Source organism: Typopeltis vanoorti, chromosome 14, assembly GCF_054136105.1.
Source record: "Typopeltis vanoorti isolate ZY-2024b chromosome 14, IOZ_Tvanoo_1.0, whole genome shotgun sequence".
Classification (NCBI taxonomy): Eukaryota; Metazoa; Arthropoda; class Arachnida; order Uropygi; family Thelyphonidae; genus Typopeltis; species Typopeltis vanoorti.
The window spans coordinates 99145711-99577855 of NC_143562.1; the positions used below are offsets into that span (position 1 = coordinate 99145711).

The 432145-nt window shown below is 35.6% G+C and overlaps 3 protein-coding genes across 4 annotated transcripts; 2 read left to right on the plus strand and 1 right to left on the minus strand.

Annotated features, from left to right (window-relative positions):
• Positions 1 to 16533: 16533 nt before the first annotated feature.
• wal (electron transfer flavoprotein subunit alpha wal) lies at positions 16534 to 134182 on the minus strand. Its single transcript, XM_090404187.1, has 10 exons — positions 133972 to 134182; positions 119794 to 119949; positions 102854 to 102935; positions 90207 to 90289; positions 86078 to 86177; positions 76365 to 76475; positions 50408 to 50509; positions 42007 to 42158; positions 34863 to 35059; positions 16534 to 16656 (listed from the first exon to the last, which is right to left on the minus strand). The coding sequence occupies exons 1-9, from the start codon at positions 134008 to 134010 to the stop codon at positions 34868 to 34870; spliced, it is 1017 nt and encodes a 338-aa protein (XP_090260313.1). The 5' UTR covers positions 134011 to 134182; the 3' UTR covers positions 16534 to 16656; positions 34863 to 34867.
• LOC150099801 (protein ZBED8L-like) lies at positions 20769 to 21245 on the plus strand. The gene has a single exon (XM_090403492.1). The coding sequence runs from the start codon at positions 20769 to 20771 to the stop codon at positions 21243 to 21245; it is 477 nt and encodes a 158-aa protein (XP_090259618.1).
• Positions 134183 to 134249: 67 nt separating the features above from the next.
• On the plus strand, positions 134250 to 427684 carry LOC150099802 (serine incorporator 5-like). Of its 2 annotated transcripts, none has more exons than XM_090404186.1 (13): positions 134250 to 134465; positions 143434 to 143601; positions 179112 to 179290; positions 185076 to 185164; positions 217580 to 217673; positions 247395 to 247438; positions 257839 to 258012; positions 277503 to 277604; positions 312979 to 313129; positions 323707 to 323761; positions 347987 to 348029; positions 382452 to 382593; positions 427296 to 427684. In XM_090404186.1, the coding sequence occupies exons 1-13, from the start codon at positions 134442 to 134444 to the stop codon at positions 427348 to 427350; spliced, it is 1320 nt and encodes a 439-aa protein (XP_090260312.1). In that variant the 5' UTR covers positions 134250 to 134441; the 3' UTR covers positions 427351 to 427684. The 2 variants fall into 2 exon arrangements, with proteins under 2 accessions (XP_090260312.1, XP_090260311.1); XM_090404185.1 differs by lacking the exon at positions 427296 to 427684 and adding an exon at positions 394466 to 394932.
• The last annotated feature ends 4461 nt before the right edge of the window (positions 427685 to 432145 follow it).

The following is a 432145-nucleotide window of genomic DNA, read 5'->3' on the forward strand; positions in this document are numbered from 1 at the left end:
GTCGCATACACAACGGTGTGGAAAATCCTACATCAGATGTTGAAGTTTTACCCCTATAAAATCAGTCATGTTCAAGAATTGTGCCCTGGTGATGCGACCACACGAATCGACTTATCTTTGAGATTCTTAGCGTGCATGGAAGTGGATGATGCATGGCCATCTCAGACTTTATGGAGCGACGAAGTGCACTTTTATTTGAACGGTGATATTAACACACGCAATTTGCATTTAGGCTGCAACTAATCCGCACGTGTGTGTGCAGATGCCTATCCACTCGCCCAAAATCAGTGTGGTGCAGATTTATGGCATCTTTTATCATCGGTCCATACTTTTATGAGAAAAATCGCCAAAATGGACCAGTGACCTGTTCCATCAATGCTAACAGGTATGTAAATATGCTACAGAACTTTGTGGTTGCACAACTGCAGCAAAGAGGATGTCTCGATTCGGCCATCTTCATGCAGGATGGTGCATCACCTCACATCGGACTTCAGGTACAGCGGGTTTTGCAACAATATCTCTCTGACAGAATCATTAGTCATGCATTTCCTACGCCATGGCCACCGAGATCGCCTGATCTCAATCCTTGTGGCTTTTGGCTGTGTTTTCAATGTTTTCTTAAAAACATTGTGTCAAGGACACATACCCGATGTTCCAACTTTGAAAGATCGAATAACGTTACACGTGAGACAAATCAAATTCGATATGTAGCGAGTCACTGTGGAAAATGTTGTGCACCGTATGGAACATCAGAATGGTGGTCATATTGAACCTCATTTGTAATTAACAATAAAAGTCATGAAATTGATGTGTGCTGTCTCTCATTTGTCATTTAGTCAATAGCGCCAAAATTTCCCCTGTTGGCCTTTTGGTACTATTTTTTCCCTGTTAAATTGAATCCCCCATGTTCCACTGTGTACGTCTACCGAATATTGGTGTTTGGTCCAATACATTACTCGCTAGAAGGCTCTGAACGCTTGACGTTATTTTATAATCACCCGGTGCACCGGGTGATTATAAAATTTATAATTATCACTTTCTGTGGGACCATAGGTACAAATAAGTCTCTCATTCTTCAGTTCCCCCCCTCCCCTCTGATATTTGCTTACACTCTTCTATTTGCTATCACCTGCCATTCAATATTACCCTCACATTTAGTGTCAAATATTACAGCTACTGTTGTTTTTATTGATTGTTATTGTCTACATAAACATATAACATCTTTTATGTATTTGTTGCTTACAGACGTATTGCCTTTGGTTATGTTGTTGGAAGTTTTTTCCCACTTGGTTAGACTATAATAAATTTAGTTTAATCCTTTATCCAAGTGTAAGCAAACAAAGTTTGCACCGGAAATATCTTCAGGACTGAGGCAACTTGTGGTTAACCAAGCTCTCATCACTCCTTGTTTTAGTATCCATTCAAGATAACCCTGACACATTAATTGCACCCACAGAACCTTTAAAGTCAAATGACATTCACTTTAACATTCCTTGTCCAAAAGTGGCTGTGAATGATTTTGTGTGATGAGACTCGCTTTCACCTGAATGGAACTGTGAATACCCATAATTGCCAGGTATGTGCTACACAAAACCTGCATGTAATTCCACAAATTCCTTTTGCATTCACCCAAAGTTATTGTCTGGTGTGGATTTACAACTTAGTTTATCATTGGACCATTCTTCTTTGAGAATATTTGCCAGTCAGATCCTGTGGCCTGCTCAGAGAGGTATTGCCATATAATAAACAATTTTGTTGTGCTACAGCAGTACATAGATTGTCATTATCATGCAGGATGGGGTCCCTCAACACATTGGTCAATCTGTATATATATATATATATAGGAGATTCTTCAACATTTCACAGAAGCTAGTGATCAGCAGTGCATTTCCCATTGCATGGCTGACTCATTCACTTAACTGACCCCTGTGACGACTTCTCTGGGGATTTCTTCAACACAGGATTTATCGGGATCATCCCGATTACCTTGCTAGTGCTAAAAGACCATAATGCAGCATGTGCACATCAGTCCTGACCAGTTGCGTGTTGCCATTGAACATGCTGCGCAAAGGATGCAGTTTAAGGCATAGAGGGAAGGGCAGAACAATGAACAGTACAGCCTCTGAATGGATAACAGAGGTGAAATAAAAATGTTATTTATGCTTGTGCCACTTTTCTCCTTATATACACACACACAGAAAAATTACATCTACATTCAGTACATCATAGAGAACCCCTGATGGCGAATTTAGAGCCACTTTTTTCCTCAGTGTATTTTTGCACAATGTATTTTCTGCAAAGCTTCACAGCATTTGGATCACTGGGTGGTGCTCCACAAGGCCTTAAACAGGAATACTTTAATTTTGATCACTCTGTCTATGCACTTGCTTCTAAACTGTAAGGTGGATGTCAGCTGAGAATAATATAATGTACAGATGCTAAGGAACAAGTGTTAGCTCAGAAGCATATATCTTTTGAGCATAAACAGTGGAATCCCATTAGGATCAGAAGGCTCCCCCCCCTTTTTTTTTTCTGGCTGAAGTGTCGTTGATTTACGTTGGTTTGAATGAGAAGAATGTTGGCATTATCTTTAGGTTATATTATAATACTGCCATTTGAGTGAGAAACAGGCAGAAGTACAGTGTTTGGCCAGCCAACTTCTATTCTAGTTTAATTTCAACTTAATAACCAGTGCTATTACTCTCCTCCTGGCATGTTCTTTATGTTGCTCCTGAGCCCAAATATCCCATTTTTCTTGATAGTAGTTTTCCATAATGCTTTTTTTTTTTTTTTTTTTTTTTTGCATCACCCTAACTGGTGATGCAATCCTCTGTTGCTTCCTTCAGGTACTCCTTGACCACTTCTCATGAATTGCTTATCCTTCTACTATGCAGCTTTCAGTTATCTTCTATTATTTTAAATACCTCCCTCACAGTTCTGCATATATGATTTTTTAAACAAAACTATATACAATGGTAATATTAATAATTGGTGGATTTTTATATATAGGATATTCATAGATATTATCTTAATATTTAATCCTACCATAGAGATAATCTCCGTTTCTAACAATTATTTCTTTTTATTTCCGAGTGTACCTATATATTATGTGCACAAGGGTTCACTCCAATTGGTGCAATGATCTTAACTCTTTCTTTCAGAATCCAAATAATCACCGACTCAAGACCAAAATACAAAATAAACACATTTTATATAACAAAAACAATATATATATACACTCCAAACAAATATTACATAACTAACTACAAAAATTAATTGGATCCAAGGCCTTTTAAAAATAAACTTACACTTAAGACTAGACTAAATACTTTGTTTGCACAATCACAAAATGTTCATAGCCAGTTTCTTTCTCTGTCAAGGCCCTTTCTAGAAGATATATGACTCTATTCTTCATTTTTACAGGATCCTTTCTAATCACTCACGTAGCACACATTAATTCTTCTGAACTTAATTCTGTCCCTTTTCTTCAGTAGAAATAATAGTCAGATCCGGCGTCCTTAATACAGATGAAACTTCCTAATCAGAGTTTTCTCGAACATTCCTTTAGAACGTAAATAGCAAACTCTGTCCATGAACTGCTCTTGTGAAGCCTCCTGTGCTGAAGTATCTAGGGTCTGCTGCAGCAAATCTGCGTAAATGGCTCGTGCCTTTTCGCAAATTATAGTCTGTCACAGTGTCTCCTGCGAGCTGCTTCCCTGTCAACAAAAAAATCGGCAGGTTCTCCATCTTTTCATGGGCAGAGTTGTGTGGCTTTGAAATAATTTTAAAGCCCTTAGGTGGAGTTATAGCCTTTATCGAGTCCTTCTGCTTCAGAATAGTACATATCGTAGTAGTGCAATCGTACTGTGTTGCCAAGTCTATTACTATTACACCTTGCTTATGTTTGTCTACTATCTCACACTTTAATTCCATGGATATCACCTTTTTCCTTTCCTCACAACTGTTCTTTACACTCACCTTCTTTGGACTTATGGTTACATGAAAAAAATTAGCTAAATCACTGTACATACAAAAAAAAAAAAAAAAAAAATTCAACATGACAGAAATGTTTCTGTGGTGAAGTAAACATGTGAACTGAACGACACGCAAGACTTGAGAATGAGCAGAGGGGTGGTTGTGACGTCACCGAAGCAGACTCGTAACTCGAGGCAAAAAATCGACTTGGTGACGGCTCGTATCTCAAGGTACCACTGTATATAGAACAAAAGCATTTTATACCAAAAAAATCTGTAATTTTCTTTACTTATGACTTGCAACTGCATGATCACTTTCATCATTTGAAGGAATAGCAGTTACCTATTTAAACAGATTCTTTGGATGCTCCTACTAGATCAAATATTCTTGAGTAGTTAGTACTTTCCATCACATACTGCTTAAAAAGTAATTCTAAATTCCCTTTCCCTCTTCATTTTGCCTGTTATACAATTTATGGATGAGTGCTGTGTATGTAAGTTTTAGTAGTTACCTAGTGTTGGCTATTAAAATGTATGAAAAATTATTTTTCAATATTACGTCAGCAATGTGAATACTTAATTAAACTAGGTGATTAAGCTGCTGTTATTTTGCTGGATTTCAGACCAGCATCCTTTAAGCTTAAGAGCACTGGTCACTACAATTTCTGCATTGGACTAGGAGTTTCAGCCACCTGGGTCATGAGCCAGCATTGTTTGGCTTCTTTTGGTTTAAAAGTGTCCAATTTTGTCCATCTTTTAAAGTCTATAATAATTGTCAATCTTCAAGCTGCTGGTAAAGATTTCAGTATGCATACTATGTACTAAAAATTTTGACAGAATCAGAATGTTTACAAGAAAATCTGAAGTGAAATGTGATTTTTTTTTTTTTTTTTTTTTTTGTAATTTTGATGCCATTAGTATCTTGTGATTGAACTCCTGATTCATCTTTGTTGAAAAGATATTTTCACATCTGATACTTTAGAATAGTTCCTGCAATGACAACTAGGGGCAAAGGTGGCCAAAGCTTCCTATACAAAACATAATAATAAATTTAGTTTAATTCTTTACCCAAGTGTAGTCAAACAAAGTTTGTGCCTGAAGTAGTTCAGGACTGAGGCAACTCTTAGCAAAGGTGGACCAAGCTCTCATCACTCCTTGTCTCAGTATCTCATACTGCAAAGCACATCTCCTTGTAGACATGTATAATGCTATGGCCCTTCCCTTAATGCATAGTATTATACATGTCAAGGAGATGTGCTTTGCATTATAGGAGATACTGAAACAAGGAGTGATGAGAGCAGTCCACCTTTACTACGAGTTGCCTCAGTAGCAAAGTATAACATTTTTTTACCTGAACTACTTCAGATGCTAACTTTGTTTGCCTACACTTGGGTAAAGGATTAAACTAAATTTATTATAGTCTAACCAAGTGGAAAATAAACTTCCAACAAAACATAATGAAAGGCATAGGTGTTGGTAGGGCATTCTCCCTTTCCCACAAAAAAACAATTATTTACTGATATTTTTACTTCATAATATGATATTTTAGGAATAAGAAATGCAAATTAAGTATATAACATTTTTTTTATCTACTACAGTTTAAGCATAAATTTATTATACAAAAAAAAAAAGTAAAATGTATATGGCACATTTTTAATAACATCCCCTCAATGAGTCCCTGAAGCTCTTCATAATTTATATCTACTACAGTTTAAGCATAAATTTATTATACAAAAAAAAAAGTAAAATGTATATGGCACATTTTTAATAACATCCCCTCAATGAGTCCCTGAAGGTCTCTCTTCATAATTTATAGAATAAATACAAAAAAAAAAAAGTTCACTGGTGAGCCCAACCAACAGGCTGTAGATTCGAATCCTGCTTGCACAGATGTCTTTAGGTGGTAGAGGAATTTAAAAAAAATCCATAGCTCACCCATGGTACAAATTGTGTTGATTCATGATAATGCCCACCCACACATGACCAACATAACACAACTTGTCACCCATGGATGGGAACAATTCCATCATCCCACATATAGTCCTGACCTCATGCCAAGTGACTCACCTGTTCAAACACCTTAAATCTTTCTTTGGTGGCTGGTGGTTTCAAGATGACGAGGTCAAAGGAGGAGTCGATACATGGTTTGCGTCAGGCAGCAACCTTAGCAAAATCACAAAGTGTCATGGTGTATCCATTTCTAGTTCAATGGTAACCTGGTTATATTTCTAGTTCAATGGTAACATGGTTATATAGAATGTGAGCAAGTTGCTAAAACATGCTTCCCTTGTTGCTCATTGTAAAGTAGATTCACTGTCAATCCATTTCTGAATGCGAGCACTAACCAATTTTTCCAAAATATTCACTGCTCCTCAGCTACTAATTGGTCGATAGTTCAATACATCGGTCTTTGCACCACCCTTGTGCAATGGAATTACCATACATTCCTTCCATTCCTGTGGAATCTTCCCTGTTCTGAGACTCATATTAAGTACACATTAGTACTTTTAGTACACATGCTGATATCCAAACCAGTCCCTATTGCTGAATTCTTATTCAGTTTGTGCAATAGCTCTAATGCCTCGTCCTCATACACCTCAGTTTCTTCATCCAATGAAGAGGAAGCAGTTAGTTCAACGTTGTGTACACTAGGTTGATAGCGTTTAACAGTACACTCATTAGTGAACAACCTCTAATGCATCGTCGGTGAATAAGCTACTTCAAATTTGTGCTCTCCAATTTACCATTATTGCGAGTGTTTTTCCATCGAAATTAACCATCAAATGAAACCCAACAGTAGAATACTTCAGTACAAACTGTAAGTATCTATAGTGTATTATTCCAACTCTAAATCAGCCACGTGTAAGTGCACACGATGCCTACCGTACGCAGCAAAGATGGCAACATCAAAAGCGAATGGTGAATGGGCACCACAAGTCACCAGCTCAGTGCCTTCGACTGCCACCAACATACCTATGTGCCGTAGCTGCAAAACTGCGGCACATAGGTATATGTCGCAGACCGAAAAAAGGACATATTCTGCGAGCTCTGTTGCCACTGGTTGCGTGCTTCCTGCGCGAAAATTGACGAAGCTGCGCAAAAGCTACTTATCAAATTTAACCAGCCGTTCTTTTGTTTGCTGTGGTTCCCTTCGGTAAAAGAACTACTGAACATAGGTAAATGTGTTGAAAACCTCGAACAGCACATCAATGCTTTAAATGAAACTTTTACCACAAAAATACGGCAGTTGAAACTAAGCTAGAACAAATTGAAAACCAGCGCAATGCAAGATCCACTCTGCCAATGAAAGAACTTCACGATCTAATTGCAGCAACGGTAAACGACTTGGAGGCTAAACAAAATAACTCAACGCCATCATTTTGAATTTCCCGATGGAAAACGGAAAATCATTACAAGAGGACATCAACAAACTCGCTGAAGAATGCGACATCAATCCTAATAATATCAGGTGCTATCGTTTCGGGCCTATAAATAAAAGGAAGGACAGTACGAACTTCCTGCACCTAGTAAAAGTGACTTGCGACACACCGACAACCTCATCAAAAATAATAACAGCGATCAATAACAAGTTGCGACACCTGCCCCCAATCGTACAAACATAAAACCCAACCTATCATTTACACAACGGGAACAAAGACGCCAGCTTTGAAGACGACGTCAAAACAATGACAACTGGACCGACTACAGACAAGATAAACTGGTGAAAAAAAACCAAGTGATGCCACTAAGGAGACCAGCATACAGGCATCGCATAGGAAATGTGCAAGACCTGTGTGGTCCAACATATGACATAAAACCCTACACATCCTTGGCCTAAACTCCAACCTGAATAGTCCCCTACCACCTCGTCTACCAAACCCTACCTACTCTTCCTGGCAGAAACACAAATCTCACCTCCCAGCAACACCACTTATCTCAAACTACTCACTCTTCAACAGCTTTCATCCCAAGGGTGGGGTCTGCACATACATCCGCTCTGACATACCTCGCCAGAGAGCACCCAACTTTGACCTCCTTTGGTTGAAAATATCCCTTCCCCACTCAGTCCAATTCATCTGCTGTCTCTATCATTCCCCCAACACAACAAACTGAAAAAATACTCTGAGCTCTTTAATTTTCTCTCCTTAAAAAATCGACTTTCTCCAATCCCACTTTCCCAACAGCGAAATCATCCTCCTAGATTTTAACGTCCACAACACTAGCTGGCTTTTCTTCTCCAGCTGTACAGATCTTGCAGTAGTGATGCCGAAACATTTGCCATCACTAACGACCTTACACAACTAGTCCAGATGCCAACCAGATAACCCAAACACCCTAGATCTCTTCCTCACCAATGACCCCTCCAAATACACAGTGAAAGTATTGAGCCCCCTGGGTAATTCTGACCACAACCTAGTGCTCACCTCCTCCCCCATGCAACCACGTTTAGACAGGCACTCCCACACAAGAGTAGTTTGGCACTATAACAGTGCCAAGTGGGACAGCCTCTGCAACTTCTATGCTGCATTCCCATGGTTGGACTATTGCTTCTGGCCCTCCAACCCAAACATATGCACCGAGCTTATTACCAAAGTAATTCTCACCACCATGAATACACATTCCACACAGCACCCTGAACTGCCATTCCCTAACGAAACCCTGGTTCTTGAAAAGATGTGCCAAGGCTGTAGAGATGAAACACCAAACATACCACAACTGGCTGAAAGCAAGAACCTCATCCTCCTTCAAAGCTTACACTGAAGCCCGTAAGAAATGCAAAAAAACAATCAACACTTCCAAAACAGAGTTCAAAAGAGCAAAAAGCAGGAAACTAGCAGCCTGTCCAAACGGCAGCCGAGCTTTTTGGTCTCTCACCAAAGCAATTGGCCGTAATTTCTGCCCAATACTATTCCCACCCTTATTGCACCCCGATGGCTCTACTGCATCATCACCAACAGAAAAAGCCAATCTGCTAGCCTCATACTTTGCTTCAAATGCATGCATCACTGACAATGGTAAATGTCCCCCAACCATTCCAGACACCCAACATACAATGCCCCCCCCATATCCTTTTGCCAGGATGAGATCCGAAAAATGCTGTCCAAATCAGACACAAAAGTCTCCTGGACCCGATGACATTCCCCCAATTGTTCTGAAAGTTTGTGTTCCAGAACTGACTCCTATCCTATGTCACCTATATATATATATACTTTCCTACTCCACTGGAATCTATCCCACAAACTGGAAATTGGCCTATATTCAGCCCATCCCCAAGAAGGGTGACAAGTCACTGCATCCAATTACCATCCTATCTCGCTTACCCCGGTTCCTGTCGAAGGTAATGGAAAAAATCATCAATTCCCAACTCCTACACTATCTTGAAGACACTCACCAAATAAATGACAGCCAGTATGGATTCTGCTACTGCCGTTCAACAGGAGATCTACTCACATATGTCAACCATCTCTGGACAAAGGCGATGGAGAGGTTTGGCGAATCTCAAGTGGTTGCACTAGATATCTCCAAAGCCTCTGACCGGGTCTGGCATAAAGGCCTACTAGGCAAACTACCATCATTCGGTCTGACCCAGGGCTTCTGTAGGTGGATCGCCAGTTCCCTACACAATTTGCCTCAACCTACAGAACATCAACCACTGCGACCCTCAACTCCAATCTACAAGCCATCCTCCAATGGGGTTCAGATAACCTCATAAATGTCAATAAAACCCAGTTCTGTACTATTTCCCATAAAAAAAAGAACCATTTTGTCCCAATATCCTTTTTAATGATACCCAAATCTCCAGACAGTTTGAGATCTCACTCCTTGGAATCACCCTCACATCAAACCTCTCCTGGCATAAACATATCTTGCATCCTCAGCCTCAAAAAAAAAAAACTAGGATTTCTCTTTCGCTCAAGACGTTATTTCACCCCCGAACAGCTATTAACATTATACAAGTCACAAATCCGCCCAACTATTGAATACTGCTCTCACATATGGGGTGGGGTCCCAAAAAGCTCGACTCAATACAGAAGAGAGCAATCAGAATTATCAATGATCCATCCCTTCCCAACTCCCTCCCCCCTCTTTCACACAGATGTATAGTCTACAAATATTTCCATGGGAAATACTCGTCGGAAATATCATCAATAATTCCTCTGCTCAGTACTAAACTCATTGGAACACATACAGCTGCTGCACAACATCCCTTCATAGTTCACCTAGAAACAAACAGAACAAGTTTCTTTTCCTCTTCCTTCATCCCTGCAACTGCTACACTGTGGAAGTCTCCCACCTGCTGTGTTTCCCAAGGAATACAATTTAAAGTAATTCAAATCAAATTCCTCCTTTCCCTACCCACCACCCATACATGGTACTAATGTACTATAGGTTGACCAACCAACCTCCTGTGTATGGGCTCAACATAAAAAAAAAAAAAAAAAATCTGTTACCTACATGTTATCTGCATTTAGAAGTTATTCTTTTGTATTCATTCTTTCTTTTACTTGCAGCATATTGATAGAATTCTTGTGGGCTCTCCTTATCATGCAGAGCCAGTTTCTTTTCATACTCAGACTTTGCTTTCCATACAATAGTCGACTATTCTAGCCTGCTGTTTATTATTTTCATAACGGGCACCCTCCTTAAGCACAAGGTATTCCTTCCACATCATCCTTTTCTTACAAATCTCTTGATTAATAAGAATACACATCCATTTGACTCCTACCCTATTTATTCTTCAAACTCTCAGGACACATTCTGATATTGCATTGTTTAAATGCTTCTCATCCAGCAACTGATTCCATTCCACTGAGCTCATCAGTATACCCCTCAGTTGGTCATAATTTCTTGCTTTGTAGTTCAGCATATAACCTTTTCTGAATGGAACATTCATAAATTTAGTCACTTCCCAAGTGAGTACCTCATGATCACTGTCACCAACTGGAGGCAGAATAGTTAAATCTTTAACTGAAACACCCTCTGACACTATAACCAAATCTAACATTCTTTGGCATCGAGTTCCTTCTGTCACATGCTGCTTGAGAAAGCTGTCCTGTAACAGCTCAATAAATGCATTTTCATTCTTCTCATGAGATTCACCTGCTACCCAATCAATATTCGGATAATTAAAATCTCCCATTATGATTACTCTTTTCGTGCTCATCTTGTTTATTTGGTGATACATTTCTTCATTACTACAACCGATACATCAGATCGGTAACAACACCCCACTATGCAATTGATCTTGTTAGATTCCACCTCACACCAGATGTCTTCCAACTCACTGCCACATGAAATACTGTTAGTAGTAGTAGTACAATCATAGGTCTCAAACTCTAACTGGATTCAAGTCATCCAATATCATTAGCAGCACACCCCCCTCCTCTCTATCCTTCCTAAAAATACTGTACCCTTTACACTCGATACTAGTATGTCTGATTCTGATAGCCAGGTCTCACTAATGCCTACAATCTGAGGTCCCAGCATATTGACCAAGGCAACAAACTCTACCCCTTTGTTTCTGAAAAGCATTCGTATACAGACATAACAATCTACCTGCATGTTCTTTTGTATACTCTTGTCTGCATGACACAGTTGGACCACTTGCAGATCTCTATTCATCTCTAGTGCCTTACACATGTAGATATCTTTGCACATTTGATGGGTCTGGACCAGACAAACACAAATTTGAAATTGAGCTATCTCCTCGTCAACCTTTCCATGACAAAGCCCATTAATATCCTATTGTGCTCTTCTCTCGATTATGTAAAGTCAGACTAGATGTGATCTTAAAATGTCTCCCAAATTTTTGGTAAATTAATGCAACCATACTGAGGTTACTGAAATGCTTCATAGCTGATGCTAACTACAAGTCTCTCAAACTTGTAGTGACTGCTTTGTAGCACTGTGCTCTTTTCCATTTAAACCTGTATGACAGGATATTCAAGGTGCAGGTATGCCATAATAATAGTCTGAAATATTATTGTGCTTGCCATAATGATAGCAAGTGTAGTTTTATTTGCAGATATATGGTACCCCCCCCCCCTGCAAACTTGCTAAACACTTAGCAAAATCAAACATGTGGGAGGGCTTATGTGTTCGTCATACATGTTGATTAATTTGAATGGTATAGATGAGAACACAGACCGATAAGAAAATAACTATTTATTAACTTATTGCTGATATTTCACTGGTATTCTATCCAGCATCTTTAGAACACACAAACCATTTGCCACAGTATGTGAGACAACAATCCAATGGGACTAGTTCAAACAATTGTAATGTACAACAGAAAGACCAAAGTCCTAATTAGGTGCCATCTATGTTGAAAGGAAAAAAAAAAAAAAAAAAAACAGGGAGAGAAAGCAGGTATTAGTTAGGTTTTAAGATGACTGTCTCCCAATTCTTTGGAAAATTTATACAGCAATACTTGTTGAGGTTTGGAGTATGTTTTGAGGCTTCTGTTGATTCCAAGAACAATCTCAAGAACAAGAACAAGAGATTGTTTTAAATTTATAAGTTTTCTTTTAACAGGATATCAACAAGGGTGTAAGAGATGTAGTGGATATTGTAGTTTACATACACTAATGCACAAAGTATTTGGAACAAAGGATAGGAGTTTTTGGCAGTGGTTGGTTCAACTAGGCCAAAAGTTATAAGCATTAATGATACGTGGTTGACTGACGATGATATAAGGATAGAATACAAGGAGCGTTTTTGATAATGACAGCAGAAGAACTGAGGCTAAAAAAGAGTAGAGTACATCAGGAGGAAATAGTTGACTGGTGCTAGAAAATATATGGGAGAATGTAGATGGGATGCATTGGCAAATTAGCACAATGAATGCATGCCAAGTATTATTATGGAGAGATTTCAACTATGTGGACATAGAGGTTACAGGGAGGGGAGGAAATGAAATTTATACAGCTGGTAAGAGATAATTAGTAGAGACAGCATGTAATGCAGGGAACACAAGTTTGAGAGTGCCGGATCTGGGTCAGAGCATCAGAGATAACAGTAATCAATATAACAATGCTGCCTTTGCTTGAGGAATGTGATCTTGACATGAGAGACTGCCAGACGTGCAGAAGTAGAGATGTGGAATACAAAGCAGGTGATTATGACAAGCTGAAGAGTCAGTTTGCAGCACGAGAGAGAGAGATGGTCAAGGAATGTTTGAAGAAATCAGTATCTGACTATACCCAGAGATTCAAGAGGATATCTCAGGTAGGAGTTAGATGGATGAACATCATTAAACAGGAGTTGCAGAATAACAAAAGTTTAACAGCATACCCATGACCAGTATAAGGCAAACACTAATCATGAGAATAAACTAGCTGATAAGCCCAAAAGAAATCTTATTTGCTATATGATGAGTAAAAGACTGACTTTAACAAGTGCTGATTGATAGGGAGGTAAAAGAAGCAAACAAATAGTTGAGTTATTCAGTGATCATTCTGCAAGCGTGTACCCTCATAAGAAGGAAATTCTGGATCTCCGCAGTATATTTGGTATGCTCATGAATGGTATTACTTATTTATTTGCCCAGTGTGACACCATGCTCCACTTATTGAGGGTCTGAAGTTGCTTGAAAAAGTTTCATGTTTGGTTTCTAGAGCAGGGTTTCCAGACACAAAATTAACATTTTTAAAAAAATCATCCAGGGTACGAATGTATTTTAGGTTTATGAAAACCTTTCATGGGTAGGAGCTACATAAAAAATGTCTTAAAGCAACATAACATTACTGTAATTAAGGGCCTACTTAAATTGCAACAGATTTGATATGAAAAATGCCTAATAAAATTCATTATGGCTTATATTTTAGTAAAGAATGACTTGGAAAGTCTTGTGTACTCAAGTGAACTATCTTACTGTAACATTTTGTCTCTCTGTCACTCTACGCGCACACACACTTGGGTCTCTTTTTATGCGGTGCATAGTTCAGGCAAATTCGGGGGTTTCCCGGTTGTACATAATGAACAGCGTGTTGCATAACGTGAGTAACATGTATGCAGTGAGTGTCCGTTAAGTTTAATTTTGAATGTAAGTGTTTGTCTTTTCATTAGCATAAGTCTAAATTTTGCTAATTTTTATTTTAAAGATTTAATTTGGCCCAATGGAGGAAAAAAAAAGCAATTTTTTTGGAAATGAAAATTGCAATTTTAGATAGCTTAGCAAAAGGAGAGGGATCTACGGCAATTTGTAAACATTTTAATTTAGATGAATCTACTATAAGAGCAATTAAAAAGAATAAAGTCACAATAAGAAAATCTGTCATTTCTGGCACAAAACTAAGTGCCAAATTATCATCTTACTCAAGAGATGCTTTATCAGAAAAAACGGAATGAGCGCTCGTAATTTGGATTGAAGAAATAACTCAAAGAAGAATTCCTATAAGTGGTTATTTAATTAAACAAAAAGCTCTTCAGTTTTATGACCAGATGAAGCAATTGGAGCCATCTACTTCTGCTTCCCAGGCTGATAAAGATTTTCGGCTAGCAAAGGATAGCTAACCAGGTTTTTAAAAAGGAATGCACTTCATAAAGTGAAGATTACAGGCGAGGTTGCAACAGAAGATGAAGCAGCAGCCAAAAATTTTCAATAGAAGTTAGCCAAAAGTATTGAAGACGTTGGATATTGTCTCGATCAAGTGTTTAACACTGACAAAACAGGATTGTTTTGGAAGAAAATGCCTAGTTGAACTAACATCGCAAAGTTTGAGAAAAAAGCAAGTGGGTTTAAAGCAAGCAAACATCGATTAACGATGTTATTTTGTAGCAATGTATCAGGGGTTCGAATGTTGAAACCCCTCCTAGTAAATCGATCTCTAAGATCACGTGCTCTAAAAGGCAAGGATCTAAAACAGTGCCAGTACATTGGATGGCTAATAATACAAAGGCCTAGGTTACAACTGCTGTATTTACTGAATGGTTCAATAATTGCTTTGTACCAGAAGTGGAAACATATATGAAGCAAAAAGCTCTCGATTTTAAAGTTTTATTAATTGTTGACAATGCACCAAGTCATCCGCATTTAGAACATCCAAATGTGCAGGTAGTGTTTTTCCACCCAGTACAACAACCATTATTCAGCCATTATATCAAAGCATAATTGCTACTTTTAAAACATCTAAAACAGTGCCAGTACATTGGATGGCTAATAATACAAAGGCCTAGGTTACAACTGCTGTATTTACCGAATGGTTCAATAATTGCTTTGTACCAGAAGTGGAAACATATATGAAGCAAAAAGCTCTCGATTTTAAAGTTTTATTAATTGTTGACAATGCACCAAGTCATCCGCATTTAGAACATCCAAATGTGCAGGTAGTGTTTTTCCACCCAGTACAACAACCATTATTCAGCCATTATATCAAAGCATAATTGCTACTTTTAAAACATATTATGTTAAGCACACTTTTCAATTTATATTGGCTAAACTAGAAAATGAATCATTAACAGTGACTGAGGTTTGAAAAATTTTTTTTTCTATTTTGGACTGTTTAAATCATGTTGCATCTGCTATCGCTGAAATAAGACCACAAACTTTAAATGCCTGCTGAAAAGCAGCTTGGCCTGGATGTGTTACAAACAGTGCAAACATTCAAACATCTACATTATCAGCTGAAATCATTACTTTGGCACATGAAATTGGTGGAGAAGGTTTTGATACATTTATTGATGTAGACGAATTGCTTGTGGATAATGCCTTAAGTGACGATATTATTGGATATCGATTAACTTTAGATATCGTCGAAGATCCAGACAACGATAGTGAAGCAGAAGAAAAACCTGTCCCCATCAGTGCAAATATTCGAGGTCTTGAACTGTGCAATAAATTGGAAAATCATTTTCTTGTTAATGACACAAATTCTGAAACGAGCCTTTAAATTCCAATGTGAGCTGAAGAAGTGTATGTCTGGATATCACGAGCTGTATAAAAATTAGAAATCATCATTGCAAAGTTTAATCACTGATTACATTGTCAGAAGAAAAAAATCAGCAAAATTCTGTTTGTAAAGAACCACTGCCTTTACTATACAGATCTGATGCACTGGCTATCTCTTCTGGTGTTGAAAGTGATTTTGCACCAGTTCGCAAACATTGCCGAATATTGTCTAATAGCGATGATAATTCTGATGCAAAAAATGTAAAAAAAAAAAAATGTTACTTTTCAATAAAATTAAATGAATAAAGCTTTAAAACAAACTTAAGCATTTTTATTTTCCAGAATTTTTATAAACTTTATGTGATTTTAGGTTTATTTTAATTCATTGTTTCGTTTTTAGACAATTATGGAATGTATCCCTAATATTTCAACATAAGTTAGGTCTTTTTTGTCAATTTTTTATATTTTATATGTAGTTTTCTGTGGAATGTATCTAAGCATAAAAAGAGACCCGACTGTGTATAGAAATTAATGTCACGAAATAGACTAATATAGGCAAAAGTAACCATGGCTTTGTACATAACAATAAAATTATTTTTTAAAATTTTATTTATTCTGATATATATTTCAATGTAAGATTTTATTAATACAATAGGTTAATAACTAAGATTAAAAAGATGAAAATAAGTTATTTATTCGATAAGATATGAATACAGAGCTCATTATTAAACATTCATTATTCTAAAATAGTTTCAAGTGCATCCATGTCTTGCTTTTACACAAAATCAGCATCTGAAAAATACAAAGTAAATTTACACTTTTTACTAAGATATTTTATTATTTCAAGGCTTCTCAGAGTCATTAGATTCATTGTGGCACATTACATTTAAACACACTTTACATACCTCATCTTGAAATTGCAAAATCTGCACACTAATTACCTGCAATGATAATACGTTCCACTACCATCCATGAAAAAATCTACTTTTCATTTCATGATGTCAAAAACTTATAGCTTCAAAGAATGACTGCTTGTTTTTTGCTCAATCATATCTCCTCTTTGCAAATCACACACTCTCTCAATCTATACATTCCACAGTCTCCCTAACAACCTTAGTTACTTATCTCTGGATCTTCTCCAACATTTTCAAATCTCCCAAAATGCTAGCTACAACAGCACAATTACATTCTTATCCCTGCTTGTCAATGCTCTTGGCTTTTCCTTAAACAATGAGTAAGGAAGTTGTGCTATATATATAATACTCCTATTTAACATCTTTTAAGATCACCAAGATTATTTCTGCTATCATCTTTCCATATTTTAGGTTTTGATGGCTTTTTTTTCTTCTTCAGTGAGTAATGCCATATAAGGATAAATATAAAAGAAGATATTAAGAAAAGAGAAGATGATACAAAAAATCATTGATGAAAATAGAAACCTCAGAATTCTAAGAAATTATCTTTCATCTGGAAGAAAGAATATTATAGAAATCACAGAAGAAGCAAAAATTTTCTGCATGAATCTGTATAAAAGGAAAGAAAGAAAATTTCAGAATCAACAGAAACAATGGATTATGACAATACCTATGATATACCTCCATTAGAAATCTTTGAAAATGAAAAAACAATAAAGCTGATAAAGAAAATGATTTAATAATAGAGATGATTAAAGAAGGTGGGGATATTCTAAAATTGTTTTAGAATTAAATAAATAAATTAAAACTAGAAACTACAGACCAATTAGTTTGTTATCCCACATTTATAAGCTTTTCTATAGAATTATAACCAATAAATTAGAAAATATGATTCGATACAATCTTCTAAGCAAGCTGGTTTCAGAAAGAACTTCAGTACAATAGATCATATTCAATCAATATGCCTGATTATTGAAAAATGCAATGAATACAACCTTCCTCTTCATATGGCCTTCAGATTTAAAAAAAAAAAGCTTTTGATTTCATTAAAACATCATCAATAATAGAAGCCTTCAGAGATTATGGCATTGAAAAACAATTTATTGACATAAAATATATTTATGAAAATGCTACAGCAAGTATCATTCTCAGTGATATAAGCAAAAAATTTCACATAAATCAAGGAGATATGATGAGTAATTTAGAATGGTCCAATAAAGGAGTCAATATTAATGGAATTAAACAATCTAAGATTTTCTAATATTCTTATTATTGCAAACAATATGAAAGATTCAATAGAAATTATAGAAGATCTAACAACTAAATCAATAGAAACTGGATTACACATTAATTCTGGAGAAAAAAATAAATAAATAAAATAAAATAAACCAAAAAAGGATACGATGAAAGGCACAACATTATTAAGGTAAACAATAAAGAAACTGAAATAGTAGATGAGTATGTATACTTAAGAAAATTGTTAACAATAAAGAAACAAGGAATCATGGAAGAAGTGAAAAGTTTTTAAACAGCAAAATAAAACCTGAGAACAGAGCAAGACTGTTCAACCAATGTGTATTGCCTGTTATGACATACAGAGCAAAAACCTGGTCAATCAAAAAGGAAATAAAAAATGCAAATAACAGAAAGATGCCTGTTAAACATAAGACTCAAAGATAAAATTAAAAATGAAGAAATAAAAGCGAAAACAAAATTTTTAGATATTGGAGAAAACATACTTGAAAGAAATGGGAATGGGTGGGACACATTACAAGATTCAAGGACAATAGATGGATAAAAGTTATACTGGGGTGGCAGCCATATGAAGGTAAAAGATCAGCTGGAAGACCTGAAAGAAGATGGTCAGATAATATAAGGAAGACAATTGGAACTTCCTGGCACCAACAAGCTCAGGATAGAAACAGATGGAAAGAACTGAGACACACCTATAGCCAGAAGTGGCTATGCCATGTATGCTGACTACATTCTCCCTGGGTATTTTCTAGGACTAGTTATCTCATATAATAAATTTCCCAAGTTATCACTCCAGACACCCAGAATATATATATATCTTCAATTTGTATATCTCTGAGTGAGGTTTGTTAAAGAGCCTAATTAGGCTCTGTATTCAAAAGCTGGTAGATAGTACTCATTTTGTACAGAGGACAACATGGCATTTTGTAATTTATTTACATTTTATAATGAAGTGACCATAGTGGCAGATAAGAGGAATGAATATACTACAGAGATTTTGAATTTTGACAAGGCATCTGAACAGGATTCTACATTACAGGTTATTATATAAAAAACTCAAATATGTAAAGTGTGACGGACAGAAGGAATGGCTGAATGATGGTTATCAGAAAGTATTGCATAAAAATGCTTAGAGAAAGTGATCAGTGGGATACCCAGGGTCATGGAAAACTGTTGTTTAATCTATATATATTAATGAGATTGGGGTTGGTTTGGAGAGTAATATAAAGTTAGGAAGGGTTATATAAGGGACATTTCTGATACAGAATTGAAAGAGAGTTCCAATTCTGAAAGTTGATTTTGGACTGAGACACTGATAATTTGCTAAATAAGTCAATGAAAGTGACAGAAAGTTAATGTTTAGAGGATACAATGTTAAGGTGGTCACATCATCATCAGATAACTTCAATGTTACAAAGAACAAACTTGTAAGAATAAGGAAGTCATTCTCCCACTTTACAAGACTCTGATAGCACCACATCCCACCACAGACTCTGATAGCACATGTGGTGAACCTAAATAAGCACAGTGGTCAACTGAAAAGATCCAGTGGCAGGTAACCATGATGATATGTGGCTTATCAAATTGTGTATAGAAGGAGAGAATGAGGAATCTGATCTTCAATGTTTGAGTAATAGTAGAGAGAAGACATGAAAGCAACATACATGTTGGTTAAGGGAATTGGTATAGAGAAAAAAAAGTAAGATTTCATTGCTCAGGGCAAGAACTCGAGGTCATCCCTGAAAACCAAGGCATGGTTAAGAAGCTTGTGAGGTGTGTGCTCTTCTCATAGCATGTTGAAAGCGCATCTTTCAGGAATGTTTTCAAATATATGGGTATTAGCCACTGTGTGACTTGGAACAGCCTGCTTAATAACCATCTTTGATGCCATCCATGCTTTTTTTTTTTCTTTCCATTTTCTAAGCTTTCTTAGTAGCTTTCAGAAGTATTTTCACACTTTCGTGATTTATTCTTTCTAAAATCATTCTGTAACTTTTATTTACCTACTTTTATACATAATTTAGCTTCTTATATTATTCCCTAATGCTTTTAAGTTAGAAACTTTTCATGGATTATTTTTTAGCTTCCTATGTCTGCCAAGAAGCTCTTAAACATTTCCTTCCCCCATATTTTGTAAATCTCTAAGAGTTGGTTTTTGTTTTTAAAGCACATTTGAAGGCGAAACATAGCACTTATGTGAACTATGATTTGAATCAATTCTCTATATGAATTGCTACCCAAAAATTGTACTCTTGAAGCTAGTTATGAAATTTCTCTGCTCATAGCTAAATCAGGAAAAAATCATACTACAGGGGAGGATTTAATTAAACCAGTGATATCAACTTTTCTTAAAACAGTTTTGGAGAAAGATGTCAAAGGTATGCCACTGAGCAATAACACTGTTAGCAAAAGAATAGATGAGATGGCTAAAGATGTGGAAACACAACTTATTGAAAAGTTGAGATCAAGGAAATTCTCAATACAGATGGATGAATCAACTGTAAGAAACAGTGAGGATGTATTGATGGCCTATGTAAGATATATTAACAATGGTGAATTTACTGAAGAGATGTTGTTCTGTGAAGCATTGAAAACCACCACTACTGATATATATAATATATACAATAGACTCAAAAATTATTTAGATGAAGCTCAAATATCAATGAAAAATATTACATCTTGTGCTACATATGGTGCTCCTGTTATGATAGGCAAGAACGTAGCTGTTTAAAATTAATGAAGGATGGCAATCCTGAAATGTTGCTTGTGCATTGTATTATTCACAGAGAAAATTTAGTTTCCAAAAAACTTTCACCTGTTCTAAATGAAATAGTGAATTCGGTTATGAAATGTATCAACACTATCAAAGCTAATGCCAAATGCGAGTGTCTCTTCAAACATTGTGAGGATAAAACTACTGACCATGTAAGACTACTGCTTCACGACGAGGTGAGGTGGCTGTTACAGGGGAATTGCTTGAGAAGATTCATGGAACTATTTGATATTCTTAGTGAGTTTTTGAAAGACAAACCTGAAATGAAACTCTTACAAACAGTTGATGGTCAAGCATTTGTGAGTTATTTGACAGATATCTTTGAAAAGCTGAATATGTTAAATAAGCAACTGCAAGGAGCAAATAAGACCCTTGTTGATGCACAGGCTAAAATATTTGGCTTTATTGCATTTCTGCAATTATGTCAAAAGAATGTTTGAGCCAAAAAATTTGACGAATTTTATTGGCTAAATAAGTGTGAGGTAACTGATGCTGCTATACTTGTTATTGTTGATCACCTGAGCAAAATGGCCTGTGATTTAAATGACAGGTATTCTGATTTAAAAGAAATTTATTTTCCATCTTGGATAACTCAGCCAATGCTAGTTGACCTAACTGCGGTGGCTATGCAGTATCAAGAAGAATTCTTAGATATGCAAAATGATGAGTCTATTAGAACTTTATTCAACATAAAAGGAACAATGGCATGGCTTTGTGATGAGACAGAAACGAAATACCCAAATTTAACTAGTTTTGCACGAAAATTACTGTTGCCCTTCCCGTCGTCATATTTAGTTGAATGTGTCTATAGTGGTGTAAATGACTTGTTACTGAAAAAAAAGAAATCGTCTGGATATCACAAACTAAGGGGATTTGAGATGGAAATTGATTAAATTAGTACCTCAAATAAAAACTCTTTGCAGAAGACATCAAGCTTCAAGGATCATATTAACTTGGATTTTATTTTCCCACGTTGAGTTTGATTTATGTTTATAATATACAAAGTGCAATATAAAATTTATATTATGTTTTTTCAGAACTTGGTTGACTATTATGCTAGAGGGGGTGGCATCAAAATCTTTGAGGTGGGGCACGATCCAAAAAAGGTTAGGAACTACTGAGTTGGGGCATGTAACTTTTAAGTCTTCTGTATAGGTGCATATTTAAACTGCCAGACAATTCTAATAGCAATCTTCTGCCCTTCAACAATCAGTTATCTTTCTCAGTATCAGATCAATAATGGCATTGTCTGCTTTCTGTCATCTTTGTCATTGGGGAAGTTATAAAATATCACAAGGGAAAGGCCTTTTCTCATACATGCACACATAAGCTAGTGAACAAATTAATCCAAAGACTTTCATTTTAAAGTAAAATTTTAATTTTGCAAGAAAATAAGTACAAAAATTAAACTCCAACTCTACCCAATAATTTATATGTGCTTCTCTGTTCCTAATAAGTTCATTATTTCACTTAGACACGGACTCTACCAATGTAGAACACATTTTTATTATTTCAGCATCTCGAACCATGCTTTGGTTTAATATCAGGAGAGTTACCTGGACACTGAAGCAAATGGATGTTGTGATTTTTGAGAAACTCTTTCACTTTTTTTGAAGTGTGTCATGAAGTGAGATCCTGTTGGAAGATGAGTTCTTTGTCTTTCTGTATCTCTTCTCCAATATTTTTATGTATTGGTCACTTTTCATCATACTGTCAACAGGCACAAGTGATGCTGGACTGTCATGTGTAAAACAACCCACATCTTTTTAGCTTGGTGTTTAAGAACTTGTTGAAGGCAGGCAGGCAGAAGTGTTCTTAGCCACTTATTTGCAAGAATAAGGTGCTCACTTTATAAGGAGAAAAGGTACCCGCCTCCCTAAACCTCTTCAAAATCGCATTAACAGTATCCAAATCAACACCAAGCTCATTGGCAATTTGTCTTTGAGTCACAGATGTGTGCTGAGAAAGATTACATATTTTGGAATGCTTTCTTGGAGACGTATCCATTTTATAGCTATACAAAATGAATAAAACACTACAAATATCAACTTTTTACATTAATAAAAGTGCACAGTACTATTAATAACATTGCAGAGACAGTTTAAAACATGCAGCACTCAACCAAACTAGTGAACTAAAACTAAAACCAAAACTATTGTGAATTGAAATGAAAACAAAACAAAAAACTTGATGAAAATTCGGCTTGTTCAGATTAATTTGTTTGCTACTGTATTATAGGGTCAATGACAGTATCACCAGCATATGCATATCATTAGTGTAGGAAATGTCAATCATATACCTTGTTTCTCTTACTACCACTACAGATTAAAATTTGGAAGGCAAGTCTAGTAACTACTAAAGAGAAACTAATTTAGACAGACCTAGGGAAATGACCAGAAAAAAAAAAAAAAAAAAAAATCTCTACAGTATTAAGTACAGAACTTAAAAATGCAGTAATTAATACAGAAACAAAGAAGAAATTAAAAGGAACTGAGAACTTTGATATATAATGGAGTCAGAAGAGACCAAAGGGCTCAGACAGCCATTATGATTGATTGCATAAATATATTTCAAAACAAATAAATTACCACAGATATTGGAATCAAAGAATAATACAGTAGAAGTTATATTAAAAATAAACAGAACATCATCATCATCAAATTCCTGATATATATATACCCTCAAGGGGGTGTACAGAAAAAAAACAGAACTTGCTCAAGAAGATGGAAGAGATGATAGCACTGAATCATAATTAACAATTACAAAGTGTGTATAATAATCATTAGTGTAAAAATCCATACTTAGTATTCATATCTCGTCATAAAATTTCTTAGCATGAATTCTTACAAAGAATCCAATGTATGTTTTTATAATTATAATAGTACTAAAGAAAAAAAAAAGTTACTATTAATATAATTGCAGTTTCAATTTAAAACACAACAAACAAATTATGAAGGTCATCACCATATATGGGGTGCTTAAGGATCAAAGTTGTATAATTGGGAGAATATCTCCATACAGCCTTTTATGGAATGCGGAGAACTAACTGGGGTTTCTGACCTAATGTCAAATCCTCACCTTTTCATTATGCATATGTCAGGAGACATATTTAATCCAATATTCTTATTGGATTAAACCATAATGCAAAATGATGGTACCAGACAGAATTTCATGCTGGCTGGAGCATTGCACAGTTAAACAAAGCCAACGTTGTTTTTGCCAGGGAACCAGGGCAAACTCAGCTACTGGAATAAATCTACAACACATCCCAACTCAATATCAACAGAACTCAAGATTGGTACTATCAACATAAGAAGCATCAATGGAAAAGAAATGGAACTAGCAGAACAATTGGAAAAGTACCAGATCGACATAATAGGCATGACTGAAACAAGACAAAAACAGGGGAGATCTTTCTAAGCAAAAAATACAAAATACAAAAAATTCAAGCAATAACAATCAGGTAAAAGAGAGAGTAGCTATACTAAATATGAGGATAATCTTCTTGAATGGCAGGCAATATGGACAAATATCAGAATGGGAAACTAGACAATGTGACTTAATTCTGCTTATGGTCCCACAGAAGGTTTACCAAGGAAGAAATGGAGGGATTTTCTGAGGCATTAGAGAAGGAAGCTGGCACAATGAAAAAAAGAAAAGTTAGTTCTTTTGGAGATCTCAACAGTAGAGTAGGAAATGATTACCTGGTAAAATTTGGAGAAAAGTGCAAAGCTAATAATTGTAAATACCTGCCAGGTTTCTGTTCAGAACATGGATTAGTTATTACTAACACCATGTTTCAACATAAAAATGTGCACAAATTCACATGGAGAGAATATGCTAGAAATAACTATAGGCTTATCAACTATGTTATTGTTATAAGCAATTATTTTTTTCCACTGTTTCGGAACAAAAGAGTATACAGCGAGTTTCAAATTGAAAGTGATCACCATTTAGTTTTGAGCAGGATAAAACTGAATTGCATACTGAAAAGCATGTGCAAGAAAGTTTTAAAATCAGAACTCCATGGTGGACTCAGGAAGTTAGAGGCAGTCAAGTAAAAGAAGAAAGTGTATGGAAGGTTCCTGGCAAGTAAATCAGTTTCTGCTCTTAGAGAATACAGAGAAAAATGTAAAAAAGAAAAGCATTGTGTAAAACTAGCTAAACAAATGTCATGGGGAGACTTTAGTAACACCATAGAAAATAAATATCAAGAAGGTCGCAAAATATTTTGGAGGCACAAAAAAAAGATTTGAAATGGAAGAAAAAGTACTGTAAAAAGAATCAGAGATGATAAAGGTGACATGAAAACTGAAGATAAAAATATTCAAGATGTCTAAATTAAATACTTCAGGAATTTGGTTAGGAATACATATCAGTACTTGAAGTAAAAACGTAATCGAAAATCTGAAATGCAGCTGAAGTAGATGAAATTTGACCACAAATGGTGAAATATGGAGGTATAAAAGTTTTACGGTGGCTGCACTGCATAATTCAGAACGCCTGGTCAGAAAGTCAAATTCTGGATGATTGGAGTAGAGCTCTCAATAGCACCAATGTATAAAAATGAATGTGAGGATTTACAGAGGAACTTCCCTAATGAATATTATTGTAAAGAATTATGCAAGTATACTCGCGAAATGGCAAACAAAAAAAAATTGTGGAAGGAAAACTTGGTAAAGAACAAGCTGGATTCAGGCCAAATAGAGGTTGTCAGGATTAATTTTTCACTTTAAAGCAAATAGCTGAGAAATTTTGGAAATACAACAAGAATTTGTATTTAAGTTTCACCATCAATTTCCTGTCATGTACCCTCAAGGGGTGTACAGGATATGATAGTACTACATGAAAAAAATTACATCATTACTAACTTCCTATCTATAATTTTCCTCCAAATCAGTCTGTTACTTGTCAAGCTCCAACATTATCAGATCTTATATTTCTACCGTCTAAGGCACTTTGTACCATATCATTCCACTTATTTCTTGGTCTTCCTCTGGGTCGTTTTGCTGCCAACCTGGCAGAGAACACTTGTTTTGCTAATCTTTCCTTTCTCGTTCTCTTTAAGTGACCATACCACCTGTGATTAGCTCTGCTAACGCATTCCTGGATGCTGACAATGTCAAGTTCTTTCCTAATATCCTCATTTTTAATATGATGTTGCCATTGATGCCATGTGTTCATGATTATAATCTTTCTCAGGATCTCATAACTGAAGTCTCTAGTATTTGGTCAAGTGTTTTACTTCTGACCCAGCTCTCAGATCCATAAGTTAAAACTGGTTTGAACACTGTCATGTATACAGCTAATTTAGTGTTCCAACTAATTTCTCTCTTATTCCATATGAATTTATTCAATTGACTTCCTACCATACCAGCTTTGTTGATTCTGTTGTCTATTTCTATATTTAATTTACTACCTTCACTAACAATCGTGCCTAAGTAGCTGCAATGTTTTACTTGTTCCACAGGTTCTCCATTCACAACACAGTTGACATTTTCAATGATTCTGCCTATTTTCATTGTCTTTGTCTTTTTATTGTTGACCTTCATACCATATCTATTACAACAGTTATTCAATTTAGTCAGAGAATCTTGCAGACTTGTAGCGGATTTATTTAGAAGTATAACATCATCCACATAAAGCAAAGAGCTGACATTAACATCTCCAATTTTGATATCATGTTTAATACCACTTTCCTTCATAATGTGATCCATATAGATAATGAATAACAGAGGGGATAATGTACATCCTTGTCTCACACCAGATTTAACATTATCTTCCTGTACTTCCTTCAATTCTAACTGCTGACTTACAACTCAAATAAAGACTAAGCATTGCTTGATATAATGCCCCATTGACACCATATAACTGTAGTGTATTGAATAGCTTCTCTCTTGGTACCTTGTCACATGCCTTTTCCAAATCGACAAAACTTAAATACAGATCTTTGTTATATTCCCATGATTTCTCCACTATTTGTCATAAAGTGAAGATCTGATCCTCACAGCCTCTATTTGGCCTGAATCCAGCTTGTTCTTCACCAAGCTTTTCTTCCACAATTCTTCTCAACCGTTTCTCAAGTATACTTGCATAGATCTTGCCAGGAACACTCAGTAGGGAAATACCTCTGTAATTCTCACATTCAGTTTTATTTCCCTTTTTATATATGGGCACTATTAGAGTTCTACTCCAATCATTGGGAATTCGTCCCTCTGTCCAGGCTTTCTGAACTATGCTATGCAGCCACCGTAAGACTTTTATACCACCATACTTCAGCATTTCTGGTCAAATATCATCTACTCCTGCTGCCTTTCCACATTCCGGGCTTTTGATGGCTTTTTCTACTTCAAGTATGGATATGTATTCCTGGCAGCATGCCTGTTGAGTGTTTTTTACCACTGTACTATCACTGCTTGTTTCATTTAGCAGTTTTTCAAAGCAATTACTCCATACTTCAAGGATATGTTTTTCTCCCATTTTCATGTCACCTTTATCACCTCTAATTCCTTTTACAGCACTCTTTCCTCCATTCCTAAGCTTCTTTAACAACCTCCAGAATATTTTTCCACCTTCTTGATATTTATTTTCTGTGTTCTTGCCAAAGTCCTCCCATGACTTTTTAGCTAGTTTTACACACTGTTTAGCTTTCTTACATATGTCTCTGTATTCTCTAAGAGCACAAGCCTGACTTATTTGCCAGGAACTTTTGATATGCTTTTGTTAAGTTGTGAATGAAGATATTTTGCATGTTTTAATACTTCATTCACATTTAACATAATCCACCATGTCATAAGCAAGACTTGTAAATATTATTTGTTGTTAGCCTCTTGCTTGTAATATATTATTCATATAAATGCTTAGAGTTTTGTTTGTTATTAATTAATTATTTAATCTTAGAATATGTAATAATAATGAAAAGACTCTATATAAACATGTCATTCATTTTATTTAGTTTATTCTGTAAAATTTATTATAAGAAACTGTGTATGTAACTTTAAATGTATATTATATGAATTGTGATATATCTTTTATTTCTGTATGTAAGGGTGATTTTATGTAATTCTTCTTATTGGATTTGATTGGCTGCTAAAGGAGAAACGGAGCTTGTTTTTAGTCAGCACGTGTTTAGAACGTGAATAGGCAATGTATATGGAGAGAAGCCAGTGGATGTAAACTGAACTGGTTAGAACCGGATTTTGGTGGGAAGAATGAACGTATTTAATTGGAAAACGAAAATAAAAAGGGGGAGAAGCGTTCAGGACAGCAAGGAGTGAAGTAACAGGTGGCAGTAAGGGGATTTGGGAAATGCCGTAAATAGATTAAGAAAGGACCAAAAAATTAATAGGCAATTCGGAATATTTCCACAGAATTCTAAAATTACGACAAATTCCAATTGTTTTGAGGAAGAATAGTGCAAAGCTAAATTTAATGCATATAAGAAAATAAGGAATATGTAGATTACCTAAAACGAGTGCGTCATGACTTGCGAAGCTCTATGTTTAATATTTCAGTTATTATAGTGAAGATTTCTTTTGAATAGTGTTACTTCAAAGTAATACTTAACTACAGTTTTAAGTGTGCCTATAGTGAATCCAATGTGTAAAAGGTGTAACCTTTTACACATTGGTAAGAGCAGTCTTTTTTATATTTCAGCATGAAGAAATAAGAGTTAGCTCCACCTGATATATCTTAACATTAACTGTGGCGTTCTACTAAAAATAGCCAAAGTAAGGAGCTTTAAAGTGTTTCCCCCTTGAAATGATAACTTCCTCATAATTAAATTAAGTGTTTGTTGACTAAGAGAGAATTCTACCTTAAGAATAATTACTGTAAAATTCTGGAACATTGAACTGTGTGAACCATTTTCAATTATTCGGAAGAATATAGAATTGACAGCTGAATGTTTAATGCCTAATGTTTTATGTTTGTTATGAATATTTGAACTAAGTAGATGTATAAAAGAATTGAATTATCTCATTGAATAGAGACAAGTTGTGATAATAGTATTTAGGCATTGGAGAATAAGATCTGTAAATTTAACTTCAATTTTTAAACCAAACCGAGAGGCTACTAGTGTCTCAGAGATATTTTGAATATTGTTCAATTAGATTATCTTGCTTAAAAAATTATGCTTAAATGTACATGTTCTATAACACTGTATTAAATGTTTATTTTATTGAATTTAATTTGTTGTTTGCCTGATTTTTCTTCATTTCACCACTCATAAAATTTATTCGAACCTTGCAGAAGCCTTAAATGATAACATTAACCTCGACCTGTATAAAGTGAGATTGCAAAAGTTAGTTGATGATTGATTCCTGTGTATTATATAGACTAATCTGAATATAGGGTGGCTCAGGATAATATAAATTTTCTTATATTCGGATCAGTATCAATCAGCATCTAACAAAATAAAAAACGGAATTTAAAGAAATAAGAATAGATCCAACTAACCAACATAAATGGATCAATTAGCAAGGTGGACGACACAACAAAATTGGTTCTATTTTGTTGTGTCGTCCATCTTGGTAATGTCTCAATCAATGATACTATCCTACTCTTACAGAACATATTTCCACAGGACATCACGGCCCTCTTTGTCCATGTACTCCGCTCTGGATATTTCGTGTGGCAAAACAATTTTTACCTTCAAAAAGAGGGTACAGCCATGGGCTCACCCCCCCCCCCCCAATAGCGAATTTTTATATGGAATATTTTGAGCAACGAGCTCTAGAATTGGCGTGCCTAAAGCCCAAAATTTGGCTCAGATACGGCGACAATATTTTCACCATTTGGTCCCACGGCCGCCAAGCACTAGATACATTCCTTAGCCACCTGAACAAACAACACAAATGCATCCAATTCACGATTGAAATTGATAAAAACAACTCTCTTCCATTCCTAGACACACTTGTCACACGTCTTCCTTCAAGCTGTCTCTCCTTCTCAGTTTACCGCAAGCCTACACACACAGGCCAGTATATATACAAAACTTCTTATCACCACCCAACACAAAAACTAGGGGTCATAAGCACCCTTAAACACAGAGCTCAAACCATTTGTTCAAATGAACACGCTCTTAACCATGAATATGAGACCATCAAACATACCTTTATAAAAAATGGATACAGTATAAAAACCATTCACAAGATCCTCCACAAAGATACCACTATAACAAAAAAGATTTCAAGAATGCTATTGCTATACCATGTTAGAGGCATTTCTTAAAAAATAGACAGAACATCTACACAAATACAACATCAAAACCACCTTTAAACCCCCGACAAAATTAAGACACCTACTGAGTTCTTCCAAGGATCCCCTGCCACACTTAGCCCACCCAGGGGTTTACAAAATAGACTGCACATGTAACATACCATACATAGGGGAAACAGGGCGAACCATCCCAATCAGAAAGGATGAACACAAACATCACATAAAATACCTCCATTTTGGAAAAACCGGCCTTTCTGATCACGCACTCCAAACATACCACAGAATTGACTGGAAAGGTACCAAGTCCCTACACCGCACCAGAACCTGGTTCAAGCGGAAATTGAAGGGAGCATGTGAAATGCTCAAACATGATCCGAATCTGAATAAAAATGGTCTTACAATTCCAAGAATGTGGAGGACCCATCTACAACCTTCATAGCAACCACGAAGAAAAATCTCAATACAAGAAGACTTGGTGGAGTGTTTTTTTTTTCTTTTTTCCCTCCTGAACATTCAATAGCAACCTATACTGTACAAATCCAGAAGATAATCATAATATAACAATATAAACTGTATAATTCCAGAAGAATCCTAGTACATGAGGACTTTAGCAGAGTTTATTGTAGTTTTTATTTTATTTTATTTATTTATTTTTTATCACTAGAGGGCAGGCTAAGAAAAAAGATTAGTTAACAACGTAGATGTAATTTACTTGTATAGAGTGCAACAGCATGTAGCTTGTTCTTATACACATGTATCCTTCTGAAGATGACCTCAATACAGGAGTTTAAACGTAAAGTTATTATTTTATTATTAATCAGTAAAATAATCTTTTCAATATGTGTTTTGTGTCCCTAAATTAATAAATATGAATGCTAATCACCGTGTAACCTTAAAAGAAAGAGTTACATCAAAATTGGTGATGTTAATCTTAACTCTTTATTTTATGCAGATGTTATACTTCTAAATAAATCCAGTACCTTGAAAATAACAACTGCATCCTGAATGGAGAATCTGTAGAACAAGTAAAAATTTCAGCTATTAGGCACAATTTTTAGACAAGATGGCAAATTAGATATGGAAACAGACAGCAGAATTAGCAAAGCTAATATGGTAGACAGTCAGCTGAATAAATTTATATGGAATAAGAAAGAAATTAGTCAAATACTACATCAACTGTATACAAGAACTATATATAAATTCAAACCAGTTTTAACATATGGATCAGAGCTGGGTTAGAAATAAAACACTTAATCAAAGACTAGAGACTACAGATATGAGAATCCTTAGAAAGATTAGGGGATTATGGCATCAATCTCAGTATCATATTAAAAATGAGGATATTAGGAAAGAACGACACTGTTAGCATTCAGGAATGTGTTAGCAGAGCTAATCTCAGATGGTATGGTCACTTAAACAGAATGGGAGAGGAAAGATTAACAAAACAACTGTTCTTTGCCAGGCTGGCAGGAAAAAAACCCAGATATAGGTGGACTGATAATGTTAAGAGTCTTGACAGATACGTGGAAGAAAATTGTTGATCAGAAGTTAGTAATAGTGTAATTTTTTCATGTAGTACTATCATATCTTGCACATCCCCTCAGGGAATTTGATGACTATGTTTTAACTTTTGAACAAGCTTAATTTATCTCCTCAGAGAACATGCCATTGAGTTGTTCAAAGCTATTGAACTGAATGAATGAAGGAGGAAGGAAGTTGACAATTTTAACCAACTAAATCAGATCATTATCAACCACTTGAGTTACTTGGATATGATGATTATTTTCCTTCTACCAAAAGAACCAAAGAGAAGATTTTTCATGGGTTCCGAATCCATTCAACTTTAGCAATACAACAAATGTTCTATTTGCAAATGAAGAAGATATGCTGACAGATCTTTCCCCAGACATAAGATTGAAAAATTGAAGAACAATTTATCAGTTGATAAATTTTGGATAAAAATTCATAGTAAGCATGAACCTTAAAGTAAAATATCATTCAGGCTCCTAGTCTGTTTTATTTCAATGTGCTTGTGCAGAAACGGATTCTAAACAATCAATACAACCTTTAAGAAACATCAAAATAGATTGAATTCAAGACAATACACCAAACACTAATAACTTGTTATTCGATGTAAACTCATATTTTTATTGAATTATTTCTAGAAACAGTTATCTTACTTTATTATTATTTATATTACACGCCATGTTTTCTTGATTGAAATATTTTTCACACAGCCTTTTACTGTCACCTGTTTTATAATTTTTTATGAAAATTTTTATAGGAAGCTCTGCAAAAAATAAAATATAATATAAATCACACACACACATCGAACTTTGGTATAACAAGCACTATGGGACCAACAAAATTTCCTCATTATAACCATTATTCACTAAATCTACACCTACCCCTGATTTAAATTCTCAATAAACTGAGAACAGATTAAAAAAAAAGTATCAGAGAGAAAATTAATATAATTATATACTAGATGTTATTTATATGAGTATGCTTATATAAACTACAATGCACTTAAAATTACAACAATTTATTTAAGACTAATGCTTAATACTAAACACAGTTTATTTCTCCATAATTAAAAACAATACTAATTAATAATAAACACAATTTCAATTAGTCTTTTAAAAACCAACATAAGGATGTTATGTTTGTTTTTAAATCAATCTAGCCAACTGTTATTACATACAAAATTGTGGCATTCAAATTGTTTAGCAAATTTTCCTCTTGAGCCTTCAAGATTTGATCATCCATTCAGAATGCAGCACTTCTTTGTGTAAAGCAATTTTTCAGTGATGTTTGTAAGCTGGCACACTTTCTAATCCCCCCCCCCCCCCGGTTATGTTGTTTTCCAGTGCCAATATGTAAACAACTTTATTCTTCCACAATGTTGATACTATTGAAGAGGACAAAGAAATCATTTTTACTTCAAATGATGACATTCAAACTCACAAATAATTTCGACTTTTTCGCTCTTTTAGTAGACATGTTTCTGAAGGAAGGGTTTGTTTTCAACTGATTTTAGAGTTGTGCCAATGTTTGGGTAAAGTGAGGGAAGAGGGTCAGATGCTAGATACTAGAGAGGTAGGCAGTGAGGAGATGATCCTCAAGGACCAGATTAGGTTATAAACTGGTATGTAATCTGATGCAGGTCGTCATGAAAGCCAAGTCACTCCTTCCATTGTCTATTCCAAGAACTACCGAAGCAGTTAAGAATGTTTGCATAGTTACTAAAATTTGTATGGTATATCCATGTAGTATGCTCATTATAAAAGTGAGCAAATATATGGGAATGTGCATAAATTAAAATCATTGTGCTTTTTGCTCATTACAGCTTTGATCTTATTTCTGTGCTCATTACAACAAAGTTTGACTGTATCTATGTAGGGTTCTGTTGTCTCAAAAGGTTTAAGAAACACTGCTCTAATATTTATTTAAACACACCTGCAGATGACCAGGTGATAATTAATAATTCTGGAATCATTAATTATCACCTTCGTGAAGTTCTAATCTCAAAGGAAATAACCAAAGATTTAAGAATAATAATCTAAAAAAAATAAACAAGGCTTTCAAATCCAAATTCAAATAAAAGTAAAACAGTAACATATAAGAAAATTTTTAACAAGTTAATTCTTTTACTTATTTATTACAAATGATTTCTACGAAGATGAGAAGGACATAAATAGGAAATTTATATAATTCATAAAAATAACTAGTGTAATAAATAAATTCTGTGCTTAAGCTTAACCTGGTACAAAGACTTACTAGCTCATACTAGCTATATGAATATTACTATAGGGAAGCGAAATGGGGATAATAATAAAAGATGAGCAAAGTCAACTCTCACTTTAACAAACTTTAAGGACAACAGGAATAGTTTGTTATAGTGAATGATTTGATGGTAGTGTATGGATGCTATAATGAAAGCCAACTCCAGCAGCTGGAATGAAATTTGCAAGAAAACAGTAAAAAAATCTGATCACAAAAGAAAAGTAATAGGGAAAATACAAAAATATAAACCCAATTCGATGAAGCATGAAAATAAAACAGAGGGTGGAAAAAAAGAGATCCATTGATGGCTCCTGATGCCTAACAGAATCCTTGATATGCATAAAATGATGATAACATATAGACTGCAATTCTGACATATATAGGGCACTGTTTTTAAAGCTTTTTGTTACCTTCGGCATTTTGATTAATCAGAAGTTCAATTTTTTTTTGTTATTGTTGGTTGATGCTTATCCTCATCATCAGTTATTATTGCAGCCTTATTATGAACGAATGCTATTGTAATCTATTAACTCAGGAAATATGATGATAACATATAGACTGCAATTCTCACTTATATTTTTTGTTGTTGTTGTTGTTTGATGCTTATCCTCATCATCAGTTATTATTGCAGCCTTATTATGAACGAATGCTATTGTAATCTATTAACTCAAGAAATATGATGATAACATATAGACTGCAATTCTGACTTATATATAGGGCACTGTTATTAATTCTTTTTGTTACCTTCAGCATTTTGATTAATCAGAAGTTCAATTTTTTTTGTTGTTGTTTGATGCTTATCCTCATCACCATCATCAATTATTATTGCAGCCTTATTATGAACGAATGCTATTGTAATCTATTAACTCAGGAAAACTGCTGAATGCAAACTCAGTGAAGAACATGTTGGATAAATTAAAACAGAGTTAACAAGACCAGACTTTTCTTAAAAGAAACAGCTGAAAAAATTATAGGAGAATAATAAGGATCAAGTATAGGTTTTATCCTACTTAATAAATTATATTTGTAATTAACCATTGCAAATATATTACCATTTTCATGTCAAGTATTTATCAATTTTTTCTGTCATCTCAGGGACAACTTTAAACAGGTCTGCAACTAAACCTAAATCTGCAACCTGGAATATTGGTGCCTCTGGATCTTTATTAATAGCAACTATGGTTTTGGAATCTTTCATTCCTGCTAGATGCTGTATGGCTCCAGATATTCCTACAGCTATATATAACTCCTAAAAATATTTTGGAAAGTATCATTAACAAATGAAATAAAATATCTTAATAATTTAATAACAGAAGCTGAATAATGAATTAATTTTTCTTATTAATCATTATTAACCTAATATTATAAAAAAATATACAATCTTTTAAATTTGACTTATTATCATTGGCAGTAGAGCAATTAAGGCAAAAAAAAAACGAATCTGACAGAATGAGATAATTTTGATTAATAAATATTCACTGTTATTTTACAGCCAAGTTACATCGAAGAAACTGATTCAAAACATAAAATTAGTAAATTCACCAAAACTACAGGCATGATTAATAATATTTTTAAGCCAAATTTGGTACAAAGAAATATTAGACTTAGAAATATTCAAAGTTTTAGCAAAACCCATAATATTATATGGAAGTAAGACATGAACAAAGAAGAAAATAGATTTTTACAAACTATAGAAAATTACAGAAATAAATGGATCCAATATGTAAATGGAATGTCACCAGAAAGATTACCAAAAAAAATACTAAATTATAAACCAAAAGGAAAAAGAAGTAGAGGAAGACTCCTAAAAAGGTGGTGTTAGACCAAAACAGGCCAGTAGGCCTAATACCATGGAAGGAAGAAGAAGAAAAGAAGATTTTACAGCCAAATAAGAAAATATTATTTGCCATTTCGCAAACTACAAAACACTGAAAAGCTCTTGAAATTGAATAACTCAAAACTTTTGAACTTTCAGCATGAAATGCCATGTTATTACACTACAATGTGTAAGAACACTGAAGCAAAGAGCTTTCAAGGTAGTAAAGGTATTAAACAAAAGGATAATAATATTGATACATTTTTATTTTACAGCCAAGCAGTACAGTAACGAGGGTATGAAGCGCCTGTGGCAAGTGTCTAACTTGTTCCCCCCCCCCCCTCCCCCCCTCCCAACCCAAAAATGACAAAAGGTTTGAAAAATTTAAATGTAACAAGTTAAATTTTACTAAATGCAATATGTTAAATACTTACTATTAACTCCATCAAAATGAGTTGCGGTGTGTTGCAGAATTTGTGTGTCTAAAGTGGCGTATTGCAAAATTTAAAAACACAATATAAAATAGCGGACTTTTATATCTATTTATTTATTTTTAACAATTTTTACGTTTTGCGCCCCAAACCTAGTTACGCCCATGGCGGGTGCCTCTTTTGCCACGCCCTCGTTATGGCACTGCAGCCAAGTAAGCAATATTTTCCTTTTGAAACTTGAGAAGTCTTGAAAGTACAGATGACTCTTACTACAGACAATGTGGAGACCATAAGGACCATATTCCACCTATGGAGCTTTGGTTGGGAATTTTAGTGGTGAGTGAGTGAGTTCATTATAACTTGTTCACTATAGTGAGTCAACTGCAAGTGATAGCTTATGAGAATTATAACCTATTGTTGTACTACTTAAAAGATAGGTATGCAAAGTAGCGAAACATGTTATGTTTTAAAGCTTTCCAATAACACAATGCAAACAGTCAGCAGTCTAATCCTTAGTCCACCCATGGTGCTAATGATAAGCCTAACAACCTTTCATGGGAGGAATTCACACAAAAAGTCACTACCTTCAGAAAAATATGAAGCATCTCTTGATGATGAAGGCCAAAAGCGTAAAAACACTTGACTATTAGTGCAAACTTTTGTTTGCTCATTCTTGGATAAAGGATTAAAACAAGAATGTAATATTTTATCAAGTTTGATTTACCTTATGACTGAGTTAAAAAATATTGCAGCAACTATCTTATAGAGAGCATTTTAATAATAAAGGTCAAAACTAGCACGGGAAGTGAAGTTTTCACACAATGCATGGCAATCTAAAGGGAATGTATACTACAGGACTGTAGTATACATTCAAATACTTCCTAAAGGGAATGTATACTACAGGACACTGAGACAATGTGATGAAAAGTCAACAGCCAATATATACAAGTAGCATTTGCAAAGATGCTTCACATGCAAACTTTTGTATATAATTTCAAGTATAATAATTTACTTTCTAAATAAATATGAAAAACATGAAAAAAGTGACCAAGTAATTTAACTTGCTACCACTATTCCAATATACTTTTCTTCTTCTCTAGCTGGAAAAAAAAAAGTTCACTGGCAAAAAGACACCACACACCAATTTGCTTGTAAAAGAAAATTCTAATGAGCAAAATGTTTAATTAACAGTGCATATGTCCATTTCCCTAATTATAGAAAAATGATTTATAGTAATTTATAAACCTTCTGATTTATAGTGTTTCATAACATTCTTGCTTCAGCTCTGTTTTCTTGCAGTTTGGTTAAATGTTTCTCAAGAGTAATGTGCCAATCTTCCATCAGCTAACATATGCATTCACAGCTGAACAAGCTTGGTAATGTTCATAAACATTTCAGGTGGCTGACCCTTTAGCAAAAGCAAAAATGAATAATACATGTCCAACTCATTCAAATTCTAACAAATCGCCAAGGTTATACTATATAACATATTCAGTAAAACTGCGATGATTTGTTTAACATATAATGTTCAAGGATTGGTTAACTGAGAATTTGGTTATTTAAATGTCGGATAATTTAGAGATCACTTCCATAGGAGATGTCAGTCACAGTAAGAACTTTATGAACTATCCAATTCTTAATGTACACTAAAGCAAACATTCTGCAGAAATGTGTTAGAGCAGCTTCCCCCCCCCCCCACTGATTATTTGGAAGGGAAGTAATACTAAAATAATCAACACTAAGCTACAAGTTAAACTCATGGAATGGCAGATAATTTCAAGCATAGTGATTCATTGCACGAATACAGGTTTCCACTGGTCAATTGTCCAGTTCACATGCTCTTTGCACCAGGCCAGATGAGTAGGCTTGTCCATTGTTGTGATTTTTGTCTTATGCGCCACTGCTCTTCCATGGAAACCCATTAAACAGTTCTTTTCATACAGTATTAGTGCTCATCATGGTGTTACTGGTGCTCTGGAACTCATCATGGATGGTCTGTACTGATTGTAGTCGGTTTTTTGCACGCCACCCGTTTTAACACCCCCCCCGTCTCTGTCAGTCATTTTGGGGTCACCTTGGGTGTTCTCCTGCACTAGTGATGCCAGAACATCACCATTTTTGTGGAGATGTTCTGGCATCACTAGTGTAGGAAACTGTTGATTTTGGATGCTCCAGTTGAGTGGCAATGGCATGTATGGACATGCTACCAATGTGACAGCCCATGATGACACCTTTCTCAAAGTCACTGAGTTCACATCATGTTGCCATACCACCTATATTCAACTGCTTCCTACTATCAGTACACTGGTTTTTATGTTATTAACAAACCTGGAATGTTCCATAACTTCAAATAACAGGGGTGTCTGGACATATTGGTAGATAGTGTATTTACATATGTGAATATTTTTTTGTCCATTTGTATTCCAATTTTTTGGTTAATTTTTGTTTCAATAAAAGTGGGTGGGTTCCTTTGCATAAATTTGTTTCTGAATTTATCCTCATAAAATTTAACATCAAAATCGTTAATATGAAAAAAAAAAATTATTTAATGCTTTAAAGCTTCAGATGACACTCAGCTCTTAAATATAATGCTCAGTGCAACTGATGCTTTATAGCATCCAACAAAAAAAAAGTGTTCCAGGTGATTAAAATTTATTTTAGCAACTCTATAGACTTAAAGTAATTTTAGCGCTAACTCTCGAATTTTCTATAAATTAAAAAAAAAAAAAAAATAGCAACTGGAGACATTCTTTCATAAATTAGTAGAAATCAACCTGCTAGGTCTCATCCTTATTTTTTAAATCTATTTTATCATTTTTATATTAGGTACTAGTTGGTTAATGTTTTCTGAGAAAGTTTTTTAGGAATAGCAATGTTAATGATTTCAGAGTACTTGTCTGAACACTACAGCTAAATTTGGAAGTAGACCATATTAAATGAAAGAAGCAGCTTGGTTTTCTATTTGAAGTATTCAATTCATTGGACTATTTATGAACATAATCAAAGTGGACAGTAAGGAGTGAGCAATTAGGAAACCCCCTTCCTTCTTTTTTTGCCTTATAAACTCTTAGTTACATACTCATGAACTGGCAAAGTCTACATGCTCACACACACACACAATAATGCAGCTTAGAAAGAGATAACATAAAGCCTCTCCTAGCCAAACCACTTTCCCACTATATAACATGTTGCAACAAATATGGAGCTGGTGCACCAGGTGAGTTAATAAAACCTCAGAAGCAAACTTTTCTCACTTCAAGGAAATTTCAATGTACTGGAAGCGAAATATGGATATTAAAACAAAAAGACAAACAAAGATTAACAACAGCGGAAATGAAGTTTATGAGAAAAACTGCAAAATATACCCTATTTGATCACAACAGAAACGAAGAAATTATGAAAGAATTAAACCAAGAACCAGTAATAGAAAAAATTAAAAAATATAAACATAAATGGATGGAACACATTCAAAGAATGTAAACAGAAAGATTACCAAAACAAGCCTTAAAGTACAAGCCATTAGGAAAAAGAAAACCAGGACATCCTCTTAAACAACGACTTCTAAGGCCGGAACAGGCCATGCTAGGCCTAAATCCTCGATATGCATGATGATGATGATATATGGTGGGAAATGTAGAGTTTGTGGACATATGGCCTCAGTGTGAAGCCACAGGTCCACATATAGAATCAGAAGACCTGTCCATAACTAAGGTGACTACAGTGCCTCGAACTGGGGAAAGTGATCATGTAGTCTTGACTTGGAAGATAGCAAACAAGTGTGTGTGGATGAACAAAAAATGCAGAATCTTGTATCTATCCAACATTATTGAATGGGTCACCTCTAGCCATCATATCAATTAGATGGCCGCTAGCCATCTAATTGATATGATGGCTAGAGGCCTAAGGGGATGCTGCAGTTTCTATAAACTAATGCTAGAAGCATTAGGAATAAGAGGGAGGAGTTTATGGCATTGGTTAGCACAACCTTGCCAAAGGTTATAGGCATTGGTGAGACTTGGCTAACAACAGACAACATAGTTACAGGGATAGAATATGATGGAATCAGGGGTATGAGAGTATTGGATGGTGTTATAGGATCAGAAGACATTTCCATAACTAAAGTGGCTTACATTGTCTCCGAATAGGGAAAGTGATCACACGATCTTGACTTGGGAGGTAGCACACATCTGCAAATTCCAGTTAAGTAGTATATGTGATTATGACACACCTAGAAGGCTGCTTAAACCAGTACAATGGCATAAAAATCTGCAGGGGAATCAACAGGAAGCAATATTACACTGTAAGCTCAAGGTAAGAGTTAGATGGATGAGTAATATCATTAAACAAGAGCTGGAAAAAAAGATAATGTTATGGAGGGTATATAAAGAGAAAGGTGACCAGCTAACACATTAACTGTACAAGAAACAGGCAAGAAAGGCAAACACAGATTATGAGAAGAAGAATGACTCATTACTCATTAAGAAGATTAATCTTAATGAGTAATGGTCACAAGGAGACAGAAGCAGATAAAATAGTTGAGTTATTGAGTGACCATTTTGCAAGGGTATATCATCTGAGTGAGGTTACTGCTTTAACATACGTGACAGACACTAACGTGCGAAGAGAGGTGGATAAATTGGAGGTTCTTAGGATATTGCAGAATCTCAATGTAAATGCAGCTGTAGGGTTAGATGGGATATCAGCTTGGGTTTTTTGAGAATGTGTAAATGAATTGGCAATGCCGTTGACTAGGCTCTTTAATTGGAATGGAAAGAAGGCAAAATAATTCTCTTGATTAAGGGAGATTCTAAGACTGCAGTAGCAAATTATAGACCAATTAGTATTTCAGGCATGGTGTACTAGAAAAATTGGTCAAATAGAGAATTCAAGAATGGGTGGATAAAAATATGATACTGTATGAGGCAAAATGTGGCTTTATGAAGGGTCATTCCTTAGTAATCTGCTATCTTTTTATAACAGAGTAACAGCAGAGTTAGATAAAGAAAATGGCTACCCATTGATTCTGCTGGATTTGCAAAGGCATTTGACAGAATACCCATGGAACTATTTAAATGCATTAAAAATGTGTCTGATGTGTATGGACCATGCGGCCAAACCACTGGTTTGAGAATGGCAATATTGATTGCTTGGTTTTCTAAGTGTTTTAAGTAGAAATTGGATTAAAAGGGAAGCCCATTGCTATCCCATCTAGCTGTTTGTATATTGTTTCTTTCCATGTGAAATAACCAGCATGTACTGTAAATTTGAACAATTCAAATATGTCTGGGGGGGGGGGGAGGTTGTGACTAACAAATCAAGGGTCTTAGTTATAGTATATTGGTGAATGACAAAGTAATATAGAAACTAGCCCCCCCCCCCTCTTCCCTTAGCTAATTTTGGCCAAAACTGCATCAAAGGCACTGCTAGTTCTCATGTACATGGGATGACACACTGTCCAGTCCCACTGATGTAGTCACATTGATATGTTTCAATATTCTAAGTCCCTCCAGTTTGTCTACTTCAATTCTCACATTAGTCTCTGTCACATTACTAACTGCAAAATGCTGCATAATGTTCATCATTAGCCTAGATTTGAAAACAAACTGCCTGAAGTTGTGCATGTTATTTTTTAATTTAAATTATAAAAGACAATTTGAAAATAAATAAATAGGGAGAGTTTGGCTGGCTTTTATTTTCTCAGCAGCGAAAGGTTTCAAGTGAATTAGTTTGTTGCATGGTATTTCACTGTATTAAGTAAACAAAACATTTTAACAACAAATTTTTCTTATGTGTGTGGAGTTTTGCAGGTCAAAGGGAAAAATGTGGACAATAATTAATAGCTTTCATGTATGAATTTATATCACAGCATAAATCCTTTTCAGGAAACCATTATATGAATTAATATGTTTTAAATATTAAAATATTCAAAAACAGGAAAGTAAATCTTACAGGAGCAACTATTTTTCCAGTTTGTCCCACTTGCATATCATTTGGTACAAACCCAGCATCAACAGCAGCACGAGATGCACCCACAGCTGCTTGTAATTTGTCTGCTAGATCATATAATAATTTGAAATTATCTGCACTTTTCATTCCTCGTCCTGCAAAAAATAAATAAAATAAAAAATTATGATTTTCTGTATTATCAGGTCAGTAAGAGTCTCATTAATGTTGCAACAATTTATAAATGTTAATATCATAACATTCAAACTACTTAATATATTTAAAATTCTTGACTCATTTTTAAAATGGCATTCACTTTAATATTGTAAAGTCCACAATCTATATAAATTAGAATGTCAACACATAATTTTGATTCCTAAAAAACTGGAGGATTTAGGACAATTTTTCAAGACCCATATTTGAAATTAGTGCATGTAATGAACTTTCCTAACCTTACTTTCATCTCAAGGTAAAAAAAAATATTCAGTTTTGCACTATTATATGATTCTTTTAAATCAAAAACATGATAAGCACTATATTTCTATGGTCATCTTAAAAATCAAAGGAAACATGAAATAGCATTCATTGACTGCTAGAGTTACCACTTCCTCTAGGAGGGTGTGCTGAAAAGTTATGATAATCGCCATGAAGGAACTGAGGTAGAAACATGTAAACTTACACATCATTCTACATATTCCCACGAAGTGTTATACACTTGTTGCTGCATCATTTGCAATCCTCTGAGGAAAAAAATTACTTTTCCTTGTTGCATAAACCAGTCCTCAGCTGTAGATACGAATTCATCATTTGTGGTAAATTTTGTTGCTTTCAAGTGTTTCTTTAAATTGTTGGAATAGAAAACAGTCAGATGGGGCCAGGTCTGGTGAATAGGGTGGGTGAGGCAGATATTGAAAGCCCAAGTTATGTATTGTCTGCTGGGTTTCAAGAGCAGTGTGTGCAGGTGCACCCTTCTGTAAAAGCAACAAGCCTCTGCTCAGTTTCCCCATGGCATTTTTCCTTCAGTACCTCCTTCATTTCCTTCAGAGCTATTGAATAAACTGCTGCTGTAACAGTTTCACCTTTTTAAGGTACTTGGTAAGGATCACACCATCTACGTCCCAAAAGACAATGGCGAGACCCTTCCCAGCTGAATTTGGGTTTGGAACTTCTTTGGCCGTGGAGAACCTTCGTGTCTCCATTCTATTGACTGTTGTTTGGTCTCTGGGTCATAGTAATGAAGCCATGTTTCATCAAAAGTTATAATTCAAGCCAAAAAATTTGCACCTGATTTCTCAAAATGACCCAAAATCCCTTGAGATGACAACATACGTTCTCCCTTTTGGTTGGTATTCAAACAGTTGGGGACCCACTTCGCTCTGTATGTCCAGATGTTGGTGGATAATGACCCCAAATTTTTTCCTGAATATCTCCAGAGTCTTAGCAATGTTTTTGGCTGGTATTTGTCTATCATCAAGGAACACTGAATGCACTACATGGATTTTCAGGTGTGATCATTGTGGAAGGTCTTCCTGATTTGGGGGCATCTTTTGATCCAGGATACCAAGTTTTAAACTTGGCCACCGATCTGGAAACTGTTGGATATGGGGCAGAGTCCCCTAAAGACTCACACAAAGTTTGGTGAATCTCAGTTGCCAACTTTTCTTGCAGCACGAAAAACTTGATGATAGCTCGCACCTCTGTGTCTTCGAATTTCTTCAAACCTCTGGCATATATATCTTCTTCATCATCAAATTCCTGCCATGTACCCTCAAGTCGTGTACAGGATATGATAGTACTACATGAAAAAAATTACATCATTACTAACTTCCTATCTACAATTTTCCTCCAAATCAGTCTGTTACTTGTCAAGACTCCAACATTATCAGATCTTATATTTCTATCGTCTAAGACACTTTGTAATTAGAAGAAACACATGTATAAACCACAGTGAAAATTATTTAATTGTAAATATTTCATCCTAAGTATCTTAGGACATCATCAGTACAGTATTTAAACAAAATTAGGAATAACACACAGTTAGGGCGCATGATTACAATAGAATCTCATGAAAATGTGCATAACGTGCTAAAGTAGTACAAAAAAAAAAAAACGTTAATTATTTAACACAATTTTGTATGATAATTTCCCATACTTTAGGAATAGTAAGAACGTCGTTGCGGTTTAGGTTTGGTCTGTATAGTAGGGCTTCAGAACTTTCTTTGTATAAACGTTCATGTTTAAATAAAGATCTATGTAAAAGTTTAGCCTTTTCCCAATGGATCCTATGGTTTGGATTTTCAATTCCGTGTTGAGAGAGGCCAGATTTCTGCGGTTTAAGAAGACGAATATGGTCTTGATGTTCCGAGATGCGTTTCTGAACAGACCTACCTGTCTGTCCAAAGTAAGATAATTTGCATGAGCATGGAATCTCATAAACACCAGGTAACATCAAGGGTGAGAATTTGTCCTTAGGAGAAGGTAATAAGAAGGTTACCTGGTGTTTATGAGATTCCATGCTCAAGCAAATTATCTTACTTTGGACAGACAGGTAGGTCTGTTCAGAAACGCATCTCGGAACATCAAGACCATATTCGTCTTCTTGGTCCCTCTGTTCAGGCTTTCTGAACTATGCAGTGCAGCCACTGTAAGACTCTTATACCACCATACTTCAGCATTTCTGGTCGAATATCATCTACTCCTGCTGCCTTTCCACATTTCAAGCCTTTGATGGCTTTTTCTACTTCAAGTATGGATATGTATTCCTAACTGCATGCCTGGTCAGTGTTTTTTACCACTGTGCTGTCATCACTGCTTGTTTCATTTAGCAGTTTTTTCAAAGTAATTACTCCATACTTCAAGGATATCTTTTTCTCCCGTTTTCATGTCACCTTTATCATCTCTAACTCCTTTTACAGCACTCTTTCCTCCATTCCTAAGCTTCTTCAACACCCTCCAGAATATTTTGCCACCTTTTTGATATTTATTTTCTATATTCTTGCCAAAGTCCTCCCATGACTTTTGTTTAGCTAGTTTTACACACTGTTTAGCATTTTTGCATTTGTCTCTATATTCTTTACGAGCACAAGCTGACTTATTTGCCAGGAAATTTTGATATGCTTTCTTCTTTTCCTTCACTGCCTCTTTAACTTCCTGTGTCCACCAGGGAGTTCTGATTTTTTTTTCCTTGCAGACAACCTCACCACATGCCTCTCTGGCAGAATCAATCAATGTTTTCTTCAGAGTTTGCCACTGAATCTCCAAGGTTTGATTCCTGTTCTCAAACTCTTTCATTTTTTTTTCAATAATCTTTGTGTATTTTAGTCTACAGTTCACATCTGAGAGCTGCTCAACTTTTATTCGCTTTAAAACTTTCTTACATGTTATTCTTTTCAATATGAAATTCAATTTTATCCTACTCAAGACTATATAGTGATCACTTCCAATTTCAAATCCTCTGTACACTCTGGTGTCCTGCACCACGGAGAAAACATCACTATCAACAATAACATAGTCAATGAGACTTTTCTTATTCCTAGCCTCTTCTCTCCATGTGAATTTGTGCACATTTTTATGTTGGAACATGGTGTTAGTAATAACCAGTCCATGTCTTGAGCCGAAATCCAACAGCTATTTGCCATTATTATTAGCTTTGCTCTTTTCTCCAAATTTTCCCAAAATGTTTTTGTATGTCTCACAATCATTTCCTACTCTGCTATTTAGATCCCCAACAAGGACCAACTTTTCCTTTTTCATTGTGTCAGTTGCTTTTTCTAAAGCCTCAAAAAATTTCTCCACGTCTTCCTTATTAGAACCTTCTGTGGGACCATAGGCACAAATAAGTCTCATCGTCTAGTTCCCCATTCTCATATTTGCCCACATTACTCTACTTGAGACTGACTGCCATTCAAGAAGAAGATTAGCCTCGTATTTTGTGTTGAATACTATGGCTACTCCTTCTTTTCCTTGATTGTCATTGCCTGAATATAACATTTTGTATTTATTGCTCAGAAAGAACTCACAGTTTTGGTCTTTTTTTGTTTCAGTCACTTCTATTATGTCGATCTGGTACTTATCTAATTCCTCAGCTAGCTCCATTTCTTAGCCATTCAGGCTTCTTACGTTGATAGTACTGATCTTTAACTCTGGTGATGTTGGGTTGGGGTTTGTTTTCAGATTTGTTCCAGTAGCTGACTTTTCGCTGTTCGCCCTGGTTACCTGGCAAAAACAACAGGGGCCTTGTTTAACCTGGCGACGCCCCAGCTGGCATAAAATTTTGTCATGTTGTACCATCATTTTTTATTTTGGTTTAACCAATAAAAATACAATTTGGTCGGCTAAATCCCAAATTGCCAGCCCATCCTCGTTCGTTCAGTATCCAAGTAGATACCCAACAGGGTGCACCACCAGAAGGTGAGGATTGGACATTAGGTAAGAAGCCCTGGTCAGTTCTCCGCATTCCTTTAAAGGCTATGTGGCGGTCTCCTCTCAGTTATACAGCTTTGACCTTTAAGCATCCCTATGGAATGTTAAGGGAAAAAAAAAAAAAAAAAAACACTTCACTTTCTTTTATTGAGATTTTTCTTTGGTTTGTTCTGGTTGTTATAAAGGTTGCAAATGGGTCCTCCACATTCTTGGAATGGACTAAGCATTCCAAGAATGTTTTTTTTTTTTTTTTTCAGATTTGGAAGCATGTGAAATGTTCAGACATAATCCAAATCTGAACAAAAATGATGGTCTAACCACTCCAAGAATGTGGAGGACAACCATTTGCAACCTTTATAGCAACCAGAACAAGCCAAAGAAAAATCTCAATTTAAGAATACTTGGTGAAGTTTATCCCCCCCCCCCCCCCCAACATACAATAGCAAATTGAACTGTACAAGTCCAGAAGAAAATTGTAGCATAACAATCTGAATACAAATCCAGAAGAATCTTAGTACAGGAGGACTTTAGCAGAGTTTATTGTAGTTTTTTATTTATTTATATATTTTTAATTTATTATTTTTTTTTTTATCACTAGAGGCCAGGCTAAGAAAACGATCAATTAACAGTGTAGATTTAATTTACCTTTATAGAGTGTGCAAGAGCATTTAGCTTGATTTCCTATACACATGTATCTTTCTGATGATGACCTCAATACAGGGGTTGAAACGTCAAGTGTTATTTTATTAATAATAAGTAAAATAATAATTTCAACACGCGTGTTTTGTGTCCCTAAATTCGTAAATATGAATGCTGATCACCGTGTAACCTTAAAAGAAAGAATCTTCAGTTATTTTGACAATTTAGACTGCTCAAAACTGTCACAAAACATGCATATTCCCATCTACTATACGTAATCATCATCTTAGACAGAGCTGCTACCTAGTAATGCATACCGAAAACCCATTCACTTCCAATTCATTTCGTGTGTTTGTTTGCAACTTACTCAATGACCAAGATGATGACACTACATGTAGTAGAGGGGCAAGTGCATAATTTGTAGTGGTTTTCAGCAATCTAAATTGAAAACATGGTAGAAAAGAAGAAGTTAAAACTCATGGAAGATCATGAGTCTCATCATTTGAGTAGACAGGATTTCACAAACAAAGATGAGGATTGGAGGTTTTTTTTCTCTTGGTTATACTATGTATGGTGTATATGTATACTAAGTATGGTGGTATAAAAGTCTTACAGTGGCTGCACTGCATAGTTCAGAAGGCCTGGACAGAGGGATGAATTTCAGATGACTGGAATAGAGCTCTTATGCCATATATAAAAAGGGAAATAAAACTGAATGTGAGAATTACAGAGGTATATCCGTACTGAGTGTTCCTGGTAAGATATATGCACGTATACTTGAGAAACGATTGAGAAGAATTGTGGAAGAAAAGCTTGGTGAAGAACAAGCTGTATTCAGTTCAAATAGAGGCTGTGAGGATCAGATCTTCACTTTACGACAAATAGTGGAGAAATCATGGGAATATAACAAAGATCTGTATTTAAGTTTTGTCGATCTGGAAAAGGCATATGACAAGGTACCAAGAGAGAAGCTATTCAATACACTACAGCTATATGGTGTCAATGGGGCATTATATCAAGCAATACTTAGTCTTTATTTGAGTTGCAAGTCAGCAGTTAGAATTGAAGGAAGTACAGGAAGATGGTTTAATGTTAAATCTGGTGTGAGACAAGGATGTACATTATCCCCTTTGTTATTCATTATCTATATGGATCACATTATGAAGTAAAGTGGTATTAAACATGATATCAGAATTGGAGATGTTAATGTCAGCTCTTTGCTTTATGTGGACGATGTTATACTTCTAAATAAATCAGGCTACAAGTTTGCAAGATCGTTTGACTAAATTGAATAACTGTTGTAATAGATATGGTATGAAGGTCAGCAATAAAAAGACAAAGACAATGAAAATACATAGAATCATTGAAAATGTCAACTGTGTTTTGAATGGGGAATCTGTGGAACAAGTAAAACATTTAAGCTACTTAGGCATGATTTTTATTGAAGATGGTAAATTAAACATGAAAATAGACAACAGAATCAACAAAGCCGGTATGGTAGGAAGTCAAATGAATAAATTCATATGGAATAAGAGAGAAATTAGTTGGAACACTAAATTAATTGTATACAAGACAGTGTTCAAACCAGTTTTGACTTATGGATCTGAGAGCTGGGTCAGAAGTAAAACACTTGACCAAAGACTAGAGACCGCAGATATGAGAGTCTTGAAAAAGATTATAGACGTGAACAGATGGCATCAATGACAATATCATATTAAAAACTAGAATATTAGGAAAGAACTTGACATTGTCAGCATCCAGGAATGCGTTAGCAGAGCTAATTTCAGGTGGCATGGTCACTTAAACAGAATGGGCGCGAAAAGATTAGCAAAACAAGTGTTCTCTGACAGGTTGACAGGAAAACGACCCAGAGGAAGACCAAGATATAGCTGGATTGATATGGTACAATGTGCCTTAGATGATAGAAATATAAGATCTGATAATGTTGGAGTCTTGACAAGTAACAGACTGATTTGCAGGAAAATTGTAGATAGGAAGTTAGTAATGATGTAAATTTTTCATGTAGTACTATCATATCCTGTACACCATTTGAGGGTACATGGCAGGAATTTGATGATGATTAATCAGGATTTTTCTGATGTCCTTCTGGTGAGATATCAGATGAGGCATGCAATGGGCAGCTTGTGATAGTGCAGTAAATGAACTGCCTTGGTTGTCTAAACAAGACAACTACAGCCAAAAACAGGTGTATACTAGACCTGTTTTGGGCTGTGGTGTACACTGGATGAGAAACTGGAGTCTAATTCATTGAACGTATACTGAATTTTTATCATGGAGGAACATTTTTTAGAGAATCAAGGCTTGGGGTTTGGGAATGAGGCTCTTATTCTAGTGAGGATTATTTCAGTTATTGGTTCAGTGTAGATGTTTGAATCAGAGGAACAAAAAAAAACTAATCTAATCATGGTAATAATTGAGGCATAAAAATTCCAGAAGTCATCCCAGTTGTCATGTAGTGGAACAGTGCTTGAGGTGCTAATATTTGTAGAAATTGTATTCACTTCCAATCGACAGTTTTCTTCAAAATCCATCTGTTGTCAAAAATAAATCTGCCAGGTCTCCAATACCATCAAATCTAAGCAGTCCTTTTTTAGGTACTACTAATAGCAGGCATCCATCTAGATCACCCTCTGCCATCTTGGAAAACACTGGTTTTGCTCTGCTTTAATATTTTGGTTAATTTTTCTTTATTCTGTATAAATTTGTTCAGCTAACACTCAAATATACCAGCTTTGTTTATTATGTTGTCCATTTCCAAATTTAATTTGCCATCTTCACTGAACATATGCTTAATAACTGTCCAATAAAGATGATTAGGTCAGCATGTAGCATTTGAAGACGGCATGCAAATTAAATTCATGTGAATGTAAATAACCTGTAAATAAATCATCTGTTCATTCATATCATAGAAAGAATATTATGGAGTTTTAGAAGAAAGTGTATACTCTTTTTTACAGCCTACACTTTCTTGTATAAACCATAGTATGACTACTCTCATTTCATATTTATGTCCTTAATTCCAATAAACATTTCATGATAAAAAAAAAAAGAAAAAAAAAGTAATTACTGAGTGGATAATAATGGGGAAAAATGCATTTTTTCGAATCAAGTGTCAGCACTAATGGACTTTTTTTTAAACTAACCTCTAAAAAAGATTGTGGAAAATTTTGTTTCGTAAGTCAAACTATGACAGATATCACACAAATAATTCTTAAAATGCTTATTTAGTTCTATTGTTTACATTTTTAATAACATGAATATCTAGTTTTTATATGAAATAATAATAATAAAATAAAAATTATTATGAAGCAAATGCACTACTTACCTCCTGATATTACTCTTTTGGCACTAGTAAGTTCGGGCCTTTCACTTTTTGTCAGCTCTTGCCCCATCCAAATGGATAATTCATTACTGACATTTACTGATACTGAGAGAAAAGTTTAAATTAATGCAGTTTTGTATTCTTAATAAATTGGTATACAATACAAGTGAATCACATAAATATTTTAATGTAACTAATGAGAAAAACAATTATAAGTTTGGCAAATATAACTATTACATGGATGTTTGTGAATGCCCCAAATGACATGCACTATGTCTTGGCATCTAATAAGTAGGATGATAGTCTCATAATGAGTTATGAAATTATGACAATCCACTACAAACATTCAATAAGTCATGGCTTCTTATTATTAGTGTCTATTCTCCAAAGAAAGAGGAATATTATAATGCCTTCCTAATTCAGATTTACAACAAATAAAAGATAAAATAAACCCAAATGACTATCTATTAATAACTGGAAATTTCAATGCCAAGAGTAGGGAATATTCCACTTGATACAAATATAGGAACAAATGGTAAAGCTGCATACAACAGAAATGGATACAGACTAAGAGATTTCTCCACATATAACTTAAAATTTAATAACCCCCTTTTCAGCATAAATTCAGTTGGAGAACAAGAAACCTAAAAAGTGTAATAGCTAATAGGAAAAAGCTAACATGATACTAGATAGCAGTATTCAGAGGTATGAATCAGATCATTATCTATTACATGGAAAATTAAGAATATTCCTAAGATGGTTTAAAAATAACCAAACCGATGCAGAGAAATACCCAGGAATCTTTCAGAGTTCAATTCTTGAATGACAAAAGTATTAACTATCTTTATTTGCAAAGAATAAATGAATACTGGAACAAATAAAAGAAAATCACAATATTCAATAGAATGGAATAATTTAAAAACCATATTAATAATTGCAGGAATAGTATGTTTTGGAACAAAAAGTAAATGGAAAAGTAGAAGAAGAATAATCTGGGATGAGAACATTGATTCACTAATCAAAGACAAGAAAGATGCATATAAACAATGGATGAATACAATATCACTAGAAGCAGAAATTAATTATAAATACAAAAGAACAATAGCAAAAAATGCACGCAGAATAAAGAATAGAGAAACATGGGATCACTTCATAGCAAACTTAGAAAGAGATCTTACAGTGAAGAGACCAAATACAAACAAAATTCTGAGAAACATGAATCTGAAGGTACTTATGGCAAGACAGTAATGAAACTAAAACTGACATAATGCTAACTATAATTTAAAAACCATATTAATAATTGCAGCAACAGTATGTTTTGGAACAAAAAGTAAATGGAAAAGGAGGAGAAAACCCCAGGATGAGAATATTGATACATTACATGAAATCCAATAAGCAAATCAAAGTAAATCAGTAGGGAAAGATGGAATAAATATAGAACTTTTAAACATCTTTTAAAATTATTTAATAATATATGGAAGGCTGGAAAGTTGGAATAAGGCCATCATCATTCCAATATATAAAAAAGGCAATCAATGCAACTGTGAAAACTATAGAGGAATAAGTCTCCCAAATGCTAGTTATAAGTTATATGCATGAATATTAACTTCAAAACTTGAATCATATATAGAAGATAAACTTGTGAAGAACAAAATAGCTTCTGAAAAGGACAACTGTGTACTGATCCAGCTTTTATATTAAAAATTCTGATGGAGAAGAATTATGAATTCAAAACAGAAACACAGAGCATTTGCAGATTACCAGAAAGCCTTTGATAAAGTCTTAAAGAACAAGCTGTAGATCATACTCAAGAAGTTAAGTATTCCAAATCAAACCAAGATGTATTAAAGCAACCTAGCCATAAGAATTACAAAGTTACAGAATGAAAATAAATAAAGGGGAGTCGGACAACAATGCCCAGTCGCCACTCTTATTTAATATCTATATAGATGAAATAGTAAAGAATTGGAATATATATATATAAAACCAGAATTTAAGATGGATCATGGAACTATATTTAATATTCTTTTGTTTGCAGATGACCACATATTCATAGAAAGAAGTGAACTCCAGAGATCAATATATTCCTTAAACCTAACTGCTAAAAAATTTGGAATGCATATAAAAGAGAAAAAATAAAAATCATGACTTTGAAAGCATCATCTCAAGTCAGATGTAAAATTAATACTGAAAATAAAATTTTAGAACAAATTAACTGCTTCAAATATCTCATATGTGCTATATTTTATATATAAAAAAGCTGATATTAATATCAAAAACTTCCTAAAGATAACAGAGTTGATCAATAGTATCTTCAAACCTAACCAAGTTCAAAAACATACTAGAATTCAAGAAGAAAAGTGAATTATGGACCACAAATATTTCAGAAGAAAAATAATAGAAACCAGAGAAATTAAATTCCTATGATGGACAGCTTTCTGGGATAAAAAAAAAAAAAAAGCACAGTCTACATAAATAACTAAAAATAGATCCAGTAATGAATAAAACATATGAATCCTGAAAGAAGTGGATCAGACATATTGAAAGAATGGACAATTCAAGACTAGCCAAAGAGATACTTCGATACCACTCAGTTGGAGGATAATCACAGGAGTACGGGATAACCAGGTAAATGAAGAATGAGACCGGAAAAGGCCTCCTAGGCCTAAATCACTGAAAGAAAGATAATGATGATGATAACAGACATTCACAACCTTGTCCATGGCAGGATTATATCCAATTAGCCAACATGGCTAGCTAAAAATTTATTAACCTTTATTTTAGTATTATTATCTTTATTATTAGCTTTATTTATAAAAAATTTTTTTTATGATTTTTGCAAAAGAGATTGTTCAACTAATAAGTGGCCATTTTGCTAAAAGCTATCAATCGGGTGTATGCAACATTAAGCTCACTGCTATCTCTTCACTGCAAGAATAAGCTCAGCTATGTGAAGAGGAAGTACTAAAGCTGCTGCACAAACTGAATGAGAATTCTGCAATAGGGACGGGAGGGATATCAGAACAGATGATAAAAGAGTGTTAAGCTAAAGTGGCTAATCCTTTGACCAGGCTATATAATTTGAGTCTCAGAACAGAGAAGATTCAACAGGAGTGGAAAGAATTTATGGTAATCCCACTGGAGAAAGGGGGTGCAAAGATTGATGTTGTTAAATTGTGAATGAATACAATTCACTTAGGAATGTTTCATTCATAATTTGACAAGTTAAAACCCTTGAAAAGGATATGCTTGTATTTTAGTACAAGTTGTATATAGCCTGACAAATATTGAATACCGTAATTAGTGTAAAACTTGTGAATATTCCCGTGTAAAATATCTATTAAATTGTATGTTAAGAAAAGTCTCATTGACTATGTTATTGTTGATAGTGATGTTTTTCCCCTGGTGCAGACACCAGAGTGTACAGAGGATTTGAAATTGGAAGTGATCACTATTTAGTCTTGAGCAGGATAAAATTTAATTTCATATTGAAAAGAATAACATGTAAGAAAGTTTTAAAGCGAATAAAAGTTGAGCAGCTCTCAGATGTGAACTGTAGACTAAAATACATAAAGATTATTGAAGAAAAAATGAAAGAGTTTGAGAACAGGAATCAAACCTTGGAGATTCCGTGGCAAACTCTCAAGAAAACATTGATTGATTCTGCCAGAGAGGCACGTGGTGAGGTTGTGTGCAAGGATAAAAAAATCAGAACTCCCTGGTGGACACAGGAAGTTAAAGAGGCAGTGAAGGAAAAGAAGAAAGCATATCAAAAGTCCCTGTCAAATAAGTCAGCTTGTGCTCTTAGAGAATATAGAGACAAATGCAAGAATGCTAAACACTGTATAAAACTAGCTAAACAAAAGTCATGGGAGTACTTTGGCAAGAATATAGAAAATAAATATCAAAAAGGTGGCAAAATATTCTGGAGGGTGTTGAAGAAGCTTAGGAATGGAGGAAAGAGTGCTGTAAAAGGAGTTAGAGATGATAAAGGTGACATGAAAACGGGAGAAAAAGATATCCTTGAAGTATGGAGTAATTACTTTGAAAAATTGCTAAATGAAACAAGCAGTGATGACAGCACAGTCGTAAAAAACACTGACCAGGCATGCAGTTAGGAATACATATACATACGTGAAGTAGAAAAAGATATCAAAGGCTTGAAATGCGGAAAGGCAGCAGGAGTAGATGATATTCGACCAGAAATGCTGAAGTATGGTGGTATAAGAGTCTTACAGTGGCTGCACTGCATAGTTCAGAAAGCCTGAACAGAGGGATGAATTCCTGATGATTGGAGTAGAGCTCTCATAGTACCCATATATAAAAAGGGAAATAAAACTGAATGTGAGAATTACAGAGGTGTTTCCCTACTGAGTGTTCCTGGCAAGATCTATGCAAGTATACTTGAGAAACGGTTGAGAAGAATTGTGGAAGAAAAGCTTGGTGAAGAACAAGCTGGATTCAGGCCTAATAGAGGCTGTCAGGATCAGATCTTCACTTTGCAACAAATAGTCGAGAAAGCATGGGAATATAAGAAAGATCTGTATTTAAGTTTTGTCGATTTGGAAAAGGCATATGACAAGGCGCCAAGAGAGAAGCTATTCAATATGCTGCAGTTATATGGTGTCAATGGGGCATTATATCAAGCAATGCTTAGTCTTTATTTGAGTTGTAAGTCAGCAGTTAGAATTGAAGGAAGTACAGAAAGATGGTTTAATGTTAAATCTGGTATGAGAGAAGGATGTACATTATCCCCTCTGTTATTCATTATCTATATGGATCACATTATGAAGGAAAGTGGTATTAAACTTGATATCAAAATTGGAGATGTTAATGTCAGCTCTTTGCTTTATGCGGTCGATGTTATACTTCTAAATAAATCCGCTTCAAGTCTGCAAGATTCTCTGACTAAATTGAATAGCTGTTGTAATAGATATGGTATGAAGGTCAGCAATAAAAAGACAAAGACAATGAAAATAGGCAGAATCATTGAAAATGTCAACTGTGTTGTGAATGGAGAACCTGTGGAACAAGTGAAACATTTCAGCTACTTAGGCACGATTTTTACTGAAGATGGTAAATTAAATATAGAAATAGACAACAGAATCAGCAAAGCTGGTATGATGGGAAGTCAATTGAATAAATTCATTTGGAATAAGAGAGAAATTAGTCAGAAAACTAAATTAGCTGTATACGAGACAGTGTTCAAACCAGTTTTAACTTATGGATCTGAGAGCTGGGTCAGAAGTAAAACACTTGACCAAAGACTAGAGACCGCAGATATGAGAGTCCTGAGAAAGATTATAGACGTGAACAGATGGCATCAATGGCAATATCATATTAAAAACGAGGATATTAGGAAAGAACTTGACATTGTCAGCATCCAGGAATGTGTTAGCAGAGCTAATCTCAGGTGGTATGGTCACTTAAACAGAATGGGCGAATAAAGATTAGCAAAACAAGTGTTCTCTGCCAGATTGGCAGCAAAACGACCCAGAGGAAGACCAAGATATAGGTGGATTGATACGGTACAAAGTGCCTTAGACGATGGAAATATAAGATCTGATAATGTTGGAGTCTTGACAAGTAACAGACTGATTTGGAGGAAAATTGTAGATAGGAAGTTAGTAATGATTTAATTTTTTCATGTAGTACTGTCATATCCTGTACACCCATTGAGGGTACATGGCAGGAATTTGATGATGATGATGATGAGGTCATTATTGGTTTTATAATCTAAGAATGCGAGCTTTGAACATAATGTTTTTGTAGTGTTAATTACTGTGTGATGTATATTGATTAATTTTACTTTGTAATCAAGTAGTACAGTGATAATTGAAAGTTCTTTATTCTGTATGATGATCATTATGTTAAATAAACCTTTTGCTCTTATTAATTTGGTTGCCTGTGTCTAAGAATCCGATGCACCACTCAAATTATTCGGATCTAAGCAGGAAATAAATGTTAATTAAGACCACAACTGCAAGCATGGTTGATTATAGAAGGTATTGATAATTGATAACTTAGTACAGAAATAGATTAGATTAACCGTGCATATCTGAAGGTTCACTTCTTGACTGAGAAGTTTTTCCAATCTAAGGGTGCTGGGTGGCACAACGGAACAAACAAATTTTCCCAGTTCCTTAAGAGAAGTTAACTTCAGAAGCTTTGTTACCAAGGAGTTTTTGGACATGTAAAGGAAGTCATTTTGCCTTCTTTCAAGGTTTTGATATGACCTTACTTGGACTACCATGCATAGGCATGGTCTCTGTGGCTATCTAAAAAATGATATCAGCATTGTGGAATCTTGATTATGAAGACATATTTGTAGCAACTGAAGACACTAGCAAACAGGAGAAAGAGTGGTGATATGATTCAGACTTACAAACTTCTGAAAGGGTTATACAGAATTTCAGTAGATGGAATTTTTCATTTTTGGAAAGTGGGGAAAGAATGCAAGGACATCCTTAGAAGTGAAAATTAGTGCTGTCAAGAGAAGGAAATGAGGGCTAGATTTTTCTCTCACATAGTGGTGCGTGATTGGAATGGACTGCCATTGGATGCGGTGTGTGTGTGTGTGCGTGCGCGCAAGTAGCGTGAATGAATTTAAGAACAATTGTCAGCTGGTGTAGATAGTATGGCCTCCATCGATGAGTCCCTGACCCCACTGGAGTTCTCTCTTAATATCAATTATCATCATTTTGATCTTCATCAAATTCCTGACATGTACCCTCAAGGGGTGTATAGCATATTATGATAGTACTACATGAAGAACTTACATCATTATTAACTTCCTATCAATAATTTTCCTCCAAACCAACCTGTTATCTCTTGCTTTCCCTTTATTAATATGAGATGGCTCTTCAGGGTCCATAAACTCTTCTGAGAGAGAACAGTCATCATCATCTTCATCAAATTCCTGACATGTAAACTCAAGGAGTTTACCAGATTGGGTAGTACTAAATGAAAAACTTACATCATTACTAACTTCCTATCTACAATTTTTCTTTCAAATCAATCTGTTAACTATCAAGACTCCAACAGCATCAGATCTTATATTTCTGTCTTCTAGGGCACTTTTTTATGCATTATTTCCACCTATATCTTGGTCTTCATGTGGTTTTTTTCCTGCCAACCTGACAGAGAACACTTGCTTTGCTAATCTGGACTTTCCAACAGGACTCAGCCCCAGCATACAAGGCGAAAACACACAGTGGTTGGATGTGAATGTGCTCAACCACATATCACCATCTGATTGGTCATTTGGAAGTCCTGATCAGAATCAGTTGGACTTCAAATTGTCGTTGGAGCTTGAGAGAGAGAGAGGGAGTAGCCTGTAAGTAATGATATCCCAGCATTGCCAGCATGAAGGTAGATTTGGAGCAAGCAGTGGCTCGCTCCAAATTTTGATGCAGGTGTGAAGGCAAAAGGGGCATTTCGAACACTGAGTGCTGCTGAATTCACTTATACGTGTGGTTTCGATGTATAGCAAGCTGAAAATGATTTACTGATAAATTAAAGGTTTATGCACTGTTCATGTTGTATTTATCGCTAGACTAGGTAGAATGGGGTACCCAAATTATCTCGGCATTAATCACTCATGGTATTAATGTGTACTGTAGGTCAACAATCGTTCATGGGTAGTAAAGTAATAAATATAAAATGTTATATTCAGGAAATGACAATCAAGGAAAAGAAGGAGGAGCCATAGAATTCAACACTAAATATGAGGCTAATCTTCTTGAATAGCAGGTGGTCTCAAGTAGAGAGATGATGGCAAATATCAGAATGGGGAATTGGACAATGAGACTTATTTCTGCCTATGGTCCCACAGAAGGTTCTACTAAGGTAGAAGTGGAGGAATTTTTGAGGCTTCAGAGAAAGCAACTAACACAATGAAAAAGGAAAATTTGATCCTTGTTGGGGATCCAAATAGCAGAGTAGGAAATGATTGTCAGACATACAAAAATATTTTGGGAATATTTGGAGAAAAGAGAAAAGCTAATAATAATGGCAAATACCTGTTGGTATTTGTCATTATTATTATGTTGGAACATTGTATTATTACTAACACAATGTTCCAACATAAAAATGTGCACAAATTCACATGGAGAGAAGAGGCAAGGAATAAGAAAAGTCTCATTGACTATGTTATTGTTGATAGTGATGTTTTCTGCCTGGTGCAGGACACAAGAGTGTACAGAGGATTTGAAATTGGAAGTGATCACCATTCAGTCTTGAGCAAAATAAAGTTGAATTTCATATTGAAAAGAATAACACATAAGAAAGTTTTAAAGCAAATAAAAGTTGAGTAGCTCTCAGATGTGAACTATAGACTAAAATACACAAAGATTATTGAAGAAAAAATGAGAGTTTGATAACAGGAACCAAAGCCTGGAGATTCAGTGGCAAGCCTTGAAGAAACTCTGATTGATTCAGCCAGAGAGGCATGTGGTGAGGTTGTCTGTAAGGACAGAAAAATCAGAACTCCATGATGGACAGCAGAGGAAGTTAAAGAGGCGATGAAGGAAAAGAAAAAAGTATATCAAACGTTCCTGGCTAACTAATAAGTCAGCTTGTGCTCTTAGAGAATACAGAAGCAAATGTCATCATCATCATCATCATACGTATCAAGGATTTAGGCCTAACATGGCCTGTTCCGGCCTTAGAAGTCATCGTTGAATCGTTTAAGAGGACGTCGTGGTTTTCTTTTTTCCTAATGGCTTGTACTTTAAGGTAAGGCTTGTTTTGGTAATCTTTCTGTCTTCATTCTTTGAACGTGTTCCATCCATTTATGTTTATATTTTTTAATTTTTTCTATTACTGGTTTTTGGTTTAGGTATCAAGGATTTAGCCCATGCTAGGCCTAAATCCTTGATACGTATGATGATGATGATGATGACATGGTTCTTGGTTTAATTCTTTCATAATATCTTCGTTTCTTTTGTAATCAAATAGGGTATACTTTGCAGTTTTTCTCATAAACTTCATTTCTGCTGTTGTTAATCTTTGTTTGTCTTTTTGTTTTATTGTCTTATAGTAGTGGATAGGGGAGCCCACCATGTATGTGTGTACATGAGCGTGTGTATATATATATTGTCTTATAGTGTCTTACAGGGCCATCATCTTGATTGTAAGGGAAGCAGCACTCCCATGGACCCCTAGCTGGATCTATCCTCTCCTTCTTCTACTTTGAGGAAGATCCACTTACTTTAATCTTTCCTATAAGGCCTTATCAGCCAACTCTTCTTACTTTATGACCCTTATGCTATTAGAGTACTCGAGGGCCATGGGATCATTTCATTTCATTTCTGGCCTTACAACTATGCCCCCTCTATAAACCTTACTATATTTCTACTATAATCTACTCTTTCCCCTTCAATATACCCTATTCCTCCTACGGGTTTAAATTCGGAAGAAGGCTAGTTCAGAAGCCTTAAGGTAGCAGCCTACCACTGAACTATTTCATCGTCAGGCTAGTCCCCTGACATGGATAACATAATCCTACTTGTAAGCTGACAGAAAAAAGAGGCAAATGTAAGAAAGCTAAACACTGTGTAAAACTAACTAAACAAAAGTCATGTGAAGACTTTGGTAAGAACATAGAAAATAAATAACAGAAGGTGGCAAGATATTGTGGAGGTTGTTGAAGAAGCTCAGAAATGGAGGAAAGAGTGCATAATTCAGAAGGCCTGAAAAGATGGACGAATTCCGGATGATTGGAGTAGAACTCTCATAGTACCCATACATAAAAAGGGAAATAAAACTGAAAGTGAGAATTACAGATGTATTTCTCTACTGAGTGCTCCTGGTAAGATATATGCAAGTATACTTGAGAAATGGTTGAGAAGAGAAGCTTGGTGAAGAACAAGCTGGGTTCAGGCCAAATAGAGGGTGTCAGGATCAGATTTTCACTTTACGACAAACAGTTGAGAAATCATGGGAATATAACAAAGAAAAAAGCATGACAAGGTGTCAAGAGAAAAGCTATTTAAAATGCTACAGTTGTATGGTATCAATGGAGTATCACATCAAACAAAAATTGGTCTTTGAGTTGTAAGTCAGCAGTTAGAATTGAAGGAAAGGAAGATGTTTTAATGTTAAATCTGGTGTCAGACAACGATGCACATAATCCCCTCTGTTATTCATTATTTATATGAATCACATTATGAAGGAAAGTGATATTAAACTTGATATCAAAATTGGAGATGTTAATGTCAGCTCTTTGCTTTATGTAGACAATGTTATACTTCTAAATAAATCCACTAGAAGTCTTAGATTCCCTGAGTAAATTGAATAACTGTTGAAATAGATATGGTATGAAGGTCAGCAATAACAACACAAGGACAATGAAAATAGGCAGAAGCATTGAAAATATCAACTGCATTGTGAATGGGGAACCTATAGAAAAATTAAAACATTTCAGCTACTTGGGGACGATTTTTAGTGAAGATGGTAAATTAAATATGCAAATAGACAACAAAATCAACAAAGCTGGTATGGTTGGTAGTGAAGTGAATAAATTTATACAGAATAAGAGAGAAATTAGTCAAAACACTAAATTGGCTGTATTAGTTATTCAGGTATCTACCAGATTCTGTGCTCTTGTGGATTATCTTATTTCGGACAAACAGGAAGATCTGCAACTATTCGGCTAGAAGAACACCAATCTTATATTGAATACTTTAAACCTGAAAAGTCTGGACTTGCAGAACATGCCATCTTCTCTAGAATAGAGTTCATTGGAAAAAGACAAGAGTCCTTCACAAAAGTCGGTTCCTCATGAAACACCTTTATAAAGAAAATGTGAAACTTTACTTCATTCTCCTAACTTAAACAGATCTGACGGCTTACGTATATCCCCTTTATGGGAGACAGTACTTTATAAATCAGCTAATCTTTCCTAACTTATTATTTTATACAGCAGTGGTGTATATAGGTATTCCCTCCCACCCATATTTAATGAACATGCTGATTTACATGCATAACCTATTCATATCATAAATTCGGCAAATAAATATAATTACAAAAACGAGAGTCCAAAAATTTCCGCTCTAGGCCTGGGACTATACCTAAATAGGCCAATGCATGGCAGTGTTCAAACCAATTTTAACTTACAAGTTTTAAAAGAGGTATACCGTGAGTAAACATATCGATACAAAATTAATAACGGAAAACTCACGTACAAAGATTATTTAATAGTATTACTTTCACCTGTGTGTCACAGGCATCTTCAGTACATTTTAAGCTCAAACTTAAACAATAACTGACAATTCCAAAAAGCGCCACCTAAGTAGCTGCAGTAAGATAACTAAAAAGATCAATAAATTTCCTAACAAAAAAAAAAAAAAAAAAAAAAAGTATACAACAAAAAGTTAGGAGAGATTAGCTGATTTATAAAGTACTATCTCCCATAAAGGGGATAGACATAAGCCGTTAGATCTGTTTAAGTTAGGAGAATGAAGTAAAGTTTCACATGTTTCTTTATAAAGGTGTTTCATGAGGAACCGACTTTTGTGAAGGACTCTTGTCTTTCTCCAATGAACTCTATTCTAGAGAAGATGGCATGTTCTGCAAGTCCAGACTTTTCAGGTGTTTAAAGTATTCAATATAAGATTGGTGTTCTTCTAACCAAATAGAGGCAGATCTTCCTGTTTGTCTGAAATAAGATAATCCACAAGAGCACAGAACCTGGTAGATACCTGGACAACTAAGATGTGGAAGCCTGTCCTTAGGAGAAGTGAGAAAGGTGGAGATTTTTCTAAACGAAAGGCAACAAAAATATTCAGTGGTTTTAAAACTTTTGCTATACGTTTACTAATGCCTTGTACATAAGGGATAGGAATGTGCGTTATTTTTTCTGTATTTGAAGAGGAAGACATATTAAAACTACTCAAAGCTTTTTTAATGAAGCAATTCTTATAACCATTAGATAGAAAGGAAGATGTTATATATTGCATTTCTTTCTGTGAAAGATCGTCTGAAAAACAAAAGGAGTGGGTCCGATGAACCAGTGTTTTAATAGTTCCTGCCTTTTGACTGGGATGGTGATGAGATTCAGCATGGATATAATGGCCTGTATGAGTCTTCTTTCTATAGATTGAGATATGTAGGTTACCATCTGGTTGACGAAGAATTAGAAGATCTAAAAAGGCTAACTGCTTATTTGATTCTACTTCTAGGGTAAACTAGATCCTAGGATGAAATGCGTTTAACTTAGAGAGAAACTGCTGAACTTCATCAGAAGAGCCATTCCATACAGCAAAAATGTCATCGACATATCTGAACCAATGAGTAGGTCTGGGAGAAATGTTGTCAAAGATACGTTGTTCAAAAGTTCCATAAAGAAATTGGAGATAGCAGGAGAAAGAGGATTGCTCATTGCTGTTCCTTCAATTTGTTGATACAACTTATTTTTAAAGGAAAAAATAATCAGAATGTATTACAAAATCAAATAATTTTACAATGTCTGAAGGAAATTCCTGTTGCTGTAATTCAATGCTTTCAGAAAGAGGCACATTTGTAAATAAAGAAACAACATCTAAACTGATCATGATATCAGAAATGTTCAAATGAAGATCTGAAATTTTATTTTTGAAATCCGAGGTATTTTTTATATAAGTGGGGAAACCTATACAATCTAGGTGGACGACCGAAGAAGATTTTAAGTTTTTTCTTTTGATCTTCATTCCATATAGATACATTATCTATAAGAGAATTAAGTCTCTTCAATTGACTCCAGGTAGGATCCGATGTAAGAGGCCTATAAGTTGAATAGTCATGAAGTAATAGAGACATTTTTCTGTCATATTCCTTCCTATCTTGAATCACTACAGCCTTCCCTTTGTTAGCTTTCGTAATAATTAAATTATGGTTGTTCTTCAGTGATTTCAATGCTTTAAACTCAGAGTAAGAAAGATTAGGATGAGGAGGCTTGGCATTAAAAAGAATTTTCGAACATTCAAAACGTAACCTGTTTTTGATAAGGATCGAATACCTCTGTCTATGTTATGAAAAAAATCCATAAGGGGCACCTTATTCAGCATAATGGCGAAATCATGTCCTTTTGATAAAACAAAACGTTCACAGTCTGTTAGTGGACATCCGGAAACATTTATAACTACTTTATCTATATCAACAGCATTACTGCTGGATCTAGGTAGGCTGACCAGTGATTTAAATTTGCGTTTTAGCTTGTCACGAGAATCATTAAAGACCTTTAGGTAAGAATTCGAAGATATGCGCACTATAGTATTAAAAGTTTCAACTGTTAAAACAGATTCTAGAGCGTTTTTGATGTCCATAATTTCTCTATTTAAGAGGGCAAGAGATTTTTTAGCTTTGTGTAGCTGATTATTTAAAAGACTTACTAGCCGTTAAGTAGATCCGATGAGCTTTTGGGGACCTAAAAACTTCTTTTATTTTACAACATGTAGGAATAATCTGAGCCATCTTACATCGTTTAAGGAATATTAATCTGTTAATGCATTTGGCCTTCTTTACCAATACTTTACCGTAACTAGCAGATTATTTGGAAATAGACTCTCCATGAAGTCTAGCAATAAGTTTTAAAAGAGGTATACCGTGAGTAGACATATCGATACAAAACTAACAGACTGTGAATGTTTTGTTTTATCAAAAGGACATGATTTCGCCATTACGCTGAATAAGGTGTCCCTTATGGATTTTTTTCATAACATAGACAGAGGTATTCAATCCTTATCCCAAAAAACAGACAGCAGGTTACGTTTTGAATGTGCGAAAATTCTTTTTAATGCCAAGCCTCCTCGTCCTAATCTTTCTTACTCTGAGTTTAAAGCATTGAAATCACTGAAGAACAACCATAATTTAATTATTACGAAAGCTGACAAAGAGAAGGCTGTAGTGATTCAAGATAGGAAGGAATATGACAGAAAAATGTCTCTATTACTTTGCAACTATTCAACTTATAGGCCTCTTACATCGGATCCCACCTGGAGTCAATTGAAGAGACTTAATTCTCTTATAGATAATGTATCTACATGAAATGAAGATCAAAAGTAAAAACTTAAAACCTTCTTCGGTTGTCCACCTAGATTGTATGGTCTTCCGAAAGTTCATAAACCAGGCATTCCGTTGAGACCAGTCAGATTGTATAGGTTTCCCCACTTACAAAATCTCAAAATTTTTATCAAATTTATTCTCCTCTTCAATTAGAAGAACTCATACTTATATAAAAAATACCTCGGATTTCAAAAATAAAATTTCAGATCTTCATTTGGACGTTTCCGATATCATGATCAGTTTAGATGTTGTTTCTTTATTTACAAATGTGCCTCTTTCTGAAAGCATTGAATTACTGCAACAGGAATTTCCTTCAGACATTGTAAAATTATTTGATTTTGTAATACATTCTGGTTATTTTTCCTTTAAAAATAAGTTGTATCAACAAATTGAAGGAACAGCAATGGGCAATCCTCTTTCTCCTGCTATCTCCAATTTCTTTATGGAACATTTTGAACAACGTATCTTTGACAACATTTCTCCCAGACCTACTCATTGGTTCAGATATGTCGATGACATTTTTGCTGTATGGAATGGCTCTTCTGATGAAGTTCAGCAGTTTCTCTCTAAGTTAAACGCATTTCATCCTAGGATCTAGTTTACCCTAGAAGTAGAATCAAATAAGCAGTTAGCCTTTTTAGATCTTCTAATTCTTCGTCAACCAAATGGTAACCTACATTTCTCAGTCTATAGAAAGAAGACTCATACAGGCCATTATATCCATGCTGAATCTCAATCACCATCCCAGTCAAAAGGCAGGAACTATTAAAACACTGGTTCATCGGACCCACTCCTTTTATTCTTCAGACAATCTGTTACAGAAAGAACTGCAATATATAACTTCTTCCTTTCTATCTAATGGTTATAAGAATTGCTCCATTAAAAGAGCTTTGAGTAGTTTTAATATGTCTTCCTCTTCAAATACAGAAGATTAACGCACATTCCTATTCCTTATGTACGAGACATTAGTGAACGTATAGCAATAGTTTTAAAACCACTGAATATTTTTGTTGCCTTTCGACCGTTTAGAAAAATCTCCACCTTTCTCACTTCTCCTAAGGACAGGCTTCCACATCTTAGTTGTCCAGGTATCTACCAGGTTCTGTGCTCTTGTGGATAATCTTATTTCAGACAAACAGGAAGATCTGCCTCTATTTGGTTAGAAGAACACCAATCTTATATTGAATACTTTAAACCTGAAAAGTCTGGACTTGCAGAACATGCCATCTTCTCTAGAATAGAGTTCATTGGAGAAAGACAAGAGTCCTTCACAAAAGTCGGTTCCTCATGGAACGCCTTTATAAAGAAACATGCGAAACTTTACTTCATTCTCTTAACTTAAACAGATCCGACGGCTTATGTCTATCCCCTTTATGGGAGATAGTACTTTATAAATCAGCTAATCTTTCCTAACTTTTTGTTGTATACTTTTTTTTTTTTTTTGTTAGGAAATTTATTGATCTTTTTAGTTATCTTACTGCAGCTACTTAGGTGGTGCTTTTTGGAATTGTCAGTTATTGTTTAATTTTGAGCTTAAAATGTACTGAAGATGCCTGTGACACACAGGCAAAAATTATACTATTAAATAATCTTCGTACGTGAGTTTTCCGTTATTAATTTTGCATCAATTTTAACTTATGGATTTGAGAACTTGGTCAGAAGTAAAACACTTGACCAAAGACTAGAGACCGCCATTATGAAAGTTCTGAGAAAGATTAGGGGCATGAACAGATGGCATCAATGACAATATCATATTAAAAACGAGGATATTAGGAAAGAACTTGACATTGTCAGCATCCAGGAATGTGTTAGCAGAGCTAATCTCAGATGGTATGGTCACTTAAATAGAATGGGAGAGGAAAGATTAACAAAACAAGTTCTCTGCCAGGTTGTCAGGAAAAAGACCCAGAGATCTTTTTCCTGCCAACCTGGAAAATAGAAATATAAGACCTGATAATGTTGGAGTCTTGCCAGGTAACAGACTGATTTGGAAGAAAATTGTCAATATGAAGTTAATAATGATGTAAATTTTTCATGTAGTACTATCATATCCTGGATCCCTTGAGGGTACATGCCAGGAATTTGATGTTATTTATAAATATCATCAAATTCCTGATAAAATAACATGATAAAAATAACAAATGATTAAAAAATGTTCATCATATCTTCACAGATTGATAAAATTAATTTTTAAAATTATACCTGCAAGGTCAATATTGCAGGCATCTTATGTTAGATGTTGTGCGAGTAGCATACGGTGAGTAAAACCACTTCTGCACATTCTATAAAATATCAATGAAGTCTACAATGAGCAACAATCATATCCAGATCTTGTAAAAATCAATTGAATCATTAAACAATTCCAAGAATACTGCAGTACAGTAGGCCTTCTGTTCATTTCAGTTCATACAGTTCTCGGACACTTACAAAGAATTCAAAAAGGATTATTCATATCTCTTAAATTCAACAAAAATCAATCTATTCTTAAGATGCAGTAAGAAAGCATTTGACAAACTGAATTTAATATAACTAAATAGAGTTAGTTAGAAATAAGAAATAAAGAGGGACTTACTTAGTAATGGGCAAGCAGATCTATCCATTCATGTGCCGTCTCCTATCGAGGAGGTTGACTACCATGATGTTACTCATGGTTAACTACGGGAGTAATGACATGTGGTGAGGAACCTATTTCTTCCGCATATTGCCATAAGTATTCATGACTGTAGCGGTGTGTGTTCACGGGCCGGTTTGCCTGTTCCGAGGGATGAAGTTTCCGGGTGGAAAAACTCTCTACTGCGTATGAGACCAGCTAACTCACCTTTAGTCGAAAGAGACCAGATAAAGGTTCCTCACATCATCGACGGGAATAGAACCCAGGTTTTTCCGACCAAAGGGCTACATCTATACCGACTGAGCTACAGAGGCTCTTGGACAAGCAGATAGGACCAGTCAAATGCCAACCACTATAACCTTGGAGGACACCAGCAAATGCAGTGTTCAGGAAAAATTCCTCTGCTGCTGATGGCTTCATGAACACTGTAAAAGTGGTTGCAACAGAGGGTATGAAGTAAAAGCTAAATGCTCTTTGTATCAGCTGTAATCTCTTCAGTTGGATTATTTGCAAGTGCAACCAAAATGGGTAACAGTTCCAAGGACTTTGCAAACAGTGTTCAAGCTATCTGTGTTTTGCACACTGAAATGTAAACAACTAATCAAACACCCTGAAATGGGGATATTAGGCTGAGATGGGTCAGATAAAGGATGTTCTGTAGAAAAGAAACTGTGATTATGTTTCCTTTTCTTATGATTATGGAGAGTAGTGTCTTGTTAATTAGAAGAGCTGACAGCTACAGTATATGAGGTCCAGCAGAAAAGTAATGAAACAAAATTCGTATCAAACTGTGCATTCAATTAATCATCTGCTACATTGTAGTCACCTTCAAAGTAACTTACCCTTCACTAAACACATTCCAATGTTCCTTCATATAATAGGATTGGAATTCTTCTTCGGTTAGCTCACTTATAGCTTCTGTCATGGCTCTACAATCTCAAAATAGGTACCTTTCATCACGTTCTTAGGGAAAAGAAAGAAAGTTAAACAGACAGACTGGGTAAGTCTGATGGCTAATCCAACTGGAATGCATTTTTTGGTTAAATACTCGCAACCTGACAGCGCAGAATGAGAAGGCACATTGTCATGATGCAACAATTCGCAATCTCTGGATGCACCCTAAGATGCATTTTTTCAACTGCTCAAGGATTTCTCTGTAGTAACTTGGGTTGCTCCAAGAGGTACAAATTCTAATTGGACCACACCACAGCTGTCAAAAATGCTGACAATCATGGCTTTCATTTTGGACTTGTTCATGTATGCATTCTTTGGTCTTGACATGATCTAAAAAACAGGATTTGATATGAAGTCAGTACAGCATTTCCACAGAAACAATTTGATGATGATCTTGTTCATTATCATTGAGATTTGTTGGAAATATCTTTGCATAGATCTTTTGCATTTCCAAATCTTCAGTCAAAATCTTATCAATGGTGAAATGGTTAATGTGTAGTTCTTCTCACATTATTTGGAGCATCAAAAGTCAATCTTTGTGGATGAAATGCCATACTCCCTTTATGCTGTTTGTTATTGTTGTGACATGCTACCCTGTGACATTGCTCATCTTCCACGCTTTTTCTCCCCTCCAAAAGCATCTTGTGCATTTGAACAATTGAGCACATGATAAAGAACCATCACCATATACCAACTTAATTTTATGAAATGTTTCAGTAGCAGTCATCAGTTTAGTACAAAATTTAATCGCACAACATCGCTCAAGATTTTGCTTCTACATTTTGATGATGAACACACCAGACATACACTTGTTAAAAAAGACAATAACTTGACAGGTGTTTACCCTACCGATAAGTGGTAATGAGAGAAAGAGTGGGAATCACTCTAACATATTATGTCATCATTAGGCAAGAGTGAGAAAGAGAAAATCATCAGTATTTTACCTCAATATGATAAAAATGAATTAAGAAAAAGGGCTATGATGGCAAACGATTCGATGTGAGGCTGTGTAGAAGGAATAGATGCGAGTTTTTAGATGTGTGGAATGAGTCTGAGGGAAGATTGGATTTGTATAGAGGAATGGCCTACACCTGAATGTATTTGATATCAGGAGTCTGGAAAAACCAATAACCGGTATGAGAGCTAACACAGAGAGTCAGGAAAACTAAATTATAAAGGAAGGAATGGCAACAATGTTATATAACTGTGTTAATGATGGGAATGGGCTTTGTCATGGAAATGTTGATGAGGAGAGAACAATTTCAACAAAATTTCAACCCATCAAATGTGTGCAAAGATGTCTACATGTATAAGGCACTAGAAAAAAATCTAGATCTGTAAGTTGTTCAACTATGTCATGCAGACTGCAGACAAGAGTATACAAAAGAATATGCCGGTAGATTATTATTATGTCTGTATACAAATGCTAGGAATATCAGCAACAAAGGGATATAGTTTGTTGCCTTAGTCAAAATGTTGGGACATGAGATTGCAGGCATTAGTGAGACCTGGCTATCAGAATCAGACATACTAACTGGTATCGAGTGTAAAGGGTACACTTTTTTCAGAAAATACAGAGGATAGGAGAGGAGGGGGCTTGCTGTTAATGATATCAGATGACCTGAATCCAATCAGAGTTGAGACCTATGTAGTATTACTACTACTAACAATATTTCATGTGACACTGAGTATGAAGCCATCTGGTGTAGGTGGAATCTAATAAGATCAATTACATAGTGGGGTCTTGTTACAGACCTGGTGGATCGGTTGCTAGTGATGAAGAATGAATCAATAATTAGAAAACATGAGCGCAAAAAGAGTAATCATAATGGGAGACTTCAATTATGCAAATATTGATTGGGTAGCAGTAGAATCTCATGAGAAGAATGAAAATGCATTTATTGAGCTGTTGGGGGACAACATCCTCAAGCAGCATGTGACAGAAGGAACTAGAGGTCAAATAGTGTTAGATTATAGTGTCAGAGGGCATTTCAGTGATCATGACATACTCAGTTGGGAAGTGACTACGTTTCTGAATGTTCCATTCAGAAAAGATTACATGCTGAACTACAAAGCAGGAAATTATGACCAACTGAGTTCATTGGAATGGGATCGGTTGATGGATGGGAAGAATATCGACAGTGCATGGGAAGCATTTAAACAATACTTAAATGATGTGATATCGAGTCTGTCCCAAGAGTTTGAAGAATGAATAGGGTAAGTAAGAGTCAAATGGAAGTGTAATCTTATTAAACAACAGATTTGTAAGAAAAGGATGATGTGGAAGGAATAACGTGTGCATAAGAATTATGTGCATTAAGCAGCAGGCTAGAATAGTCAACTATTGCATGGAAAGCAAAGTTTGAGTATGAAAAGAAACTGGCTCTACGTGCTAAGGACAACCCACAAGAATTCTATCAATATGCTGCAAGTAAAAGAAAGAATGAATATGAAAGAATAACTCTTCTAAATGCAGATGTGTGAGGGTTACAGATGCAGAAGAGGTTGTTCAACTAATGAGTGCCCATTTTGTTAAAAAGCCATCAACCTGGTGTACACAACATTGAGCTCACTGCTACCTCTTCACTGGATGAAGGAATTCAGGTGTATGAGGACAAGATATTAGAGCTGTTGCACAAACTGAATAAGAATTCAGCAATAGGAACTGAAGCGATATAAGCACATGTGCTAATAGAGTGTTCAGCTGAACTGACTATTCCTTTGATCTGGATGTTTAACATGAGTTTCAGAACAGGGAAGATTCCTCAGGAATGGAAAGAACGTATGGTAATTGCATTGCATAAGGGTGGTGCAAAGATCCATGCATCCAATTATCGACCAATTAATATCTCAGGAGTGGTGGTGAAGATTTAAGAAAAATTGGTTAGGGGATCACATTCAGAAATGGGTTCACAGTGAATCTGTACTTTGCAATGAGCAACATGGGTTTACTAAGGGAATGTCATGTTTTAGCAACTTCCTCATTGCAAAGTAGTACAGATTGTTACTTTGCAATGAGGTAACAATGTTACCACTGAACTAGACAAGGGGAATTGATACACCATGATACTTTTGGATTTTGCCAAGGCTTTTGACAGAATACAGCATGGTAGAATTGTTGCATAAATTGGAGAATATGGGTTTGGGTTATAGAATATTAGCATGGATAAGAGTATGGCTGACTGACAGATATCAAAAAGTGGTATATAGGGGATGCGAGTCTGCAAAATTTAAGGTAGGGTAACAAGTGGTGTACCACAAGGATCAGTATTTGGCATACTGTTATTCAACCTACACATTAATGATATTGGGAAGGATTTGACAAAAAACATACAGCTATCTGCTGATGATGCAAAGACAGGTAGGGTAATATGATTGAGACTTACCAACTTCTGATAGGGTCATACAGGATTTCAATTGATGGAGGGCAGGGAAAGGACGAGAGGGCATCCTTGGAAGCTGAGAATGAAGGCTGCTAAGAAGGGCGTGAGGGCTAGATTTTTCCTCTCAGAGGGTGTGTGATTGGAATGGATTGCCATTGGTTGTTGTGAGTGAATTCAAGAATAAGTACGATAGCTGGTGCATGTAGTATGTGGCCTCCCTCGATGAGTCTGACTCCCTGAAGGTCTCTCTTAATAATAATAACAATTAGTTTAACAGTGCTGCCAACTGTCATGATACAAAAAATCAAAAAAAAAAAAATCATTGCTTTTATGCTAGACTGAATCTTTGGAAGAAAACCTGATTTGGAAAAGGTCACTAGGAGAGTAGCAAGAATTATTTAATAGGGCTTGGATATATATACAGACAACTTGTGCTAGGTCACTATTAACAGCAAATAAATCAGAATTATTTTTTTTTCAGATTGATCAGTTGAACTTGAAGTCCCCAAGGAGGGATGACATTCACTGTTTGGATAATTAAACTGCAAAAAAATCAAGCATCACTGAAAAATAATAAAGGGATCAGCTATCTGAATTTGAAGAGTATAAAGGCAGAAAATAATATAACAAAATATGGCAAGAAAATTTTGAGAGATAGATACTATATTAAAATATAATAATAAGAATATATTTTAGACATTCCCAGTCAGAATGCACAAATGTTGGTAAAGTTGATATCAAAGTGTTTTTCTAGTATATATATTTTTTTAGTATTGTTTATTTGCTTAAATTCAAAGCAATGACATCAGCAAGGCACATCATTACCATTTCAGAATTACATGCAAAATTTTTTCTGATCAGCAGTATTTGCTTATTAATGTCTTTCATGGTTGATGAATGGAGATAATCAAAGAATACAAGCAAATGTAGTGAGCGAGTGCAAAGCTCACAAATGCTACTCCATGCAGATTCCAGGTTTCTGTCCAGGCATGAGCTGATAGTGCTGGTGCGGTTAGCATATCAGCTTGCCAACCAATAGGCTGCAGGTTCGAAACCTGTTGAGGGCATTTATGTTTGTGTGTACCTTTAGGTGGCAAATGAATTTTACTACTCAATTTGAGACCACTGTCCCACTTACTGGAGGCCTGAAGTGGCTTGAAAAAGTTCCATGTTTGGTCTCAAGAGCAGGATTTCCAGATTACATTAAAAAATAAATAAATAAAAAAAACCTACATAAAATTAATAAAATAGGAAAAAAATCCCTTAGCCCACCTATGGTACAAATTTACTCTAGGTTTACACAAAAACCTTTCATGGTTTGGAGCCATGTGTACACACACACACACACACACACAAAAATCCATCTCCAGTTTTTCAAAATAATGAATTCAAAATTCAAAGCAATGACATCATTACCATTTCAGAATTACAGGGAATGCTTTGAATACTATAACATGCTGGATATAAGTTAGCTGGTAATAAATGCTTTCAGTCACTACATGAAAGTACCATCACAAAACTGAGCAACAGATGGAAGATTCAGATTATCCACGATGCAGTTAACAATCACTTGTCTGGCAAGTGATGGCAACGTGCAACATGTTTTTTCAACACAGCATTGATTTATTCCACATCAAAATGCCTTGGTGTACCATGGAGGAAAAAAAAAAAGCATAATTATCATAATGATCATGTGAAACATGTACCAAAGTCAACTTTGATACTGTAGAGAGAGAGAGAGGGAAAAAAAAGTGAAAGGAAAAGACTTAATCCTTTGTGTGAACATATCCTCCCTCTCTCCCCACCAATCTTTTTATGGAACATCTTGAAAATACAAAACTAAACTCCTTCCCTCTCAAACTCACAATATGGCTGTGTTATGTTCTGTTGACAACATGTTCTCCATTGGCCAGGATATGTTGGAAACATTTTTAGCACACCTGAAGATCTGTCTCGCCAGTGAACCGGAAAATAACAACTATATGCTCCTTGTTACCCAACTATCCAATGAATCCTTATCCTTTTCTATCTACAGAAAACAACCCACTAGAAGGTACATCTACCACAGTGCCACTCCACCCACCCAGCAGTATGTGTTATCCAAACTTTAGCAAATAGAGATAGAACTATATACTCTAACCACATTAGCCTTTTCAATGAAATTGTTCATGAGGGACACTTTTTTTTAGTGATGACAATCCATACATTAAAAAAAAACATCGCCATTTCCCACATTCGAGACGCCTCGGAAAACACATCTTGTGTTCTTGAAAGGTATAACATGTGGTCCTCTTTCAAGTAACATCAATAATAGGCTATCCATATCCACTAACCAACAGATTCCTTCTATCATTTAGATCAGTGATGAGCAACCTTTGTTCTTCAGTGGGCCACAATTGAAAACCTAATATTCCATAGAGGCTGCAATGAACACAATATTAAATATGTTAATATATTAATCAAAAAATTTTAATTTATGGGGTGGAATTTGTTATTTTTGACATAGATTTAAATGAAAAGCTTTTTTTTTTTTTTAAATTTGATTTACTTTTTATTAGTAATGCTTTCCACATATATACACAGGTATACATACATATTTTTTTTAATCAAAAATTAAGCAGCAGCTGAAATTTAAATAATGATATATTTGGTTCTGTTTCTCATCAACAAGCTTTTCAATATTGGAAAGTATGTTTGATATTGCGACTCTAATACTAGTCGTTTGTCATCAAGGTTATTTCAATAACCATTTTTTATAATTTTCATTTTGGTAAAGAGCTGTTCACACAAATACGTACTACCAAATAAACTCATTATTTGCCTGGAATGGGTAGTCAGCAATGGAAATTTATCAGTTGGAAAGCAACTCTTATAAAAGTCAATAAGACTAACATTTTGAAATTTATTTCTTAGTCCAGTGCTGTCAATCATTTCCATCTGAAATTCTTCGGAAACCTTTTCAACGTCTATATTAAAGGGTGATGAGAAAATATCAAAATTAGTTTCATTTTTGCTTAAATTTTTGAACCGTGAACTGAATTCTTATAGTCTCTGTATTTCCTCTGCATATTTTTTCGTTTCAAGTGGATTTTCTTTTCTAAATTGGAAAATGAGTCATATTATTAGATTCCAGTTATCGATTCCAAATTTTTAGTTTATTTTCAAAGACTTATATTTTATCGAACATTTCATTAATAAGTTTTTTCTGTCCTTGAAGATTTCCATTTAATTCGTCAAAATGTTGAGTAATGTCAACACAAAATCGCACATCCCGTCCTTGTCATTAAATTCTGGAAACTGGTTGTCTTTCATTTCTTGGAATAAATGAATTTCGCTCTGCAAATCATACACATGCTTAAGCATTGTGCCATCGAACCTTGGTATTCAATGAATCTAGAATCTGTTCCTCTCAAAAAAGACAGCAAGTTGTGCCATATCACTAATATCACAACTTTCATCCAAAGTCAAAGAAATACATTCTAACTTAGAAATATGCCCTGCAAAATTTCCTCAACACTTTGTGAAAGATTGTCTATCCTTCTTGCGATTGTAAATCAAGTCAAGCTGATTTTCGAAATTATATCTTTTTTTTTTTTAAATCATGGAAAGTGACATCTGCTACCGCTAGTAAGCATTCCTTTTGCCCAAATTTGACTAACAACATACTAGCACGAACTGCATCTGTGGTTAATGAAGCAGTTCTAAATACATTTTGCTGTTGTTTAAGATTTTTTTCCAGATGATTCACGTTGCCTTTGCACAACTGTCCTTGCAAATTGTCAAATTTTGAAGAATGTTTAGTTTTATAACCTTTTGATGTTATATTCCTTGAGAATAGATATCTTTTCATAACATATCAAACAAACAGCATTGTCTTTTACAAAGTAAAAAATAGTCGCATGTCCATCTTTCATTAAATGAAAGTGACGATTTTCATCCTCAACTTTGTGCTTTCTAGATTTTGAACTCATTGATTAAACACAGGGTTCTGTTTGAAAAAAAAAAAGAAAAAAATTAGTAAAGACTCAATTTTTTAAAAGAAAAAAATTATATTACCATTATAAATTTATAATTTGCTTAGGTTTTGAAAGAACTTGTATCAATGCATGCTTAATATTGATAACGCTGTGCCTTTTGCTAAAATTTTTACACTTCGGTTGAATGTGAAGTGCAACGTTTCAGCGTACCACAAGTTAGTAGTTGGAGGGCCGCATGCGGCCCGTGGGTTGCTCATCACTGATGTCTAGTTCTACAGAATCCCTTGTCTAACTTATTTTGGACAAACTTGAAGAACAACAAAAATACACCTCGAAAAACGTGAACTATATCCATTATCTGCACTACAGCCATTCTGAAGCAGCAGGACATGGCAAGGATACAATTCACTGTAATCTAATGGGGGATCCCTTTTATACAAAAACATGCAAATCTGAGAGATTGTTTCTAGAATCTGCCACAGCACTATTTTAATAAAGTCAGTTATGTCTCGCTTTAACAAAAAAAAAAAAAAAAACTGGCCATCACACTGAGATCTTCAGCAACATTCCATCACCCACCTATAGAGGGTACTAGTTAGGACTATAGGATCCTGCCTCTTGCACTCAGTCTGTGTGCCTTCCTGTTGATATGCCTGTGTTTAGTTTCTTTGTGCTCAATAAGATGCTTTGATAACCAAGTTGAAATATTGGCATAATAATCTAATTAACTCAATAAATTCAGTTAGTTATGTTAAAATCACCTACCTTTGCCTATACAGTCAAATTTCAGTGTCACACAGCATCATTAATTATTGAAAAAGATTATTTCTTTTACCATTAGTGGCATTACAGGAATTATTATTATTATTATTTTTTTTTTAAATAAGGTAATGCTATTTCTTTGACAGGATGATTAAAGGTTAAAAGTATTCAGAGAAATAAAAAGTATATGATACAAGTTACAGAAAGTATTCATAGGACCAATGTATTACCTTTTTCTACTGGTGCTTCATTTGTAGATAATGAACATGCCTCAAAGTTAGTTAATCTGACTGTTAGTACTTTTACTGGATCTTTAGATTTGACAGTCTGTATTGCATTACCTGCCAAGCAAATATATAAATGGTAATGGAAATAGTTTAGAAATAGGCAGAAATCAATACAAAATATTTCAGCATTAATAATATTCCATACAGAGTGATGCATAGCACACAGTGAATACAGAAATTTAATCATTTTGGTCCTGTACAATTTCTATAATAAAAATTTTTAAAATCTGATTCTGCCAATAAACTGCAAATTAGAAATTTTCATGAGCAGTGAAACTACATAATGTGAAAGGGAAACAGATAGGAATCTGCACTTTGTTGACGAGTCTTGTTAATTGTAAGGGGTGGAGTGGGGAGAGCACGTAAAATTGATATATAATTCACTACATAAATGAATGAAGATGATGTAACACCATTCTTGCAATTTTTATAAATCTATAAGCAACTACAAGAATACTCTGCAGAAGTAATCAGATACCGCCATGGCAATCTGGTAATCACATAGGATCTGTTTCTAAAGGGAGACTGATGTATACTCATCATGTGATGTATTTTATTAAATAATTTATAATGAAAGTGATTGCAATGAAAGCCAACATGGATAACTAGACAAACATAGTGATTAAAAACACAAAAAACAAGAACAAACTTATCAGATGCATAAAACTCCCTTCAACAAAATGGAATATTAATAATATATAAAAAATTAGGGGAGGGTCAGTCAAAGTTACATAAATGGAAGAAGCCTTCCAGAGCTATAAGGAATATGAAGAACCAAAAAGAGGCTTTTGACCCAATGATCAATCCTAACACAATGTTCCAACATAAAAATGAGCACAAATTCACATGAACAGAAGAGGCAAGGAATAAGAAAAGTCTAATTGACTATGTTATGGTTGATAGTGATGTTTTCTCCTTGGTGCAGGACACTAGAGTGTAGAGGGTTTGAGATTGGAATTCATCACCAATAAGTCTTGAGCAGAATAAAATTGAATTTCACATTGAAAAGAAGCACATGTAAGAGAGTTTTCAAGCGAATAAAAGTTGAGCAACTCTCAGATGTGAACTGTAGACTAAAATACATCAACATTATTCAAGAAAAAATGAAAGAGTTTGAGAACAGGAACCAAACCTTGGAGATTCAGTGGCAAGCCCTGAAGAAAACACTGATTGATTCAGCCAGAGAGACATGTGGTGAGGTTGTGTGCAAGGATAGAAAAATTAGAACTCCATGATGGATACAGGAAGTTAAAGGGACAGTGAAGGAAAAGAAGAAAGCATATCAAAAGTTCTTGGAAAATAAGTAAGCTTGTGCTATTAGAGAATACAGAGACAAAGGTATGAAAGCTACAGTAGCTAAAGAAAAGCCATGGGAAGACTTAGGCATACATAGACAATAAATATCAAGAAGGCAGCAAGATATCCTAAAGGTTCTTGAAGAAGCTCAGGAATGGAGGAAAGAGTGCTATAAAAAGACTTCATCATCATCATCATCAAATTCCTGCGATGTACCCTCAATGGGTGTACAGGATATGACAGTACTACATGAAAAAATTACATCATTACTAACTTCCTATCTACAATTTTCCTCCAAATCAGTCTGTTACTTGTCAAGACTCCAACATTATCAGATCTTATATTTCTATCGTCTAAGGCACATTGTACCGTATCAATCCACCTACATCTTGGTCATCCTCTGGGTCGTTTTCCTGCCAACCTGGCAAAGAACACTTGTTTTGCTAATCTTTCCTCTCCCATTCTATTTAAGTGACCATACCACCTGAGATTATGTCTGCTAACGCATTCCTGGATGCAGACAATGACAAGTTCTTTCCTAATATCCTCATTTTTAATATGATATTGCCATTGATGCCATCTATTCCCGCCTCTAATCTTTCTCAGGATTCTCATATCTGCGGTCTCTAGTCTTTGGTCAAGGGTTTTACTTCTGACCCAGCTCTCAGATCCATAAGTTAAAACTGGTTTGAACACTGTCTCGTATACAGCTAATTTAGTGTTCCGACTAATTTCTTTCTTATTCCATATGAATTTATTCAATTGACTTCCCACCATACCAGCTTTGCTGATTCTGTTGTCTATTTCAATATTTAATTTACCATCTTCAGTAAAAATCGTGCCTAAGTAGCTGAAATGTTTTACTTGTTCCACAGGTTCTCCACTCACAACACAGTTAACATTTTCAATGATTTTGGCTATTTTCATTGTCTTTGCCTTTTTATTGCTGACCTTCATACCATATCTATTACAACAGCTATTCAATTTAGTCAGAGAATCTTGTAGACTTGTAGCAGATTTATTTAGAAGTATAACATCATCCGCATAAAGCAAAAACCTGACATTAACATCTCCAATTTTGATATCATGTTTAATACCACTTTCCTTCATAATGTGATCCATATAGATAATGAATAACAGAGGGGATAATGTACATCTTTGTCTCACACCAGATTTAACATTAAACCATCTTCCTGTACTTCCTTCAATTCTAACTGCAGACTTACAACTCAAATAAAGACTAAGTATTGCTTGATATAATGCCCCATTGACACCATATAACTGCAGCGTATTGAAAAGCTTCTCTCTTGGCACCTTGTCATATGCCTTTTCCAAATCGACAAAACTTAAATACAGATCTTTGTTATATTCCCATGCTTTCTTGACTATTTGTCGTAAAGTGAAGATCTGATCCTGACAGCCTCTATTTGGCCTGAATCCAGCTTGTTCTTCACCAAGCTTTTCCACAATTCTTCTCAACCGTTTCTCAAGTATACTTGCATAGATCTTGCCAGGAACACTCAGTAGGGAAATACCTCTGTAATTCTCAAATGCAGTTTTATTTCCCTTTTTATATATGGGTACTATGAGAGCTCTACTCCAATCATCGAGAATTTGTTCCTCTGTACAGACTTTCTGAACTATGCAGTGCAGCCACTATTAAGACTTTTATACCACCATACTTCAGCATTTCTGGTTGAATATCATCTACTCCTGCTGCCTTTCCACATTTCAAGCCTTTGATGGCTTTTTCTACTTCAAGTATGGATATGTATTCCTGACTGCATGCCTGGTCAGTGTTTTTTTATCACTGTGCTGTCATCACTACTTGTTTCATTTAGCAGTTTTTCAAAGTAATTACTCCATACTTCAAGGATATCTTTTTCTTCTGTTTTCATGTCACCTTTATCATCTCTAACTCCTTTTACAGCAGCACTCTTTCCTCCATTCCTAAGCTTCTTCAACAACCTCCAGAATATTTTGCCACCTTCTTGATATTTATTTACTATATTATTGCCAAAGTCCTCCCATGACTTTTGTTTAGCTAGTTTTACACACTGTTTAGCTTTCTTACATTTGTCTCTGTATTCTGTAAGAGTAAAAGCTGACTTATTGCCAGGAACTTTTGATATGCTTTCTTCTTTTCCTTCACTGCCTCTTTAACTTCCTGTGTCCACCAGGGAGTTCTGATTTTTTTATCCTTGCACACAACCTCACCACATGCCTCTCTGGCAGAATCAATCAATGTTTTCTTCAGAGTTTGCCACTGAATCTCCAAGGTTTGATTCCTGTTCTCAAACTCTTTCATTTTCTCTTCAATAATCTTTTGTATTTTAGTCTACAGTTCACATCTGAGAGCTGCTCAACTTTTATTCGCTTTAAAACTTTCTTACATGTTATTCTTTTCAATATGAAATTCAATTTAATCCTGCTCAAGACTAAATAGTGATCACTTCAATTTCAAATCCTCTGTACACTCTGGTGTCCTGCACCAGGGAGAAAACATCACTATCAACAATAACATAGTCAATGAGACTTTTCTTATTCCTAGCCTCTTCTCTCCATGTGAATTTGTGCACATTTTTATGTTGGAACATGGTGTTAGTAATAACCAGTCCATGTCCTGAGCAGAAATCCAACAGATATTTGCTATTATTATTAGCTTTGCTCTTTTCTCCAAATTTTCCCAAAATATTTTTGTATGTCTCACAATCATTTCCTACTCTGCTATTTACATCCCCAACAAGGACCAACTTTTCCTTTTTCATTGTGTCAGTTGCTTTTTCTAAAGCCTCAAAAAATTCCTCCACTTCTACCTTAGTAGAACCTTCTGTGGGACCATAGGCACAAATAAGTCTCATTGTCATTGATATTTATTTACTATATTCTTGCCAAAGTCCTCCCATGACTTTTGTTTAGCTAGTTTTACACACTGTTTAGCTTTCTTACATTTGTCTCTGTATTCTGTAAGAATAAAAGCTGACTTATTGCCATATTGAACTTTTGATATGCTTTCTTCTTTTCCTTCACTGCCTCTTTAACTTCCTGTGTCCACCAGGGAGTTCTGATTTTTTTATTCTTGCACACAACCTCACCACATGCCTCTCTGGCAGAATCAATCAATGTTTTCTTCAGAGTTTGCCACTGAATCTCCAAGGTTTGATTCCTGTTCTCAAACTCTTTCATTTTCTCTTCAATAATCTTTTGTATTTTAGTCTACAGTTCACATCTGAGAGCTGCTCAACTTTTATTCGCTTTAAAACTTTCTTACATGTTATTCTTTTCAATATGAAATTCAATTTAATCCTGCTCAAGACTAAATAGTGATCACTTCAATTTCAAATCCTCTGTACACTCTGGTGTCCTGCACCAGGGAGAAAACATCACTATCAACAATAACATAGTCAATGAGACTTTTCTTATTCCTAGCCTCTTCTCTCCATGTGAATTTGTGCACATTTTTATGTTGGAACATGGTGTTAGTAATAACCAGTCCATGTCCTGAGCAGAAATCCAACAGATATTTGCTATTATTATTAGCTTTGCTCTTTTCTCCAAATTTTCCCAAAATATTTTTGTATGTCTCACAATCATTTCCTACTCTGCTATTTACATCCCCAACAAGGACCAACTTTTCCTTTTTCATTGTGTCAGTTGCTTTTTCTAAAGCCTCAAAAAATTCCTCCACTTCTACCTTAGTAGAACCTTCTGTGGGACCATAGGCACAAATAAGTCTCATTGTCCAGTTCCCCATTCTCATATTTGCCCACATTACTCTACTTGAGACTGACTGCCATTCAAGAAGATTAGCCCCGTATTTTGTGTTGAATACTATGGCTACTCCTTCTTTTCCTTGATTGTCATTGCCTGAATATAACATTTTGTATTTATTGCTCAGAAAGATCTCACCAGTTTTGGTCTTTTTTGTTTCAGTCACCCCTATTATGTTGATCTGGTACTTATCTAATTCCTCAGCTAGCTCCATTTCTTTGCCATTCAGGCTTCTTACGTTGATAGTACCGATCTTCAACTCTGGTGATGTTGAGTTGGGGTTTGTTTTCAGATTTGTTCCAGTAGCTGACTTTTCGCTGTTCGCCCTGGTTCCCTGGTGAAAACAACAGGGGCCTTGTTTAACAGGGCGATGCCCCAGCCGGCATGAAATTTTGTCATGTTGTACCATCATTTTTTATTTTGGTTTAACCAATAAGAATACAATTCGGTCGGCTAAATCCCAAATTGCCAGCCCATCCTCGTTCATTCAGTATCAAAGTAGATACCCAACAGGGTGCACCACGAGAAGGTGAGGATTTCACATTAGGTCAGAAGCCCTGGTCGGTTCTCCGCATTCCTTTAAAGGCTATGTGGAGGTCTCCTCTCAGTTATACAGCTTTGACCCTTAAGCACCCCAAAAGGACTTAGAGATGATAAAAGTGACAGAAAAGCTGGATCAAAAGATATCCTTGATGTATGAAGTAATTACTTCGAAAAATCTAAATGAAACGATCAGTAACAGCACAATGGTAAAAAACACTAACCAGGCATGCAATCAAGAATAGATATTCATACTTGAAGTAGAAAAAGTCTCATCAAATGTGGAAAACACATGAAATGTGTTTTCCACATTTCAGACTCATCAAAAGTCTGAAATGTGGAAAAGCAGCTGGAGTAGATGACATTCAATCAGAAATGTTCAAGTATGGAGGAGTCTTACGGTTGCTGCACTGCATAGTTCAGAAGGGCAGGACAGAGGTACGAATTCCGGATGATTGGAGTAGAACTCTCATAGTACCCATATATAAAAAGGGAAATAAAACTGAAGGTGAGAATTACAGATGTATTTCTCTACTGAGTGCTCCTGGTAAGATATATGCAAGTATACTTGAGAAAAGGTTGAGGATTGTGGAAAGGTGTTTGGTGAAGAACAAGCTGGATTCAGGCCAAATAGAAGCTGTCAGGTTCAGATGGGTTCTGTCAGGTTCACTTTACGACAAATAGTTGAGAAATCATGGGAATATAACAAAGATCTGTATTTAAGTTTTGTAGATCTGAAAAAAGCATGACAAGGCATCAAGAGAAAAACTATTTAAAATGCTACAGTTAGTTGTATGGAATCAATGTGGCATTATATCAAGCAAAACGTGGTCTTTGAGTTGTAAATCAGTAGTTAGAATTGAAAGAAGTACAGAAAGATGGTTTAATATTAAGCCTGGTGTCAGACAAGGAAGTACATTATCCCCTCTGTTATTCATTATCTATATCGATCACATTATGAATGAAAGTGGTATTAAACCTGATATCAAAATTGAAGATGTTAATCTCAGCTCTTTACCTTATGCAGATGATGTTATACTTCTAAATAAATCCAGTACAAGTCTGTTGTAATAAATTTGGTATGAAAATCAGCAATAAGAAGACAAAGACAATGAAAATAGGCAGAAACATTGAAAATATCAACTGCATTGTCAAAGGAGAATGTATAGCACAAGTAAAACATTTCAGCTACTTAGGCACAATTTTTAGTGAAGATGGTAAATTAAATATGGAAATAGACAACAAAATCAACAAAGCTGGTATGGTTGGAAGTCAACTGAATAAATTTATATGGAATAAGAGAGAAATAAGTCAAAACACTAAATTAGCTGTATAGAAGGACATGTTAAAACCAATTTTAACTTATACATCTGAGAAATGGGTTAGAAATAAAACACTTGACCAAAGAATAGAGACTGCAGATATGAGAGTCCTGAGAAAGATTAGTGGCATTAACCGATAGCATCATTGGCAATATCATATTAAAAACAAGGATATTAGGAAAAACTTTGACATTGTTAGCATCCAGTATGTGTTAGCAGAGCCAATCTCAGGTGGTGTGGTCACTTAAACAGAATAGGAGAGGAAAGATTAGCAAAACAAGTGTTCTCTTCCAGGAAAAAGACCCACAGGAAGACTGAGATATAGGTGGATTGATACAGTAAAAAGTGCATTAGAAGACAGAAATATAAGATCTGATAATGCTAGTCTTGACAGGTAACAGATCGATTTGGAGGAAAATTATAGATAGGAAGTTAGTAATGATATAATTTTTCATGCAGTACTATATCATATCCTGTACACCAGGGATTCCCAACCTTGTACTCACTAAAGTGAGCCCTTGAGGACAGTTCTGTATAAAGGTAGTTAAGCAAAAGTCATGGGAAGATTTTCGTAAGAATATAGAAGGCAGCAAAATGTTTTGGAAGCTAGTTAAAAAAAGCTTAGGAATAGGATGGAGGAAAGAGTACTGTAGAATGAATCAGAGATGATAAATATGACATGAAAATTGAAGATAAGGATGCTCTAGATGTCTGGAGTGATTATTTTGAAAAACTGTTAAATGAAACAAGCAGTATCAGAATAGTAGAAATATTCAAGAAGAAGAATGCAAAGAAGAGCTTTCTCTACCTCAAGTGCATATACACTTGGGGTAGAGAAAGCCATGAAAAACCTGAAATGTGGAAAGGTATCTGGAGCAGATGATATTAAACCTGATATGCTCAAATACAGTGGTATTAAGTTTATCAGTGGCTATACTGCTACAATTCAGAGGGCCTGGTAAAAAAGGTCACATTCCAGATGATTGGAATAGAGCTGATAGTTTCCATCTAAAAAAAATCATGGGAATAAAGCTGAATGTGAGTAGAAGGCTGCTTGGAGCAGTGCCATGGCATAAGTATCTGAAAGAGAAGGATCTGATGTGAATTATGCCTGAAACAACTAGGGCTTTGAGGCCTGTGTATTATTTCTATAAGCTATTTATATTTTCCTGGCTAATTTGTCGGTTTTTTTATGATGACAAACCCTATTTTCAGAAGGTTCTTTGCATTGTAGACTGGATATGAATGCAGATCTTTCAAACTAAAGAGGTATACTGTCAATATCTACTGAGTATGTTAGTAATCCAACAGGAAATGGTCATAGCATATTTAAGGAAAGAGTATCAGATTGCATTCTAAAGATAAAGAGGATAAATCAGAAGTTAAATGGATGAGTATTATCATTAAACAGGAACTGCAAAAAGAAAATACTATGAAAGGTATATATAAAGGTGATTAGCAGCCTCATTTATGAATAGTACAAAACATGGCAAAAGGGGTGACCAGCATCTGTCACTAAAATATTTCCTCCTGAATAATATACTCTGGCAAAGTTATCACTCAGTAACTCAACTATTCTTCACTTTCTGTCATCTCCTTACTATCAACACTCATTAAAATTACCACATGACAGACATGAGAGAGTGCAGTAGGAAGACATTAATAAACTGGAGTGCTTAGATGCTGCAAAATCATAACACAAATCTGACCATGGGGTTAGATGGGATATCAGCCCATATATTATGATGTGTGAAGGAATTTGTCTGACTAGGCTATTTAATGTCTGAACTCTGGAGAAGTCAAATGGACCAAAAAAAGGCAGAAAATCACAGACTAATCATTATCTCAGGACTGATGGTCAAGGTAATGATTTATTTATTTTTGCTGGTATTATACATGTTGTAAAGTAAAACTATATATCAGAGTATATATTATGGTTTGATCCCTCTACTTATAAAGAGAAGATACGAAAGCTGCTAAATTCTAGTAATGTAGAAGGGTCCCCGTGAAAGACAGGTATTTGAGTAATTTAAGATGATTACTGTGATAAAGAAAGCGGTACAAGAAAATGTAACAAATATAGATAATTACTACTGCACAGGAATTTCCATAGAGTATAAAGACTAATGTGTAGAACACATACTGACTCCATCCATAATATCTACCATACCTGTATATAATAATCAGTAGCCACATCAGTGCCCTATAAAGAGGAATGGTAATTTTCTTATATCTACTTTGTGTGTGTGTTCTTCATAACTAAGTTATTCTATGAGCTGCTTGCCTAGTTTTATAAATACAGTATCTGAACTTCAATCCCCTATCTGCTATCATCATCAAATCTCTGGTTTCCTCAATTTCATCGAGTACGGTTCCAACAATGCAGTAGCTTTAATCTTTTTCATCACAAAACACATAACTTTACACTTTTCTCCATTAAACTGGCAACCATTATCATTAACTAATATGCTATACAATTTTGCATTATCATCAGCAAACTGATTATTTTCTTTCATTTCCTATATCATTAATGTACAAATTAAACACGAATAAACAGATGATAATAAATATAAATTGATATAATAAAAAATAATTAAAGAAAAACAACAAACAAATTGCTTTTTTAAAATTTCTAGTGCATATTTGAAGATTTTCCTTTATTACTCTGAATTTAACAGAAAAACAGCAACTACAAAATATACGAAAAATAATGCTCAGGCTTCCCACCTGCATAAATTGTCCTTACAAATGTGTCAGAACCTTTGATTCCAATAATATCCGAAATTGGAGAGACATCCAATTTAGAAGCAACTCGTGGCATCAAGCTCTATAGTTATATAAAGATGAGTGGAAATTATTAATATATTTAGCAGAAAAATAATATCTATGCAACATATACACATACAAAAATAAATTATTATTATTTAATAATTTGATAAGTTTGAGATCTCTGCAAACATATACATCATAAAGATTAAAAAATAAAAATTAGTAAAAAGAACTTGCAGAGTTCATTTTACTCTGCAACAAACTACAGTATAAATTAAATATCAATGTAACCACAAAACAGCAATAAAATTTGTAACTTTGTTATTCTTAGAAGAATTATTACTTTCATCAGTATGGCCATCTGTAGGATGAGAAAGAAGGAACTCCAACAAACTTTGTATGGTTCCTTCTGATAGCCAAACTTAAATAATTGTTTTTAATCTGTAAAATGGGACTACCCAGAAGTGGATTTCTTTTTTTAATTTGTGTCATGACATTAAATTAAATGATGCTTTACAAGCTAATTTTAAAAATAAGCTTTGTGCATATGCTGCACTCATATGCAGTGTCAAAGCCACTGTCAAAATGTATAAGTCTTCCCCAAGCTATGTCAGCACAGCCATCTTTCATCATATAACAGCTAGTGACAGTCATGGATTTCCACTTAATCCTATGTTGTGCATCTCTAAAGACTTGGATGGTACTTTTGTCTGTCCAGTATTATATGCACTTCATATAATGATGTCTTTGTTGGCCTTAACCTTTTCTCCCTTGTAGGTTTCCTGTGATGGTCACATTAGTCACTCCTTATAATCCTTATATACTGTATAGCATAAGAATTTCATTGTTTAGCAACCACATCTCCAGTGCCAACTTTTTTTTTTTTTTTTTTTTTTTTTTTTTTACTGCAAGTAATATTATTTGTTTCATGTAAAGAAATGCTATTTTGGCTATTTGTATTCTTTTTATTTTTCTTCTTCTTCTTTTTTTTTTTTTTGTTTACATATTCCATCAGACTTCCAGGAGATATAAATCTACTCCCCTTTAACATAACATAACATCATTGGCTAGAAGGGTGAAGCAAGATGCTTTTATTCTCCGTTGTCTGATAGGGAGGATGAATTGAAGGAAAGATTTATGAGCTGTGAGCTTGCTCTGGGAAGGGAGGAGGGGGGGCACAGAGATTAGTCATTGTTGCAAGTGTTCAGGATGGCTTTTGGCCTCTTGTATTTGAAGAGGTCAGTTTCATCATAGTTTGCTGCCTGTTTAACTAGATCGTTGGGGTGCGTAGAGATCTTTGAGAAGAATTTTTCCGCTGTAGTTAGTAGGAAGGAGTAGATATAAGGGATGTTTGTATCTCTATGCAGTTGGACGTTCCTTACAAACCACGGAGCATCCAAGATCATGCGCAAACACTTATTTTGCACTCTCTGTAGCCTGAGGATGCTGGATGTGTGGCTCCAGGCTGGAGATGCATGTCACTATGGGGTACTCCCCTTTAAAGTTATGTTTAAGTTTTTATTCATTGCTTTATCAGTGGTAATTATGAATGTTTTTGTTCCTGGTTGTTTTATTAACTATGCTTTGCAGAGCCTGTTTATTTTCAATGATTAGTACTCCTGCATACCTTAGTCATTTATGTTTCTTCCACCAACCATTTGTGTTTCAATTTCTTGCATGACCCTATCTGAGAAAATCCTCAAGAACAATGATGATAATATATATAAATCCCTGCCAGACTCCTCTTTTTATATCTATTCATTGTGAGAGTGTGTTGTTTTATTTCAGATTATTTATTCTAGTACATATATTTATATTATCCTTAAACCTTTTAAGTCCAAACCCATGTTTTCTAAGATTCCTTAAATCTGTCATGAGAGACAGTGACAAATGCTCTTCAAAATCAGTGAAGTAGAGATAGATTTTTTTTTGTACAGTATTGGATCACTTTGCTTATATCCATGTTGTTCTTTAGCTATTATTTTTTTTATCTGGTTTTGAAATCTGTCCAATATGACTCAAATAAATAATTTCAAGGCACTGCTGATTAAGCTAAATGATCATTAAATCAGCACACCTCAATGTTTTATTTTTAAATTAGGAGAATTTTTTCCATAGTTTTTGGCAAGATACTATAATCAAAAATTAAATCACCTGCCTTTATTTTCCTTGTCCGCATCGCAACCATATGACTGGGAAAGTAGTGTCCCAGGTTCGATTCCCGTTGAGGACATGAGGATCTTCCCCAGCCATAGCGAAGTTAGCTGGTCTTGGGAGCGGGCAGTAGGGTTTTTTCCGCCATTTTATCTGGTGTTTTTCATCCCACAAGCGGGAAAACCGGCCCCGTGAACATACACAGATCTACAGCCATAAATACTTAACCCCCCATGAGTGGGCTCGCCTCGCCTCAATAGGGGTGGGGTAGAAAAAGGGAGGAAACTCCATATGAATAAATAAATTTTCCTTTCACTCTTTTAGTGATTTTCTTACTTCTTCAGTTAGAACTGAAGGGGAATCTATTTCTTTCATTCCTATTTTTTTTTTTTTTTTTTTTTTTGGAGGGGGGCATCTTCCCTGTTATTTGAATACAAATTTTTAATAATATACTTTTGTGTTCTAGGATATCTGTCTCTTCAAACAGTACATTTTGAGCAGTTTGTTCTTCTTTCTGGTGAGTTATCATGATGTATTTTGTCAAATCATGGTGGCTGATTGTCTTCAATTTCTGATGTCTATCTGTCAGCCACCCCTATCCATGCCACTCTCATCTGCTGCAATAGTTATGTCATAGTTTTTACATGCAGTATTCTGTCAAATGCCTTTTAAAAGTCCAGAAGTATAAAGGTGTAACCATTTCCTTTATACAATTCTGCTGTCATTTTATTATAAAATGGGAATTACTGGGGCTAGGCCTACCTTTTAGAAAGCTGTGCTCCCCCCCCCCCATAGAGTATCATAATCCTATCAATCCATTCCTGAATTTTATCTTTAACCAACTTTTCTAATATTTTAACCACCACTCTTGAGATACCAAATGGGCTGCAATATTTTATTTATGTTTTAAAGCCAATTTTATGTAATGTTCCACTCCTTTTTCCAATGGAATCTTTTGCATATCATTCTGAGGTTTAGTATCGGATCACTTGTTCTTATTAGCTTATATCCATATTGTTCTTTAGATGTTGTCTAAGATGATTCAAGTATCATTTCCTATATTTTACCAAAGTCAAACTGGCATCTTCAGGGGCAGTACACAAGTAAAGATATATCCACATAGGCATTACGTGCGTTAGTGACATGGAAGTAATGGTAAAAAAAAAAGCAAAGCCTACAGTCCTAAAAGAAGCCACCTAGTGAGCATGACTGGGTACTCAAGGCTGTTGGGCTAAAGGTCAGGTGTATGGCAGTTTTATGCTTTCATGTTTACAGATTCATTACATAATTACAAATTTCTTGATTAAGATTTCAGAATCAATGGCTACATCAAATTCCCCCACAGATGTTGGGTCAGATCATGATATAAATACAAGTCAAGGAATATGTTGAGAATATGTAAAGTTGCTTTTCTCAAATCAGTTGCTTTAACAAACTGATTTGAGACACCCCAACCGGCCATAATGTCTATAGATGTCCAGTAAAATCTGGATACGATTCTGTAATACCTATTGAATAACATGGATAAGAAGTGCAAATTGGTCTCACTATTTCATCCACCATGGCCGGTAGAGGTTAAGGAACTATCCCAACTTCAAAAGATTTAGATGTATCAAATTATCACATACTTAGGAGCTTTTGTCTTTAGACCTTTAACCAAATGGTCTAGGGTTTTTGTTATGCTCACTGCATAATTCTTTTAGGATTGCAGTCTTTGCTCCCCCCCCGAGTGCTTCCATTTCACGAATATAAGTTGAAGCATCTGCATATATGATTCTATATTCTTGTATTTTTTCTCTTAAGATCCCAATCTGACCTTGAGCAAAATATAAGAAATAGCAATTAATGTGCATTTTCAGAAAGGAGATGATAATGTATAAGCTTGGCATTAGCTTTAAATATTAACTAATGAAATAAAATGAAAAATACACACTTTGCCAAATGCATCAGCTCCTGCCAGGATATGAGTAAAATTTTTTTGCTTCTGTATTTCAAGGATCAGAGGTGTTAAACTTTCTGAAAATGTAATGTAAAATTCTGTTTATTTTGGAAATATAGATTTTTTTTTTTTTTTGCCATATATTTCATATATAAAAATTTATAAATAATCTTTTTATACATAAATTGGACAACTTAAACAAGTTGGAACTGCATATTGTATATAAAATTCAAAACTTTCCCAAGAGCACAATCTGCTTTTTAAAAACTTTTTCCTGGGATACAGCTGATCAGCAGCTTCAGAGAAGACTCATTTTCTTCTACTTTTTTTTTCTGACAATGCACAAATTAAGATGCATGCTTGATTTGTACAGAGCTACTATACATAGTTTTGTTTTGCCTTGCAGTGATTCCAGAGGCCAACAGAAATCACACCAGCAGCCAAGGTAAAAGCAATATGCAACCCAATTGATGCAGTTTTTCTTCACTAAGGGCATCAACGATACAATGGTAAAACTGAGTTACTTAATAAATTAACAAAATAAAACAAGTGTTTATTAATATGTTCCTCTTCAAATAAAGAAGTTTCTATTATAATTTTAATGTGATCTGCAGGAAGTTAATTAAATGTTGCCAAGCATAAGTTTCAGAAAGGAATGAAAGGATGGGATGTCGTATATGGTATATGCAAGCCATGGACTATATCGCAAACAGCTCAGTAAGAAAGGGAAATAAGAAGACAGCTGAGAAGACACAAAAATGTTAAAGCCATACAAACAGTTATTACAATGAAAAGGATATAAGCCCTTCATCAGACCATATATAGAATACTGTTTATTGATATCCATTATGGAAAGGGTAAAGAAGAAAGAAGAGGATAAAGAAATGGTAATAATTTACAAAGTAGCTTATTAAATCCATGCTGACCCTCACAGATAACGTTACCCTCATCTTCCCAATGCAGTATACGATCTTTCACTAATTTCTCCAAAATCTTAACAACTACAGAAGAAACACAAACTGGCCTAGAGTTTTAATGGAACATGTGCACAAAGCATATTTAAATAACTTTATCTTTTTAAAACTTTTTTTACATACCATTCATTTCAATGTGATATTCATTTGTCTCCTTAAAACTAAGTGATGGTCACTTCTAATTTCAATTCCTCTTACACTCTGTATTCTGAAACAGCATGAAGATACCACACTATCAACAATAATATAATCATTGAGGCTTTTTCTTATATCTTGAACTTGTACACATCATCTTCAATAAGTTATGAAACAACACTTTGTTTCATAACTTACTGAAGTTGAAAGGATACCCTAACAGGAAGGATCTTGCTCAGAGAATTGCATATGATCACCTTCCAGTCAATACCTTCACATGGAGGTACTTCAACATCGGGAACCCAATCTGTGACATCTATTACCGATTGAAAACAGTATTCCCATTGCTGACAGGTGGTGGGTACTCACCACCTGTCAGCAATGGGAAGAGAATTTTGATTTTTATAATTAATGAATTAAAATACCATTTATGGAAGGTTAGGAAGAAACATGGATTTGAAAACCAGCACTTTGACATACAAATGTTTTATAATATTGTATTGTGGAAATTTTATTGTTCAGTCAGATGATTTTTGTATTTAGAAAGAAGCATTCCAGGAAATATCAAATTTTTGGCTATATGGTGTAGACCCCCCACATTATGGGGTCTACACCATCATGCAATCATTTATAATTGCATGATGGTGTAGACAAATACCCCCTGGTGAACATTATGCAATATTCACCAGGGGGTATTTTTAATATGGGAGGTTTTTTAAATGTCCCATTCACCTCAGTCCAATGTGGTCTAACGGTCAACTGCAAGGATAAATGGGGAGTAATCCCAGACAGAGAAGGCCAACTCGAGGCAGTTAACTCAGATAAGGCTAACCACCTGGGTATGTCATCTTTGCACTTTAGTTTCAATTGGTTTTCTGGTTGTTCATCGGCATGAAACTGGTGAAAAAGGAAAATGACAGTCTTTGGCTATATGAAATATATAAAAAAATTTTATATATATGAAATATATATAAAAGAGCAGAGACCCTTTTCTCTATATCTCATACTATCTGTGGTTTTTTTCTCCTAATACTATCAGCCTCTCTTGCCATCCTATAATAACTACTCTTGGCCTATGATGAGCACCCCTTTATTTTTTCAGCTCAATAAATGTTGAAATTAGTCTGGGTAGTGGCTCTTGCCATAATGCATAGCATTATACATGTGTATATAATGTGCCTTGCATTATGGGATACTAAGGCAATTAATGTGAAGTCACTTCACGATCAAACTTTGTTTGCTTACACTTGGATAAAGGATGAAAAAATAATTTCTTGGCACCTTTACCTTCCAGTAGAAGTGGTTATATATTGGCCCATCCGCTATATAACATAGTAAAATCGTCTATATTTTTTGTTTTCCCTTTAATTTCTTTTCTTTTTCTTCTTCTTTTTATGTTGGACCCATATACAGGAGGTTGGCTGGTCAACCTATAGCACGTTAGTACGATATATATGGTGGGTTGCGAAAGGAGAAACTTGTTTACATTAGATTTGAACACCTGTATGTTGTATTTCTTGGGAAATACGTCTGGGAGAAGACTGTTCCACAGAACTGCAGTAGCAGGGATGAATGAAAAGGAAAAGAAATTTGTTCTGTGGGTTTCGAGGTGTACAGTGAAAGGATGTTGGGCGGCAGTCGTATGTGTTCCAATGGGCTTAGTACAGGATTGGGGAATTATTGATGCTGTCTCAGATGAACATTTCCCATTAATATATTTATAGAATATACAGATTGCAGAGACCAGGCATCTATGTGAAAGTGGGGGAGTGAGTTGGTGAGGGATGGGTCATTTATTAGTCTAATTGCTCTCCTCTGTATTGAGTAGAGCATTTTGGAGCCCCACTCCAGATGTCATCATCATATTCCTGCCATGTACCCTCAAGGGGTGTACAGGATATGATAGTACTACATGAAAAAAATTACATCAATACTAACTTCCTATCTACAATTTTCAAATCAGTCTGTTACTTGTCAAGACTCCAACATTATCAGATCTTATATTTCTATGGTCTAAGTCACATTATACCGTATCAATCCACCTATAACTTAGTCTTCCACTGGGTCGTTTTGCTGCCAACCTGGCAGGGAACACGTGTTTTGCTAATCTTTCTTTGCCAATTCTGTTTAAGTAACCATACCACCTCAGATTAGCTCTGCTAACGCATTCCTGAATGCTGACAATGTCAAGTTCTATGCTAATATCTGCGTTTTAAATATGATATTGCCATTGATGCCATCTGTTCATGCCTCTAATCTTTCTTAGGACTCTCATATCTGCAGTCTCTAGTCTTTGGTCAAGTGTTTTACTTCTGACCCAGCTCTCAGATCCATAAGTTAAAATTGGTTTGAACACTGTCTTGAATACAGCTTATTTAGTGTTCTGACTAATTTCTCTCTTATTCCATATGAATTTATTCAATTGACTTACCACCATACCAGCTTTGCTGATTCTGTTGTCTATTTCTATATTTAATTTACCATCCTCACTAAAAATCGTGCCTAAGCAGCTGAAATGTTTTACTTGTTCCACAGGTTCTCCATTCACGACATAGTTGACATTTTCAATGATTCTGCCTATTTTCATTGTCTTTTTATTGCTGATTTATACCATATCTATTACAACAGTTATTCAATTTAGTCAGAGAATCTTGCAGACTTGTAGCAGATTTATTTAGAAGTATAACCTCATCCGCATAAAGCAAAGAGCTGACATTAACATCTCCAATTTTGATATCAAGTTTAATACCACTTTCCTTCATAATGTGATCCATATAGATAATGAATAGCAGAGGGGATAATGTATATCCTTGTCTCACACCAGATTTAACATTAAACCATCTTCTCGTACTTCCTTCAATTCTAAGTGCTGACTTACAACTCAAATAAAGACTAAGTATTGCTTGATATAATGCCCCATTGACACCATATAACTGTAGCTTATTGAAAAGCTTCTCTCTTGGCACCTTGTCATATGCCTTTTCCAATTAAATACAGATCTTTGTTATATTCCCATGCTTTCTCGACTATTTGTTGTAAAATGAAGATCTGATCCTGACAGCCTCTATTTGGCCTGAATCCAGCTTGTTCTTCACCAAGCTTTTCTTCCACAATTCTTTTCAACCGTTTCTCAAGTATACTTGCATAGATCTTGCCAGGAACACTCAGAAGGGAAATACCTCTGTAATTCTCCATTTTTATACAGGGTGTTCGGGATAAATTTGACATATTTATAATTAATTATATTTTTCCGTAAGTTACATGTATTAACACACACTTCTCTTCATTTAAAAGTTTGGACCCTTCTTCATTCATATACAAGATGTCAGAAAGGATGGATAGCTGGAACCCACCTGAATCATGGAAGAGAATAACTTGTATCATGATGATTCGTGCCCGCCATCAAAATAAGGATATTACGACTGCTGCCCAATGCTCCCTGAATACAGTAAAAACAATCAGGCATGAACTAGAGACTTGCAATGGTGACTACAAGGATGTAGCAAGAAGAAAGATCCCTAGCAGACGATCTGATTGCGTTCGTACAGCAGAATTCCTCGCAAATCTGAAGGAACAGGTGTTGAAGAACCCTGGCATTGGAATTCGGGCTTTGTTCGTGGAGTTGCTAACTGTAGTCAAGCCCTGGATAACAAGGGTAGCCAATGGTAGGCCGTATGTATGGCAGCAGGATTCGGCCCCTTGCCACACCTCTGGGAAAAGTCAAAAATGGTTGTCTGAAAATTTCTACGACTTCACCAGTCCAAATGTTTGGCCTCCAAACTCCCCAGACCTTAACCCCATGGATTATTTTGTATGGGGCGCAGTTGAAAAAGACACCAATCGCACTTCCAGTAATACAAAAGCCCAGTTAATGGATAAAATTAAAACAGTTTTTGCGGCCCTTCCCAGGGAGACTGTAGCATCAGCTTGTTCGAGGTTCCGAAGCAGAATTGAAGCTGTGATCGATGCTAATGGTGGTTATTTTGAGTAAATCTTGTTGATAGTATTGTAATTAACTCTGCCTGTAATGTTTTTTTGTCAATTCATTAAATTTAATAGATACAAAGAAGATTTTCTTTTTCCTTACGAAACTGTCAAATTTATCCCGAACACCCTGTATATGGGTACTATGAGAGCTCTACTCCAATCATCAGGAATTCGTCCCTCTGTCCACGGCGTGTGAACTATGCAGTGCAGCCACTGTAAGACTTTTATACCACCATACTTCAGCATTTCTGGTCGAATATCATCTCCTCCTGCTGCCTTTCAACATTTCAAGCCTTTGATGGCTTTTTCTACTTCAAGTATGGATATGTATTCCTGACTGCATGCCTGGTCAGTGTTTTTTTATCACTGTGCTGTCATCACTACTTGTTTCATTTAGCAGTTTTTCAAAGTAATTACTCCATACTTCAAGGATATCTTTTTCTTCTGTTTTCATGTCACCTTTATCATCTCTAACTCCTTTTACAGCACTCTTTCCTCCATTCCTAAGCTTCTTCAACAACCTCCAGAATATTTTGCCACCTTCTTGATATTTATTTTCTATATTCTTGCCAAAGTCCTCCCATGACTTTTTTTTAGCATTCTTGCATTTGTCTCTGTATTCTCTAAGAGCACAAGCTGACTTATTTGCAGGAACGTTTGATATGCTTTCTTTTTTTCTTTCACCGCCTCTTTGACTTCAAGTCAAAGAGGCAGTGGAAATTAGAACTCCATAGTGTGTCCACTATAGAGTTCTAATTTTTCTATACTTGAAGACAACTTTACCACATGCCTCTCTAGCTGAATCAATCAGGCCTTTCTTCAAGGCTTGCCACTGAATCTCCAAGGTTTGATTCCTGTTCTCAAACACTTTCATTTTTTCTTCTATAAACTTTGTGTACTTTAGTCTACAGTTCATATCTGAGAGCTGCTCAACTTTTATTCACTTTAAAACTTTCTTACATGTTATTCTTTTCAATATGAAATTCAATTTTATCCTGCTCAAGAAATAGTGATCACTTCCAATTTCAAATCCTCTGTACACTCTGATGTCCTGCACCAGGGAGAAAACATCACTATCAACAATAACATAGCCAATGAGACTTTTCTTATTTCTTGCCTCTTCTCTCCATGTGAATTTGTGCACATTTTTATGTTGGAACATGGTGTTAGTAATAACCAGTCCATGTCCTGAGCAGAAATCCAACAGATATTTGCCATTATTATTAGCTTTGCTCTTTTCTCCAAATTTTCCCAAAATATTTTTGTATGTCTCACAATCGTTTCCTACTCTGCTATTTAGATCCCCAACAAGGACCAACTTTTTCTTTTTCATTGTGTCAGTTGCTTTTTCTAAAGCGTCATAAAATTCCTCCACTTCTACCTTAGTAGAACCTTCTGTGGGACCATAGGCACAAATAAGTCTCATTGTCCAGTTCCCCATTCTCATATTTGCCCACATCAGTCTACTTGAGACTGCCTGCCATTCAAGAAGATTAGCCTTGTATTTTGTGTTGAATACTATGGCTACTCCTTCGTATCCTTGATTGTCATTTCCTGATTATAACATTTTGTATTTATTGCTCAGAAAGGTCTCACCAGTTTTTGTCTTTTTTGTTTGTCACCCCTATTATGTCGATCTGGTGCTTATCTAATTCTTCAGCTAGCTCCATTTCTTTGCTGGTATTGTTGAGTCGGGATGTGTTTTTGTTCCAGAAGCTGACTTTTCACTGTTCACCCTGGTTTCCTGGCGACAACAACGGGGGTCTTGTTTAACTGGCGACGCCCCAGCCGGCATGCAATTTTGTCATGTTGTACCATAATTTTTTATTTTGGTTTAACCAATAAGAATACAATTTGGTCGGCTAAATCCCAAAATTGCCAGCCCATCCTTGTTCGTTCAGTATCCAAGTAGATACCCAACAGGGTGCACCACGAGAAGGTGAGGATTGGACATTAGGTAAGAAGCCTTGGTCGGTTCCTTTAAAGGCTATGTGTAGGTGTCCTCTCAGTTATACAGCTTTGACCCTTAAGCACTCCAGATGTGAGAGCAGCATTCGAGAGCTGGGCAGATTTGTGACGTGTATAGTGTTAACAGCTGTTTAGTGGTGAAGTAGCATCTTGAGCGAAAGAGGAAGCCTAGTTTTTGGGAAGCTGAGGATGTAATGGTTGTGATGTGTTTATGCCAGGAGAGGCTTGATGTCAAGGTAATTCCGAAAAGAGAAATTTCATCTTGTCTGAGAATTTGAGTGTTATCAAAAACAATGCTGGGGGAAAATGGTTCTTTTTTGTGAGAAATAAGACAGAACTGGATTTTATTAGCATTGAAGTTGACGAGCTTATCTGAGCCCCATTGGCAGATGGCTTGGAGGTCAGAATTAAGGGCAGTGGTGGTTGATGTTCTGTGGGTTGAGGTGAGTTGTGTAGAGTAGGGTTTGTCAAATGAAAGGGAGGAATGTAATCTGCTATCATCTGCAAAACTGTGTATTGGGTTAGAGGTCAACTGAAGTAGGTCATTGATATATAGAAGAAAGAGGGTTGATGAGAGAACTGAGCCTTGTGGGACCCCAGCATTTGTTGGATGGTGAGAGGATAGGGAGCCATCTACCATCAGACATAGTGTGCGTCCAGACAGGAAGCTGGCAATCCATCTGCAGAAGTCCTGAGGCAGTCCAAATGATGAGAGTTTGCTTAGTAAGCCTTTGTGCCAGACTCGGTCAAAAGCTTTGAAGACATCGAGTGCAACTACTTGGGATTCACCGAATTTCTCCATGGCATTTGTCCAGTGATGTATGAGAGTAGATCTCCTGTTGAACGGCTTTGAAGGAATCCGTACTGGTAGTCGCTTAATAGCCAGGTACCTTCAAGGTAGATTAGGAGTTGAGAGTTGATTTTCTCCATTACTTTAGATAGGACTGAAGTGAGTGAAATAGGGCAGTAGTTAGATGGTAGTGATTTGTCACCCTTTTTAGGAATGGGTTGAATAGGTCAGTTTCCAGGTTTTGGGATATATACTGGTGGAGTAAGAGAGTGTGTACAGGTGACATAGGATGGGAGTCAGTTCCAATGCACGGATCTTCGGTATAATTGGGGGAATGCCGTCAGGGCCAGGAGACTTTTTTGTGTCTAATTCAGACAACAGGTTTGTGATGTCTTTTTGGCAAAAGGATACAGGGGCAGTTGGAATGACTGGAGGGCTTTTGCCATTGTCAGTTATGTGTAGATTGGAGGCAAACTGTGATGCCAGGAGATTAGCTTTTTTCTATGGGTAGTGTTGCTATTGAGCCATCTGGGTATGATAGAGGTGGGAATAGTGTAGGGCAAAAGGTTACAGTCCATTACCTTGCCAAGAGATCAAAAGGCACAGCTGCTGTTTGGACAGGCTGCAAGCTTCCTGCTTTTGGCCCATTCAAATTCTGTTTTGGAAGTATTGATAATTTTCTTGCATTTGTTTCGGGCTTCAGTATAGACATTGAATGAGGATGGGGCTCTTGATTTGATCCAGTTGTGGTATGCCTGATTTTTCGTTTGTACAGCCTTGGCACATTTTTTGGTTAGGGGACGGCAGGTCTGAGTAGTGTGGGGAATATATGTTTTCATGCCAGTGAGGATCACTTTGGTGATGCGTTCAATGCATATGTTTGGACTGGAAGGCTGGAAACTAGTCTAACCATGGGAATGAAGCATAGTAGTCTTAGAGACTGTCTCGTTTCGCACTGTTATAATGCCAAACTACTCTGACTGTGTAGGCGTTGTTGCATGGGGGAAGAGATAAGCACTAAGTTGAGGTCAGAATTGCCCACGGGGCTCACTACATTCACTGCATATTTGGAGGGGTCATTAGTAAGGAAGAGATCTAGGGTATTTGGTGAGTGGTTTGGGTTATCTGGTATTCTGGCCGGTTTTTGAACAATTTGTGTGAGGTCATTAGTGACTGCAAATGTTTCAGCATCTCTGCCTGCAGGATCTGCATAACTGGAAGAGGAAAGCAAATTGGTGTTATGGACGTCGAAGTCACCCAGTAGGACGATTTCGCTGCTGGGAGAGTGGAATTGCAGAAAATCAACTTTTAAGGAGAGGAAATGGAAGAGTTCAGAGTGATTAGTGGTATTAGGAGAGCAATAGAGACAGCAGATGAATTTGACTGAGTGGGGGAGGGATATCTTCAGCCAAAGAAGGTCGAAGTTGGGCGATTCTAAGTTGGTATCTCTCTGGCAGGGTATGTCAGAGCAGATATATGTACACTGGGTGGGGTGGGGGGATTTGAGTTTCTGTTAAAAAGAGTAGGTGGGGTTTGGTAGACTGCAGGTGGTAGTGGATATGCAAGGTTCTGTTAGGCATGGATTTGACCCCAAGGATCTTGCATGTTTCCTATGCAGTGCCTGCATACTAGTGTCCTTTGTGGCATCACTTGGTTTTTGTACTAGTTTGGATTGTTTGTAGTCTATTACCCAACTGTTCTCTGCATTTTGGCGTTTTTCTTCTAGTTGTCCTCGGAGTTGGCGTCTTTGTTCTCTCTGGGCAAAGGTTGAATCAGGTCGAGCATGTATGCGTGACTGGGAGCAAGTGTCCTTCAGCTTGTTGTTTATCACTGTTATAAATTTGGCTGTGTTTATTGGTGAGTTGCAGGTCATTTTCACAAGATGTGGGAAGTTCGTTCCGTCCTTTCTTTTGTTAATGGATCCGATACGATGGCATTTGACGATATTTCTCAGATCGAAATTACATTCTCCTGCAAGTTTGCTGATGTATCGTTTTCCGTCGGAAAGTTCAGGATAACAGCGTTAAGTTTCCTATTCTCGGCCTCGAGCGACTCATGTACCGATGATGCGATTAATTTACGAAGTTCGTTAGCAGGCGCAGGCTGTTGAGCGCCTCGAGCTATGTTCCCAACTTTCCGATTTTGGAGGAGAAGGTATTGATCACGGTATTAAGCTGTTGCTTGAGGTTATTGACTCTTTTCCCTAGGTTTAGTATTTGTTTTACGGAAGGGAGGCACGTTGTATACAGAAGTAGGGCTGGTTTAGATCGGTAAAAAGTTTGTGTGCAGATTCATTTATTTTCGCGCAGGAAGTACGTAGCCAGTTGCAACAGAAATCGCACAATATGCCTTTTTCCCCTTTCTTTGACTTCAGTTTCACAGCTGCAGCACTTCGTAATGTCATTCAGTTTGTTGGTGATCGGCGATGCTATGCTGATAGACTCGAGATAGTCTTCCATTGTTGGCTGCCATCTTTACTTCGCACGGTAGGCATAGCGCTTTCGCGTGGCTGTTTTTTAGTTGTAAAATATAGCAGATTTAATGGACTATGGGTACTTACGAGTTGTACTGTAGTAATCGGCTGCTTAGTACCTTCTGTTACTTTTCCGTTTGCTGCTTATTTTGCACAAAAAACACTTACAATTACGATAAAATGCGGGAGCACAAGTTTAACATTACTTATCCACAGGTGCCACCTATGTTGCTCATGTTTCTGTTATCATGACTATATTAATAGTTTTAGCTTTTAGTTGTTTTCCTAATTTTAATTCCTTTGTTGTTATGCTTTGTACATTCCATGTGGCTACTTTTAAAATGTCTGAGATTCCTAATTATTTACTTTTACTCTTTCTTGGTCATTTTCTATTGTTTCTGTCCAATGAATTTTCCAGTAAATGAATTTGAGTTGTTGAAAGCTTTTACTTGGTAATGTAACCAAACTTACACAAAACCCCCAACCTGGAGGACCAGGGTATCTCTCTTAGTGTGACATCTACCTCTCGAGGAGTTCTGCTAGGGAGGCTCCAACAGCAGCTTAGCTACTGTTGAGGTTATTGGTGTGCACAAACTTCCTCTCTGCATGAAGGTGAAGATACCAATTAAGGAAAAGGATTATATTTACCTTGGTCAATTAGTTTGTTTTTAGGAAAAATAAGATGAAGAAATAAATAGAAGAATCATGCAGGGAATCAAAGCATTTTAGATGTATAAAGATTATATTACCATTCCTCTTTATAAAACCTTGATAAGACTACATCTGCATTACTGTTTCAGTCTGGTCACCTGGGTTTTCCTGAGGAAGTGATGGAGAGAATTCAGAGGCGAGTAGTCTGCAGAATGGCGATGATAGATTGAAGGCTTATGGGTTGCATAAAAATGTTGGTTGATAGACGAAAAAGAAATACCATAGAAACATTTAAGTTACTTAAAGAATTTTACAGAGAAAATATTTTAGTACTTGGCTAGAGAGGGCAAGACAAGTGGTCATTCCTAAAAATTGGATCAGTAAAGGTGTGAGGACTAGATTTTTTGTCTGGAGAATGGCGAATGAATGGAACAGGTTGACAGGAGTCAGTTGTGAGTGCTTTGCCTATCAATGGATTCAAGGATAGGTACGATAGATATTGTGCGGATAGTCTGGCTCTCTTGTGATGAGGCTCTGAACTCCATGAAGGTCCTCATGTAATAAAAATAATACTGATAGTAATACACAATATTTCTATGTGATTTCCTAATTACAACCAAATCAAGAAATGCAAACCAATTTTTTAAAATAATGTTTTATCATGCAACTAAAATTTAATTTTAAAGTGTATTTATGAAAGTTATAGGCAATATTCATAATCCTGTAAAAATAAACACAATAAGTAAATCACAATTATGTAGGATTTTTACATTACACCTCTGAACATATTCTGTATCATCCTTTCTCAGGATGATACAGAACAGAACCATGTAGAAAAATTTTCTACATGGTTCTAATTAGCCAAACTGAGTTCAGAATTACAGGTTAACAAAGGTTCTAGGATTTCAGCTTCCCAACAAGCTTTTGATGGAACTCTGAAACCTCTCATTCAAAGATACCAAATTTTTTGGAATGGCCTGGCATCTTGCTAGGCCCTTCCAAATACTCCACTTATATTTGTACAGCTCTCCAGTCCCTGATGGTAAGAATTCCATATATTCAACTAACTGATGCAACTGCAACTCTAAAACTTCTCACCCAAAAGCAGGATGCTAAGTCATACTAATTTGTCCTGCTTATATCCATAAGTCTCTATATTCACATATATCCAACATGATGATGATGTAATTTTTTTAATACTTCTTTTTAAATATTAAAATAGTAAATTATTTATAAGATTAACACAGAGGAAATATTCCAGCACTTGGTTAGAGAGGACAGGACAAGTGGTCATCAATGAAAATTGGGTTAGCAAAGGTGTGAGGACCAGAGACCTGAAGGAATGGATTGCCAATTTTTTTTAAAAATATATATATATATATTTACACCAGAGATCACGACAGCATCAATAGCGTTGGCAAAATTAGTCATTCCAAAGTATACCATAGTGAAATGCAGTTTAGTTATGCATATATTCCAGAAGAGACTGATGAAGATCAAACTATCTAAGTTTATTTTGAAGTCAATCAAGCATGGTAATCATTTCTATAATATTTTTCATGATGAAAAATAGTTCTTCAGTCACAATGCCAGTAACTACAGAACTCTGAGACAATTATTCCTCTTTTTAAACTTCAAATAAAAAATATACTTAAATGCTTACCTGGCAAAAGTCCTCTGAATAGGTTATGTTCTGCTATAATGATTTTTTTTACACCATCGGCTTTGTTAAGTTGCGATACTATCTACAACAAATGAAGAGATGAATGTAAGGTTGAATAATTAGAAAACCTCTAGATAAAAAAAAATCTGAAAAGTTAATCTAACGATAATATTTAAAAGCTTTATTAAAAGATTAGTGGAAAGAACCATTCAAACAAATTTTTTTTTTTGGCAAAACAAAACTTATATTGTGTCCTAATTTATTTTTTATTTACGAGGGTGGCCTGAAAAGTTCTCGGCCTAACAACGAAAAAACAAATTTATAATTTCAAAATTACTTTTATTTTTCAATATAATCTCCCTTAAGACATACATTTATTCCAGCAATGCTCCAGCACCATTATCCCATCCCTGTAGTGGTTTGCAGTAAGATCAGACAAAATACCCCCTCTACAACTGCAATCACCTCTTGATTAGAAGAAAAAAGACTCTTCTTCGCTGATCAGCAAAGAAGAGTCTTCGTTTTCAGAAGAGATAGAATAGAAGTCAGAGGGAGCCAAATCTGGGGAATAGGGTGAATGTTCCAACAATTAATAGTGCAGATCCCTTAATTTTCCCATTGCCAAAACACCTTTGTGGGGAGATGCACAATGTCCTGATAAAAGCTGATTTTTTCCTTCTGCAAACCGGATCTTTTCTCAGGAATATTTTCATCTAGACTGGTTAAAAGATCAGAATAATATTCCCTGGTTATTGTTTTACTCTTTTCAAGATAACTAATAAACAAAATGCCTTTAGCATCCCAAAACACCAATGCCATGACCTTTCTTGCTGAAGAAACCGACTTTATCTTCTTTGGCGCTTAACAACCAGCTTCTGTCCACTGTTTTGACTGCTGTTTGGATTCTAGTGTGTAATGGTGAATCCAAGTCTCATCCATAATAATAAATTGATGCACAAAATTAGTTTTATTCTTGTTAAAATGCTCCAAGCACTGTTCAGAGATTTTCATGCAAGTGCGTTTTTAATCTGCTGTGAGCAAGCACAGCACCCATCTTGCGCAGAGCTTTTTCATTTGCAATTCTTCATGCAAAATATATGCATATAGTCTTAGAAATTTCATGCACTTTGACTTGCCGGTCATCCAATATAATATTGTGCACTTGATCAATGATTTCTGGTGGTGTTACACTTTTTGGATGTCCTTCACATGGATCATCTTCAAGGCTGGTACGGCCACGATTAAACTCGGCAGCCCATAAACTTTTATGAGCTTTGAATGAATTTCTTTTGCCGTTAAACCTTCTTTTACAAAGAATTTTATAACTGCATGATACTCAATTTTATCCATTTCAAGGGATACAGACAACACTTTTGCTTCAGACAGCTGTATAAAACAAACTACTTGATAGAATGACTTGCAATTTAACATGGATGCTTATGACAGATGTGCCAACTTAGAAAAAAAAATCTTGCCAATTGTGCTGCCATCTTTGGTTGAGGCCGAGAACTTTTCAGACCACCCTCATAGGTTGATATCACACCTCCATAATTATTATTATTACTTAACACCTTTAGGTAGTACAAAGACTAATCTACTCTACAACTCTGTCTCCACCAACTACCATTATCATCTACTCCAAAGGCATCTACTGCCCACCACAACCACTAAAATTTTCACAAACATCCATGCCCATGGCAGGATTCAAACCCACAGCCTTTTGGCTAGAGAGCGGATACGCTAACCACAGACGGTCACAACAAATACATGCTGTACATCCAATATATAATACCATTGTTGTAAACCCAATTCTGGATCCTGGTTCTCACCAGCCTCTCCAAAACTTAACCACATAATGTTTCATAGGTTCACTTACTCAGGTGAAAGCAGACTTTTTCTGAGGTCTGTCTTCAAAAAAAGTTGAAAAAATATGGCTACATCAATGATCCTGTGGCTGAAAATGCCAACCACAGGATCCAACGGCAACATACTAAGCTACTAAATCGATCCATATATAAATATGAGCATTTGTATAAAGAAAGTGCTGAAGCCTTATGGCACAGATCCAATCAGAACCATAACGACTGTCTCACTACCCCAAAAGTGTGGGAAATTGTTATCCTCGGCTGTATAAAATAAGTTTATGAGTTTTAATTTAATTACAGCCCAGTAGTATTTAGTCCTTAAACATGATACCGTACACAGGTGGATTCCAATATAAGCATGTGCACTAATGTGTTTTTTTTTAAATGTGATTCCTATTGTTGTTTATAACTGGAGCCTCCATAGCTCAGTCAGTATAGATGAAGCCCTTTGGCCGGAAAGACCTGGGTTCGATTCCTGTTGGTAACGTGAGAAATCTTTATCTGGTCTCTTTCAACCAAAGGTGAGTTAGCCGGTCTCATACGAAGGTAGGATTTTTTTTCACTAGGAAACTCGGATTTTTCATCCCCACGAACACACATGGATTGCGGTCATGAATATGTCCTAGCCATATGCCGGTCCTGAGCCCAGATAAAATTGGGGAGTTGGGGAAAGCAATGGTGAATTATCCTGTAAAAATCACCAGGAATACTTTGTGGGCAATGCCTACCAAAGGCATTGCCCACAAAGATGTCAGTCATCTTATGATACTTAACATGAAATATTTACATATTATTAAAAAATTAATTACTGTGGCATATGTGTGAGTTTATAGTTATGAATACTCCACAGGTTTCTCTATATAATAAAGCAAGTTGTATTTGTTTGGGAATACTTCATGAGGAAGGCTGTTCCAGAGGACAGAAGTCTATGAAATAAGAGAGGAAGAATAGAAGTAGGTTCGGTATGCTTGCATTTGTACAGTGATGCTGGGCAGCTGCTGCTGCTGCTGCTCTTGTATTAACAGATGCAACAAAAAGTGGAGGAATGATGATTGCCAATTGCATGAAGCAATGACGAGGGATGTACATGTAGAATAGACACAATACTGAAACAATGAGTCTGTGAGAGAGGTTGAAGTGAATCTGTAAGAGGGATCATCTATGAGCCTAATTGCTCGCCTCTCAACAGCATCAAGGATTTCAATGGAAGTTTTAGGTGCACTATCCCAAACATACGAGCAGTATTCTAAGCACGTGTGGATTTGGACTTGCTCTTGAAAGAAAGAGAATGCCTAGTTTCTCGAATGCTGAGGAGGCTATTGCTATGATGTGTTTATGCCATGAGAGACTGGAGGTAAATAGTCCAAGCAGAGCGATCTAATCTTGTCTGGTGATTTGTGTATTACTGAGGGTAAATAAGGATAAATGAGCTGAGAACTCTTTTGCAAGAGAAAACATAGGACTGCATTTCGGTCACACTGAACATGACAAGCTTGTCCTTTCCCATTGGAGGATAGTTTGTAAATCAATGTTTAAGGCAATAGCTGTAGATGATCTTGTAGCCTGGGATATCAGAGTACTGCATGGTTTGTGAAATGAGTAGGATGAGCATGATAATGAGCGAGTACAGGAGAAAGCAGGTTGTAAATACTTTTTTTTAAATGTGGCTCCCACCCCATGGAAGTACGGGATATTTTTTTCTATTTTTTAAAATTAATTTTACATATACAGTAGTGCCTTGTACTTCAAACGTTCCAGAGTTCAAACGCTCGAGAACGCAAGAAATTTGATTCGCAGATCGAACGGTGTTTCTAAGTTCAAGCTATAGTCCAGGAACTCCTTTTAGAGTCATATAGCATTAGACAGTTTCGGCATGCTTCTCCCCCACTAATTTCCCTCACTCACTTCCCCGTGCCTGCGCAGTGTGTCTGTCTCAGTCCGCTGTCCCTTACTTTACACAGCCTAGTCATTGTGTGATACATTTGTGTAGAGAATTTTTAACTATTTTGACATTTTCTTTATTGCCCATGGCATCCAAGAATGTAGAAAGAACAAAACCTAAAAGAAAAGTTGTAGTATCGACAATTGAAATGAAAAAAAAAAATTATCATGAAACACGAAAGCAGTACACGTTTGACGGATCTGGCGACGATGTTTAAAATGTCAAAGTCAACAATAAGTAGCATTCTTAAGAATAAGGAAGCAATAAAAGCAGCAAATGTGGCTAAAGGCGTGACAACATTGACCTCCTGGAGATCACATGTTATTGAAGAGATGGAAAAACTCCTTTTAGTATGGATAAACGAGAAGCGATTACATAGTGACGTTATTACCGAGAGAATTATTTGTGAGAAAGCCAAACATCTGCATAGTGAAATTAAGAAACGCACACCTGAGGACCAGTACTGAAAATGGGGAGTTTAAAGGAAGTAGAGGCTGATTCAATAAATTCAAAAAAATGAACTGGGATCCATAGTGTTGTCATGCACGGAGAGGCTGCGAGTGCTTATGTAGAAGAAGCGGACAAATTTGTAAAAACCTTTAAGGAATACGTGGATAGTGAGGGATTTGTATCTTAACAGGTTTTTAATTGCGATGAGATGGATCTTTTTTGGAAAAAAATTGCCCAAAAGGACCTATATCACAAAAGCAGAAAAGACGGCACCAGGAGATAAACCTATGAAAGATAGAATTACTTTGCTGCTTTGTGGTAATGCTAGTGGAGACTGCAAGATAAAGCCTTTGCTCATTTACCATTCTGAAAATCCATGCGTTTTTAAACAGAACAATGTCATAAAGAGCAAATTTGGTGTTATGTGGAAGGCCAACATGAAAGCATGGGTTACCAGAGAGTTTTTCACTAAGTGGATTTATCAAGAATTTGCACCTGTTGTAAAAGCTTATCTTACTGAAAAAAATATACCATTAAAAGCTCTTCTAGTGATGGACAATGCTCCTGCTCATTCCCCAAATTTAGAGGAGGATTTAGTTGGTGAATTCAGTTTCATCAAGATAAAGTTTTTGCCGCCCAATACCACTTCTATTATATAACCCATGGACCATCAAGTGATTTCAAACTTCAAAAAACTGTATATTAAGGCTATGTTTCAAAAGTGCTTCGAAATAACCAATGCCACAGAACTGACCCTTAAAGAATTTTGAAAGAGCATTACAACATTCTTCATTGCTTAAGGATCATCGATAAGGCATGGAAAAAAGTTTCTATTAAAACAATGATTTTTGCTTGGAAAAAACTCTGGCCAGATTGTATTTCAGTCAGTGAAGTAGTAAGCTGTGAAGAAGAGTCTGTTGTAAATGAAATTGTGTCTTTGGGTAGAGCTATGGGATTAGAGGTGAGTGATGAGGATGTAGAGGAGTTAATAGCTGATCATAAAACCGAACTCAGCACAGAAGAACTTCAACATCTTCATGATCAACAACAAAAAGAAGTGGAAAAAGAAATTTTTATGGAAGAGAAGGACGCCAAAGGATGCATTTCCAATGCCGACCTTCAAGAATTGTTCTCTGTTTGGATTAGAACACAAGATATTGTGGAAGCTTTCCATTATTTCTTAAGTAAAATCTTGATTCAGACTTCGAACGGGTTTCTGGAACAAATTAAATACGAACTACGAGGCACTACTATATTTTTTGTTAAAAAACTTGCTCTAGATACCAAACAGAACTTTTTCAAGCCACTCCAGGTCTCCAATAAACAGGGCAGAGTTCTCACACTGTGTGATGAAATTCACCTCCTACCTAATGACAATCACAAACATCCATGCTTTGGTGGGATTCCAACCTGATGCCTGTTGGTTGGAGAGCAGATGCACTAACCACTTGGCCAACCAGGCCAGTGATGTCTAACATGAAATTGTGGATGAAGCTACATATGCTGATGGCTGTAATCAAGTCTTTTATAAGAAAGGTTGTAAACATGAACTTGTAGAGGTTGAATCAGGAATTAGAAATGCAAAGATGTTATATTTCTTGATATGTTTATTCTTTATTCTAAGAAATTGGTTAAGTAAATTTATCAGAAATGTCATGCATAATGAACCAAATCTCTGGGTTGAAAACAGAAGAGAACTCTATATATAGAGATAATGGCTATGTTAGTTGCAACAAAACTAATTGCTACTATGTGTGGCAGCAATATTTTTTGTAGGAGAGCAAAGTTAGTATACTTATAGATAAGGAGGGCCTTTGGTAAATTTTGGTTGAAGCAGAATTTGATTTTAAATAACACAGGTTGGTATAATCCCTGTATTGCTACATCTTTTCCAGGGGATATATGATGATAGATAGTTGACAGTAAGTTTTCCCTTAATGTACTGGTTTGTTTTACACTCTTACCATGAATAATCAGCAAATGTGTATTTAGGCATATGTGCTAGATGAAGCACTTTTAACAGAAAAACAATAGTATTAGGAATGCTTTAAAAGTTTAGTAACTCAAATATTTCACCTCAGTCACATATACATCATTGGAGATGATGGCTAACAGTGTCCACAGAGGCCATCCATCTTAGGATTGCTTACATTCTAATTTCTTCTATCAGTTTTTCATGTATCTTGTGTGAATGCCAAAATTCTCATACCCAAACCTACATAAACTAGCATTATAGTGATCACAGTGCTGTCCTATACACTGAACAAATGACACATGAAAGAATGGCATATACCATGGATAATTCATTCAATGAATGAACAGATATGATAAAGCTGTAAAAGTGAAAGACAGTATAATATGCTGCTACTGCATGTCTTTAAGCTGATAGGTATCAAATAATGGTAGAATTCTAATCATAGCCATTCACACTTTTTTGTTTGTTTGTTTCATGATCTGCACAATATCAAAGTAACAAACTAAATTAATCAATTTATTAAGTTGCTGCATACCTTCACTATATCTACTTCACACACACAGTATCCCAACAAAACTATATCCATCCCTTATATCCAGAGTACATCCGAAGAGATAGCTAAAGTTCTTCAAAAATATAATCTCTATGCCACTTTTAAACCACACATTCACTTAGCAACTTTTATCACCTCTTTCAAGGACAGATTTCATACCATTAACACATCCTGAAGAATACTATGGACAGACTGGAAGATGTGTTAATATCTGCCTTGAGGAACATAAAAACTATATTTGCTGTCATCTTTATGGCTAGTCAGGATATCTGCTGTGGATATCCTATCACACAGGTTTAAATAGAAGAAGACCACCTTGCTGCATCAAAATCACTGCAACTCTTGAGAGACAATTTTTAGAATCAGCTATGAAGCATTACCTTAACCTCAATAAATACTGGCTATATTCATTTACCAAACACAAAGGATTAGGACAAAGTCATTTTAAGACCACTTTTAACATAACTTTTTGGAATTAGTTCCTTTAACCTGACTCCAGCAATGCTAGGATAAGTCATTATTTTCTTCTTCAACTACAATATGAACTGTTTCTAAAACTACCTGATTGAGTATTCTGTGTTCAACGGCAATTTATATTTGTGCTCTAACAATGCTGGTTTGAAACTTTCTAAATAATCTTCTTCAATGGAAGGCAGTGTCCAGTAGAGTGATGTGGGCAAATATCAGAATGGGGAATTGGACAATGAGACTTGTTTGTGTCCCACTGAAAGTTCTAATAAGGAAGAAGTGGAGGAATTTTTTGACTTTAGAGAAAGCAACTGACACAACGAAAGAGGAAAAGTTGGTCGTTGTTGGGAATCTAAATAGCAGAGTAGGAAATGATTGTCAGACATACAAAAATATTTTGGGAAAATTTGGAGAAAAGAGCAAAGCTAATCTTCTTCTTCTTCTACTACGCGTTATTCCCGCTTCCCATGCAGGGTCCGCGTGTTACTTTAGATGCGACTTCTTGTTAGTACTACTCCCAACCGACCCGTCGCCTGGTCTGTCGCTGGGGGGGATATATTTTTGACTGTAGAGGCGTATGTTCATGGGGCCAGTTTGCCTGTTTGCGGGATGAAAAACGCCAGATAAACTGGCGGAAAAAACCCTACTGACCGCGCCCAAGTCCGGCTAACTTGGCTATGCCTGAGGAAGATCCTCAAATTCCTCACGTCTACAACGGGAATCGAACCTGGGACACTCCTTCCCCAGGCATATGGTTGCGAAGCGCAAAGCCACTAGGCTAACCGCGCGGTAAAAGAGCAAAGCTAATAATAATGGCAAATACTTGTTGGATTTCTGCTCGGGACATGGACCGGTTATTACTAACATCATGTTTCAACATAAAAATGTGCAAAAATTCACATGGAGAGAAGAGGCAAAGAATAAGAAAAGTCTCATTGACTATGTTATTGTTGATCGTGATGTTTTCTCCCTGGAGAAAACATCACAATCAACAATAACATAGGACACCAGAGTGTATGATTATGATTTGAAATTGGAAGTGATCACTATTTAGTCTTGAGCAGGATAAAATTGAATTTCATATTGAAAAGAATAACATGTAAGAAAGTTTTAAAGCGAATAAAAGTTGGGCAGCTCACAGATGTGAACTGTAGACTAAAATACACAAAGCTTATTCAGGAAAAAATGAAAGAGTTTGAGAACAGGACCAAACCTTGGAGATTCATTGGAAAGCCTTGAAGAAAACCCTGATTGATTCAGCCAGAGAGGCATGTGGTGAGGTTTTCTGCAAGGATAGAAAAATCAGAACTCCATGGTGGACACAGGAAGTTAAAGAGGCAGTGAAGGAAAAGAAGAAAGCATATCAAAAGTTCTTGGCAAATAAGTCAGCTTGTGCTCTTAGAGAATACAGAGACAAATGTAAGAAAGCTAAACACTGTGTAAAATTGGCTAAACAAAAGTCATGGGAGGACTTTGGCAAGAACATAGAAAATAAATATCAAGAAGATGGCAAAATATTATAGAGGTTGTTGAAGAAGCTTAGAAATGAAGGAAAGAGTGCTGTAAAAGGACTTAGAGATGTAAAGGTGACATGAAAACGGGAGAAAAAGATATCCTTGAAGTATGGAGTAATTACTTCGAAAAATTGCTAAATCATACAAGCAGTGATAGCACAATGATAAAAAACACTCAACAGGCATAAAGTCATGAATACATATCCATACTTGAAGTAGAAAAAGCTATCAAAGGCTTGAAATGTGGAAAGGCAGCAGGAGTAGATGATATTCAACCAGAAATGCTGAAGTATGGTGCTATAAAAGTCTTACAGTGGCTGCACTGCATAGTTCAGAAGTCCTGGACAGAGGGATGATTGCCCGATGATATAAAAAGAGAAATAAAACTGAATGTGAGAATTACAGAGGTATTACCCTACTGAGTGTGCTTGGTAAGATTTATGCAAGTATACTTGAGAAACGGTTGAGAAGAATTGTAGAAGAAAAGCTTGGCGAAGAACAAACTGGATTCAGGCCAAATAGAGGCTATAAGGATCAGATCTTCACTTTACTACAAATAGTCGAGAAAGCATGGGAACATATCAAAGATCTGTATTTAAGTTTTGTCAATCTGGAAAAGGCATATGACAAAGTGCTAAGAGAGGAGCTATTCAATATGCTTCAGTTATATGGTGTCAGTGGACCATTATATCAAGCAATGCTTAGTCTGTATTTGAGTTGTCAGTTAGAATTGAAGGATGTACAGGAAGATGGTTTAATGTAAAATCTGGTGCGAGACAAGGATGTACATTATCATTCTGAAGGAAAGTGGTATTAAACATGATATCAAAATTGGAGATGTTAATGTCAGCTCTTTGTTTTATGCGGATGACATTATACTTCTAAATAAATCCGCTCGAAGTCTGCAAGATTCCCTGACTAAATTGAATAACTGTTGTAATAGATACGTTGTCAGCAATAAAAAGACAATGAAAATAGCCAGAATTGTTGAAACTGTCAACTGCATTGTGAATGGAGAATCTGTGGAACAAGTAAAACATTTCAGCTACTTAGGCACGACTTTTAGTGAAGATGGTAAAATAAATACGGAAATAGACAACAGAATAAGTGAGAAATTAGTCAGAACACTAAATTAGCTGTATACAAGACAGTGTTCAAACCAGTTTTAACTTATGGATCTGAGAGCTGTGTCAGAACTAAAACACTTGACCAAAGACTAGAGACTGCAGATACGAGAGTCGTGAGAAAGATTAGAGGCATGAACAGATGGCAACAATGGCTATATCATATTAGAAACGAGGATATTAGGAAAGAACTTGACATTGTTAGCATCCAGGAATGCGGTAGCAGAGCTAATCTCAGGTGGTATGGTCACTTAAACAGAATGGGTGAGGCAAGATTAGCAAAGCAAGTGTTCTCTGCGAGGTTGGCAGGAAAATGACCCGGAGGAATACCAAGATATAGGTGGATTGATAGGGTACAAAGTGCCTTAGACGACAGAAATATAATATTCTGTACACCCTCTGAGGGTACATGGCAGGAATTTGATAATGATGATGAACTTTCTAAATATTCCCTCTGTCTAAAGCAGAGTGAATATTATTGTAATTACTTCTATATACTGAAATAATTATTACTGATACAGAACACAAGCTACATCCAGTCTAATATCCTTTTCATTTCCAGGCACTCGAAGATGAGCTTTCGAGATTTGGTCTATTTTATATGACATCTTGTGCACTGCCACCGACAAAGAATTTAAAAAAGTACGGGAATGACACATCAAAAAATTTGAGAATTTAAAAAAGAACTCAAACTCCAAACCACAACTTCCTACCGACACGGCAGTCAACCTTTCGTCCATTAGTTTGAAACCTGAAACACTCGACGCTCTCTCACGCGGCCACAACTTTGCTATTGCGCCCAGAAAAATACCTGCTGAAGACATTCTGATACAAATTGAACGCAGGATTCGACATCTTCCAAACCACATCGGCAATGATATTAGACTGAATGTAGCTTGTGTTCTGACCAAAGGAAAACCACCATAAACCAATATGCCCAATAAGGAAATTAAATCTCTGTAAGAATTAAAGAAAAACAAGGAAATAATAATCACCAAAGCAGATAAAGGGAACGCCATAGTATTGCTTAACCAATAGGATTACACAGGTAAGCTGAATGCTCTATTATTTAATCGGGCTATTTACTTTCCTATCGAGTACAATCCTACCAACTCAGAAATTAGAAAACTCCACAGGCTCCTTAAGAAGGTCACTTCTTGGTCTGTAGATGTCACCAACAAATTAAAACTGTTTAACTCCATATCCCTCCCTGTATATATGGACTCCCAAAAATACATAAAGAAAATGTGCCAATACGTCCCATAGTGGATGACAGTGATTTCCCCACATACAAACTAGCTAAACATTTGGCCAAAGCTTTCACACACTATACTGGCAACACACCTTCACACATAAAAAACTCAGCCCACTTCTAAGCCAGCATAGAAAACCTTATACTCAAACACACTGACATAATGGTCAGTTATGATGTCTCCTCCCTATTCACAAATGTCCCACTCAAAGAATCCTTAGAACTAATCCAAGCTAAATTTCCTCCCGATATTACAGCCCTATTTCATTTCACAATGAACTCATTTGTTTGGCAAGGAAAATTCTACAAACAAATAGAGGGGACAGCCATTGGTTCACCACTCTTCCCACCCTTGGCCAACTTTTATATGGAGACTTTTGAAGAGAAAGTCTTAAACTCTGCTCCACAAAAACCAACCATGTGGTTTCGCTACGTTGATGATGTGTTCGCTATTTGGCCACATGGCTCCGATGCACTCCTCTCCTTCATAACACAGTTAAACAACCAACACCCCAGAATCAAGTTCACCCCTGGAAGAAGAAAAAACAACTGCCTTCCTTTCTTAGAGACACTAGTCACCTGCCAGCCTGATGAAACCTTGGTTTTCTCAGTCTATAGAAAACCCACCCTTACAGGCAGATACATTCATCAACAGTCCCACCACCTCTCCTTGCAACAATATGGAGTCATTAAGACACTACACAACAGGGCTAAACTGTTGTGTGTAGCTAAACAAATGACAATGCCCTAACCACAGAACTAAACCACTGTAAGACTTTTATACCACCATACTTCAGCATTTCTGGTTGAATATCATCTACTCCTGCTGCCTTTCCACATTTCAAGCCTTTGATAGCTTTTTCTACTTCAAGTATGGATATGTATTCCTGACTGCATGCCTGGTCAGTGTTTTTTACCACTGTGCTGTCATCACTGCTTGTTTCATTTAGCAGTTTTTCAAAGTAATTACTCCATACTTCAAGGATATCTTTTTCTCCCGTTTTCATGTCACCTTTATCATCTCTAACTCCTTTTACAGCACTCTTTCCTCCATTCCTAAGCTTCTTCAACACCCTCCAGAATATTTTGCCATCTTCTTGATATTTATTTTCTATGTTCTTTCCAAAGTCCTCCCATGAATTTTGTTTAGCCAGTTTTACACAGTGTTCAGCTTTCTTACAATTGTCTCTGTATTTTCTAAGAGCATAAGCTGACTAGGAACTTTTGATATGCTTTCTTCTTTTCCTTCACTGCCTCTTTAACTTCCTGTGTCCACCATGGAGTTCTGATTTTTCTATCCTTGCAGACAACCTCACCACATGCCTCTCTGGCTGAATCAATCAGGGTTTTCTTCAAGGCTTGCCACTGAATCTCAGGTTTGGTTCCTGTTCTCAGAGTCTAATTTTTTCTTCAATAATCTTTGTGTATTTTAGTCTACAGTTCACATCTGAGAGCTGCTCAACTTTTATTCGCTTTAAAACTTTCTTACATGTTATTCTTTTCAATATGAAATTGAATTTTATCCTGCCAATTTTAAATCCTGTGTACACTCTGATGTCCTGCACCAGGGAGAAAACATCACTATCAACAATAACATAGTCAATGAGACTTTTCTTATTCCTTGCCTTTTCTCTCCATGTCAATTTGTACACATTTTTATGTTTGATATAATGGGCTAACAAATGGTTAGCCCATTCTCCAACAGGCTGCAGATTCAAATCCCACCATGGGCATGGATGTTTATGATTGTCTTCAGATGGGAGATGAATTTCATTGACCCCCCCTATTGGTAACCTGAAGTGGTTTGGAAAAAAGTTCCATGTTTGGTCTCTAGAGCAGGATTTTCAGATTATATAGAAAATAAATTAAAAATACAAAAATATATATATAAAATTGATAAAACAGAAAAAAAAAAATCTTTAGTCTACACAGTACAAAATGTACAACGTTTGTAAATAACATTTTAATGGATGGAAGCAACATAAATACATTGTGGAGGGAATAGAAAGAAAAAAATTATCAGTCAGTGACAAAAGTAGAAGAAAGTGTTGAGGGAGGAGAGGTATCCAAATGGAAATACTGCAGTTGCCAACAGACAGACTGATATGAGAACATCATGAGGTGCTCAGCTTATTGAAAAACATTAGTATGAATACAGCAGTGGGATTGGATTGGATATTGACCCATGTGTTACAGGAATGTGCAAGAGAAATGACAATGCTTCTGACCAAGCTATTTAATTTAAGTATAAACTCTGACATGGTTTTGAATATGTGGAAAGAGTGCAAAATAGTTCAATTGCATAAAGTAGGCTCGAAAAACAGAGGTGGCAATTTACAGACTAATTAGCATCTCAGAAGTGAGTTAAGGTGCTAAAAAAGTACCTTTTTTCCATCTCTGTCACACAATGGAAACTGCAATATTTCCACCTGCATGATACATTTTTGCAGACTGATCACTTTGTAACTCAAGTATTTCTTTTACTTCTGCCAATTTTTGACCAGAGGGTAGTATCCAGGAGAATAAGGATTTAATGTGGAGTGCCAGAGGATTCTGTATAAGAGGGCATTTGAGATTTGATGTGTATAATAATTACTATTATTATTACATAGCACCTCCCGGGAGTACAAACTCATTGAGGGATGGCACTTACTCCACACCTCTCCGTCTCCACCAACTACAACTACGTTCATCATCTACACCAACGCCATCTACCGCTGACCACCACCACTAGCATTTTTACAGACAATAACAAACATCCATGTCAACAGCGGGATTCGAACCCGCAACCTTTTAGTTGGAGAGCGGATATGCTAATCACTCGGCCAACCAGGCTGGCATCAGTTGTTTGCTGATGATACAAAACTGAGAAAGGACAATAGCTAATAAAGGTGATACTGAGATCCTACAGGAAGATTTAAATGAAATTGTGGGTAAAGTATGATAGCTGTCAATTTAATGTGGCAGCATTTCAGGATGAAAAGATTACATACTGTGTATTAAATTGATGGTATAGGATTACAAGAAATTAATAAGACTAGGGATCTAGGAGTGATGGTGGAACAATACATTGAAGTTCAGAGAGCATAATGCAAAAGTAGGCAAAATAGCTTAAAGGATTATTTGGATATTGAGGAACACACTGAGAAGTAAGTAGAGGTAGAGAGATTATTATCCCTTTATAAGACTTTAATACAGCTACATTTTGACTGTGCACAGATTTGATTGACTCAAATTGAAGTCCAGACGTAAGTAACTAAGATGATGACAGCTTTGTGGAATGCTCCATATGAGGATAGACTGAGGATGTGGGCTGCAAAGTTTATTTGACAGGGCAGAAAAGAGGAGACGAGGGAAACTTAGAAGTAACTAAGGAAAGGACGTACTGTCGGAGAGCTCCTGAAAGATTTGTGATTTTTGTTGATTTATTAATATTTTGTTAGATTTAATTGTGTAATTTTAGTATATTATTGTAGTTTTATTAGTGTAGTTAGTGTACTAAAGTGTTTTATAACATAATCTATGTCGGGAAGTCGCCGCTAGAGGGATTTGTAGTGTGTAGTGTTCGTGAAAGCTCCAGATAAGATAAGCGTTATTTTCAGTTATCTTTGATAAATTTACTTTAATATTGTGTAGTTTTGTTTGCCTTGCGTATCTTAGTGCGTCTGTTTGTGTGTTTTTGGTGTTTATAATTTATAATTTGATTGTAAAATAAAATAAAAATTGATAAAATATGTTACTAGTATGGCTCCAGTACGAAGGAAAATGGCGGCCAGTAATGATGGTTCGCCATCTTCTTTCAAGAACGGTAATGTAAAGGAGATGATTCAGTGTACTATCTGCAAAATGTACGCTTTTCGGAGTGCGGTCAGAGTATGGTTAGATGATAATAAAGGAGTGAATATGTGTAGACAATGTAGGGAGAATGAGGAATTGAAGTGTATTTCGGATCGTGAGTGTGATATTTTTGTCAAACTTCAGAATGAAGAAAATAGGGATATGACAAGAAAAGGCGAGGTTGTACCAGAGAATTGTGAGAGTGTGAATGTAGAAAGTGTGAATGATAGTATTAATGGTTTTACAGAGAATAAAAAAGATGAGATAGATGCAATGAGTGAGATCGCGTTGTTGAATGGTGCGATACTAAGGGCAAAACAGCAGCTAGAGCGTATGAGCAAAAGTCGACTGAATGAACCAACCAATAATAAAAAGTATGACAGGAAAAATAGACGTATGAGTGTGAACATGAACAAAATGAAGGATAGAGTGCTGTATGGAGACTCGTTAGTACGAGGTGTGTTAGTAGAGGATTTGACAAAATCGTACCAACCTGGTGCGACCATAAAGGATGTAACTGAGTCTATTAGAGAGCAAAAGGAAAGGGTGAAAGAAATGATTGTTGTGGCAGGTACGAATGATTTGAAAGGAGATAAAATGGAAATGATAGAAGACCTGAATGAATTGTTTGAGGTAGCAAAAGAAAAGAGTGAGAGAGTTAGAATGATTAGTCTTTTGCCGCGGTATGACAGTGAAATGTTTAAAAGGAGGGCCATAATTGCGAACGACTTTATGCGTGGGTTATGTATGATGAGTGGTGTGGAATTTGTGGACGTGTGGAGTGAGTTCGATGGGCGAAAGGATCTATATATATAAGATGGATGGCTTGCATTTGAATGGTTATGGTGTAAGGAGACTTGAGAAAGTGTTGCTGAATGTAGTGGATGTGCAAATTCAGGGAAACTAGATTTATTAAGAGGGGGGGGGGGGGTAGATATACAGTCCTTAGGGAAGCAGTTGAATGTATGAATGAATATAATATGCCTGAGCGAATAAGGACAACAAATCAGAGTGGGATAGTTAATATAAGGCATCAAGGTAGGGTTGGGGCTAATGGGGGATCTTAAATTCATGTACACTAATGCTAGGAGTATTAGGAACAAGAAGGAAGAGTTTTTGGCCATGGTTGGCACTTCCAGACTACAGGTTATTGGTATTAGTGAATCATGGCTGACTGTAGATGATATAGTTAGTGGGATTGAATGTGATGGGTATAGTGTGTTCAGGAATGACAGGGAGAATAAAATGGGGGGAGGAGTATTGTTGATGATAGCTGATGAGCTCCAGCCAAGGAGAATAGAAGTTGAATTGCAGGATAGAGAAAAGAGCACATTTGAGGTCATTTGGTGTGAGATTGTGGCTAGTAAAACTAAATATACAATTGGGTGCTGCTATAGACCAGGTGATGGAAAAGATGGTGGTGACAGTATGCACAAGCAAATAGAAGAAATGGGTGGAAGGAGGGTGATTATTATGGGAGATTTCACCTATGGTCGCATTGATTGGAGTGAGGAGAGGACACACGGGAGGAAGGAACTGGATTTTATGCGGTTATTAAGGGATAACTATCTGCGACAGCATGTAATGGAAAATACTAGGGGTCAGAGAGTGCTTGACCTAGTAATTACATCTGAGGATTTGGCTGTAACAAATATGACCACATTGCTACCAATCGGTGAGAGTGATCATAGGGTCTTAACTTGGGAGGTGGCTACAGGTGTAGAATTTTCAATTAAGACAGGGTACATGTGGAATTAGCGGGCTGGAAAATATGACAAGCTTAGGAGTTTGATTGGTTCAGTGCCATGGCATGTACAACTGCAAGGACTAGAAGTTGATAGTGCATGGGAGGCAGTTAAGAGGTGTTTGCATGAAGCAATGGCTCACTGTATAATAATACAATAATAATAATAAAAACTGAATGTACAATAATAATAATAACAAACTGTTAATAACATACCAGGTCAGCCTTTTCAGCAGCCACAAGACATGTTACTTCACTTCCTAGTTTCTTTGCAGCAGTAACTGCATTTAGAGTTCCTGGAACTAACTTCTCATTGGCATGTTCGGCTATTACTAATGTTCCATTGGCACGACTAAAAACAGTAATAAATCCCTATAACAGTTAAAAAAAAGTTTTAATTTATTTGTGAGATATCTAATTCATATACTTTTAAAATTTTAGGTATTATTAAATAAAGCACTGATGAAAAACATTTGTAAAACATACATGCATACAAACATGTGCAAGCACATATACACATGTTCATTTTAAAGAATTTTTATACTATTAAATGGTGAAAAGCAAACTGATAAATTAGTTTCTTCAAGATATTTATATTTCTCCTAAACAATCAAGAACATTTATTCCATTTATTACATTTACTGTCTGTTTATCAAACTATGCAATATTTCTGTACTGCATGTTCTAATTACAATGTGATACAATTCAAAAGTTTTTGCTTTCACAAAGTTGGGGTCACCATTCAATAACTGCCAATTCTGAAAACGGTATATTTTTTATTTTATAGTTTTCTTTTATACTGCTACCCATTGCTAAGTGAGCGTAAATGATATGAAGGGAAAACAGAAATCTAGGAATAATAATTAACTTTTAATTATTTATTATTTGCAGATATTTTGCCTTAGTCACTAAGGCATCTTTGTGGATACAACAGCAGAAAGGCAAACAGGCCAGGTTCAAAATGTTGTGAATCTACACTTCTAAATGGTGTCCTCTACAGGCATGGTGAGGTACAGTGTATGTGTGTGTGTGTGTGTGTGGGTGGGAGGGGATTTGTTTACTTAGGCAATGCCTCAGCTGGCATGACACCTAACTGTGGTGTACCATCATGTTTGTCTCTGGTTTAATCCAATACAGGATACAATTTGGTCAGCCAACTCAATTGCCAGAACTCATCCTCATTCATTTAGTATTCAGTGGTTACCTACTAAAGAGGTGCCATGTGAAGGCAAAGCTTGAACATGAGCTCAGAAGCTCAAGTCAATTCTTTGTGCTCCTTAAATGCTATTTATGTGAAGGTCTCCTCCTAGTTATCTAGCTTTTATCCTTAATATCAAACAAGATATTACATTCATTTTTATCCATATTTGATGCGAGCATTAGCAAAAGACAAATTACATATAAATTATCTTCACAACCATTTGTGAATGAGAGTAATCCCTACAAGTTACCCAATATGTAATATGAACCCTCTGGATGAAAAAGATAGGGCTCAGTTCTCACCACAACATCAAGAATCTTTATAAAGTCTTTTTCAACTAAAGTGGGTTTGCTGTTCTCATATTTAAGTAGCAAGACAAGGGCTTTTCCTCCCATAAAACAAGTACCCTGGAAGGCCTATACGATGTAGTATAGCCTTCTCAATGAGTTTTAGAAGTCTAAGCAAGTACCAATAATAATAAGCATTTTGAAGCAACTTGTGAAATTATGAGATACCGATGTTCGGTGCTTGCCAAATATGCTTGCCCACTCGACCATGGCATGCTGATATTTCCAGTTGGTGAGTAGACATAATAATAATATATATATATTTATTTAATAAAAAATAACTTTCTAAATAAACTTTTTTTTTAAACTTTAAAGAAATTACAGAAGAATATGCATAATATAGTGGGCAATTTTAGTAACGAAAAGTAATGTAAAAATATATTTTCTGAAAAACCAATGTTCTTTTGACTGTTCATCCTGTTATAATTATTTATTGACATCTCCTTCCCGTAATGGATCTCACACAAAGGAAATGTTCTCCAAAGATATAGTACCACTAATCACCATATGGAATTCTTATTGAATTATTGAGACAAATCATTAAAATAAAAATGAGGGGGTCTTGGGCGAGTATACTTTTTTTCATGGCAAGTAGGATTTTGCGCAATATGTCAAACCCTGCCTATAATGCAGAGCACACTTCCTAGATGGGTTTGACTTTCAGTGAGATTTTGATTTATACAAATGGAAAGTCATGAAGATATGATAAGTGCAAACATTTAGTTTTGCTTTTACTAGGTTAAAATATTCTTGTAGATAGGCTTATACATTGTTAACACATGACTATTAAATTATTTCAGGAATTTACAACGTATACTGGAATATTAATGAAAAGAAACTTTAATAAATGCTTCCTATATTTCAGCAATGTCACACAGCCATCTTCATGGGAACATACAACTATGACACATGCACTACAAAAAGCAAATGAGGCAGAAGGGAGAAAACTAACGCTGTTCCGAGAGTCCTAAAGGTGTCCCCTAGCAGGCTATATTGGGTTGTCTTGGTTGTTGTGCTGAAGTTCTCAAGATGAAAGCTTCCCAAATTTGGGGCAGTCTCATGCACCCAAATTTGTTGATGTTTGGAAAGTTTTTAGAGCTGAGGCTGATTCTGTGAGCAATCTTTTATATTTAAATTTGCTTTGGTGTAATAACGTGGCTTTCTTCCAACATATTCTGTGGTGGGTATCCAGAGCATGGTCTGCAAGCCCAGAGTGGCTGTATTGATGAAACGGGATGTAGTCTTTGTGTTCCGATATCCTGACATTTGCTGTCCTGCCTGTTTGGCCAAAGTAGGACAGTTTACAGCTGTGGGGGACCTGGTATACTCCAGGTAGGTCTAGGAGAAGTGGCTGGCTTTTGGTGGAGCAGATAAGGAATGCCTGCATGCACGTGCCACTCTACCAAAGACCAGGGATGGCCAACCTATGGTACATTGGACTCCAATGATATTAATAAAAAACTAAGCCAATTTATGCAAAAAGTATTAACAAAAAGCCGATTTGTAGGGGAAAGAAAAAAGTTAAACCTTAATAATTATTTTTTACGATTTTATTGTTTAGTGAACAACTTTTGCACATTCACTTGTTTGATCCAGAGGCACCAAGCATTAGCAATAGCGGTGTGTAGCAGGTTTTTGTCAGTCAGTTTACAACTGATACTCGTGCTCTACGGAGTTGTGCTTAGTTCGTCCTTTGTGAACATTTCCAGTTTTGTACTTTTTCGAAAATTAAGCCTTATCTATATTAATATATGTCCATATTAACATATTTTTACAGGGAGTTTTTAAAGGTACAAGAATTGTATGGCGCATCTGAACTCGTGCATGAAAAAATTGGCGCATGGAAAGTAAAAGGTTGGCTGCCCCTGCCCTAAACTTACCTGGAGTATAGCAGGTCCCTTGCAGCTGTAAACTGTCCTACTTTGGCCAAACAGGCAGGACAGCAAATGTCAGGATTTTGGAACACAAAGATTACATCCGGTTTCACCAATACAGCCAATCTGTGCTTGCAGACCATGCTCTGGATACACACCACAAAATACGTTGGAAGAAAGTCATGTTATTACATCACAGCAAATTTAAACATAAAAGATTGTTCACGGAATCAGCCTCAGCTCTAAAAAACTTTCCAAACTTCAACAAATTTGGGAAGCTTGGATCTTGAGAACTTCAGCACAACAACCAAGATGACCCAATATAGCCTGCTAGGGGACACCTTTAGGACTCTAGGAACAGAGTTAGTTTTCTCACTTTTTGTAGTGCCTGCATGCACATGTCATAGTTGTATGTTCCCATAAAGATGGCGATCTGACATTGCTGAAATATAGGAAGTATTTATTAAAGTTTCTTTTAATTAATATTCCATTATACATTGTAAATTCCTGAAATAATTTAATAGCCTTAGGAAAAATATGGATGAAAATTAGAACATAATTTTTTTTCAAGTATAACATGCTATTTAATCCAACAAGATGTGTGTGTGTGGGGGGTTACACTATTTTCAAATATCTATAAGTCTAGCTTCTCAATGATAAGACCTCAGTAAATATTGAAACAGATCTAGAAGGTGAATCTTAGCATAACACCAGCCACATATGCTATCTATAAAAGGTGCGCTGCATTATGGGATATTTAGAGCAATATATAGCTATTTTATAATAGCTATATATTGCTATATATAATAGCTTTCATCATATAATGAATTATGAAGAGTCTTCAATGCAAACTTTTTCATTTGCTTAAGTTAAGACAAAACATTGATGAAAACAAGAACTGAAGTTTTGGACATACATTATGGCAAAGGAGAATGGATATAGCATGATACATTGATAGAAAGAACAAGCCATTTTTTAGAAAATGTATTTGGACATTACTATGAAATAAATAACATTAGTACATGTAAATAAAAAAAATATATAAATAAAATTTATTACTCCTATATATTTCTTCCTTGTTAAAAGGAATCATCAGGAAAAAAGATCAGTAAAAGGATTCAAAACTGACATTAAGACATGAGGCAAGAGTTTACTATTCATGTCTAACAGCTGAGTAAAGGAGAAAAAAACTAACTATTGTTTCCTTTGAACACTATTAGAGTTCAAAGGAAACAATAGTTAGTTTTTACAATTCTACATAAGGTTACATAAACTGATTTAAAAATGAACAGTTTCTTCCTGAAAGTTTGAAACAGGCACAGAATCCGATATAATTAAAATGCCTTAGAACTGGACATTGTTGTTATAAAGTTCCACGTTTTAAGGAATGGATAATCAATTTTAATCTATATCAATGCTGAATCTTGGATTAATTTTAAGCTCTCTGACTAGTGACAATGGCACGGCAAGAAGGCTGGACTTATCAGATTCCAAGAATACGATGTAATCCAGTTATTCCTTGATTCTAATCTTAGCAGAATAGCCTATCTGAAATAACAAAAGTCAACATGAACAATGTACTGATACTAATAAACACCAGACTGACATGGGAAATAGTAGTAATTTATTATTATTAAATAATAAAGTAACACAAAAAACTACAGTGATGTCTTTAATTAGTAAAAGGACAGATATTTTGTACTAAAATTAATAGTACATCTTCAGTGTCTGTAACAGTAATAGGAATGGAATACAAGCAAAATGTTTGGTGGATCACCTATTAAAATACAATTGTTGCTGCATGCTAGGAAATAATAGAAATAACAAATTTAATCTATTAAGATAAATTGTTTTTTACATAAGATAAAAGTCTCCCAGATCTTTGAGAGAGACATACAGTGATTTCTATTTAAATTCGGTCGGTGTAAGATAGTTTCAGAACTTTCTTTGAATGAGCGTTCATATTTGAATCTGCATCTATGGAGGAGAACTGCTTTATCCCACTGGACACTATGAGTAGAGTCAATACTGTGCTGCATCATGAACAAAAATGGTAAAGTACTCTGCTACTTTACCATTTCTGCTAATGCATACCTGGATGCTGACAATGTCAAGTTCTTTCCTAATATCCTCGTTTTTAATATGATATTGCGATTGATGCCATCTGTTCACGCCTATAATCTTTCTCAGGACTCTCATATCTGCGGTCTCTAGTCTTTGGTCAAGTGTTTTACTTCTGACTCAGCTCTCAGATCCATAAGTTAAAACTGGTTTGAAAACTGTCTAGTATATAGCTAATTTAGTGTTCCGACTAATTTCTCTCTTATTCCATATGAATTTATTCAATTGATTTCCTACCATACCAGCTTTGTTGATTCTGTTGTCTATTTCCATATTTAATTTACCATCTTCACTAAAAATCGTGCCTAAGTAGTTGAAATGTTTTACTTGTTCCACAGGTTCCCTGTTCACAACACAGTTGATATTTTCAACAATTCTACCTATTTTCATTGTCTTTGTCTTTTTAATGCTGACCTTCATACCATATCTATTACAACAGTTATTCAATTTAGTTAGGGAATCTTGCAAACCTGTAGTGGATTTATTCAGAAGCATAACATCGTCTGCATAAAGCAAAGAGCTGACATTAACATCTCCATTTCTGAAATCATGATCAATACCACTTTCCTTCATAATGTGATCCATATAGATAATGAATAACAGAGGGGATAATGTACATCCTTGTCTCACACCAGATTTAACATTAAACCGTCTTCCTGTACTTCCTTCAATTCTAACTGCCGACTTACAACTCAAATACAGACTACGTATTGCTTGATATAATGCCCCATTGACACCATATAACTGTTGCATACTGAATAGCTTCTCTCTTGTCACCTTGTCATATGCCTTTTCCAGATCAACAAAACTTAAATACAGATCTTTGTTATATTCCCATGATTTCTCGACTATTTATCGTAAAGTGAAGATCTGATCCTGACAGGCCTGAATCAAGCTTGTTCTTCACCAAGCTTTTCTTCCACAATTCTTCTCAACCGTTTCTCAAGTATGCTTGCGTAAATCTTGCCAGGAACACTCAGTAGGGAAATACCTCTGTAATTCTCACATTCAGTTTTATTTCCCTTTTTATATATGGGCACTATTAGAGCTCTACTCCAATCATTGGGATTTCGTCCCTCTGTCCAGGCTTTCTGAACTATGCTGTGCAGCCACTGTAAGACTTTTATACCACCATACTTTTCTGGTCAATATCATCTACTCCTGCTGCCTTTCCACATTTCAAGCCTTCAATGACTTTTTCTACTTCAAGTATTAGTAACCTCCATGGAGTCGATGCTCATCGTGGGAGGCCCACTCAACTGGCAACATGTCTACCATATCATCATCATACGTATCAAGGATTTAGGCCCAGCATGGCCTGTTCCGGCCTTAGAAATCATCGTTGAATCGTTTAAGAGGACGTCCTGGTTTTCTTTTTCCTAATGGTTTGTACTTTAAGGCTTGTTTTGGTAGTCTTTCTGTTTTCATTCTTTGAACGTGTTCCATCCATTTATGTTTATATTTTTTAATTTTTTCTATTACTGGTTCTTGGTTGAATTCTTTCATAATATCTTCATTTCTTTTGTGATCAAATAGGGTATACTTTGCAGTTTTTCTCATAAACTTCATTTCTGCTGTTGTTAATCTTTGTTTGTCTTTTTGTTTTATTGTCAAGATTTCGCTTTCATACATTAAGACCAGTAAGGCTAATGTATTGTATACTTTTAGCCTGTTTGTTTTTGAACTAGGTTTGGTTTAAATATAGAGTTAATTACACCTGTTATTTTTAAATATTTTGCAATTTTTACGTTTATATCTTTTTCATTTTCATATGTGATCATACATCCTAGGTAGTTAAATGAATTCATCTGTCCTAAGATCTTGTTATCTATTATTATTTTAGTTCTTGCTGGATCTTGTCCTTTAAAGGCCATAGTTTTTGATTTTTCTGTTGATATTATCATATCATAATCTTTGGATATCTCATTTAGATTTAAAATAGCTTTCTGTGAGTTATCTTCAGAATTTGTAATTATTATTTGGTCGTCTGCAAAGAGGAGAGTGTTTAAGTTGACTGTAAGTGAAAGTTTAATTCCTTGATGTAAATTTTTACTCCATTTTATTATTATTTCGTTTAAGTAGATATTAAAAAGAGTTGCTGAGAGGGGACATCCCTGTCGGACCCCTTGGTTTATCTCTCTTGTATATGATAGCTCGTGATTTAATCTTATTTGTATTTGATTATTTTCATATATACTTGTGATAGCTTTTAGGATATTATTTGGTATTTGTCTTTCTTTTAATATGTTTCTTTTATATCGAACCATACCATATCGAACTTTAAAATTATTTACACTCCCTGCATTCACAATGCATTCCACTTGGTAACAGCTATTCATGTAAAAAATATAATCCTCACATCCTTCTTCACCACATATTTATACATCTTCTGGGGATGGCTACTCTCGTACTTCTCATCTTGCTATCCAATCTTTTTGAAATTTCTTCTGTATTAATCTGGCAGAAATCCTCATCTAACTTCAATATCTCTATCATATTCCCTTCTTTTCCTCCTCCTCCACCAAATCGTAATTCCCTCAACCGCTCTGCATAACCAACACTCCAGAGTGCTGATATCACTTTGGTCATTCATCTTTGGATCCTCTATAGTGTTTCCATATCAAAATGAAAACACTACAGAGGGACCAAATCTGATCACAACAATCCATACGTGGTCTGACCAATGCCTTACATAGAGGCACCACCTCCTTATCCCTACACGGCAACGTACACTTTATCATAGCAGCAATACGAATGCAGTCTTCACAACACTTGCAATGTGTCCTCGGAACTTTAGTCCACTGTCTACCATCACCCCAAAATCCTGAATATCATCCACTTCCTGATGCACAGCTCCACCAATACAGTACATAGCCTTATATATCTGTATCCTGAAGTGTAACACTTTGCATTTTTGAGGTTCCATCATTCCATCAGCAAACATATGAAGATCGTCAATTCACATGAAATATCATTAACAAATTAGTTAAATAGTAAGGGTCCAAGAACAGAATCCTGAGGTATGCGACTGGTCACCTTCCTCTTTCGGAGATACTGCTCCATCATATACAACTTGCTGGTATCGTTCAGAAAGCCAATTTTCAATCCATCTAATCAATCTATTATCTAATCCCACCTTCTGCAGCTTATATACCAATTTGCCTGAGTGATTTAGCATACCCACTCTCCAACTAACAGGCTGCAGGTTCGAATCCTGCCATGGATGTTTGTGATTGTCTTTAGGTGGAAGAATTTCCAGACTATGTAAAAAATAAATGAAAAATTCAATATATACATATATATATATATATGTGTGTGTGTGTGTGTGTGTGTGTGTGTGTGTGTGTGTATTCATAAGCATTAACTCGGTTACTCTGATACATTTAGAAAGATATTTAATGACTAAAAAACCGAGAATTAAGCTTTAATGATAAAAAACACAACTAGTTTTGGCTTTTTACAGCCTTCATCAGGTATCTTTTTAGGAAGAGGAAACAATAATAAAAACTGAAGATTCTAAAAAACTGAGAAGCACAGATAAATTGCAGTACATAATTGAAATAAAAAACGTTGTATTAACATTCAAGTTGTTCTATTTTACATGCCATTGTTTGTTGTATACGTAGTAGCAGACTCTCAAGAATGCCAGTACTGAATAACAGCAGTATGGCTATCAGGGATGTTATAGCTTAAATTGTTGTTTAAATGTTCAGGATTAAGGACAATCTCCCTGGATTCCACTATCTTTCTTTGAAATTCATCATGGCAGCAAAAATTTTTTCAGCTCTATCCTAGGAAATTGAGTGACCTTGAAAATCATCATGAGGATTGTTAGAGAAGAGAATATGGCTGGATAAGGCACTGGCATGTGATCTTTTATAGATATCTCTTTTATGTTCCTCCATAAGAAGTTCAATAGACTTATTAGTTTGACCATAATAAGGAACATTGCAGTTACACTATAGTTTATATTCGCCAGGATATTTCAGATTGTGATGCTTAGGATGGCTTATAAGAGAAAGGATTTTTGGAAGTGTAGTGAATAACATCCTGATGTCTTACTTCGTAAGGACTTTAGCCAATTTTTGGGAGTCCAAACTGATGTATGGGATTGAGATGCTACCTTTAAAATCGGTAGTTTCTGTGCCTAGGAGGTTCTATAAGAAATTTCTTAATGGTTTTTTTATAATATCCATTTTTTTCAAAGACATGTGAAAGCTGATTAATTTCTTTTTGAAGTTCATCTGAATCGTGTTAAAGATACCAAGCAATTTTATATGTATATAAATATAAACTTGGTTTTAATCCATTTCCCAAGTAAGCAAACAGACAAGTAAGTCAAGTTTGCACCTGCAAGTAGTGCAAGTCTGGGTGACTCCACATGTTGTGCAAGTCTACTTGCAGGTGCAAACTTGACTTACTCGTCTGTTTGCTTACTTGGGAAATGGATTAAAACCAAGTTAATATTTATACACATATAAAATAGCTTGGTATCTTTAACGTATTTTATACCCAAGGTAAAAAACCTTTCTACATATATATATATATATATATATATATATATATATATTTTGATAAAAAAAATCCTTAGCCCATCCACAGTACAAGTTTACAAAATAACCTTTCGTGGTTAGGAGCAACATAGAAAAATAAAAAATCTGTCATGTGGTAATCTATCAAATGCTTTTGCAAAGTCCAAGAAAATTACTGTATATAAATCTCCCTTATCCAACACATTCATCATCTTATCATAAAATGTAAGAAAACTGCTAAAATAATACCAGCACTTCTGACCCATGCTGACCATAACAGAGAATCTTAGTCCATTAACCTAATCCTGGATTCTATTTGGAACCAATTTCTCCAACACGTTGACCACAACTGCAGATATACAGACCAGTCTATAATTGGAAACCTCTTTACTAGTACCATGCTTGTGAAGAAGTACTATTTTGCCTTTTTTTCATGTTTTAGGAACCTTCTCCACTGCATAACTCTCATTAATTAACCAGGTCGGTCAATGGCATAGCTAACTCTTTTGCACATTCCTTAAAAATACGTGGTGAAATGTCATCAATTCCCATAGCCTTATTAACATCTAGAACGAAAATCTAAAAAAACCCAAGAAACACTTGATACACACCTCTGATTCTTTCACCTTTAATTCTCCTAATACCTGCCTCCCTACTACATGTTGCACAACAACACAGTAAATTAAAGATACCAAGAAATTATACATATACTTGGTTTAATTCTTTATCCAAGTGTAAACAAACAAAGTTTGCACCTGAAGTATTTTCAGGACTGGGGCAACTCGTGGTAAAGGTGGTATGACTTCACATTACTTGCCTTAGTATCCCATAATGCAAAGTACATCTCCTTGTAGACATGTATAATGCTATGCATTATGAGAAGGATCACTACCCAGACCGGTTTCGACCTTTATTGAGGTGTCATCAGTGGGAGCCAGACCCAGAGGTGATACCAAGGTTAAAGTAATGTGCAGAAGTCATATTTTCATTATATGAGTTGCCAAAAGGTGTCACACCTTATTATTAAAATCCTCTGGATTAGAGAGTTTTTCCACTTATACTACAAATTAAAGATACCATGAAATTATATATTTGGTTTAATCCTTTATCCGAGTGAAAGCAAACAAAGTTTGTGCCTGAAGTATTTTCAGGACTGGGGCAACTCGTGGTAAGCTGCAGTTCATATTCTTCATGCATCTGTTCATTACAGACTGTCTTATATCTCCTCCATAACAACTTCTTTTGTCACACGGCTTGCTTGATTTCACTGTTCATTCATATCATTCCTACTCTTATTCCTTAATTCTTGGCATGCAGTTAAGCACACCAAGTTATGCAATTTTACCAACTATCCTTGTAAGTTGGTAAAAAACATCAACATCCATCACAACAAAGAGATACCATATTTACTCAACTATAACCCCCCCCCCCCAAATTAAAGTTAAAAAATCGTGATGCAAGATACATATGAGGATTTTTGGAAACTAAATTGCCGTTTATAATTAAATTCTCAGTATTCATTATAATTTATACTTGCTCACATTATTTGCATGATCGGCCACTCATCTTTATCACACAATATATTTGAATCTTTTGCAACAATACTTCTGTAATTAAATTAATTATTTCTGGCAAAATCATGTCTCCCAAGCTCTCAAAATCCAGTTGCACAACAGTTCTAATTATGCTCTTAATCTTAACCTCTCACAATCCAAGGTCACACTGGGGGGGGGGGGGGTTAAGGTTTAAAACAGAAAAAAGTGCCTGTGTACACTTCTGTTGGAAATGCACTCTTCACCCAGATCCAGAATTAAGAATTGGACGAACTGTTATTCCAGTATCAACAGAAGACGAGTTCTTGGGTCTCATCTTTGACAGAAAAGTTACATTCCTTGCACACATTCATCAACTAAGAGAAAAGTGCAAGAGCACTGAATCTCCTTTGCACTGTTATCCTCTACTGAATGAAGTGCCGATTGATCTTCATTGCTTCGTCTTTATTTGCACATATACATTTAACGCTAGATCACGGATCTCAAGTCTAAGATTCTGCAAGGCAGAATACCTGTGATGGTTGGATCTCATCTATCATCAGGGTATACATATAACTGCTTATACCTTTTGCACATCACCCATGCAAAGTCTTTATGTTGAAGCAAATGAACTGGCTCTATCACTTAGAAACAGTTTTCTCTTAATTAAGCCATAAAGATAAAGTGTCCTCCAGATCAACCTACATGGATTAGTCTCTTTTCTCTACATTGGGAAGCTTAATATCACACATTAGACTGCTATATGTCCTTTTGGTATGCGTATTAAAGAGACCGTGCAAGCTGTTGGCATGAATGTTGACAAAGAGCATCCCTCCATAACAAGTTTGCACTTTATCCCGCAACCTCTCTCTCTCTCTGTCAACTACAGAAGTCTCATACTCTATCATCTGTCTGCCTGTAACTGAACTGCACATAACAGTCCAGTTGATCAACCAACCTCTTGCATATGGGCTCAACATTTAAAACCCTTAATTTCGATGTTCTGGATTCCTAGTCACATTGGAATTAAGGGAAACGAGCCTGCAGATATAACTGCTAGATCATCTCATACTTTTCCATATACAGGCTACAGAAAGTTTATAAGATCAAAGCTAATTGCTCAATGGCAATCATCATGGCAGGAAGCCTTGGCAAACAAATTACATGACATTAAGCCTGAAATTAAGCATTGGCATTTTAGTCAACATAGAAAGAAAAGAGAGGAGGAAGTTGTTCTTGCCAGGCTCTGTATAGGTCACAGTCATCTTACACATTCTTATTTACCGAGGACTGATGACCCACCTGTATGTGAAAAATGCAATACACACCTATTTATCATATTCTGGTGGAGTGGCAGCAATTTACAGAAAAGAGGGGAATGAAATTTTTACCTATCTAACCAAGTTATGTACACTCATCCAGATGTTATCAGATTCAGACAGATTGCATAAAGTTTTTAACCTTTTACAAATAATTAATTTGTAAAAACACACCTGACTCTAATTTTATTCATATGTAGATATTGTATTGCTTAATTTATGTGCATACATATTATTTACTAGTTTGTCTCTGACTATTTATGTAATGCTGTAACTTCAGACCTTGTGTACTGCTGTAACCTTTGCTGCAATTTTGCATACTTGCATATCACATCAACTGCTTCATTATGCTATGGGCAGCTATTAGTTTGTGTAGTGGTTCCATACCAGTATTCCCCCTCCCCTATGCTTCTTCTGTGCTTTTATATATATATATATATATATATATTAGGATAACCAAGCAATTTTATATGCTTGGTCATTTTAGCTCCTAATCCCAAGTATGCAAACAATTAAGTTTGCGCCTGAAACAAAGTTCAAGTCTAAAGATGGTACAACACCAGGGCAACTCATTGTAAAGGTGGTTAAAGCTTTGATCACTATTCTTAGTATTTTCCCATAATGTAAAGCACATCTCACTAGAAGATGTATACTGCAATGCATTATGGGTGGGGTCACTACCCAGACCGGTTTCGACCTTTTTTGAGGTCTCCTCAGTGAGTAGCTAGACCCTAAATACCAAGGTTTTAGTAATACAAAGCCTTATCAACTTTACCTATATAAGTTGCAACAAGGTGTATTAAGTTTTAATAAAAATCTCTGGAGGAGATATTGATGGGAATAAATTTTTAACTTGGGTATATTGTATATTAGGATAACCAAGCAATTTTATATGCTTGGTCTAATACTAAGAATAGTGATCAAAGCTTTAACCACCTTTACAATGAGTTGCCCTGGTGTTGTACCATCTTTAGACTTGAACTTTGTTTCAGGCGCAAACTTAATTGTTTGCATACTTGGGATTAGGAGCTAAAATGACCAAGCATATAAAATTGCTTGGTTATCCTAATATACAATATACCCAAGTTAAAAATTTATTCCCATATATATATATATATATATATATATATACACACACAATAAAACATTATTTTTCCATTTTCAAAACGCTAAATAATCAGTGTTATATTAAGATAACAATACATATCGATATTATCTAGTTAGTAATATTTAGGTTAGTGACCATTCCAATCCTACAATATTTATTTGTGTGTTATATTATAATTATTATTAAAACATTATTATATAATCTTTTTTTTTTTTCAATTTTCAAACCGCTGAATAATCCGTGTTATATTAAGATGCCAATATCGGATGTATCATGTGATTATAACAGTAATATCTAGGTTAGTGATCATAGAATATATATATATATATATATTAATTTATATATCTCATATACACTTACTTGAAATAGCTTTTTATGTTTCGATAAAGAAGCAAACATAATGAACAATTCTAAAGATTACTTGATTAAAAAACTAAAACAAGCGAAGCCAATTACAACAAAATACAAAGTTATATTTCTCAACTGCACATACTTTTCTCATTCCCACGAGGAAACAGTATGTAAAAAAAAAAATCTCGACATCAGTGTTATCGTTAAGTTCTAATAGGCTGTCAGGGCTAATAGTACTCCGAAACGTGTGGTAGTTTCTGGGCGCAGCATGTGTAGGTGGTTTTTTTTAATAAAGTTTGAATGTTCGTGTCTTATTAATGACTACTGTTTGTTGTGAAAACAAAAACATGGCGCATCATCGAGGATTATCTTTAATTTGAAAAATTCATTTTGTTGCAAATTGTGCTTTGTTACTGAAGTATATGTTTAGCAAATTTGCCATTCGTTTGTTGGATTTATGTGAAGTATAAGTTGCAAAAATGAGTGGTTGCTCAAAGGACCAGGTGAGAACTTTTGCCAATAGTTGTTTCAGAACCATAAGCCAAAAATCTTTCATGTTGCTCCAGCAAAATAAAAAAAAAAGTGTGTTGTATGAAAAATTCCTTAAGCGATATTAAAAAGTAGTAGTTTGGTTAACTTCAGTTAACACTGAGATACGAATAGATGTATACCAACTTGTTATTTTGATGATATAAGGTCATTTTCGTTTTTTATGTAGATGAAGGAAAGAAATGAGAAACTTATTTAAGCCCGCAATATTCCATCAGCTGTTTCAAACTTGGTCTTATAATGAACGAGAGGCTCCCAGAAGTAATGCTTCCATTGTGAGCTCACCAATTAAAAGAGCTATATCAGTGGAATAGTTTATATGGTTTGAAGTCTTGTTTATTATCATGCACCATTTCTGAATGTTTTCCCAACCAAGGAGGACGTTCCTAACTTTGTTCACTTTTACTTCCACAGTTATCAAGAAGATTAGATTTAAAGTTATAGTCTCCTGTTTGCAGTCTGGACTTAGCTCCATTGAGCTTCTGGTTATTTGTTAAATCAAAGACATTTCTTTAGGATTTCTATTGAAAATGAAAAACAGGTTAAAGTAGAGATGAGGAATTTAAAAAAAAAACTTAAAAAGTTTCATTAGTTTGAAAAACTTGTTATGTAGCAGAGAAAGGGCATTGAAAGATTGGGAAATTACATCAAGAAGTGCTCTATAAAAATAGTCTTGAGATTTTTTTTTTATTTCACTCATATCTCTTTTGGACAGGAAGCTATTACAACAAAGGTATTATTTTCAGAATGTGTCTACTATATATGTCATATAATTAAAAGCATAATTTTTGTGAGATGCTGGGATATTTTCCCAGCATCTCACAAAAATTATGCTTTTAATTATATGACATACGTAGTAGACACATTCTGAAAGTAGTATCCTGCCCACCACGATCTTCAGGTCTTTGGTTTTGAAACTTTTTTTTTTTTTAGCTTAATTTTCCAAAATTATTAGAAAAATTCCATTAATGGAGGACAGCAGGAGTTTCAGTTCATAGCTCAAGACTGCCAGTAAAAAAAAAATAAAAAAAAAAAATCCTAATTAAAGAAGGATGGGATGTGTGTAAATATGATTTATATCGTGAAGAGGTGGAAGATTTTTTGAATTATTCAGTTTTACAGACAGTGATTTGTTTTATGAGCTTTAATCAGTTATCCGTAATGTGCAGTAGATTTTTCATAGAGTACAGGAAATGAGGGTAAAAAAACTGGCAGGTGGAATGAATTGCCTGAAATTGTGGCAAGTGCAAAAATTGTCATTGGGCATAAAGCATGGTTTGGTCATTTTGCATGAAAGTGTAAACCTCCCACGATGAATCTTTTGACTTCATGGAGGTATGATAATATAATAATCCATACTGATGGTCCAAAAAAATAATCTTCTGAAATTTAGCCGTAATGTTTAAGCTTCCTTTTATCTTTCATCCTTACATAACTATTTTTACTAGGAATGCTGAAAGTGTGGATTGTAGGCTTTTATCATCATGAAAGTTTTTTTGAAAATGACACTGAAACCATTGTGATAATTGTTTTGAAAAAGAAATAGTGCTCACACTATATGGTGAAATTAATAAGCAACTTTGAACAGGTTAAAAAAGGTGTACTCAAGTAGCTTGTTTGAAAGCAAAAAATGAACTATTAGTGATAGGTACATTTGATCAATTGGCCCAGATATGGTGATCTACTACCAAACTTGTGGTGGTCCATAGAAGTATGAAAATGTGTGTGGAAGATGTCATGTAGAAATGTGTAGTGAAAGAAAATCAGGTTAAATAAGTATGCAAATCTGTTGCAGAGATTTTAATTTTTCACTCTTTATTAAAATTAAAATTAAAACCTTTAATTTTAATTTTTCTCCAAAAAAAAAAAAATTATCTAAGTTAGACCCTGAAATTTATAAAGGCAAAGATGTCTACATGTTATCATCACCAGCCTTCTGTTTATCTCACAGAAGTATGACTTTAGTACTTTCTTTGAATAATTGTTCATGTTTATACATTGATCAGTGTAATAGTTTGGTGTTTTCCCATTGGATCCATGGCTAGTGTTTTCAACTCCATATCTAGTTTATCAATATCCAGAAAAAGATACGAAGTTGAATTAATGCAAAAGTCGTATTTCTCATGTGGTGGTGTTGGTTTTTCCATTTCAGTTTTTTCTGACACTAGGTGACTTTTTAGGCATTGTCCACAAAGTATTCTTGGTGAGATTTTTTACACGATAGTTCACCATTGCTTTCCCCAACCCCCAATTTTATCTGGGCTCGGGACCAGCATATGGCTGATGCATTCATTATTGTAATCCATGTGTGTGTTCATAGGGCCGGTTTGTCTGTTCTGGGGGACAAAAAACCTGAGTTTCTGAGTGAACCCCCCCCCCCCCCCCCCAACACACACACACCTCTATATGAAACCTTCTAATTCATTTTTCGTCAAAAGGGACCAGATAAAGATTTCTCACGTCACCAACGGGAATCGAACCCAGGTCTTTCCGACCAAAGGGCTTCTATACTGACTGAACTATGGAGGCTCATTTCCCATATACAAGTAGTAAAAGGCATTTGAACTTGGGTGATAGAGAAAGATGATAAAAATTAGTTGGACAGAAAGAAAAAGTAATGAAGTTCTAAATATAGTTTGTGAAGAGCAGTCACTAGTAAACCACAACAATAAGAGAAGAAAAAGCCTAATTGGACACCATCTGAGGCATGAGGGACTGATTAGAGAAATAATGGAGAGGACTGTAGAAGGAAAGAGGCTGCGAGGCAGACCAGTGCCAAGAGTTAGGAAGAGATAAAAAAGGAGGTCACAAGACAGGATTTTATAACATGATGCTATAACTAACAAATCTTCGGATTGATGCACCAGAGAAGAAGAAAAGTAGTAAAAAAGGTGTATCACCTCATTAAAATACTCTCTTGGGTTTTGCTCCCACTGATTAGACCTCAATAAAGGTCAAAACTGGTCTGGATAGTGATCCTTACTTAATGCTTAGCATTATGTGAGGGATCACTTAGCATTAGCATTATTCATGACAAGTTATGAATGTTCAGGTAACCCTTGATTAACGTGATTAATTAATCCCTGGATGTTACCACATATATAAAAATTGTGTTAATCAAATATAATAATCAGTGGTAATAGTTACAATTCGTCCATGATCGATTACTGTATTAATAATCCATTTTATATGGTACTGTTTTAGGAAAGATAAACAATGAATGCAAAATAAGTGTTTGATAAATGTTTGTATCTACATTAGTTACTGCAATTTTTTATCAAAAAAAAGTTATCAAGAGTCGTTTGAACAGTTTTAGTTTTTTCCTGTCAGCATAAATTCTACGGTAACAAGCAAAATGATCTCAACAAACATGCGTTCTTCGATTAACATCTGGATCCATATCCATTACTTGCTGCTTAAGCGATTCTAAACTGCAAAATATTCCATCCAGTTCTTTTATTGTTATCTCCTTTGGAACCTCATTTTCACATTCCATTTGTTCGTTGTCTTTATATGCGCATTGTTGTTCAATTTCAAGAAGATCGTTGTCGCTGAAATCTTTTGAATTTAAATCCAGTAATTCCTTAACATCTTCTGCATCAACACCATCAAAAACAAGGTCTTCACCAATTGCAACAATTTCTTCAACCATGTTGTTCACAGGATTTTGAAAACCACCTAAGTCATTAGCGCATTCCGGCAAAAGGTTTTTCCAAACAGCTCTCATGCAACTGGAAGACACTTGCTCCCATGAGTCATGAATGTTTTCAAATGCGTGTTTAATGTTAAAATTTTCCCAAAATTCTTGGAGTGTAATGGCATTTTCTCCTGTTGTTGTTTCTACTGCCTTTGAGAATGTCATTTTAAGAAAATAGGCTTTGAAAGTTGCAGTGGTGCCCATGTCCACGGGCTGTAGCAATGATGTCGTATTTGGTGGAATCTTGGTAAATTTTAAGGCACGTTAATTAAAACTCTTAAAACGTGTATATTAAGGGATTGTCACAATTAATTTCGCCGTATTAATCAAATCCCGCGTTAAGCAAGGGATACCTGTACTTCATACCCAAACACTGTTTACTTATACTTGGGTGAAGAGTTGAACAAGGATATAACTTCTTGGCAAGTATAATTTACTTTGTAACCAAATGAAAAATCTTTCTATGAAATATTGCCATATCTTCATTATTATTAATATATTAGTAAAGCTATTTAATAAGATCTACAATACAGGCATAATCCCTGAAGACTGGTTACCGTCAACCTTCATCATGCTACCTAAACAAGCAAATGCGAAAACTTGTAATGATTATAGAATGATCAGCCTAATAAGTCACTTTCTCAAAATGTTTCTGAAAATAATTGAAAAAAGAATTTACAGAAAATGTGAAGACACCATCAGTGATACCCAATTCAGCTTTAGAAATGGTTTGGGAACAAGAGAGGCTTTTTTCTGTTCTCAAATTTTATTCCAAAAATGTATTGACCAAAACAAGGAAATATTCATTTGATTCATCGGCTTTGAGAAAGCATTTGACAAAGTCCAACATGTAAAATGATTGCACTATTAAAAATAATTGGATTAGATGGTAAAGTGATCAGGATCACTGAAAACTTATATTGGAACCAAAAGGCATCTGTTCAAGTTGATGACATTATTACAGACTCTATTAACATCACACGAGGAGTAAGGCAAGGATGTGTGCTGTCACCCTCTTCTTTTTAACATATACTCAGAAGCATTTTTCAAAAAGTCTTAAAAGGAAGGGATTAATGTAAATGGTGAAATCATCAGTAACATCCGATATGCTGATGATACAGCTCTCCTGGCTGACAATATTCAGGATCTTCAAAATCTTCTGGAACTAGTGAATGAAGAGAGTGAAAAAATGGGATTAAAAATAAATATCACCAAAACTAAATTTATGGTCATATACAAGAAACCAATTCTTAATTCAGCACTTTCTTTAAATGAAAAACAAATAGAAAGAGTGGCAATGTTTAAATATCTCGGATGCTGGTTAAATGAAGATTGCAACCCAGAAATGGAAATAAAAGTTAGAATTAAAATGGCAAGAAAAAATTTTCTCTTGATGAAATCAACACTGTGTAACTGCAGTTTAAATTTAGAGCTTAGAGTACGCATGGTTAAATGCTATATATGGTCTGTACTGCTGTACGGTGCAGAAACTTGGACCTTGAAGATGACATCAATAAAAAGACTTGAAGCCTTTGAGATGTGGTTATACAGACGAATGTTAAAAATCCCATGGACAGCAAAAACATTTAATCAGGAAGTACTGGAACGAATGGGGAAATCACGTGAACTTTTAGATACCATAAAAAGAAGGAAAACTGCATATCTTGGTCACCTACTTCATAATGAAAAATATAAGATACTTCAATTGATTATAAAAGAGAAGATAAATGGAAGAAGAGGACAAGGAAGATGAAGATAATCTTGGCTGGCAGACATCAGACAGTGGACCGGCATGAACTCAGAGTGACTGAGGATCACTCAAAATTTGCTAAGGTGATTGTCGACCTCCGATAGGAGATGGCACACAAAGAAGAAGAACCAAATGAAAAATCTTTCTATGAAATATTTCCATATCTGCATTCCTCTCAATCCACTCTTGTAATTTTATTTTAAACTGTGACTATTTATTACTATAATGATCTGCCATTTAGCAACTCTCTACTGACCTGTATAAAGAATTCCAGCTTCATCCATATGAGTCCTTACCTGTTTTTCCAAAATCTTAAATGTCATTGAAAAAATGAGACTGGTCTACAATTTCATGTTCTTATTTTACCACCATATTTTTGACCTCTTTCCATTCCCTAGAGAGCTGGCCAGTTTCAAGACCTTCATTAAACAGCCAGGTCAATGGCTCCAGCATTTTTTAGATTGTTTACTTAAAATGTGGCAAAGAGTCTGTGACTAGTCAAGATTTTTCTAGGCCAAGTGACTTTTAGATTCACAGTACATAATATTCTAGATAGATCGTTTTCATTCATTTGTTATTCCTCAAACCATTCCTTGTAAGGATCAGACCTGTTCTAGACTGAAATAGCCTGATAGTGACCATTAAATAGTTCTACAATGTCATTTTCACAAGTTATGCTCTCACTTTTATATTAATTATACTTGAGAAGGAATGATATTCTTGTTTTAATCCTTTACACAAATGTAAGCAAACAGTTTGCACTCCAAGTATTTTCACGACTAGGGGTGGTTGACTTCACAGCAGTTACCTCAGTAACTGTCTTTTCTATAATGCCAAAGCATTATGGGAAGGGCCACTACCCAACCTGTTTTGATATCTATTGAGGTTTCGTCAGTGGGAGCTAGACTCAGGAAGATACTAAGATTAAATCAATGCAGAAGTCATATTTTCTATATATAATAAAAGTAGTAAAATGGTGTATCACCATATTAAAAATTCCAGATCAGAGATAGTTGTAAGAAGTTTTTACATTGGGTCACAGATTGTTATATTTTTGTTTTAATCCTTTATCCAAGTGTAAACAAACAATTTGCTTGAAAAGTATCTTCACTAGTTTACTTGTATATAGAGACTGTCATCACATCAGTTGTTTCTGTATCCCATAATACAAATACATGATGAATACAAGCCATCGTAGACTTGCTGATATAACTGGTGTACCAAAATCTACCATAGCGCATCTCCTACAACAAGAAAATCAACTGTGTGAGGAGTGGTCATCACAGAAAGAAATTCCAGGAACATCCAAAAGAAAGTGTGATGGAAAGGATCCAGAAGTCGAAGAAGCATTAGATCAATGGTTTTCTATAGTTAGCAGGCGAGGCGTGAATATCAGCGACCCAGTGTTGAAGGTGAAGTCAGAGGAGATAGCTAAAAAGCTGGACCACAACGATTTTAAAGCAACTGCTGATTGATTGTTCTCGATGGAAAGCGAGTCACAATATCAAATTTAAAAAAGCATACGGCGAAAAGGGCAGTGCTGACAATGTAAGCGCTGAACAATGGCAAAATACTAAAATCCTTACTTTTTTAAAGAATTTCTGTTCAGATGATATTTACAACGCTGATGAAACCGGCCTCTATTATCGTACTATGCCAGATGGCTCCCTTATAAGCACATTGCAGTCTAAAAAAGGGCAATGGACCGCATTACTGTGTTATGCTGTGCAAATATGTCTGGTATGGACAAACGAAAACTACTAATCGTAGTAAAAAATGCGAAGCCTCGATACTTTAAGGAGTTAAGAATAGAGAATTTACCAGTAGAGTGCCATGCCAATAGTAATGCGTGGATGACTTCTGAAATTTTTCGGAATTGGCTTACGAGTTGGGATGTAGAATTACAACATAAGCAGAGGAAAATTTTGTTGCTTCTCGATAATTGTGCTGCACATCCTCATTTAGATAATCTAAAAAATATAAGGCTGGAATTTCTTCCTCCTAATACAACATCCTTAGTGCAGCCAGTGGACATGGGGATAATAAAAAATTTAAAGACGTTATATCGAGGAAAATTGGTTAATTACATACTGGAATCCATTGATGAAAACCTATTAACAAGTTCATCAGCAGCCAGAGAGATCAGTGCAAAAATTTTTATTTTGCAAGCAATATAGTTTGTCTCTGACAGTTGGCGAGCTATAAAAAGCAGCACAATACAAAACTGCTTTGCTGTTTGTGGTTTAAAACCTTTGAAGGTTCTTGAAATTGATGAAAATGAAGACTTACTGCAAGCTCCTATCATGAATAATGAAGAATTTTCAACAATAGATGATAATTTACTATGTTATGATGAAAATGAAAACTTTGAAGATGCAATTGTTGAAGTCATGAAATCCAAATGTCAAAAATTTGACGAAGAATGCGATGATGAGGATGGTGATCCACCTGTGCTTGTAACTAATCGTGAGGCCAAAAAATTTATAGTTGGGTTACAGCGTTATTTTATGCAGGAAGGTAATGAAGGAAGCCCTATATCCGCACTGAATATCTATGCTGATTTTGTAGAACTGCAAAATTTCAAAAGCAAAAGACAGACTACACTTGATGCATTTTTGCAGAATTAAAATTTGAAATTGTAAAAGTTATCATGTATGCATTAATTTTTCTGTACAATTTATAGTACAAATATTTTCTGTATTTTGGTTTAATAAACCATTAAAATAGACACCTAATTATTATTATTTTTACCTACTTATTCATTTACCTGCATATTACATATTTTATTTTAGAATTTATTATTAGTTCATTTAATTGAGGCAGCTGCTTAATTGGGCCAAAATGGATTAGTCCCAACGTGTCCCATTTAAGCAGAATCGACTGTATATTTTTTTTTCTGTCTGTTTTTGCAGTTTTCTTCTATACTTTTCTTTTCCTTGCTTTCTTTTGTTCTGTTAAATTCAATATTTCATTTGTAATCCATTTCGCAATTGTAATCTTGTATATCCTAATACTTTGCTGATCTTTTAATTATATCCTTAATGACTATCAAGTCATTCTCATCTCTGCTTGGATGAACACTAAAACATTCAGTCTGTTTTATTCGAGGTCTTCAATAGTTCAATTCAACATTCCGTCGTTTTTGTTCTATATATAATTTTAAGTTTTACTTTACATTTTATGATAATAAGTGAGCAGTCACTATTTCAGCTGGTAGGTAGCTATAATTACTTGAGTTGATATCTATATTTTTAATTAGTGTAGTATCATTCAGCATCTCCTGATGATTGCATGTAGCTTCATCCTTTTATCAAAGTGTGTGGTAACAACCATAAAACCATGTTGTTTACAACATGTCTTATGGTTCATACTATAGTTTAATAATATGAAGTCAGAAATAACTACATATTTTAAATTTTATTCTATTATTAAGTTTTTTTTTTTTCCTGAGTTGTTAATTCTTATATGATTATAGATTGCATGTTGCTGTGGTTGTAAAGCATGCCGTCTCTGCTGTCATTTCTGTCCTTCAATAAATGAATCGACATCTACCCGTTTGATGTATACCTTCTTTCTTTTCTTGGGAACTTTGCTCATGTGTATTATGCTAAGTCCAGATATTCAGTCAAAGATTTCTGAAAGAGTAAGTACTGTTGTCAAAAACTTTAATGTGTTCAATGTTTGAGTTGATAATATTTTTGATTTTGTAAATAATTTTTACGCAAATGTATGATGTAGCATGTGTTTTGGTTAGAAAAAGACTTGAGTTTGATTATTGTTGCTCATATTATTCGTTCTTTTACATATGTGGATAACTCATTTTTTCATTTTGTGCACAAACTGGCTTGAGAAAAACATTAGTAGTCAGAGAAGAATATGGAGCTGTATAACAGCCTAATGTAGATGGCCTGAATGCAGGGTGTCGGTTGTGAGAAGCCTGAATGTTAGGGAACTTAGATTTATGTGAGGGATGTCAAGATGGGATCTACATCAGTGGTTGGAGTACTGGAAGTCAAAAAATTGGAAATCTGGACCAACCTACCCAAGATAAGAAAGTGGCAGGTTGCTAATTGGTGAATGATTTTTACTATCCTGAAATGGCTCGATAAAGTACCATATTTAGTTATAGAGCAAGATTGCCAGATTATCTAAATTTAGTCCATTTATACTACCAAATACACAATAGGGTTAAATCTTTTGTGGATTAGGAGGAAAGTTAACCAATGACTTCTTCTTCTTCTGTATCCTGTACCACATCTTCCAATACAATATCTAGCAACCAGCTAACTCCAGTAGATGAATTTCTTATAAGCTGTATTATTTTTTTTTTAATATTTTTTCTGTATAAATATACAAAATACAGGTAATCTTGAACTCCCCCATTTTCTGCTCTTATGTAAAAAAAACCTCTTCCACATTAATTTGATAATAATGTTACCCTTACCAACTTATGTCTTAATCTTGTCTCTTCTGCTCATTCTCCTATCTACTAAACTCTGCGAATTACATTTCCTCAATCTTTCTTCATACTCAGCATTCTAGAAACCAAAATTAGTCAATCATTATCAGAGGTTTAATGGTAGTTTGGTTGATGGTAGTCGGTTGTGGCTTACTAATCAAAAAATCGTTTTGTTAATAAAATACATAATGAACAAATAATAAACTCATTTTCGACATGTGACATATGCATATGGCTCATTAGTTTTCATTATTGATATGTTCAAGCTTACCTGAACTTTCAGTATAGTATTATCATCATCAGATTTCCATTTGGTCAAAATACTCATCATTGGAGGTCCCACTATCATACCATCTTTAAATGCATTCACCATCCCCACACTCTTAGTATGTTCTAGCTGCATGTTGCTCTATGTGCAAAAAAAACTGTCCCTTCTGATCACATACAACTTCCAGTGATGACCACTTGTTATCCCCCCCGTTTTTCTCTATTCTGTGAAAAACCTCATCCACATTAATCTGGCAATAACATCTTATCAACTTATGTCTGAATCTTGCCTCCTCTCCTCCTCCTACCCATTAAACTCTGCATATTGCATTTCCACACAATCTTTCTTCATACTCAGTATTCCAGAGACAAGAAACCATATTAATCAATCATCTCTAGACACTTTCCAATATCTCTTCATCCTTATGTAGGATTCTCAGTCTGAAAAGTGATTTGACACTATTGATATGTTTTTAGTTATTGCTTGAATGAAGAATGTTGATACTTTCATATAGGATGTGAATTATTCTGAAATGTTTAAATTGTTGATATGGTTTGAGTAATTTATTAAGTGGAGCTTGCTGTCATTTTCATATAGCAAGTGAATCAAGTTATTGAAGTATCTTGGATGAAGATAAGATGTACTATGTTCTTTATTTTAGGATGAAGGAAGAATTTGACTGAATTATGTTGCTGTCATGTAGAGAGCAGTTTTTGTTAGTTTTTCTCCTCTATGAATTCAAGAAAAAATTAGTTCTGTAGGAAGCAAGAGACTAAGGTTCCAGGAGTTTTATCATAAAGGATAATAATTGTTAATTATGTTATTGAAAGATTTATGCAGATAGTGTTTTTCTCATGCACTTTAAAGTTGTGATTTGAATATATTTCTACTTGCATTGTTAAGTTATACTGATTGTATGTATGTATTTATGTATCTTTTTTTGTAAATTGAAGATTTTTTTTTCATATGATTATAAATACATTTGCAGACTCAGTCTCTTAATGAGTTGATAGTTAATGGTTTAATTTGGTTGTTAAAATGTATTTATAATATTCTGAGATATGAATTTGTGTGCAAGGTTAATTTATAGTTTAGTTTCATGAGTTGTTCTTTTTGTTTGCAATCAAAAGTTAAGCCACTTGGAACGGAGGCACTATTTTAAGAATACAAGTTGACAAGATTGCATGCACAAAAATAAAGAACAAAGAATATATCCCCCACACTCCACAGTATTCTAGGTAATCTCAGGATGAGCATTGCTGTCAGGTTGTATGTGTGTTGACCATCATTCTTGTTTCTGAATTTTAACACATGCATAACTCTGGCTCAATTGAGATATATATTGATAATAACACATGACTGTGCTTTTGATCTATTATGATTCATTCCATGATTGTCATTCATAGTCATTTTGAGATTCTGAATAACTTAATTATGGAAAAAAATATCAAAATAAATAAACAATTGGTAATTTTTCAAACTTCTCATAAACCAACAGGCAACAGCAGTGTCAGATCCATAGTGGGCAGCTGCAAACTGCATCTGTTCCTCATGTTAGGCATGGCTGAACAAACCATTAGGGTTGGTCAGATGAGTTTCGATATGATTTGAAATCTGGTGCACTATGGAAGCGCAAAGGAAAAGTAGAACATGCCGGCTCAGAAAAACAAGGTTCGCATACCCATCTGAGTGATCAGGATTGGGTCGATAAGTTAGCTAGTGAAATAAGTTCAATAAAATTAAAACCAGTTAGTGAAATAAGTTCAATAAAATTAAAACCAGCAAGAGACAAGCTTCAGTTGGAACATAGAATTTTCATACTTTATTGGCTCTGGAAAAGCTAGACTGACTTTGCAAGGAGATGGAGTGATACCAGTGTGACATCCTGCGATTAGCAGAAATGTGCTGGATGGAGTATGGGGAGATGAGCGGTAGAAGAATCATCTGGCATGGAAATAGTATAAAACATGAGGCAGGAGTTGGAGTTCTTGTAAGTAAATGAGGAAGAAAAGCATTATTAAGATACAAACCATACATAATGATGGCAAGATTTACATTAAGGCCATTTAACATCAGAGCAATTCAGGTCTATTTATCTACTTTAGAAAATACTGAAGAAGAAATACAATTATTCTCTAGCGACTTCTTGAAATCAGTACCAAAGAAAGATGTACTAATTATTGGAGGAGATTGGAAAGGGCAATGAAGAATGGGAAAATATGGATATGGAGAAAGAATGCTTGAATTTGTTTTTAAGCATAACATGGTAATTTGTAATACACATCTCGAGCAAAAAGACTGCGGGAAGTGGACATGGCAGTCACCATCTGGAAGAACTAAAAACATGCTAGACATGATACTCGTAAACAAGAAATGGGCTACATCAGTTCAGCAGTGTTGAATGTTTCAAGGGGAGCCATGGATCATAGCTTAATGATTGCCAATATCAAGTTGAAATTCAATTTTTAGAATTAGAAAGATATGAAGACCACTGAATGAGGAAATTCAGGAAAAGTATATAGGAGAGTGCTCAACAATGAACTGAACTGAAATCCATTATGGGAAAAGAACTGGAGGATAGAAACAAGTGGTATCTGCAGTCAAGAAAGCAGTGGAACAAAAAGTCCCAGAGACAGAAAAGTCAAAGAAGAGGTGGATCTCACAGGAGACATTAAAGATAATTCAAGAAAAAAGAGCTTTAAAGATTAGTAGAGAGATCTCTGTGGAAGTGGAAAAACAGTAGAGAGCAGAATGCAATTAAGTGAAGAAGGCAGTTACAAGAGACAAATCAAAATGGTTAGAAGAACAATGCAAGGATATCAATAAATACTTTGGTGAATACAAAACAAGAGAAGTACAGTCTTGCCGTAAACACTGTTACAACTTCAGCATACCTGTGTGCTGCCCACAGAATTGCATGGTTCTGTTAGTGCACTGTGTTGGCTGCACACAGTGCACTAACACCAGATACAATACAAATCAATCTATCTGGCCACCAGAGGTGGTCAGATACAATAATCCTGTGAGAAAACCAGAAAGTGATGTTGTGAAAGATGAATGTTTCGCAGAGAACCATGTCACTTGTACTAACTGATTACCTGTGAATGATAACTTGTCATCATTCTACTGGACACCTCCTAACACCACAACATCTCATGCAGCAGAGGGTGATAAAATCAAATGCACTTCTCCAGTAGTACGTGACCAACAGATAGATATATCCTTTTCACAGATGAGAAGATTTTCACCATTGAAGGGTCATTTAACTGCCAAAACGATCAGATATGTGTCCCAGATTGTTGCACAGCACATGCCATAGCACCCAGAATTCTAAAAGGTCATCTCATGTCAGTGATGGTTTAGTGATGCTGGAGTGGGGGCTATCAGAGGATATTCAAGTTGCCTTTCTACAAGAAAGGGATCAAAACCTTTGCCAAAGTGTATCAAGACACTGTGCTAGAACCTGCAGTATGGTCACTGAACAACACCTTGTTTCATGATAGGCAGGTGGACGTTCTAACAGGACTCAGCCCCTACAGTGGTTGGAGGTGAATATGTCCAGCCACATGACCTTGACCAAAGACTAGAGACCACAGATATGAGAGTCCTGAGAAAGATTATAGGCATGAACAGATGGCATCAATGGCAGTATCATATTAAAAACGAGGATATTAGGAAAGAACTTGGCATTGTCAGCATCCAGGAATGCGTTAGCAGAGCTAATCTCAGGTGGTATGGTCACTTAAACAGAATGGGCGAGGAAAGATTAGCAAAACAAGTGTTCTCTGCCAGGTTGGCAGCAAAACGACCCAGAGGAAGACCAAGATATAGGTGGATTGATACGGTACAAAGTGCCTTAGACGATAGAAATATAAGATCTGATAATGTTGGAGTGATGACAAGTAACAGGCTGATTTGGAGGAAAATTGTAGATGGGAAATTAATAATGATGTAATTTTTTTTTTTCATGTAGTACTATCATATCCTGTACACCCCTTGTGAGGGTACATGGCAGGAATTTGATGATGATGATGATGATGACATATCACCATCTGATTGGTCATTTGGAAGTCCCGATCTGAATCCATTAGGCTTCAAATTGTGGCTGGATCTTGAGAGAGAGTAGCTTGCAAGAAATGACATCCCAGCATCACCAGCCTGAAGGTGGATTTGAAATGAGCAGTAACAGTGTTTCCATTGGATGTTGTGCATGCTGCCATCAATATGTGGTCTCACAGATTTCGCTGTATAAAGGCAAAAGGGGAGGACATTTCGAACATTGAGTGCTGCTATGTGCATGTTATACATGTGGTTTGTATATGCTAAAAACTGTAAATGATATACTGATTAAAGGTTTATGTGCTGTGAAGTTGTAACAGTATTTATGGCTAGACTAGGTATATAAGATCAGAAACATCAAGAAATGGAATCCAAAGCAGAAAGCCATAAATAATGAAAGTAACACAGAAGAAATAGGAGAGAGAGATGGACAATATATTGATACTATTCAGAGTTGTATAAGACACATGGAGATGTTGAGGTCTAGAAGAAGTTAATTGATAAATTGAGGGAAATATCACTACCAAGCACAGGTGAAGAAACAGATATACTGAGAGATGAGGTTGTTGTAAAGGTAGTAAAGCATCTGAAAAACTATGAAATCACTGGACAGATGTTGAAACATGGCTGGTCAGGTGATAATAGACAAACTATACCAATTATATAACATAGCATGGGAGGAAGGTACAACATCAATACAAACTCACAAAAAAGGAAGTAAAATGGACTGCTGAAATTACAGAACAGTAGTTCTAATGAATCATGTGGGAAAAGCACTTATGATAATATTAACCGAAAAAATAAGGAAACTAATGGAAGAAAAATCTGGAAGACATGCAGGAAGGATTTAGAAGAGATGTACTGTGCACCAAATACTGATGCTAAGATTGTGGGGAAAGCTCTACATAAAAATAAAAATGTTTATACCTGTTTTGTCGACTTTCAGAAAGCATTTGTGATTCTGTTTAAATCAGAAAGTCATAAAGGATAATATAATATAGTGATATAAGAGAAAAGATACTAGTTTGGATGGGAAAGAGGAACTACCTGTCAGAGAGAAGAGAATGCCAATGTATCTCCACTCCTCCAGAACTGAAGTAGAATGCAAGATTATGCTGTGCAGGGATAACTCAACATTCATTTTGTTGTTTCTATTTGCAGCAAGAGGAAGCACACTCAACTTTAATACATTGATGTTTAAGCCTCAAACTTGAAAGTAGTTAGCTGCTTGTTTGAGGAGTTTTTGTGAGTCTTCTCTAGTAGAGGCCGTGAGTATGAGGTCATCAGTGAGTGCCATAGCAATGTGGTTTTGTTAAGAAAGTAGCCAATATGGCTTGGAAGAGAATGAAAAAACTCATCACACAAGAGAAGAAAATAGGAGAGAAGGGTTTCCTTGGTGTACACTTCCTAAGTGCTGGGATAGATGTCAATTTGCAGCCCAGAGTGATGGCAAGGAAATTTGCAGAGTAAATCTGTGATACGAAAGTGAGAGAAGCTTCTGAACATCCTGCAGTAGACAGAGCTCGAAGTATAACTTGAAGGGAGACACTGTCAAAGGCCTTTTGGAGCTCTAGGGATGTCATAAAGAGAGGTCAAAATGGGATTCACAGAGAAAGAAGAGAGGAAAGAATGAAGATATCCTCAAGACCGCCATTCACAGGAATGAAGGCATTGTGCCTAAAATCATGCTGAATATATGACTGCACACTTTGTGAAAGATGTAAGAGAATAGGGGCAAATAGATGCATCTTCCTTTGCAATGAACACTGTTCTAGACCATTGAATATACAATGGTAGACATTTGGTAAACAGAAGTAGATCAGCAGAGGAATCTGCCAAAACTGCAGCAGTAAACACACCTGGTTCCACTGCTGGTCAACTAGCTGGAAGCGAAGACTTTATTTCATCAAAAGAAGATGAACAGAAAGGTTCTGCTTCTGAATTGGACCTTGAATAGAACTAAATCAGGTAGGTAGGATGGAATGGTGGAAAAGACATCTCTTCAAAAGGCAGACAAACTCCTTATTCATCTCACTTGGAGGAGGAAGAGATGCTCCATTCAGTATTGTTCTAGCACAAATGCTTCTGTTCTTCTTACATAATTCCTGCATTTGGGCATAAAGATGCTTTTTTCTCCTTTTGCTTAAGTCAAAGAGATGATGCAGATGATAATGTACTAACCAGGAAGAGGATGTTCCCTAGAATATTTTGTCACCAAATAATGATTCAACTTTGCTATAATAGATACTGTATTGAGTGACAGTCTAATAATATTCTTTAAAACCCTGTGACTGTACTAAGGTAGAGGAGGCTGATCCTGAGATTTTGTAAGATGCACTTGAAGAAGAGATGAAATTGTACTGGTCCTACTCCTCTCTTGAGATGATAGCGATGGAGTAGAAGGTACATGGGCATTTCCTACTGTTGTGGAATCTTCTAACATAGATGTCTGCAGTTGCATCACTAGTTCTCTGTAGGATGGTAATTTACGATGCTGCTATTGTCTGCCTAAGCAGAACCTCCACCAAAACCTCGCAGATGTGAGCTCTATATTCTGTAGCTAACAAGACTTCACGAAGGCAAGATGATATTCCTTTTCATCATTCCACCATGCCTTTCCATGTTTAGTAAGAATTTCAGACTGATGTGGGGAAAAGTATCACTGACAGTCTGGGCAGATAAAATTTTTTTCAAATAATGTTCCTCTTTGAATATATTTTGATAGTTGGATGTTGTAGCAACATTCTAAGTTGCAGAATGTTCCTCTTCAGTAGTCAATTATATTTTTTTCTAATCAGTATAAAATTCAGTATTAACAGCATTGGGATGTTTTGCATGGCAGCGAAAGCCAAGACCAGTAACAATTTTAAAAGGTTCTCTTAAAGGTTCAGAGTGTCAGGTTCTCTGACACTCTGAACAGACACAGTGTGTCTGAAATAATGATCCTAGTGGAACCAAGATGTTTTGATAAGTGGATGCTACAGGAAGATTATTATTATTACGGCCTTAGACTCATCGAGGGAGGCCCTAAATATCATATCAAGAACAACTATTTGACATTCGCACAGTATCTATCATACTTTGCTTTGAACTCATTTACAGTCATAGCACCCACAACAAACAAACTCTGGCAGCTTATTCCACTCATTCACCACTCTCCAAATAAAAAACCTAGTTCTAACACCCTTGCTAACTACACTATTGCTCAGTTTCCATGGATGGCCTCTAGTTCTTCCATCACCAGACCTGTTATGAAAAATTTCCTCTGAATTAATCTTGTAAAAACCCTTCAGTAATTTGAATGTCTCAATCATATTATCCCTTTTCTGCCTATCAACCAATTTCTGTAACCCACAGATCTTCAACCTGTTCTCGTAAGGTTCATTTAATAGACCAGCTATCATCTTGATCACTCGCCTCTGGATCCTCTCTACCTCCTCTCCATCAAGAACCAGGGGCCCAGATTTGGGCACAGTAGTCAAGATGGGGTCTTATCAAGGCTCGATAAAGAGGAACAATAACTTGCTTATCTCCTCATCAAAGTATTCTTCAGTAACCAAGTGATCTGTTGAGCTGATTTAGCCACTTTTGCAATGTGCCCCCTAAACTTCAACTCCCTATCCACCAACACTCCCAAATCCCTATGTCGTCAATCTCCTGGAGTACAGTTCTACCAATGTGATATATTACTGCTAATCTCTTCACCCCAAAATGCATAACCTTACATTTGCCACATTAAATTGACATCCATTCTCCTTAGCCCAGTCCTCCAAAGTATCCAAATCATCATGCAAAATTTTGACATTATGTGCATTCACTATTGCTCTACCCAACTTTGCATCATCAGCAAATAAATGAACAGTTCCTCTCAGATCCTTTCCCATATCATTAATGAACAAATTAAATATCAGTGGTCCAAGAACAGAACCCTGCAGCACACCACTAGTAACAGGCCTTCTTTGGGACTCCACTCCTGAATAAACTACTCTGTGATATCTCTTCATCTACCACCCTCCTATCCATCTCACTAACCCTATATCCATCCCCGTGTACTGCAGTTTACTGATTAGAATTCCATGGTATCCTGTCGAATGCCTTAGCAAAGTTCAGCAGTATCACTGTAAATTCATTACTCTTATCCAGTTCAGCTGTCACTGTACTATTAAACGTGAGCAAGTTACTGAGGCATGATCTATCCTTCACAAAACCATGCTGTCCTCCATACAGTATCCAATTTTCATCTATCCATTTATTTTGCTCTTGACTAATATCTCCAAAACCTTAACAACAATTCCTGATATGCTGATCGGTCGGTAATTTGCAACAGCAGTCTTGGAACCTCCTTTATGCAATGAAATTATTTTCCCTTCTTTCTACTCCCTCGGCACTAATCCAAGTTATAGAAGTGTTCACAGGGGAAACAGAATGTTTTGATGGCCAATGTATATGCATGCCTGCTGTAATTGTCAAGACTTTACTGCAAGTGGAACAAAGACATTGTCTCTGTTTTGATGTTTATTTATATTTATTCTAGAATTTAATGCTGGTCTCATGGAGGTAGTGGAAATTACTTTGTAGGCATTGCACAGGCGGATAACAGAGACATTGTTATCCAAGTCAAGGGAAGATCAATCACAGGAGTGGTTCTCTGGTCCCTCCCTAAGTGCAAGATGGTTCTTATTCTGTTTTGTTGAACTAATAGCAATGGAACAAACCATACTATGGCTGCTAATTCCAGAAGAGAGTAAACAGTTTAGCGTGCAACTTAGCCACCTGAAGGTACCCGGTCTCTCCACTAGGAGGCAGCCTATTTCTGTGCCTGTCAAATGTCTTGGATCCAGTGTGCATGCAGCCATGACATAAAGTGGCTTGAAAAAAGTTCCATGTTTAGTTTCTAGTGAAGGTTTTCTGGATAATGCAAAAAATAAACTGAAGGTCTCATACAAAGGTCTTAAAATGAACAAAGGTGGTAGGGTTGTTTCATCCTATAAAAGATGCAACTTGCCAGAAAATCATGCACAATTGGTTATAAAATACACCAATTGTGTATGTAACCTGGGAGTTTTCCCAGAAATAATATCCATAAAATACACTGTTCGGGTCAGATTAACTGTCTTATCAGAGCATTAATAAGGCTCAGTAGGTGTCAAATTATTTGCAATGATGGGCCATTGAGCCTAGCATGCAAGGTGGAAAAATATATTAATAAAATATGAAAATCTTTAGCTGACTCACAGTACTAGTGTACTCTAGGTTTACAACCTTTTGTGGCTGTGAGTCACAAAATGTGTGCGCGCATATACAGGGTGGGGCTGAAAAGTTGTGATAAACACCTCGAACAAAAATTATATTAAAGCAACTCTTATATATCCTAAAAGAAAAAGAACAAATTATTACAATTTAATATCACATGGGAATTAAAGGGTTTTAAGATATGTTTTTTCTTGTGGTTTTATCAGTTGCTTTAATATCATTTGTTCTAGGTGTTTACTAGAATGTTCCAGAACCCTGTCCCCCCTTGTGTGTGTGTATATATATTAAAACAACTGATATAACTAATAAAGAACCTACTGGTAGCAGAGTTATGAAGGTAACTTATGTTTTTATATCCTCATTCGTATGTTCATTCTTGTGGTTATATCAGTTGCTTTAGTGTCATTTTTGTTTTAGGTGTTTATCAGAACTCCTCCCCCCCCTTTGGATACGTTCACCTTTGGCTTTGATCACCTGTTGCATCCTTTGAGGGAGGCTTTCCACCAATGTGCAGCAGACATCAGGTGGAATTTGTCTCCATTCCTTCATCAAAGTAGCACTGATTTCAGCAATTGAGGACATGCTGCTCTTGACCTCAATCGCCAATCCAATTTGTCCCACCTGGTCAGAGGCCAGGATTCTGTGAAAACCAGGGCAGTCGTTTAGCACCCATCTCTTCATATCATTCCATAACAGCTGCAGCTTTGTGGCATGGGGCATTGCTGTCTTGATAGTAATATGGGTCTGTTTCATAAAAACTCCACAATGTAGGTAGCACCTGATTATACAGAATATCAAGGTACTGAGCTGCTTTCATGGAACCATGGACAATGACCAGTGGTCCCACTCCAAACCAACTAAATGCACCCCACACCATTACTCCTCCACCACCAAACTTTACTGTGGGTACAGCACACTGTGATAGCAAGCGTTAAGCAGGCTGCCTCCACACCCACACCCTTGCATATGACTGAAAACAGGTGAACCTTGATTCATCACTTCAGAGTACAGTTTTCTACTGGTCAATTGACCAGTTCTCATGCTCTTTGCACCAGGCCAGACGAACCACCTTGTTCATTGTTTTGATGTTCTCCTTGTATGCTGCTGCTCTTCCATGCAAACCCAGTAAATGAAGTGCTTTTCGTACAGTGGTAGTGCTCACCATGTGGTTCATGGTTCTCTGGAACTCATCATGGATGGTCTGTGCTGATTTTAGCCAATTTTTGTATGCCACTCATTTTAGCACCTTCCTGTCCCTGTTAGTTATGTTTGGTGGCTGCCCTGGGTGTTTTCCTGCATTAGTGATGCCAGAATGTCTCCATTTGTTGATCACATCACCAACAATTGATTTTGGATGATCCAGTTAAGCGGCAATGGCACGTATGGACATGCCACCAATATGATTGCCCACGATGACACCTCTCTCATAGTCACTGAGTTCATTTCGTGTTGCCATACCACCCGTATTCAACTGCTATGATGAAATACTACTTCCTACTATCTGTACACTGTTTTTTATGTTATTAATAAACCTGGAATGTTCATAACTTAAAATAACGGGGTGTCTAGACAATTATTGGTAGATATTGTGTGTGTGTGTGTATATAGTCAAGAAATGTTATAAAAAAAGGGTAATGGTAAGAACAGGTATAACTTGATTATAACTAATAATGGAAACACATCACTTTAATTCTTCTAATTTGTAGACTTTTTGGCTATGTTTCATAACCATTATTAATACAGTTATTGGAAAACAATCACAAAAAAGTGAATATCAATTCAATTGAAAGCATGTTATATTATATACACTATCACCTGCAGAAGAAAAGCTCCATCTGTATTAATAAATATCCAAAAATGAGTTACAATAAAATAAATTAATTGATAAAATGTTTAAATATAAAATTAATTAATTACAATTTATTCAACACATAAATGGTGAGTTTTAATATAACTTCTGAAAATTGAGAAAATTTAAGGCAATCATTTTTGTTAAGGTTTGGATTGTGAATGTGTGCCTCACTGCATTCTTTGTACAGAAATTCTTCTTTCTAGAAGAAAAAAACTTTACAGAGAACATATTTCCAAGTTGGCATCTTTGTTAGGAAAAGAACTATTAATTAAAGCAAAATGTATAAATTGAATAGTGTTTCTAAAATGCTGCAGGAGAGCATGGCTATCAAACTTGTTGCAAAATTAAAGAAGTTTTCTACTCACCTCAAGCACATCATATTTACAGGCATACAAGTTTTTTTGTTACTTATTAATCAGATCCCAGAACAAAAAAAATAATTAGAGGTATCCCTCGATTAACGCAGTTAATTAATCCCTCGATGTTACCGCGTATATCAAAATCACGTTAATCAAATAATAATTAATGGTAAAAATTACAACTCTTCCTTGATCGATTAATGTATTAATAATTCGTTTTATATGGTACTCTTTTAGGAAAGATAAAAAAATGAATGCAAAGTAAATGTTTAATAAATACTTGTATCTACATTATTTACTACGATTTTTTTATCAAAAGAAGTTATCAAGAGTTGTTGGCACATTTAGATTTTTTCTTATCGGCATAGATTCTCCAATAACAAGCAAAATTACTCTCCAGACCTTGGCAGAAGCAATAAAACATAAAGAAAAAACACTGCAAAGATAATACATGATGGTAAAAATTAAGTGGATATTGAATCCAACATTATTTCCTAGCCGAATGTAGAACTACAAGAGTTTCGTGCTGAATATATACAATCGAAACTAAACGTTTCAGCAGATGCAAGCAAAAGCAACCTTATGGGTAACTCATAAAGGCGGTATAAGCTCCAGATGACTTTCCTTAGTATTTTCCATAATGTAAAGCACATCTCCTAGAGGACATGTATGATAAATAAGCCTTTGGCTTTCTATTTGAGTAATACATGATCTTTTATTTATTTTCAGTTACAATCTAAAAATGATTGAACAAAAAATAAAAAAAAACAACTAAACCATACTATACTGACATCAGAGTTCACAGTATCTCTCAGATACAATTTACTCTCAAATATTACAAACTTTTACAAAACATGCGTTAAACCAAACTGACAGCAAAAAACAGTGTGGAATATCACTCGTAACATATGAATGCACAGCTAGTCATGACCTCCAAGCTATACACTGAATTTTGTAAGAATATTTATATTAAACTACTAATTATAATGAAGAGCCAGAGGCTTCAATTCGGCGACACGAACATATTTAAGTCAAGGGATATTATCCCATATTGTTTCTTAGCCGAATAAGAAACTTAAAGAGTTTCATGCTGAATATAGAAACTATATAAAGTTCGGCGATTCCAAGCGTAAGCAAATGCCTGGATAGTGCAGCAGCTCACCCTTGAAGGTAGTGCAAGCTGAGGCAACTCATAGAAAGGGTGGAGCAAGCTCCGATCACTATTCTTGATATTTACCGATAATGTGAACTTAACTCCTACGAGCTGTATTATTGTTCAACACTACCCAGACCAGTTTCGATCTTTTTTGAGGTCTCATCAGTGAGTAGGTAGACCTAGTTAATACCAAGTTTGTAGCAAACAGAACGGCATGAAACTCTTTGAGTTTCTTATTTGGCCTGGGATACCGGTCTGGGTAGTGATCTTCTCTCATAATGTTGAACAATAATACAGCTCCTAGGAGTTAAGTTCACATTATGGGTAAATATCAAGAATAGTGATCAGAGCTTGCTCCACCCTTTCTATGAGTTGCCTCAGCTTGTACTACCTTCAAGGGTTAGTTGCTGCACTATCCAGGTATTTGCTTATGCTTGGAATTACCGACCTTTATATAGTTTCTATATTCAGCATGAAACTCTTTGAGTTTCTTATTCGGCTAAGAAACAATATGGGATAATATACCTTAACTTAAATAAATTTATATTAAACATTTTGCATGTATCTCAGATTAGCTATGAGCTCTGCATGGTTAAAGGCGTGTTAATCAAAACTCTTGGGATCGCCGCATTAAGCAAGGGATACCTGTATTTTTTATCAGTTGTAATATTGATTCCATTACAACCAAGTTGTCTAAGGTATTATCTGTGGAAGAATTTTATACCATCTACAAGATTTCTTTGAACTCAGCTGATAGTCTTTGACTGTCAAAAGTCATATATAGAAGTTTCAATCTCAATTGAATGAAAAAGATATGCAAATTAATAATCAGATTGACTCTGCAAAACTGTCATTGATATTTCAGGCCATCTTTTATTTGATGATGAAATATTAGTATTATACAAAAGATAATATTGATATTTCATAATATTATCAAAGGGATAATACTAAACCATTCCAATTATGGACTTCATGTATAATATAGATAAAAGTCTTTGGAACTGTTCATGTAATTTAGCGAGTAAAATTAATTTCAAGCAGTGTATTTTTATTGTGCAATCTTTCTAGAAAAGAATTTAAGCTTATCTTCTCTGAAACATAAAAACAGTTATTACTAAGGCAAATAAGGGTTGTGCAATTGTAGTTCACAATGAGAATAATTATTTTAGGAAACTTAATCTTTTACTTCAAGATCATTCTACATACAGAAGCTTTGATAGAGACCAAGCTCAATCACAAATCAATAAACTTAAGAGCCTTTTGCATGAAGTTTATTCCTGGAATGAAGAAACAATAAAAAGGCTAAAAGTTTGTCATGCTTTTCTTCCTAGGCTGTATGGCCTTCCTAAGTTACATAAAGAAAATATGCCATTAAGACCCATTGTAAACTGCATAGGGGGATGCCTGATTTATAAACTCTCAAAATACCTATCTACTCTCTGCATTTACAGGAAGCTCCTTTTATGAAAAATTCTATAGATTTTAAGAATAAAATTTCATGATTAACCTTACAACCCACAGGTCTTCTAGTAAGTTTTGATGCAGTCTTGCCCTTTATAAATATCCCTCTGACAGATGCACTTGAATTAACAATTGAATTTGCATTGACTTTCTTCTTGACCATAAAATTATTTGACTTTGTCATTGATTCAGCTGCCAGAACAAATTGTACAAACAGATAGAGGGAACAACCATGGGTTCTCCCATTTCCTCAACTTTAGCTGATTACTTTATGGAACATTTTGAACTATATATTCTGGATATTTTTTCACCTAAGCCATCGATTTGGTAGATAGTTGATGATGTTTTTGCTGTGTGGAATTCTCCCTTGTCCAATCTTCAGGAATTTCTTGAAAAAATTAATTCACTAAATCCAAGAATAAAATTTACCTTGGAAGTCAAAGATAACAATTGTCTTCTTTTTCTGGATTTTCTCATTCTATATCAGCCAAATGGGAATCTACAGTTTGCAGTATATAGAAAACCAACGTATACTGGTAAATACAGTGATTCTAACCTTTGTCAGAAATGTGTAGTCAAATACCTAGCAAACAGTGTAATATGTAAGAATGTGTAAAACATGAAAAATATTTTATACGTTCTCTCCTAAACAAAGAACTGTCTGTTATCTGAGATACTTTTTTATCTAATGGTTATAGTACCAAAAACTATCGATGATATAATAATTATAACTGTCATCTTTAATCCACTTCAAGAAGTTACCACAGTTTGTATTCCATATGTTTAAAGGACTTTCAGAAAAAATAGCAAGATTACTTCGACAGATTGACTTACATCTCGTTCCATCCGGTTTGTAAACTTAATAATACCTTCCTTATCTCTCCTAAAGATAAATATCATCCTGTTTCTTATCCTGGAGTTTACAGAATTCCCTTCTCTTGTGACTTATGCTATTATGGACAAACTGGTCATTCTGCAGAAATTCGTCTGGAAGTGAAAAAGGTTCTTTACGTGAAAAATATATTTCACGTAAAGAACCCATTAAATCCAGTTTGGCAAGCCATGCATTATCTACAAAGCACCGGATTCATTGGAACAAGACCCCAATATTATGTAAAAGTTATTTTCTTGTGGAAAGATTGTACAAAGAAAGCTGTGAAATCACACGTTCACAATTCAAACCTTAACAAAAACAGTTGCCTTAAACTTTCTCAATATTGGGAAGTTATACGGACTAATACTCACCATTCATGTGTTCCATAAATTGACTTTAATTAATATAAAAATATTTTAATTAATTTTATCGTAATTTATTTTTGGATATCTTAATACAAATGAAGCTGTTCTCCTGCAGCTGATAGTGCATATAATATCACATGCTTTCAATTGAATTGAAGTTGCCTTTTCTGTGATTACTTTCCTATAATTATATTGATAATGACTATGAAACAGCTGAAAATTCTACAAATAAAAAGAATTAACATAAGTGTTTCCATTATTGATTAGTTATAATGAATTCTTCCGCTTATATCTCAATTTTTAGATCAAAGGATATAACTTGAAATTGAGTCAAATACCCACAATATATTATCCATTCTCCTTCATTTTGAGATTCTATCTTTAAATCACATTCTATAAAATAAAAGTTTTAAAATTAAATATAAAAATTCATTACCATTGAAAGAAAGTTTTAAATTTTATTAAGTTAATTTGGATACTAAGATTAAGTTTGTTTTTCATTATATGTACAATACTGTTAATAACTGTTTTTTTGCTAAATGAAATATAAAAGTGGGAACTGTGATGGTAAGGGAATATGTTGAGAAACTAGTTTGCTGCAGTGGGTTCTGTTGGTCAGTGAATTTTTCATTACTTGGTATTTGCCAATGGAAAGTAGTTGTCTGCTACAGCTGCAAAAAAAAAATGATGAAAAAAAAAAACTTTGAGGAATTAAGCACTTAGCATAACTACAGATACACCTCTGACCCACTAATTGCATACTGATGAATTATTATTATGTGGCCTCTGTTGGTCCAGCAGAATGGCTAATATGGCAAGGCTCTAGAACCAAGGCTTCTGGAAAATTAGCGTATACCTGTTCTCCTAAACCTTTAGTAAAGCAGTGTAATGTAGAGAATGTTTTCATTTAACTAGACAAGATACCTTGGATTGTTTTTCAACTCTAAACAGCCATCACCCTAAAATATACTGGAAGATACTTGCATAAGTAATTGCTCCATTATCCAGGCCAATAGTATAGAATCCTTAAAACACTAACTCATAGAGCCAAGGCTACTTACTGCAGTGGAAGCCCTTGCTAAAGAACTTAACAACCTTCATCACACTTTTTTTAACCAATAGTTATCAACCCTATGAAATAGATAAAATACCATATATCTCTCCCACCTGCCGCTCTCCTAACACACAAGACCAAAGCACCACTCTATCCTATATATTTGGGCTACAGCTAAAAAAAAAAAAAAAAAAAAAAGCTGAAATACTAATAAATATAACCTTCACATCACATTCAGTTCACTTCAAACTAGCAATCCAGATTTTGGTTATGTTATGAGGATGATGTAGTCATCGTCAGGTCTGAATCAGAATATCTTTACCAATCTTCCTAACTAAAATTAACAGCTTGCACCTACACATCAACTTCATTATAGAAAAGGACAAAGATGAGCCTTACTGGACATCATCCTTTCCTGTACCCAATTTGGAATACTTGTAATATCTGTTCATCAGAAATCCAACTTTACAGGCTATTACATACAAAGATTCAACCCATCATCCGTCTCAAAAACAGATGTCATCAAACCGTTTCTCAATAGAGCGCATGGTGTTTGCTGGAAACTGTTCAAAACATCATGCCAGAATAGCTTCACCTCAGAGAAGATTAAACATCCTTCACACTTAAAAGCCTGTTCCCTAAGAATCCTGAATCTGTACAGTGAGTCCAATTCCATACATCCCAGGTTCTTAGAAGCATTGCGAGATCAAAAGATGTAGTTTAGTCCCTATATTCTTCTCTTTCAACAAAATCTCCTGGGTTACCCTCCATGAAAGTTGAACTGACCTTCTCTCCCTCCCTGGTGTTTACCAGGTTCAGTATAATTGCATCTACATACAGGACTTATGAAAAATGACTGCTGAAACACCACTCATATCTTCAATAAACCTGAAAAATTTGCCTAGCCCAGCATGGAGTGATTATATCAACCACAATATGCTCTGATCCACCAGTACATGCCTATTACATAGGCATCCACCAGTACATGCCTATTACATAGGTGTTAGTTTAATAACTTAATGAGTTGTTAAACTTAATGTTGCAGTTCTTCAAAGAGTGCTGAAGTGCTTCTACACTGCCCAAACTTAAATCAGAATAACTGTCTATCCATTGCCAATATTTGGGAGAATCTCTTCCTCATTAATGGCAAGAAGCAGCCCCTTTTTTAAATTATTTTCTTTAAGTAATGCTTATTTTATTGTATTTATTATATCATTCATTTCCTGATGTACTCAGAAGAGGTGTTCAGGCTGCTATGAGAGCATTACAAGAATCAATTTACATTATTAATACTCTCCTATCAAGAATTTTGTTCCAAATTAGTATATTACTTGTTGGTACTCCAATATTGTCATATCTAACATTTCGTTCTTCTAAGGCACTTCTGATTGTATCAATCCACATAGATCTTAGTCTTCATCTAGGTTTTTTCCCCCTGACATCTTGACAACAAACACCTGTTTTGCTATTCACTTTGATAAATTATGGAGATTACTACTGTGTTAAGAATAATTACTTTAATTTCCCACCGTTTCAACCTTCATATTAAGTTCATCATTCACATGTTTGTACATTCAAACAGTATGCCAAAGTGACAATGATGTGATCAGCCATTATTCTACTGGCCTTGGATCCAAATAGTCTTGTACTTATTAATTTAATTACATTTACCATGTATATAGTTTTTAGTTTCATAAAATAGTTTTTTTCCCCCTTTTGGTCTTAAGTCATTAATTTCTTTATTCTAAAAGTCATTGCCTCAGCCAGATTTAATTCTTGTGAAATTTATTACTTAAGCTCAGTGTAAAAACAACTATTTAAAGAGTTAAACAAATTGGCACAATCTTTTTACAGAGAGAGATTTAACAATATCCTTATCAGTTTTCATATCATCTTTCATTCTTTTTACAGTACTCTTTCATCCATTTCTAAGCTTTTTTTAAATAGCCTCCAGAACACTTTGCCACTTCCCTGATATTTATCTTCCCTATTCTAACCAAAGTCTCCCCAGTACTTCTAGTTTCAAATCCTCTGTATGCTCGTGTATCTTGGGTTAGCATGAAGATATCACTATCAACGATAACACAGTCAATGAGGCTTTTCTTATTTCTTGTGTCTTCTCTCCATGTGAACTTGTACATATCTTATGTTGGAACACAGTGTTAGTAATGACTAGTTCATATCCTTAGCAGAAATCCTGCATTTACTTACCATTATTATTAGCCTTGACATTTTCTCCAAATTGTCCCACAACATTGCTGTATGGCTGGTGGGATTCACTTCCTACTCTGCTGTTTGGATTGCCAACAAGTACCACTTTTTTCCATTTCTTTAACCCAGCTGGCTGCTCTAATGACTGAAAATTCCTCCAGTTGTTCCTTAGGAGAAGCTTCTGTGGGATCATAGGTGAATTTTTTTTTTTTTATGCTGATCCCATACACAAGAGGTCAAGGGACCTATTGGCACATCAGTGCCATGTGTGGGGGTGCATCTGAGGATTGAGATAGTTTTTTTTTGAAGGGTTGTAGTTGTTTGAGAATACTTGAGGAAGACTACTTCAAAGGATAGAGGTGGATAGAATAAAAGAGGATGAATAGAAGTGGGTTCAGTGTGTTTGCAGTCACACAGTAAAGTGGTGCTGGGTAACTGCAGCTCTTGTATTAACAGATGCAACACAAAGTGGAGAAATGATGGTTGCCAATTTACTGCAGCAGTAACCATGGAAGTACCTGTAGAATAGACTCAGTACTGAAACACTGTGTCTGTAAGATATGAGTTGAAGTGAGTCTGTAATTATAAGAAAGGGATCATCCTAATTGCATGCCTCTAAATGGTGTCAAGGATTTTAAAGGAAGTTTTAGGCACACTACCCTAAACATGTGAGCAGTATTCTAAAAATGGATGGATTTGGAATTTGTATATAGTGAAGAGTAGGTTAAGTGTAAAATAGGTACTTGAACGAAACCGAACGTGAAATTTCTTAGATGCTGAGGAGGCTATTGAAGTGATGTGTTTATGCCAGGAAGACCAGAGGTAAACTTCAGTCCAAGCAAAGAGATCTCTTCTCATCTTATCTGGTGATTTGTATATTACTGAAGGCAAGGGTAGGTGAGTTGGAATCTCTTTTGCACGAGAAAAGGCAATACTGTGTTCTGGCGGCATTGAACATAACTAAGTTGTCCTCACCCCATTTGAGGATAGTATGGAGATCAGTGTTTAAGGCACTATTTGTAGATGATCTTGTTGCCTGGGATGTCAGAGTACTTCGTGGTTTGTCAAATGAGTAGGATGAATGGAGAGTACTATCTACAAAGTTTAAAAAAAAAAAAAAAAAAAATCAGCTAACGCCTTTTTATTCCCGTATACGGGGAGTAGGCGAGGCCATTTAGCCCTATCTAACTTTTGGAGACTGAGTGGGCAGTTCAATCTCCACTGGTACCCAATCAGAGACAGATGGCCCAAGGCTATCACTAATTAAGCGGTACGCAGTGAAGAGAGATGGCCCAAATGTGCCGCCATCTCGTGGTCCCTAACCCTAACACAATATATTTAATGTCTGAAATAATGTGGGTTCTACGGTCGATTTTCTTGAGTTTACAGGACGAAAAACCCAAGTTTCCGGGAGGAAAAACCTGCTTGCCCATGCCAGAGATCGACTAACTCGGGAACCGGTCGAAAAAAGGCTTAGAAAAATTTCCTCTAGTCACCGACTAGACTCGAAACCAAGTCTTCCTTTGTGCGGCCAAGCGCGGTGGTGTGCAAACGCCACATCCACTGAGCTACACAGGCTCTATCTGCAAAGTTGTGGATGAGATTAATGGTTATTGAGCATAGGTCATTTATGTACAGGAGAAAGAGTAAATGATAAGACAGAGTCTTCAGGCACTCCAGCATTGGTGGTGAAGCTTGATGAGAGGGAGCCATCTACCATGACTAGAGAGAAAGTTGGCTACTCAATTACAGAGGATAGCAGGGAGACCGAAGATGGTAATTTGTTTATTAAGTTTTGATGCAACACATGTTAAAAGTTTTGGAAATGTCAAGGATGACAGCACAAGTTTCTCTGAACCTTTCCATGGTACGCATCCAGTGGTGGGTGATGTAAACTACAAGGTCTGCTGTGGATCTTGAATGGTAGAATCTGTACTGGTGATCACTGATCAATAGGTAGACCTCTCAGTAGTGGAGGAGTTGGCTTTTGATGACTTTTTCCGTAATTTTGGAGAGGACAGAGTGATGGCAATTGATTGGTAGTTTGACATTAGACTTTTATCATCCTTTTTTGGAATAGGATGGATATGGGATTTAATCAATGCATTGGATGTGTATAATAAATTATAGAGATGATGCATGATGGGTGTTAACTCTGGAGCATGTTTGAGAACAATTGGGGGGGGGGTGCCATCGAAACCAGAAGACTTTTTTAATATTCAAGTTGTAGTAGTTATCTGATGTCTTTTTGTTGAAAAACTATAAGAGGCATACAGTGCTTGGATTCTAGTATGCTAGAGGTATTTTCTTTGGTCATCTATGCAGGAGTTTGTGGAAAATAATGATGCCAACGGCATTGGCAAATGACCAGAGGGCACAGCTTCCATTTCAACTGAGGTGAGTTTTTTGTTGGTTCCATTATGAAATCAGATTTGGATCTACTGATGTCTGATTTGCATATGTTGCATACTTTGATGTTGGCAGAATATACAACTGAATTTCTTTCTTTGACTGCTTTGACACATTTTTTGTTTAACCAGGGTGGGAGAGTGGATGTGGATTTTGAGTTGAAAGGGGCAGTGGTGGTGAAGGCCTTCATACCATTGAGAATAATTTCTGTGACTTGTTTGCAGCAAATGTTAGGGTTAGGTAAGAAGCAATAATCAGACCAAGGAAAGGAGTAGAAGAAATTCCAGAGGTCATCCTCATTTACTCCTTTGTAGTGCTAGAGCAGTGCTTCCCAAACTTATGGAGGTAAAGGCCCCCTTGGAAAAATTAAAATATTTCACAGCCCCCAGCGAAGAAAAATTCGTAATACAGACATATATTATTATAATATTTGTTGTATTTATATTCAATACAAAACATACATTTAGGAAATACATAAATATACTTGGTCAGCTAGAGGATACAAATCAGTAATTGACTACGTTATCACAAATTTTAAATTAGCGGAGTTAATTTTAGACGTAAGAGCATATCGAGGCTTTGAATTAAACTCTGATCATTATATGGTATCAGCAAAAATTCGTTTTAAACCAAAGTGGCTAAAAACACATAGAATTGAAAGTTCTTACCAGCCAAGCTACAAAATTTCTTCATTACAGGATCCTCAAGTTAGACTACAATATCAAAAATGCACAAACTCAAAAACAGAAACCACACATGAATCAAGGGACATAGAAGATGAATGGGAAAATTTGAAACAAATTCTCACAAAAGCAGCAACAGAAACCTTAGGAATAAAGCACAAATGGATTAGAAAAAGAGGACTACGAGACTGGAACAAAGAAATAGAAAATATAATAAAAACCAAGAAGGACAGTTACCAGAAATGGCTAAATTCCAAAACAATAGAAGCAGAAATAGAGTATAAAAGAAATAGTGCAATTGCAAAACGAGAAGTAAGGAAAAAACATAGAGAAAGATGGAACAATTTCGTAACAGAACTAGAAAAGGATTTATTTAAGCCACAACCCAAAACCTATAAAGTAATAAAATACATGAATAAAGAAATAAAAGAAAAGATAAAAATACAAACGATAGATTTAGAAAAATGGGTGACCTATTTCCAAAATCTCTGGACAGATGAGAATAATGAATTAAAATTTTATAAGACAAAGAACGACCTAATAGAAAATATCACAATGTTAGAACTGAAAAATATAATAAAGAAGATGAAAAATAGGAAAACGCCAGGAGAAGACAATATAAATATAGAACTATACAAAAATGAAGGTGAAAAATTTAATGAAAGACTTTGGAAATTTTTTAATATGGGTTGGATGTCCGGAAAAACCCCTAACTCTTGGAAAAAAAGCACTGGTCATCCCAATCTATAAAAAAGGAAATAAAGACAATTGCAATAATTATAGGGGAATTAGCCTGCTGAATACAGGATATAAAATATATGCAGGAATATTAAAAGAGAAACTAAGCAGCATTGTAGAAAACAAATTACTAGAAGAACAAAATGGCTTCCGAAAAGGCCGATCCTGCATAGATCCAATTTTTACTTTAAAATTATTAATAGAAAAGAGAAGAGAATTTCAAAAAGAAACACGTGGCGTTTATTGATTATGAAAAAGCTTTTGACAAAATTAGTCGACAAAAATTGTTTAAAATATTAACCAATTTAAACATACCAAACTTTTACAATCTATTCAAGAAATATATACAGGAAATAAAATAGCAGTTAAATTAGAACACACCTCAGAATGGAAAGATATATCAAGAGGAGTACGACAAGGATGTACCCTCTCACCTCTGCTTTTCAATATATATATAAATGAAATATTAACAATCTGGAAACAGCATAACCCATTTGGTATACAAATAACCCTGCAAATGAAGATAGATACACTACTATTTGCTGATGATCAAATAGTATTAGCTACATCAGAAGATGATTTACAAAGATCATTAAAATCATTAAATGATATCTCAAAGCAATATAATATGACGATATCCAAAGAAAAAACAAAAATAATGGCATTCAAAGGAGAAAACCCAATAAGAAGTAAAATAGTGATAGATAATAAAATACTAGAACAAGTGAACACTTTCAGATACTTGGGATGTGATCTATCATACGAAGAAGAAAAAGACATAGACACTAAAATATCAAACTTTGTCAAAGTAAATTGCATAATAAACAGTATATTTAAGCCATCCCTGGTACAAAAACACACTAGAATCAGACTATATAATGTCCTGTCAAAACCAACTCTACTATACGGAAGTGCAACATGGACCATGAAAAGGAAAGATGAAAAACGAATTCAAACAGCAGAAATGAAGTTCCTCAGAAAAACAGCTGGATATACCAAGTGGGACCACAAAACAAATGAAGAAATCTTACAATCCCTAAAAATCAAACCAATTAATTACTACATAAGACAGTATAAACAAAAATGGCTAGAACATTTAAATCGAATGGACAACAGCAGACTACCAAAAATGTTATACAGATACAAAATAAGTGGAAAAAGAAGAATCGGAAGACCAAGAAAGAGATGGCATGAGACCGGAACAGGCCACATGGCCTATATTCCATGTTAGGAAGAAGAAGAAGACAAAACATACACAGCGAATATCGCAAAAATTAAATGCAAATATTACATTTTTAGCATCTTACATACACACACTTAGTCTTAAAACATTTTAAATTTGTTTTCATTATTTCACGGCCCCTCAACAAAACTAAAGGTCCCCTTTGTTTGAGTTTCATTTGTGTTTGTGTACTGATGATTGCTTATTCATTATAGGCCCAAAATGTTTGCGGTAGCAAAATTACTATTTGTTGTTGTCAGGATTGGTGAGTTTCTATTAGTCAAATTTTTTAAAAATTGCATTCATAATATCCAAAACATTTTGCATTTATATTTCTGAATAGCAGTCACTGCAGTTTATCTGCAAATCTAATCCAGGGTACTTGTGACCATTTATGCTAGATGCTACTTCTTTCTTTGTTTTATCTGTAAGGTCTTTAACTTACAAGTTAAGGAACTTGTATGGAAGTGCTCTGGTTTATCCCACTCTTTATTTTAGCAATTTCAGAATTGTCATCTCCTCCAGATCTAGTTGATGTTTCTCCAGTCCATGTTAGCTCTTTCCATCCTTAAAAATAATACTTCCCAATGTACTGGTCAGATGCCTTCTCTAAATCCACAAAAGCAATATATGTATTCTCCTCCATTCTTTTTTCTGTGATTTATCTTAAGGCAAGGATTGCTTCTCCTTGTCCCAGATTTTTTCAAAAATTATAATCGGTCTTCATTCCTTGTATAATGACTAAAAAATCTCTAATACTTTTTGTAAGCATAAATATTGTCATAAACTACTTGGGAAACAAGAACTAGGCTATATAATAACTAATGAGAAAACAATTAACATGGTACTGGTTAGTATTCAGAGGAGCAGAAAAAATCAGATTATTATCTATTACAAGGAAAATCTAGAATACTCTCAAGATGATATAAAATTAACCAAATCAAAGTAAAAAAAAAAACCTTCATATCTTTTAGAGTTTAACTTTTGGATGACACAAGTACTAATTATCTAATTTTTCATTGAATAGATGAAAATCAAGTCAGCTCCAACCAATTTAAAGTATGACCATTTTCATCAAAGGGGATCTGTGCTCTCAGTGAGCTAGTGTCACTCTCAAAGGATGCAAGACATACTATAGAGATCCTCCACATCTTTGATGGTTCAGCAGTAAAGTAGTTCCTAACCACCAGGGTCAGTCCTGTGCACTGTTACAGCTGTTACATTTACGTGACTCCTTGATCAGTTTGGCATATGATTCTGCTATCATCCACACTAATATAGTGTAGGGTGTTCTCTCTTTAGACTGTCCTATTAATGCAGGTGTTCCTTAGTGCTCTTATTTCATCTGCTTTCTTCCTCATATACATAAATTACCTTCTCTCAATCACATGAACCTTATTTACAGTTTCTGGTGATAGTACACTCTATTTCTCCTACGCGTGATATTCCTTGCAGTGCTCAAACATCTTATGGTTCAAGATCGTGTGTTATTATTCATGCCTTAAACACTCATTCTCATACCATCTGTTGATAAGATGATAGCATCTGGTCACCTTTAATGCTTCCAAAACTGAACTTCTGGAAGTTCCATATAAATGCCTTATTTATTATTATTATTTTTTACCCTTGCAAGAATGATCTTAGTTCTCCTCCCCATATCATGATTACTTTTGATAATGCTCAGACGGATACCCATGCCTAGTCATTTCTAGCACAAACACATCACTTTTATAGTACCTTAGCTTCCAAAAAACTTGACATCCATTTTCACTCAAGATGTTACTTTTCATTCTGTTTAGCTACTATGTAAAAATCACACATCTTTCCAACCTTAGAATACTGTTGTCACATTTTTGGTAGTGTACCTAAAATTCTCTAAATCTCTCTAAAAATTTTTGATGCTGTTCAGAAAAGGGTAGTTTGGCTAACTGATAAGCCCACTTTCCAGCTATTGTCTGCTATTTCTTTATTTTATTATTTCTTTATTATATCTTCTATAGATATTTCCATGGGCACTGATTAGCAGAACTGGCATCCATCAAGTCTCAATTTCTGCTAAGCCAATAGTAAAATGAATAGCAGCTGGTCAACATTACTTTCACATTGTTAACTCACCAAACATGTTTATCTTTCATTCTTTCTACTTCAGTTAATAGAAACAGCCTTCTCCATGAAGTATTTTCCAAAGATTACCACTTTCAGCTCTTTCCTCTACACACACACACATACACGACATTGATCTATAGGCTTTGCTGTCTCTCATATTTAGGAGTAATAGAAATATATATATATATATATATATATAGAAAACATGGCAAACTTGCAGCCAGGAATAAATTTATAGGACTTGTTATAAATAAATAAATAAATAAAAAAAGTATATATATGAGGTGTGACAATTTAATTCCTTGAACGACTGCATAGTGTCGCCCTTGTGGTGATTTGATTGGAGTCACGTGAGCAACCGTGTTTGTACATCTTTTAACTAATGCATGTGTAAACCTCAAGCTGATAGAGCCATTTGCTAGTTGGCTATTGCAAAAACAATGGAGATCTGCATGTAAACTTTGGCATAAAAATGTGTGATTGAAATTTGGAGCAGCATGTTAACATCAAATTTTGTGTGAAAATTGGCAAAAGTGCTACTGAAATGTTGGAGCTGTTAAAAGTTGCATATGGTGAATGATCTGAAAAATTCAAGTGTTTTTGAGTGGCATAAGAAATTTACAGGTGGGCCAGAAGTGGGTAGCCCAAAACAAAAATGACAGATGCAAATGTGAACAGAGTCTGAGATTTGATGTGGTCTGACCGACGATTAAGTGTGCGATTAATGGCTGATGAATTGAGAAACCGTCAGGGTAATTTTAACTGAAGAATTGGGTATGCGAAAGATTTCTGTGAAGTTTGTGCCTCAGATCTTGACAGACGAACAGAAGCAGCTGCAGGTTGTGACTGGTCTTTCTGCAAATAAGCACGTTTCTGAGAGTAATTACAGGTGACAAAACATGGTGCTTCCAGTACAATCCCAAAACAAAACGCCAGAGCATGCATTGGAAAACCCTGAGTTTGCCATGTCTGAAAAAAAACACACATGTCACGTTTGCAGTTCAAGACCATGTTGGTGTGTTTCTTTCATCACAAGGAAATAGTCCACTATGAATTCATTAAACAGGGACAAATGGTCAACCAACAATGCTGTTTAGAGGTGTTGAAAAAATTATGAGATTCTGTTCGGAGAAAAAGACCTGAATTATGGCATGATAAGTGGATCATCCATCATGACAATGTGCCAAGCCATAGTGCTCTCATCTGAGAGAGAGTTTCTGGCCAAAACATCGATTACCAATTTAGGTCATCCTGCTTATTCACCCAGCTTAGCTCCCTGTGATTTCTGGCTGTTTCCAAAATTAAAGACTGCACTAAAAGGACAAAGATTTTCTGACATTGCTGATATCCAGCATAATGTAATAAAGAAACTCAAGAGTATTCCAGAAAAAGAGTTCCAGGCCTGTTTCCAAAAAATGGGAATACTGTCTTAACCAGCATATAAACATTGCTGATATCCAGCATAAGGGGACTTCTTTGAAGGCAACAGTAGCCACTAATGTATAGTTCTGATTGTAGGTTTTTTACAGGTGCATTCCGAGAATTTAATCGTTAAACCTCGTATATCACTGCTTGGAAAGAAGTCATCAAACATCCCCATGGGTAAGGTGCATTGTGAAGTTTGAGAGAGGTGCTGTGATAGGATGCCATGCTGCAGGCCTATCTGTTTGGCAATTGTTCACAAGTTGGACCATACAAGGTCAAATATCAGTGATACTATACTGAGATGGAAGAGTAGGGAGTCAGTTACAAGTGCTACCGACAGTGGACGACCCCATCACACTCACTGAATGTGATGTAGGATGCTACAAAGGATAATATGTAAAAACCACTATTCATATAAAGGCCACATGTTGAATGCAGAGTTCCAGCGATCGACTGGAACAAAAATCTGCACAAAAACATTCACAATCAAGGCTCATATACATGGGTTTCCATGGTAGGACTGCGGCATGCAATCTCCACATTACATGAACATTTTGCATTTCAGCATCATCTTTTGCAGTGCAAAGATCATGTACAGTGGGACATGGAAGCTTGGAAAGCTGTTTTATGGAGCGACGAATTACACTACACACTACGAAGCAGATGAAAGGGTGTGGCGGATACCTGACGAACATCTATTACCAGAGTGCATAACCCCAACTGTGAAATTCAAATTAATCAGACAGATTAATTTGATTGTTTTTCCTGGTTTGGTCGAGATCTCTGTTTGTGGTGCCATGGACATGAGAACTATCTGAACTCTGAGAAGTATCTGAACATTCTGAACAATGTAATGCTTTCTACTTCTATGAAATGGACTATTGTCTCTTGCAGCAAGATAATGCACAGTGTCATTAGGCTGCTGTTGATCTCAGTGCTATTGTACATCTGTGGTATGAACCAGAGCATACCACAGATGTTCAATATAATATGAACCAGAGCATATTAGGTGAGGTCACGACACATCCGTCTCGCATCAGTCCAGGACCTCATTACATACCTATAGGAAGACTGGTCCAAAATTCCCATTGATCACTGTTTTACACTTATGAAAAATTTACTCTATAGGATTGCTGCAGTTAATGCAGCAAAAGGAGGTCCTACATCTTATGGTGGGTGCCACAGCTGTTTGTTCTTGACACTGTTGTGTCAGTTGGCTTCTTTCCAAGTGATGTATATATACCTTAGAGTAGGAATGAGGAGAAATTTGTGACTCAAAGTATTCCTTTTCAGGTGGTTTCAGGATAGTGATTCTTTACAGACACAAGTATGATTACATGACTAAATTTGTCACTCTTTCTGGTATAATTCTAAGAAGAAAAAACAAAAAGAAAACAAACCACCAACAAAAAAAAAACAGTGGACTTATCAAGTAGAATTTAATTGCTAGTAATTATGTGCTAACCACACAATTTTGTTAATTTTGTTCATCAGAGGAAACATATTCATGATAAGATTAACATTTAATGAAAGACTAAGGAAATTTAATTTTATGTAAGAATTCAAGTTTGAATTCCATCATTATCACCATCAAATTCCTGCCACGTACCCTCAAGAGGTGTACAGGATATAATAGTACTACATGAAACATTTACATCATTACCAACTTCCTATCTACAATTTTCCTCCAAATCAGCTTGTTACTTCTCAAGACTCAACATTATCAGATATTATATTTCTATCGTCTAAGGCACTTTGTACCATATCAATCCACCTGTATCTTGGTCTTCATCTGAGTAGTTTTCCTGTCAACCTGGCAGAGAACACTTGTTTTGCTATTCTTTCCTCGCCCATTCTGTTTAAGTGACCATACCACCTGAGATTAGCTCTGCTAACGCATTCCTGAATGCTGACAATATCAAGTTCTTTCCTAATATCCTCGTTTTTAATATGATATTGCCATTTATGCCATCTGTTCATGCCTCTAATCTTTCTCAGGACTCATATCTGGGTTCTCTAGTATTTTGTCGAGTGTTTTACTTCTGACTCAGCTCTCAGATCCATAAGTTAAAACTGGTTTGAACACTGTCATAATACATAATACAATCTAAATTATACAGCTAATTTAGTATTCCGACTAATTTCTCTCTTATTCCATATGAATTTATTCAATTGACTTCCCACCATACCAGCTTTGCCGATTCTGTTGTCTATTTCCATATTTAATTTAACATCTTCACTAAAAATCGTGCCTAAGTAGCTGAAATGCTTTACTTGTTTCACAGGTTCTCCACTCACAATATAGTTGACATTTTCAATGATTCTAGTTATTTTCATTATCTTTGTTTTTTTATTGCTAACCTTCATACCATATCTATTAAAACAGTTATTCAATTTAGTCAGGGAATCTTCCAGACTTGTAGCGGATTTATTTAGAAGTATAACATCATCCGCATAAAGCAAAGAGCTGACGTTAACATCTCCAATTTTCGTATCAGGTTTAATACTACTTTCCTTCATAATGTGATCCATATAGATAATGAATAACAGAGGGGATAACGTACATCCTTGTCTGACACCAGATTTATTATTAAACCGTCTTCCTGTACTTCCTTCAATTCTAAATGCTGACTTACAACTCAAATAAAGACTAAGCATTGCTTGATATAATGCCCCATTGACACCATATAACTGTAGCGTATTGAATAGCTTCTCTCTTGGCACCTTGTCATATGCCTTTTCCAAATTGACAAAACTTAAATACAGATCTTTGTTATATTCCCATGCTTTCTCGACTATTTGTCGTAAAGTGAAGATCTGATCCTGATAGCCTCTATTTGCCCTGAATCCAGCGTGTTCTTCACCAAGCTTTTCTTCCACAGTTCTTCTCAACTGTTTCTCAAGTATACTTGCATAAATCTTATCAGGCACACTTAGTAGGGAAATTCTTCTGTAATTCTCACATTCAGTTTTATTTCCCTTTTTATATATGGGTACTATGAGAGCTATACTCCAATCATCGGGAATTCGTCCCTCTGTCCAGGACTTCTGAACTCTGCAGTGCAGCCACTGTAAGACTTTTATACCACCATACTTCAGCATTTCTGGTCGAATATCATCTACTCCTGTTACTTTTCCACATTTCAAGCCTTTGATAGCTTTTTCTACTTCAAGGATATGGATATGTATTCCTGACAGTATGCTGTTGAGTGTTTTTACCACTGTACTATCACTTCTTGTTTCATCTAGCAATTTTTCGAAGTAATTACTCCATACTTCAAGGGTATCTTTTTCTCGGTTTTCATGTCACCTTTATCATCTCTAACTCCTTTTACAGCACTCTTTCCTCCATTTCTAAGCTTCTTCAACAACCTCCAGAATATTTTGCCACCTTCTTGATATTTATTTTCTATATTCTTGCCTAGTTCTCCCATGACTTTTGTTTAGCTAGTTTTAAAAGGTGTTTAGCTTTCTTACATTTGTCTCTGTATTCTCTAAGAGCACAAGCTCATTTATTTGCGAGGAACTTTTGATATGCTTTCCTCTTTTCCTTCACCGTCTCTTTAACTTCCTGTGTCCACCATGGAGTTCTGATTTTTCTGTCTTTGCAGACAACCTCACCACATGCCTCTCTGGCTGAATTAATCAGGGTTTTCTTCCAGGCTTGCCACTGAATCTCCAATGTTTTGTTCCTGTTCTCAAACTCTTTCATTTTTTCTTTAATAATCTTTGTGTATTTTAGTCTACAGTTCACATCTGAGAGCTGCACAACTTTTATTCGTTTTAAAACTTTCTTACATGTTATTCTTTTCAAATATGAAATTCAATTTTTTCCTGCTCAAGGCTAAATAGTGATCACTTCCAATTTCAAATCCTCTGTACACTGTGATATCCTGCACCAGGGAGAAAACATCACTATCAACAATAACATAGTCAATGAGACTTTTCTTATTCCTTGCCTCTTCTCACCATGTGAATTTGTGCACATTTTTATGTTGGAACATGGTGTTAGTAATAACCAGTCCATGTCCTGAGCAGAAATCCAACAAGTATTTGCCATTCTTATTAGCGTTGCTCTTTTCTCCAAATTTTCCCAAAATATTTTTGTATGTCTCACAATCATTTCCTACTCTGCTATTTAGATCCCCGACAAGGACCAACTTTTCCTTTTTCATTGTCACTTGCTTTTCTAAAGCCTCAAAAAATTCCTCCACTTCTACCTTAGTAGAACCTTCTGTGTGACCATAGGCACAAATAAGTCTCGTTTTCGAGTTCCCCATTCTGATATTTGCCCACATCACTCTACTTGAGACTGCCTGCCATTCAAGAAGATTAGCCTCATATTTAGTGTTGAATACTATGGCTACTCCTTCTTTTCCTTGATTGTTATTGCTTGAATATAGCATTTTGTATTTATTGCTCAGCAAGATCTCACCAGTTTTTGTCTTTTTTGTTTTAGTCACCCCTATTATATCGATCTGGTACTTATCTAATTCCTCAGCTAGCTCCATTTCTTTGCCATTCAGGCCTCTTATGTTGATAGTACTGATCTTTAAGTCTGGTGATGTTAAGTTGGGGTGTGTTTTCAGATTTGTTCCAGTAGACTTTTTGCAAGCAAAAACAACGGGGTCCTTGTTTTACCGGGCGATGCCCCAGCCAGCAAGAAATTTTGTCATGTTGTACCATCGTTTTATATTTTGGTTTAAGCCAATAAGAATACAATTTGGTCAGCTAAATCCCAAATTGCCAGCCTATTCTCGTTCATTCAGTATCCAGGTAGATACCCAACAGGGTGCACCACGAGAAGGTGAGAATTGGACATTAGGTCAGAAGCCCTGGTCGGTTCTCCTCATTCATTTAAAGGCTATGTGGAGGTCTCATCTCAGTTATACAGCTTTGACCTTTAAGCACCCCCATTTTGAATTCCACTCAAGAAAAAACCATTTTTGCAAATGCAGTTAATGATTACATAATTTTTGTATCGATTTTCTAATTAAAAAGAAAATGTAATGGTTGGAGTAATTTGGTGATTATTTGTAAATCTGAAAAAGTCTGCTCTCACTACCTGACAGTAGGTATATCAAAATTTAGGAGATAATCAGACATTTTGAAATTAAAAATAAATACTAGCTGGATGAACATCAGCACACTGTGATAGAAAGAAGACATTAAACTTAATTTAAATTCTTAGTTAAATTTAGTTAAATGCCTTACCAAGAGGACCTGGACAAGTATTTGGAAGACATTAATTTAATATGAAAGTATTCCTTGTGATCACATATTTTACTTTAGAGTATGTTTGTATGTTGATATTGATTTAAAATAGAACAGAAAACACATTAGATTAAACGTGATACTAAAGTAACAATTTGTTTTTTGACAGACTGCTTTACATGATGATGCACTTTAATATTGTTAATGAATTTTTGTTTTTTGGTCTTCATGCAGTCTATCTGCAGCATAAAACATACATGCATATTTAAAATATTTAAGTTATCGTCCACCTCATTTTTTCATCTTGACTTTCTGCTCAGCACACTTCTTAAATAAGTTTATGATCCATTATTTTGGTTTCCAACTCATGGCATATTTGTAAATATGTCTGTGTTTCTTCACAGGCTGATTTATCTATTTTTGATTTAGAAGAAAAATCTTGCTGCATAGCACATGTAAATTCCTGTTATGACATACATGGTTTGAACCCAGTCTCTTGTCCAGACAAATCACAAAACTGGAAAACTACTCATCTACAGAATATCTCTGGGTGATGTGAATATTTTTAAATATGTATTTAATGTATTTCCTGCATTAGTCTCCCAGTTATTTGGTCTTCAAATAACCAGAATCTCTGTTAACTGATCCCTGACTTGGTATTCATGTCTTGTGACTCCTGGAATAAGGTCAGTTAACATAATTGCTCAGTTATTCAGCTAGTAACCAATCAGTTTCCTACTGTGACTAGATAATTGAGAAATCACTGTGTGTATATTATTATTATTATTAATTGAATACCATGGAGTCTGAAAAGCATTGCAGACTCTGCACTGAATTTTTGTACAATTCCTATTGAACTTCTTACACTCATTCACTGACAACCGTTTCTGGAAACACATTCGCTACTCTCCAACCAAACAATTTAGTTCTGATGCCCTTGCTAACCCCATCCTGCACATCTTCTGAGAGAATGAGTTCTCTCATCCCATAACCCATGTGGTTATGTATTGAAAATTTCTGCATCTATCCAATAAAATCTCCTTAGTAACTGATATTTTTGCCATATTTTATTTTTTATGAACTCCAAATTTGTAATGACAAACCTCTCTGTCCTTATAGGGAGCATTCTACAGACCTGCTATCATCTTGGTTACCTTTTAAATTTTGTAAATTTAAAAGGTGACAAAAGGTGAAATGTATGTCATAACAGGAATTTACATGTGCTATGCAGCAAGATTTTTCTTTAAAAAAAAAAAAAAGAAAGATAAATCATCCTGTGAATATTCTGGATCTTCTCTACTACTATTGCTTTATCCCATTGGGAACCAGCAACCAGATCTGTCTGCAGATGAATCATCTGGAGACTACTATTTTCAGGTTTGTTATAAAAGGGATTAATAACTTTTTTTTAATCTCTGTTTGTCACTGTTCATCATCCAAGTTTTTAATCTTTTTTTTTTATCCACTTCTGCAGTATGTTCTCTGAACTTTAGCTTCCTTCCTACCATCAGCGCAATCCCTAGCCTCATTAATTTTTTTGCAGTACAATCTTATCAGTGTAATACACTGCTTGTAATTTTAATCCAAAGCGGTTGACCTTACTATGTCACCTAGCAACCAAGATTTAGAACCCTGCGTTACACCAGTGATTACCTGTATTCCTTGATTCTGCTCCATCTTATATACCTGCTTACTGATATCTAATTATTAGCCACTCTTCAATATTACAAACATTATATTCATCTCCATTTGCTCCAGTTTACTGATTTCAATGTGTTATCAGATCCCAAGTCCAGCAGTATTATCACTACTGCCACTGTATTACAGAAAGTAAATTACTAAGGCAAAACCCATTCTTCAAAATCAGTTTCACATAAATATATTTTGCTTTACCTAAACATGCAGAAAATTATTACAGTATGATGCCCATTTAATGATTAGTAGAGAAATTAAAATAAGAATTAATCATACAATTTTGTTTCAAGTTCCCTAGGTATAATGAAACATGTCTCTCACTAAGAGCTGGGGAAAATTGTGAGTTGCTAGTTGGATATTTGGCTGTGTACCGAGTTGCCTTTGCAATGGCTGCCTTCTTTTTTCTTTTGGCCATTGTTACCTTCGGAATTTCTTCAAGTCGTGGATGCAGAGCAGGAATACATAATGGGTGAGTTTTAATATCCTCTTAATACATTTTTTCTTAACAATTATTAATTTGTTTATCAGTAACAAAATCACGCACGATTTTTACAAAACAACATACAGTTTTTAATTATAATTTTGTTTGTTGAAATTCTTTGTATCTCTATTTGAATATTCAGAACTGTTTTTATATATTTTTTGTGTGTAAGCTATAAATATCAGACTGTCACTTGCATACTTATTAATATCGTTAATATATCATCGTGGCCCTCTTTTCATTCTTCAGTGTATGTTGGGAAAGGAGGATGAAACATCTGAAACTGTGCTTGAAGACTTGTGAATTTTTAGAGATCAAATCCATAATGTTCTTTGCTGAAGTAGAACTTTAGCTTGGAAGTAGCCCTTTACAAAGGATAGCAAGTGAAGATAAAGGATATTTATGGAAAATAATCTTAAGCAGGGCTCAACAAATTATGCAAAATTCTACTGCCATTAAAAGAAAAAAGTGTACTTGCTTAAGACCCCCAGTTTTTTTATGACATGCCACAGAAAGTCGATATGCGTTCCATCATCATCAAATTCCTGATAGGGGGATACGGTATCTTATGATAGTATTACTACATGAAAAGCTACATCATTACTGACTCCTATCAACAATTTTCCTGCAGATTAGCCTGTTATCTGTCAACATATCAATATTATCAGATAATTTTATCTTCTAAGGCACTTTTTCTGTATCAATCCACTACATCTTGGTCTTCCTTTGGGTCTTTTTTCTGCCATCCTGGCAAAGAACACTTCTTTAGCTAATCTTTCCATTCCTATTCTGTTTAAGTGGCAATACCACCTGAGATTAGTTCTGCTAACAATGTTAAGTTCTTTCCTAATATCCTCATTTTTAATATAACACTACCAGTGATGTTATCTGTTCAGTCCCTAATCTTTCTCAGGATTCTCATATCCTTGGTCTCCACTCTTTGATCAAGTGTTTCATTTTTAATCTACCTTTCAGATCCATAACTTAAAATTGGTTTGAACATTGTCTTGTATACAGCTAGTTTAGTGTTTCTACCAACTCATCTGACTTCCTACCATACCAGCTTCGCTAATTCTATTTCCAAATTTAATAGTCCATCTTCACTAAAAATTGTGTGTAAACTACTCAAAAAGAAAACAAAAATAATGATTTTCCAGGACATGACTCACTACTGGTACTCAGCAGAAAAACCAGGACCTACAATCAACTCCAAGTTTAATCACTGTGCCACTACCATGATCTCTGACTAGCCATACAAGACCAATCAAGTTTAGCAATGGCATAAGTCTTCCCCATCTCTAACATTGACGAAGCATCACCACTGCATTACTAACTTGTATGAATAATACCATTTATTCATACAAGGATTTAAAAAAAAAAAGTGCAGGAATAGCTGAAATGTTTTACTTGATCTATAGGTTCTCTAGCCAGTATGCAGTTGATGTTTTCAATGTTTCTGCCTATTTTCATTATTTTGTCTTTTTATTGTTGATTTTCATACCAAATTTATTACAACAGTTATTCAATTTATTTTGGGAATTTGGCAGACTTGTGCTGGATTTATTCAGAAGTATAACACATCATCTGCATAAAGTAAAGAGCTGAGACTAACATCTCCAATTTTGATATCAGGTTTAATACTGCTTTCCTTCATAATGTGACCCATATAGATGATGAATAACAGTGGAGATAATGTACTCCCTTGTCGCACACCTGACTTAATATCAAACCATCTTCTTGTACCTCCATAAATTCTGATTGCTGATTTACATTTCGAATACAGACTATTTATTGCTCATGATTTCTCAACTATTTGTCTTAAAGTGAAAATCTGATCCTTACAACCTCTGTTTGGCCTGAACCCAGCTTGTTGTTCTCCAAGCTGTTTCTCCACAACTTTTTTTTAGCTGAATAAATCTTACCAGGAAAACTCAGTGAAGAAATTCCTTTGTAATTCTCACATTCATCTTAATTCCCTTTATTTATAGATGGCTACTATGAGCACTCTACTCCAATAATCTGGAAGTAGACTCTCTGCCAGGCCTCCTGAGTTACTAGTCCATGTCTTGAGCAGAAATTTAGCCATTATTATTATTCGCTTTGTGCTTTTCTCCAAATTTTCTCAAAACATTTTTATATGTCTGGTAATCATTTTCTACTCTGCTGTTTAGATCTCTAACAAGGACTAACTTTTTCTTTTCTTGGTGTCAGCTGCCTTCTCTAATGCCTTGAAAAATTCCTCCACTTCTTCCTTAGCAGAACCTTCTGTGGAACTATAATCACAAATAAGTCTCATAGTCCATTTCCCCCCATTCTGATATTACCTCACATCACTCTACTTGATATTGCCTGCCATTCAAGAAAACTATCCTCTTGTTGGCTCCATGTAGTAGCCAACCAAAGGTAGGAGTTCCATGAAGTGATTAATGGTGCTGTGTCATTATTTGCAAAGCATTTCCTTTGTGCAAGAACCATTTTAAAAATGAGAAGTCAATAAATAATAAGAATAGGAAGATAGTCAAAAGAATGTCGAATTTTTGGAAAATATAATTTGTTACATTAATGTTGTTACTAGAATAGCCCAAAATTGTGAATAGCATCACTGTTGTGCAGATTTCTAAACATTTTATTTAAAAAAAATTGTCCATTCTGCAGCTGCTTGCCACATCTGTTCACCACTGATGAATGGGTGAGCATTTGTCAAGCCCTGTTCATAAATACCTATATGAGTTGCTTGTTTTGTCCATCTATATGCAAGTTGCTCCAGGACTCTGACTGGACAGATTTTACTCAAATTTGTTTGGAATTTGTCAGAAATTTGTCTTTCAAGACAATCTAGTGTTTGTCTTAACAGAAAGTCTTTTTTTTCTTCTCTCAAGAAAAAAAAATTGCTTTTTTTACTGTAATTGAATTATTATTGTTCTCAAAATTATTTGAAATGTGTGAAATTAATAATATGATAATGCCTTCACCACTGTACATTACCACATACACAGAACTTGAGTCAGTGGCTATAGTCCTTACTGGATAAAAAAAAAAAAAAAAAATATATTGATTTTGCATACCCACAAGTTTTCTCTCTCCAAAATATATATTCTCGAGTGAAACTATCAACCATCCATATATCTGTGGTATGTCTGAGAAGTTAGCAAAAATCCCGTGGAAATGTAGTTTAGTCATTATCTTCAGACCCTACAAAAAATTGGCATCATTTATCTATCTCTTAATGACCAGATAAAATCCATAGATTTACCTGATGTTTACCAATTGCCCTGCAACAGTAACCTTTCTCATTCTGGCCAAACAGGCAGAATGGCCAACTTGAATCTCGGAATACAGATACTACATCCAGTACCACTGCTATGATCATCCCTTGAATTCCTGCCATAGAATCTGTTGGAAGAAGCCCACCTCACTTCACAGAAGCAGGTACAAGTATGAAAGAATGTTCTTTGGATGTTTTTCTAAAAAAATAATCTTAACTATGAGTTTGGAAGCATGAAACTGCCTCAGATCTGGGAAATGCTTATTCTCAGACCAACAATGTAACTGCCAAGAATGCCCACTCAGATCCACTAGATAGTGCTGTTTAAGACTTCAGGAGACTGTCTTGTTTCTTCACATTAGTTTCATTGACTTCTGTGGTGACTGCATATATCTTTACTTTTGTATTGTTCCTTGATGATGCCAGTGTAACTTTGGTAAAATATAGGAAGAATTAAAGTATGTTAGTTTATTATATCAATATTGTCTTTTTATTAGTAAAATTAGCATTTTAAGACTTGTAAAATCATCTCAGTTGGACTATTTTAACTGCAATTAACCAAACTGAACTTAACTCTGTAGTACATATGTCAAAAATATCTAGGTTTAATTGTTGTGATAATATATTTCTGATAACATATTGCGATTCTGATATTGTTTGGGTCATGCATTTGATATTCTGCAATCATTTTTACTTGTTTAAAAACTTATGCCAAATTAGTTTTTTTTTCTTGTGAATGTAATAAATTTAAATTAAAAATTTTAATTTATTATATTCACAATATTCTTCGGTTTCTTGGTTTCATTCCCTCCTCATATTGAAATAGAATTACAAGGAAATGGAGATTAAGCACTATATTGCAGGATTTGTTTGCAGATTTATTATGGTAAGAAATAAGACTTCATCGATATGTTTTGCTGCAATTAACAACTTCATTGGGAAGTTAAACATTATTATTAGAAACAAAGAAACAGACAAAGATTGGAAGCAGCACAGATGAAGTTTCTAAGACCTGTCCTGGGACTCACTAGATTAGATGAAAAGAAAAACACAGAAATAAGAGAATGATTAGATACAAAGAACATCGTACAAGAAATAGAAGAATATCAGCAAAATTGGCTACACCACATAGAAAGGATGAATAACAATAGGATTCCCAAATTAGCATATAAATATAAACCCTACAGGAAGAAAAGACCACGAATGTCCAAGACTAAGATGGAAAGACCAACTTCATCTGCAGAGCAGGAACAGGACATAAAAAAAGCCTATACTTGAATTGCTCAGACGATGACAATTATCATCTTAAGACTCCATGGAGTCACAGATTCATCTAGGAAGTTCCTTTTGTCATACACAGCTCATCATACTGCACCTTAAATTCTTTCAGGTTCTCTGCAGACCATGCTTTCAGGTAATGCATTCCAATCATTCACAACTCTCCATGCAAAATAATCCACTTTTCACTCACTTGCTAACACCCTCCTTGTCTTCCAGGAATGACCTCTTGTTCTTCTCCAATCTCTCACCATTTTATTAAAAACCTTTCTTCATATTCAACATTCCAGAGATCAGAAACTACCCTAGTCAATCATTTTTGGACTTTTGGAAAACCAGATGACCAAATATGTGCACAGTAGCACATTATTTCCTAATCAGAGTCTTATGCAATGGAACCAGAATCTCTTTACTTCTACAAGCCAGTATTCTCTGCATCATTGCCAGAATTCGTTGTGTTGTTCTCACAATTTTGGTAATATGTCCTCTAAATTTTAGATAATTATCCACCATCACCCCAAGATATCTTATTTCCTCCACCTCCACCAAGAACAAATTCTACATCACAAGTTTGTTTTCCAAATTTTAAAACCTTACATTTTGCAAAATTGAACTGACATCCTTGCTCCTGTACCCGTTCACTCAGTCTATTCAAGTTTTCTTGAATAGACTGAGTGAAGAGAGAGGAGAGCAGAGGCCACAACCTCTGCTCTCCTCTTCATACTTCATCCCAACTTTGCATCATCTGCAAACAGCTGTAAAATCTTCCCCAATATCATTAACATATAGGTTAAACAGCAACGGCTCTAAAACAGATCCTTGAGGCACACCATTAGTGACTTACCTCTTCTTGGATATTGCTCCCCCATACAAAACTTGTTGATACATATTAGGCAGCCAATCTCCAATCCACTGCACTAGTCTAATATCCAACCCCATCTGCTCTAGTTGGACTATTAGTTTATCATGTGGTAATCCATCAAATGTCTTTGGTAATCTATCAAATGTCACATGGATTCATGAATGTAATACCATGTTCCACAGAACAAACAAGAAACAAGAAAAGTCTTAAGCATATAATAGATACTTTATATTGGTTATTAGGTATGATTTGCTTTCATTGACAGTTAACACCATTACTATTATGATAATATAAGGTAATGGTAACTAATATGAGAATCAATATGCAGTGTTTAATGTTAATATTCAGTGCAATTTACTCTGTTTTAGGCTATGGATATTCAAATTTCTCTTTCTTTGTGGTATTTGTACTGGAGTGTTTTTAATACCTGCTACAGAAATTAATAAATTTGGTTCAGGTAAGTAATAAATGAAAATGAATTTTATAGGAACTTTACATTTTATGTTTTGAAATAATTTTAATAATCTTCTATGTTTTTATTGCATTATTTTCAATGTGATTGAAGCATTTGTCTTTGAAATGGCAGTCTGTCACTTACACCAGAAAAATGTTTATCATCATCATCATCAAATTCCTGATATATACCCTCAAGGGGTGTACAGGATATGATAGTACTACATGAAAAATTTACACCATTACTAACCTCCTGTCTACCATTTTCCTCCAAATCAGTCTGTTATCTGTCAAGACTCCAATATTATCAGATCTTATATTTCTATCGTCTAAGGCACTTTGTACCGTATCAATCCACCTATTGCTTGGTCTTCCTCTGGGTCGTTTTGCTGCCAACCTGGCAGAGAACACTTGTTTTGCTAATCTTTCCTTTCTCGTTCTCTTTAAGTGACCATACCACCTTAGATTAGCTCTGCTAACGCATTCCTGGATGCTGACAATGTCAAGTTCTTTCCTAATATCCTCATTTTTAATATGATATTGCCATTGATGCCATCTGTTCAGGACTCTCATATCTGTGGTCTCTAGTCTTTGGTCAAGTGTTTTACTTCTGATCCAGCTCTCAGATCCATAAGTTAAAACTGGTTTGAACACTGTCTTGTATACAGCTAATTTATTGTTTTGACTAATTTCTCTCTCATTCCATATAAATTTGTTCAGTTGACTTCTTACCATACCAGCTTTGTTGATTCTGTTTATAGAAAATGTTTATATAGAAATTACATTTTCAAATTTTTGATTTAGTTGAAGATAAAACAGTCATAAATTAAAGATACCAAGAAGTTATATACTTGGTTTAATCCTTTATCCAAGTATAAGCAAACAAAGTTTGCCTGAAGTATTTTCAGGACCCAAAATGTATAGCATTATACATGTCTGCAAGGAGATGTGCTTTGCATTATGGGATACTAAGGCAAGTGATGTTGAAGTCTTAGCTTCTTTATATGAGTTGCTCTAGTCCTGAAAATACTTCAGGCACAAACTTTGTTTGTTTACTTGGATAAAGGATTAAACTAAGTATATAATTTCTTGGTATTTTTAATGTATACTTTTTACTAAATAATTTAAGGAAATTACAACGTAAACTAGGATGTACATTAAAATAAATTTTAATATACTTCAATATTTCGGGAACGTCACGTTGCCATTTTCAAAGAACTTAAGAACAAGACATGTGCACGCAGGCACAACAAACAGTAAGTGAGGAAGAAGCAGGAAGCTATTATTTCTCGTAAAGTCCTGATGGTGCCCCCTAGCGGGAAATGTTGGTATTCTTGGGTGATTGGGCTGAAAGTCTTCTGATGTAGTTTTCCCAAATTTCAGGCAGTCTCATGCAGCCAAATTTGTTGAGATTTGGATTGTTTCTTAGGGCTGAAGCTGATTCCATGAAAAGCCTTTCATGTTTGTATTTACTACGGTGTATTATCGTGGCTTTCTTCCACCGTATTCTATGGCAGGTATCCAGCGCATGGTCAGCAAGACCAGAGTGGCTGTATTGGTGAAACCGGATGTAGTCCTTGTGTTCTGAAATTCTGATATTTGCTGTCCTGCCTGTTTGACTAAGTTTACACCTTACAGCTGCAAGGGACCTGGTATACACCAGGTAGGTCTAAGGGGGGGGGGGAGGTTCGTCTTTAGTAGAGCGATAAGGGATGTCAATTTTTTATATGGTCTGTAACAAGAAGTTAAGTCATTTTTTTTTAGGAATTTTGTAAATTTTTCCGAGGTTCCTCGGATATAGGGTATGGTGATGGATTTCGAGTAATCCTTGTTGTGTGTGTGTGTGTGGGGGTTGTGGTTTACTGGTTTCAATATTTTTTTTGGGGGTAGCCATTGGCTGAGAAAGTGTTGAGATTGTGGTTTAGTTCTGTGGTTAGGGCATTGTCATTTGAACAGATAAGTTTAACCCTGTTGTGTAGTGTCTTAATGACTCCATATTGTTGCGAGGAGGGGTGGTGGGATTGTTGGTGAATGTATCTGCATGTATGGGTGGGTTTTCTATAGACTGAGAAAACCAAGGTTCCATCAGGCTGGCGGATGACTAGTGTGTCTAAGAAAGGAAGGCAGTTGTTTTTTTCCTCTTTCAGGGTGAATTTGATTCTGGGCTGTTGGTTGTTTAAGTGTGTTGGGAAGGAGAGGAGTGTATCGGAGCCATGTGACCAAATAGCGAACACATCATCAACATAGCAAAGCCAAATGGTTGGTTTTTGTGGGGCAGAGTTTAAGGCTTTCTCTTCAAAAGTCTCCATATAAAAGTTGGCCAAGGGTGGGGAGAGTGGAGAACCCATGGCTGTCCCCTTTATTTGTTTGTCGAATTTTCCTTGCCAAGCAAAATAGCCTGAGTTCATTGTGAACTGAAATAGGGCTGTAATATCGGGAGGAAATTTAGCTTTAAGGATTAGATCTAAGGATTCTTTGAATGGGATTTGTGAATAAGGAGGAGACATCAAAACTGACCATTATGTCAGTGTGTTTGAGTGTAAGGTTTTCTATGCTGGCTTTGAAGTGGGCTGAGTTTTTTATGTGTGAAGTTGTGTTGCCAGTATAGTGTGAGAGAGCTTTGGCCAAATGTTTAGCTAGTTTGTATGTGGGGGAATCAATGCCATCCACTATGGGACGTAATGGCACATTTTCCTTATGTATTTTTGGGAGTCCATAAATACGGGGGGGGGGGGGAGGTATGGAGTTAAATGGTTTTAATTTGTTAGTGATTTCCACAGGCCAAGAAGTGACCTTCTTAAGGAGCCTGTGGAGTTTTCTAATTTGTGAGTTGGTGGGATTGTACTTGATAGGGAGGTAAGTAGCCCGATCTAACAATAGAGCATTCAGCTTACCTGTGTAATCCTTTTGGTTAAGCAATACTGTGGCGTTCCTTTAGTCAGCTTTGGAGATTATTATTTTCTTGTTTTTCTTTAATTCTAGTAGAGATTTAATTTCCTTACTGGGCATGTTAGCTTTTGGTGGTTTAGTTTTGGTCAGAACACAAGCCACATTCAATCTAATATTGTTGGCGACGTGGTTTGGAAGGTGTCGTATCCTGCATTCAATTCATATCATAATATCTTTAGCAGGTATTCTTCTGGGCAATGGCGAAGTTGTGGCCACGTGCGAGGGCGTCGAGTGCTTCAGGTTTCACACTAAATGACGAAAGGTTGACTACCGTTTCGGTAGGAAGTTGTGGTTTCGGGGTTGAGTTCTTTTTTAAATTTTCAAATTTTTTGATGTGTCGATCTCGTACTTTTTAAAATTTTTTCTCCGCTTCAGTACACGAGATGTCGCATAAAATAGACCAAATTTCATGGTTAAGGTGCTTGAAAGGTCATCTCGAGTGCCTGGATAGTTGAGTTAGCATCATTAAGGAAACAGCAAGTCGTAGTGATTTGTTCCCCCAGCAAAGCTTGGCTGGCACGGTTATAAATATGAAGAGCCTTTTGCAAAGAGAATTGGTGCTTGAATTTGACACAGTTAGAAATTACCTGGTTATCCCGGCAGCATTTTAGGAAGGTGATAAGATTCAGTTTTCTATATATTTAATGTATAGTATAACCAAAGGAAAAAAAAGTTCTAATAAAACAGTAATGTTTTCACATATGATTGATGCTTATGATTCATGTTCTCCATGAGGTTCACTGCTGTGCAGATAATGAAAAGTTCTTGCGCATCAACATTTAACTGCTCTGCAGCTGCTTCATTGATTGTTGTGTTGCTGTCCCTTTCCTTTGAAAATGTTGAAAAAGGAAATGAGCCTGAAAGTTATTCAAAGAGAAAATTCTGCTCAGCATTTAAGAAAGAATGGCTTTCTGAGCTTGTAGAAACCAAAATGCTATCCTCAGTAACCCAAACAGAGGATAAAAAATGAACAGAAAATTTTTATTTAGATCATATGTTTATGTCTTAAAATTTATTGATTGTATTCACTGTCATACAAGTACAATTTCTGAATGAATTTCATAAATCTTGTTTTCATACATTGATAGGAAACAAAATATGAAAATTTCAGTAAAATGTTGATGTCAAAGCTGTATAACTTGAGAGGAGAGACCACCACATAGCCTTTAAAGGAATGCAGAGAACAGACCAGGGCTTCTGACAAAATGATGGTACAACATGACATAATTTCCTGCCGGCTGGGGCGTTGCCTGGTTAAACAAGGCCCCCGTTGTTTTCGCTAGGGAACCAGGGTGAACATCGAAAAGTCAGCTACTGGAACAAATCTGAAAAAACACCCCAACCCAATATTACCAGAGTTAAAGATCGATACTATCAACATAAGAAGCCTGAATGGCAAAGAAATGAAGCTAGCTGTGGAATTAGATAAGTACCAGATCGACATAATAGGGGTGACTGAAACAAAAAAGACCAAAACTGGTGAGATCTTTCTGAGCAATAAATACAAAATGTTATGTTCAGGCAATGACAATCAAGGAAAAGAAGGAGTAGCCATAGTATTCAACACTAAATATGAGGCTAATCTTCTTGAATGGCAGGCAGTCTCAAGTAGAGTGATGTGGGCAAATATCAGAATGGGGAACTGGACAATGAGACTTATTTGTGCCTATGGTTCCACAGAAGGTTCTACTAATGTAGAAGTGGAGGAATTTTTCGATGCTTTAGAAAAGCAACTGACACAATGAAAAAGGAAATGTTGGTCCTTGTTGGGGATCTGAATAGCAGAATAGAATATGATTGTAAGACATACAAAAATATTTTGGTAAAATTTCGAGAAAAGAGCAAAGCTAATAATAATGACAAATACCTGTTGGATTTCTGCTCAGGACATCATGGACTGGTTATTACTAACGCAATGTTCCCTGTTGGATTTCTGCTCAGGACATGGACTGGTTATTATTAACGCAATGTTCCAACAAAAAAATGTGCACAAATTCACATGGAGAGAAAAACAAGGAATAAGAAGAGTCTCATTGAGTATGTGATAGTGATGTTTTCTCCCTGGTGCAGGACACCAGAGTGTACAGAGGATTTGAATCTGGAAGCGATCACTATTTAGTCTTGAGCAGGATAAAATTGAATTTCATATCGAAAAGAATAACACGTAAGAAAGTTTTAAAGCGAATAAAAGTTGAGTAGCTCTCAGATGTGAACTGTAGATTAACATACACAAAGATTATTGAAGAAAAAATGAGAGTTTGAGAACAGGAACCAAACCTTGAAGATTCAGTGGCAAGCCTTTAAGAAAACTCTGATTGATTCAGCCAGAGAGGCATGTGGTGAGGCATCTGCAAGGATAGAAAAATCAGGACTCTTTGGTGGACACAGGAAGTTAAAGAGGTAGTGAAGGAAAAGAAGAAATCATATCAAAAGTTCCTGGCAATTGAGTCAGCTTTTGCTCTTAGAGAATACAGAGACAGGTGTAAGAAAACGAAACACTGTGTAAAACTATCTAAACAAAAGTCATGGGAGTACTTTGGCAAGAACATAGAAAGTAAATATCACGAAGGTGGTAAGATATTCTGGAGGTTGTTGAAGAAGCTTAGAAATGGAGGAAAGAGTGCAAGTAGTAGATGATACTCAACCAGATATGCTGAAATATGGTGGTATAAAAGTCTTACAGTGGCTGCACTGCATAGTTCAGAAGTCATGGACAGAGGGACGAATTCCCGATGATTGGAGTATAGCTCTCATAGTACTCATATATAAAAAATAAAAGGGAAATAAAACTGAATGTGTGAATTATAGATGTATTTCCCTACTGAGTGTGCCTGATGAGATTTATGCAAGTATACTTTAGAAACGGTTGAGAAGAATTGTGGAAGAAAAGCTTGGTGAAGAACAAGTTGGATGAAGGCCAAATAGAGGCTGTCAGGATCAGATCTTCACTTTACTACAAATAGTGGAGAAAGCATGGGAACATAACAAAGATCTGTATTTAGGTTTTGTCAATCTGGAAAAGGCATATGACAAGGTGCTAAGAGAGGAGCTATTCAATATGCTTCAGTTATATGGTGTCAGTGGACCATTATATCAAGCAATGCTTAGTCTGTATTTGAGTTGTAAGTCAGCAGTTAGAATTGAAGGATGTACAGGAAGATGGTTTAATGTTAAATCTGGTGTGAGACAAGGATGTACATTATCATTATGAAGGAAAGTGGTATTAAACATGATATCAGAATTGGAGATGTTAATGTCAGCTCTTTGCTTTATGCGGATGATGTTATACTTCTAAATAAATCTGTTACAAGTTTGCAAGATTCCCTGACTAAATTGAATAACTGTTGTTATAGATATGGTATGAAGGTTAGCATTAAAAAGACAAAGACAACGAAAATAGGTAGAAATATTGAAAATGTCAACTGTGTTGTGAACGTGGAACCTGTGGAACAAGTAAAACATTTCAGCTACTTAGGCACGATTTTTAGTGAAGATGTTAAATTAAATATGGAAATAGACAGCAGAATCAACAAAGCTGGTAGGGTTGGAAGTCAATTAAATAAATTCATATGGAATAAGAGAGAAATTAGTCGGAACACTAAATTAGCTGTATACAAGACAGTGTTCAAAACAGTTTTAACTAATGGATCTGTGAGCTGGGTCAGAAGTAAAACATTTGACCAAAGACTAGAGACCGAAGATATGAGAGTCCTGAGAAAGATTAGAGGCATGAACAGATGGCATCAATGGCAATATCATATTAAAAACGAGGATATTAGGAAAGTGCTTGACATTGTCGGCATCTAGGAATGCCTTAGCAGAGCTAATAATCTCAGGTGGTATGGTCACTTAAACAGAATGGGCGAGGAACGATTAGCAAAACAAGTGTTTGCTGCCAGGTTGGCAGAAATACGACCAAGAAGAAGACCAAGATATAGGTGGATTGATACGGTACAATGTGCCTTAGACGATAGAAATATAAGATCTGATAATGATAATATTGGAGTCTTGACAAGTAATAGACTGATTTGGAGGAAAATTGTAGATAGGATGTTAGTAATGATGTAAATGTTTCATGTAGTACTACAAAGATAATAAGCCAAAAGGCTATTTTATCTCCCTCTCAATTAAGAAATTCGCCGGTAAAATAACCTTTCGGCTTATTATCTTTGTAATTAACAATATTTAACAATATATAGTACACCACTTCAGCAATTCGATATTAGAGGTATGTAAGTTTCGGTTCACTTAAAACCTTGATATTCCAGGTCTACCTACTCACTGATGAGACCTCAAAAAAGGTTGAAACCGGTCTGGGTAGTGACCTCTTCTCATAATGTAAAACAGTATTTATACATCTCTTAGGAGCTGGGTTTTACATTATGAGAATATTAAAGTTAGTAACGGAGCTTGCTCCACCTTTGCATGGAGTTGCCCTGGTGTTGTACTACCCATGTGATCATTTACACTTGGTTCTGCCGATAGTTTTTTCAGCATTGAAACTCTATGGATGTCGATGGATTTCAACCCGGGTTTCATACCTGGCTATAAAATAAAACGGGATTTACCATCTCCCTCTCAATTAACAAATTCGCCGGTAAAATAGCCTTTCGGCTTATTTTCTTTGTAATATAAGAAATGCTTTGTTACACTCTAAATTCTGTGTTGGTGCACAAATGCCATTGAGACAAAAAGAATCGGCATGTATAATTTGTGAAACTGAGTGGGCAATGTATGAAATGAACACCATTGAGGTTGGAAATAAAACTAGTATATTTGTGAAGTGAATCTTCACACCACCCTTTCCTCTGCTTGTTATTTCAATCCTTGAATATCCTCCAGTCTAATATTAATGCATCTGTCCTGAGATTCTTCTTATAGGGTTGACGGCATTCTTCTCAGGAAAGTTTAGAAGAATAGCTTCAGCCCTATTTTAGGCCCATTTTCAAATATTCAGGGCTGCTAATGGGCCTACTGTATGAAGATATAAACCAATCAGACTTCACCAAAATTCAGTATACTTCTTAGTAGCTAGAACATCAGTTTCATTAGCATTTTAGACTGCTGAGGTTTTGTCTTAGATACTGCAATCATTCAGTCTTACTTGGGCTTTCCTGAAAAGAATGTCTTCAGCCCCATTTTTGGCTGTTAGGCCATTTGATATTCAAATAAACATTAGGTTTCTTAATGCCATGAAAATGATATTATCATCTGTAAAAATCTGTTATAAGGCTATTTGATAGTCATTTGCCTTATTTTTGCAAATCTGAGCTATTTGTCTATTAGGCTGTTTGATATTCAGGGAAATATTAAGTTTAGGTTTCCATGCAGATGGCATGTTTCTCTTAAAAATCTCCTATAAGTCTTCATGTATTAAGTCAAGTTAAATCATTTTTGCGACTGATTTGGTATTGAAAGCAACAGGGAAATGATAATCTTGAAAATAGGCAAGAAAAAGAGAAACTTCAGCTGAAGTCTCAGTAGCAAATGTATACACTAGATTAGACAGTTTTTAGGTAGATAGCAAATTAAATATAGAAATAGACATGTCTCCTGCACACATAAAATGTGTGCAGGAGACAAGGTGGAAAGGGGGAAAGGCAAAGGAACTGGGAGATGGATATAAATTGTTCTACTCTGGAGCGAATAACGAGGGAAGAAATGGTGTAGGAATTGTGGTGTGTGGCAGAATGAAGGGTGAAGTACTGGACGTGGGTAGAAGGAACGACAGGATCATGCGAATGAAATTGGGTCTTGGAGAAGAGCGGGTGGTCGTATTATGTGTATATGCCCCGCAAGTTGGTTGTACAGCAGAGGAAAAAGAGGAGTTCTGGAACGTGTTAGATGAAGAAATGAGGGAATTGGAAGAAAATGAGATGGTGATTGTCGGAGGAGACTTGAATGGGCACATAGGAAGACAGAATAGAGACTGTGAAAGGGTGCATGGTGGCCACGGAGTGGGAATGATGAACCAGGAAGGAGAGAGGGTTGTGGACTTTGCAGTAGCGTTTGATCTGGCAATTGTGAACTCGTTTTTCTTCAAGAGGGAAAAACATTTGATAACATTTAGAAGTGGTAACAACAGCTCACAAATTGACTACATTTTGACTAGAAGAAAACATCTTAAGGTTGTGACAAATTGTATGGTAATTCCAACAGATCAGGTAGCACAACAACACCGACTGCTGTGCGCAGACTTTAAATTAAGATCGAAGATAAGAACTTCTGGTTGCCATGGGATGAAGACAATTAAGTGGTTTCGCTTAAAAGAAGAGAGTGTGAGGAATCATTTTAGGGAGAGAGAGTGTTAGAGAGGATTTCGGATGGACTGGAAAGTGTACAAGATTGGTGGAAACATAATTCAAAAGTAATCCTGAGCTGTGCAATCGAGGTGCTTGGTGAGACATCGGGAAAGATTAGAGAGCAGAAGGAGGGTTGGTGGTGGAATAATGATGTACAAGTGGCAGTGACAGCTAAGAGGAAGGCAAAGCAGAAGTGGGATGAGTCAAGAGTGGAAGAGGACAGAGAGGTGTACAAAGAGAGAAAGCAAGAAGCCAAGAGAGTTGTGGCACAGGCGAAGGCCATGGCATATCAAGATCTGTATGATAAATTAGAAACAAAGGAAGGACAGAGAAAAATTTACCAACTAGCGAAATGTAGAAATAAAGCAGCTAAGGACATCTTACATGTGAGGCAGATCAAAGATGCTGAAGGAAGAGTATTATGGAGGGATGTGGACATAAGAAACAGATGGAAAATATACTTTGAGGGACTTCTGAATGAGGAAAATGCAAGGACTCACAGAGGAGATGGGCAGCCTTCTGAGGGGACGGTGCAGAACATCAGTAGAATGGAAGTGACGGAGGCCATGAAGAGGATGAGGAATGGAAAAGCGGTGGGCCCCGACAGAATTCCAGTGGAGGCATGGAAGGCACTGGGGGAAAAGGGAATTGACCTGCTGTGGGACCTGTTCATGAAAGTTTGCCAACAGGAAAATATACCCGAGGAATGGAGGGAGAGTACTCTTGTTCCCATCTACAAGGGTAAAGGGGATGCACAAGACTGTAAAAATTACAGAGGAATAAAGTTGATGTCCCACACAATGAAGATCCTAGAAAGGGTTCTTGATGGTAGATTGAGGGAGGAGGTGGAGATTGCAAAGGAACAATTTGGCTTCATGCCTGGAAGATCAACAACAGATGCTATCTTTGGGTTACGACAGATGATGGAAAAATATCGAGAGAAACAAAGGGAGCTACATCTGGTATTTATTGATCTGGAGAAAGCATACGATAGAGTGCCAAGGCAAGAAGTCTGGAGGTGTCTGAGGAAGAAGAAGGTGCCGGAGAAATATGTCAGGTTGGTGCAGGAAATGTACAGAAATGTGAAGACAAGTGTTCGGACCTGTTTGGGACAGACAGAAAGTTTTCAAGTAACAGTTGGCTTGCATCAAGGGTCAGCATTAAGTCCGTTTCTGTTTAATATTGTGATGGAGGTGGTAACAGAGGAGGTGAGAGAAGATGCACCTTGGACAATGTTATATGCAGATGACATCTTGCTGTGTGTAGATTCAAGAGAAGAAGCGGAAACTAAACTGGAAAGATGGAGAAAAGTACTGGAAGAGAGAGGTATGAGACTGAGCAGAAGTAAGACAGAGTATATGTGTTGCACAGTGGGTGGCAGCCAGGAGACAGACCTGGAGCTGGAAGGAAATGTCATCAGGAAGGTGAGAGACTTTAGATACTTAGGTTCGACAGTGGAAGAAGATGGGGGAGGTGAGAAGGAAGTGGGATGCAGGATACTAGCAGGTTGGAGGAACTGGAGGGAGATGGCTGGAGTGTTATGTGATAAGAGGGTGCCGATCAATCTGAAAGGCAAAATTTATAGGACAGTAGTGAGGCCAGCTATGACATATGCTATAGAAACTGTGGCCCTGAGGAAAAATAACATTAGCAGGATGGAAGTAGCAGAGATGAGAATGCTTAGGTGGATGTGCGGTGTGACCAGAAAGGATCATCTGAGAAATGACTATGTCAGGGGAACAGTGAAAGTTACGAACTTAGGAGCGAAAATACAGGAGGCAAGGTTGAGATGGTTTGGTCATGTGATGAGGAGGGAGGACGAATATGTGGGAAGAAGGGTCATGCAGATGGATGTGCAAGGAAGGCGGAAGCGTGGGCGGCCAAAGAAGCCGCCCACGCTTTAAAGGCTGTCATATTCTGGCTGATTTCTACCTTGAACTGCATATATTTATTCAACTGGTTTCTGACCATTGGTCATTGACTAGAGACCACACTTCTTCTTCTTCTTCTTCTGCAGCTTCTCCCACTTAAGTGGGGTCACTGTTTATTATGAGTCTCCTCCACACCTTCCTGTCTTGGGCTGTCACCACATCCAAGTTCTTCATCTTCAATTTAGATCCATGTATTGTATGAAGATAGTGTTTAATTTTATAGAAAGGTTTCATGATTGAATCTAGTTGATTTGAAACTTAGTTGTCTTAAACAATTCCTTAACTTAGAATGACAATATTTTAGTAGAGTGTATGAATGTAAATATGTATTCTTATGACTTCAATAAATGTACTGTGTATTTTACCTGATTCTTTGCCTGAGAATGAATTCAATGCACCACTCATTTTTTAATCGGAACCTGAGCGGAACAGAATAACATGTTTAAAAACCATGACTGCAAATGATAGTTAACGAAAGTGATATAGATAATTTGGTACTAGGTATTAATGATAGATTGATTATCTCTGCATATTATCTGATAGTTCTGCCTTGGTTAAGAGGTCTTTCTAACCTAATGGTATTGGCTGGCGCATCGAAACAAATAAATTTGGCAGTACCTTATTGGGAAATAACTCCAGACAGTTGAAACAAAGAATTTGTCTTCTACCCAAGGCATACCCTTTGTCTAAGTAATTAATGCTCCTGATCAATCTAGGAATCGGCCAAATTGTGTAGATAGTGTTTCTGCATCTAGCACTGAAGCCAAAATTTAAGTTAGGATCTTAAGCGTAGTTAGGACAAGAGAATAAGTAGAAGTGAATAAAGGTAAAGTTGTGAGATATATATATATATATATACACACACATACTAATAATAAAAAAGGAACGACACAACAGGACTGAATGGATAGCATCATTGACAGAATAGTAAAAATGGAGAAAAAAGTGAATAATAAAAATGAAGATAGGAATTTGCCATTCTGTATTTTCAAAAATATGTAAGTAGAGCTGATCTACAATAGTATGGTCACTTAGATAGAATGGGAGATAAAAGAATTGTAAAGCCAGTGTTTTAAAAGCAAAAATAGCAGGAGAAAGACCAGAATACAGGTCATTCGCAGTTACGAGTGTATTAGAAAATCAGAATGTGAAAGCTAATGAAATCAGAAACCTGACAGATGATTTTTATGTGATTGCCACTCATGAAAGGTTGTAAACCAGTCAAGCATTCAGTATTGTGGATGGATTGAGGATTAGATAATCTCTGTACCCAGACTTGAGACCAAACATGATACTTTTTCATGCCTTGTCAGACCTCCATTAAGCTAGGTGGCAATCTCATAACAATGGATGACAAATTAACTCTCATCTAAAACTTCCACAAACATGCATTCATAGTAGGATTCAAACTCAGGGCGTAGTTGAAAAGTTGTCATATTATCCACTTGGCCAAAATAAATCATTTTGGAAGCAACATCCCTTGTGATATACAAGATGATGATGGATGAAGATTTATATGATAACAACAAAGAAATCATTTAGATGTCTTCTAAATGATTTCTTTGTTGTTATCATATAACAAGTAGAAGTACTTAGTAGGTCAGAGTATAATAGTGTCCCTTTATAATATTGAATATGGTACCTCCCATGATTCTGAACAATGCACATCACTTGGTTTGAATCTTGTTCATGAATACAAGCAACTTTTATTATGCCTTTTCATTGAAGCCAAGCTATGTAGCCTCAGGTGGAGATGGAGATTTTTGAGAGAAACAGATGTTAATGATACCTTATGACCATAGTCACCTTTCCACTAACCAGTCTTTTTTTTTTTTTTTGTAGAACCAATTGCTTTTCATGCTGCAGCATTTTCACTTGCCATGATTTCAACAGTGTGTTTTGCAGTATATATCAATATCAGTTTCCTAATATCTATCCTCAAGGAGAGTTCAGGCTACTATGATAGCACTATATGATTAAGTTTACATTATTAATAATCTCCTATCAACAATTTTTCTCCAAATTAGTCTATTACTTGTCACCACTCCAATACTGTTGTATCTCATATTTCATTGTTGTAAAGCACTTCTGATTGAATCAATCCACCTAGACCTGGGTCTTCCTATGAGTCATTTTCCTTCCATTTTGTCATGAAACACTTGTTTTTCCTCACCCATTCAGGTGGCCAATACCATCTTAGTTTAGCTCTGTTGACACATGCTTGAATGTTAATGCTAATGTCAAGTTCCTTTCTAATAATATGAGATAATATAATATTTTTAATAAAATAATAATATTTTTAATATGATTCTGCCATTGATGCCACCTGTTCACTCCCCTAATTTCTCCACTCCCATATCTGTGATCTCTAATCTTTGATCAAGTGCTTTATTTCTTACCCAGCTCTCAGATCCATAACTCATAGCTGGTTTGACAAACTGTCTTATATACTGCTGGTTTATGATTTTGGCTAATTTTTCTCTTATTCCATATAAATTTATTCACCTGGTTCCCCACTATACCAGTTTTGCTTGTTCTGTCATTTCCATCTATTTCCAATTTAACCTGCCATCATAAGAATGCTAGTGATGCTGTATGTATGTAGAAGAATGAGTTGATTGTATTGATTGGCACAAATGATTTGAAAGATGAGAAATTTGCAATGAGAGAAGATGTGAAAGAGTTGCTAGTGAAAGTAAAAATGAAGAGCAAGAAAGTAAAGATTGTGAGTCTGCTACCTCGGTATGATAAAAAAGAACTGAGAAGAAGAGCCATGATTACCAATGAGTCAGTGAGAAGAGGTCTCCAGTTCTGATATTAGGTTTAATGCCACTTTCTTTCACAGTGTGATCCATATAGATGATGAATAAGAGTGTAGATAATGCGCATCCTCATCTTACATCTCATTTTACATCAAAACAGTTTCCTGTTGTATACCTTCTCCGAACTACAAAACTTAAGTACAGATCTTACATGATTTGTTATAAATTGAAAATCTGATCCTGACAGTCTCTGTTTGGCCTGAATCCAGCTTGTTCTTCTCTCAGTTTCTCTTCCACATTTTTTCTCATCCTCTTTCCAAGTATACTTGCATAGATCTTGCCTGGAACACTTTGTAGAGAAATACCTTTTGTAATTCAGTTTTATTCCTTTTTTTTTATAAAGGGGAACTATGAGAGCTCTATGGCAATCATCTGCATTTGACTAATTCTTTATATAATCAAAACATCTATAATTGCATCTTCTGACCAGGCCCTCTGAATTATAGTGTAGCCACTGCAAAACTTTTATATCTCCATATTTGAGCATTTCTGGTTGAATATCATCATATCTATTCCAGCTGCGTTTCCACATTTCAAGTTTTTGACGTTTTCTACCTCAAGTATTGATATTTACTCCTTTCTACATTTCTCTTGAAAATTTTCTAGTATGGTTCTGTCACTGCTTGTTTCATTTAAGTCTTTCAAAGTAATTTCTCCAGACATCTAGGATATCCTTATCCTCAATTTTCATGAAATTTTTATTATTTTTGATTTACAGTATTCTTATGTCCATTTTTAAGCTTTTCAATAGCCTTCAGAATGCTTTGTCACTTTCGTGGTATTTATCTTCCTTATTCTTTGCAAGGTCTTCATGGCTTTTGTTTAGTTACTCTTACACAAAACTTAGCTCTCCTACACCTTTCTCTGTATTATTTTAGGGTATCTGCTGACTACTTTCTTCTTTTCCTGGACTGCTTCTTTAACTTCTTGTGTCCACCATGATGTTTCTTATTTTTCTATCCTTCCAGACTTCACATATCTCCCTAGTTGAAACAATCAGTGTTTTCTTCAGAGTTTGCCACTGAGACTACAAGGTTTGGTTCTTGTTTTCAAAGTGCTTCATTCTTTCTTCAATAATTTTGGTATAGTTGAGTCAACATTTTAGCTTTAAAAGCTGTTCAAGTTTAATTCTTTTTGAAACTTTTTACATACTGCTCTTTTTCAATATGATATTCATTTTTTTTTATCCTACTTCAAACTAAGTGATGTCACTTCCAGTTTCAAATCCTCTTGTATCCTGAACCAGCATGTAGATATCACTATCAACAGTAACATAGTCAGTGAGGCTTTTCTGATTTATTGTGTCTTCTCTCCATGTGAACTTGTGCACATTTATATGTTGAAACATGGTGTTCATAACGACTAGTCCATATCCTGAATAGACATCCAGCAGATGCTTACCATTACACATACTGGCCACTGAATTAGAAACCTTTATGCAAATATACGTAAACCTCACTTATGAAGCTTATATGCAAAATGCTTGGTCATGTTCATCACCACATGTTCTAAGAAACTAAGAATGCTCCTGATCAGTAACTGTCAGTAATGCTTATGACAATGCAAAAAAACAAAAGATCTTTTGGAGTTCAATAAAGAGCTTATTGTGAGTGCCCATCTGACTGGAGCCACAATTTGTAAAACACCAGAGCTTGCTAGTTTCTCAAACCTCTCAAAATGGTGAGATATCCTGGGTGTTTAATCAGTGAAAAAATTAACCATGTTGCTTGTCTAAGAAGCGTAACTGTAGTCCTAAGATGGAACAGGATTGCAATTCTCTGAAAAGGCTTGAATGGACAAACAGAACTTTCTGTGTGTAACAATTGACTGAAGCATTTAATGAAGACTGTCACTGACCCACATCTCACCAAACTATGCACAGGGAATTGAAGAGGATCGTATTTGCAGTCATGTGCCTATGCGGAAGCCACCGATTTCTGTGAAGAACCAGAAAGTTTGTCTACAGTGGTGTCAGAACACTGTGACTGGACAATGGAACACTGAAAAAAAAAAGTCGTGGTACACCTTTTTTCTGTTTCAACGGTAGGCAGAGAGTTTAGGAGGAGCCCCATGAAGCAGTGAACCTAGCTTGCCTTGTAAACAGAACTCAAGGTTCTAGAGGTAGTCTCATGGTGTGGGACATGTTTGCTTGTCCCCTGATATTGCTGGAAAGTCAGATGTCCTACAAGGAATATTTGAATGTCAATCAAGTTCATCCTGCAGTGTTGACTTTTTATCCAGCAGGTAGGGTTGTTTCATTGACCACAATGCTACTCTCCATTGTGCAAAATTGTTCAGCAATGATTTAGCAAGCATCATAGCAACGTCCGCCATCTTCTCCAACCACTACAAAGCCTGGATCTTAACCTTGAGAAATGTATGGGACATGTTAAAAAAACAAATCAGGAAGCCTAGTCCACAAATTTGAACCAGTTAAAGGACTGTCTGATGAATGCCTTGTATGTTGTAGGCATAGATACAATCTAACATCTTGTGGATTTTATGCCAAATTGCATATATGCTATAATTTTGGCTAATGGAAGTCCAACAAGGTGTTAAACAAAAGCTTCTAATTCATTGGCCAGTATGTGTATTATTAGCTTTATCCTTTTCTCCAAAATATTCATAAAACATTTCTATATGCCTAGTGGGATTCACATCGTGCTCTTTTCTTTAGATCTCCAACAACTACCACTTTTTCCATTTCTTTACTATGATCTCCCTGCTGTATTCACTCAGAGAATTCCCTCAGTTCTTTCTTAGGAGAATCTTTTGTGGGACGATAGGCACAAATAATTTTCATTGTCCATTTCTCCATTTTGAAGTTTGCCCACATAACTCTACTTGAAACTGCTTTCCAATCAAGCAGCTTATCTTCATGTTTGGTGTTGAATGGTATCACTACTACTTCTTTCTTTGAATAGCTTATGCTTATTATTTAGTAAAATCTCACCTGTTTTTGTCTTCTTTGTCTCAGTGATGCCAATTATGTTTACATGGTATTTTTCCAGTTCTGCAAGCTCGATTTCTTTTCCATTAATACTCCTTATATTGATGGTTGCTATCTTCAGTTCTGTATGTGGAGCTCGAGTCTTGTAGTGACTTTCCATTGCTATTCCTGGTTCAGTAATGAAAACATTGGGGGGGGGGGGCTTTGTTTAACCAGGTGATGCTCCAGCTGACATGAAATGTTATCATGTTGCACCATCATATTTTTTGTGGTTTAAGCCTATAGAGAGTACAGTTTGGTCCTAAATTGCCAGCCCATCCTTGTTCATTCATTCACCAGTAGATACTTATTAACAGGACATGCCAAGTGAAGGTAGGGATAGGTCAGAAGCCCTAGTTAATCCTCAGCATTCTTTAAAGGCAATGTGGAGGTCTCCTTCCATTTGCTATCTCCCTTAAGTGACATACAATATATATAATTTTCACAATTTAAATATATTCTTGAAACCATACATAAAATTGTCAACTCTATCCATTCTCCTAGAGACAACCTTAGAGAATATGGGAAGTGCATGTGCTACTGTCATCTTGACAAGTCAGCACTGGAGGACTATATTTTGAATGTCCCTTTACATGAAGAAATTTACATGGAACATTACATAGAACCAGTGGCAAAATCCTTGGTTACTCAGCATCGTAATAGGTACTACTTAGTAATGAGATGCATTACTGGAAGGAGATTGGACATTAGGCCAGACATACCAGATACCATTCTGTATTCTTTATACAGAACACTGACCTAATCAAATGGAATCATATGAGAAGTATGATTAATTTTTAATGTAATCTGCTCCTCATTCACTCTCTACACACTAAAGTTCCAATACCACTATACACCACTTAGCACGAAAGCTGTATGTATATTTGGATTGTTAAAACTGGGTATAATGTTTATAAAAGTTGCAAATTATGCAATGGCTTGACTACTTAACCATAACAACTCCATGCCACGATGAGTGATGAATGCTGGGGCTGAATTGAATCCCATTGGTACAAAAGGAATTTGTATAAGGTTTTTACAGCTCGGTCTTAAGAGAAGCTTATAACTTGATAACTGTAATGTAATTACAGTTATTAATTATTCTATAATTATTATAATATAATTACAGTTACAGGAAGAGGAGAATCCCCTTCCTGCACCTAGAAAGAATACAAAGTACTGACTTGGATTTTGACCTAATTCTAGCATTTTTCATCATCTCTTATCCTGAAATCAAATTCATCATTGAGCTAGAAAGAAGTGATCACATAACATTCCTGAATGGGAATTGATTTTCTCTTTCTATATGGATATTGTGTTAAATGAATATGAATATATATAGTTACAGGAACAGATTCAGAGACCTGTGGATTTATTTGAAATTGTTTTTCTTTCACATGAGAAGTGACCACCAGAAGATAAAAATCTATAAAAAGGCCTCTAATAGCTTAAGGATAAATAGAGCAGAGAAAAAGTGAATTACTGATTAACTGTTTTGTCTACCATTTGTTTTTCTTTACCCTGTGTTTGTTCTAGTCAATAGATAAAATTGAACTAGAACATTTTATTTTGTTTCAAGACAGAAAGTCATGTTTGTTTTCTTCTGTGTTTTCTCCTTTGGATAATTTCTGAAACACGGTAGTTTTTATGATAAACTTTTTATGCTGAAGTCTATTGAGATAGGACAAGAATTTTTATCAGTTCAAGGAAGAGAATTTTTTGGAAAGGATGTTGACTTTTGGAACCAATTGTGTTGAATATTAGAAAGCCAGAGTTGCTAATCTTAGAAAGCATTTGCAAAGGATTTTGTTTTTTGTTTTGTTGTTAGAAGATTTTTTTTTTTATTCATAAAATTAAATTTCTGTGAGTGTAAGAAAGAAATTTATCTCTTATGAAATTTTTAAAGTGAATTTATGTAAATATTTATTTATTTTTTTATATTACTGTATTACAATTTTCTTGGCTTATTTATGAGACTAAGATAAGATATCATAATATATAGTTATTATAAGGTCTTGGTTGAGTAGCATTCCTTTAAAGTAAATAAATATATTAGAGGAAACCAAATAGTACATGTAGTATGAACCTCTTTTAAGTATGAGAAACACACAGCACACACACACACCAGAAAAAATATGTATGAAAATAAACATATACATATATATTTATATCAGATTTCTCATTTTTACACATGATTAGTTATTAATACATAGAGGGAAGAGGACAGGCAGTCCTGGGTCGCTTTGCATTGCTGGGATAGTATTATATTGAACTTAACCTCTTGTTTTTCACTATATCATTTCTGCTTTTATGTCCTGAAGTGCAGTAGAAACCATCACACACATTTATTCATCAGAGAAGTAATTGGATACTCTAGTTACAAAGGATAAAAACCAGATCATAGAATTTAATTTGCTGAGAAGACCTATATTCTAAACCTGTTTGGAAATGTTGAAAGTTACTAGATAAGTTTCTGTAAACCTTTCCATGATGCACATCCAGAAGTGCATGATGTACACAAGATCTACTGTGGATTTAGAGGGAAAGAATTTATACTAGTGATTGCTGATTCTAATTAGTGGAAGAATATACTGTTAATAGTTTTCTCCATTATTTCAGAGATGTGGGAGACAATGGCAGTGGGTCATTACTTGATACCAAATCCTCTTAGGAATGTGCTGGCTTTTGTAGGATAGATGGCAGTTAGTATGAAAAGATGCAGAGACAATACAAAATGGGTTTTAGTTTCAAAAGAAAAAAAATTCTGACATCTAGTTTAATTAAAATTTTTCTAATGTCATTCTGCTGAAAGATCATTGAATTCATGCAATGGAGGAATCCATAATTTTAACAGTTGATTTGAAGGGATTTCTTGGAGAAGAATAATGCTAGGTAATCTTAATTGTTAGGCGATGTTACCCTTATTCCCTGTGGATATGAAAGAAGCAAAAGTATTGATTGGCCAAAGTTCCATCCAATGAATTAGGGAATAGTAGGCACAGTTGGCATTTGTACAGGATGCTGAATAGTGGAATGTGAGATGATTTTCGTTCCTGCAAAAATTACTTAATTTAGAGTGCATTTGAATCAGAACAGCAGTTAGTTGATGTGGGTTCTGTTGATTGCAAGTGAAACTAGGGCTATACTACAATGACAGCTGTTCAAGAAGTACAAAAGATACAGAAGAATGGTAAATGTGAAAAGGAATTGGGATTGTTAATGTGCTAAAGGGCCAGAGCATGTAAATCTGAGAGTGGCTGTAGGAAAGGATATTCCATAGGAATGAGAACTTTCTTGGAAGCTCTTACTTAGAGCTCACTTAAGCTGGCGAGAAAAAAATTAAAAATGTTTCAAGAGCAGTAAACATATTATTATTATTAGTCATGGCACCCACTTATTCATAGTCATGGCACCCACGACAGACTCTGATAACCTATTCTACTCATTCACCACTCTGCAAGCAAAAAATCTAGTTCTAACACCCTTGCTAACTACATTTTTGCTCAATTTCCAAGGATGGCCCATAGTTCTTCCACCACTAGATCTGTTATGAAAAATTTCCTCTGTGTTAATCTTATAAAAACCCTTCAGTAATTTGTATCTCTCAATCATATCGCACCTTTTCTGCCTATCAACCAATGTAACCCACAAATCTTCAACTTGCTCTTAAGGTTCATTCCATAGACCTGCTACCATCTTGGTCACTTGCCTCTGGATCCTCCATCTCTTCCTCTTTGCCAAGAAAACCAGGTGACCAGATCTGAGCATAGTAGTCAAGATGGGTCTTATCAAGGCCCAATAAAGAGGTATAATAACTTGCTTATCTCTGCTCATCAAAGCATTCTTCAGTAACCAAGTAATCTGATGAGCTGCTTTAACCACTTTTTGCTATGTGCTCAGTGAACTTTAACTGCATATCCACTAACACTCCCAAATCTCTGACTTTGTCAATTTCCTGGAGTACAGTTCTATAAAATCTCTTGTGGTGAAAAATAGAAATATTTTTCACCTATATCGATTTTACATGGGCCATAAAATACTTATAATTAAGAGTGTATATAACCTAATGTAATGAATGTAATAATTTTGTAATATAAAGTTAAAATAACTGAATATAGAACCACAAGCAATTGTAACTAAAAAACTCAGACAGGATTAGGCTAGTAAACCGAAGGTCAACAACAGTCTCGAAGCTCACCAGATTATGAGTTTTGCCACCAAAACTTAGTGTAAGTGAGGGCTCTCTTAATTTTTTGTTCCTGTGGCAAGCTTTTGAGGAGTCGCGATCCCGCGAGCAAGAGTTTCTGGAGATCATGGGGAGTTCGCTGGCAGTATTACAAGATATCCTTGCATGAAATTCATCGAAGAATGTACCAATCCACGTGCATGCTGATTTGTGACAGCTGACAAAGTTCCTAACATCGATGAAAAATGCATTAAAGTTACAAGGAAGGAATTTGAAAGACGATAACTGCCGAATAGTGCCTGATCACAGTGTTATACGTAAGAAAACAAAAGGAGCCAGCGGAATTAACCCTTAATCCTTTTGAATTCAGGGGTGTACATGATAGAGAGACCTTGTAAGTAGATTACTTTGTTAATAGCCTAGATTGTGTGTACTGACGATAGATGTTAATTCAATTTAACTAATGGCATAATGTGTTGCAGAGATCAGAAAGCCGAATGTTAGTTTGAATGTGTATAATAGAATACCGTAGACTTGAATAATGCGTGTTACATAATGTTTAGAACGTGTATAGTGTAATTTTGCCTTTTATTGTTTGTAATGAAAGTAAGGATATGTGTGCTAAAATCCATCCACGTGTTTAATAAGTTAAGTGTAAATAAGTTCTTTGTCTAATGCTTTAAGTGAATTGTTTTAATGAATGTGTGGAGAAGTAGACACGTGATATGTCCTATTTACTTTTGTATGTAAACTGTCTTGGAATAAACATCTTTGGTATTGTTAATAGCTTGCCTGATCTTTGTTAGCCAATGCACTGTCTCATAAAACAAATCGAACCTGTATCACCTAAAGAAAATTACAGCCACGACTGAGTAATTCGGAGTTGCTTGAAATAAAATTGATTTAAGAGTTATTCCACGTGCTTAGCTAAATTATTCCTTTGTATGTAAAGGAAAAATAGAAAATTCTTTTACACGATCCTTAATGCTGCAGTCGTCAACAAAAATAAATTTTTAAGGATTAATACATTTGAATAAAAGCAACGTAGATTAAGGATTTGGTCCCAGCCAGTGGCTTTTTCTAAGTCTACGATACTAGCATGTGTGAGACTACAGCCTTGAAAGGGGGGGAGAAAGCTAAGTAGATTACGAAAGGACTAAGTTAAATAATAGTATTATACATGAGTTAAGATTAGAACATAGTCATTTTGTACAAGCTCAAGCAACCATGAAAAATAACGAAGTAAGAGGGGAAACACATTGAGTTAAAAAATTTAAAAAAAAAACAAAAAAACTAAATATTACAATTGGCTCAGTTCGACATAAAATTAAATAATAATTACGAAATATTACAGTTCCACCAATGTGGTATACTGCTGCTAATCTTTTCACCCTAAAATGCATAACCTTACACTTTGCCACATTAAACTGACATCCATTCTCCTTTGCCGAAACGATGGGATCAAAGGCACTGACAATTCCCTAGCACCTTCATGTAAAACTATCCAAATCATCCTGCAAAATTTGACATTATCTATATTAACTATTGCTCTACCCAATTTTGTATCATCTGGAAACAACTGAATAGTTCCTCTCAGACCCTTTCCTATATCATTAATATAGAAATTAAACAGTAGAGGCCCAAGAACAGAGTCCTGTGGCATGCTACTAGTCATGGGCCTTCTTCTGGATCCTACTTTTGATTAAGCTACTCTCTGATTATCTCTCCATCAACTCCTCTTATCCACCTGACCAACCTTATAGCCATCCCCACGTGCTGCAGTTTATTGATTAGAATTCCATGTAGTATCCTGTCAAACACTTTTGCAAAGTCCAGCAGTATCAATGTAAACCCAGTACCTTTAGCTAACTCAGCTGTCACTGTATTATAAAGCCTGAAACTGAGTATTGCCTCCCCACACAGTATCCCATATTGATCTATCGACTCCTGTGTTTTGCTCTTGACTATCTTCTCCAGTACCTTAACAGTGATTTCTGATATGCTAATTGATTGGTAATTTGCTACATCTGTCTTGGAGCCTCCTTTATGCAATAGAACTATTTTTCCCCTCTTTCTACACCCTTGGGACTAACCCCATTGCTAAGATTCAGATTAAACAATGGGATCAAAGGTACTGACAATTCTCTAGCACCTTCATGTAAAACTCAAACTGGTATACCATCTAATCTCATAGCTGTATTCACGTGTTTTCTAATATGCTATGCATCTCCATTTCATTTACCTCAGTTCTCGTATAGGTCTTTGCCTCTTTCGTTACTGCAGTATCTCCACCTGGATAATATACCCTTGCAGAGTGTTGACTTTGTAATTCTACTATTTCGACTGATTCATTTACCTCCCTACTGGCATTCATTAATATCATTTTGCCATAAACATTCCTCCTTTTACTTGCAACATATTGAAAGAACTGTTTGGGATTATCTTTGGCCTACACTGCTAATTTCCTTTCTTTAGTATTGCTCATGTGCCTTCTGGTCACCTTTCTCCTTGAATTCCCTCCACATTTTTTTTTTTTGTAGCTCCAGCTTAATGATGTTCATCGATTTAACTCCCACTTGATTTACTCTCCTTACTCTAGGTATGCAGTCTGTTATTTAATTTCCTGAAACACCCCTTTACCACTTCCCATGTACTATCGACATCCAGCCCTTTGCAGTTTCACATGCCATGGCACTGATCCAAGCAATCACCTAATCTTGTCATACTTATCACCTCTATAATTCCACACATGTAATCCCTCTTAATTGAAAATTTCACACATTTAGCCACCTTCCAGGTCAAGGTCATATGATCACTCTCACCAATTGGCGGCAACATGGTCATACTGGTTATAGTCAGATTCCCAGATGCAATTGCTAGATTGAGTACTCTCCAGTGGTGGCTTGTACATAAGTACTGTGACACTGCAGTACCCCCAAGGAAAAAACAAAAAAATTTAATTTTGTTTGTGTTTATAAATAATAACAATGCTTACAACATTATATAAATGCAATACAACATGTTAAAGGTTACAGCTTATGTTTTGACATTGATTGAATAGTTAATAATTGGAATTCTTTGATTAACACTTTAGATTATGAAACAAATGCACTGTGATCTAACACAGTGTCGGAATTATTACGTTCAGTCAGTTGCTGCTACACTCGCTGATATTTGTTTGCACTTGTCACTGCATATAACAAGTGAATCCGACACTGCTCAACAAGCAGTGTCGCTACAGATAAATTGTATGCTTGCGCGTGTTATTTCTGTGAGATACGAAACTTTTATTATTGGTGTTTGTGGTGAGGGCAAAATATTTTTGGCAAAAACATTTCACCCTCACCCAAACACACCAATAATAAAAGTTTCGTATCTCACAGAAATATCGCGTGCAAGCATACAATTTATCTGTAGTGACGCTGCTCGTTGAGCAGTGTCAGATTCACTTGTTACATGCAGTGGCAAGTGCAAATGAATATCGGTGAGTCTCAAAATTCTTGAAGTATGTAAATTTACATATTCTTGAATATGTAAATTTACTTATTAATAAATTGGTTACTGATTAGGAAAAAATGGATTATTTTTCTTATTTTGTATATGCAGCATCCCCACTTAAAATTACCACTGGCTGCAACTTGCAATCTCACTCCCCTGGTATATTCCATCAAATGCTGTCTCAGGTAATTATAAATTCCATTTCCTTCCTCCCATGTGTCCTTTCCACTTTCCAGTCTATGTTCCCATAGTCAAAATTCCCCATAATTATTACGTGCCCTTCGTTCATTGGGCGTATTTGCTGATGCATACTATTCCCATCATCCTTTCTGGTCTGTAGATGCATCCAACTGTGTATTTTGTTCTGCTGGCCACCATCGCATGCCAAATAGCCTCAAATGTGCTATTTTCACTGACTTGCAGTTGAACTTCTACTCTCTTTGGTTGCAGTTCATGGACTATCAACAATGACATTCCTCCCCCAAATCTTTCCTCCCTGAGTGCTATACCCTTCACATTCTATCCCACTAACTATATCATCTTCTGTCAGCCATGTCTCACTAATGCCAATAACCTTTGCTCAGGGTGAACTAACCAATGCCAAAAAAATCCTCCCCCGTGTTCCGAATACTCCTGGCACCAGTATGCCTAAAGTTCAAAAGCTCCGTAGGCCCACCATTGTCCTGATGCTTTATACTAACCATCCCATTCTGGTTTGTTACCAGTGGTACTAACTTGGGCATTTTATGCACATTCTTGCACTCAGCTGCCTCATTGATATCTGCATATCCACTCAACAGCTCCCCGCCTCCACACACACAAAAAAAGCTCAACACTTTTTCCAGACTGAAAACCAAATCCATCCAGATGCAAACCATCCTTCTTGTATAAATCCTTTTGCCCATCAAACTCACTTCACACATCCACAAACTCCACATCAGGTCATTTGCTATTATGGCCTTCCTTCTCACCTCTCCTCTGTAATACTGCAGCAACAGATTCACTATCTTAAATCTCTTACTCTTTTCTTTTGATACTTCCAGTAATTCTTTCATGTTCTCCCTCATGCATTCTTTTCTCCTTTTAAATCATTCATTTCAGCCGAAATGAACAACACTCTTTCACTTTACCCTTTTGCACTCTAATAACCTCACTAACATCATTAATTTTTGCAATTTTTTTGCAGTTTTGTAAATCTTTCACTAATTATGCCTCTTATGATAGAATTGCCAAACCAGGCTTGCTCGCTCCTTGATTTTTCCTTCTCTCTCTCTCTCTCTTAGTCAAGCATTCATTTCTGTTTTCTCGCACTTCTTTCTTTCTGATATCAGCTAACTCACCAGATGTTTGTGCATTTGTTGCAGCTTCCACTTTGTCCTGTGTATCACTCCACTTAACCAAACTAACTCCCTCATTACAGCCAACTCTTCATTCTTTACATACATCATACTACTATTCTTTCAGTCAACACTTTTACTCTCTCTCTCTCTCTCTCTCAGTCGTGTCACTTTTAATCTCTCTTTCAATCATGTCTTCATTACACCATTCATTACACCATCACACACATTTTCATGCATATTCTCTGTTCCATGCACTGCTTCAATCTCTTGACCTGACTTAGTATTTTTGGCACTTTCCCACTATAGTTCGCCCACTGATTAGAGATCTTTTGACACTTCTGCGCATGTCAGAAAAAGGAGAAACCATTCTGATAATAGGGTACTCAATCTGTCTTCTGGGATGAGTTTGTTTATTATTACAGGTTGGAAAATTTAGCTTTTCTTTTACGAACATTGCTGTTTTTAAAGTGTAACTATTTTGCTTGTATAACAGTTGGAAAAATGTACGTAGAGTATTAACAAAATTAAAAAAGGTATAGCATAAAACAAAAATTTAACTTAAAAAAATTTTCTATAAAAAGTTTTCTATAAAATAAAAATAATTATTCAGAAAAATAGAAATTTTTTCATGAACTTAGATATTCTAAACTTACAATTGAGAGAACTGAGACACTTTAATGTCCTAAACCGATTAATTATTTATGACTTGTTGTGACTCTTTTAACAAACCCATGCAAAAAAAAAGTTGGAAAAAAATACCATTATCAAATCCTTTTAATCTTTAGAGTCATCTGAATCGGTGTCCGAATCGCCATCACTTTCACTTAAACTGATCACCAAAGGTTCGCATAATTCTTCAATAATTCTGTCTCTGTCCCAATACATATTTTCCAATGAGGTGACATGATAGCAATATATTCCCCAGTTTTGAACTGTAATACTTTCAATCGCCTGTTTCTGAAAGCTTAAAACATTTCGACATGTCAATATCCCCAGTTATGTTGCGATGGCGAATGAAACTTTTCACTTCTGCCCAAACATACTCAATAGCATTAATATCGCAATGATATGGTGGTAGCCTTCACCTTTTGATTCCCTACGAATTCTTTTAACAGTTGACCCCGATATGCCCGCAATTGCACTTTCACGTTTTATGACTTGAGAAAGGGGAACAAGGAGATGGCCTTCTGACGATTCTTTTTTGCAGAATGTCAGCACATTATTCAATATTCTTTTGCAAGAGTTACTGAAACGTTTAACAACAGAACTTGTTGTCTGTACTGGATCCATCATACAAATTAATAATAAAAAATAATGCAAAAAAGCAACATCAAAAATCAAGCTACTAGTACAGCGACAGACAAGAAAGCACGTGATTTTGCATGTTGGCAACCAATTCGTACATCCTTCATTTCTTTCTCCCTTTCAGCGTGAATCGACTATTCTTGGCAAAATGCCAAGGAGAGATCTACAAACAGTGGGCATAAAATACTATCACTTTCAAACCAAATTACATTTTCCTTTGGTAATGCATGTATCTCACATACCCTGTACTGTATGAAGTCTCTTTGGTTGAATTCTTTAAACAGTAATGGTTTGGACGGCATTGTTCTGCTTCACATCAGTGACATGTGCTACTCTACACAACTTACCATGTCAAAAGACTATATTAACTATATTTAAAATAAAACTTTTAACTTAAATTTAATTAACACCACAATACAATCTAATTCTAGCACAAATTTTAATTAATATTGCTTTTTTATTTTTTATTTTTAAATAAATGACTTAGCTTTCAGATCTCCAGACACAGGCCTACCACCATATGCCAAATTATGACATTCCTGTGGTGTTCTGGTAGGAATTTGTGTTCAGGCATTGCTTATGTCAAATATTTTGAGGATATCTTTCAGCTTGGTTTGTGGAATTGGAAATGGGAAACTAGTTGGAGTTGTGGACATTGTCATCAAGAGAGATAATCACATTTCATTGATAGTTGGATCACAGAAAAATCAAGCTTGAAATATTTTAGTAATTTAAAGAGGCTGGGAGTGATTTGCTTAATTTGGAGAATGGTAGAGAGATGAAAATCACTGCAAGAGTATATGATACAAGGAAATTTTCAATCAGAGAACATAAATGGGGGATTAATGGAAGAAATTCTATACAGTGCAGTTTAGACAGTTAAGATAGAGAGTGATTATGGTAACCACTCATCATACTTGGATAACTGAAGATTGTTGTGGAAAATTTATTTTCATGTTCATCATCATCATCATCAAATTCCTGCTATGTACCCTCCAGGGATGTACAGGATATGACAGTACTACATGAAAAAATTACATCATTACTAACTTCCTATCTACAATTTTCCTCCAAATCAGTCTGTTACTTGTCAAGACTCCAACATTATCAGATCTTAAATTTCTATCGTCTAAGGCACATTGTACCGTATCAATCCACCTATATCTTGGTCTTCCTCTGGGTCGTTTTCCTGCCAACCTGGCAGAGAACACTTGTTTTGCTGATCTTTCCTCTCCCATTCTATTTAAGTAACCATACCACCTGAGATTAGCTCTGATAACGCATTCCTGGATGCTGACAATGTCAAGTTCTTTCCTAATATCCTCATTTTTAATATGATATTGCCATTGATGCCATCTGTTCACGCCTCTAATATTCTCAGGACTCTCATATCTGCGGTCTCTAGTCTTTGGTCAAGTGTTTTACTTCTGACCCAGCTCTCAGATCCATAAGTTAAAACTGGTTTGAACACTGTCTTGTATACAGCTAATTTAGTGTTCCGACTAATTTCTCTCTTATTCCATATGAAGTTATTCAATTGACTTCCCACCATACCAGCTTTGCTGATTCTGTTGTCTATTTCTATATTTAATTTACCATCTTCAGTAAAAATCGTGCCTAATTAGCTAAAATGTTTTACTTGTTCCACAGGTTCTCCATTCACAACACAGTTGACATTTTCAATGATTCTGCCTATTTTCATTGTCTTTGTCTTTTTATTGCTGACCTTCATAATATATCTATTACAACAGCTATTCAATTTAGTCAGAGAATCTTGCAGACTTGTAGCCGATTTATTTAGAAGTATAACATCATCTGCATAAAGCAAAGAGCTGACATTAACATCTCCAATGTTGACATCAGGTTTAATACCACTTTCCTTCATAATGTGATCCATATAGATAATGAATAACAGAGGGGATAATGTACATCCTTGTCTCACACCAGATTTAACATTAAGCCATCTTCCTGTACTTCCTTCAATTCTAACTGCTGACTTACAACTCAAATAAAGACTATAATGCCCCATTGACACCATATAACTGCAGCGTATTGAATAGCTTCTCTCTTGGCACCTTGTCATATGCCTTTTCCAAATCGACAAAACTTAAATACAGATCTTTGTTATATTCCCATGCTTTCTCGACTATTTGTCGTAAAGTGAAGATCTGATCCTGACAACCTTTATTTGGCCTGAATCCAGCTTGTTCTTCACCAAGCTTTTCTTCCACAATTCTTCTCAACCGTTTCTCAAGTATACTTGCATAGATCTTGCTAGGAACACTCAGTAGGGAAATACCTCTGTAATTCTCACATTCAGTTTTATTTCCCTTTTTATATATGGGTACTATGAGAGCTCTACTCCAATCATCGGGAATTCGTCCCTCTGTGCAGGCTTTCTGAACTGTGCAGTGCAGCCACTGTAAGACTTTTATACCACCATACTTCAGCATTTCTGGTCGAATATCATGTACTCCTGCTGCCTTTCCACATTTCAAGCCTTTGATGGCTTTTTCTACTTCAAGTATGGATATGTTTTCCTGACTGCATGCCTGGTCAGTGTTTTTTATCACTATGCTGTCATCACTGCTTGTTTCATTTAGCAGTTTTTCAAAGTAATTACCCCATACTTGAAGGATATCTTTTTCTCCTGTTTTCATTTCACCTTTATCATCTCTAACTCCTTTTACAGCACTCTTTCCTCCATTCCTAAGCTTCTTCAACAACCTCCAGAATATTTTGCCACCTTCTTGATATTTATTTTCTATATTCTTGCCAAAGTCCTCCCATGACTTTTGTTTAGCTAGTTTTACACACTGTTTAGCTTTCTTACATTTGTCTCTGTATTCTGTAAGAGTAAAAGCTGACTTATTTGCCAGGAACTTTTGATATGCTTTCTTCTTTTCCTTCACTGCCTCTTTAACTTCCTGTGTCCACCAGGGAGTTCTGATTTTTTTTATCCTTGCAGACAACCTCACCACATGCCTCTCTGGCAGAATCAATCAATGTTTTCTTCAGAGTTTGCCACTGAATCTCCAGGGTTTGATTCCTGTTCTCAAACTCTTTCATTTTCTTTTCAATAATCTTTGTGTATTTTAGTCTACAGTTCAGATCTGAGAGCTGCTCAACTTTTATTTGCTTTAAAGCTTTCTTACATGTTATTCTTTTCAATATGAAATTCAATTTTATCCTGCTTAAGACTAAATAGTGATCACTTCCAATTTCAAATCCTCTGTACACTCTGGTGTCCTGCCCCACGGAGAAAACATCACTATCAACAATAACATCGTCAATGAGACTTTTCTTATTCCTAGCCTCTTCTCACCATGTGAATTTGTGCACATTTTTATGTTGGAACATGGTGTTAGTAATAACCAGTCCATATCCTGAGCAGAAATCCAACAGATATTTGCCATTATTATTAGCTTTGCTCTTTTCTCCAAATTTTCCCAAAATATTTTTGTATGTCTCACAATCATTTCCTACTCTGCTATTTAGATCCCCAACAAGGACCAACTTTTCCTTTTTCATTGTGTCAGTTGCTTTTTCTAAAGCGTCAAAAAATTCCTCCACTTCTACCTTAGTAGAACCGTCTGTGGGACCATAGGCACAAATAAATCTCATTGTCCAGTTCCCCATTCTCATATTTTCCCACATTACTCTACTTGAGACTGACTGCCATTCAAGAAGATTAGCCTTGTATTTTGTGTTGAATACTATGGCTACTCCTTCTTTTCCTTGATTGTCATTGCCTGAATATAACATTTTGTATTTATTGCTCAGAAAGATCTCACCAGTTTTGGTCTTTTTTGTTTCAGTCACCCCTATTATGTCGATCTGGTACTTATCTAATTCCTCAGCTAGCTCCATTTCTTTGCCATTCAGGCTTCTTACGTTGATAGTACCGATCTTTAACTCTGGTGATGTTGAGTTGGGGTTTGTTTTCAGATTTGTTCCAGTAGCTGACTTTTCACTGTTCGCCCTGGTTCCCTGGCGAAAACAACGGGGGCCTTGTTTAACCGGGCGACGCCCCATCCGGCATGAAATTTTGTCATGTTGTACCATCATTTTTCATGTTTAGATAACATATTTTTGGAAGTGGATATTGAAGTATTTTCTAAATCTGCAAAGTTACTGTAATTTGCATGTGTGGTTTTCTTGGGGTTGAAAAGACAAGAAGCTGGAGCACACACACAGTATAAGTTAGAGCTATGGATGTGGTGTCCCTAAGAGCATATAAGAGTTGCCTGAATAGCTCATTTAGTTGACATAAATATATGACATTTGAAACTTCAGTACATAGTTGATTGCATCTTAATCAATGCCAGTCTAGAACTAATTTTACTAACTCTAATGAATGTATCTTCTTTATGATTACCATATTCTTTTCTGCTACCTTCTCCATCTTTAATAATTTGCTATGTTCTTTTCCATACTTTCTTTTTTATATTTTAAGCAGCGTATTTTTCCATGTATAAGATGATCCCTACTTTTTCAAACCCAAAATTAAGAAATCAATATTTTAAACATAAAACAGAACACATTTGATATATTTTTTAAATATTCAAAGTATATTTAGTAATTAGGTAATATACATACTAACGATTGTCACATTGAAGAATATGACAAACGTTTTTTATTTTCAGACATTTTTATGGGCTAGTGCTTAAAATATTGTTAATGCCTTAACTTACCCTGCCGATGAGTTAGAGACGTGAATGTTTTCAGAGTTCTGATTGGTTTATTCAGAATCAGCCATTAATGACGTCAATCGACAGAGTTAACAAAGGCTAGTGATTGGCGGAAGCCTGTTCATGGAGACAAGGTACCGGCAGTTTTGCCACAGCAACCTCAGGTATCAACTGGTTACCCCCCCCCCCCCCACACACACACATATATATAAGACGATCCCCTATTTTTGGTCTAAAATTTTTAGAAAAAAGTATCGTTTTATATAAAGAAATGTACGGTAATTTAAAGTTCATTTTGCCTCTGAATTATAGATTATTGTATTGTATAACTGCATTATAGTGTGACTTTCATATTAATCAATATATAGAAGTAGATGTAATATTATTTCGTGCCTTTCTACTTTAGTTTGGATGTATATTGGAATGACAGGAGCTTTTCTCTTTCTTATGATTCAGTTAATGCTGATTGTTGATTTTGCTCATGCATGGACAGATAATTGGTAAGAGAAAAATTGCTGTTCTATGTCAGTTTGTTTTATTTTTTTAATAAATGTTTTGTGTACATTTAGCAGAAATTTTATTTAATTTACATTAATTTTTTTGTGTAATTTTTTCTGGGTGAAATTATGAGACCTTGTAAATTTTCAAAGATGTGTTTATGCAAAACATTACTGTTCTTATAATGATTTTCTAATTTTAGCATAAGTTACTGTACTAATATATATAAATCATCCTCCCTTCAGTGTATTAGGTTCAGTGATTTTTCACAACCAAGTGACTTAGCATTATAGAAACATAATTAATACTATGATAAGACAAATTTATCCTATTCCTGTAGTCTGTTGTTGTCTGTCAGTTGCATTAACAGGCAACAACAGACTGTGACAGAGAGAGGTCACCTGTCTGGCAGATTGCCCTCTTCTATAATTACAGTCAAAAATTCTTAAGATGATTTTTTGTAAATCACCCAAATATGAGAACAGTATTCTAAGGTTGGTTGGATTTGAGATTTATAAAGTTGTTAGGAGTTGAGCAGAAAATAAGTAGTTTTGAACAAAAAAGAAGACCACATTTTTTAGAGGCTGTGAATGTGATATTTATGCTAGCATAAGCTGGATGTAAAAGTCAGCCCTAGAAGAGAAAAGTGATCTTCATTAGAAATCAGAATATCATCAAAGGTTAGAAAGAGCAGCATAGGATCATTCTTTGGGTAATAAGACAGTTCTGATGGTATTGAAATGCACTAATTTGCCTTTGACCCCCTGAGAATGGTGAGGAGATAAGATATTGTTTATGGAAGATCTTGAAGCTTCAATCATTTAAGCACTACAGGATTTCTTGAATGAAAAGGAGAGTACTCATTGGCAGAAATATGAATAGGATTTGAAGTTAGAGACAGAAGGTTATTGATATATATATAGGAGGATCATCATGATTACAATTATCTCAGAATGCTGAGAGTACTCATTAATAAAAAAATCTAATAAGAGGAAGTCATCCACCATGGCATGCAATGGTGGATGATTTGTTCTGTCATGTCTAATCAGTGAGGAAGCTGGCAATCCAATCACAAAGTGTGAGAGAGACAAGTAGACAGGTTGTTTGTTAAGAAGGACTTGATACCAGGTACAACTAGATGTCTTGGAAATATCAATATTGACAATGAGTTTATCCAGATATTTCTGTGGGCATTGTTCACAGATGGTAAAGAGGTCCATGGAATAAGTAATTTTTATGTAGCACAAGTTCTGACCATCCTTGCAGGGATGCCATGTGAACCAGGAGACATTGTTATCGAGATTAATCTCAGAGGAGGCATTTGGTGAGGTGTTCATGGTGTCGTAGGAGGTGAGGTCTTCCTTATTGGAGATACGAGGGTAGTCTGGAAAGTTCTGATAAGCACCTAGAATAAAATGATATTAAAGAAACTGATATAAACACAAGAAAGAACATACTAGTAGCAGAGTCATGAGGATAACTTATGTTCTTATATCCTTGTATGTTTTTTCTTGTGGTTATAACAGTTGCTTTAATATCATTTTTGTTCTAAGTGTTTATCAAAATTTTCCAGACCCCCTTGTATTACCATGGCACCATTGCATTACTATTGAGCAGGAGGCAAACTTATTTAATTTTGTCCTTATGAAGTTTACTTACAATTTGTTAATAATTTTCTTACACTTGTTTCAGCCTGTAGTGTAGGCTGTTGAGTGAGAAACTGGAGTTTTTGAACTTGAGTCATTGAATTTATGCTGTATTTTTTATCATGGAGAGAAGAGACGTGCTTTTTAGAGAACCAGGACTTGGATAAAGGTCACATAAGAAGTAACATTGGAGAGGGTGCAAAGACAGATAACAAAAATCGTATCAGGACTGTACATTGTTGATTATGAGGATAGAACCAAGGGAATGCAGACTATAGAGTTTGAATTGAAGACAAAGGGTGGGGGGTGCATATGATTTTAAGCTGCTTAAGGGTTATTATCAAATTAACACTGCAGACATTTTTCATGTGGGGAATTCCTATGCAGAATGAGTGGGCAGTCCTCATTCTGTATCTGGATTATTCACCATCATCGGTTTCCTAATGTGTACCCTCAAGGGACAGTGTTCAGGTTACTGTGACAGAATTACATGATTAAGTTTACATTATTATTAATCTCCCATTAACAGTTTTACTCGAAATCAATCTATTACTTGTGATCACTCACTCCAGTATTGTCATGTTTAATATTTCATGCTTGTAAGTCACTTCTGACTGAATCAATCCACCTAGACTTTGGTCTTACTATTGGTCTCTTTCCTGCCATTTTGACATCAAACATCTGTTTTGCTAACCTTTCCTCACCCATTCTATTTAAGTGGCCAATACCTACCTTACAACAACTCTGCTGACACATTCTTGAATGCTAATGTCAAGTTTCTTTCTAATATCTTTATTTTTAATATGATTATGCCATTGATGCCATCAGTTCACTCTCCTAATTTTTCTCACAATCCTGATATCAATGGTCTCTAGTCTTTGATCAAGTGCTTTATTTCTAACCCAACTCTCAGATCCATAACTTAAAACTGGTTTGAACACCCTCTTGTATACTGCTACTTTGGTGTTTTGGCTAATTTCTCTCTTATTGCATATAAATTTATTCCGCTGGCTACCCACCATACCAGTTTTGCTTATTCTGTTGTCTATTTCCAGATTTATTCTGCCATCTTCATTAAAAACCGTCGCTAAATAACTGAAATATTTTACGTGAAATATTTAGAAGCATGAAATATTAATTAATATTTCATGCTTCTAAGTCACTTCTGACTGAATCAATCCACCTAGACTTTGGTCTTACTATTGGTCTCTTTCCTGCCATTTTGACATCAAACATCTGTTTTGCTAACCTTTCCTCACCCATTCTATTTAAGTGGCCAATACCTACCTTACAACAACTCTGCTGACACATTCTTGAATGCTAATGTCAAGTTTCTTTCTAATATCTTTATTTTTAATATGATTATGCCATTGATGCCATCAGTTCACTCTCCTAATTTTTCTCACAATCCTGATATCAATGGTCTCTAGTCTTTGATCAAGTGCTTTATTTCTAACCCAACTCTCAGATCCATAACTTAAAACTGGTTTGAACACCCTCTTGTATACTGCTACTTTGGTGTTTTGGCTAATTTCTCTCTTATTGCATATAAATTTATTCCGCTGGCTACCCACCATACCAGTTTTGCTTATTCTGTTGTCTATTTCCAGATTTATTCTGCCATCTTCATTAAAAACCATCGCTAAATAACTGAAATATTTTACTTCTTCTATAGGAATCTCAATTCAGAATGCAGCTGACATTTTCTATGCTCCTGCCTATTTTCATAGTTTTGGCCTTTTTATTGCTGATTTTCTTGCCATTATCATTCTTTCAGCTGTTATTCAATTTAGTTAAAGAATCCTGGAGACTTGAACTAGATGTTTAGGATTACAACATCATCTGCATAAAGCAGAGAGCTAAGTTTGACATCTCAATTCTAATATCAGGCCTAATGAATGAGAGTGGAGATAATGTGCATCCTTGTATTACCCCTGATTTTACATCAAACCATGTTCTCTTATTTCCTTCAATTCCAATTGCTGATTGACAGCTTAAATATAAACTGTATTTCTCTTTATAATGTTCCATTTACCATATAATTGATAGGAGAGAATGAAAAAAATATATATATGAATGAGAAAATAATAGTTGATAGTGTGGAAGGCGTGAGTGACTGTGAAAGTTTAGGAGATCGTTTTGTTTAGAAGAGTGAATTTAGATTAAGAGTGACTGACCTGCAGAGGGAGATAGTTGAGTTGAAAGAGGAGGTGGAATGTCTTGTGAATGAGAGCAGAAGTATGAAAGATAAGATTAGGAGAATGGAAGAGATAAATGCAAGCTGAATCAGAGTAGGGGAGAGAGAGAGAATTTTAGGAGCATTAGAAGAGGAGAGAAAGGAAACAGTAGAAGAGTGGGAATGAGAGAGAGATATGGAAGTGCTAGAAGAGGAGAGAATGGAAATGGTAGGAGAGAGAGGTATGGGAATGCTAGAAGATGAGAGAATGGAAACAGTAGGAGAGACGGAATGAGAGAGGGATATGGAAGTGCTAGAAGTGGAGATAATGGAAACATTTGAAGAGAGGGAATGAGAGAGATGTATGGGAGTGCTAGAAGAGGAGAGAATGGAAACAGTAGGAGGGAGAGGTATGGGAATGCTAGAAGAGAGAATAGCAGTAGAGGAGAGGGAATGAGAGAGAGACCTATGGGAATGAAAGAAGAGGAGAGAATGGAAACAATAGGAGAGAGGGAATGGTAAGAAGTATAATGTATGGCGACTCAATGATTCGTGGTGTTCAAGATAGGATGTGTAAGGAGTGTTTGCCAGGAGGAACAATAGAAAGGGTGGCTATGGCAATTAAGAGAGGTGAAAGGGTGGATGAGATGATTGTGATGGTAGGAACAAATGACTTGAGTGGTAATGTAAGTCGGGCAGCGAGAGATATGAGATTTTTGCTTGAGGCTGTACGGAAGAAAACAGAAAGAGGAAAAATAGTGTGCGTGTTGCCTAGGTATGATAATGATGAGCTGAGCAGAAGAGCGGTGATATTGAATGGCATAATAGCGAGAATGTGTGACAAGAGAGGACTGGTATATGTGGATGCTTGGAGTGCATTTGAGGAAAGAGAAGAATTGTATGCGAGAGACCGCACACATTTGAATGAGGAAGGACGTAGGCATCTGGAGCGATTGCTGTTCTGAACGAGTCAGTGTGTCCCAAGGAGGATGATAGCAGGGGTGGCCTCTTGTGGGAATGGATACTTGGGAGAAGAGAAACGACATCAGGTAACACTGAGCCCAGTGGAGTCTAGAAGGAATAATGCTGGGTATAGAAACAATGGCATTTATATGCTTTTTACTAATGCCTGGAGTATCCGGAATAAGAGAGAGGAATTGGTGGCGCAGATAGCATCAGCCTGGCCAAAAGTTATTGGGATCACTGAGACGTGGTTGACAGAAGGGGATATAACAGCAGGAATAGAAGTCGCTAGGTACAGCATTTTTCGTCAGGATAGGAGGGGAAAGCGTGGTGGTGGGGTACTGCTTATGATAAGTGATGACCTATATCCTCTAAGAGTGGAGGCTTTGGAAGGAAGTGAGACAAATGATTTTGAGAGCATATGGTGTGAGGTAGAGGTAGGCAAGACAGGATATTTAGTGGGGTGTTGCTACAGATCCAAGAGCACAGAGGATGGGGACCAGGAAATGTTTAGACAGTTAAGTTTGGCAAGTGCAAGAGGAATGATTGTTATGGGAGATTTTAACTACAGTAGTATAAATTGGAGAGAGGAAGATGCATGTAGCAATAGGGGAATGGAATTTCTAGAATTCTTGAGGGACAAATGTCTTAGGCAACATGTAACAGAGGGAACAAGAGGTTCAAGAGTTTTGTATTTGGTTATAGCATCAGATGAGTTGATAATAACTGAGTATGACATCTCTCCCACCAGTTAGAGAGAGTGACCATACCATATGGCTTTGACTTGGAAAATGAATAGACATGCAGGAGTATCAAAGAGATGGGAACTTATGTGGAATTATAATGCAGGTGATTATAATAGTCTTAGACGTCAACTTCGGGAAGTTTCATGGAGGGAGGAATTGGAAGGCCGGGATATCATTAGTGCATGGGAAATTGTGAAAGAATATTTGTTAGCAGCAATGGTAAGTTGTATACCACGAGTCGAGAAGAGAACACAATTTGGAGTAAAGTGGATGACAAACAATATTAAACAGGAATTGCATGCAAAAAAGAGGCTATGGAAGAGATATAGGGAGACAGGTGAAGAGAAGATGCATGAAGAATATAAGACACAGGCCAGAAGAGTCACTAGTGTGGTAAGGAAAGCAAAACTGGAATATGAGAGGAAATTGGCCGTAAGATCCAAAGAAAATCCTAGGGAATTTTTTAGCTATGTGGCCAGTAGGAGGAGAAATGACTGTGGAAGAATGATATTGTGGGATAAAAATGGGAATAGAGTAACTGATGCAGAGGACATAGTGGAATTGTTCAATGAACACTTTATTGGAGTATTTCATCCTAGAGGAGTCAGTTTCAATGCTAGAGGGATAGGGCTGGTTCGAGGTTTAGATGTACAGGAGGGGAGTGTGTTTCAGATACTGAGTACTCTGGATTTCAGTAAAGCTTTGGGACTGGATGGTATTTCACCACGAGTTTTGAGAGAATGTGCTAGGGAACTGAAAGTGCCTTTAACCTGGCTTTTCAATGAAAGTCTGGCTGCAGGAAAGGTGCCCAGGGAATGGAAGGAAGGTAAGATAGTGCCATTGCATAAGGGTGGTAACAGACTGGAAGTGTCTAATTATAGGCCAGTCTGTGTGTCATCAGTAGTTGTTAAGATCTTGGAGAAAGTAGTGAGGGACCGTATACAGCATTGGGCAGATGAGGGTAATGTTATCTGTGAGAGTCAACATGGATTTGTGAAAGGGCGCTCTTGTTTTAGCAATATGCTAGCCTTTTATAATAAAGTTACAAGAACATTAGATGAGGGAATGGCATATACTGCAATTTTCTTAGACTTAGTGAAGGCATTTGACAGGGTGCCACATGATAAGCTGATATTTAAGTTGCATCACATGGGTCTGGATGTCAGATTGGTCAACTGGATTCAGGATTGGCTGCCCGATAGGTATCAGAGAGTTGTGTATGGTGGAGCAGTTTCAAGGAGGCAGAGGGTTACAAGTGGGGTCCCACAGGGCTCAGTACTAGGACCTATATTGTTTAACCTTTATGTCAATGACATTGCCAGTGGACTGCAAGGGGATATTCAGTTGTTTGCAGATGATGCGAAGCCCGGAAGGATTATTAGTAATAGTGCAGATGTGGTAGCCCTGCAAGAGGATTTGAATAAGGTAGATAGATGGGCAAATGAATGGAGGTGTCAGTTTAATGCAGCAAAATGTAAGGTCTTGAGGTTTGGGAAACATCGATGGGATACTGCATTCTCTATGGGAGGAGTTATACTGGAGGAAGTAGGGGAGACAAGAGATCTGGGGTTGATGATTGATAGAAACCTGAAATTTAGATGACATATTGCAAAGGTGGTGACGGTAACACAGAGGATTGCTGCAATTATGAGAAGGACACTGACCTGCAGAGATAAAAGGGTTATCATTCCATTGTATAAGTCTCTGATCAGACCACACTTAGACTATTGTTCTCAGATTTGGTACCCAGGATTTGAAGGGGATAAATTAACTGTGGAAAGGATACAAAGACGGATGACAGAGATGGTTTCAGGACTGTACAAGCATAGTTATGAGGATCGGCTGAGGGAATGTGGACCGCAGAGTTTGGTGGATAGAAGAAGGAGAGGTGATATGATTGAAACTTTTAAACTGTTGAGAAGTGGTTACAGGGTTGACACTGGGGAGTTCTTTCGCTTGGTTGAACAGCGGGAAGGAGTGATTACAAGAGGCCATCCCTCGAAGTTACGAAAGGAAACTGTGAGCAAGAGGGTGAGGAGTGGTTTCTTTGTGTGGAGGGTGGTTGAACTGTGAAATGCATTGCCTGATGGAGTGGTGAGAGTGAGAACGGTCAATGAGTTTAAAGAGTGGTATGATATACTTTGTGTTTCTTAAGGGGAACCTCCCCTCGATGAATCTTGACAGACTTTATGTTCTTAGGAAGGACCTCCCACGATGAGTCTTTTGACTCCATGGAGGCCTGAATAATAATAATAATAATTGTAATGTTTTGAAAAGCTTTTCTCTGGATAGCTTGTCATATGCCTTTTCCAGATCTACAAAACTTAAATACAGATTCTTGTCATATACCTACGATTACTCAAATATTTGTCTTAAAGTGAAAATCTGATTTTCACAACCTCTGTTTGACCTGAACCCATCTTGTTATTCTCCAAGTTTCTCTTCCACAATCATTCTCAAATTCTTTTCAAGTATGCTTGCATAAATCTTACCGGAACACTTAGTAGAGAAATTCTTTTGTAATTCACATTCAGCTTTATTTCATTTGTTATAGGTGAGAATATGAGAGCTCTACTTCAGTCATCGAGAATTCAATCGTCTGACCAGGCCTTCTAAATTATGCAGTAGCCACTGCAGAACTTTTATACCTCCATATTCAACCATGTAGATGTTATTCATTTCTGGTTGAATAACATCTACTCCAGCTGTCTTTCCACATTTCAAGTTTCTGATGGCTTTTTCTACCTTAAGTATTCATATATATACTCTTGCTTGCAGTTTCTACTATTGTTCTGTCACTGCTTATTTTATTTAATAGTCTTTCAAAGTAATTAATCCAGGCATCTAGGATATCCTTGTCTTCAGTTTTCATGTCACTTTTATCATCTTTGTTCCTTTTACAGTACTTTTTCTTCCATTTCTAAGCTTTTTCAATAGCCTGTGGAACATTTTGCCACCTTCCTGATATCTGTTTTCTATACTCTTACAAGTCTTTCCATGAATTTTGTTTAGCTACTCTTATGCATAACTTAGATCTCCTAGATTTTTCTCTGTATTCATTTAGGTCATCTACTGACCTATTATGCTGAGCTTTTCGTATGCTTTCTTCTTGTCTAAGACTGCTTCTTTAACATGGTATTATTATTTTCCTATCCTTGCAGATAACTTCACCACATACCCTCTTTTGTACATTAAGATTCTTATTAGTTTCAGTTTCACAACATAGCATTTACAATGCACCCACTTAGAAATTAGCATATCCAGGAAGGGCAGACAGTCATTAGCTTCTTGTTCCAATCTTGACAACCTCTATTTGGCCTGGACCTAGCTTGTTCTTCTCTAAGTTTCTCTTTGACAATTTTTCTCGACCTCTTTATGCTTGCATAAATCTTACCCAGAACTTTTCCTCTGTAGAGAAATTCCTTTGTAATTCTCACATTTAGCTTTATTCCATTTGTTATAGGTGAGAATATGAGAGCTCTACTCCAATTATCAAGAATTTGACCTTCTGACCATACCTTCTGAATTCTGCAAAACTGTTATACCTCTATACTTCAAAAATTTCTGGTCAAATATCATCTATTCCAGCTGCCTTTCCACATTTCAAGTTTTTGATGCCTTTTTCTACCTCAAGTATTGATACGTACTCCTCTTTGCAATCCTCTTGAAAATTTTCTAGTAAGGTTCTGTCACTGCTTGTTTCATTTAATGATCTTTTAGAGTAATTATTCTAGACATCTAGGATATCCTCATCTTCAATTTTCATGTGACCATTATCATCTTTGATTCCTTTTACAGTAGTCTTAACTTTATTTCTAATCTTTTTCAATAGCCACCAGCACATTTTGCCACATTCCTGATACTTGTTTTCCATGCTCTTACCAAAGTCTTCCCGTGACTTTTGTTTAGCTACTTTTACACATCTTAGCTCTCTTACATTTTTCTCTGTATTCTTTTAGTGCAGCTGTCAACTTATTTGCTAGGGATATGCTTTCTTCTTTTTCAGGAGACTGCTTCTTTCTGTTATCTTGATTATTTCAGTTACATGTTATATCTTATCTCTTATCTTAAGATCAACTCCTACATAACTGCAATACTTCTTTTTTTACAACATTCGATGGTGCCAAATTAGGACTTTAGATCTTTTGTTCATTACAATGTGAATTGTTTCACTTATTCGTTGTTTTGTAAACTATAATATACTGCTTTGTGCTCCAAAGATGCTGATTTGAAATCAAGTGAAATATATCCAGTTAATAAACATCTTTTTTTTTATAAAATAGTTTGTTTGTGTTGTTAATACCATTAAAATAAGTTATGAATAACATTCAACACCTAAGCTTGTCTACCATAGATCAATCAAGCAAAACAGCAATCAGATCATGAAAAAGATGCATAGAAAACCTGGAGATCATCCCACTTGGTGCAGTTCTAGTGCCTAGGGTATGAGGCAGATTGGCTGGGGGAGATTGATCTGTAGAGCAAGAGACATGGGTAACATTGTGGCTAGAGTTGCTAAGAGAAAAGCAGATATCTGCAGAGTATTTGAAGGGAGTGCTAATTAAGATAATGTCCATAGTGTTGGATGAATGATGAAAATTGTATGGTATTCTGATTGGTTGAATAACTATTTGTGTTAGATCATGACCAATAGCAAATGATTTGGCTTCCCTTCTGGCTTAATTTGTGAGATAAAAAATGGAGAGTCAGTTTGTGTTATGTAGCTTTCTAATGTTCTAGAAAGGTAATATCATGATTTGGATAATATTACATTGTATAAAATCAACTTTGAGAGATAAGGAGTCAAAGAGCACAGCATGGTTGTCTGGATTATGAGCACTGTAAAGCAAATGAAAGTTTAGAAATTGAAGTAAGGAAATCAATAAGCATGGATTTTAGGTTTGATAACTTTTGGCAAAGAATGACCATTTTGCTTGAAGGCTTAGTCTCTTAATAGGTTAAATGAGTTAAATAGGAATTTAAGAGGTTAAGTTACATATGAGATATCCTAGGATATGGATCTGTTTGCAAATTTGGGTTGTAGTTCAGTTACAGTGTTTTCTTTTTATTTTGAAATTAAGAGTTAAACCACTCAGTGTGAGGGAGTAAGTAACCCCCCCCCTCCCCACACACACACCAAATATACACTCCCATTATTTGGTCTACCCTTGACTTCTGCAGTTGAGTAGCCAGCTTTCTGACAGGTTGCTCACTTCGAGAGATAGTGGATGGCTCCTTATCTTCTAACTATGCAACTAATTCAGGGGGTCCTGCAAGACTGTTCTTTTGCGTATCCTCTTCCTCTATATGTAAACAATATTACAGCTGACTGACTGACTGTCAATCACAGCAAACTGCACTTCTCCTTTTCCTTTGACAAACATTGCAAAGTACAAATCACCACAACCTGCAGAACTTTAACCTTTACTACCTTAAATTTTGCTTTTCAGAAATGTTCATTAGTGGGATTTGGATAACCTTGTCAACTTCGATGCTAGCAAAATACAGCTATGCATTATTTCACCCCCCCCCCCCCCCACACACAAAAAAAAAAAAACTTTTCTTCCAATCTTACCATTGACAATACAGAAAGTCTATATTTTGGATTCGTGATAACTGCAACCTCAAATCTTTCTTGACACAAACATATCAGAAACATTGCCTCCTCTGCATCCAAAAATTAGATTTTCTCTTTTGCTCTAATCATTACTTAAACAGCTTCTAACTTTATACAAATTGCAAATACTAAGAGCCATTGAATATTGCTCTCGCATCCTTCTATATAGAAAAAGAAGCAGTTAGATTGATTGATGACCCCTCTCTCATTAATGCTCTCCACTTAAAAGAAATATAAAACTGGAAGAAAACTCTTAAAAAACTTTTTTTAATGTAAAATTTTCATCTAGGTGTCATAGGCATTGTCAGTACAGGATCACAGAATGGCAATTAAACAATAATAGACAGTTCTAAATGTCATAGATGATGCCTATGACACTAAGGCGAAAATTTTACATTAGAAATTTTTACATGAGTTTTTCTCCATTTTTATATTTCTTTTGATTATGCCAACTCATGGTATTCCATTATCGAAATAAATCACTCTCCATAGGTGTTCAGATTCTGCATCCTGCATTTTCTATAAATACTTCTATGGCTGCTGTTAATCAGAATTGGCATCAAGAATTTCTCCCACCCTCTAATAAATCAACCCAAAACCCAGTAAACAAATTTCTCTTCCTCTTTTTTTTTTTTTTTTTTTTTTTTTTTTTTTATATCCCTTCCATTGCTTCCCTCTGAAACAATCTCCCATGATGTTTTTCCTAAGGAATACAGTCCACAACTTTTTAAGTCAAATGTAAACATGTTACATGTTCCTTATTGTTCATCCATGGGAACATTGTACTATAGGTTTACCAAGGTTGACTATAGGAGACCTCTAGTGCATAGATTCTCTATAAAAAAATAAAATAAATAATAAAAAATCAATTGACACCAAAAAGGGATAAAATCTATAAAATGAAGAAATGAAGGACATATATATACCACCTACCCACTTTTATTTCAAGAATACGATGCACAGTTGCTGATCTCAAAACAATTGCAGATACCCAGGAGACATTTCCTAAATGTAGCAGTATCCTCATACTCTCCTGAATTCCTGGAACTAAAATGCAAATCAGAAAATATCTTACCCATTTCTGTTTGAATGGACTGGAACTCTACACCAAGCTATTCAAGAGAGACAGAGAATCTGAAAAATTATTTGCTTTATTGCAAAGATTCAGGACCAGATAACATCCACTATTTTCATCTCTATGCAGAGGGACATTTATCCTACATGACGATAATGCTCATCCTCATCAAGCTAAGCTCGATGAGATCGAGCATTGTCTACAATCACCAATATCTTCAAAAAGAGATTATATTAAGTATGGAATGGCCAGTCCATTTCCTGATCTTAATCCAATTGAGAATTTCTGGGATGCTCTAGGTCAAGGGTGTTCAACCCGTCGATCGCGGAGCGATTTTTGGTCGATCTCTTGTGTATTTCTCCTTACTTACAAATTTAATTAAAACTGAAAACATAATATATTATTTATCATTATTTTGTATTATTTTTAATTTGCTTTAAGTGTATTGCTATTGTTTATTTATTTTTCGTTAAAATTGTCAAATCAGTAATTTTCTTATAAGTCCGGGTAAATGAATTCATTTGGAACAGAAGTCAAACAGCAAGCCGAGTGAATACGATTATAAGCAAAGTGTAAAAACTCGATTGTAGCTTAAATATTAAATATTCCAAAACACATTACATCGATTTTTTACTTAGGTTAAGTCCCATGTGAATATTGTAAAAAAATAAACTTTGTTTGTCTCGGTATAGTTTATATTTGATGTTTTTGTAAATAACTTTTGAAGCTAACTGTATATACTGTTTTAATAAGAATATATTAGAGTGTTAAAAACAAAGGCAATGTTTTTGTCACCAAAGCTGTACATGACAGCATTAGAAAGATTGTTATTGAAACTTGTATCTATGAGAAAGGCTTGCAGGCTCTAAGTGTAAACATCTCCGAAGTCAGTCAGAAAGGATTCAAACAACTTTCCGATGGCCGGCAACTTACAATCAAAGGAAAGTGGAGGAGAACAAAAGGGGTACCGAACTTGAAACTTAAGATGAAAGACTCATACCGATTCTTTGAGGGTTACCAAACTTCATGTGAGGTCTCAGAGGAGGCTTAATAAAAAGGGACTGAAGCAAGCAGAAGGGGTCCCGGTTCCAGAATTGCTGTCAGAGAGGAGGCCACCTGGTCCAGAGTCGCCTTCAGAGAGAGACTGCCCAGATTCGCGTTGCTTGAGAGAGGAGTTTCCCACTTCCAGAAAGGAGCTTCTCGGTTCGAGACATCGCTAGAGAGAGACTACTTCTAGGCCGCAGACAAGGTTTCAAATTGCTGAAAGGAAGAGTTCCAATTGCCGGAGAAAAGTTTCCAGGCCAGGTTAATGTCAGACGTTCACAGCGTGTTGCGTTTTCATTACAATTTGATGAATCAAACAACTTCACTGATATATTGCTTAGTTCATGGTATTTATTCACATGGTATTTCAAGATTATTCAAGTAAAGAAGAACTTTTGAAAATTATACCATTATTGGGAAGGACTATGGGAGAAGACCTTTTTTCGGTATTGATGAATTTACCACTGTATTATTCACCGACAAGTACTGTGTAGTAAAAGATTAAACACAAAAGATGTTTTGGATATTACATTTAAAATTGTAAATTCTGTTCGTGGAAAAGCTCTGCAACAGCGGTTATTTAAATTACAGGCAGATGATGATAGGGAACTTCTGTTGTACAATAATGTTCGTTGGCTGAGCAGAAGTCAATTTTTAGAAAGATTTCTTGTTTTAATTAACGATATAAAAAATTTTCCTGATGAAAAAGGAGATATTTATTCAGAATTGAGTGATAAAAGATTGTTGTTACACTTATCATTTTTAGTAAATTTCTGTACGAAATTAAGCAATTTAAATTTAGAGTTACAAGGTAGAGATAAAAATTTAATTGACATGTGAAGTTCAATAAAAACTTTCCAACAATACTTACTTTTATTAAAGAAAAATATAAATGACTGCAAATTTAGACATTTCCCATATTTATTAAAATTTTTTGAACAAAATCAAGAAATGCTTCCCTATGATTTAAAAGAATTTATTCGTGAAATAGAATTAGTTGAGGAAGAAATAAATGTAAGATTTAAAAATTTTAATAAAACTGTGGGCTGTTTGATATAAACCAAGCTGAAGTAGAACTTGAGATAATAAACATTCAGAATAGTTTACATTTAAAATCAATAAACAATGAAGTCATTTGGAAGTATGCACATGAAAAATTCCCAATATTAACCGCTATTACGCAAAAAATTCTGTCGTGTTTCGGATCGACAACTCGATTCACATTAGGACAAACAATGAACCCACTTGCCGGAGACAACAACGTTCTTGGGATGTATTCAGTAAAAAATTAACATTTCTACCTACATTGCCCTATGACACAAGTGATGTGTCATAGGGCAATGAACGTTGCCTGCATCATTATCTTTCATGTATTGAGATGAAAAGGTAGAATGAGAGTAACCTTTTCTGATCTTTTCCCACTCTTGCTCAGTCTTTTTCAATCAAGACTCTATTGTGAGTTTCCAGTTGTACATCTGCCAGAGAGTGTGCTACAGTGGTTGGATCTATCAGGCAATTAGAATTGCAACTGGTGCATTTCACTCATCACCTATTCCTAGTCTTCACATTAAAGCAAATGAACCATGGCTCTCATTTCAGTAACCACAGCTGTCTTATTTTCATTTAAAATACAATCCTGCCAAATCTCCCACTTCGACAAATTTTTTTTGTTAATATTAGGAAAACTTGTATAACAGATGTCAGACTTCTACTACACCTTTTGGGATTAATTAAAAAAGAGGTTAGTACAAGCTCTAGACATTACACAAAAATATTACACAAATGCCTGTTGTCCAAGCAGGAGACTTGACAGGATTTTATTTTGAATAAATGAGACACCTGTTGTCACTGAAATGAGAGCGATTGTTCATTTGCTTCAACATACCATGGCATAACCACATTCCTTCATGCACTTTGCTGCAAACGTGATCTGCACAGATAGTTTGAAATCAGAGTCTCTAGTAGGATCTGCTGCTGTCTTCCCAGACTACATAATATCTAATCCTATCCTACTAAAATGTAGTAATTATTATTCTGCTCAGCTGCATACCATACAGCTTGCATTACGTCATATAAAGATGCATTGCTAACAAAGGTGCATTATTTACATTGCCACATTGAGTTCACTACATGCATTGAAAAGTGTAGTATACACACATTCTGTATTCTCTTGGATACAATATCTCTTATGTCACATCTGGAGGATACACTTTGCATTAACCTTTGTTGAATCCCAAAACTATGTTGGGATCGAGGGAAGCTATGCTGCAGACATTGCAGTTAGGTCAACTCATCCCTAACCATCATGTGCTGTCCTCTACCTGGATTATAAAAGATCATAAGAGAAAAAAATTTAATATCTCAGTGGTAAATATGGTATATATATAGAGAGAGAGACCAATAACAAACTATATCAAGTAAAACCTGTAATTTAACTTTGGAGTCCAGTCCAGTTTGTGCAATGTTTGTGAGAAGAGAGTTCTTACTTGGTTCTACATAGGTGATCAAATTCTTTCCTATTGAGAAGTGATGATAACCCTGTGTGTGTGTGTGTGAAAACTACAACAGTTTTAATCATTCATCACATTTTCTTGACTGTCCTCGTTTTTCTAATGAATGCAATCAGTGCTTCATGCTACTACCAGCTTGCCTGAATCTTATACCTTAAGCCAGTGATGGCAAACCTTTTTACCCAGGTGTGTCAAACATCTTTTTTTTTTTTTAATATTGACATGGTTGATGTGTCACTTGCATACATCCATTATAAATTTAACTACATAATCATAGATGGTGACTTATACATATTATTATTATGTAACACCTCCAGGGAGTCCGAAGACTCATCGAGGGAGAGTGTGCCAACAGCATCGAACGATTCATTCCTTCTAACTACTAACCGTGCTCAAACTTGCTTAACTTTTTGCGCGAGCCATTAGTAGCAGAGGCTCTACCAATCGACCAACTTTTGCTGGCTTAATTTAATAGGACATTGATATAAAATTTATGAATTCATATTATACAATTAATTTAATAAAGTGAAATTACAAACTTACATTACATTTAATGACTTTTTTGTTGCTGAGTACTGGTAGAGAGTTGCTTTATAGAAGGGCTATAGCGTGTACATTTTAATGCTACACAGGCAGCGCTCAAATCATTGCTCAATCTATTTCTCCCTTTCGATTTGATATTATTTAAGGCAGAAAATAGAGTTTCACAAGAGTGTGTAGAAGAGAAAATTGTTAGAAGAGCTTTAGCAAAGATTTTAGGAACATGAAAGTTTTCGGAAAGGTTATTCCACAGGCTGAATTTTTACATGCAATATCATGCCGATGTTCCTGCTCAAGTTCGTCTAATTCATTTCTAAAATCAATAAACTTTCTTTTCCAGATAGGATTACACTGGAAGTCGGCTAGTTGCATTTCTACATCTTTTAACTTCAACCACCCAAAGCCATCTAATTTAAGATCCATGAATTCTGTTTCATCAGGATACTTTATGAATTGGATTGTTTGTTCCAACATTCGAAATTGCTCAAATCTAGAAGAAAACTGCTCAGTTACTGACTTTAGAACTTCGATAGATTGGTTGATATGTTGTTCACGATTTTTGGGGCTGGTTTCGTTAAAAAAAAAATTTCACTCTTGGGAAATACTTAAAATTGTTACTTTCTAAATCACATTGAAAAATTTTGAGTTTATTCTCAAAGCTCTTGATTGTGCCAAACATAACATCGAAGATTTTCCGAAACCTTGCAATTGTATATTAAGTTCATTCAGGTACAATGAAAAATCTGTGATAAACATCGGCTTACTGAGCCAAGCAGAATCATTCAACTGAGAAAATTTGTGTTCCATGCTCTTCGTATTTAAATATAATTTAATTTCATTTAAACATTCAACAAACCGTTCAAGTACTTGACCACGACTCAACCATCGAATATTATTGTACATTAATAGACCATTGTACACTAATTCAATTTCACTTAAAAGTGAATTAAATTTTCATTTGTTTAAAGCCCTGGCAGCAATAAAATTAGTTACTTTTGTCACAATTCTCATCACATCATCCAAATCCTTAAGCGTGATTTCGCACACAGTGTCTCCTGTTGTATAATACAATGGAAACAAATCAGGGGATGACCAACATATTCTGTAAATTGTTTGATAAAACCGACATTATGGCCAACCATATTAGGCATGCCATCAGTTGTAATCGATACATCTATCTGTTTCTTACGGAACAATTTAACAACACAGTCGCATATGTCTTTACCTGTCATGTTTTGAGGTAAATTTTCTAACTTTAGCAATTCCTCATGCATAGAATCACTGTGAACATACTTTGCAATAATTGCGAATCGAGCTGATGACGTAATATCTGTAATTTCATTGAGACAAATGGAAAAACAATGGCATGAGTTCAAGTCTTGTTGTATTTGATTTTCTATACTAGCATTCATTGATATAACTCTGTCTTTAATAGTATTCCTACTTAATGGTAACTCTTTCATGCGCTTTACAATAGCTTCCTTATTATGAAAGTCCTCAAATAAAAATGGTGGACACTTTACTAAAGCTTCTTTAATATAATCACCATCACTAAGTAGTTTCCCATGTTCAACAATAGTATGTGAAATACTGTAACTTGCGGCTACTAAATTTGAAGGTCCTGAAACAAATTTAATTAATGTCCCTGATTGTGATTCTGCCAGTTTTAGATGTTGCGATATGTATTCTTTGCGTTCTTCCAAAGTTTTTTCTAGGAGCCATTTGTGCTTAGTTTCGAAATGTCTTTTTACATTCTAAGTTCTACTCACAGATAGCTCACCACACAATTTACAGAGAACTTTATCGCCTCTATCAATAACACCATATTGTTCAGTCCAAGCATCTTGGAAATTTCTTCCACTTTCTGTGGTAATTTTAGTTTTTTATTAGTGCTAGCTGCCATTGTAAAAGGGTGCACAAATTAAAAAAGAGGCACAATTATATACAGGGATAATTAAGCAGTAATAATTAATAAGAACTGTATAATTCATTTCCAGTAATTGTTAGTTCTTAAGTGGCAGACCATGCAAGACTGCCACTACTTCTTTCAGCAGGGTTGCCACATTTATTACCAGTACGTTCGTAGCAATAGTTTTTGTTGCGACGTCATTGTAAGTTGTTGCTATTTGCATTAATTAACAAAATTTACTGAATTTATTGCAACTATAAAAATGTTTTCATTATTTACTCAAATAAATTCAATATTTAATGCTGCGAATTATATATCCTGTTAAAGTGGTTTTAAATATGTTTAGAACTTGTATTACTCAGTCGAGACTTGGAATGCATGCATGAACGAATTTCACACAGAAGTCAAATGAAAACTTAGTTTATAATATATAAAGCACGTATTTATAAGTTTGTATCGTATAATATTGATAATCATTTTTGTAAGTTTGTATCATATAATATTGATAATAATTTTTGTAAGTTTTTATAATATCATATGACTATGCAGAAATTATAATGATTAAGAAAGAAAACGTAACCTTAATACGCTCATGTTTATAGGCTAGTTACAAAATAAAATTGAAATAAGCTAACTACAAAATAAAATAGAAATAGGCAAACTACAAAATAAGATAGAAATAGGCTAACTATAAAATATAATTCTTTCAGTGAACTGAAACCTACCTTTGCCTTAACTGAGAGCGATCTTACATGATTTATCGTAGTTTTTTCATCAGAATACCAATATCTTTCAACATCCAAGATGTGTCACCTGAAACCCTCAAGTGTGTCGGTGCTGACACGCGTATCATAGGTTCGCCATCACTGCCTTAACCCAATCTTATCAGGTGCACCAGATATATCTGATTTTTTTTTCTTTTTTTTTCTTTTTTTTCTTTTTTTTTTCAAAGCACTGATTTATATCATTAGAAATATTTCAAATCTGTATTATACAAATTTTATTCTTTATATATATATACAAATATTTCAGTCTGTTTTACAATAAATGCATACGTTTAGCAGGATATATGGCACATAATAGATTTTGATGCCCATACTAAATGAACAACATCTGCAGATAGAGAGTACGAGATATTGGAAGATAGTCTTGTATAAAATCAAGTATAAGACAAAGGTGCACACTGCATCATTGCTATTTTTCATCTAATTGGATCATAAAATGGCACTAAACCTGATATCAGAACTGAATATATCACACTTACTCCTTACTTTATGCAGATGATGTTATACTTCCAAATAAATCTAGTCCAAGTCTTAAGCACTGTTTAACTAAATTGAATGACTGCTGTAACAAGTGTGTTATGAAAATGAGAAATAGACAAAAGCAAAAATAGGCAGGTACAGAGAAAACAATAGCATTCATATTTGAAAACCTATAGAACAAGTAAAAATATTTCAGCTATTTTGGCATAATTTTTAGTGAAAATAGGAATTAAATTTTGAAATGGATATAGAAGTAAAGCTTCTATTATAAATTTCCATTGAATAAGAGACAAATTAGCTAAAACACAACTTTAATGAGTATAATTTTAATACATAGTTAAGAAAAGACTACAGAGTTCTGAGAAAAAATTATGCGAGTGAATTGAACTTGACATCATTAGTATTCAAGAATGTGTGAGCATAGATATTATCATTATTATTATGGGCAACTCCAAGGAGTCCTTAGACTCATCGAGGTTGACCATAAACATCATGTCAAGAACAACTATTCAGCATCTGCACAGTATCTATCATACTTTGCTTTGCTTTGAACGCATTTACTGTCATGGCACCCACAGCAAACTCTGGCAGCTTATTCCACTCATTCACCACTCTCTCCAAGTAAAAAACCTAGTTCTGACACCTTTGCTAACTATAATCTTGCTCAGTTTCCATGGATGGCCCCTAGTTCTCCCATCACAAGAACTGTTCTGAAAAATTTCCCCTGAATTAATTTTGTAAAAACTCCTTCAATCAACCAATTTCTGTAATCCACAGATCTTCAACCTGTTCTCTTAAAGTTCATTCCATAGACCAACTATCATCAGGATCACTCGCCTCTGGATCCTCTCTACCTCCTCCCCATCAAAAAGAACATTAGCACCCAGATCTGCACACAGTAGTCACTATGGGGGTCTTATCAAGGCTCAATGAATAGGAACAATAACTTCCTTGTCTCTGCTTGTCAAAGTATTCTTCAGTAACCAAGTGATCTGATGAGCTGATTTAGGCACTTTTGCAATGTGCCCCCTAAACTTCAACTCCCTATCCACCAACACTCCCATATCCCTGGCCTCGTCAATCTCCTGGAGTACAGTTCCATCGATGTGGTATACTGCTGCTAATCTTTTTACCCCAAAATGCATAACCTTACACTTTTCCACATTAAACTGACATCCATTCTCCTTACCCCAGTCTTCCAATCTATCCAAATCATCCTGCAAAATTTTGACATCTTGTGTATTCACTATTGCTCTACTCAACTTTGTATCTTCAGCAAACAAATGAACAGTTCCTCTCAGATCTTTTCCTATATCGTTAATGAACAATTTAAATAGCAGTGGTCCAAGAACAGAACCCTGCGGCACACCACTAGTCACCTTCTTTTAGACTACTCTCTGATATCTCTCCATCAACCACCCTCCTATCCATCCCCATGTGCTGCAGTTTACTGATTAGAATTCCGTGTGGTATCCAGTCAAAGGCGAGGCTGTACCAGAGAATTGTGGGAGTGTGAATGATAGTATTAATGATTTTACAGAGAATAAAAAGATGAGATAGATGCAATGAGTGAGATCGCGTTGTTGAATGGTGCGATACAAAGGGCAAAACAGCAGCTAGAGCGTATGAGCAAAAGTCAGTTGAATGAACCAGCCATTAATAAAAAGTATGACAGGAAAAATAGGCGTATGAGTGTGAACATGAACAAAATGAAGGATAGAGTGCTGTATGGAGACTCGTTAGTACAAGGTGTGTTAGTAGAGGATTTGACAAAATCGTACCAACCTGGTGCAACCATAAAGGATGTAACTGAGTCTATTAGAGAGCAAAAGGAAAGGGTGAATGAAATGATTGTTGTGGCAGGTACGAATGATCTGAAAGGAGATAAAATGGAAATGATAGAAGACCTGAATGAATTGTTTGAGGTAGCAAAAGAAAAGAGTGAGAGAGTTAGAATGATTAGTCTTTTGCCACGGCATGACAGTGAAATGTTTAAAAGGAGGGCCATAATTGCGAACGACTTTATGCGTGGGTTATGTATGACGAGTGGTGTGGAATTTGTGGACGTGTGGAGTGAGTTTGATGGGCAAAAGGATCTATATATATAAGATGGATGGCTTGCATTTGAATGGTTATGGTGTAAGGAGACTTGAGAAAGTGTTGCTGAATGTAGTGGATGTGCAAATTCAGGGAAACTAGATTTATTAAGAGGGGGGGGGGTAGATATACAGTCCTTAGGGAGGCAGTTGAATGTATGAATGAATATAATATGCCTGAGCGAATAAGGACAACAAATCAGAGTGGGATAGTTAATATAAGGCATCAAGGTAGGGTTGGGGCTAATGGGGGTCTTACATTCATGTACACTAATGCTAGGAGTATTAGGAACAAGAAGGAAGAGTTTTTGGCCATGGTTGGCACTTCCAGACCACAGGTTATTGGTATTAGTGAATAATGGTTGACTGTAGATGATATAGCTAGTGGGATTGAATGTGATGGGTATAGTATGTTCAGGAATGACAGGGAGAATAAAATGGGGGAAGGAGTATTGTTGATGATAGCTGATGAACTACAGCCAAGGAGAATAGAAGTTGAATTGCAGGATAGAGAAAAGAGCACATTTGAGGCCATTTGGTGTGAGATTGTGGCTAGCAGAACTAAATATACAATTGGGTGCTGCTATAGACCAGGTGATGGAAAAGATGGTGGTGACAGTATGCACAAGCAAATAGAACAAATGAGTGGAAGGAGGGTAATTATTATGGGAGATTTCAACTATGGTCGCATTGATTGGAGTGAGGAGAGGACACACGGGAGAAAGGAATTGGATTTTATGCAGTTATTAAGGGATAACTATCTGCGACAGCATGTAATGGAAAATACTAGGGGTCAGAGAGTGCTTGACCTAGTAATTGCATCTGAGGATTTGGCTGTAACAAATATGACCACATTGCCACCAATTTGTGAGAGTGATCATAGGGTCTTGACTTGGGAGGTGGCTAAAGGTGTGGAATTTTCAATTAAGACAGGGTACATGTGGAATTATTGGGCTGGAAAGTTATGACAAGCTTAGGAGTTTGATTGGTTCAGTACCATGGCATGTACAACTGCAAGGACTAGAAGTTGATAGCATGGGAGGCAGTTAAGAAGTGTTTGCATGAAGCAACGGCTGACTGTATACCTAGAGTATACAGTCAGCGACTGCTTCATGGAGAGAATTTAAGGAGAAAACTGACCGGCAGGCACACGAACGGTATAAAGCGCAGGCCAGAAGGGTAATGAGTGTGGTAAGAAAAGCAAAAAAGGATTACGAAAGAACATCGGCCATACAGGCTAAAGAGAATCTTAAACAGTTTTTTAGATATGTAGCAAGTAAAAGGAAAAATGTACATGGCAGAATGATTTTAAAGAATGCCGATGGTAGGGAGGTAACTGAATCAGTTGATATAGTTGAGTTATTGAGTGAGCACTTTGCAAGAATATATCATCCAGGTGGTGACATTGCAGAAACGAATAAACCAGTAGATTATACAGAAATTGTGGTGAATGAAGTGGAGGCGAGTAGTCTATTGCATAACCTCAATGTCAATACATCCGTGGGATTGGATGGTATACCAGCTCCTGTCGTACGAGAAGCAGCTAAAGAATTGTCAGTACCCTTGACCATTTTGTTTAATTTGAGTCTCGGGTCTTGGTTAGTCCTGAGGGGGGTGGAAAGAGGGGAAAATAGTTCCACTGCATAAAGGTGGTTCCAAGACTGCTGTTATAAATTACTGACCGATTAGCATATCAGGAATCATTGTCAAGGTCTTAGAGAAATTAGTCAAGAAAAGAATACAGGATTGGATAGATGAAAATGGGATATTGTATGGGGGACAACATGGTTTTGTGAAGGGTAGATCATGCCTCAGTAACTTGCTCACATTTTATAACACAGTGACGGCTGAACTGGATAGGGGTAATGGGTTTACAGCAATACTACTGGACCTTGCTAAGGCCTTTGACAGGATACCACATGGAACCCTAATCAGTAAACTGGAGCAGATGGGGATAGATATAGGGTTGGTGAGATGGATAGGAGGGTGGTTGAAGGAGAGATACCAGAGAGTGGTTTATTCAGGAGTGGAGTCTAAAAGATGGCTTGTGACTAGTGGTGTGCCACAGGGCTCTGTTCTTGGACCACTGCTTTTCAATTTGTTCATCAATGATATAGAAAAGGATTTGAGAGGAAGTGTTCACTTGTTTGCTGATGATGCAAAGTTGGGTAGAGCGATTGTGAGTGCACAGGATGTCAAAATTTTACAGGATGATTTGGATAGTTTGGAGGACTGGGCTAGGAAAAATGGATGTCAATTTAATGTGGCAAAGTGTAAGGTTATGCACTTTGGGGTGAAAAGAATAGCAGCAGTATATCGCATTGGTGGAACCGTACTCCACGAGATTGATTAGGCCAGGGATTTGGGAGTGTTGGTGGATAGGGAATTGAAGTTTAGGGGGCACATTGCAAAAGTGACTAAATCAGCTCATCAAATCACTTGGTTGCTGAAAAATACTTTAACAAGCAGAGACAAACAGGTTATTGTTCCTCTGTATCGAGCCTTGATAAGACCCCATCTGGACTACTGTGCCCAGTTATGGGCACCAGGGTTTCTTCGTGATGGGAAGGAAGTGGAGTGGATCTAGAGACGAGTGACCAAGATGATAGCAGGTCTGTGGAACGAACCTTATGAGAATAGGTTGAAGATTTGTGGGTTGCAGAGATTGGACGATAGGCGAAGGAGGGGTGATATGATTGAGACATTCAAATTACTGAAGGGTTTCTATAAGATTGATCCAGAAGATATTTTTGAAAATATGACAGGTGGTGGGAGGACTAGGGGCGATGCATGGAAGCTGGGCAAGAGCGTGGTTGACAAGGGTGTTAGAGCTAGGTTTTTTACTTGGAGAGTGGTAAATGAGTGGAATAAGCTTCCAGAGTCTGTTGTGGGTGCTACGACCGTGAATGAGTTCAAGGCAAGGTATGATAGATACTATGTCAATGTCGAATAGTTGTTCTTGACATGATGTTAGGGCCTCCCTCGATGAGTCTGTCCACTCCTTGGAGTTGCCCGGAACAATAATAATAAAAAAAAAGGCCTTAGCAAGGTCCAGCAGTATCACTGTAAACCCATTACTCTTATCCAGTTCAGCCGTCACTATATTATAAAATGTGAGCAAGTTACTGAAACATGATATACCCTTCACAAAACCATGTTGTCCCCTATACAGTATCTCATTATCATATATCCATTCCTGCATTTGGCTCTTGACTACTTTCTCCAAAACATTGGCAATGACTCTTGATATGCTGATTTGTCGGTAATTTGCAACATCAGTCTTGGAACTCCTTATGCAATGGAACTATTTCCCCCTCTTTACCCCCTCGGGACTAATCCAGATCTGAGACTCAAATTAGACAAAATGGTCAAGGGCACTGACAATTCTTTTGCTGCTTCACGTAACACCTGAGCTGGTATACCATCCAATCCCACAGATGTATTCACATTAAGGTTTTGTAATATACTATTCACCTCAATTCCTGTATAAGCTATTGGTTCCCTCATTCCTACAATATCACCATGTGGATGATATTCTTTTGCAAAGTGCTTGCTTAGTAATTCTACTATTTCAACTGATTCAGTTACCTCCCTACCATCAGCATTCCTTAAAATCATTCTGCCGTATACATTTTTCTTTTACTTGCTGCATTTCGAAAGAGCTGTTTGGAATTCTCTTTAGATTGCATTGCTAATTTCCTTTCATAATCTGCTTTTGCTTTTCTTACCACACAGTTACCCTTCTGGTTTCTGTTTTATACCATTCGTGTGCCTGCAGGTCACCTTTCTCCTTAAATTTTCTCCACAGTTTTTTTTTTTTTTTTTTTTTTTTTTTTTTTTTTTTTTTTTTTTTTTGCACTTCAAGCTTAATGGTGTTATTCATCCATTTGACCTCCACTTGATTTATTCACCTGACTCTAGGTATGCAGTCAGCCATTACCTCTTTCAAACGCTCCTTTATCACTTCCCATGCACTATCAACATCCAGCCATTGCAGTTTTATGTGCCATGGCACTGAACCAAGCAATCTCCTAAGCTTGTCATACTTACCAGCCCAGTAATTCCACATGTACCCTGTCTTAATTGAAAATTCCACACATTTAGCCACCTCCCAGGTTAAGACCTTATGATCACTCTCACCAATTTTAATGTTCATTACAATCAAATTCTCAGATGCAATTACTAGATCAAGCATTCTCGAACCCCTAGTATATTCCATTACATGCTGTTTCAGGTTGTTATCCCTTAGTAACCGCATAAAATCCATTTCCTTCCTCCCACGTGTCCTCTCCTCCTTCCAATCAATGTTACCATAGTTGAAATCCCCCATAATACCTGGCCTCCACTCATTGAGTCTTTTTGCCTATGCATACTATCTCCATCATTTATTCCAGCGCCGGTCTATAGCAGCACCCAACTGTATATTTTGTTCTGCTGGCCTCGATCTCACACCATATATAGCCTCAAATGTGCTATTTTTACTATCCTGCAGTTAAACTTCTATTCTCTTTGACAGCAGTTCATCAGTTTTCATCAATAACACTCCTCCTCCCATTCTTTTCTCTCTGTTGCTCCTGAACACACTATACCCTTCACATTCTATCCCACTAACTACATCATCTTCTGTCAGCCATGTCTCACTAATGCCAATAACCTGTAGCCAGGAAGAGCCAACCAAGGCCAAAAATTCCTCCCTCTTGTTCCTAATACTCCTGGCATTAGTATACATAAAGTGTAGAAGCCCGTTAGTCCCATCGCTATCTTGACTTGACGCCTTATACTATCTATCCCGTTCTGGTTTGTTGTCCTTTGTACTAGCTCAGGTGTATTATACACATTCTTACACTCAACCGCCTCACTGATGTCTGCATATCCACTCAACAACTTCTCCACCAAGATAATCTAAGGTTGTTTGGCTATTTCAGCAGAACAGGAGATTAAAGGGTAGTAAAATGGATCTTTGATGCCAGGATAGGAGAAAGATCCAGATCTAGTTGGATGGATGCAGTTAGTAGTTCTGCAGAATACTGAAATGTATGATCTTGACAATATTGGAATCCAGAAAAATTTATTTGGAGGAAAATTGCTGATAGTAAGCTAGTCTTTGGAGATGACTAGAAGCTGTCATAGCACCAGTACATCCCTTGAGGGTACATAGCAGAGATTCTGTGATGGATTTTGAAGTTTAGAGTACACTGTCTCTATAGCAAACACTATTATAACATACCATGAAAAATCTTTACTGAAGCTATATAAGCACATTATTCTAATAAAAAAATCACTATTTTTTTTTTTTTTATAAAAGTTGAGCAGCTCTCAGATGTGAACTGTAGACTAAAATATAGAAAGATTATTGAAAAGAAAATGGCTTGAGAACAGGAATCAAACCTTGGAGATTCAGTGGCAAACTCTGAAGAAAACATTAATTGATTCTTCCAGAGAGGCATGTGGTGAGGTTTTCTGCAAGGATTGAAAAATCAGAACTCCATGGTGGACACAGGAAGTTAAAGAGGCAGTGAAGGAAAAGAAGAAAGCATATCAAAAGTTCCTGGCAAATAATTCAGCTTTTACTCTTACAGAATACAGAGACAAATGTAAGAAAGCTAAACAGTGTGTAAAACTAGCTAAACAAAAGTCATGGGAGGACTTTGGCAAGAATATAAAAAATAAATATCAAGAAGGTGGCAAAATATTCTGGAGGTTGTTGAAGAAGCTTAGGAATGGAGGAAAGAGTGCTGTAAAAGGAGTTAGAGATGATAAAGGTGACATGAAAACAGGAGAAAAAGATATCCTTGAAATATGGAATAATTACTTTGAAAAACTGCTAAATGAAACAAGCAGTGACGACAGCACAGTGATAAAAAACACTGACCAGGCATGCAGTCAGGAATACATATCCATACTTGAAGTAGAAAAAGCTATCAAAGGCTTGAAATGTGGAAAGGCAGCAGGAGTAGATGATATTCGACCAGAAATGCTGAAGTATGGTGGTATAAAAGTCTTACAGTGGCTGCACTGCATAGTTCAGAAAGCCTGCACAAAGGGACGAATTCCCGATGATTGGAGTGGAGCTCTCATAGTACCCATATATAAAAAGGGGAATAAAACTGAATGTGAGAATTACAGAGGTATTTCCCTACTGAGTGTTCCCGGCGAGATCTATGGAAGTATACTTGAGAAACGGTTGAGAAGAATTGTGGAAGAAAAGCTTGGTGAAGAACAAGCTGGATTCAGGCCAAATAGAGGCTGTCAGGATCAGATCTTTACTTTATGACAAATAGTCGAGAAAGCATGGGAATACAACAAAGATCTGTATTTAAGTTTTGTCGATTTGAAAAAGGCATATGACAAGGTGCCAAGAGAGAAGCTATTCAATATGCTGCAGTTATATGGTGTCAGTGGGGCATTATATCAAGCAATACTTAGTCTTTATTTGAGTTGTAAGTCAGCAGTTAGAATTGAAGGAAGTACAGGAAGATGGTTTAATGTTAAATCTGGTCTGAGACAAGGATGTACATTATCCCCTCTGTTATTCTTTATCTATGTGGATCACATTATGAAGGAATGTGGTATTAAACCTGATATCAAAATTGGAGATGTTAAAGTCAGCTCTTTGCTTTATGCGGATGATGTTATACTTCTAAATAAATCCGCTACAAGTCTGCAAGATTCTCTGACTAAATTGAATAGCTGTTGTAATAGATATGGTATGAAGGTCAGCAATAAAAAGACAAAGACAATGAAAATAGGCAGAATCATTGAAAATGTCAACTGTGTTGTGAATGGAGAACCTGTGGAACAAGTAAAACATTTCAGCTACTTAGGCATGATTTTTACTGAAGATGGTAAATTAAATATAGAAATAGACAACAGAATCAGCAAAGCTGGTATGGTGGGAAGTCAATTGAATAAATTCATATGGAATAATAAAGAAATTAGTCGGAACACTAAATTAGCTGTATACAAGACAGTGTTTAAACCAGGTTTAATATGGATCTGAGAGCTGGGTCGGAAGTAAAACACTTAACCAAAGACTAGAGACCGCAGATGTGAGAGTCCTGAGAAAGATTAGAGGTGTGAACAGATGGCATCAATGGCAATATCATATTAAAAATGAGGATATTAGGAAAGAACTTGACATTGTCAGCATCCAGGAATGCGTTAGCAGAGCTAATCTCAGGTGGTATGGTCACTTAAATGGAATGGGAGAGGAAAGATTAGCAAAACAAGTGTTCTCTGTCAGGTTGGCAGGAAAACGACCCAGAGGAAGACCAAGATATAGGTGGATTGATACGGTACAAAGTGCCTTAGACAATAGAAATATAAGATCTGATAATGTTGGAGTCTTGACAAGTAACAGACTGATTTGGAGGAAAATTGTAGATAGGAAGTTAGTAGTTATGTAATTTTTTCATGTAGTACTATGATATCCTGTACACCCCTTGAGGGTACATAGCAGGAATTTGATGATGATGATGATGAAAAATCACTATAGAAAACTATAACTAACTGTTCCTATGGTCTTTACAAGTTTGCTTTAGTGAGAGTTGATTGTATGAGATATGAGTCAAAAATCACTTAAATACTTAAATGATCAATTGTATTAAGCCACACATTCAATAGTTGTTTCTAGACTATTATTTTCCAGTATGCTTTTGAAGTGAACTGTTACCAAAATGAAAAAAAACACGCTGTTGCTAGCTTTGTAAAGTATTTGGTAAATACTTTTAGCCTTAGGATTATTTTATACGTTCATCATATTCTTGATGTCATTTGCCAGTAGAAATCAGAAGTTACACTATTAGGATGCATTCTATTTTTCCATTTTCAAAACTGTAATCTATTTATGATATGAATTATAAGAATTGATTGACAACTATTAAAAATTATTCTAAGTAGAATAATTATCTACAAATTGACAATCACTGAAATAAAGGACTGTCATTTTGATGATGATCATTTGTGATTTTATCGTACTACAGAATATTTGTGAAATTCTCTCCACACAAAAACAGTTAAAGGATTTTATTAGTTGATTTGTCATCTCAGAAAAGAAAAATAAGTGCAGTTATCAGTTTTCTTGTAATATATTTTCCACCTTGTCTTGCATTATTCATATTATTATTTCTTTTAAAGGATAAAAAGAGTTGAAGAAGGTGGCAGTAAATGCTGGTATGTTGGTAAGTAAATTTGTATTTTTCAATATGCTATCGAGAAGTGTTTAGTAGAAAAATGAAACATTTTCTATAAATAAAAAAAAAAAAAATATATATATATATATATATATATATATGCATGTACAGTTGAGTTATTTATGTCTCAAAATTGGGAGATCACCACATAGCTGCAAGTAATGTGGAAAACTGACCAGGACTTCTAAACCAGTAACTAATTCGCACCTTCTTTCACCCCATTACAGGTCTGTATTATATATAACAAATTATTATTATTATACGGGTATATCAATGAAGTCAGAAGACTCATCGTAGGAGACCCACACTAACCTTTATACACACAAGACCTACCATGCCTCTCCATAAACTCCTTAACTGTCAGGACACTCAGAACTAATTCCACTCATTCATCACGCTTCAAGCAAAAAAATCTAGTCCACGCATACCCTTACTAACCACACTTTTACACAACTTCCAGGGGTAATCCCTAGTTTTCTCTCTATTCATCATGTATTGAAAAATTTGCTGTCTTATAGAACCTCTTTAATAACTTATAAGTTTCCATCAGTACTCTTCTTTTCTTCTATTAAGTAAACTATGCAACCCACAGTTTTCATGTAGAGTATTCCACAGACCTGTCACTAGCTTGGTCAAACCCAGGTGATCAAATCTGTCCACAGTAGTCTGAATGTGGTTGCATCATACCCTTATAGAGAGGGTAACAACCTTCCTAAATGGAATTCTTCTTCTTTTTATTTTATTGGAGAAACCTGATGGAGACTTAAGATTTGTATTAGATTTGTGGGCCAGACATAAAGTGATAAGTATAGAGTTCATCAGCTTCCCTTTAAATAATATAGTGGAGTTGTATCTTTGTAAGGTTATGAAGTATTCTAATTAATTTAAACATGATTATTATCACATAACTTAAAAACGCATCCAGCATTTTGCCTTTACAACAAGAAAATTTTTAGAGGCCCTAATAAATAACATATTAGAAGAATTGTGTGTGATGTCATTGTTTATTCTCCAGATCTCAGATTATACTATAAGCCCTTAGAAAAAATTCGGAGAGACAATTTGAAATTGAAAACATAAATTTTGAATTATACATCAATAATATGTGCAGGAAGTATTATACTTGAGACATAACAGGGGATGGTATAAAACCTGATGAGAGTAATAAGACGTATATTTAACTCCTGCCAAAACTGTAAAACAAGAAGTTTTGTGGGTAAGGCGTGCAGTGGACTTGCACTATAACAGACACTACTATATTAAAATGATGCACTATAGAAAAGTACTGACCTAGATTCCTGTATTGGTTCTCATAGAACCTATACAGTTTTAAGCTTACTATTGCAAACAGTGAAAGGTCAAACCTTTGCAATAGTGAACCTAATTTCTTTGCAAATGACACATTCAGTAAGTAGACAAAGGAAGTAGCAGGAAATCAAATATTGATGAGAGAATGATAATATGTAATAGTTATCATACATAAACAAAGGAAATGGTGGGAAATTGTATATTCATTACAGGACACAAACGATTGGCAGGAATTTAACATATAAAACACAAAACAAAATGAAAAGTACAAATGCAAACAATAATAGGAGACATATAAGAAAGAACTAGAGGAGTATGAAATTATAAAAATGGAATAGAGAATTAATGTTTCAGTTTTTAAATGGAATTTTTCTACTTCATGTAAAAGAAAGTCACTCCCCTTTACCTGAAATCTTAATGATGAATTAAATATGTATGTGCGAATTGTATGCTGAAATCCAAAATTTAGCTAAAAAGACATCATAAATTTTACATTACGAAAAATTATGGATACAACTACTGTGTTAGAGTAAAACTTTAGTTTAATATTAACCAAAATATATACACTCGACGTTTTGACCTTCACAATAAGGTCATCTTCTGGAGTATACATACATATATATATATATATATAAAGAACAAGCTGCCACAATCTACGTGGCATGCTCAAGTTGCTGATCAACCATTGAAACTATTTACCTCACATCTGGTGTTAAAAAAAAAAAACCCTCACTATACCAAAGCTAGAGCCCTGTTATTATTATTATCTATTAGGTTACAAAGTTAATTAAGCTGGAGAGTAACATGTTCATGCATAAAATAATAGATAAATAAATAAAGAGAAAATAAAATTACTTATATAAGTATGCACATAAATTGCAACTGGTATGAATAGTGGCCAATAAAAATGAAAAATTGCTTAGAGGCCTAAAGTCAGGGTTTGTTGGAAACTAAATGGGTTGAATGTGTGCCATCCAAATTCTTGGGATTTTTAAGCCCCCATTATTATTAAGATAAGGGTGGTTAATCAAAATTTCAGTACATTTCAGGCTTCTTTAAATTTCCGTTCATACCAAGTTTTTGTATGATGCAAAGAATAAGTATTTTTCCAATCAATTCGATGTAGGGTGTTAAGAGTGTGTGATCTGAGAGGCCTGCTTCACCAAAATTATTATATTTAATGTGTCGTTTGTGTTCTTTTTTTTTTTACGGATAGGGATTGTACGTCCAGTTTCCTTAATATAAAGTAAGTTACAGGTGCAATAGATGCAATAAACTCCAGGGTGTGCCCATGGGGGGGGGGGGGGGGAGAATCCTCAGAAGTGTTGAATATGTTTTTTAATTTTAAAGGTGGTTTAAAAGTGGCATTAAGATTATAACAATGTAGGATTCTATTGATTTTTTCTGATAACCCTTTAATGTATGGAAGTGTTATGGTTTTACTGTAATCTATATTACTTTTTGATGAAGTTTTCTGAAGAATGTTATTAATGTTATTTTTTCTATGTCCATTATTTATAAATGTATTGCTAATAATTTTTAATTCTTGTTTAAGAGCTTGTTCATTAGAGCAAATTGTTATATCTCTATTTAAAGTAAGGAGCCAATAGGCTTCATTTTGGGGATGTAAAACATTATTTAAATTAAGGGGATATTAAATCCCACATTGTTTTGAAACCGAATAAGAAACTCAAAGATCGGAATCAAAGAGTTTCATGTGGAATATAGTAACTATAAACGTATTGGCGACTACTAGCGTAAGCTAAAGCACGTAGTTCAAGTACATTGTACAAACTAGGGCAACTCGTTGCAAAGGTGGAGAAAGTTCTGATCGTTATTCTTAGTATTTTCCATAATGTAAAAAACATCTCCTAGGAGATGTAGGATGTTATACATTATGGTTGGGAGGTCACTACCCAGACCAGTTTCGATCTTTATTGAGATCTCATCAGTGAGTAGCTAGACCAAAGTATAATACTAAGGGTATAGCAAAAAGAACTTATATACTCTGCTATACGAGTTATCAAAAAGGTGCACCCATAAATTGTTTAAAGTAAGGAGCCAATAGGCTTCATTTCGGCGATGTAAAACATTATTTAAATTAAGGGGATATTAAATCCCACATTGTTTTAAAACCGAATAAGAATCTCAAAGATCGAAATCAAAGAGTTTCATGCTGAATATGGTAACTATAAACGTATCGGCAGCGACTAGCGTAAGCTAAAGCACGTAGTTCAAGTTGTAGTACAAACTAGGGCAACTCGTTGCAAAGGTGGAGAAAGTTCTGATTGCTATTCTTAGTGTTTTCCATAATGTAAAACCCATCTCCTAGGAGATGTAGGATGTTATACATTATGGTTGGCAACTCGTATAGCAGAGTATATAAGTTCTTTTCACTGTACCCTTAGTACTATACTTTGGTCTAGCTACTCACTGATGAGATCTCAATAAGGATCGAAACCGCTCTGGGTAGTGACCTCCCAACCATAATGTATGACATCCTACATCTCCTAGGAGATGGGTTTTACATTATGGAAAATACTAAGAATAGCGATCAGAACTTTCTCCACCTTTGCAACAAGTTGCCCTAGTTTGTACTACGTACTTGTACTACGTACTTGAACTACGTGCTTTAGCTTATGCTAGTAGTCGCCGATACATTTATAGTTACTATATTCAGCATGAAACTATTTGATTCCGATCTTTGAGTTTCTTATTTGGTTTTAAAACAATGTGGGATTTAATATCCCCTTAATTTAAATAATGTTTTACATCGCCAAAATGAAGCCTATTGGCTCCTTACTTTAAATAATTTATGGGTGCACCTTTTTGACAACTCGTATAGCAGAGTATATAAGTTCTTTTTGCTATTCCCTTAGTATTATACTTTGGTCTGGGTAGTGACCTCCCAACCATAATGTATAACACCCTACATCTCCTAGGAGATGGGTTTTACATTATGGAAAATACTAAGAATAGCGATCAGAACTTTCTCCACCTTTGCAACGAGTTGCCCTAGTTTGTACTACAACTTGAACTACGTGCTTTAGCTTACGCTAGTAGTCGCCAATACGTTTATAGTTACTATATTCGGCATGAAACTCTTTGATTCTGATTTTTGAGTTTCTTATTCGGTTTTAAAACAATGTGGGATTTAATATTCCCTTAATTTAAATAATGTTATATCTCTGTTTTTGAGAGTGTTGATAACTCCAAATTTCTGCGAAGGGTGGTGATATGAGTTAGCATGTATATATTGGCTGGTGTGTGTGTAGGCTTACGGTAAACAGTGAAGGATAAACTGCCTGAGGGAAGACGTGTGACTACTGTATCCAGGAATGGAAGTGAGTTTTGATTTTCAATTTCAATAGTAAATTGTATGCACTCATGTTGTTTATTCAGGTGGCTAAGGAATGTGTTTAACGTTTGGCTGCCTTGTGGCCAGATAACGTAAACATAGTCAACATATCTAAGCCAAACTGTAGGTTTTAGAGTAAAGGAATCAAGAGCACGTTGCTCAAAAGCTTTCATATAAAAATTAGCAATTGGGGGATAGTGGTGAGCCCATGGCCATACCTTCTTTTTGTAGGTAAAATTTTTTTTGTCACACGAAGTAACCAGAACGTAGTACGTGGACAAAGAGAGCCATAATATCAGGCTGAAATTTGTTCTGTAAAAGAAAAATCGTGTCATTGATTGGGACATTTGTGAAAAGGACAGAAACATCAAAACTGACTAATAAATCATCTTTGCCGAGTGTTATGTTTTTAATTTTGTTTATGAAGTGTTGTGTGTTCTTTATATAGGATGAGGGGAATGACCTACCAACTCCTTGAGTGTTGACGCTAATTTCTTGGCTAGGTGTTAATTAGGGCTGTCTATCCCCTCAACTATTGGCCAAAGCAGAACGTTATCCTTGTGTACCTTGGGAACACCATATATTCTGGGAGAATGGGCGTAATGGGGTATTAATTTTTTAACAGTGTCTGACGGCCAAGAGGTGACAGGCTTAAGTAATTTTGCAGTTTTTTTCTTTATCTTGTTGGTCAGATTATAGTTCACAAGTTGATAGGTGGTGTTATCGGAGACTAGTTGATTCATCAGATGAATATAAGTTGATCTGGCAAGAATGACCATGGCATTACCTTTGTCCGATTTTGTTATAATTTTATCTTGATTAGCTTTTAATGACTTGATTGCTGCTAGTTCTGTTTTTGTCAGACTGCTACATATGGTTTTCTTTTTATTCAAAACATTGCTGGTTTCTAAACGAATTTTATCAGCTATATTATTTGGAAGCGATTTAATACCTCTTTCTATGTGGTATATAACATCCAGTTTATTAATGTTCATGTGATCAACCTATCTAGCCACACTGTAAATAACTGTCAACTTGCATTATTTGATAAAGGCCTAAACTTCGCAATAGCACCTAGAACTGTCATCAACACCCTCAAAAACACAGCTACTATAATAATTTGCTCCAATGAACAAGCTCTTAAACAATTATTAAAAATTACTAGCAATACATTTATAAATAACGGATATACCATTAATAAAATTCTTCATAAAACTTCATCAAAGAGTAATATAGATTACAGTAAAACCATAACACTCCCATGCATTAAAGGGTTATCAGAAAAAATCAATAGAATCCTACATCATTATAATCTTAATGCCACTTTTAAACCATCTTTAAAATTAAAAAACATATTCAATACCTCTAAGGATCCTTCCCCCCATTGGCATACCCTGGAGTTTATTTATCTATTGCACCTGTAACTTATCTTATATTGGGGAAACTGGGCATACAATCCCTATCCGTAAAAAAAAAAAAAAAAAAAAAAAAAAAAAAAAAAAAAAAAAAAAAACATATAATAATTTTGGTGAAGCAAGCCTTTCAGATCAAACTTTTAACACCCTACATTGAATTGATTGGAAAGGTACTTGTTCTTTGCATCATACAAAAACTTGATATGAACGGAAATTTAAAGAAGCCAATGAAATTTTGATTAATCACCCTAATCTTAATAATAATGGGGGCTTAAAAATCCCAAGAATTTGGATGGCACACATTCAACCCATTTAGTTTCCAACAAACCCTGACTTTAGGACTCTAAGCAATTTTTCATTTTTATTGGCCACTATTCATACCAGTTGCAATTTATATGTATACTTATATAAGTAATTTTATTTTCTGTTTATTTATTTATCTATTATTTTATGCATGAACATGTTACTCTCCAGCTTAATTAACTTTGTAACCTAATAGATAATAATAATAACAGGGCTCTAGCTTTGGTATAGTGAGGGTTTTTTTTTTTAACACCAGATGTCAGGTTTTAATGGTTGATCAGTAACTTTAGCATGTCACATAGATTGTAGTGCAGCTTGTTCTTTCTATATATACGTATACTTTAGAAGATGACCTTAATGTGAAGGTCGAAACGTCGAGTGTATATATTTTGGTTTATGTTAAATTGAAGTTTACTCTAACACGATAGTTGTATCCATAATTTTTCGTAATGTATTCTGATCACTGTGTAAGCATGAAAGAAAGTAACATCATAAATTTTAAATCAGAATAGTGCCGTATTTCTTTAATTTACAGATATAAGAGAAATGTGTCAGTGCCAACTGTTCATTATTGGGTCTCTGACCAGTTAGGAAGCTGACTTGTCACTTTTCCCCTTCTCCTTATGCTGACTAATGCTGACATTTATCATTTGAGTTCCCCCTCCATGTAATTGGAGGGTACCAGTTAAACAATTGACTGACTGCTGAAGGTTTCAGATTATTTTTGGTTTTAATGGTACAGGCTGTAGATATTTTGTTTATTGTGAATATTTCAGGTAAGACATTAACTTAAAATAACATTTATTCTGCATTTTCATTTTTATAATTTCATACTTTTCTTTCATATGTGTTTCCCATGATTGCTTACATTTGTGGTTTTTAATGTTGTGTTTTATGATCTTTATGCCTGGTTCCTGCCAATGCTTAGTGTTCCTTTTGTATATCATTTGTTCTATTTCCCACGATTTCCAACATTTCCTTTGTTTTATGTATAAAACATGCAGTAGCCTATATCCACCTGTTCAATTTTTACTTTCAAAATTTATTTGTATAGAAAGATATTCTTTTAGAAAATTTTTAAAGATAAAAAAAAAAAAATCCTAATTGTTTGTTAAAATATTATCTTTATTTCCTAAAAGGGAGAAGGGCAACATTACTAGAATTTTATGTAAGAAAAAAATGTAAATTATTTTATTATTTATTGAAATAAGTAAAATTTATTTTTAATAATTTTTCCTATAGGAATTGCTGCAGTTATTTTTAGTACAAATGTACAGTAAGCAAGTAATCAGATTAAAATAAAAGGGGTCAACAAAACTACTCCTTCACATGGAACTAAACAAGCACATAGCTGCAATGACAGTTGATGTCTTAAATTCTTCAAGCACTGTAAAAAAAAAAAAAAAAAAAAATCATCTAATGCTTTTTATTCCCATATAGGGAGTAGGTAAAGGCATTTTAGCTTTATCTAACTTTTGAAGACTGAATAGGCAGTTCAGTCTCCACTCGTAGCCAATCAGAGATAGCTGGTTCAAGGCTATCACTAATTTAAGCAGCCCACAGTGAAGAGACGGTTCAACAAGTGGCGCCCATCTCATGGTCCCTAACCCTAACACAATATTTTTAATGACTGAAATAGTGTGGGTTGTACGATCAATTTTCTTGAGTTTCTGGGAGGGAAAAAACCCACTTCCCCTTAATAGAGATAGACTAACTCGGGAACCGGTTGAAAAAATGGCTTAGAAAAAGTTCCTCTAGTTGGCAACTAGACTTGAACTTAAATCTGTCTTCAGGTGGTTTAGTGCTGAGGAGTATAAACACCACTTCCACTGATCTACACAGCCTCTTCAAGCACTGTAAAGGAATTAAAATGTTGAATTTATTTTATAAGATAGCTGACCTTGCTAGCTAACAGCTTGTTTGGTGGTTGCTGCACCTTGTCTAGGAAGTGCAGAATGTTTTATAAGAGCTTTGCAATTGAAAGTGAGTTAGTCAGTCTGATATGGTGGTGGCAAAGTTTTGTTTCCTAGAGGAGACAGCACCTTAGCCAATTAATGCATGCAGGTAACAAATAGTTTGCCTCACACATTTAGTTGCTTTGGCATTATGATCGATACTTTGTTCAATGGAGAGATTAAAAGCTTGTGAGCAACACAAACTTGATAGTCATTTTATAGCATTATCTGATAAGGACCGACCTTTTTTGTCGACATCATGCTTTTCTGTGGATTTTTTCATGGCTCACCCATCATTTTCTTCTGACTGTATGTTACCTAAAAGGAGATTAAATTGTTCTTGTTGACTTTCACTGTAACAGCAAAAGCTTCTTTTAGTTAACTAACTAAAATTATGAATTTCATATAACAAATTTCTTTTATAATAGTATTTCAACTGTGAAGATTTGGTTAGAACTTTTCAGTAGTTTGATATTATAACATTTATTATAATAAGGGAAGGGTCAACTTGACTGCAGTATTTTGCTATAAATACACAGTCAGTCACAAAAAATACATTGACACTGCATCAGGAAAGACAGAAAGAGAGAGAGAGAGAGAGAAATTAAAACAAATAAGTGAGACTGTTTGTTAGCGAAACATTGGTCTTGTGTGTGCAATACTCATATCTTTTTAATAATTTCTTAATCATAATTATTTATTTTTTTATTTTTAAAGCTTCAAGAATACAGGGTGTTTTAAAAAGAATGACCTGATTTCTAATAATTATATTTAATAATGAAAATGTGGTACAGTTACAAAATAAATTAACAAGTATGAAGTAGGGCCTAAAGTTTCACTCACCACAATTACAAATGCTCAATGTGCCCTCCACCTGCTGCACGGACAACATCAAGCTGATAGCTGAATTCATCTCAGACTCGTCTGAGAGTGCCTTTTGTCACAAAATTTACTGCAGCCGTGATTCTGGTCCTGAGCTCATCCAGGTCAGCGTCAAAAGAAGTCACAAGGTGTGATAGCTGGAGATCTTGGAGGCCAAGAGTGTAGTGCCAAGTCGTGGGGTCCCGTGCATCTAATCCAACGCTGAGGCAAGGTTTCATTTAGAAACTGACGAACTTGTAGGTTCCAATTTGGCGGTGCTCCGTCTTGCTGAAAACTGTAATGTTCAGATTCTTCATTCAGCTGTGGAAGTAGCCAGTCCTGCAGCATTTCAAGATAGGAGTTTCCCTTAACAGTGTTTTCCTCAAAGAAAGGGCCATAAACCTTTCTAACAGAAACCACGCAAAAAACATTAAGTTTTGGTGAATCACATTTATGTTGTACAATTTCATGTGGATTCTCAAGTCCCCATATGTGAACATTGTGGCGCAAAACTTTACCGCTTAGATGAAAGGTTGCTTAATCACTAAAAATCAATCTTTGTAGGAGGGTGTCATCCTCCATGTCCTCTAACAGATTAGCACAAAAATCTGTTCTTTTTTTTTTTTTTTTTTTTTTTTTTTTTTTTTGTCACCTACACAAAGAGTTTGCACCAGTTGCAATCTGATGGCTTCATAAGCAAACGTCGTCGTAACACACTCCAAACAGTCACATGAGGGATGGTAAGTTCTCAGCTAGCACGACGAGTGGACTTGCACGGGCTTCACTGAAAAGCCTCTTGAATTTGTTGCGCATTCCCCTCTGAAGTGCATGGTTGTCCAGGACTCTTTCCCTTACATAAACACCCTGTTTCTTGAAATTGTCAATACCAATGGCATCTAGCGGTCGTCATATCAAACTCTGGGCCAAGGTCGTTCACATGGTATAAGTCGCATTCATTTGTGGTTCGTGGTTGCAGAGATATACAATTTTCAAATCAGGACATTCTTTTTGAAACACCTTGTATTTAATGATTAATTTTTGTTTTTCTAGATGTATTTAACGTTTCAGTGACTGTGTATTGTTTTTATATTTGGAAGTTTGATTGAATAGATATGTGCATTCATGAGTGAATATTTGTGTGTGTTTATATATCAATTTATTTATTTTTAAAATCTCTTATTTTTTTAGCCATGGTCCTATGTGCTCTTCTTATTAACACTGGTGTTGTTGTTGGACTGGTGATGCTAGCAAAGGGTTATATTCGCTTTGAAGGATGTGTTCCTAATAAAATTTTCATTGGAGTAAACGGTGGTCTTTGCTTAGTGTGTTCATTTATTTCCATAATGCCATGTGTAGAAAAATGTAAGTGTAAAAAGTGTAAGTAACTGTAAAAAAGTGTAAGTAACTGTTTAATGTGTTTGCATTCAGTTTTCTATAAATAATCTCTGTATCCAGTCCTTCAGTGGTGTATCATATTCTATATACACACTGGTTTCTATAAATTAAGGAACAAAGAAGAAAATTGCAATAATCCAGAAAAAGTGTATGATGAATTTTTATTCATTTCGGTGAAAAGCAGTATGATATGAAACATGGAGTGGGGGAGCACTAAAATTGTAAAATATTTTAATTTAGTAACAAATTGGGTATATGAAGACAATGTTCAAAAATTACATTGTCAAAATGCCTCAATAAGGAATGTGGTCACCCCTGACAACAATATACTCGCAACAATGTTTTATTCTGTTTATGTTCGTGTCCTGGAGCTCAGTTGGTAATAACAAATGCTGCTCCTTCACAGCTCTCCTAAGTGCCTCAAGGTCAACAGACGATACCCAGCCCATACATACGATAATCTTATCTTGAAGATGTTAATCCATGAGCTTTGTTTGATGAGGAGTACTATTATTTTATAGGATAAATGTCTCACCTATTGTACATGCATATGGAAAAACATAGGGGCCAAGATTTCATCTGTATAAGTTGCTGCTTTCATGGTTACACTAGGAAGCACATATAGGGCGGTGTATCCACCTTCTGAGATGCCTCTCCAAATCATCGCACCACCTCTACCATAAGTATCCATTTCATGGATATTATCATGATCATCATCATCAAATTCCAGACATCTACCCTCAAGGAGCATACAGGATATGATAGTACTACATAAAAAAATTTACATAATTACTAACTCCTCTCAACAATTTTCCTTCAAACCAATCTGTTATCTGTCAAGAACTCCAACATTATCAGGTCTTATATTTCTGTCTTCTGGGGCACTTTTTACCATATCAGTCCACCTATATCTTAGCCTTCCTCTGTGTCTTTTTTCTGCCAACCTAGCAGAGAACACTTGTTTTGCTAATGTTTCCTCTCCCATTCTGTTTAAGTGACCAAACCACCTGAGATTAGCTCTGCTAACACATTCCTGGATGCTAACAAAGTCGAGTTCTTTCCTAATATCCTCGTTTTTAGTATGATATTGCCATTTATGGCATTTGTTTATGCCCCTTAATCTTTCTCAGGACTCTCATATCTGCAGTCTCTAGTCTTTGGTCAAGTGTTTTATTTCTAACCCAGCTCTCACATCCATAAGTTAAAATTGGTTTGAAGATTGTCTTGTATACATCTAGTTTAGTGTTTTGACTAAATTCTTCCTTATTCCATATCAGTTTATTCAGTTGGCTTCCTACCATATCAGCTTTGTTGATTCTGTTGTCTATTTCCATATTTAATTTACCATCTTCACTAAAAATCGTGCCTAAGTAGCTGAAATGTTTTACCTGTTCCACAGGTTCTCCATTCACAACACAATTGACATTTTCAATGATTCTGCCTATTTTCATTTTCTTTGTCTTTTTATTGCTGACCTTCATACCATATGTATTACAACAGTTATTCAATTTAGTCAGGAAATCTTGCAGACTTATAGCAGATTTATTTAGAAGTATAACATCGTGTGCATAAAGCAAAGAGCTGACATTAACATCTCCAATTTTGATATCCAATACCACTATATAGATAATGAATAAAAGAGGGGATAATGTACATCCTTGTCTCACACCAGATTTAACATTAAACCATCTTGCTGTACTTCCTTCAATCCTAATTGCTGATTTACAACTCAAATAAAGACTAAGTATTGCTTGATATAATGGTCATTGACACCATATAACTGTAGCGTATTGAATAGCTGCTCTCTTGGCACCTTGTCATATGCCTTTTCCAGATTCACAAAACTCAAATACAGATCTTTGTTATATTCTCATGATTTCTCGACTATTTGTTGTAGAGGGAAGATCTGATCCTGACAGCTTCTATTTGGCCTGAATCCAGCTTGTTCTTCACCAAGCTTTTCTGCCACAATTCTTCTGAACTGTTTCTCAAGTATACTTACATAAATCTTTCCGGGAACACTCAGTAGGGAAATACCTCTGTAATTCTCACATTCAGTTTTATTTATCTTTTTATATATGGCTACTATGAGAGCTCTACTCCAATCATTGGGAATTCGTCCCTCTGTCCAGGGCTTTTAAACTATGCAGTTCAGCCACTGTAAGACTTTTATACTACCATACTTCAGCATTTCTGGTTGAATATCATCTAATCCTGCTGCCTTTCCACATTTCAAGCCTTTGATGGCTTTTTCTACTTCAAGTATGGATATGTATTCCTGACTATATGCCTGGTCAGTGTTTTTTATCACTATGCTGTCATCACTGCTTGTTTCATTTAGCAAATTTTCAAAGTAATTACTACATACTTCAAGGATATCTTTTTCTCCTGTTTTCATGTCACCTTTATCATCTCTAACTCCGTTTACAGCACTCTTCCCTCCATTCCTAAGCTTTTTCAACAACCTCCAGAATATTTTGCCGCCACCTTGATATTTATTTTCTATGTTCTTGCCAAAGTCCTCCTATGACTTTTTAGCTAGTTTTACACAGTGTTTAGCTTTCTTACATTTGTCTCTGTATTCTCTAAGAGCACAAGCTGACTTATTTGCCGGGAACTTTTGATATGCTTTCTTCTTTTCCTTCACTGACTCTTTAACTTCCTGTGTCCACCATGGAGTTCTGATTTTTCTATCCGTGCAGACAACCTCACCACATACCTCTCTGGCTATATTAATCAAGGTTTTCTTCAAGGCTTGCTACTGAATCTCCATTGTTTGGTTCCTGTTCTCAAACCTTTTCATTTTTTCTTCAATAAATTTTTGTGTATTTTAGTCTACAGTTCACATCTGAGAGCTGCTCAACTTTTATTCGCTTTAAAACTTTCTTACATGTTATTCTTTTTAATATGAAATTCAGTTTTATCCTGCTCAAGACTAAATAGCGATCACTTCCACTATCAAATCCTCTGTACACTCTGGTGTCCTGCACCAGGGAGAAATCATCACTATCAACAATAACATAGTCAATGAGACCATTCTTATTCCTTGTCTCTTCTCTCCATGTGAATTTGTGCACATTTTTATGTTATAACATTCTGTTAGTAATAACCAGTCCATGTGCTGAGCAGAAATCCAATAGGTATTTGCCATTATTATTAGCTTTCCTCTTTTCTCCAAATGTTCCCAAACTATTTTTGTACGTCTGACAATTTTTTTTAACTCTGCTATTTAGATCCCCAACCATGGCCAATTTTTCATTGTTTCAATTGCTTTTTCTAAAGCATCAAAAAATTCCTCCACTTCTACCTTAGTAGAACCTTCTGTGGGACCATAGGCACAAATAAGTCTTATTGTCCAATTCCCCATTCTGATATTTGCTCACATCCCTCTATTTGAGACTGCCATTCAAGAAGATTAGCCTTATTTAGTGTTGAATACTATGGCTACTCCTTCTTTTCCTTGATTGTTATTGCTTGAATATAACATTTTGTATTTATTGTTCAGAAAGACCTCACCAGTTTTTGTCTTTTTTTGTTTCAGTCACCCCTATTATGTCGATCTGGTACTATCTGATTCCTCAGCTAGCTCCATTTCTTTGCTATTCAGGCTTCTTATGTTGATAGTACCGATCTTTAACTCTGGTGATGTTGAGTTGGGGTGTGTTTTAGGGTTTGTTCCAATAGCTGACTTTTTGCTGTTCACCCCGGTTCCCTGGCCAAAACAACGAGGACCTTGTGTAACCAGTGACACCCCAGCTGGCATGAAATTTTGTCAATTTGTACAATCATTTTGTATATTGGTTTAAGCCAATAAGAACACAATTTGGTCGGCTAAATCCCAAATTGCCAGCTCATTCTCGTTCCTTCAGTATCTAGGTAGATACCCAACAAGGTGCACCACGAGAAGGTGAGGATTGGACATTTGGTCAGAAGCCCTGGTCAGTTCTCTGCATTCCTTTAAAGGCTATGTGGAGATCTCCTCTTAGTTATACAGCTTTTACCCTTAAGCATCCCTACTTTCATTGTAAGTATGCATAGATGATTTTCGTAAATACCTTTCCAAATGCGTTACACTCAGTTCTACTTTTGACCTTTCATTGTTGATGTTTTTCTTTCTATTGATCACCAATACTAATCAACGTGGGATCTGCTCACCCAACTCTGGATAATACCTTTAGAAAATTTGGCACATCCTGATTGCGCTTCATGTCTTCTAGGCATTTGACTGGATTTTATACAAGGGCATGTTAAATAAGCACCCATCAAGTCTGTCCCATGATTTTGCAACTAGGTCACAAGTTTTCTCACTGGATGCACGTTTTTCGTGATGGCAGGCAGTTCCCTATCTTCTAGTTATCCAACTAATGCTGGGCTAGAATTCCTGCAAGGGTTCTGTCTTTTCACCCACCCTCTTCATTCTCTCTCTCTCTCTCTATATATATATATATATATATGTGTGTGTGTGTGTGTGTGTGTGTGTGTGTGTCAATGACTTACTCCAGTTGTTCACCAATCCAATACACAATTTTACTACAATAGTACACTACTATCCTCCTTATCACTTGACACACCTTATACCACATAAACTGTCACAAGCCACAGAGCAACAGCCTCTGCAATGATAAATTCTGATCTCTAAACCATTCTCTGATGGAATTCTGATAACCTTGTCAATTTTAATACCTGCAAAACACAGTTCTGCCATATTTCCCACAAAAAAAAGACCCATATTCTCTTAGCTTTACCCTTAACAACACCCAAACCTCTAGGAAATGAGATTGCTCTCCTTGGGACTACCCTGACATCAAAGGCTTTCCTGGCATAAACATTATAACTGCTACCTCCTTGGCTTCCAAAAAAATTAGGATTTTTTGTTTTTCTCAAAGCATTACCTTATCTCTGAACAGCTATTAATCCTTATAAATCACAAATCTGTCCATCCGTTGAGTACTGCTCATTATCTAGGGCAGCGCTTCCCAAACTGTGTGACGCGGCCCCCTTGGGGGCCATAGGTTTTGTTGAGGGGGCCGTGAAATAATGAAAACAAATTTGAAAGGTTTTAAGACTAAGTGTGCCATGTCAAATATGTATGTAAGATGCTAAAAATGTAATATATGCATTTGATTTTTGCAATATTCGCTGTGTATGTTTTGTATTGAATATAAATACAATAAATATTATAATAATATATCTCTCTCTATTATGATTTTTTTTCGAGGGGGGCCGTGAAATATTTTAATTTTTGCAAAGGGGGCCCTGACATCCAGAAGTTTGGGAAGCACTGATTTAGGGCAGTTCCCCAAGAGCCTTAAAAATACTTGACACAGTACTGAAAAAAAACCAGTCAAATTGATTAATAACTAACATCTCACCTACCACTCAAAAAGTTGTTTGCTGTCTGCAGCATGCAGCTTCTGTAAATATTTCCATAGTAAATGTTCATCAAAACTAGTCTCAGTAATTTAGCACCCTTTTTCTACCAAATCCATTGAAATGCATACAGCTGTCACCCAACATCCCCTTCACATTTCAATTCCATACTCATAGAACAAATTTCTCTTTCTTCTTCACTTCCAGCTTTCTCTAGTAGAGGCTATGAGTATAAGGTCATCAACGAATACCATAGAATTAAAATTGGTTGTGTCAAGAGAGTAGCCAGTATGACTTGGAAAAGAGTGAAGAAACTCATGAGTGACACAATTCAAGAAAATAGGAGAGAGAGAGAGAGGGAGGGGGGATCTCCTTGGCATACACCTAATTGCTGGGATGGATTTTGATTTGGAGCCCAGGGTCATGGTAAGGGAATTTGCAGAATAAATCTAGGAACTCCATGGATGCCATTAACCTTTTAACTGCTGAGATACTAAATAACCAGTTTGACCCTCCTTGCTGAGTTATTTTCACAATTATAAAATATTTTATAATAATATGAATAATATAATGTATTATACATTTTTGCACTGTTTTCTTGTATAAATTGAAGTCACTGAACAAAACTGGTATATAGGAATTTTATTTTCAAGTTAGGAATGTCCAAAATTTATCTTGAAATTTATTTGTTTATTCCATGTCAAATAATGTCACACAACTTCAAGTGAGAAACACCTCCCCCAAAATACTTCAATACTTTAGTAGTGTGTGGTAATTTTGAAAGCAGGGGTGTACACATAAGGCTATGCCACATTTGGCACACATATACCAGCTCTCTTTTCTTTTTCTTTGCCCCAATGTGGTATTTGAATACACATGACAATGCCTAGTGGGATTTGCTTTCTTGGGTGTGGGTGGCACAGGTATTAGGAAATGTCTTTCCCTCAGTCTGAGGGGTTCGTCACCCTGTGATGGTCGTCCAGATGTAGTGGTTGATCTTGGCATGTGGAACTTTTGAAAAATTTCTCTGGTGAGAGTCAATTGAATATTAGCATGTGTGATATTTTCACCAGTATGTGCAATAAAAATATGTGAATTGAGAACAGTGAGATCCAAGAGATGGAAAAAGAATTTTCTATACCATTTGAAGGCCTTTTGCACACATTCAAGAAAACTAACCATCATGTCTGTCCTGTCCACAGCCCCCATATTCCTATTATAATCCATGACACATTCAGGTTTCATTATTGGTGTGTTTGTTGTCCTGTCAACTTTCCCTGATTGTTTCATCTCTATGAAACAGTCAACATACAAACTTCTCGTTTATCAATCCATTTTACCACCATCATATTATCTGTGTATCTGGATTCTACCTGTCCTTTGTCTAATTTTTTGTTCAGTTTCGGCAAACCTTTCCTGTTTTTCCTAACAGTCCCACATGCATTGGTACCATTTTTATATAGCCAGTCATACAGAAGAGGGCCAGAATACCAATTGTCTAACCACAATGTGTGCCCTTTCTGCAAATACTTTGCCACTAGGGTTTGCACCATGGACCCAGAAATCCCAAACTCACGTTCTGGAATAATGTCTGTAGTTGCCCCTGTGTACACTACAAAATCTAACACATATCTAGTCTCACAATACAAAAACTTTGATCCCAAATCTATGTCTTTTTGAAGGAATGTACTGTTTGAACTGGAGGCAGCCCTTGAACAGTACTAAGCTCTCGTCAATACATATATTTTGAAAAGGGGTAATCAGTATGTAGTCTTTGTCCTGGAACCTGAGTTTCATTGTCATTGAAATGTAAAAGTAAAAGGAATCTGTCCCTGGACATGTAGTCTGTGAACTGTGGAGTAACTATGAGGGTATCCTTGAACCAATATTCTGCTATTGTTAGTTTTTTTACCCTAGCCATAAGTATTATGATTCCTCTGGGGTAGTATTTTTCCATTTTTGCAAACGAGATTGGGGTGCTGGTGGTAGTTTCTGAGTCAAAAATACATAATATTTTATTAGTTTCGTCAGCAATATGTTGCATTATGTGAAGGGGGGAAAAATAGTTAGAAAAAATCAAAAGCAGTTGAACCATCATCTATAATTGCAGAAATACTTGAATTATCATTATTGAATTGGTGAACTGTTGGACGAAAATTTGTATCGCACCATTGAAACAATGAAACGTCAGTACGATTTCTTTTTTGCAGATGCACTGGTGCTGGTGGTTCGTTTTCTGAACTTTCACTATTTTCTAAAAAATAAATATCATTGTTACTGAAATCTGATAAATCAGAAGGTAAAGTTTCTAATACTTCTACTAATTCCACCTCAGTAAGAGAACGCTGCTGTCTGCTTGTCGAAGCCATTTTTACTAACTCTGGAATCACCGCATCACGTGATCGCCTGGCTCCTGGCTGTAACATTGTGCATGGTCTCACAATTTTTTACGAAGATAGCGCCACAAAGCAGACAGAAGCTTGAAAATTAGTTCCTTCTAAGAGATGGCACTATAAGTCCGCTCAATTCAAATGCTTTCACAAACTAAATTAAATGAGTATTAAACATTGAAAGTTCAAATCAAGTTAACTAGATCGTAGCAAGGTCGCCATTTTTTCCGTGCTTGAGTTAACTCGAGAGGGAAGAATGAAAATATTCTCAGTACAGCCATCCACAGGGATGAAGGCTCTCTGCCTAAAATCATGCTGGATGTTTGACTGCAGACATTTATCTGACCCTTTATGAAAGATGTAATAGAACAGGAACAACTGTAATTGGACAGTCAGAGGGTATAGATTCATCTTCTTTTGGAATGAACACTGTTCTTGATTTGTGAAGATTTGATGGTAGACATTTGGTAAACAGAAGTAGATCAGTTAAATCTTACAAGATAGGCAGAGGAACACACCCAAATGCTGCAGCAGCAAACCTGCCTGGTCCCACTGCTGATGAACTAGCTGGAAGTGAAGACTTTATTTCTTCAAAAAAAAAAAAAAAAAAAAAATGGTCCGAAAGGTTCTGCTTCCAGAATGGACCTTGAAAGGGAAGTATGGACTAAATCAGGTAGATGTGGTGAATGGGTGGAAAAGACATCACTCTAAAAGCAAACTCCTCATGCATCTCACTTGGAGGGTGAGGAGGAAGAGATGCTCCATCCAGTATTGTTCTAGCACAAATGCTTCTGCTCTTCTTATCTAATGCTTGCATTTGGGCATATAGATGCTTTCTCTCTTTTCGAATGGATCGAATAGATGATGCAGATGATAATGTACTAACGGGGAGGAAGGATGTTGCCTGGAAAATTCTGTCTCCAAATAATGATTCAAATTTTCCATAACAGATATTTCATTGATTGACAATCTAATAACATTCTTTAAAACCCTGTGATTATACTGAGAGAGAGGAGGCTGATCCTGAGATTTTGTAAGGTGCACTTGAAGAAGAGATGGAATTGTACTGGTTCTACTCGTCTCTTGAGATGATAGCGATGGAGCAGGAGGTACTTGGGTATTTCCTACTGTTGTGGAATCTTCTAACATACGTATTTTCTGGTGTATAAGGCATACTTTTTTACCTTAAAAATTCATCTTAAAAATGGGGTGCGTCTTATATAATGAAGGTAAAGATTGTTTCCTCTTTTCAAAGTCATACTCACTCCCTTTTATGTTCCAAGATCTTTGTAGGCGGTTAATGATGCAATCAAATTGATGCGTGACCTTCACGTGACTTCTAGCGCATCATTGGCTAAGAACGGGGAGTCCCTATTCAAATTTCATAATATCTTATCCGAGTAATCAGTTACCGATGTTTATCAGTATCGAGTTGACGTGTTGAGATATTTTGTGTTCAGTTTGATATTTCCCTGTAGATTTTAGTGATGGAAAAAAACGGGCGACATTCATATACTTTAAGTTACAAATTGCAGGTTGTAAAATATGTGGAAGAACACGGGAATAGGGAAGCTGAAAGACATTTTGGACCTCCGCCTACAGAAAAAATGATTAGAACTTGGCGTGGTCAGAAGGAGATTTTGTACAATTTGCGTAATGAAAAGCGCATGGGACGTGGAAAAATTACAAAGTGGCAGAACTAGAGACCGAAGTTTTGAAATGGGTGCAAGAAAATCGGCAAAATGGCATTGCCATTTCAACAAAAATGATTCATACGCATGCAGTCAAAGTAGCCTGTGAGGTTTTTTCCAGAAAATTGTATTAAATTTCTTAGGAGCGTCTTTTACACTGGAAAATACAGTAAATGTCTGCAGTTGCATCACTTGTTCTCTGTAAGTATTTATGAAATGATCTGATTGTAGTTATTGTCTGCCTAGGCAGAACCTCAGTGATATGAGCTGTATCTTCTGTAGCTAATGAGGCTTCATAGAAGGCAAGATGGTGTTCCTCTTCAACAGTCCCGCATGCCTTTGCATATTCAATACATACTTAAGTATTAATAGCAATGGGATGTTTTGTATGGCTGTGAACCAAAGGCCAATAATGGTGGTAAAGTCTAGCTTACATTCTAGTCAGACAAAGTGTCTTTGATATGATGTTCCTGGTTCAACTAAGATAGTTGTATGTTATAGGAAAGTGGAAATTGCATAGTGTTCCCTTTCAAGTAGTTCCTTTTGCTTTTGCTCTCAGCATTGAGATGTTTGCATGTTGGTGAAAATTAAGACCAATAGTGGTGGAACAGACAAAGTGTTTGTGATATAATGATCCTGGTTGAAGCAAGATATTTTGATAAGTGGATGTTATGGGAAAATTTAAAGTTGTAGAAGGGTTCACAGGATTGATGGAATGTTTTGCTCACTGATGCATACACAGGCCTGCTGGAGGTAGCCTTACTTCAAGTGGGATAGATATACTATCTCTGTGTTAATGGTTGTGACAGTCATATTCCTTCTAGAATGAGTGCTGATCTAATGACTAGTCTTCTCATGGAGGTGATGGAAATAACTTTGTGGGCATTACAGGAATGGGTGACAAAGACGACATTATCCAAGTCAAGAGGAAAATCAATCACAGGAGTGGTTCTATGGTCCCTCCCTAAGTGAGAGATGGTCCTCATTCTGCTTAGCAATGGAACAAACTCTGCTGTGGCTGTTAACCCCAGAAGGGAGAAAACAGCACAACATATTAGGCAACTTAGTCACCTGAAGATATCAAGGTCCCACCACTAGGAGGCAGCCTACTTCCATCTGCCGTGCAGCCAAGACATATAATATATAAACCTCAAGGATCCTTGTTTAGTCTCTAGAGCAGGGTTTCTGGACTTCGTGAAGAAAAAAAAATAATAATAAATACAAAATATTCATAAATATGTGTATATATATAAACTTAGGGTCACTCACAGTACTATAGGCTTACAAAAAAACCTTTTGTTTGTGGGAGGTACATCTAAAAAATAAAAAAAAAATCCTGAAATTCATCTTATGGGATATATAGAATACTGTGATAACACTTAAGTTTGCCTTATAGCAAGCTTTCCATTAATTATTTTCTTCTAAATTAATGTTGTTCATCAGTCTCTGCATTGTCAGATTTTAAATTTCAGTCTTCTAAAGCATTACTAATGGCATATATCCACATTTCATGGCCATTTGTTGCATGTAATGTTGGACAATGCTCCTCTACTAATTTAGGTGTTCTTTAGGATTCACCTACCCTCTTCATATACATAAACAACTAACCTGAATCCTACCCATAATTTTGCTGATGATAACACCTTCATTTCTCCTATTCATATGACAATCTTTGTAGTGCTCATCCTAAGCTTCAAAATTTTCAGTATCTGTCCTTTAGTAGTGTGATGACACCCACTTGCATTTGGTGTTATCAAAACATGATGATCTGAGTTCCTTTACCATTAATATTAACCATCTCATTAGATAAGACTAGATCTTTTCTTGGACTGACACATACCTCTACATATTACATCTGTGGCTTGTCCAGAAAAACTTGATAGTCTTTTCTGCTCAAATTACTTTACATGTACTTAGTCGCTCATTCAGTGCAAATCCCTAATGTTTCCAACTTTAGAATACTTCTCTCATAGTTGATTCCCATCCACTTTTCATGGATGGAAATCAAAGAAAAATGTTTTATATTTACATGCTGACTTCTCATATTTTTTCAGTATGCACTCTTTGTTGATTCTACTACAAGGTCATGATTTTTTTTTATCCTTGCAAACAGCTTCACTGCATGCTTCCCTGGCCGATCAGTTTTCTTTCTTGTGATCATATTTTCGAATTATCAGATTTCTGCAGTAATATTTGGATCTACAGTCATTTAAACCATTCTTGTAGATAAGCTTATATGTTGGTTAGACATACTTTTAATTTTTTAGGACATGACAATGTAAACTAAATTATTAATTATAAAAACTTTAATAACTACCTATATTTTGGCAATATTACATTGCCATCTTCAGGGATCATAAAACAATGATATGTACACGCAGGCACTCACACTAAGCAAATGAGGCTGAAAAAAGGCAACTGAAGTCATCCTAAAGGTGTCCCCTGGTGGGATAAATTGGGTTGTCTTGGCTGTTGGGCTGATGGTCTTAGAATGTAAGCTTCCCAAATTTGGGCAATCTCATGCACCCAAATTTGTTGAGGTTTGGGAAGTTTTTCAGAGCCAAGGCTGATTCAAGGAATAATCTTAAATACTTGTACTTGCTGCGGTGTAATAAAGTGGCTTTCTTCCAGCATATTCTGCAGTGAGTGCCCAATGCCTCTTTACTTTTAGATTGGTCTACCTACCTCCCTATAGAATATGACCCCACCAGCTCCCAAATCAGAACATTCTATAGTCTCCTTAAGAAGGTTACCTCTTGGCCTGTGGAAGTGACTAATGGACTAATGCCTTTTAACTCTAGACCCCCCCCACCTGGATATATGGACTACTAAAAATCCATAAGCAAAATATGCACCATTATGCCCCATTGTGGATGGCTTTGATTCCCCCCCCCCTCACATATAAATTAGCCAAACATTTAGCCAATGTGCTCACACAGTATGCACCTTCATGCATAAAAAAACTCAGCCCAGTATAGAAGACCTCTCATTCCAACACACTGACATAATGATCAGTTTTGATGTCTCCTCCTTATTCACCAATGTCTCACTCAAAGATACCTTGGACCTCATCCAAGCCAAATTTCCTCCCGATATCTCAACCTTATTTCAATTCACCAAGGCTGTTTCGTTTTGCAAGGAAAATTCTACAAACAGATAGAGGCGGACAGTCATGGGTTCTCCACTCTCTCCATCCCTGGCCAACTTTTTTATAGTGACCTTTGAAGAAAAAGCTTTAAACTCTGCTCCACATAAGCCCACTGTTTGGCTATGCTATGTGGATGATGTGTTTGCCATTTGGCTGCATGGCCTGGATACACTTCACAATTTCTCAACATTTCCTGGATACACACCACAGTTTCTCAACAACTTAAATAGTCAATACCCCAGGATCCAGTTTACCATTGAAAAGGAAAACAGCAGTCTCCCTTTCCTTGACACTTTGATTACACACCAGCCTGATGGATCCTTGACTTTCTCTGTTTACAGAAAACCTCCACACACACAGGTAGATACATTCAACAACAGTCATCCCCCCCCTCCCAACAATATGGAATTACAAAAACCCTATATAACAGGACAAAATTAATCAGTTCAGAAAACAATACTCTAACCTTAACTATATCTCATCATCATCATCAAATTCCTGCCATGTACCCTCAAGGGGTGTACAGGATATGATAGTACTACATGAAAAAAATTACATCATTACCAACTTCCTATCTACAATTTTCCTCCAAATCAGTCTGTTACTTGTCAAGACTCCAACATTATCAGATCTTATATTTCTATCGTCTAAGGCACTTTGTACCGTATCAATCCACCTATATCTTGGTCTTCCTCTGGGTCATTTTGCTGCCAACCTGGCAGAGAACACTTGTTTTGCTAATCTTTCTTCACCCACTCTGTTTAAGCGACCATACCACCTGAGATTAGCTCTGCTAACACATTCCTGGATGCTGATAATGTCAAGTTCTTTCCTAATATCCTTGTTTTTAATATGATATTGCCATTGATGCCATCTGTTCACGCCGATAATCTTTCTCAGGACTCTCATATCTGTGGTCTCTAGTCTTTGGTCAAGTGTTTTACTTCTGACCCAGCTCTCAGATCCATAAGCTAAAACTGGTTTGAACACTGTCTTGTATACAGCTAATTTAGTGTTCCGACTAATTTCTCTCTTATTCCATATGAATTTATTCAATTGACTTCCCACCATACCAGCTTTGCTGATTCTGTTGTCTAGTTCTATATTTAATTTACCATCTTCAGTAAAAATCATGCTAAGTAGCTGAAATGTTTTACTTGTTCCACCGGTTCTCCATTCACAACACAGTGAACATTTTCAATGATTCTGCCTATTTTCATTGTCTTTGTCTTTTTATTGCTGACCTTCATACCATATCTATTACAACAGCTATTCGATTTAGTCAGAGAATCTTGCAGACTTGTAGCGGATTTATTTAGAAGTATAACATCATCCGCATAAAGCAAAGAGCTGACATTAACATCTCCAATTTTGATATCATGTTTAATACCACTTTCCTTCATAATGTGATCCATATAGATAATGAATAACAGATGGGATAATGTACATCCTTGTCTCACACCAGATTTAACATTAAACCATCTTCCTGTACTTCAATTCTAACTGCTGACTTACAACTCAAATAAAGACTGATATAATGCCTCATCGACACCATATAACTCTAGCGTATTAAATAGCTTCTCTCTTGGCATCTTGTCATATGCCTTTTCCAAATTGACAAAACTTAAATACAGATCTTTATTATATTCCCATGCTTTCTCGACTATTTGTCGTAAAGTGAAGACCTTGTGGAACCCCAGCATTAGTTGGATAGGGAACCACCTATCATCACACATAGTGTGCATCCAGACAGAAAGCTGGCAATCCAACTGCAGATGTCCTGAGACAGTCCAAATGATAGGAGTTTGCTTAGTATGCCTTATAGGAGTTGTTGCAATGATAGCATTCTGTGATAGTGCCATGTCATAAGTCATCACTGAGCTGTTCAGTATGGCCCATTTTACTGTAAATGTTTGCCTACGAAGATTGCAAGCCCGTGGACTTCCTTTTATACTTGTTTGATTCATAGTTGTAATGTATATAGCCATATCGACTACAATAGATGGCCAGATATTTTTGATCAGGTAGTGTATCACACCTCCCATCATTTTCTTTCAGGAAAGTCTCATCGTTATAATATAGTTTTTCTATCTCTTCAATCCAAACTACATAACTTTGCAGTTGATAATAACATTGAACTGGAATCCATTATTCTATGCTTATAGGATAATGCCATAATGCACAGCACACTTCTTTTAAAGGAAGTGTGCTGTGCATTATGGGATACTAGTCTAATTTGATGTAAAGTCATCTGCCTCCATGTACAAGTATTCTGGTTGAGAAGATGCTTCATGTGTGAACATTTGTTTGCTCATGCTTGTGTAAAGGATTAAAATAAGAATATAATTTCTTGTCAAGCATAAATTGTTATATAATAAAGTGAAAAACAAAACGTTTCATACAGAAAATCATTATTTTATGACAAATTAATCGCAAATGTTGACAAACATATGGCATATCGGTACGAGTTGTATTTTAACAAACAGATGCTAATTATACATTTTATAAAAATTAATACAGTGAAAGACTCCAAGTATCAAAATGTTAAATTAAAGAATTCAAGACATTAAAAAAGGCATTAGTTATGTAACTGAAGAATTGATAATGCAAATTATCAATTAAATGGCAGTTAAATGTGAATAGTGACATGGTATGAACTGCACTAAAGTGCTAACAGTATTTTTATATATATCTTTTAATACAAATAAAAAAAAATAAAAACTAGGGAGAAGAACAGTTTCACTTATGGGAGGGAAGGATAATTTAAGCCTATCACATCTGTTCAGATTAGGGTGAGGTGGAAGGGTTTTACTGCTTTCTTTTTTTTTCCTTGTGGACTAGTTTTATAAAGAAAGCTGTGAAATCATGCTGCATAATGCAGTCTGAATAGATCCATCAGGTTTAGGTTATCCTCCTTTGGCAAAATTGTTCTCCACATAGACCACACTATGTTTATTTATTTGTTATTATTAAAATATATAAAAAAATATTAAGGCTTTAAGAGCAATTCTTTATTTAGCTGGCCTGGAAGATTAAGTAGTTAGCATATCCACTCTCCAACCAACAAGCTGAGGATTTGAATGTTGCCATGGGCGTGAATGTTTGTGATTGCTTTTAGGTGAAAGATCAATTTTATTACCCAGTGTGGGATCACAGTCCACCTTATTGGATCCTGAAGTAGAAAAAGTTCCACATGTGATCTTTAGAGCAGGATTTCTGGATTATGAAAAAAAAAAAAAAAAAATATATATATATATATTATTATATATATATATATATTAGGATAACCAAGTTATTTTATAAACTTGGTTATTTTAACTCCTAATCCCAAGTATGCAAACAATTAAGTTTGCACCTGAAACATGGTTCAAGTCTAAAGATGATACAACACCAGGGCAACTCGTTGTAAAGGTGGGTAAAGCTCTGATCCCTATTCTTAGTATTTTCCCATAATGTAAATCACATCTAACTAGAAGATGTATACTGCAATGCATTATGGGTGGGGTCACTACCCAGACCGGTTTCAACCTTTTTTAAGGTCTCCTCAGTGAGTAGCTAGACCCTAAATACCAAGGTTATAGTAATACGGAGACTTATCAACTTTACCTATAGAAGTTGCAACAAGGCGTTTTTATTTTTAATAAAAATCTCTGGAGGAGATATAGATGTAATAAATTTTTTACCTTGGGGATATTGTATATTAGGATAACCAAGTTATTTTATAAACTTGGTTATTTAACTCCTAATCCCAAGTATGCAAACAATTAAGTTTGCACCTGAAACATGGTTCAAGTCTAAAGATGATATAACACCAGGGCAACTCATTGTAAAGGTGGGTAAAGCTCTGATCACTGTTCTTAGTATTTTCCCATAATGTAAAGCAGATCTCACTAGAAGATGTATACTGCAATGCATTATAGGTGGGGGTCACTACCCAGACCGGTTTCAACCTTTTTTGAGGTCTCCTCAGTGAGTAGCTGGACCCTAAATACCAAGGTTATAGTGACCCCACCCATAATGCATTGCAGTATACATCTTCTAGTGAGATGTGCTTTACATTATGGGAAAATACTAAGAATAGTGATCAGAGCTTTACCAATCTTTACAATGAGTTGCCCTGGTGTTATATCATCTTTAGACTTGAACTTTGTTTCAGGCACAAACTTAATTGTTTGCATATTTGGGATTAGGAGTTAAAATAACCAAGTTTATAAAATAACTTGGTTATCCTAATAAAAGGTAAAAAATTTATTACATACATATATATATATATATATCTTAAAATTATATATTATATAAAATTTTTATTAAAATTAATAAGGAAAAAAATAGAAAAAAATCTCACAATCCTCCCACATTACTAATAAACTATCAATTTAAAACCTTTGTGGATTAGCAGGTTCTTCAGTTTCGTTGCCTGTGCCTTGTTTAAAGTTATGCATTCATACCGAACATGCCCTTGATATCTGGACAAAAATTTTATGCAAGTAAAATTTCTAACATAAGTCTTTGGTTGTGTTTATATTTATTAGTATCATAGGGAGGATGATCCTTGTTGACTTCACATTATTGGCAAACAATTGTATATCCCCTTTTAGACTATGAAGGATAGCATGCCTCCGTCATGCTGCTTGTTCTATTGTCATTCTCTGAAGCTAGTTATTATTATATAGCACATTAGAATTAGCACATTGAAATGTTAATTCATTGCATTTAAAGGAAACAAATATTTATCTTTCTTTGAAATTTTAAAAAGACAAAGTGTTTCTATTACATAACATATTCTTAGCTCTTTCGGTTATTAGATACCCTGACTACTATAATCCCCCTCCTCTTCCCCAAGTGCTTAATATGATTTATGGATGAGTCCTTTATAGGATGTATGAAGAGCCCCTCCAACACATAATGACTACTGAATTTGAAATATTTAATACCGTGTTGGACCTTCTTTAGCCTGAATCACAGCATAGATTCCACAAGGTGATGGATTGCATCTTCGTCTACAACATACCAGGCTTCACTAGACAGTCCTTTAACTGGCTCAGATTTGAGCTGTTTATTAGCTGCTTATTATCTGCTCCCAGATCTGTTTTTCTAACAGGTCTCATACATTATCAATGGGGTTCAGATCCGGACTTTGTTCTGGCCTGGGCAGATGGGGAAGTCACTGTGATTCAACAAGCGATGAAGAGTAGCATTGTTGTCCATGAAACAACTCTCACCTGCTGTATAAAAAGTCATCAATGCAGGATGGATTTGATCAGCAATAGTGTTTGGATATTCCTTGGAGGACACGTGACCTTCCAGCAATATCAAGGGACCTGTTTGGTACCAACAGAACATACCCCACACCAATGACACTACCTCCAGAATTTTGAATTGTGTTTACAAGGCAGAGCATCCTTAGCTCAGTCGGTATAGATGAAGCCCTTTGGTCAGAAAGACCTGGGTTCAATTCCCATCAGTGACGTGAGGAACCATTATCTGGTCTTTTTTGACGAAAGTGAATTAGCTGGTCTCATATGGAAGTAGGGGTTTTTTCCATCCCCCAGAACATGCAAACTAGTCCCATGAACACATCCATCTACAGACAGGACAGACCAGGGAGGCATAGGGCCATCCACCTTATCCTCAGGTACAGGTGCAGTTGCAAGAATACTTACCTCGACACCATAAAAGATAAAAGAGGAGGATTAAGAAAGAATGTTTACAAGGCAAGCTGGGTTCATTATTTCATGGAGCTCCTGCCAAACTCTTGGTACAGAACAAAGTCTACTCTGACTCAAATGAGCATATGCCTTTTTTCCAGTCTTCCAATGTCCAATTACAGTGATCCTGACACCACTTGAGACAAACTGTCCTGTTCTTCGTGGAATCAATAATTTCTGTATAGGCATGTGACTGCCAGTACCGATCCTCTTCAATTCCCTGTGCATAGTTCAGTGAGATGTGGATTGGAAACAGCCTTCACTAAATGCTTCGGGCAATTGTTGCACACAGGAAGTTCTGTTTGTCCATACAAGCCTTCTCAGATAATGGCAATCTTGTTCCTGAGAGAGTATCTTAAAGCCACAGTTACATCTATTATACAAGCAATGTAGGTTATTTTTCCACTGGTTAAACACCCAGAATATCTCACCCATTTTCAAAATTGTAGCTCTAGTGAGATGAGCACCCACAATAAGCCCTTCATGAAACTCCAAAAGATCCTTTATTTTTCCCATTGTGATCAACATTGTTGATGATTACAGCAGCATTCTTAAATAGTTGCCTAGAACATGTGGTGATGCACATGGACAAGTATTTTGTGTATATGCTGCATAAGTGAAGTTTATATATATATATCTGCATAACAGCTTCTAATTCAGTGGCTGGTATGTGTAGTTATTAAGCTTTTATACCTAAACATGAAGGCACTCCAGTGTATGTGGTGAAAATAGATTTTTGTCATACATAGTGTTTGGTATAGAACTGAACCCAAGATTTGCCAAGGTTTATCTCTCTCATAAAACTGTGATCATTTTCATAGAATGAAAATTTTGTGTTCATTTCTGAATGAATCCCCTCCCTTCGTACTTAAGTATATTTAATTACACAGATAATGGAACTGTGTCTATAAAATAGTTGGTATTTCTTCATGTTTATTATGAACAGATATTTGGTCTTATGTATAGGTAATCACTATTAGAATAGTTTATGGAGTAATTCTGTTCATTATTATTTTTTAGTGCATTCATTTGAATTTTCATTGTTGCATTAATAAACTTTTATGCAGTAATATATAAATGCATTGACTCTTTACTGCACTGGGATATATAAAATGGTTATTATTATATATGTCTATTTATTTATTTTTAGATACTGGAGACACAAGAGCAGGCTTATTGCAGTCATCTATTATATCAGCCTATGTTATTTATCTTACATGGTCTGCTCTTTCCAGTGAACCTCTAAATGAAGGTCAGATTTTAATAACTTCTTTAAATTTTTTTATTTATTTTATTTTATTTTTTTTGCAACCCAGGCATGTTATTAAGAGCAGGATAGTACAATAATTATAGAACATCTGATATTTTGGGGCAAGCAACTTGGCAGATGAGAATATCATATGTTAATACTTATGGGGAATTTAGAATATTTCAAAATATAAAAACACTTTATCAAAGGATGGAGGCCACTGATATGAGAGTTCCAAGTATGATTATGGGCAAGTGAACAGATGGAATCTTTGGCAGAATCACTTTAAAAATGAGGATATTACAAAAGAACTTGACATTATATTAGCATTCAGGATTGTGTTAGCAGATCTGATCTCAGATGGTATATCACTTAAACAGATGGCAAACTGAATTTGGAAATAGATACCAGGAATAAGAAAAGCTGGTATGGTGGAGAGCCAATTGAATAAATTTATAGCACATAAGAGGGAAAAGTTGGGAGTGGAAAAGTTACCAAAAAGGTTTTTTTTGATAGGATAACAGGAAAGAGACCCAGAGGAAGACTAAATGGATTGATACAGCTTACTGTATCAATCCATTTGTCTTATAAGGCACTTCTTAAAGTGCCTTATAAGACCACTTGTGATTCACCAAACTTCTCTGTGGCATTTGTCCAGAGATGGGTGACATATGTGTGCAGATCTCCTGTTGATCGGCAGCGACAGAATCCATACTGGCAGTTGTTTATTAGGTGGATGTCTTCAAGGTAGTGTAGGAGTTGGGAATTGATGATTTTTTCCATTACTTTAGACAGGACTGAGGTAAGTGAGATAGGGTGGTGGTTGGACTGCAGTGACTTGTCACCCTTCTTGGGAATGGGTTGAATATAGGCCAATTTCCAGTTTGTGGGATGGATTCCAGTGGAGTAAGAGAGTATATATAGGCAACATAGGATAGGAGTCAGTTCTGGTGTGCAAACTTTCAGAACAATTGGAGGAATGCCATCATGGCCAGGAGACTTTTTTGTGTCTAATTTGGACAGTATTTTTTTAATCTCATCCTGGCAAAAGGATATAGGGGACATTGTCTGTTGTGTGTCTGGAATGGTTGGGGGACATTTACCATTGTCAGTTATGCATGCATTGGAAGCAAAGTGTGAAGCCAGAAGATATTGGCTTTTTCTGTGGGTGATGATGCAATAGAGCCATGTGGGTATGATAAGAGTGGGAATAGTGTTGGGCAGAGAAGTTACGGCCAAATGCTTTGGCAAGAGAACAAAAGGCTCAGCTGCCGTTTAGACAGGCTGCTGGTTTTCCTGCTTTTTGTTTTTTCAAACTCTGTTTTGGGAGCATTGATTGTTTTTTTACATATATTTTAGGCTTCAGTATAAGTTCTAAAGGAGGATGAGGTTCTTGATTTCAGCCAGTTATGGTATGTCTGGTGTTTCATCTGTACAGCCTTGGCACATCTTTTGGAGAACCAGGGTTTAGTTAGGGTTTAGTTAGCCTAGTGGCTATGCGCTTCACAACCATATGCCTGGGGAAGGAGTGTCCTAGGTTCAATTCCCGTCGGAGACATGAGGAGCTCAAGTATCTTCCTCAGCCATAGCCAAGTTAGCCAGTCTTGGGCGTGGACAGCAGGGTTTCCCCCTTAGTTTATCTGGGGTTTTTCATCCCACAAGCAGGTAAACCGGCCCCATGAACACACACGGATACAGTCAGAAATATACCTCCCTAGGGGATGCAGCAGAGGAGTGGCAAACTGGCTGCATTAATACACCAGTAAACCCCGCATTAGGAAACCCATCCTAGACGGATGAGGATAGGAGTAGGAGTTCAGAGTAGCATGTGGAATGTATGTTTCCATGCCACTGAGGATTATTTTGGTAATAAGTTTGGTACATATGTTTGGGTTGGAAGGCTGGAAGCAATCCAACCATGGGAATGTGGCAGAGGCTGTCCCACTTGGCACTGTTATAATGCCAAACTACTCTTGTATAGGAGTGTCTGTGTAAGTGTTGTTGCATGAGGGAGAAGATGAGCACTAGATTGTGGTCAGTATTATCCATGAGGCTCACTTCTTTCACTGTATATTTGGAGGGGTAATTGATGAGGAAGAGATCTAGGGTGTTTGGGGGAGTGGTTCAGGTTATTTTAATGTCCACATCTGGTGTTGTGGACATTAAAATCTCCTAAGAGGATAATTTTGCTGTTGGGAAAGTGGGATTGGAGAAAATCAATTTTTAAGGAGAGGAAATTAAAGAGCTCAGAGTGGTTGGTTGCATTGGTGGGTGGGGCGATAGAGACAGCAAATGAATTTGATTGAATGGGGAAGGGATATTTTCAACCAAAGAAGGTCACAGTTGGGTGATTCTAGGTTGGGTGCTCTCTGGTAAGGTATGTCAGAGCGTATGTACGCACAGACACCACCCTTGGGACAAAAGTTGTTAAAGAGTGAGTAGTTTGGAAGGTTGAGATAAATAGTGCTGGGGTAGATGAGATTTGAGTTTCTGGTTTGTTCTGGTCTGTTTTTTAAGCCACTGATGAGGGTCTGTTAATTTCAGACTGAAATACAGTAATCCCTCGATTAGTGCGTCACTTTTTTTTTTCGATACCCAAATTCGATTAGTGTGCCTATATACATGTTAAAAATAAATGTTACAGATTTAAAAAATTTTCTATCTATACATTTTTATGGTTAACTATTTTAAAAAATCACTCACCAGAATGAAATAATTTAGTTACTGATTTAAAACATTTTACAAAGTTATTTTTAATGACATACTACACTACTTCTATGTACACTGTTCCAAATTTTTACTGCCAAAAAACCTTCGATACTTCTGCGCGTGTCACAAAAAGGAGAATCCATTCCGATAATAGGGTAATCAATCAGTCTTCTGGGATGAGTTGTTTATTATTTCACATGAGAAAATTAACTTTCCTTTTATGATCATTGTAGTTTTTAATGTGGTAACTATTTTGCTTGTATAACAGTTGGGAAATTTTATCTATAAAGCATGTGATTTCGCGTGTTGGCGACCAATTCATACGTCCTTCATTCTTTCTCCCCTTCAATGATAACGTCCGAGAGTTAATTAAATCTCATTCTGAAGAATTGAGTGATTCCAACATGCTAAATTTAGATGCACAGTGGGAAGATCCCAAAGAATATGAAGAAAATTTAACCAGTGATAGTTAAATGAGCCAAAAGAGATTTCACAGAAACAATTTGAAATATTTTTTGTACAATCGAAGTTTTTAAGCAACAATGCTTAGAGGCTGACTGATGAAGAGAGAAGCAGTAAAATTTGCAGAAGAGTAGAAGAGGCAATAGGACCATACTGTCGGTTGTATGAAAAAAAAGAAACAAAATGCCTGCCAAACTACATTAGTTCAATTCTTTGTTAAGAAGTAGAATAATAAAATTTATATTCTGAATATGTTTTATTGTCTTTCAGCTTCATGGTTTTCCTTTAACTAGGCCCTGAGACATACCTTAATTCTTTTATAAAAAATTTAAGGTTCAAAAAAGAAATTTGAGGAACGAATTATACTTTTTCCCATAGGTTATTATATTCAATTAGTGCATTTTTGATTAATGTGCCTGTTTTAAAGAACGCATTAGACGCACTAATCGAGGGATTGCTGTATATGGCAGTGTATTTAATAAATAATAGTTTTACCTTGTGTTTTTGTGTATATATTGTATAGAACTATGGCACAAGTTTCTCTAAAAACAGAATTCTTGAGACTTGCACAATGTGTTTAGGAGTACAACATCTGCATAAAGCAAAGAGCTAAGTTTGATATATCCAATTCTAATACCAGGTTTAATGCCACTGTCTTTCATAATGCAGTCCATATACGTGATAACTGACAGTGGAGATAATGTGCATCCTTGTCTTACACCTGATTTTACTTCAAATCATCTTCCTGTATTTTCTTCAATTCTAATTGCTGACTTACAACTTAACTATAGTCTATGTATTGCTCTGTATGTTTCATTTACTCCATGCAACTGTAGTGTTTTGAAAAGCTTTTCTCTGGACACTTTGTTATATGCCTTTTTCAGAACCTTAAAAGGGCAAAAATCCTCTGTTTAAAATTCTCTGTGGGCTGACTCCTCGGTAGGGCTTGTCTCTTTAAGTAGTGCATGTCATCCATGGCTGTCTGTTGCTGAGCATTGCATTCTCATAAGACTCTGTTCTGTTTGTTGGATCTTTCTAAGGTTCTGTGCATTTGGCTATGAAATAAATATAAATGTATAATATCTTCTATTTTTATTAATCTTTAGCACTGTAGGTTTACAAAAACCTTTTCTGGGTGGGAGTCACCCAGAAAATTAAATTTACTTACTCTGCTTTAAAGACATATCCTCGGTTTCTGAGTATATATAATTAGTGCTTTTCAACGGGAATTCTACTTCCCTTTTGGAGTATTTTAGAATTTTTTGGGTGTTTTGTTAGTCATTCTAATCAAATGAATGCTACAGCCATTTGAGCATACAAAAATATGTTGATTGCCAATACCAGTTAAACAAGGATTGTGAATTTGGGAATGGTGAAACATAAACTAGTCATTGTGTTCAAGAGTGATATTTTTAAGGAAAGTATTCATTTCAGTTGTTTTATTTAATTTTTTCAGCATTATCAAATCTAAATGATAGGGAATTGTACAGACAGGCTAACAGTGTTCTTAATATTGTTTTTAATGATAAGCATTTTCCTCTACTTCTTACTAGAGAGGAAGTAGAGGAAAATGTATGAATACTCTTAGAAAGTTAACATGAAATTCAAAGCACTTGTGTATTAGAATAGTAAATACCTAGTACAACAAACAACTGGAAAGGAGTCCAAATTAACAGCAACCATAGGTCAGCTTATGGTATGGTGTAGGAGATGTTGACTTAAGTTCAAATACAAAACTGAATCAAGTAAACATCTTTGGAGTGGATAGCATGATGTTGAAGGGATGTCTTGTTATAATTGAGTTACATTTTATGATACAGTGATAACTGTATAGGAGAAAATGCATGTATGATAATTTTTCTATATTTTGTAAAAGTATTTGACTGAATATCACATTGCAGTATCGTGTTAAATTTGAGGGAGGTGGGAATGGATGAAATAGTGGTAGTTTGGGTATGATGATCCCTTATTAGCATTATTGCAAATAATTCTAAACTGGGAAGAGCATTGGTGAAGAAGTCTTATGTTGCTGCAAGAGGTTGGAATATACTGATGGTGTAAATGACTGAGGGTCAAGGGAAATCATCGGTGGCTGAAGCTGATAATTTTTGATTTTGATAAAAGCAAGTGATTTTGTCATCCTGTCCTGTCCATTACTTTATATGGAAGAATTTTTTTAAAGTATCTTTTTTGCTGTCCTGTTATGACAGCCATTTTTATTTGGAATATCCACAATTTTTTCATGGTTTCAGTAAATACAACAAGCTTGAGATGTCTGCACTACAGGATTTGTTGAGCAAGAGGAATGGAGAGTACCATCATCAGAAAAACTGTGAATAGGATTTGAGGTTGACTGCCTATGGATATGAGAAAGAGAATAGGCAGAATTAGAGCCCTGAGGATATCTGCATTAGTAGGAAAATCTAAAGAGAATACATCAATCACTACTACTTACAGCGAATGATTGAGAGAAAGCCAGCAATCCAGCCACAAATGGTAGAGGGTGTACTACAAGGTAGCAATTTGCTGAGAGGTACTCAATGCTGAACCCTATCAAACACACCAGAAATTTTTGAGTACACTAGCACAGGTCTCTACAAACCTTTCCATGACATGCATCCAGAGATGTGGCAATGCTAACAAGGTAATCTGCTTTGGATCTTGAGTGGTAAAATCCACATTGATAATTAGCCAACAGTTCTCAAGGTCCAAAGCAGATTACTTTGCTAGCATCATGCCCCATCCCCCATTATTTCAGGCATCAGTGAAGCGAGAGCAATAGTTTGACAATAGACACCCATTGTCATCCTTTAGAACAGGTTGTTCATTGTCCCCATGCCAATGGATGTTAGGAATGTTAGTTACAATGTAGAGAGGATAAAGGAAAAGTGTCAGTTCAGGAGCTCATATACCAGTTAAACATCATCAGAACCAGAAGCCTTGCCTCAAGCCACCCATGATGTGCCGTTTTTACCCTCTTGGACTGTCCTGACACATCCACCAGAAAATCATGGCCTTGATATTTGGCAGGAATTCCAAGCAGAGTAGGGAATTAAGGTCCATTCCAGAATTGATAATTTCCATAACATGAACACAAGTGTCTGGATTTGAAGAATGAAAAAAGCAGTTTGACCATGAGAAGGAAGAGTAAAAGTCCCAGAGATCGCCCACTTAGCATTTTTGTAGTGCCAAAATATATACATCTGGCAAAAGTTGAGAAAAGGAAGTGCCACTAGAGATGGAACTTTTATGAGATTCTGATCTGAATTACAAAGGGGAAGAGATAATCTCAACAGTGTAATTGGAAGGAGAGCTGGTTAATCTAGAGCATTGGTTCCCAACCGGGGGTATGCACCCCCCCACCTTTGGGGTACGTGCTGGGCCGTTCAGGGGTACATGAAAAAATAATCAGTAATGGCAGGAAAACAAGTAAAGTAAACAAAACAAAACGTTAGTTATGGAACAATAAGTGTTAAGTTTGAATCACTGCTAATGGAGACACTTCAAAACTAGCTCACATTAGCGAATGATGAATGGTGAGGGCTTGACTATGAACCCCTCCCCCAAACCACTCTTCTACCAACCATTATGCATAGTTCATGTTTCACTTGTCACCCATCCTCCTTTCCAGAACAATCGTGTGTTACTAAGAAATGACCTTTGTGATAACAAACCTTCCACTGACTTCCATTTGTGATGTTTCTAGAACTTCTCCAAAAATATAAATACATCTGTAACCAGACTGTTTGATCAGATCAGTTATTGACTAAGTATAAGAGTGCGTTGTCTTTAATTGTGATTTTTTTATCTAATGTTTTAATGTAGTTTCAGTTATTATTGTCAGTGATTTTTAAGTGTATCAGGATCAGTGGTTGAAAACAGGAACTGTTAAAAAATCAAAACGATGTGAATTATAACCCACCGCCAAGTACTTCTCAACATGTGTCCGCAGCCATGAGTGCACCTACACCGGGAGATAGTAAAAAGGCGTGTGCCTCAGGTATTACACAGAAGAATAGGAAATACTGTGAAGAGTATATTAAATATGGGTTTTCATTTGTAGGGGATGATGACTGTCCTAACCCTTTGTGTGTTGTGTGTGGAGAAGTATTATCCAGTGGTTACATGAAACCCTCTTTACTCATGCAACATTTAGAAACTAAACATCCTATATGTATAAAAACAAAGAAATGCATTATATTTTCAGCACTTAGAAAAGCGTCCAAATGTAATTCATACATGATGTCAGGAAAGAAAGACGATGAGAATGCAGTTGAGACTTCCTACCATATTGCTTATCACATAGCTAAATGTGGTAAAAACCACACCATAGTTGAAGATTTAATTTCTCCTTGTATTAAGGATGCCATTTTTTGTATGTTTGGGGAAGAACATGTCTGCAAAATCGATACTATCTCTTTTTCAAATAATACAATGTCTCGAAGAATTCAGGATATGTCTGACGATTTTGAAACTTCAGTAGTAGATAGAATTAAAAAAAGTAAATTCTTTTCCATCCAGGTCGATGAAAGTGTAGATGTTGCTGATTTATCTATTTTGCTCGTCATCGCGAGGTACTTGACAGAAAATGAAATTGAGGAAAACCTGTTGCTTTGTTACCCATTGACTGAGCATACCACAGGCGAAGATATTTTAAATGTGATCGATGGTTTTTTCATTGAAAAGGACATTAGTTGGTCGAATTGTTGTGGTGTATGCACTGACGGAGCCAAGTCTATGTCAGGTGGTTTTATAGGCCTACGCTGCCGAGTTAAAGAAGTAGCTCCCCATGTACCATGGAGTCACTGCTGCATTCATAGACAAACTCTTGCATCCAAGCCTCTTCCTAGTGAACTGAAAGGCATTCTTGATGAGTCTGTAAAAGTTGTAAATTTTATTAAGTCACAACCACGAAACTCCAGATTATTTAAAGCACTGTGTGAAGAAATGAGCAGCCTTCACAGCATATTACTTTTGCATACGGAGGTAAGGTGGCTATCTCGTGGTAAAGTACTTACATGGCTGTTTAAACTTAGACATGAAGTCCAGGTTTTTTTGAAGACAATCGTTTCTGTCTTGTTCCAAAGTTTCATGACAGTGATTGGCTTCAAAGTCTTGCATATTTATCAGATATTTTTCTAGAAATAAACTTTGGACTTCAAAACAGCTCAATCACTATATTCAAAGTAGCCGACAAAATTAAGTCAATGATTAAAAAACTGGACTTTGGAAAATGTGTATTGAAAGAGTTCAGCCTGAGGTTTTTGAAACTCTGTACAACTTCTTATCTGAGAATGACTTACACCTATCCCAAAACGTGAAAGAGAATATTTTAAGTTAGAAGGTCTCAAAGTGTCCTTTTATAAATACTTCCCTCAACATGGAAAAGAAAACAATTGGATTGCAGATCAATTTAATGAAGAATTCTTCAAAGAAGCTAAACTATCTCTCAATGAAAAAGAGCAGTTAATCGAACTTTCAACCGATTCTTCTTTAAATTCTGATTTTAAAAGAAAGCATCTTATTACCTTCTGGGTAGATGTCAGTGAGGAATGAACAGCTCAGTGAGAAGGCACTCAAATACCTCTTGCCATTCACTAATACTGAACTAGTGGAGAGAGCTTTTTCTTCTTACACCTTCATAAAAAATAAGTACTGCAACAAGCTTAATTCAGGTATGGATTTACAACTGTATCTTGCATCTTTGAGCTTGATTTCAAGAAACTAAGTGCATCAAAGCAAGCTCAGCGATCTCACCAACAGTGTTTCAATTGGCTAGTGATCTGTATACCAATTATTACAGACTTTTCAGATAACACAAATAAATATTATTATTAATAATAATAAATTAAAAAAGTTGCTTAAATACTTGATCATCATTGTCAATATTTAACATAAAGCTATACTTATTTCTGTGTTACGAATATTGTAAAATTAAATCTGTGGTTTGTATTTTTAATGTAGTAATTTTCCTTTACCAACTCATTACCTCATTTCCATTATTTTACATTAAGATAGGCACTGAACAAAAGTGTCAGTATTTAAAAACAGCTATTTTAAAAAACAATCTGAGAGGATTGTAGACCTCCACATAGCCTTTAAAGGAATGCGGAGAACCGACCAGGGCTTCTGACCTAATGTCCAATCTTCACCTTTTCGTAGTGCACCCTGTTGGGTATCTACCTGGATACTGAACGAACAAGGATGGGCTGGCAATTTGGGATTTAGCCGACCAAATTGTATTCTTACTGGCTTAAACCAAAATACAAAATGATAGTACAACAAGACAAAATTTCATGCCGACTGCAGTGTTTCCCGGTTAAACAAGGCCTCCATTGTTTTTGCCAGGGAACCAGGGTGAGCAGCAAAAAGTCAGCTACTGGAACAAACCCTAAAACACACCCGAACTCAACATCACCAGAGTTGAAGATCGGTAACATCAACATAAGAAGCCCGAATGGCAAAGAAATGGAGCTAGCTAAGGAATTAGATAAGTACCAGATCGACATAATAGGGGTCACTGAAACAAAAAAAGAAAACTGGTGAGATCTTTCTGAGCAATAAATACAAAATGTTATATTCAGGCAATGACAATCAAGGAAAAGAAGTTGTAGCCATAGTATTCAGCACTAAATACAAGGCTGATCTTCTTGAATGGCAGGCAGTCTCAAGTAGAGTGATATGGGCAAATATCAGAATGGGAAATTGGACAATGAGACTTATTTGTGCCTATGGTCCCACAGAAGTTCTACTAAGGTCAAAGTGGATGAATTTTTTTGAGGCTCTAGAGAAAGCTACTGATCACAATGAAAAAGGAAAAATTGGTCCTTGTTGGGGATCTAAATAGCAGAGGAGGAAGTGATTGTCAGACACAAAAATATTTTGGGAAAATTTGGAGAAAAGAACAAATCTAATAATAATGGCAAATACCTGTTGGATTTCTGCTCAAGACGTGGACTGGTTATTACTAACACCATGTTCCAACATAAAAATGTGCACAAATTCACATGGAAAGAAGAGGCAAGGAATAAGAAAAGTCTCATTGACTATGTTATTGTTGATAGTGATGTTTTCACCCTGGTGCAGGACACCAGAGTGGATAGAAGATTTGAAATTGGAAGTGAGCACTATTTAGTCTTGAGCAGGATAAAACTGAATTTCGTATTGAAAAGAATAGCATGTAAAAAAGTTTTAAAGCGAATAAAAGTTGAGCAGCTCTCAGATGTGAACTGCAGACTAAAATACACAAAGATTATTGAAGAAAAAATGAAAGAGTTTGAGAACAGGAAACAAACCTTGAAGAACACCCTGATTGATTCAGCCAGAGAGCCATGTGGTGAGGTTGTCTGCAAGGATAGAAAAATCAGAACTCCATGGTGGACACAGGAAGTTAATGAGGCAGTGAAAGAAAAGAAGAAAGCATATCCAAAATTCCTGGCAAATAAGTCAGCTTGTGCTCTTACAGAATACAGAGACAAATGTCTCATCATCATCATCATCATCATCAAATTCCTGCCATGTACCCTCAAGGGGTGTACAGGATATGACAGTACTACATGAAAAAACTACATCATTACTAACTTCCTATCTACAATTTTCCTCCAAATCAGTCTGTTACTTGTCAAGACTCCAACATTATCAGATCTTATATTTCTATCGTCTAAGGCACTTTGTACCGTATCAATCCACCTATATCTTGGTCTTCCTCTGGGTCGTTTTCCTGCCAACCTGTCAGAGAACACTTGTTTTGCTAATCTTTCCTCGCCCATTCTATTTAAGTGACCATACCATCTGAGATTAGCTCTGCTAACGCATTCCTGGATGCTGACAATGTCAAGTTCTTTCCTAATATCCTCATTTTTAATATGATATTGCCATTGATGCCATCTGTTCACGCCTCTAATCTTTCTCAGGACTCTCATATCTGCGGTCTCTAGTATTTGGTCAAGTGTTTTACTTCTGACCCAGCTCTCAGATCCATAAGTTAAAATTGGTTTGAACACAGTCTTGTATACAGCTAATTTAGTGTTCTGACTAATTTCTTTCTTATTCCATATGAATTTATTCAATTGACTTCCCACGATACCAGCCTTGCTGATTCTGTTGTCTATTTCTATATTTAATTTACCATCTTCAGTAAAAATCATGCCTAAGTAGCTGAAATGTTTTACTTGTTCCAAAGGTTCTCCATTCGCAACACAGTTGACATTTTCGATGATTCTGCCTATTTTCATTGTCTTTGTCTTTTTATTGCTGACCTTCATACCATATCTATTACAACAGCTATTCAATTTAGTCAGAGAATCTTGCAGACTTGTTGCGGATTTATTTAGAAGTATAACACCATCCGCACAAAGCAAAGAGCTGACATTAACATCTCCAATTTTGATATCATGTTTAATATCAATTTCCTTCATAATGTGATCCATATAGATAATGAATAACAGAAGGGATAATGTACATTCTTGTCTCACACCAGATTTAACATTAAACCATCTTCCTGTACTTCAATTCTAACTGCTGACTTACAACTCAAATGAAGACTAAGTATTGCTTGATATAATGCCCCATTGACACCATATAACTGCAGTGTATTGAATAGCTTCTCTCTTGGCACCTTATCATATGCCTTTTCCAAATCGACAAAACTTAAATACAGATCTTTGTTATATTCCCATGCTTTCTCGACTATTTGTCGTAAAGTGAAGATCTGATCCTGACAGCCTCTATTTGGCTTGAATCCAGCTTGTTCTTCACCAAGCTTTTCTTCCACAATTCTTCTCAACCGTTTCTCAAGTATACTTGTATAGATCTTGCCAGGAACACTCAGTAGGGAAATACCTCTGTAATTCTCACATTCAGTTTTATTTCCCTTTTTATATATGGGTACTATGAGAGCTCTACTCCAATCATCGGGAATTCGTCCCTCTGTCCAGGCTTTCTGAACTATGCAGTGCAGCCACTGTAAGACTCTTATACCACCATACTTCAGCATTTCTGGTCGAATATCATCTACTCCTGCTGCCTTTCCACATTTCAAGCCTTTGATGGCATTTACTACTTCAAGTATGGATATGTATTCCTAACTGCATGCCTGGTCAGTGTTTTTTTATCACTGTGCTGTCATCACTGCTTGTTTCATTTAGCAGTTTTTCAAAGTAATTACTCCATACTTCAAGGATATCTTTTTCTCCTGTTGTCATTTCACCTTTATCATCTCTAATTCCTTTTACAGCACTCTTTCCTCCATTCCTAAGCTTCTTCAACAACCTCCAGAATATTTTGCCACCTTCTTGATATTTATTTTCTATATTCTTGCCAAAGTCCTCCCATGACTTTTGTTTAGCTAGTTTTACACACTGTTTAGCTTTCTTACATTTGTCTATGTATTCTGTAAGAGTAAAAGCTGACTTATTTGAAAGGAACTTTTGATATGCTTTCTTCTTTTCCTTCACTGCCTCTTTAACTTCCTGTGTCCACCAGGGAGTTCTGATTTTTTTATCTTTGCACACAACCTCACCACATGCCTCTCTGGCAGAATCAATCAATGTTTCCTTCAGAGTTTGCCACTGAATCTCCAAGGTTTGATTCCTGTTCTCAAACTCTTTCATTTTCTTTTCAATAATATTTCTGTATTTTAGTCTACAGTTCACATCTGAGAGCTGCTCAACTTTTATTCGCTTTAAAACTTTCTTACATGTTATTCTTTTCAATATGAAATTCAATTTTATCCTGCTCAAGACTAAATAGTGATCACTTCCAATTTCAAATCCTCTGTACACTCTGGTGTCCTGCACCAGGGAGAAAACATCACTATCAACAATAACATAGTCAATGAGACTTTTCTTATTCCTAGCCTCTTCTCTCCATGTGAATTTGTGCACATTTTTATGTTGGAACATGGTGTTAGTAATAACCAGTCCATGTCCTGAGCAGAAATCCAACAGATATTTGCCATTATTATTAGCTTTGCTCTTTTCTCCAAATTTTCCCAAAATATTTTTGTATGTCTCACAATCATTTCCTACTCTACTATTTAGATCCCCAACAAGGACCAACTTTTCCTTTTTCATTGTGTCAGTTGCTTTTTCTAAAGCCTCAAAAAATTCCTCCACTTCTACCTTAGTAGAACCTTCTGTGGGTCCATAGGCACAAATAAGTCTCATTGTCCAGTTCCCCATTCTCATATTTGCCCACATTACTCTACTTGAGACTGACTGCCATTCAAGAAGATTAGCCTCGTATTTTGTGTTGAATACTATGGCTACTCCTTCTTTTCCTTGATTGTTATTGCCTGAATATAACATTTTGTATTTATTGCTCAGAAAGATCTCACCAGTTTTGGTCTTTTTTGTTTCAGTCACCCCTATTATGTCGATCTGGTACTTATCTAATTCCTCAGCTAGCTCCATTTCTTTGCCATTCAGGCTTCTTACGTTGATAGTACCGATCTTTAACTCTGGTGATGTTGAGTTGGGGTTTGTTTTCAGATTTGTTCCTGTAGCTGACTTTTCGCTGTTCGCCCTGGTTCCCCGGCGAAAACAACGGGGGCCTTGTTTAACCGGGCGACGCCCCAGCCGGCATGAAATTTTGTCATGTTGTACCATAATTTTTTATTTTGGTTTAACCAATAAGAATACAATTTGGTCGGCTAAATCCCAAATTGCCAGCCCATCCTCGTTCGTTCAGTATCAAAGAAGATACCCAACAGGGTGCACCACGAGAAGGTGAGGATTGGACATTAGGTCAGAAGCCCTGGTCGGTTCTCCGCATTCCTTTAAAGGCTATGTGGAGGTCTCCTCTCAGTTATACAGCTTTGACCCTTAAGAAAGCTAAACACTGTGTAAAACTAGCTAAACAAAAGTCATGGGAGGACTTTGGCAAGAACATAGAAAATAAATATCAAGAAGGTGGCAAAATATTCTGGAGGTTGTTGAAGAAGCTCAGAAATGGAGGAAAGAGTGCGGTAAAAGGAATTAGAGATGATAAAGGTGACATGAAAATGGGAGAAAAAGATATCCTTGAAGTATGGAGTAATTACTTTGAAAAACTGCTAAATGAAACAAGCAGTGATGACAGCACAGTGGTAAAAAACACTCAACAGGCAAACAGTCAGGAATACATATGCATACTTGAAGTAGGAAAAGCCATTAAAGGCTTGAAATGTGGAAAGGCAGCAGGAGTAGATGATATTCGACCAAAAATGCTCAAGTATGGAGGTATAAAAGTCTTACAGTGGCTGCACTGCATAGTTCAGAATGCTTGGACACAGGAACGAATTCCCGATGATTGCAGTAGAGCTCTCATAGTACCCATATATAAAAAGGGAAATAAAACTGAATGTGAGAATTACAGAGGTATTTCCCTGCTGAGTGTTCCTGGTAAGATTTATGCTAGTATACTTGAGAAACAGTTCAGAAGAATTGTGGAAGAAAAGCTTGGTGAAGAACAAGCTGGATTCAGGGCAAATAGAGGCTATGAGGATCAGATCTTCACTTTACGACAAATAGCCGAGAAAGCATGGGAATATAACAAAGATCTGTATTTAAGTTTTGTCAATTTGGAAAAGGCTTATGACAAGGTGCCAAGAGAGAAGCTATTCAATACACTGCAGTTATATGGTGTCAATGGGGCATTATATCAAGCAATACTTTGCTTTTATTTGAGTTGTAAGTCAGCAGTTAGAATTGAAGGAAGTACAGGAAGATAGTTTAATGTTAAATCTGGTGTGAGACCAGGATGTACATTATCCCCTCTTTTATTCATTATCTATATGGATCACATTATGAAGGAAAGTGGTATTAAACATGATATCAAAATTGGGGATAATGTCAACTCTTTGCTTTATGCGGACAATGTTATACTTCTAAATAAATCCACTATAAGTCTGCAAGATTCCCTGACTAAATTGAATAACTGTTGTAATAGATATGGTATGAAGGTCAGCAATAAAAAGACAAAGACAATGAAAATAGGCAGAATCGTTGAAAATTTCAACTGCATTATGAACAGAGAACCTGTGGAACAAGTAAAACATTTCAGCTACTTAGGCACGATTTTTAGTGAAGATGGTAAATTAAATATGGAAATAGACATCAGAATCAACAAAGCTGGTATGGTAGGAAGTCAATTGAGTAAATTCATATACAATAAGTCCGCGCGGTTAGCCTAGTGCCTTTGCGCTTTGCAACCATATGCATGGGGAATGAGTGTCCTAGGTTCGATTCCCGTCAATGACGTGAGGAGCTCAAGGATCTTCCTCAGCTATAGCCAAGTTAGTCGGTCTTGGGTGTGGACAGCAGGGTTTTTCTCTGCCAGTTTATCTGGTGTTTTTTCATCCCGGAAGCAGGCAAATCGGTCCGAGGACACACACAGATTACAGTCAGGAATACTAACCCAGTCATAGGTCTGATTCGTCAGCCTTTGCCGTTTCTGGACCCCAGATAAAATGGGGGGGGTTGGTACCGTGAACTCCCGTAAAAAGGGGGAACGCTGTATCATCACACAGAATTTATTTATTTATTTATATGGAATAAGAGAAAAATTAGTCTGAACACTAAATTAGCTGTATACAAGATAGTGTTCAAACCAGTTTTAATTATGGATCTGAGGGCTGGGCCAAAAGTAAAACACTTAACCAAAGACTAGAGACTGCAGATATGAGAGGCCTGAGAAAGATTAGAGGCATGAACAGATGGCATCAATGGCAATATCATATTAAAAACAAGGATATTAGGAAAGAACTTGATATTGTCAGCATCCAGGAATGCGTTAGCAGAGCTAATCTCAGGCATGGTCACTTAAACAGAATGGGCGAGGAAAGATTAGCAAAACAAATGTTCTCCACCAGGTTGGCAGGAAAACCATCCAGAGGAAGAACAAAATATAGATGGATTGTACAGTACAAAGTGCATTACACGATAGAAATATAAGATCTGATAATGTTGGAGTCTTGACAAGTAACAGACTGATTTGGAGGAAAATTGTAGATAGGAAGTTAGTAATGATGTAAATTTTTCATGTAGTACTATCATATCCTGTACACCCCCTTGAGGGGACATGGCAGGAATTTGATGATGATGGTGGATTTAAAAGGGGTACACAAGTGGAAAAAGGTTGGGAATCACTGATCTAGAGTATTGGATGAATGAAGAGGATTGTCGATATTCTGATTTGTAGATAAACGGTGTTATTTAGATTATTGCATATAACAAATACTTCAGCTGTTTTACAGCTCGGTCGGTGGGATTGGAAAAAGGGAACTGGTTGGAGTTTAGATATTAATGTCACCAAAGAAGGTAACTTCACTGTTTGGGTTGTTGGATTGTGGAAAATCATGTTTCGAAGATGATAACTCGAAAAAGGTGAGAATGATTTTCAGAATTGGGGGAAGCAGCAAAGATAGCACATAATGATACATAATGAGATAAGGAAATCTTAAACAACAAAAAGGGAGATTTATGATTAGACATTCATTGTCAAGGAATATCTGACAAATTCAAAAGTGCAAGTACCAACCTTATTGTAGAAGAAATCATTCAGAGTGTAGTTTAAGATGAACTTGCTGTTGTTATGGCAGTAATTTCAGGTTTAGTCAGAAACAGTAGATCAGGTTTTGGAAGTCTGTAGATGATGGTGCACATATTTTTTAGTGAATATTGGTGAAGTTAGTGTAGAAGGAATTTTTTATTATTTTTTTGTTATTTTTTCAAGATTTTATATATACACGCTACAAGAACAAAATAAATAAGATATTGTCAAACTACTAATATTTTATTTGCTGGATTTTAAGCCATTATCACAGTACAAAGAGCTTGCCATGCTACACAGGCATGAGCAATCAAATAGTAGCAGAAGTAATGTTGTTTAACCCTCTGATGTTGGATAAAAAGAAGTTAACAGCTTTTACAGGTTAGAGTAAGTCTTAAAATTGACCATCTCCCAAATTTTTGGTAGTTTAATACATCCATATTATTGAGGTTTAGGAAATACTTCATTATGTCACCATCTCCAAAAATAGCTCTTCTCTAATTTATAATAACTTCTGTATAGCACTGTAGTGTTTTCGATCTAATCTTGGACACCTCACCTGTGTGGTGAGCTGTCGAAAACATGATCAACATAATACATTTGCTACAAACATTATGGCAAGCTAAGACTTGCCATAATGATTGTAACAAATGCATTATGTTGTTCTCCAGGGCAGGAGCTAACAAGTTACTTTGAATAATTAAAATAACATAAGCAGTATTTGAATAAATAATACTTCATTAACTCTTATTTTATAATTAATATTGATCCCACACATGAGAAGGAGAAAAATCTATAAGCAAATCAGTGTCATAGGGAATACAAGTGATAGTTGGGAAAGAAGAATTTTATTGACTTTTTTCTTGAAGAGCTGCACATTTAGTTTGGGAATACTTCACGAGGAAAGCTGTTCCATAGCACAGAGGTAGATTGAATGAAAGAGGAGAAGCAGGTGTGGTGGATTTACAGTTGTACTGAAAGAAATTCTGGGCAGCCACTGTTATTGTTTTACCAAGCTCAGAAGAAAGTGGAGGAATGATGGTTGCCAGTTGATTGGAGTAGTGACCATGGAAGAACCTGCAGAACAGACAGAACAGAAACTGTGCTTATGAGATAGAAGTTAAAGTGAGTCTGTAAGAGAGGAATCATCTGTGAGCTGATGTTTTAGGGAGATTTTAGGTGCGCAATCCCATACACGAGCCATATTCTAAGGATGGGTGGATTTACGATTTATATAGTTAGTAGATTGATGGGGGAAAAAATAGCACTAAGCAATTAGAAAATGTGTAGTTTTTTTGCTGCTACTGAAGTTATGAAGTAATCTGTTCATGCCAGGGGAGGTTGGAAGTGAATGTCATCCCAAGCAGAGAGATCTGGTCCTGTCTGTCCAGTGATTTGTATATTATTAAGGATAATGGAGCTGAGATCCCTGTTTGCAAGAGAAATGGCAAGGCTCTCTGTGTTTTGATGGCATTTAAGATGAGTAGATTCTCCTCGCTCCATCGAAGGATAGTATAGATATCTGTTTAAGGTGCTAAATGAAGATGAATTGAAGCTTGTAATGTCTGGATACTGCATGTTTGTCAAATAAGTATGATAAACAGAGTGTACTATCATCATTAATGTTTATGCCTAAGTGTCAAGTGGATGTGAGAGATGTTTTTTTTTTTTTAATTTTATTATTATTATTTAAAAAATTTATTTTTATTTATTTATTTTTTAGGGTTTCTGGCATGTTTAGCTGCAGTGTCATTGTCATATTTGTTCAATTTATATTCGGTTCATTTATGGTAGATGGAAGGATTGAGTGGAGAGACATGCAGTGAGAAGAGATAGATTCTCTGACTTGAACACCCATACATATTGATCTGTCTCCATGTTACCCAAATTATGGACTCTACAACCGTGTTATAATTATTTTAATTTTCTGATGTTTCGACCTTCATATTAAGGTCATCATCTGGAGTATTCACACACACACATATATATATATTATTATTATGGGTGACTCCAGGGAGTCCTTAGACTCATCGAGGGAGGCCCTAAACATGTCCACACAACTATACGACATTCTCCCTTTCCTTGAACTCACTCACCGTCATAGCACCCACAACAGACTCTGGCAGCTTGTTCCACTCATTTACCACTCTAAAAGTAAAGAACCCAGCTCTAACACCCCCTGCTAACCACACTCTTGCCCAGGTTCCATAGGTGTCCCCTAGTTCTCCCACCACCAGTCCTGATCTCAAAAATATCCTCTGAATTAATCCTATAGAAACCCTTTAGCAATTTGAATGTCTCAATCATTATCTCCCCCTCTTCTGCCTATCAACCAATTTCTGCAACTCACAAATCTTCAATCTGTTCTCATATGGTTCATTCCATAGACCCACTGTCATCTTAGTCACTCGCCTCTGGATCCTCTTCACCTCCTCCCCATAAAGAAGGAACCTAGGTGACCAAATTTTGGGCACAGTAGTTGAGATGAGGTCTTATCAAGGCTCGGTACAGAGGTACACTAACTTGCTTGTCTCTGCTCGTTAAGGTATTTTTCAACAACCAAGTGAGTTGATGAACTGATTTAGCTACTTTTGCAATGTGCCCCCTAAACTTCATCTCCCTATCCACCAACACTCCCAAGTCCCTGGCCTCATCAATCTCCTGCAGTACAGTTCCACCAATGTGGTATACTGCTGCTAATCTTTTCATCCCAAAATGCATAACCTTACATTTTGTCACATTAAATTGACATCTATTCTCCTTAGCCCAGAACTCCAATCTATCCAAGTCATCCTGCAAGATTTTGAAATCTTCTGCATTCACTATCGCCCTACCCAACTTTGCATCATCAGCGAACAAATGAACTGTTCCTCTTAGATCCTTCCCTATATCGTTAATGAACAGATTAAACAGCAGTGGTCCAAGAACAGAATACTGCGGCACACCACTAGTCACAGGCCTTCTTTTGGACTCTACTCCTGAATAAACTACTCTTTGATATCTCTCCATCAACCATCCACCTATCCATCTCACCAACCCTATATCCATTCCCATATGTTGTAGTTTACGGATTAGAATTCCATGTGGTATCCTATCAAACGCCTTTGCCAGGTCCAGCAGTATCACTGTAAACCCATTACCCTTATGGAACAGCAAGTTACTGAGGCACAATCTACCCTTCACAAAGCCATGCTGTCCCCCTGTACAGTATCTTATTTTCATCAATCCATTCCTGTATTTTTCCCTTGACTACTTTCTCCAAGACCTTGACAAAGACTTCTGATATGCTTCTGATCGGTCGGTAATTTGCAACCATAGTCTTGGATCCTCCTTTATGCAGTGAAACTATTTTCCCCTCTTTCCACACCTTCGGGACTAAACCAGACCCGAGACTCGGATTAAACAACATGGTCAAGGGCACTGATAATTCCTTAGCCCACTTCACGCAAGACCCGTGCCGGTATACCATCTAATATCTATACACAGAGACAAGCTAAATTTCATTTCACTCAGCATGCTGAAGAGACAATATATATATATATATATATACACACACAGAGACAAGCTAAATTTAATTTCACTCAGCATGCTGAAGAGAAGGATTTGATCAATGGTTATTTTACTGGCCTGACCTCTAGTAAAAATAAAATAAAATTACAAAAAATACGGTATGAACATGGTATGAATATAAATTTAAGGAGGCTGTGAGATTCTTATCAACTACCCTAATCTTAACAATAATGATGGTCTAAAAATCCCAAGAATATGGAAGACATATTCTACCCACTTACTCTTTCTTCCTAAGAGTTAATTATAATTAGGGCCATAGGTAATCCAGGATCTTAAATCTAATATAACAATTGTCATGTTAAATTAGGACATCATTTTTACTATAACAAAGCTATCTATAGGAAAGAATGTTTCTTTGATGTTGTCTTAAATAGAATATAGCTTTGATGTAGTTATTTTATTTCATTTATTTATTGTAATTTTATTTTCACTAGAGCTCAGGCCAGTAAAATAACAGTTGATCAGATCATTGTCTCTTCAGCATGTTGTGCGAAATGTAATTTAGCTTGTCTCTGTATGTATGTATATATGTGTGTGTGTGTGTGTGTGTGTGTATACTCCAGATGATGACTTTAATATGAATGTTGAAATATCGGGAAATTAAAATAATTAATTATTTATAACACAGTTGTAGAGTCCATAATTTGTATAAAATGAATGTTGATCACCATGTAACACTAAAGGAAAGGAGTCTCCATGTTACAGTGCGGCCTTCCATATACTGCCACTTGGAATCCCCTTCCAGACACAACCTGGCAGAATATGCAGCAGCATGAAATGGGAATGCTCACTGGGTTTGCCAGAGCACCTTTTGTAAACAAAATTATGGCCACATTAACAATAGGTATTGCCCATGGACTACAACTATGGTTACATTAATTTATCAAAATTTAAGGGATTAATTTTTAAGATTGACTCCATCCTAATAGCTGTTAACTTCTTTTTATCCACATTAGTTCTTTTGCCTGTTACAGTTTTGAATTGTTTTCAGTATTACTTAGTTGTTATTGCTTTTGTTGTTATTATTGTTGTTATTACTTAGTTGTTATTATTTTTGACAAGTTCTTTGGACTCTGAATATGCTGATTTGAAATCCAGAAAAATGCTAATAAATAGCTTGTTTTTTCATTTTTGTGATACTGTGCTTAATACTAATGAACTTAAGATGAATGTACAGTGTTGAAAGTTTTTTCACTTGATTATACTATAAATTAAAGATGCCAAGAAATTATATTCTTGGTATAATCCTTTATCCAAGTGTAAGCAAACAAAGTTTATACATGAAGTATATTTGCAACTGGGCTACTTGTATGTAGAGGCAAAACATACCTCCTTTCAGACATGTATAATGCCCTTTCCATAATGCATAGCATTATACATATCTGAAAGGTGTGTTTTGCATTTTGGGATACCGAGGCAACTGATGCGAAGTCATTAGCCTCTATATACAAGTAACCCAGTCGTGAAGATACTTCACATGCAAACTTTGTTTGCTTACACTTGGATAAAGGATTAAACCAGGAATATAATTCCTTGAAATCTTTAATTTATAGAATGTGCAAGAAGAAGAATATTAATAGATTCTTCTTCTCCTGACTCCACACATGACATTTGTTTGCTATATCCTCAGCTTTTGTGTGTGGGAGAAACAGCTTGAAGCACTGTTACAGCATCAGAAATTACAAGGGAAAAAAATCAAGGTATGGAAAATGTCCACTAGAAGTGTTTGAAGGAAACAGTGACTGTATTCTGAGAGTTATGTGATTATATCAGGTGTGAATTATACAAAATGTTAAAATCTAAGCAAGAACTGCATGAAAAAGCAAATGTAGATTTCAAGGGGGGGGGGGATAATGAGCAGTGTAAGTGCAACCTAGAAAATATGCAGACACTGTAGAAGGAAAAAGTCTGATTGCAGAAAGTAATGAGCTGAGCAGTCAAATTCTTGTTAGTTGTTTTTGCTATGGCAAGTACAAGGAAGAATAATTATAGACAATTATAGAATAACTTTAGTTAATGTAGGTGATAAGAATGTGGCAGTAGTTAAAGAAATGGTTGAACTATTGAGTGATCATTTTATCAAATTGAAAATAATATGATATCTGATACCATGTTATTTGGTGAGAATGAAAGAATGATATTTCAAAATCTTGATGGGTGGGAGAGAGATGTACTGAGATTGAATTGCTTCAGAGGAAACATAATTTCGGTCTGTATAAGAAAATCAACGAAATTTCTGGAATACTCAGAAAAAAGCAAACAGTGTCTCTAAGAGACGAAAGTGGAAAAATAGTTCTAGAAGAAGAGAATAAAGCACAGATTTGGATACAGAACTTTTCAATGATACTAGACAGAAGCCTATAAATATAAAAGATAACATTCAAGGACCAGCAATGATGAAATGTGAAATAGAGAATGCTCTAAGATCAAGTAAAACAGGAAAAGCCAGTGGACCAGATGGTGTGCAAACAGAATTTTTAAAATTAATAGAACCAAATAACATCAAACTTCTTGAAAAACTATTTAATAAAATATATTAAAGTGATGAATTTCCATCAGATTGACTCAAATCTACATTTATCACTATCCCAAAGAAACCCAAAAGGGCTTCCGACTATTAGTCTAATAAGCCAAACATTAAAAATATTTTTGAAAGTAATTCAGAATTGTATTTATAGAAAAAGTGAAGAAACTCTAAGTGAAAAGCAATTCAGCTTTCAGAATAGTTTTGATACTTGAGAAGCCCTTTTCTGTGCCCAAATATTGATACAAAAATGCATAGAAAAACAGAAATCTGTCTTTATATGTTTCATAGATTTTGAAAAAGCATTCGACAAAGTCAGACATACTAACTTAATAGAAGTCCTTCAACAAATAGGGCTAGACGAACAAGACATAAGACTAATAAGAAATCTGTATTAGAATCAGTCAGCTACCATTCAATTAGATAACATTACCACCAGTGATATTAACATCAAAAGAGGAGTAAGACAAGGATGCATGCTCTCACCACTCTTGTTCAACATATACGCAGAGGTAATCTTTAAAAAGGCATTGGAAGAATGTCCAGAGGGAATGACAATAAATGGAAAGATTGTTAACAACCTACGATATGCAGATGACACCGTGCTAATTACCCGTTACATTATGAATCTCCAAAAACTCATTGACAGAGTATACATAGAAAGCCAAAGAATGGGAATAAATATAAACATCAACAAGACAAAATACATGGTCATCAGCAAAAATCCAACATCATCAATGAAACTGACACTCAATGGGAAAAATATCAATCAAGTGTCAAGATATAAATATCTTGGTTGCTGGCTTAATGAAAGGTGGGATCCTGAAATAGATATAAAGACAAGAATTGAAGTTGCACGGCAGTTCATGAAAATGAGAACATTATTCTGCAATAAAGACCTAAACATTGAAGTCAGATGCCGAATCCTGAAATGCTACATGTGGTCTGTTCTGCTCTATGATGTTGAAACATGGACATTGAAGGCGACAACCATCAAGAAAATTTGAAGCCTTTGAGATCTGTCTATACAGAAGAATGCTTAAGATATCATGGACAGAAAAAATTACCAATGAAGATGTCTTAAAATCCATTGGCAAAGCTAAAGATCTTGTACAAATTATCAAGAAACGAAAAACATATCTTGGCCACATCATGAAAAACAGCAAATACCGTATGACATATGATTACATTTTTATCGATGTGTGAAAGTTAAGAGTGTATAGCATATCAGTGCATATTTTAGTTGGTCTAATGCAATTAATTGTAGGATAACTTTGAATACAATTACAATTTTTTTTATTAATTGTAACAATTACAATTTGGTTACAATTAATTTATCAATTAATTGTAACCAAATCTGCACAGAGTGGGGGACAATGTGTTTGTTTTAAGATACTGTATATTAGAAAACAATAATGAAGGAGAATGCTGTATTTGGTTGGTATATTTGAATTACTCAAAGGTATAAAATTTGGAAGAGGAGGATGAAGCTTACCTCCGACTAGAATACTGTTTCTCATTGTAAATATGGGCAAAAAAGTTATAAATTTATCTAAAATTATATGTTAAAAACTTGTGTGTATTATATATAAAAACTTGCCTACCACACAGTTCATATCATTTCACTCACACAAAATAGATGAAACTCAGAAAACAAAAATGGCAATTCATGACAAATGACAACATTCAATTGGATTAGTTGACACAATAACCAATTGCAGCCTCTAGGTGCTATTGTTTCAGAACTCACCCTGCCTCTCTTTCTGAGTGGTTTAAAACTGCTAGTAAGCTAAGAATTTGACTTAGCTGCGGCTAAGAAATTGCTGCTGCAACTGTACATCTTTTCAAAGGGCTCAAAGGTGTATGTATTTCGAATGCACACCTGAGCTATTAACACAAATGCGATGCATTGTTTGTCCATTGAAAAGTGCCCTCTGCATAATGCACATTAGTGTATTGTGTTTACTTTTAGGAATCATGCGAAGTCTGGAAACAATTAGGGGAGTCTTTAACGGGAATAAATGCAAAAATATAATATAGCACAGCCTGAATATTTGCCCTTGATAGACAGGCATATGATTCGGGGGGAGCATAGCTTTAAGAGCAAGTTTACCTTACTATATAATTTTATACAATGAAGTGAAACTTATTAAGGGAAGCACTTAAGGGACGTGTGTCTAGCAAAGTAGAGTCCCCCCCCCATGATCAGTCCTTGGTCTCCATGGAGTCCTCACATAATAATAACGATAATAATAAACAATATACTTGGACATGATTAGAATTCATGATGACAGAATAACATATGGAAAGGGATTATACAAATTAAAGAATTTGAGGGCAGAAAATGAGTGAATGATTTATGGATATGACTGACTTACCAACACAGAGTCCATGTAAGAGGATTTGAACAAATTCCTGATTAGTGCAGGTGATGTTGTACAAGTTCCATACTGTCACGTGTAAGGTTTTGTGTCGTTGAGACTTTCATTGTAATTCAAGTTTCCCTAAATATATTAATCTTCAGCTAGTAAAGGTATATTCTCAATGCATCTGGCCTGTATACCTATTAAATTTTAAATGGTAACAAATGGAGGGAAAGCAGTGGAGGAGAAGGAAATTGGCTTTAGAATTGATTTTGAAAAAATTAGAAGAATTTAAGTAACCAGTGAAAGTGGTCATTTGCTGTCTTACTGTTTCATCAGAAATGTTGAGTGAAATGGAAGATTTAATGATATATTCCTTGCAGTTGAGAAGAGGATGAAGTTAATCCTCTTCTCAGGAAGAGGATTAACTTCATCCTCTTCCTGAGAAGAGGATGCTGTTAGGGGTCGAGTCACAGATATAGGTGTGGGTTGGTAATTTTGGTAGATGTTACTGGTTGTATTCCATATGAAGGTCATACACAGGTGGCAGAGTTTTTCATCCCACAAACCAGCCAGAAACACACACAGTTTACAGACACAATATGCTGTCCTCAGTTGCTTTGGCCATAAATCCAACTAACAGTTCATTCCATATGGGGGTGTCTAATATTTAAGTGTTGCTCTTTCATAATGACAAGGTATTATGTAATTCTTGTAGATAAACTTATATGTTGGTAATATAAGTAATATAATACAAAATAATGATATGTGCACACAGGCACTAACACTAAACAAATATGGCTGAAGAAAACAACTGAAGTCAGTCCTAGAATCCTAAAAGTGCCCACTCCCCCCTGCTAAATTAGTTTGTCTTGGCTGATGTTCTTAGAATGCAAGCTTCCCATATTTGGGGCAATCTCATGCATCCAGATTTTGTGGCAGGTGTCCAAAGCATGGTCAGCAAGTCCTGAGTGGCTGTATTTGTGGAACCGGATATAGTCCTTATGTTCAGATATCCTGATATTAACTGTCCTGCCTGTTTGGCTGTAGTAGGTCAGTTTTCAACTACAAGGGACTGGTATACTCCAGGTAGATCTAGGGGAGTGGCTGGTCTTTGGAGCAGATAAGAGATGCCAATTTTTTATATGGTTTGTAATAAGTTGTCAGGTCATATTTTTTTAGGATTTTTGTTAGCTTTTCAGAAGTACCCAGGATATAAGGAATGGTGATAGATTTAGAGTAATGTCTGTTATGAAGGGAGGGGGGTTAATTGGTTTTAATATTTTTGGGGCGTTGTAGCCATTGCTACGAAGGTGTTAAGAATATGGTTAAGTTCAGTAATTAGGGCATTGTTATCTGATTAATTTTGCCCTGTTATATAGGGTTTTTATAATCCCATATTGTTGGGAAGGGGGTTGGTATGATTGCTGGTGAATGTATTTACCTGTATGTGTAGGTTTTCTGTAAACAGAGAAAGCCAGGGATCCATCAGGCTGGCATGTAATCATAGTATGTAGGAAAGGGAGATTGTTATTGTTTTCCTTTGGCAAGATAAACTGGATCCTGGGGTGTTGATTATTTAAGTGTGTTAAGAAGTTGTGAAGTGAAGCCATGCAGTCAAATAGTGAACACATCATCTACATAGCGTAGCTAAACAGTAGGTTTACATGGAGCCGAGTTTAAGGCTCTTTCTTCAAAGGTCCCCATAAAGAAATTGGCCAGGGGTGGAGAGAGTGGAGAACCCATGGCTGTCCCTCTATTTGTTTGTAGAATTTTCCTTGCCAAATGAAATAGCCTGAGTTCGTGGTGAACTGGAATTGGGCTGAGATATCGGGAGGAAATTTGACTTGGATGAGGTCAAAGGTATCTTTCAGTGGGACATTGGTGAATAAGGAGGAGACATCAAAACTGACCATTATGTCAGTGTGTTGGAGTGAGAAGTTTTCTATACTGGCTTTAAAGTGGACTGAATTTTTTATGGGTGAAGGTATGTTGCCAGTATATTGTGTGAGCACTTTGGATAAATGTTTGGCTAATTTGTATGTGGAGTTATCAATGCCATCAACAATGGGACGTAATGGCACATTCTGTTTATGGAATTATTAATGGAAGTATTAATACTTCCATTAATTTGTGGATCCAGCCCATCATCCTTGGCTTGTCCACATTAGTAATGTGGGTATGTGAACAATTAGATGAGTAAAAGTCCTCTCTAGGCCTCAAACATGGAATAGTTTTCAACTTACTTCAGGCCTACAGTACTGATTTTATAAAAGGCAATGAAAATCATCTACCATTTAAAATCTGGAGTAATTTTCCCGTGACTGTTGCACCTTAATTTCTAGAAGTGTGCTCTACATCTGTGATTTGTATTGAAAGTTTGGTGTCTTTTTTTTTTTCCTCTTCATATTTTAGTATTGGGGGTTAGGAGGGGTAAGCCAGTTGCAGATCTACTATGCAAAAATGTATACAGTCTGGTCTGAATGGAGCTTGTATAGATTGGATCACAGCTAGTCTGCTTACCTGTCAGTTCATTTGATGCACTGTTGTGATGTTTTCTTTCAAAACAGTCTATGGTGGTGCTCCACTTTTTGATGGGGTTTATTAAGTGGTTTTCAAGGTAAATGGACTTTTCAGTGTTTCTCAATATGTTCATGATGCATGGTATTTCCTTTCTGTAAAAAAAAAAAAGTTGTATTTCTGTTTTTGAATTTGCTGCTGTTCCAAGTGATGAGGCATTTACTGTATACAGGATAACTGGACTGGAATCATTGGTTAAAAATGACTTATCTATAGATGTCACATCTACAAGAAGATCTGTGTACAAGATTCTTTTGATATAGGATGATGCCATTGCACTGAGTGGGTGTGCATAGTATTTTTGAAACTTTCTGAATTTATGAACTGTGTATGGCATTTCTGTCTTCTGCCATAGTACAGGATGTCTTTTGTTGATTGTGTGATAGGATATTCTGATTTTTTTCCCCCCACATCTTTAACAGGTTTTGACGTGCAGATTTCTCTGGACTGTCCTGTTTGTCCTACATAGCATATATCACACAAATAGGAGATTTTATAAACTTGGGTTTTTTAATTTTTAATGGTTGGATGAGTTGATTTAGGAAGATGTCATCATCAATTTCCTGATATGTACCTTCAAGGGGTGCTCAGGTTACTATGACAGAACTACATGATTAAGTTTACATTATTATTAATATCATATTAACAATTTTCCTCCAAATTAATCTATTACTTGTGAAGAATTCCAATATTGTCATATCTAACATTTTGTACTTCTAAGGCACTTCTGAACTGAATCAATCCACCTAGACCTTGGTCTTCCTCTGGGTTTCTTTCCTGCCATTTTTGGCATCAAACACCTGTTTTTCTGACCTTTCCTCACCCATTCTATTTAAGTAGCATACCACCTTAGATTAGCTCTGCTGACACATTCTTGAATGCTAATGTCAAGTTGCTTTCTAATATCTTCATTTTTAAGATGATTGTGCCATTGATGCCATCTGTTCACTCCCCTAATTTTTCTTAGAACCCTCATATCTGTAGTCTCTGGTCTTCGAACAAGTGCTTTTGTTTCTGAAAGGAATTATAACACGGGAGGAAGACTCACTTAAAATACTTTATTAGCAGAGAATTTTCACCTGTTACGTCGTTACTTTTCCGTAATTTCTCTATCCTTATCCCTGTCGTACCTACCAAGCTTGAAGTCTCTAACCTATCTCTCTGGGGCCACTTCACCTTTCAGAGCTCTGACAAAATTTGTTTGATATAGCTGTGCCAGCAAGAGTCCTAGCATAGAAAAATTCTTGTACAAAGAAACCTTCCCAGAATTCAAGTATTACCTAATCTTGTTAAAGTATTAAGTGCCTATAGAAATTTCAACATTACAGTCTTGGCCTAAAAACTTTCTATACTTTCTTTAATTTCCCCCTATTCATAGGTTCGAACTTTAGTGAGTGGTAAAATCAGTATCATGCTCAGACAAACTCAGACTTGCATAGAAAAAACATGTTTATTAAATATCAAATTGCATACAAATAAGCTTCCATACATCAAAGGTATATCATATCAAAATTCTAATTCACTAGCTAAGCAATAAGGAACATTCTAATTATCAAATACTCTATTTACATCTCTAGGTTAAATAAGTACACATTCATCATAAGACGTTAGTTCAAAATTCTAAGCAAAGCTCGCTAACAAAGATCAATTCACATTCAACTGAGTGTTGCATACTCTCAGGCTTTCAGACTACTAGTCCAATATGATTAACACGTTACCGAGCACAAAAGTCACTTAAAAGTTCTCTTTGCATCAATACTAATTGTTAAATGAATAAGGAAATTTCTGTACATTACCAGTGCTCTGAGAGGATATCGCGCTTCTTTCGTTCGTTCTTTGTAGTCAGACGTCTTTCTGCTTTATTGAGTTGCATCCATGTGGAGGTTACACTGATCGACACAAATTGCTATTCCTTGCATCTTGCCAGACAAACGCTTGTCTACCAGATCAATATTGTCATCTCGGCCTTCCTTCAAGGGAGAACTTTTCCGCTGTCTCGCATCAGTCAACTCTTACCGATGGCCCTAGTTGATGTCTGCCATTAGCTCACGTATAGCAGGCCCAACTCCTTCAGCTAGCAACCGGGAAGGAGATTACTACTGGCACCGTCAATCGGTCAGCACTTTGCTTGTCCACACGAGAAACAGGAACAGAAAAAATGGGGGTCAAAACCTGCGTGAACTTGCCTTTTATTCTTCTTTGTAGCACCCTCTTTTCGTATCGGATGATCTCTCATTGCGCTTTCCTATTCGCCCCTACGTGGTTGTGTCACACTTCTGCTCCTTGAAGAGCGCTCTTTTTGCCAAAAAGAATGCGGAAAGCGAGTTCAGCTCGCCTTCCACAAACACTTTTGCTTCTGGCGTTACGTCATCGTAGGCGGCTAACTAGCAACCTTTGGACCTTTGTTTGCACTTAGACATACATTCTTACATAGAGAATAGTTTTGACATCAATAACTTTAAACAATATAATTCTACTTAGACATACAATTTTCTCCTCCATTTTACTTCTTTCTAAGGTAATTCTAACATATTTTCTTTTATATTTTGCTTTCTTAACTAATAGCAAGTATTTTAAAGTTTCATTAAATCATAGATATTACAGCTAAAGAAGTGTTAATCATGAGAACTATTTTGAAAACGACAGCCACCATTTTGTTTTATTGGATGTCTTTAAGGATTATTTACATAAGAGTTTAAGGTATTATGTAAAGTGCATACCTGTTAGGGCATTATTTCATGACAGCTAATGAGTGACAAAATTTCTTTAATGTTATTGAATTTTGCTAGAACCTGTTAACATGGAGCATTGTCATACCAGTACTGAAGAATAACTACTATGAAATATTATTTTCAGTACTAAAAATAAAAGAATCATAAAGATTAAATAAAGTGTTTTTTGCTTATGTCTTTAAAGATTTTCACTTATATGTCAAAGGCATCTTCATTACAGAAATCGAACATTTCTGTAATGAAGATGCAAACCAGAAATTTCTGGGCCATCCATCAGATGATACTGCTACAGTTTATATAGAGCTCCTTGGCTAGGTGTAGATAAAAGGTAGCGTAGAAATTGGCTGGATCATTCATTGTTTTGGAGTTGTAACTTTTATTATTAAGATGTAACACTTTGTAAAGCAAGCCCTTGCTGAGTTCTGTTCTGTCAGACATTATAAATAAGAACAGGATTAGATAATTTAGGAACTGTGTGCTAGAGAGTGAAGATGGTACTTTTTCAAACTACTACAGGATTAAAGTAAACATAGTAGTCTCATACCATGCAAAGACATCTATGAACATCTGTGCCACAATGGGATTTAAATATGATACTGTCTGCTCAGGCAACCAGTTCTTCTCAAGAGGTTGAATTCAGTATTTTTTTTAATATTGTGTGCTTATTAGATAAACTATTTCAAGGACTCACAGTATTATCTCTATTTAATAAGTACAGATTATCTAATAGCTGGCCTGGTTGGCCGAGTGGTCAGCGTATCCACTCTCTGACCAAAAAGGCTGCAAGTTTGAATCCTGTTGTGGGCATGGATATTTGTGATTGTCTGTGAAAATACTAGTGGTGGTGGGCAGATGATAGCATTGGTGTAAATGATGATGGAAGTTACAGTTCGTTGTAGTTGATGGATTGAATGGTGGAGACAGAGAGCTGTAGAGTAGGTGCCCTCCCTCAATGAGTCTTTGGACTCCATGGAGGGATCACGTAATAATAATAATAAATAATAAATTTCTAGCTCAGAATTGTGTTTCTTGTTGAAAGTTTATTTTTCACTTGGTTAGACTATAATAAATTTAGTTTAGTCCTTTATCCAAGTGTGAGCAAACAAAGTTTGCGAGCTTCAGGGCTCGGTAAGGTGGTACAATACCGGGCAACTTGTTGCAAAGGTGGAGCAAGCTAACATCACTCCTATCTCAGTATCTCCCATAATGCAAAACACATCTCCTTGTGGATATGTATAATGTCCACTACCAAGACTAGTTTCGACCTTTATTGAAGTCTCTTCAGTGGGAGCCAGGCCCAAGTGGAGATACCAGGCAGAAGCATTAGCAAGGTCATCTCTACCTATAGGAGTTGCCAAACAGTGTGCCACTTTTTTATTAAATTACTCTGGATTTAGAGAAAGATGTTGAAAGTTTATTTTTCACTTGGTGACTATAATAAATTTAATTTAATCCTTTATCCAAGTGTGAACAAACAAAGTTTGCACCTGAAAGTATCTTCAGGACTGGGGTAAGGTTGAAACTAGTTTGGGTAGTGGCCCCTCCCTTAATGCATAACATTATACATATCTGCAAGGAGATGTGTTTTGCATTATGGGAGATACCGAGATAGGAGTGATGTTATCTTGCTCCACCTTTGCAACAGGTTGAAACTAGTTTGGGTAGTGGCCCTTCCCATAATGCATAACATTATACATATCTGCAAGGAGATGTGTTTTGCATTATGGGAGATACCGAGATAGGAGTGATGTTAGCTTGCTCCACCTTTGCAACAAGTTGCCCGGTGTTGTATTACCTTATCCCAGTCCTGAAGATACTTTCAGGCGCAAACTTTGTTTGCTCACACTTGGATAAAGGATTAAACTAAATTTATTATGTGTTTCTTGTTAAATCTTGAATGAATGATTCTTTTGTTGAAAGAGTCCTCATTCAAGATCTAACACACCCAAGCATCATGGCTTATCATAAGCATAAAAACTAGCATAACTAATGTAAGATCAAATTGATCAAGATAAAGCACTTGATCAATTTGATCAAGTGCTTTATTTCTAACTCAACTCTCAGATTCATAACTAAAAACTGGTTTGAACACTGTCTTGTATACTGCTAGTTTGGTGTTTTGGCTAATATCTGTCTTATTCCATATAAATATATTCAGCTGGCTACTCACCATACCACTTTTGCTTATTCTGTTGTCTGTTTTCAGATTTAACCTGCCATCTTCACTAAAAACTGTGCCTAAATAGCTGAACTGTTTTAGTTATAGGATCTCCATTCAGAATGCTGAAGTTTTCTATGCTCCTGCCTGTTTGCATAGTTTTGGCCTTTGTTTATTGCTGATTTTCATGCTAAATTTATTACAGCTGTTATTCAGTTTAGTTAGAGAATCCTGAGGACTTGCTAAATGTGTGTAGGAGTACAACATTACCTGCATAGCAAAGAGCTAAGTTTGATATCTCCAGTTCTAATATCAGGCCTAATGAATAAGAGTGGAGATAATGTGCATCCTTGTCTTACACCTGATTTTACATCGAACAGCTTCCTGTATTTCCTCTAATTCTAACTGCTGTCTATATTTAAGATTACTTTTCAAGTAATCTTAAATATAGACTATGTATTGCACTTTATAATATTCCATTCATCCCATATAATTGTAGGGTTTTGAAAAACTTTTTTCTTGACACCTTGTCATATGCATTTTTGAGATCTACAAAACTTAAGTACAAATGCTTGTCATATTCCCACAATTTCTGAACTATTTGTCTTAAAGTGAAAATCCAATCTTGACAACTTCTGTTTGGCCTGATCCCAGCTTGTTATTCTTCAAGTTTCTCTTCCACAATCTTTCTCAACCTCTTTTCAAGTATGCTTGCATAAATCTTACCTGAAACGTTTAGTACAGAAATTCCTCTGTAATTCTCACATTCAGCTTTATTTAATTTTTTATATATGGGTACTATGAAAACTCTAGTACAATCATCAGGAATTTGACCTTGTGACAAGGCCCTCTGAATTATTCACTGTAGTCACTGTTATACCTCCATACTACGCATTTCTGGTTGAATGCCTTTTCAGAATGTCATCTATTCCAACTGACTTTCCACATTTCAAGTTTTTTTACTGCTTTTTCTACCTCAAGTATTGACGTGTGCTCCTATTTGCAATCCTCTTGAAAATTTTCTAGTACAGGTCTATCACTGCTTAGTTTGTTTAACAATCTTTCAAAGTATTTACTCTAGATATCCTTGTTTTCAGTTTTCATGTCACCATTATCATCTTTGATTCCTTTTACAGTACTCTTTCCTCCATTTCTAATCTTCAATATCCTCCAGCGCATTTTGCCACCTTTCTGATATTTAGTTTCCATACTCTTACCAAAATCTTCCCATGACTTTTGTTTAGCTACTTTTACACATAACTTAGCTCTCTTACATTTTTCGCTATATTCTTTTAGGGCATCTGCCAACATATTTGCTGGGAATGTTTGATATGCTTTCTTCTTTTCCAGGACTACTACTTTAACTTATTGTGTCCACCACGACGTTCTTATTTTTCTATCCTTGCAGACAACTTCACCAGTGAATGAATCGATGTCTTTTTCAGAGTTTTCTACTGAGACTCCAAGGTTTAGTTCTTGTTTTGTCTGCGTGGTTAGTCTAGTAGTTATGCTCTTTGCAACCATATACCTGGGAAAGGAGTGTCCTGGGTTCGATTCTCATCGCTGACGTGAGAAGCTTAAGGATCTTTCTTAGACATAGCCAAGTTAGCGGTCTTGGGAGTGGACAGCGGGGTTTTTCTCCCCAGTTTATCTGGGGTTTTTCCTCCTGCAAGCAGGCAAATCGGCCCCACAAACACACGGGTTACAGTCAGGAATACTCCAGACCCAGCCATAGGCATGATTCGTCAGCTATACCAGTCCCAAGCCTGGATAAAATTAGGGGAATTGAGATGGTGCCGTTCTTCTCCGTAAAAGGGGCTTCACAGCTGTTATATCATCATACGAATAAAATAAATAGTTCTTGTTTTCAAAATGAGTACCAAACCTTGTTATGTTGTCAAAAAACATTTTGCAGAATTCATGTCCATGGCATGGATTCCAGCCCACATCTTGTTGGTTGGAGAGTGATTGCATTAACCACTTGGCCAGCTATGCCAGTATATTTGGTACCCTAGTAGTAATAATACTAGTAATAATAATAATAACAGCAAATCCTCTTAAAAAGTTCACAGTTACCATATTTATCGACAGCATAAACAACACAAGATAACAGCAATGCTTATTACACCTATGATGATAAATGACATTTATCATAAGAATAATACAAGATTATTGCTTTTTTTGTTGGGATGCCAATTATCATATATTTTTCTATGTTATGTTAAATTAAACTGTGTGAGCCAATAGTTTAGATTTCTTTCCTTTTCATTTTAGGGAAAGTAATATGATCCCGATATTGGAAAATCAAACTATTCAGGTTAATGTGAACCCCATATTAAAAAAATTGTAAACTTATTGTAAATTTAGTACTTTGGGTAGGAGAAGGATTAGATAATTCAGGATTCCCAGTTTAAACACTAAACACTTTTTAATGCCAATTTAGACCTCCAATAGGTAGTGATGTGGTCTTATCCTGGGCAACAAACCCATCTACTACCTAAAGATTTTCACACACAGCTGTGCTTTAGGGGAAATTGAAACCCACAGCCATTTGGTTTGAGAATGGAGATGCTATCCAGTGCCAATTAGGCCTGCAAAGATATGCCATTGGAATCTGAATCAGATTATTGTTTCACATATTTGAATATATATTTATATGTACAAATTTTAGTCAAAGTTTTACATAAATGATATATATATATATATATAATTTATTTTGATATGTGTTTAACAGTTACTTCAATTGTAGGGTATCAGAAGCTCAGTGACAATAAACAGTATTCCTTTTTGAATAAAACAGAAACATTCTGTGGTCCTTCAGAACCATCATTTGTTACAAATAAGGACATAATATCATACGTTGGAGTGGTAATCATGTTCATCATGGTAATAAGTTCAACGTAAGTAATTGCAATTAAAAGGAAAATATAAAAAAAATATTAAAAAAACAGCAAACGTTGTGCTAACCTTTGTTAGCACAAGGTTTGCTGTTGTAATAGTATTGGTATTAGTGGGATAACTTGGCTTCCTGGCCTTATCCTGCATAAGCTATAATAAGGCATCTTGGGATAGTTATATCTCCATCATCTCTGAGATCTTTAATTAGTCTGTAAGTCAACTGATAAGACACAAAGAGATTCAGACACCCTGATTATGAAACTAAGTTTTCACTTTTCAGTGAAAACTTGGTTTCATATTGAAAACTGGAAAGTTTATGATTACATTCAAGGTCTTAATAAATCTGTCAGTATAATGACAGCTCACTGCAAATGTTCAAAATTTTGAGAATCACCTAGTTGACATTAAGTATACATCGAATGAAGATTTGTTAAAAATACTCCAGTTTTCTTTTATTTCTCATATCATATTTGGTGTTGAGATTATGATGTTATTTCAGACAAGTGGTTGTCCTAATATACAGTATTTCTGTTGAAACACTGCATGAAATCTACTAACTGATCTTCAATGCAAACGATGATTAGTGATCATTGTTGACTTACCTGGTCAACATTATTTCACTATGAAGGTGAAATGATAGAGATAAATTGTCTTCATATGAAGATATAGGATATTTTCTAAAGTAATTATGAAGCCTGTGTTGTGAATTTATAATTGTTTTCCAAAGTGTGGAATGTGTGACTGATCAAGAGAAATAAAGATTTGTTTAATATCTGTTATACTTGTTCTGGTTATCTTATAATCTAATCACATAAACAACTTCTTATAAATGAATTTCATTTGCCTAGTGTTAGACTACTGCCTGCTTATTGGAGGCCTGAAGTGGCTTGAAAGCTTCATATTGGGTTTCTAAAGCAGGGTTTCAATCTTATAAAAATAAATAAATAATAAATGAATGACCCACTCTAAATTGCAATTTGGTTATTCATAATCAAATTTCTGCTATTCACTAGTAAGAAGTGTGCAGGATACTGTGATGTCAGTTATGATTAGGTGTACGTCATTGCTAGCTTCCTATCCACAATATTCCTCAATAGTAATCTGTTCTCTGTCATATAAGTCTATTTCTTGCCATCTTGGTTCATTCTGTTTATGTGTTGTCCATACTATTGTTAAATTACGGATGAAGATATTTGTAAATAATAATACTTCATTCATAATTAACATGACCTACCGTATCATGAGCAGGACTTATTTAAATCTATTTCGTTAGTCTCTTGCTTATAAAATGTTATTCATGTAATTTCTTTTGAGTTTTGTTAGTTAATTTTATTTATGTAATTTTAAAATATATTATAGACATCAAAAGCCTCTATATTAAATTGTCATTTATTTTATTTGCTTTATTCTTTTAATAATAATATTAGAAACTGTAATTATGTAATTTTAATATATTCAGAAGATTCTTTGTGATATCATTTGATTGGTTGTTGTGAGAAAACATGCAAATTTCTCCTAGTGCGTGTTGAAACGTGAACTACTATATACGAAAGGAAAACAAGTTTGATGTGAGCCTAACTGGTGAGAACCAGTTATTGGCAGGAAAAAGGAAGGAGTGGATACGAAAAAGGAAGGAGTGGATACGAAAATGAAAGTAAAGAGAGAAATGAATAGGGGAGTATAGAGAACAGTAGCTGGAGACTGGAGGGGAATTTTGACGCGCCAAAAACGGAATTTAAAGGACCAGGAATCGCTTGGCAATTTAACTTGCCTTTTTCTGAGTTGGATTTTTACCAAACTTCCTAATGCCTAAGAGTGAAATAGTGCTAGAAATAGGTTAATATGTATAAGAAAAAGAAGAAATAGGTGGATAATTTAAACCAAGTGCATTAAGGTTATATTCTCCCGAGTCTATAAATCGGTCGCAGAAATGGGAGATTCTTTTAAGTTTGTGTCACTACAAAATACAAGTCAGCAAGGACTTTAAAAATTGTTGTTCGATCTCCTTAAGATGTGATGAAGCTATATTCTGGTAAGATTACCTATACTATACTTAGTGAGAAGTAACGAAAATTAATTCCACCAAAAGTAAATTGTTTCTAGTTGTTGCATTCAGCGAGTCAAGATTTAATGTGTGATGTGCTAAGACATTTCCCACTTCAAGTGACAAGTGCTATTTTATTGAATTAAGTGTTCATTGACTGAACGAGAATATTGAGAAGCATATTGTAATTTAGGAATCTCGAACTTACACAAACTAATTTTGATTAACTGAGCTTAGAGAATTACAAATAAGTGTCTGATGGTTCACGAGTTGTATTTTTTCTGAATATCTTGAACTGATTTGATATTTGAATGTTTTGAGATGTAACCTTGATCAGAATAAGGTTATGATAGAAGTTCTCTGTAATAAGAATAAGATTTGTTAAATATAATCTTTAATTATGAAGCTTAAGCTCAGCTGAGTAGTATACTAGAATCTTAATGAGAGCTTTATGTTCGTTTAATTATAATGTCCCTGTTGGAATACTGTGTTATGATGTAATTTATGTGACACTGCATTAAATAATTTTGTTTAATTTGAATCTTGTATTTGCCTGATTGTTTCATTGCACTGCTCATTAAAATAATACGAATCTTAGCGGGAACCCTATGTAGTAAGAATAAAAACCTTGGCCTAAAATCAGCTTATGATAACTTAATACAGTTGAAGGTTGATTTATCTAAATTGCTCTTGCAATTCAGAATATGGAGTGGTGCAGTATAATATAAATTTTCTTCATATTCGATTGATATATCAGCCTACAACTAGTTAAATACTAAAGAGAGAGAATTGTAAGATGATAAAACGTGATTGAGAAGAAGTTACAATCCAACACTATCAAAGATTAGCTCTGTTCCCACACTTAAATTCTAGTGATGACAAATTTCTTTTTAATTTCTTAATTTTTAACTTCATTTTAACACTGATGCCAGTCAGTGTTGAAATGAAGTTAAAAGAAGTTAAATGAAGGTAAAATATTTCACCTTCTATTTTACTCAGAACTCTCATATCTGTTATTTTTGTTCCTGGTTAAATGTTTTATTTCAAGCAAATATCTCAGATCCATGAGTTAAAGTTGGATTGAACACTGTCTTGTGTACTTCAGTGCTTTGGCTACCAAATGAATTTATTTAACTAGCTCCTCACTGTCTAGCTTTGTTGACCCCATAAACAAAGCTAGTATGGGAAAGCTGGCTGAATTACACTGGCCAACAAAAAAAATTTTTTTTTCTGCTGATTATGATCTGACACTTGTTTTTTACTAATTTGGGTGCGCTGATTTCAAATATCAAACCCATTTTTCTCTATCACGTCAGGTTTTTCCTCTATGGCATTTTTTTTTGCTAATTTGTAAGTTTTTGATAGTTTTAAGGAGGCAGTACTATTTAAAGGATCAAAAAAAAATCGATTTTTTAATATTATTTTCTGAAAGTATGTACTTTTAAAAATCTGTTCCTAACTTTTTATCAAGAAATTCGAAAAATTCCCGAAAATATAGCCTATTATTCAAAGTGGTGCACAGATCAGAATCAGAGCACTCACTGTGCTCGCTTGTTAGATGGAATAAATGCGTAAGAACCTGCAACTGCACGTACTGGTGCTTTGAATGCGAGAGAGGCCGATAACCGACCTAATACATTTAGGCGATGACAACTGCCTAAAACAAATGAATGCTACATGCGTCATAGCAGATGAAGAATGATCGAAATCAGTCAATCGTTAATCGATTGTGAAAGTATGATGAACGCTTATAACGTTTCAATAAATTCTCTGTTTTTTTGTCTCTTTCGTATTTATTCGTTTACTAACAAGCGAGAGTGGTGAGCGCTCCGATTCTGATCGGCGCACCGCTTTGAATAATAGGCTATATCTTTGGGAATTTTTCGAATTTCTTGATAAAATGTTAGGAACAGATTTTTAAAAGTACATACTTTCAGAAAATAATATTAAAAAATCGATTTTTTTGATCCTCTAAATAGTACTGCCTCCTTAAAACTATCAAAAACTTACAAATTTGCAAAAAGAAAATGCCATAGAGGAAAAACCTGACGTGATAGAGAAAAATGGGTTTGATATTTGAAATCAGCACAACCAAATTAGTAAAAAAACAAGTCTCATATAAAAGTCAGCAAAAATTGTGTTGGACTGTGTTGTCTATTACCAAATTTAATTTGCAGTCTCCACCTAATATTGTGCTTAAAATAGGTGAAGTATTTTACTACTTCTGTAGGTTCTCCATTATATCCAATGCTGTTGGATGTTTTCTATATTCCTGCCTTTTTCATTGTTTTTGTCTTCTTGTTTGCAGAAGATTTGGCATGAATATCAGTCAGTATTATTCTATTCAGTTAATAAGTGGCTTAGACTTATAATCCATGGTACTTACAGGCTCTTAAGTCTCCCATGGCCTGCTCAGATTGCCTTTTGTAACCACAATTTTAGGACATACTAGACTTATTTGTAAATATATTTTATGTCAATTACTTGTGTTCTCTTGGCCTGGTTGTATAATGAAAAACCCAATTTTCTGGGAAAACCTTGCTGCCTCCATATGAGACAGCTAATTCACCTCCCATTGAAAAGTCTTGAAGCTTTTTCATCCTAGGCAGGATTCAAACACAGGTCCTTCCATGCCAAAGAGCTTTGTCAAAACCAACCGAAGCTCCTCTCCTGAAGACTTATACCAGATTTATTTTGGGGTATGTCATCTACATAGAGTAAAATATCCAAGTTGAATATTTCCAATTTTGATGTAAGGTTTAATGCCACATTCCTTAATAATGCGATTAACCTAGATGGTGAACATCTGTAGAAATCAGATTCTCTTTTGTCTTATTTTATATCAAACTGTACCTAACTATATATCAAAATATTTTCCTGTACCTCTTTCCATTTTAACTTAGTGATCTAAAGCTTAAGTATTAGCTATATATTACTCTGCATAATGTCCTATTTTATGTTGTAGAATTTTGAGCATCTTTTTCTTTGCACCTTTGTGCGATTTTCAGATCTGCAAAACTTAAATACAAATCCTCGTGTCATTCCCATGATTTTTGTTTGTCTTAAAAGTACACATCTTGACAGTGTCAATTTGTCATAAACCCACCTAGTTATTTCCTTAGTTTCTCTTCGTGTATTCTTTCTTTCCTGTACCTCTTTCCATTTTAACTTAGTGATCTAAAGCTTAAGTATTAGCTATATATTACTCTGCATAATGTCCTATTTTATGTTGTAGCATTTTGAGCATCTTTTTCTTTGCACCTTTGTGCGATTTTTAGATCTGCAAAACTTAAATACAAATCCTCGTGTCATTCCCATGATTTTTGTTTGTCTTAAAAGTACACATCTCGACAGTGTCAATTTGTCATAAACCCACCTAGTTATTTCCTTAGTTTCTCTTCGACAATTTTTATTTGTCTCTTCTCAAGTATGCTTGCACATATCTCACTTGGTGCACTCAAGAAAGAAATTCTTCTGAAATTCTCATATTAGTTTATTTTCCATTTTATGAATGAGTATTATGAGAGGTCTACCACATTATGCAGTCTAGTCCTGCAAAACTTTTATGCAACCACAAATGAAAAATTCTTGATTATTATCTATCTACTCCTGCTTCCTTTCCACATTTCCAGGTATCTGATGACTTTGAAGAACATGAGTATTCATATATACTTCTGATTGCATTCTCCTGAAGATTTTCTACTACTATTCTGTCAGTTTTTCTATCACACTATTTAATAATCTTACAATTAATTAATCCAGGCATCCAGAATATATATATATATATATATCCTTTTTTATTTCACCTCCATCATCTCTGATTCCTTTTGCAATAATCCTTTCTATATACATATTTTTAAACTGATTCAGTGCTCTCCAGAACGTTTGCAACATTTCATGATATTTATCTTTTATATTCTTAGAGAAGTCTTCCCATGGTTTAGCTAATTTTACACAAATAGCTCTTTTGATTACCCCCCCCCCCTAAATATTTTTTCATAGCACCTGCCGATTTACTTGTCAGGAGTGCTTCTATAGCTCAGTCAGTACTGACATTGCTCTTTGGAAAGAAGTGAATTAGAATCCTATTTTGGGATGCAAATAATCTTTATAAAGGTTTTTCAACTGGAGGTGAGTTATCTGGTCTCATATGGAGATCACAGGGTTTCCCCCCCCCCCCCCATCTGGAAACTTGGGTTTTCATTCCACAAAACAGAAAAACTGGCCAGAAGAACAAACACACACACACACACACACAGAGAGAGAGAAATAATATGCTGTCATCATAAATCCAGAACTGCATTACCTGGAACTTTGATATGATTTCATCTTTTATAGGACTGCATCTTTAAATTTCTTGAATCCACTATGGTGTACTGATTTTTCTATCCTAACTTCACCACATGCTTCCCTGATTGAGTCAGTCAATGTTTTCTTCAAATTTCACCATTGAGACTCTGAGGTCTGTCTTATTTTCAAACTTTCATTTTTTTCTTCAGTCTTATTTCGTGCATATGAGTTTACTGTTCACCTCTGAAGGCTACTCAATTGTTTCTTTTTAAAACTTTTGTACATATTTTACTTTTAATATAATATTCATTATATTATATTAAATTAATCCAGGTAAATTAAATTATCTTGCTGAAAACTGAATGATTGCTTACTATTTCAAGTCACCTGTGTGTGTTCTAATATTCTGAATCCATACGATATTGTCACCAACAATAATATATGTCAGTAAGACTTTATATTTTGTGTGTTTTCTACATGTGAAGTTATGAGCATCTTTATTCTTTCTTTCATGTTACATGATGATCAGCATTATTATTAATTCATTATTAATAATTATGGAGAGACACTACTGTGTTATATGTGAGGCACCTGTTTGTGGTGGAGTGGGACTTCCCAGTAATAGTACTGGCACTTTTCATTCTTTTTTTTTTTATTTCCTTTCCTTTCCATATTCTTTGCTCTACTTCTCCTGAGTATTTTTTTTTTACTATCCTATATTCCAGACTACCATCACTGGGATCCAATGCCTTGCTATCATGTTTGCCATACAGCGTGACTTGTGGAATCCAGAAAGGGGGGATCCTGGTTGTCTTGCACCAATTTGGCCTCTGCTTTAGCAAGGTGGGCAGTCCTGGATGGCCCGGCCAGGATCATTCAGCTAGTGAACTTGCCTGCAAGGTCAAGGGTGTTGCAGTAAATCTCCTTCCCCATGGTTGGGCGAAGAGCCAAAGCTTGCTGTGGTGCTCATATAGCATTTATGGTAATCCTGGCATTCCACTCCCAAGTTTAGTAATTGCTTGCTGGATATGGGCATCCATGTGTGTGTCTCTGTGGTAGGTGGGAAGCTCTGATGCCAAACAAAAAAAATCACTCAAGCATGAATTCTTCATCCTCAATTGTTTCACGGACCCTAACAAAGCCCCAATCAAGTAGTGATACTGGTATAGATGTACCAGTTTTTCTAATTATCCATGCTACAGGTGAAAAATCAACAGAGAAAATTCAGAAGTGTATAGAAGGACTGGAAAGTTCTCCGAAAACAGTTAAGAAACTACATTCTGGCAATGTTCTTGTAGAAATGTCATGTAAACAACATTCCAAAAAAAACTACTCAGAGCAACATCAATGGGTGGAATACCCATAATAGTTACACCCCATAAAACACTCAAACCTTGCTCTGACTAACAGTCTTTGTAAGATCTTGGAAAAAATGGTAAATGCAAGGCTTCTGTGATACTTATAAAAATAATAAACTTCTTTCCAACACACAATGTGGCTTTTGTAGATAGACTCCGATCAACCTTGGATCATTTGGTCTATTTAGAAACATATATAAGAGATGCCTTCTTGAAATGAAAACATGTGGTTTCAGTATTCTTCAGCATGGAAAAAGCCTATGATACAGCTTGAAATAATTTTGCTTCTTATGTAAGTAAGATAGTTGAGCTAGACTCTCATTATGAAGTTAAAAAAAGGATCAGTTCAACAGAGTTGAATGCCAGGTCTTTCACATCCCTCCAGAATGTAAATATTTTAATAGTTTTTCAATGAAGGTAATTTAGCCAGCCTTGTATTTTTGTTCCCTCACATACCCAAGATGTACAAAACTTATAGCACATCATTGCCAGATGTATGAGTGCAAGCAAGTATTGAGAAAGAAAAAATCCGTTGACATTTTTCTTAAAGAGCTGGAGGTTAAAGTTGTTGGAAACATTATGAGGAAGACTTCTAGATGACTGAAGTAGATGGAATAAATGAGGAAGACGAGAAGCAGGTTTGATGTGTTTGTAGTTGCATTGTAAAGGAATGTTGGGTAGCTGCTGCTCTTGTTTTAACAGACCCAACAGAAAGCAGAGAGACATTTTTTTTTGCAGTTCATGGAGCAGTGATCCTGGAAGTGCATAGATAAAGATATCCTCGATGTATGGAGTAATTACTTCAAAAAATTGGTAAATGAAACTATTAGTGACAGCACAGTGGTAAAAAACACTGACCAGGCATGCAATCAGAAATACCATACTTATCCATACTCGAAATAGAAAAAAGCCATCAAAGGCCTGAAATGTGGAAAGATAGCTGGAGTAGATGATATTCGACCAGAAATGCTCAAGGAAGTAATTATAAAAGTCTTACAGTAGCTGCACTGTATAGTTCAGAAGGCCTGGGCAGAGGAGTGAATTCCAGATGATTGGAGTAGAGCTCTCATAGTACCCATATAAACAAAGAGAAATAAAACTGAATGTGAGAATTATAGAGGTATTTCTATACTGAGTGTTCCTGGTAAGATATATGCGAGTATACTTGAGAAAGTTGAGAAGGATTGTGGAAGGAAAGCTTGGTGAAGATCAAGCTGCATTCAGGCTAAATAGAGGCCGTCAGGATCACATTTTCACTTTACGACAAATAGTTCAGAAATCATAGGAATATAACAAAAATCTGTATTTAAGTTTTGTAGATCTGAAAAAGGCATATGACAAGGTGCCAAGAGAGAAGCTATTCAAAACACTACAGTTGTATGGTGTCAGTGGCGCATTATATCAAGCAATACTTAGTCTTTATTTGAGTTGTAAGTCAGCAGTTAGAATTGAAGGATGTATAGGAAGATGGTTTAATGTTAAATGTGGTGTCAGACAAAGATGAACATTATTCCCTCTGTTATTCATTATCTATATGGATCGCATTATGAAGGAAAGGGTATTAAACCCAATATCAAAATTGGAGATGTTAATGTCAGCTCTTTGCTTTATGCGGATGATGTTATACTTCTAAATAAATCTGCTAGAATCTGAAAGATTTTCTGACTAAATTGAATAACTGTTGTAATAGATATGGTTTTAAGGTCTGCAATAACAAGACAATGAAAATAGGCAGAAGCATTGAAAATATGAACTGTATTATGAATGGAGAACCTATAGAATAAGTAAAACATTTCATCTACTTAGGCGTGATTTTTAGTGAAAGTGGTAAATTAAATATGGTAATACACAACAGAATCAATAAAGCTGGTATGATAGGAAGTCTGAATAAATAGGAACCTCATGAATAAGTATGAAATAAATAAATTTATATGGAATAAGAGAGAAATTAGTAAAAACGCTAAATTAGTTGTATACAAGACAGTGTTCAAACCGATTTTAACTTATGGATCTGAAATCTGGTTTAGAAATAAAATACTTGACCAAAGAAGACCGCACATATGAGAGTCCTGAGAAAGCTTAGGGGCGTGAACAGATGGCATCAATGACAATATCATATTAAAAATGAGGATATTAGGAAAGGACTTGACATTGTTAGCATCCAGGAATGTGTTAACAGAGCTAATCTTAGGTGTTATATCACTTAAACAGAATGCACAAGGAAAGATTAGCAAAACAAGCATTCTCTGTCAGGTTTGCAGGAAAAACATACAGAGGAAGACCAAGATATAGGTGGATTAATATCAATAAGTGCCTTTGAAAATAGAAATATAAGATCTGATAATGTTGAAGTCTTGACAGATAACAGATTGATTTGGAGGAAATTTGTAGATAGGAAGTTAGTAATGATGCAAATTTTTCATGTAGTACTATCATATGCTGTACACCCTCTGAGGGTACATGTCAGGAATTTGATGATGATGGTAATTAATAATTTAGTATATGTTGTTATTTCCTTAAAAATAATAGTTATGAGTAACCAACATATAAGCCACCAGAAAAATCATTGATAGTCTGGTCAGCTATCTGTGATTGGCTAATGGTGGGGGTTGGTTTCCCTCCTCCCCCCATTTCCAAGGCCTTGCTTGCTCCATTTAAGGAATAAGCAGATTTTTTGATATTTGGTAATTATTAAAATCAAAATGTTTTGTTTTGACATATCCTCTGTTGATTTGGGTCTGATTGACTTGGCTAACATGAAACCCTGAACTGCTTGTTTCATGTTTTATAAATATGAACATCATGTTTTTTCTGCTTCACTATTTAAAATTTTAAGCACTCTGGCTATGCATTTTACTAATTTTAATACATTTCTCAATTATTTTAGATTAAGAACATCTCATTATTCATACAAACTGGGCATCAAAGCTCCAACACCTGAAGTAAGACACTTTTGCTGCTTAAAACTTGATTATTTTAAATTAATTATTTGATATATTTACTGAACTAATTAATTATATTTAAAATTTCGATTGATATCTAAGAAACTCCAATCAGATATTGATTTCAGACTGACTGTTTCTCTTGCAAAGATTAGAATTTACTACCAACAGGGATCACCTGAAATATGATGATTATTACTACTATCTTTTGTTCAATATTTTAACATAATTTGTTTGTAATTTTTTAGTGTAATGAAAACTGTATATTTTATAAAATATGGTAATTGTTAAGAGTGATTTTGACCTCAGATAGTGTTGGCAACTTGCTGAAAAATACATCATAGGAACCACATTCACAATGTTGGTAATAGTAGTAGACTTTGTACTGGCACCATTAAAAAAAGAAAGAAGAATAAGTAAAATTTTGAATAAGGGTTTCTCAAAAGAAATCTATTTTAGAAGGAAGTAACATCTCTGTATTTTCTAATAATTTGTGAAAGATATTAATACGGTTTTTTATGTTAAACATTTTCAGGCTAAAAATATCAGCCCACAACACATTGAAAGCAGTTTCTGAATTTTTATTTATTTTTTTCTTTGGAAATCAAGCATTTACATAAATTGAAAGATATTAAAAAATACTGAGCCTTTAAGAGTTGAAGTCAGATAACTAGCAGGAAACTGCACATAGTTGTACCAATAAGTTATGACTCAACCAACCAACGTTCACTGCAATGATTGAGGAGGGTTTACTGCTGAATTGTTATCATTAAACCAAATTGTATTTTATCTTGATTAGCATTGGACAGACTTAAGATGTTGGAAATTATTTATCTTGCTTTAACAGTATTACACAACACGTAAATAAGATATTTATTAACTGGCTGATATTTCTCTGGCTTTTTAATTAACATTTTTGAATTACAGCTACTTGTCTTGATACACAAGCACCAATGGATATAGGAAACAATTCAAATTGTAATGAATACAAAAAACGTAACTTAGCACCCTCTAACATTGTATAAACAAAAATATAATTTGAAATATAATTAACTCATACCTGTTTTTCTTTGAAAACAAAGCAATAATATATTTTTCCCTTTAGGTTACACAGTGGTCAGCATTCATAGTGAAGAATTTATGGAGAGACAACACACGTATTAGAATAATTACTTATCATTAAGAAAGTAACATTCAACATTTTGTCCTCTGTATTGAGGTCATCATCAGAACATATGTACAGGATACAAGCTACATTACACTACACAAAAGTAAGATGAATCTAAATGTTTGCTAATCATTTACCCTATTCTGACATCTGGTGGGGAAAAAAACAACAACATAACTACATTAAACAATTTCTAAAGTTCTCTAATATTAAGATTTTCTTCTGTTTGGGGTTGTTCTGGATGCTATACAAATTCTTGGAATAATTAATCCATCATTCTTGTTCAGATTTAGATGATGTTTCAGCATTTCACAGCCTTCTTTGAATTTTCTTTCAAACCATGTTTGGGTGCAGTGCAGGGACTTGGTGCCTTTCCAGTCAATTCTGTGACATGTTTGAAGTGCGTGGTCTGACAGGCCTGTTTCACCATACTGGAAGTATTTAATGTGGCGTTTGTGTTCAGCTTTTCTAATCGGATGGTGCATCCTATTTCCCCTATATAAGGTAGGTTATAGGTACATTGAATTTTGTAAACTCCTGGGTAGGCAAGGTATAGAAGAGGAGCTTTGGAAGAACTAAATAAATTTCTTAATTTTGTAGGGAGGTTTGAAGGTTGTGTTAATATTTTAAGTAGGGTTCTATCTATTTTTTCCGAAATGTCCATAATGTATGTTATGGTATGGCATTCTTGTAATCTTTTTTTGCTTTTAATGGCATTTTTATGAAGGATCTTGTGAACTGTTTTTTTTTATTGTAGCCATTTTTTACAAATGCTTGGCTAATAATTTTAAATTCTTGATTCAGAGCCTGTTTGTTGGATTAAATTGTTAGGGCTTGTGTTTGAGGGTGTTTATGACCCCTATTTTTTTTTGTGTTGGATGGTGATATGAATTTTCATGTATGTATTTGCCTGTGCATGTTAGTTGGTGGTAGACTGTGAAGGAGAGGCAGCCAAAGGGAAGATGTGTGAAACATGTCTAGAAAAGGAAGAGAGTTGTTGTTTTCGATCTTGGTGGTGAATTGGATATGGTTGTGTTGTTTGTTCAGGTGTCTTAAGAAAATATTTTTAATGTTTCACAGCCATGCTGCCAAATGGCGAAAATAACATATCTAAGCCAGACTTTGTGCTTTAGACTGCCAGAATCTAGAGCTCTTTGCTTGAAGTCTTCCATGTAAAAGTTAGCTATTGGTGGGGAAAGAAAGTGGTGATTTTAGGGGAAACAGGATGCACTATCCAATTAGAAAAGATGAACACAAATGCCACATTAAATAACTCCAGCATGGTAAAACAGGCCTGTCAGACCACACACTTGAAACATGTCACAGAATTGACTGGAAAGGCACCAAGTCCTTACAGTGCACCAAAACCTGATTTGAAAGAAAATTCAAAGAAACCTGTGAAATGCTGAGACATCATCCAAATCTGAACGAAAATGATGGATTAATACCAATCTTTAACCTGTATAGCATCTAGAACAACCCCAAACAGAAGAAAATCCTAATACAAGAGGACTTTAGAAATTGTTTAATGTAGTCTGTTTTTTTTTTTTTTCCACCAGAGGTCAGGCTAAGGTAAATGATTAATTAATTTGTAAATAAATTAACAAACATTTAGATTACTTTTGTGTAGTGTAGTGTAATGTAATGTAGCTTGTATTTGTATCCTGTATATATATATATATATATATATATATATTTTCCATTTACATGATGACCTCAATACAGAGATCTAAACAGTGAATGTTACTTTCTTAATGATAAGTAAAGTAATTATTCTAAGACATGTGTTGTGTCTCCATAAATTCTTCACTATGAAAGCAATAATAATAATAATTTGTATTCAACTTTTCTTAAGCATAATAATATTTCTTCTGTTATGTCTTTTTTAACATATCAATTCCTTTTCTATTTCTTTGGAACACAAAGATAACTTTAAAGTTTCCTTTTTCTTCTGGAAACTTCTTCCTTATCCTTGAGCAAAAAATTCATCTCTTTGTTCAAAATGTATAACCAGAACAAGTTTGCTGCTTAACATATAAAAAGGAACTATCCATTAATTTGGGAAGCAGCATATAATTCTTCTTAGTAGTTTTATTTACACTTCAACTTAGTTTCGTTTGAAAGAAATGCATCTGTTAATTTTGTTTCTCTCATAACATTTTCCCACCTTTTTGACTTTAAAAAATATTATTTCCTTTACACTGTATTTCTTCCCTAAACTTCCAACTTTCAGAATTTATTCTGTTCTAATCAACAGCAGTTCTCTTTTTCTCCTTTCATAATATCAACTTTTCCTATTGAATATACAAACTTTGTGCAAGTGCACTACTACATTCAGTTGTCTATAACACTGCATTGAAATGAAAACAAAATCATTGTTTGTTGTGAAAACAAGGCTACAGTTGTTTACTGACATGAAAAGCTCATTGGGAAGTTCAGTATTTTCTTCTCCCAATTTTTTTTTAAGTCACAGAAATAAAACTAAATTTGAGGTAAGACCTTTGCAGTTAAAGTTTGTGACAGCCATAACTATTATATAAAGTTTTTTTATACAAAACATTACTTTAGAGATTACTGATTACAAGAAATCATGCATTAGCATTTAGTGGAATATTTGCATGTATCATAAAACTAAAACTTATTCTTTCCTTTTTAATTATTTATTTATTTTTAATATCAGCCATCACTAAAAATATTTAAAAAAATGTAAGATAATCATATTGCAGATACACTAGTAAGTTAGTGTGTTCTCTCAGAGAATATAGAGAAAATTGCTGGAATGCTAAGTTATCTGTAAAAGATCATTTAAACAAGAGACACAGGAAATTTTGGAAAGAAATATAAATGTCACGGTGGCCAGTGCTTTTTTTGGAAGTTACTAAATAAACTTAGAAATTGAGAAAGGAGTAAAAGGGTACCCACAGATGGAATCAAAGATCAAAGATCATGGGACAATCAAAGATTGTCCCATAGTGATTTAAAATCTAAAGATTTTATATCACTATGGGACAATCTTACGGGACATACTTTTCACGGGTGTACAATAGCGATAAATGGGTATTTTAGACCATTCATCCTGTAGGTATGTTCTGAGGTCCTGAACTGTTGTGGAGCAGATGTCCCTTGACTTCACTCGACACTCCATCCTACATATGTTCATTAGGGTTGAGATCAGGGTTCTGTGGAGACGGTCAAGTTTGGTGATTTCACGTCCACAAACCTCTGAGTTACACAAGCAGCCTTATGACATGGTGCATTATCTTGCTGGAAGCGACAGTGGTCAATTCTGTAGAAACACCACAAAGTAGGAATCATTGCATTGTCCAGAATGTTCAAATACCTCTTGGAGTTCAATGTTCGTGGCACCACAAACAGAGGTCTGAAGCTGAAACAGGGAAAACAGAACATGACTGTACCATCACACCATCACCTCTGAATTTCAGAGTTGGAGTTACACACTCTAGTAGAAGTTGTTCACTGACATCTGCCACGCTCGCATTCGTCCATCTACTCGGTAGAGGATGTAGCATGATTCTTTGCTCCATAACACAGCTTTCCAAGCTTTTTGCATCCCACTGTATACCCTTTTTGAACCCCAGAAGATGACAGTGCATGTTGGTTCGGGTAATGTGGAGCTTGCATGTTGCAGTCCGATCATGGATACCCATGTTGTGAGCCAGGTTCACGAATGTTTATGTGCAGATTCATGTTCTAGTATGCCCAGAACTTCGCATTTAACATGTCAGCCAGCGACTTGCAGTTTTTACATATTATCCTTTGTATCACCCTACGGTCATGTTGGGTGAGTATGGTGGGTCATCTGCTGTGGGTAGCACTTGCAGTTGACTCCCTGTGTATTGATCTCAATATGGTATCATGATTGTAAACCTGGGATGGCCCAATTTGTTAACAATTTGCCAAACAGATAGTCCTGCATCATGGCATCCTATCTCGCCTCTTTCAAACTCCGTCATTTCCCTTCTTGAGCTGTTTCACTCGGACACTGTTGCACGGACTTGAGAGCGTCATATTCCTCCAATTTATACCATCTGGCACGATCCACCTTGCTCATGGGGATTTCCACTGATGTTTTCTCAAGCAGTGCATATGTTATGTAGCTGTGTGTAGCACTTTTAGAGGGGGTAGAGGGATATTTTATTCAGTCAGTATATGCGTTTTGTGTATTTTATGTGTTTGACAGAATCTGGGAAAGATTATATAAAAAAATCTTTTTTTTGAGACCAGAGAGAGGGGAAAAAGAGTCACTGATAGTGAATGAGTTGCAAGCTAAAACTCATAAAGAGTTTAGAGCTAGAAGAAGATAGTGAATGAGCAGGTGGTGTATGAGGAATTGAGTAAACTTGATGTTAAGAAGGCTGTAGTATATCACGTGCATCATGCAGAAATGTTTCAAGAAGTTAACAACAGCTTTAACTTTTATTTATAACATGAGACAGATTTCCTCAAGTTTCAAAGGAGTATCCTTTGATAGATTTCTACATCACAAACTAGTAATTAAACTGGAACTGATCGGTTGAATACTAGATTAGTACACTGGATTGGAGAATAGCTGTCTGATAGTTATCAGCTAGTTCAGTATGCGGGCACGATATCCCAGAAGGGGAAAGCCACTAGTGGTGTGCCCCAAGGGTCTGTTTGTTTGCCATCGCTGTGTTATTTGTATGTAAATGATATTGGAATGGTCTTGAATGGTGACATAGTTATTTGCAGGTGATGCAAAGTTGGGAAGAACTATGAGGAGTACAATGGATGTTATAGCCTTGAAAGTGGACCCAAATAGACTTTCTGACATGGGTGGATGAATGGAGTAGGTTCAATGCAGCAAAGTGTAAGGCTTTAAAGTTTTGGAAGACCAGATGGAATGCAGAGTAAAAGATTTGTAGGTGATATCTATCTTAGAGAAGGTGGAAGAGATGAGAGATCTGGAATGTTGGTTGATATGACTTGAAATTTTGGAGACATTTTTGCTAAAATTGTGGGGACAACACAGCTCATTATAGAAGTAAGGATATTACGAATCCATTTTATGAAGTTTTGATCAGAACTACTGTGCACAGATTTGGTCACCGGGTTTTCAAAAGAATCAAGAGATGTTGGAATTGATTCAGAGGCAATTGACTAAAGTGGTTTCTGGTCTCTGGAATGCAGACTATCAAGAGGGATTGAGAGAATGCAAATTGCAGTCTATTGGATAGAAGGACAGGTGTGTGTGGGTGGGTGGGGGGGGCATGATGTTTTTTATAGATTGGGTAGTGACCAGTGAGGAAACAAGAAGTCATTCCTGGAAGCTGTATAAAAATGGTGTGAACAATTGGGTGAGGAGTACAGTTTTTTGCATGGAAAGTTTTGAGTGGTTTGAATGCTTTGCCCTGAAGTGTGGTGAGTGTGGAGACAATGAATACATTGAAGTCACATTATGATGACCAGTGTATGATGGAGGTTATCCTGTGACAAGTCATTGACTCCAGAGATGTATAATAATAATAATACAAGCACACCCTGATCATACGACATGTTAGGTTACAGACCACCATCATGTGATGAATTTTGTCGTATAATATAGTGATCACAGCCTTCATTATCACTTGTAAAATGCATGTAACAGTTAAAAAGGATTTCAAGCAGTCATGTATGTGTGCAAATTACATAAATAAAACATTTGTTTACATCAGTTACACAAAAGAAAAATTTAGAATAATTTTTGCAAATATAAAAGTTATTCTAAATGGCTTTGCTTAAGAGAATATGCCAAACACTTTGGACATTAACCTAAAACATTAAAAGTTTTTCCATTTCGTCAATGAGATTGTCACGTTTATGGATAACTGTAGTATTCAATATTGTAGCACTTTTCACTTTATCTTTGTTGTTAACAACTATAACAGCAGTAGTGTGAGGTAAGTTTAGCCTGAGGCCTCTCACAGTGTTTGATATGCCATCATCACTAAATTTAATAATTTCAATCTTAGTATGTGATGTAACAGGTTTATGCATCTTCTTCTTTTCAGAAAGCAACAGTATTCTTATTTTGAATTCTATCTGCTATCATTAACAACATTAAATAAAACAATAGTTATAAACAGTTTATAATTTACAGCAAACACCAAAGCACAAACAGATGTAGCGAGCAACGGACATCGTAAACAAACAGTCATAAAAACTGCACATCGGTTGATTCGCAGCTATGTCTTGTTGCTAAAACGTTCGTTTGAGCAAATGCAGTGTCATATAAATGGACACTGGTCATAACTGAAAAGAATCATGTAAGCAGATTGTCATAAAATGAAGTGTGGTAGGCAGGTATTACTATAATAATAGGAAGAAGAATATAATATTCTTCCTATTATTCCTGGAAGTACTAGTCTTGGAGCCAATAAATGCTTTTGTTATTATTTAAATTAAAATATAATCACTGAAGGTTTTTGGTCACATCAATTTAAAAAAAGAAAAAAAAAATAGTAATTAACATTTTTGGTGTAATGACTTTCTCACAAGCAAACAAAAGAAGTTAGCTGTTATAAGATTTTCAAAGAACGGGAAATATTTATCAGAAAAAAACTGTAAACTAAAAAGTAGTTTCACTTGAATATAAATATACAAGTCTGTTTCTAATGGAAAGCCGTTGCTTTCCTGAACTGTTTATTAACATACTTGCTTTCAATCAAATGGAGAATAACAACTCCTCTCCCATCCAAAATAAAAATAAAAAAATCATAATTTCTTTTGTACTGTCCCCAAAATAATAATTATTACTAATTAATTAATACATTTAAAAAATGCATTGTAAATTTAAATTTTGTAAAAATTGTAAATTTAAAGCTCAGTGCAACTCAAAATGCCCATAATTAAAAAAAATTACAGTAAGCACAATAATGGCACCCACTCTGCTATGAAAATTTCACTTAACTCCTTTGTTAGCTTCTAAAGAGCTAGAGGAGAAAATAATAAAAGATTGCCAATAATTTTAAAGGTAACTGAAATGATAAATGATGATCAATGAATCACAGGAGTATTGACTGTTGCTACATTAGAGCTGCGTGACTTTTTGTTCCCTTTATTTATGTATCAAGCAGTTAGTTGTGGTTTTCTTTTCTCCCCTCCCTCCTACCCCAAGCTCTCAGTATAAACAAATTCATTTTTGCTGCAGCAAATGGAATTGTGAATAGATTTATGATAGAAGTGTGGATGAATGAGTGTATCTCATCCATTATGCTGACTTGAGTAACATTCTTTTCCGATCTTTTTACAAATGAAGTTCTAGTTTAACAATTATAATTTTATTAACACACAAGCCCAGCATGGTTGGCCGAGTTGTTAGCGTACCTGCTCTCCATCCAAAAGACTGCTGGTTCAAATCCCACCATGGGCATGGATGTATGTGATTGTCTGTGAAAATCTGTGTTAATCTGTGAAGGTGGTGTAGTATGCGGTAGCTGGCGTTTGTGTAGATGATGGTAGTTGTGGTTGGTGGAGACAGAGAGTTCTAGAGTAGGTGTCCTCCCTCGATGAGTCTTTGAGCTCCCTGGAGGTGTCATGCAGTAATAATAATATATTTAGAAAAATGAAAATTAGTGTTATTATGTATGATCTCTGTTTATGAGCACATTTTTAGCCGGCCTGTTTGGCTGAGTGGTTAGCGTATCTGGGAATAGACCCCACAGCCAAAAGGCTGTAGGGTCTAGTCCCACTGTGGACATGGATGTTTGTTCTTGTCTGTGAAAATACTAGTGGTGGTGGTCGGCAGTAGATGGTGTTGGTGTAGATGATGAAAGTAGTTGTATTTGGTGGATTTGAGTTGTGGAGACGAAGAGTTGTAGAGTAGGTGCCCTCCCTCGATGAGTCCAGACTCCCTGGAGGTGTCTTATAATAATAATAAAAAACTACAAACAAAAGTTGCTTGGTGAACAAATCATGTTCATCCTTTCTTCCAAATTATTTCACTAACTTGTATTATATCACATGTAATGCCATCAGAAACTTCAACTGTTATAATAGAAACATTTTCCTGTCAAGACTAAGAGATATATTGATGTGTAGAGGTAGGAATGCTATGGTTGGGCCAGTGTCAGAAGGACAGCAGTGGCATGATATTTTATGGAAATTGTCACATTGAAAGAAAGCGCATATCTATGAACTTGAGAAGGGCAGCAGTAACCAAACTATGCTATTGACATGCACTTTGTCTCTAAAATGTCTTAATTTGTATAATCTTGCATATTGCAACCAATGGGGAAAAATATTGCTGATTTTAGGTACGTTGCTTAAAAGCATACCAATGGGTGCACTAAATTAATCATAACCAAGCAAGTTGTTTACAGTAATCACTCTAGGAAAATGTTAGTGTAATTTTTTCCATTCAGCTGAAATGATCGCAGATTGTTCCAGAAAGTTGGCACTTGAATGAATCCATATGATCTATCATGCTTTTTTTGGGGGGGGGGGGGAGATGACAAATGTAGAATTATGGCGCTTTTTAAAAAAAACAATGAAATATGTCACAACCCAAGAAATTGTATAATAAATATTTCCCTGCTATTGGTCACTTCTGCATCAGCAAAGTCAACCTGTAAAATCTATCATATTGTCCTTAAACAACTGTGTTTCATAGTTGAATTTAGCACTAATAATCTCAATTCATTTTCCTGAAATACCACTGATATTGATGTGTCATTTTCCCATATAGTTGCAATATGTAGATCTATGAATGCAAAGAATATGATTGCAATGCTAAAGCTGTTGAGAGTTATTTATTGAATGGGGAAAGAGAGATTTTTCAAATGGTAAAACTAGGGTAAATGACAAGACTTATTATTATTATAAAAACCTCAGTCATGGAGTCAAAGACTCATCGTGGGAGGTCCACTGTTATACACACAGTTTATCATACCATGCCTTAAATATATTCACTGTCTCTGCGCTCACCACACTCTCGGGCAATGCATTCCATGCAAAAAACCTGCTCCTCACACCCTCCTTATACAGCTTCCAGGGATGACCTGTTGTTCTCCTACTATCTTCATCCATTCTGTGCAAAACCTCCCTGACATTAATCTGGTACAAACCTCTTAACAGCTTTTGTGTCTCAATCATATTCCCCTCCTCCTTCTATCCACCAATTTCTGCAAGTTGCATTTTGTCAATCTGTCTTCATACTCTACATTCCAGAGACCAGAAACCACCTTAGTCAATTGCCTCTGAACTTTTTCCAACACATCTTCATCTTTTTGAAAACCAGGTGACCAGATCTGTGCACAATAATCCATATGTGACCTGATCAAAGCTTTATACAAAGGAACCATAACATCCTTGCTTCTACAAGTCAGTGTCCTCCACATCATTCCCATTATCTGCTGTGTTATCTCCACAATTTTAGTAACACGTCCTCAGAATTTTAGGTCCTTGTCTACAGTCACTCCCAGATCACTCTGTCATCTCCTCTACCTCTTCCCAGATATGTCCACCGATTGTGTACTTTACATCCCGTCTCTGCTTCCCAAATTTCAAACTCTTACACTTTGAGACATTGAATTGACATCCCCACTCATTTACCCATTCAGCCAGTGTATTCAAGTCCTCTTGCAAAGCTACAGCATCCACTCTACTCCTGACAGCTCTCCCAAACTTTGTATCATCTACAAACAGCTGCATATCGCCATTCAGACCTCTCCAAATATCATTTACATACAAATTAAACAGCAATGGACCAAAAACAGACCCTTGAGGTACACCACTAGTAACTTTCCTCTTCTGGGATATTGCTCCTCCATAGACAACTTGCTGATACCTATCAGACAGCCAATCTCCAATCCAGCGAACTAATCTGCTGTTCAGCCCCATCCGTTCCAATTTAATTACCAGCTTGTCATGTGGCAATTTTCAAAATGCCTTTGCAAAATCTAATATATAGTTATATTAGATTATATTATATTATATACAAAATCTAATACACCCTTATCCAATGCATTTGTCACTGTATTATAAAAAGTAAGCAGATTGCTAAAGACCTAGGGGCATTCCTAGAAGTTGCACAAGATAGTGCTGAATAAGTACAATAACCTCTTTTTATTATATTACTTAAGTGATGTGTAAATGGAATTAGAGTGTGAATAGATTTACAATAGATGTGTTGACGAATTTGTGGACACTAAGGAGCAGGATGACCAACTTTAGAAATTCACAAATTCTGACGTAATAGTTTCTTACTAATATATCTGTATGGAGGTCGCACTGCATTAATATTCAGCTATCATGATAAATACCTATGCACTCCGTGTGATTCTGCACTGGTATTCAAAAATCTAATCAGAATTGTTTGTCATTCAATAATGTGTGATAATTTGGATAAGGCATTTGATAGGATACCACATAAAAGGCTCTTGCATAAACTGGTGAATATGGGATTGAAGTACTCTTGGATAAGTAGGTGGCAGATGGATAGGTATCAGAAAGTGGTGTATAGTGAGTTTGAATCTACCAGAGTTAAGGTGACCAGTGGTGTACCCCATTAAACAACACTGGTCCAAAGGTCTTTGGACCAGTGTTGTTTAATCTATATATTAATGACAATAGGAAGGGTCTAACTGGAGATGTGCAATTGACACCATATGACATTCTGTATGACATCGTATAGAAGAAAAGTTTATTGTATAAAACTACCAAAATAATCAACTGCCAAAAAAACTTTAAAATTACTATAACAAATGCTTTCCAATAGGAAATTAAAGGTTCATCTGAATTCACAAAAAAAGCAAAACATTTATCCTACAGCATGGATTGCTGCAAGGATCTGTCCTCACCCCTAACTTTATTCAACCTGTGCACAAGTGGCTTCCAACAGCTAGTCAAAGGTTTATCTATGCTGATCATGTAGCAGTCACCATCCAAGACAGTATACCTTACAAGGCCTTGAGGAAATACTGAGCAAAGATCTGAGCTTGCTGCAAAATTACTTTGAAAGCTAGGGACTATCTCCTAACCCCAGCAAAACAGATGTTTCAGCTTTCTATCTAAATAACTGTGAGGCTCATAGAAAACTAAAAATAAACCTTTGCAACAGGACTCTAATCCATGAAAAAACCCTTCTTAGATTACATACTTTGATATGTTAGACTACAATCATACTTGACTGTAGTCTAACATACCAAAAACCTGGGAAAAAACTAAGATAAAGATATCTGCCAGGAACAACATCATAAACAAGCTCATGTGCACAACTTGAGATTGTAATGTCTCAACTCTTAGAACAGTAGTGCTGGATCTGGTATTCCCAGTGGCAGAGGATTGTTTGCCTAAACTCACCACATGACTCTTGTGGACATAGAGCTTAACCTAACAATGAGAACCATCCCTGGTACCTTAAGATCTGCCCTTCTCCCATGGTTGTCTGTTCTTCCCCACATCATTCCTCCATGCTTCAGAAGAGAAAAAGCTACCATCAAAGAAATAAATAAAATCAGAAATAACATGTACCTTCCTATATATCAAGATATCTCTCCACCTCCAGCTTGCCTCCTTACCTTCAGATCTCCTATCTGGCTTGGGAAATACCAGATGATGGTATGGTCCCCAGGACTAGTGGAAGACTATGGAACATACTACAAATAAGTACCTGATTACAGATCCACCTATCAGATCTCTAGGATTCAAGGTGTCAAGGTGTTCACCTTGACACTTCTGGAGCCAGCTGAACAGATTTAGGGCCGGACAAGGTCACTGTGCCCACTTATTACCTCTTTGGGGAATTTCATAGTCACCCTTTTGATGTGTGGTGCTGTGCAGATTATGCATCATGTCACCGATGACTTTCCCAAGCATTACTTCCCTAGAGGCCTCAGAGACAATCATTTACTCTTCTCCAGATAGCACCATCAGTTGGTTAACTGAACCATCAATCTGTATATAGTTTGGCTCATGAATTTATTGTGTTTTTCCCCATATGCTAAATAAATAAATAAATTCTGTAAAAACACCAATATAGCTAACAATAGAACTTAATTCCATTCTTTGGGATTTCTGGTGATATGTAAACCCTTGATGGTACATCATGAAAGCTATGGAGTTTGGCTAAAGTCCCCTTATCCCAAGAAGTAATGTTATCTAAAATTTTGCTCAGCCTGTTGACTTTTGATTAAGTAGGATCATAGAAAGGTAGTCTGTAAGTAGTCCATTTGTATAATTAGAGAGACAATTTCTCATTGATCATATTCATAAGAATTCGTTTTAAGTCCACCTTCTTTTTATCAACTTTAATAATAACAGGATTATTTAAAGCCAACCTAAGGATATCTAAACATTTTTTTTTTTTTTTTTTTTTTTTGTGATGTTGCTTTAATTATGAGCATTAGTTCTATTTAAAACTTGGGAAGCTTTGAATCCTAAGATACTGGAATTTTGAGAAGGATGGTCATGAATACCTCTGTCTGTATTGATCATGAAAGTATCCCTTTAGCAAGAACTTCAATTTCATCATTAATAAATGGTTAGTTTGAAAGAGATTCTCTTCTTCTTTGGTGCATCAATCCGAAGATTGGTAATTATAGCAGCACATCATAACATCCTGTCTTGTGACCTCCTTTTTATCTCTTCATAATCTTAGCACCAGTTAGCATCATTATGTTATTTATACAATATATGAAATTCTTGGTCTGCCTTGTGACCTCTTTCCTTCTACAGTCCCCTCCATTATTTCTGTAATCAGTCCCCCATGCCTCAAATGGTGTCCAGTTAGGCTTTTTCTTCTCTTATTGATGTGTTTCATTAATGACTGCTCTTAATGAACTATATTTAGAACTTCATTATTTTTCGTTTCTGTCCAACTAATTTTCATCATCTTTCTCCAAATTTCAAATGCCTCCAACTTTTTGATGCCTTGTTTTGTTAGCATCCAGGCCTCACACCCATATAATGCAATGCTCAATATGTGTTTTTACTAGCTTTTTTTTTTGAGCTGGATGCTAAGTCCAGTCCTTTACTGGTAAAAATGTTTCTTCTTTTGTGGATTGATTTTTTGGCTAAGATTATTTATGCTTTAATATCTGATTGGTTTCTTCCATCTTCTGTGATAAGATTTCCAAGATATATAAAAGAGGATACCTGTTGTATTAGGTTATTATTTATTTCCAGGTTTATTTTCATTGGATTTGCTTTACCTGTAATTAATAGTTTTGTTTTCTTCTAATTAATTTTTAGGGCTGTACTGTGTGAAAATTTCTTCCATCTTTGTCAGGGTGGCTTTCAGTTTGTTTTCATTATTAGCTATAACTGTTATATCATTTGTGAACCGTAGCCAGTTAATATCAATTCCATTTATCTTAATTCCTGTTTCTATTAGTTCTTTCAATTTATTTATTGCATCTTCAATGTACAGATTGAACAGTATGGGTGAAAGAGAGCACCTCTATCTTACACCTCTACGTATTTTTGCTATTGCGGTTTTTGTTTTATTGCTGGATGTTTTTATTAGGGCTTCTTGGTACTTGTGAAGATTAAATATGAGCCTTCTATCTCTCCAATTTACCTTTATTGTTTTTAGGAGGTGAAACATTTGGTTCCAGTCAATACTATCGAAGGCTTTCTCCAAGTCAAGAAAGACTATTAGAGTATTTTGATTCTTCTCGAATCTTCTTTTGATAACTGTTCTTAGAGCTAGGATTGCTTCTTTTGTCCCCTACTGTTTCCTGAATCCAGACTGGTCATTGCCAATATATTCTTCAACCTTCTTTGTTAGTCTTTTTTGTATAATTTTGAGTAGTATTTTTGAAGCATGTGATATTAAGCTTATTGTTCGATGATTTTCACACTTGTTTGCATTATTTACTTTAGGAATTGGTATGATAGAGCATTGTGTAAAATCTTTGGGGATGAAAGATTTATTGCCCACTTATTAAGTGGCTAATAATTGTATCCATTTATTGTCTTATTCATTACCTTCCTTGTAATAATTACAATAACATGGAAGCTTGAAATTTACAAGTGATATTTGATGCTATAAGATAATTATGGAAAGTTCTTAGTTAACTAATATCAGTATCATAGGATAATGAAGCCATGTAGGAAAAGAGATTGTAGAGGTTTGTAAATTGATTTAGATCTATAATAAATTTAGTTTAATCTTTTATCCAAGTGTGAGCAAACAAAGTTTACACCTGAAAATATCTTCAGGACTGGGGTAAGGTAGTACAACACCGGTTAACTCGTAGCAAAGGTGGACCAAGCTAACATCACTCCTATTTCAGTATCTCCCATAATGCCAAACACATCTCCTTGTGGATATATATAATGTTATGCATTAAGGGAAGGGCCACTACCCAGACTAGTTTCGACCTTTATTGATGTCTCTCCAGTGGGAGCCAGGCCCAGAAGTGGATATACCAGGCAGAAGCAATGGTGAGGTCATCTTTACCTATAGGAGTTGCCAAAAGGTGTGACACCTTTTTATTAAATTACTCTGGATTTAGAGAAAGATGTTGAAAGTTTATTTTTCACTTGGTTAGAATATAATAAATGTAGTTTAATCCTTTATCCAAGTGGTTGGATAAAGGATTAAGCTAAATTTATTATAGTCTAACCAAGTGAAAAATAAACTTTCAACATGATTTAGATCTGTTTCTCTCTCTCTCTCTCTCTCACACACACACATGCACACACACACACACACACACACACACACACACACAGTATTCAGCTCTATACCACGAAGTTCGCAAGTAATGCAATTGTGATTATGTGAATAAAACAGAATATGAAAACAAAATGCACATCTTTTATAGATCAGTCTACATAAGAAATCATAGATTGTGATCCTACTAACTCACAAAAGAATAAAGTTCATAAATTACTGAAGAAAGTCACTTCCTGGCCTAAAGAAACTGTCAATAAACTCAAGCCTTTTCCTGTAAAAATACCCAGAATAAATGGAATGCCAAAAATTCACAAACAAGATACACTCTTATGCCTAATTGTCGATAGTAAAAACAGCCCTACATACAAACTTGCTGAACATTTGGCCAAAGTATTAGTTCCCCTCACAGGTAATTCTTCCTCTTTTGTTAAAAATTCTGTTCACCTGAAAAGTATATTAAAAAACCATATTTTAAAAAGCTCAAACATAATGATTAACTTTGATATTACTTCACTTTTTACCAATATACTATTAATTGAGACCTTCGAATTGTTAGTTACATTGCTCCTCAGACATATTGGAATTATTCAAATTTATAGTACATGTGGGTTATTTTGCATGGAAAGGGAAGATGCGCAAACAACTAGATGGGACAGCTACGGGCTTCTCCTTTCTCACTCTTTAGCCAATTTCTACATAGAACACTTAGAAAACCATGCAATGAATACAGCCACTGTCAAACCAGTGGTTTGGCTGCACTATGTTGATGATGTGTTTGCTATTTGGCCACATGGTCCAGACACATTAGATACATATTTAATGCATTTTTTTATTATTATTATTATTATTATTATTATTATTATTATTATTTCGGGCAACTCCAAGGAGTTGACAGACTCGTCGAGGGAGGCCCTAACATCATGTCAAGAACAACTATTTGACATTCACACATCTATCATACCTCGCCTTGAACTCATTCATTGTCATAGCACCCACAACAGACTCTGGCAGCTTATTCCACTCATTCACCACTCTCCAAGTAAAAAACCTAGCTCTAACACCCTTGTCAACCACGCTCTTGCCCAGCTTCCATGTGTGGCCCCCTAGTCCTCCCACCACCTGTCATATTTTCAAAATATCTTCTGGATCAATCTTATAGAAACCCTTCAGTAATTTGAATGTCTCAATCATATCACCCCTTTTCTGCCTATCAACCAATTTCTGCAACCCACAAATCTTCAACCTGTTCTCATAAGGTTCATTTTACAGACCTGCTATCATCTTGGTCACTCGTCTCTGGATCCTCTCCACATACTTCCCATCAAGAAGAAACCCTGGCATCCATATCTGGGCACAGTAGTCTAGATGGGGTCTTATCAAGGCTCGAGATACAGAGGAACAATAACCTGTTTGTCTCTGCTTGTTAAAGTATTTTTCAGCAACCAAGTGATTTGATGAGCTGATTTAGCCACTTTTGCAATGTGCCCCCTAAACTTCAATTCCCTATCCACCAACACTCCCAAATCTCTACCTCGTCAATCTCCTGGAGTACAGTTCCACCAATGCGATATACTGCTGCTATTCTTTTCACCCCAAAGTGCATAACCTTACACTTTGCCACATTAAATTGATATCTATTTTTCCTAGCCCAGTCCTCCAAACTGTCCAAATCATCCTGTAAAATTTTGACATCCTGAGCATTCACAATTGCTCTACCCAACTTTGCATCATCAGCAAACCAGTGAACACTTCCTCTCAAATCCTTTCCTCTATCATTGATGAACAAATTGAAAAGCAGTGGTCCAAGAACAGAGCCCTGCAGCACACCACTAGTCACAAGCCGTCTTTTAGACTCCACTCCTGAATAAACCACTCTCTGATATCTCTCCTTCAACCACCCTCCTATCCATCTCACCAACCCTATATCTATCATCCATCTGCTCCAGTTTACTGATTAGAGTTCCATGTAGTATCCTGTCAAAGGCCTTGGCAAGGTCCAGTAGAATCACTGTAAACCCATTACCCTTATCCAGTTCAGCCGTCACTGTGTTATAAAACCTGAGCAAGTTACTGAGGCATGATCTACCCTTAACAACACCATGTTGTCCCCCATATACTTTGACAATAATTCCTGATATGCTAATCGATTGGTAATTTACAACAGCAGTCTTGGAACCTCCATTATGCAGTGGAACTATTTTCCCCTCTTTCCACACCCCTCGGGACTAACGCAGACTTGAGACTCAAATTAAACAAAATGGTCAAGGGTACTGACAATTCTTTAGCTGCTTCACATACGACATGAGCTGGTATACCATCCAATCCCACAGATGTATTGACATTAAGGTTTTGCAATAGACTACTCGCCTCTACTTCATTCACTACAATTCCCGTATAATCTATTGGTTCATTCATTTCTGCAATGTCACCACCTGGATGATATATTCTTGCAAAGTGCTCGCTCAATAATTCAACTATATCAACTGATTCGGTTACCTCCCTACCATCGGCATTCTTTAAAATCATTCTGCCATATACATTTTTTCTTTTACTTTGCAACATATCGAAAAAACTGTTTGGGATTCTCTTTAGCCTTCATGGCCAATGTTCTTTCATAATCTTTTTTTGCTTTTCTTACCACACTTGTTACCCTTCTGGCCTGCGCTTTATACCTTTCATGTGCCTGTCGGTCACCTTTCTCCTTAAATTTCCTCCATAGTTTTTCTTTTTTTGCAGCTCAAGTTTAATGGTGTTATTCATCCATTTAACCTCTACTTGATTTATTATTCGGACTCTAGGTATACAGTCAGTCATTGCTTCATGCAAACACTTTTTAACTGCCTCCCATGCACTATCAGCTTCTAGCCCTTGCAGTTGTACATGCCATGGCACTGAACCAGTCAAACTCCTAAGCTTGTCATACTTACCAGCCTGATAATTCCACATGTACCCTGTCTTAATTGTAAATTCCACAACTTTAGCCACCTCCCAAGTCAAGACCCTATGATCACTCTCACCAATTGATGGCAACGTGGTCATATTCGTTACAGCCAAATTCTCAGATGCAATTACTAGGTCAAGCACTCTCTGACCTCTAGTATTTTTTATTACATGCTGTCGCAGATAGTTACCCCTTAATAACCGCATAAAATCCAATTCCTTCCTCCCATATGTCCTCTCCTCCTTCCAATCAATGTTACCATAGTTGAAATCTCCCATAATAATTACTCTCCTTCCACTCATTTCTTGGTGGAGATAGTATGCATATTTGCTTATCCATACTATCTCCACCATCTGTTCCATCACCTGGTCTATAGCAGCAACCAACTGTACATTTTGTTCTGCTAGTTTCAGTCTCACACCAAATAGCCTCAAATGTGCTCTTTTCTCTATCCTACAATTACACTTCTGTTCTCCTTGGCTGTAGCTCATCAGCTATCATCAGTAACACTCCCCCCCCCCCCCCAATTTTATTCTCCCTGTCACTCCTAAACACAGCATACCCCTCGCATTCATCAGCCATGTTTCACTAATGCCAATAACCTGTGGTCTGAAAGTGCCAACCAAGGCCAAAAATTCTTCCTTCTTGTTCCTAATACTTCCTGCATTAGTATACATGAATTGCAGAAGCCGATTTGTCCCATCCCTATTTTGATGCCTTATACTAACTATCCCATTCTGATTCATGGTCTTTCCTACTCGCTTGGGCATATTACACACATTCACACACTCAACTCTTACCCTAAAGTCTGCATATCTATCTACTCCCCCCCCCAATAACTCTAGTTTCCCTGATTCTGCACATTCACTTCCACTACATTTGACAACAACTTTTCAAGCAAGTCTCTGTACACCAAATCCATTCAAATGTAAACCATCCATTTTATATCAATCCTTTCGTCCATCGAACTCATTCCACACATCCACAAATTCCACACCACTCATCCTGCATAATTCACGCATAAAGTCATTAACAATTATGGCCCTTCTTTCTATTCTCTTCACTGTCATACTGCGCAACAGACTCTCCATCCTAACTCTCTCACTCTTCTCTTTTGCTACCTCAAGCAATTCCTTCACATCCTCACTCATAGCCATTTTGTTTCCTTTCTAATCATTTGTACCTACTACCGCTATCAATTCTTTCGCCCACTGCTTTTGCATTCTAATTGACTCGCTTACATTCTTAACGTTCGCACCAGGTTGGTACGATTTTGTTAAACTCTCAACTAACACACCTCTTACTAAGGAATCTCCATACAGCACTTGCGCTTTCATTTTGTTTGCACTCACTTTCATACCCTTATTTTTTACTTTTATCATACTTTTGACGATTATTAGTCAGTACGCTTGGTAAACATTTTTGCCAATGCTCCAGCTGCCAATTTGCCCTATGTATCACTCCGCGTAATAGAGTGATCTCACTCATTGCGTCAGTGTCATCATTTTTATTCTCTGATGATTCATTTAATCGTTCTGTATGTTTACCTTCATTCTCACTTTCAACGCCACTCTCACAGCTATCAGGTACTACCTCGCATAGCACTGTTATCTGGATTCTCACTTTCAACAACGATATCACTCACACGACCTGAAACACTCTTTAAATCCTCACATTCTTTACACTTTTTGCACACATTCACTCCATTAACGTTGTTTAACCAGATTCCAACTGCTCTTCTCAGTGCATACATTTCGGTACACTGAATCAAATCCTTTAAGTTAAAATTTTTAGACAAATATGGCAACCTGGACGCCATCTTTGTATTCCTCTTTATGGGAGCCATGTGCACAGATAATCATATCTATCAATATACTATTAAAATATTCAAAAAACACACAGAAATCACCTAGACACACTAAAATACTAAAAGTAAACAATACTATGTAAATACACTGCAAATTCACCAATTATTACTCAAAATATCACTTATCTGTTCAGGAGCTATCCACATACACTACATACCATGTAGCCCTCTAGTGGCTAAAAAATTTAAATAGCCAACACCCTAAAATCCACTTCATAATGGAACAGGAAGCTAATGACTGTCTCTGCTTCCTAGATACACTAGTCACACACCTTCCTGAAGGTTCATTATCTTTTTTTCTGTTTACCAAAAACCTACACATACAGGGAGATATTTGCACAATATCTCCCTGTATGTGTTCAATCATCCAGTTCATCAATATGGTATCCTTAAAACACTAACCGAGCCATCTGTTCTGATGACAACAGTCTTACTACTGAACTCACTTGCATCACATTTTTTTTTTGTTTTAGCCAATGTGATGCAAGTGAATTCAGTAGTAAGACTGTTGTCATCCCCAAAGAATCCCCCAAATCCCATTCATTGCCTAATATGCAAGACTACAATATAACTGTTACCATCCCATACATTCAGGCACATCCGAAAAAATATATCTAGAGTGCTTAATTAATATTGGCTCCTCACAACATTTAAACCCTCCATTCAGCTAAGGACAAACTCTCTCCTTTATCACATCTAGGAGTGTATAAAGTGTCGTACTTGTGACCTGGCTTGCTACAGACAGACAGGAAAAACTGTTGATTCACTTGGGAAAACAAAAAAAAAATACTATCATTATGGTGACTCAGGACCATGCCTTGGATACTCCTTCACAGGATCAAATGGAAGAAAACAAAAGTGGTACATACAAGTCATAAGTTAGATAAATTGTTTTTTGGGATCAGCTCCAGCTTTAAAACATTCCCTAAATCTCAACAAGTATGGCTCTATCAGTTTACCAAAAATTTGGGAGACAGTCATTTTGAGATCAAATTAATACTTGTTTTTTCTCTCACTGTATTCAACAGTAGATGGCATCAGTTAGAACTTAGTTCCTCGTTGTCTGTTACAATTTTTTTAACTGGTCCCACTGTTAACTGAATTGTTGCTGTTTTTGTGCTCTGAAGATGCTGGATATAATACCAGAGAAATATCAGCAAATGAATTAAATAAATATTAAATATTTTCTTATTATTCATATGTTGTAAATCAATACCATTAAACAAATTGACAAGAATTAGGCAAATAAAGCAAGAGTAAAATAGGTAAAATTGGGCATACAATGTGGGGGAAAAAGTTATGCAAGACATTTAAAGTCAAGGACTCATCAAGGGAGGCTGTACACCATCCAAACCAGCTGGTCATATCTTCTCTTTAAATTATACTGATGCAAATGATGTGCGCCATACCAATAAAGCTAGATGTCAAAACTGTGTGGAGTTAGATGACATGTTGCCACATATTTTTTTGGAAAGATGCAGAGTTGATGCAGCTGTCAGCTTAGTAGTTTGATGAGAGTCATGCAGCACTTTCCATTCTAGGACAGATATTCATTCACAGTTATAGACCATTCTTATATCTGCAGTTATGGTAAAGATATTAGAAAGATTAATTGTGACTAGTGTATAGGACTGGATTGATAGATATATGATTTGCTGTGACAGCATAGATTTGTGAAGTAACTTGTGATGGATTGGAAGCAAGGTGGGGGCAGGGATTCATATACAATGATATTCTTTGACTTGATCAGTTACTGAAGAAATAGATATTCTGATGCATAGAACATCAATAGATTGGTTTAATGTATTAGATATTTTATCTGAATGATATCAAATTGTTCAGGGTCATTGACCAGAAAGGAAGATAACCAGCAGTTTGTTCAGGATTCTGTTCTTAGGCTACTGCTGTTCAGCTTACTTGTTAATGATATTTCATGCTAATTGACAGGGATATATATGGACTGTTGTATTCAAATTTGGTTAGCTGTTTCCTTTGTGATGAAAAAACTTTGTAGAAGTGTGACATCTCTTTTATATAAGGCAATATCGGACTTCTGAAAAATTTGCTAAGGTTGAGGAAATCCAAATTGCAGAGTTTAGTGGATTGTTGGAAGAGACAGATTTATATGATAGAGCAGGGGTCGGCAACCTTTTCAGACTCACAGGCCACATTCAACTTTTATTTTTAATAATCGGGCTGCAAGCGTTTAATTAACAGAAAATAGTGAGTGAAAAAAATACTTAAGTTATCAATTTTTATTATATCAATCTTAAAACACAGAAATATTTAAAGTACTAGATATGAAACTGAATGAAAAATTATCACGTAAAAACTAGGTAATATAGTTTATGCATCACATTGTGTGTCTCTCTGCTTAATGTGACTTTTATGATTGTTTTCCCTTATCCAAATTATCTAGATCCACTTGATAACCTAAGGTGAAAATTCAAATCGAAGCATGCAAATGTTCATCAGTCAGTCGAGAAGAAAATTTCTTTTTTTTTAAAAACTCATGGCAGAAAATGCTTGTTTGCATATGCATGTGCTTCCAAATGCGACTATCATCTTCTTTGCGAAAATGATTAAACCTTTGAATTTTTTTTGTAGGCATCGATAAAATTTTTGGATATTTTCTAACGAAAATGCGTTCTTTAATGTTTCATTGTGTTGTAATTCCAAAACTTTCGTTTACAGTCGGTTTGGTACGTCATCAATGTCGATATTAAAAGGGCGCAAAAATAATCGCATTTTGATGCTATTTTTATGAAAATCCACAAATCTTATTGAAAATTCCGTTTGTAAATCTTCGATAATACCAACAAAAGTTTCCTTTTGTGTTTGTCATCCAACTGTAGATGCAGATTTGCAACATATATAATGATGTAGATTTTCTTCCATCATATATTTCTTCAACAGACATAGTCTGTCTTCAAAAGGTTTTATGTCAGAAATCAGTTCTGCTAGTACTTTACCTTGGCCCTGCAGGGTCAAATTAAGTTCATTATGGTAGTTGTAATGTCTACTATAAATGCAAGAGACATAATCCATTTTTTATCTGATAGTTGTGGGACAGTATTTTCGTGTTCCATCATGAAAATATATATTTCTTCACGTAAATTAAAAAATCTTTTTAGCACAGCACCTATACTTAACCATCCAACAGTTGAGTAATAGATGACTTCCTCTTGAATGTCCATAACGTCTTTTCTTGATGATAAAATTTTACAGGCCACATGCCATGTGGGCAGTGTGCCAGTTGCCGTCCCTGTGATAGAGACATTTAAATTGGGAAAAAGGTTTCACAAAAATAATACAGGAATTATATGCAGAGTTGTGGACAAGAGAGAGAAAATAAGAGGCCCTTCCTGAAATAATGTTAAGGGGGGGATATGAAGAATGTAAGGAGTAAATTTTTTACTTGGAGAATGGTGGGTGAATGGAATGTGTTGTATTGCCATTATTTGTTATAAATGATAGAGGTGTGAATTAAAGGTTCAATGTTGCTAATGATATGCATCCCGCTCTCCCCTGCAATGAATCCTTTGACACCAAGTAGGATGTTATTGTTAGCAGTAATTATTATTAATATTTAAAAAAATTTCTTTCAGGATTGCTGTGGTGGCTGTTGCACTGAAAGACATGAAATTCAAGGTTAGTTCAGAGTTTTTGTTCTTTTATATTCTCATATAAATAAAACTTTAATTTGCATTTTATTATATGATCAATATAGTGAAAAACTGTACAAGTCTAAAGTTTTTTTTCTTTTTATGTGACTCCAAGCCATAAAAGGTAAACCTTAGTACTTTGTATGGTACTGAGGTAAGTATAGTACATTAGTACTGTGGTCTAAGGATCCTTTTTTTTTTTTAAATGAATTTTTAAAATTTTTTTATTCACTTTTACCTGGTCTTGGAATTCCTGTCCTAGAGACCAAACGTTGAACTTGTTCAAACCATCTCAGGGCTCCAATAATTGTGGGTGGTCTAGATAATGAAATTCATTTCTCATCCAAAGACAATCGCAAACATCCATGTCCATTTAATTGGAGTTGTGTATACACTAACCACTCAGTTAACCATGTTAATTTATTTTCATGGTATTGATGACAACACTGTGTTGTTGTATTGTGTTGCCAACACAGAATAATAAGAAAATAACTAATATTTATTAACTTATTTCCTGATATTTTGTTAGTATTATATCCAGCAACTTCAGAGCACAAAAACAGTTTGTCACAATATAGTGACAAAACAACAACAATTTGGTATAACACTGGGATTAGTTTAAAAAATTGTAATAGACAATGCAAGGAACTAAGGTCCTAATTAGACACCATCTATGTTAGAAAAAGAGAGAAAACTAGTATTAATTAGATCTTAAAATGACTGACTCCCAGATTTTTGGTGAATTTATGTATCCATACTTGTTGAGGTTTGGATTATGTTTTAAAGATTCTGTTGATTCCAAAAATAATATCTCTGACTTTCCAAAAATAATCTCTCTGACTTGTGTAGCACTTTTGTTTTCTTCCAATCGATCCTGTGTGAAAGGATATTTAAGGCATGGTCTGTTAGACCCGACTCACCATAACGATAGTGCCAGATGTATTTTTTATGTTTACCGAGGCAGATGTGAACAGTTCTTCCTGTCTGTCCATAATAAGCCTGGTCACAAGAACAGGGCACTTCATAAACTCCTGGATGTGATAAAGAAGAGAGTTTGGCCTTAGGTGAATGGATGAGAGTTGCCAGTTTGACATACTTTCTAAATATGGTGCATAGTTGATATTTATTAAACACTCTAGATATCTTTTCAGATTTCTGGGGAACATTTAGTATTTTTTCTATCCTATGAGTATTATAGCCATTGGCTAAGAAGGTGTGACGTAAGTGAGCATCGGAACAAATAGCTCTAGCTCTCTGAGTTAGTAGGATACCATACTGTTGAGCTGGATGATGGTGTGACTGTTTGTGTAAATATCTCCCTGTATGTGTGGATTATCTATAAACCAAAAAAGATAAGGAACCATCTGGAAGCCATATGATTAGTGTATCCATGAAGGGCAGACAGTCATTAGCTTCCTGTTCCAACCTTGATAACCTGTATTTGGCCTGAACCTAGCTTGTTCTTCTCTAAGTTTCTCTTTCACAATTTTTCTCAACCTCTTTATGTTTTCATAAATCTTACCTAGAACACTTCCTCTGTAATTCTCAGATTCAGCTTTATTCCCTTTGTTATAAATGGGAATATGAGAGCTCTACTCCTGTTATCTGGTATTCGATCTTCTAACTAGGCCTTCTGAATTATGCAGTAGCCACTGCAGAACTTTTATACCTCCATATTTAAGCATTTCTGGTTGAATAACATCTACTCCAGCTGTCTTTCCACATTTCAAGTTTCTGATAGCTTTTTCTACCTTAAGTATTGATACTGTAAATGTATGCTGCGGCATTGTAATCATATGCTGTTAATTTCTCTTATTTTTTAAGTGTCTATTTTTTCTCTATACCTTCTATATTATCTATGTCTTTATATGCCATTATTCTAATTTTGCTGTGCATGCTTTCTCTCTCTGAATCTTTCTTGCTTATATTATTACTATGTTTATCTACCCTTCGCACTGAGTCTTATACCTGAGATACTAGAAAATTTATTTAATTTAGACTGCACTACTAATATCATTTAATTAGCATAAAACTCAATAATACGACTGGCAGATCTCTCTCTCTCTAACACAGATTCCTTCAATAAAACTTTACACAAACAGTCGTGGTCTATTCTTTTACTTAACTTTACGCTTCAGCTATCTCACTTAGTTTCCTGCTCTCAAGTCCGATTTATTTAGGAACAGTGCAGTTGTAAAAATAAACAATCAGGCAGCACTCCTTTAACAAAAAAATCAAAACACATTTTATTTACATTACTATGAAATATACATGAATTAAACAATAGGGAGATTGCTTTCTCTATCCATCTATAAAAATTCTTTAGCACAAATTAGAACCTTCTTACTTCAACATTAATTAATCTCTTTAACTCAAAAACCTATTAACTCTCTGCTTACAAATTCAACTTATTAAACTCCTAGTTTACTTGCAAAGAGGTTAGAGTTATTTTTACAAATTCAGTATCAATTTCCAACATGCCAATTGATTCCCTTAAGGACACTGCTTATCACTATTAAACAAAAATCTTAAACGTCCTTCTATAACAACTATAAGAGGGAATATACAAAAGTGTAGAACTTACAAAGGCTCTGTATCGCACATTCAGTCAAAATTCTTTCACTAAAAGTTCTATGGCAATTCTTTCATATCAGATCCCGAGCTTCCTTCAGGAAATTTGGCTTCAGTGGTATCTCATCGAAAAAATAGCAGGCTGTAAACAGCGACCTGTGGTACTCACACAGCTGTGGCAAAATGTTGTTCTCCCACGGCGGAAAAAAAAAACGTCCAAGCGAAGCTGCTTCAGGTAATTTACATGTCCTTTTTTCCTCTGCTTTGGCTCACCGAAAATTCCTGGGCGACTGCCGTCTCAAGTAGCTTGAACTCCCGCCTCTGAGAAACTGTAATTACTGCCAACTGTCTCTTTTGACTCTCGAATGTGATCCCTCTCTCTTCTCGATGACTGGAAGCTCTTCCAATAACTGAAACTGCCGCCAACTCTCTGCTTCGGGAATTTACATCGGCTTTTCTCCTCTGGCTTGGGATGGCCGAAATGCTTAGACAACTGGAAGCGGGAGCTCTGTCTGCAGCCTCTGGAAACCCTCTCTTTGGCCTAGAAGTCGTCTCTCTCTCTCTCTCTAGCGACGTCTCGAACTGGGAAGCTCCCTATGCTTGGCTCTGTCCCTTTTTATTATGCCTTCTCTGAGACCTCGCACGAAGTTTGTAACCCCCAAAAAACTCGGCATGACTCTTTCATCTTCTTTCAAGTTTGGCCCGCTTTCTGTTCTCCTTCGCTTTCTTTTGATTGTAAGTTGCCCGTCATCGGAAAGTTGTTTGATTCTGACTGACTTCAGAGGTGTTTACGCGCAGAGCTTGTAAGTCTTTCTCATACACAAAAAATATCATAAACCTTTCTTATGCCGTCATGTAGAGCTATTACTATTATTAAAGTTCTGGCGGCAAAACATTGCCTTGTTTTTTAACACTCTGAAATATTCTTATTAAAGGAGTATATACAGTTAACTTCCAAAGGGTTATTTACAAAAATATCTAGTACAAAATATACAGAGACAAACAAGTAATTTTTACAACATTCTCATGGGACTTGACCTCTGTAAAAAATCGATGTAAAGCGCTTTGGTATTTTTAAGCTACATTGGGATTTTACAATACATACTCTTGCTTGCAGTTTCTACTATTGTTCTGCCACTGCTTATTTTATTTAATAGTCTTTCAAAGTAATTAATCCAGACATCTAAGATATCCTTGTCTTCAGTTTTCATGTCACCTTTATCATCTTTGTTCCTTTTACAGTACTCCTTCCTCCATTTTTAAGCTTTTCAATAGCCTCTAGAACATTTTGCCACCTTCCTGATATCTGTTTTCTATACTGTCGAAAGTTTATTTTTCACTTGGTCAGACTATAATAAATTTAGTTTAATCCTTTATCCAAGTGTGTGCAAACAAAGTTTGTGCCTGAAAGTATCTTCAGGACTGGGGTAAAGTGGTACAACACCAGGCAACTACTTGCAAAGGTGGAGCAAGCTTCCAACACTCCTATCCCAGTATCTCCCATAATGCAAAACACATCTCCTTGCGGATATGTATAATGTTATGCATTAAGGGAAGGGCCACTACCTAAAATAAACTTTCAACATCTTTCTCTAAATCTAGAGTAATTTAATAAAAAGGTGGCATACCATTTGGCAACTCCTATAGGTAGAGATGACCTTGCTAATGCTTCTGCCTGGTATCTCCACTTGGACCTGGCTCCCACTGAAGAGACCTCAATAAAGGTCGAAACTAGTCTGGGTAGTGGCCCTTCCCTTAATGCATAACATTATACATGTCCGCAAGGAGATGTGTTTTGCATTATGGGGGATATTGAGATAGGAGTGTTGGTATCTTGCTCCACCTTTGCAATGAGTTGCCTGGTGTTGTACCACTTTACCCCAGTCCTGAAGATACTTTCAGGCGCAAACTTTGTTTGCACACACTTGGATAAAGGATTAAACTAAATTTATTATTGTTTTCTATACTCTTACCAAAGTCTTTCCATGCATTTGTTTAGCTACTCTTATGCATAACTTAGATCTCCTACATTTTTCTCTGGGTTCATTTAGGGCATCTACTGACTTATTTACTTGAATCTTTTGGTATGCTTTCTTCTTGTCTAGGACTGCTTCTTTAACATGGTATTATTATTTTTCTATACTTGCAGAAAACTTCACCACATACCTCCTTTTGTACATTAAGATTCTTATTAGTTCCAGTTTCATGACTCAGCATTTACGACTCACCCAATTAGAAATTGATACTTACGTACATGGAAAAAATACAAAGTGATAATGAGTGTGATAGTGAGTTGTTTGATAATTGTAATAAATTTGTTGGTAATTTGTTTCCATTCACAATTTTAAGTGTACAGTAATATCTGTTGGTAGACATGAAGAAATTCTCCTTTTTTTTCTAACAACGATGTGGCAGCCATTATTAACTTCTCACTAGCCACTTAGTTGAACAATTGCACATGCGCACGGCTGACAGAGAGAGGCCATCGATTCATGTTGGGTGGGAGGGGGGCATAGAGGAACACTTCGAGAAACCAAGACGAGAGAATTTTGTTTTCAGAATTTTTTGTATAACTTATCAGTCAGAACATATTGACAGATGATTCTGAAAAGGAATTTTAATAGAGTGAATGATTGACAAATTAATACTATAAACAAGTGAATAATAATAGTAGGACATATTAAATAGGCATTCTAGTACATTTGATCAAACTCTGAAATTGAAAGTTCTTGTTTCTGTTTTAAGGACACTGGTAATACTGATAAATTATTTCATCGTTATCATGGAAACAACTGTTGGAATTAGAAAAATCTGAAACTGTAAAGTGGCATTAAGAATAAGAGCTCTTTATTCTTGATACATGTTTACAGCAACGAGGCATGATTATTCCTATTTGTACTCAAAGAGACAGGATGGATGTAACAATATATGCTAAATATGGAAACACTGCATACTCCCATGGAAGTTAAAGAGGAAAAGGAGAAATTCTGCATTTTGAGAAAAGGCATGATAAAGAGCTAATTCTAATGAGCATTTATTATTTTTGTAAGAATTGTAAAAAACAAAATACTCAGTCTGGTAGACTAATAAGTGCGTTTCAAAAGGGTGTATGCAACTTTGCAGGAGAACAAAAAATAATTTGGAACATGTACAAAAGCTGAGTGAGTGTCATAATGTAGTGAAACGCATCAATTTTTGGTTATATAGCTTTATTACCAAATGACAACACTAGATGGCATGATATGTCACACCATTTGAAAATCACAACTTTTGATGGTACAGAGCAAGCACGTTGTGTGTTTTGGTTTGAGGAAACGAAGCCTGCAACACAAGTTCAGAGGAATTTCCACTCACAATATGGCAAAGAACCTCCTAGTAGGCACACAATCTACACCTGGCACTAGAATTTTGTATAACAAGCCTGTTCTGTGCATCATCCAAGGTCAGCGGGAAGGCTGCATGCTGCCAGTGCTTTTTTGGAAGAAGTTTGGGAAATTTTCCAGAGAAGCTCTGGAAAGTCAACCAGGGTGTCTCATCAAATTGGAATTCCACATGTGACTGTGTGGCATGTTTTACGACAGTGTCTACATTTAAGGCCCTAAAAATTTACCCTCGTACAATGTTTGAAAAAAGACAATAAGATGATATGTCAAGATTTCTGTATGGAAATGATTAGTAGGATCATTTCTGTACAAAAGGAGGACTTTTTTTGGACACGATCGTTTTCAGTGACGAGTGCACTTTTCATGTAAGTGGGCAAGTAAACACAACTGCAGAAGTTGGGGAAGCAAAAATCCACACATTATTATAGAACATGTTTGTGGCCCCTAAAGACTGACATTTTTTTGCACCATAAACAAGAAGAAATTGTATGGAGCCTTCTTTTTTTCAGAGTTTTCCATTACTGGTAGTGTGTATCTGGACATGCTACAGGGGTACCTAACACCACCATTAGACAATGATGACCACGATGGATGCTTACATTTCCAACAATATGGAGCACCTCCTCGTTACCTGACAGACCTAAGGTTTTCCTTGACACCCGTTTTCCAGTCAGATGGATTTTTAGAGTGGTGGCTGTAGCATGGCCATGGCATTTCCCCCCTGACCTCACACCATTAGATTTTTTCTTGTGGGACTTTGTGCAGGTGTTTGTACCACCACTACCAGACAATTTGGATGAGCTGCATTCCAGAATTACTACTGCCATTGCTGAAGTTACACCATATATGCTCTGCCACATGTGGCAGGAAATTGATTACAGATGGTGCATCTGCAGAATTACTAGAGGCAGTCATATCAAACTTTAACTGTCTGTTGAAACTTCAAGTGTTATGTCATTTGCACAGTAATTAAAGTTGTTCATTTATCACTATTTACCTTCTATTGTCATTCATAGTATACCCCCCCCCTTTTGAAACACCCTGTATATATGCTAAACAAACCAATAATAGAATGAGTCATTGAGTGAATGAATTTATCATCTAAAGGTAAAGAAGAGTTCAAAAAGCATAGTTTTATTTAGAATAAAAATTAATTTTCTAGTTATTAGTTTAATTAATTTACCTTGTATATAGTTTGTTTTGTTTTATGAAATATTTATATATATATATATTTTATTTGTCTTGATTCAATCATTTCTTGGTTTGTAAGAAGAATTAAGTTTTAAAGTCATTGCACCAGTTGGATATGAAACTCTTGTGGCTTTTCCTTGACACTTGGTGTGAAACAGTTTCTTGCATCTGATAGGATACAAGAAGTGTGAATACAACATGAAAGAAACACTGTCCATAGGATAGTAATTTGGTCAGTAAACCAAATGCCTTGGAAATATCAAGTGACCACATTAATTTCTCCACATGTTTTCATAGCTTGTATTCAAAGTTTGTGGATTGAGATTAGTAGCATACTTATTGATGGTGACTGATTAATTTGTGTGCCTGTAGGTGGTGAAGTTGGCTTTGGTGACCATGTCAATGATTTTTGAGAGATGTGATGTTATGGTAAGGGGATGATAGTCTATACTTTCCATGAAGGAAAGTCTGACAAATATAGACTTTCCTACATAGAGTAGTGCCAGAGGACTATGATAACTTCTAAAGAAAATATAGAATGGGTGTTAATTTACAAATTTAAAAAAATTTTCATTGAAACACAGAAGGATTTTTAATACCAAAAAAACTTCTAGTCTCCAATGGCAGACCAGAGGGGACATGCAATGAAGTGTTTATGGTATAGTGAGAGGCGGTTTGTTATCCGAATTACCTTATACTAAAATAGCTCTTTACAAGAATTAAGAAGATGAGTGGTGTCTGGCAGTCAGCCTCATCTTTGGGAAACGTTGCTTAGTACACCTGGATGTAAGATATATGTAATATCCTTGTCAAAAGTCTAGAAAGGACCAATTTCCATTTGAATAGGTGCAGTTTTCTGAGTTTGGCTTACAAAGTTGAATTTATTAATTATTTCTTTTTTACACCTGCTGTGAATTGCTTGGTAGGTCAAGTATAGACTTTTTTTTCCTCTTCTCAATTCACTTGAGATATATCGTTTTTTTTTTTTTTTTTTTTTTTTTTTTTTTTTTTTTTTTTTTTTACTGCTTGTTAGAATAAGTGTTTCCATCAGGAGAATGAAAACAATAATCAGACCATGGAAAGGAGGAATAAAAATCAGAGTTCTTCATGTAGTGTCAAAAAAACATGAGGCTCTGCTAAGGATGTTAAGTAGAACTTGAAATGTAGATGTGGTTATTGTCTGAGTTACCAAGAAGAGCATTGGTTAAGAGAAAGTTCAGGTGTTGGACACCATGAATCTGATTTTCTAGTGAGTAAATGGATAATTTTTGTTGGATTATTAACTGCAAAAAACCTTGGCATTTCTTTCAGACTTTTTTTTTTAATCGATCAGTTCATTCTAATGCAGTTTGTTTGAAAAATCATGTATACCTAAGCATTCAAGTTATAAAATGTATAAAATTATAGACAGTAATATATATCATCATACACCTCTTTCACAGATAAGAGCAGCATATAAATAAAGAACGTGTCATTGATGAGATCCTTGAAAAAATTATTATTATTAATTATGTAATGTACTAGAAATATTATCCAAATTGATTTATTTATTCAATTATTTTAAACAAATTTTCCTCGTTTCAGTAGAAGATTAAGTATTTTTTGATTGGATTCTTGAATTTGTTTGTATTGATTTCATTTTGTATTATTAAAGGAAGGCTATTGCATTTTTTGACAGGAAGTTGGTATAGTGTTTGTGCATTGCTTCTTTACTGTTTAGAAAGTGTATATTTTCTGCTTTTTTTTTGGTCTACTAAGTTCAGTTAAAAACTATAGGGAGAGACTAATCCAATGAACTAATAATGTTGATTAGGTGATTCATTTAGGTGTGGCAGGAATACACGTGGTTTGATGGAGCAGCAAATAATCTCATAAAATTTGTTGTGCATGTTATGTGTATTTCTCTGGTTTATATATATTTCACTCTGTTTTCTAAGAATTTTCTTTTGTTTACTGAGACTCAGTATACATTTTATGCAATAATATGTAGGATACATAATATCTGATCATTATCGGAATTATCCACATTTCAGGAATCCTACATTCATTAGTTTTTTTATTTTTTAGTGTCAGTGACTGTTCTGTCTTATCAATCTCACATATGCTGGTATTTTGTTGTAGATCAACAACTGCTTATAATACACAGAAGTATTCATTTTTATTCAGAAATAGATACATTTTTACTGTCTGCTGTTTCTGAAGACTAGAATAAAAATGTCCCTATACTGTTAAAAACTTTCCAGCCTCGACAGATGCTATACTGCACAAGCAAGAAAAACAATTAACTTTGTTTATTGCTAAATACAGTAAACAGATAATTAACATCTGTGTACTATATTTAGGAACAATTAGTGTAAGACAAGTTGAACGAGACACTTAATGGAAAAAACATTCCACTCCTGCAAGCTATGCTGCATGCATGTGAACAGAACAGATTTATTGTAGCACTAAACATAACACCTAATCAAACACATTTGTCCTAACATCTGCTTTTGCAATTTCAGTTCGAGAGAATATGTGTAACAGCTGTTTGTAATACAGTCATTGGATACAGAAAGCGCTCAATTTATGAAAAGCAAAATAAATATAGATGTAACTTGAAATCAGTTTGAATTGCATTTGAGATATTCAGTATCATCCAGACACTTAACACATGTTAATTTTAGATATAAAATTCTACCATGGAAGTTGGACTAACATGACATATAAGCTTTGTGAAAATGCAACCATTCGACACGGAAGCGGCATAGATGCGCTAAAAGCTAGTACCTCCCAGGGTATAAAGGAACAACAGACATCCAGGTACAAACATGACGTGTTATTATAATTTTAAATATGGAAAGCATAAAATTCAAATGAACAATAGCTTTGCTTCACACATGCTGTTTTTCTGAGAAACAAAGGATTTACTTTTCTTGGTGAGGTTAGATTATCATTGGCAAATACTAGAGCGAGACACGGATAATTTGAATTTTGATAGGATTTTTAAATACAGCCATATATAATTCACACAGAAATTGGAAAAAGTATAACTATATTCTTGGGAAATTATAATTTTTCTGGACTGAATCAAAGAAAGGCTGAAATAACTAATTTTGCTTACTTATACAGAAGTTCCAATCTTTTGTTTTTCTTTAGGAATTGTGTTAGCACATCATCATAAAATGAAGGTTTTTCCTTCAGTTCTATCATCAATGTCTTTTTAATAGCGATTAAGCTTAGGCCACAAAGCGTTCCTGTGTTTGTGTTCCTCTATAACACATATGTATTCTCTTCATAGCCGAAAAAGAATGCTAAACTGTAACAGTAGAGCTCGGAATCAACATGACAAGTTCTACTAACTTATAAATTTCCTTAAATGCAACCTGAAGTTGATTTTCTTACATGAATTTTAATGGGTGATGCAGTGGTTTCCTGGCAAATTCTTCAGAAGAAAATAGTACTTTCATTTAATTTTTCAAGCAAATAGAGTCAAAAATGGGCCATAGAAATCCTTTAAGTTTTCTAAAATACCATCAGGTAACATCTTCACATACTGACCATATCTTTCACTACAAAGGAGTTGAAAAAAATTCAAGTTTCACAAATGAAGAGTGTCTTTCTTCCATTTCCAGGCACATGCTCTTCTCTCTTAGGTCTCAACTCATTAACTGTACACTTCTCCTTTGAAACAGAAACTGAAATATCATCAAATCCATGTTCCCTGTCATTTTAAGCTGCCTCATAATGTCATGCGCTTTTTTTACAACAGTACAATATATCATAGGATGAAGTTTGCAATATATGAGGTATTTATATGCAATATTTATTTATATGCAATATAAATAACGAGGTTGCAAAAATATGGTTTATTATTACAGTTGTACAACTTAATTGTTATCCCCTTCAACATACTCCCCTCCTCTATCTATACACTGTTGCATACTAATTTTCCATTGTTGGAAGCAATGCTACAAGTCATCAGGTGTTATCTGCTTTAATAGCACTGCCATTTTCTCCTTTACCTCATCCGCTGACTGAAAATGGGTGCCTTTCAATGCGGATTTCAACTTTGGAAAAAGGTAAAAGTAGCATGGAGTTAAGTCCGGCAAGTAAGGTAGATGGTCCAATAATGGGATCTTCTTATCAGCCAGATACTGCTTTAGAGTCAGTGCACTGTTGGCTGGAGCATTGTCCTGGCTGAGAATCCAAGCGTTGTTCTTCCACAGATCGGGTCTCTTCTTCCTCACTCATTCTCTCAGCTTGGCCAGAACCTCAAGATAATAATATTGGTTAACTGTCTGATTGTCTGGTACCCATTCAACTGTTACCATGCCATTGATATAAAAAAAACGATCAACATTGCCTTCAGTTTGGACTTGCTCATTGTTGCTTTTTTCATTCTCAGTGATGTGGGAGTTTTCCAGTGCATTAATTGTTTCTTTGTTTCTGAATCGTACGGGAAAATCCATGTCTCATCACATGTGATAATCTTCTCCTGCAAGTCCAGCTCCGCTGTCAGTCATTCCATGATGTCAGTGCAAATTTGTTTCTGGACGTCTTTCTTCTCCTGACACAGTTTTTGGGAACCATTTTGGTGCAGACTTTGTTCATGTTCAATTGCTCATGCAAAATTTGTCGTACAATCTCCTTATCAATGTGCACCATGTCTGCTATCATCCGAATGCTTAATCGACGATTGTTGCAGACAATTTCATTAATTTTCGCAACGTTTTTTTCAGTTCCTCCTGTGACAGGGCGACCTGGTCGTTCGTCATCTTTTTCTCAACTTTCAGGAAAGCGTTTGTGCCATTCAAACATTTGTGCACGTGACATTACTTTATCACCATACCACTCCTGCAACAGTTTCAAACACTCGGTTGGCGATTTCTTCAATTTCACAAGGAATTTGAGATTAATGCACTGCTCGAGTTTAACATTTAGACATTATTCTGGCAAAGCGACTTCACATGTTTCTTTTAGAACTGCCTACAGACTAACTACGAGCGATAGCGAACAATGCTTATCTCAACTGCTTCTAGAACCTTCAAGGTCATTCACTGCACAAGTGCATCCCACTGCTACGAGTACACAATACACAGTGCACCTTGTCTCATTATGTAATAGCCACACCTCGTATTATTCAATACATCAGTATAGCCAAATAAAATAGAAAAAATTTCTAGCAACAAAATTGTTTGAAAATCTTCCAAGAAATGCAAAAAACCATGAGCTTTGATTACAGCATCCACATCCCATTCCCCACAATTCTCCACTATGTGTTCAAAAATTTAATGAGTTGATTTCTTGAATTTTTACTATGCTTGTTAAATGGAAAGTAAAGTTCCATCTGGTTGGTGTGATGGAGGGTAATTTTTTAGCAACAAAATCTTGCAAAGCATTTATTCTTTTCGATGATTTAGAAAAATATGCTACCAATGCACTGATAGTTATTAGTTAAATTCTTCAACTCTGTTTACAACATATTTAAAAAGACCAGTAGATGTTCTGTCATCACTTACATCTGTAAATCCAATGAACCTTTCATGTATTTGCCCATTATGGGCAAAATAGAAAACATTTGATTTTGACATTTGCTGCGATTTTGACATGACATCAGATGTTTCATCCAGAATAATGCCCACAAATGGAGCAGCAGCAATTTCTTTTTTATAGAAATTGTTTGAGCCACATCAGATATAGTGCTAATAAAGGACATTCTACAATGTCCTTGGTAAATGTGGCGGTCGAGTTTAGCTAGTCTAGAAAACGTGTTTTTAAAGTTAAATATAGTGTGGCTTTTTGTCACAAATTGTGCTGCAATTGTGCATCGGTTAGAAACAAGTGTCCTTCAGTGGTATTATTGTTTAGAACTGTGTTGTATATATTGTGTTTTCACTGCCGTTAGTTTCACTATATCAACGTGTAAAGATGGCGTCCAACAAGAAACGTACGTCAGCGGCGCGCAGGACTTCTACTACTACACGAAAGGCTGGCTCAGCGTTAGATTTTTCGCAATGGATGCGTTGCGGAAACTGCTACATGTATGCACCGAAAAATGTGAAGGATCTGTGGTCGGTCTGGCAAAATGAGAAGAACAAAAATGTCGACGTATGTTGAGAAGTGTCAGGATAGGTGGAGCGTTTAGGAATGGAAGCTGACATCGGGACCGTAGTGGAAGAACTTCAGCGGGAGTTTATGAAAATGAAAAATGACCTTCATCTTCTTCATGAGGAAGTGGAAGTGATCGGTAAGGAGATACTGGAAGTTAAAGCTGAGTTTAATGTGTTAAACAGAGAAATTAGGACTATAGAGATTACTTTAGCTGAAGTAACTAGAACAGGATTACATATGGGTGAGTCTTTGGTGAATGATTTAGTAATAAATAGTATGGGAGTGATTGGGAGTCAACATAATAAAACCACAAGTGGCCTAGAAGAAATGAGATGTAGTGAGAGTGGGGGGGGGTAAGTAATAGAGAGTTGAGTAATGAAGCTGGGAGAGTCATGCTGAATAGTGTAGATTATGAGTCCATGAGTGTGGACTTGAATGAACTTAAGAGTGGTAAAATATATGGTGATTCTATGATTAAGGGTATGGAGAGTGGTATGCATGAGGAGTGCTTGGCTGATGGGACAATAGAAAGAGTGGCTTTAGCAATAAAGAGAGGGCATGAAGCAGACAAGATGATAGTTATGGTGGGTACGAATGACCTGAGAGGTAGTATAAATCGGGTAGGAAAAGATTTAAGAACATTATTAGATATTGTGAAGAGGAAAAGTGTCAATGGGAGAATAGTGTGTGTGCTGCCTCGTTTTGACAATTACGAGTTAAGTAGATGAGCAATGATAATGAATGATATGATTGCAAGAATGTGCAGAAAAAGAGGTCTGGAGTTTGTTGATGTTTGGAGTGTGTTTGAAGGAAAAAGGCAGTTGTATGCTAGAGATGGACTGCATCTTAACATGGAAGGACATAAGCGATTGAAGAAATTATTGTTTTCTGAACAGGTTGAAGTTATTGGGCAGGGAAACTAATATTGAAAAGGTTGAGTGTAAGAGAGAGAAACTTTAGCACTGATTGTGTATTTATTGATCCTTATAAGCGGAATAAATTGCAGAAGAGAGGGGATAAAAATCGGCATAGGACTACGGTAGTTAGTGACTTATATTTCAGTTCTAAAGCCGGTACAAGATCTAGAGGGAATCTGCAATTTTTGTATACCAATGCTAGAAGCATTCGAAATAAGAGAGAAGAATTTTTGGAATTAGTCAGTGAAATCTCACCAAAAGTTGTAGGCATTAGTGAAACTTGGCTGTCAGCAGAAGATGTGGTCACTGGAATTGAATGTGATGGGTACAGTATTTTCAGGGAGGATAGAGAAGATAGAACAGGAGGAGGAGTACTGTTGATGATAGTTGATGTGTTGCAGCCAAAGAAAGTAGTATATCATGATGATAGACATGTGAATGAGAGTTCATTTGAGGCAGTCTGGTGCGAAATAGTGACCAATGCAACCAAATATACAGTTGGATGCTGCTATAGGCCAGGGAGTACGGGGGGAGATATTGAATTCATGCATCAGCAACTTAGTGCAATGAGTGAAGGCTTAGTGATTATTATGGGGGATTTTAATTATGGTGATATCAATTGGAAGGAGGAAATATCACGTAGCAAAAAGGAAATGGAGTTCATACATCTTCTACGAGATAATTACTTGAAACAGCACGTAACTGAAGGGACACGTGGTGTGAGAGTGTTGGACCTGGTTATTGGTTCAGAGGTTATATGCATAAGTAAGGTGTCCTCGTTACCTCCAGTTGGTGGAAGCGATCATGTGGTATTGACTTGGGAGGTTGCAAAATCTGTGGATTTTTCTATTAAGAAGGGGTATGTACGGAACTACAGGTTAGGCAATTATAACAAGCTTCGGAGTGAGCTTGCAGCCATCCCATGGCAGAACATATTGCAAGGGAAAGATGTTAGCAGTGCTTGGGATAAAATCAGCGGGTATCTGAGGAAAGCAATATCAGATTGTGTCCCCATGGTCAGGAGGTCAAACAAGGCAGGCATTAGATGGATGAGCAGTAGTATCAAGCTTGATCTGCAAAAAAAGAAAATGTTATGGAGAATTTACAAGGAGAAAGGCGATCAGGACACCCATGAGCAGTACAAGGCTCAAGCTAGGAAGGTTACCAGCATAGTAAGAAAAGCTAAATCAGATTATGAGAAGACCTTAGCCAAAGAGATCAAGGGTAATCCCAAAGAGTTCTTCCGCTATGTGGCAAGTAAGAGGAAGAATGACTTCGGAAGGATAACCTTAGTGGGTGCTGATGGTATTGAGGTGACAAAATCAGATGTAATAGTCGAGTTACTGAGTGATCACTTTTCAAAAGTCTATCACCCAAGTGAGGATATCTCTATACCTATAGCAATACCTAATGTGAGAATTGAAGCTAAAGAATCAGAGGTATTAAATATATTGCAAAACTTAAATGCAAACACTGCGGTAGGCTTAGATGGAATATCAGCTCGGGTGTTGCGTGAATGTGCAAATGAATTGTCAACCCCTCTTACCTGGATATTTAATTCAAGTTTGAACTCTGGTATGGTCCCTAGGGAGTGGAAGTTAGGCAAAGTGGTTCCTTTGCATAAGGGTGGCTCTAAAACTGCGGTATTGAATTACAGACCAATCACCATCTCAGGAGTAGTGGTAAAAGTATTGGAAAAGTTGGTTAAAGACAAAATTCAAGAATGGGTGGATCAGGATATGATACTCTATAGAGGCCAACATGGTTTTGTTAAAGGTAGATCCTGCCTTAGCAATCTATTAACTATTCATAATAGAATAACATCTGAGTTGGACAAAGGAACTGGCTACACAGTGGTACTTCTGGATTTTGCTAAGGCTTTTGACAGGATACCCCATAGAACACTGTTACGCAAATTGGAGCAGATGGGAATGGATATTAAATTGGTGATATGGATAGGAGAATGGCTCAGGGAGAGATACCATAAGGTGGTGTATGGAGGAGCCGAGTCCAGAATGAGGCAGGTGACCAGTGATGTGCCTCAGGGCTCTGTGCTTGGGCCAATGTTGTTTAATTTGTATATAAATGATATAGGAAACGGCTTAAAGGGAGATATTCAGTTGTTTGCTGATGATGCAAAGTTGTGTAGTGCAATAAAAAATCAAGCTGATGTTGAAAGTTTGCAGGAGGATTTAAATAAGCTGGTAAAATGGGCAAAAGAAAATGGATGTCAGTTCAATGTGGAAAAGTGTAAATTCATGCATTTTGGGATTAAAAGATTACCAGCTGTGTACTACATCGATGGAAAGGTACTCCAAGAGATTGATGAGGCTAGGGACTTAGGGGTATTGGTAGATAGGGAGATGAAGTTCAGAGGACACATTGCTAAGGTGTCCAAGATTGCATAGGATTACTTGGTTGTTGAGGAACACACTGACATCCAGAGATAAAGAGGTTATTATTCCCCTTTATAAAGCATTGATACTTCCACATTTGGATTACTGTGCTCAGGTCTGGTCACCTGGATTCCTTGGAGATGAGGAGGCTGTGGAGAGGGTTCAGAGAAGAGTGACCAAGTTGGTGAGTGATATAAAAAATGCTCCCTACATTGATAGATTGAGAGCTTGTGGATTGCAGAGATTGGTTGATAGGCGAAGAAGAGGGGATATGATAGAAACATTCAAATTACTAAAAGGTTTTTATAGGATTGATGCAGGGGAAATGTTTCAGCTGTGTGATAGTGATGGAAGAACAAGAGGTCATCTCTGGAAATTAAAGAAGAGTGTGGTTAACAAAGGTGTCAGAACAAGGTTTTTTGCCTGGAGGGTGGTGAATGAGTGGAATTCATTGCCTGACTTAGTTGTGAGCTCTTCGTCTGTAAATGAATTCAAGAAGAGATATGACAGATATTGTTTTGCTAGTTTGGGTCTCCCGCGATGAGTCTGCTGACTCCATGGAGATACTCGTAATAATAATAATAATTTTGTACTATGGAAGAAGTTCCTTGATATACAGTCAAATCCTTTAAATGTAATCCTAAGAATTTATATAATTTTCTCGATTAGTTGAATCTTCAGACTCATCATGACCACGCATTTAACAGCACTGCTGTTGTTAAATGAGTGGCAAATGGTTAATGGCTGCTGTTAAATGGTTAATGTCAGAATATCCATGCTTATTCCAAATGCCTTTCTCTCTGGGGAATAATAAACAAGGCCAACAAAAAAGTTTTGACCGCACTTCACATCCAGTTAACCATTCTACTGTACTGTATTGTGAAATAGAGAAGTGTCTCATATACTCTGTTTTTGCATCTTTGTGCATTCTCTGTAAATTTGGAGGAGGAGGACAAAGCTGACTTGTCTTACAACCCACAAAAGTTCTGGCAGACAACAGGACATTCACTAGATTGTCAACACTATTTTCCATTGTAAATATGGGCAAAAAGTTATAAATTTATGGAAAATTATATATTAAAAACTTGTGTATATTATATATAAAAATTTTCTCACTATGTCAGTTCACACTCCATGCATGCAAAACAGATGAAACTTAGAAAACAAAAACAGCAATTCATGACAAAGTTCAGTTGACAACGTTCAATTTGATTGGCTGGCGCAATAACTATTCACAGCCTCTAGATGCTATTGTCTCAGAGCTCACCCAGCCTCACCTTCTCAGCAATTTAAAACTACTAGAACACTAAGAATTTGACCCGCTGCACCCTCTTTACATCTTTTCAAAGGGCTCAACGGTGTATGTATTTTGAAAGCACACCTAGGCTATTAACACGAATGTGATGCAATGTTTACTCATTGAAAAGTACCCTTTTCATGAATCATTAGTATATTGTGTTTAATTTTAGGTATCATGCAAAGCCAGGAAACAATTAGGAGAGTCTTTAACAGAAATAAATGCAAAAATATAATATCAGTAATATTGATATTTCGTGGATGAGCACTGCACACTTAACACACCTGGAATATTTGCTCCTGATATATATATATATATATATATATATATATTATTTATTTACACATAAACACAATGTAAAGGTAATAATTTATTATAAGGCCATGTATTTCATTCGGAAATTACAGACCATCTTCAGTGGCAAAAAAACAGTTGACACAAGGTAGAATGCAAACAATAGATTTATTTTAAATAGAATGAGCGTGATATTATATTGCCAGTAATGGCATGTTCTAATTGAGGAAAAGGTTAATCATAACAGCATTAAAAAAATCATAAATAAATAAAAATAAATTATGTCATACTCTACAGATCACCCAAAAAATACAGCATCTTGTTAGTTTCTTGAGACCTTATGACTTCATAAAATACCATTCTTAATTTTAATAGTAAGTATTAAAAATAATAAATAAATAAAATAAAATATTGATGAATTCTTCTAATCGGACTTTCCCCTATTTTTGATAATGATAGGAAATCATTCTGATTCAAGTTCGGGCAGTGAAGCAAGGCTTCAACACTCTCCTTAAATAAACGTTCAAATTTGTGCTGATAGCAATGCAGTATGCATGTTTCAGACCAAAGAATGTTGTGGTCTGTGTCTACTCCATGTTGAGCCAGTCCAGATTTATCGTATTTTCTGTGGTAAATATGTGATTGATGTTCTTGTATTCTCTTTTCTATTCAACATCAAGTTTGTCCGAAGTAGTATAGATGGCAGTCAAAATGAACTTGATATACACCTGGAAGAGACAGGACAGTGTTTATCTTTTGAAGAGGGAAAATAAGTTGAAAGTTTGTTGATGGATATAAAAGTAGCTACTAAATTTTCTTCAGAATTCTGGAAATCAGTTCTGAAATGACAGAAATATATGGGATTGGAACCCGATGTACTGTTTCCTTGTTGTTTAGGTTGGGTTTGTAGGAGTCAAACAGATGTTGTGTAGTCTTTTCTAAGAAGCCATTTAATTTCATATATGGCCTTATAATAAATTATTATTTTTCTCTTGTGCTTATATGAAAATAATTCATAAAACTATGGCACAAGTTTCTCTGAAAGAAAGAATTACTGTACATTATATAAAAAGTGTCATCACTGTTATTGTTAGTTTCATTATCCATTGCTGTTTATAAGTCAGATTTATCTCTTGCTGTTTCATCAGAGTTTGCAAATGTTTTCTTCACAGCTGATCTTTTATATTTTAGAAGTGTTATCGTTTCTCATGAAAAGTTTGCCATCTGTGATCTAGAGATATTTGTAACATACTTTGCCTACATTTATTATTATTATCATCATCCTAAGATCCTGTAGAGTCACAAACTCATCTAGAAGGTCCCTTTTGTCATATAGCACATTCAAATTCTCTGCAGACACCACGTTCTCAGCCAATGCATTCCAATCATTCACAACTCTCTATGCAAAAAACCTGCTTCTTACTCTTTTGCTCACACTCTCCTTATACAGTATTCAGGGATGACCTCTTGTTCTCCCCTGATATCCTACCATTTTATGAAGAAACTCTTCATCATCAGTCGCCTCTGGACCCTTTCCAACATCTCTTCGTCCTTTTGAAAACCAGGTGACCAAATCTGTGCCCAGTAGACCATATGTGGCCTAATCAAGGCCTTATACAATGGAACAAGAATCTCTTTACTTTTACAAGTCAGTGTTCTCTGCATCATTGCCAGAATTCGTTGTGTTGTCTTCACAATTTTGGCAATATGTCCTCAAGATATCTTATTTCCTCACCTCCAATAATGTATCCTTACCAAAAGTAAATTCTACATCCCATCTTTGTTTTCCAAATTTTAAAACCTTACCCTTTCCTTCGTGCTTACATGGTGATCAGAATACATCATGAAAATTACAGAAACAACTACCGTGTTAGAGTAAAACTTTAGTTTAATATAAATCAAAATAAACACTCGACATTTCGGCCTTCACATTAAGGTTATCATCTGGAGTATATACACATATACAAAAAAAAAAAACAAGCTGCACTACAATCTACATGGCATGCTCAAGTTACTGACCAACTGTTATAACTATTGGCCTGACCTCTAGCAGGGGGGTAAAACCCTTACTACATCAAAGCTAGAGTCCTATTATTATTATCTGTTACAAAATTAAATTAAGCTGGAGAGCAACATGTTTACAAAAAAGGAAGAAATTAATAAATAATAAATAAAAAAGAAATTATATAAGTATATATAAACCAGCTGGTTGGATAGTGGCCAATAAAAGCTGATAAATTGCTTAGAGTCCTAAAGTCAGGGTTTGCTGGAAACTAAGTGGGCTGAATGTGTGCCATCCAAATTTTGGGGATTTTTATGCCATGATTATTGTTAAGATTAGGGTGGTTAATCAAAATTTCACGGGCTTCTTTAAATTTCCATTCATACCAGATTTTTGTATGACGTAACGGGCAAGTACTTTTCTGATCAATTTAGTGTATGGTGTTAAGAGTGTGATCTGAGAGGCCTGCTTCACCAAAATTGTTAAATTTAATGTGTCGTTTGTACTTTTTTTTTACGGATAGGGATTGTACATCCAGTTTCCCCAGTATAAGGTAAGTTGCAGGTGCAATAGATGCAATAAACTCCAGGATGTGCCAATGGGCAGAGAGGATCCTTAGAGGAGTTTAATATATTTTTTTAATTTTAAAGGTGGTTTAAAAGTGGCATTAACATTATAGTGGTGTAGGATTCTATTAATTTTTTCTGATAACCCTTTAATGTATGGGATAGCTTTGGTTTTACTGTGATCTATGTTATTTTTTGATGAAGTTTTATGAAGAGCTTTATTAATAGTATTTTTGTTAAAGCCATTTTTTATAAATGTATTTACATTCTTTGTATATATGTGTATATTACAGATGATGACCTTAATGAAGGTCGAAACGTTGAGTGTTTATTTTGGTTTATATTAAACTAAAGTTTTACTCTAACACGGCAGTTGTTTCCATCATTTTGATGACGTTGGGGATGCTTAAGAGTCAAAGCTATATAACTAAAGAGGAGACCTCCACTTAGCCTTTAAAGAAATGCGGAGAACCGACCAGGGCTTCTGACCTAATGTCCAATCTTCACCTTTTCGTAGTGCACCCTGTTGGGTATCTACCTGGATACTGAACGAACAAGGATGGGCTGGCAATTTGGGATTTAGCCGACCAAATTGTATTCTTATTGGCTTAAACCAAAATAAAAAATGATGGTACAACATGGCAGAATTTCATGCTGACTGGGGCATCGCCTGGTTAAACAAGGTCCCCGTTGTTTTTGCCTTGGAACCAGGGCAAACAGTGAAAAGTCAGCTACTGGAACAAATCCTAAAACACACCCCAACTCATTATCACCAGAGTTCAAGATCAGTATTATCAACAAAAGAAGCCTGAATAGCAAAGAAATGCAGCTAGCTGAGAATTGGATAAGTACCAGATCGGTATAATACAGGTGACCAAAACAAAAAGACAGAAAATTGTGAGATCTTTCTGAGCAATAAATACAAAATGTTATATTCAGGCAATGACAATCAAGGAAAAGGAGTAGCAGCCATAGTATTCAACACTAAATATGAGGCTAATCTTGAATGGCAGGCAGTTTTGAGTAGGGTGATGTAGGCAAATATCAGAATGGGGAACTGGACAATGAGACTTATTTGTGCCTATGGTCCCACAGAAGGTTCTACTAAGGTAGAAGTGGACGAATTTTTTCAGGCTTTAGAGAAAGCAACTGATACAATGAAAAAGGAAAAGTTGGTCCTTGTTGGGAATCTAAATAGCAGAGTAGGAAATGATTGTCAGATATACAAAAATATTTTGGGAAAATTTAGAGAAAAGAGCAAAGCTAATAATAATGGCAAATATCAGTTGGATTTCTGCTCAGGACATGGATTGGTTATTACTAACACAATGTTCCAACATAAAAATGTGCACACATTCACATGGAGAGAAGAGATGAGGAATAAGAAAAGTCTCATTGACTATGTTATTGTTGATAGTGATGTTTTCTCTCTGGTACAGGGCACTAGAGTGTACAGAGGATTTGAAATTGGAAGTGATCACCATTTAGTCTTGAGCAGGATAAAATTGAATTTCATGTTGAAAAGAAGAACATGTAAGAAAGTTTTAAAGTGAATAAAAGTTGAGCAGCTCTCAAATGTGAACTGTAGACTCAAATACACACAAACATTATTCAAGAAAAAATGAAAGAGTTTGAGAACAGGAACAAAATCTTGGAAATTCACTGGAAAGCCCTGAAGAAAACACTCGTTGAATCAGCCAGAGAGGCATGTGGTGATCTCTGATTTTTCTATTAGGATAGAAAAATCAGAAGTCCATGGTGGACACAGGAATTTAAAGAGGCAGTGAATGAAAAGAAGAAAACATATCAAAACTTCCTGGCAAATAAGTCAACTTGTGCTCTTAGAGAATTACGGAGACAAATGTAAGAAAGCTAAACACTGTGTAAAACTAGCTAAACAAAAATTATGGGAGGACTTTGGTAAGAACATAGAAAATAAATATCAATAAAGTGGCAAGATATTCTGGAGGTTGTTGAAGAACCTCAGAAATTCAGAAAAGAGTGCTGTAAAAGGAATTAGAGATGGTAAAGGTGACATTAAAACAGGAGAAAAGGATATCTTGAAGTATGGAGTAATTATTTTGAAAAATTGCTAAATGAAACAAGCAGCAATGACAGCACAGTGGTAAAAAACACTGCCCAGGCATGCAGTAAGGAATACATATCCATACTTGAAGTAGAAAAAGCCATCAAAAGTTTGAAATGTGAAAGGCAGCTGGAGTAGATGATATTCGATCAGAAATGCTCAAGTATGGAGGTATAAAAGTCTTACAGTGGCTGCACTGCATAGTTCAGAGGGACGAATTCCAGATGGAGTAGATCTCTCATAGTACCCATATATAAAAAGGGAAATAAAACTGAATGTGAGAATTACAGAGGTATTACTCTACTGAGTGTTCCTGGTAAGATATATGCAAGTATACTTGAGAAATGGTTGAGAAGGATTGTGGAAGAGAAGCTTGATGAAGATCATGATGGATTCAGCCAAATAGAGGCTGTCATGATCAGATTTTCACCTTTATGACAGATAGTTGAGAAATCATGGGAATATAACAAAGATCTGTATTTAAGTTTTGTAGATCTGAAAAAGGCATACAACAAGGTATATCAAGCAATACTTAGTCTTTACTTGAGTTGTAAGTCAGCAGTTAGAATTGAAGTACAGGAAGGTGGTTAAATGTTAAATCTGGTGTCAGTCAAGGATCTACTTCATCCTCTCTGTTATTCATTATCTATATGGATCACATTATGAAGGAAAGTGGTATTAAACCTGATATCAAAATTGGAAATGTTAATGTCAGCTCTTTGCTTTATGCAGACGATGTTATACTTCTAAATAAATCTGCTACAAGTCTGCTAGATTCCCTGACTAAATTGAATAACTGTTGTAATAGATATGGTATGAAGATCAGTAATAATAAGACAAAGACAATGAAAAGGCAGAAATTGAAAATATCAACAGTATTGTGAATGGAGAACCTATAGAACAAGTAAAACATTTCAGCTACCTAGGCACGATTTTTAGTGAAGATGGTAAATTAAATATGGAAATAGACAACAGAATCAACAAACCTGGTGTGGTAGGAAGTCAACTGAATAAATTTATATTGGATAAGAGAGAAATTAGTCAAAACACTAAATTAGCTGTATACAAGACAGTTTTAAAACCAATTTTAACTTATGGATCTGAGAGTTGGGTTAGAAGTAAAACACTTCACCAAAGACTGGAGACCGCAGATATGATAGTCCTGAGAAAGATTAGGAGCATCGATGGCAATATCACATTAAAAACAAGTAAATCAGGAAAGATCTCGACATTGTTAGCATCCAGGAATGTGTTAGCAGAGCTAATCTCAGGTGGTATGGTCACTTAAACAGAATGGGAGAGGAAAGATTAGCAAAACAAGTGTTCTCTGCCAGGTTGGCAGGAAAAACACCCAGAGAAGACCAAGTTATAGGTGGATTGATACAGTAAAAAGAAGAGACCTTAGAAGAGGGAAATATAAGATCTGATAATGTTGGAGTCTTTACAGGTAACAGACTAGTTTGGAGGAAAATTTGTAGATAGAAAGTTAGTAATGATGGTAAATTTTCATGTAGTACTATCATATCCTGTACAGCCCTTGAGGGTATATATCAGGAATTTGATGATGATGACATTTAACTGTATCCCCACTTCTGTACCCATTCACTCATTCTCTCTATTCATGTCTTCTTGTAAGGCCACAACATCTGCTCTATTCCTCACAGTTCATCCCAATTTTGCATAATCTGTAAACAACTATATATCCCAATTCAAATCTTCCATACCAGTTAAACAGCACTATCCCTCAAACAGACCCCTGAGGCACACCATTACTGACTTTTCTCTTCTGGGATATTGCTCCCCCCACAGACAACTTGTTGATACCTATCAGACAGCCAATCTCCAATTCAATGCATTAGTCTAATATCCAACCCCATCCACTCTAGTTAGATTATCAACTTATTATGCAGTAATCTATCAAAAGCCATCGCAAAGTCTAAATATCCTACTGTGTATCCATCTCCCACATCCAACTCTGCTATCACCTTATTGTAATAAGTAAACAGATTACTAAAACACCAGGTTTCCCTGGTGTTGTACCACCTTACCCCAGTCCTGAAGATACTTTCAGGTGCAAACTTTGTTTGCTCACACTTGGATAAAGGATTAAACTAATTTTATTATACTAACACATGGACCTTCCTTTATCAAATCAGTGCTGTCCATCAAAGATAATACCACTGTTGTCAACTCACTTTGTTGGCTATTAGCTGTAGATTCTTTAGATTTACAGTCAGGTTTCATATAGCCATATTTTGCCACACCTTTAAATGTTAATATATTTATATATGATTAGTTCTTAGTCTATAATTGACATTTTTATGTCTTTCCAGCTATTTTTCACTAATTTTGTTAGATTTAAATTTTATAATTATAGGCTTTGCTTTTTTTTTATTGTGTTTCCCATCTCTGTCATCTTCATTAAAGGTAACCCTAATTTTATTTGAAGTTTTCTGTACTATTTTGTGTACATTTTCATATGACTTATAGAGAAACAGAAACATTTCCAGGTGTGTGTTTCTCTATAAGTGATTCAGTGTTTGTGATTCAGATTACCCACTCTTCTATAAATTCATTTAGGTTCATTATAGAGCTCTGAATTTTCTATTTCCAGTTCAGTGTTTTTAATTTGAGATAACCTAGAATCCTATCATCATGATGAAGATAACAAATGAATGCATCAGAGTTATGGTGAGGAAATAATGAGTGAGATTAAGTATTCTAGGTTTGGTGCTCTGCTCAGTAGAGGACTGTTCTCTCCAATGGGATACTGGTATGATGAATGTACATGTGCCTCCCCTTGTAATAGAAGGAATCATGCAGAATGCAGTTTAGATAATTGAAGTGGACAATAGTGTAGAGGTATACCAGATGAAGTTCTTTTACAGGCAGGCAGTAATTGATGTCAGCAGTAGTGCACATTAAGTCCATTGAATGTTGTTGAATTGGATATGTAGTATTGTCGGATATTTGAGGGTTTTTTATATTTTTTTAATAAAAATCTCCCCTTTCGTGGGAGATTTGAGATTATTTATCTCTGATTGACAGTGTTATTACATTTGTCTCTCTTTTTTTTTTTTTTGGTTGCTTTGGAAAACAGTAAAGATATTGGGGATGTAACGAATGAGGTCTAATGAGTTATTGTAGACGGGGGTATTAACTCTTTATTCTAATTAGCAGTGTGCTTTTGCTTTCATAACCTTCCTTACTTATTCTGTTGCATACTATGTTTATCCACCTTTCGTATTTACTAGTCATATGCCTATGAACACTGGAAAATTTATTTGTTAAGACTGCGCCACCAGTATTTCTATATCGGCATAAGACTCAGTAATACGTCCAGTAGATCTCTCTCTCTTACTAGCATAAATTCCTTCAATAAAGTTTACATAAACAGTTGTGGTTCTGAAATACTTAAACTACACTTTTAATACCTTAGTTGTTTCCTGCTCACAGATCCAAGCTTATTTAGGAACAGTGCATTGTAAAATAAAAGGTCAGGCAGCACTCTGTTGACATATACCATATTTGCCGGCGTATAAGATGCACCCCCTTTTTGTACACATTTTTTCGGAAAAAAAGCTTTATCACTGAATATTATAATGAATTTACAGTATTTCAAATATAAAATAATAAGTAGGTCTACTTTCGACAAATACCTAATTTAACTAATGACGAATCGATGAAATTCAATTTTTTCTTCATATTCAGCTGGCATCTTTTGTGATATTTTTGTTTTAGTCCACATACATTTTCTCTTCATGAATCTTGAACACCATGATGTTGATCCAGTAAAGTTGGCGATCCCTCTGTTAGTGGCTATTGCTTTCGCATGATGAATAATCATTTTTGTACACACTGAAAATCCACCTTTTCTGCGGTCTAAAATCCAAGTATTCAGTTCTGCCTCAAGTTCTGGCCATTTTGCATTTCCACTTTGTAGGTTATGTTTACTGTGAGTTGCTTTTATTAGATCCTATTCCTGATTTCCCCCCCCCCCCCAAGTTCTTATCATTTTCTCAGTTGGGTGGCCCAAAATGCCTCTCTGCAACCCTGTTTCCATGTTCTTTAGCATACGCAACCACACGTAGCTTGTATGCAATACTGATTTTTTTGGCCATAATTTGCCAAGAACTTTAGAGAAAATTTAACGGCAGATCTGTGATTTAACAGCTGTCATCGTCGATGACAGCGCATGCGCATCCACTGAATTCTACATAAATGGAATGCTCTCACACACACCACAAGAAAGAAATCGTGTAACTCGGAACAGAGAAAATTTCCACAAATGAAAGTAATAAAAAAACTGAGTATCGGCATATAAGACGCACCCTGTTTTACAGACTTATTTTCAAAGAAAAAAAGTGCGTCTTATATGCCGGCAAATACTGTAATTAAAACACATTTATTTACATTAATAACAAAGTACATTAATTAAACGATAGGGAGGTTACTCTCTCTACCTATCCATTAGACTTTTAGCATAAAGAAACAAACTTTCCCTTTTCAATACTAAATAACTATTAAATATAATTAGTCAATTACTTCTCCACTTATTAAATCAAATGATTGAAAACTCTAATTTACTCACAAAAAAGGTTAGCTAGCTATGTCAAGTTATCTCACAAATTATATTCCAATTAATAACAATTCAGAGGACTCATAGACACTTCTTATTACTATTTCTTAACGTATCTCCTAGATTACAAAAGGGATGTACAACAAAAGATGGAACAAACTTACAGAGGCTCTGTGTCGCACACTCGAATAAGCTACTCCAAACTTGTGCTCCTCAGTTTACCGTTATTGCGAGTGATTTTTTCATCGAAATTAACCATCAAATGGAAACCTTAACAGCAGATGCAGAGCAGTGGGATACTCCAGTACAACCTGTAAGTACTTATAGTGTATTAAATCAGCTATCCTGCCAATTCTAAATCAGCCACGTATAAACACTCACAATGCTTACCATATGCAGCAAAGAAGGCGGCATCAAAAGCCAAAAGTGAACGAGCACCACGTACCCAGCCAGCACAGTGCCGTCGATCGCTGCTGACAAATTACGTGCTGCAGCTGCAAAACTGGTGTCACAGACAAAAAAAAAGGGCATATTCTGTGAGTTCTGTTGCCACTGGCTGCACACTTCCTGCGCGAAAATAGACAAAGCTACGCAAAAGCTACTTATCGAACTTAACCAGCCGTTCTTCTGTTCGCTGTGCCTCCCTTCGGTAAAACAACTTCTGAACATACATATTTGTAAATTTAGGGACACAAAAACACGTGTTGAACAGATTATTTTATTAATTACTAATAAAATAAAACTTGACATTTCGACCCCTCTATCGAGGTCATCATTGGAAGAATACAAGTGTATAAGGAACCAAGCTACATGCTCATGCCCTGTATACCGGTAAACTAAATCTATGTAGTTAATTAGTCCTTTTCCCTAGCCTGACCTCTAGTGATAAAAAAAAAAAAATTATAAAAAATAAATAAATAATAATAAAATAAAATAAATAAATACAACTACAATAAATTGCTAAAGTCCTCATGTAATAATATTCTTCTGGATAGTTATGATTGTTATAATATGATTTCTTTCAGTTGCTGTTGAATGTTACAAACACTTCACCAGGTTGTCTTCTTCTAGTGGGATTTTTCTATAGCTAGTTCAGGTTATTATACAGGTTGTAGATGGGTCCTCCACATTCTTGAAATGGTTAGGCCATCATTTTTGTTGAGATTTGGGTTGTGTTTGAACATTTCACATGACTTTAAATTTTCTCTCAAACCAGGTTTTGGTGTGGTGTAGGGACTTGGTATTTTTTCAATAATTTCTGTGGTATGTTTGGAGTGCGTGGTCAGAAAGGCCGGTTTTTCCAAAATGGAGGTATTTAATGTGTCGTTTGTGTTCGTCTTGTCTGATTGGGATAGTTCGCCCTGTTTCCCCTATGTGTGGTATTTCTGAACATAGGTGAACGTGTCGATAACCTCGAACAGCACATCAATGCTTTAAATGAAACTTTTACCTCCAAAATACGTGCAGTCGAAACTAAGCTGGAACAAATTGAAAACCAACGCAACACAAGCTCTACTTCGCCAGTGAAAGAACTTCGCAATCTAATCACATCAGCGGTAAATGACTTGATGGAGGCTAAACACAAAAAAACTCAACGCTATCATTTTGAACTTCCTGACTGAAAATGGAAAATCATTACAACAGGACATCAACAACAAGCTGAAGAATGCAACATTGATCCTAAGAATATCGTAAGATGCCATTGTTTCTGGCCTATAAATAAATGGAAGGATGGAACGAACTTTCTGCGCCTAGTAAAAGTGACTTGCGACATGCCGACAAGCACATCAAAAATAATAACAGTGATCAACAAGAAGTTCAAAGACACCTGTCCCCAATTGCACATACATGCACAACCAGACTTATGATTTGCACAAAGGGAACAAAAATACCAGCTTCGAAGACAACTCGAATAAAAACGTTAAAATGGTGACGACAGTTGGACCATCGACTACAGATAAGATAAACTGGTGAAAAAACCAAGTGATGCCACTAGCAGCCAGCATGCAAGCACTGCATAGGAAATGTGCAAGTCCCATGCAGTCCAACATACAACTCACAAAACCCTACATATCCACTTCACCAACATCAGTGGCCTAAACTCCAACCTGAATAGTGTCCACTACCACCTACAGTCTACCAAACCCTACCTACTCTTCATGGCAGAAACTCAAATCTCACCCCCCTCCCCCAGCACCACTTATCTCAACCTTTCAAACTACAAACTACTCACTCTTTAACAACTTTCGTCCTAAGGGTGGTGTCTGCACATACATCTGCTCTGACATACCTTGCCAGGAGCACCCAACCTAGAATCACCCAGCTTTGACCTTCTTTGGTTGAAAGTATCCCTTCCCCACTCAGTCAAATTCATCTGCTGTCTCTATCGCTCCCTCAACACAACCAACCACCCTTAGCTCTTTAATTTCCTCTCCCTAAAATTCGACTTTCTCCAATCCCACTTTCCCAACAGCGAAATCATCCTCCTAGGAGATTTGAACATCCACAACGCTAGCTGGCTTTCCTCCAGTTATACAGACCTTGCAGGCAGAGATGCCAAAACATTTGCCATCACTAACGACCTTACACACTAGTCCAGATACCAACCAGAATACCAGATTACCCAAGCCACTCCCCAAATACCCTAGATCTCTTCCTCACCAATGACCCCTCCAAATACACAGTGAAAGTAGTGAACCCCCCCCCCCCCCACTGGACAATTCTGGCCACAACCTAGTTCTCATCTCCCCCATGCAACACCGTTTACACAGACACTCCCATACAAGAGTAGTTTGGCACTATAACAGTGCCAAGTGGGACAGCCTCCGCAACTTCTATGCCACATGCCCATGGTTGGACTATTGTTTCTGGCCTTCCAACCCAAACATATTCACCGAGCTTATTACTGAAGCAATCCTCACCGGCATGAATGCATACATTCCACACAGCACACTGAACTGCCATTCCCTAACAAAACCATGGTTCTCCAAAAGATGTGCCAAGACTGTAGAGATGAAATACCAGACATACCACAACTGGCTGAAATCGAGAACCTCATCCACCATCAAAGCTTACACTGAAGCCTGTAATAGACGCAAAAAAAAAAACAATCAATGCTTCCAAAACAGAGTTTGAAAGAGCAAAAAGCAGGAAATTAGCAGCCTGTCCAAACGGCAGCCGAGCCTTTTGGTCTCTCGCCAAAGCAATTGGCAGTAACTTCTGTCCAACATTATTCCCACTCCTATCATACCAGATGGCTCTACTGCATCATCACCCACAGAAAAAGCCAATCTTCTGGTTTCATACTTTGCTGCAAATGCATGCATAACTGACTATGCATGTCTCCCAACCATTCCAGATGCCCGAGATACATTGCCCCCTATATCCTTTTGCCAGGATGAGATCAGAAAAGTACTGTCTAAATTAGACACAAAAAAGTCTCCTGGCCCTGATGGCATTCCCCCAATTGTTCTGAAAGTTTGTGCCCCTGAACTGACCCCTATCCTATGTCACCTATATATACTCTCTTACTCCACTAGAATCTATCACACAAACTGGAATTCAGCCTATATTCAGCCCATTCCCTAGAAGGGTGAGAAGTCACTGCCATCCAATTACCGCCCTATCTCGCTTACCCAGTCCTGTCAAAAGTAATGGAAAAAATTCATTTCCCAACTTCTACGCTATCTTGAAGACACTCACCAAATAAATGACCGCCAGTATGGATTCTGCTACTGCCGATCAACAGGAGATCTACTCACATACTTCACCCATCTCTGGACAAATGCTATGGAGAGGTTTGGCGAAACTCAGGTGTTTGCACTAGATATCTCCAAAGCCTTTGACCAGGTCTGGCAAAAGGCCTACTAGGCAAACTACCATTATTCAGTCTGACCCAGGACTTCTGTAGTTGGATTGCCAGCTTTCTCTGGACACACACTGTGTGTGATGGTGGACGGCTCTCTATCCTCTCACCATTCAATTAATGCTGGGGACCCATAAGGTTCTGTCCTCTCACCAACCCTCTTCCTGCTGTATATCAGGGGTGGCCAGAGTTTTTGCAACAAGAGCCATAGTTACCTACCAGAAATTGTTAAGAGCCACAAATTTACTTTTTTGGAACATTTTTAAGGGCAACATCTAAAGCTTCCTTAATATCAGCACTCCGAGTACTATCTTTTAATGCTATTAAATCTAATAATTCTTCTCGTGTCACTCCGTCCCCAAGAACGAAACGAATAAAAATTGTTATTTGTGGTTGGTCTGTGATGTCAGTTGATTCTTTTGTATCTTTTAATGTATATTTTTAAATTTTCTGACAAAGTATATATAAATATAACTACATCGACGAACAGCAATGTAGTTAATTGAAAAATTAAATTAAAACATTAGAAAATTAAGAAAAATTATAAATATTTTTTATTTGTTAGTTGAGCCGCAATAAAACTTAAGAAGAGCCATGTGCAGCTCGCGAGCCACAGTTTGACCACCGTGGCTATATATCAATGACCTACTGCAATTGACCTCCAACCCAATACACAGTTTTTGCAGACGGCAGCACACTACATATACTCCTTGCTTGCATTTGATAAGCCTTACCCTTCACAACTCACCTCAACCTAAGAACATCAACCACCACCATCCTCAACTCCGATCTCCAAGCCATCCTACAATGGGGTTCGGATCGCCTCATAAATTTCAACACCAATAAAACCCAGTTCTGTACTATTTCCCATAAAAAAAAGAACCATTTTTTCCCAGTATCCTTTTTGACGATACCCAAATTTCCAGATAGTTTGAGATCTCACTTTTTGGAATCGCCCTCACATCAAACCTCCCCTGGCATAAACATATCACAATCATTGCATTCTCAGCCTCAAAAAAAAACTAGGATTTCTCTTTCGCTCAAGACGTTACTTCATCCCCGAACAGCTACTAACATTATATAAATCACAAATCCGCCCAGCTATTGAATACTGCTCCCACATATGGGGTAGGGCCCCTAAATACTCTCTCAAAATGCTCAACTCAAGAGGAGAGCAATTAGACTTATCAATGATCCATCCCTTACTAACTCTCTCTCCTCACTTTCACCCAGATGTATGGTCTTTGCAGTATGTATGTTCTACAAATATTTCTATGGGAAATGCTCATCCGAAATAACATCAGTAATTCTGCCGCTCAGTACAAAGCTCATTGGAACACGTGCAGCTGCTGCACAACAACCCTTCACAGTACACCTAGAACCAAACAGGACAAGTTTCTTTTCCTCTTCATCCCTGCAACTGCTGCACTGTGGAAACAGTCTCCCACCTACTGTGTTTCCAAAGCAATACAATTTAAAGTAATTCAAATCAAATGTAAGCAAATTCCTCATTTCCCAACCTACTATCCATACACTGTACTATTGTACTATAGGTTGGCCAACCAACCTCCTGTGTATGGGCTCAACATAAAAAAAAAAAAAACTCATCCAAACGTCCTACACTAAAGTCTTTATACTTTTTCTTTCATCTTGGGCCTTAGATTTTTGTCTGGAGAGTTTTACTTTAGGGAGTGTCTTGTCGGGATGTTGGTGGGCTTTGGACTGCAATTTTCTGGTACTCGAAAAGCTCAGGCAAGAGGTTTCAACAAACGGGCTTGAAGATCATTCTGTGGCTTTTGGCTTTGGTTGACCTCCCGTGGCAAAAGGACATCCGATCGACACTGCCTCGGGTATTTACATCGGCTGTTCTCTCTTGTCATTCCCATTCTTCTCCTCTGGCATGGGTTCGCTGTAACATCTGTTCCTCTGGATCCTACTGCCGATATTTCTGCCTTCAACTGCTGACTCTTCTACCTCTAACTGCCCACTCTGATAACTGCCCTTCGCTATAATCGGCTCAGTCCCTTTTTATTTCACATTCTCCGGAACCTTGCACGAAGGATTGCAACCCCCGAAGAATTCTACACGACTTCTTGATCTTCTGTTAAGACCAACTTGTTCTTTCTTCTCCTCCATGCACTCCATTAATCCTATCTTGTCGGGCAGTGGAAACTTGTCTGAACCTTCCAATCTCTTTGACATTGACCTAGAAGGTGTTTATACGCAGAGCTCGCAAACAACTTTCTCATACACTTAAATCGTAAACAACTTTCTTATGCCCTTATGTAGAGCTATTATACAAAGTTCCGGTGGCAAAGCATTGCCTTTGTTTTTGACAATTAGAAATTTTTGTTAAAGCAGTAAGTACAGTCAATTCCCATAGGGTTATTTACATTAATATTTAGCATGAAATATATAGAGACATAGAAGGTTATTTTTGTAACAATCTCATGAGAGTTGACCTCGGTAAAAATTGATGTAAAGCACTTTGGCATTTCCAAGGTACATAGAGTTTTACAGGGGCATGCAGTATAGGAGTGAAATTTTCACAGATGTCTTCTCTCCTGCGCAAACATCACTCGTTTTTCCATCCATGACTTGTCTCAGCATTGCAAATACAACACTGTATTGAGACCTCTCACTCATGATTTGGCAGATTAAATGGAAGCATGATTCACCATGTGGTCAGAAAATCTCATGCTTTGCCATTTAGATTCTGTCTCATATACAGTGTAAAATAATCAGCCTGCAGAACTACTTTTCTGCAGACATTTAAAGTCTTCTAGATCCCTGTAGTGTGTTTGGTACTCTTGAAGGGTGTCATCCACACCACATGTTGGGAGGGAGTTGGTTGTTCTATAATAGAAAAATTTCTGGTAATAACAGTTGCTTCTGACTCGTAATAAAGAATCTACTAATATGATTGATCAGTTTATAATTCTTCACTTTATGCGAGGAACCTTCATTTTCAATTAATTCTCACAAACTTCTAATCAGGAAGAACTATTCCTTTCTCACTGGCTTAGTCACACATCCAACTGTTGAGATGTCTGTCTAACACTTTATGAATTAGACTCATTTAGGATTTATCAATTTTAGAGATTTAACAAATCACATTTTGAGGAGAAAAAATAAATGTGCACAGAAAATCTTTCTGATTTTTATTAGGCAGTCGAATAATAGAAGATCTTGGTGGTCAGCGTGTAATCCGAAATGAGGCTGAAGTAGTAGTCTATAGCTACTCTTTTTTCCATTTCATGTTTTTTTTGGCTTCGTTGTATATCATGATGCAGCTCACCCATTGGTTTAGGTAAGTAGTTTAAAAAATAATGTTGATGCATATATATAACAATATAGTTAAAGAATTTGAAGTATGATCTTTATTAACAATTCACTTGAAAATGATGTAGATAGTTTATACACAGGATGAAGTTATGAAATAAAAAGCATCTAATGATCCTAAAACAAATTATAAAAGAGTGCATTCCAGTGGTATTTGTCTATCACAACATTCAATATTATTTATAACATATAATTTTTTATCATTTTGAATCATTATTACAAGGTTCTTCTACTAAAATGATTTGTTTTAATCCAAAGTTGAGGATATTGAGTAAATTATTTATGATTCTAAATACCAAATTTTTTGAAATTCTATCTAGCCAAGCAGAATTTTTATTGTAGTAAGGTAGACAGAGGAAAGATATCTCTAACAATTTTAAATGCTTTGCAAAATGCATTGAAAAAGAAGTCATGAGTTTCATAATCCTCATTTTAGTTCTGCTTTTGATCCCAAGTCAGTGTTAATTAATAATCATCACTAGCTTTTCTTTTCAATCATTAAAAAAATTGTTAACGGCATTGATTCACTTGTTTTGTTCTTTTTGTTTCTGAAAAATATCTCTCTTTATTTTATTTTTTATTTTAAAACAACAACTTAGGTTTACTTGTTGTAGTTATTGCCAATGCTTTTTATTAGCATCAGTAACAGTTGCACATTTTAGTAACCAAAATGCATTTTAGCCTTATGCTAATTTCAACATGTTAAATAGTGTGTGTAATTCTAATTTTTTTAAATTAATTTGTTATAGTTGATCATTTAAGTTTAGTTTATATGGAGCAACTCTTAATCATTAATTCTCAAGCCTCATTTTAAATGTTAAAAGACATAACTCAAGAGTAATGGTTTATTATATATTTATTATTGCCAAAATACTTAGTTCATCATCATCATCATTTTCCTGATATGTATTCTCAAAGGGTGTACAAGATACTATAACAGTACTGTATATTATTACTAATTTCCCATCACCAATTTTCATCCAAATTATTCTATCACTTGTCAGCACTCTAGTATTGCCACATTGTATAATCTTGGTCTTCGTCTGGATCTATTTCCTGCTATCATATCTTCAAACACTTTTAACTAACCAGTCCTCTCCCTTTCTGTTTAAGTGATTATACCATCTTAGATATGCTTTGCTCTTACATTCTCCAGTGCTAAAAATGTCAAGTTCAGTCATGATATCTTTATTTTTAATGTGATTCTATCATTTATACCATCAGTTTCACTTTTGTAATTTTTCTCCAAAGTCACATAAATGTGGCCTCCAGTCTTCGATCAACTGATTTACTTTCTAATTTGATATTTTCTGATCCATAAGTTAAAATTGATTTGGACACTCCTGCATATAGCTAATTTAGTGTTTTGGTTAATCTCTCCCTCTTATTTTTTGTAAATAAAAGAGAGAACTAAATAAAACTATTTATTTAGTTCATCTCCAGAACAGCTTTGCATATTTTTTTGTCTGATTGCATATTTAATTTGCCATCTTTGCTAGAAATTCTGTAGGTTTCTCATTCAAGATGATCCATAAGTTAAAATTGATTTGAACACTCTTGCATATAGCTAATTTAGTGTTTTGGTTAATCTCTCTCTCTTATTCTGTGCAAATTTATTTAGTTCATATCCAGAACAGCTTTGCATATTTTCTTGTCTGATTCCATATTTAATTTGCCATCTTTGCCAGAAATTGCCTAAACAGCTTTTTTTTTTTCATTTTTTTCATTTAAGATGTTTTCTGAATTCCTGCAAATTTGTCATGCTTTCTCTTTTTATTGCTGATTTTTATGCCAAATTTGTTGACAGTTATTCAATTTACTTAAGAAACTCTGCAGATTTGTACTGGATTTATTTAAGAGTATAATGTCATGAAGTAAAGATTTGCAAGTAACATCTCTAACTGATATCAGACCTAATGGCACTTTCCTTTATAATGTGATCCATATAGATGATGAACAGTGAAGATAGTGTGCACCCTTGTCTCACACATCTGATTTTACATCAAACCATCTTCCTGTACATCATCATCATCAACAAAATCTGTACACTCATGGGATGGACATACAAGATTTGGAGTTAACAAGAAAAAGACACAGAGCACAACCAACATCTGGCTAGATTAATACAGTAAGAAGTGCCGCTTAAAAAGTTACATCATTACTAACTTCAGAACAACAGTTTTCCTCCAAATTAATCAGTTATCTGTCAGGACTCTGATATTATCAAATCTTATATTTTAGTCTTGTAAGGGGCACTTCTTGTAATAAGTCTAGTTAGATCATGGTCTTACTCTGGTTTTTTTTTCTACTATCCTTGCAAACCCCCCCCCCCACACACACACACACTTTTGCTAACTTTTTCTCTACCATTCTGTTTAAGTGACCATGCCACTTGTAATTAGCTCTGCTTACACATTCCAGAATGCTAACAGTGTTAAGTTGCTTCCTAATATATTCATTTATAACATGATTCTGCCATTGATGCCATCTCCTCTAGTCTTTCTCAGAACTCTCATATCTGTGGTCTTCAGACTTTGATCAAGTATTTCATTTCTGACCCAACTTTCAGATCCATAAGTCAAGTGTTTTAATTGGTGGTTAAAATTGGCTACTTTAGTTGTTTTTTTTCATCCAATTTCTCTCTTATTCTATATAAATTGATTTAGTTGGCTTCCTTTCATACCAGCTTTGTTAATTCTACTGTCTATTTCCATATTTAATTTGCCATGTTCACTAAAAATTGTGCCTAAATAGCTGCAGTGGTTTACTACTTCTACAAGTTTTCTACCCAGGATGCAGTTTGATGTTTTACAACATTTCATCATATTTTCATTGTCTTTGTTTTTTTATTGCTGATTTTCATACCAAATTTATTACAGCAGTTATTTAATTTATTTAGGGAATCTGCAGGATTGTATTGAATTTATTTAGAAATATAATATTGTTGGCATAAAGAGCTGAGATTGACATCTCCAGTTTCAACATCAAGTTTAATGCCACTTTTCTTTATAATCTATTCATATAGATAATGTGCATCCTTGTCTCACTCACCTGATTTAGCATCAGACTATCTTCTTATCCTTCATTTCCAACTGCTGACTTACAACTCAAATATAGACTATGTATTGTTCAACTTAATGTCCCATTTCCACCATATAACTGTAGTGTTTTGAACAGCTTTTCTCATGGCACATGTCATTTGTCTTTTTGTAGAACTACAAAACTTATAGAATCATAAATTTTATGTGAAAATCTGATTCTGACGATTACTATTTTGCCTGGAACCCAGTTTGTTCTTCTCCAAACTTCCCTTCTACAATTTTTCTTGACTTTTTCTCAAATATGTTGGCATAAATCTTACTGGGAATAACCAGTAGGGAAATTCTTCTATAATTTTCACATCCAGTTTTATTTCCCTTCTTTTTTTTTTATAGATTGTTACTATGACACTCTACTCATATGGACTTCCACCTAGTTTTCTGCATTACATAGTGTAGCCACCATGAAACTTTTATACCTCCATACTTAAGCATTTCCTGTCAAATAATTATCTATTGCAGCTGCCTTTCCACATTTTGGAGTTTTTCTTTTGATAGATTCTCTATGTCAAGTATTGATATGTACTCCTAATTGTATTCCTCTTGAATATCGCTACACTGTACTATCTCCATTTGTTTTGTTTTATTTTATTTAGCAATCGTTCAAAGTAATTACTCCAGACAACTAGAATATGAATATCTTTATCGTCAGTTTCATGTCTACTTTATCATCTCTGATTTTCTTATTTTGCATCTTCCTGATATTTATTTTTGATATCTTTATTAAAGTTTTACACAGTGCTTTGATTTCTTACATTTTTCTCTGTAATTTCTCATATTACAAGCTGACTTGCTTGTGAAAATCTTTCTGTGTGCTTTTCCTTGATTGTATCTTTAACTTCCTTAGTATATGAAGCTCTAATTTTTCTATCCATGCTGACAACCTCACTACATGCCTCCTCTCTGCTTGAATCAGCCATTGTTGTCTAGGGTCTGCCACTGAATTTTGAGATTCTGTTTTTCTTTTCAAAATCTTTAATTTTTTCCTGAATAACATTTGAATATTTGAGTCACAGTTCACCATTTAAAACTGTTAAACTTTGATTCATTTTAAAAACTTTCTTATATACTTTTCTTTTCAGTATTTTATTTTATTTTATTCTGTTTAATACTAAATGATGATTGCTCCAGATTTCAAATCCTCTGCATGGTCTTGTGTCCAACTGGCATGAAGATATCACTATCAACAATAACATAGTTGATAGTGATATCTGTATCTGTCATCATTTCCTATCTGTTGTTTAGATCTCTGAGAAAATATTGACTTTCACTTCTTCCTTAGTAGAACCTTCTGGGGGACCATAGGCAGAAATAAGTCTTATTGTCCAGTTCCCTATTCAGAGATTTGCTGCATCACTTAACTTGATATTGCCTGCCATTCCAGATTATTATCTTCATATTTGGTGTTGAATAATTTAATCAATTTCTTTTCCCTAAGCATTATTGTCTAAATAATGTCCTCCTGAAGGAGATTAGGAGTATTTTTCTAATATCCATCTAATAAAAGAATCAGAGGAGTTATAGTGAAGATTGGTTTCTAGAAAAGTAGGCAGAGACATTTGCCTTGATCATCTAAATGAGAGTTGGAGGGGAAGACTCCCATGAATTTATCCTTATCTTTAGAAGATGTTACCATTGTTCTGTCAGGTAGAGAGAGAGAGTGAGAGATGAAAACATATAGGGGCAGAAGTTTTGCCTAATAGTGTTAGCATGGGACCAGAAGGTTTGACTGCCTTTTAATGAAGAGACAAACTTAATGCAGTGGTCCTTACAAAGCCTGCTTTTTTTTTTTCCAGTTGTAGATCATAGTATATTCCAAATAAGATGAGCTTTGGCATTCAGTATCGGTGTTGGATCTCTGTAAGTGGTAGTCCACATTGTTGATGTTGGTAGATTCTGTAGGGAGGGTTTTAAATGGATGGGGAGGAGGTGGAGAGGATCCAGAGATGAGTGACCAAGATGATAGCAAGTCTATGGAATGAACCTTATGAGAACTTTTATTTATTTTTTTTTTTTAACTGCACAGAATTTTTAATGCTTTCATGTTAGGAGATTATTGGAAGACAGTTAGGGGCATGTATCAGGTGCAAAGAACTTGTGACACAATTCCCACACAAGAAGTGTCCAGACCTTCAATCAAAGCATGGCTGCCACAGTAACTATCCCCCTGCAAGTGACTAATAGTACCTGGACTGTCTTCATATATAACCTGGCAGAACAAAAGTAGCAAGATTATTCGCCAGCTATTGGGAAGTCTCCCAGAGTGTTACCATAGGTTTGGCCCCATGTACTATATGGCAGTTGTTCTGCAGAACACCTTACTGCTGTATCACCCTTGAGTGAAGGAGGCACTAGTTCCCTTAGTTGAATAATTATGCTGTGGAAAGTGCTCCCAAAAAATCCACTGCATGTAAGAGGGGACATGGAAACTAACTGGAGGCTATACTTTAGAGACAAAACACATCAATAGTCACTTTATGCCTCCATTAAGCAGTGAACTAATTCATATACCATCTGGAGATATTGTTGCCTTCAACTTTAAAACAACAATATACCAGGGGCGAATTCTACATGCTTGCTGCTCAAGCTCATTAATTGAGAAAGAAATAATATTTATTTGTTAATAAATGCATGCATTTATAAGCATTCCATTTAGGCTTTTATTTTTGTAGACAGAAGACGTCCTAAGCTTGCGCAGCAATAATTGAGCTTTGCATTGTGTATTGAAGGCCGATGCTTGCTCGTCTAGTCAAAGCTACCTTGGCTTGCTTGGTTGTGGGAACTTCCAGGTCCTCGCTGCAGCACCGTGATTTCATGCATGACATAGCCATTTCCATTCCCTTCACGTTGTCTTAAACACAGGCCATATGCAGTCAAAGTAGCTCTAGCCAGTGAGCTTCAGTCAGCCTTTACAAGTGTGCATGTTGCTTGGGAAAATTATTATTATTATTATTATTACAGGTGAATCCAAGGAGTCCATAGACTCATTGAGGGAGGCCTTAACATCATGTCAAGAACAACTATTCGACATTCACACAGTATCTATCATACTTTGCCTTGAACACATTTACAGTCATGGCACCCACAACAGACTCTGGCAGCTTATTCCACTCATTCACCACTCTCCAAGTAAAAAACCTAGCTCTAACACCCTTGCTAACCACACTCTTGCCAGCTTCCATGTATGGCCCCCTAGTCCTCCCACCACCAGTCCTATTCTCAAAAATATCTTCTGAATTAATCTTATATAAACCCTTCAGTAATTTGAATGTCTCCATCATATCGCCCCTTTTCTGCCTATCAACCAATTTCTGCAACCCACAAATCTTCAACCTGTTCTCATAAGGTTCATTCCATAGACTTGCTATCATCTTGGTCACTCATCTCTGGATCCTCTCCACCTCCTCCCCATCCATAAGAAACCCTGGTGCCCATATCTGGGCCAGTAGTCTAGATGGGGTCTTATCAAGGCTCGATACAGAGGAACAATAACCTGTTTGTCTCTGCTTGTTAAAGTATTTTTCAGCAACGAAGTGATTTGATAAGCTGATTTAGCCACTTTTGCAATGTGCCCCCTAAACTTCAACTTCCTATCCACCAACACTCCCAAATCCCTACCTCGTCAATCTCCTGGAGTACAGTTTTACCAATGTGATATACTGCTGCTAATCTTTTCACCCCCAAATGCATAACCTTACATTTTGCCACATTAAATTGACATCCATTCTCCTTAGCCCAGTCCTCCAAAGTATCCAAATCATCCTGCACAATTTCGACATCCTGTGCATTCACTATTGCTCTACCCAACTTTGCATCATCAGCAAAGAAATGAACAGTTCCTCTCAGATCCTTTCCTATATCGTTAATGAACAAATTGAACAGTAGTGGTCCAAGAACAGAACCCTTCAGCACACCACTAGTCACAGGCCGTCTTTTGGACTCTACTCCTGAATAAACCACTCTCTGATATCTCTCCATAAATTAAGTTGCATCAACTTTTTATGAAGATTTATTGACCACTTCATAAAGAAGAACTGTAGGATAGAATTTGTATTCAAGTAGCTAAACTGAAAAAGATAAACTATCATTTGTAAAATAAATGTTGTATTTTTATGATTAAATGTACATAAATTTCTAAATATATAGTTTTAAATGGTCAGTAATTCATTATTCCCTAATCAGATTTCAATCACACCTCTCACTCCCTGAATGATAACAAGAGCAAGCGTGAATTTCAAGACCAGCATTTGCCCCTGAACAATACTCACCTCATCAGAGCCCCATTTTTAGAAACAGGCCATGCCACTGGAAGGTCGCCTTTGCTGCTAGAGACGATATATAGCCCCTTAATGGCCGATTAATGATTCTACGAATATTAAGGTGCCATCTTATTCTGTTCTATTGCACTGGTATCAGTGTTACCCATATTAGCCCATATCCCACCTATTCGTAAGAAAGGCAATAAACCATTTCATTGATTTCACTTCAGTTGTTTCAAAATAATTGAGAAAATAGATCTATGCTATCCAGAGAACTCTCAACTAATAAATGACTACTGGTATGGATTATCTCACAATCAACAGGCAATCTCCTTGTTTAAGTCCTTCATCTTTGGACAAATTCCATGGAAAAGTTTAGGGAATTTCAAATAGTTGCTGTGGATATTGGGAAGCTTTTGACTGTGTTCGGCATGTGAAATTGTATGAAGTAATGAAAAGAATGGGTTTTCCTCAACACACTATCAGGTTGATAGCCAATTTATGCAGGGAGCAAGAAGCCATGCTAAGAACTGGTGTTGGATTAACTGATTGGCTTCAGGTTGGAAAGGGAGTTAGGCAAGGATGTTTACTTTCTCCTCACTTCTTTAGTATATATGCTAAGTTCATGTGTGAAGCATTGGATGAGCTCAAGACAGGAATTAGGATAGGTGTAGATTGATCAGTAATCTGAGGTATGCTGATGATACCATACTCCTCTGTAATGACAAGGAAAAACTACGACAAATTCTTGGTAAAGTTAACAAGATCGGTAATAACAGAGGACTTCATTTCAATCCTAGCAAGACAAAGATTATGGTTCTCAAAGAACCATAATCTTTGTCTTGTTTTTAATCTTTGTTTTTCAAGAGCAGATTTCCCTGAAATCTGCTCTTGAAAAACAAGTGCCTTAATGGAGAAAGAATTGAGAAAGTCAGCAAGTTGAAGTATCTAAGATCAGAAAATCAGGAATGGCTAAAACAACAGTCAGAGACATGTCTAAAATCTGGAAGGCAGGATCTGTCTCCATGGGAACAAAGTTGAGGATTTGGGATGCAGTTGTTTTTTCAATAGCAACTTATGTAGTGTTACAGAAGGCTGTTGAGGATATCATATACTGAAAGGCATACAAATTAATGGGTGTTAGAAAAGATCAGCAGAACTTTAAGGATATTAACAGAAGAAAGTTAAAATATTTTGGACACATTGAAAGGATGGAAGGAGGACTTCTCGGAACAGTAATAGAAGGTGAAGTTCCTTGAAAAAGAGGAAAGGACAGACTGACAATGAGATGGATGAATAGTGTGTGTAGAGTAACTGATCTTCAGAGAGTTGAAGCCTCCAGTAAAGCATACATCAAGACTACATAGTGAGGACTGGTGTGGCACATCACTGAGCATCAAAATTACCATACGTCATCTGTGGATGTTCAGTGAACAGATGATAGATGATGCTGTCAATATCTCTAAGGCATTTAAATAGGCTGGGCACAAAAGCCTATTAAGTTAATTCCTATAGTATGGTCTATTTTAACACATGAAACTAGTTTGCTGGGTTTTTTTTTGTATTTGCACATCCCACATGATAGTAGATGGATCTTTATCCTTAAATTTTGCACTTATTATTGAGCTTAGTTCTTTCATTACTCTTTCCTTCCACAATGGTTACTCAGTTATCCAATATTCAGATAATTAAACTGTCAGTGAACTAATTCAATCCTTGAATATGTTGTCATGTCATCTGACTCCTGAAATTGCACTGTGACCATTAATTTGTTAACCATACCCTCATTTAAAGGACCAATAAATTGATTTCCTAATGTTATCTGATAACTGAGAGAATACTACATATCAACCACTTTCTTTGTTTGACTGTAAATATGATCAGCAATTTTGCTGGTGACAGTGCCCAATTCACCAAAATTTCTTGGTATCAACTTCTGCCATCCCTGAAATCTGATATGAAAATATGTTTTCATATCAGATATAATTATATCTGATATGAAATAATAGATATAATTTAATTTTGCACTTGAGAAATTCATTTGTATATCTTTTGAGAACAAACAAAAGGAATAAAATATAAAGCAAAATATTGAAAGGCAGTTTCTGATGCAGGTAATTCCAAGTAAGGCAGCTTATTTAATCTGGTAATCTTCAAGGTCATAATTCCTTTACAGTTACAGGGATCTAACAGAAAAAGATTAACAACACAATACATTAATTATGAAATGAAAGACAGAGAACCACTCATTGTTTTTAGCCCTGAAAATTCATAGAGTAATGCAAGTATTCCACTTCATCCTGTATAGCAGCGTTTCCCAAACTATGTTCTGCGGAAAGTGAATAAGTAATCCATGAAACATTATCAAAATTAATACGAACCTAGAATGGTTTTAAATGCTGCGACAAATTCAAACATGTTTAAATATCAGGCACTGCTCATTTTACGTGTGGATTGTGCTATTAAGGCCAGCTTGTGCTGGTCTTGACTCAGCCGCCCGTAGTTGTCGACACTTCCAAGCATGAGTAACATGCAGAGGTTCTATTCTAGGAAACGTGCAGTCACAATCAAGGTCAATGTGATGTGCTACAGCCCAGCATGCCTGTAGTGTGCACTGTTGCATTTTTGCGATGCAATACAGCCTGCTGTGGCGATAGTGTGCGCTTAGCTTTACATTGAATACAAGATCAGTGATACTCGACTCTAACCAAGATGTTCCATTAAAATTTCAGGATTTGTGAAGTGGTCCGTCGTAGGAAAAGTTAGAGAAACTCTGCTGTATAGGCAGGGATACCCCGTTGGAATACTTTTGTTAGTTTAAAAGTAATTGCATTAATTTTAAACTGTTGCATTATTTTTGTGGTTATCTGCCCTTAATGAACATGCTTCATTTAATTAGACCTATATACAAGTGTGTGTGTGTGGGGGGGGGAGAATCTTGAAAGTTCTGATAAACACCTAGAACAAAAATTAAAGCAACTGATAAAGAACATATGAGGATATAAGAACATAAGTTACCTTCATAACTCTGCTGCTAGTATGTTCTTTCTTGTGGTTACATCTTTTGTTCAAGGTGTTTATCAGAACTTTCCATACCCCCCCCTTGTGTGTTTGTGTGTGTATATATTTATATATATATATCATATTTTAAGATTGCACTATATATTGCATTGGTGCACTTAGCAAAAACAGTCATGAAGACCTATATTATATTGTTAAAAACGTGTTTCATTTAAAATATCAAAAATGCTCTATACCTTTTTAATACTAAATTTTGTTCAGCATCACCTCTTGTGTGTCCTAACATTCTCTCTCCCCTTTTATTCCCTCCAATTTTTACACCATTTTAAAGGGTTTTTCATGCTAATTTCAGAAATATGTCTTGCATGTTTGCAACCATACAGAGCTGTTTCATATTTTTCAGGGAGTATAAATGGACAGTATTTTACTTGAACCATTGAAGGTCACCCCTCTTGATAATGTTTAATGCATTACAAAGTTCAGTATTAATGTACATAGCAAAGATGAAACATTCATGTGCACTGGTTCAAAGTGTTATTTTAATTTCCATGTGCATTTTTATTTTATTCTCTTTGGCCACAATTTTTAACATGGTATTTCCAACCGACATTAGTATGTGTAGCAGACTCTCAGTATAGCAAATTATCAGGTACCACAGGAATTGTTTTATAGTGAATTTCTTTTAGCACAGCGCATTGTTCATTATGTGTTGGACAGGACTTTTCAGTGGAAAGTTATGATGAGTGAATTTGTTATAATAATGGTTGCTGTCTTTCTTAAGTCATTCTTACAGCCATGCTACAAAGAGGCTTAATAAACTGTCTGCCTATGTTTTGTTTTGGCTTTTATTATGAGAATCATTTACTCTGATATGTTTTTCATTCTTTCTTTCTTTCATTTTTTAATCACTAATATAGCTAACTGAAATGTCCTTATATTTTAAGCTTAGATGGTACTGTAACATTATTTTAATTGAATTAAAATGGGAAGCATAAGTTTAAATTTACTAAAGAATTTATTTTTCTGTATTTCTCTCTCTCTCTCTCTGCTTTAACACTAAGATTGTCAGAGCTAACACAGTAACTGTGTAAAGAACTGTTATTATACATTCAAATCAACTCAGACAAATGTGCTGGAAACGTAGTGACCTCTCTCTCTCTCTTTTTCTGTGGGAGAGTAGTGATTTAATTCATCATAAATGTCATGTTCTAATACCACCTAACTTAAATGTTCATCATTTAGATGACTGTCTCCGAAATGGGAAAGATCGATATTGCATCGTTCTTGTTCAGATTAGGCTAATGTAGGAAGTCTTCATAAGATTTGAATAAGAAAATTTTTGAGAATAATTTTCATGGATTATGTGATATATGGTAATTGACTACTAGTAAAATTGCATTTAAAAAGAAATCAGTAGTAAATATTCTGATTTTGGTCTTATAACTGTATGTTATTTATTTAGGCCAGAAAAAGCTAGTCTCATGACTTTTGAAAGAAACTGGGCATCAGTATGGGTAAAAATGGTGTCATCTTGGTGTTGTATGTTGATATATTTTTTGACTTTATTTTTACCTCATATATGTCCCGGAAGGCTCAATAGGAGTCGATCATCTAGGAAATTTCACTATGAGATGGGAAGAATAAGAAGTCCATCAACATCCAGTAGATAATGTTCAGTTCAGGTTATGTTGCATCTTTTTTATCATAAATATATGGATTTGATGAACAATAAATACAAATGTGCGCGTGCATGTGTGTGTGTGTGTGTATACACATACATACACCAGTGACTAGTAGTTTTTATATAAATAGCTGAGATTGAGTTAATGTGCATTTTGTAAATAAGATGTGTTTACACTTTTATAATATGTATATTGTTTTTATTTTACAAATATCATCCTTATGAACTGTATTATATATTTAGACGAATACATTTTTTAACTGTGCTACTGCTTTAATTCTTTGTATGTTATTTGCATATATATACATATATATATATTTTTTTTTAATTATTATTATTATTATTGTTTTTTTTTGCTATTTATCCTGGAAAGCTGACTTATGAATTGTTAATATGAACTGTGTTTACAATTATTTTATACATGCAGAAGGAATTTCTCATTTCATATTATGCCAATTAGCCAACTCTGTCACATGAACTGGTTGGCTTTGTATTATCTTGAAGATTCCTGTAGTAGGAACTCATAATTTTTCATGCTGAAGTTTTAATGGCTACCTTAAATGCCAAATTTAATTAACTTCTATTTAGCTAATATGGAATTATTAATGTTAGTTTGAATTATTTTCCCATGTTTTAGTAAATAAAAATAATCTCATCAGTTGAAACCAAAACTAAACTTCACAGATCTTCTGGAGTACTTCCTAAATAACAAATTTTATTGAATTCTATCAAGCCAGATTGAATAAAATTTAACATGTAATTTTGTGAACAAAATTGCATTAAATCCTTTAAGGGCAAAATTTTTCAAACTTTTGTCCACAAAAAAATTTTGTCTAAATATGAGTTTTCATGGACAAAATTTTTAAAATTGAATCTTTGCAATGAATCTGGAAAAGAAAAAAGATTGCTCAATAAATTTTTCTAAGGATTTCAAATGCTGAATTTCTGTAAATCTATCCAACCAAAATCCAGGAATAATTTGCCTACATATACAAATTTTGTAAATTGAATCTAATAGGTGCTTGTTAATTTGCAAAATGTACAGTTGTAAAGTAATTTCATGCATGGTGTTATTTCCTTGTGGTATTGTTATTATTATCAGTCTGTTGCATCCTGTGCTCATTCCTCTCAGAAGACATCCTCATCTCATTGTTTTCCGGCTATTCCTGTGATCTCATTGATCTCATTTTCTGTCTTCCTCTGGATCCCTTACGCTTTCTCTCTCTGTAGAAATGTAAACTATAATAAGAGCTGTACTGGACAGTACATAGTCAGCCTTGTTCTACTTGAAAACTGTATGGTTCAGTGAATAACATCAACAATTTTTGCGATTTATCTAATCCGAATTTTTTATCTTCTATGATGTTTTAATTCAAAAAAGCTTCTTTCCATTACTCGTTGATTTGTTCTGGTAGTTTCTGTTCTTGTTTATCTGTCAAGGACTAAGTTTGCACACCACATGTCAGTGTGGACAGTCAGTATAATGGAATCCATCTGCCTCCTTTAAGAGAGATGGGCAAATCACTCAATCTCGAGTAATTTTTCCATTCTTTGGTTATTTTGGTGCGTATTCCTATGCTGGAATATACCTGTCCCAGATAGGTATATTCCAGCAAGTGCTTAGTGTTATTTGATTAGGGTTGATGATAAAAAGCATAATACAGTTGAAATCAAGAATATAATTTGTTATTTAGTATAATACAGTATTAATTTCTGTAGGGCAGTGGTGTCAAACTCACATAGGAACAGAGGCCAAGCTTGTATCTGAAGTAGTGTTAGATGCATGTAAAAAATAAACTTAAAATACTTAAAACTTTAAAATACTTCAAAATACTTAAGTTTTATCCCATAACATAATTCAGAAAATTTCCAAAAACCAGGTTTTAATTTTACCTCTAATATACTTTAATGTCAACAAGTCATCTTTGTTTATTTTCATTCATTTTATTGAAACTTTGTTTAAAACTCAAAAACAATTTTTTGACAATGGTATGAGCCAAATCATGCAAAGAAAAGTCATATGCATAACCTAATTGTACTTTTAAAAATAAATTTGTCAATATATCAGTACAAACATATCCATTAATCCTTACATAAAAATCAAATTTATAATCGACATTTTTGACATTCTAATTTTTGTGATAAATCAATTTTCAATATGGACGATAAGAGTTCACCTGTTAATTTTGCACTGTGCAAAATTTTATTTGCTTTCAAGAATGACAATTGCTCGCAAAGATATGTACTATCAAACAACTAATATCCTTGCAGCAAACTTGCATTTCAACAAAATGGCATGGCAAATAGGAATAGGAGTTAGGAACACCAATTTCATTATAATTATCTTTTAGCATTGTATAACACTGAATCTGAACAGATCCAATTGAATTTCCTTTTACTTTCTCAACATCAAAAGAAAAAGGGTACTAAATAATAAAAATTGTCTTCATACATTTTGAATCCTTCAAAATGCTTTTCAAATAATAATTGTTGAATATTTGGGACATATTTGTTGAAATCACATGAACCATATGACTCTTGATAGTTTTTGCATGCAGAAAAATGTGTTAAATCACAATTTTTAATTTGTCTTTCCCAAAGTTTAAGTTTGATCTTGAAAGTTTTGACACACTCATACATAAACATTATATGCTGATTTCTACCCTGGAGTTTTGTGTTCAGTTCATTTAAATGCACCGTGATGTCAACATGAAAGCCAAATCTTGCAACCAGTTCCATTAACATTGAGCTGCTTATGTGCCTCACCTTTTATTTCTAAAAACATTTTAATTTCTTAGCATAGCACCAAAAATTTCTTAAAACCTTATGACAAGAGAACCAGTGTATTTCTGTATAATACAATAAGGTTTTTGTTTCACTTTCAGTTTCTAAAAGCAAGAAAATTGCTGTTGATTTGATCCTGGGGAACATATAAAATGCGCATTTTGTTTTTTATTTTTATTTTATTTAAACAGACTTCAGCCCATGTTCCATTTTTACTACTTTTGAGCAAAGCACTTAATGTATTATTCAGTGAATATGATGAAATTTACTATAAGGAGCTGCTTTAGCTTAGCTAACAATTTAGCTATAAATCCATTTGTTTCGGCTGTCATTGCCAATGCTTCATCTGTCATTGTCAGAGCTCCATCTGTAGCTACACACACTAATTTAGATAATGGCAGATGAAACTTTTCTGAAAGTCCACATACTTCCATAAAAATATCTTCACCTGTTGTAATATCCTTAAGGGAAAGAACATCAAGCAATTCTACCACAGTGAAATTTTCATCACAAGCTCAAATAGATATGACTAATTGAGCCAGTCCACTAATATACAATACTTTCATATACTAATGTGCATATGCTAATGTACTTTCATCAATTGCAATAGAAAAATTCAAACAAGTTTTCATTTTTCTTTAAGCTTTTTACTGATATCAGCAGCAATTTTGCTAATTTTCTCTGTAACTGTGTTTCTGAATGAAGAAATATTTTTAAGAGTTTAACTTTTTCAGAACAAAGAATTTCAGCAGCTTTCACTATTCAATGCGTCATGAAAAAATATAGCTAGTTTTAACCACGTTTTCAATGTCATTACAGATTTTTGTATATACGTTTTGTTTTTTTCGAAGTGCAGAGTTTAGACTTCTCGATTATTTTCTCTTATTTTTCCCAAGTATTGATCATACCTGGAGCAGTGTGTTTCATAATGATGCATCAAATTATATTCCTTGGAAACACTAATTTACTATCTACAAATTAAACATAAAATCTGTTTTTCACTTCAGAAAAGAAATAATGTGCCTTGTTTGAAAAAGAAATTCCCATCTTGTTTGAAAAATTCTATGTTCTTCTCGCATAGATTTTTTTCTACTGTTCTTAGAATGTGATATTATACCATTACTGTAAGATAAAATTAATAATAAATAAGTTTTTATTTATTATTAATTTCATAAAAATAAATTTCAAATTTATATTTTCATTTATAAATTTATAATTTTCTTACTTGTATAAATTACAGTAAAACCTCAATACTCAATGAACATAATTGTTATAATATGTATATCATTGTATACATATCGAATTTCAATGATGTGCTAATGAAAAACACATGTGAATTTTAACCTTTTCCACCTCAAGGGGAGGGGTGTTGAGTGGTGGCCGACATCGCTGGCAGCTCCCACAACTTGCATACTGAGCATCACTTGACACATGAATCTTCCCAATTTGATTTATAATAACTTCACTATATTTTTCACCATACCAAACGATGCTGACAAATGAGATTTGATAAATGTAGTAAATTACGCACGTATGTAACGATAACATTGTATTAACTGTTGGTTTTGGCAGGACATAATACAGATAAATAAATGCACTACATCAGGGTTTCCTAAACTGTGTTCCTGGGAAGGTGAATAAGTGTTCCACAAGAAGTTCTCCTGGAATTTGTCATTTTAATTTTCTAATAATTTTTTATGAATAAATATTTTATAGTGGAAATATTCTGAGGAGAATAATATTCATGAATATGTTGAAAACCTCAGACCCAGAATGGCTAATATCATCTGTGTAGCAAATGTTAGTGAATTTTTACACGTAGAAGTATTCATGAATTATCGTTAATTTTCACACATTGAAACCTTTCAACATTTGGAAAAGGGAATACCGCTGTTTATGACCGGTCATAAAACTTGTCTGCAAGCGGATTATAACGGTGGGCGGCATATCCTGTGTTCTCAAAACTGAAGGAAATTACATCTGTGTAGCAAATGTCAGTGACCAAGCGGCATATTTTTAAACATGGAAATTTCTTGAATTATCGTTAATTTTCACACATTGAAATGTTTCAACAATCGGGAAAGAGAATAATACCGCTGTTTATGACCAATCGTAAAGATTGCCTACAAGCCGATTACAACAATGGGTGACATATCCTCTGTTCTCAAACTCAAAGAAATCTGTGTTGCAAATGTTAGTGACCAATCAGCAAGGAAGTATAAAGAAAATTTTTTCACTAAAATTGAAGATCAAGGTAGTCTGTATCTGGTTCTCTTCGCAAGTTCGTATTGTAAGGTGAAAGTTTCGAAACCGTAGTGCCGTGATTTTTTGAAAGTAATAGGCCTGCAGATTTAAATTTTAATATGAATAAGAGACAACGGACTTTGTTTAATTTTGGTATTAAGAAATCTCTTATTGAAGGTGTCTGTAACGCAACAGATAGTGAGTCATCCACCAGCAGCCTACAAAGCGATCTGCAGGATGTACAAAAGGAGGGGGAAACTACCAGCACACAGGAGAAAAAGTCTGCATTCACTCGTAAGTACTTATAATAATATAAATTTTTGGTGATCAGAATGGGATGTCAATAAAAATCAGCACAAATTAATTTAATGATGTTTGTTTATTTAATTGATGTTTAATTAATTAATAATTAATGATCAATTATTAATTAATATTAAAAATCAGCTAAATTAACAATTCATTATTAATTAATGCATTACAAAATAACCAAGGTGTTCCCCTGAAAATTTCAGAATTTGTGAAGTGTTCCGTCGTAGGAAAAGTTTGGGAAATGCTGCACTACATCATGTTTGACTGTATGGACAATAGATATTATAATATTTCTAATCTAAATTAAATAGTTAAGGTTAAAAGAAAATTTAAGAATCTAAATTTTTTTTTTTTTTTTTTTGTGTAATTTTATAAATATTTGCCAATTGTTTATATCGATGACAGTCGAGAATGTTGCAGGCCACATGTTTGATACCACTGCTGTAGAGCATGTTATACAGTTACCTCTCTGATCCAGATATACCTACTTACAACATACAGATACATCTTTTTCATTTATTGTTCAGTTAATGAAAGATATTTTTAACAGCTGCCAAAGTTGAAATAGAGATGAGAAAACCAATTGGAATATGCCAAAGTAGTAATGTTTTTAATACTTTTTTTATGTAAAACAAGTGACTGTCTTGCATATCTTGTTTTCATTGATACTGCAGTGGTGCAGCTGCACCTCCCACCTAGCCAAATTTAATTGTCCATCAGTAATCATTTTTTAAATCCTATATATAGTGATGTAACAATTACCATTGACAGTATGCATGCAGTATTTGTAGTCTGTGCATTGATAAATAAATAGTAATAATATGAGTAATATGTTTTTACTTATAACAACTACGACCTTCAACTCTTGAAGAAAAATGGCAATAGATTTCTTCTTTTCCAATCCTCACTTGCATCCTGCACATGACATTGATGTGCTATAATGATTTTCTATTTGTCATATGTTCCATTGATATATATAGACAAAAATCAGAAATATTATTATTATTATTTCGGGCTACTCCAGGGAGTCCTTAGACTCATCGAGGAAGGCCCTAAACATCATGTCCACACAACTATTCGACATTCTCACAGTATCTATCATACCTTGCCTTGAACTCGCTCACTATCATGGCACCCACAACAGACTCTGGCAGCTTATTCCACTCATTTACCACTCTAAAAGTAAAGAACCCAGCTCTAACACCCCTGCTAACCACACTCTTGCCTGGCTTCCATAGGTGTCCCCTAGTTCTCCCACCACTAGTCCTGATCTCAAAAATATCCTCTGAATTAATCCTATAGAATCCTTTTAGCAATTTGAATGTCTCAATCATATCTCCCCTTTTCCACCTATCAACTAGTTTCTGCAACCCACAAATCTTCAACATCTTCTCATATGGTTCATTCCATAGACCTGCTATCATCTTAGTCACTCGCCTCTGGATCCTATCAGGGCTCGGTACAGAGGTACAATAACTTGCTTGTCTCTGCTCATCAAGGTATTTTTCAACAACCAAGTGAGTTGATGAGCTGATTTAGCTACTTTTGCAATGTGCCCCTAAACTTCATCTCCCAAGTCCCTGGCCTCATCAATCTCTTGGAGTACAGTTCCACCAATGTGGTATACTGCTACTAATCTTTTCACCCCAAAATGCATAACCTTACATTTTGTCGCATTAAATTGACATCCATTCTCCTTAGCCCAGAACTCCAATCTATCTAAGTCATCCTGCAAGATTTTGACACCTTCTGCATTCACTATCGCCCTACCCAACTTTGCATCATCAGCGAACAAATGAACTGTTCCACTTAGATCCTTCCCTATATCATTAATGAACAGATTAAACAGCAGTGGTCCAAGAACAGAACCCTGCGGCACACCACTAGTCACAGGCCGTCTTTTGAACTCTACTCCTGAATAAACTACTCTTTGATATCTCTCCATCAACCACCCACCTATCCATCTCACCAACCCTATATCCATTCCCGTATGTTGTAGTTTACGGATTAGAATTCCATGTGGTATCCTGTCAAACGCCTTTGCCAGGTCCAGCAGTATCACTATAAACCCATTACCCTTATCCAGTTCTGCCGTCACCTTGTTATAAAACTTGAGCAAGTTACTGAGGCATGATATACCCTTCACAAAGCCATGCTGTCCCCTGCACAGTATCTCATTGTCATCAATCCATTCCTGTATTTTTCCCTTGACTACTTTCTCCAAGACCTTGATAACGACTCCTGATATGCTGATTGGTCGGTAATTTGCCACCATAGTCTTGGATCCTCCTTTATGCAGTGAAACTATTTTCCCCTCTTACCATGCCTTCGGGACTAAACCAGACCCAAGACTCAGATTAAACAACATGGTCAAGGGCACTGATAATTCCTTAGCCACTTCATGCAAGACCTGTGCCGGTATACCATCCAATCCCACAGATGTATTCAGATTAAGGTTCTGTAATAGACTATTCACCTCCACTTCATTCATCACAGTTCCCGTATAAACTAATGGTTCCTTCATTTTTTCAATGTCACCACCTGGATGATATACTTTTGCAAAGTGCGCGCTCAGTAACTCCACTATATCGACTGGTTCAGTGACCTCCTTACCATTGTCATTCCTTAAAATCATTTTGCCATGTACAGTTTTTTTCTTGCTTGCAGCATATTGAAAGAACTGTTTGGGATTCTCTTTTGCTTGCATAGCTAGTTTCCTTTCATAATCGGCTTTTGCTGTTTTTACCACACTCGTTACCCTTCTGGCCTGCACTTTATACCGTTCCTGTGCCTGCAGGTCACCCTTTTCTTTAAATTCCCTTCACAATCAGCCATAACCTCCTCTAAATGCTCCTTGACCACCTCCCATGCTCTATCGACGTCCAGCCCTTGCAGTTGTACATGCCATGGCACTGATCCAAGCAATCTCCTAAGCTTGTCAAACTTGCCAGCACAGTAATTCCATATATACCCTGTCATAATCAAAAATTCCATGCCTTTAGCCACCTCCCAGGTCAAGACCTTATGATCACTCTCACCAATAGGTGGCAACATGGTCATATTCATTACAGTCAAATTCTGAGATGCTATTACCAGGTCAAGCACTCTCACACCCCTAGTATTTTCAATTACATGCTGTCTCAGATAGTTATCCCTTAATAATTGAATCAAATCCATTTCCTTAATCACATATGTCCTCTCCTCCTTCTAATCAATGTTACCATAGTTGAAATCCCCCATAATAATTACCCTCCTTCCACTCATTTCATCAATTTGTTTATGCATACTATCTCCACCATCTATTCCATCACCTGGTGTATGGCAACACCCAACTGTATATTTTATTCTGCCAGTCTCAATCTCACACCAAATAGCCTCAAATGAGCTCCTTTCACTATCCTGCAATACAGCTTCAATTCTCCTTGGCTGCAGTTCATCAGCTATCATCAATAACACCCCTCCCCCATTTTATTTTCTCTGTCCCTCCGAAACACACTATAACCTTCACATTCTATCCCACTAACTATATCATCTTCCGTCAGCCATGTTTCACTAATGCCAATAACCTGTGGCCAGTAAGAGAGCCAATCAAGGCCAAAAATTCTTCCTTCTTGTTCCTAATACTCCTGGCATTAGTATACATGAAATGCAGTGATCCCTTTGTCCCACCCCTATCTTGATGCGTTATTCAAAATATCCCATTCCCATTTTTTGTTCTTAGTACTGGCTCGGGTACATTATATACATTCTTACACTCAACTGTCTCACTGATGTCCGCATATCCCCCTCCCTCCTTGGTAGTTCTAGTTTCCCTGGTTCTGCACATCCATTTTCACTTCATTCAGCAACACTTTTTCCAGTCTCCGCACACCAAGTCCATTCAAATGCAGGCCATCCATCTTGTGTAAGTTCTTTCACCCATCAAACTCATTCCACACGTCCACGAATTCCACACCACACAATCTGCATAACCTGCATATAATGTCATTTGCGATTATCACCCTCCTCCTAAACTCCTCTCTGTCATACCGTGGCAACAGACTTACCATTTTAACTCTGTCACTCTTTTCTTTTTCTGTCTTTAACAATACTTTCAAGTCCTCTCTCATAAAAAATTTATCACCTTTCAATTCATTCGTACCCGCCACAATTATTAATTCTTTCACCCTCTGTTTTTGCACTCTAATACTCTCACTTACATCCTTAAATTTCGATCCCGGTAAGTATGATTTATTTACACTCCCATCTATCACTCCTCTTAATAACGAGTCGCCATACAACACTCTATCCTTCATTTCAGAAACTCTCCCACTCTTACGCTGTTTATTTACGTTAGCCGAATCACTCTGGAAAGAGTTTTACAGGTGCTCAAATTGCCGCTGCGCATTTGTATCACTATGCGCAACCTAGCGATCTCACTTCCTACAAATAATTCCTCATTTTTTTTTATCATTCAAACCATTTTCTCTTTCTGTATAGTTGATAAATTTTGGTATGGTATTTGGGAGGTTGTGAATCAAAACTTTGTAAACTGGATTAGCACAGTGAGTTGGTTCTGTTTCAGCTGTAAAAAAATATAAAAAATAATCTATATATTAAAAAAAAGTTTTTTTCCAAACCATGTAAAAAAAAAAAAAAAAGTTCACACCACCACAAATTGGGTTTTGGGTTTACAGACGTAGTTGAGACACCAATGACCTCATATGTTCAATCATACTTTCAGCAAAATCACTAGAAAGGGGTTGTTCACTGAAATCAATGAAATCACTCAGCACATGAAAGGAATCGTATTTTCCTTTCTCAATACGGTTGCACCACAAATTTAACTTCTTGATTGTTGCCTCCATCTTGTCTTGCACACGGTGACAGATGTATCTTGAAGGCTTGAGTTAAGAGTATTCAAGATGTTAAAAATGTCTGCCAAGTAAGCAAGAGATGAGAGCCATGTGAAATCATTTAAATAGTGTGTTAACTCAAATTTGGAGTTTATGAGGAACATCCTTACTTTGTCACGAAGCTCAAACAACTGTGTCAGAACCTGACCCCAGGACAGCCATCGGATTTCTGAGTGCAATAATAAGAGGACGGGCTTTAATAAATTTGACAATTTTTACTGCCTCGTCTAGAACGGTTTTCATTTTGGAGGGCATACGGTGTGTAACTAGTACTTCGCAGTGTATACAACAATGTGTCCATTTCATAAGAAGTGCGACTTTCTGGATACGTGCAACCAAACCTTTATGTATTCCTGACATTGCCTGAGCACCATCTGTGCTGATACCTATACATTTTTCCCATTGAAGTTTATTTGTAGTTCTGAAGTCATTGACAACTTTCAAAAGGGCTTCAGCAGTTGTATGAAGAGGTAGCGATTCAGATAATAAAATGTCTTCACAAACTTTATTTTTGTGTTCATATCACACAAAAGCTAGCAAATTAGCATTATTTGAAATATTGTGGCTTTCATCCAACTGCAACCCAAAATATTCACTATGACGTAACCGTTCTAGCAAAGTATCTTTCACATTTTGACCCATCTTGTCGATTCTTCTTTTCACACTATTGTCAGATAACGATATTAGAGACCCCCTCATTGACATGTTTTTCACTAACAAGTTCTTTGTTATTGCTTTTGCTGCAGGAAAAATTAAATCTTTCCCAATTGTATGGGATTATCCATTTCTAGTGATCAGAAGGGTGACTTTGTAAGAGGCAAGAACAGCCTTTTCATATTTTGTTCCACACACAATGTCCTTAACTAAATTCTGTGAGCTACAAAATTACAGTTTTTTATTTTGAAAATATTCTATTGGCTTATTGACTGATTCGCCATGTTTTGTTTCAAGGTGGCATCTCAACTTCGACAGTTTCATAGATTCATTCAATAACACTTCTCAACAAAGAACACATTGTGGTCTGTCTTCGCAGTCTTTATTCAGAACGGAAAATCCCATTTGCAAATATGATGGACAATATTTGCGTGATTTTTTAAGGGGAAGAACTTTATCTGCACTAGTACTATTTTCGACAACACTAGATCCACTCGGATTATCGTCTGTTTTGCGTTTCAATGATCCATACTTTAACCACCGATCCATATCTAAATAAGATCGTGAACAAATTGAAAATCAGAAGTTTCGTTGTGAACTGAATTATTTGACCAAAAGCAGAAACACTGAATATTAAACCGAGAAAAACACACTTGTATGATATTATAAAATTTATTTAGAATATAAATTATAATATTATAATATTATAAATCTAAAACCCAATATAATATTATAAATTATAATTTATTAAATTACAAAGGGTTGGTTATTCACCTCTGCTTTACAAAAGGAAGAAGTAACGGTGCCAACATTCGTGTTAAATTTTACTTAAACCATGGACATCAAGAGCCAGAGATCATCATCATCATCATCAAATTCCTGCCATGTACCCTCAAGGGGTGTACAGGATATGACAGTACTATATGAAAAAATTACATCATTACTAACTTCCTATCTACAATTTTCCTCCAAATCAGTCTGTTACTTGTCAAGACTCCAACATTATCAGATCTTATATTTCTATCGTCTAAGGCACTTTGTACCGTATCAATCCACCTATATCTTGGTCTTCCTCTGGGTCGTTTTCCTGCCAACCTGGCAGAGAACACTTGTTTTGCTAATCTTTCCTCTCCCATTCTATTTAAGTGACGATACCATCTGAGATTAGCTCTGCTAACACATTCCTGGATGCTGACAATGTCAAGTTCTTTCCTAATATCCTCATTTTTAATATGATATTGCCATTGATGCCATCTGTTCACGCCTCCAATCCTTCTCAGGACTCTCATATCTGCGGTCTCTAGTCTTTGGTCAAGTGTTTTACTTCTGACCCAGCTCTCAGATCCATAAGTTAAAATTGGTTTGAACACAGTCTTGTATACAGCTAATTTAGTGTTCCGACTAATTTCTTTCTTATTCCATATGAATTTATTCAATTGACTTCCCACGATACCAGCTTTGCTGATTCTGTTGTCTATTTCTATATTTAGTTTACCATCTTCAGTAAAAATTGTGCCTAAGTAGCTGAAATGTTTTACTTGTTCCACAGGTTCTCTATTCACAACACAGTTGACATTTTCAATGATTCTGCCTATTTTCATTATCTTTGTCTTTTTATTGCTGACCTTCATACCATATCTATTACAACAGCTATTCAATTTAGTCAGAGAATCTTGCAGACTTGTAGCGGATTTATTTAGAAGTATAACATCATCCCATAAAGCAAAGAGCTGACATTAACATCTCCAATTTTGATATCAGGTTTAATACCACATTCCTTCATAATGTGATCCATATAGATAATGAATAACAGAGGGGATAATGTACATCCTTGTCTCACACCAGATTTAACATTAAACCATCTTCCTGTACTTCCTTCAATTCTAACTGCTGACTCACAACTCAAATAAAGACTAAGTATTGCTTGATATAATGCCCCATTGACACCATATAACTGCAGCGTATTGAATAGCTTCTCTCTTGGCACCTTGTCATATGCCTTTTCCAAATCGACAAAACTTAAATACAGATCTTTGTTATATTCCCATGCTTTCTCGACTATTTGTCGTAAAGTGAAGATCTGATCCTGACAGCCTCTATTTGGCCTGAATCCAGCTTGTTCTTCACCAAGCTTTTCTTCCACAATTCTTCTCAACCGTTTCTCAAGTATACTTGCGTAGATCTTGCCAGGAACACTCAGTAGGGAAATACCTCTGTAATTCTCACATTCAGTTTTATTTCCCTTTTTATATATGGGTACTATGAGAGCTCTACTCCAATCATCGGGAATTCGTCCCTCTGTCCAGGCTTTCTGAACTATGCAGTGCAGCCACTGTAAGACTCTTATACCACCATACTTCAGCATTTCTGGTCGAATATCATCTACTCCTGCTGCCTTTCCACATTTCAAGCCTTTGATGGCTTTTTCTACTTCAAGTATGGATATGTATTCCTCACTGCATGCCTGGTCAGTGTTTTTTATCACTGTGCTGTCATCACTGCTTGTTTCATTTAGCAGTTTTTCAAAGTAATTACTCCATACTTCAAGGATATCTTTTTCTCCTGTTTTCATTTCACCTTTATCATCTCTAATTCCTTTTACAGCACTCTTTCCTCCATTCCTAAGCTTCTTCAACAACCTCCAGAATATTTTGCCACCTTCTTGATATTTATTTTCTATATTCTTGCCAAAGTCCTCCCATGACTTTTGTTTAGCTAGTTTTACACACTGTTTAGCTTTCTTACATTTGTCTCTGTATTCTGTAAGAGTAAAAGCTGACTTGTTTGCCAGGAACTTTTGATATGCTTTCTTCTTTTTCTTCACTGCCTCTTTAACTTCCTGTGTCCACCAGGGAGTTCTGATTTTTCTATCCTTGCACACAACCTCACCACATGCCTCTCTGGAAGAATCAATCAATGTTTCCTTCAGAGTTTGCCACTGAATCTCCAAGGTTTGATTCCTGTTCTCAAACTCTTTCATTTTCTTTTCAATAATATTTCTGTATTTTAGTCTACAGTTCACATCTGAGAGCTGCTCAACTTTTATTCGCTTTAAAACTTTCTTACATGTTATTCTTTTCAATATGAAATTCAATTTTATCCTGCTCAAGACTAAATAGTGATCACTTCCAATTTCAAATCCTCTGTACACTCTGGTGTCCTGCACCAGGGAGAAAACATCACTATCAACAATAACATAGTCAATGAGACTTTTCTTATTCCTAGCCTCTTCTCTCCATGTGAATTTGTGCACATTTTTATGTTGGAACATGGTGTTAGTAATAACCAGTCCATGTCCTGAGCAGAAATCCAACAGATATTTGCCATTATTATTAGCTTTGCTCTTTTCTCCAAATTTTCCCAAAATATTTTTGTGTCTCTCACAATCATTTCCTACTCTACTATTTAGATCCCCAACAAGGATCAACTTTTCCTTTTTCATTGTGTCAGTTGCTTTTTCTAAAGCCTCAAAAAATTCCTCCACTTCTACCTTAGTAGAACCTTCTGTGGGACCATAGGCACAAATAAGTCTCATTGTCCAGTTCCCCATTCTCATATTTGCCCACATTACTCTACTTGAGACTGACTGCCATTCAAGAAGATTAGCCTCGTATTTTGTGTTGAATACTATGGCTACTCCTTCTTTTCCTTGATTGTCATTGCCTGAATATAACATTTTGTATTTATTGCTCAGAAAGATCTCACCAGTTTTGGTCTTTTTTGTTTCAGTCACCCCTATTATGTCGATCTGGTACTTATCTAATTCCTCAGCTAGCTCCATTTCTTTGCCATTCAGGCTTCTTACGTTGATAGTACCGATCTTTAACTCTGGTGATGTTGAGTTGGGGTTTGTTTTCAGATTTGTTCCAGTAGCTGACTTTTCGCTGTTCGCCCTGGTTCCCTGGCGAAAACAACGGGGCGACAACGGGGCCTTGTTTAACCGGGCGACACCCCAGCCGGCATGAAATTTTGTCATGTTGTACCATCATTTTTTATTTTGGTTTAACCAATAAGAATACAATTTGGTCGGCTAAATCCCAAATTGCCAGCCCATCCTCGTTCGTTCAGTATCAAAGTAGATACCCAACAGGGTGCACCACGAGAAGGTGAGGATTGGACATTAGGTCAGAAGCCCTGGTCGGTTCTCCGCATTCCTTTAAAGGCTATGTGGAGGTCTCCTCTCAGTTATACAGCTTTGACCCTTAAGCACCCCAGAGAGATATTCATTGAGCCAGAGAGCCAGAGATATACATTGCAAATATCCCAGGTGTGAGCAACATGATAAGATAAAGTTTAATGAAAATAAACTATCCTGCGGACCCCTGTGGTCTGCGGAAACACTGCCTTATGGCATTGCACATGGAGATGTTAACTTTAACCACTTCTCCACACAAGACACTTATTAGAATGATCTATCGCCTTGTGCTCATGTACAGTACATACAGCTAGTGCATCTCTCTCTATCAAGAGTAACATTCGAGTTACAAACTGTCTCCTGACATTGTTGCCACTACTTTATTTAAACCCCCGTATGATTTTGCCATTGATGCCATCTTCACTCCCTTAATTTTTTTCACAACTTTCATATCTTTGTTCTTTAGTCTTTGATCAAGTGCTTTATTTCTAACCCAGCTCTCAGATCTGTATCTCAAAACTGATTTGAACACTGTCTTTTAGACAGCTATTTAGTGATTTGGCTAATTTCTCTCTTATTTCATATAAATTTAGTCAACTGGCTCCCCACCATACCAGCTTTGCTTATTCTGTTGTCTATTTCCATATTTAATTTGCCATTTTCACTAAAATCCATGCATATTACCTAAAATATCTTATTTGTTCTGTAGGTTTTCCATTTGGACTGCAGTCCCTTGCCTATTTTCATAGTTTTGGTCTTCTTATTGCTGATTTTCATGCCAAATTTGTTGCGGTTGTTATTTAGTTTAGCTAGAGAATCCTGAAGACTTGCACTGGACTTGTTTAGGAATACATTTAAAGCTAAGTTTGTTATCTCCAATTCTTATATCAAGTTTAATGCCACTTTCTTTCATAATGCGATGCTGAATAAGAGTGAAGATAGTGTACCCTTGTCTTACACCTGATTTTACATCAACTCATCTTTCTGTATTTCTTTCAATTTCTACTGCTGATGTACAACTATATTTAAGTCTATATTATCATAATTCATCCTCATTCCTTCACAAAATGATGCGGTTTCATGATGGCTAACTGGGAGGCATCTTGATTTTGTGATAAAAATCACAAAATCTCATAATTTGCTACTGTCATTTTTCGTTCAATACCCAGTGGATGCCTACTAATGTAGTGTACCATGTGAAGGTGAGGAGTGGACATTAGGCCAGAAGCTCCATTTGAACCCATTTGGTTCACATCCCTTAAAGGGTATGTGGAGGTATCATCCAGTTATGACTTTGACCCTTAAGTGACCCAAAAAAAAGAATGTATACATTATATAAAATTCATTCAGGTTTCATCGTTAGGCACTAGACCAGTTGAGATAATACTGAAAACTTTCTTAGTTGATGGAAATTATATTCTGCGAATATATGTTGGCATAAGCGTTGTTAGAGAATATAATTATAAGACATACCCATGGCCTGTCTTATAAATAAATCCCATGCAATGGGATTTATTTATAAGACAGGCCATGGGTACAAAAAAAGTAAGCATTCTTCACTACCTTGTTCTTTGCTGTTGGTTGCACCTAGAATAAACCATGTGATACATTTTGACATGGATTTGAGATTGTTTAGCTTGCTGACACCACAGCTCCCTGTCGTTACTTAGTCAGTGGGTAAAGAGCAATGAATGAAGTTAATTGGTTGAGTAGGAGGTCAATCATCCAGTGTATTTCATTCATTGCCTTCACTTATTAAAGGTTTTGATGACTGGTATGTCTCCATTGTAGAATGAAAAATCTGAGTTACTGTGAGGGAAAATCCTGCATCTACACCTGAGACTAGTTAGCTTCATCTTTCAGCTGAAGGTGAAAAATGTGCAAAGAAGACATCAGCAAATATCCTTTCATTGATGCGAAAGGACAAGTAAAAGTATATGGTTAAAGGTAACTAATAGGCTCCCTTCTACGTCTTCTAATTAAAACTATCAAAAATTTGTCATTTACTCTTGACTATATTTTAATTGTAAATTTATACAGTACCTTTAATTCTAAATGTATGCTTAATAATTTAGTGGTTGCAGACATAATTTTCTTGGTTTGGTGATAGCATCAGTAAAATGGTCTCTGGATACCAGTTCTGATATTAAGTTTCATTATAGAAAATGTTCCATTTTTCTAGTGGGGAGGTGAACATATTGCACAATAACATTTAACGACATCATCAAATTCTTGATATATATCCTCAACGGGGTGTACAGGATATGATAGTACTACATGAAAAATTACATCATTACTAACTACCTATCTACAATTTTCCTCCAAATCAATCTGTTACTTGTCAAGACTCCAACATTATAAGATCTTATATTTCTATCTTCTAAGGCACTTTTTACTGTATCACTCCACCTATAACTTGGTCTCCTCTGGGTGTTTTTCCTGCCAACCTGGCAGAGAACACTTGTTTTGCTAATCTTTCCTCTCCCATTCTGTTTAAGTGACCATACCACCTGAGGTTAGCTCTGCTAACGCATTCCTGGATGCTGACAATGTCAAGTTCTTTCCTAATATCCTCGTTTTTAATATGATATTGCCATTGATGCCATCTTTCTCAGGACTCTCATGTCTGCCATCTCTATCTTTGGTCAAGTGTTTTACTTCTGACCCAGCTATCAGATCCAAAAGTAAAATTGGTTTGAACACTGTTTTGTATACAGCTAATTTAGTGTTTTGGCTAATTTCTCTCTTATTCCATATAAATTTATTCAGTTGGCCTCCTACCATACCAGCTTTGTTGATTCTGTTGTCTATTTCCATATTTAATTTACCATCCTCACTAAAAATCGTGCCTTAATAGTTGAAATGTTTCACTTGTTCTATAGGTTTTCCATTCAAAATGCAGTTGTTATTTTCAATGTTTATGCCTATTTTCATTGTCTTTGTCTTGTTATTGCTGACCATCATACCAAATCTATTACAAGAGTTATTCAATTTAGTCAGGGAATCTTGCAGACTTGTAGCAGATTTATTTAGAAGTATAACATCATCTGGATAGAGTAAAGAGTTGAGATTAACATCTCCAATTTTGATATCTGGTTTAATGCCACTTTCCTTCGTAATGTGATCCATATAGATATTGAATAACAGAGGGAATAATGTACATCCTTTTCTGACACTAGATTTAACATTAAACAATCTTCCTGTACTTCCTTCAATTCTAACTGCTGACTTACAACTCAAATAAAGACTAAGTATTGCTTGATATAATGCCTCATTAACACCATATAACTGTAGCGTTTTGAATAGCTTCTCTCTTAGCACCTTGTCGTATGCCTTTGTCAGATCTACAAAACTTAAATACATATCTTTGTTATATTACCATGATTTGTCAACTATTTGTTGTAAAGTGAAAATCTAATCCTGACAGCTCTATTTGGCCTGAATCCAGCTTGTTCTTCACCAAGCTTTTCTTCCACAATTATTCTCAAATCGTTTCTCAAGTATACTTGCACATATCTTACAAGGAACACTCAGTAGAGTAATACTTGTGTTATTCTCACATTCAGTTTTATTTCCCTTTTTATATATGGGTACTATGAGAGTTCTGCTCCAATCATCTGGCATTACCCTTCCATTTCTCTTCCCATTAGATTATCATCCACTCAGCTATGGTTCACTTATTTCAATGATTTTGGGGTGAATGAACTCAATAAGTGAAGCAATTTCATCTTCCTTATTTCTGATACTTCTGGCATTTGTAAATAACACAGCAGTTCACTTTTAAGTCTCTTACTAGTCCTACCCAAGCCACTTTTTGGCTTGCTTTTCCCACAACACACTTGCCTTTGCCCAGTCACCTTTATAACTGCTTACGATATAACTGCTCAGTCTTATACAGCAGTTTATACTGCTCAGTCTCAACTATCCCACTCACATCAAACACTCGCATCACTTTCATCAAACACTGCACTTCCATCCAGCAACAATTTGTCCAGTCCACTTACTCCAAAGCCATGCTGTCCCTCACATCACATCTGTATAATTTCATTATTCCCTCAAATACATGTTGTACATCCACAAACTGCATTCCCTTCTCCTTACACATCTCTGCCAGGATACCATTCATGATTCTGACTCTCCATCTCAACTCATCATTGTTATACCTCGGCAACACACTGACATCCTTTCCCACTATACTGTTATCTTTCACTCTCCTCAATGACCTCCTGATATCCACCCTTACATTCTCCTTATGCCCACTTAAAATTATTGTCCCTGCAACCACCGCTAATTCTCTTGCTTGTTTCCTTTCAAACTTTCTTTTGCACACTGTCATTTCTTTTCACTAAATGACTAATATCACTTTGCATATTCCTCATTTCATTTTGAATAACTTTCTTCAAATCTTGCATTCTGGCAGTTTCACTCTCTGGTGCTCCTGTAGTCTCACTACCTCTCTTTCTGCTGCACCTTACTTCCATTAACTCATTCATACTTCCTTTCACTCCCTTATCACTTGCTTTTGCTTCTTCATTCTTGCAATATTTCACTTCCTCAGTCTCACTAGCTTTTGTTTGTTTGCTTTCATTTACACTAACTTTCATTTCTTTAGTCGGTTTCATTCATTAACTCATTGTCTCACAAAATAGCACACTTCTTACAAATCCATACTTTTTCTCATCTCCCATTCAGTCACTCCACAAACACATCTTGCACATTTTGCTATGCATGCATGTTGCACTCATGACATAGAATCATTTTTGAGAAATCTACATCATTAATAGCATTTGATTTTTGCGTCATTTGCCTAGTTGTGCTGCTGACAGCTTGCATTGTTGACCTCGTGCATGCTGCCATTATGTTTCATTCAAGGCAAGATTCAAAAATTCAATTAGAAAAAGACAGTAACAAATCCACAAGGCCAATAATTATGCAGACACTAAGTTATCAAAAATAAACAATAATATATTGAAATGCAAACAATAGCACCAGGTTTTACACAAAAGAGCATTTATCTTTTCTGGAGTTCTTTAGCAACATTAAGCACAACACTACTCTCTGTTTTATTTATATTTTTATATAAAGAAAATAAATATAATATATAAAATAAATAAAAATAAATAAAATAAATTTATTTTATTTTTACATAATTCAGAAACCCTGCATATTCCTTTGAGTGCAGGTTCTTGAACTTTTTTTTATCTGTTAATCCCTTGTCATAAGATGAAATTATTAGTGACTTCTGGCAGTTCTAGTTAAGTTAGGGTTTTACTTTTACATATACTTTATGTTTAGTATTATATAATTAACTTTTATATTTTAAAACTTTGCATATGCAAATACAAATAAGGAAATTAGCAAAAGGTAGAATGAAAGGATTTAGTGCATAATAATTTCAGCCGTTCTATGATAAATATTTAATTTACTTACATTTATCGATGTTTACTGCAACCTCCAGAATCTTTTTCACAACTCCTGAAGAGATTGCAACCCACAGCTTAAGAACGACTGCTCTCTAGACTAAACAAGGAACTCAAAACACTTGAGGCCTCCAATAAGTGGGTCAGTGGTCTTAAACTACATGATGAAATTCATCTCCATCTAAAGGCTAGTTGGTTCATCTCCATGTACAGCATGTATTAGAGGGAATAATGAAATTATACAGATGTGATGTGAAGGACTGCATGGCTTTGGAGTAAGTGAACTGGACAAATTGTTGCTGGATGGAAGTGCAGTGTTTGATGAAAGCAAGAGATCCAACTAACATCTACTCTCATGGCTGGATTCAAACCTGCAAGCTGTTAGTTGGAGAGCAGATATGTTAGCCACCCAGGCGAGCAGATATTAGATGTGCATATGCATTTTTTTCTATTAATAATGTTATTCTTTTTTCATATTTGCATTTTTAGTATGATTCCTCCATGGATGCCGTATGAAAAATGCAAATATGAAATTCTTTTCTTAGGATATATGTAGTCATCACTCTTTTATCAACTGTTAGTTGATAAAAGAGTGAAGTATTGGAACACTGTCATGTATATAGTTAATTTGCATTTTCACTGATTTCTTCTTGTTTCATATATACAGTTATTCAACTGCCTTCTAACTGTATCAGCTTTATTTATTCTATTATCTATTTTCGTATTTAATTTGCTATTTTCATTAAAAATTGTACCTGAATTGAAGTTAAGTTAGCCAATCTCATATGGAGGTAGCAGTTTTTTTTCCTGGAAACTCGGTTTTTCATCCCACATATAGAAAATTGGTCTTTCAGAACACATGCAATTTACAGACAAAAAATACTAGTAGTGGTGGTGTGCAATAGATGGCACTGATGATGATGATGATGATGATAATAGTAGTAGAGGTTTGGTGGATGGAGTGGCGGAGATAAAGAGTTGTAGAGTAGATGTCCTCCCTGGATGAGTCTTCGGACTCCTTGGAGGTGTTACAAAATATAATAAAAGTATTCTATTGGGTTACTGGTGAGAATGCAGTTAATTGTTTGTTCTTTTTCTACCTATTTCTATTTTTGTATTACTGATTTCCTTACCAAATTTATCACTATAGTTATTTAATATGTCTGAAGATTCTTTCAGAGGAAATATTGATGGGAGGAATGATGAGAATCTATGTGAAAGAGCAACCATATTATGTAAATGTTAATGATAGGCATGTGCATTATCATTGAAATGATTATGAGAAAAGAATGATTATGTTCATCTGGTTTAGTTTTATTAAGGATGTCAGTATAAGTAAGGCATTACATAAGAATAGAGCTCTGCAAGTTTCCATGTGGATCATGCAGACTCCAGAAATGAGTATACAAAAAAGCATGCAGGTGACATGTCCTGAATATTCGGGATAGAGTCCATTGTCTTGGTGAATGCATTGGGACTGTAGGCATTAGTAAGACCTGGCTGTCAGAAGCAGATGCACTCACATCTGCCCCTGATAGCCAGATTTAGAGCATAATGATGAAAACTCTCACCAATGAGAATATAGAATCAGTGATATCTCTGTTTAAGGTACTGATTTATCTTAATGGATTTGCTGTTATATTCTAATGATCTCTCAGAGTTTAAGATAACTCTGAGAACAGGAATTTCTTTTCAAGTTAAAATTTCCAAATTGTCTCATCATTTCCTAATACACACACACACCCTCAAGGAAAACTGTACTGAATATTATGATATTACCACCTAATTAAGTTTACATTATTAATAATTCCCGCAGACAATTTCCATTATTATGGAAATTGTCTGTGGGAATTATGAGGCTAAAAGCTATATTATAGCTTTTAGCCTCATCGTCTAAGTAATATGAAATTTACAAGGCAATCAAGCTGTATTTATTTACATCACTGTATTAGATGGCAGTTCATTTATTATTATTTTGGTGGTGGTTATTATTATATAGTAAGAAAGAACTTATGGATTTTTCATATCTATCATCAAATGAGTGTTTTTCAAAGCATTCTTGATCAGCAGTGATATAAGATGAGAGTGACAAAATAATGCAAGAGCTCACTTTTAATGATATCAGTTATGCTAATCCAGTAAAATGAAACTTACCACTTTGTCTGAAATATGGAACTCTGCTGATTTGCCAATCCATTACTATAAACATCAGTAGTTGTGGATATTGGAAAGATACTAGAGTATCCATTGGAATGGATACTCTAGAAGGTAAAATCAATACAAAGAGAAATCCTGGAAGAAGAACAGTATCATGGCTAGACAACACAAAAAAAAACTGGACTAAACTGAATACATAGCACTTAATCACAGCGACTAAAGACAGAAGTAAATTTGCAAAGGTGGTCGCTGAACTCTGTTAGGAATTAGAAGCAATTTATGTAAGTGATTTAAAGGCTATTTGTAAATATATTTAGAAAATGATTTAACTATTGTACCATATGCAGCTAGTATGGTAATAGTTCCTTTATAATCTACGTCATTGGTTGGTTTTGTTATTACGACTTTTGTATTATTTTTCATTAATAAATATGATATTAAGTAATATATTAATAACACATGTTAAAGAGTATTTTTCTGTTCGTTCATCATATCCTCTTATATTTATGCAGGTCAGCTTCACTTGAATGTTGTTTGTTTAAATGTTTGTTAAAATGAAATTTGCATATATTTGGAGTAACTGTGTATAAAATGAATATAAAATAATAAAGATTGTACAGTATGTATTATATGTACTTCTCTGGCAGATTAACATTTTGTTTATGATTTTTTTTCTATCTTAGAAATACTATATATGAATACTGAACTATATATATATATTTCTGAACATTCATTCTAGATCAAAAATTAGTTTTAAATTTAATTTTAAACATGTAATCAGGAACACAAGACAAATGCAAAGAGACATATTTCTGTTATAATTTTCCTACAAAAGTCTGAAATATCTTAACTGTATTAGTAAATCATAACTGTTATTGCATTATGTGTAAAAACAAAAATTATAACGTATTATATTTGTAAAATTCCTGTATACATAATTTTTATTATCAGCCTTTCTCATATATAGTGAAACGTTTTATTATATTTATTGCATAAAGTGTGGATGAGTTTAAGAGAAGGTATGACTGGTGTGAGTGTTATGTGGCTTCCCTGGATGAATCCTTGACTCTCTTGAGGTCTGATAATAATAATGACATTGTATTTCCCATGTCAAATTTCCATAGCTGTTGATGTGATTCATGTTGAAGAGTCAGGAACAAAAAACTATGTAAACACTGGAATCCAAATAAATAATTCTGAACAAGTTACTGACTAAAATTAATTATTTTCAAGCCAATGTTTTGTTATCCCAAGTTAGCATTATCAGAGGTACTTTAACAATTATTTATCATTCTTGTTGAAGTTGAAGTATCATAAATATGATAATATTTATGTACACACATTTTTTTGTGTGTTTTGTGTCTTCACTAAGTGTGTTTCGTTAAAGTGCCTCTGATAATGCTAACTTGAACTAACAAAATATCGGCTTGTAAATAATTAATTTCAGTCAGTAAATTATTTATTTGCATTCCAACGTCTCCATTTATTTTTTCCCCAGAAACTTCAACACAAACGATGATGATAAGATTTATGTACAATGTCCGATCTTGTTTCTTTAATAAATTGCACTACCTGTAGCATGGTCTTGTTGTGTATCAGTGCAGTAACAGGTATCTGAACAAGTTACTGCTTGTGCAAGTGAGAGCATGTTTTATTGTATTGCTCTAGTAAATCACAGTCAGCATTGAATGTCTTGTGTTGTTACAGTGGTTTTGTCATGCCTCTGTAATGTAATCATAGGTTATGTTGCCCTTTGGTTGAAAAGCCCTATTTCCAGAGGAACTTTTTCTAACAGCTTTTCAATGGGAAGTGAGGTAGCTACTCATAAAAAGATAAGAGAATTTTCTTTCACAGAATTTCTAGTTTTTCATCAAACTTGGCAGCGAATACACTCACAATTTGCAGACATAATGCACTCACTTTATAGTTATATGAATTGATTTTCTGTATTTATCTTAAAAATTTTTTTATGATTGCCCCTCTACTTGCCTGACATCAGAGTAAGATATTATATGAAATTCCAGTTAGTGACTTGTTATGTTTTATGGAGCAGTCATTTATTTTAATCAATTTTTTTGTTGATATTTCACACAACTAAATACAAGCTTTTCATGTACATTTTCCCTTAACAAGTAGAAATCGCTCTACATAATTAAATATTAAATAAATATAAATGATGTTACTATATATGATAATTCACCTGTTATTGTTCTTAAGAGTGATAGTCTGTATATGTAGCTCACCTGTTGCTGATTGTTTCATTCTTCAACTGGTTTTGTTTGGTATATTATTACCATTTGGTACTGCAGTTTTCTTCTCAGAAACATAACACTGGTCTCAAACATAGTTTTTGCAATATCATATGTTTACTTTAGTATTTGCTAAGAATTAGATAATTTTTTTTGTTATTAGCCATCCTGGATGGACTTACATCTTCTGTTGGAATGTTAAAATAATAATTATCCAACCTAGCAATTAGCAGGAAATGAAATAGGTTGTGTAATAGGTACACTTATGGTGAATAGAGGTCCCAAAAGAGAATCTTGCAATGTATACTTATTATTCATATAATTTGTAAATCTGGTTTCAGTGTGCCCATTACAGAATCTTTAACTTGTCATTCTAAATGTAGTACAATAATGTTTTCTTTAATTAAGCTATTGTGTACCCCTTTTCTAAGAATTAAAATGTTTATTATATGTTACTGCATTATATATGTTGTTTGCATTTTATTTGAATTAAGGAACAATGTGTCAAATGATGTATTTTACTTTTAAATGACCCATGAATACAGTAAGAGGAAAGTACTGAATTTTGGATATAGGTAGTTAAATCTCTGTAGAGTAATCTGTATAAAATTGCTCTACTTGTAGTGTCCTGTATAATTTTCTGTTATCTAGTTTTTCAGTCCTTGTTCAAATGAAGTTTGTGTTAACTTTATCACATCAATACATAAAAGGCATTGAGTTTTTTTTGGAGATGTCATTAGAAAAATGATATTGCTTAGAGATGCCCAAAACATATTTTGGTTTTACCATTTGACATTGCAATTTTCTTCTCAGAAACATAAAACTGGCCTCAAACACATTTTTGTAATAGCATTATGTTTACTTTAGTATATACTAAGAATTATATAATTTCTTGTATATATATATACAATAATCTTATGAATCTTAATAATCTAATAATCTTTGAATCTTAATAATCTAATAATCTTTGAATCTTATGGTATCTTGCATATAACCCTATATGATGCTAATAATACTAAATAATATAATATTTTTTTAAATGAATTTATTAGTGAAATACCCTGTGCTTTGTGATGTACAATTGTAAGCTGACACTTATTAGGACATTTTATGGTTTCGTGTATAACAATGTGCAGAATATGAATTAATATGTGTAAATATTTTGGAGAAAAATATTTAATTTCCAGACACATAATTTTTACCCTTAATCTATTATGAAATGTCGACATTTCGTAATAGATTTTGTCATGTCAATCACATATGCAAAAAATAAACATGTAATGCAATGAAGAAATATTAAGTAATAAAAAAAATGATAAACATCCTGTATTAAATACATAAAAGATACATACATACATTTTACACCATATGCACAGACCACACCGAATACAGTATATTTTGCAATTTGACCACACTTTAGTGCCTGCAACACAATTCATTAACAGGAAATTGTCACTCACGCTATCTTTTAACTCATGGCTGCTGCAGTATCACTGCTAGCAGCTTTACCAGATGTGTGTACATTATTAAAGCCAGCATGATTTTTAAAATATGCAAACCAACCGTAGCTTGCATCAAACGACTGTGTTCCTTCAGGATATTTTCCTTTAAGGTCCTCAAGTAAACTTCTTGCCTTAGCCTGTATTGTCATAAAGCTCAAAGGAACATGTTTCTGAATAAAAAAAATTACAAACATCCTGTATTAAATACATAAAAAATACATTTTACACCATATCCAGTTAGACAATTTTTAAACACCGAACACACCAAATACAGCATATTTTACAATTTGACCACATGTTAGTGCTGGTAACACAACATATTAACAGGAAATTGTCGCTGCATGCTATCTTTTAACTCGTGGCTGCTTCAGTATCACTGCTAGCAGCCTTGCCAGATGTGTGCACATTATGACACACGATTTTAAAACATGGAAACCAACCATTGCTTGCAGCAAATGACTGTGTTCCTTCAGGATATTTTCCCTTAAGATTCTCAAATAAACTTCTTTCCTTAGCCTGTATTGTCATAAGGCTCAAAGGAACATGTTTCTGAATCTGGTCTTCCACCCATATCGTAGGCAATTTTTCCGTCTCTCTTAGTGCTCCTTCATGTTTTTTTTTTTTTTTGTTATTATGGTTGTTTTCATGCTGGCTGTTCCTTTAACACGTTCTTTAATACGCAAGACAACTTTTACTATAGTATTTACTGTCGATGTTGCAAGACTGAGTTAGTGTGCTATATTTGATAAGTTTTATCCACCTTCATATTTCTTTATTATCCATAATTTCATCTCTAGATCGATTGCAGTATGTTTGCAAGATGGTTCACGTTTTGATTCAGGGGCATGTTTGCTACCAGCCATTGTAAATAATAATTAGAAAAAACACCAAAAACATGAAAATAGGCATAACACTATATAGATACATTCACAGCACAAAATATACAGGAACTGGGACGATGCACCATGTGGAGCTGAGCGTCAACCTCCACATATCATTTGAGCATCAGCACTGTCTGTAATTATTGTGTATCTCAGGGTCTGTCTGCATTTAATACTTCAGCCTTTGTGAATACTTCACTTTTGAAATATATAAAAGGCATTGAGTTTTTTTTTGCAATGTCATTCAGTTGTTCATTGTGAAATCATATTTGTTATTGCACAAATCAACTTGGCTTGCATTTGTCATTCATCTGAGTTTTTCTTTTGGAATTAAATCAGAAGAATTTCCAGACCACTTTAGGCAATTGAGCATCAGCCATATTGTTTTGCAACAGTTTATCCGTGGATCTGGTTTATTTTTATTATTCTCTCAGGTACCTCCATGGAGTCAGACTTGTAGGAAGCCCACAGTGGGCATTATTCACACAATACCTGTCATACTTTTCCTTAAACTCTTCAGCATTCACATCTGCCCAACTCATTCCAACACCCTCCAGATAAAAGATCTATTCCATGCCCTTACTAACCACACTCTTTTACAATTTCCAGTGGGTGGTCCCTTGTTCCCTCTCTTAGTGGCAGCATGTATTGGGGAAAGAATAATAATCTGTCAGTCCTTTAATACCCCTTAATAACTCATATGTTGCTATTGCATATCCCTCTTTTCCATCTGTCAGCTAGCCTTATCTTCCCCACACTTTCAGTCTTTTCAGAATTTTCTCATAATATGCCATAGAATGTCACAATCTTGGTCACTTATTTTTGGATCCTCTCATTTCCGTATTTCTAAGGAATCCAGGCAACCAGATATGTGTACAGTAGTTCACATGTAGCCTCCTTAAAGAATAATAACCTTTCTATCCTTGGCAGCGTGTTTTTCAACATCCAGCTAATCTGCATGTTGAACAACACCTTTGTAACACGGAAATGAGAGGATCCAAAAATAAGTGACCAAGATTGTGACATTCTATACTAAATGATGATCTCACTAAACAGTTTGTGAGATCATCCTTCCATACTTTACACTTTGCTAAACTAAACTAGCAGTTGCTATCCTTTTTCCCATATAGTCTACTTGCAGAATCTCTGTTATCCTAATTAACTATTGCTCTACCAAGATTTGTATTGTTAGCAAACAACTGTATATTACCCCTTGAATCATTTCCTATATCATTGAAGTATAAGTTAAACAGCAGCCACAAAATATAGACCACACACACACACACACACACACACACTACATTACTTGTAACCTACCTTTCCTTGAATTCATTTTTTCCATCTCATACTGTTTTTTATGGGTTATTTTTTTTTTCATCAGCCACCCTCTTATCCATATTAGTTTCACATCTAGCCACATTTACTTCAATTTATGTAGCAGAATTCCATGTGATATCCTGCTAAAAAAATTTTTGCAAAATCCAGCAGTTTGTTGCTTAGCCATTTCCATCACAGTTTTCACTTTATTATAAAAAGTGAGTAAATTACTAAGGCAAGACTGTATTACCTCTTATAGCAGTATCATAAGAGATAATACAATCCATCCATTTCTGAATTCTGCCTTTTACTAACTTCTCCAATACCTTAAATCACCACTTCTCAAATACTGATTGGTCTGATTTGCTACCTCTACCTCAGAGCATGCTTTATGCAATGGAACTGTTTTACCCTCTTTCCATCCTCTTAGCACTGCATCTTATCAAAGTTATACTTAAACAGCTTGGTTAAATGAGCACCCAATTCCCTAGCATATTCTCGGAATTCTCAGGGTAATAATAGATCATTTAATCTCATCTTTATTTGCATTAAGATTTGCATCAACAATATCCTAAGTACCTCAGTCCATGTGCCTCTATTCTCACAAAACTTCCTAATTCCACATCTTATTAGCTAAACTATTTTATCTGCTTTTGTTACCTCTCTACCATCAACATTAAAATTATCTTTCCATAGTCTCCCTTTTACTCACCATATAGTGAAAGAACTCTTGGAATTTCTTTGGCCTGCTCAACAAGTTTTCTCTCATAACCTGCTTTTAACTTCCTTTATTGTATTCGTCTTCTTGCCTGTGCTCTGTACTGCTTATGAGTGTGCTGATTACCTTTATTATTATTACGTGACACCTCCAGGGAGTCCAAAGGCTCATCAAGGGAGGGCACCTACTCTACAACTCTCTCTCTCTCTACCAATCAGTCCAACTACTACAAACTGCAACTACACCACCACCACTAGTATTTTCACAAACAATCACAAACATCCATGCCCACGGCAGGATATGCTAACCACTCAGCCAACCAGGCCAGCCATATACCACTCACAACATTTTTTTTGGAGCTTGTGCTTAACAATGTTACCCAAACAACTCCTATATGATTTATTCTCCTGATCCTGGATTTAGTCTAATACTGCTTTCTTTGAACACTCCCATGATCATCTCCTCTGCACTATTAACATCCCCCCCCCCCTTCAGATCCTTATGCCATGGTGCTGCAGAATGGCTCCTCAGCTTGTCATAATTACTTGCTCTGTGCTGCTTCCACAAACAGCTCTTCTTAACTGAAAAGTCTGCATGCCTAGCAATCTCCCAGGTTATGACCACATGATTGCTCTTCCTAATCGAAACCAATGTGTCTGCCTTTGTAACTGAAAAGTTTTCTGAATCTATCACCAGATTCAGCACTTTCGAACCCTGAGTACCCTCCATTATATGCTGTCTCAAGTAGTTTTTCCTTATGAGCTGTATAAATTCCATTTCCTTCCATCTATATGACTGTTCCTGGTTGAAATCCCCTATAAATCTTTGTTCTGCACTCATTGTGGCAATTGGCCAGTCATGCTGTCCACATTTTCCCTTATACCCCCACCCCTCTAGCTTATAGCAGCAACTAATTATATATTTCCTCCTGTTTTTCTATGCCTCATAGCAGAAGCCTCAATTGCACTTCCATCTGCATTCCTATTCTCCTGCTGAACTCATTATTTTTGGCTTCAGTTCTTTTCAATTAATTTCTACTATTTCTCTTTTTATCATATCTTTGCATCTTTTGCTTGATTCTTCTACATTGTTCCATTCTAGGAGACAAAATGGAACTTGAATTAATTTTTCTATATTATAATTTTATTCACCCTGCTAAACTTAACACTGAGCTATTTCTGCCTCAATGAGAGATGCATGTTCATGAAAAATGATTTTTGATTCCTAGGACTGAAATAATCAAGAGTTCAAGTGCAGTATCTTATACAGGTGATCTACAATCAACATGACAAATCTTTTAAAAAAAAGAAAATGATCATCTTAAAAAAAATATGACCAGTTAAATTCAGTTATGAAATTGCCATAAATACTTATCAGGTTATACAAATGATTACCTGATAATAGTTGAACAAAATCACTTATGTGCATACCTATGCATGTAGATATGATTAGTGTAGTCTTTCGTGAATGCTACATCTTCACAGACATTATTGTGCAATTTTCAATGCAGGTTAGGTTAGATCAGTTAAAGTGATTCGTCTGATTAGAATTTTTTAAGCTTTATTAGATTTTGTAACACAAGCTGAATTTAAAGCACTTTACTAATCACAATTGTTTTAATGTTTATACTTCATTAATGAACCCATATACCCCCTCCTTCCTCAAAATAAAAAAAAAAAAAATTCTGTATGTTAAAATTTCTGATTCACATTCCTGGCATGAAATGTCAGTGTTTAGGATTCAAATTTTTGCAGAAATACACTGAGCAATAAGTTCCTTTAAATTTTATTATTATTATTATTTTTAAGTGCCGATGTGGAAAAGAAATGCCCTTATCTTATTTGTTTCCTTTTTAGTTCTAAATAATGTTAAACACTTATTAATTGTTGATATTTTATTGGCAGATGCATTATATTCAGTATATAGTTTATTTGCTATTTGGATTTATTGGTACTACTTTAGTACTCCTAACAAGAATGAATGAATGCAATACAGTATATTTTGTGTGCATGCTCATATGTTATCATTCCTACAGGGGGAGTTTTCTATCCTACATAGTTTATAAGTATGTTATAATGTTTAAAAAAAAATAGCTTTCTGATTTTAAAAAGAATGTTTCATATTAGTATTCCATCTCTTGTGAATTGCATAGTTTTATTTATAAAAAGCGAAGAAAAGATCATGGAAGTTTATTTTGCACTTGGTTAGACTACAATAAATTTAGTTTAATCCTTTATCCAAGTGTAAACAAACGATTAAACTAAATTTATTATAGTCTAACCAAGTGCAAATAAACTTCCAACATCTTTCTCTAAATCCAGAGTAATTTAATAATAAGGTGGTACCAGTTGGCAACTCGTATAGGTAAATATGACCTCTCCATTGCTTCTGCTTTAGTATCACCACTCTGGGTCTGCCTCCCACTGACGAGACCTCAATAAAGGTCGAAACTGGTCTGGGTAGTGGCCCTTCCCTTAATGCATAGCAGTATACATGTCTGCAAGGAGACGTGCTTTGCATTATGGGAGATAATGAGACAAGGAGTGATGAGAGGTTGGTCCACCTTTGCTATGAGTTGCCAAGGAATGTACCACCTTACCTCAGTCCTGAAGATATTTTCAGGTGCAAACTTTGTTTGCTTACACTTGGATAAAGGATTAAACTAAATTTATTAAAGAAAAGATCAGAAAATTATTTTTTTTTTTTAATGACCACAATGAAATAAACATAGACTACAAAATCCAAAGAGGAACACGAAGAATATAGTCAATTTCTGTTACAAAAAAAAAAACCCTTTAGTGACCAGAGGAATATTTTGTTATTATAGGTTGGAAATTTCTATAGTGAACTGTCATAATAGTATCAGGTCTTTGGCCAGGACATTTTGGTAGTTTGTTATTATGAGTTGCTATAATGGTGTTTGTTATAGTGAAAGTTGGTTGTACATAGTAATTTATGGTAACACACTGAATATATGATATAACACAATATAGATAAATGATTATCACAAAGACTAAAGTGAGCAATACCTTTTCTGTCTAACGACTATATTGAAAGGGTAATTAGAAATACATTAAAAAATTGTTATTTTTTGCATTATCATTGCAAAATTACATTAGCTATGGGATAATTCGGAAAATGGCAGTTGTTTGTATATCTGCAACATATTGTGCCAAACAAAACATCAGCAGCAGTGTATTCATGGCCATCATATCTCTAATGTCTAACTGTGTCACTTCTAATATCCGTCATTGAACTAATCTGATAATAGGTGAATTATTGTATGTTTCATATTTGTATAGTATGTCATTTTGTAACTATGATATTTTGGTATATTTAATACTAGGGAATTGCTGGTCTCCAACATCCAAAACCAAAGGTTTTTAATGGACATGCAGTAACCTTCACTGCTTGTTTTCTTAATCTGTTAAGATGTAGTATTTCTGCAAAATAGTATATTTAAAACAGTCACAAATGTATATTATGACCATTGTATATTAAAAACGTTTTGATATATGTATAAACATTTTGTACTTCTTGAATGAATTGCACTCTTCTTATTCACAAGGCATGAGGTATTTGTTGTTAAAGTGTGTTTTTTTTAATAAAGAACAATTTTGACATATTTTATACATGTATTTTTGAAAAATTAAAAATGCTAAGTTATTAGTACTCTACTAAACTTCATGTAAACTGTTTGATAAGAAAATAGAATAAAAATCATTTAGTTACAAATGTGGGGAAAATGTTAGGTTCACATCTGTAGTATACTATTCACTTCACCTTGGTGCTTAATTATAAAATTAAGCACTTCACCTTGGTGCTTAATTTATGAAATGTTCAGGGTGGTTTATCCAGCTAGTAGTCAGTCAGGTAACTGTATTGAATAAAACCACATTGAAATTTTCAACCCATAATTCACTGTATTTACATGGTCCAGTCAATCTTATATCCCGTAGATGAGAATTTGACTCCATTTGGTCTTGGGATGATGATAATAATGTCTGCCATAATGAACTGACTTTGAAGAAAACCATTAAGCAGGGTTTTTTTTTTTAATGCAATAATAATAACTACCACTTTACATTGAAGGCCAAAATATATTTTTTTACTGTGCTAATGATATAACTGTCATTGCATGAATGACACATGAGATCATGCTTGGTTGCTGATCATTTCAATCACTTTCTTTTGGAATATTATCGCACCTAGTAATACAACACTGCACTAATCTTCTCTCCTTTTGCTTATTAAGTATCAGTCACCAAGTAACTTATCTTAATATCATGAATGTGACTGCAAAGTGGCGTACATATGTTTTCTAACTTGTATAGAATATAATCAGTGGTTAATAAAAGAAGTTAATAAAAGCTACAAAACAAAAGTGGGCATCTTGGAATTAAGGTGCAGTTTTTAATGTTATGTTCAAAATGAAGAGCATAAGAAAAATGAAGCAAATGGCAAGCTCTGAAGTATATGGATTTTTTATAGTAAAATTGCAACTTCACTGATATTCTACTGTTTATCCTATATTCTGCATATGAGTGAGCATGTCACGTCAATTTTTTTTTCACTTGGTTACCAAGTAAATTAAGTTCTTAATTAAGTTCTTAATTCTTAAGCATAAGCAAATGAAATTTGAAGTCAACAGCCCCCTATATATTGTATTTATATAGACTGTTGCAAGCAACCTAGTTGTGAATATATTTCATGTGCAAACTTTCTCTGCTTGTGTGTTAAGAATTAAACAAGTATAATTTCTTGTCTGTTATAATTTGAGTGGGCAATAGATGTAATAGTCCATGAACAAAGTTTCTCTGGGGGTTTGTGGTAGGGTAGATTTATACATTTCATATTTGTATGGTACTTAAAGGGAAAATGTTATTTTCAACTCGGGAAGGACAGGCAAAGGTCTATAGAAATAGGAAAAATTTTCAGAAACATTTTTGCAGTTACATAACTTCCTACTGCATAACTTCCATGAAGTATTTTTACTGCATAAGTTTTGTATCATTTTAAATTTATGACATATAGCACAAATGCTTCAAGAGCAAGAATGAATTGAAATTTAAATTATTTTTAATAATGTATATGCTGAAAGCATCATCAAAAGGCTAAATATTGATTCAGTTTTGTGCTGTAATGCAGTGATGGGAATTTAACCCAGGTCTTTCCAACCCAAGGGCTTCGTCTGTACTGACTGAGCTACAGAGGCTTATTACCTTTATCTAGTTCTGCTATTATTACTGTATTATAGAAGATAAGTTACTGAGGCATAACCTACCCTTCACAAAACCATATTGTATCCCATATAGAATCTCATTCCTAAATACCTATTCCTGGATTTTTTACTTAACCACCTTCTTGGATACCTTAACAACCACTTCAGAAATGCTGATTGGTTGATAATTTGCTACTTCAATCTTGGAGCCTCCTTTATGCAATGGAACCATTTCTCCTCCTCCCCACTTGGGTCCAACCAAGAGCTGAGCCTTAAATTACTTATATATATACCATCTCTCATAGCTGTTAGCATCAAAGTTCTGTAATATCCTATGCACCTCCAGTCCACCTGTCTCTATTTCCACATCATGCCATTGCCTCTCATATTACTTCAGTATCTCCACTTGGATGATATACCCTTGAAAGATCACTTAGTAACTCATCTCCCTTGGCTACCTCCCCACTATCAGCATTCATCAAAATTATTTTTCCATCATTGTTCCTACTTGCCACATGCTAAAAGAACTCTTTGGGATTATACTTGGCCTGTACAGCCGATTTCCACTCATACTCTGATTTCACCTCTCTTACAACACCTGTGCTTTGTATTGCTTTTGTGCCTGCTAATCATCTTGCTCTTTTAAATTCCCTCCACAAATTTTTCTTTTTTTTTTTTTTTTTTTTGCAGTTCTAGGGTGAATAATTTTTAGTGATGTTATTCATCGATTTAACTGCCTTCTTAATTTATCCTCCTGACTCTAAGTATATGCTATTATTTCCCTCTACCCTCATACACACTATCAACATCCAACTCTTGCAGTTTCTCATGCCATGGCATTTATCCAATAAGTCTTCTGAGATTGTCATACTTACTAGTTCTGTAATTCCATATATACCATCTCTTAACTGAAAATTCTACACATTTAGTCACCTCTGTTCATGATCACTCTCACCAGTTGGCAGCAATGTGATCATCTTGATTACTCATGTGTTTGTCTTAAAAATTTTCAGGTACCTTATTAAATTGCAATATGTTAGTAATGCAGCATGGATTCTGAAATATCCTTTCACTACCAGTGCAATTTATTTGACTACTGAAGCATATAGTACTGTACTTTATTTACTGATATAATTGACTTGCTAAACTTGGAAGTGAAAAATCATGTTTCTTCTATAATTATTAATAAATGAATGTGAAGATGCTTTGTAGAATACAGGCAGAATAAGTTTATTGACAAATATGGAATCATGTGCTAATTTATAACTTATAATTTATTTTACCACATGTGACACAACTGAGAGATGTAAAATATAGTCCAAGTTGCATGTATTCTTGGAGATATGAATAACACTAATTTTAATATAGAAATTGATGATAATTTACCACTGAGGTTTTCCATCCTGAGGAGCATTCAAACACGGAAATTTGCAAACATGATCCACCACACACAGCACCTTAGCTGCGCCCCTGCTATAATTTGAGTCACTTTACTGACATTGCTGAATATGGGATTTGTTTGATGCTTGGTCAAGGCAATCTTAATGTTAAGTTGAAATACTGAAGTTGTCCTTTTACGTTTTTTGCAACACCACAGCAACATTACTTGTGATTTACCAGTCTCATTACAGTACTGAATCTATTGCTTAACATTGCCAAGACATAAATGGGGGAAGGGAGGGCTTTCACTGTTTTTATCTACAATTCAACTGATAACTCACAAAACATCTGACTATTTTGGCTCCTTTTGTAATTTGTTGTAATGTTGCACCACAGCAACATTACTTGTGATTTGTAAGTGTCATTACAGTACTGAATCTGTTGCTTAACATGAACAAACACAAGACATAAATGGGGGAGGGCTGTCACTGTTTATATCTACAATTCAACTGATAACTCACAAAATGACTGACTATTTTGGCTCCTTTTGTAATTTGTAAATTTTTTGCAGAGCACCATGACAAAATATTACTATATTAGATTACAAGCATAACTGCAATATTCTTGATGAGATTTAAACCTATTTACCAATCATTGAGTTGTACCATTTGAGGTCTTTAAAAAGAGTGCAAGAACAAATCATACTGAAAAAGTTGATATGCCACCGATGTACAATGCGACCTTAAATTTAATTTGATATTTAACTACAATGTAATATTGATAAAACTACCTGAACACCATGTACCATGCAAATTTTGTTTCCTACTACATGCAAATATTCAGGAACTGTCTGTTTAAGTCTGATCATAAAAGGTAGGATGTGTTGCATGTTTTGCACTGTACTTGATTAAAGATATTTTCAGCTGAACTCACTGACTTCTGATGTGGGATGGTAATTGGGTGTCACATCAGTGGTCTCTGTCTGTGACATTGCTACCTGCTTCAGTATACTGAAATCCACTGTTGCTTATGTCATTTGTAGATGGAAAGTTGATGGTGTTACCACAGCAGGAAAGTGCCTGTGAGGCCATCGACACTGATCAAGATCAACAAGTTCTGTCTTGGAATGTTTGAGTATCCCAATGTCATCAGCAGCGGACCTCATGGTCAACCTGGAAAATGCTGCAGTGACATCTATCAGCATTATAAATGGCTGCATTTACCACGGTTACCAGGGTAGAGCTGCCGTGAACAAGCCACACATCACTCCATCGATGGCAAATAGTGTTTGGACTAGTCTTTCACATCATTACTGAACCATAGATAATAAGAAAAAAGGTTCTGTGGAGCGACAAATCATGCATCCAAATGTTTTGCTCTGATGATCATATTTGGATCTAGAGATTACCCAGGAAATGGTTGCCGCAAAACATATCATTCCAACTGTCAAGTTTGATGGAGGCTCATTAATGGTATAGGAGTGTTTCAGTTAGATGGGGATTGGTCCATTGGTGGACATGCACAAAACCACGATGTCTGATAGCTACTTGGACATTCTGGACAACATGCAGTTTTCTGATGCTGTCAGAAAACTG

Coding starts and splice junctions, on each gene's coding strand:
- LOC150099802 (XM_090404185.1), top strand. CDS start 134,442: ATGAGTGGTTGCTCAAAGGACCAG. Junction 247,439..257,838: donor CAGTAAATGCTGGTATGTTG/GTAAGTAAATTT, acceptor TTATTTTTTTAG/CCATGGTCCTATGTGCTCTT. Junction 258,013..277,502: donor AATGCCATGTGTAGAAAAAT/GTAAGTGTAAAA, acceptor ATTTATTTTTAG/ATACTGGAGACACAAGAGCA.
- wal (XM_090404187.1), bottom strand. CDS start 134,010: ATGTTTGCTTCTTTATCGAAACATAAAAAGCTATTTCAA. Junction 119,950..133,971: donor AACATAAAAAGCTATTTCAA/GTAAGTGTATAT, acceptor TAACTGTTATAG/GGATTTATTACTGTTTTTAG. Junction 42,159..50,407: donor CAAAAGAGTAATATCAGGAG/GTAAGTAGTGCA, acceptor TATTTTTTGCAG/GACGAGGAATGAAAAGTGCA.
- LOC150099801 (XM_090403492.1), top strand. CDS start 20,769: ATGAAGGATGGCAATCCTGAAATGTTGCTTGTGCATTGTATTATTCAC.